This window comes from Heteronotia binoei, chromosome 1, assembly GCF_032191835.1.
Source record: "Heteronotia binoei isolate CCM8104 ecotype False Entrance Well chromosome 1, APGP_CSIRO_Hbin_v1, whole genome shotgun sequence".
In the NCBI taxonomy this organism is placed as follows: Eukaryota; Metazoa; Chordata; class Lepidosauria; order Squamata; family Gekkonidae; genus Heteronotia; species Heteronotia binoei.
The window spans coordinates 70,853,445-71,430,160 of record NC_083223.1 but is presented as its reverse complement, the minus strand read 5'-3'; the positions used below and the strand labels follow the sequence as shown (position 1 = coordinate 71,430,160).

Here is a 576,716-nt window from a genome sequence, read left to right as displayed (position 1 = left end):
GGCTCCAAGTTCACAGGGACTCACTCTTTAATAAATGTGTTTGGGATTAATAGACAAAGAATTTCTGAGGTGTTTCTTGTTACATTTATCAGTTATCAAACAGTAATGCTGCTTAGACTGTTTAGATTCATATGCTTGCAGCCTGAAGCAAAGCTGCTAGGCTGCAGAGGCATTGTTTGCCTCCCTAGGAGGAAGAGAGGACTGTCGCCCATTTGGCCGTGAATTTAGGGGGTGGTGTCTGTTCGTTTTAACGGCCAGACCTCCGTTCCCCTGTTGCAGTCTTTCGACAATCAGGCTGAGGCTGGGAGCGTGCGGCAGTGCTCTGTTGAGCCTGGCCTTGCGTCGGGTCGGCAATTGGGGGCGGCATGCGTTTGGCGGCGGCAGGAGAGCAGCGCGGCATTTGTTCTTGTCAGTGTAGGAAGGCTGTGTGGTGTGACTGCTTCTCGGCGTGGGATCATCATTAAGGCGGCAATAGTCTTTTGTTTGATTGGGTGGGGGCTCCCCCCCTTCTTGTCAGGGAGGGGGTTTTTTCGTGGTGGCCTTGGATCCCGGGTGGGGGCTGGGGGTGAGGGTGATTTTGCCCTTTCGCGCTGTTGCCTCTGTTCGGGTAGCTGTTGCTGCCATTTTGGGTTCCCCTTTCTTCTCAGGGGGGAGGGGCTGTTTTGAAAGGGCTCCCGTTCCCTTTTGGGCTCCTGTTTCCTTTTCTTCTGGGGGAGGCGGCCATTTTTTGAAGGGGCCTCTGCGCCTTTCTTCCCAAGGGGAAGAGGCCATTTTAAAAGGACTACTGTCCCCTTTCTTCTTGGAGGGAAGGTGGCCATTTTGGAAGGGCTCTTGCACCTTTTTTCAAAGTGAGGCAGCCATTTTAGAAGGGCTTTGGTTGGTGGCCTTTTTGTGGGTTGCTGTTAGTGGTTCAGGATGTCGGGTGGTAAAGGGTCTGGCAGGTCTAAGGGGAAAAAGCCGGCACCAAAGGCCCCTAAGGCTCCGGCCAAGAGGCCTCCACCCCTGGTATCTTTGTCCGATGATGAAGGTGACGAGGCTGTTGGTAACAATATTATGCAGAGGCTTCGGGCGCTGGAAGAGGCCTCAGGTATTTCTCCTTCTGAGGGAGGGGAAAAGGGCAAGGTTTCTAAAAGGGCGCTTCAGGTGAATGTTTTAACTAGACTGTAGATTCTTGAGGGCAGGTTTGGTGCATTTTCTGGAAGTACCATGGGTCTTGGCGGTTCAGATGGCAGATCGGTGTCTGCGGCTGGTGCGACTGGTACAGAGTCATTGCTGGTGCCTGCTAGATAGGTTGGTAAGGCTGGGGATGTTTTCTCAATTATATGCTGGGTCTGCTTGGCCTTGGGGCCAGGCTTTGCCTACTGGGCAGGGCATCCCAGGTGCGGGTTTGGGGTTTGCTTCTCCTGCAGCGGTCAGTGTGTTGTCTAATTGGGCTTGGGAAAATGGGCAGGCTGGCCTGGGTGGAGCATAGTCAGGTTTGGGGCAGCAAGGCATGGCAGGTTCATATATGGGGGGTTTGGGAACCCTTCTCCGTATGGGGCTGTTCCGTTTACTTCTTTGCCCTTTGGGGATGTAGCGCTGCCCTTGGGGGACCATCTGTTACCTGCAACCAGGGAAAAAATTCTGAAAGGGGAGTATGTAGATGTTTTCCCCCTCCTTTTTTGGGAGGTGGAAAAGAAGGATAAGGAGGAATTAGATGAGAAGGAAAAGGAGAAGTTAAAAAAGCATAAAGTGGATCAGACCTGGGCTAATTGGCTTCCGGGGTTTTTCATTTACGCTGGGGTGATTGCTAGGGCTCAGCCTTGGAGGGCGGCTGCCCTTATTCAATATTTGGACATTATCTATAAAGGGTACACAGCCTTTAGTGGCCTGGCCTGGTTGCAGTATGACGAGGAGTTTCGGATGGGGGCTGCTTTGTATCCTTTCCTGCAGTGGGATTGGATTCATCAGCAGCTGTGGCTGCAGGTCATGTCTCTGGCTCAGCCAAACTTGGTTGATCGCTCTGATAGCGGACATTTGGTGAGCAGGTCATCCGTTACGTCCTCTGCATCCTCAAGCTCTCCCCGCGGTTCAGCGGGGCAGGGGGTTCAACCCCGCATGCTCTTTTGGGAATTTGGTTCTTAGGGAGTGTGTAGCAGGAAGGCATGCCATTTTAAGCATGAATGCCGCATGTGTGGTGGGGCCCACTCCTTTAACAGCTGCCCGAAGGCTTGGGGTCGCAAGGATCCAAAGAAGCCTGGTGGGGGAGGAGGTACCTATCAGGCTGGAAAAGGGGCCCAGCCCAATAAATGTGGGTCCTCTTGAGCGTTGGCTGTCCAGGTACCCACATAGGGCAGATAGTTTTTATTTGTTGGAAGGTTTTAAGGGTGGTTTTAGGATCCCTTTTCAGGGGCCTCGGGCCCCTTTTATGTCTGAAAATCTTAGTTCTGTTAAGGGCTTAGAGCAGGTTGTCAGAGAAAAGATTGCCAAAGAGTTAGCCGAGGGTAGGATTTTAGGCCTGTTTTCCCATCCTCCATTGGATAACCTTAGGGTTTCCCCATTGGGTGTTGTGCCTAAAAAGGCACCAGGTGAATTTCGTTGATTCACCATCTTTCTTTCCCCAGAGGGAGATCTGTTAATGATGGAATCCCTGAGCACTTATGCTCAGTTAGGTATATCAGCTTCAACCAGGCTGTTGCCATGGTGAAACGCTGCGGGGTGGGCGCAGAGTTGGCAAAATGCAATATTAAATCTGCATTTCGCCTTCTGCCAGTGCATCCCGATGATTTTGAGCTTTTGGGGTTTTCTTTGAGGGCCAATTTTACATGGATAGGGCATTGCCAATGGGCTGCTCTGTATCATGTTCCGCTTTTGAGTGTTTCAGCACATTCCTGGAATGGGCTGTGTGGGAGAAAGTGGGTTTACAGGACATCATTCATTATTTGGATGACTATCTTTTTGTGAGTCCCAAGGGGACTGGGCATTGTGGGCAGCTGCTGTCGAGCTTTATAGAGCTGGCCGCGGAGCTTAGGGTTCCTTTGGCTCTGGAGAAAATGGAGGGTCCGGCTCAAAAGCTGACCTTTTTGGGGATTGAGATTGACACTGTAGCACAGTTGTCCAGGGTACCTTTTCAGAAAATAGTTGAGTTAAGAACCAGGATTTTTTCCTTTCTGCTTAAAAAGAAGGTTACCTTGTTAGAGTTGCAGCAGCTGGTGGGGCACCTTAACTTTGCTTGCAAAGTGGTTGCCCCGGGGAGGGCTTTTCTTAGGAGGCTCTGTGATGCTATGGCAGGGCTACACTCGCCTCAGCATAGAACGCAGGTTACCAGCAGCATGAGGGAAAACTTAAGGGTTTGGCAGGAATTTTTGGAGTCCTTTAATGGAGTCTCTTTTTGGAGAGAGGACATGAGGCTTGAAGCTGAGCTCTAGGTCATGTCGGATGCGGCTGGGTCTTTGGGTTTTGGAGTCTACTTTCACGGACTTTGGTGTGCGGATAGTTGGGCGGACTCCTGGAAGCAGAAAGGTGTGAATCGAGATCTTACGTTTCTTGAGTTCTTTCCTATTCTAGTTGCGGTTTGGCTGTGGGGGAAGGATATGGCCAATCACACCATCCATTTTTGGTGTGATAATATGGCAGTAGTCCACGTCATTAATTCCCTTTCATCCAAATTGCGGAGGGTTATGAGGTTGGTGAGGGCCTTCACTCTGCGTTGTCTTCAGCTTAACATTTTGTTTTTAGCCAAGCATGTTCCTGAGGTGAGTAACGGGGTGGCTGACACTCTCTCTCGTAAACAGACAGAGAGGTTTCATCAGCTGTCCCCAGATGCTGACAGAGAGGTGGTGCCAATGCCCCAGGAGCTATGGCTGGTTGGAGAGCCGAGGTCTGCAGAGCGATAGGCCTAGCCATTGTGCCTAGCACCAGGAAGTCTTACAAATGGGCTGTGCGGCAGTTTGAGGACTTTAGGGCTGAGGTAGGGTATCGCATTGTTTGGCCCCTCCCGGTGGAGCAGTTGCTCCATTACTGTGTTTCGCTTTGAGGTAAGGGATTGGCTGTGCGATCCATTAGGGGACGCCTGTCTGCTCTGGCTTTTGCCAGTAAGGCGCTGGGCTATAAGAAAGAGACAGCTAATTTTCGTCTTTGAAAAATGCTGGAGGGGTGGGCCAGAGAGGCCTGACCTAGGGTGAATACTTGGAAACCTTTGTCTCCGCTGATTCTTAGGGGCCTGAAGGGGGTTTGGAGCTCGGTGTGTGCTTCTTCCTTCGAAGCAGTTTTGTTTCATGCCGCGTCCTTAGTGGCCTTTTTTGGGGCCTTTAGAGTTAGTGAGCTGGTGGCTCAATCCAGAAACGATGTTTCTGGCAGGGCTCTTTTCATACAGGATGTGAGGTTGTCTGAGGGTCATGTGGTGATTACTGTTCGTCGCTCAAAGACGGATCAGTTTCAAAAGGGTACTGTGCTTGAGCTGGGTAACTGTTCAGAGCTCGAGCTGTGCCCCATCGCTGCGTTAGCGGCTTATTTGGCAGTGGGGGGGGCATAAGGAGGGGGTTTTGTTTTGCCACAGTAATGGTAGCCTGTTGATGAAGTATCAGTTTTGGGCTGTGACATCATGGGCTTTAGGTGAGCTGGGGTTGTCCGGGGTGTGGTTTGGGACCCACTCCTTTAGGATCGGGGCAGCTTCAACAACTGCTGCCCTGGGGTATCCTTCTGCCTCCATTCAGTGCTTGGGCCGGTGGCGCTCATCGGCTTACAAATCTTATGTTCAACTTTTGCTCAGTCCCTAGGTTTGATTGTTGGTTGTAATGTTAATGGTTATGTTTTTGTTTGACTGTTTCTCTTTTAGATGCTGTTGTTCCTGGCCAGAATAGCTGAGTTCTCATCTGTGGCCATAGCCACGTGCTTTGGGCCGCTCACCAGGCGTGGAGAAGTTTGGCCGGGCCTGCTGCCTTTGTTATTTCACGGTAGGGTGGGTCCTCCTACTCAGGTTTTAATTGTTCAACTGGGAGGTAATGATCTCGGGATGTTGAAAGGCAAGGCCTCAGTTTCGCAGGCCCGTGGTGATTTTCAGTACATTAGGGAGCGATGGCCTGGGACCACCATAATTTGGTCAGCCATGGTGCCCCGCCTTGTTTGGCGCAGTGCTTGGGGCCCTGGAGCTATTGAGAGGGCCCAATACAAGGCTAATAAGGAAATTAGGAAGGCATTGGAAGGAGGGTTGGGCCACTATTTGCCCCACACAGATTTTTCTTGGAAATTTCTGGACCTCTACAGAGGGGATGGGGTTCATCTCTCAGAAAAGGGTAATATGCTTTTCTTGAGAGATCTCCAGCAAGGGTTGCGAGTGGCCTTGGGGCTCCCAGTGGGTACTAAGGCCTAAGTAGAGACTTGGTCCTACTGGTGGCAGGTTTTCCTGGGTTATGGTAATATGCGGCTAGGGGAGGACCATGAAGCATCGCCCCTTTTGGGGAATTAGGGGTCTGGCATGATCAACCTTGGGGTTTGATGACCTGGGGTGGGGAGAATGCAGACCATCCTTGAGGCTCGATTAGAGGGTGCCTTCCAACGAGATTTGCGTCTAGGGTTTGGGCCCTCTGGGGCGAGCCTCCCTGCTGGGCCGGCCTGGCGGGAGCTGTGGGACACAGCTCCGGCTGGGGGCTGGGTCTCTCATCCGCTAATGGCAGGGGAGCAGACTGTTGAGACCCCTAGCCCTGACCAGGCCGCGTTTTGGGTGCCCTTGCTGGTGTTTATTATGTTTAATAAAGTGGCCCATTATTTATACCAATGCAATTGTGTCCGACTCTTTATTCCGATTTGGGGGGCAAAACTGATTAGACACACAAAAATGAATATTGAGTAGTCCAGGACCAACATATCTGTGGGACCATCTCCTCCAGTATGTCCTTGGAAGAGCACTGCACTCAACTGACAGCAATTCGCTGGTGTTTCATGGCCACAGGGAGGTCTGGCTGTTCTCAACCAGGGCCAGGGTCTTTTCTAGGCTTGCCAGTCCCCAGATCCTGGCAGGGGATCCCCTGGTTTTGCAGTCTCCTTCCCATCACCAGCAGCCCTGCCCCAACAGCTGCTTTGTTCCTTTACAGCTCAGGTAGGTTCAGAAACTTGCAGCTGCTTCTGTTTTGGAAGGCACTGTGAGTTCACCTTTAAATCTCAGTGAGACTGAAGCTGTGGGGATGGGCGAGCAGGAAGAGCCAGTGTGTGTGTGGGAGAGGAAATGACAGAGCCAAATCCTTCTGTTCTGCATTCATTTCAGAAGCTGTATGTGTAATAAGAGGCAGGGCTGGCTTGCCCACTAGGCAAACTAGGCAAACCAGGAGGTGCCCCCCCCCCAGTCCCCATGGCAAATGCCTAGTTTGCCTGCTTCTCGCTGCCACGGCCTGCCCCTCCCTTCCCTTGTGCTTCCCCACCTCCCCACCCCCGGCGTGATCAGAGCATCAGAGTCTACCCCCTGTCACCGCCTGCCCTTCGCAGCGCAGCGCTCCATTGCCCCCCCACTCAGGGCGCTCTGCACCTGGGCTTACAGCCTTCGATGCAGCTGGTGGCACAGCATCTACTCCTTTGAAGAGCCCACCAAAGGAGACTTTTCTCCCCCTCACTCTCAGTTCCTGGAAGGAGGGGGGAATAGCCACTATCGGCGGGCTCTTCAAAGTAGTAGATGCCACGCCACCAGCCACATCGAAGGCAGTAAGCCCAGGCACAGAGCGCTTGGGGTGGTGGTGGTGATGGAACGTGGCACTGCCTCGCAGCATTGTGAAGGGCGGGCGGTGGCGGGGGGTGGCGGCAGGGGGAGGTGGTGGGCAGGCACCCTGCCTGGGGCACCATGGCAGTTGGACCAGGCAACTCTAGCCTTTTTGGTTTTGGCCCTGATCTGGTGGATCTCTCTCCCAAATGACATCAGGGCCTTGCAGGATCTCATGCAATTCCATAGAGCCTCTAAGACGAAGATGTTCTGCCATGCCTTTGGCTGAGGGCAGCAACAGTTTATCATGGGCTGGCACCTATCCCCTTTTCTCCGCTCCCCCCAGACACTTTGTAAGTTTTTCTCCCTCTCAGTATGATGCCCTGGTAGTCCAGAATGTGCACAAAATAACTTATAGGGCACCATCTGGAATTTTTCTGAGTTTTAATATTAATGTGTTGTGCTGTTTTTAGCCTATGTACTGTTTTTATTATTTTTTGTATATCACTCAGAGCCTGCTTTGCTGGGATGGGTCAATTAAGCAAATCATCATCAATCATCCATGCCCTGTGCATGAATTAATCTGAGGCAAAGCTACAGCACCTGGTTTCTCCCTCTGTGCTATGTCAGAAGGTCTACAATCCTGAGGGGAAGGGAGAGTGCAGTCAAATTATTGACTCTCCACTGCCATTGCTCAGCAGCTTCTTTGAGGCAAAGCTGCTTCACCTGTCTTCTCCTGTCTGCGCAAGGACAGTGACAAGACCACAGTCCTGGAGGACAGGGAAACAGAACCAGAGTGTTACGTGTCAGAGGAGCATCTCCAGTTTAATGGTGCTTTATCACTTTGTGTAAGCCACTTCAGAAAGCTTTCTGGACCACATGGTGGGGAAGATATCAAATAAATAACTTGCAACAGCCCTCTCTCACACACAAGGACCTTCGCTAAGTCACAGGGAGTCTTGGTTTAAGATCTAAATCCCTGATATTATAAGAAAGGTCCACATGACATAAGGACCATGAATGGAAGGTGACCCCTTCCCCTGGCAATTTGTGCCCCCTAGTGGGAATTCCTAATACTTATGGTTCTTTTCCTTATGAAGGAGGGGTAAGGACAGGCTGCCAACGCCAACGTGGAAAATTCCTGGAGACTTAGGGGCAGTGCCTGGGAAGGACTGAGTTTGAGGAGGGAAGAGTCTGCCTCTGACGGTGTTGTGATTTTCTCCAGGGGAACTGATCTGAAGATCAGTTGTAACTCTGGAGAAGTCCAGGCCCCACCTTGAGGCTGGTAACCCTGGGCAGGCCAGTTGTGGCAAACAGGCTCAAAGTCATGAATTGTTGCAGACTGGACATCAGTTGCTGCCCATTATGATGCCATTACTCCCATAAAATAAGGTACCTCGTATAATGCCACTCAATTTGTAGCAAAGACATTTCAGTTCACGGTTTATTCCCTCAGACACTGTGCTACACCAGTGTAGTGATGGGGTTGAGATTCATCAGTACTGGAAGAAAATATTTATTTTTGGAGATGTTATACCTTTATTTTTGTTACATTGCTTTTTGTTAAAGTAAGGTGAGATGCCATTGAAGAAATATTCATTCTTGATGTGTACACTGTCCAATCTTATATACTGGTGGGTAAGGAATGTTGGTTTGTGTGTCAAGGGTTTTTAGGATGGCAGTGGAAAGAAAAAAGAGAAGAACTGGGAAACTGTATGTGGTCAGCAGTGCTGATGTTAAATTCTCTGAAGTTCTGATAACTGAACATCCATAACATACAATGCCGAGTAGCTAGGTACTGTAACTGAAATTAATGGAATATTTAACAATTTCCTATTCAGTGTTCCAACCAATATGTTGATGCTTAGTCTTTTTTATACTGTATAAAGGATTCTAAATTGCACTCTACCATAGAATGGAATCTGCTGTAAAACTAATTCAGTTTTGTGTGTACAGTTCTACTCTGAAGTATTGAGAAATAAAAAAGTGATCTGAATTAATATTGGACATAGGGGGGAAAAGATATTTCCAGTGGATGAGGGACAGAAGGATGGTAAATGGGTTTGTTACAGTTACAGTTATTGCATGTGAGAAGATCCTACTGAAACAGACGACACACATCGTTTAATCTAGCCTCTGTTTTGAAACAACAGACAGTTAGATACGTCTAGAAGTTCAGGCATCTGATATTCAGAGGTATGTTGTTTTGTAATATGAGGATTCCAGACTGATATCAGTAGCTAACAGCTATCTGAGGGCCCATCCTCCATGAATTTTTCTTAATTCTTTTTATAAAGCTGTCTAATCAAGCGGCTGTCACCTCATCTTGTAGCAATGAATTCCATTCATTAATTATGCATTGTGTGAAAAGCTAATGCTTGCAGAATTGCTTTGTGAGGCTGCACAAGTTTGTTTGTTTGTTTTTCTTGAAAGAAAGTGAGCTACTTAGAGAATGACATAACATGTTGGGCAGACCTGAGAAGGCTGAGCGAGAGCTGCGGGCAAGCCATGCGTGTGCAATGCGCTCTTGGAGGTGCTTCAAGACTGTCCTCCTTAGGCCTGCTCGCCCACAGCCCGCCTAGCCCTCCCCTGCCATGCCTGCCCTCCCCGCAAGGGGGACAGTGGTGGGGCAAGTGTGGGAGGAGGTGGCAGGGCAGGTACAGGTGGGAGCCAACCTGGGGTACCAAAGACCCCAGTGTTGGCCCTACCCTTGGGGGAATGGATAACCCAAAGGGCAATGCTCAGAACTGTAGGTGCAGTTTCCCCATGCAAAATCTCAGGAATCATTGGAGTGTTGGTTAAATTGTGATGTGTAGATATGCTTCTGTGAGATCTAACCCTTCCTAGGAGTGTGAATCAATCTCCTCCTCAGAGAGAAAGCCATCTTTCTGTCATTCTGGCATGGTGGTGCATCTTCATTCCGCAGCTATTTCCAAGGGCAAATTAAACCCACCATGAAGGGGAGTGATCAGAGAAAAGACTGAAGTTGGAAGAAAAAGTCAGAAAAGGATTAAAGAGGCAATGGAGACTAGCAATAATAAAGGAAGTTAGTGGAAGTTAGTAGGCTAAGCCTGCTAAAGTGCTCTCTTTGTCAAGGCGAGAATAGAACTGAGAAATGGACACTTCCACTCCAGCCCTGCCCAAGGGTATTCACAAAGGTCCAATCACCCACCTAGGACAGAAGGTCGTCCACATCTACCCATAATTGGATGACCTGTTACTTTGTTGCAGTTTAAGGGAGAAATCACTACAAGACATACAGGATACTATTCAGTGCCTGCAACAACACGGGTTTCTGATCAACCTCGACAAGAGTTCACTATCCCTGATACAGATGCTGGAACATCTTGGTATGGTGATAGACACCAGATGCAAGTCCCTCTTCCTACTAAGGAAAGAATACAGAAGACCAAGCAACTAGCACAGCTAGTCATCAAAATCAGGTCATCACCATTACCAACCGTAACCAAGTTGATGGGACTTTTTATACCCAATACAGACACAGTACAATGAGTCGCTCTCTTACGAATCTCCTCCAATTTCTGCTTTGGACCTTACCAACTCCACATCATGGAGAAATAGAATATTTCCCTCCAGGTACCACTCATGGTCAGGGAAAGCCTAAAATGGTGGGCAAAGGATGTCAACCTATGCCAGGGGAAGAGGTATTATGTTCCCACAGAGACTCAGACATTTTCAGATGTCCACTTTGCAGGCTGTGAAGCTAACTGAACGAGATCCCAATGCAGAGCCAATGGTCACAGGAAGAATCCAGTCTTCAGATCAACATCTTAGGACCATTGGCCTGATCCAAGATGGTTTCTCTTATGTTCTTAGAACTACAGGCCAGTTGCCTGGCTCTTCTCCGCTATAGCATCCAGGGAATTGAAAACAAGTCAGTCAGTATCATAATGCCCCTGTATAAATCGATGGTGTGACCTCATTTGGAGTGCTGTGTACAATTCTGGTCACTGCACCTAAAAAAAAGCTCACCTAGTAAGGGCAGAGCATATTTGGAAGACAAAGTCTATTAAAATCTCACCCTCCCAACCTGCTTAACATAACATAACATAACAATTTTATTTATATCCCGCCCTCCCCGCCAGAGCAGGCTCAGGGCTCACAACAAAATTCCATACATTAGTTATACAAAATTTTTAAACAACTACATTAACAGTTTAATTAAAATTCTGATTAAAGTCTAAAATTAATAAAATAGTATAATATGATATGCTAGTGCTATTTTCCGATGGCAAGTCCCCTAGCAGCTTCCCTCTTAGTTAGTGAAGGCCAGTCGGAAGAGGATAGTCTTGCAGGCCCTGCGGAACTGTTCAAGGTCCCGCAGGGCCCGCGTTTCCTCTGGAAGTTGGTTCCATAGGCGTGGAGCCATAGTGGAGAAAGGCCGGTCGCGGGTGCTTTGCAGCTTCACCTCTTTCGGCCCGGGAATGGTCAACAGGTTTTTCCCGGCTGACCTCAGTGCTCTCTGGGGTTCATATGGGGAGAGACGGTCCCTAAGGTAGGCAGGTCCTCGGCCATATAGGGCTTTAAAGGTGATAACCAGCACTTTGTAATGAATCCGGTATACAACTGGCAGCCAGTGCAGTTCGCGCAGCCCAGGCTGTATGTGCTCCTACTTTGAAAGCCCCAACAGCAATCTGGCCGCCACGTTCTGCACCAGCTGCAGCTTCCGGGTTCGGTACAAAGGCAGCCCCATGTAGAGGGCATTACAGTAGTCCAGTCTCGAGGTGACCGTTGCATGAATCACTGTTGCCAGATCTTGGCGATCCAGGAAGGGAGCCAGCTGCCTTGCCCGCCTCAGATGGAAGAAGGCTGACTTGGCAGTGGCTGCAATCTGGGCCTCCATTGATAATGAAGGCTCCAGTGAAACTCCCAGGCTCCTGACCTGGCACGCCGCTTTCTGGGAGCACCCAAGATGTCCTCCACGTCAGAGGAGAATGACCATTGATATTTACCCTCAAGGGTCTGAGAAAAACAGGACATTCCCCCCCCCCTTAATTACATCACCTTTCTGAAACTCTTTGCGGTTACCTCTGTTGCCTTTTCCCTCTCACTTTAACATTTGCTGCATGTTCTTGTTCTCATTTATTATTGGTTGGAGTTTATCTGTTTGTTTATACTTTTATGAGGAATGAGTAGGTATCTTATTCTAATGGGACTGCTTCTTGGACTCGCCTGAACTGAGAAATGGACACTCCCATACTACACAGAAAGAGGAAGAAATTTGTTTCCTGCCTCTCCCTGATTGGATGGTTGGAATTAACCAAAATGTCCTCCTTTCCTCAGAGGAGAAGGACTGTTCATGGTAAGTATCAACAGTTATGCTCCCCAATGGGTACCCAAAGCCACTTACATCACTCTCTTCTCCATTTTATCACCACTAAAACCTTCTGAGGTAGGCTAGGCTGTGCTAGTGTGTGACTATCCCAAGGTCATCCAGTAATCTTCCATAGCAGAATAGGAATTATAAATGTTATGTTTAAAATGTCTATGAATTTGAACAAAACTAAAGTTTTCATTTGGGGCAGAATTCTTATTTAAGTAGGAAGAAATGTGTACAACTTCAATATATTCTAATAAATTCCCAGTTTTCTGCTTTGACCAGAAAATATTTATAATATTCTAGTGGGTGCCATATAAAACAAACATGTCTTCAGGGTGTTAGATCCTTTCAGTTTGAAACCATAAGGATGCCACCATAAGTAAGCTGGAATGTATAAAGAACTCTTTCATAAAGGACTAGGACATAAAGATTATTCATAAAAAATATAATTCATAATGTCTGACAGTTCCAGAATTTCTCCTTATTTTCATAAGTGACCTTCTCAGTTGAGTAAAATTTAATCTATTAAACTTGATTCTTCCAATTACTTTTACAATGCGTGAGAATGGTGACATATCAACTAGGAGCATATATTGATTACCTTTGTTCTCTGTGCTCCTTCCAAAATGTCAGAGCAGTGATAAACATATGTACCTATGTATATAGGTACCACCCTAAAGCATATGTACGCTCTTCTAAATAAATTGACGTCAATGATTTTAGAAGGGTGTACCCCTGCTTAGGATGATGTTGTTAAACTCCCAACTGCTCTGTGAAATAAGCTAGGATAAAATAGTGATGTGGCATCCAATGAACTGCAGAAATAATAAGTGATTTGATTTGAATTTTCCACATTGAAGCACAGTGCTTTAGCTGATGGTGTATCTGTGTCAACAAGAGAAGGCAGAAATGGAGATTTAACCATAGTGATCTTCCCATCTATAACATAGGAATCAGATATGACTAAGGAAGCTTTGACTCATGAAAGTTCATACCTCCCAAAATCTTATTGATCTGTTAGGTGCTACTAAACTGAAACCTAGCTGTGGATGTAGTAGGAGTCACCATTAGGGTAGTCTCAATGTTATGACAACCCAAGACAACTTGCAAATTGGACTGCTATCTATCTTGGTGAAAGTCATCTGGAAAAAAACATCATTTGATTGTCTAATTTTCAGTCCCTCTGCTAAGAAGGGTAGGATGCATGGAAGTTTTAAACCTGCACTTTCTAACCCCTATTTTTAAAAAAATCTAAACCTGATGTTTATTACTTAACCATTTTACTTTTAGGAAAAAAATAGTTGGGAATGCAATAATGAAGAAACCATTTTGGTGTTAACATTGATAAGGAATAATGTTAATCTGAGGAAAAAGGTTATTATGGAGATGAATTCCAGTGGTTCTACTCAGAAGTTAGTATAGGACCATGCTAGATCACACATCTAAATAAGATGTTATTTTTGCTTTTCCGTCACAAATATGGAGAGGGATCTAATTGTTCTAAGTTTAAAACTGGAGGATTATTGCAAAAAGAATAAATGAATAAAACTTGCCTCAATAAAGCAGAAGCATTATTGAAAGGCAAACATGTTTATTTGGAAATATCCTACTGAGATTAATGGGACCTGCTTCTCAGCAAGTTTGATTGCAATTATAGCCTGAATAATAAAATTAACGTGTTAGACAGGTTCAGTAATAAATGTAGTAAGCTAGTGGGAAGCAGATGCAATAAGGGTGCAATTATACCCTTCAGGAGAACAGGTCATTCAGCTTGCAGCAATAATAATAATAATACATGCCCTTCTTCCACACACCTTGGCTCCCTTACTTAAATGATGGATATAACTCAGTGAAGCAATAAATAGAGATCTAATTAATCTATTTATATAAAAATAGTTGACAGTGTTGATGTTTAGTGCTCCAGTGGAAGTTTGATGTAAACCCTTTATTGAGATGCTAATTCCACACTGAGCAGTCACTCCATGGTGATGTTTACTTCATATCAAGCAGATGTCTGCTCGATGCAAAACATCTATAGCCATACGTTGGAACATACATTGATTCAAAACATCCATAGCCATACATTAGCACATATATTGATTTTTTGTACATTATTATGATAGCTACAGCTCTAGATATTCTCCTTAAAAAAGAAGAAAGAACATAGTCCAACATGTTCATAATGTTAACAGTCAAAAGTATTTAATCCAGACTGAAATGTGCCCCAATATAAAATGTTGATATACAATGCCTGCTGTGGCATGTAGCTCACAATATTCTCTTATCTGATTCCCACCCCCACCCCCCCAGATTTTTAAGGTATGGGTTTATCATTCCAGTCAGGAAGATCTGTGTTCTGAGGAAAACGTCTGCCTGCATAGCCATACATAATTTCGTTCCCATCAAAATCTTCATACTGACCTGAATGAGCTGTTTGGGTACATTTTCTTATGTGGATATAAAAACATATACCTTTCAGAGGCCCTTAATTATTACACATGGCTAGTAATGCATTTAGAAACCATCAGAAGTCAGTTTTGTAAAGTACAAGATTTTATATTTTATTTACAATGTTTATATGCTGCCTTTCTACTCAATCAAGGCCACCAAGGGGACCTAACAATTAAAACAAGAACAATAACTATACATCATAAACCAATTATGAACCAGAGCTAAAAATACATATATAAAACATAATACGACACATTAAAACATAAGGCAAGAATGAGAGATCATCAAGGGGATGCCAGACAAAGCAAATATGTCTTCCCCTTCTGGTGGAAAACAGTGATGGAAGAGAAGAGAGTTCCATAATTTTGGCACCACAACCAAAAAGACACTCTCTTGGGTTGCCAGAAAACAGAGGTAACTCAAGGCAGGACCTCAGAAGTCTATAACTATCAAGTAGATTTGTATCAGAACAGGCAGTCCTTAAAGTATGCTGGTCCCAACTTGCATAGAGTTTTAAAGGTCAACCCCAGCACCTTGAATTGAGATTGGAAATGGAAACAAATTGGGAGCTGGTGTAGATTAAGTAAGGCTGGAGTGATATGGTCCCTTCAACCATACAACTCCATTCCCCTGGGAAATATTATTCATAACATTTTCATGGTAGTCTTCAAAGATTACTATATTCATGCTAAATCTAGTAATTTACAATTAATTTCTGCTCTCTTGGTTTGGTTTTTACTCAGCTAACTGGTAAAGGAAATCACTTATGCATGAATTTATAAGGATTATACTGAGTGTGCAAACTGATTTTTTAAATTATTAGTGGTTTTTTTTTAAAGTTGTGCACTACAGAATAATTATGCAGTAGATCAATGCATTGAACCATAATGACTTAACCACTTAATTCATAATATGGCTATTCTGGATCAGGGCTTGGTTTGGAGGTATTTCTTAGGTTATAAGAAACATAACAGAGCTTCTGATGAACAAAACACAATTAGAGTGACAGTGAAGATAAAAGAGGGCAGTTAGGCCAGCTATGCCAAGAAAGCAAAATTCATAACCATATAATACTGATGACTCTCCAGCATTTTAAAAAAAACTGTTGATGCTAAGAACTCTTTTATTTGGAATGCCTGAGATAGGTAGCATGCTAGATTGTTGTGATAGATTGCTCTCACACCAGACTCAGGACACATGTTGGAATAATCCTAAAGCCAACTTAATTTGCAAACTTAATACAGCTCTTTTTGTTCCAAAGATAGTATGTACGCAGCTGATTATGGAGGAACAGAACGTACTCATGCATTCTTCAGAGCATCTCAAAGACAGACTACAGGTAGATACAGTAAATGGTAAAGGTAAAGGGCACAGATGAATAGTGTTCCTCATAGTCACAACTATAAACCAGAAATACTCAATCGTCCCTTTCAGTTTGGGTTACAATTTGTCAGCAAATTGAGGTTAGTACCTTTAAAATGCTGAGGGGAGTGGCGGTGGGGGATCAGTTTTTCAAACATTATAAAATGCCCACAAATGAACTGTAAATATTTTGCATACAGTTTCAGAATAGTTTGCCATGGCTGTTGCTTTACCTATCTTAAGTACAATGATCTGTTCAAAGCAAAGAAGAAAAATCATTTTCTGCTTCAAGTTAAAACAAGAAGAAGAAGAGAAGAAGAAGACATCTCTGCGAGAGCTATGGCTGACCCAAGACCATTCCAGCAGCTGCAAGTGGAGGAGTGGGGAATCAAACCCGGTTCTCCCAGATAAGAATCCATGCACTTAACCACTACACCAAACTGGTAACCAAGCAGGTTGCCTCTATTTTTGAGATGAAAGCTATGGAATGTCTCCCTGGCTGAGCTCCTCTACCTGGCTGTAGCAGAGGGACATTCTAGAGCTAGGATTCTTTCTTTCTTTCTTTCTTTCTTTCTTTCTTTCTTTCTTTCTTTCTTTCTTTCTTTCTTTCTTTCTTTCTTTCTTTCTTTCTTTCTTTCTTTCTTTCTTTCTTTCTTTCTTTCTTTCTTTCTTTCTTTCTTTCTTTCTTTCTTTCTTTCTTTCTTTCTTTCTTTCTTTCTTTCTTCCTTCCTTCCTTCCTTCCTTCCTTCCTTCCTTCCTTCCTTCCTTCCTTCCTTTCTTCCCTCCCTCCCTCCCTCCTTCCTTCCTTCCTTCCTTCCTTCCTTCCTTCCTTCCTTCCTTCCTTCCTTCCCTCCTTCCCTCCCTCCCATCTTCAAGTCTAAGAAAGCCTAAGTTAATTTCATTTATTTTCAGGACTGGCAGCTGTGCTCCAATCTAAACTAATATACTGAGTGCTGTCCTAGCGTATTGAAAATCAAACTGACCGAAGCATTAGCCAATTTCATTTTTAGTAAGACAGCATTAGTTTGGATAGGAGCATGACTGCAAGGCTAGGCACTCGGAATAAACAAGGATGAGTTCCTCGCTCTGAAGAGCAAGGGAAAGGGAGGAGTACTGCCAACTGTGAAAGCACAAAACCGGCATACTCAATCTAATGTAACTGGTTTTAAATGAGAAATCCCTTGCTGACCTGGGGTAATGTGATCAAGCATGCGTAATCAATAGGTATCCAGCCAGCTGTCATGACCAAAACTGTCACTTTGCAGAAGCGAAACTGTTCACAAAACTGTGAGCCTTTCTTTTCAAAAGGAAAGGTTTGACAAATGAGCATTTTGAACAAGATAAGTGTGAACATCTATCGCAGGGGGGTTGTTTTTGTTTTCGTGACATTTTTTGAATACCTGCTATGAAGTATCTGTGCTGCAGTAATGGGAGTCGAAAGCATCTATTAAGAGAGATGGATTCTCAGAAAAAAAAATTTGTTGTTGTTTTCAAATAAAGACTTTGGGGGAAAGTGGGTAACATACGCTCTGGAGTTCAATTTTTGTTCAGGAAGAGTTTTGAACAAAACAGTGGCAATAATAACATCTACTAAGTAGTCTCAGAGTGAAAGGAGAAATAAGTCTTTATAGTCTTCGGCCTCTACTCAGGAAAATCTGAGTGCCTGGTGAGGTCTCTCTCCTGCTCAAGTTCTGAGAAGCCACCTTTGCTGCACAGAAGGAACAGAAGCCCCATAAACATGGTGGAAAGGCTGTTACTAGAAGATGGCTGTTACTGGGGAGGGATGGTGGCTCAGCGGAAGAGCATCTGCTTGGTAAGCAGAAGGTCCCAGGTTCAATCCCTGGCATCTCCAAAAAAGGGTCCATGCAAATAGGTGTGAAAAACCTCAGCTTGAGACCCTGGAGAGCCACTGGCAGTCTGAGTAGACAATACTGACTTTGATGGACCAAGGGTCTGATTCAGTATAAGACAGCTTCATATGTTCATATGTTCATGGCTACTCTTCGATCAACTGCCCTGTTCACTGTTCCGCAGGTTTTTCTTAGAATCATAGAGTTGGAAGGGATCTCAAGGGTCATCTAGGGTATTGTGCAACCCCCTGCACAATGCAGGAAACCCACAAATACCTACCCCAAATTCACAGGATCTTCATCGCTGTCACATGACCATCAGCCTCTGTTTAAAAATCTCCAAGGAAGGAGAGCTCACCACCTCCCGAGGAAGCCTGTTCCACTGAGGAATTGCTCTAACAGTCAGGAGGTTCTTCCTAATGTTGAGCCGGAAACTCTTTTGATTTAATTTCAACCCATTGGTTCTGGTCCTACCTTCTGGGACCACAGAAAACGATTCAACACCATCCTCTATATGACAGCTCGAAGATGGTGATCATATCACCTCTCAGCTGCCTCCTCTCCAGGCTAAAGATCCCCAGCTCCTTCAACCTTTCCTCATAGGACTTGGTCTCTAGACCCCTCAACATCTTCATCGCCCTCCTCTGGACCCGTTCCAGCTTGTCTATATCCTTCTTAAAATGTGGTGCCCAAAACTGAACACAATACTTCTGGTGGTCTTACCAGAGCAAAGTAAAGCAATACCATCACATCACGTGATCTGGACACTATACTTCTGTTGATACAGCCCAAAATTGCATTTGCCTTTTTAGCCACCACATCACACTGTTGACTCATGTTCAGCATATTATCCACTAAAACCCCTAGATCCTTTTCGCACATACTACTGCTAAGACAAGTCTCTCCCATCCTATAACTATGCATGGGATTTTTCTTACTGAATTGCAGAACTTTACATTTATCCCTGTTAAAATTCATTGTATTGGTTTTAGCCCAGTTTTCCAGCCTGTCAAGGTCCTCCTGTATCCTGTTTCTGTCTTCTACTATATTTGCAACCCCTCCCAATTTAGTATCATTGGCAAATTTAATAAGCATTCCCTCTATTCCTTCATCCAAATCGTTTATAAAGATGTCTTCTGTGGGACTTCTTTCAGAAAAATTCTTCACTGCCTTTGAAGAAAACGCCTCAGCTTCTTCTCTTTCGCTCACAGGTAACCCTTTTCTCCTATCTTGCTGCCAGGCAACCACTTGCCCAGCTTCTCTGTAGAAATCACCTCCCTTTAAAGAGCAGTGCTTCTACCCACTGTACAGGGGAAAACAGGTCACAAACTTGGTGAAAAAATAATTTTACAAGGTTTACACAGCCATGCTATAGTAATTGGTTCTGGTTATCACTTGCAAAGCCCTTAAAGGCTTTGGACCCACATATTGGTAAGACTGCCCTTCCCACTCTACTCCACTGCCACAACTTCACTTTTCTCAGCCAAGTCTTTTGAAGATGCCACCCTACAAATGGGTAAGATCAACAACTTCCTGTTCACACATGTTTTCTGTGGTGGCGCCTACCTTGCTGAATGACCCGCCTAAGGAGGTCAGAAGGGCCTGTATACTTCTGTCATTTTACAAAATGTGCAGGAAAAAATGTACAGGAGGTATTTAGGGATTAGAACTCTTGTAGAATGGAAGAGCTCAGGAGGTTGCTTTTATAAGGGAATAGGATTGTAGTGTATTGCAGTGTTTATTATACGTACTGCCTTCTTTTTTATTGCGCTGGCCTGTTTTTTGTAGTCCACTTTCTGCATTATGGTACATCATGCATTAGACAGGTTTTTTGATTGTTTGCATTGTTTTCTGGTTCTGTAATCCTACTTAAAGCATTATTTATTGGGTGACTTGGTATGCTGTTTGATTAAATTGTGGTGTTTTTTTTTAAATTGTAATCTTCCTTAAGTCTCAGTGAGAAAGCTAGACTATAAATGAAATAGAAAAATATAACAAAGTACTAAAGAATACTCTTGCTTATTGGTCTGTAACTTATTTGACTGTATGTTCCACATTTAATAGTAAAACAAGCCCATACCATATTATAGTTATGGCTGTTATTATTTGGGTTATAGGTCAAATTTCATTCTTAGCATGTTATATAGGTCAAAACTATCTGCTTCAAATAATATGTAAATTAATTTGTGCCATTAAATACTTTTTTTGGAAGTCCAATTAAGTAATTTGTCATTCCTATATTCTGCTTCATTGTATGTGTGAACAGTATGGGGAGAAAAAAAAATCAATTCCTGGAATTCCTGGGTGTACTAGGCAAATATTATTGCTGAACTGGATGACTAATATATGTGAAAAGCTGACAGAACTTCCAGATTTTCTGGTTTGTTGGATTCCATTACCTGCTTGGAAAGCATTCCACTCTTATCTTAATGCCAAAAATAATGTGATGGCATGTCTCTTCAAAGGCTTTGGGCTCAATTCAGATTTGACAGCTTCACTCAAATAAAGTGTTATAAACTAAAAGTGTACTTTTCTGCATGCTACTGGCAAAAAAAAGGTTTTGTTCCTTGAAATGTGAAGTTTTATGAATCACAGCCAAATTGTACAGAAGTTATACATAATTCTTTGGGATGTCAATACAGGGGAAACTGCTATTAATAAATCTGTGACAGTTTCCACACAGAAGTAGCCAGAGAAAAATAAGTTCACTACCATTTGTTGTTCCAGAATAGTTACCAGAATTACTGACACAGAAGAGAACTTTGCAGCAAAGCTAGCTCAACAGGATGACACTTCCCTCCCTCTCATCCACACACTATGGCTAGGCACTTTGAAACTGTAGGTGTAAAATCAACCTTGTTTATAGCTGTTAAGTCTAACCCTAGTTCTAGTTACTCCTTTATGATAAAGCTGCTTGTTGTTCTATGCTCCGAAGTCTGTGGGATTAGTAGGAGGGAGCAGGTCCTGGAAGAACCTAGGGAATCCTGGTTACTTGTTATTTACATTACAGTTCAAGGGATCTCAGAGCTGGACAGACTCTGGCTGCTTACTTCTTTGAAGAAGCTGTGGTTGGCTCACTTCTATGTCCTGATTGGCCAAAACAAATCTTGCCTTGAACTTTTTCTTTAGTATTCTCCACAGAACATGGAAGCTTGGCTTTAAAGAAGTTCAGCTTAGTTTGCTTTTTCCTTTCACCATTCACTCTGGTTTTATGTTTATGCTTGTTTATGTTTAATTCGATTTATATCCCGCCCTCCCCGCCAAGGCGGGCTCAGGACAGCTCACATCAAAGTTATAGCGTGCTATGATCACAGTCATAAAAACAATAAAACCACTTAAACATATAAGTTAAAACACATAGATTAAAACAATATACAGCTTGGTGCTAACACATTAGATGTTCCTCATAGTTCCGGGATGGCAGTTATTTCAGAATTCTCCTATGGTAGGTTGAAGGCCTGCCGGAAGAGAATGGTCTTACAGGCCTTCTTTTAGGTACTAGCACTGTGAAAGTTTATAAAAATGAGACCCTAAAAGTACTTCTTCGGGTGGGGCAGGGGCATACCAAGTTATCTGGTAATAAAGGTTTTAATCATATATTTGAATAATCTAATTATATGTTAATAAATTATCCTATGCAAAGGAGAAAAAACACTGAAAAGTAAGTATGAGTAAAATATACTATGTATAACCTGAATACCATATTCATGACAATATGGTTTTAATGCCGCAAATTATTGCAACTATTGCATTTTTATTCTTTTTTCCTTGCTTTCCTTGGGTTATCAATATCATGAGGTGCCTAGGGCACTTCACATCATCTGAAATGTTTGTTTCACAGTATCTGCTCACCCTTGAATTCCATGGGATTGAAAATACTTTTACCTTTATCAATTAACACACTATAGTTGACTCATGGGAACTTTAGTACCATGCTTCAGGCATGGGATTATGCTTCAACTGCACTGGTAACAATTGCTATGTGTACTGCTGCAGTTCGAAAGGATAGGGCAGAATTACTCATCACATTGAAATGGAGTAATTAAAAACAGACCTCCTAGAATTGGTAGGAAGACAACCGCAATGTTTTGCTCCTGGTTGCCCCACCTGTACTGGGAAAGAGAAGAAAAGTGTGGGCTGCTTACATGTTACATCTTACCCAGAAATGTCTCAGGGTCTGCTCAAAGGATGCGTTCTGGAGAGCTTCACTTCCAGTTTCGATGGAGACCACAATGTGCAGAGAGAGGGAACTTAGACCTCTCCCCACCTCACATGATTTTTTTGACCTGAAACAGCCCTGGGAATTGTAACATACAGCTAATCAGGATATATGGAATAGTCATGATGATGTTTCCCCAATGGATTTTTACAGGGCTCACGGTAATGTGAAAGAGACTTTGATCTGTCTTCATGGGGAAGTCTTTCTATATGGGTGATTTCCCACACAGCTTACCGAGGAGCAAAGTCCCTCCTCACTGCGCAGTGTCTGCTCGGATTTCCCACCAACTGCTCCACGGATTCATGAAGTGCCGGACCTTTTGCGTTGCTAACGTAAACTAGGGTTTTAGCGATTTCCATTTGAGACGCAAAAGGTCCGGGGCTTCCTGAATCCGCAGAGCAGTTGGTGGGAAATCCAAGCAGACGCTGCGCAGTGAGGAGGGACTTCGCTCCTCGGTAAGCTGTGTGGGAAATTGCCATGTCTTCAAGCACTTTTGTCACTCACCTCTGAACTGCATCTATTCTTGTCTGGCTTAGATGTAATCAGTACATTTTATTTAGAAAAATTTCACAGTGTCACCAACACTGCACAATTCTAACATCAGTTTTGCTCCACGTAATGTAACAAAGTAGGTCAGCAATTGTTTAAATGGGAAAACAGATTTTCCCCCCACCCCCTAGTGCTTGATGCATTTGAACACACATTTAAGCATACATTTTGTGGTTTTTTTGCAAAAACACACTTAGTACATAAGGAATGATTTCTAGAACAATTGGATCAAATATTCCAATTAATTTGGCAGTGGAGTGTCAGTTACAATAGCTGCTTTGAAAATCATCCTTCCTCATATTTTGTAAATGCTCTTAGCAGCTAGAAATTGGCAGTGCTCCATAATTTATAAATTTGTTTCTGTGCAATTAAAATAAGCCCTACCACTACCCCAGGATCTAACGATATGCTACCTCTTCATATGAATACCCCATCATGATTTTAAAATTGCAGTTAGTTATGTTGCTTCTTTGGAAAAACTCCAAAGGCAACCGGAAGCATGTGACCCTGATACTAAAACAATTACATTGGCTACTGATTCTCTCTCGAGCTCAATTTAAGGAGCTGGTTTTGTCCTTTAAAGCCCTACATGGTTTGGGACCAGAGAATCTGAAGGACCATCTTCTCCCACACATTCCTGTCTGGAAAGTAAGATCACACAGAGAGACCCTCCTGACAGTCCCATCAGTCAAAGAAGCTAGTCTGGTGGGCACAGAAAAGAGGGTCTTTTCAGTGGCAGCCCCACAATTATGGAACAGTCTCCCCAGGGAACTGTGCCTGGCCCCCTCACTTTCAGGAGGCAGTTGACAACAATTTTATTTAGGATTGCATTTGACTAATTTTGTTTTCATTTATTGGCAATCCTAATTGAAATTTTTTAATTGTGATCTTTTTGGATTTTTAAAATAATAATTGTTTTATTTACATTGTAAGCTGCTTTGAGTTCTGCAAGATGGTTAATAAATGTTATTAATAAATAAAAAAGAGCAGGAGAGTAGAAATTCAAATACTTCCACAGCATCTAATAAAATAAAATTTGATGCATATATAATTCAATATACTCTACTTACAAAAAAAGTTGGCAGCAGGGCATGTTTATTTTTCTCATGAAATCTGGGGTTAAGAATCTGCTTCCTAATAGTAGCAATTAGCCCAGCACAAAACAAGCCAAGGCACGAATGGCTTAGAATATTTAACTATGGGAGTTCCAACTAGTATCATATGAAGGGAGGGGAATTTGCAGAGACAGCCAGGAATATCACACACCTGTGGCACCTTCCCTGTTCGTATATTGTAATTCACAAATCAAGGGAAGGAAGATTTCCAGTGTCAGCCAAAAATGAGCCCATTTTTGCAGAGTACAAATATTTTCTAGTACTTGGTCTCCAAGATGTATTAAGCAATTACAAATGTAACACTAGGACAAAATGTTAAACAGTGGTCATTGTTCTCTTAGGCTGCATTCTTCAGATCACATGCTCCAGAATATGAGTATTGATCAACCTGGGACTGGTGGGAGAACGGCATTTCCTAATATTTATTGGAATATTCCAAGTGCCTTAGAACTCTTGGTTTCCTGTAGGTCTAGTTACCAATGCAGGATGTCAGTGTCTTTCAAGAAACATTCCCATGTTTGCTTATTGACAAAGCTATATGCTGACTCATGTCTTTGGATAGAAGGTCAGGTTGGCTCTGTGGCACATAATAACTTTTATCAGCAATGGCCATTGAAAAGATGATCCATATCTAATCACATCCAGCTTAATTATTTTACATGGGGCTGCATTTGAAAACAGTTTGGGAATTGTAAAGGCCTGGGTCCAGGGATCTTATCACCCCTGTTCTGAAAGATCTGCTGTGGCTACATATTTGTTTCAGGTATGATTTTGAATGTTGGCTCTCACTTTTAAGGCCCTAAAAGGGTTTGGGACTGGGATACTTGAAGGGTGTTCTGCTCTAGAGTTCCCAACATTGCCTTGGCACACACCAGGAAATTGGTGTGTGTGTGTGCTTGGAGAGAGGAGACTTTAGGGAGTATGTGATGTCACTTTGGGGCTCATGAAATTGGACCTCCTGGTCCAATCTTTTTGAAACTTGGGGGGTGTTATGTGGAAAATATGGGGTCTCTATCTCACACAACAGCCCCCCAGATACTCACAGAAATTCTCCATTATACCCTATGGGAATCGGTCTCCATAGAGTATAATGGAATGCCCAGCAGACATCCCCCCACTTTCTGATGATCCTGAAGTGGGGGGCCCCTCCAAACTGAGGAATCCCCTGTCCCCAACTGGAGATTGGCAACCCTATGGGGTGATGATGTAGACTGTTTCTCCAATCTCTACAGGCTTTACCAGGGGAAATTCCTCAAGCATCACTATACAGAGGCCATTTTTTCCCTCCCACTCCTCAATTATTTGGTGGTGAGAAACTGGGCTGGCAGCTAGTAATTACTAGGCTTGGGTGTAACATCACATCCTCTGTAATGACTCTAGGAATTCTCCCAGTTTCTGGGTATTTGCTTAAAGTGTTCTGTTAGTGCAGTGACACTTTTCAAGCAATTGCCCCCCACTGCCCTGCTAAGTTGCAGCAGGCAGTGAAAAGGAAGGCTGGGAGGTCTCCTGATGGAATTGGGAGACCTGGTCTGCTTAACTGGGTTCCAAGCCAATTGCTGTGATGTAGCCCATTTGTATCATTTCAGAACTAAAAGAGAGATTTTTCCCAGAAAAAAAATCATGACACTGTATTATAAACAGGGATTGTGTGTATGGGGAGTACATTACTAGGCTGCAAGAGCAATCATACCAGGCCCTGATGAAAGTTAGGGTTTCAAGCACACACTTTGAAATAAATGCATTCCATCTATATATTCTAAAGACTGATGTGATTTTCCACAAGGAAGGAATTTAGGAATTTGGGAGCTTGTTCTCTCCATGTCTGAACTTGTTTGCCAGTCACTACATAATGATGGGTGGTTAAAATGATAAAAACTCTGAGGCAATATTGCCAGGATGATTAAGCTGATAATTATATATTATTTTGATTTATCATGCATGGCTTCAACTTGCATCACAGGAGAACGTTGTGTCAGAACTTAGCAACTTACTTCCAGTGCTTAATGGTTAGAAAATAATTTTCAGGCTACCCTGTATATACACCCTGTATATATATTTGGATGAGAATCCCCAAAGTTCATTCCTAATATAAAGCTTATTCATATATGAGTTTATTATTTTTTATTCTTTATATATTTGATGGCTCTTTTGCTATGAAAAGTACATCTCATTAAATATTTACAATAATTCAGTGAAGTATGTCATTATTCCTATTCAGGGGTTTTTGGTAGAAAAAGCCCAGCAGGAACTCATTTGCATATTAGGCCACACACCCCGATGTCACCATTGTTACACAGAAGACTTTTTGTAGAAAAAGCCCAGTAGGAATTCATTTGCATATTAGGCCACTCCCTCTGACACCAAGCCAGCCGAAACTCCGTTCCTGCTAAAAAAAAAGCCCTGCTTCTATTGTACAAAAGGGAATTAGCTTGTTAAATGGTCCAGAATTTGTTTTGTGGAGATTGGGTGGTGGTGGAAGAAATTGTACTAGTAGACTGTGGGCAAGATCTGGCATCATACATTATGTGTTTTGGATCTGTGGCAATTAGTTTTGTGCATAAAGCAGGGAGATATAACAATAAGAGATTTAATTATTATGGTCAGCAACCAGATCTAACTGTCATAACAATAAGAGGAGCATTAATTATCAATTGTATTAGTAGTTCTCAGGGCTCTCTAATCTCACATCTGAACGGATGTGGATGGAGAAGTACATATGCTTGGGGTTCTGTACAGGTATAGGCTATGATTCCTGTTGGTGTACAGTCTGCATAGGTTGTTAATAGGTGCCCTGGCTGAGTTGATGGAGGTGGTTTTGGCACTGCTGCTAAGAACTCCAATAACGATTATCTTCAGAAATTTCAATATAGTTGCCAAGGCTGCCTTGTTGGGTCAAGGTCAGGACTTCATGGCTTTCCTGCCAATCATGGTACTGTCCAAGGTTGTGATGGATGTAACATATGACAGAAGGCATTTGCTTGATCTTCTTTTCTCTAGGAAGTAAGATGCTGGTAATTTAATGGGAGATGATTTGGCTGTTGTCATGGTCTGATCATTATCTTCTGTAAGACATGGTTCAGTTTGCTGAACCTCACAGCAGCAGCAGCAGCAGCAGACTCATTAGGATGGTCTGTCTTCAGATGCATTCCTGAATGGGCTCCAGGGAATTCTGAGAGCCTTGATGTGAACTCTGAGTAGAAACTTCTGTCTTCATGGAATAAAGGATTGTAGGTGGGCTTTGGACAGGATCTCTCCTTGGTGTCCTCTGGTATATGAACAGAGTTGGGAAACACCTAGAGGACTGGTGGTAGAAAACTTTATGGTTAATCAGATAGAACACAATGAAGAGTCCATTTGCTAGCCTATGAAGTAGCAGTGGTGATGACAGAATTTTTTTTTCTCCACTGCCACTGTTGCAGCTGCATCTTCCCCAGCTCAGTTTTTTAAAACAGTGCAACAACAGTGATAAAACCCAGGTCTGTGTTCAAGAAGGATATTACTGTGTCCACTAGATGTGATGTTTTTGCAAGGTTCTTTGTTGATACATGCTCTGTCATCTATTCTGACCCAGAGGGCAGTTTGAAAATAAATTCAGTAACTGCGATGATCCACACACCTGTCTGTCCATTTTCTGTTTCACATTGATCAAGCTGATGCATGTTGACAGAATCCTAGGAGCTGTGAGGGGAGGTGTTAACCTTTCCCATCTATGCTGCCCAGGGTACGCAGTGATGAATCATCATAGGACTGGCGCGTGGGAGGTGGTATTGTGGTGGTCTACAATGTTCCCTCTAAGCTACAGAGACTTGTGAGCAAAAATTCTACTTTGTGAGCTACTGGCATTAAAGTTGTGAGCTACTGCATAAATTATTGTGCTCTGGGGCCATTTTTCCTGAGCTAAGACAAAAATGTGTGAACTGAAAGCTAAAAATCAAGCTAACTCAGCTTAAAGGAAACACTGGTGGTCTATCATGATTTTATCTCCATGGCTTAATGCCCTGTCTGGGACTGTGCTGGGTCTGAGCGTGTGTTTCTAGTTCAAGACAGGATTGTAATAATGTTGGTGTACCGTCCACCTCACTGCCTAGCTGTTTCCCTGCTTGATCGTATGGAGGTGGTCGTGAATGTGGTATTGAGGACTTGTAAGCTGGTTGACTTGGAGGACTTCAACATTCTTGCTGAGGCTGTTTTGTTGGGAGCAGTTCAGGATTCATGGTCTCCATGACAGCTATGGGCCTGTCTCAGATAATAATAGGCCCCACACACTGTGCAGGTCACAATCTTGATCCCCTCTTCTTGGTGTGTGTGTGCCTTTAAATCTTATGGGGGCAAGCAGGCAGAGCAATGTGGCTCAGTGACGCATGTGTGAGAAAGGAGGAAAAGCACTGGTTTGGAGTAAAACTCCCCCCCCTTTGGTTGCTCTTTGTTTTTCTGAGAAGTTAGTGAAAATAAAAAGGGTTACATTCACCAATTCATGTGAGTAAATTGCCCCAGTGAGATCCATAAAGGTGTGGGCTTGCAAACTCTTTATTTTGGCTGATGTGTGTGTGTGTGTGTGTGTGTGTGTGTGAGAGAGAGAGAGAGAGAGAGAGAGAGAGAGAGAGAGAGTGCGGCCAGCTCTGGGGATGAGGAAATTTTTTATTTATTTTAGGGAATGGGAAGTCTCCTGACTCCACCTCCAAAGTCCCCAGATATTGAGTTGGACCTCGCAACTCTATGCTCTGTTGTCCACAGGGAAGGTGTTTTGATTCAAATGATTCAGGCTGACTTGGATTAATCAGAAATGAGCAGCATTTACTGTATCTTGTGATCATTGGTAAATTGATAGTGTTCACTGATCAAGATCACTGATCAAGATCTAGTAAGTGGAATAGTTCACTTTTTCAGATGCCCGGTGATGAAATCATGAAAATGGTTCCCAATTGTACAGCAATTGTCAAATCATGATTTTACTTTAAGCACAATTATACAGGTGTATTTAAATCTTAGCAATGGAATCTTGTTGGCTTTTCCTATCTTTTGCCTGCCTTGGTGTTTTTTAATGGTGGTGGGGGGAGGAGGGCTGGTTGCACAGAATGCTACTGGAGGCTGCCTCTTCCACCATAAGAGCATCTGGAAGTCAAGGTGACAATTCATCTGTTTTTGAAAATTGGTTAGAGGGGAGGGGGGGCACCAGAACCTATCTTTGCCTAGGGCACCAGATAATTTAGGGCCAGCCCTGCCCTCTGGAATGGGGAAATAATCCAGGCAATTGACACTATTGTATCTAGGCATCCTCTCTCAGATTGAAGAACTTGGGTAGCCCCTTGGTTTACTGAGGGGCTGCCGGCAACAAAAGGTGGACTACTTTGCAGCCTGCTGTGATAATTTTGCTAAGTATTTTGTGGATAAAATTTCTCCACATTAGCAGCAACAGGATTGGATAGTCCCAAGGTGCCTATTTGTTCAGTTGTGTGAGATACCTTTCAGCATGTGCAGTCTGAGGATGTGGATAGAATTTTTGCAAGCCTGAGACCTACCATCAGTTTGCATGACCCTTGGTCCTTCTAGCTTTATAAATCTGCCAGGGGAACTGGTGGATTGGGTACAGGAGGCTGTAAATGCCTACCTGAGAGATGGGGTGGTCACTCCTGCCTTGAATTGGGCTGTCCAGAAGAAACCTGTTCTGGACTCAGGAAAGTTGAATAACTACTATTGAGTCTCAAATGTACCATTCTTGGGCAAAGGGATTGGACAAATGGTGTCTGGCCAACATCAGAGATTCCTGAATGAAGAGGATCGTTTTCACCCATTCCAATCTGGTTTCAGACCTTGTTATGGAACTGGAATAGCCTTGGTTGCCTTGGTGAATAACATGCACAGATGGACAGGGGGAATGCAATTCTTTTGGACCTCTCGACAGCTTTTTATACCATCCATCATGTTATCATGGTACCTTCTGGATTGCCTTTTGGGACTGAGACTGGGATGAACTGTTTTGCAGTGGTTCTGGTCCTATCTCAAGGGTAGGTTTCAGAGTGTAATGCCAGGGGACTGCTGCTCTGTGTCATGGGTGCTGGGGACCCTGCAGAAGAAACCGAGCCTGCAGAGCCTGCAGAAGGAACTGTGCCCCTGCCACCTGCACCAGTGCCCCTGCCTCCTGCTGAAGAAGATCCAAGCCCCCCTGCCTCGCCCTCTCGGGTGGCTCGTGTGCGTGACCGCCTTCGTCAGGACCTCAGGGATCGGAGGAGGGCGGCACGCTCACAAGCAAGACGCTCCCTGAGCCCTGAGTGGTGAAAGGATTTTGGCCCTTCTAAGTGTGAGGATGCTTAAGTTTCGGCAGGATCCTGGCTGCTGCTCTGAGACAGCAATTAGCCCAAATGAGCAACAGGCAGCAGAGGGCTATATAGCTGTGGGCTTTGGGAGGAGGCTTTGTGGAAGCAACTAGTCACATACCTGACATCCTAGCATCCACTCTGGCTCTTGACTTTGGCTTTTGGATTCCTGACTTTGGCTTGGACCTCTGGACCCCCTGACTTCGGCTTCTGAACCTCTGACCTGTGATACCTGGATTACGATTCTGTTTTGGCGCCTTGGACCCTCCTTGCTCACGAGTTGCCGACCTTGGACTGCCCCTGGACTTTGCCTGACTCAGCCCCAGCTCGTGACAGATTGCTTCCACCCACAACCAACACCCATTCCACAGGATGGATGCTGAAGCAAGTGGAACCACAGGACTACTGGCTGCGCTCCAAGCCCAGGTACAGCAGCTGACACAGGCAGTAATACACTTGCAGCAACAACCTGTGGCCAGTTCTCCAGCCAAGTGCCCAGTTCCCCCACCTGACAGATTTGGGGGTGCCGTGGAAGAATTTCCTGCTTTCCTAGCGCAGTGCCGGCTGTACTTCGAACTAAGAGCTCGGGACTTCCCCAACGACAAAACAAAGGTGTGTTTCATCATCAGCCTGTTAAAGGGGCAGGCGGCCAAATGGGCCACACCCTTGCTGGTTGCGTCCTCTCCCCTGCTGACTGATTACCAGGGGTTTGAGGCCCACCTGTCTGCTGCCTTCTCAAACCCAGTCCAAGCAGCCACAGCCAACCGGAAGATCAGGGCGCTGAAACAAGGCAAATCCTCAGTGGCTCAGTATGCCACCGAATTCAAGCTCCTGGCCCAAGACTTGGCGTGGAATGAGGCTGCCCAGATGGACAAGTTTACCGAGGGGCTGGCAGAGGAAGTCCTGGATGAACTGGCCAGGGTGGAGTCGCCACCCACGCTCCAAGGACTTATCACCCTCTGCCTCCGCATTGATGGCCGCCTGGAAAGTCGCCGCCAAGCCAAGACCAGAGGGCGCCAGCTCCCTGCGCCGTGCCACTTGGCTCCCCGCCCATCCCCAGTTAGTACCAGAGCCGAGGAGGAGCCTATGCAGCTTGGAGCTGCTCGACCCCGCCTGACTCCAGAAGAAAAGGCCAGACGCCGCACGCAGAATCTGTGCCTTTACTGCGGTACGGCAGGCCACTATGCCTCTGGCTGCCCTGCTAAGCGTCGGATACCCGGACCCTCGTTGCCACCGCCGCCAAAAGAGCAGCCCCAGGCGTAAGTGGGCCCTCCAGCCTGGGGCGACTAGCTGGGTCCTCCGAACAGCAGACTGATACCCCGGGCCCATTCCTGCTACCAGTCAAACTCCGTCTGCCTGATGAACGCTGGCTGTTTGTATATGCCATGCTGGACTCGGGAGCGGCCCACTGTTTTGTAGATGCTGCCTTTGTAAAGCAGCACCAGATACCAGTGCAGACAAAAGAGACTCCAACGCTGGTGGAGGCTATCGACGGGCGCCTCCTCCGTTCTGGCCCCGTCACCCAGGAGACCTGCCCCATCACCTTCCACGTCCAGCAGCACCAAGAACAGCTGCAGTTTAATGTCGCCCGCATGCCTCGCTTCCCGCTGATTCTGGGCCTTTCCTGGCTGAAGCTGCACAACCCCATCGTGGACTGGGCCCAGCAGGAACTACGTTTCCGAGACCCATGCCCCCATCTGACTCCTCCCACCACTCTAGCAGCCGGCATCCCGAGTGGTGGTCCTCAGCTCCCTCAGAAGTATGCGGACTTCGCCGATGTCTTCGAAGAGACAGTAGCGGATCAGCTTCCCCCTCACCGGCCCTATGACTGTGCCATTGACCTAGTACCTGGGGCACCACTCCCGGTGGGGCGTCTGTACCCGATGTCGGAGCCTGAGTTGGCAGCTCTGCGAGACTACCTGGACAAGAACCTAAAACGCGGATTCATCCGACCCTCAACCTCTCCCCTGTCTGCTCCAGTCCTCTTCGTGAAGAAGAAAAGTGGGGAGCTGCGGCTGTGCAATGATTACCGGGCCCTGAACAAGATCACCATCCGTGACCAGTACCCTCTACCACTGATCCCTGAACTCTTGGATCGCTTAAAGGGGGCCCAGATTTACACCAAGCTGGACCTCCGTGGAGCGTACAATTTGGTGCGCATACGGCCCGGAGACGAGTGGAAGACCGCGTTTGGGACCCGATACGGGCAGTACGAGCACCTGGTGATGCCCTTCGGATTGACCAATGCCCCCGCTGTCTTCCAGAGGTTCATGAACGACATATTCCGGGACCTGCTCGACCGCTTCGCGATCATATACCTGGATGACATCCTAATTTACTCCCGCAATCCTGCCCAGCACGCCGAGCACGTCCGCCAGGTCCTGCAGCGCCTACGAGCCCATGGCCTCTACGCCAAGCTGGAGAAGTGCGACTTCGACCTACGCTCCGTCGAGTTCCTTGGGCACATTGTGTCACCGCAGGGGATCCTCATGGACCCGAAAAAAGTAGAAGCGGTCCTGACCTGGCAGGCTCCTCAGAATCGCAAAGACCTGCAGCGGTTCCTTGGTTTTGCCAACTACTATCGGCAATTCATCCCGGCCTACGCATCCCTGACCACACCCCTGACTCAACTACTCCGCCCCAAAGAACCCTTCCGCTGGTCCCCAGAGGCCGATAACGCCTTCTCCACCCTGAAGACTCGCTTTGCCACCGGGCCACTCCTGAGATACCCTGACTCCCAGCTTCCCTTTACGGTGGAAGCTGATGCCTCCAACGTGGCCCTGGGAGCAGTGCTGTCCCAGCGCGAGGAGCCGTCCCAGCCACTCCAGCCCTGCGCCTATTACTCGCGCCAGCTCACTGCCGCAGAGAGGAACTATACCATCTGGGAGAGGGAGTTGCTCGCGATCAAGGCGGCGTTTGAGGTTTGGCGACATTACCTCGAAGGGGCTCGCCACCCTGTTCAAGTGCTCACCGATCACCGGAACTTGGAACACCTCCAGACCACCCGCCGTCTCAACCAGTGCCAGATCCGGTGGTCCCTATTCTTCTCTCGCTTCGACTTCCGGATCTCCTACATCCCCCATACCCAGAACCGGAAAGCAGACGCGCTCTCCCGGAAACCGGAATACGCCCCTGCCTCAACTGAGACCGTGCCCGCTGCTCCAATCCTGCCGCCCTCAGTATTTGCAGCCACCTCCACTTCACCAGCACTCGTGGAGGACATTCGGGCTAGCCAGGCCAATGATCCCTGGGTCCAGCAACACCTCCAGGCTCTCCAAGATGACCCAACAGGCGAGTTCACGACTCGAGGCGGCCTCTTGCTGCACCGCGAACGCCTCTATGTGCCGCCCGGGCCCTTGCGAGCAGAAGTGCTACGCCTGACCCACGACTCGTTACCCGCCGGGCACTTTGGACAGCATAAGACCACCCACTTGCTGACAAGGGAATTCTGGTGGCCACGAGTTCGCGCTGATGTTGCCCGTTATGTCAGCTCCTGTGACGTCTGCCGACGGGCCAAAGACATCCCAGCCAAACCCTCAGGGTTGCTACAGCCCTTGCCCACATCTTCAGGACCCTGGGAGACCATCTCGATGGACTTCATCACGGAACTTCCGCGCTCCAAGGGTCAGACTTGTATCTGGGTGGTCGTCGACCTATTTACCAAGATGGCCCACTTTGTTCCGTGCCCAAAACTTCCCACAGCTCAGGAGACGGCCCAGCTTTACCTGCAACACATCTTTCGTCTGCACGGACTCCCAGCCCATCTGATCTCTGATCGGGGCCCTCAGTTCTCCTCTCGGTTCTGGCAAGCCCTCCATTCTAGCCTGGGTACTCGAGTGCACCTGTCCTCAGCCTACCACCCACAGACAGATGGCCAGACAGAGCGCACCAATGCCACGCTAGAGCAATATCTCCGCTGTTACACCTGTTACCAGCAGGATGACTGGACCACTCTATTGCCCCTAGCGGAGTTTGCATACAACAACGCGGTCCATTCATCCACCCAAATGACCCCGTTTGCTGCAACCTACGGGTACCACCCTCGGTTCTTCCCGGCAATCCTACCACCCACGAATGTCCCCGCCGTCGATGCCTACCTGCAAGAACTCCGCGCCAGCCAAGACTTGCTCCGAGAGCAGCTACAGCAGGCCAAGGAGGCATATAAACGGGCTGCGGACCGAAAGAGGCAAGAAGGCCCTCCAGTGCAGCCGGGGGATCAGGTGTGGCTCTCAACTCGCTACCTGCGCTGGCCTGGTCGGTCTCACAAGCTGGATGCATGGTTCATTGGACCCTACCCCGTCGTAGAACAAATAAACCCCGTCGCCTTCAGGCTCCAGTTGCCACCCCACCTCCGCATTCACCCTGTGTTCCATCGCTCCCTCCTTGTTCCAGCTGCACCCCCTGACCCAGCTCGGCCTCCTTCCCCACCGCCGCCACCACCGGTGTTGGTGGATGACGAGGAAGAATATGAGGTGCGCCAGATTCTGGACTCCCGGTACCATCGTGGAGGCCTCCAGTACCTTGTGGACTGGGAGGGATATGGCCCAGAAGACCGGTCCTGGGAACCTGTGGACAATCTTCATGCCCCGGACTTGGTGCAACGATTCCACAGCGACCACCCCGACCTCCCAGGCCCCTCGACGGAGGGGGGCCCTGGGGGGGGGATAGTGTCATGGGTGCTGGGGACCCTGCAGAAGAAACCGAGCCTGCAGAAGGAACTGTGCCCCTGCCACCTGCACCAGTGCCCCTGCCTCCTGCTGAAGAAGATCCAAGCCCCCCTGCCTCGCCCTCTCGGGTGGCTCGTGTGCGTGACCGCCTTCGTCAGGACCTCAGGGATCGGAGGAGGGCGGCACGCTCACAAGCAAGACGCTCCCTGAGCCCTGAGTGGTGAAAGGATTTTGGCCCTTCTAAGTGTGAGGATGCTTAAGTTTCGGCAGGATCCTGGCTGCTGCTCTGAGACAGCAATTAGCCCAAATGAGCAACAGGCAGCAGAGGGCTATATAGCTGTGGGCTTTGGGAGGAGGCTTTGTGGAAGCAACTAGTCACATACCTGACATCCTAGCATCCACTCTGGCTCTTGACTTTGGCTTTTGGATTCCTGACTTTGGCTTGGACCTCTGGACCCCCTGACTTCGGCTTCTGAACCTCTGACCTGTGATACCTGGATTACGATTCTGTTTTGGCGCCTTGGACCCTCCTTGCTCACGAGTTGCCGACCTTGGACTGCCCCTGGACTTTGCCTGACTCAGCCCCAGCTCGTGACACTCTGCCCCTTGGCTGTTGGCCTATGGAGTTCCCTAAGGTTTCATCTTGTCCCTCATGCTTTTCAACATCTATATAAAGTTGGTAGGAGAGGTCATCCAGAGATTTGGGTTGAACTACTACCAATATGCCGATGATGCTCAGCTCTGTCTCGTCCTACCAGCAGATCCTAGAGAGACTTTGGAAACTATGACCAGTTTCGCACTAGGCCTTTAATTCTGGTTTAGCCCTGTCCCCAAGTTGACATTCTACACTAAAATCATAGAATCATAGAGTCACAGGGTTGGTTTCTCTGAATCTCTGATTCTAGTGTAGAATATCAGCTTGGGGACGGGGTTAAACCAGAATTAAAAGTCTAGTGTGAAATTGGTCTATGAACAGGTGCCTGCAGGAAGTTTTGGAGTGGATGAGAGCTATGAACTGAAATTTAATTCTGACAAAATGGAGGTGTGGAGAAGGTCTGACCCAAGAAATGGATTATCCCCTGTTCTGGATAGAGTTACACTCCTCCTAATGGAGCAGCTTGGGGGTGTTCCTGGACCTTGACCTCCTGTTTGGATACACAGGGGGTGCTATGAAGATCTTGCTCTATTCTCTCCCTCATGCACAGGATTTCCCCTTTTTTCTTCTTTCTTGCTGAGTAGCCCCAATATCTATTTTCTTCTTATTTGTTTGTCTATGGTTGTCCCACCTAGTTGCTATGGCTATTTCCCTATGGCTGTCTCTTCCCAGCCCAGGGAATTGAGGGAAGAGAAAATCGCCTTCTTATATTCAGCTTCTGAAATGGCACATGAGAGGCTTTTGCAAGTTCAAAATAAACAAAATGTTTTATTTAATGTAAAGGAGAAAAGATCAGGGGGAATCAGGAGTAGGACATATGAGGTGAACTGATAATAAAACTGAGGTAACTTTATAATCATATTTCCAGGTAATTTGTTGCCAATAAGTAAATGTTTCTGCTAGTCAAAAAGGTCTTAAAACAATTTAATAATTTCTGGACATGTATCCTGTATACATAGATTCTAGATCCTTTTTAAGCCAGGTGCCCACCTGTCAATTCCTCAACCTCGTTTTGAGGTCATTTTGGCTTACACTTGGAGGTGAGAGGATTTCTTTTCCATTTCTGCTTAAACACTCAAGCATAGATTTCTGAGTTTAACTGACTCTGTAAGTCCAGAAGGCTGGAACATACAACCAAGTTCCCAAAATCCTTTTATACACACAGACCAGGAATCACTCCTCTTTCAAGAGCTATCTCCCTTTTCAAGAGCTATCTCCCTTTTCTCTTAACTAAAAACAATTTCCCTTTCTGGCTTGAATGGGTCTCTGATCCTCTCATACCTTTTGCCTCCTTCCCAGTCTGTATTCAGTGCTTAACTATCTCTCCTTCAACTGTCAGTTCCCAACTGTCATTTCTTAACTCTCTCCACAGAATTCTGTTTGAACAGCCTGCCACTCAAAGGTTCTCAGACTCTGTTAAGCATTAACCCTTGACATTCCATCACAGGTGCTTTTCACCACCTTTGGCTGTTGAGCCAGCTGTGACCCTTCCTTGGCAGAAAACATCTTGCCACTGGGGTACATGTCCTAGCAGTATCTAGATTATATTAGTGCAATGTGGTCTATGTAAGGCTGCCTTTGAAGACTGCCTGGAAGCTACAGTTGGTACAGAATGGTACAGTTGGAGTGGGTTATAGAGACCATATACTCCAGCCTTGTTCCACCTATACTGGCTTCCAATTTGCTTCTGGGCTCAGTTCAAGATGCTGGTATTGACCTTAAAGTCCTTAGTGGCCTGGAAGATCTTTAAAGTCCTTAGTGGCCTGGAACCAACATACCTTAAGGACTATCTTTTCCTATATGAACCTATTCACTCACTCTGGACATTCTCAGAGGCCCTGCTTTAGTTGCCCCTACTATCTAAGGCTAGATGAGGCACCTGAGAATGGGCCTTTCCTGCTGGGTCATCAAAATTTTGGAGTATTGTCCCCAAGGAGATTTATCTCCTTCTATTGGTGTCTTTTGCCACCAGGTGAAGACCTTTTTGGCTTTCCTTTTAATGCTGTGTGTTTATGTGTCTTCAATTTTAACAGTATTTTAAATTGTTTAAATATTTTAATGCTTTTAGGTTTGCTACCTTGTGGACCCCTGATTGAATGGAAAAGCAGCACAGAAATGTTTTGAATAAATAAACAAATAAGTAAAATTGAAACCTCCTGGTATAAAGTAGTATTGAATTTCACTGCCAAGACAAAGACGTTTTGACTGAGGGAACACAAACTATATATATAACAGCTCTTAGTTGTATTACCACCAAAATGGTCAAAAGTCCTCCAGCTGCAGCAGTCAGTTTGTCTTCTCTACTCATGACCTGAGCTCAATCCCCGCAGAAGCTGGATTCAGGTAGCTGGCTTGAGATTGACTCAGCCTTCCATCCTTCCGTGGTTGGTAAATGAGTACCCAGCTTGCTGGGGGGAAAGTGTAGATGGCTGGGGAAGGCAATGGCAAACCACCCCGTAAAAAGTCTGCCGTGAAAACATTGTGATGCGACATCACCCCAGAGTCAGAAATGACTGGCGCTTGCACCTTTTAAATAAAGATTATACTATTGCATTATTGATAACTAGTATCCAAAAATTCCATAGATGGCAAACTAATGAGTTTGAAACAAGCAGATTTTCTTTCCCATGTAACCATTATGAATTTGTAATCAGTAATTGGCTGTCCTTGTTCAAAGAAACAAACACCACTATTCTCACAGAAGTTATCTACAGCCTGTGCACAGAGATGGAAAAAATATCCATTCAAAGCAATCCAAATCCTTCCTTAGAGGTTTTATCTTGAAACAATCTGTTTGCTTTGCCAAATGAAGTCTTTGGTGCTATTTGTTCTGGGGTACTGTAAAAGGAGACTAAATTGGCTGACTCCTGCTAATTAGAGGAACAATTAAGCAAACTTATTTTTGTTTGTTTGCTTAAAGAGGAGTGTATTTGTGATCAGTCAAACTATATAGTTTGCAAATAAAACTCAAAATAAATGCAAGCCCCTGGCTTGTTTAATGGAAATAATGACTAAGATGGAATGTATATGAATAAGTGTTAAAGATATCATGCATGACATGGGAGAGCTGAGTTCTATACATCATAGTCTGATATTCGATAAAGAATCAAAAGAAGCTTTGATTCCCTCACATAACAGTGCCTTGACACAGTCCCGAAGGTTCAACTAAAGACTGATGTTGAAGTCATAGTTGTAACCTTAACTATGGTCAACACGAGTGTGTAGTCCTTTCTCTCTGCTATTAGGACAGTGCTCATTGCCAAAGCAGCAAACTTGTACAATCATGTAAGCACACAAGAAAGACCATCTTTTTATTTTTGCACTTTGTTGATGTAGTGCAGAATTTTGAAATTCATCTCTGAGTGGAGACATAGATGAATTCTAAATGTGGTGGTAGCAGTTTGAAAACAATCTCTGCCCTAAAAACGAATAGAATGCATACCAATCAGTTCATCTTAAAGTTCTGTTTTATTCAGAATTCTGTGAAGCTGGAGCAATTATGTTAAGCAGATCTGTATGGGATTTAATCTCCTGTGAAATGAGTCTTTATCCCACATGTAATTTGTGGGAAATCTATCATTTTGGAAGATAAATGTTTCATTTGCACTCTGCTGATGCTCAGAGGCTATTTTGATACAGCCTTCTGGGCTGGACAGAGCTGTAGAACCAGTTTCTCTAGTTATCTTTCAGTTGGGGTTTCTGGGAGAATTGCCATTGATACATAAAAATGGGCTCTTTCTGAGTCTGCAGTGTCACGTCCCCAATGGAGGCACACTGAAGATACTAACTCTGCTTAAAATTTTTCACCACATAAGGGGTGGAGTTTGATATACTTAAGAAAAGGAATCATTTGTTGGGGCTTGACTGGAATACCTGGAATGCCAGGAAAGCATCCTTGGGGATTCTAATTGTGAAGAAAAGACTGATTTTTTTTTTTGTGTGTGTGGGGGGTGGTGGGGCTTAACGTCCTGCCTACGGAAGACAGAATTTGATTTCAGGAATGTCACCTTGACAGAACCAGTGCAAAAAGATGGAAACTGAAATCTGGTAACCTTAAGTTTATTGTGCCTATGTTTTAAGAACATTGCAGAGAGATAGGTTTTAGACCCAGGGAAAGAAGATTGTGTTCATTATTCCATGCTTAGCTCAGTGGTTATTAGATTTATTTGGTTACTGTAAGTATTTCCTTTCTGTAATCAATGGCTTTAATAAGAATTAAAGTTACATTTTTCTTTTAATGAAATTGGCATAGTCTATGCTAACTAGGGGATGAGAAATGTGACCAGCAAAAACTTGGTGTTCTTGAAGAAATGTCTCTAAAAGCCCCAAACAGATTATTTAGTCTGAACCTGGCTCCAAAGAGTGGATGTTTCTACAAACATTGGGGGGGGGGGGATGCAGGTTTACAGAAAAATCAGGAAAACAGGGAGGCAAATACATTTTTTAAAAAAAAGCAGTGCTGACCAAGATCACTTGAGATTACTGAGACATTGCAGGGTGGAGAAACCTAACAATGAACTGAGGAGAACAAAAAGCGGCAGAAGAGGCTTGGTGGGGAGAAGTGGAGTCTGGGAAAAGAGGCAATGGGGAGAGGGAGAAAATTACCATGAAGTTGAGAGTGGAGAAAGGAAGGGGTAGGATTGGAGAAAGTGGTGGTGGTGGGGGTGAGTTAGAAGAAAGAGGGGGGAGGAACTGCAGGGGGATAGGATTTACGTCCCCATGAGACTTCTTTGTATTTGTACATGTTCTGGTGGTGGCAGTGTTCTTATTTCTCTTGAGGGTGCTGAATGAAGCTGGAGAACTAAGCTCTTCCTTATGATATAGTGTTTTGGAACCTGGACCAGCTGAGTAAATTAGATATCCCCTGCTAGAAAAGAGGTGCCTGAGACATTTATTCTACTATACATAGAACCACCAAAATGATGTGTATATTGTAAGAGATATAGGTGAAAGAGAAAAAGAGGAACATTAAAATACTGCTATAAAGTATCCTGGCACTGGAGAGAAATAATAAAAAAGGACTTAGACCGCAATCGTAAGAATGCTTACTTGGAAGTAAATCCCACTAAAATCAATGGGATTTACACTTATATATAGCTAAAATCAGGCTAATAATGGCATAAAGATTAACCACCACCACCCCCCCGGACAGACCCTTAATTCCTGTTTTCCCGGGAGTCATTTTTGTGCTGTCTGATTCAAATGTCGCTGTCTAGTGAGCATGATAAGCAGAGGATGAATTCAGACTTGTCTTTGAACAATGGGGATTGTCCAGCTGTTTTCTCTTAGCAAAATCAATAACCCAAATTTACTATTGAAACTCCTTATCTCAAAAGACAAGAAAAGAGGAACAAAATTAGCACAAGATGAGGTAGAGACCAGATCCTGCAAACAGCAGAGTACCTGGAATGATTCTGAGAATTGTAGTTTGGTGAGGGAACTGAAAGCTTTCTGTAGCTAACTTTAGAGAACTGATGTCTCCACAGTTCCTGCTCCCCCAAGTGGATGTGCACTGCTGAAATAGTTTTAAGTCTCTTGTATAGCTATGCCTTCAGTATTCAAAGCTTGTTCTGAGGCAGGCTCGGGAACTTAATTTTGTGGGTCTGTTTTTAGATCCCTTGTCATTCTTCTTTCATCCCAGTATTTCTAATCATATAATCTTATTTTCATGCATCCATAATCTGGGTTGTATTTTGAATTGCCATTTCCTCATATGTGGTATTGTGTTCACATTTCTGTCAGAAGTATGAGTGAGGCTTTGTGTGTACTGAGGTTCAAAGACTTGTTTTTAGTGAACTTGCACTGAAACACCCGCAAGGCAATATGCCTTTAATATGTATGGGATTAGCAGATTTAATTTGTTAAAAATATTTTAAAATATAATCCTAATCATGCTTTCTTTTACTTTGGTACAGCCAAGAGCAGACCCTTGCCACTTACAGATTCACAGTTCTCAGTTTTACTTGTTTGCAACAACAACAAAAGGCCTGACCACCTGTTATAGCTATCCAGGGGTTGTTTTGTAGAAAAATAGGTGGTGGAGCTCATCTAGGATTGTTATGCAGCTGCACCTACGATTCAATGGACAAGGTGGGAAGGAGGAGGTGGAACTCTCAGAAAGGTTCAGGAACTGCGTTCCTGTGAGCTCCTGCTGAATCCGAGGCCCCCTATGCACATGGGGCCTTTCCGTGGCTGTTCTGGCCTCTCAAACTTTCCCTGTAACTAGCAGACACCCTGGCCTCCCAGCATTTTCAGAGGTCTCCTTTTGCAGGTATCCCGGGAACAGAACTGAGACAAGCTGTTTCCATCAACTTATGGGACTCAGTCTCCTATGATTTAGGGAGAAATCAGGTTTATTTTAAACTATAAACCTTCCCTTCAGTACCAGCGGTTCTAAAGGTAGTAGGGTTGCTAAGTCGAATTCAAGAAATATATTGGGACTTTGGGGGCGGAGCCAGGAGACATTGGGGGTGGAGCCAGGAACAAGGGTGTGACAAGCATAATTGAACTCCAAGGGAGTTCTGGCCATCACATTTAAAGGGACAGCACACCTTTTTAAATGCCTTTCTTCCACAGGAAATAATGAAGGATAGGGGCACCATCTTTTGGGGCTCATAGAATTGGACCCCCTGGTCCAATCGTTTTGAAACTTGGGGGGGGGATTTGGGGAGAGGCACTAGATGCTATACTAAAAATTTGGTGCCTCTACCTCAAAACATAGCCCCCCAAAGCCCCCAATACCTACAGATCAATTTCCCATTATTCCCTATGGGAATCGTTCTCCATAGGGAATAATAGAGTGCCCAGTAGACATTTCCCTTCCCCCCACGCTTTCTAAAGTGGGGGGAGGGCCTCCAAACCAGGGGATCCCCTGCCCCCTCCCACTCTCTCTCACACAAATACTTACTGGGTCTTGTTCCTGCAGAACTTTACTTGATCTGAAACCGAAAGCAAAACAAAGGGAGGGGCAGTTCTCTGAAGCCCTTCCTGTTTCCTGCTTCCTGCTCAGCCTTAAAGGCACATATTTTAAAAATGGACCTGCAGGAGCTCTAAAACTACATGGTAATTGTGGGGGGTGGGGCTTCCCCCGCCGGCCAGCTGACTGGGGGCAGGGAGAAGCCTGTAAAAACGGAGGATCCCCCGCTGGGAACTGGGGATTGGGAAGCCTAAAAGGTAGAGTGTATAGGCTTTGGATTCACTGCTGTAAGTTTTGTGGCTCACAAGTAGAATATGGAGATCACTGAGGCAGGAATTATATATTAACAATAACAACAAAATTTATTTATTTACAAGTAGGTTTCAAGGAACAGATCGGCAGCACAGCCCGACAGACAAAAGAGAAACCTGACTGAGGCACATCAATTTAGAGAATAGTTTCAACTTTAATTCTTCCAAGCATAAACAGGCTTTCACCAATTAGCCAAGCATGGTCAGACCTGGTTAGTATTTGGATGGAACCACCAAGGAAGTCCAGGGTCTCTACATGGGGTAGGCAATGGCCCTTTGGATGTCTCTTCCCTTGAAAGCCTTAAATAATCACCATAAGTGAGCTGTGACTTGATGACACTTTCCATCACCATAAACAAACTCTGGGTGCATAAATATTTTTTTGTACTGGACAAGATGTAGCCCTTAGATATATCAATTTTGGAATAAGATTCCGATTCAGATATGTTAATGAACTCATCTACCAGTACTGAAGCAAAAATATTTAAGAAAATTACTCTAAGAAACATATTTAGAGCTGGGTCTGAGGCAGTTATATAGTTGTAGTGAGATGGTGTGAAAGAGGTGTAATTTCAGTTTACAACAGTAAATAACCATAGCATGGGTCAAGAACTAAGAGTCAGTCATGATTACAACAGACTACGTTCAGACTGTACCATAATTTAGAACCCAAATCATGGTTTTCCTTTTCAGTGAATGGTGTAGATAAACCATGGTTAAAAACTCCTCTTTTGCTTTTGTTTTCCATCTTTAAGTTTGGTTCAGACATCATTTCAAACCATGGTTTACAATCCTGGTTTTCCAGCTGATTACAAACCATGGATTGTCAAATCACTCATAGTGCCAAAACATAGCTTAGGATGTTTGGTATGGGAGCAATGTCTAATTTCAGCCTTTGTTTTTGGCCATTTCCATTAAATGCAGGGCATTTTCAATTTAGGCAATGTCAATTAAGTGGACAGAAACTGTGGAGAGAGACTGCTAGCTTTTTGTTGGTGTGGGAGCGTATTTCTTAAGCAAGAATAAATTATAGCTAGTTACTAACTTTGCCCTAATTAGGAACCAGATTCTCCATCTACTTTTAATTAAGAAGAACTAGACCTGGGGCAGGCTTCCATTATAAACTCTTGTTCATTCAACACCACTGGATGCCCTCATTTTCCTAATACATTACAACAATTAAATATTGGCAGATCATTCTTTCAGAATATTGATCACCCTTTCCTGTTTAGTCAAGAATGATGTATCTAGCCCTAAAATAATCATTAAAATGTAATGATTTTTTTCCCTGGTAGGTATAGCCTACATAAATAAAAGTAAAGTCATCTATATGATTTACTGGAGGCTGCCTAATTCAAAATCCTTTTCTGACTCCTGACAACATGACAAAGCTCACCATGTAGCATTTTTGTACAGCCATTTCCTCTGACACATTCTTTTCTCCTGTGTTGATATTTCAGGATCTCTTTGGTTTTGAGAGTCAGTTCTGTATAGACAGAAATGTTTTCTTACACCGTGTTGTTAGAAAGTGTTTTCTGTACTCAGGGTTTTTTTTGTAGAAAAAGTGCAGCAGGAACTCATTTGCATATTATGCCACCCCGCTTGACATCACCATTGTTTCACAAAGGGCTTTTGGGTAGAAAAAGCCCAGCAGGAGCTTGTTAGGCCACACCCCCTGACACCAAGCCAGCCGGAACTGCACTCCTGTGCGTTCCTGCTAAAAAAAAAAAAAAAGCCCTATCTGTACTGATAATGCGGCAGAGGACTGGAAATATTTCTGGTGTTGGCACTTCTCCACTGAGATTGCACAAAGTTTAGGATCATATCCACCAAGAGACTGTGTTATATAACATACATTATTTATTTATTTAGATTTATATCCAGCCCTCCCCATAAGCAGGCTCAGAGCAAGTTACACACAAGTCAACCCAGCAAATATAGTGACTGTAATATACAAATAAATAGGGTTGAAATAGTTGCAACAGAATTAAAATGATCTAAAAACAGTCTTGGTTAGGGCATCAGATGATATAATATAATTGCCCTGTAGATGATGCTGCAATGGGAAACTCATTTGGCAGATTCTCTAGTTGTTTAAATTGCTAAAGACATCTCTGCACTGCAGGGGAGACTCAGATGTAGTGAACACTCTTCACTGCCATCTCGGAGGCTTTCTCTTCACTGCCATCTCATACATCTCCTATAAGATGTTCTTGCGGCTTTATTGTGAGCATGTCACCACCCTTGCTCTAGTCAGCTCAGTCCTTGTTTCATCCTTCAAAGCTCTGGGGCATACCACAGGGCCAGTCTGGCAAGAGGACAGAGAGGACGTGGTGGGGTGTGAGGGGGACTTCCTTGATGGCTTTGGAGAATCAGCTGTGCCAATCTTCCATCAGGTCATCCAATGTATCCCTAGGGGGCATTGGATCCCACAGAGCTTCCTGGATCCTGGTCTCTGTGGGTGAGCATAAATCTGTTCCCCACCTAAACAGGGAGGGGTTAGGGTATTCAACCAAGCCTTAAAGGCGAAGTGGTCTGACCATGGTACTGCATCCACAGTTTCAAGATCCACATTTATCTCTGCACCAAATATAAGATCCAGCATGTGGCCTGCTTGAGGTGTGCATGTCAATACAAACTGGGAGAGTCCCAGTGCCTCCATGGATGACACTAGGTTTGTAGCTTGAGAGGAGACCGCATCATTGACATGGACATTGAAATAACTCGGAACCAGTAGTCTGGGATACAACCTCCAACAACAGGTCTCCTGTGGAGTTCCACAGAGATCTGTTCATTCTTCTACATATTTAAGCATCTGAAATTGCTGGGAGAGATTGTGAGATTTGGAGTATATTTTTATGCTGTCGATTCCCAACTCTGTTTTTCATTTTCCTCTAAACAAGGTGTGGCAGTTTCATCTGTGAATTAGTGCCTTATGAGAATGAATAAATATTATCTCAGAGAAGAGGGAGTAGCTCATGGTGGGTGGTCCTGGAAGAAGTGAAAATGCCAGTTCTGGATGAGGACATACTACTACCCTTAAATACTAGGTTTACAGTTTAGGGTTTATGTTAGATCTAGGTCTCCTGAATTTCCAGGTGCACCCATCAGCTGGAAGCTGTTATTCTTCTGACATCCCACTTTAGAACAGAAAGAACATGCCATCATTATGTGTGGCCTGCTAACCTCTCAGTTAGTTTAAAAAGGTAAATGCAGTCCCCTGTGCAAGCACCAGTCATTTCTGACCCTGGGGTGATGTTGCTTTCACAATGTTTTCACAGCAGACTTTTTATGGGGTGGTTTGCCATTGCCTTCCCCAGCCATCTACACTTCCCCTTGGAATGACGGAAGGCTGAGTCAACCTGGAACTGACTATTTGAACCCAGCTTCCGCCAGGATTGAACTCAAGTCATGAGCAGAGGGCTCCGACTGCAATACTGCAGCTGTACCACTCTGCTCTTTCAGTTAGTTTACAGAAGTATAATTCATAGCATGTAGTATTGCCCTTGAAGACAGCTTAGAACGCTTATTTTATTTATTTATTTATCTGAATCTTCATTTGTTCATGGAAATGACAACCAGATTTGATGTTGGTTGTCAGGAACATATAATACCTATATGGCAAAAATTCCATTTCTCCCCAATTTGTAGTCAGTACAAACTCAACTCTTACCTTCAAAGCCATGTATAGCTTTTGCCTAGGATACCTGAAGAGTGGCTTCTTCCATATGCACTTCTACTGAGATGTGGTAATGAAATATTACATCAGGTGCCTCTCCCCCATCTTATATCGGGCTGTTATTGGCGAACAGCATATGTTCTTTGGGTATGTTGATGGAACTTCGTACAGTTTTCCATTTCCAAGTTTTGATCCATTTAACAGCAAGGTAAATGGCTGTGAGTTGATCTCAGAGAAAACCCAGGTTGAGGTCCAAGTGCAAAAAAGGCCAACTGAAAGGGCAAAATGGACTTCAGTATGGTAGATTGTTGGTGGATTCCAATTTTGAATGCTTCTTCAGTTAAAACACTCAAGACAAATAGAAAACTAGCACAGCAAGGAGAAAGCTTTGATTCCTACTTCTTGCTGGGCCAGTTTTCTATTTGCAGGGAGGTTTTAAAGCAAAGGACCATTCAAAATTGAAATCCAGTGGAGGGAAAAATGATGTTAGCCACTTTGGCTCCCCATTGAGGAGAAAGGTGAGGTAAATGAAGTAAATATATATTCTCAGTCCCCTTCCACATGATCCCTAGCGCTGCAACAGCCTCTGCTTCCATTGCTGCTGCAAGCAGAGTGATGTTTCTCTTTCTTATGTTAATTAGGCCTGACAAATGTTCTGGCAGAAGTTTTCCTCGTGTGATGGAGTCTCATCTGTCGGCATGACAGGCTTTGAAAGTGGGGAATGGCAGATGATAATAAGACCAATAAAATGCCCCCCCCCTCTCTCTCTCACACACAGAGTCACTGGGAGTCTTTAAAATAATGCTGGACTCTTGTGTTGTTTTTTCATGTGCAAGAAAAAAAACCATAGCAAAGGCTTCCCTCAACTCTTTTGATGTGAGTCAAGCTGCATCAAAACCACAAAGCAAGGCTACAATAGAAAAACCCAGAAATCCTGCAACCTCTTACCAGGAGCTCCCCACCTGACATTCAGACCATAGGAATTTTCTTACATTCCCTTTGAAATGATTCCTTTTGTGCCCCAACTTGCCCCATGAGATCAGCCTAGCAACAACAGCTGCAATCTGAGGTACTTTTTGTTATTGGCCAGTGGTATCCCTCTTCTATCCCAAGTCTCCTTCTTACCAGGGATTTGTCCTAAAGCTCCATCCCCTGCCATTGGTTGCTTCTGCTCTGAAAAGCTGTTCTGCTGCAGGAGGGGGGACTGGTCTGGTGAGTTCCTCCAAAAGGGAGGACACGCCGAATAGGCTCCCTCTCAACTGGGGTTGCCAGGTCCAGGTTTTTGAAATATCTGGAAACTTTGGGGGTGGAGCTTGAGATTGGTGGAATTTGAGGAGGAAAGGCTCTACAATGGAGTATAATGCCATATAGAGACCACCTTCCGCAGCGGCTATTTTCTCAGATGATCTGATCTCTTTCACTTGGAGATCAAATGTAATAGTGGGAGATCTGGAGGTTGGCAACCCTACTTCGAAACATCCATCTTTGGGTGGTAGAGGACTGCAGTGGCCAGCAGGCGTACCCAGTGGGTGGGGGAAATTGCTGCTTTCTGGAGAGGTGGTAAAAGTTCAGCAGACCGGAGGTGATAATCAGGACCAGCCGGAAGCGCCCCCGGCAGCCTTGCCGCCCCCCCTCCCCCTCTTTTTGGGAGGGAAGGCAGGGAGAAGAGCTGGCGATCGGGGCTGGGAGAAAGGACGGGGGGAAGCGGTGGCGATCGGGGCTCCGTCACAGCCACAGCTGCGCCGCACGGAGGCTGATCCTTACTCGCTTCAATCGGCTGGCGTGGCTTTTACTTGTTTGAACAGCCCGCCACGCAAGAGGCGACTTCGTTCCCCCTCCTTCCCAAAACCGGAAGTGAGGGAAGCAAAATCTCCTCTTGTGTCGCGGGCTGTTCAAACAAGTAGAAGCCACGCCAGCCGATTGAAGTGAGTAAGGATCAGCCTCCGTGCGGCGCAGGGATGGCAGTGCTGCGTGGCAGCCCCACTAAGAGAAGGAGGGCGGCGGCGGGGGAGGCAAACTAGGCATTTGCCATGGGCACCGGGAAGGGGAGCCCAATTCTTCGACCTCTACCTCCCGGCGCCCTAGGCAGCCACCTATTGCCTAGTGGGTGAGCCAGCCCTGGTGATAAAGCAAAAAGACCTCTTTCCATATTCATTGAAATAAAATCTCTTGTCTCCTCAGAGTGTCATATTTCAGCCCAACAGAGCACGTTTAACAAAATAGTTGGCCAAATGACATGTTGAATTTTTTTTAACAAGATGCACTCCAGAGGGAACTCTGGGCAGACTCTCCCCCTCCCCAAAGAAGGGATTACAATCAGCCTTCATTGCTGGGTCGACTTTTCCGAAAAAGGGAAAGTGAGGGATGCATGCACTCCGTGCAATGGTTCTCTTCAGCTACTTTGTTTCTTCAGCAGTGAGTAGATTGTACAAGAGAACCACATCCCTTGCTCATCTTATATGCAGCCCAGGAGGAAAGAGGGCCACCTCTCTCACCCATCCCATGCGAGGCCATGCTGAGCGCTGTCTCCCTTAGCTGCCTTATGCTGAGCTCAGCCCTTCTGTCACAGATGAGCAGAAGGCCATAGACCTACTGAGAGGTGTCTTGGTGTTCTTAATGGCCAGTTCATCCCTGCCTGTGAGGTATATTGGACTGAGAATGCATAACATGCCCAAGGTCACCCACTAAAGTTTCATAGCAGAACTGGATTTGAGGTCCTAATCTGAAACTCTAACCACTGCACTATACTGGCTTTATTGGGTGATTGCTTTTGAACAACAGCAAGCGTTCAGACCTGGATGAGTCACACAAGCCCATAAGTAGCAACTTGCCTGGTAGTTGCTTCTGGGCCTGGCCCTGATAAATCCCCCCTCAAAGACCCAAACAGCACTGGAAAGGGCATTACCTCCTCCTCCTGCTTTTACTGACAGAAAGCAAGGCTGATTGCCTAGCAATGACCATTGAGGGCATCCGTTTCTTAAAGCTATAGGTGTTCCATTTTGGATTTTTTTAACCCCCCCATTTATTTATTTATAGATTTTTTTTTTTAGGTTTGTAGAAAGATCTCTTTTGTTTGTTCACAGCTGCAATCACTGGATTCAAGTATCTTCAGATTTTGCCAGTTTGAAAATTAGACTATACAACTGATGACACATGATACAACTTGCAAGTTAGGTAGTTTAGGAGTGAGATGGTATTGCTTGAAAGTCATCCAGTGAATGTGTCAGAGTGAGGACTTGAACCTAAGTTTCCCTAGTTCTTGTCCAGTTGTAGTTTAATTTCATCTGCCCTGGTCCCTATATTTGGAATAGGCTGGGTTATAAGTCTGCAAATGAGTGAACTGTTGCAAGTTTTAAAGTGACTTGCAAATCAGCCTTGGGAAAGGGCACACTGAATAAAAACTCCCAGTTGTGCAGTTGATGTCATAGCATAGGCGGCCCTGCTATATACTCATATTAGTTTAGTTTAGGTGCCACTAAAGCCAGTTTATGTTTAAATGTGTTGCAGATAACAATCCATTGGTTTCAAAGAGTCTTAAGCACAACTTATTTTAGTTGACTTGGAACTCACAGATATAGCAAAGTTAGACCTGTGAGTCATGTGATTTTTAACCTCATCAGTTCATATTTTTCCTGTTTGCATTCCATTTCACTGTCTGTTTTATAGCCAAGTATTATTCCAGCAGTTTAACTGATCAGTAGAGGAGAAGGAAATATATCCCGTCTCAATATCTCTGTTACTAAGATCTAAATTACTTCACAGCATGTGACTGCATCAAAAGGAATGTCCTATGCTGGGAAACAGAGGGAGATCTCTTCCACTTGTTGATGTTTTATTTCACACAGCTTCACATGAATCAACAGGGATAGCGAGAGAGCAAAAAATGAGGGAATAGACAGTTCACACAAGAAGCACAACCACCCGAGGCAGCATAAATGACAGGAGCCTCAGCAAAGCTTAGTTTATTATTTCAGAACAAATTCTCAGTGGAATTAAACTGATAGAGACCATTTTCAGCCTTTGGCTGAATTTTCTGACTGTAGCCTCAGCATAGCTTTGTTTATGAGTTGAACTTTTCTCTCCCTCTCCCAGGGTCTCTCTTGTTGCTATAAGTGTGGTAGTAAGAGTGAGTTGTGGTTGCAGTTTTCCTGTTCTTTTGCATGCTATTATTTTGGTCTATGTTCCCAGCCATCTCCCCTTTTAAAGGGTAGGCAGAAGGAAAAGAGAAAGACCTGAACTGTGTACTCAGGGTACTTTTTCAGAGACTTCAAAATGGCTAATAGAGCCATCAGTAATTGTCATACAAACTTGATTGGTTTTCTGTCCCGTTGTAGTCTCTGTTCAAAAAGTTTCTGTAGGTTAGGGGTTTCACTCATTTGTTATGAGGGCCAGATCTGACATTATTTATTTATTTATTTGATTTTTAGTCCACCCTTCCCATAGAACAGACTCAGGGCAGGTTACATCATAAAAACAATCAACAATTAAAAAAACAATTTAAAATATATAAAATCTAAAATTACAGAGTAACAATAGATACTAAAATGGCAAATTCTGCCTCATAGACATGGCCTACCGTCCAGGTCCAGCAGGTCTTATCGCACTGGGATGGAATGAAGTGGGGAGGCCAGTAACAAGTGATGTCCACTGCCTCAGCTGAAAGCCTGGCAAAAGAGCTCTATTTTACAGGCCCTGCGTAATTGAATCAGATCCCGCGGGGCCTGGATCTCCAGGGGGAGATCATTCCACCAGGTAGGGGTCTGGGCCAAAAAGGCTGTCAAGGCCAGAAAAACATCTCTGGGGCTGGGTATCACCAGAAGTTGTTGAGCTGCTGATCGTAAAGACCTATGGAGCTCATACAGGGAGATGTGGTCCCGTAGGTATACTGGCCCCTGGCCATGTAAGGCTTTAAACATAAGTACCAACACCTTGAACTGGATCTGGTACTCAATAAGTAGCCAACGCAGTTCATGCAGCACAGGATGGATCCATGCCCGTATAGGTGACGATGTCAGCATCTGTGCAGCAGCGTTCTGCACCTGCTGGAGTTTCCGGAGGAGGGTCAAGCCCCATGTAGAGAGAGTTACAATAATCTAGCCTGGAAGTGACCATCACATGGGTCACTGTGGCCAGGTCATGGGGGATGAGATACGGGACCAACTGTCTGACCCACCTCAGATGGAAAAAGGCCAATCTGGCAGTGGTGGTAACCTGGGCTTCCATAGTCAGAGAGGCATCTAGGAATACCCCTAAGCTCTTCACCCTCTGTGTGGGCTTCAGTGGATGGGAGCCTGATCTCTTATCCAAACCCCCTGTAACCTAGGCATAGGACCTCCATCTTCGATGGATTCAATTTCAGCTGGCTGTGTTGCAACCAACCAGCCATGGCTTGCGATGCTTTACCCAGTTCCTCTGGGGCCTAATCCAGGTGGCCATCCATTGTAATGGGTGCCACTGGGATAGTTCACCCTCAAGTACCACCCTTTGTACCCGACGCTGGAGAAAGGAGACCAGCCATTGTAGGGCCAGCACCTGTTTCCCTGCATCGGTGAGACGGTGGGTCAACACTTTATGGTCGACCATATTGAATGCTGCTGACAGATCAAGAAGGATCAGCAGCACCGAACTGCCTTAATCCAAATGCCTGCGGAGATCATCCACCAAGGTGACCAACACAATCTCTGTCCCATGGGCAGGGCAGAAGCTGGACTGGAAGGGATCCAGGACATCAGCATCCTCCAAGAAAGCCTGAAGCTGCGTTGCCACCACCCTCTCCAATACCTTGCCCAGGAACTGCAAGTTCGAGACTGTGTGGTAGTTTGCTAGGACCATAGGGAGCAAAGATGGTTTCTTCAGGAGAGGACGAACCACTGAGACCAGGGCCAGGCCATGTGTGTCATAAAATGTAATACTGGGCCATGGATGTCATAAAATGTGATGCCAGGTAGCGGAGACACAGACAAACACAATTAAAGATTTTTTTAAAACTTTACAAGTGTTTAAAATATTAGCACTCTTGTAATATTATGCTTATTTAACAGTCTCTGATAACTGACAGCTCTTGCTCTGAATTATTGTATCAAAATCTGGAGATAGTGTCCGTGCTGTTCAGGTGTTGTTAAGGGGTGTGTGTGTAAGTTGCAAACCTACTTTTGATTTATTGACATTCACTGCAGGAATCTCATGGTCCATGCTTTGAGCCTAAGACTTAAGGGGAAATTATACATAAGTTGCTTCATATGCTGGTCAGTCAATGGAGACAATAGAGGCTTTGCTCTGTAGCTCCTGTGTGATTGAGCAAGCCTGGCAAAGCAAGCTGTGATGCAGAAGGAAGCAAGAGAGAGAGAGAAGGAAGCAGATGACAGTGAGTTGCTCACAGGCCTGATAAGAGCCCTCTGGGGGCCTGATCCATCCCTAGGGCCACATGTTTGAGACCCCTGCTGTAGATTTTTAAACCATGCAATCTCTTTCCACCTTCCAAACAGCAGGATAAAAAAATAGATCTGTGAATCCTATATTACCATGGTTCCCCCAGCATCTTAGTGGAGTGCATCAGTGAGAAGAGTGCATTGAAGCCTCCATTTCTTTCTTCCTCTGAGCTGTTTCAAGAAGCAAAGAAGATAGGAAGAAGGGGAGTCAAGCTACATCAGGAAAGCCAGATGGTACCTGTCTGGAAGCTATATTCGCCCTTTAGGCTGTCAATTGTCAGCATTTATCATAGAAATAAATACTGTATTTTCTGATCTGCCAAGAAATGCAAAGACAGAGGACGTAAAACAAAGTATATCTATAAAGAGCTCTATCACCATTTTGTCCTGTCCATTGTCTATAGTTCATGGCCTTTTATGCCTTGTTTTTATGAAGTGATTTTTTATGGCTTGGTTTTATGTTGTGGCTGTATAAATTAATGTTTAATTTTGTGAGCTGCCTCAAACAGTTCACTGGAAAGGTGACATATGGATTTTGTAAATAAATAAATGTTTGTCTTTCTCCTCTGTTTTGCTAACCTGTGAAGTAATTTAGGTTCACTGAGCTTAATAACTGTTAGGATTTGATCCCGTATCTCAGGCTTTCATCCAACACTCATATCACTGCACCGTACTGATTCTCAGAGTGGTGTAGCTTTCCCTTTCATTTAAGTTAAATGGAAATCCTTATAGGTGAGGAAGTTCCACTGGCTGTCCCAATCCTGTAAGGATTCATTGGATTGGGCTGCTAGACAATTTAAGAACTGAGAGGGTAACAGAGGAGCTGTGGTAGACCCATCCGACTTCCTTGTATACTCAACCTAGTACTTATGTATTTTACATGACCACAAACTGACCCTCCCCCCCAATGCTTATCAGTACTGCCATCATGCATATGTTCCCTTTCTGGCCATTTGTAGCTCTAAGTTCTAGAACAGCATGACTAGAGTTTCATCAGTAGACCTGAAGAATTTCAAAAAAACATGTGAGTGGTTGCCCTCAAGAGACCTGAAGGTTATTCACGATGGCATTGGAGCAGCAGCTGGATAATTCAGTTGACCAGAGAATGGAGGGATCAGCTGTGCATCCAGTGACTCTGATCCGCTCCCCTGATTTCTCTGGAAGTGGTTCTGAACCTCCCTGATTTTATTTAATTACTTATACCATAGGCCACCTTGTAAACTTACCTTCTTACATTCCTCTGGAATAATTTTATTTTGAATTCTGCTAGAACAGTGAATGAAATGAATCGTTGAACAGTGAATGAAATGATTCACTGTTCTCACCCACTTTTTTGCAGACATCTCCATGACAAATAGCACATGGAGGGAGAAATAATATAGCAGCAGAGAAAGTAAAGTTAACAGCAGCCCTGGTCAGCCAATATCAATAATTTTGCCCAAAGCATTCCCTTAAGAGGCAAAAGTTAGGCTTCTAAAAAAGTTCTGATTTCTTTCTTCAGGAAGAGCTCTTGTTCCTTTCCCCCCAATGCTAACACTACACTGAAGAAAAACGTAAATTTACACAGTCTTTTTCTCCAAAGTTGTTTAAATGAAACTACAGTGCCTGATGTTTTATGCTTCAGTTGGAGCATGAGAGTCAGGAAATGGTTTGCTCTGACAACATTTTATTGTATTCTGTCTGGACATTAACAGAGAACGCCTTCTCTGTTGTGTACTTTGGATAGTTCTTCACAACTAGGCCTTTCTCAAACACTTTAGTTTGGACTGGCACATAATCTGATGCTTTTACTGAATGCCTCCTGCCATCAAATATAACACTTGGATTCACACAGGAATGGCTTTCCCCCCTTAACGTACACAGAGGGTCAGCTCTATTACTTCCTTGAAGATTGTTTCAGAGGGTAGCCATGTTGGTTTGAAGAACAGTATCTATTGTGCTGAGTGACGCTAAGCCCCATTCTTTCTACACCTCAGTTTTCCCTAGGGGAAATTTCCCAAAAGGTATATTTCATTGAAGTCTCCCACTACCCTACACAGCTAGGGGCACTTATTCTCACCACTAATACAGCTGAACAGCCGCTGCTCTGTACCTTCCCATACAAAAAACCTTTATTTCAGACAGCTAAGAGCTTGGCTTGTAATCTTCTGGTTCAAATCTCATCTTTTCAGCTATGATGGTTTTATGGTAAGTGACTATAAGTCTGAGCCTTCCATCTTCAATATGAGAACCACAGTACTGACTTCTCCCAGATCCAAATCCAAATTTCTGTCCACAAAACTACATTAGGCTTTAGAGTTTTGTTTTGCTCTCTCTCAATTCATACAGACATATCTGAACATGTATGTTTCAGGGCTTTTTTTTTGTAGAAAAAACCCAAAAGGGACCTATTTGCATATCAGGCACACATTACCATTGTTTCACACAGACCGTTTTTGTAGAAAAAGCCCTGCAGGAACATTTGCATATTAGGCCATAGCCATGATGCAAAGCCAGCTGGAACTGTATTCCTTTGTGTACCTGCTTAAAAAAAAAAGCAGCCCTGTATCTTTCTATGTGTTTAAAAGAAGTCTAAACTACAGTTTCACTGGCAAGACACCAATTAACCTGCTGGGATGTATAAAAGTTGATTTTTTACCCTAGGTAGCCTTTATTTTTTATCAGATTCAGATTTAAGCAGTGAACCTCCCATATAAACAACCTGCATCTTTTCAGCAAATGTCCTTTGCAGCAGGACTCGCAGCAGATATTACCTCATTAGGCAGTCAGTGAGAAATGAAAAATGCCTTTTGCTAGCATTTGAAGTGCTAGAACTTATCCTGATTAGTGTAGTTGCCAAAATATAAAAAATATTCTTGAGTTACCTCCAGGCTGTAATCCCATGTTTGTCTCCCATCAAATACACCCATGCCTTCTAACTCACTGAGTATCCTTGTCTAACTCAACATTCCTACTTTTATCCCCACCCCTCTCTACTGCTCCATTTACTGTTTTTATAACCCTTCCAAATTCCTCCTCCTTATCCCCTCAAGAACACGTAACTCTGTGCAGCGTCCACCTCCCCTGCTCTGCAGAATTCTTAAATCATTCCCTACAGACATCCTGCAAGAGGCAGAGAAAGCTGGCTCTGGGACATCTCCCCCCATGCTTCATTTGATGGAACCCAAGTTCAGATGTTCAGTGGTCTAGCAACCTAAATGCTAAGATAGGGTGTGAAAATGAAGGGCAGCAGGTAAGCAATCAAGTGTATTTAAATGAGAGCAGCCACTGGAAGAGAAGAGAGGGAAAGATCAACTGACTGCATTTAAAATAGACCTTGCCAGTTGAGTTCTCGGCTTCTTTGCGTTATGATACTTACGCATTTAAAGATGAAAGTCGTTGTCAGCTTCTCAGGTACATTTTGTTGCATTGTGAAAAAAAGATACAACCATGGAATCTTAAACACCCTTGCTTGCAAACTTCTTGCTAACAAATCTTTAAAATAATTTGCTATGGTTAAGAGATGAAATGACTTCATTTGGAAGTGTGCATTCATGTTGAAGCTGTCTTTTCTTACAGGAAATATTCAGTTTTCTTCTACATGTGCTGTTTTATGGGGTTTCTGGCATCAGCTACTATTCAACAGAAGACAAGTAAGAATCTGTTTCATTATATTTACTAAAAATTGTGGCAATCAAAACTATTATCCCATAGTTACTGAAAAGTACAAGTGTAAAGTGGTTAGCCATATAACTAGGTTATTAATGAATGAATAAAAAACAAGGGATATGACTGTATGGGCAAGATGCTTTTCATGACTGTCATTTTAAAGGGTTAAACTTTATACTTTTATTTTTTCCATGGCACTTTAAAAAGGGGTAAAATAAAAGTATTGCATTTCTGAAATCACAGATTCAAAAATAATTATAGTTGTGTGTTGTATTGGGCCAATATCTTTTGGTTAGGAATATGCATATAGAATAGAACTAATGAAGACAAGAGTTCTCTGTAGCTTGAAAAAACATGCACACTCCTACACTGAATAGAAATTGACCCAGTAAGACACTGGTGTGAATCAAAGACAGAGTGAGATATCCTTAAGCCCAGTAGTTTTATTCACGACACTGACTTTCTGATTTTGTAAATCTTATGTTCTCAGAACAGCCTGTCAGCAGCACTATCTTTAACAAGCTTTATTGGGCAAAGGTATGAAATAATTATATTAGATAAATAAAACAATTAGAATGGTGATAACTTATGTTCCTTGAGTAGAAGAGGCGAAAATTTTTGATATATTTCATTATTTAGTCATGGGAGATGGAAACTATCCTTCAGAATCAGTCTTTGTATTGGACAACAGCCTCTCTATGGGCAGGCAGGGTATCTCATTCCATCCTGTACAAGTCTTTTTTTGGGACTGGTGATGTTTTCCTACTGGACCTGAAGCATTGCAGAAATAGAACTCTTAAGTTAACTTAAACCAATGTTTAGTTTTCCTTTTTGATTCTTTGGAGGAGGGGGTTAAGAGGTAAATGCATGGGTTGGTATTTTCCCCACTACCAAGTGTTCACAGTTGCTGCTTTGAGTGAGCCCTTCAAATGGTGAAATGGCTATAGCATTTCAAATGGTGAAATGGCTATTTGTCCTTGCAAGAGACTTTCTTTTATGCTCTTGTTCACAACCCTGAATGCCTTTACCCTGTAGGGTATGTGATCAAACATGGGAGAGGAAGGAGTGGGAACATTTGAAATATCAAAGGCGAAGGGAGGGAAGCCAAGAGCTTTGAATCCCAACTGTTGGTTGGGCTGAGGTAGACTTGGCACTTGTTTGTTTTGAATTAAGTGTACATGTTGACTTAGCTAACTAGTGAGCTAGCAATTTCCAAACCACTAGAAGTTTCACACTATAGAACTCTTTATACAAGTCCATGTCTGGGAAGGTAGCTGACTTTCAGAAAAGTAAGGAAGAAAACAGTTATCTACCATTGCTTTTCTATACATTTCATAAGAAATCTAACACCATATCCACTAGGGTTGATCACAGACCTGAACCTAAGCCAAATCAGACTGAACTTTGGCTGGTTATGAACCCTTCACTGAGATTTGGGGAAGGAGCCTTCCCCAAATGCTCCCTGAGCTTCTGCTTGGTTTGGGTGTCTGGCCCCCAACACATGCACACCACTTCTGGATGGTGTTGGGTGCTGCCCCTGCCATGCCTTCATTATCCAGAAGTGATGCAAGTGCATTACCTGACATGCTTATGTCACTTCCGGGTAATGTGGGTGTATTGGGGCAGTGCCTGATGCCACCTGGAAGTGGCATGCGTGCGTTGGGGGGCTGATGCACTTGAGTGCATCCAGATGATGCAGGCATGCTGGGGGCAGCACCTGACTCCACCCGGAAGTGATGTGCATGCATCTCCAGGGGCCCCCCTGTGTCATGGTTGATGACGACTAGGTAGGACGACCAGGCAGGACTCCCCCACACACCTGAATTGGCAGCTGAGCCTGTAGCTGGCCCCTCTAGCACTCCAGAGGTTGACAGCTTGCTGCCTGAGCCATCATCCCCTGCACCTGACCTGATAACAGAGGAGGAGGCACAGCTGCAAGCAGGGAGCCTGCCCGACTCACCTCCATGGGTAACGCAGTTGAGGGAGCGACTTCACTGAGACTTACCAGCCCGTTGGATGCATGCCTATGAGGAAGTCCTGAGTTTTAGCAGGAGCTTTCCCACCTGCTAATTGGAGCATCACCAGAGGCCCATTTAGCTCCTTGCTCAGGGGCTCTCTGTGAAAGCAACAAGTCGCTTTCTTGATGACCTGCATCCACCCAAGCTCTTGCTTGTTCTCTTTGGCTTTTTGACTCCTAGCTCCAGATGACCTCCACCCCCTGACTTGGCTACCTGTAGTGTATCAGTAAATAATATGCGACCGGGCGCAGGGGCAACTGGGCCGTCCCAGAAGCCCCAGCGCAGGGCGCGCATCTCCCCGCCTATCAACAGCTGTGGCGGGAAGTTCAACGGGTCAGGATTGGCCTGACCAACCCTGTAGGTTGTACCGGGGATTGTATATAAGTGGGACCCGGCCCGCGTGTTCCCTCTCTTGCAACGTGCTCCTAATAAACCATGTTGCCCTACTCTCGTCTCCGCCTCGAGTACGTTACACTGGCGACGAAGGTGGGATCCTAGCCTTATCGGCTACGACGGAGATCGTGGGCAACGAACGACCGGTCGCGTCCGCCGCCGCCACCATGGCCAACCAGGGCGGAATCACCGGCTACCTCGAGGCCTTCGACCCTGCAAATCCAGAGGGCTGGGAGTCCTACTCGGAACGGGTCGAGTTCTACCTCCGGGCCAACAAGGTTACCGACGCCGGAGCAAAGAGGGATGTTCTCCTGAGCGTATGCGGGCCTGCCACGTTCGAGATCGCAAAGGGTCTCTCGGCGCCCGCCCGCCTGGCGGAGAAATCCTACGAGGAGATCATCAGACTCCTCACAGGCCACTTCTTGCCGCAGCCCTCCCGGGTGGCTCGCAGATTCCTGTTCCACAGGAGGGACCAGGCGGCAGGAGAATCGGCCGCCGACTATCTGGCGGCCCTCCGCAAGATCGCCGGGAACTGCAACTTCCCCCAGCTGGAAGACACCCTGGCCGACAGATTCACGTGGGGCCTCCACGACGAGAGGCTCCAACAGAAGCTCTTCGCCAAAGAAGAGCTCACCCTCCAGAGCGCCTTCAGCGAAGCGGTGGCGTTCGAGAGGACCTCCAGGACTTTTCCCAAGACCCGGTCAGACGCCGTCCACCACGAGGAGCTGGACCACGACCGCATGGAGGAGAGAGAAGCCTACCAGCTGCGTCGCCCCGCCGGCCCCCCCAACAGAGCGGCCCAACGCCCCCGAGCGGCCGATCGACCACCAGCGTCGGAGAGGGTTCCGGCCACCAAGTGCGCCAGCTGCGGCGACTCCCACGATCGGAGAGACTGCCAGTACCGGACCTGGGACTGCCGGAGTTGCGGGAAGACCGGCCACATCGCCAGGGCTTGCCGGGCCAAGCTCAACCGCCGGAGGCCGACCACGCACCACGAGTCAGCGGAGTCCCACTCAGCAGACTCCACGTCCCTACAGGTACTGAACTTGCCCCACGCCACCCCCGATAAAATTAAAGTGGCAGTCCTCATCGAAGGGAACCCCTGCCAAATGGAGGTGGACTCAGGGTCCTCCATTTCCCTCATAGCGGAGGAGACCCTGAGGGAACTGTGCCCCCGGCAGCGGCTGCAACTACGGCCGGCGAACTTCATTCTCCGGGACTTTCAGAAGAACCCGGTGCAAATTGTGGGGTGGGCGCGGGTGCAAGTTGAGAGGGGGTCCTTCTACGGGCCGCTGGACATCCTGGTGGTAAAGCGCCAACTTGCCACCCTGCTGGGGCTGGATTGGTTCAAACCCTTGGGGATACGCGTGGAGGGGGTGGGGCAAACCTTAACGCCCAGCGGGTTCGGGGATATTTGCAAAGAGTTCCCCGAAGTATTCGATGGGTCCCTGGGAAGCTACAAGGGGCCGGCCATCTCCCTGCCCCTAGACCCCACGGTCAGGCCGATCCGGCTCAAGGCAAGGAGGGTCCCGTTAGCTTTAAAGCCAAAAATAGAGGCCGAACTAGACCGCCTCACAGCCCAGGGTGTCCTGGAGCCCGTGGACTATGCCACCTGGGAGACCCCCATCGTAACCCCCATCAAGCCAAACGGGGAGGTGCGGATCTGTGCAGACTATAAATGCACGATAAACAAGGCACTGCAGGATAACCCCTACCCAGTGCCGGTGGTAAACCACGTTCTGGCGGCCCTAGCGGGGTCCAAGATCTTCGGGAAGCTGGACCTGGCACAGGCCTACCAACAGCTCCCGGTAGATGCTAAGACGGCGGAAGCCCAAACGATAGTAACGCACAGGGGGGCCTTCCGGGTGAGGAGGCTACAGTTCGGGGTAAGCGTCGCTCCGGGGATCTTCCAGAGTATAATGGACGCTCTCCTTAAAGGGATCCCCGGAGTCCAGCCGTTCTTCGATGACGTTTTAGTCGCCGCCCCGGACCCCGAAGAATTCGGCAACCGCCTAAGAGAGGTGCTCCGCCGGTTCCAGGCTGCGGGGCTAAAAGTCAAGAGGGAGAAGTGCCTGCTGGGGGTTCCGCGGGTGGAGTTCCTGGGGTTCGCCGTGGACGCAGCGGGAATCCACCCCACGGAAGAAAAGACACGGGCCATCGTGCAAGCTCCGGCCCCCACCTGCAAAGCGGAGCTACAAAGCTTCTTGGGGGTCCTTAACTTTTATCACTCATTCCTCCCCCACAAGGCAGCCCTAGCAGAGCCCCTTCACCGCCTACTGGATAAAAAAGCCCCTTGGGTTTGGGGCAAACGACAAGCCGCCGCGTTTCAGGCGGTCAAGGACGTTCTGGTGTCCAATGCGGTGCTCCACCATTTTGACGAGGGCCTTCCCGTCATCTTGGCTTGCGATGCGTCGCCGTACGGGGTGGGAGCAGTCCTGGGGCACCAACTCCCGGACGGGAGGGAGGTGCCGGTGGCATACTACTCCCGCACACTGACACCGGCAGAGCGCAATTACGCGCAGATAGATAAGGAGGCTTTGGCGATCGTGGCGGGGGTCCGCAAGTTCCATGAGTATCTGTACGGACGGAGGTTCACCATAGCCACGGACCACAAGCCCCTCTTAGGTCTGCTGGCCCCAGATAGACAAACCCCCCAAATCCTGTCACAGCGCGTGTTGAGGTGGAATCAATTCCTCAACTCCTACACTTACACACTGGTACACCGGGCCGGCAAGGCTATGGGTCACGCAGACGCGCTCAGCCGCTTGCCGCTTCCGGAAATGGGTCCAGACCCCGCCCCCGCACACCAGGTCATGCTGATAGAAAGCCTCCCAGAGCCGCCCCTTCATGCAGCGGAGGTCGCCAAGGCCACCCAGAAACATAAGACACTTGCACGGGTGCTCGACTGGGTGGTGAGGGGGTGGCCAGAGGGGAACATGGGGGAAGATTTCAAACCCTATAAGGCCAGGAGGGAGGAACTAGCGGCCCACAAGGGGTGCCTACTATGGGGAAGTAGGGTGGTGATTCCGCCCCCGCTGCAAAGGCGTGTTCTAGAATCCCTCCATGAGACCCACCCCGGCATAGTTCGGATGAAGGCCCTGGCCAGAAGCTACGTCTGGTGGCCGGGAATGGACGGGGAAATAGAGAGTTGGGTCCGCAGGTGCCAGACGTGCCAAGAGTCGCGGCCCGAGCCTCCCAGCGCCCCCGCCACTAGGTGGGAGTCCACCAGGAAACCATGGTCGAGACTCCACCTCGACTTCGCGGGGCCATTCCAGGGGCAGATCTTCATGATAATTGTGGACGCCTACACCAAATGGCTCGAGGTCATCCCCGTAGGGTCCACCTCGTCCGCAGCCGCAATCCGAGCATTACGCAGGGTCTTAAGCACACACGGTATCCCGGACACCATAGTCTCGGACAATGGGACCGCTTTCACGTCCGCAGACTTCCAGGCGTTCCTCCAGCGATACCTTATTAGGCACATAAGGTCGGCCCCCTTCCACCCAGCCACCAACGGCCAGGCAGAGCGGATGGTCCGCACCACCAAGGAAGCCCTGGGCCGTATTGTACAGGGAGACTGGGACCACCGATTAGCGGCATTCCTATTCGACAATAGGATCACCCCCAACCCGGTCACAGGGGTTAGCCCGGCCGAGCTCCTCATGGGGCGAAAGCTCATAACTCGGCTGGACAGACTACACCCTGACCGGGCGTCAGACACCCGCGAGAGCCCCGAGGTCCGGGACGCAGTCAGGGGTTTCTTCGCGGGCGACCCGGTTTACGCCCGAAACTACGCAAGGGGGCCCAATTGGGTGGCGGGCCGAGTGCTACGAGTAACCGGGTCCCGCCATTACGACATATCAACTGAGGGGGGCCAGGTACTACGGCGGCACATAGACCAATTGAGGCGCCGCACGCTACCAGAGGAACTGGCAGACACAGAAGAGGCAAGAGCCGGAGAGGAGCTCATCGGGGACCGACCGGAGGACGCGGCCCCATCACCCCTAACGCCGGCCCAGGTAGCACCGGAACCGCCAGAGCCCGAAGGTGCCGAAGAACCAGTCCGTCCGCCACCGTCCGCACCAGGGTCCCCCGCGGCATCAGATGCGGTGGCGGTGCCTCCCCCTCAGGACCTCCCCAGACGGTCCACCTGAGAGCGCCGACCCCCCGCCTATCTGCAAGACTATGTTCATTAACCAGGGGGGGAGGGGTGTAGTGTATCAGTAAATAATATGCGACCGGGCGCAGGGGCAACTGGGCCGTCCCAGAAGCCCCAGCGCAGGGCGCGCATCTCCCCGCCTATCAACAGCTGTGGCGGGAAGTTCAACGGGTCAGGATTGGCCTGACCAACCCTGTAGGTTGTACCGGGGATTGTATATAAGTGGGACCCGGCCCGCGTGTTCCCTCTCTTGCAACGTGCTCCTAATAAACCATGTTGCCCTACTCTTGTCTCCGCCTCGAGTACGTTACACTACCTGACCTGGCTTCAGTTTGAACTCTTTGGCTTGACCCTGGACTGGACTTGAACTTTGCTCTCTCACTTGCACCCAGCCTGTGACACCCTAAACCAGTTCAGTTTGGGCAGGTTTTGCTTGGGTGTTCAGTTTGGGGCTGCCCAGTTTGCAAGCCCTGAATTGGGCCTTCCCAAACTGTGCTTATCCCTAATATTCACTGTCCTCTAAACCGTATGAATGTGGTTGCAATGTCTTGAGCTATGGACTTCAGCTGCACCAGAATATTTTCCTTCTTTTGAATATGTCCTTAATTTGTCTTCCTGAGTCTTTTGCATCCTGATTTAATTAGGAACAAATGCTGCCTCGGGGAATCAGGACAGACAGCAGTCTTGGGCATCAATAGATACAGAGAATGTGGGATTAATTTAATAAATAAGTGCCTTTGCTCTTTGCTGAGTAGTTCACCTCCATGGAATTGGCTAATGGTGTATCTGATATTCCTTGCAGGGTTTCCACTAACATTCAGTTCCAACACACAGACCGTCCTCTGCCCAGTTAGAAGGATTGGCCAAGATGACTTACCAGGCAAGTATATACTTGCAGCTACAAATGTGCTTCTATCACAGAAATTACTTTAAAGCATTTTTAGGTCTTCCTCCATTCTTGATTTTTACTTCTACAAGGCTTCTCGTTTTATTGGGGAAAAGCTGCTATTTATAGACAGTGTTAAGTGTTATTCCACTTACAGTATTTCTCAGTCTAAAACTTCCAAATTTACACTTTTATTCCTTTTTAGGATATGATCTCATCTCACAGTTCCAGCTTGATAAAGCAGCTTCCAGAGGCATTATCCGGCGAGTGGTGGGCTCCACAGACTTGCAAGTGGCTTACAAGTTAGGCACAAATGTAGACTTCAGGATTCCAACTAGGTAACACAACAAATGGCTTTTTGTATACTTTTAAATATGTGTTTAAATGTATTGTCATCTACTTACTCAGCTGGCCAAGTTACAAAAAAAGCCAATTACAAAAAAAATAAAAAGTGCCCTTATTTCCAAGTCTTCTTTCTTCTGCTTCTGTACAAAGCTACCAAGAATCTGCCTGAACCAGCTGTTTTTTGAGTGAGTTTAAATAGTAGTTGGATATACAGCAAAGAGCTGGATGGTCTGTCCCTCCATACAATGCTCCAGTTCGCACTCTGTCTCTGTTCCCGCAGTATGATACTCAAGGTGAGTTTGTGCATGCATATTCATCAACCAGAAATGGTATGGACTTGTGTGTAGGAAGTAGCCATCTCATATACAGTGGATGGAGAATCATCACAAAAATATTCAATGAAAGGAGGACATTCCTGCACTCAGTTGCAAGTAACTGCTGAATAGTAACTTGAGTAATGTGATACTGGTCTGAATCCAACCACAAATTCTGAAGACTTAAACAGGGATGTATGTGTCTGCCAGGCCCTCCTCCTGTTCCTTTACTGACCCCTCTCTGTGCCGTTGACACTCAGGAACAACATTTCATGGGATTCACAACAGGCAGGGGGAATCGGTTAAAATCATAGCCCCTTCTTGAGAAAATGTAAGTGCCTTTAGGTCGTTGGAACTGTGGAATTGGATACAGGCCACTGAGCATTATACGTACATTTGAGCCAGACTGTAGGATTTTATACACCAAAAAGTAATCCTCATGTAATCTACTTTATGTGCATTTGGGCATACTTTCTCCATCCAAGCAAAACTTGGATGCACATTGTGTCCCTATTCAAGCACTGCCATAAATTTGAGTGTGTATTTCCACTGAGTCACTTTTTGCCCTGGCCCCAAAGAAAGCTAAATATTACTTAATTTCTTTCCTTTTGCTGCATAGGCTCATAACAGCTTTGCATCTCTGAAGTACCTAACATAAACTGATTGCACAAATCAGGAAGAAGAAATTTATGCATGGTATTCTCAGTTTTGCAGGTGACCCAACTCTTCCCTCTCCCCCAGCTTCAACCAATTTAATGCAGCAGAATTTTAAGTGTGAACATCTTAATTAATTTTTTTCTGTATTTTAGATTTTATGGGGAAATGACCTGTTTTTAAAAAAGTGAAATGAGAATAGCTTTCTATCCTTCAATGTAAAAGGTTTCTATTAATATTTATAAATCATTCTAAAATATTGTAGAATTTATTTATTTTTTTGCCACAATTACAATGCTGTGTGAACTGGAAAAAGGTCATAGCCACAGTGAAGCACAGCAGGCTATGACTACAGGCATCCATTCCTGGTGCCCAAATTATGACCAATTCCATGAGTGAATCACAAAAGGTCACCTCAGAAGAGGAGGGTAAACATTTGATGCGGCTTGAATAACCTGCTTGTGAGTAATGCAATCATTCCAAGCACCTACTAGTAAAGCCGTTACACCTCACTACCCCTACACTATCGTTTATTCATATATGAAGCATGTAATTATTTTTAATATTAGACTGGAATACAACAGCTCCAGCTATTATGCAGGAAATGTGCTTGCTTTCCTGCAATTTGGCTGAAAGGCCTCACTGTCTTTCCTTTTCCATAATAGATTGCATGTAGCTCCATCTGGTGGAGTTACAGTGGTGCTGTTCACAAGCACAAGTGCTGAAAGAGTCACAATGGGCTTTTATAGGCCAAATAGATCGATTTTTTTACATACTGTTGTAATATACCATCAGCTTCATCTGACTTGCCCTTTTCTTGGTCTGAGCAGGGATCATGTCTTTTTAGGGATCAGGTAACATTAGAGGAGTTACAAAGGTTGGCTGGAATTATCCCACAATGGATAGCATGAGTTAAAGTCTGAGCTCATGGATGCCATGGTAAACTTATATATGAGGGAGAAATAGGTGTAATTGTCTTATGTAAAATGTATCAGTTGGGAAGCTGGGCCTTCCCCAAGTGGAAAGCAGTCCAATGAGGATCTGTTACATAAGATTATGCATCATTGATTCACTTGGTCTTTGCTAGGGGCTCTTCTATCTTTTTATATATCTCTTTCTGTGCTTTATTTTAGGCATAATATTATAGTACAAGGGTATAAAAAGTATAAACTTGCACTGTATGAAGAGGAACTTGTACAAACTCTTTCACTACAAGTTGAATTAAAAATTTCCATTTTGATATAAAGGGATATTGTGAATTATTTAGAACTCTTATTTCAGCCAAATTCTTGCCTATCAGGAATCATGTTCCCTATTTTGTATATATTCAGAAGATGCAAATATAATGACCCTGAAATGTGACAATAATAGTACAATATATCTTTTACTTTTATGTTACTAATCCTCAAGAGATTTTTTTCCAACAAAGCTTCATAAACTTCTTGGGAGAAAATTATACAAGTATTTTGGTGGTTGTTTTAACTTCTAAATTAACTTCAGGAGAATAGTTATGCACATACCATAGACAGAAGCCTGCTATTAATACAAATGTAGATCTCTTTTTAAAAATCTTTGGAGTACATTTGGGGATTTCCCCCTTGTAGTTGTGCTGAGTTTAGGAGCTCACAAAGTATCTTCACGAGATGGCATATTATTAATGTAATTTACAAGGCTTTTGCCAACAAATTTAATAATTTAATTTTTTTAAAATCTGTTTTTATATAGTTGTCTGTCTTGAATTCCAGTTGCCTATGAGAAAGGTGGGTTTAAATAAATAACACCACAAAATTGTCTTGTGCCTCTCTGTTTTTTGCAGTGCAATCCAAACAACACTAACTATTGAATACACCTGACTAGCATTCTGAGTAGACCTGTTTAAGATTGCTCTCTCAATCCTTGTTACTCAGTAATCCATCTCAAAACAGGAAACATTCTATTACCTAAAGCTAAATCATTAAGGCTGAAATCCTGTCACACTTTCCTGGCTGTAAGCTCTATCAAACACGGTGAGCATCATTCATGGGATCAGGCCACAGGACTGTATAGTGGTGTATTAATTTGAGCACCCAGGAATAGCTGCAATTCTCTATATCCGTGTAGATCATAGAATCTATTCTGTTATGAGCTTAGTTACAAAATAGTAGACTATCCCTGTATCTTTGGATGTACAGACATATTCAAGTAATAACGGCCTCTTGTTACTCAAATAATTTAGTAGTCTGGGTCTTGGTTGTTTCCTTGAGTAGGAGACAGAGTTTGTTGTTGAAAAGATATGGCTTTGACTTAAATGGTTCACTTTGGCTGGACTCCTCTGAGCCTGTCCTGTAAGAACAACAGAGATGCATCAGCTCTTAAGCTGCTTGAGTTAGGCTGTTGTCTCTTTAATTACATGGGAGTGTTAATTAATTTTCTCCAAGAAGATGTATTTCTTCACTGGGAAACAGTAGTGAGAAATGAGGTCTAACAGAGTTTAAGAGTTGTATAATTTATGAAAATGTTGATCACTTCGCTCCTCAGTCTCTGGATGAACCTGCCTGTGTCTTCTGCCTGGAAATAAATGCTGAAATTTGTGTTGTTTATGGCTGCAGTGACAGCAAGTTATGTGGAAACTTTATTCATTTTTCATTTTTTTTTCATTTTTTAGCTTTAATTTTTAAAAGAAAGTCCTTTGTTTAATGGAACTTAACTTTGTGCGAAGCCAAGGATGTGCAGAGAAATTGCTCAGTCAGAAATAAGCTTGCCGCTCTCCACCAGTATTGGGCATTGGGGTAACTGACAAGTACTGGGTACTTATTTATAAATATTTATAAAATAAAAATAAAATGTAATATTAATATTTATACAATTCAATCACTTCAGACTTATGAGGTGACACGTATTTAGATTCTGTCTGTTCTGCACTGATTCATCCTTTTGTGCCCCCTTTCTAGCTAGGGGGCTAGAATTAGGCATAGTAAGCACTGAGTAAAGGAGTATGTTCAGAATCCCTGGATCAACGAGGTGATAATTAGTATAGTCTTTATGTATGGAGCTGGGAAATATAAAAGTAAAGTCCAAGACAGTGTTCCCTTAAAGCATGAGCTTCTGCTAATTAACACAGGAAGTCCCACTAAGCAGCCACTCAGGGTCTTGCATTGCCAATTGCCCATTTTAAGATTACAGCAGTTATATTCTGTTCAGGGGGAAAACTAGAGTGGACATTGGGTTCAAAGTCTGGGTGGGAGGTCACAATCTATGTACAAAGCTAGACTCAACTTTTCTCATGCTTCACCAGGATTAATGAAACACTTTTGCACTTGTAGCTAATTTTGAAATGCCAGATTCTAAACATTTTAATGCAGCGAAAAGATTATGAAGCAGTAATTGTAGCGCTGACACTATGATGAAAAAGTCTAGCATGCAAAATGCTGCCTTCTTTGGTAAACCTCCTTTGTGGAATGAAGCAAATTTCAATTATTATTCAGTGCTTCTGATTTGCATATCTCCAAGGAAACCTTGGAAATTAATGTAAGAATAAAAACTTGGAGATTATCTGTTTTGTTCCAGTGATTTCCCCATCCCCAATAAATAATGCAAAATAAATTATTTGTCGCTAGTATGGTTTTTTTCCCTCAGTGAGAGACAGCATATAACATAGAAGTTATTTTATTGAAATTAAACTTGATTTCTTGGGAAATGAAATTGAAGGGCCTCTTTACACCACTGTTTCCATGCATGACAGGGGACTGAAGATCCTGCCTCACCACCTTCCTGCGAGGGAGAGGATGGTCATGTGACTTACACAGGAGCCAGCCCACATTGGCTTGTAGAATGGATGCTGGTGGTGGTATAAAGTGCTGTCAAGTTGACATGGTGACCCCATAAGGGTTTCAAGGCAAGAGACCTCAGAGGTGGCTTACCATTGCCTGAGTCCTCATCATGACACTGTATTCCTTGGAGGTCTTCCATTCAAACACTAGTCAGGACTGACCCTGCTTTGATCTGAGTTCCAAAGAGAATTAGGCTAGCTGGGCTACTAAGTCAGGGTAGAATGACCACTGAAAACATTTAAAAAGCAACAGTTGTAGTACTGTACCAGAAGCTGTCTCATCTGAATGTTGAATGTGCGAGCAGGAGACCCATGATCACATAGGGATATGCCTAGGATTTAGCAGCTTATGCTTTTATTTTTTGGTTCCTGCTGTACACTGGAAAGGTCGTGTGAAACTTTCCACTGCTACACATCTCACAGATAAATTGACTGTCATATCCCCTTTCAGTTGTTACGTTCTTGGCACTGTGACTGTGTGTACAGAATGAATGTACTAAATGCTATCCTCCCACTGTATCAGACATCAGGTTAATTTGAGGCCTGAAATGTGTTCAGAGCTGGAATATATGTGGGTTACTCCTTTCAGAAGAAACAGTGATTGTATGTTCTGATAGAATTGTGCGTAGCACTTACATTCCATACTTCCACTCAAACGTAACACTAAAAAGTGGTCATGTCTTGATAGAAGCTGCTGCACAAAATAGCTGTGAAGGTAAACTTGGACCCCAACAAGTTCCTTGAAAGAAGGAAGGGTGGGTTATAAATGTAATTTGCAACTCAGCCTACATTTACCACACCCATATTAAGGTAATTAAAGTGTGCTGAGAAGTGATGCTGTACATGTCAGTTGAAGAGCTGTACTGTTAAAGATGTTAAAACCCATAGTGTAATAATGAATTCAGTCCATGACTCCATTGTCAGCAAATGTATAGATCTCACGAGGAAGCAACCGTGTGGCTGTTTCACTGTCAACATCATATATCCTGATAATGCTCACTCAACTAAAATTTTACCTGAAATATTGTGGTAATTTTAATAACTCCATCATTGTCACTTTTGTCACCACTATCACTGATGTTTTATTTGCATTACTTTTTGTTCACACCTTTGCCAAGTAAACATTTTACATAGTAGTATTAACACATCTAAAATCCAATTAAAACTATTTTTTTTAAACAGAGGAAGCTGGCAGGAAAATTAATTTTAAAATTTTGAAAAGTAAATTTTAAAAGAACCAACTGAAAGCATCTGCCAAATTTAAATCTGGTAGTCTGAATGGGAAAGAAATAAGAATATGTGTGTTAATTCCATTGATGGGTTAAGAAATCCATCAAAGCAAAGTTACTATTGTCTTCTGATTTTAAGGGATGGTGGTCAAATTGAGTACAGCAGGTTTTGGGTGTAGTTAGGAAGAACATTGTAGCCCTTGACTTTATAGCTGCTAATGTATATTAGTTATTTATTTCATCCAATTTACTAGGCTGCCCTTCCATACAGGCGGGCTCAGTGTGGCTTACATTAGAAATAAATATATTCATAATTAGATTAAAATGATATTAAATACATTAAAAGTTTCTCTGATAGATAATACCCCTACACTCAAGATGATGGCAATTTCAATATCAGCCACCCTCTGAGTAGAGGGAATATGGAGAAAAGGGGAAGTGGATGTATGAGAGTGTCAGATCGTTGTTGTCCTCACCCAAATGCCTGGCGGAACATCTCTGCCTTGCAAGCCCTACAGAAAGGCAATAAATCTTGTAGGGCATGGATGTTCTCCAGCAGACAGTTCTAACAAGCAGGGGCCAGAGCAGAAAAGGCCCTTGGCCTAGTCAAGGACTGCTGGATCTTTCTCAGGCCTGGTCCCATTGATGGACCTCCTGATAGCACCTGGGTTTTTTGGCCACTGTGTGACACAGAGGATCGGACTGAATGGGCCATTGGCCTTTTCCAACATGGCTTCTCTTATGTTCTCTTAGGCAGGGGACCACCAGAAGGTTCTTGTTGCTGGAGTGTAACACTCTTCTAGGGGCATATTGAGAGAGGCAGTCTTGAAGAGCACAAGGCAGGTGTAAATATGATCACACATTGCCTAACGATGCTGTTACAGGTCAACAAGATAGTTTTGATCTAATACCCAGCCACCTCTGGTTTGTTGTTGGCCAAAAATTTCTAAGCTTAAGGCCTTGTCTTGGAGTTATTTGTGACATTTAAAGTTAATGTTGAGTTTTAAATTCTCTAGCCAGTAGGACAGTTAAACTAATGGTACTCTAGGCATCCAAAACTACCAGTGCACAGATGGAATGTTGAGGTAGCTGTCTCATTTTGTCTCTGAAGTAACAACATATCCAAAACAGCTAATAACCAAAAATTTCAAGCCTGCATTATTTTCCACCCTATACAGATCTTTATATCCTAATGGATTACCTGATGAGTATTCCATTCTAACTACTTTTCGGATGGCTGGCAATACGCTGCAGAAGTACTGGAGCTTCTGGCAAGTTCTGGACTCTTCTGGGAAAGAACAAGTTGGATTGAAGTTTAATGGACAAACCAAGTCTCTTGAATACTCATACAGAGGAACTGATGGAAGTCTCCAGACAGCAACATTTTTGGATTTGCCCTATTTGTTTGATTCCCAGTGGCACAAGGTCATGGTTGGTATAGAAAAAAGCACTATCACTCTGTATGTGGACTGCATTATGATACAAACTCTAAGTATAAGGCCACGGGGAAAGATCAACATTGATGGCTTTACCATGCTTGGAAAACTGAAAAATAATCCTCAGATTTCAGTTCCGGTAAGTTTTAAATGTTTACCTTTGCAGGCAAAGTGCTCGTTTTGGTGCATTGTAATATATTTTGATTCAAGTACAGCATTAAGAAATGCATCCATGGCTTTGATCTCAAAGGGAATTATCTCTTAACAAGCTTTAACCACCAAAATCTCTTTACACTGAATATTTGGAAGTTTACTTATACTAACCCTTAGAAGAAACATGTATATATTGAGGGAAAATCTAGGGAGAGGGTATTTAAAATGTGAATTGAGAATAGATGCTGGCTTTATTACATTGCTCAAGATTTAAATATAATTCTTATCATACTAGGCACAATTAACAGCTTTACAAATTAACAGTGAACATGACCAGCATTGAATTATATTATAGTTAAACACCTTATCAAAATTAATTATGAGTTCAGTGACATGAAACGTCCAACCAAATGAAAGGCCTGGCCACAATTTTATTTGTAGTCCTTTTTACTCCAGAGTTTAAGCATAGCAATAATATGTAAGAGTGCTCAAAATTTAAATCTGCAATACCGTCTCTTGTTTGTATGAAATGAAACATTTAAAAATCTACTGCTGTATTTAGAACACACACACATACACACACACAGGTCGATTAAATATTTGGAATCTTTAGAAATAATAGAAGCACCTTGCTTATGACATTGAAACACACATGCAAAATTTCTTTGTCTGAAAAAAATGGTCAATGAATAATTCTGCTCATGTTGACTTTTGAAGGCTTTTCTGCTGTGCACCTCTGCCAAGAAAGTGGGAGCACAGCTGTGACACTGTGTGACAAGCTTATTTCTTTCCAGAGATGAATTGTGATTGGTGTGAAGTATGTAAGAAAAGTGTGAAGTACCTACAGTCAGTGATGGACAGAAAATAATTTGTACCTGCCACATTTCCAAGCAGGCTTGAATGTATTTGTGAAAGGTTGTTCCCCCACACCCCCTTGGATAATGAGTCATGCTGCATTTTATGTCCAATAATGTAATAGAGATTTGTTTCAGGGAAACAGAAGAGAGGCAATCAAGAATGCATGCTCACCAAATTTAATCCTGTTTCATAATGCCGTATATGATCATTTACTGCTAGTTTTCCCGAATTTACAAAATTTGCTATTAAGTTCATTAGGATTTACTAGAGTTGAAATTTTGTGATTAATACAAACAAGCTGTTATTTGCACTCTGTTAATGTACTGCTCTTATCTGCTATAGTGAAATACAGAAAAGTCATCCAAGGTGATGAATGACTCCATCAGGACCAAGCTAGATGTAATATGCGGTTGTGTAATTTTTTTTCTTCTGAAGGTTTTTTTTAATGAAAAGTCAGCCACAGAGGCAGTGAGGAGAACTGGGAGATGACAGAAAGGGAGTGCTTTACTCTTTTTGCCAGTGGCCTGCTTAAACCTTCCTCCATGAGTGACTTTCCCACATTTGGCTAATTCTTCACTACAAGGGACTATCCCCCTATTACTTGTGATAGTATCCTATTGCATGCTGGTTTAGAAGGCTCATAAAGGGAGCATGATTTGGCCCTATACTTCTATTCAAGGGCTATCACCCCCACATACTCCCACATGGATCGCTTTGCATGGATCTTCCTTTGGTTATGAACCTGGTGGAGGAGAGAAGTCTTGTCTTCTGCTGTGCGATAGTTTGCTTTCTCTATAGATGCACCCATCATATGACCCCAGACATATGTTTTCAGCCAGTTGGCTGCCTTCCTATCCCCATAAAGTGACCTGACATTGCTTCCTGTCAGTCAGTCTCCTGCCATTTCCCAAAAGCCCTAACTGCCTCACAATCACCTCCATCCACTTGATGAAGAAACTTTCCAGGAAGTTGCAAGTGCCTCACTTAATGCTTTAAAGCTCCCCTTGCAGCTGAAACAGTGTCAGGATCCCAAGGCATCTTGGCCCCAAGGGAATGTGAGTAGGAGTGAACGGTAGGGACGTCCAAATGAAATGGTTATTGGAGGACTGAATTCAATCTGTTTGAGCGGGAGATCCTGATAGAGGAAGGGAGGATCACAGCTTGTATCATAGAATAAATCCTTAATCTCTTTCTGAAGATCCAGGATAAGGAATGAATGCAGTGAACATATTGTTTATTTCTCTTCTAGAATTAAAGTTCCTGCCCATTATAAAATGGGAATGCAGTGAATGAGCTTTTGCTTCAATAAATGTTATCTGTTTAGAGGAGACAGACTGGTGCTAGGGTTACCAATGCTGGGTTAAAAAATTCCTTGAGATCTGGAGGTGGAGCCTGGGGGGGGGGCGGGTAGCATTGGAGAAAGGAGAGACACTAGTGGCGTATAATGCCGACTAACCCAAACTGCCGTTTTCTCTAGGCAAACTTATCTCTGTAGTCTGGAAATGAGTTGTAATTCCAGGAGATCTTCAGGCCCCACCTAGTGGTTGGCAAACCCAACTGATGCAGACATTTTGTTTATCGCAGGAGTTCGATTAATGAAAGGAATCATTGGCTATCCATCATTACTATCCTGTCCCATCCACCATGTAGCTCAATTTATACTTCTTATTGGGTATGCCCAGCATTTAGGGAGCTTTCCCTTTTTGGGTCTAACTTCTCTCAAGCACAATGAAAACATAAGAAAGAGTTTGTTGTTGCAATTTAACAGGGTTTTCATGGTTGTTTTTGTTGCTTTAGTTACACGGACCAAAAACATTGTTAATGAGAATATAGATCTAGTTCTCTTATTTTGTTGCAGTTAAGCAGAAATATGAAATTGTTGGTTTTATTTATGATTGTAGTTGCTGCTCAAGAGACCCATGGTGCAGAGTGATAAAGTTGCAGTACTGCAGTCCTAAGCTCTGCTTATGACCTGAGTTGGATCCTGGTGGAAGCTGAGTTCAGGCTGACTCAGCCTTCCATCTAGGTTCAGGGTTGACTCAGCCTTCCATCTTTGTGAAAGCAACGTCACCCTAGAGTCGGAAACGACTGGTGCTTGCACAGGGTACTGCTTTTACCTTTTAGTTGCTATTCAACCCAAAAGGTCTTGTGGTGACTTAAAACCCATAAGGTAAAAACATAAAAATGAATAACATATATAAAATATTAACATTAAAATATTAAAATATGTGGCTATCATCATACCACTATTAATACATCCCAAATATGTGGTTACCCTCCAAAGGCCAACCTAAATAATTCAGCTTGCATGTCCTATAGAAACTAAACATCCAGCAGGATACAGGTGCCATCTGAGTGTGCATTTCACAGGGTAGGGGCCACAACTGAGAAGGTTTTGGTACAGGCCTGGCCTGACCAAGTCATAAGGTTCCCAAGCAATTTCCTGATAGTGGCATGTACTTCTATAAACATGGCTCAAAATTACTCCAGAATTATATAATTAATTGGTACAGCACCTGGTAGGTGGGGGTGCTTTTACAAGCAACAGTTGTCTGTATTCAGTCATGCAGTTCCAAAGACTTAAGGATACATAAGGTTTTTTTAAACAAACAAACAAACAAACAAACAGGGAGTTGTTCTTTCTATCAATGGTCTCCTCCTGCTGTATCTCACTTGCTCTTTTCCTGAAATTTTGTTCTGGGGGACCATCAGACTACCAAGGACAGTATAGAAGGCAAAGTGGATGTCTGCAGTGGGAGGAAGAAACTGGGAGAAAATGCATACGTGCCCTTAAATCTTTGGAATATGTAGTCAGGTTCAGGCCAGCAGCAGAGACAAAATTAAAAGGAGTCAAGAATGGTAGTCATGGATTTCATTAAGGACCTCCTACCTTATTCAAGCAATGCTTGTGGCAGAATAGATAATGATTCTTGTATAAACAGGCTTCATGTATTTATTTGAGACACTGTAAAGTGATTTCCTACAGATATTTGTTTTTCACAACCCTTGCCATCCTTCTCAATATCCCATAACTGCTTTTGAAACCATGCCCCCCCCCTCCAGTTTGAAAGCAGTTGCTGATATGGTAGTGGATTCAAAATTCATAGTCCTGTGTTAGATTGTGGGTGTTGTATTTTTGAAAATAGCTATCGGTCTGATTATGTCTTGACAAACATAATTTAAATCAGTTGAGAGTTTCGTTTCTTATGTCTCAAGGGATTATTAGCTAAAATAAACTACAGGAAGAAAATAGAGGGTGAGGAGAGGGAAAAGAGAGAGAGATAAATGTGAGCAAATCCTGGCACACACACTTAAGCTTGGGTTCAGTAATTATATGCTGTTCATATAAAGTCAGGTACTCAAGATAGGCATGATTATCATTTTAGCCCTGTTATTGAAAGCAAGACAGATACACAATTTAGATTTAACAGTGATTAACTCAGTCTTGCATTTTGCTGCTGCCAGTCAGACTCTTGCAAGGGGGACAGGTGGGCAGCCTGTCAGCTGTGTGGGCACCCTTCCTCTGGGGGCTGTGGGGGGGCACTCAGGCCATGTGCCTCTGTTTGGGTTGTGCTTTCATGGAGTAATTCCTGTCCTGAGGCAGTCTGTGGTATGAGGGAGTAGAGTTGAGGAGCAGTGACTGTGTGTGCCACTCTGGGGAACATCACCAGGAATTGCTGCCTGATTGGTGGGTATTGCTAAGGCTGCTATGGACTCCAGCATGATAACTATGCAATCTGTATCTCATGAAGGGGCATACATCCTTTCCCTGCTGCAGAATGCCCATAGGGCTCTGGTCAGTGGTGCTCCTATTATGTTGGTGGCTAGCCACTACTACTACATTAGCCCTCAGGATTGGGCTGTGAATCTATTAATGCTGGAAAAGAAACCAGGAGTGATTCCCAAAACACAGCAATGCATTGCTGGATAGGGCAGTTTAGGAAAGTTAGGAAAATATACTTCTGTTCCTCTCAAAAGCAGGATGACCAAGCAATTTTTATTGCTGGATATGGAACTGGGACAAGCTGGGTTCAAATGCCAATTATGTAACAAATTCTTTGGATGGAATATCCCTTGTTCAATATGAGCTGGTAGTTGGAATGAAACAATGATGAACATTTGTTGCAATGCGCTTGTGATTAATAATTAAGTGATGTCCATATAGGTACAAGAGTAAATGTAAACAATTCCACACAACAGCAAAAGGTTCTCTTTCTCTCAGCAACACTTGACTGCTGAGAGAGCTTTACTGACATATGCCACAGCAAGGGCGGTCAAACTGCAGCTTAGAAGCCACATGTGGCTCTTTCACACATATTGTGTGGCTCTCAAAGCCCCCACCATCCTGTCTGCTGGCTTGGAGAAGGCATTTCTCTTTTCTTCAAGCCATGCCAGCCAGTGGCTTGGAGAATACATTTAAAGTTGCTTTCTTTCTACCTCCTCCCTCATCTATTTTCCTTCTTCCTTCCTTTCTCAAAGGTAGGCCGCAGCCAGTTTGTCTAAATCCATTCTGTGCTCAAGTGTAAGTTTCTATAGTAATTCAGGAATATGGCAAGAGTCTCTTTTAATCATCAAGGAGTAACTTTATTCAGGAGAAACAAAAGAACACAAGGTCTAACCCATTCCTTCACAGCAATCTTCCAGCTATAAGTAAAACCTGGACTGGGAATACTCCAGATTCTAGTATCCTGGAACTAATATAAAACATGAAACAAACTACTGAATGTTATAAGATCCTCCACAGATTTACTGTAGTATAAGAGCTGTAGAACCCACTCAACTCAGCTAAATCTCCCACTAGATGGCAATATATTTAATTAAGTACACAAGGCAAAGTGTGTACAGGAAATTCAACATTGTAGAAGAAGTCAACATTCAGATCCTAAAATTCTTTATGTTGCTTTGCATGTTTTGGAAAAAAGGAAGCACATAGCTGTATTCTTTCTCTCAATTTTGTGTAAACATACATAAATACCAATGACACCATATTATTGCATAGCTACTCAATTAATTACCAAAAAGTATACTTACACTTGTACAAATATACACCATTTATATCAAATTCTGTTTTCATTATGACTTTTCATGCAATTAATGATTTGTTTCCATTTATTTCTTAAACCTTTAGAGAAAGGTTATTATAGTCCCAGATCAGGCACAGTGTAGTCTGTAGGGCATCCTGTGTTTAAGAAACTGGCCCAGTCTGCATTTGTCCCATGCCTAGTATTAATTCACCTGGTTACCTTAAATATGGTTAGGATATATGTTAATGTGGAACTTACCTGTGATTGACACTAAGCAGAATCATGCTTTGAAGTTGGTTTACAAGCTGTGATTAAGAGCAAACCCTGACTAGTATTAAGTATGGTTAAGGCGGGCAGGGGGAATTCATGCTACAATGGGAGAGGGTTGAGGAAGGGAGGAAGGGAGGGAAGGAATATATATATGAATATATGAAGCTGCCTTATACTGAATCAGACCCTCGGTCCATCAAAGTCAGTATTGTCTTCTCAGACTGGCAGCGGCTCTCCAGGGTCTCAAGCTGAGGTTTTTCACACCTATTTGCCTGGACCCTTTTTTGGAGATGCCAGGGATTGAACCTGGGACCTTCTGCTTCCCAAGCAGATGCTCTACCACTGAGCCACCGTCCCTCCCCAAGGAAGAGGAAGGAAGGAGGGAGGAGGGAGCTCACAATTGCCCAGCATGTCCCTGATCCATTAATTTGGGTGATGGGATGAGCAATGTTATTTTTGCATTGGACCACTGTACTGTATAAAGCAATTATTCAAAATATGGATAATAAGATCTTTTAAAATCTATGTTATGGCTTGTTTTGCAGATTTAAGTATATTTTAGGAATCATAAACTAATCCATGTTAAGTTGCTAATCTCACATAATCAAAATCTTACAAAACAGACAGGGGGAACGAGGACAGGAGTTTGCTTGCTTGTCTAAAGATTTTTTGAAGTGGTGAGAATTTAAAATTAGATTCTGCAATATTAAAGAGAGTATTAGATGTAACAAAAACACCCTTGGATATTAGTCCTCCTGACTCCAGTGACTGTTCCAAGTAATGTGCAATCAGATCATACATGTGCAGTAGAAACACAGTATTAGGAAACCACATTATTCTAAATGCCAAAATCATAGAATATAGAATGACAATTAAAGTATAATTAGTAATACGAGTTGGGAGATTAAAAAATTGTGAAATGTCCTCAAGCGAGGCAAAGCCAAGTTTGAGAATAAAAGAGATTATGGATGGTTTCTTAGAGGGAGCCAGTGCTGACAACCCTATGCACTCATGTAAGTATGCAGAATGTCATTACTATTTAGAGAAGTAAACAAGATATGAGAGCTCACAGACTTATTTTAACACATAATGATTATTATTAAATTCAATTTGTTGGCTGCCCTTTCCTAAGAATAGGGCTCAGGGCAGCATACATCAGGAACATATACAATAGATGAAAGAAATTAAAACAGCATTAAATACTAAACACATCAGCAGTAGATTAATGTCCAGATGGCAGAAGTTTTTTGCCCCTGGGTGATGCAGATGTGGAAGAATAGGAGGGAGGTGGGGTGGGAGTATGAGAGTTCCAGACTATTGCTGTCCTCAACCAAATGCCTGGCAGAATATCTCTGCCTTTCAAGCCTTATGGAAAGATAGCAGATCCTGTAGGGTGCAGATGTTCTCAGCCAGCGAGTTCTACCAAAAGGGGGTCAGGGCTGAAAAGGCCCTAGTCCTAGTTGAGAACAGCCAGACCTCTCTCAGGCCAGAAGGTTCTTATTGCTAGAGTGCAATGTTCTTCCTGGGGCATACTGGGAGAGGCAGTTCTGAAGGTATGTGGGCAGCCCCGGTGCTAGGGGTTCTGCCACCTCAGGCAGACCCCTATGCCCCTCCCCCAGACTGTAGTTGCATGCGCAAAATACATACGGTACAATTATGTCACCTGAAAGTGACATAATTGTGATGGTGTGCTTTTCACAAGTGTTCTTTCTCAGCTCTGATCACTCAGAGCTGAGAAAGAATGCTCGGTATGCCACCTGTCTGGCCCTTCCTGGTTTTAGAGGGAGCCGGGAAGGGGCCACATCGCTTTTTCTTGGCTCTAAGTGATTGGAGCAAAGAAAGAATGCTCAGTCTGCACCCTGCCCAGCCCTCCCTAGCTTTGAAGGGATCTGGGCATGGGTTGCGTTGTTCTTTCTCAGCTCTGAGCGATCAGAGCCAAGAAAGAATGATGTGGAGTATCAGGGTCAGCACAAGCAGAGATGGGGAAGGAGCGCTTGCCCTTGCGGTGAGGTAGTGCCCTAGGCGGCCACCTACCTTGCCTACTCCCATGCACCAGCCCTGTATGTGGTCCTCTGACTGCTAAGGGCCTTAAAGGTTAAAACCAGAACCTTGAACCAGATCTGGTGCTCCACAGAAGCCAGTGCCACTCATGCAGCACAAGTTGAATGTGTGCAGTTTGAGAGGTCCTTGTAAGACCCTGCATGGCCATATTTTGGATCAATTGGAGCTTCCAGGCTAAGTGCAAGGGTAGGCTTGTGTTGAGTGAACTGCAATCATCGTAAGAGAAGCCATGTTGGATCAGGTCAGTGGCCCATCCAGTCCAACACTCTGTTTCTCATCTACCCTGGAGGTGACCATTGCATAGATTACCATGGCTAGGTTGGGGCGAGACAGATAGGAAGCCAGTTGCCAAACTTGGCACAGTTGGAAAAACACGAGCTTGGCAACTTTCACAACCTGGGTTTCCATAGACAAGGTGGCATCCAGGATCAAGCCCAGACTCTTGACACTTTTAATTAATCCTTAGGGCTCAGTATTTCTACCCATATAACTTCCATTGGACAGTTTATTCCTGTGGTGTTTTCTAGTTTAATTCTATGATGTACAATGCAACACTACTACCAACCTGTCTTTCCCTGTCCTGCTGTACAGTTTATACCCAGGAATGACTGTATCCCATAGATTTCCCCCCATTTCACCATGTTTCTGAGATACTGACTATATCTAAATTGTCATTGAACACCAAGCACTCCAGCTCCCCCGTCTTGGCTTGGAGACTTCTAGCATTGGTGTTGGGTTTTGCAAGTGTCATCCCTTCAGTCCTGAAAGGGTTAAGCTGATGTTTCTGTAGCTAGTAAACAAGTTTAGGATAAAGTCAATTGGGTATTGAGTAGAATCTTCCCACCAACAATGGGGAGGTCCTATTTTTAATGAGGTGATCTTAAGACTGACTATTGGCTAATCAGTATATTGGAGATAGTACATGCTGTTCTTCACATATATAAGAGGTGGAGTCTTTGGGAAAAACTTCTACTTCTTTGTTTTTAGGCTGTATTTTCTTTTCTTTTCATGTAACCCCTTTCCCTATGTTTTCTAGTAAAGTATTTTTCTTAGACACTAAACACACACGTATCTTGTGATGTAGCATTCCACTGTGCTTTATGCACTGTTACATTTCCAACAATTGGCATATAGACAACAATAATGTGTTTCCCTCTCCAGTAATCCTTACCTCCCTAGTTCCCTTAGTTGCCACACATGGTATTCAGTCACCATCATGCCCTTATTCCCAAGTTCTGTTACACTCCTATCAATATTACCCTGAGTGTTTTCACAATCATCTCTTTGAACTGACTTGTCCCAAACTAGAGAATCCTTAGTTCCTGTTAGCCTTTCCCCTGAGTTAGTTTAAAAGCTTCTCTGCCATGTTTTTGATATGGATCACCAGCAGTCTGGCTCCCTTTTGGTTCAAGTGAATTCTGTGTCTTTTGTACAGGTTTGACTTGTCCCAGAATGTTCCACAGTGCCTAAAAAAATCTATCTGAACTTTTCTTCCTGGCACCACTTTCTCATCTATGCATTGAGACCCCTGATCTGTGCCTGGCACGAATCCTCTGAATCTCAGAGCCAGGAGGCAACATCAGAGGAAGGCCTCTGTCTCTAGGCTCTGTTGTTGGCCATTCAGAGGAACTGGTTGGCCACTGTGTGAGACAGCATGGTGGACTATATGGACTATTAGTCTGATCCAGCAGGGCTCTTCTTACATGCTTATGACTCATTGCAAAGCCTCCAGGTGGGATCTAGGGATCCCCTGGAATTTCAGCTCATTTCCAGACTACAGAGACCATGGCTGCTTTGGAGAATAAACTCTGCACATTGTACCCCAATGAGGTTTGTTCTTGCCAAGCTCCAACCTCAAATCTCCAGGAGTGTCCTAGCCTGGCTCTGGGAACCAAACCTCCCATTCCCCCTCTAGGGTTGCCAATCCCCAGGTGGGGACAGGGGATCCCCTGGTTTGGAGACCCTAGGGTGACCATAATGTCTGAAGGCCAGCCAGGGACACCTGGGGGGGGGAAGGTAGGGGTGTGCGCGCGCCGCCGGAAACAGGAAGTGACGTCACTTCCGGTGACGTCACTTCCGGTGATGGCATGCCCCCGCCGGAAGCAGGAAGTGACACCACTTCCTGTGACATCATTTCCCCGCGTCACCTGCCGGAAACGGGAAGTGACATCACTTCCTCTGACATCACTTCCCCCAAATGACATCATTTCCCCCAAATGCCACTGCCGGAAACAGGAAGTGACTTCACAGCACTTCCTGTGACGTCCCCAAAAATCCCCCAAATATCACCGCCGGAAACAATTTTGTTCTCAAATCCTGTATATACTTCATCAGTATATGGGATAAGGCACTTTCTCAACTGTGCTGCATAATGCAGCCTATTTATTTTGTCCTGTTTGCTCTGTTGGCTCTATCTGCGCCACCTTCATCACTTTCGGGGTGTGGATCCCCCAGTGGGGTGGTCTCCCGACTCCCTCCGCCGGCTGTTTCTGATAGCCCTGCGCCCCCTCTTTCATTTGATATGTGTCCCGTGCGGGTGCCACCCTCCCGCCGGGAGATGCCGCAAAATGAGCCCCCTTGAGGCTTATGGCGGCAGGGCTCGGGGGAAGCGAGCTAGACTGCTGTTCTTTTGAGGGGTTATAGAGTGTTTCGAGCCCGTCCCTGTGGCATCGGTCTCATCGTTGTGGGACCCAGGGGGCCGGCGCAGCAGCCCGCCGAAGCAGCCTGTCACTAATAACACAGGTCGAGATGCAGGACAGGAACCCGGAAGTGACCGACAGGCTGCTTCAGCAGGCCGCTGCGCCGGCCCCCTGGGCCCTACAACGATGGGACCGATGCCACAGGGACGGGCTCGAAACACTCTATAACCCCTCAAAAGAACAGCAGTCTAGCTCGCTTCCCCCGAGCCCTGCCGCCATAAGCCTCAAGGGGGCTCATTTTGCTGCATCTCCCGGCGGGAGGGTGGCACCCGCACGGGACACATATCAAATGAAAGAGGGGGCGCAGGGCTATCAGAAACAGCCGGCGGAGGGAGTCGGGAGACCACCCCACTGGGGGATCCGCACCCCGAAAGTGATGAAGGTGGCGCAGATAGAGCCAACAGAGCAAACAGGACAAAATAAATAGGCTGCATTATGCAGCACAGTTGAGAAAGTGCCTTATCCCATATACTGATTAAGTAAATACAGGATCTGAGAACAAAATTGCACCAGAAGACACAAACACAAAGCTCCCTTACACTGAATCAGTGCTTGGGTCCACCAAAGTCAGTATTGTCACATAAGAACATAAGAGAAGCCATGTTGGATCAGGCCAATGGCCCATCCAGTCCAACACTCTGCGTCACATAAGAACATAACAGAAGCCCTGTTGGATCAGGCCAGTGGCCCATCCAGTCCAACACTCTGCATCACATAAGAACATAAGAGAAGCCCTGTTGGATCAGGCCAGTGGCCCATCCAGTCCAACACTCTGCGTCACATAAGAACATAAGAGAAGCCCTGTTGGATCAGGCCAGTGGTCCATCCAGTCCAACACTCTGCGTCACATAAGAACATAACAGAAGCCCTGTTGGATCAGGCCAGTGGCCCATCCAGTCCAACACTCTGCGTCACATAAGAACATAAGAGAAGCCCTGTTGGATCAGGCCAGTGGCCCATCCAGTCCAACACTCTGCGTCACATAAGAACATAACAGAAGCCCTGTTGGATCAGGCCAGTGGCCCATCCAGTCCAACACTCTGCGTCACATAAGAACATAAGAGAAGCCCTGTTGGATCAGGCCAGTGGCCCATCCAGTACAACACTCTGCGTCACATAAGAACATAACAGAAGCCCTGTTGGATCAGGCCAGTGGCCCCTCCAGTCCAACACTCAGTGTCACATAAAAATATAAGAGAAGCCCTGTTGCATCAGGCCAGTGGCCCCTCCAGTCCAACACTCTGTGTCACATAAGAACATAAGGAGGGAAGGGAAGGGAAGGGAAGGGAAGGGAAGGGAAGGGAAGGGAAGGGAAGGGAAGGGAAGGGAAGGGAAGGAAGGAAGGAAGGAAGGAAGGAAGGAAGGAAGGAAGGAAGGAAGGAAGGAAGGAAGGAAGGAAGGAAGGAAGGAAGGAAGGAAGGGGGAGGGAGGGAAGGAAGGAAGGAAGGGGGAGGGAGGGAGGGAAGGAAGGAAGAAAGGAAGGAAGGGAGGAGGGAAGGAAGGAAGGAAGGGAAGGGAGTGAGGGAAGGAAGGGAGGGAAGGAAGGAAGGAAGAAAGGAAGGAAGGGAGGAGGGAGGGAAGGAAGGGAAGGAAGGAAGGAAGGAAGGAAGGAAGGAAGGAAGGAAGGAAGGGAGGGAGGGAGGAGGGAGGGAAGAAAGGAAGGCCGCCCCCCGCCCCCCCACGCTTTCGGCCCCCTTACCTGATTCCAGGGCGGCGGAGAGTCCAGCGGCGGCGGCCTCGCGGCGAGGGAGGGAGGGAGCTGCCGGCGCTGGCCTCTGGAGGCCTCCAGGGACCAGCGCCGGGTGCTCCGCGGCTTCCCCGTGGCCTCCGCTGGTCCCTGGAGGCCCTCCAGAGACTCTGGAGGGCCTCCAGGGACCAGCGGAGGCCGCGGGGAAGCCTTCGCTGGCCGGCGCTGGTCCCGGAAGGCCTTCCAGAGGCTCTGGAAGGCCTTCCGGGACCAGCGCCGGGTGCTCCGCGGCTTCCCCGTGGCCTCCGCTGGTCCCTGGAGGCCCTCCAGAGACTCTGGAGGGCCCCCAGGGACCAGCGGAGGCCGCGGGGAAGCCTTCGCTGGCCGGCGCTGGTCCCGGAAGGCCTTCCAGAGGCTCTGGAAGGCCTTCAGGGACCAGCGCCGGGTGCCCCGCGGCTTCCCCGCGGCCTCTGCTGGTCCCTGGAGGCCCTCCAGAGACTCTGGAGGGCCTCCAGGGACCAGCGGAGGCCGCGGGGAAGCCTTCGCTGGCCGGCGCTGGTCCCGGAAGGCCTTCCAGAGGCTCTGGAAGGCCTTCCGGGACCAGCGCCGGGTGCCCCGCGGCCTCCCCGCGGCCTCCGCTGGTCCCTGGAGGCCCTCCAGAGACTCTGGAGGGCCTCCAGGGACCAGCGGAGGCCGCGGGGAAGCCTTCGCTGGCCGGCGCTGGTCCCGGAAGGCCTTCCAGAGGCTCTGGAAGGCCTTCCGGGACCAGTGCCGGGTGCCCCGCGGCCTCCGCTGGTCCCTGGAGGCCCTCCAGAGACTCTGGAGGGCCTCCAGGGACCAGCGGAGGCCGCGGGGAGGCCTTCGCTGGCCGGCGCTGGTCCCGGAAGGCCTTCCAGAGGCTCTGGAAGGCCTTCCGGGACCAGCGCCGGGTGCCCCGCGGCCTCCCCGCGGCCTCCGCTGGTCCCTGGAGGCCCTCCAGAGACTCTGGAGGGCCTCCAGGGAGCAGCGGAGGACGCGGGGAAGCCTTCGCTGGCCGGCGCTGGTCCCGGAAGGCCTTCCAGAGGCTCTGGAAGGCCTTCCGGGACAAGCGCCGGGTGCCCCGCGGCCTCCCCGCGGCCTCCGCTGGTCCCTGGAGGCCCTCCAGAGACTCTGGAGGGCCTCCAGGGAGCAGCGGAGGCCGCGGGGAAGCCTTCGCTGGCCGGCGCTGGTCCCGGAAGGCCTTCCAGAGGCTCTGGAAGGCCTTCCGGGACCAGCGCCGGGTGCCCCGCGGCCTCCCCGCAGCCTCCGCTGGTCCCTGGAGGCCCTCCAGAGACTCTGGAGGGCCTCCAGGGACCAGCGGAGGCCGCGGGGAAGCCTTCGCTGGCCGGCGCTGGTCCCGGAAGGCCTTCCAGAGGCTCTGGAAGGCCTTCCGGGACCAGCGCCGGGTGCCCCGCGGCCACTCCGCGGCCTCCGCTGGTCGCTGGAGGCCCTCCAGAGTCTCTGGAGGGCTTCCAGCGACCAGCGGAGGCCACGGAGAGGCCTCCACCACTGCCGCCGGGCCCCGCGCGCGGGCGGGGAAGGCGGCGAGTGAGGGAGGGAGCGTCCCTGCGCGTGCGCAGGGGCCCTGCGCAGGCGCAGGGACGATCCCTCCCTCACTCGCCGCCTTCCCCGCCGGCGCCCGCGGCCCACCGCCTCCGGGGCTGGCTAAACCGGGACCTTTAATGGTCCCGGTATAGGCAGCCCGGGAGCCGGGATTGGGTGGCCAGAACCGGGAATGTCCCGGGAGACCGGGACGGTCTGGCCACCCTAGGAGACCCTCCCCTTGCTTCAGGGTCATCAGAAGGAAATGTCTGCTGGGCACTCCATTATTCCCTATGGAGACCAATTCCCATAGGGTACAATGGTGAATTCATCAGTGGGTATCTGAGGTTCTGGAAGGGCTATTTTTTGAGGTAGAGGCACCAAATTTGCAGCATCTGATGCCTCTCTTCAAAACACTCTCCAAGTTTCAAAAAGATTGGACCTGGAGGTCGAATTCTATGAGCCCCAAAAGAAGGTGCCCCTATCTTTCATTATTTCCATTGGAGGGAAGGCATTTGAAAAATGTGCCGCCCCTTTAAATATGATGGTGAGAACTCCTGTTGGAGTTCAATTATGCTTGTCACAACCCTGCTGCTGGCTCCACCCCCAATGTCGCCTAGCTCTACCCCCAAAGTTCCCAGATATTTCTTGAATTGTACCTGGCAACCCTATCCCTGTCAGGTGGCCGGGGTGGGCCTGGCAGCCCTATTTTATACAGATATTTATGCTGAAATGTTTGGTGGCGAAGACACATGTAAATACTTTTTAGCTTATCCACACAGTAGGGTGGCCAGTTCTAGGTTGGGAAATACCTGGAGATTTTGAAAGTGGAAACTGAAGAGAGCAGGGTTTGAGAAGAGGCGGGACTTCAGTGGGGTCTAATGCCATAGGATCCACCATCCAAAGCAGCCATTTTCTCTAGGTGAACTGATCTCTGTAACCTGGAGATCAGTTGTAATCTCAGGAGATTTCTAGTCACCACCTGGAGGTTGGCATCCCTACCACACAACCATCCCAGCACAAGATGGATAGAGAGATGGCAATATGTCCCCACCCCTTTCTTTCATAAGACCCTTTCAAAAATGTTTTAAGAAGGTGTAAAATCTCACAGAGTTATAACTGTCTCCTTCAAGGTGACTCTAGTGTACACAGAAGCCAAGTTTGCAGAATTTCACTTTGACATTCCATTCTTAATTCTTACCAACTGAGCCCCTTACACTCACTCTTCATTTCGTCTTCTTGAAGGGGGGAAAACATCTTTTCCATAGTATAAACAATATAGCTTATCAGGGCTTTTTTTTGTAGGAGGAACTCATTTGCATATTAGACCACACACCCCTTATGTAGCCAATCCTCCAAAAGCTTATAGTAGGCCCAGTAATAAGAGCCCCGTAAGATCTCGGAGGATTGGCTACATCAGGAGGGTGTGGCCTAATATGCAAAGGAGTTCATGCTACAAAAAAAAACCCCTGGCTTAAGTCAAGCAATAGTATGTTGATAAAGCGTAGGACACAGTTCTAGATACAGCTTTAAGCTTTCTAAAGGAAAACAGCATCAAACATTTGGCAAATAATATTCAGAAGCAACTATACAAGTCTGGTCTACTCATATAGCACAGAAAGGTGGTAGAATTAACTGCAGATGGGGGGCGGTTTTCACATTTTCTAAAATTCCCCTACAATAATAATTCCTTGTAAGTGAAAATTAGCACAGCATGTGAAATACTAGGCTATAACAGATGTAACTTTCCCCCCAGTGCACCTTTTTTGTTTGTTTGCAGGAAGTTTTCAGATGGTGGAGGGAGCATTAATAATGTGAGCCTCCCTCCTCTGCTGTGTGTGAAGACTGAGTTTATGTTGTCCTTGTCCCCGTAGAGCTGACTCATACCACCAGCATTGAGTTTTCCTAAACAGGCAAAGATTGTTAAATTTATGCATTTTTCTTTATAAGGAACCATTTATCTTCAGTTTATTCCTTATTAAACTCCATTGTGGCAAAAGAAACAGTTTAGCAACTTTTGACTTGTGTATCTCAGAATCAGTTATGTGAACGCAGCTCATGTAGGGTAAAGATACACTCCTTCCAGAACACTTTTGTCCTTTTTTGTTAATTCACATTCTTCTCTGGATTCAACTATATACAGGAAGCTATTCCAACCACAGCTCCTATTGCTGTGTTCTCTAGCTGGTGTGGTCCAGTCAGGACCAGTGGTAAGCTTTCTGGCACCCTAAGCAAATCATCCACTAGCCCCCCCTCCCCATTATTAAAAAAAATAGGGAAATTAAGAGCGCCAAACTTGAAACTTTTCACATTTTTAATTTACTGATTTTTTTTTCCCAAAAAAAATGTGAGAAAAAGTGCTTGCCGGCCATGTCAGGAAAGAGGATAGGATGCGGTGGGAGGCCAAGTCACACACTGGGGAGAGGGGAGTGGCTTGGCTTTGTTGAGGGCAGCTTGGTGATGGGAGAGGACAAGGTGACAGTGGTCAGGAGCCAGAGTCATGCGTCAGGGAGGGGGTGCCCAATGGTGCCCCTAGGCCAGGTGGCACCCTAGGTGACTACCTACTTTACCTACTCCCATGAACCGGCCCTGGGTCCAATTAATTTCTTTTTACCTCAGAGACCTGGGTGCTATTCCCACCTCAGCCAGAGACTCCTCAAGTAGTCTTTTGGTTAATTGCTTTCTGTTAGCCTCAGTTTTGTATTCATAAAATGAGAGAAATTGTTTCCTATCCTGGCAGGGTCAATGAGATAAAGAAAGGCTTTTATCTATGTTGGGCTTAAAGAAAAGGACAGTGGGTGTGTTCACAGTATAATGTGTTTTGCAACTGGATTTTTGCTATTCTTACACAATAAAAATCCAGTTGAAAAACACATTATTTAGTGTACTGTGAATACACCCAGTGTTAGCCAAAGTGAATAATAACTGTTTTAAAATATGCCAGGGGGAGCTGAGTAGAATGCCTGCGCTGCAAAATCACTTTCAAAAGATGGATTTCTGTCAATAAAATTTATTTTGTCCTCCCTGTCCATAGTTTGAAATCCAGTGGATGCTGATTCATTGTGACCCTCAACGACCCCAAAGAGAAACCTGTGGTGAACTTATAGGCAGCATTTCGGTAAGAATAAAGCTAAAGACCAATGCTTATAACGTTGGAGATTGATATTTAAAATGCTTTAACCTAACCCCCCCCCCCAAAAAAAACCCTCTTCCCCACCCCCTTTTCAAATATATTAAGGGGTATACTGAAAAGAATGTCAGCTGGGGTTGCCTTAGGATTCTGTTCACAGGCTAGATTAAGGTGAGTGTTGCTACAGATGTGCCTGGGACTAGCTGCAGGGCAAAGGGTTAAAGAGCTGGTGTCATTCAATCCCTCCTTTCTAGCCCTCAGGTTTCCTCCAGTCTCCGTTACCCTCCTCCACAGCCATTCATTAGCAGGAAGAACGGTGTGTATTGCAGGCTGTGTCTTCTGAGGGCTTTGGAGGAGTCCTTCTGCAGGAGATTATTAGATCCTAAAATCCAGCTGTGGCAATCGGAGACGTGTCAATGGCTAGCCCAGTTCCAGGCAAGGGGTTTTCCTGCCTCCTAGGGGTTTTCCTGCAAGTCATTTGCCTTTGCCTGTCTCAAGTAAGTTTTGCCTGACTTTTTCTTGTTCTTTCAGATAAGCCAGACAACCATCGAGGTAAGTTTTAAAGGCAGGATGCTTACTTAGTTCAGAGACTAAAGTGTTTTTGAATACTCCTGGTTGTGCTGTAACTTCTGTGCTCCCTCCCCCTTCATTTTTTGGTTGGCAATCAAGGTTAGTGTAATGGATTACTAAGGATGTTATGTTCAGAAAATATACAGACACTGCAATGTCCTCCTGTTCACTTCTAGCAGCATCTGGCTGGCCATTTTTGGAGGCACAATGCTCGACTATACGGATGTTTGATTTGTTACAGGGAGGCAATTTATTGTTTCATTTTTCCTTTAATTTAGTGTAGACTGCTGTGCAGAGGTATTGTTTAGGTAGGATAGAAAGGAAAAGTGAGTTCTCCCATTGTTCTCTGATCTGGAAGCTCATTTCAGACAAACTGTGGGCAGAACCATACATGCATACAGTCATTGATGGGGGGAGTGGGGAGGCTCTGTTCCAATGGTCTACTGAATGCATGCAAGGCAGGGGCGGGGCCTGGCATTAGGATAGCTCCCCCCCCCCGCCATTCCCAGCCTTCACCAAACCTAAAACATTATCTGAGAGGAGTTTACATCTCTGGCCTATACAATGCTGCCACTTCTCCCTCAAATTTGAAATGGTGCTCCTGCTGCTTTGAATATGGTTTTTCTGTTCAATAAAATCTTACAATTCCATCCAGTACAAGTTGTATTACAAATGTATACCTGAAGAGGCTTAATATGTATTATCTGTCCCTTACCATGTTAAATACTTATCTTTGGAAATCACAATCTGGGCCAAGAAAGAACTGTAAAAATAAGGGTTTAAAATAGGGATATACAGGGATTCTAATCCATTTAATGACTGTGAATATAGAACAAGAAATTGTTTAAAATATTCTGAATTAACAAACACAGCTGTGTGTAATACATGATACTATTTGCTATTGTGCAGAATGGATATACTTGATCAGGCTTTCGAAAGCAGGGAAACATCAAAAAATGATAGAATGTAATAAAGCATCCTATGAATTAACCACATTTTTAAAAAAATCAAAAATAGACATCAATAATAAGATAATTATTCTTTGGAGCTGTAATGTAGGTAGAGGTTATGGCTCAGTGACAGAGCACATATTTTGCACACAGAGGGTATGAAGTTCAGTCTTTGCTTCTCTGACTAAAGGTTCTCAGTTTGCCTGACTGTCTGGAAATGCCTGTAGCCTGATGTAGTATTAGGCAACATCTTATATCACCACGTCTTACTATAAAGAATAAGTCTTTCAGCCCATTCTAAGAATATCAACTGGAAGGCCTGAGTCGGGTATACAGTTTCCAAAGGGTGCCAGAAAGCAATTCTAAAAAGAAAGATACGGCACTGGATTGTAGCATAATCATCAAAGACCCCTTCAAGACAACAGTTGCGGTGGGGTACAGTACAGTTTGATACATTTATTGTGGCGTAGAGTTTCACAGGCCAAAACCTGCTTCCATCAGATGCCAGAAAAAAAATAACTATGAATAGCTTCATAAAGAAGAATATGTACCATGGTGTTCCAGAAAACTAGCTAGTCTATTGCTACATACAACTGTTTATATGACAGGATGAAATGGCTACTCTTCTGAAAACTGCATGAAGGAAAAAAAATCTGCTTTAAAATGCTGATTGAGAGGGAAGGAGACTCAAGAATTATAGCTAGGACTGGAATTCTCTGCTTGAACTAGACAGGAAAGTAGGTGCCCCTGAAAGCTGCCTTCAATGTCAGTAGTTCACCTTCTCTGCAAGAAGTGTGAGGGTAGAGAAAAGGGGCCTGGTAGAGGCTGACTTCACAAAGCACCTATTGTGAAGTTAACTTTGCCTGGCAGTTGGAATTTAGTCATAAAAAGAAAACAGTGACATGCTGTGGAACGTGAGGGCCCTTTCCTAAGCTATTCTGAAGAATGAATAAATCCAGCACTCTGGGTTCCATGAAAAAGAAAACCCTAGCAGTTTTTTAACACTTTAAGGAATATTTGGGATAGTATTGAGGAGGTTGTTTTTATTTACTTAATAAAAGTAGAACTTGTTTTTAGAAGAAAACGTTACATAGAAAACAGTTTTACAGAGGGATAAAGCAGGGTATATTTTAAAGCAGAAAAATCTCAGAACACTTGCCTGAATATTTAATAGGTTTGCCAGGTCCAACTCAAGAAATTTCTGGGGACTTGGGGGTGAAGCCAGGAGCAAGGTTGTGACAACCATTTAAAGGGACTGCACCCCTTTTAAATGCCTTCCTTTTATTTGGAAATAATGGGTAGGGACTTCTTCTTTTCGGGCTCATAAATTGGACCCCCTAGTCCAATCTTTTTGAAAGTTGAGGGGGTGTTTTGAGGAGAGGCCCCAGATGAAATGTTGGAAATTTGGGGCCTCTACCTAAAACAAAGCAAACAAACAAACCTCAGAGCCCCAGATATCGACAGGTTGATTCTCCATTATACCCTATGGGAACCAGTCTCCTTAGGGAATAATGGTGTGCCCAGCAGACATTTCCCTCCCTCCCACTTTCTGATAACTCTGAAGTGGGGGGAGGGCTTCCATACCGAGGGATCCCTTGCCCTCAACTGGGGGTTGGCAATCCTAAAATTTAACTATAATGGTGCATCTGGGTTTTAAGGCAAATCATAGTGCTTTTTCACAGAGATCACTTTACTTTCTCTTGCAGAGTTACTAGTGGTTTTGCACAAGAACAAAGTTGGTGAATGGTCTGAAGAACATTATTGTACTGTAGCCCACCCGAACCGTAATCCTGAAGCATGCTGCCTTCTACTCATGGCAACATGTTTTGTTTTTCTGTCCCTAAAAATTCTTGCAATTTGGGGTCTCTCCCTTTCTCCACACACACATATGCAGTGCTTGCCACAGCAATGTGCAAAATGACTCCTCTTACAGCACAATCCTAAACAGAGTTACATTCTTCTAATCCCATTGATTCGAATGAATTTAGAAGGGTGTAGCTCTGTTTAGGATTGCACTATTAATGTTCAGATCCCCAGATTTTAGCTATGTTTTACAAAAAGTGGCATATGATTGCTTCAGCCTTGAATGATCTATCATGTATTTAAAATAGTTACTGAAGAAGGACCAGAGCGCTGCAACTCTATTAGCCTAGACACCATCTTGGATTTTTGTATTGCTTCTCCACCTTTTGTTTAAGATCAAGCGAGTGTAATTATATGGCTTAGGAAGAAGTGTTGGGGTGTGAATTCAGTGGCACAAGTGCAATGTGGTGCATCAGGACAGGGAAGCTGGTCATAGGTGGCTTCCGTCAAAATACCCCTTGGCTGCTATTTCCTTATTACTCCTCTCCCCAACCCCCATTTGTAGCATGATTTCTAAGATTTCTTCTTCCATTGTGTAAACTTTCTTTTATTCCTTGCCAGAGAGGCCCCCCAGGTCCACAAGGCCCCCCAGGCCCTCCGGGACCACCAGGAGTTCCTGGCATTGACGGTATAGACGTAAGTTTTTTTTTCCCCCTCCATGACCTGGACTGTATAAAATGACACAATTAGCACTTGAGGAATTCCTCTCCGCCATCATACAATGACATTGCTGTCCCTCTGAGTATATTTAACACACAGCCCTTGAGTTTGGCAAGTGTCCTGTTCATCGGCAGTAGAAATTATTTACCAGGATTTTGTGCCAAGAATCCTAGATGTGTATTCCAAGTTATGGACCACAAGAAACAAGCAAAACTTTATTTTTTAAAATAAAAATCTGCATTAAGAATATAATGGAATTGTCTTCATTCATTTGAAATTAGCATTTATAATCCACACAGACACTAAATATGATTATTACATTGTAATTAATTCTTATAATATTTAAAATCAGTAATAAAGGGTTCATTTGAACACTGAGTTTTTAATTATACAGAGAGTCGGGATTTCTTTTGATAATGTCTGAATTAGTATTTCACGTGTGGTTCTGTTCATATCATCCTATGCCTTAAAATGCATTTTATTTCCGTTTCCCTCTTCTATTTCACTAGGGGGACAGAGGTCCTAATGGGCCCCCAGGACTTCCAGTAAGTGTTTTGTGCATGTTGGTTGAAACTAAATTCAGATGGGGTGATAGTATTGTAGGATCTCTGTGTACAGGTCTTACTTTAATTTGTCTTGAACAAATTCATTCCTGCAGGGCCCAGATGGTGAACCAGGCAAACCAGGGGCCCCTGGATTGCCAGGAGAACCAGGAGCTGATGTGAGTAGAAGTTTACTTCTTTTGAATCAGACAGAGTCCTCTGTGTCTTATGTGTGCTATATGTTAAGATTCTCTGGTGTAATTCCTGTCCAGGGTTTTAGAGCACCATTTTGAATGGGGGAGTTCCAAAGAACTAAAAAGGCAATCTAGTGCAGATGGAATGTGCATGGTTTCTTTTTTAAAAACCTGAACATAGCAGCTGATGAGCTAAGCAACTGGGGAGGAGGCAGCATATTCTATATTCATATTTCTCCTGGATTCAGGCAAGATGAAATTATGTGTTTCAGCCTGCTTTCTTTGCTTGGCATAGCATGGTATAGCAGAAGGAAAGGGAGATACCAGTAGGAGGAAGGTTAGTGAGATTGGCCCATGTTTCATGGCAGGGATCCAGTGTTTATTTTAGCATCAGAACCTGGGGGTAATCCATCTGCTTCCTCTGTCCTCTCCCTCCCCTCCGGTTAACTTTCAGGATCAGCTAGCATAGGTTTCCCTGGGGATGGGTAAAGGGAGAAACAGTGGATGTATTTATCAAAGAGACCCAAATACCAGAGCTTTCTGTTAGTAAAGTTACAAAATTCTTTCTGAGAAAGCAAGATAATAGGATTATGCCTTTTAAAGAAAACCTATATGTTTCCTGGAAACAAATTTTCTGCTTAATTTTTCACGTGGGTGTTGGTTGTGATTTTTGAAAGAAAATTTAGTCACTGAATGAGGAAATAAAGTAGCAGCTGAGGTGTACATTCATTGTACATCAAATATTTGTGACCTAGTTTGTATTCTATGTCAGCAGATATTTTCATGTCAGGCCGTGAGAATGATCCCAGGTTTGTGTGTGCCTCCCATATGTACAGAATGCCATATGATGCAGGTTGTACTTCTAGTCCTGTTGGGGTCAGCAGATTAATCATAAACATTCCCCAGTTCACAAGTGGCATTTTAGATACAAGCAACTGGATTATAACCTGTTTATGTATCTGGATCTCTCTGTGTTAAAACATTATAGTATGGTAATATAAAAGTCATAATTCAATAAGTGATCATGACAATAGATAAAGTATTTCGTAGTGATGGGCATGAACTGGCTCATGAGCCAAAAGTCATGCTGAAGTTGGGCCAGTTCAAGTCTTGGGAACTGATGTTCAGGGAACATTTATCAGTCTTTTGGCTGGTTCAATTTGGCTGTTCAGGGCCATCCATTTAATGAAGCCCCACCCCGGAAGATTCCCACCTCCTTTCTCCCAGCTGCAATGAGCTGTGGCCAGGAGAAAGGAGAAAAGGAGGTCCTTTCCCGAGCAATCCCTCCCCTTTTTCCCAGCCTCAGCGAGCTGTGGTTTAGAGAAACATGTAAGGAAAGTCCCTTCCAGGGTAGTTGCTGCCTTCTTTTTCCCAGCTGCAGCCAGGAGAAAGGAAGAAGTTGAGGGACTGGTTCAGTTCATGGGCCATCCTGAACCGAACCACCTTTTTAAGGTTCATGTCCATCCCTAGTATCAGGGGTCATTTCATAGAAAAAAAAGTTCTGGAGCTCATTAGCGCAACTCATTTGCATATGCCACACACCCCTGACATCACCGGAAGGTGTACTAAATTATACCAGCTCAGCATCTACCTTCTTGAATTATAATGATCATAATAAAACCTTACTCCCATCATACTTTTTAAATTACTTTCTCTTATGTGGTCACAGTGGCATGATGAAGAGTTCCATCTGTCTGCTTTATATGTTTTGGTTATTTCCCCCATTTTTATGGGTGGAAATATTAGAAAATTTGTCGGATCTTAGAGTTCAGCAAAATTTTCACAGGGGGTTTGAACAATGGCGCCCAGAAGCAAGTATTGTTAGGGCGGGGGGAGAAAGAAAGAGGACAATAAAATTTAGAGATTTTGGAGCTCTGCTTCTGTGAGCTCATGCCCAAAATGAGGCCTGCCTAGTATACTAAACATGGACCATCCAATGGCTCATTTTCATACATTGAGATTTATGTGGAGTATTTTGTGAACAATTAGGTTTTATTGTCAAGATCAATGTAATGCATCACTATGGCCAAGTTACATGTGACACTGAAAAGGAGCTTTGTGGCACCTTGCCTTGAAGAATAAGAAAATTCTATTCCAGCAGAAGCTTTCATAGACTATTGCCCTATTTCATAGGCTAATGCAGAAGCTTTCATAGACTATTCTGTATTTCTTACTTTTCATAGCCCCTTGATAAAGTATTCAGATCTAATCAGGAAAAAATACAGAGACGATTTACTAGTTATGCTAAGCTATTCACCATCTTTAACGGGCAGGAAATTGCAGGTTTTGTTAAGATAGCCACAATTATAGCGAGATAAAATTCCTAACCCCAGTTCAGTGTGTGTATATGTGGAATGGAGGGGTATGAAATCCTCAAATAAATCCAAATTGAATTGCTTCACACTAGAGTCTCTTTTGAAGATCTTTAGTTGGAGGATAGTGACTTTAAGATCAGAAACTGAGTCTCCCAATAAACTAAAATGTTCTCCGACTGATTTTGAATATTATGATTTTTACTGTCAGACTGGTGTCCTTTTATTGTACAAGGATGTCTTTTTATCCAATGGAGAAGGTAGGTCATTCTTAACACATGCTGCTATGTATCACATTGAAGAATGACCAAATGGATGAGCCCAGGATAGTATAGCTGAGTTTATTAGATCCTGTAATAGTATTACCTGAACGTTTATGGGCACAAAGTTAGAATCTTTCTTTGTTTCAGGGCTTGGTCTGCATTTTTGTGAAGACATCTGTTGTTTTTGACAAGGTGCTGTTTTAGGTCAGGGGGTTCCTTGTAAGCAAGGAATGGATTCCCATTCAAATATTGTTACCCAGGATGGGCTGTACATTATTGAAGATGCAGTGGTGATGTGGGTCAACCAGGGCTCAGCGATAGGGAGGACTCCTCAGAAAAAGGGGAGCCCCATTAGCCAGCCTTGAGTTAACATAAACTGACCAGCAGGGAAATGAGCTGCAGATTTGTCAGGATTTACAGCCAACAGTTGCTGCAGAGCCACCAACACTCTCCAGCCCTGATTCAGCAGGTGAACCTCAATTGGCTGTTTCCAGACCTCCAGTATCACCCACACCCTTAGAGCATCACAGATGGAGACTGAGAACAGAGCAAAGTGCACACCTCCTGCTTGCTGATAACAAAGATGAGTAGTTACAGGATTGCTTCTGAGCAGCTAGCTGCAGTAACCCTTAGGCATGGCTATAAAAACCAGCCCAGAGAGGCTGTTAGGCATGGACACACTAAGCCACTGATTGTGTCTTGCCTGACTTCTGGACCCCTGACCTTGGACTGAATGACCTTGCCTTGCCTGACTTCTGGCACCTTATACTCAGAGCCTGCAAGCCAGTACAGTTGGGTTGGTTGTGACTATCTGGAGTGGTTGTGATACTGAGGTTTGTTAGCTTCCCTTCCTATGCTGTAGTGGTGGCTACAGGAATGAACAGCTTTAAAGGGGGATTCAATAGATTAATGGAAGATAAGTCTATTAATGGCTGCTAGCCATGGTGACTAAAGGAAACCTCCACATTCAGAGACACTAAACCTCTGAATCACAGAGCCAGGAGGCAACATAGGGGAAAGTCTTGGCCTTTCTGCTCTGTTGTTGGCTCTCCAGAGGAACTTGTTGGCCGCAAGAGTATCAGTAGAAATAAGCAGTGACACATGAAAGCTCATATTCTGCCACATATTTTGTTAGTCTTTATGGTGCTACTGGACTCTTGTTCTTTTCCACTGGTTGGCCACTGCGTGAGATAGGATACTAGACTAGAAGGATCATTGGTTTGATCCAGCAGGGTTCTTCTTATGTACTTATATATCTCAAGCATACGTTCCCTCATGCAGATGCATTTCTTTAGTGATATTACCAGAAACTATTCTTATTGAATCTTGGGTTATGATCTTTTGCTTTCTGGATTCTGGGCCATCAGAGCACTTCCCAGGTTTGCCCCCTCATCCTAGGAATTGAATATTCTACACTCTTTGGAGCTGTGAGCTTTAGGATGGGAAATCCCTGTACATTTGGAGTGGAGCCTGGAGAGAACAGGGCTTGGGATGGAGAAGGACCACTGTAGGCTATAATGCCATAGAGTTCACCCTCCAAAGCAGCCATTTTCTTCAGAGGGGCTGATCTGTAGACTGGTGATCAGCTGTAATTCTGGGAATCTCCAGGCTGGACCTGGAAGTTGGTAACTCTACCATTCTTGCTTGAAAGGTTTACTGTGTCTGCATCATAAGCCATATTGAGTGTATGAGCAATTAGTTTTTCTTTGAAAGCCTGTAGGATGCAATGGTTGGAGCTGCAGATTAAGGCTGAGGAGATGTGTTCCAGTGCTTGTTCAGCCCAGAAGTTCAGTGGGTGATGTTGGCTAATCATACTCTTTCAGCTTATCCTTCCTCACAGGGTAGTAATGAGTATTAAATGAGGAAGGAGGAAACAATGTACACTGCCCAGAGAAAAGGCGGAACTAAAATGTAAGATATTTTTTATTGTTTTGTTGTTCAGTCACACAGTTGTGACCCCATGGACAAAGTCACGCCAGGCCCTCCTGTCTTCCTCTGAAGCCTGCTCAAATTCGTGTTTGTTACATCAGTAACACTGTCCAGCCATCTTATCTTTTGCCGTCCCCTTCTTCTTTTGCCTTCTGTCTTTCCCAGCATCAGAATCTTCTCCAGGGAGTGCTCCCTTCTCATTTGGTGGCCAAAGTATTTGAGCTTCAGTTTCATCATCTGACCTTCCAGGGAAAAGTCTGGGTTGATTTCCTTTAGGACTGACTGATTTGATCTTCTTGTAGTCAAAGGAACTCTCAAAATCCTTCGCCAGCACCATACCTCAAAAGCATCTATTCTTCACTTGGCCTTCCTTATGGTCCAGCTCTCACAGCCATACATTACTACTGGGAATACCATCGCTTTGACTATAAGGACTTTTGTTGGCAGGGTGATGTTTCTACTTTTTATTATACTGCCCAGGTTCGCCATAGCTGTACTCCCAAGGAGCAAACATATTTTAATTTCATGGCTATAGTCACCATCCACAGTGATCTTGGATCCCAGAAATGTGAAGTCTGTCACTGCTTCCATGTCTTCCCCTTCTATTTGCCATGGTGTGATGGGGCCGGATGCCATGATCTTAGTTTTTTTGATGTTGAGTTTCAAGCCTACTTTTGTGCTCTTCTCTTTCACCCTCAACAAGAGGTTCTTTAGGTCCTCCTCACTTTCTGCCATTAGAGGGGTATCATCTGCATATCTGAGGTTGTTGATGTTTTTCCCAGCAATCTTAATTCCGGCTTCTGCTTCATTCAGGCCAGCATTCTGCATGATGTATTCTGCATATAAATTAAACAAGCAGGGTGACAATATACATCCTTGTCGAACTCTTTTTCTTATTCTAAACCAATCAGTTGTTCCATATCCCGCTCTGACAGTTGCTTCTTGACCCTTATACATGTTTCTCAGGAGACATGTGAGGTGGTCCGGTATTCCCATCTCTTTAAGGACTTGCCACAGTTTGTTGTGATCCACACAATCAAAGGCTTTAGCGTAGTCAATGAAGCTGAAATAGACGTTTTTCTGATACTCCTGTGCTTTCTCCATTATCCAGCGAATGTTGACAATTTGATCTCCAGTTCCGCTACCTCTCCGAAACCCAGCTTGAACTTCTGCTAGTTCCCGATTGACATACTGCTGAAGCCTAGCTTGTAGGATCTTTAACACGACCTTGCTGGCATGTGAAATGAGTGCAATGGTGCGATAGTTTGAACATTCCTTGGCATTACCCTTCTTTGGGACTGGAATATAAACTGACCTTTTCCAATCCTGTGGCCACTGTTGTGTTTTCCAAATTTGTTGACATAATGTGTGTATCACTTTAACAGCATCATCTTTTAGGACTTTGAAGAGTTCAACTGGGATACCGTCATCTCCGCTCGCTTTGTTGTTAGTAATGCTTTCTAAGGCCCATTTGACTTCACACTCCAGGTTGTCTGGCTCAAGGTCAGCGATTTCACTGTTATGGTTGTCCAGGACATTGAGATATATATAGGTAGTGGTAATTTGGTGGTTCCTATATGTATCCTTTTACTTCCATTACTAGGACTGTGCAACAATGGTCATATATTTATGAATATGACTAACATGGCAGTGTGTAGATGAATCTTGTGAACATGGTTTCAAGTAAAGGTAATGTTATGTAAGTGGACTCAAGGGAAGACTTTGGATGGTCCCGCTGGGCTCATTGGAGCCAGGCGGACTGAGCTTGGGGACTTGGGAACAAAGGGCTGCAGGATTCAAACCCCTGCAGCCCTAGACCAATCACAAGCCCCCACCAGTTTGAATGACCCAATAATGTGCTAGCACGGAAATCCAGAGATGTATATAAGTTGGGCTGGCAGGCCCCATCCCTAGTCTTGTACTGTAACCTTTTACTATGTGATTCCTGTTAAAGAGCTTGCTATCACTTACTCCAAGACTCTGCCATTTATAGAACCCCACTATATTATAGGTAAATAATGGGGATGGGCAGGAGAAACTTTCTATAATCAGTTATCAGAATCATGTTTCCGTTCAGGGCTTGTTTCTGTTCCACTATCCCAGTGCTCTTGTAAAACAATTGGTTTTTATTTCTTTCACTTATTGGAGTATAAAATGCATTAGTCTTCAACATTTTCCCCTGTTTTAAATGCATTCATGATGCTTTGTTTCTTGGATGCTGCTCACCTCTCCTTTTAATCACTCATTGTGGTAAAATATAAATTAAAAATGTATTTACAGAAGGGTCTTCAAATCACTTCCTCTAGAATAACAGTTATTAAATAATGAAATTTCTTCACATACATTGTTTGAAATTGTCCAAATCTATTCATTCTCATAATATTTTATTCTTTGGTGGGTCATGTTTAGAATTTATGGCAACATCTAAAGTCACAATCCAATTTACAGTTGATTTCAGTGGGACTGAAAAGGATGCCTAACTTGATATTGAACTGTGGCAGTGAATTAGTGGTTATTAAAATGCCACATACACATCAGATCTGGACAACAGCGAGATTGAATCTAGACAGTATTTTTCATTGTTTTGTGGGAGATTTTTTGTGTCCTGTTTAAGCATAAAATGTGAGATTCAGCCACTGACATAGTTTAGAACCTTTAGCATTTTATAAACAGTTTCTTGTTGTGAACAAAAGACTATGATTATTAGTGCACTAAAACTGAATATCTCATTTTCCAAGGGATTGACGGGACCTGATGGATCATTAGGCCCAGTTGGTCCAAGAGGACAAAAGGTAAAATTAATTCCTATTATCAGATTTTCTTTCAGATTTTGAAGCTTGAAGTTGTTTTACAAGTTTCCAAGATTATTTTATTAGCTGTTGAGTCAGGGTTGTATTATTAAAGAATCCAGTGCTTAGTAATATACAGCATTTTTTTCTTCTGTTCATTGCACAGGTGGCTTTTGTCCTCATAAGTAATATAAAATGTATTTACAGGGTGAACCTGGATTACCTGGAGGCCGTGGACTTCCTGTAAGTAATGGATTTTATATTATCTCTACTTCCAGATCAATACTATGCTTTTTGTTAGAAAGTGAAAAGGCAGGGGACAAACCCTCTTTCAGAATTCCTGAAGAAGTTTCCAGTCACACTAAAATTAAAAAAAAAGCAGGACAAAAAGAAGGGCTGTTATCTTGAAATCACTACAGAGCAGATATAGTTTCTCTCACTCATCTTAGCTTTTGTAACTCAGCTTTCAGAAGCAGCCTTCAAAATAAAACTTCAGGTATTTAACAGTAGAAAGTAAATTTTTAATGCTGCTGACACTGTAGAAGACTTGCCATTAGAGATTTAAAGGACATACTGTGGAAATTGTTGAGCCCCTCATCACTACAATTTCTCACGTACCTCTTAAAACTACCATATTTACTCAGCAGGAAGAGGACCCTGAATGTTAGATATCACCTCACAAAATTTTATATACACAACAACAATAATACTGGACATAACTGTTGCTTGCATGCAGATGTAAGATGACTGTCATGGGCTCAGCGATAGAAAGGACTCCTCAGGATAAGAGGAGCTGCTGTAGCCAGTCTTCAGTTAACAGAAGCTGACCAGCAGGGAAATGAGCTGCAGATTTGTCAGGATTTGCAGCTAACAGCTGGTGTAGAGCCACTGACATCCTCTAGTCCTGATTTAGCAGGTGAGCCTCAGTTGGCCATTCACAGCTCACTAGTATCCCCCACACCCTTAGAGCGCTGCAGACAGAGAATGAGAACAGAGCTACAGACAAAATGGCAAATTGCATGCCTCCTGGCCCAGTTCCAGCTGCTTGCTGAAAACAAAGATGAGTAGTTGCAGGATTGGTTCTGAGCAGCTGGCTGCAAGCATGACCCTTAGGCATGGGGCTATAAAAACCAGCCCAGACAGGCTGTTGGCATGGACACAACTAGTATGACAGATGCTAAGCCACTGACTTGCCTGACTTCTGGACTCCTGACCCTCGACTGAACAACCCTACCTTGCCTGACTTCTGGCACCTGATAATTGGAGCCTGAAAATCAGTACAATGACTCTGTCTTTATTTGATGGTATACTTGGAAAACACATAGTCTTGCATTTGAGTAAATATGTTAGGGGTATTTTCAAGCGTGTGTAAGATAATATAAATGAGTCCCAGACTTTGTACACATGGTAGTGGGGCTGATAAACATGCATAGTTAGCCATAGTGCACAGAATGAAATGGTAGGCTGAAGGCAGTGTTGAGCTAATAAATATTTAATAACCAGCTCTTCTGGGGCGGAGGGTGGGTGGGAAGTATGCATATATATAAGTACATAACTTATGTACTTATATATATATGGGGTGGTGGTGGTGGTGGTGGTGACTGAGCTTCAGGACGGTTGCATCCCTCCTACACTCCTGCTATTCCTGCAGAAGATTAACGACTACTCCCAGAAAACACGGCCAATTTTGGAAAGAACATCAAAGTCAAGCATGGGAAGGACTAGAGCAAAAAAAAGGTGCTAAAAACCCTCCCTATAGACCTTCTAGAAAGGATAAAACTGACTTAGAAGAATCTGAAGATTCTGACTTGGAGACTTCTCTGTTAGAGGAAATGGTGGCAGAAGGGAGTAACCCTCCCCAAATGAACAGACTGAGATATTGCATGCCTTAACAGAAATAAAGAATGAAATTAAGAGTGATATAAGGTCTCTTAGTAGAGAGGTTGGACAATTAAAAATTAATTTTGACTTTTCAAACAGTCAGTTGAACCAATTAAGAAATTGGATGAACTCACTGCAGTGCTGAAAACAACGGATAAGAAAACTGAAGGTGCACATCAGATGGCAAAAAAGACAGCAGAGGATTTGAAAAACTTCAAGGATTTTGAGTCTTGGGCCAAAAATAAGATTATACTCCAGGAGTTAAAATTAAGAGAAAGAAAGGCCAAACTTCGTAGAATATCTGTAAATTTTGGAGAGACAGAAAACCTTACTACAGCTTTAAATAGATGGCTGAGTCAGATTCTTTTCACAGAAGGAGACCAAGAGATTGTCACCTCTGCCTTCCGATTAAATATTTCCAAAAAGGCTCCTGACAACATTTCCCCGGACATTGTTGTTGAATTTAAACAACTACAGATAAAGAACACTTTTTAAAATTGCCAGGGAAAAACAAGGACTGTGCCTTGAAGACACAGTAGTTTTTTTGTTTCCTGATATCCCAGCTGAAGTAATTAATGCAAGGAGGAGACTGAAAGAAACAACAAAGATTCTATGTGACAAAGGAATTCTGTGTAGATGGTTACCACTAGGCCATCTTGTGGTCAATATGGAAAAATCAAACTTTTACTGCATATAATGAGGCATCTGGCAAGGAACTAATAGACAGTGTAATTAAACTAAAGTCTGGAAGAGTTTGAATTGGGAAATTATGTTTTGAATCAGGAAATTATGTTTTCTTGCGGAGAATTAATAGGAGAATATGTATATAGTTAGAAGATAGGATAAAGATATGACAAATGGGAATGGAAAATGAGTAATGAAGTTAAAGCTAATGGAGTAGCAAGGAGGTGGTGGGTGTGCCCCCCTAGACTTCCGACTGTAGAGATTTTTCTGCAGCACCCAGTTCTGGAGGTAACCCTGTCCAGCTTTCTTTTGCAGGCATGAGAGAAGACAGAGTTTTAAAAATTAAGTATGAAAAGATGGAAGTCCGTGAAGTAGTAAAGAAGTTTTGGAAACAAAAGAAAGAATAGAATTATGATTAGAATAAGAATTATGAAAAGTGGTACAGGGATCGGGTGAAATTGGATAAAGAAAGGAAATAAGATAAAGAGGACAGGGTTTATTTATTTGTTGTTAGTATTCAGTTCGATTTGTAGAAGGTAATAAGCAAAGAACAAAATGTATTTATTTGAGATGTATAAAAAAGTTGATATATGCACACTTAATAAATGTTAATACTGAAAAAAATAAATTTTTCTGATATAAAAGACTTGTAGCACACAGTTGACAATAATAATAATATATACACTATTCTTTATTGTAAATTCCATATAGCCAATTGATTCTCAGAGAATGCTTTCATTGATTTTTGCTGAACTCTAGTATCTGTAGCAATTCAACCATGATTTGACAAATGGAGCTGCAAGGCCAATCCACTAAGTCTTCTCCCAATAAATTTATTGTTATTCAATCTAATATGTGATCTACTGTTGAATTATTTCTTACCTTTGTTCAAATTATATTCATTAAACTGAAACCTCTTTCAGATTCAGCACTACTGACTGCAATAGGAAGGCATCCTAGGGCTCCTGATGAGTTTTCAACCAGCTCTCAAAACTCCTGAAAATTTAACAATTGGTTCTTATGAGCTAGCATGAGCCAGCTTCAGCACACCACTGGGTGAAGGCCAAAAGATACCTCAGTCTGAGGGATCTGTCCTTTCCAGGACTAACAACTGCATTGGATCTGTTAGTTTCAATAACTGAAACAGCACTGGGCATAGTTTAAAACCCACTGTCACCGTGCACTATGACCTCAGTCCAAATGAGAAGTGGACTTGTATGGCTGCTACTGCCCTTTAAATATATATATATATCTTCATGGGAATATCTGTTCATTTATTTATTTCATTTATATCTTATCTTTCTGCCCAGTGGGGATTCAAAGAAGCTTGAATTGATCTCCTCTCTTCTATTTTATCCTTGTAAATAGGTTTGCCAGATCAGTGCTAGCACCCAGAGGGAGATTGTGGTAAATGGATACCTACCTGACTGGTATCAGGCCAACACCATTACCTCACTTCTGGCATGAACTGAATGTGTAATTGTGTTGGTGCAGCATTCTAGGATTGACCAAAATCATATTGTTAAACTTTGAGTGAATCCTACAGCATTGGGCCGATGTGATGACATCATTTCTGGTTCACACAGGAAGTGATGTCAAGGGGTCAGTGTGATGTCAATTCCCCTCCCCTGCAATTTTCCCCATGCTGCTCTGTCAAGTGGTGGGGAATGGTAAGTGCAGGGTGGGAAGTCTCCTGCCATAGTGGGATACCCAGGATCTCTGCTTAAAGCAGTCCTGTGAGGTAGTTTAGACTGAGATTGTGTAACTGGCATACAGTCACACAGCAAGATTCCATGGCAGTGGAGATTTGTACACTAGTCATCCAGATCCTAATCTGGCATTCTAACCACTATGCTACCCTGGTTCTCAATGTTTTAGCCCAGAGGAAATAAAGTTCTGTACTGTACCATATAATATATTTTAATGTTCCTTCATGTAAATAAAAGCAGCCCCGTGGCACAGAGTGGTAAAGCAGCAGTACTGCAGTCTGAACTCTCTGCTCACAACCTGAATTTGATTCCGGCGGAAGCTGGATTCAGGTAGCCGGTCCAAGGTTGACTCAGCCTTCCATTCTTCCGAGGTCGGTAAAATGAGCTTGCTGGGGGGAAAGTGTAAAAGACTGGAGAAGGCAATGACAAACCACCCCATAAAAAGTCTGCCGTGAAAAATGTTGTGAAAGCAACGTCACCCCAGAGTCGGAAACGACTGGTGCTTGCACACGGGACCTTTCCTTTTCATGCAAATAATCACTGCTGGCTAGGGAGCTCTCATCAACTATATCCCTGTGCATAATTTTCTAGCAAGAATCCACATGTGCTATTTTTGCTATGATCTTCCAATGTAGGGTTGTCAATGACAACTTCCAAATCAGGGTGACATCAGCTTAGAGGTGCATAGCTGGTAAACAAATAATACATTTCGTTGGCAACTGACTGCGTGTATATATAATAAAACCCTCTTCCCCAAATCATTGTCCCCATGAAGTAACCCCAGAATGCATGGAAGTAGTAGTGTCTTCTTACCCCAGGTCCGTGTGTTCATCTTTGCAACTCCACCTTATGTGTGACTCATCAGTGCACACATAGGAATAATCCTGATGTCACGTTCTCAGGGTGCAGGCAGGCAGGAGTCCAAAGCCAATCCAAGGTCAAAGTCCAGAAAGTCAAGCAGGAGCCAAGTCACCAATGCAGAATCACCAAGTCACCAATATAGAAACTGGAATCAGAAGTCAATGTCCAAAAGCCAAAAGATCAGAGTGCCAAGAAAATCAAGCAGACCAGGAAGGAGCATGGATGCAAGTCAGAGAATAGACTTGGTGCTTCCACAAGGTTACCAGGTCCTGGGTGGGAGCTATATAGGAGTCTCAATCAGCCTGCTCCCTGGGTAGCAGTGACTCTGCTAGAACTCAGGGCTGAGAGATCATCTGCAGCATCGGCATGCCTCATGTCTTCACTCTGAAAGTTCTTTCCGGAGCCTGCTTTGAACTCTTGAGATGGGAGGAGGAGAGCTTGGAAGAAATTGATCATCAACAGCTGACACTGGTGTCTGGAGAGTGATTGATGGGCCAGCTGCTGTTTGTTTAGCTGTTTAGGCGGAGAGCGTATTTTAGCTCACCCGCGGAGCCTGATGGACCCGGAACAGTTCCTAATGGCTCTACGGGACACCTGGCCCACTGGCGATTCCCTGGATGAGTCCTGGAATGATGGGCTCTCCAGGGCCATCGAGGAGGTCGCACCCAAGCGCCCTCTGCGTCCCCGCCCGAAGCCGTCGCCCTGGTTTAACCGGGAGCTACGGCAACAAAAGCGGGGACTCAGACGACTGGAGAGGCAATGGCGGCGTACTCGAGACGAAGTGACCCGAACATCTTATAGAGAGAGTTTAAAGGCCTATGAGATGGCAATCAAAGCCGCAAAGAAAGCATTCTTTGCGGCTAAGATTGCGTCCGCAACTTCGTGCCCGGCACAATTATTCGATATAATTAGAGGACTCACAACGCTGCCGCAAGGCAGACTAAATTCTATTGAATTGGAAATAGGCTGCGAGGCTTTTGCGAATTTTTTTGTGGATAAAATCGCGTCACTCCGCCCCGACCCCCCTGCCAATTTTGAGACAGTTAGCAAAACCAAGGCCCCGAGCCTGTCTTCAGATTATACTCTGGATGGCTTTAGCCCCCTCAGCCTGGAGGAAGTTGACAGGATCCTCTTATCTGCTCGCCCAACAACTTGCAAATTGGACCCATGCCCTTCCTGGCTCATTAAATCTTGCCAGGGTGATCTTAGATATCCTGTACGGGATATCATAAATAGATCCCTGACGGAAGGGCATTTTCCAACGCCGCTCAAAGAGGCTGTGGTCCGTCCCCTCTTAAAGAAACCATCTTTAGATCCGGCCCAATTGGCACATTATCGGCCGGTCTCAAATTTGCCCTTTTTGGGCAAACTTATTGAGAGGGCAGTGGCGATGTAGCTACAGACTTTCCTGGAGGATGCTTCCGTCCTTGACCCATTTCAGTCCGGCTTTCGCCCGGGACATGGGACGGAGACGGTGCTGGTTGCCCTAGTAGATGACCTTCAATGGCATCTGGATCGGGGCGGCTCGGCGGTGCTGATGCTATTAGACCTGTCGGCTGCGTTCGACACGGTCGACCATCGGCTACTGAAGGGTCGCCTCGCTGACGCGGGGATTCAGGGGTTGGCCTTACAGTGGCTTTCCTCTTTCCTGGAAGGTCGGGGACAAAGGGTCGCAGTTGGGGGGAAGCTATCCCGGAGGTGCACACTCGATTGTGGTGTGCCCCAAAGGGCGGTTCTCTCCCCCTTTGTTATTTAACATCTATATGCGGCCTCTTGCCCAGATTGCCCGAAGGTACGGGCTAGGGTGTCACCAGTACGCTGATGACACCCAGCTCTATCTACTGATGGACGGCCAGCCGACCTGCGTCCTGGAAAATCTAGATCGGGCATTACATGCCGTGGCTGAGTGGCTCAGACTGAGCGGGCTGAAGCTTAATCCTGCGAAGACAGAGCTCCTTTGCCTGGGTCACCACAGCCCGGGAGGGGGAATCCCCCTACCAGTCTTTGACGGTGCGCCGCTGATAGTGGCGGACAGGGTCAGGAGCTTGGGGGAGCCTTCCTTAAAGATGGAGGCTCAAATAGCAACCGCTGCCAAGTCCGCGTTTTTTCACCTTAGGCGGGCAAGGCAGTTGGCCCCCTTCCTGGAGCGAGATGACATAGCAACAGTGATCCATGCTACGGTCACCTCGAGGTTGGACTACTGTAATGCCCTCTACATGGGGCTGCCTCTGTCCCGAACTCGGAAATTGCAGCTGGTGCAGAATGCCGCGGCCTGGCTGTTACTGGGTCTCCCAAAGTGGGGACACATTCAGCCGGGTCTCCGGACCCTGTACTGGCTCCCAGTGATATACCGAGTCCAGTACAAGGTGCTGGTTATCACCTTTAAAGCCCTATATGGCTTGGGACCTGTCTACCTGAAGGACCGTCTTTCCCCACATGTTCCCCAGAGAGTACTGAGGTCGGAAACACAAAATCTCCTTACTATCCCGGGCCAAAAGAAGCCCGCTTGAAATCCACCAGAGAAAGGGCCTTCTCTGTTATGGCCCCTACATGGTGGAATCAGCTGCCGGAGGAGGTGAGGGCCCTGCGGGACCTTGTTCAGTTCCGCAGGGCCTGTAAGACGACCCTCTTCTGGCTAGCTTACACCTAGCTTGAGAATTTAATGCAACTTGCCAGATTTCTTTTTATATATTTGGAATATTTATTAATTTTTAAGGTTTTATCTGTTTTTAAATGTTTAATTCCTTACATGTTTAAATATTGTTTAATTTTTGTGTCGGATTTATTGTTGGAAGCCGCCCTGAGCCACTTGTGGGAAGGGCGGGATATAAATTCTAAATAAATAATAATAATAATAATAAAAATAGCTGAGGAACTGGCTGGCAACTCTTCCAGGTCTGTTAACCCTTCCAGCTCCTCCTCGTCAGGGCTCATGACATCTGACACCCTCTCCTATACACCCAGTGGGCTTTTTTTTTTGACTGTGAACTACCATCTCACTACATCTCACCTAGCAAAACTTGTGCACACTCATTTTCTTCAGTCATCCCAGCTGTAGGGATGGAGGTATACTTTAAAGTTGTACTCTAAAGCTAGTCTGAGACTAAAAATGTCTCAATTTGGCCAATAGATTATCTATTGAAAGGTTGATTACTTTATAAATCAACATGTACTACAAAAATAATATTAATGCTGTTCATCTATTCCAAATACCTAGGCATATTAAAATAAAGCTTGTATAGTCACATTCTAAATGTTCCTAATGTTGGCATGTAATGACATTCAAATGTACACAAATATAAAAATATCCTAAACTTTTAATATTATTTTTTGGCAGGGAAAAGGAATTCCTGGATCTCCTGTAAGTTGTATTTTATCAGTTGTTAACACTTAATTGAACAACAGATCACAGTATTACAGCTAAATGACCTAAGTTTAATCTTCATGTCATGGGCCTATGTAGATGTAACCCTTTGTTCAAATGGTTGTTGGCAACTTTTTCTGCTTAGGAAGCTATTTATCTCCCGGGTTTGGCTGTTTCATACACAATTTCATCAGCTAAAGTAATACATTTTCCAATATAGGGTCCCCCTGGTATAGCAGGACTTCCTGGAGAAGTGGGCAGAGTTGGACCTTCTGTGAGTATCCAAGAAACCAGTGTATAGTTGGGTTTTTTTTGCCATTTATAAATGTTTAACATAGATGTGTTCCAACATCCATTGATCCTGAGCAACCCATAATTAAATCCTAAGGACTAGGTCACTGTATTTACAAGGGTGTTATCAAATATGGCAGGCAGATTATCCCAGTCAGACAGTGTAGAATTGCTTGCTCTGTGGACTTCCACAAAAGGTAGCTACAATTACTGCCATCTTGATTAGGAATGCCATTTGCCTGGAGCAGGGAAGTCCTGTGTCCTTACCGACTGTAGAGAGTTTAGGCCAGTCTGGTTACTTGTATTCCCTGTTCTTAGCTAGTCCCAATCAGCAACCTCCCCTCTACTTCCCTCAGCTTCCCTTTTTATCCTCCTTTGCTTTGACCCACCCAGTTTCTGAAGTGCCTACTCTGAGTTGATCTTTTCTCCCAAGGAGGCCTTTGGACTCTAGTTGGTCTTTCCTTTTCAGGAACTGGCTCTAGTTGTACTTCCTTCTATCTGCCTTTGCCATGTCCTCACCAACTGCCAGGGCATCTCCTTCTGCCATGTTTTTGAGCTGCTGGCATGCTTAAGTCAGTGGCTGTGTTCCACCCCTTCTCCCCCCGGGCTCTGGTTCCTGGGCTCTGATTCCTGCGGATATGACACCAGGCCTGTTTCATAATATGACTCAGTTAGAGAGATGGCTGTTCACTGTGCATGTGGGTGAGCTTCATGTAGTAAGTTGCTAATATGAACATCTTACTGTTATTCAGGAGGGTTTAAACACCCACCATCAATCTTCAAATCAAGTAGTTATGTTAGTATAATTAAAACTCCCAGGTGATGTATGCTAAACTGATGTACTTGCATTGCATATGAATACATATCTATTTTAATTTTTATTCCATCCTTCCTCTGGGAAGCCGTGTGGCACACAGAATCCCCTTTCTCCCCATTTTTGCATCACAATAACCTTGTGAGATGGGTTAGTCTGAAAAGTAGTACTGACCTGTGGTCATTTAATAAGCTTCATGGCAGACTGGGGATTTGAACCCAGGTCTAGAAGAAGAAGAATTGCAGATTTATACCTCACCCTTCTCTCTGAATCAGAGACTAACTACTTTTGTGGGGGAAAAAGGTAAATGAAATGTAGCTCAGTGGAGCTTCTAATGCCCTATACCTAACTCTGACTGTTGTTGGGTTATTCAGTTCTTTGTCTTATAATGGCTGCAGCCATGAATTCTAAGACATTAATAATAATGTTCCATATTAAATGATTGTGTATCCTTTATGAAAGAGATAAGAGGGATGATAAGTGTGTCTATTCCTCATGTCATTTTTTTATTTTTTTATTTTCTGCAATGTGAATTTTCTCAGACTTTGAACTCTGAAGTTTTATTACTGGTCTCCTCTGTAGTTGCTTCATGCTTATTTATAACAAGCTTAGATATCTATATATCTGTTTAATAGCTCATTAATGTGGACTGATAACACTTGTTTTAGGGTGATTCTGGAAAAAGAGGCCCTTCAGGACTACCAGGACCTCCCGGCCCAAGGGTAAGTTAGCAGATTTAATATTAAAAATAAAAGCACTGGCCCCATTTACTGATCCTTGTAGGACCCCACTGTTTATTTTCTTCCAGGCTACCACTATGTTGCCTGGCCAGTTCACCTCATAGGACCTCACTGCTTATTTTTCCTCCATTGTGAGAACTGTCTGCTTATTCCTATTCTCTGCTTTCTGTCTGTGAAGCCCCCCAGAGCCAGGGCCCACTCAGGACTCTGAAGCTTGCACTTGAATTGCTTGCTTTACAATGTCAAATCCAGACATTAGGCACCACTTTATAGCCTGGCCAGTTCACCTCTTATCACTTCCACCTAGGTGCTAGACCAAGATTCCTAGTCTGAGTACTTGTATCCTGGCTGCTGCAGCCTTTCTGCAGGATTAAGCTAGGGTGAAAGCCAATCGGCCCGGGTCTGTTAGGGAACATTCCTTCTGGCTTCCTTCTTGGCCAGAAATGTAACTAAGCCTCTGGGAAAACTTGGTGCATCAAACCTAACCATAGCTTCTTCCCAATGTTGCCCAAATGGGCTTATTGTCTCACGTGCCAACACCCAATGAAGAACACAGCAGGAAGATTCCAAAAGCAGATAGAGCTTTATTGCAACAAAGGGGACTCCAGGGTAACAAAGATCCCCTGAAGTCCAAAACTGTTGTGTCTGCATCCACTTTTTATACATTTCAGTAAGCAACTTTCAGACAAGTGCAGATATGCATTACATCATTACCAAGAAAAAAAAAAACTTACCCAAGAAAAGAAACTTCATGCTTTAAGCATGCACAAATGTCTGGTATGCCATTGAACATATGAAGCTGCCTTATACAGAATCAGACCCTTAGTCCATCAAATTCAGTATTGTCTACTCAGACTGCCAGTGGCTCTCCAGCGTTTCAAGCTGAGGTTTTTCACACCTATTTGCCTGGACCCTTTTTTGGAGATGCCAGGGATTGAACCTGAGACCTTCTGCTTACCAAGCAGATGCTCTACCACTGAGCTACCATCCCTCCTCCATTGTTTTGTTTTCCTGGAATATCACTGCCCAGCAGACATAAGTTTAAATGTGTAGTTTCTCCTTGTAAGCATTTTCTATTCTTTTGATCCTGTGATCTGTGCCAATTCCAGTTTCTCAAAACAGTCTGCCAGACATTCGCTGTGACTGTGACCCATTTGCTCAGCCTTCACCCAGTTCCCACATACTCTTTTCTCTTGCCAGATGCTGGCACTCTGGTGATGTCCCTTAGCTCAAGCTGCACGTTATGATATATTTTTAGTTACCTAGCAGAAAGCTGCCTCTGCCTTCTACTTGAAATATATAGGCATTGCCATATGGTTCATTGCCAGCTGCCTGCCTTACTGTCTTCAGCTGGGACCTTTTATCTCTCTTTCCTTGGTCACTCCTTGTACATTTCCTTCTTCCAGCTCCTGAGCAGGCCTTTCTTATTAAGGAGGACTTTATCTAAGAAGAGTCATTTGCTCCACAGACTCCTGTCTGCTCTGCCCTTGTTGTTGCTCTTTCCCCTGGCTGTCTTCTCAGCTCCGTAGTAGGGCATTGTCTTTTTTAGGGCTGTGCCTTCTCTCCCCCCCACCCAACCCCAAAGGGAAGCATATCCTGGGCTGCGATACTGCCATTTCATCAGTTTTTAATCCACAAGAGGACCTGTCCTCATATCATATGACTGCTAAGCTTATTCATGAATTTTCAGTAAGGCAACTTGTCAAAAGGCTTTTTGATGTTTAAGTGTGTGATGTCTATGGGGTCACCATTATCTATGTATTTGTTCACTTTCTCAAAGAGCTCTGAAAGCCTGGTAAACTGGAAGTTCTCTCTGCAGAAGTCATGCTGATTTTCTCTCAGTAGGGTTTGTTCCTCTATGTGCGTAACAATTCTGTCTTTAATTACAGTTTCTACTAATTTGTCTGGGACAGGCTTTAGGCTCACTGGCCTGTAATTTTCCGATTTCTCTCTGAAGCCCCTTTTTAAAAATTAAGCATAACATTTGCTACTCTGCAGTCTTCTGGTAAAGCAGTTGATTTTAGTGACAAGTTACATATACTGGTTAGTAGAAGGAAATTGTATACATAACAATAAATGAGAACTGAGCCAGAGGCAAAAAGATGCACTGGACAAAATTTAGACAATCTTATTCTCCTCCCTATCTTTAGCAGAAGGGACAGATGGTTTCATAGGGCTGGTAAATATGGGCCAGGGAGAACAGACAGTTGGGACTATAAGGAAATACATTGGTTTAATTTTTTTTGTTCCCCTTTCTGTGACTTTTTAAACTCTTGTTAATCTATTTACTTCAGGGAACCGTTGGACTTCATGATGGAGATCCACTGGTAAGATATTTATCTTTCTTTGGGAGAAATGAGTGTGCCTAAAACTCATTCTTATTAACTTGTGGCTTCCTTTCCAGTGTCCCAATGCTTGTCCACCAGGCCGACCAGGGTATGCTGGGCTAATAGGCATGAAGGTAAGAGAATCTGCTTTGCTTAAATGTGTTGTAATTGATGACAAATAGATTGTGTCATGCTGGCTGCAGCAGACCTAGAACTGGCCTGTTATTAAAATTATGGCTACATTCCTATGGAGGTTCATGTTAGATCTGGCAGGAATAGCAGATCTCTGTCAGCCTTTTAAAGAAAAATTATACTTTTACCGGTCCCAGACTAGAATCAGGGATTCTGCGGGGAGAGTATATTCTCTTGGTATCACTGATTAAAAGCACGATTTTTCTTTGAAAGGATAAAAATGCTGTTATTTTTCTTGTAAAGGAAAAATGTTGGTACCCAGGGTTTTTGTTTTTTTGTAAAGTGCTATGATGGACAGTGCAGTTTGCCACACTGTGCAGGGTGATTGGTCACGAGTCTCTCAGCATCTCCACTTTTGGAGTTTGAAGCATCTGGGATATGGGGTCTCTGCTGTCCCCATGGGCTTGTAAAGTCCAAAAGGATGTCCATTTAAATGTTCTTTTTCTTCCTGTCTGTGCTGAATTAAGCAGTGGCACAAAGGTCAAAGGACAGCTCTCCGTGACGTTGCTTTGTTTTTTGACCTATATCAGCCGCTTCAGGCTGTATCTCATTTCATTTGCTTATAAGCAGATTAAGAGCTTGAAGCATTTCCCCAAATTAAATGTGTATTAGGAAGTTGTAGAAAAACTGAAAAAGTGATGCCCTAAGCATTTGAAATTAGACTTGTAGTCTCTCTGGTTCCTGCCCAGTTCTAAAAGACAGAATTCTGGAAGTAGGATTATAAATAAAAACTGCAAACAGATGAGTTTTTACAGTCATTTCAAAGCTATTAACATTCACAGCATCCCTCCTTTGCCTGGTGAATGCACCAGAAGGTATACTGTGTGTGCAAATCTTCTAGTGGGCAGCAAGCAAAGGAGGCCTGGAACAAAATTACATGATTGGCTGTGAAACTGCTTTGCATTTCAGATGTGAAAGAATTATGTGCTGGATTTTGGTCTTGTTTTTTAGGGTCACAAGGGTGCAAAAGGGGAGGTTGGTGAACCAGGAAAACAAGGCCATAAGGTAAGGAGAAATAAGTTACAATTATGTAGAGAGACAGAAGTTTGTAGAGAAATGGTTAATTTTATAATGCATTTCTTAAAAATGGAATAATTGTTGTCCACAGTTGCCTTAAAACTCACCTGGTTGATATCTCTCTAACTCGGAGCTCACTTTCTGCTCCACTTCTGATCAGCTTTGTTTGAAAAGAAACAATACTCCACACATTGGTCCACCTGCTGCGCTCCATGTGACATTAGTCCTGCATGGGTGTTGCTTCTGTGCAAGAGAAACTAATTTGCACTGTAGTAGGATTGCGACTCCCAGGTGGCACCTGGAGAGCTCCCACTGTTACAACTATTAACCAGATGTCCAAGATTAGTTCCTCTGGATAAATGATTGATTTGGAGGGTGGACTGTATGGCTTTATATCTTGCTGAGATCCCTCCCCTCCCCACACCTGCTCTCCACTGTCTTCACTCCTAAAATCTCCAGGTATTTGACAACCCAGAGCTGGCAAACCTAGTTGCATGTATAACTAATGTACCACAGATATACATTTGCAAACAGGTGCTGTATATACCCCAGTGAATAATAAAATGTTGAATCTTACAATCTTAGAATGTGTTTGATTTGTTGTGTTTGAACTGATTTGCTTCTTTAGGGTGAAGAAGGTGAACAAGGAGGCATAGGTGAAGTTGGAACTCAAGGCCCTCCAGTAAAGTATTTCATTTTAATTAACATTTTAATTGTTTTCTGTTTTGTGGGATTGATCCAGCTATCCTCCATAGACCTGGGTTGTCCACTAGGTAACGCTTAGGCAATTGCTCAATGTGCCAGAAGCTGAGGAATACCAGCTCCTGCCACCCTCTGGCCTTTTGTTCCTACTCGGCCACCTTCCTGTGGCATTGGGGTCTGCCTTAGGTGGGTGATAGGGGAGCCTGATTCCTCCTTCACTCAGGTGGTTAGGGCAATCAGGTAGTTGGGACAGTCCAGCCTCTTCTTAATTCACTCTGCCTCACTTTGCCTGACTTGGTGGGGGGGATGGGGGGAGGCAGGCAGGCAAGGGCTTCCTGGCACACCACATGATGGTATGGGGAACAAGGAGGGTGGGTGCTTCTACATCTTGTCGTTGGGCTTCACCCAGTTGCCAGGAGGAGAGGAAAGTGGGCAGTAACTTCTCGCTGAGGTATGGATGGAGGTTAAGCTGTATCTTTCTATCTCCCTTGGATGCACTGGGGAGCAAGGGGGATGAGAAGGTTGGGAGAAATCGCCCTGCAATGTGGTGGGGAACAAGGGGGCAGGCACAATTTTCCCTCCTCCCTGCAGCATGGTGGGGAGGTTTATGGGCACTCTGACCTAGGGCACCCATGGCAAGCTCTGACCATTTATGCAGTAGTGAAATTCCCCACATTGTCATTTTAAAAACTGCATGTTATATGAAAATTTCCACAGTAAATTTTTCATCACCAGGTGCAAGTCCAAAGTTTTCTCCTTATTAACCCATTTTTGGAATCCCCAGTTTTAGCAAGTTCTGAAAACGCAGGGCAAGAAGGAGAAAACTTTGGGTTTGTCCCTTATGAGGAAGAATCTATTGCAGAAAATTTCACATAATGTGCAGTTTTAAAAACATCAATGTGGGGAATTTCACTACTGTGGAAATGGTCTCTGTTTCTCCAAGAAGCCTCCTTACAGCCTAAAGAGCTTTCTTCTAACTTAAATGACTCTCCTCCTGAGGAAGTTGGTGGAAGGCTCATTAAGCTAAAGGAAGTCATCAAACTTTGCTCAGTGAAGTGGTAGGACAGGAGTAGGGTCCACTAAACTATTATTTTCACACACACTAAACAATGCAGTTTCAATCCACTTTAGCAACCATTTGCAAGTGGGTTTTGCCATTTCACACTGTAAAATCCAGTTGCAAAGAGCACTGAAAGTGGATTGAAAGGATGTTATTTAGTGTGTGTGAAAGCACCCTATATCCAGTGCATGTATGTGGGTGTCAGAATGTAAGTTAACTAGTTATTATTACCAATCAGCTGTAGACCCTGATCCAGATAAAACTAATCATGATTAACATGACTTTTGAATCCAGTTTGGCAAATTAATTGCAACCATTTTAAGTCCCATTGTTTTCAGAGGGAGTTTTTGTGTGTTCCATCTATTTGCTAAAGTGAGTGTAATCTAGTTTTGTTATGAGTGAGAACATCTTGAGATCTTAACCCTTGATCTTCCAAAAGGTGTGAAGGGGGTGGGGAGAAGTATAAGAAATTGGCCAGGGTATGGTGAATGGATGGCCAAGGTGGAGGGGGTGGGGGGATTACTATTGGAGAGGATTCATGAGCCATTGTTGGGAGTGGAATTACCCCTCTCCCTTAGATATTTGTGACTCCCCTGCTAGATGATACTATTGTGTAACATTGCTGGTCCAGAATTAACAATCACACCTGTATTGTTAGTCTCTATTCTGGATCTCAGCTTAGTGGTGTTCTAGAGAACATAACCTTTAGCAGTTGGGGCCTTTTGTCATTGCATTCAAAGGCAATATCACTAAAGAAAGATGATCTGAAAACTAACATGTGACTATATAATGAATCGAGGGCACTGATTACATGGTCATAATATATTTTATATTTTCAGGGACCTCCAGGGTTAAGGGGAATAACTGGCATTATGGGACCTAAAGGTGATAAAGTAAGTAATAGCAATGACACCTTTGTTATTCATAAAAGTTTTGTCGAGCCTGGTTGTGAAGCAAGTTTTGTATGGAATAATGAATTAAATATTCATAATTGAATAATGAATTAAATATAATCAATTTTGTTTTGTTTCATTGTTTGTCTTTGTTTTCTGCTATAGCACTTTATAGGGTTATCAGATGTCCTCTTTTTATTTATTTATTTATTTGGTTTGCTTTCTATCCTGCCCTTCCCGTGAATGGACTTAGGATGGGCTGCAGTATTAGCTACAAACAATAAAATCAACTTTAAAACCTGTAACATCCATAACTATAAAAATGATGGTATTCAGACTATTTCCTACTATTTCCATGGTGTTCCAGTGTCAATTATAAATCAGACTTCTCAGGTGGGGTGTTATTCGGTCCTGGAGGGGTTGAAGGCCTAATAGTTGGTAATAACAATTAGTAACAATTGATGACAGGAGCGGCCAGATGATATTTGACACCCACTGCCTCACCCAAAAGCCTAACGCAACAACAGGAGAGAAGTCACTACAGGAACAACAATTTATTACAAATTACTATGTAATAAAGTGCATATACAAAATACAAAACATAATTCATGAAATTTCTTCCACAAGGAGTCACGATGTGCAGGCTGTCGACTTTAAAAAGTCCTGCTTCGATTGTCACTCTTCCAGCAAAGGGTGCTCCATAAATGTTCAAAAAAGACGTCCCCATTTAATGCCGCTGATTGTTGTGCGTTGCTTACTGCTAAATGTTTTTTAAGATAGTGTGGGACTGCAGCTTCTCCAGGAGGATTCCAAATTGGCATAATGCTCTAAGGCGGCTCAAGGCCTCTCTGGGGATTAGAAGGTTAGGAGTATTCCTAGTTAGTAGCAATCATCACATCTTAAATAGTAGGGGTCAGGGCTTTGTTTGTAGAACAAGCCCAGCAGGGACTAATTTGCATATTAAGCCACACCCCCTGACACCAAGCCAGCCGGAACTGCGTTCCTGCTCAAAAAAAGCCCTTGTAGGGGCATTTAAAATGAGATTTGTCATAGTGATCACTTGTTTGAAATAGTCAGGAAATATGTCCTTTTTTCTGTTTTTCTATAATGTTAGGCATACATCCATGTTTTTAGCCAGGAGGATGTACAGCTATGTCCTTCCCATAAAAATTCTGAGGCCGATCCCCCACTAGCCTTGTCGCAGGTTCACATTCTTTTTTCCCTTGGTGCTTCTGCCTGATGTTGCACATGCTGCTATGGAGCTGCAACTCGCCCCACCTCTTTCCCAAGCTCTCTCAATGGCTTCAAAATCTGTTTTTTTTAGAGACTCCTAGAGCCGCAGAGGGAACTTGGGAAAGAGGTGGGGCAAGCTGTGACCCTGTGCAGAATGCATACAATTGGGCAGAACCGCGGGAAAAAAGGAGTGCGAAACCGAAACAAGGCTAGTGGGGAATCGGCCTGACTCTGAATTATCCATATATGATCTGTTACATTTGGAATAGATATTCTAATGTGTAGGGCAGAGGTACCCAAAGTTTTTGAGGCTGTGAGAACCTTTGGAATTCTGACACAGGATGGTGGGAACTAGTCACAAAATGGCTGCTGCAGGAGGTGGCACTAAACACAAAATGGCTTCTGTGTGTGGTGGTGCAAACAACAAAATAGCTGCCAGAAGAACCAGCACAAACCACAAAAATATCAGGGAATGCATAATTCTAATTAGGGTAGCCAGGTATACACATTCTGCTGGAAAGGCATGGGAGGGAACCTTCCAGGAGGGAGGTGGAGCATTGTCATGTGGGACATTGTGGTCTGAGGACAAAACTCTATGGTAAATTTGCCCCCAAACTGTAAAGTTTTGTCTTCAAACCATAGTGTCCCTATGCAATGCCTCAATGTGATACCATCACTTCTGTGTGGTGCTGTCACTGTTTGGGGGCAGGATTTCCCCTGTTGGCCAGCTGGTTGGTGGTGGAAAAGAGCACACGAAATTGGAGGATGCCCTGCTCCTACCTGGGGACTGGCAATGCTAGCCCCAATAGTAACTCATTACCATTTCACGTAGAAACTCTACTTAAGAGGATGCCTTTTTAAATGAACATTTTGTTTAATTTTTTTTGTATACACACAACTTGCCTTCAGTCAACCAGTGATGATCCTTATGCTATAGTGACAGCTGCTGCTGAAGCAATTGTTATTTGTATTTGCACAGATGATCAGATCTCTAGGGGCTGATCAGAAGCCCTGCTGGCTAAAAATCCCACTTGAAGCAGCCCTTTCCCTAAAAACACTAGATGGATCCCACAAAATGTATTGGCAGATGATGTGGTGCTAGGAGTGGCCATTCCCCAGTTCCCACCCCCAACAGTGACATCACTGATGTGATGATGTCACATGGAAATGATGTAATCACTTTGGAGACTTTTGCACAGGGACACACTGGTTTGGGGGTAAAACTCTATCATTTGATGCTGATTTTACCATAGAGTTTGCCCAAAAACCAGAGCATTGTTGCATGATGTTTTTGATGTTATGGCATCACTTCCTTTGGGGAGGTGGTCCGGACCTCTGCCCCACTCCCAGAAGGCTTCCTCCCACCCCGACTGGCAATGCTATGCAGTGCCCATGAACCCCTGTTTTAGGAATATAACTGACATTAGACTGTCTTCTGGGCGGTTTGCTACAGCAATGTTTTTGCATGACCCTTACTCTCCAGAAGAAAAGAGAAAGCCAAGTCTGTTTTGTATTGCTCATGGCTTTCTTATGTTTCAACTTTCTTGATACCAAAGCATGTATTAACTCCAAGAGGAAGCTGCTTATTCATGCTAGGAGATTATCTGCGCAGTCCCATGCAGATATACACTGATCTAAGCTCATTGATTCCAGTGAGCTTGCATTGGAATAACTGTTTAGGATTGCGCTGTAAGATATATAACCCTTATTTTATGCTGTTTGCCAGTCTTGTTGGCTGCTTGAAAGAAATCAAAATGACTCTTCTGATTTTCAAAGTGGTTCATCAAGTGACTCCTTCTGAGCTCTCTGAATCTTTTATTGATCAAGGATGAAACTCTGTTATTGAAGCCAGCAGACTTATTTTCTTGGCTCATCACACTTGCTGTTATCGTTATCCCTACCATTTACTCAAGTTACCCCACCAAATTAAATGCGTATAAGTTTTCTCTGAGATACTCTTTTTCGATTACTTCAAAATTTCTGTTATATCATTGCTGGGGTTTTTCCCCCCTGTGTCCTGCATGGTGGTCTCACAAAAGTTCAATTTGCTATAATTTTGTAGAATAGCACATTCATTTGTTACGTGCAGGGAACAGAGAATGAGTAAAAGACAGCAGTGGCCTGTGACCAAGAGATCTATTTAGAAGAATCTGTCAGTCCCTGCACTACACAACTCAATAAAACAATGAGGGTTGAATGGCATAATTTGTAAGTAATACTAGGTGTCATATGGCAACCTACTATTGTTCGTCATGCATGTGGTTTTCAAACAGTTATGGTTTGGATTTACTGGATGCTTTCAGTGGACAGAACAGTTTCTGCATGCAGACAGCAGCTTTCTCACCTGCTTGTCCACTGTAGCTCAAAAAATCCCCCCAGTGCTGCTTCTGGCTCCAGAAAAACAGTATTTTGGGCAGCATTTGGGGCTGCAATAGAAGGGGGAATTCAAGATAACAGGTGGAAATCTTTCCATCCATGGAAATGCTTCCTATGGAACTAAACCTTTGTGATCTTGTTATCTAAGGTCTGGCTTGTAGTTCACCTTTGTTCGCCTTCACTCCATGTTTAGTTCTCATCTTGTATTGGGAATCACCTGAAATACTTTAATCATGTCAGTGTCCTTAGCCCCATTGAAGGGAAATTTCTGGGACTGCAAGCACTATCCACATTATGTAGGTGGTCTGTAGGATGCCTTGTTGTCATATACCAATGTAGCATGGCAGCTGACCCTAAGAGTGTAGTTTCATGCTGGCAACCACATTATAAATAACAAGTGGGAAGGGAACCTGCAAGGACTTGCAGGAAGCATCTCATTTCTGCCTCTCCCACTATTTCCTCTTTCCTGAAAGCCCCCATAAAAAGGTAAAGGTAGTCCCCTGTGCAAGCACCAGTCATTTCCGACTCTGGGGTGACGTTGCATCACAACGTTTTCATGGCAGACTTTTTATGGGGTGGTTTGCCATTGCCTTCCCCAGTCATCTGCATAGCCTCTGCCTTTTTTCTGCTTCCTTCTTTCTTTCTTTCTTTCTTTCTTTCTTTCTTTCTTTCTTTCTTTCTTTCTTTCTTTCTTTCTTTCTTTCTTTCTTTCTTTCTTTCTTTCTTTCTTTCTTTCTTTCTTTCTTTCTTTCTTTCTTTCTTTCTTTCTCATCCAACAGTCAACCTACGTTTATCTGTCCCTCTGTCTTCAGCTTTCCCTCTCTCTGCCCAGTGACCTCTTCCTAAGAAAACTATGGCCCAGTTATGTGGTGCCAGCCACTGGGCCAGGCCCAATTGCATGGTAGGGAACTCTCAAGGATTTGTGGGCGAGCACCTCACTTTCCCCTGTATCCCACTACCCACACTATTCCACACTCTTTCCTCTTTTATTGTTCCTGGCAACCACCATATCTTCTCCCCTTTCCCTATCTCCTTTTCTCCTTTTCAACCACTCACCAGCCTACCTTTTATCCACCTCCCATCTTCAGCTGTAGTTATTATTTGTTTACTTCATTTATGCCCTGCCTTTCTCTACAGTAGGGTTGCCAAGTCCAATTCAAGAAATATCTGGGGGGTTTGGGGGTGAGCCAGGAGACATTGGGGGCGGAGCCAGGAACAAGGGTGTGACAAGTATAACTGAACTCCAAGGGAGTTCTGGCCATCACATTTAAAGGGACAGCACACCTTTTTAAATGTCTTCCTTCCATAGGAAATAATGAAGAATAGGGGCACCTTCTTCTGGGGCTCATAGAATTGGTCCAAACGTTTTGAAACTTGGGGGGTACTTTGGGGAGAGGCACTAGATACTATACTGAAAATATGGTGCCTCTACCTCAAAAAACAGCTCCTCCAGAGCCCCTGAAACATCCAGATCAGTTCCCCATTATACCCTATGAGAATCGATCTCCACATAGGGAATAATGAAGTGCTCAGCAGACGTTTCCCTCCCCCCCACCCCATTTCTGGTGATTCTGAAGCGAGGGATTGGCCTCTCTACTCATGAGTTGCTGCCAGCTTCTTCAAAGTAACACAGACACACCATCCCAAGAGGAAGCCTTTCCAATCGGAGATTGAAGCCTCCAGAGATGGAAATGCACATGGTCCTCTGGGGGCGGGGCTTCCCCCCACCAGCCAGCTGACTGGGGGCAGGAAGGAGCCTTGCTGGGACCTGGGGATTGGCAAGCCTACTCTACAGTGTCGATTAGAGTAGTTTACATTATTCTCTTCTCCTTTTTATCCTTACAATAACCCTGTGAAATAGATTATGCTGAAAGTATAGGACTCATCCATTGAGTTTCCATGGCAGACTGGTGATTTGAACGTGGATCTCCCCCCCCCACCCCCGAAGTTCTCACTGCTACATTACACTGGCTTTCATAGGATGGCTGCTGTTCAGCAGTAGCAAACAGCTAGGCCAGGTCCATTATGCAAGTTTGGTGGTATCAAGTCACCTAGTTGTTGCTACTAGGCCTGGCCCTGATAAGGCCTCCTCAGTAATAGAACAGCCCTGGAAAGGGCCTTGCCCCCTCTACCTTCCTTTACTTAGCAATGCCAAACCTAGAATGCTGTGGTTGCCTAGCAATGTCCATTGAAGGTTTCTCTTTATCTTTTATCATTTAAAGTTTTAAAATGTGTGTGTGTGTGTGTGTATGTATGTGTGTGTATATATATATATATATATATATATATATATATATATATATATATATAAAGATTTTTCTGCAAACCTGGGATGCTTGTTAGGCTTGTAGAAAGATCTGTCTTATCCATTCACAGCTCCAATCACTGGATTTAACTATTCTCAGAGTTGGTTGACTTTGCTATTATAATATATGCGAGGGGGCGACACTTGTGGTAGTGGGGATCCCATTTCCTCATTGTTCAGCCTGGCACGACCAGGCCTGGCACCAGGGTTCATGGTGCCCTAGGCTGCAGCCCCCCCCCCCACTTCCTGCCCTGTGCAAGAACTTCCCTTAGTGTGCACCTGAGCGGTGGGAGGAAGGCTGGAGGTGGCGAGAGTGAGCACAGCAGTGGTGGTGGGTCAAAGCTGAAGGCACCCCTGGGGGGGCGTGCACCCAGAAGGGCCAAGTGGCTGCTGTGGCTCCTCCATGCTGGCCTGGCTCAGGGGCAGCTGCCTGTAGGGAGCCATGTGGAGGAGTGGAGCACACCCACTGCCCCATCACCCTATCAGGAGGGACCGGGTGGCTGCTGCAGCTCCCCCTTTTGCTGGGCTGGGTGAGGTAGATGTGTAGAAGCCACCACTGCCTCCAGATGGCACTATAGGCAGCTTTCTACCTCACCAACTTGGACGCACCAGCCCTGGGCATAGCTCTAGCCCCCATCATTCATCTTGGAACCCTGCTGCTCTAGCAGCAGTGTCTGGGAGCCACTCTGAGTCCACACCAGCTCCTAGTGGTGAGGTCCAGCGTAGCTCCCAGTATCTGCTGCAGCTGGGCCCAGAGCAGCTCCCTGGCCCACCACCAGCTTTCCAGAATCAAGGTAAGTGCATTGTCTGCATGTGCACTTTTTTTTTTTGTTTGGGGGGAATTTGAATTTCTAATGTATTTTTAAAAAAGATTTCAGATTTTTCTGCAAACCTTTTTGCAGGAAAATCTGTTTAGTGTCAGTGTGACCCTGATTCACATAGTTAGATATCCACAGATGGGGGCTGCATATGGCTATTCGTTATATACATAAGATGATGCAGAGTCTTTTCAACTCTAGCATTTAATTGTTTAGGATATGTTCTCATGTGTAAGACTTATGTCTGCTCCTCTGATTGTCCTCAGTGGGAGATAAATAAGTGCTCAAACTGTTTTTTAGATGTCACGTTCTAATCTTTTTTTTAATGTATACTTTTCTAGGGTGGTCGGGGTCTTGATGGAGATCTTGGTCCTCGAGGTCTTCCTGGGGCACCTGTAAGTACACCTGTGTGTCATCAAGCTTTCTTAGTCCACTGTTAGCTTTCAGATAGGATTCACAGCTAAGTGTATTAGGCAACCTATCCCATCCTTCCTTTTTCTGGAGTCTTTATCTCAGCTTTCATGTTTCAAATGCCTTTAGCCTAACAAATCCCTGTCTGCATACTGAGGCATCTAGCAGGCTTTAAGCAAACTGCTAGTTTGCCATGAGAATTAAATAATAATTAAGGACCCCTGTGAATCTAAAGCATTCACTCACAAACAAATGGCTTTTCCTCCTTCCAACCGGCCTCTGTTGGGGATGGATCCAAGTGGGTAGCCGTGTTGGTCTGAAGCAGTAGAACAAAGTAGAAGTCAAGTGCACCTTTAAGACCAATGAAGTTTTATTCAGAATGTAAGCTTTCATATGCTCTAAGCACACTTCATCAGACGAGGAGTTGGGTACAGTGAGCAGAGGTACATATAGCTGTTAGGCAGTGGTTTAGAATGCAAAATGGTACAAATTTAAGATCCAATGACAGAATAGTAAAATTAACAAATTGAGCAAACCTTTGATCTGGGTAGCATGAGCATGAGAAAGCAATAAAACAGTAATATGTCAAAATGTGAGAATGTCTGTTAATCATTCTATTGTTATTAGCCTGGGCCAAAAAGAGGGCATTTCTTCCTCAGTTTTCCCCATCCATCTAATTTATCTTTTAACATGTAACATACATATAGTTTGGCATTAGAAGAAAAATACATTAAAATATAGTGGAAGATGGGTTTAGTATATGTAATGAGATAACAGCCAATATCCCTATTTGAGTATGTCAATACAACTAAAAGAGAAATACATTGGATAGTGATGTTCTTGTCCACCTAATTTACTTTAGGTAAAGTAATGGATGCCTGCCATGCAAGGAAAGGGAGAGGAGGACAGTTTGCCCCACGGCCCTCACTGCTCTTAATCTCTGGCCCCCATTAACCTTAAGAAAGTTTATATTCATACATGGTGTGCTAATCTTTGCTTTTGCAAAGGACTTTCATATACTACAGATCAAGTTGAAATACTTCTGTTCCCCAAGCAGGTAGTAATAATCTCCTTTCAGTCTCACTAGAAACTTTAAACACCTTAAATCAATCTCTAAGGTTTATTCTCCCCCATGGTAAAGAATTCTGTGATGGTTCTGATTATTCTTCATTTTCCAGATAAAACTGTCCTCAAAGCGTGTGCTTTATAATTGAACGCAGCATGTTGATAACTTAGTTTCAGTTGCAATTTTTATTTTGAGCATCATTTGGCAGGGGTCATCTTTGCCAAAGTTACAGCAAAAGTTTAAACCCTGGAGCTGCTGGTGTACAACACAGGAATGAAATTTTCCCCGGGGGACTTTTGTGGATTTTGAGATGAAACTTTCTTGTTCCCAGTTAATCTACAGAATGGCTATCCTACTCCATTATTTTATAGTTTGTCATAGTTTGAGACTGCAGTAACTCTCTGGACAAAGGGGTATTTACCTGGCCTTTATCAATCACCAATACGACTTTTATTTAATTAACAGAGGAAATGGATTTGGAGTTAGCTGATAAATGTGTATATTTGTTTGCAGGGTGATCAAGGGCAGAGAGGTGCATTGGGAGAGACAGGTCCGAAAGGGGACAGAGTAAGTTCTTATTGAAACGTAATAATTGCCTAAGTAATAATATAGCATTAACATCACAGACTACAAGCCTGTTCTTATGCATGTTTACTTGGAAATAACTTTGTTATGTGGTATAATTTTTCTTCAAGGAGCTCAAGGTGGCAAGTATCATTCTCCTCTCTTACACATTGTCCTCACAACAACATTATGTTAAATTGAGGGAGAATTACTGCCCCAGGCTTCCTTGCTGAGTGGCGATTTGTACCTGGACATCCTATACCAGATCATGGTCTCATACTCTTACCACTACACTGTGGAGAACACAGTAAATTCTGCTACATTCAGTGGGACTTACTTCCAAATAAATGTGCATGGGGTTAGCATTTCCATCCTAACTACTCTGTGTTCTGAAGGTTGTTAAAAACATTGAAATCAATGGGAAAAGTTTAGGGTTTTTTTGCAGTTACTGGATTTGAGAGATGGCATTTGCTTCTTTGAGAGACATCTATTACTATGTATGACACAATTTAACATTTTTTTTTCCTTTTAGGGACCACAAGGTATTAGAGGAATTACTGGCCTGCCTGGGCCTAAAGGAGAAGGTGTATGTATAGTGCAATTACTATTTACTACTATTATTTCTAGGAGCTGCAGCAGCAGCATTGTAATCTGCATCGCTATCAAGTTTAGTCCTCTGTTCAAAACTAGGGAAAATGTGTGATTAACATAATACCAATGTGTTACTTAAGCTGCCGTTTCTTCCTCAAGGGCTTACCAGGAGTTGATGGCCGTGAAGGGATCCCTGGCATGCCTGCAGCAAAGGTACTTAAAGTTAACATAATAAGGTTTAAATTATATATTTCTTTTTAAAAAATTACATGTCATTCTCCTGCCCTTCACAATCTGGCCTTGCTTTCAAAAGATACAACCAAGTGAAGCCTTTCTCCAGCCTGCTTAACACGTTCATCACCCAGACAACAGGCTAGCTTAGGCAAGTAAGACCCATTCTTATAAAAAAAAAAGTCATGAAGCTCTTCACAAGCTAGTTAGAATGCACTGCTTGGCAGAAAGTAGAAATGCTGAGTATCAAAATGCCCAGTGCAATGATCTTGTTTGATTGGCAGATGGGCTACCTACCTGGTTGGATGATGCCCCTGTCATTTAAATTGTTGTAGATTATGTAGTATAATTATCTTTTTTCACTGCTTCTCCCATTTCCTGTTGCCTGAAAACATGAAACCAGGTAGCAAAATAAGCGTTAGACACAAATACATCTGATCACATCTGGATTTCAGAAATTCTTTTATTTGAATTTAGAGTATTTATTATAATTTCTAAATTGGGCATGGGTTAGATCAGATTTTAATTTGTTAATTTATGATGATGCAGCCTAATTAGGAGGAAACAGAATAAACTCTGCAAACTCTAGTGATATATCTGTAGTGAAAGGAGTCTTACATCCTCTTGATTAGGTGATTTTAACTAACACCTTAAGGGTAAAAAAAGCCCAGTTAAAATCAATTTGCATTGAAGTCTGCCATGGGGTTGCTTTTTTCCCCTTCCTCCTTATGTTGTTTTTTGCCCTTATGATTATGAGTTTGATGTACTGAGCAAACTGAAGAAGACGACATTGAATTTATATTCCACCCTTCACTCAGAGTCTGAGTGGCTCACAGTCTCCATTATCTTCCTTCCCCATGACAAGCACCCTATAAGGTAGGTGGGGCTTTGGGGCTTTCTCAGAAGCTGCCCTTTCAAGGACAAGCTCTGTGATATCTCTGTCTGTCCCATGGCCATTCTAGCAGCTGCAAGTGGAGAAGACTCAAACCCAGTTCTCCCAGATAAGAGTCCACGCACTTAACCACTACACCAAACTGGCTCTCACGAAATGAATGCAACACGGTGAAGTCTACCTGTACTCATACAGTGGAACAGGGCTGGCCCTAGACTGTCTGGTACCCTAGGCAAGGCTAACTTCTGGTGTCCCCCCCCCCCCCGCACTGATAACATCACTGAGTCACACGAGGGCACCCGATTTGGCACCCCCAGAAGGCCAGTGTCCTAGGCAATCACCTAGTTTGCCTAGTGGCAGGACTGGCCCTGCAGCAGAATGATGTAGAATTCTAAGGTGGAAAAATGGACTGTGCCATTTCAGATAGCAGGAGGGAAGTCACATTATCTATACAAATGAAACAGCAAAACATCAGGAAGAAAGACTGAATTTAGCCCTTCACATGCTGAGGTAGTTTTCCCCTTGTAGGGGATTACTAATTTGAGGGAATTTTAAAAAATGTAATCTCTCATTTGTGGTCTGAAGTGGTACTATTCCGTCCTACCATCTGAGCAGCTCTGCTTGCCCATGTAACACCTTATACTGCTGCTAGGATAGACCTGGCCTCAGCTTACTAGTGCTGGGAAAGGCTCTCACTGTTTGTGAAATTAATAGAATATCTAGCTGGATGATGTAGGATAGTGAGCTGGTTTAAATGGACCATTTAATCATATTCAGTAATGTGCATCTTACGTGTTATGTCCTCACTAGTTTTCATTATCTTGATGTTGTGACTGTGACGAGAGTGCTTTGCACCCTTGGAGTTTTTCAGAAATGGGGCCAACTTCTCTTCCTTGCCATAGACTGTATAGTTTTCCATTCCTATTAAGAAATCCTCACCCCTTCTGTGCGGGCTATGCAGGTTAGTGTTGGTTCTCCTTGGGTGTTTCTTAATCCCCTTCTTTTCAGCAAGCCCTTCAGTAAGTGCCCTGACCCTCACCTAGCATTCCTTTTCTTAGATGGTTAGATACCAAAGGTGCTTAAATTTGCAACAACTCTTCAAATTTTATATATATATATATATATATATATATATATATATATATATATATATTTGTCTGCACATGACTTAATATTGTTTTTCAGAAGCAGAATCAGTCATCTTACATAGGTAATAATTAGCATGTGACTAATGCCAAAGCCATTTTCTTTCAGGGCGAACCAGGAAAATCAGGCCCTCTAGGTGATATAGGAATTCAGGGACTGCCAGTAAGTATCTTCTACCATTAAAACTTAAAACACAGTTTAGTTTATAAACTAAACCGAAGCCAGATGCTTAGTGATCATATGTTTTTCTGTAATGGCAGATATGGGAATGCGTACACGAAAGAAAGATGTGGTGGAATTTGTGGGAATAGATCTTGGAAAAAATGAGGTTATAGGCAGCAGCATGCGATCTTGCTAGGATGATCCTGTTATGTTAACTGCTTTTTGTTATTATCAAATCAAATCTAAACATAGTATTACTGTGATTTAAAGAATCTGTTGATGTGACCCTAAAGGATTTTTGCTGACCTTGAAACTTTCCCTCATTTTATAGTAGCATATGTCATCGATCAATTGAATGTACTCCTATTGGAATTTTAATAAACCTATTTATTATCCAGAAGGTACACTTACAGTGCAGTCCAGTGCATACTCACTCCAATGTAAACTAATTGAAAGCAATGGGTTTACAATTTAGTAACACCATGTAGGATTACACTAATAATATATTACCTTGTCTGGGGATTGGACCTACCAGAAGAGTTCACAAAAAGTATTGGCAGAGTGGATCTTCTTGCTTTCCTTTGCTGATGTTTTGTACTGAAATTCCTTTCTGAGGGCTAGGAGGATCTCTCGCAAGCAAAATGCACTACTAGATGGGGAGCTGCAACAATCATGAGAAATCCAGTAACGTCACTTCTTTTCGCCTCATGTCAGCAGAAAAGACAAAAGCCCCAATACAGAGTACATTAGAATAATCCAACCTGAACATCACCAGCATACATGTAACTCCAGCTAAATCACTCCAGACCACTGTTTTGAGCTATTCCATCCCATTAATATATATATATGCTTATCCATACGTTCAATTTATGTAGCTTTTATAGATTTAAAGATGACTTTCAGCTCACTCGCAGGAAAACTATAATTAATGTATCACCTAAAGCTGGTGGAAGACATTACTGACCACAGTGGCCACCTGGGCATGGAGAAGCGTGGCTGGGTCCAGGAGGACACACAAGCTGCCTACTTGGGTCTTCAGGAAGACTGCACACCTTGCTCAATCCTATGGAATCAGAGCAACTTACAGTAATTTTTCCAAATGCAAACAGTTCTGCCCTTAAGGGGCTTAACAGAGTAAGAAATTAGATGGTTCTAGGGACCTCAATATTGTTTCTTTTAGAGCATTTTATCCCATCCTTCTACTAAGGGTAGATTCTGTAGATCTTCTCTCCATTTTCTTTTCACTGGTACTTTGTGAGGCTGGTTAGGCTGAGGCATATGGCCACATGAAGTAATAGTGACATTTTATATACATGGACTCTAAGAAATAAACAATGTCCAAAAAGCCATCTCATGCTACATATAACCAATCTGAGCAGGAATCAAAATGACTTTTTTAGCAGACAGATGCCTAGTCAATGACTGTTGCTGAGAGGTTGCACAGTGTAGTGGCCTGGGTGAGGAGTAGAGTTCAGCCCCCGATGTGGTGATGATGGTGTCTTTACAGGCAGCTGAATCTTTACCCTCAGGTGATAGAATACACCTCTGCCACAGATCACAAATTTTCAATGTCATACATTGGACAAGGATTGATGAGATTTTGTCAATGTCATCTTGATCACATGTATTATTCTTTAGTATTGCTTAGTTTGCTTGTGGTTCCTCTGGATTCTTGTTGTTTCTCAAAAATTGGCCCTGCTTGTAGATGTCAGCATAGTTTTTAACAATGGGCCTACTAAATCAGTGTCATTTCAATACAACATACTTTTGAGATCTCCCAATCAGGATCCAATTTAAGCATATATATTTTCACTATGTCTTTTGCTGATTGAATGGAATTAGAATTATTTGCCCCCCCCCGGCAATGAATTTGAATGTGGTGAATGCTTAGTACATATTCAGGTGCTGATTAGTTTTCATTGGGCTTAAACTGGAAGAGGCATTGGATTGGATTGGATCCAGCCACTTTTTCATTTGGTTCCCTCCTTACTTCAGTCTCCATTCCACATAGCTTTAGACCATGATTTCATGATCCTCAATAGAGTTTTTTTTGGTGGGCAAGAAGGGGGCCCCCTTTTCCCTTTCTCAACAGCTGCTGGTGACTATTTATCACTTGTATTGATATTGTCATTTAACTCTCAGTATGCGAGCTCATCCAGTTTGACTTAAGTTGACTTAAGGTATTAAATATCATAGCTGTGTAAAATTAGCTGTAACAATATTTTATAGCACAAAATATTTGTAAATATCTGTAGCATTTTAAACAATGTGTTTTTTCAGGGTTTACCTGGCTCTCCAGGAGCAAAAGGTGTTGGTGGCCCAAAGGTGAAGTATTCTATACCATTTTATAGATGATTTTGCATTCCATCCTTTCTTTGAGGCCAGCATACATGAAATTACCCCATTTTATATTCACAGAACCCCTGTACTATTTATGTACGTTAGAGAAAGAAAGAGAGAGCTTTGTTCAGTGAGTTGCATGACTGGGCAGAGATTTGGATCCAAATCATCATGGGCAAACACAGCCCCATCATGGTCAAACCCAGCCCCTCTGGTTGCTACACCACGCTTATACTGCCATTATAAGCAGTTACATTTTTTAAAAATCCCAGTAACTTCAGCATACTTATAAAGGTGTAACTCTCTTTAGGATTGCACTCATCATCTTTCTTAGATGCATTAATGGTTTCTCTCTGGGATCACAGATGAATGACTGCAAATGACTATAGTAATATAGATGAAGTCAGGAGACAGCCAGAAGGAGGAGAAAATGTTCCAGAGCTTGATGAGAGTTCTTAAAACTTGTTTAGAGGTAAAATATCTGATGGAAAGTGGTTAATGGAATGAGAGGGAGAGAGAGATCATAATGTATGATTTAATATATGCCTTTTGATAGGTTTTTATTTATTCATTTTCATGTAACTCTGCTAGAATGGCCTGATAGTATTTGGCTTTGGCTAACTTCGTTTCTTTCTAACAGGGTAACACAGGTCCTCCTGGAATACCTGGCTTGATGGGGAATTCGGGTAAACCTGTAAGATCATTGCTACCTCCAGTTTCCTGATTTTTTTTTTAAAAAACCCTATAATGTTTGCGTTTTGTGCTGAATCAATTTTGAAGCATGTTCTGTTTCCTGTAATTATGAAAACAGGGGGAACAAGGGCCACAGGGGGAACAAGGCCCGATTGGACCCAGAGGACCACCTGTGAGTACTTTGTTCACTTCTTGCTTGTTTATATTGTAGCTCTAGATTTTCAGATCTGTGATAATAATGGAGGACATGTTGGCTTGGCTCCAGTGATGGGCAAGCAGAAACATAAATGGACTAGGTGCAGTTCTGCTTCTGCAAGATCTTGTTTAACACCTAGCTCTTTTCTCCCTATACATAATAGTGTACAGAAATTAGTTGCACAAGATCTTGTGCAAGCTGAAATGCATGTGGGGATACAATAAATCTGACATAGTGCAAGCAGCTATTGCAGTCTTGTGTGTGTGCATGTTTCCACTCGCACAAGATCTCTAGTCTAAGTGAAAATTTTGGCCTGTATCCAACATACTGTGACCAAGAGCAATTTGTTTTACTAATTTTCAAATTTAACATCTTGAGCAGTTTCCTCAGTATTGCAATGTGTACTGATTTAAAATTCAAATAATTTTAAACCCAAGCTCTCCAGTATAGTGACTTAAATCAAAACTCATAACTTACACCTAGAATCTTGTACAATGCTCCAAAAAAAGGAATCCACACATCTCCACCAAACAGAGTTCTCACAGTCAACAGAAGGGCTGAACATGTGGTACTTACCATTTTGTGTGGTTCCAAGATGCATTTCAATTACTCTGCCACATGCTATGTGAATAGGCCTGACATCAAAGACATTTTGCACCAAAACTTTCTTTTGTGAAAGAGGTTGTTTTTTTGTATTTCTGTTGTATTTCATCTAAGCATGAAACACAAAACTCTCAGTCAGGTCTTCGTCATTTGGTCCTGAGGAAGCAGAGAAGATAAAGAGCCTGCCTCTATTTAGACAGCGTGTTTATTATTTTACATGATTTCAGTGTAAAACTTGTAAGCTTTGAAATGGTTGTATAAATACAGTTCTGTATGGAGATATCTGCTTAAATTTCTTCATTCTAAATTGCTACCATGATAGGAGTCTAATTCAGAAAAATAAATAGCATTCCTTCTTGATTCTAGTAGTGCAGGATTTCCTAGAAGGAAGAAACTGGTGATGTGGGAGGAATAATTTGCAGGAAGAAAAGATATAGAAATGAGAGCAGGATAGGCTTTTGTAGGCTAAAGTGAGTGAAGTGCTTTTCACGGACATGCTTTCCATCACAAGAGCAAATAAGACAAAACTGGATGTTTTCTTTTCCTGGCTTGAATATATAAAACTAGAGTTTTGCTGGGTACACTATAAATAAACAATTTTTATTAATATTGGGGAGCAATAATAGGATTCTTGTGCTAGCTCCTACTCCCCCAAGGGAGGAACATAAACCTCAGTAGTTGCCAGAACAAACCATACTTTATCATGGGGACCAGGCTTCTCTGCATAACAGTTCAGTTTCTTGTTCTGACATGTCAGACTACTTAATAAGGAGGCATGGTGTGGAAAAGAAGAGGGAGTGAAAGTGTTGATTCAGGCTTTCTCATCAGAAAATAATGTGCTTTGGGTGGCCAAAATAGACATTACTGGTCAGCTTCTTTTACATATAACACAGGGAGAAGGGAAGTGCCTGGAGTAATGGACTGAAGGTAGGAATAGTGTTGGAGGGAAAGAAGATTTAGTGCTCCTCTCTTGTTACCTCCTCTACTGTTAAAGAAAGTCACCAGTGCCTTTTGCATTTGCGTGGAGAAGACTCATGAAGAAAAACACACAACAGCCACCATCTTGTCTAGCGAGCAAATTTTAAACAGAGATCCTAAATATGCCACGTGGCATGTTAAATGATCTTATTGACATACAGGAAGTAGTTGGAACCATTCTTTAATCCCACTTAATGTTGGAGTGGAATAAGGATACTTCACAGCTGACATTAAACTATATTTGTTTATTTTATGTGATTTCTATCCTGCCCTCCCCCCTGCGAGCTGGCTCAGCGCTCGTTACAACCATAAATAAAACAATAGATATAAAAACGTTATAACCTCAGTTTGAATCTAATACCAGCTTAAATACTAAAACATTTAAAACATGATAGCAACCCAGATAATTTCATACACCCAAAGTGCATAGTGTGCAAGTACCAGGGGGGAGTAATTTGAACATCTGGGATACCCATTTTTGAATCCTTACTGAAGGCTGGGAAAATTAACTGTACATGACCACATAAACTCTTAATAGACATTTCTTCTGTCCTCCACTGTCACCTGGTGCCCAATATCCCACTGTGATGCCACATAATACAAAGTTGGTGATGAGTTCCTCATCATGTTGACTGAACATGAGTTCCTTATCATGTTGACTGAACATGTGGGGAGAAAATACAGGCATGGTGTGCTGGTCCTGCCCTCATTCAACTGGTTGGTCACTGTGTGAAACAGGATGCTGGACTAAGACGGACCACAGGTCTGATCGAACAGGGATCTTCTTATGACAGTGATCCCATGGGAAGAGGGGCTAGTGTGCTCCATGCCTGCTGTCCATCACTGTTAGCCACATTGCCCTCAAGAGAGGTATGGGGGAATTAATTAGGTGGGCAAAGATGGCAAAAATTGTATGGGAGCAATAACTTATGTATACAAGAAGAAGACGACTGCAGATTTATACCCCACCCTTCCTTCTGAATCAGAGACTCAGAGCGGCTTACAATCTTCTATATCTTCTTCTATATCTTCTCCCCCCCCACACAACAGACACCCTGTGAAGTGGGTGGGCCTCAGAGGGCTCTCACGGCAGCTGGCCTTTCAAGGACAACCTCTGCCAGAGCTATGGCTAATCCAAGGCCATTCCAGCACCTGTAAGTGGAGGAGTGGGGAATCAAACCTGGTTCTCTCAGATAAGAGTCCACACACTTAACCACTGCACCATACTGGCTCTCAAGAGTCAGTCCTCCTAGGAGGGTGTTTAAATAATGAGATTTTTATACCAAATTTATTAGAAAACACTCAAGCATACAAGAAAACACAAATTCTCAACGTACATACATCCTAAGAAAAATAGTTTGCATTAGCAGGAATTGTTGCTATGAGGACTAATACTGATACCTGTCGGACGAATGAAGAAGAGAGATTCCTCAGCAAAGATGAGATAAGAATGAGGGAGCAAGAAGTGACCAGCATCATTCACAATAAGGGGCCAATTTAGAAACTGGAGTGGCCAATTTAGAGTCTGATATTTACTATTGTAACACCTTGGGAAGAAACAATGGGAAGGCAAAAGGGATGGGGAAGAAGGAAGATGGGTGACAGGATGTGGCTGGAGATGGGCAATCATTCCAATGACATTCTGTTGAGAGATTCTTGTTGATGGGCATCAGGAAGATTTCTTTGTCTTTGAGAATGATGTTGCACCAGTCAGGCATATGTATTTGCATTTCCAAAGCTTGTGCTGGATTCTGGAATATGGTGTGTGAGGAAGAAACCATCTCTGCATGGCTGCTTGCAGGAGAGTGTGTTGTCTTCTTGAAGCACCTCAGGAACATGGCTTCTCTCAGGGCCACTTCTGGTCCTGTCTTCTGCAGACAGAGGTGCAGTTTCTGATCTGCAAGACTGGGCAGATGGTAGAACCACAATCCGGGGTTCATGTGTCTTTGTGGGCACAGGTTACCCACAATCTAGCAGCTTAGTCAAGGAGCATGTTGGGCCTGACCTGACTTAATGCGTTATAGTCCATGAAGGCCAAGTGCCCTGATCTGGCATAGGTGCCAGGTTGTTCCAGTCCATAACAGTTCAGTCTGCCACCTTTCAGAAAAACTCTATGCCTCATGCCGGGGAATTCTGTGGAGAACTCACTCACCAAACTCCAAGGAGTTTTCCTTTTCTCTTTTAAACTCTTGCTCTTGATGCAATGGCTTAATAGTGCTTCTGATATTCTTATACATTTATAGCAATTTCAAATCATTTGTCTTGTTAACTATTTCCCAAATGTGATTAACTATTTCCCATCTGTCCTCATGCCTACACACATGTTTGTGGGCATTTCTGTGGTTAATTAAGGACAAAGTAGTTTCCTAACAGGATAATGCAGGATAATCTTCTAAACTATGTTCTAATCCCTTAAAAGGCAAGTAAAAATCAGCTGTCCAGAGAAAGTGGAGTTGTCACACTGTGTTAATTATTAGCAACACCCATTACTAAGCTGAAACAGGGGGTTCAGATTAAACACTTGACTTTTCCCCCTCTAGCTTGTTGTTCTAGAGACCATCAAGGTGTCTCATTGGCATCTCTTGTTTTGTATAAGCTTCTAGAGTGGCAAAACTTTCCATAGTTCTATCTCATACTTTTAATGAAAAAATGTGGTTAAACACTACAGTTCTTTCAAATTCCATTTTACTCTATGTGTTTTCTTCCAATTGGATTTACAATCCCATGTTAATAATGCTTAATGTAAAGTGTGCTTTAGACTGTACCTTTACTCTACAGGTTTACTACAGCATACTGGGCCAATAGAATTGCATCACTTGCTGGAAACTGTTTCACCGGTTGGTTCATGATAAAATGATCCACCAGCCTCTCTTAAATCAGCATACTTTCACTTACCCTGGTTTAGCCTCATTTACCTCAAGAGATCTTAAAACCAGGCTATGCAAAGGGAAAAAAAAAGATCAGATGAGACAGGTGCTACCCTAGTATAGCCAAAATTGGTGCAGTGGCCAAAACAATAGATGTGTAACATTAATGTCACTTTATGGTGCAATGTCTTAACTAGTCAGATGTGGAATAGGGGGCAGGATGTGGGAGTGGTAAAATTAAACATAGTCCTAGACCAGAAACCATATTGCAGCTGGCATAAGGTTTCAATCATAAGATAAGGGTATCTTTTTAAAAACAAAAACAAAACACACACCTCTAAATTCTAGGAATTGACCAACATGTTTAACACAGCAAAGCAAGATCCTAACTAGATCACATTTCACCTTTCTGGGGATTTGCTCCTGATTCTCCCAGTTAAATTTGAAAGTCAGAATAAAGAAACGGATGGGGGGCGGCAGCCTAGTGTTCACTTTGCAAGTGTTTTGTTTAGAATGATTCTCATCTGCTCTCACAAGTGATAGGATGCTTGTGAAAAACCGCCCTTTGCAGACAAACAAAGAGGCATCAGGCTGTTTATTTGCAAATGCTGTATTTAAGAAGATTATGAGTCCAATTTTAATTGCTGTTCAGACTTGTTATGTTACAAGATTAAGACTTGCATTTACTGAGGGAATCAGTATAAGGTTTTTGGATGAATCTATGGAGACGATGAGTAAAACATAAGCAATTTGTTTTATGAAGTATGCCTTCTGATTACAATAGAAAATGTCTGTATTATGGGGGTGGGGAGAGAAACTTACTTTCCAAAAACAACAGAATAGGATTTTAATGCCTTAATTCAAGATATAGTTTTTTCTCTCTCTCATAATTCTTGCTTCATGCATGCTTTGGAAATTGCTCTACATCATTACCAAGCTCCATTTGTGGTTGCAATCCTTTTAACTTGCCATTATGATTGTTCCAAAGTATTAATTCTTGAACATCAAAGACATAACCAATTATAATATTGGCTTGAATCCTGCCAGCTTTTCTACTGGCATAAGAGGGAGGAGATGGGATCTCTCATTCCTCTCCTTACAGCAGCCTCGTCCTACATGGCCTTTTTTGTGCACTGGACCCATGATCCCAAGCATGGTTTTTGAGATGATCAAAAGAGGCTTAAAATTCATTATGTAGAGAGAAATAGTTAAATTAGTGGTCCACCTTGCAAGCATAGTAGCTTTCTGGAGTGTATTCCCTGTTCTGCTGTTTATTTTATTTATTTACAAAACCTCAGTGCAACTTTAGGCCAGATTTTCACAATGATGAACAGGAAACTATTACATATAGGTTTATAAAATTTCCACTTAATACAATCTTCAAAACATATATATGTATACAACAGCAGGCACACTGATACTCTCTCTCTCTCTCGGCTTGGCTTCGCGAACGAAGATTTAAGAAGGGTGCAATAGTCCACGTTTGCTGCAGGCTCGCTGGTGGCTGACAAGACCAATGTGGGACAGGCAGGTCCGGCCACAGCGGCTGCAGGGAAAAGTCTGATTTAGGGTTGGTCCTGTAGCAGTGCGATTCTTCCTCAATCTCCTTTTGTCCTCAAGACCAGCTATGCGTGTGTTCTCAAAGGAAGAGACAGCCTGGTGGATGGTGTGCCTCCATGCTTTGCGATCTGAGGCTAGGTCAGACCACTGGTGATGGTTGATGTGACAGGTGCTAAGGGATTTCTTCAAGGAGTCCTTGTACCTCTTCTTTGGTGCCCCTCTATTTCGATGGCCGGTGGAGAGTTCGCCATACAGGGCAATCTTGGGAAGGCGGTGGTTTTCCATCCTAGAAATATGCCCTGCCCAGCGCAGCTGCGTCTTCAACAGCAGTGCCTCGATGCTGGTAACCTCTGCCCGCTTGAGGACTTCAGTGTTGGTCACAAAGTCACTCCAGTGGATGTTGAGGATGGTGCGAAGGCAGCGCTGATGAAAGCGCTCAAGGAGTCGCAGGTGATGACGGTATAAAACCCACGATTCGGAGCCATAGATGAGGGTTGTCATCACAACCGCTTTGTAAACATTGATCTTTGTGCCTTTTTTCAGATGCTTGTTGCTCCACACTCTTTTGTGCAGTCGGCCAAATGCACGGTTTGCCTTTGCCAGCCTGTTGTCAATCTCCTTGTCGATCTTGGCATCTGAGGAGATGATGCACCCCAGGTAGCTGAACTGCTGGACTGTCTTCAGAACTGATTCACCCACAGTGATGCAGGGAGGGTGATAATCTTCCTGGGGTGCAGGCTGGTGGAGAACTTCTGTCTTCTTCAGACTAACTTCTAGGCCGAATAGCTTGGCAGCCTCTGCAAAGCAGGACGTCATATGCTGCAGAGCTGATACCGAGTGGGAGACGAGTGCAGCATCGTCAGCAAACAGTAGCTCTCGGATGAGTTTTTCCATTGTCTTGGAGTGTGCCTTTAGTCGCCTCAGGTTGAACAGGCTGCCATCGGTGCGATAGCGGATGTAGACACCATCGTCCTCATCTAGATCTACTGCGGCTCTTTGAAGCATCATGCTAAAGAAGATCGTAAAGAGAGTTGGCGCGAGAACTCAGCCTTGCTTTACACCTGTGCCTATTGGGAAGGGCTCCGAGAGGTCGTTGCAGTGTCTGACTTGGCCTCGCTGGTCTTCGTGTAGCTGGATGATCATGCTGAGGAACCTTGGGGGACATCCTAAACGTTCCAAGATTTGCCACAGGCCTTTCCTGCTAACGGTATTGAAAGCTTTGGTAAGGTCGACAAAAGTCACATACAGACCCTTGTTCTGTTCCCTGCATTTCTCTTGGAGCTGCCTGAGAACAAATACCATGTTGGTGGTGCTCCTGTTAGCTCTGAAGCCGCACTGGCTCTCTGGGAGGAGTTCTTCTGCAATGGTGGGCACCAGTCTGTTCAGGAGTATTCTGGCAAGGATTTTGCCTGCGATGGAGAGCAGGGTTATCCCCCGGTAGTTGGAGCAGTCTGACTTTTCCCCTTTGTTCTTGTATAGGGTGATGATGATTGCATCGCGAAAGTCCTGTGGTAATTTGCCTTGTTCCCAGCAGGTGACAAGTACTTTGTGAAGTGAGCTATGTAGTACTGTGCCCCCATGCTTCCAGATCTCTGGTGGAATTCCATCAACTCCTGCTGCCTTGCCACTTTTCAGTTGCTTGATGGCTTTAACAGTCTCTTCTAGGGTGGGGATCTCATCCAACTCTGTTTTCACCGGTTGAAGTGGGGTGAGGTGGATTGCTGAATCTTGAACTACGCGGTTGGCACTGAAGAGAACCTGAAAATACTCTGGCCACCGGTTCAGTATGGATGCCTTGTCTGTGAGGAGCACTTGGCCGTCTGCACTATGCAAGGGACTCTGAGCCTGATATGATGGACCATATACTGCCTTCAGGGCTTCGTAGAACCCTCTTAAATCACCAGTGTCTGCACACAGCTGGGTTCTCTCTGCAAGCTTGGTCCACCACTCGTTCTGAATGTCTCGAAGCTTGCACTGGAGGTTGCTACATGCAGCGCGAAAGGTTGCTTTTTTCCCAGGACAGGAGGGCTGAGCAAGATGTGCTTGGTAGGCAGATCTCTTTTTTGCCAGTAATTCTTGGATCTCTTGATTGTTCTCATCAAACCAGTCCTTGTTCTTCCTTGTGGAGAACCCGAGGACTTCTTCAGAGATCTGCAGGATGGTAGTTTTTAGGTGTTCCCAGAGTGCTTCTGGAGAAGGGTCTGTGGGGCAACTGAGGTCCTCAATTCTTGACTGGAGTTTTGCCTGGAAGGCAGCTTTAACTTCGGCTGACTGGAGGCTGCCAACCTGAAACTTCCTCCGAGGGATACCTCCTCTCCTGGGTGTGGGTTTAAAGTGAAGACGGAGATTGCAGCGTACAAGACGATGATCCGTATGACATTCTGCGCTGGGCATTACTCGGGTGTGTAAGACATCTCGAAGGTCTCTCTGGCGCACCAGAATGTAGTCGATAAGGTGCCAATGCTTGGACCGTGGGTGCATCCAGGTTGTCTTCAGACTGTTCTTCTGCTGGAAGATAGTGTTGGTGATGGTGAGCTGGTGCTCCATGCAGAATTCTAGCAGGAGGCGCCCGTTGTCATTGCAGTTGCCAATGCCGTGTTTGCCAAGTACTCCTTTCCAGGCTTCCGAGTCTTTACCTACTCTGGCATTGAAGTCGCCAAGGATGATCACCTTGTCCTCTGTAGGGGTTTTCCGTACGAGGTTGCGTAGATCAGCATAGAACTTGTTCTTTTCTGCAGGATCTGCTTGAAGGGTTGGGGCATACACACTGAAGAGTGTTGCATGCTGCTTGTTTTGAAGTGGGAGGCGCATGGACATGATGCGATCTGAGTGACCTGTTGGAAGGTTTTCGAGTTTGGAGGCAATGGAGTTCCTGACCATGAAGCCAATGCCAGAAAGGCGGCTCTCAGCCTTTGACTTACCTGACCAGTAGAGGGTATAGCCAGCACCGTGTTCTTGAAGACTACCTTCCTCAGGGAAACGGACCTCACTGAGAGCTGCTATGTCGATATTCAACCTGAGAAGTTCGTGGGCAACTAGAGCAGAGCGTCGTTCAGGGCGACCACTGCCTACTGTGTCAAGCATGGTTCTGATGTTCCAACATGCAAGCTTTAGTCTTTGCACACTTTGTGAGGCAGGTGCATGCCTTTTCTTTGTTGTTATTTTTCGACCGCAAGTAAGGATGCCCGTTGACCGCGGCTAGCCAACTGGGGTGGGGAAGACGAGCTTTGTTTAGGCCACCTTTTCTAGGCCCCTCTCCGTGTGGAGCAAGCAGTGCTGTCCCTAGATAAGGCTGCTTGGTCGTTCAGGGTGCTGCCGAAAGATGCTTTCGTCTCCGGGTTAGCATCAGGCGACCAATATCCTGAACCGCCTACATGCAGGATCGGGACTGCGGCTTCCAGTGGCACCTTCCACCTGCCGTTTCGCCCCTTGCCTATCGCTGCAGGACTTGATGCGTTGTGAGTTGTGTGTGTGGATATGCCCTTCAGGCCTGCGCAGAGGAATTTTTTAGGTGAAGCGCAGTGTGCGCGGTACTGGCTCCACTCTTTCACCTGGGGGTCATCTGCCATGGCCCAGTAAGCCGGGACGCTGGCAGTGAGTCCTCCAGGTGGTAGGTGTTACATTAACGAGCTCTATCTGCCCGGGTTTGATGTTAGAGTTTTCCTTCTCTTAGGCTGACGAGGTTGGTGGGCCCAGCCTGCCCATCCGGTTATACCGCCGGACAATTCGGTCGCACCATGACGTAGCAAACTCTGTGAAAACGGGGGGGACCAGCGAGAAGGTGTTGCTACGGATGCAGTAATGCAGGAGAGGCCATTGCAGTGACCATCTGCCAGGCATAGCCAGACAGTGACCACGCGGCGTTCACTACACCGGGAGAGGAGAGGCTATGTATTGCGCATGCACTTTCCCTGGGGGGGTAGGATTCCCAGAGGGAGCCCACCCCCCACCACCCCCCACCACCACCCCACCACCACCCCACCACACTGATACTAAGCCAACAGAAATAGCCAGGGACATGATGGAAACAAATTCACCAATAAAAAACCAGCTGAAATGAATACATCTTTAGTCATCTTTTGACACCCCAGCAGGTGTGGTGTGAAATCGATGTCTTGAGGGATCCAAGTTCCACAGCTCAGGAGTGGCTATTGAGAAAGGTCTGCTTCTGGTCAGAGGTATATTTGCATTGACAAAAGATAATACCTCAGGCAGGGCCTGTTTTTAAAGAGAAGTGCAAGAACCTGGACAGTGGACATCTACATACTGAGCATGCCTGCACTCGTTGTTGTTCAGTCACACAGTTGAGTCCAACTCTTTGTGACCCCATGGACCGAGTCATGCCAGGCCCTCCTGTCTTCCACCATCCTCCGAAGTCTGCTCAAATTCGTGTTAGTTACATCAGTAATGCTGTCTACCCATCTCATCTTTTGCCGTCCCCTTCTTCTTTTGCCTTCTGTCTTTCCCAGCATCAGGATCTTCTCCAGTGAGTGATCCCTTCTCATTTGATGGCCAAAGTATTCACTGTGGAAGATGAGAAGTGTTTGCCTGATCCAGAACCATTTTGGAAGGGGTGTTGAAAGACCTGAGTCAGATTGAGGTGACAAGAGAGGAGGTCCTACAACTGATAGACAAATTAAAAACTAATAAGTCACCAGGTCCGGATGGCATACATCCAAGAGTTCAAAGTTGAACTTGTGGATCTTCTGACAAAAATATGTAATCTTTCATTGAAATCTGCCTCCATTCCTGAGGACTGGAAGGTAGCAAATGTCACCCCCATCTTTAAAAAGGATTCCAGAGGAGATCCGGGAAATTACAGGCCAGTCAGTCTGACTTCAATACCAGGAAAGTTGGTAGAAACCATTATCAAGGACAGAATGAGTAGGCACATTGATGAACATGAGTTATTGAGGAAGACTCAGCATGGGTTCTGCAAGGGAAGATCTTGCCTCACTAACCTGTTACATTTCTTTGAGGGGGTGAACAAACATGTGGACAAAGGAGATCCCATAGATGTTTACCATGACTTCCAGAAAGCTTTTGATAAAGTTCCTCATCAAAGGCTCCTTAGAAAGCTCGAGAGTCATGGAGTAAAAGGACAGGTCCTCTTGTGGATCAAAAACTGGCCAATTAATAGGAAGCAGAGAGTGAGTATAAAGGGGCAGTCTTAGCAGTGGAGGACGGTAAGCAGTGGGGTGCCGCAGGGCTCAGTACTGGGTCCCATGCTCTTTAACTTTTTCATAAATGATTTGGAGTTGGGAGTAAGCAGTGAAGTGGCCAAGTTTGCAGATGACACTAAATTGTTCAGGGTGGTGAGAACCAGAGAGGATTGTGAGGAACTCCAAAGGGATCTGTTGAGGCTGGGTGAGTGGGTGTCAATGTGGCAGATGAGGTTCAATGTGGCCAAGTGCAAAGTAATGCACATTGGGGCCAAGAATCCCAGCTACAAATACAAGTTGATGGGTTGTGAACTGGCAGAGACTGACCAAGAGAGAGATCTTGGGGTTGTGGTAGATAACGCACTGAAAATGTCAAGACAGTGTGCGATTGCAATAAAAAAGGCCAAAGCCATGCTGGGAATTATTAGGAAGGGAATTGAAAACAAATCAGCCAGTATCACAATGCTCCTGTATAAATCGATGGTGCGGTCCGATTTGGAATACTGTGTGCAATTCTGGTCACCGCACCTCAAAAAGGATATTATAGTATTGGAAAAAGTGCAGAAAAGGGCAACTAGAATGATTAAAGGGTTGGAACACTTTCCCTGTGAAGAAACACTTGGGGCTCTTTAGCTTGGAGAAACGTCGACTGTGAGGTGACATGATAGAGGTTTTCAAGATTATGCATGGGATGGAGAAAGTACAGAAAGAAGTACTTTTCTCCCTTTCTCACAATACAAGAACTTGTAGGCATTTGATGAAATTGCTGAGCAGTCGGGTTAAAACTATTTAAAGGAAGTACTTCTTCACCCAAAGGGTGACTAACATGTGGAATTCACTGCCACAGGAGGTGGTGGCAGCTACAAGCATAGCCAGCTTCAAGAGGATGGGCCGTTGGCCTGATCCAACATACCTTTTCTTATGTTCTGCGCTCGACCTTCCTTATGGTCCAGCTCTCACAGCCTGCACTCATTGCTCCTTCCCTAAAGAAGTAACAGGTATCTGCTTTAACACCTTAGGTCTTTCTGATGATTGGAATTATGCATATATATGAACAGGGCTTTTTTTTAAAACAGGAATGCAGTTCCAGCTGGGCTGGTGTCAGGGTGTGTGGCCTAATATGCAAATGAGCCTCTGCTGGACTTTTTCTGTAAAAAGCTGTGTGTAAAACAATGGTGACATCAGCAGGAGTGGCATAATATGCAAATGTGTTCCTGCTTGGCTTTTCCTACCAAAAAAGCCCTGATATGAACTCTGGCAAATTTCCATAGAAAAGTATTAAAGCTAGGAGAATTCTGTATACATTAGACCAACAGATTTATTGAACAATAAGTTTTTGTGGAACGGAGCCTACAGTTGCAGCCACCTGGGGGCAGTTCCCTATTTCTCTCACTGCCTCTATGATTGCAAAGCTATTTGCATCAGTGATGTAGCTTCCATCATCATGACTCATGCCCTGAATTCTTTACAGAAGAAAATCTCTACTTATGCATATGATATTCTTTTATAAATTTTACTCAGAACTCATGTTGGATAGATAGCACAAGGTCCATTCACACATTTATTTTTGATGTGGTCAAGTCAATGCATGGTGGCTTTATCACCACCTTTTCATGCGAGGAGACTTCTGTATGTTCTGTTTTCGAAAAACCCTAATATTTTAAAGATGTAGTAATCCTGCTATAATGGAATGCAATTACCTATATCTATTTTTATAATACCCTTCCTTTAAGGGCTCATGGCAGCAAACATGCCTGTTTTGTCCACAGAACAAAGGTAGGTTAAGTGGAAAGATACTGATTGGCTGAAGGACATCCTGTGAGCTCTTTGGTTGAGTAGGGTTCTATACTAGCTTGCACACATTTCTCTCTTACTGTGATTGGGCAGATATGTGCGGATTTAGCCATCTGAAGAACTAATTTGTCATCTAGGTCTCTAAGGTATTTTAGTATGAAAAGTTCACATAAATGGTGGACCTTCTAAGAAGGAGACTTTCTGTGCTCTGCATCTCAAGTGTGTGTTTTGTATGTGGAGACATTTGTATTGGACCGCCATTAATCTTGTAGAATCCTTTGTATGTATTGTTTGTTACGGGTCATTTTTTGAAGTTATTAAACCAAGTGTAAAAATAATTTCTATAGTAATGTTTTCTTCAGAAACTGTCATGAATACCACCTATTATCCATTGTGTGTTTGCTTTCATGATGCAGCTTTTAAACTTCTTTCTGCAGCTTGACATTTTCCACTTTTTTCTGTTGTTGAGATCAATAATATTTTTATAAGCAAACATTAATAAAAATCAGTTTTGTTTTAATTTTTCTTTCAGAAGAAAATGCACCTATGCTCTAACAGTGTCTTCTTGTTTCTCAAAAGGGTAGCCGAGGAGAGCCAGGGCCTGCAGGTCCTCCAGGCATACCAGGTAAAATGGTAAGCAGCCCATGCCTCTTTCTATCAGGTTTATGTTTATTTTCCCAAGTGCTAATGGCTCTTATTCATTTATAAAAGGAGTCAAAGAGGAACATGAATAGGGCTGCTGTTTGCTTTCCTTATCCCAGCTAGGGACTTGACTATAATCACATTATTAGAATCCCAGGAAGCTCTTTGTGGAGCTTGCTATTTTTATGCAGTCTTATGAAGGAGCAAAATTGGAAGTCTCTCTTTGTATATGGTGTTTAGAGAGGTTGTTTACCTTTTTGTTTGTGTTATTCATTTTCAAGAAGCAGGAATACTGAAAGGCTAGCTTCCTCCCCCCGCCTCCCCACTTTTACTTGGCATTAATAGCTAGTGAACATGAATGACTTCTTTCAAATGATTCAACGTCATTTGCATGGTGTCTGCTAGAAGGCAGCCTGAATATTTGGGATCTGAAAGAGCTCACTGTTAGAGAGGAATGCTTGCACCCTAGGGGAGAAGGATGATAGTATTTTTAGCACACCAGCTAAACGCAAGAAACTGCTGTTTTCTGACTGCCATAGTGAAGTGCCAGAAACAGTTCAATATGATCTACCAGTTAAAAGAAAAGGATACAATCACCATTACATTATGCCCTACAATTCGTAGGGAGTCCATAACCGGGCTTCACAGAGGCTGGCTATTAATGATTACTTTGTTTAATCTAAAAACTATCCTAAGACTCTGCCACCTTGATTCTTTGCACAGGGTGCTGAGGGTGACCTAGGCCTTCCAGGTGTACCTGGACCTCCAGGACTGCCTGGTGCTACAGGTGACAGGGTGAGTATACAGTTTGCCAATAGGAATTAGTACACCTCACTCCGATATAAATCTTCTGACCAGGAATAACTATTTTCCGTTTGTTTGGCTCCTCACAAAATTCTTGAGCAAAGCTGGAGAGAAACAGTCCTAGCTGGTTATAGCTTATAGTTTTATGTTCCAGTGTTCCAGAAAGCTATTGTGTTGCCACCAACAAAATTGTCCCCTTGGATATTTTCCCCACTTTTCTCTCTGCTTTGATGATGTTCACCAAAAATTCCTCTTCATATGTCTATTGAAGCTTTTTATAAAAATAAAAAAAGTAGTACAATGCAATATTTTCATCCATTCCATCCTTCTGAACCCCACCTACAAATCTGTCTGTCTAATGTAGCTCTCCACACCACAACTTCCATGATCTTTGGGAGCCATCCTATGTTGGTAAATAAGTATGACTTTTCTGAATCTCATTGTTTCACCGTCTGTTGCATGAATGCTAATACCACTTTCACCTTTGCAGAAGGCTTGCAAATTTTGATTTTGATGTAATTCTGTTGGCATTTGGGAGGATAAAAGTCCTCCATCTCTGTTATACTCCACTTTCCAGATAATTTTTAGTAGCTGCTTTCAGATTAGCAGAAACTTAGCCACCAACTTGAGTTGATTCAGTAGCCAGTGAGATCCTCTTTCTCAGGAAAGGCTTCCTAACTTCAGCTGTTAGTTTCTTGGAACTGTTCTCTTTTCATTGTCTGCATTTTGATGCTTTGACAAGCAACATTCATCATTATGGCTTTAGCTGAACTGGCAATGTGCAGAGAGATCCCAGAAGAATCACTTCCTAGGATATAACATGGAAAAACTTCACTCCTGATCAATAATGGTTGGCATTTAGCCTATACTAGTATTGTTTTGCACACTTCATTGCATCTGTGATTTCTGCAGTAACCATATGGTCCTCTGTAAACTTAGAATAGAGTATATATTACCTACTGCAATATCTGAGGTCTTTGCCTGTTATTATCTCAAAATGTTATTAATAGCAATCATTAATAGAAATTATTCCTGCCATAGTCTCCTACTGTAACAGTTGCTTTGGCACTAAGGGAATGTTGAACTGATCCTTTAAAAGGGAAGTAGAGACTCAAGTGCTCATATTCTTGCTAGCATAGGCTGAAAGTACAGAAGTTGGTGTAATTCAACCCCAATAGCGTGTCTTTAACATATATAGCTGTATCTCTTATGGTTCACACACCTTGCAGATGGAGGGAGTGAGGGAGGGAACAAAAAGAAGGAAGAATAACCAGCAAACCATGATGACTTGGAGAAAAAATGGCTGCAGCCTTTTATTGAATACAGTCATAGGAGCACTGGTACAGCATTGAGCATGGATCCATCATCAGGCGACTGGCCTGTTGGCTAATGATATAACCACTCTCTCCAGCCCACCTGCTGGGGGAGCACTGCAGGATGGCAATTCCTGGGGTTCCACATAGATGTACACCACTGCATAGTTCCCTTGTGACCCGAGAGTGAGAACTGAGCACCAACTCCCAAAGTGGGCATGATGCAGAACAGCCCCACCTTCAAGATCCTTTATAGGGTTCCCAGACCAGGGGAGGCTGACGTGCAGACTCAGCCTCCTCAAATTTGGATCTGGCTTGATGCCCTAATGCTGCTATGTGTACCCATTAAAGAAGGGCATTCCAAAGGCCATGCAGTCACATATCTTGACCCCATTCTGAGAGATGTACACCATCCATGTGCAAGAATGCCATCTGTCTGAAGGGAATGTCTGGGTACCATATGATGGAGCCACCCACTGCCTACATCACCTGCTTGGCCATTCTGCTGACTTTTGCCTACCATATCAATCCTGACTGGGAAGACAGCCCTGTAACATTTGCACCACTTCAGTAGCTCCAACCAGAAGAGCTGTGCCCACAGGTACAGGAAACAATGAAGTGGCAATCCATGTCCATGGCTGCTGATAAATTCACTCTTCTCCCAAGTTATCTGGAAGTCCCCAAAGGCTGACTTGGGAGGTGATAATAGTCATGAACTCCTCCCAGCACAACCCCTGCTCCTGATTCAAGTGACTGAGAGTGGCTCCTCCAACCTCAATACTGTCCCCGTCAGGATGAAGACCCTATGTAGATCCCAGCCCAATGTATGATGTGGTGGGCCACTATCCAGATGCTGCCCTGCCTGTCAGAACTGAAAGAAAGGGAGTTAGCCAATGGGGTAGAACTGGGGTAAATGAAGGACTTAAAGGCCATGGATCTCCAGTGCCAATGATCTGGATGACAGTGGGAGAGAGCCTAAGCCCTGCTGTCTTCATGGTAGCCCTTATACGAAAGGAGTGCACCCCAGAGTCCCTGGGATGAAATTTCAGGATGGCCAGCCTAGCCTGCAGTATGCTGATAAACTGGTACCTGGTGAGGAATGTTCCATCTACCTGGATGGGGAAGGGTCCAGCAATCCGAGGCCTTATGGCTGTCGCTATGCAGTTGCCTGAAGTTGTGGAACATCCTCCACACTATTTATCTCAGTGCTCATCAGTGCCCATTTAATATTTGGAACATTTTCTCACTGGGAGTGATTACTGGTGAGCCCAGCAAAAATTAGGTGAGAACTGGACACCAACTCCCAACTTGGGTATGATGCAGAATGGCCCCACCTTCAAGATCCTTTATAGGGTTCCCAGGGGAGGCTGGCATGCAGACTCAGCCTCCTCAAATTTGGCCTGATGCCCTAATGCTTCTATGTGTACCCATGAATGAAGGGCATTCCAAATGCCACACAGTCACACATCTTGACCCCATTCTGAGAAGTTTTGGGGTTTTTTTGGTTATACAAATGTTTTAGAAAAGGCTGTTGTCTTTGTGTTGGCAGCTGCATAGGTGCACCAATTGCTTTTCAGTTGTATATGTAGTGAGATGGTTTTAATGATATTTAATGCTTAGTTTACACAGTTTGTTACAACTAATGGATTGGATACATCAATCTACTTGCACATAGATCATGCTCTTCCCTATTTTCTTTCCCCGCTAGCAGTCCTGTCTGACCCTGAGAATGTTGATTCCTGGGATTGCAGGACTCACATGGAACCTTATGGGTTTATTGGCTGTAGAGATGTGGGCAAAGGGGGCCAAATCCCTCCTTTTCTGTTAGAACAGCTCTGCTATTACTCCATGTAGGTTCCACAAAACCAGGAATCAGCCTTTACAGGGCAGAGAGGACTGTTGTGGAGGTGTGGGGACAGCAGGGAAAAATCATGACTGTCAGAATCATAATCTGATGGATTGCTGGATCCAGCCCATGATCTGGACAATTCACTATCTTGATAGAAGTTAATAACTATTCTTTGCGCTGTGCGCATAACAAGACATTCTGAATCCATGCTGCTTTGCATATCGTTGTGAATTCTTCCTCTTTCCACATCAAAAGCAAGCTGCTGTCAGCCCATTAAATAATATGGAGAAAATACTGCATTTTCCACCCTGTTTTAAGTCCTGTTTTCTCCACTTAAATTTGTAGGAGAACTATGTTTTAAATGTGGAAGCAGGAAGTTCTCATGATGTGACAATAGCAACATGGGACTCAACAAGAAGCATTGTTGGAAGAGGGAAATGCGTCAGATGTACCAATGCTGACATTTCCTCTAAATTTTCTGAACTGTCTGCAAGGATTTACAAATTGGATTTCCTTAAAAAGGTAGTCCCCTGTGCAAGCACCAGTCGTTTCTGTCTCTGGGGTGACGTTGTATCATGACATTTTCATGGCAGACTTTTGTTTTACGGGGTGATTTGCCATTGCCTTCCCCAGTCATCTACACTTCCTCCCCCCCAGCAAGCTGGGTACTCATTTTACCGACCTTGGAAGGATGGAATACTGAGTCAACATTGAGCCGGCTACCTGAACCCAGCTTCTGCTGGGATCGAACTCAGGTCATGAGCAGAGAGCTCAGATTGCAGTACTGCAGCTTTACCACTCTGCACCATGGGGCTGCTTGGATTTCCTTACTCAGGCCAAGATGAACACAGCAATATGTAGCTTGCCAGGTGCTTGATACCTATCCTGTTTTTGCAATCCCAGTCAGGCTGCAAAAGCATTGTTTCATGGCAGGCTTTTTTGTTTTTCTGATAGTTGTTTTCTTGTAGGGAGCAGTGGCCTAAAACCAAAATAATGGTTCAGCTGCAGTGAAGGAACAAGTTGTGTCTCAATATTCAAAATGCAGCTGATATTTTGACATTGCTATGTTAGAGCTTCCCTTCACTCAATAGCATGGCTATTCAAACACTGTAGGGATAAAGCTGGCTGTACATCAGCTACAAATAAATTATTCTTGACAGCTGTATCTGGGGACAAATCTGTAGTGCAAACTTAAGCTAATTTAATAGTAATACTCTCTCTCATTAGGGAATTCTGGGAACTGTAGTTCTGCAAAGAGACTAAGGATCTCTTGCAGCATTCTCATTGCCTTCATGAAATTATAATTTCTAGTATTCTTTCAGGAAGTTATGACAGTGTAACAAGAATAAAATCAATTTTATACTGTAGATACCCCCTAGATGTTGCTTGTGTCAGTGCTGAGGTGCTGAGAGTGAGTGCTAAATTTACATTGAAAAGGCTGGCAGGGGAGCACCTATTCACAAAATTACATATTTTTTTATTCTACCTGGAAATGTATATTTGCTGCTCAATCCTTTTACCTTCAAACCTCTGAAGATTTGAACTATCTTAAAAAGTCAAACTCCAGCCTGGAAGGCTAGGACAGTAGGCTAAAGCTACAGGAGGAAACCTTGAACTCTTGTAGGGAGGGAAGACAAGCTTCCCCAGCCTCAGTATGGGATAAGGTTACTTGTGCAGCAACAGGAAACATTTCCCTTCTTCCTCTCTGCCCTTCATCCTTGGTCCTTTTCTGTGCCTTTTTAATTTAGCATATACACTTTTAGCCTCTTTACTGATACAGCACTAGTTGTATCTGAATTCATTTAAAAATTCAATATTGCTTTTATTTCTTTATTTTTCACTCTGTGTTTATTAAATTGTTCTGAATGAGGATGCCATGGTTATAGTATCCACTGATTCTCATGCACACAAAGCCACTTTAACCCATTTCACTTCAGTACAAGGGACAGCTCCAGGTGCTTAAAGGGAGCTGCATTGTCCATGGCCTGGAAAGACTAGGCTAGACAGGTCTCATTAGATCTCAGAAGCTAAGCAGGGCTGGGCTTGATTAGTACTTGGATGGGAAACCACCAAAGAATACCAGAGTTGCTATACAGAGGCAGGCAATGGCAAACCACCTCTGAATGTCTCTTGTGTTGAAAACCTCTAGTGTTGCCATTAATTGGCTCCAACTTGATAGTGTGTGTGTGGGGGGGAAGTGTCCATGGATATGAATGGGAAAGAAGAAGAAGATATTGGATTTATATCCCGCCCTCCACTCAAGAGTCTCAGAGTGGCTCACAATCTCCTTTACCTTCCTCCCCCGCAACAAACACCGTGTGAGGTGGGTGGGGCTGAGACGACTCTCACAGCAGCTGCCCTTTCAAGGACAACCTCTGCCAGAGCTATGGCTGACCCAAGGCCATGCTAGCAGGTGCAAGTGGAGGAGTGGGGAATCAAACCCGGTTCTCCCAGATAAGAGTCCGCACACTTAACCACTACACCAAACTGGCTCTCTGAAAGGAGCTTTCAGAGGGAACTCTGTGTGCATCAAAACAATATATATATGGAGCTTATAGATTTAGGAGAAAGATTTCTTCTAAGTTGCTTATGAAAACTATGTATATAGATACTGAAGAGTTTATTTCAATGTAAAATTATTTGTAGATAGGATTCTTGGACCTTGGAACTAAGGACATTGTTAACCCCCCGGGCCCCACCTTTTGTATGCATACAAAGCAACTACTTAATCATGACTATATTTAACTTCATACATAATCTTTCCTTCCTCTCTTGCCCCTGTAAGATTTCAATAAAAAGAAACTATTTCAAAATAATGTCTATATTTGGCTTTATTTCCCTGGGGTTACAATTTCATCTGATTTACCCAGTGTCTAGTATCACAAAACTGCCATCTGCATTTATATTCATAGCAAATTCATCTATTATAACCTATCAAAATCCATTTTTGTGTTTCTCTGTAATGAATAATATAGAAAGAGGTTTTAAACATTCCTAATCCACAGTGCTGCTTATATCTCACACACCTCCAATTTAAGTTTTTTTTTTAAATATCTTTTTGCACTTGTAACTCCTACTTTCTGTGGTGGAAAGTAAACAATGGCAGTGTATGCATCTTTGAAACTTGAAAACAATAGGTAATATTCCACAAAAGCTTTTTTTTAACTAAGTGACTTGGGTTATATATTACAGTCGGCCAATGGCAGATGACCAGGACTTTTTTTGTAGCAGGAACTCCTTTGGATATTAGGCCAAACACCCCTAATGTAGCCAATCCTCCAAGAGCTTCCAGAGCTCTTCTTACAGGGCCTACTGTAAGCTCTTGGAGGATTGACTACATCAGGGGTGTGTGACCTAATATGGAAAGGAGTTCCTCCTACAAAAAAAGCTCTGGGGGAACTGCCTGGCCTTGCCCTATGGACACTATGCCACTGCTTTCTAAAAGTAAATTCAGGCTTTAGGCTATGTTTAACTTGCTATCTAATCAGATTGTTTCTTAAGATTTTGTAATGTGCCTCTTCAGTGAGAAAAATGTACGTTAAACGAACTAAAACTGAATTTACATTATTTGTTAATATTTAAGTTTTTAAAAAGTAATCTTTGAAAATTCCATATAGGGTATAGTTGGTGAACCAGGACCCAAAGGAGAACAAGTAAGTATATATTTCTATTGTTTCTTGTATTTCCAATATTGTCAGAATTCTGCAAAAATACATAATACCTGCCTCTTGTTCTAATGCAGGGTTCTTCTGGTGGAGAAGGGGAGCCAGGAGGAAAAGGAGACCTTGTAAGATCTACTTTCCATTTCATAGAGTTGAAATGTTTACATTCATCTAAAACAGACAAAATTGGAAGGTTCTCCCCCATGACACAGGACAAAAAGATCATATTACTTATTGCTGCAAGATTTTCATATTTGAAATGAATGAACTGGATACCTCATGATAATGTTACTAAGCATTAAATAAGAAATCAGAAATATTAAGTAAATTCATAGAGCATACATTTATATTAGTTTTCCATGGCCATATTTACTGTAGAAGACTGGGCTGCATCTCACATTGCACTGGCACAAGGAACCTTCTACCAATGGGGCACATCTCTTCCACAAGCAGGATGCTCCTTGCATCAGAGGAGTGCTCCAACCTCTATAAAAGCAAGAATATTATGGCCGATTCTGAATAGGATCTTGTATAGTGAATATAAATACCTTACATTAGGAGGCGCTCATGGTAGATATAAGTACACTTTGCTTTCAGCATTTTGCTCTTTTAAAGTTAACGGTGTAATGTGAACTTCTTACAACTTTCCATCTTTTTTTTGGTACTTTATATATGCCAGGAAAACTCCTTTTTTCTAATAGCGGGTCTTAGATTAACTATTTAGCAAATGATATCAAATCCTTTATATTTAAAACAACACATTCATATACCATCTTGACACAGTTTATCTTGTTTTGTTAGGGTGACATGGGTTTGCCAGGCCCTAAAGGATCTGTAAGTATGATGAACTGCATTGTTACAGAAAATCAAAGGCATAATAAATCAGCAGAATATTTCAAACAAAAAAGTGGTTGTTTGGCTTCACAAATGGAGCTTAAATATTTAGTTCCCCAAGCAAGGAAGTTAAGGCAAATGTGATTCATCGTTCATTTTTATTTTAAAGCTGTAAATTGCTGGAGGGTTTCTCAAGTTTAGAAACATGAGCCCCCCCCCCCCCACACCCGCTGTCTGGGGATGGAGGGGGTGCCAGTAAAGAGAGAGGTAAATTAATGGTGCGAGAAGGCAAGAGAGAGCTTGCAGACTTCCCAGTAGAGCTGGGTCTGTGAATTGCATTTTTGAACAGGTCATATATACAGGATTGTGCATCTTCTATGCATGTCACATAGTGCACTCACTGAATGTGGATGCAGAATTTACTCAACTTTAATTTTTTCTCTATTAAAAAACAGCAAGGAATTTCATTGTTTTTATGTATGTGGTGTGTGCTTGATGGCTTAGAAAGAAAAAGAGACTTAGATATGGGTTCATGTGAACAACAAAGATTATAGGATTTAGAGAGAGTGAAAAATAAACAGGGACTCCCCCAATGATGTAAATATAATAGTTTTAAGAGGTAGCAACAAACAAGAAACAGTGGCCCAGATTCAGCTCAGGTTAATGGATCGGCTTCCCACTGAACATCTGAAATGGCATAGAATGTGTTCTTATTTATGGGTTGTTAAGATTGACTCCATTTTATGATGCTTTATATCAGGGGTGGCCAAACTGCAGCTCAGGAGCCACATGTGGCTCTTTCACACATATTGTGTGGCTCTTGAAGCCCCCATCTCCTCACTGGCTGGCTTGGAGAAGGCCTTTCTCTCTCTCTCTCTCCCCCTCCCTCCCTCGTCTTGTGGCCCTCAAACATCTGGTGTTTATTCTATGTGGCTCTTACGTTAAGCAAGTTTGGCCACCCCTGCTTTATAAGTACATCTCTGTTACGTGCTTCCGCTTCCTTTTCTGATGTTCTCAGTGTGCTTGATGAACAGATTGCAGGGATTGCAGTGGAATGCTCCCCCCTCAAAGATACAGATGCTCATTGAAATATATTCATAGAGCTATGCTTGCATGTTCTGCTTCTATGCTTATGTTCTAGAGGAAGAGTGTTGATTGGGTGTGGAATGTAAAGTATAGTTGTGCATACAAGGCAGCAATGTGGGAGATTGGCTCCCAGGCAGAGAACTGGATGCCTCAGCATGTGGGGGCCATGCCAGCAGCTCTCTCATGCTCAGCGCATGCAGGGTAAAGAGTTAGTGGCAGCCATAGATGGAAGGTACCAGAGCAGCAAGCATGAAGCCTGTGATGAGATATGCCCTGACTACTTGTAATGTGGGAAGGAAGAGGCTCCTCTGTATTGTGACTGCTGGGGACTACAACCTCTCAGTCTTTCATGGGTGGGAGGCATTGCTGCATGGGCACCACAAGTGCATAATGCAGATATTAAACATAAATGTTGCTAAGGTTGGTTTTTTAAAAAGAAACCTTTTAATTCAAAATAACTAGAATTATGCTTTTGTCACTAATGATTCACATTTATCACTAGTGATTCACATTTGTCATTAGTGACTCATGTTGTCCTACACAGTAGCATCAGTTTATAAAAAAAGAGACGGCCTTATTTATTTGTTTGTTTGTTTATGAGATTTCTATCCTGCTCTCCCCCGCATGTGAGCTCAGGGCAGGTTACAGTAAATCAATAAATCAAGTAAAAACAATCCCCATAGAATTTCATTTAAAATTTAAGACCCAGCTAATTTCTGCATAATGGCAATTTGGCATTCAACAAACCCCAGGGATTTGCTGTATATATATCCAGGAAGGGCTAGTGTATTAGTACTACATCCCCCACCTATGGCACAAGTTGATATGGTATATGGCATAGGCAAGTATACCAGCAGGGCTGTATTCAGGAGATTTAGGAGATTCAGGAGATTTAGCTTCAGGTAATGTAGGATTATCTGAAATTTAGAAACACAATGAGTGAAGGTTCCTTGTGAACTTGTTCGATTTCCATCGTTTCCCACACTGAATAGGAACAATAACATCTTTGCAATATCTTTACTATTTTTTTTATTGCAGGAATACAAAATACTGTGATTAGAAGTCCTGCCTTCAGAGTTTTTTATTTCTCTGAGACACAGAAATAGTTCAAGTTATTTTCCCCTCTCCCAACAAGGCAGCATATGCAAACATTTGTATCGCCAATTTCCAGCTTATCTAATATTTATTTCCTCTGCAGTTATATTTATAGAATACAAAAATCAAGAGTTTAAAGGCTGTCATGGTTTATGGCCTTCTTGGTAGTTAAGCTGTTTTTAAATATTTAATGTATTCATAGGATTTTTGCAAAAGTTTAGAATTGCTTTGGGGATTCATATTGCTTAAGTTATATATCACTATGGAGGTGCCTGTGGGGAAAAGTGGAAAGCAAATGCCACTTGCTGTGCAATTGCCTCTTTCTTATCTGTTCTCTTACTGTAATGCATATATACAGCTCTCCTTTACAATAACTCCGGCTTTGCCACCAAAAGAAAAGGGAACTGAAACTGAAAGCCTCAGATGAAGCTATCACTACATTCTGCATTTTTCCCCTAATTACTAGATCTATTCTGAATCTTAGTTAAAGGGTCAGAACCTATTTGAATGCTGAGATGTCATGGCAGCCGCATTAAAAAGGGAGAAGCAAATCACCTTCATATGCTGAAGGGCCTCTCCATTTCCCACACAGTGTATTACCACTCAGCAAAATACAAGACTAAATATGAAACCATACCAGACCACAAATAATTCATTCCCCACAGTAAATGTCATAAAACAATTTGTGTAAAGCAGACTGTGGGGTAGATCCAAACCTTCTCTAAGTAGCCTTTCTCTAGCCAAATGAGCCTTTCTCCAATGTAAGAGCCTCAAAAAGCCACTTACGTTAGAGGAAGTCTCCATAGATTGGCAAAGGGCTTCAAACTTGAGCCGAAAGGAAAGGTGGGGTATAAATATTTTAATAAAAACACTTTGCTCAGTAGAGAGTAGGATAGGGGTAGGATCCACCCGTGTTACAGTGGGATACCCAGATCGCTGTGGAAGAGTAGCTATTCTCAGCAAAGAGTAATATGCCGAGTGCATGTCATTTATAGGTTGGAAATCCTGGTGAACCTGGGTCACGTGGGCCTGAAGGCAGTCGTGGTTTGTCTGGTATAGAAGGATTACGTGGGCCACCTGGACCTCGTGGCATGCAAGGGGAACAAGGTGCTCCAGGACTACCAGGAAGTCAGGGTCCAGCTGTGAGTAACAACTTCCTTTTATTCATGTGTTTATGTCATTGGCCTATCATGTGACAAAGCTGATGGCTGTATTGGAAATGAAAATACAGATGGAAGAATACCTCTTTTGTGTCTCTAATCTTTTTGAAAGCAGCATCTTTTAAACCTAAACAGCACAGGCAACAATCTGTTAAATATTATTTGTAGAAGTGGAAGCAAAGTGGTAGCAGAGGGTATGAAAGAATAAACAGGAAGTTGTCATGTTTTTATGCACGATTGCTGTTGAGGAAGAAAAAGGATGGTGTAGCAAGTTGATTGGCCGGTGGAGGAAGCCCCACCCCCAAACAGGGAGTCATCATGCGATGTCCCTGATGTGATGACATAAGTCGGAAGTGATGTCATCATGTCACCAAGCTATGCTCTAGTTTTTGAGCAAACTCTATGGTTTTGTAGCAAAAAACTCAAGAACTTTTGCCCAAAACCTAGAGCATGGAGTAAGCACGGCAGAAGACTCCCAGACTGAATCCATGATCCCCCAGCCATCAGCAAGGTAGGACCTGCTGCAGCCCTAATAGCAACTGATCCTGTGTTGTTGGGTGTAATACCAGTTTTATTCTGGCTGCAGAATATTTACATCCCTGAGTCTCCATTTTATCTGCCTGACTCTCAGCTAGAATAAGGGAGTACATATCAGTCCTGATTTTTTCAGAGTACTTATATGCAACTGGTTCTATATCTGGAGAGTGGGATATATATACCGTATTTGCCGGCGTATAAGACGACTGGGCGTATAAGACGACTGGGCGTATAAGACGACCCCCCAACATTTCCACTCAAAATATAGAGTTTGTTATATACTCGCCGTTTAAGACTACCCCCTCTTCCGCACACCTTCCACACACTTTCTCCTCTTTGTTCCTGCCTCATCTAGCGCTGGGTGGCAGAGCTTGCAGAGTAGTCTATCTCTAGACCAAATAAGCGTGGCCCTTTTAAGAGGGATGATTTCTCGCCCCCTGAGCTCCCACCCTTAGCCTTCACTGGAGAGGAAGAGTGGCAGAATATGGCAGCTGAGTAGGGAGAAAGTGTTTTGGGAGTTGTACTTGTGCATAATATAAACACAGAAAGCAAGTCCCCACCTGAAGCAATCTTATAGTTAGAACTTCAATAGTACAGAAACAACAGAAGAAGAGGAGGGAGAGTTTAACAAGGAGGAAAGGAAGTTCAAACACAGGCATATTCAGGTAAAATAAACTAAAGTCTCCTGGCCAGTGTGGTATAGTGGTTGCTGGACTAGAATCTGGAAGACTTGAGTTCAAATCCCCAATCTTTCAGGAATTTAATTTGGTGGTGTTGGGCCACTTTTTCTGTCTCTCCCTCTCTCATTGTTACCTGGCCGGGTCAGAGAAGGATGCCTGCACACGCACACAAGAGCACCCACAGGCTCGCGCGCTTCAAAGACAGCCCCCCCCGCCCCCAACCCTGGAAAGCAGCATGTGCGGAGAGGAGCCACTGGTTTTCGTGAGGCTTTTTTCCCTTTTTAAAAATGCCAGCTGGGAGGCCGCTCATCGCTTTAGATGCGTCAGCTTCTCTCCCCACCAGCCAGCAGGCCAAAGGATGCAGGGAGTCAAGGTGCAAATAAAAAGGGGGGGGGGAGGAGCCATCTTTGCAATATTTTTTTAAAGTAGAAATCCTCCCTGCCCTGGATAATATCTTTTTACTGCGTTTTCCCATCCTCCATCTCTGGGGCAAAATTGGAAGCTGGAGAAATGGGAGACCATCTGCAATAAGGGCATTTACAGCCGAAGCGATACAGGGGAGGGAAGGGGGGAATGATCGTTGGTGGAAACTGGGGGTGGGGGGAGCACATCTCTGCCTGCGTGCAGCTACAGTCACAGACAAACACACCCGGCCAGCAGATCTCTTGCCTCTCCCCCTCCCCGTACAAACAGAGAACGACAGACGGAGCCTGTAAGCAAATGCAAGTCTGGTTTGCCCACCAGCAAAAAAAGGGAGAAAGGCTCGAAGAGCATCCACGGCCCCTTTCTCCTGCTGAATGAAAACTGCCCCCTTATTCTCCCCCGAAGCGAGAGCTGCAAGGCAGCGAATCCCTAGGAACAGGAGACAGAAGGTCGCTAAATACCGTAATGTATAGGTGGTTGCTTTGGGTTTTCGTTTCAAGGCTGCAAAGACAGCAGCCAGAGAGCGAGCAACCACAGAACTCAGAAAGGGCTTACTTCCAAGTAAGCATGCAAAGGATCGGGCTTGCACAGCACCTTTTCCCTCCACAGCAAAAGACAGCCTCTCGCCCCGTGACCCGTCCCTTGTGCTTTGGATCTACCGTATTTCCCCGAAAATAAGACCTACCCAAAAAATAAGCCCATCACAAATGCATAGAAATCCTGCTAGGGCTTATTTTTTGGGAAGGTCTTATTTTCGGGGAAATACGGTATCCCAACTGAAGTGCACCCGGCGTACAAGACGACCCCCCCCACTTGGAGGCATGTTTTTCTGGGCCAAAAAGTCGTCTTATACGCCAGCAAATACGGTAATCTAAATAAATAAAATAAATACAGATGCTCAAAAGAGTCTGTAGATAAGGTCATGGTGTCATCTTCGATATTGCTGTTGAGGAAGAAAAAGGATGGTGTAATAAGTTGATTGGCCAGCGGGAGAAGCCCCACCCCCAAACATGGAGTCATTATATGTCCCTGATGTGATGACAATAGTCAGAAGTTTGAGGAATGTATGGGATGTCCCTGATGAGATGACATAAGTCAGAAGTTTGGGAAATGTATGCTTGACATCTTCCAAATGATCCAACTGGGAGGGAGGATTTCTCTGACTCCTCATAGCATAAGTTCAGAGGAAACCAAGATACTAGCAATAATATTGTTGGTTATAGATGCTTTCACTCTGTACTTTGAAAGTCTGGAAAGCTAATGTGAGAAACTAAAATGATTGATTAAATTAGGGTTGCCAGGTCTGGCAACCAGAAGGGGTTTTACCACAGAATTCCTGGTGATTCCTGCAGCTCCTGCAATCACTCCTGGGTTTTCCCCAGATGTGACATCATCAAGCTTGTACTGCTGGTGATTTTTTTTTTTTTAAATCCTACTCCCCCTACCATTTGCAGTGGCAGCAGAAAACAGCAGCTGGGGCAGGATTCCCCGGCTGTGTCTGGGGGCTTGGCAGCACTAAATTTATCTGTGAAAATGCAGGACCCTAACTTGGGAATTCTGTGGCCCTCATGTTGCTGTGTCACCTAAAATAGTGCAACTAGATGGAGCTTATTACTTGTTTGCATCAGACAATAAACACAAGTAAGACTGGATGTTGATTTCTTGTTGGAAGCAAGATACACCCATTTGCATGTTCAGGAAAATAGAAAAGGCTGAAGGGGGGAGGGGGAGGGACCTGCAGCTGCACATGGGGCAGTGGTTTCCACTACTGAAACTCACAGCAGCTGAGCCTCTAAGGAGTTGGGGCTCCAAAAGCATCTGGCTGTGAGCTTTACTGAGTGCAGCAGAATGCAGCCTTATCATACCCCACCCCCATGCAGTATTTCCTTATTTGCAGTGGTTTCTCCATGTCTGTGGCAAAGCACAGAGGTAGAAATCACAGACAATGTGTTTGGGGATTTCAAGACTGAACAAGTGAATTAATGTTCTTCTTCCCTTTTTCTGACTCCCTCTTGCTCCTTGATTCTTGGAGATGCTGTGGCCTGCAGAGATAGGGGTGGATGCGTGCGTGATTTTCAGCAGCTGGACTGGACCTTTCATCTTAACAATGTTTTTATTTACAGTAGTCTTACGCTGCATCTCGGTGTTTATTGAATGATTTAAATAATTTTTTTTAATTCCAGGGTAGGGGGCCAACTGATGCACACATTAAGCAGGTTTGCATGAGAGTAATGCAAGGTAAATAATCTCTGTCTACTTATGTGACTAGCCAGAAGGCTGTGAGTTAGTTTGCTTATAAGAATGTGAACTGTGCATGGGTTGTCTCCTTGGTCTCATGTCAGCACATGTATTAACATCAGGCATTCATTTTTAAATCCCCTTTGACAATTTTAGGCATAAAGCAACTTGAATGACAAACTTTCACTAAATTCAGTTTGTGGAAAATCATAGCAGTGGATCCACTCTTATTATAATGGTTTTAAAACATGATTTTATCATGTGTGTTTTAAATTGTTAGCTGCCTTGGTGGCCCTTGTAAGGGCAGAAATTTTGTCAAATAAATAAATAGTCTTCCATGGGGTGGGCTGTGGGAATCTACTGGAGAAATCGCTGGCATGAGCTCTGGCTGGTAGCAAGATAATGAGCCACAAGGCGTAGGGTGACACCTTAGAGGAGTCCTCTGGGCATTTCTCTCCTATAACTTGAAGGGTCTATGTAAAATCACCAGGACTTCATGAGATCCAACTACAAGAGAGTATTGCTTGTTACAAATGTCTGTGTGAAGCTGGATGGAATAATCAAGGATTCCTTCAGAGCATGTGGTTTCTCAGTTTTTGGTCTCAATTCACCTGGGCCTCAAGACCGAAGGAACTGAATGGCATTTGAGGAATACAGTGGGGTAATTGTTTGACTTGCTTTCTTATGGCATAAATGTATAAGAGCACCATATCCTGCATGACAATTGTAGTTCTGGAGAGTCTGCAGTGCAATACCATTGACATAATTAATGTCAAAAGAATGAACGATGATAAATAACTTTACTGAACCATTAATTTTTAATTTGCAATTTGCATTTTATGGAGCTCGAGGAGTCATTTTTATAAGGTTTAGAAGGAGGTTGAAAATGGCTGCGTTCAAAGTTTGCCCTGTCATTATAGTACTCCTGTCATTAAATTAAAGCAGTGAACAATTCCCTTAAAACTGCAGAATTAATAGACAGTGGTGGGGTTCAGCAGTTTAAAATATGCTGAGGTATATAGGAGGGCAGCTAATTATCTGTCTTCTTTTCTGTTATGTATAAGGTTCATCCCTTAAACATTTGTTTCATTCTTGATTTATACATTAGTACTTAGTTTTTGGCTGGGATTTATTGTGTGGAAAAAAAGTCACCCAGCAGGTGGATGCAACTGAGCACATCCTAGGGGATATTGCACTGCTGTAATCCAGGATATTAAGAGGCTTGCATTGAGCTCTGTGATTTAATTTGAGACAGTCTCTGTGCAACTACTCTTTTTCTAAAAATAAAAAAAATTGGCCACCAGTGTATGTACAGCATTAGTTTCCAGCAAAATATTTTCATCTCTCTTTATCAGTCCAGGGTGGTACTTGGGAAAAGGAATTCAGGATTGCTCGATAATGCAAAGCAAATTGTTACCAGCTTTAGTGCAACACTCAAACAGGTGATTTGCAGGCACCAAAAACAGTGATGGAGAAAATGAAAATGATTTGGAAAAGGAAAATGATTTGGGAAAAAAACTTCTGTGGTCCCAAAGAGAACTTGAATCTTTTCATGAATGCCAGTGTGCAGCCACTGAATTCTCACATAGCACCATTCAAAAGCAACATTATTGTGCGAATAATCTCCTCCCTTCTGACTATCCACTGGAATACTCTACCCCTTTTCACCTAAGCCTCTCTAACAGCTCTGTGCTAATTGCTGAGGGCAGTACTCAATTTCCTGGAAGCAGCTATGCTAAGGAATGTCAATGTAAGGGCCATAGGCCCCATTTGGCGATTCTGTGTACTCTGCTAGCTCTGATTAGAATAATGAGAATGTTAGATAGTAATTTTTAAGAAGAAAATCCTCATAGATGCAGAGGCTGGTCTGAAGATATTGACAATTGCTGGAGGGCAACGAGCAAACTGACAACGAAAGGAAGCCCAGATTAATTGTTTTGCCATTATTATAAACTCTTACAAATAACCACAGTTTACAGCAACCTTGATTTTGTCATTCATCCCTTCATTCTTTGACTTTCACAGAACAACTGGCTCAACTGGCTGCCAGCCTTCGGAGGCCTGAATTTGGTGCCCCTGGCCTCCCAGGCCGACCTGGACCTTCAGGGGCCCCCGGACCCCCTGGAGAAAATGGCTTCCCGGGGCAGGCTGGATCCCGGGGGCTGCCTGGCCTTAAGGGCCCTCCTGGTGAAATTGGGCTGAAAGGAATCAAAGGTAAGAGACTCAGGCTGCAATCCTTATATGTGGGAATGAGGCCCACTAAAGCAAGCAGAATATTCAGAGAAAACATGCAGAGGTACAGCCTGCTCATTGTCATGTTCATGCTGTATGCAGTAGAATGTGTGTAGTTATATGGAATTACCATGTGCTTCCGCCTGTGGCAGGCAAACTCCCACCCTCAGTCACCTGTGCTCGATCAGCCGAGCAGCAGGAGAAAGACTGTGTGCTCCTCCCAGGCTCTGGTCCCCTCCCCAAAGCTCCTGGGATTTGGAGATTGGGGGGCTGGCAATCCCAGATCTGTACAGTTGCTTTGGTTTTGCATATGGAACTGGCTGCAGCATGACAGGCATGATTATTTGGCACTGCTTTTGCTAAATTATATTAGTCTGATTAGGCATATATTTCCTACTTTATATATTGGGGGATTCTGTGTGGGTAGAAGCAGGGCACCCCAGTTGCCATCTTTCCTGTGCTCTCTGTGCCTTATACTTTCTTTTGAATGTCACTTTCCTCTAATTTTCCTTGGTGTCCATTTTCTCTCACAATTGGAGCTCATATACCGTTTTTTGAGGGTAAAGCTTATAATGTGAAACTCTGACTAATCATTAGTATGGTGGTGGGGCAGCACTGTTTCTGATCCCAGAATGTTTAGTTGCATTCCCTGGCCAAATGCCAGATTTACTTCAGTTTACCCAGAGATCGGTGTTACTAAAGTGCTAAGTGGGTGGGACTTACCAAAGTACTGTTACAGAATGGTGACGCTGCTGACTCAGCCCATCTCAGAACTGACACGACTATTGTAAGTAAAGAATCATGCACCTAAAGGGTAATATATGCAGCCCGGCAAATTGAAAAAAGAGAGCACACTCAAAAAGCATGCTTTGTGAAATTGCATGGGTAGCCACAGGTGGGGAATGGGTGGTATAAAGCAAAATGTTCATCATAGTATGCCGAGGAACCACACTTTCCAGTATTATGCTAGAAATCCATTGCTAGTTTAATTTGATTGTTCTCTTCTGACAGTGTGATAAAACAAAGAAAAGAATGACATGAAAAAAATGTAGATTTCTTAGCCTGTCAAAAATATGATGAAATGCCAAAAATAAATTGAAAAAACAATCAAATCGCTGCTTGTAAAGGAGTTTCCTTTTAAGGTCATATTTTACTTTTGATTTGCAACAATGAACTTTCTTATTAGTAGATGTGAAATACTTGATAGTACCATGTGATGAAAGTGTTGCTGTGGCAATACTTTTTTAGCCAAGACCTATAGATAGCAAGAGGCTTTGAGCAGGGTGGTTGTCCTATTCCGAAGCATATAGTGGCACAATAAACTCCCACATACAGAAAAAGGCCTTTACTTAGAAGCAGGCTATTAAGTTCCCTTTCCCAACTAGGACATTATCAAGTTTAACTACTGGGCATAAGCTTTCTTTTGTGCATAGAGACCAGGTAATGCAGGTGTGTATTCACATGTTTATATCTGAATTAGTCCTCTGTGTGAGAAAATCCAACAGTAGGAGAGTTCCACTAAGCCCGTGAGGTAGAGGAGGAATGAGTCCAGCAAGTTCTGATGGTAGTGATGGAAACTGCTATCAAGCGGCAGCTAATTTTTGGTGGCCCTGTGTGGGTTTCAGGGCAAGATACATTCAAAGGTGGCTTGCCATTGCCTGCAGTTATGTCATGGCCCTGGAGTTTATTGGAGATCTCTCATCCAAATACTGACTGGGGCCAACTCTGCCTAGCTTCTGAGATTTGATGAGATTAGGTTAGTCTGGAGTGTATATAGATATATGCCCTGCATGTTCTTCTCCCACCAAAACCAACTATTGTAGGTAGAATCTAGGGGTCTAAGTTCCTTACCCTCTTGGCCCCATTATAGGGACTCTGTTATCAGCTTTAGGGATCCCTGAGGTGCTACCATGTTCTGAACCGCCATTTAATTCAGTTGTAACTGAAGGCATCCATGTGACATGTCTCATACAGCCTGGATGCCAAACTGGGGCAAAACAGGAGATCTTTCACTGCCAACCCTGCAGCTTGGTGCACAGTGACTCCTCTGGTATCACATTAGTGGTTTCCACTGCAGATTCTCCTTGGGGTCTCCTCCCCTGCAGGAGTAGTATTTTCTACAAGTCAATTTCGGAAGTTCCATTTTGTATCCAGCCCACAAACAGGGAGATCTTTGCAGGTGTAGGTGGTGTGTAGACTGGGACTCCAAGGGCTTGAAGCCACACTTCCACAAATAGAATTCCTTCCATCTTTGGAAATTTTAGGCAGAATCCAAACAGTAATCAGCACTTGAAAGTACACCACACATAAATGTGGTGGAATAATGAATGAACAAATAGAGCTGAAAAAGGATGTGTGCTAAAAGCACCTGCTTAGTCTATATGGAGAAGAAATGCAGACCAGATATATTCATCGACCTTTGATGGAGCACCACTTATGTTGGCACCAAAGATTTGAAGGATACGTTGGCACCAAAGCTTAGGGATATTTCTGGACTCCTCTTTAACAATGGAGGCTCGGGTGGCAGCCATTGCCAAATCAGCCTTTTATCACCATTGGCTGATAAGGCAGTTGGTCCCCTACCTTGAACGCAATGACTTGGCGACAGTGATCCATGCCACTGTCACCTCAAGACTGGATTACTGTAATGCCCTCTACATGGGACTGTCCTTGTCTCAAACCCAGAAGCTTCAACTAGTGTAGAATACTGCAGCCAGGCTGTTAATGAGCCTTCCCCTACGGGAGCACATTCAACCTGTGCTGAAAGCACTGCACTGGTTGCCCATTGCATACTAGGTTTATTTCAAGGTGCTGGTTCTTACCTTTAAAGCCCTATATGGCCAGGGACTGCATACCTTCAGGACTGCCTTTCCCCACATGTTCCCTGGAGAGCACCTCGGTCAGGGTCACAAAACCTGCTCTCAATCCCTGGCCTCAAAGAGCTCATGTTGACCAGAGCCAGGGCCTTTTCTGTTGTAGCTCCATGCTGGTGGAATGAGCTCCCTGAGGAGGTTAGGGCCCTGTGAGAGCTCACACAGTTCCTCAGGGCCTGTAAGATGGTGCTCTTCCACCAGGCATTTGTTACTTAGGATCACAGGCTACAACAGACTCCAAAATATCTGGACCGCCTCTAGCATGAAACTAAGATCTGTTTCTATATACAACATCCAGCTGGAACAGCAGAATAGGCAGCAGAATAGGAACAGCAGAACTTGATATAAAACAGAATAGACAGCTATCCATCTTACCAAACAGATTACCATCTAAAGATCAATATAGCACTTGAAATGTTTTAATATTTTTATGATTTTATGTTTTTATGTCTTAATGTATTTTTATATTTCATGTATATACATGAACATGTAAACTGACCTGAGCTTGCTTTGGTGGGGAGAGCGGGATATAAATCAAATCAATAAATATGTGCCTCATAGCTGCAAAAAGTAAGAAAAGGCAAGGAGAGATTGTGTAACAATCAGACATTAAGGCTGCCTGTTATGCCTATGCATTGTTACAAAAGATGATATGTGGTTTTACAGTTATATTGCTGTCAGTGGCTTGCATGGAATAATTCATTAGTCTTGCCAGGTGGTTTTCAATGACTTTCAGTACAGAGCATTTCTGTACACAGACTGAATACATTTCATTGGTCCATTTTAGGTGAAACTGGCGAAAAGGGGGAGAGAGGGTTCCCAGGTCGAGGGCCCAAAGGCTTGCCGGGAACAACAGGACTCCCAGGTAAATGTTGACCACTATTTGGGGAACAGATGTCCAAGCAGTCCTTATGCAGCCATGCATTGAAATCTATTGTAACTTTTAAAAACAATACTAAAACATAGGGGAAGTGAGTACTGAGATAACTTCTAGCTTTCCATGTTATGCTTTTGAACTGTCTTATTTATGTGAATATACAGACAATCCCCTGACTTTTTCACTTTTGTGGAAGAATCTCTTGATTTTGAATGTTTCCTCTACTTTCTTCCCAGTTTAATGGTCTATGTGTTAGAAGGTAGTATTCCTCTTAAGATAAGGTCACCTTATTTAAGTACTCTGAATCTGGGTGAATTTTTGAATTTTTGAATTATACAAATTAAATACATTAATTGTGGTGTTATCTACCAGTTGCTCTGCAATTAGGAAAGAGTGGGAGGTTGGTTTTCCCAGGCTTACCTTTGGTACTTGCAGTTGCAATAATAAAGACTAACCGTTGACCTGAAGATTTACTTTTAAACAAAACCAGTTTGGAGATCAAGAATCCATGGAAGGGAAGTATGGAAATTATGACTAAGCAGTGCCATCATTGCAACAGTGAAAAAAGCAAACTCTTTGCTAGGGATTATTAGGAAATCGGTTGAGAATAAAATGTCCAATATTGTGATGCTCCTATATAGATCTGTGGTGCAGCCTCATTTGGAATACTGTGTAGAGTTTTGGTCACTGTACCTCCAAAAGGACATTGCAGTACTGGAAAAAATACAAAGGAGGTGATAAAGAGGTTTGGAGTACCTTTCCTTTGGGTTTTTTTCTGTTTAGAAAAGAGACAACTGAGAGGGAACATGATCGAAGTCATAACATTTTGCGTGGGGAGGAGAAAGTTGATAAAGAGGAATTTTTCTCCCTTTCCCAAAATACTAGCACTTGAGGGCATCCAGTAAAACTGATGGGTAGTACATTCAGGTTGGACAAAAGGAAATGCTACTTTACATAGAGAGTGATTAAAATGTGGAATTTGCTGCCAGAGGAGGTAGTGATAACCACAGTAATAAACAACTTTAAAGGGGATTAGGTAGATTTATCCTTCATGAATCTATCAGTGGCTACTAGCCATGGTAACTGAGGGGAACTTCCACATTCAGAGGCACTAAGCCTATAAGTCCCAGAGCCAGGAGGCAACATTAGGAGGAAGGTCTTGGCCTCTATGCCCTATTGTTAGCCATCCAGAGGAACTGACTGGCCACTGTATGAGTCAGGATGCCTGACTAAATGGACCACTAGTCTGATCTAGCAGGGCTCTTCTTGTGTTCTTATGACATAGCAAATGTGGCTGCGGTTAGGATCAAGCCCAATGGGTTATTTAAAAGGGCAAGTGTGTTTTCCAGTTATCATCACAATATGAACAGTATATAAGCATTTGTGTATCCTTCAAACCTGATTTTGGTTGACCAGCATTTCAAAATTTATCATACTGTATTTTACTGTTCCATTGTGGAGAACTGCAGAGCTCCTGGAAGCCCTTACTTATAAATGTGACATGAGTGCCCTCTAGTGATTATTGCAGTAAAGATCTTTTGCCAATAAAAAGTTACATTGTGAGTTTTCAAGTCCTATTTTTGTGAGTCACAATGCTCTAAATTCATCCTTCTCCTGAAGTGAAGAACACTTACTAAATACCCATCGGTGTAAATTCCACAAGTGCAAATGGTTTGAATTGTCTTAATTTGCCTAGCAGACAAATTCTATAAAGTATCTCTCTCCCTCTCCCCTCGCCAGTATGTTAAATTTTCTATGTGAACAAAATTGGTTTCAAATTTCTTCTAATTTTGAACTATGCAACCACAGTAGCCAGCAATGGTGGGGGAGGGATTTGGTATTAATTCTCCCTAAGAGGAGGAGATAGGTCAGTGATAGAGCATATGCTTTGCTTACAGATAGTCCCATGTTCAATTTCTGTTTTCTCCTGTCCAGGGGTTCATGAGTAAGAATCCAAGAATGGCCTTTGCCTGAGATACTGGGCTAGATAGGCTAGTGGTCTAACAGCATAAGGCAGTTTCACATGTTCAAAAAGTTTCCCCACCTTTAATTGGAGAGAGGTGATTCCAGGTTCAGCTTCAGTGACTTTCACCAGCTCAGCTGAGAGGAGCTTCAGGGCTTTGTACCTGGAGTCTAACTCATCCTAAGGCAGGTTTATATGCTTTTGTTGAATGTCTTCATGTGTGCTGGTGTGAGAGAAGGAAAACTGGAGTCTGAGATTTAACTCTCTTCCTTCTAAGGCAAAGGAAACATGACTTATTGAAAATTCCATTTTCCAACATGTTCAGAGGACAGTTTAATCTTCCAGACTAGTACCTCCTCCTAGTCATGAGGAACACCACCTTCTGACCCCACCCACACAGAAGAGGGGCTTCCCAGAACAGCCATAAGCAAAAGCCACTCTGCACCTGGATTGTAACACAACAAAAGTAGCAATAAACCTATCAGTGGAAAGCGCTGTCAAGTCACAACCAGTTTATGGTGATCTCGTAGGGTTTTCAAGGCAATCATATAAGAACATAAGATAAGCCATGTTGGATCAGGCCAATGGCCCATCCAGTCTAACACCCTGTCACACAGAGGCCTAAAAAACAAGTGCCATCAGGAGGTCCACCAGTGGAGCTTGGAGAGTAGAAGCCCTCCCACTGTTCCCCCCAAGCACCAAGAATAAAGAGCACCATGTGCTCCAGATGGAGAGTTCCATCTATTTGTGGTTATTCAGTCGCACAGTTGAGTCCGACTCTTTGCGACCCCATGGACAAAGTCACGCCAGGCCCTCCTGTCTTCCACCATCCTCCAAAGTCTGCTCAAATTCGTGGCTGTTACATCAGTAACGCTGTCCAGTCATCTCATCTTTTGCCGTCCCCTTCTTCTTTTGCCTTCTGTCTTTCCTAGCATCAGGATCTTCTCCAGTGAGTGCTCCCTTCTCATTTGGTGGCCAAAGTATTTGAGCTTCAGCTTCATCATCTGACCTTCCAGGGAACAGTCTGGGTTGCCGTGATCTTAGTTTTTTTGATGTTGAGTTTCAAGCCTACATTTTTGCTCTCCTCTTTCACCATCAACAAGAGGTTCTCTAGATCCTCCTCACTTTCTGCCATTAAGATCCATCTATACTTTGTGGCTAATAGCCACTGATGGACCTCTTCCTCCATATTTATCCAATCACCTCTTGAAGCTGTCTAAGCTTGTATCTGCTACCACCTCCTGTGGCAGTGAATTCCATGGATTAATCACTCTTTGGGTGAAGAAGTACTTCCTTTTATGGGTAGTTTCCCATTGCCTCCCTCTGTGGCTCAGCCTTGGATTTCCTTAGTGGTCTTCCATCTGAGCACTAACTAGGCTGACCCTTCTTAGTTTCTGAGATCTGATGAGATGGGGCTAGCCTGGGCTATTCAGATCAGGACAGCAATAACCCTGCGGACATTGAACACCTTAATATGAAAGAGAAAGACAGAGTAGGTTATTCACCTACTAGTTCCACACATACCCAAGAGTGGTGCAAACACCAGCACACTCCAAAAAATGGGTGGACTGTCCTTTGGAGGTGCCCAAGAATAGGAATTTATGGCAAGTAGCACTTCTTTTTCTCACACCTTTGTTCAGAGGGAAGTCTTTGCTTCCAGGATGTGAAAAAAAGCAACACTTACCTCTTAGGACAGGATCTCTAGCATGTTACAATTGAAAGAGCTCATTGCAGAATTCTATGCCTGAATGCCCCTGTTGGCTGCGGCCTTGTAATATTTAGTCCAGGTGGCAACTCTATAGATTTCCTCTGCAGGAAACCTCCCCCAGAAAAGGTGAATGCAACTGCTTCCCAAGCAGAGATAGCAGAAGGAGTTTTGGCAAATGCCCTATATGCTTCACAAGTAGCTTTCTCTGGGGCTTCTAGCTACGATCATTTTTTTTACTTGAAAGAAAGATAATGTGTCTAAGCCTGTCCTCCTTCTTAGGTTTCTTACACTTTTGTGATGGCACTCCGGGCCTTCTCTTCTTTTAGCTGGACCAGTCTCTTCTTCCAGCTTGACCTTGTACCTCCTGAAGCACCTCTGACTCCAGTTAGAGTAGGCCATAGCCCAGGTGAAAATACATCCTCATTGGGATTGTGGTTCTTGGATTCCTCAAGGGTACTCATTGCAGCGGAGTGAGGCATGATGAGGAAGCTGTACAGCCGCTGCAAAATGCCATTGGCTGGGACTGGGCAATGTGGTGACTGGATTGCAGTGGTCAGTTGTCTGTGAATCCCTCTTCCAGCTTGAAGGCAGAAAGAACAGGCTAGGATGGAATCTCTTTTGCCTTTAGGGTTGCCAATTGCCTGGTGGGAGTTGGCAATTTCCTGGTTTTGCAGGCTTCTGCCCGCTGGCTGGCAGGTTGGAATTCCCCCCAACAGTGATGTCTCAAGTAACATACCTGCATCACCCAGAAGGGATGTCAGCGTGACAGCAACACCAGGGGTGATGCTCTGGCTTTTGGGCAACTCTGTGGTTTGATGCTGAACAGTGACATCATTGGTTTTTTTTGGGGGGGGGTGTCACTTCCCACTCCCTGAATGCCCCCCCTCCCATTGGGTAATACAGACCTGGCAACCCTGTTCACTTTCCTTTCCTGTACTCTGTTGTTTCCTGACTAGGAAGCATGTAGAGAGTGGGAGGAGCAATGAGAAAATAAAATTTTCAGTCGTTAGAGTGTCAGACTTGTATCTGGGAGACTCAGGCTCAAATCTGTCATGGAAACTTGCTGGATGACTTTGGGCTTGTCGCACACTCTCAGCCTGACCCCTCTCACAGGGTTGTTGTTGTGAGGTAAAAAATGATGGGGTCAGAAGCAGGACCTTTGTTGTGACCAGGAGGAGATACTATCCTGGAAGAGCCCACTAAGCATGGAGCAGGAGGCGGCTTTTCCCTAGAAGAGTTTATTCCATGTGCACTTCCAAAGAATATGAATGTGCTGAATTCCGTGACCCATGAGTTGTCTGTGTTCTTGCAGGAGAACCAGGCAAGCCTAGCTATGGCACAGATGGACGAGATGGTGAACGAGGCCCACCTGGAGAGGCTGGTCTGCCTGGTGTTCCTGGCCCTCCTGGCCCTCCCGGCCCTCCTGGCTATTGTGAGCCCTCAGCCTGCACTGTGCAAGCAGGGCTACGAGCTGGTAAGAACGTGAAAGGGCCCTGAAAAGGGAGAATGCAATGACTCATGTTATTGGCAACAGTGCACTTACCTGCACATACCTTTGACAAGAAAGAAAACAGAAGCAAAGCATACTGTAAACACAGAGAGAATCTTATGAGGCCTGACAGACTTTAGATGAACCGGTTGTCCTTTTCTTCACAACTTGTGCAAACAGCACATGGCAACCAAACTTTTTTTTTTAAAAAAACAAAAACAAAATGGTGCTTACAAAAATGATACCAGATGGCTTTTATTCTTCTCGTGGTGAAAGGCAGCTATCCAATTCTTTTGTTTTTGAAGGACTTCCTTTTAAATACTAATCATCCTTTCCCCCCCCGTTCAGTAATTCAATTGTAGCTGTTATGGTGCACTGCATTTGTATATTAAATCAAGATAATTTGCATTCATTTTTGTCATGCCGGTGCTATGTGTTCACCAGCCATGCTTCCCTGTCATTCTGATTTCAAACCATCAGACATGGCTGCCATGTAAAATCATGCCAAATACTTTTGCATGCTGTAAAACAATGTGTGTGTATGAATGCTAAGTTACCAGTACCATATCATGTGAAATAACCTTGACACATGGGGCAGTTCTTAATCATCTGCTCCAATACCTATCAAATCCTGTTTCATATGACACTGCCACCATTTTCTACCATATGCCCTTGTCTGAACTCAAAGAGGTCAAAAAGCCACTGGTAAGGTCATTTTAATCTTTGGAAACAGCTGTGTTTATTTATTTTAAAAGATCTTAAATGACATCTTTGGTTGTAAAGAAAAAGTGAAATAAATAAATGTTTTTTAACCCTGCGCATTTTTTGTATGAATGGTAAATAAGACTAAAACACTTTTCTAGACCTGCCATCCCAAAGATATCTTCAGTTATACTACTGGTACTAGTTTCATTTCTTAGTGAAACAAAATTATATTGTGTAAATTAGTGTTCTTTTCCTCTCTGTCTTTTTCTTTTTACTTTGTAAATTTGTTTTTAATTATATATATTTTCAAATCTGTTGTCTTGCAAGACAAAAATAAAAATGTCCTTATTTTAATCACGATCACTACCCCCTTCTCTATGTTGCAGTTAGTATTTTTCAGCAAAAGTAAACTTGTTTGGGACCATCTTGAATATAGGTGCCACCAGGAAGAATCAATATTTTCCTCTGCATGTTTCTCCATTTCCACTAGTGGGCCATCTTGTGTTTATAACAGGAAATATAATTGTGAGACTTTTTCAGAATGGAGGTTTCTTTCATAAAAGGGAATAAATAACATTTTAATTAATTGCAGTGGATGTGGTCTAGATCTATTAGGCTCAATAGTAGATTTACCATTGAAAGTTGTATCTCTGCTGGCTATTACTTTCAAATTGTGTCTCTGAATATGTTGCAGCTGGTGTAGTATGTACCTCATTGTGACCACCATCCTTGAACAGGGCTCCATTTCTGAGTTATGTCATGAGAAAATTGATTCCTCAGTAATTTATTTTGCAAAGTCTGGGTAGATATATCAGACCCATATGCTGTAAAAATGAGCTCAAGTACCTACTAGTGAAGAAGTTTACTGGGAGGTAAGCATATCTGATTGCTAAGAGCCAGCAAGGTTTTCTCAAGAACAATTCATGTCAGACTAACCTGATCTCTTTTTTTGAGAAAGTGACTACCTTGCTGGATCAGAGGAATGCTGTAATCATAGTATATCTTGATTTCAGTAAGCCATTTGATAAGGTTCCACATACTATCCTTGTTGACAAGTTGGTAAAACGTGGTTTGGATTACCATTAGGTGAATCTGTAACTGGTTGACAGATTGCACCCAAAGAGTGCTTGTGAATGGCTCCTCATCCTCTTAGAGAGGAGTGATAAGTGGGGTGCCTCAAGGATCTGTCCTGGGATTTGTTTTGTTCAACATCTTTATCAATGGTTTGGATGAAGAAATAGAGGAAATGCTTATTAAATTTGCAGATGATACTAAATTGGGAGGGGTTACAAATACAGTAGAAGACAGAAACAGGATAGAAAACTGGGCAAAAACTGGCAGCTTGGAAAACTGGGCAAAAACCAATAAAATGAATTTTAACAGGGATAAATGTAAAGTTCTGCATTTAGGTAGGAAAATCCAATCCATGGTTATAGGATGGTGGAGACTTGTCTTAGCAGTAGTATGTGCGAAAAGGATCTAGGGGTCTTAGTGAACCATATGCTGAACATGAGTCAACAGTGTGATGTGGTGGCTAAAAAGGCAAATGCAATTTTGGGCTGTATCAACAGAAGTATAGTTTCCAGATTATGTGAAGTGATGGTATTGCTTTACTCTGCTCTGGTAAGTCCTCACCTGGAGTATTTGGGCACCACATTTTAAGAAGGATATAGATAAGCTGGAATGGATCCAGAGGAGGGTGATGAAGATGGTGAGGGTTCTAGAGACCAAGTCCTATGAAGAAAAGTTAAAGGAACTGGGCATGTTCAGCTTGGAGAGGAGGCAGCAGAGAATTGATATGACGACCATCTTCAAGTACTTGAAGGCCTGTCATATAGAGGATGGTGTGGAATTGTTTTCTGTGGCCCCAGAAGGTAGGACCAGAGCCATTGGGTTGAAATTAAATCAGAAGAGTTTCCAGCTCAACATTAGGAAGAACTTCCTGACTGTTAGAGCGGTTCCTCAGTAGAACAGGCTTCCTCAGGAGGTGGTGGGCTCTTCTTCCCTGGAGATTTTTAAACAGAGGCTGGATGGCCATCTGACAGCAATGTGAATCCTGTGAATTTAGGGGAAGGTATTTGTGAGTTTCCCGCATTGTGTAGAGGGTTGGACTAGATGACCCTAGAGGTCCCTTCCAACTCTATGATTGTATGATCTTAATACTATCTTGGAAAAGTATAATGCATTTGGTTGTTTTTCTCTCTTTTTTAATGGTATCAGTGATTTCCTTGTTGTGTTTCTGTATCAGGCACAGAAACGAGACAAAAATCAGCTAACAAATACCAACATCTCAGTAATCTCAACAAACACAGTTCTGGTGTAATGGTTTGGAGTGTAATGCATAAACTCTCATGATATGTACAGGTGGTCTGTTAAGTAAATAGGTATTTTACATGCAGATTCTGCAGGCAGGACTGTTTCCTTACAGTAATTCTACTGTGAAGACTACCATAAATTGCTAATTAACGTAAGTGTAATGAAATCACAAAAGTACATTAAATGTTACAATCCATGGGAGAGAATGCCCTATATGATGTATTTCCATGAGATTACTGCAGTGTTGGATCCTATGCTTACATGGGCTGCAGTAGTAGATCTTCTCCAACTTTCCCCATCCTGCAGCAGCCCTATATGAGCCCCAAAATGAATTGCCAGGGCTCACAAGAACCCTCTGAGCCACCAGGTAGGAGGCAAAATTGCCTCACTTCACTCTTGACTGATGGAAATGTTAGAAAAAGAAGCCAGTGCAACAGCAAAAAAGGGGCAACTGCACCCAATTTCCCATCTTCCCTGAAGCTTCCTATGCTCAAGGGGCCCCCACGAGCCTTGGCCATGTCTTTTCTGGGATTTTGGAAGACTGCTGTTGGAAAGGGAAGTGGGGAGGAGATTTGTCACCATAGGATCCAGTTCACTGAAACTAACCCACTTCATTCCCATGACAATGTGTTTAGGATGAAGACAAGGCAGAGGGAACATCACTTTTAAAGTCATTCTTCCATCAATTAACTTTTATTTTAACCATAGCAACACCATATAAATAACAAAGTAATGCGAGAAGAGAATGAAAACAATTTTACCAAATGTAATAAAGAAGACAAATGTACAAGGAGGAAAAAATGCAAAGTTCATCAAAATGACTCCGAACAGGATTTTCACACCTTTACAGTGTCTCTCTAAAGAAAAAGGTAACTGCATATTTAAAATTGTAGTTGCACAAGAAACACACCTGGTATTACCAGTTCAGTTCAATGACATTTAAAATTAATTTAAGACTAAAGGAACCAAGTAGATTACAATCTACTGAGCATGTGCAAAAAACCCTGAATCTTCCTTTTGTGATCCAAAGAACCTTTTGGACAAACAGTGAAGGCTATATAAAGAAAGGTTATTTAGATATTAAGGAGATAACAATAAAATAACATTTGTACATTGATGACAAAGAAAAGTTCAGCAAATAATTTAAATGCATTTGCTTTCTTGTGAGAAATCTAAAAACATACTAAGGTCATAATCCAACAGAGGGTTAAGTAAACCCACTAAAATCAATGGACTTTAGCATGCTTAACTCTGTGTTTGATTGTAGCATTAATGTCCATTGAATGTCTAATTAGCTAACTTTGGTCTGTCTTTCCTTGAAAGTTAGATTTAATTCAGTGTCTCTTTCAACTAACCTGAAAAACCACCACCCATCATCATAATCAACTGAAACTCTGTTAAGGTTATCAGATGTGTTGAAAACTAGCTTTAACAGTATGGCAAACATTCACTTCCATCACCTTTAATTGCATAAAATCAGAAAATGCAAAGGAAAAAAATCAAGGTTAAACCCCCTCCCCCCAACAATAGCTCACTGCACTCAGGCCTGTATTACCCCAGAAACCAAAGATGCATTTTATACAAAAATATTAATATTAAAACATTAATATCAAAGATAAATGGTCTTCACATCATTTACAAGGCATATTTATTTATGCAGTATTTAAATAGACTATCTCTGTCATAGTGATATTGCAAATTTGGAGAAGGAGGAGTTCAACTGAATCCTTTATGGGGGATGTTCTCCCACATACACAAAGTTGCAGGTATGGGAGGAGCTAGAGCGTGCCCATGGTTTTGTTACTCTATTCTTAAGCTACATTATATACATATAGTAAATTGTAACTTACACAGATTCTCCTGGAAATAAAGTACCAAAGTTGGGAATGATCCAACCAAAGTTCAGCACTGTCTTCTCTTCTGTGACTTTGAAAAGTGTAACTTTGGCTGAATTCTCCCAAACATTTCTAAAATATAATAAACTATAAATTCTGAGACAGAAATTCTCTGCTCCAGTTTTAGTATCTGTGCTGCCAAAGTGAGCACAAGTCAAAAATTCAAAGATAATTATAATTCAACTTAAAGACAAAAATGAAAACTTGGTACAAGGTTAAAAAAAATCTATGTAGTGCATTGTTTCCTGCCTTCTATACATTTGTAGAATGCAGTCTCTAGTAAATCTTAGACACAACTAAAAATGTGCTGCTTGCCACCTTAGGGACTGAAAGGTGGTCTAGCACAGACCCTGAAGAGATTTGCAAAGTGTTAACAATTAGCTAAGTTACAGTGGTGACAATCCCTTCTTGGGGAAAAAACTTCTAAATAATTCTATGCACAGTGTTCATTTAAGACATTTCAGAAGTCTCTTTAAGTAATTTTGAGACGGTAAAACTTCTGTTATATTTAAATCAAGGAATATAAGAAGCATATCTTATGGTATTCTACAGCTAAACCAGAATAATTACAGTAACTTCCTTAACATTTCCTGCTATCAAGAGCATTCTAGATACAAGATCATGTAACTGTACAGAAAAATTGTACGTGGCTCCATGCTAACTACCACATTGCCATTAGTAGGTGTGGGTATAAGAAATAAAGGATGTATAGAAGAGAAGTAGAACTTCAGGGAGTTTTGGCAAAATGTTTCATCCACTTTCATCAGTGGGCTTAGAGTAAAAAATAAAACATCTAACACAAATTCTGGAGACACATCATCTATTTTTACCCCAACCCCCACAGTCTGTTTAAAAAGCATTGTAGTATTTGTGAATTACAACCATAAAATCTTACATGCACATCATAGTCTATTAGATTGTAACCATTGGCCGTGATACAGAAAACCACACTTGGGAGGTAGAGAGAAACTTTTGCATGCACAAGGTATCTTTTATGACACACAATAGTCTCAGCCAGGGCTTCTTTTGAGCAGGAACATGCAGGAACACAGTTCCAGCTGGCTTGGGGTCAGAGGGTGTGGCCTAATATGCAAATTAGTTCCTGCTGGGCTTTTTCTACACCCCCCCCCCTGGTCTCAGGCAAGGGAAAATCCACACCCCTGGAATAATGCCTGCAGTCTACAGGGTCTCTACTAGAAAATAGATGGTGAGAGGAAGAGAGGACCTTTGGATGGAGGCTTCTTCCCCCCCATCATCACAGGTGTTCAGCACTGTCAGAGCAGATGACCATGTTGATCACTGTCTATTTGTCAGTATTTTTCTTCAACACAGGGGCATTCCAAAGGGATCTGTTGAGGCTGGGTGAGTGGGCGTCAACGTGGTAGATGCGGTTCAATGTGGACAAGTGCAAAGTAATGCACATTGGGGCCAAAAATCCCAGTTACAAATACAAGTTGATGGGGTGTGAATTGGCAGAGACTGACCAAGAGAGAGATCTTGGGGTCGTTGTAGATAACTCACTGAAAATGTCAAGACAGTGTGCGATTGCAATAAAAAAGGCCAACACCATGCTGGGAGTTATTAGGAAGGGAACTGAAAACAAATCAGCCAATATCATAATGCCCCTGTATAAAATGATGGTGCGGTCTCATTTGGAATACTGTGTACAATTCTGGTCACCACACCTCAAAAAGGACATTATAACATTGGAAAAAGTCCAGAAAAGGGCAACTAGAATGTTTAAAGGTTTGGAACACTTTCCCTATGAAGAAAGGTTAAACTGCCTGGGGCTCTTTAGCTTGGAGAAATGTTGACTGCGGGGTGACATGATAGAGGTCTACAAGATTATGCATGGGAAGGAGAAAGTAGAGAAAGAAGTACTTTTCTCCCTTTCTCACAATACAAAAACTCGTGGGCATTCAATGAAATTGCTGAGCAGTCCGGTTAAAATGAATAAAAGGAAGTACTTCTTCATCCAAAGAGTGATTAACATGTGGAATTTACTGCCACAGGAGGTGGTGGCAGCTACAGGCATAGTCAGCTTCAAGAGGGGATTGGATAAAAATATGGAGCAGAGGTCCATCAGTGGCTATTAGCCACAGTGTGTGTGTGTGTGTGTGTGTGTGTGTGTGTGTGTATATATATATATATATATATATATATATATATGGCCACTGTGTGACACAGAGTGTTGGACTGGATGGGCCATTGGTCTGATCCAACTTGGCTTCTCTTATGTTCTTAAGATTTCTTCAAATGGTAACAATCACTTGCATAATTCCCAATAGGGAAGCCTGCAAGCAGAAAACTTCCTGATTTTGTTCCAACCAGCTGGCAGCCTTGGCTGTGAGACCGGAGGGACTCCTTTGCCTCCTTGTGAGGAAGAGAGGAAGACAAGCAGGTCTGTTTGAGCCTGTGATTATGGGAGGGGCAGAGTTCTGGATAGTCCTTGCCATTGATTATCTATACCACTGTTATTTCATGGGAAGCTTGGCCCTCCTCCCCAGTTCTTAGTTATTCATCTGGAAGGTAATGATCTGGGGTTGGTGAAGGGCAAGGCTTTGGTGTTGCAGGCCAAAGATGATTTGAGAGCTCTTAAAGAGAAATGGTCCAGAACCATTATAATTGGGTTGGCCATGATTTCTCACCTTGTTTGGCATGATATTTGGGACATCTTACATATCGACAGGGCTCTTTGCAAGGCCAATAATGAAATTAGGAAAGCCTTAGAAGAAGGTCTGGGCCACTATCTGCCCCATCCTGACATTCGTTTCAAGTGTCCTGACCTCTACAGAGGTGATGGGGTTCATCTTTCAGAGAAAGGTAACAATCTCTTCTTGAGAGACCTCTGGCTAGGGCTGCAGGTGGCCTTGGGCCTCCCGGTGGGTGCTAAGGCCTAAGCAGAGGCTTGGATTTAGTTGTGGAAGGTTTTTTTGTGATTGATGATCTTATGCGGCTAGGGGAGGACCAGAAAGCATCCCCCTTTGTTGGGTTAGGGGTCTGGTAGGATCAACCTTTGGGTTTGCCAGCCCAGAGTGGGAGAATGCAGACCGTCCTTTGGGACTTACTTGGAAAGTTCCTTTCATTGCCTGGCTTGTGGTTGGACCATCTGGGTTTTGCCTGCTTTCTGAGCCAGCCTGGTTGGAGCTGCAGTGTACAGCTCTGACCAGGGGCTGGGTAGCTCACCCATTGAATGGCAGGGGAGGTGTCGAGACCTCTGGCCCTGACCAGGCCATGGTTCTGGTTAGCCCTTGCTGTTTGTTATCTAAGTTAAATAAAGTGGCCCTTAGTTTTATCTAATTACTTTGTGTCTGACTCTTTATTCCGACTTGGGGGGCAAATGCATGGATGTCATTGCCTGGATTAGCTTGATGGTATTGTTCATTCTGTTTTGGAGACTCCACTGGACACTCCAAATGGAGTGTCATTCTAGCTTAATAGTTACAGGACAGAAACATCTCATATTGTGTGGTATTAGAACTGTTGCCATTTTTTTGCTATTTAATATGTTATATAAAATTCTTTAAAGCAACCAAAAATCCTCATCAATATAGAAATTACAAAAAGGTGACTTTTAACTTCAAATGACGAACAGAAGCTGTGCCTGTGTGGGTTTTTTTCGTTGCACACACAAGATAAAAAGGGCAAACCTGAGTGTGTGTCTCAGATCACAGTATGGCCTTGGTTAAAATGCATATCTACAATGCTTTTCTGATTTGTTGGATTTAGACATAGGCTGCCTTTGAATGCCATAAACAAACCTTTGTTAGATTGATGGCAGGTGTCAGTGCAGTTTGCTGCCCTGCCCACCGACTTCCTCGTTCCTCTCACACATGGAGAATCATAGAAGCCTCCTGCTTTGGATTGCTTTCACCAAACTCCAGTTGGTTGTGATCAGGGGTTTTTTTTTTGTAGGAGGAACTCCTTTGCATATTAGGCCTCACATCTCTGATGTAGCCAGTCCTCCAAGAGCTTACAGGGCTCTTAGTACAGGGCCTACTGCAAGCTCCAGGAGGATTGGCCACATCAGGGCCTAATATGCAAAGAAGTTCCTCCTACAAAAAAAAAAAAAAGGCCCTGGTTGTGATGTCTATTTGCAGGCGCCTGGGTAAATTTTAAAGTTTCTTTCCCACAGAGTGGGATTCTAGACCCCAGTTTGTGGGAGAGAAACAAACCCTTATTAACTTAACTGCATCAGGACACTACAGCAAGCTGGAGTTTATTGAAAGTGGAAGAATTTGCACTGCCTCACACTGTGTAAGGGAGGGAGGAGACAGCCTACAACACTAGCAGCAAGCTGGGTTCATGAAAGACATCTGCATAGGGCCATAAGAAGAGAAATGACTTAATGTCTTGAGAATTGCATAAAAATACTAGAACATAATTATATGTATAAACAACTCTTTTTTTAAAAAAAGGAAAGCATTAGACAATAAAAATAATTCAAATGTACATCCATCTACTTTCTATTAAAAGTTTCACAATGGCAAAAATATTTGCAAGAAAATATCATACTTAGAACAGATAAAAATATATCTAAATGATGCGAATGAACAAATATATTTCCCCAAAATATATAAAATTTTCTGACAAATTCAAGTAAACGAACTATTATATAATATTGCCAGGTACCTTATTAAGGTTTGTTCAGCTAGCTAAAATCCAAAATATACACACAGCACCAAGTAATATATCACACCAACTGACCTGTATAGTTTCCCAAATGGAACATTTATACAGAATCTAATTACCATAACTTCCATGAAAATACAGCACCTTTAAAAACCTTATAGTAAAGTCTAAAATAAATTCAAAGTTAACAATACTGGGAACATTTTCAATTAAATTTAGAATCACTGGAGAAATTTAAATAAGACAAATTGGACAATTTAAGAGGGGGGAAATACCCCTGCCAAGGATTATATAATATCTGGCTAGTGCAAAATCCACCTATATTGAAATTATGTAGAGATAGTGTCTAGTGTCTTGGCTAGACTGAATCCACTTACTTCACCAAAATACTGCTGCACTTTTTTAAATCAGAGGTTCATATAATCTTAATTAAGATAAGGTTTCATTTGCAGGGAATTTAATAATTTCTGACAAACCTTTCACAGTTCAAATGCTTTAATATTTAATTCCTACATATTTCTTGCTTTTAAAAAAGAAAATATCCAAAAGCTTGGGGTGTAAGTTCATCTTGTCATCTGACTTTTCTTACTTATGGTTCATTCTGGAGTAGAAGATATTGGATTTATATCCCACCCTCCACTCCGAAGAGTCTCAGAGCGGCTCAGAGTAGATTGCATATGTAGTGCTGAAGAAGAAGTGGTTGGGCCTCCTAGAGCAGGTAACAGATGAGTGCATTTCTAAGCACTTACATCTGCCCAAAGTCCAGCATGGAAAGCAAAGGGAAGAGAAAGCTATTCAGCTGCACATATGGGAGTCGATCATGCCCTAACTGAAGCTGTGGGATGCGGAAAGTCTCAGGATTAATCTCTAGCATCTACATTTACAGGCTCTCTGGTGGCAGGTGTGAAGATTTTGGAGAGCTGCTGTCACTCTGGGTAGATAAGTTAGATGGACCAATAGCCTGACTTGGAATAAGGAAATTTCACAGATGTTCAGGTTTTTTAAATATATAATTCCCTCACTCGTGAATCCAGACTTCAGAACTGTGGAACACAGCTAACAATCACACAGAGGAGCTGTAACATGATTCTGAAAAGGAATTATTTCATCTGATTTTTTTCCCTCTTGTTGCCATCTAGTCAACTCCTATTTCTCAATACAGTTGTGACCAATCAACATTTATGGCAGGAATAGCTATGGGTAAGACCATTGTTTCCTAAAGTGGTTTTGATTTTAAAGAACTCTAGTACTACATGGCAGAACTTTTCTATTACCAATGCTCTATTTACAGCTGATATAATGTTCACTGTGTATCATTGTTATCTTTAAGGGAAACAAAATATCGACTTCCCCCAGCAAGTGGCTAATTAAAAAGTTGCATACAGATGCCACTGTGAATTTTCCTGAGTTACGAAACTTACTCTTGCTATAATAATCACATTTGACTGTTATTACTGAGAATGGCAGAGGCAGATACTGGGTGGGAGCATATCAGCTTCAGACACTGGAAATGGATCTTGCCTGCATTCCCACATCAGCCTAGGAAGAGTCGCTGCTACACAGCAGTGGAGCCCAATGGACCACCCCCCCACCCCCAAACATAGTATGAAGGCTGTAGCAGGGAGGTGGAATTATGGGCAAGATCACATTCCACTTCTCTTTTCTTTTTGTGGAGCCTCTTATACCAGAGGATACTGCCAGCAGAAGAGGGAAGAGGGATGATTCACATGATTTTTCCTTCTCAGTGAAGCCCCATGTATCATATGGTATTTTGTGCACAAGGGTTCCCTGATCATTGGAAATACTTTTTTTTGAGCTGCTATGGGAAGACAAAGACAAGGAAAGAAATATTTCCTGATCTGTTCCTGCTGTTTTTGAAGGTACTTGCTGGCCTTTTGGTACTTATCAAGTTACATACTTCTCTTCAGTCAGGACCTATCTACACAACGCCCTAACTATCAATGATAACTTAGGAGGTTAAAATACAAAACCTGTAATTATACTTCTGTAAGTCACAGAACTAAAATAATTAAGAGGTCAACAAGGACATTATGGCACAAGAAAATAACATTTCTTAAAGAAAAGTAGTCTAAAATCTTAAACATATGGAATGCACGTAAAGACAAACTCTGAGAAAAAAATGGCTCCACTGAGATGCTTTTAAAAAAAACCAACCTATACACAATGTAGTATATGTAGACAAAAAAAAATTCCACCAAGTATTTTAAAGCTTAAATTTGAAAGTAAGTGTAGGATTGGAGGGGATGGATGAGCAAAGGGCTAAAACAGGAATCACAAAGTCTTCACAAAGAAGATTTTCATTTCCTGGCTGTTCGTGGTTGAGTCGGAGAAGCGTGATAATAGCAGTCTGCTGGGTTGCACCTTCCAGTTGGTCCAGGGGGGCCCTGTGAACCCGGTGCTCCTGGAATTCCTGGTGAACCTGGCATGCCTGTGACTAAATAAAACAATAAAACAAAACAAAAAAAAATCATCAAACCCCCTGCAATTAAAGTCTATTCATGATACATTTAATTAGTCATTTATAATGTTGCCTTTCTTCTTTACTGAGATGCCCCAAAGTGGTTCTCAATTAAAATAATAATTCAATTAACCAGCAGCATCAGATATCAGCATATCATCTTGAGTGGCTGTAAATTTCTTTCAGCTTCAATCAAAGTTCTCCGGGAATAAAAATGGCACCAATCTTGTCTCCTGGGGCAGATAACCCCCCAGTTTGGGGACAGGGCAAATGAAAACAGCCCTCCAACAATTCTCCAGCAGTCAAACCCCATATAATGCCATTTTCCATAAGAAGTCCTCTCATTAATCCAAAAGCTTAGGTGTTTAATAATTTGGACATCAGTCGTTTAGAACTTTATAGGTTAAACAGCATTTCTAATGGAATGCAGAAACTTAGTATTACAATATTGAATCTAGAATGTATTTTTCAAAAGTGAACAACTCACAGGTGATCAGAATCCTAAGAGTTTACTTTTTTTGGTTTATGTCACCTGTGGTTTTAGCAAAGTAAATATAAATTGTGGTGTTTTACCTGATGGGCCAGGTGGACCAGGCTCACCTGGCAACCCAATTCCAGGCTCTCCTCTTTCACCTTTCTGTCCTCTGTAGCCTAGAGAAGGTAAACAGATACAAAGAAAAGAAATAAGAGTGCCCAGTAATTTCAAGATTATCTTCCTCTGGCTACCTCCACAGAATGTAGCAATCAAAAGTGTAATTACTTTTAAGGATGCTGGCCATTTAAATAGTGTTTTATTTAGCTTTAATCTAACAGCTGAAATTTTTCTATCAGAAGTAAATGGATTCTGAGACTAAAATAATTTCAGCTAGATTATCTTCTGATTAATAGGTTTATACTGAAGAAATCCTTTTTGGACGATGAAAGCATGCATTGCAATAGCATGTATATATACACACCCTAACACTTATTTGCCTCCCTGATGAGTTTGATGGGGAGCTGCCAGGGAATGACAACAGTCTGTGGGGTGGTCATGCAACACAGGAGTGGGAAAGAATGGCAATACATTATAGTTTGCAGTTTATGAGTTTACAGCATTGTGGCATACCCAAGCAAAATGTCTTTTTAAATTTAAAAAGGAAAAAAAAATCAATTTACTATCACAAGAATATATGGAAGTCAGCATCACGCTGTATTCAAACACAGACGCATGTTCCAATGCCTGCTCAGTCCATGCAAAACTAAAAGCTGATGTGGAAACTGCAACCCCTGTATGGAAGCTGGGGAAAAGTCCATGTCCTCTCTACATGGGGGCTGTATCACATCCTGCTTAATACCTACATTTTCCGTACAGTGCAAAGAATGTCACGCTGTGCCTGGAGCTTGCATACAGACCCTCTACATGATGCAGACAATCCATGTGACATGGCACTACATAATGGGTAAAATCATGGAACTATGCACTGCAATCCTACAAAACGTTGCTCTAATCTAAGCCCATTAATTGCAGCAGGATTGCACTGTTCATGTTGTCTAAAGTGGAATCAATCTTTTTTTAAAAAAAAATAAAGAGTGAAGGAACTTGTCATCTGAGATCATCATGGATCTATTATGCAAAACACTACTCTGATCTCAATGAACAAGGTTTTGACATAAAAATGTTTTACAGATAGAGGCAGGCAAGATTCATTCAAAATCTTGCATAGGTCACAGCTTGTCATATAATTTCGGAGAATATGAACAGAACAAATCTTGAAGCAGTTCTCTTCAGATCTGTATCTAATTTTGGAACTGGCTACGTGTCAATGGACAACCTGTGAAGATTGTTTTATGCAAACATCTGGAAAAGCAAAACTGAAGCGGAAGTATCTCTTTCAGGTTGTTGCAATTAAATTAACACATATACATTCAAAATGGGAGTATATGGATGTTTGCTGAAATTCATAATTGTTATGTAAATGTTCCAGTTCCATAAAGCATCATGCCTATCCAGGTAAGATTAAGGTTCTTAACTTCTGTGGCACATGAAAGAGGGCTAGAAGATATTTCAGAAGGGTACATGTTCTATTATTACGAGAAGAAGAGGTCTGCAACATTTAGTTGAGAGCAGTCAGTACTGAGCCTTTTCTATTACTTATTCAGGACCACCTATAGCACCTTCTTACACTGCTCCCAATGTTGGAACTAACTGGAAATAAGCAGCTGAGAAAAATGTTAGTTTAGCAGGCACCACATTGGTCTCCAGAAGCCAGCAGACACAGTCACAGACTAGACTGCAGAACATGATAATGATCAGAACAGCAATGGGAAATAGCAGCTTCAGAAAGTTAAGAAGTCCAAGATGTTCCTAACAAAGAACTCTTGGTTGCATATATTTCAGCCTGTTCCCAGTGTCAGGCATGGCATTCTTTCCTAGGGTTGCTGTGCTTTTGCTGAGACCATTAAGAGAACACAAAGCTTGCAATAGCTTTTGCTAACATGACCTCAACTCTAATAGAGTCTGCCAGGGGTACAAATAATTTTGTTTTGTAGTTGTTTGCCGTACCATCTCAGGGCCAAACTTCAGGAAACTGAAAGCAAGAAAGTAGCACTATTAACATCACTCAGCTCTAACAACAACCACGAAGCACAAAATGCATACAGTCTTCCTATTAATTAACAAATTGGTAGTAACGGAATAGTCACTTTTGCTGTCACTGTGGACCATGAAGCGCAAGACTGCATTTGTTTGTTGGTAACATCCCAACAATATTGTTTGGAACAACTTTGAACATATGAAGCTGCCTTATACTGAATCAGACCCTTGGTCCATCAAAGTCAGTATTGTCTTCTCAGACTGGCAGCGGCTCTCCAGGGTCTCAAGCGGAGGTTTTTCACACCTATTTGCCTGGACCCTTTTTTGGAGATGCCAGGGATTGAACCTGGGACCTTCTGCTTACCAAGCAGATGCTCTACCACTGAGCCACCGTCCCTCCCCTCCCCGTCCCTCACCGTCATCAGAGGAGAGAAAAAGGAAATGCAGCTTGGTACAATGCACATGATAGGAACATGCATGGCATGGCAGAGCAGGCTTACATTTAAAGAAGCAAGCAAGCAGGCATGCACTAAGAGCAGAAACATCCTTTATAAAGTAAAAAAAGAAGCAGAAACCATTCTCTTCATATGTTAGTTGTGAAAGGTGTGTCCTGCTAAGTGGAACTATAAATTATTATTTATTGATCTTCAGTTACCATGATGCATTCTTTGTACGACTGTCAGCCAGAAATGTTGTGCAATTTATTTTAATTGCTTTTTATAACTGCACTTGCACTCCATAATCAGGACAGCTATTACATTTCCCATTTGCTGCTCCACCTCTGTTCTCCTTACAGTAGAAACCATTTATCAAAACAAGCCATGTTAAGCTATACATTCACAAGAGGGTCATCCAGTTAATCGCTTAGCTTTTGAATTTCTGTCTGCATCCATAAAGAAATGAACGGTATTCATAACAAATCACCTTCAGAAGTCCTATCAGAACTGTACGCACAGAAGGAACATCACAGACATGAAGAGATCAATACAGACTGAGAAACTTGGCGCACATTATTGAAATTCAAGTCATTAAAGAAATTTAATAGTACAACAGTCTAGCTACTCACATTTTATGGTTATGAATAGTGTAAACAACATTTAGGTATATCTGAATAATACAGAGACAAATATTTTGTACACTGCTGAGTAACAATGCAGCAAACATGTAATGAAACATTTCACCAATGTCTTTCTAAGCTTCTGTTTTATTTTACATAATCAAGACAGTAAGAAAAACATTTAAATGTTGTATGCAAACACCATTCAAGAACAACTCAAAATAGATGTCCAGCAATAACACAATTTTACATGAGGTATATTTTACTAAGTGCCATGATTAAACTTCTGAAGTTTAATTTCACAGTCGACCTGAGCACATTTCAGGAAACCTCTTATAGCAGAGGTGAAAGAGTTATAGCTATAGAACCAGGCTGTTAGTCAATTAAAAGACATTGTTTGGGTTCATATATTGAGTGGTTATAGTGAGAATTGCTGTAGATGCAATGCTATCACAAAGGAACATGGTTCACCAGAATCATTGTTTTGTAAACTCTAGGCTCTAAAAACTTATTAGAAATTGAGAAAGGAACACAAATGAGCAGTGTTTATTATCTCCAAGTGGTGATATAGTTGGATATGTTTATTTTATATTTCTACCCTACTTTTCAGCCAGGATAGACTCCTAAGCACCTGTAATTCATCAAAAAAGAGAGAGTGTACAATGTAAGGGATACACGATCGAGTGTGTATTCATGATGAGGAGAGAAGGGATGGTTTCAGCTCACATTGCCAGCTTCATGTATATTTTTATTTCTTCCATTTTGTGTTCTTTATATAAATTCAACAATTGGCCTTAATTCAAAATGCACAGAATTTGTGCCAGCTTCTGGAGAGGATGGTGGAAGGAACATTTTTTGATTAGTCTGTCTGCTTTGTGGAGATGAAGGAGAGTCAGTTCTGAGGAACTGGAGCATGTCTGGAAGAGGGAGCAGGTTCTGAACAATGGTGCATTGCTAATAAAAGGTGAAAATATCTCTGAGGTCTGTTCAGAAGAGGTGCTCGGGAGTGGAACAGTAGTCAGAAACTGATCCATTACAGGGATCATGAGAGACAGTTTCATATATTTGTTTTCCTTTGTCTAAATTATATTTCTGTGTTTTCTTTGTGAGCTGCTTTGAGTTTCCAGTGGGGAGATAATAGCAAAAGTAAATAAATATTCCAGTGACAGCAGATAAGTGTATTGACCTTTTTTCTCCCTACATAAGGAACAATATTTACCAAACGTTATAGCATTTATTAGAACCTGGCAGAACACCAAGAACCTGTTTGTGGCAGTCATTCACTGGCAGGAGGAGCACATCCGTAAATCACTCCTATACCCCACCCCCAAACCAGCAGTAGCTGGCACCTTTTAGGCTCTAAGCATCCTTGCTCATGAATTGGAGATTCTGCTGAATAAAATGAACTGGACAACACAGATGGCTTTCTTTAGGAGAGATTCGGTAGCTATTTTGGGCCTGAGGGAGCATGACCATACTGAGGAGCTTTAGCGTGAACTAGTTTCACAAAGGCAGCCAAGTTATTTCTGTGATTGTGAAAGCTTTTAAAAAGGCCAGCTGAAATCACAGAAATGGCTGCAGCTGTCCCCAACCAGTTTGCAGTTATCCACTTGAGAATGTGATCACAATGAGAAAATAAACACTGCTGCTTTGCTTTCGTGAGCTGGACTTTGGTTATACATTTAGAAGGGCTAAAGGATATTGAGTTCCTCTACACAATGCTCACTGAAATGGCTAAAAAGATTTTTTTTAAAAGTTCTTTAGCACCTTATAGAACTTAATTTGTGGCCAATAAAGCATCCCCATATCTTTGCAACCTGTGTGTCACCTGTCTTTCAAACACAGAAAGAGGCAATATGCCACAACATAGCTAACATTCTCTTACTGTTTGATACATAATACATTTTACTCAGAACTGGTAATATATTCCTCCTGCTGCCCTATAACATGTTAAGGGAAAGAGAACAATGAATGGAGCTGGAGGAATTTGCAAAAGAATCCAGCATAAGCTGCCACCCAGACACATGAACTCTTATTTAAAATGAGCTACTGGCATTAAAGTTGTGAGCAAGTGGTTTGACTACTGGCAGTGCAATCCTAAACCCTTAGCTGTGAGAGAATTTCACTTCCAGAAGCCCCAGGCCCTCCTCTACCTCACACCGTGTCTAAAATTAATCCAACTCCTCCTTTCACACGTACACCTTTTTATTGTGGGCAAATCACATATCCAGAATTTGAATGGCTGAAGCCATTTTAAGGATGCTTGAAGAAAATACTCTTTGTGTAAATATTTGAGGCACATTTTCTACATGAAGTCAGTTCAGAACCACATCATTAATCAGTAAGCCAGCTATCCAGGTAACAAAATTAATAGAAAATGTCCCTAATGATCCGGGGTTAATTGACATACAAAACTATCTTCTCCATGAAAAGAAGGGATATAGTAGTGTTTGAGTTCACTAAATGGGAAAGGTACTAAATGGGTGGGTGGGTGATATTGTTAACCTGTCCTTGATAAGTGCGACATTCCCAGAGATGTTAAAGGAGGCTGTAATTTGGCCGCTTCTGAAAAAACCTTTGCTATACCCTAGACTAGAGTACTAGCTAACTATCACCCAGTTTCGAACCTGCCGTTCCTGGGAAAGGTGGTTGAGAAAGTGGTAACGAAGCAGTTGCAGGTTTTCCTGGATGAAACATCTCCCCTGGACCCATTCCAGTCTGGTTTCCACCTGGGCCATGGGATGGAGACGGTATTAGTCACCCTCACAGATGACCTAAGAAGGCATCTGGACCAAGGCGGGTCAGTGCTGCTGATTCTTCTTGACCTATCATCAACATTTGACATGGTCAACTATGACCTATTGACCCACCACCTCGCCGTTGCTGGGCTGCGGGGCGTAGCTTTGCAATGGTTTTCCTCCTTCCTCCAGGGATGGGGACAAAGGGTGATGCTTGGCAAGCAGACCTCTCTGCGGCACCCACTTGTATGTGGAGTGCCACAGGAAGCTATTTTCTCGCCCATATTATATAACATCTATATATTATTTAACACCCCTTGCCCAGATTGCCCGAGGTTTTGGACTTGGCTGTCACCAGTATGCTGATGACACCCAGCTCTATCTGTTGATGGATGGCAGACCATCTTCCACCCCTGAACAGCTGTCTGAGGCGTTAGGAGCCATTGCTGGATGGTTACAGCAGAGTTGACTGAAGTTAAATCCAACTAAGACAGAGGTCCTGTACCTGAGTCAAGGGGGTTGGGTTCGTGCATCTAGCTCCCAGCCCTTGGCGGTGCCGTTCTGGCACCGGCCCAACAGGTGAAGAGTCTGGGGGTGATTCTGGATGCCTTCCTCTCCATGGAGGCCCAGATCACAGTGGCTGCTGGGTCTGCCTTTTTCCATCTACGGCAGATCAGGCAGCTAGCACCATACCTATCCCTCCAAGATCTGGGTTCAGTGACCCATGTAATGGTGACTTCCAGGCTGGACTACTGTAACTCGCTCTATGCTGGCCTACCTTTGAAATTGATCCGGAAATTGCAGCAGGTGCAGAATGCAGCAGCTCACCTGCATATGGCTAGCACTCCGTGACCTGTACTGGCTGCCTATAAAGTAACCAGATCCCTTTCAAAGTGTTAGTTTTGACTTTTAAGGCCTTGTGTGGCCTGGGACCAACATACCTATGGGACCGTCTCCTCCCATATACGCCCCAAAGGTTGCTTCATTCGGCCTCCCAAGATCTTCTGATAGTCCCCAGTCTAAGAGATGCCCGTCTTGCCTCTTCCAGGGCCAGGACTTTCTCTGTCCTGGCCCCGACCTGGTGGAATCAGCTCCCTATGGAGATCCGGGCCTTACCTGGCTTGCTGGCCTTTCGTAGGGCCTACAAAACAGAGCTGTTCTGCCAGGTCTTTGGATGAGGCAGTGGGCATCTATTTATCGATCAGTTGGCCTCCCCCCTACAGCTCTGCTGCTCTACAGCACTACTGTACTGTGATGCTGTATTGTGGTACTATTTTGTGCTATACCACCTTGCTGTCATGTCATCTTGCTGAATCATCTTGCTGCACTTTGATGAATGTTGTAATTGGTTTTATTATGATTTTATTGTGATTTTATTTCTATTTTCTGTACTCCGCTCTGAGTCCCCAATGGGGGAATGGGCGGAATATAAATAAATAATACTAATACTAATAATACTAATACTAGCAAAGTATTGTTGCACTTTCCCCACTTGAGATGGTTATGTTTCTAGTATTTTCTAGCCTTCTCCAGAATCATACATTAAATTAGGGCCAGTGCACAAAATGCACTTGTGGAGGTGCTTTAAACGCAGGAAGGCATTTGAGAGCTTTGGCTCCCCATAGGGTTTCTCAGATGTGAAAGTGCCAAGTGCTACAACTATCCATGCGCAGAAGTTTTCCGCACTCTTCTCTTGGGTCTCCAAAAAGATCTTTCCTTGGGTCACAGCCAGTGTTCCCTCTAAGCAGAGTTAGTGTGAGCTAGCTCACAATTTTTTAGCCTCTGGCTCACACATTTTTGTCATACCTCAGGAAAGATGGCCCCAGAGCAAACTAATTTACGCAGTAGTCAAATCACTTGCTCACGTTTAATGCCAGTAGCTCTCAAAATAGAATTTTTGCTCATAAGACTCCACAGCTTAGAGGAAAATTGGTCACAGGATGTACACAGAGGAACAACTATGCAGGACAAAGAGACGAAATCAGTCCCTTTTCCCAACAGAGCTCTGCTTTCAGAAAAGGGAAGGAGGAATTTCACCCTCTTGTCCTTCCTCACAACACTCCTTCCAACTTTGCAACCTGCACAACTATTCCTCTCAGTGGGACCTGCAACCCTGAGGATGATCTATCTGGGGATCAGAAGGCACTGCAGGAATGGAGAAGATCATTGGAAAACTCAGCGTTCTGTGTACAGAGTGGCAGGATACTGCCTACTAAGTATAATCTATTTGTTCTTGCATGTGCTGAGAGCAATTTTTTTTTTATTATGCAAAAGTAAACACTTCTCAAAGCTTTTTAGCTTAAGGTGCTTATTTAATGGCTTTCAATAACTGGTAGCTACCCACTTGTGGGAGTGGGGGATGTTAAGGAAAGAAAGGAGTTTGCAATTTGAATGTAGCCAGTGAAGGAGAAAGGAAGCCTAAATCTTGTGGCTCATTGGGAAGGTCCAGTTTGCGGGAGTTAAAATGGGCATGCTGTTGCAACTACTTGACACACTAGCACTAGTTGGGGTGTCTGTATTCCCAGTTAGGATATATTTGTTAATAAACACATATTATAAACACAGATTTAAGACTCCAATGCTCTGTCATTACAAAGAAACTTAAGCTGTAAAAAGTTGCTTCTTTGAAAAGTTGAAATTGCTACTGATCAGGAACAGTGGGAGGACTTTTATTTACTTATTTTATTATATTTATAATCACACCCTCCCCTATCAGGCTCAGGCCTGTTAACAACAGTCAACAATTTGATAACAGATTTAAATTATTAAAAACATTATTAAAATATTAAAACAATTTTCAATACAATTTCAAATATAGTTTCAGTTGGCGTTCTGTCTTGTTCAAAATCATTTATGTTAATACTGTGGGATGGTGGATACTACGCACCCCCATAGATGTTAAGAGCACCTCCAGTTAGTTGTTAAAAGCCTGCTTGAACAGGTATGTCTTGCAGGCCCTGTGGAATTGTGGCAAATCCCACAGAGCCCTGGTCTCTTCAGGGAGGGCATTCCAAAGGGCAGGCGCAGCCACGGAAAAGGCTCTTGTCCTTGTAGTAGGCCCCATTGATGGACCTCCTGATGGCACCTGGGGTTTTTTTTGGCCACTGTGTGACACAGAGTGTTGGACTGGATGGGCCATTGGCCTGATCCAACATGGCTTCTCTTATGTTCTTAAGTGAGCAACAAGAAATCCATGTAAGGAAAAAAGAAAATTTCGCCCTTGTATTATGAACAACTGGTTTTCTTTTTGTTTGTTTGTTTTGTTTTATCATCAAGGACATGTGGTAACAGTTCAGCACATTTTTCAATGTGCTAGGATTTCCCTGGCCATATAGATAGTTGGCACTATCAGCAATTAGCAATTACCACCTGTTTTTCAAAGTTTTATCAGGTAAGATGGGGAAAGGTGGCATGTCCTTCTCTATACACAGTAGAGAGATTCTACAGGCATACTTCAGGTTCTGAGTACAGAATATTTCTCCCCACATGGCACATTTTTTGCATCTTCAGGATTGCAACCAGAAAGACTGCAGCACCATATGTTTTCCATCTGGATCACTCTAGCTAGATCGCATCAAATATGTTTCTGCGCTATTAAACATAAGGTGGAATTCAACCAAAGTGAAGCATATTTCATTTTAGTAGTAGAGTTAGGCATATGCATAACTCTCATAGACTAATTTTAAAACCACTAGGAAAGGTTAACTGTGTCTGGATCAAGCCCATGCTTTCCTGAACAAAGTCATGTGCGTACAAGTTCATCTGCTACCACAAATCTCTGAAGCTCTGCATTGTCCTTTTAATACTGAAACTGAAAACTACAAGACCATGCTGTCTCTTTCATTCTTCATATCTCAGATTTCATTATTTGCTGTGTATAAATGGATACAATCAGATAGCAAGGAGAAGGGCTGTAGTGTTTCCTTCAGTGCACAATATATTGATTAGTATACTAGTACATCCATCATGATTAGTATATCCATCATGAATTTCTCAACTGCAGATGCAAGGTCAAATTTCTAGGTTATACATTAGCATTAAATATACGGTTACAACTCCAGAGCTGGTGGCAAGAGTAGCTAGGTTAGTCTGATGCAGCAAAAACTGGTGAAGACTGTTGTGGCACCTGAAAGATACACATAATTGTGGTATGCTCAGTGATAGGCTTGAGCCCCCTTCAAGAGATGTATGAAGCATATGACAGGCTCTGGTTTTTTTTTGCTATTGTATGTTTATCAGAATTAACAGGTGCCACAAAACTCTTTGTTAGGCTTATGAGAACACTTTTCTTCACTAAGCTTTGGACTATAACAGCATCTTTTACAAGGGGACAGAAAAGCTTATCAGCCTCCTCCATGGCTGAATAGATTAAAAAAAACCCCTCTGAATTACTGAAGAAAATTAAAGAATTGTCTTTTGTTCTGGAAATAAGGAAGAAAAATAAACGAATGGCATTTTTTTTCAGAGAAATGGGTTTTACAGCTTGTGTGTCTACAAAGAACCAAATCCCTCCAAATCCAATGGGACTTCAGTTGCAGCTTTGGTTTTTAATTGCTGACACACTTATCATAAAGGTGCATATGCTTGTGACAATATATAACTTACATGTTTTAAAATATACACTATGTGGAGAAAAAGTAATGGGAAGAAAGTGTAAGTGGGTCTATGTTTAGTTGACCTGACTTTTGTTCTGTCATATTAAAACTGCAGTGATTTTGAAGATATTTTATGTTCAGCTACACAGTATTATTCTCATGACTAAATACTAAAAGCAGCTTCCATTATTCCTCCCCAAAAAGCACAGTTCACAGTCATCATTTGGCAAACATGCTGCTGGGAAGTAATTCACATTATAGCTTGGCTTAAACTATCCACCATGGGCATCCTTATTAAAACAATCTGGCAGAATCATTCCAAGTTGACCATTTACAACAATTTGAATATTCAGATGCTGAGCAAGCCACTCAGTGTTAAAAACTCTAGTCCCTTTTAATGCTCTCCTCGGTCCTTTATTCTGGTTCTTCTCATTCTGAGCTCATCACACTGTTCAACCTTCAGTCAAGGATTTGCTCTTATCAGTCTCTCTAGCCTTTATTCTTCTCCTCACAGCTTTGCGTTCCGCCCCTCTTCAGGTTGTTTTCTCGCTTCTTCATTCCAGTCTGACTTGCTCTGACTCCAGAGCAGACCAAACTAACAAAAGATAATAATTAAGAACTACCTATATACACACATGGTTCATTATTTACTACCCCAATAATCTTTTTACAATAATCTGTTTATAGCATGTACTCTAATTATTCTCTCCTATAAATCTAAAATGACAATAGAATCTGGTCCCAAAGATGAATAGTAAAACAAAGAGGAAGACTGATTTACTGGCAGGTGTTGTTGTTGTTTTTAAATGGGTGGAGGGAGTACATCAATGCACTGTCTTATACAAACTGCTAATTATATTAAAAATATAGACCCCTTTGCAGTCATTACATTTCACTACTCATGTAGGAAAAAGCGCAATACGCATCTCCCCAATACATGGGTTCACCATTTTGTCTAAGAGGGGCAACATGTATCACTCTTTTTAGACAAAATGGCTATTATTCCATACTGGGAGACTGGGAGGATTGTACGTAGGGCATTGTCTCCATATGTGTGGTGGAACATAGTGACTGAAAGGCTTAGATATGGTGCAAAGCTAGTGGAAATGGAAGTGTGAATTTAACTAGAGTCATAGTTCAGTTTCATCATTTGTGTGCTAAAAAGGTATTTTTTCCCTTAGAAGGTTGGAGACACAAGATCTCAGACCCAGAGGTCAAAAGCTGTAGGGTAATTCTCTCATTGCTAGAATGTTGTTGAGTCTGATCATTGGGACTGAAGGCAAACCTAGAACTTAGGAAAGCTGTGTGTATCAGTAACCTAATGTTATCAGTTATTAGGATTATTATGCATTGATTAGAAGTGTTTAATGTACAAAAACACACATCTACTAAGGGTTAATACATTTGTCTAGTCTGAAAAACAGTAGTATTGATTTAAAAGTTAATTATTAGGAAGCTACATATGTAGTTCTACCCAACTCTGACAGTGTTTGGAAACTTTAAAAATAAAATACATAAAAGGTGTATGTCTGGAAATCCTACCTGGTGATCCAGGTTCTCCAGGTGGTCCAGGTAATCCATCTTTTCCTGGAAGACCTGGTTTTCCATGAGCTTGGGAAGCCAACATGGCAGCTGGCAGCTTGAGCTGAGATACAAAATGAGCCATTCTCTCTGCAATAATGAAAGATTTTTTTTAATGCATGAGTAGTCTTTGGGCTTTCATAAAATGAAAAAGTGATCCCCATTGCACCTTAACTTATTAAACTAGTTGAAGTTTAGATCTTTCAGATTACCAGTAGTCAATTAATCATATGGCAGTCCAGTTTCCTAAACAACTTTAGCTAAATTTAATCTCTCTACTGATCATTAACTGGGCATATAGGCCAAATCCATCCAATGTTGTCTCCTCTGAATGTGGAGGTTTCCTGGCTCTGAATGTGGAAGTTTCTATTAGTCATCATGACCAGCAGCCACTGATGAATCCCTGTGAGACTTTCAACTTTTGCAGACCCCTGGTACAAATTATAGCTAGCATTGAGTGTATCCTCCTAGCATTAGGGAACAAGGATTCTGCTTGTTTACTGGATGCCTACTTCCCCAGTGGGCACCCTCTTTGAGTTGACAGAGGTGTTCTAGGATGTGGTGTTGGAGACACCAAGACTGATTGTTCTGGGTGACTTCAATATTCATGCTGAGTTTTCCTCACCATGACTGGCCAAGGATTTTATAGCTTCCTTGGATGCCCTGGGCCTCTCTCAAATTGTGATGGGCCCAACACATAAAAGAGGTCATACCTTGAACTTAATCTTTTGCACTGAGCCTTTGAAGGAAGGTCTTCTTTCAGGGTTGGAGATGCAGCCTGAGCACTCTCAGGGCCAGCCCTGGATTGCCTGGCATGCTAGGCAAAGCTAACTTCTGGCACCACCCCCCGCCCCTGCACTGATAACATCACTAAGTCACATGGGTGACTTGGTGCCCTCAGAAGACTGGTGCCCTAAGAAATCACCTAGTTAGCCTAGTGGCAGGGCCAGCCCCGAGCACTCTCCATTAAAGGCAAGGGTAAATATGGTAGGAGTCAATTAACTGGTATGCTCATGAATTTTACCGGAATCCAGAATGCTCCAGGAGATTTTAGGATTCCAAACACATGCTCTGTTGAGGCTGCAGTGGGAGTTTGGAACATGAAGCTCTTCAAAGATATTGATAAGGTTACACCTCACTGACATCTCCGGCCACTAGCAGAAAACTTGCACTGAATCCAACAGCATGTGCTATAGAGCCTGCTGGAAGACGTAGGAACCAGTGGTGACAGCAGAAAAGAAATGTCATTTCTCGGCAACCATTGCATCAGCTAGTTCACGGCCACCCCAATTGTTTAAGACATCTGCTGATCCCTAAATCTGAACTGTTATTGTCTTGAGAACAATTAGCTGTTATTCAAAGTTATAAGCCAAGTATTTTGCTGATAAAATAACACAAATATGCTCTGATCTGGATCCCAGGCAGACAATATGCCTAATACATCATCTGGACCATTTTGGCCCAGTTACTGTGATGGATGCTGACAGGATCTGGGAATCTGTGAAGGCCACTGATTGTGCACTGAATCTTGGCTGCTTAAAATCACATAATAACAACATGACAACTGGCATCTATCATAGATTATTTACTTTTATTTTTTCAGTAGCCCAGAATACTTTCCATTTGCCCTCAAAGAGGTGGTTATCTATCCACTACTTAAAAAACTGTCTCTACCAAAAATTAATGTGGTCAGCTATCACCATGCCTCTAATGTGCCCTTCCAGGGCAAAGTGATTAAGATACCAGTAGCAGACCAGGTCTTATTGAATAACTCATCTGCTTTGGATGCTTTTCAGTCTGATTTCAACCCAGACTTTTGAGATGGCCCTAGTGGCTTTAGTTGACAACCTCCATCTGAGTCTAGACAAAGGCCATGCTTCTTTGTTGCTCCTAATGGATCTACCATTGATTCAGTAAATCATGTTGAGGGGTTTGAAAACAAAAGTAGTTGTCAGGGTATGCACCTTGGACTGGTTTAAATAATTCCTCCAGGATCAGATTCAGAGGGTTGCCATTAGAGACCAGTTATCTTCCGTGTGGGAGTTGTCCTGTGGGGCTCTACAAGGCACAATTCCCCATGTTATTCAACCTCTATGTAAATTCTTTAGGAGAAAGCATTTGTAGCTTTGGAATCAGATGTCATCAATATGATGATGATATCCAAATCTATATCTGTCTATCCAAATCTGCTGGCAATACAGTAGAGGTCTTCAGCCACTGCCTGACTGTTGTGGTTAAATGGTTAAAAGTGAACAAATTGAAATTGAACCCAGGAAAGACAGAGGTAATGCTGGTTGAAAAGGAAGATCTTGAAGGACACTGTGCTTCCAACCTTTGTTGGAGTTCTGCTTATCTTTGTGGATGAAATTAAGAGCCTATGAGTTAATATGCTTCTTCCCAACTTTGTTTAGTCCAAAAGATGACGCCTTATCTTGACTACCAATCTGGCTACCTAGATCCATGCCACAGTAACATTGAGACTAGACTACTGAACTGCACTCTACTAAGTTTCCCTTCAAAATCAACTCCGAGATTCCAATTGATGCAGAATGCTGTGGCTTGGTTATTATCAGGAGCCAGGCAAAGCAGAGGTATCACCCATTCTCCAGTCACTTCATTGGCTACCCATCAGTAACCAAGTTCAGCTCAAGGTATTGGCTATCACACATAAAGTCCTTCGTAGTCTTGGATCATTATATCTGCAAGACTGCCTCTTCACGTATGTTGTTCCATGACAAATTTGCTCATGTATTTGGGGCATTCTGCAGGTGCCATCCTGTAAATGGACAAGATCAATACATTTCGTACTGGCCCTCAATTTGTGGAGGTCAAGAAGGTTCCTACCAGTGTTCCCTCTAAGCTGAGTTAGTGTGAGCTAGAGTTCACAGTTTTTTTCGCCTCCAGCTCACTCACTGTTGTCTTAGCTCTGGAAAAATGTCCCTAAGCAAGTTAATTTATGCAGTAGCTCACAATATTAATTCCACTAGCTCATGAAGTAGAATTTTTGCTCACAAGACTCCACAGCTTAGAGGGAGTACTGGTTTCTACACTCCTGGCATTTTGCCAACTATCAAAAACAGAATTGTTCAGAAGGGCATTTTTATAAAGGAGAGAGGGCTATATTGTTAAAGATTGGTCCAGGAAAATGCACTGTTTCTATATTATGTTCTAAATCATGTTCTGAATTGCTTAATATGCCAGGTTTAATAATTATGCTTTGTTCAGAAAACAGCTTCATTTCAAATTTATGCTATTCCTAGTCCTATTACATTGCTTATTGGACATATTCTATTGATTACATTGCTTTATACTGTATATTGCTTGAATCTCAGCAAGAAAGGTGGACTATAAGTAATATTGTTAAGAACTTTAGTTCTCTGCAAAGACTTTGGTCAAGAGTGCCTATGTGAAACCCTGACTAGGCCTGCACAAATATTTTCTCACAGAGAAAGTTGGTAAGTGACCTTCAAGCAAACTGCTTACACATGAGTGAAGCCAGTACCATCCTTAGTAGGGCTTCTTAATTGGCAAATTCTTTACAGCTGAAGAAATGGCCTTGGATGCTGAGAAGTGAGACCACCATCTGCAGCATGTGGTCACATATCTCAGTAATGAGGGAAATAAGTTACATCAGCTATTGGATTGTGATTGGCTCTAGGGCCCAGAGAAGGTCAGGATTCCTTTTCTATAAGTCAGCCAGCCTTTTGTCTAGGTGCTAGCTGAGTAATCACTTGGCAAGTCAATATGTTAGTGGCAGCCCAAGCTCAGTTGTTGTGGGCTAAGGCCCTACCTTGTCTTTGAGGAGAAGAGTTTGGATGCTGAACTTAACACCTGCTTGGGATATTGTGGTATGTAACTATTGCTCTTTAAGTTTAGTTATGTTGGAAAAGCCTATTTTATTATTTTTCTCCTTCACATGTTATGCCTTTTAGAATATTATATATTATAAAATTATAAAAATATTCTAAAAGACATAATGTGTGAAGGAGAAAAATAATAAAATAGGCTTTTCCAACATAACTAAACTTAAAGAGCAATAGTTGCATACCACAACTCTGTAGTTGTTGAGAGTAGTTAAAAGGAACTTGCAGCAGCTACTATTTTAGACTAGAGGGGGACAGACTCTCTGGGAATTTTGTAACTCATTTTACTTGGCCTTTGAAATAGGGCTTCTGCTCTTCCAGGGCTTGGGGGAGTACAACCCATAACAAACAAATAAATAATACATTGAATTTTGTGGTCCAAAGCTCTTTTTGTCAACTACATTTAATGACATGCAGCATTAACTGATCCTAGCCAGAATAAAACCAGTTTATTTATTTATTTTATTTAACTTATATCCCGCCCTCCCAACCAAAGGCAGATTCAGGGCGGCTCACAAACCAAGGGTCGACACTAACACATTAGTGTGACCAATACAATAAACAACAATAAAAACATAGAACATAAAAACAATTTAAAACATTTGTAAGTGCTACTATCATAATTTCAGGCAGCGATTTAAATTCTGGTGATTAGCTATACTCAGAAGTCTCAGGATCGCCATAGCGTAGTGCAGTAGGCCATTGGTGGTGTTCTTATGGGCCAGTCCCATTGCTGCAGATGTTACCATTCATGTAAATGCCTGGTGGAAGAGTGCCGTTTTGCAGGCCCTGCGGAACTGTAGGAGTTCTTGCAGGGCCCTAACCTCCTCCGGCAACTCATTCCACCAGCTAGGGGCAGCAATGGAAAAGGCCCTGGCTCTTGTCGTTTTGAGCTTCACTTCTCTGATACTGGGAACTGTCAACAGGTTTTGAGACCTGGACCGAAGTGCTCACTGGGGTATGTACAGGGAAAGGCGGTCCCTAAGGTAAGCAGGACCCTGGCCATATATGGCTTTAAAGGTAAAGACCAGCACCTTGAAGTGAATCCAGTACCCTATCGGTAGCCAGTACAGCACTTTCAGCATAGGCTGGATGTGTTCCCATAAAGGAACTCCCATTAACAGCCTGGCTGCAGAATTCTACACTAGCTGAAGTCGCCGGCTTTGAGACAAGGGCAGCGCCCTGCAGAGAGCATTACAGTAATCCAGTCTCGAGGTGATCATTGCATGGATCACTGTTGTCAAGTTGTCGCGTTCGAGAAAGGGGACCAACTGCTTTGCCATCCGCAGAAGGTAAAAGGCTGACTTGGCAGTGGCAGCTACTTGGGCCTCCATTGTTAATGAGGGATCCAAGAGCACCCCTAAGCTTTTAACCTTGGGTGCCAGCATGAGCTGGGCTCCAACAAAGGTCGGTAAACGGACCTCCAGTCCCGGACAGCAGCGACTCAGATACAGGACCTCCGTCTTCGTCGGATTTAATTTCAGTCCACTCAGCCTGAGTCACCCCGCCACAGCTTGCAATGCTGTGGACAGATCTTCCGGGGTGGAGTTGGACTGGCCACCCATCAACAGATAGAGCTGAATGTCATTGCATACTGGTGACAACCCAGCCCATACCTCTGGGCAACATGGGCAAGTCGGTGCATGTAGATGTTAAATAGCATCGGAGAAAGAACTGCTCCCTGTGGCACACCACATATAAGTGGGTGTCATTGGGATAGTTTGTCTCCTAGCGCCACCCTCTGTCTGTGACCCTGGAGGAAGGAGAAAGCCAGTTCAAGGCCAACCCATGAATCCCAGCATCGGTGAGGCAACAAGTCAGTAGCTGATGGTCGACCATGTCGAATGCCGCCAACAGGTTTAGCAACATCAGCACTGCTGAGCCACCTCTGTCCAGGTGCCTCTGGAGGTCATCTGTGAGGGCAACCAGAACTGTCTCTGTCCTGTGACCCAGACAAAAACCAGATTTATGTGGGTTAAACATGGAAGCATCATCCAGGAAACTCTGAAGCTGCACTGCCGCAGCCCTTTCAATAATCTCGCCTAAGAATGGCAAGTTAGACACCGGTCGATAACTAGCCAATTCAGCAGGGTCCAAAGATGGTTTTTTTAAAGGGGATGAACCACTGCCTCTTTTAGAAGGTTCCTTCAAGAAGGGACCTGTTGACAATTTCCCTTAGCGGAACCCATAGCTCCTCTCGGCCAGTTTTTATTAGCCAAGAGGGGCACGGGTCCAGCCTACAGGTGGTTGGGTGCACAGTAGAGAGTACTCTGTCAATTTCCTCTAGGCTGAGTGGTGTGAAAGAATCCAAAACTTGACTAGAAGACATGCTCGGGGCCTCAAGTTCATTTACTGTTTCCAAGATGGCAGGGAGGTCACGGTGGAATGCCAGGACTTTATCTGCGAAAAACTTGCAAATGTTTTACAGCCAATATCCAGTTAAAGACCGAATTGTCCTAAATAATTGTGCTGGGTGTGAGTTCGCAGACGCAATCATGGTCATAAGATATATTTTCTTAGCGGCCTTGACTACCATCTCATAGGTGCTCATATACAACCTATAAGTTGTTCTTGTCACTTCGTCGCAGGCTTGATGCCTCTGCTTCTCTAGCCGTTTGAGCCTCCGTTTCATCTGCCATAGCCCCAAAGTATACCAGGGCGCCAGCCTTGTATGGGGGCGCAGAGGGTGCCTGGGAGCGATTTCATTAACGGCCGTGGTGAGCCTGCTATGCCAGGTCTCCACAAGCTCATCTAGAGAATAGCCAGGGAGCCAAGGATCCTGAAGAGCCATCTGGAACCGCATAGATTCCATGGGCGGGCTTAAATACACCCACTGCCCAAACAGGGTTGGAACGGGATATTCAAGTGGGCCTTCAGGGCATAGTGGTCCAACCACGGCACTGCATCAGCAGTAATACGGTCCACTGTCATTCCCGCTGCAAAGATCAAATCCAGAATATGTCCAGCCTTATGGGTGGGAGTTGTTACATATTGAGAGAGTCCCAGTGCTGCCATGGATGACACCAGGTCCGACGCCCATGTGAAGCCCACATCATTGGCATGGACACTGAAGTCACCCAGGACCAGAAGTCTAGGGTGCTCCAATGCCCAGCCTGCTATGGTCTCCACAAAGGCTGGCAGGGCATTGGCCTGTGCAGTGGTCGGTCAGTACACCAGGCAAATAGCCAAACTCTCTTGCGTCTCAGTCACCAGATCGGTACATTCAACATTGGTGATCCTTGGAGCCATGACTGCCCAGAAGAAGTAAGCCTCCCGGATGAACATCGCTACTCCTCCCCCCCGTCCACTAGTCCACGATTGATGAAGGACCGAGAACACAGGAGGAGCTACTTGGGAGAGAGCAACTGCCTCCCCATCTTGCACCCAGGTCTCAGTCACACAAGCAAGGTCCATATTCTGCTCTAGCAGGAAATCCCACAAGACAGCGATCTTATTATTAATGGACCTGGCATTGCACAACACCAATGTCGGAGGCGGATGTTTCAGCTTGGCCCCACTGCTTGCAGCCATTGGGATGGGATGCAGGGTGGAAGGAGGTCGAGCATTCTGGCATCTCGGCCTCCTTCCCTTATATAAATACCTGTTCCCACCGCTATACTTTCCCTTCCCCAGGAGCACCGGAATCCCCAGCTCAATTGGAATTGGAAAAATCAAATCTGTCTCTATGTATTGCCTTCACATCAACCTTGAATTCTTAGCCTTAGGTCAGTTTATCAAGGCAAAGAGTCTATAGGTCACCTGCTTACCTAGAAAAAGATGCAATTTGGTCATGGGTAAGCTTCTGTTTTTGTTTCCTGCTTGGAACTGCAAAGACAGAAGCATTTTCAAGAAACTGGCAAGCCAAAATATATGGCTGGCAATTAACTAACTTTTATTAACTGAGACTGGGGATGTGCCTCAGGTGATTTTTCAAGATCTTACAAGTTTTACTATTCCATTAGTCTAATTTTTTTTCTGTGTAAGTCTTTTGAATGTTAAATTATGTGAATGCAATATATAGGCTTCTAGAACACTAAGGGATCAATCCTATGCACACTTACTGGGGCATAAGCTCTCCTGAACATAGTGGAATTTATTTCTGAGTAGACATACATAGGATTAGGCTAGTCTGGTAACTATCTCACTAAGACTGCGATCCTAAACATGCCAATTATGTTGTAAATCCATTGAATTCAATGGGATTTACATAGGAGCATACATGTTTAGGATTGTACAATGTGAACTGGTCTTTCTCTTTTTCCCAATCCACTGGAATAAGGCTGCAGTCATAAACCCATCTACTGCACAGTAAGTCCCAATAAACATGCATAGGACTATGCCACACATGTTAAGTAAACCCAGAAAAAGATGCCTTCAAATCTTACATTCCAGAAGTAAAATAATTGAGTGAACATTTACAACTCTTGCAAAACAATTACATTTTGCCGTCCTTCCTTACCTTCAAAAACTCTAAGAACCTCTTGTCTGATATATTTTTTCATTTCTTCAAATGAAATGGAATCAGCCTGATGAAGTAATTTTTGAAAAATGGTAAATATAAGGGTAGATGTTCTTAGTATCGAAATAATCAAAGCAAAGATGCTGGATTGTGTTTGGTAGTATGTCTTATAAGAGCTTGGCAATAAGATCAATATTTATAAGTATAACACAGTACAAAGATGAAAATTATAATAACTGTAAAATTAGCATATTTAGGTTTTAGTCCTGCTTAAAAACAGTAGCTCTTGTAAGCCTCTTCAAGAGACAGATGCCTTACCGGTAAGCCCGGGACACCTGGGTGGCCCTGAGGACCTGGTGATCCAGGGTTGCCCTTGTCCCCAGGTGGTCCCGTAGGTCCAAGAGAACCTCTGTCTCCTGGTAAGCCAGGTTTTCCTCTTTCACCTTGCGGCCCCCTGTCTCCTGGTATGCCTTGATCCCCCTGTTCAAAAGAAAGAGAGCAGGTTTTTTTTTTGGTCATATCTGTTTGACTCTCAATTGTCTTTTATTCGTTAAAATCTGAGTCAAGGATGCTGAGAACCATTTCATTAAACTGCAGCACAATTACATAGAGAAAATGCTGACAGGCTATGATCAAACAAATGCTATGTTTCTGTAGTCACTCTTGCTGTATTAGCTGAACTCTACAAAAAGAAAAAAGAAAAAACAAGAAATGAATATATAAGGCTAGAATAACTATGACAGTCAAGTGTTGGTTTTGCAGACCTGAACAATTGTCTGAGACAGATGGAAACAAACAATTAGCTTCTACAGCTTTATGCCTAATCAAAATTCTTGCTGTTTTCTACAATAGTGGTGCCAGAGGTCATGGAAAATTTTAAGAATATGGAAAAATTACTTTAAGAGCATCAAAATGACAATAGCAACTGAATAACTTGAATGGGGGTACATAGGTTAAGTATACAAAAAAGTTGCGAGAATCTCACGAAAATGCTATATAATGTGGATCTTCTACTGAGCTACAGAATGGTGTCATTACTTTTGTTCTTAACTGAGCAAACAGGCAGACATTATTCAAGTGGCAATATGATTAGGACTAGCAGCTGGATGAAAGAATTGGGTGGCAATCCTAACTGTGCCATGCAATGAGGCAGATTTTATCATCTTCTAAAATGTGAAATCTGGGGCAGTAGTAATGTGGTGGAACAAAATACACCTTAAAATATAGTCAGGTACTATCAATAACTAACTTCTCATGCATAAATAATATGCTGAGTTGATGTGTAGCTCCCGTATAGTAAGTTTTCCACCTGAAGCTGAAAAAGAGAAAGAACAGGGAAACTGATGTGGATCCAGCTTTCTTCCAAGGAGCCTTTCTTTATTAGAGGAAGAGCCAATTAAGTTGGTAAAAGGCTCCTTCGGCTGGAGGAAGACATCAAACATACAGTGGAGTGGTAGGACACAATAAGGATTCACCCATTGAAAGCAATTACTGGTATAGGTAGAGGATATGGTGAACAGTCATGGATGTCAAGAAAGCACAGTAACTATGAGGTTCTATTCTGGCAAAAGAATACTACTCAAGGTAGTTGTTCAGCCTTGATAGTAAAGGATGGAGTTCTGCTCTATTTGTGGGAGGTATTCTTTCTATAATAAAAGCAAAGCGGTATTGGCAAAATGGAGCTCTCCCACTGTCCTATCAACTGCCAGTCAAGGTCTGTTGCATTCCATTGGGTGAGGATTGAGGCACTGCTTCACAGAGGAGAAAAAGCCTTCCCTTGATTGGCAGACAATGGAGGAGGGAACCTGCTACAGAAAGCCTTTCTTTGATTGGCACTGCTTCACAGAGGAGATAAAGAAAGCCTTCCCTCAATTTGCTGAGGCAGGGAGGTAGAGGGAAAGTGCCACAGAAAGCTTTACTTCAATTGGCACTGCTTCGCATAGGAGATAAAGGAAGCTCTCCCTGAGGAGGAAGGAAACTGCCACAGAAAGCTTTCCCTCAATTGGAGATTTAAGGGGTTGAGCCTGGAGAGGGTGGGGTTTGAAGAGGGCTGGGACCTCAGACATGTACAATGCCATAGACTCCACCCTTCAAACCTGCCATTTTCTCCTGGGGAACCACTGTTCCAATCTCCAGGTGAGGGATAGAGATCACTTAGAATTACAACTGCTCTTCAGATGGCAGAGATCAGGTCCCCTGGAGAAAATGGCTGCTTTGGAGGGTGGAATCTGTGTCATTAAACCCTGCTACGGTTGGTTCCTTCCTGCTTTGGTCCTCAACATGGAGAAAGACTGTACTCTTCCTAGGTAGGCTCAAGAAGCGGGGAGGAGATACAAAGCTGAAGTCAGATCACTTCCCCTACAGAAAACCACCACCTTGGTACTCTGTGGTATACAATAACACAACTATGCCAGGCCAACCCCCCCCCCCCCCCCCAGATCACACCACAAGCACATGCTAATGTAAACTGCTTTGGTCCCCTGGAGAAAATGGTACACTCTGAATCATTATACTCTGCTGAGGTCACTCCCCTATGACAGCCAGTGTGATGTGGCAGTCGCCACTTCAGATCAGGGTCTAACAGAGTCTGCTGACTGGGTGATTTTGGACCAGTCAGACTTTCAGCCTAATCTGCCTTACAAGGTTGTTGTACAGATTAAGGGAGAGAGGAGAATTATGTAAGCTGCTTTGGTCACCACTGCAAAGAAAGACTTTACTTTTCCTAGGTAGAGGCTGTCGGGGGGGGGGGGGGAGGAGATGGAACGAAATCTATCCCATCTCTTTTTGCCCCATCTCTTCTTTCTCAATCTTCCCCTCTCTGATAACCTACCCCACATTTCCCCACTTTCCCAACAGCAGCTTTCTCAACATACCTTGCCACCCTCTATCTTTCCCTTCAGACCCAGCCCCACCCCCCACCACGACACTCATCCACAGAAAATTTCTAGCACCTGTTGTTTTTCTCCTCACAACAGGCTTTATTACTAGGGTGAAATAATTTGTAAAGATTTAATTTTTCTGTAATAAATCAGGTATTGATAATTTAAGCAGTAACAGTTTTCGTAACTTCAAGCTGGTAACTGGGTTGGTCTGAAGCAGCAAAATAAAGTTTGAGCCCAGTGGCACCTTTAAGACCAGCAAAGTTTATTCTGGGTATACACTTTCATGTCCACGCACATTTCTTCAGGTGTGCACGCACATGAATGCATATACTCAGAATAAAAATTTGTTGGTCATAAAGGTGCCACTGAACTCAAACTTTGTTTAGTTTTCATAACTGTGCTGCTTGATAATTTTCTTGGGTTTTAAAGAAATGTATCTGTAATGGGCAGCAAATGGCTAATGTGTTAACCTGGTCTAAGTGAGAACCATGATTGACAGGGGTCCAAATGAAATTCTACAGTCAAGAGTGGTAGTCAAGAATGGCAGTTGAGAATAGCAGATAGTTCATTTAAGAAGTCAGTTAAGAAGAGTGAGTGGATCGAGGAAGATCAAGGAATTGGGAAGTGGGATAAGTAGTCCTTCCCTGAGAGAAATAACTTCTGATACTGTCAAGTACTAAAGAAGAGAAATTGGAACCTGTGTGTGTGTTCCTGCCTTTGCAAACTTTTATAATTTTATTACAAAGAGGTTTATGCCTATTAATATACAAAGTGAAAGACAATCTCTTGCCATGGTTTTAAAGACCTGTCTGTAGAACCAAACAGCTACTTTATTGTGAAAAACTATTGTTTATAATTGTACACTATTACCCCTCATTCTTATGGGCCTGTTCACTTGCCAAGTTTAAACCCCAATTCCTACCCAATTGTTTCCTCATAGAAGTGAAATAAAGCAGCTTGTTTGTTTTAAATTAACATCAGACTCTCGTGTGTCATAATAGCCCTGTGGCGCAGAGTTTACAGCTGCAGTACTGCAGTCATAAGCTCTGTTCATGACCTGAGTTCGATCCCCAGTGGAAGCTGGGTTTTCAGGTAGCGAGCTCGAGGTTGACTCAGCCTTCCATCCTTCCAAGGTTGGTAAAATGAGTACCCAGCTTGCTAGGGGGAAAGCTTAGATGACTGGGGAAGGCAATGGCAAACTACCCCGTAAAAAGTCTGCTGTGAAAATGCTGTGAAAGCAACATCCTCCCAGAGTCAGAAATGACTGGTGCTTGCACAGGGGACCTTTCCTTTTCCTCGTGTGCCATTATCAAGACATAAGGATTTTTGTTGGTTCCTCAGTTCCCTGGTTGGGTCTGCACATATCCATATATATTTAAACAACTGGAAGGGACAGACAGAAAAATGAAGAAGAAAAGGGACTGCCTGGCAAAAGAAAAATGGAAATGGAAGAAACATTGTAGTATCTTTAAAATGACCATAAAAGTTTACTGTTAGATCTGAACTAATGCTGTGAACATACATTTGACCTTTCAGTGAACATAGAGATGCCTCTGAAGGTCACAGTCTTTTCTTGCCTTTACATTAATCTAAAAATTGTGCATAGAAAGAAAGAAAATGGAAAGAATAAACACACTACGGGAAGAGAAAACCAGGGGCTGAGTCTTATTGATTTCAAGCAACCAATTGCAATTCTGACTTCATTTAAGTGGGACTGGGATCACAGAGCTGGGAAATCAAATATTGTTCCAGTTTCTTATTTACCAAATCTTCAAATTATGTACTTTCAAAAGTATCAGGAGAAACTGGAAATTTATCATCAAAGTTTTACACCTTCAGTGTACAGTTTATTATTTCTTTTTTGAAGTTCAGGAAGAATTCCTTCCATTGTGAACTCCAGCCATACTGAAGATGCATCATTTCATTAACTCAAATGGCTGGTTAATCATGAAACTGCAGAAGGAACAACCGAACACTGCAATATCAGAACTGAAATAGATACTTTAAAAATCTTCTGCACACTTTTCATTAGGTCTTGAGATTCTGAGGAAAGAAAATTAGACTTCAATTTTAATGATGAGGCAGTCTGCATATTACTTTAATGGATCATGGTGAGAAAAAAGATACAATCTTTGTGTCCTTTAGTTTAAGGAACAGAAATCTATACTCTATAATGAATGAGCATTAATTTCAGAAAAGAATTCATGTTGTTCATCCTTTGAATTATAATCTTCTCAGTGCACTCTCATTATGCACAGATAATTAAAATATTTGAAAAAATACATAGCAAGTTAAAATACATTTGACTGGCAATTCCAAGAGGCCTCTCTTTTAGAGATTTAATTGCTTTTTTAAACCAACAGAGCTTAAAAAAGCAGTTTGCATTAGAATAGAATGATGCTCATATGGGGTGCAGAAAGAAAATTGACAACTTTATTGAAAGCATTAAAAATCTGGAGAGAAGTCCTGAGGGAGATTACTTTTTTTAAAAATAATGGTTTCCTTGTCGGGGGTGATTGCATACAGGACTCATAGTAAGGTGAATATTAATGCTAATTCTGTGCAAAAGATAGCATTTTCCCAATTCTCTATAGCAGCTGCAATTCACTGTATACTTTAAATAGCAATACTTTCCATGGTTGACCCTAACGATTACAATTTGCAAGGAAGAAAAATTATTTTCAATTAAATGAACATTCTTCTTTTGCAGAAAGATGTTGGCTCCTTGCTCAATCCAAAGACATTGTCTCATAAGCACATTTAAACTTATTTGGGGAATATCTGTTCCAGAAGGTGTCCCTGTTAGGACAAGGTTGCATAGACCTTGGAGCAGAGCTTCCTCAGTAGTGGCACTTCAACTGTTTCTCTTTAAGAACCAGTTGTTTTCTAATACTTCAGCAGCTTATGTTGCTGTATTTTAATGTGCTCTGCTTTCCCTCCTTTTTATTTATTTAATTAAAATTCTTACATTATAGTGTGTGTATAATAAAAAGTAGAGACATCACCCTGCCAACAAAAGTCTGTATAGTCAAAACAATGGTATTCCCAGTAGTAATGTATAGCTGTGAGAGTTGGATCATAAGGAAGGTCAAGCGCAGAAGAATAGATGCTTTCCAATTGTGGTGCTGGAGAAGACTCTTGAGAGTCCCTTGGACTGCAAGAAGATCAAATCAGTTAGTCCTAAGGGAAATCAACCCTGACTGTTTCCTGGAAGGTCAGACGTTGAAGCTAAAGCTCAAATACTTTGGCCACCAAATGAGACTGGAGAATACCCTGATGCTGGGAAAGACAAAAGGCAAAAGAAGGGGCCAGCAAAAGATGAGATGGATGGGCAGTGTTACTGATGTAACAAACATGAATTTGAGCAGACTTCGGAGGATGGTGGAAAACAGGAGGGCCTGGTGTGACTTGGTCCATGGGGTTGCAAAGAGTCAGACTTGACCGTGCAACTGAACAACAACAAAAATGTGTATCATCATCATCTATATATTTCTCAAGTGTGGCTCCCATCTGCAGACATCTAAATCTATGGATCAGGCCACATTGACACTAAACAGATTTTCTTGCAAATTTGGGGGACCCCCAGGTTTGCAGAAAAATCTGACAACTTAAAAAAAAACCTCATTGGATGGGCAGCAGATGCAGCTCTGGGGCTGGCTGCAGTTCTGGTGTCAAGGAGCTTCTCTGGGCCCAGCTATGATGGTGTTAGCATCTAGCGGGCACTCCAGGCCCAGAGTAGCTCAGATGTTATGCCAGGGGCCTGGAGCGGCACCTGGATCAGCAATGAGGGAACTGCTCCAAGCCCAGAGCAGCTTCAAGAACTGCAGCTGCTGTGACTGGTAAGGTAAGAAAAGGAAGGAGAGAAAGAGAAATGAAAGGAATATTGACAAGAGGGGGAGGGGGAGAAAAAGGGGGGAGAAGTAGAGAGGGGTGGGTTAGAGAGGGGGAAAGGGAGATTGATGAAGTGAGGGTAAAAGAAAGAGGAGATGGATTGTCAGATAAGAGGAGGAGGGAAGAAAAAAGGGGGCTGTCAGAGAAGAGGATCGGGAGAAATGGAGAAGCAGTAGGTTGACAGAGGAAGCGAGACAGATGGAGAAAGGTTGGGGACAAAAGAGAGAGAGGTAGGTTGTCAGATAAGGTGAGGGGGATGAAAGATGGAGGATTGTCAGAGAAGGGGAGGGGTAGAAACAGACAGAGGGGTACATTGAGAGAGAAGGGGAGATACAAGGAAAAGGGCTGGGTGCAAAAGAGAGTGTGTGTAGGTTGACAGGTAAGGGGAGGGGGAAGAGTCGGAGAAGAGGCAGAGGGGAAATAAAGAGGTAGGTTGAGAGAGAAGAGTAGGGGGAGGTTGACAGAGAAAGGGTGGGGTTAAAGAGAGAGAGGGTGGTTCCACAGGTAAAGAGAGGAGGACAAAGAGGGGGGATAAATGGAGAGAGGTAGGTTGGCAGAGAAGGGGTGGGGAAGATCAATAGAGAAAGGATAGGGACAAAATAGATGGGGTATGTTGACAGATAAGGGGAGAGGGAGAAATAGAAAAGGGAGAAAACTGACAGAAGGGGAAGGGTGAGTAGATAAGGGGGGAGAGAGAAAGAAGCAAAGAGGGGGAGGAGATGCACCCTTCCCACAAATTTCTTACAGACACCCCCTTCTATATTCTAATAGTCACGTTGACCACATCTACGGATATTTAAATCCAGTGACTGGACCCATGAAAGGACAAGACAGATCTTTTTAGAAACCAGAAAAATCCCCAGATTTGCAAAGAAATTTGAAATCTAAAAAACCAACAACATTATTATCTACAACCATGGAGGGGGACGGGGTAAAAATAAAACCCAGATCATAAAAGGAGTGCCTGTACCTTGTTAGGCAACCAGAGTAGTTTAGGTTTTATTTCTATCAGTAAAATGCAGGAGGAGGGCCTTTTGGGGGGCTGTTTTGGCTGTATAAGGGCTAGGACCCGTAGCAGTCTCTGGATGACTTAATAATACCCAACCTGCATGACTTAATTAGGCCTGGCTGGTTGCCATTGTTCAACAGCAACCACCCTATGAAAGCCTGTGTAGTATAGTGGTTACAGCTTCAGAGTGGGATCTGGGGGACCCAGGTATGAATTCCTGCTCATTCATAGAAGCTCACCTCCTGACTTAGGGACAGACATTTTGACTAAGCCTAACCTACTTCACAATTTTGTTGTGAGTACAAAAAGGAGGAGAGAAGAATGATGTAAGCTGCTATGGGTTTCTATTGTGAAGAAAATAGGTTATAAATGAAGTAAATAAAAATATAGTTGAAGATGGGAGACAGGTAAGAGGTAGATTGGTGAATGGCTGAAAACAAGAGGGGGAGAGCACAGGCCCGAAGTCACAGAGGATGGGGGGCCCCGGCCTCTCCATCGAATCCCCCCTTTGACCTGTATGGCCCCTCCTGGCAGCCCTGCTCTTCATGGCTCTTGCAGCCCCCACTCTCCCTGCTGCTGCTCTGGCAGCCCCCAATCTCCCCATCACTTTGGCAGCCCCCACCCTCTCCATGGCACCTCCCCCTCCTTTCCTCCCTCCCACCTGGTGAAGTGCCAGCTCCTGGGACTCTTTCAAGGCCCCCCTCCCACCAATCAGCTGATTGGTGGGAAAAGCCATGGGGAGGCTGGCACTCCTCTGCTGGCCTTCCAGTGCTCTCCAGACCTTTAGCACTGGGACAATGAAAGGAAGGACCAGCAAGCCCTGGAAAAGTGCCTGAAGCAGTGGAGGTGGTGGATGGTTTTCCAGGGCTTGCTGGTCCTTCCTTTCACTGCTGCCCCAGTGCTAAAGGACTGGAAAGAGCTGGAAGGCTGGCAGAGGAGCACCAGCCTCCCTGTGGCTTTTCCCGCCAATCAGCTGATCGCCAAGGGGGGCCTTGAAAAAGCCCCAGGAGCCGGCGCTCCACTGGGTGGGAAGGAGAAAGGGAGGAGGAGGCACTACGGAGGGGGGGGGCTGCCAGAGTGGTGGGGAGATCAGGGGCCACCAGAGCAGTGGCAGGGAGAATGGGGGCCACCAGAGCAGTGGTGGTGGAGACAGTGGGGGCCGCCAGAGAAGTGGGGGCCATCATCTGAAATTTTATTCCATGGCCCCCCCACCTAAAATTTTCTGGCTACTGGTCTGGGAGAGGATATGGGGGAAAGGAAAAATAAGGTGAGGACAGGAACACAGGAGAAAGTAATGTGCCCCCAACAAGTCTTTGAGGGTTCTCTATCATGCTGTTGGGCCCAGCCCAGTAACAGAAACCATACAACTGGGTCATAGTTTTCCTAGGTAAATGCTGCTGAAGGGGAGTGGAAGAGAGAGCAAGAAATAAAGGTCGTTTGGCTGCTGCTTAGGTAGGAGGAAAAGGACGTAAGAAAAGGCGAGAAGCTATGCTGGCTTTCAAGGAAAGAAAATATTGAAGGGAGAAATATCTTTGCAGGTTGACGTGTGCAGATAGATAGACAGATTGATAGATGATTATAAATGATGATAGATAGAAAGACAGACATAACTGTGAGATAAACTGATCATGAATAGCATAATACATTATACACACTGTAAGACAAAGAGAATTAAAAAAATACAACATCAAATATGATAATCCTTTCTAATAAAAGCAAACAAATGTCTACAGTTGCTAGCCCCCAGGTCCCAGCAGGGGTTCCCAGCTTTTGGGGGCTTTGGGCCACCTCTGACCAACTGGCTGGTGGACGAAACTTCACCTCCAAATGGTGGCGTTGTTGCATAATGTCCACAATGCAATAACGTCACTTGACATTATTGTGGCGAGGATATTGTACAGTGGCATTCTGCTTTTTGGGCAAACTCTATGGTTTTGAAGCCAAAAACCCCATAGTTTTGCCCCAAAACCACAGCATCGCCTCCAATGTCAAGAATGCAATGGCATCACATCTGGATGATGTCATCATGTAGGGGATGTCATCCCACCCATCCCTGGAATGCCCCCCAAATCTCCCCACTGTTGCCCAAGAGCAATGATTTCTAGCAACCCCCACACTTGACTGTAAACTTTAATGGACTGGCACTCCTGCCAAATCAGGTTTTGGGCACTTGGCTCTTTTGGACTATCATGGTGCTGAGCCAAGCCAGGCAATAGCCACCCCCCACTGAGACTATTATGTTGTGAACCATTTTGCCTACAGAAACTGCAAAGACATCAGACTGGGCTTCATCCTTAGCTGCCCAGCCCCTGTTGCAGACACCTGCAACCCTGTCTTCACAGAGACAAGACCGGCATTAGAACAGGGAGAAGCCATGTTGCCGAAAGATTTCAAAACAACACACTATTTTCCTGTAGCAGCCATGAAGAGGCTGTATATTCTCCATGTGCTGCATTCCAAGGTCCTTGCATCAGCTTTAATCATGCAGATGTAGGCTGCCCAGCCAGAAACAAAGGAACTGATGTGAGGCAATCATGACAATCACTGAAGGACAAAGGATTTTTCCTGCCACCTTTTCAAATGGCACCTCTGTCAATAGAACATTGTGGGACTGATCTTATCATTTCACAGCTATCATCAGCCAAATCATGCTACCCATCTCCCCTCTTCCCAATTCCCTTTGTTTTCCCCACATTCCAGAACGCTGATGATACCCAGCTCTATCTGCTGATGGACGGACGGCCTGGCTCTGTTCCAGAAAATCTGGATTTGGTGTGGCAAGCCTTGGCACGATGGTTATTTGAAGCTGAATACAGCAAAGATAGAGGTCCTTTGCTTGAGTCATGGCAGTCTAGGCAAGGAAATCCCCTTACTAGCATTTGATGGTGTGCTACTGACAATAGCGCACAGGGTCAGAAGCTTGGGGGTGCTACTGGAGCCTGCCTTGACAATGGAGGCCAAGATAGCAGCCACTGCTAAATCCACTTTTTTCCATCTTAGGCGGGTGAGGTAGTTGGTTCCCTTCCTGGAGCGTGGCGACCTGGCAACAGCGATCCGTGCAATGGTCACCTTGAGGTTGGACTATTGTAATGCCCTCTACTTGGGGCTGCCTCTGTGTCGAACCCGGAAACTGCAGCTAGTGCAGAACATGGCAGCCAGGCTGCTAATAGGACTCCCCAGGTGGGAGCACATACAGCCGGGCCTTCGGGAACTGCACTGGCTGCCAATAGTGTACCGGATTCGATACAAGGTGCTGGTTATTACCTTTAAAGCCCTGTATGGCCTAGGACCTGCCTACCTTAGGGACCATCTCTCTCCACATGTTCCCCAGAGGGTACTTCAATCTGGATCTCAAAATCTATTAGTAATCCCCGGGCTGAAGGAGGCCAAATTAAAGATCACTAGAAAAAGGGCCTTCTTGATCGCAGCCCCCTACTGGTAGAATCAGTTACCAGAGGAAGTAAGGGCCTTGCGGAACCTTGTTCAGTTCCGCAAGGCCTGTAAGACCACTCTCTTCCAGTTGGCTTTCAACTGATGTTGAGCCTGTGTTGTAGGGAAACTCAGGAAATACCATTGCCACTGAAAACTGAAACATAACATCAAAGAGAATAGCATCAATCGTTTTAATTATCAATGGTGTGACTGTTTTAATTGAATGTGTAATTTATAATATGTATTCATTTTAACTGTTTGTTGTGGTTTTATGTTGTGAGCCGCCCTGAGCCTGCTTTGGCAGGGAGGGCGGGATATAAGTAACATAAAAAAAAACCCCATTCCCAAAGAGGTGTAGCCATCACAAACCATTAGAAAAACAGGTTTCCTACCTGTAACTGATGATCTTCGAGTGGTCATCTGTGCAGTCACACCGATGGGAGAAGGCGCCTGCGCCGATCACGATCGGTAAACTTCAAAGCTGCGGATTTCCGCGCCTCCGTCCCAGCACGCATGCCCAGACGCCCCACTGCGCATGCCCACCGGGACGGGGAGCGGACATCCCGCCAGATCCTTCTGACCGCTGCGTGAAATGGCCGCCGTCAGTGCCTTGGCACATGTGTCCCCAGAATGTTTGGCCGCATTTAGTTGTTGCTTCGCCAATAGCATTCCCTCCTTCTGAAGCTTCTTCAGAGCACTTCTACTCTGATCCGGAAGGGTATGGAGAATAGTAGAGACCTGGTCCCATAGGGCATACTGGTACCTGCCCATACATGCCGAATAGTTGGCTATTTTTACGCCAAGGGAGCCCGTTGAATAAAGCCGTCGGCCCATAGCATCCAGCTTCCGACCCTCCTTATCGGGGGGGGGGGGGTGGAGTGCGTCTTCTTAGCTTTTGACGAGGAAGACACAACCACGGAATTAGGTTTTGGATGGGTGTAAAGGAACTCCGCTGTGCTCTCTTGGATCCTATACATATGATCCAGACGTCGTGAAGACACTGGGGCAGAGGCCGGCTTGTCCCAGGAGGACTTCGCTGTCTGCAGCATGACATTTGTGAGCGGGAGCGCCACCGCCGTTGACGTGTCCCTCTGGACAATGTCGAAAACACTGTCTGTGACCACCGGTTGCGGCTGTTCCGTGGTAAGGGACAATGACTGTGCCATTCGTCTGACCAAGTCCCCGTAAGATTTTAAGTCCTCTGATGGGGAAATGGGGTGCTCGTCCGAAGTTTTGTCCGGCGGGGAAGGCACCTCAGGGGAGGAATCTTCCATCTCCTCCGGGGACGATTCTCGGTGGGATCGTGGGGATGCCGAGTCCGAAGGCTCCGAAGGGGTTCGCACCGGTGGCGACACTGGTGCCGTCGGTTTGGTAACGAGCTCAGGAGCAAGCTTGGGGCGTTGTTCGACCTCGGGTGATTTCGGTACTGAGACCGGTGCCGATGCCGATCGCTTCGGGGTATGGTAGGACGTCCGAGAGCGATACGATGTTTCCGACCGCTGGTCCCACTCCGGTTGTTTGAGGGGAATCCATGGGAAGGGTGGCGGCATGGAGTACGCTCCATACAGGTACTGCCATTGGCGCTGGTCCCAAGGCACATGAGTCACAGGTCGATCTTGAGTGTCCTCACGGTGTGGAGAACGAATGTCGAGGGGTCGATCCCGACCGGTGTCCCATCGATCCCGCAGTGGGCTTTGGGGGCGAGGGGTCCTTGGGCCTGGTGTAAGACGGCCTGTCGGACTCTTGTCGGGTTTGAGAGGTTGCGCCGATTCGATCTCGGAATCCGAGTCCGATATGACGAGCTGGGTAGACATTGACGAGATCTGGGGGCTTTGTCGACGCACCGGCGACGCGAAGAGCTTCAGCGGAGGGACGAGCCGTGTCGGTGCCAGAGGTGATTCCGGAGAAATCTGCAGTGGAGGCTTAGAGTGTTTGGCCTTATCGGCCTTCTTAGCCTTCTTAGTCTTTTCCGTGTGCTCTCCAGCGTCATCCTTGAGCCGTTTTGCAGGCACAGAGGGATCCGCTGCGGAAGCCGAGCCCGAGCGCTTTGGTGGGCGATCGGCGTCGGTTGGAGCTCGATCGGCTTCGGCCGTTTTCGATGTCGATGGCTCGACGGGCGCGGCGGTCTGTTCCTCCGCCATTTTCTTAGGGGTAAGCGCCTGCTCCATCAGCGCTGCAGCCAGTCTTGCAGCCCTATTTCTCCTCGTCTGTTTAGAAAAACGGGCGCAATGTCCGCAAGAGTCTGGCTTGTGGTGCTCCCCTAAACACCATAAACACAACGAATGTCCGTCGGGTGGTGCGATTTTACTACCGCACTTGGAACACCGGCGGAAAAACCCCCACCGCCTTTCCATGCGAGACCAAAGGCGGGAAGGGAAGAAAAACGGGGGGAGGGGGCCACCCGCGGGTGGAGGAAAAACACACACCCCAGACCCCCGAAAAAAACAATCCTAACTATTCTATACTATACTACACTATACTAACACTAACTACACTAATATATACAGCTATTGAAAAAACAGAACGAAGTTCACCGACCGTAGCCTATGGATCGACTGATCAGCGCGGCGGTCAGAAGAGAACTGGCGGGATGTCCGCTCCCCGTCCCGGTGGGCATGCGCAGTGGGGCGTCTGGGCATGCGTGCTGGGACGGAGGCGCGGAAATCCGCAGCTTTGAAGTTTACCGATCGTGATCGGCGCAGGCGCCTTCTCCCATCGGTGTGATGCACAGAGACCACGAAGAAGATCCTAAATTGTCTATTCTGGTTTTGGTTTCTGCTCAGAGACACCTTAATCACTCTCTGGGTGTTATTGTCAAATTTCCTGGGAACCACTGGCCAATCAGGTAATCCCTTCATGAGGCCTGCCCAAGGTGACAAAATTGGCTTTTTAAGGCAAACTCTCCTGCCATTCAGGTGTGACTTTTTCCTGACAGCGACTTTGAAGGAAGAGTCACCCTCACTCCTGATCAGTTTTGGTCTTTGTCTGTGTGACACTGGTTGTCTCACAGATTTTGCCCTCCCCTTGCTGCTGAACCTCTGCTTCTCGCCTTGACTTGTAATATATTACTCACCAATGATACTCCTGCTAATGCAAACGTCCCTATCTGTTTCTAGCTGTTTTTTTAGTTATGAATTCTTTGTGTTAAATGTGTGATTTTCCCCTTGTACACTTGAGTTTCTTTTAATAAATATAATTTGCTTTATACTCAACATCTTATCATTGACTTCAGGGCTTCTGGGAAATATTGACTCTGGTATACATAGGTTATTGATCCCACACTAATTTTTGCCATCTTGCCTAATTGACTACAATTCCCCAAATTAACTTAAAAAGGCATTTTGGCTAATACCACTGTGACAAAGAGGGGACCTGGCAATGTCTGATGTGAATGAATTACAAATTTTATGTTTCATTTTTATCAATTCCTTGTGGAATATTTTAGAATCATGCGGAAGTTTCAATTGCAAAATCTCATTAACCTCTTCAACCATTTTAGCCAAATATTTTTGTACAATGCGGCAATGCCACCAGATGTGAATAAAGGTACTTAATTGCCTTCTGCACCACCAATACAAACCTGAAGCTAAGGGTATCATTTTAAACTGATCTTTCCAGTGCTGATACCATCTTAACAGAATTTTAAGTATATTCTCCCTTATATCCACATTTGCTGAAATTTTTTTATTTCTCTATGTAAATGAATCTGCAATATTCCAGATATACTAACTGAAAAATTATTTCCCTTATAAGTATTACTTTTCTGTTCCACATTTACCATTAAAATATACATGGGTACCACAAGCCACCTACACTTATGTGGCTGTACTAAGAGTAACTCAAATTTACTAAGAGGTTGAAAAATATTTATGTGAAATTGTTTAACTGGTAGAAAGTTCATAATTTGAAGATATTGGTAAATGGTTAGACCCAAATCACTATTTTATCATAATACTGAGAAGTACATAATGGTGCATTCCTTAAGAAATTCAATTATCCTATTCAAATCTAAATTGCAATATATCTCAAAATTGCTTTACAAAATCCTCATGATGCAAGAGCAGCATACCAGGAGATACTTGCAGACCTAATATTATTCTATATTTTATGTTTTACAAAACACATTTTCAGTGGGCTCTCAATAGTACACTCCTGTAGTACTTGCACAATGGCTGTTTATCAGTGCCTTTGGTATACAATCTTGATCCACTCCAGTCAATGGATATTTTCCATTTAAGACAAACAGACTGCAGGTATGACCCTGACAACTAGACAAATTTTATGATGAACCAAACTCCTCCTTTAAAAATATAACTTACACGTTCTCCTTTGGGGCCTCTGTCACCAGGTCTTCCCATCAAACCCTAGAAAAGGGAAGACATTGTGATAATACCAGTTATTAAAAGAATATCTGAATTAATCTTCCATGGTGGCCAAAAACAGTTGTCTGAAATGAAGAATTACAAACTTTATGTAAATCAAAACTTATAAATAATAGTTTTCCTACCTGAGGACCAGGTAATCCATCCTTCCCATTTATGCCCTATGGAAATAATAATAATAATAATCTTTTAAAAAACAGTTTCTGATCTCTGATGTTTCAAGAAATTATTATCTTAACATAAAAACTGCTAAATGAAGTGTATACACTTTTTTCTTAGCAAAACTCAGGAGCCAAATACATGCAAACATAAAGTGTTAGGGAAATTGTATGAAAAATCTGAGCTGATTAGATATAATAGTGATTATTTATGTGGCTGCACTATGTTTTGTAACAGAGTGAACAGCTGCTGCATGGGGCAGTGCTTTATGGATGAGAATCAGAAAACAGGTGAAGGCAGCCATTGTTTCTGCCCACACACCTGGATCACAAGGAGGAAAAGGCTCACATGATTCTGGAAGACAAAACTCCTGTGGAAATCTTAAATCACTGACTTCATAGTGTGTAAAGAGACTACAGGTGAGTCTGAGTTTTCCATATTCAAGCCTAGCATGGAGCAGACATTTTCCCTAAGAGCTTAAAATGTCTTACATTTATAACTTATTCAATCAATATCTTTATTGCATTAGCAAAAGTATTGCCATAGCAACCAACCAAATACAGCAATAAGATGAAAGGGAACGAAGAGAAAACACAAGGCAGCATCCAGTACCTCATTCCATACTATGATAAAAAATCATACAATCCTAAAATATCTAGAATAAAATGTCAATAAAAATTTTAAAACCTAAAAATCTATACATTCTAAACTTTTAAAACCTTAACAATCTAAATTTAAAATTTAAAACATCAACAAAATTTAACCAGGACTACACTAGAAAAGAACTGAGAGTGATAATAGGGAGCGATCAATGAGGGGCAGTCTTCATTTTCTTTTTCATGACGACAGCCGCAAACCTTGCAACTTGAAAAGTAGTGTATTTATCTCTATCAGATAGTAAAAAAACTAGTTTTTCCTGATTTGACTTTCCAAGAAGAGACAACAGAATAAGACCCAAAAACCTATTCCGTTCAGAGTTAAAATCAGGGCAATAAAACATGGCATGAGAAAGGTCCTCAATAGAGGTTTGGTCACAAATACAAACTCTTTTCCACTAAGGAATCTGCCTAAAGTGACCTTCATTAGTCAATAAAGGTAATAGATCAAAGCGAGCCCTCGTAAATGCTTTCCGAAGCTTGGGATTCGCTAAAGTAACAAAATATGAAGAAAATATCGGATACGATAAAGATAAGTGATTATAAATCACAGCTGTTTTCAATTCACCTATAGTTCCCATGTCAGCTTTCCTAGATGAGGGGGAGTGTGTTTCGCCTATTCGGCTGGATGGGAGGGCACTGGCTGTGGATGGTGCCAGGGCGTGGCAGCCGCCCATCCTGAAATCAGCAGAGAAGGCAAAGTCTCCTCTCACAAACTGTAGCCTGCTTGATTTAGTTGCAAGAACTGTTGACTGCATCTTTAAAGGCATGGGAGAGATCACAACAAAACTCAAAGCTCTTACGGAAGTAATTGCTGGGCTCTCTCTCCCAGAGAATACCAGTCAACTTCGGGCTATTAAACCGGCATCCACCCATGGTTACAGCAACTCGCAGAGGTTTGGTCAGTCTAAGTTGCAGAGTGAGAAAGGTGAGAACCGCCAGCAACTGATTCTTCAATCATGTAAAATCTGTTTGATGATATGCAAATATAGAGCATATCCAAGCTGGGGAAACAAGTATATGGCTAAGAGACGACTCAGTGAACTTTTGGGGATTAATCCAGCTGTGATTGATCTTGCTGCGATAGAGCCGCTTAATCATCAGACCCAAATGCTGAAAGTCTTACTCTCCTTCTTTTCCGCCAAGGTCCCCTCCCTGCTTATCAGACAAAAAATGAACTTGAGTGCGAAAGGAGTTTTCCCAGAGAGCGTATTCAAAGACATCATAGTGTGGGATTTATATTCCCGGAGACCCTGTGGTGGTTCCCACTTAAAAATTAGATCTGAGACTTGGAGCTTTGATAGCTCCTTAAATTTAGGCCAAAGGAACTTACCATCTGCTGGTGTTCCACTCACAGGCAAGCAAGCTGGGAATGAACATCTTGATAAGAGAATGGAGACTGAGGGCCCTTTATTGGGTCAGTCTATGGAGGATTTTATTACTCCAGCTTGCCAGAGTGGCCTGGAAACTCGTTGCGAAGAAGAAGGAAATGGCTGGCTTGAGATTCCTGAGGAAAAAACACTCCTACAGGACTTTGCATATCTCCCAGAAAGGGATCAAACTGTCATACTCACTAGACTGGGAGGTGTATATAAAAGGTTGGAGGAAGTCCATCAAGCTCACCGGGGGGAAAGAGGAGACGGATAGGCTTGAGTGCTTGAGGAATACACTAGTGGTCCTAGATAACCTCCCCCAGAAGCCAGTTCCTGCCCCCCCAATTGTTAAGCCGGTTGGTATGGAAGAAATGCACCAAATGCAGCTAGAAGTAGGGCCTGGTAAACCACCGGACGTCCCACTGAGTAGTGATCTGTTAATTCTAGATGCAGATTATACCCCACCCCAACACCAAATTAAATCTGACCTTGTAATTGGGGAACATTTTAACCGTTTTTTAGAGGAGCATGAGATTGGTACAACTGGTCCTCTCCCTGCTGGCTCTGTTGAGAGCCCCAATTTAGTTCCTGCTTATACATATAGGAATGGGTCAATATTAGTTGTTTCAAAGGAATTGGATAAAATAGAGAAGTCAGATTGACAATATGCAAATCAGAGTGAGTATAATATTAAGTGTATTTCCTGGAACGTGTCAGGCTGGTTTTTTTTTGCAATTTATAACTGGGTATGACATAGTTTTTATTCAAGAGTCCTGGCTAATGTAAAAATTGATATTAAATGGGTTTCTTACCTACTCGTTAAATGCCCTATCCCCCCCCGCCAAAGGGCGACCTAGTGGGGGTTTGGTTTGTCTGGTTTCAACTGCTTTGATTTGTGAGGTGATAACTCTTCCTTTGCTGTCCCCCCTAGCTATGGCCTGCCTTTTGAAATTTAAGAAATGGACTGTTCTGGCAGTCAATGTTTATATTCCACCTTACTCGTCTCCCCATTATGATATGAATAGTTGGTCAGACCTGGAAGACTATATATGTGATCTTGAAGCTATTTACCCTGATGCACAATTAATTTTGCTTGGTGATTTTAATGCTCGTATTGGCACTGGGCTTACTAGCGAATTTTACTATGGTAAGAGGCAGTCGAAAGACCTTGTTGTGAATAGACATGGTCGGTTTTTTAATCGATTGGTTGATAAGTTGGGTCTTTCGATAGTAAATGGTAACTCTGAAGGTGATAAAATTGGTGAATTTACTTATTTTAGTTGTATGGGGGCCAGTGTGATTGACTATTTATTAATTTCTCCATCTCTTTGGAGTAAGTTGGTTCACTTCGAAGTTGGATCGCTCCCAGAGAGTGACCACCAACCTCTCCTATTTTCCTTTTTGTCTTGAGACCCAATATGTCCCCCTGGGGTAGAGTCTCCTGAAATTGAGATTATGACCACTATACGCTTGAGATGGTTGGAGGTACTCAAAAATGAATTACAGAAAGTGCTTGATAGCGATCCACTTCTGGAAATCAAAAGGAAAATTTTGGCTGAAGAAGATGGGGAGGCTATCCTGTCACTTTATGAAGAATTAACTGAGTTTTTATAACTTATTAAAAAGAGACCTGTGATTTTATATTACTAACAGAACAATCTTAAGCTGAGTAAAACCACATAGGAATGCATTTGCATATATATATATATATTTTGGGGGGGGACATGCTGGGGTTTTGTGTATCAAAAGAATTTTCAACAGCCCTAATAATTCCTTCTGAATACCTACCAGTTCATATTCCTCCCATTCACTGATAACTCAGCACTGAAAACTCTCCTGCGACGTAGCAATCAAATATTGATTGTGGGAGATTTCTATTTAATTGTACTGTAAATTACTTACTGGTATTCCAGTTGGTCCTTCTGGTCCAGGGAAACCAATGTCTCCAACAGGGCCCCTTTCACCCTTGAGAAAAGGAAAGGTAACCATAAAATCTTTCAGGTGACTGAAAATGATCAGAATGTATCACAAACAAATTCTCAGCAGTAGGTGCACTTACAGGTTCTCCAGGAATCCCTGCTGGGCCTGGAGCACCAGGCTTTCCCTGTAGAAATTTAAACAAACATGACTTAAAATGTATTTTAATTATATAATCAAAGTTGATTTAATACATTTAGTAATATTAAGCACATGTAGACTATGTAAAAACTGGTTTAATGAAATTCTTATTTAATTATAAGACCCCTGGAGGCATCTGAAAATGATTAAAGAATCTCTGTAAGTATCTCATCCAAAAGGGATACTTATGAAATGTACTGGGATAGATAGTAGATGGCAGAAAATATGCAAAACACTACTCACTACAGTATGTTAGAAAAGGTGGGCTACCACATTTCCTTACCTCAGGATAGCTCTGTGAAGAAGGCTACTATTAATTGTCATATTATAAATTAGAAACTGAAATCATGAGCCAGTTAAAATGTCCAGGGGAAAGCACATGGTTCTATATTATTTCCAAATGCCTGGAGGAAATCACACTTGGACCCCCCCCCCACCCCGCCCCAAACCCTCTCCTGAAAAGCTAATAAGTCATTGAAAAGTTTAGGCCAGCCATGCTTTTCATGTACAGGTGGTTTCTGATATGGGGAAGCAAATTACATAGTGTGGAGCCTGAGACAAAGTTGATTTATTTATAATTTTTATACCATTTGCTACTTAAATGTCCAAAATATTTTACATACAAAATAAAAAATCAGTTACTGGACTGCTCCTTCCCCCACATCCACAACCATTAAGAACAATAAACTAGAGATGGGACCAAACTGAAGCATGTGGCCTTGTTTGTGGTTCACAATCCGAAGTTTGTGAAGGGTCCACAAGCTTTTAAAGCCGTCTGTGGCAGTTCGTGGATAGAGCAGAAAGCAGGGGTTTAAAGGAACTCCAAGTCCCTTTAAACCCCTGCTTTCTGTTTCTCTCCAAAACAGATGAGAGTGGGGAGCAGCCTGCCACACAGCTGTTTTGGGCTTTTTCGTGGAGGGACTGCACACGAAAGTCGAAAACAGCTGAGTGGTTGCTCAGCTGTTTTTCAGGCTTTCTGCAAACCCTGTCTAAAGGGATTGAGGGCCCTTTCAATGGGGTTTGTGGGGCCACAGTTTGTGCCCATCCCTATCAATGACTCTGTGAAAGAGGCACTGAAGAAGGAGGGAATGATCCCTTGCCTGCTCCTGGTGCAGCTCCCCAGACTGAAGCATGGTTTTGTTTGCTTACTTTTTAAATGAAGCTGTTGCGTTTAACAAATGTTGTGAGCAGCTTTGGGGAATCTGGTCAAAAAGTGGAGTTCAGATCCATCCAACAAGCACAAATGGTGAAGTCATTTAAGAAGCAAGGAGGGAATGAGATCAAGGAGATAATACACTATGGGTTGGCACCTATTTTTGTACTGAGACTTCATTAACAAAATACTTAACATTGTGGATGAGACTAATTGCATGGTTCTTATACACTCAGAATGCTTAATGATACTTTAAATGTGAAGCAAGGCCTTGGATGTACCCATAGGGAAACCTGTGTATCATTAACCTAAGTGGCAGCTTCACTGATGATCCTTAATGCCTTAGACAGTAGATAAACCTTGATTATAAATCAACATGACAGGAAACCATTAATCTAGCTTTATGAATTAGACAAATTAGCCTCACTTTTTTGTTCATACTATATATTTATTTTAGGGAAGTTTCTAAAATTAAGATGCTTATTCTTTTTGTTCCTCATTCACCTCACATAAAGTACATGGGAAATTGTATAGCCTCAGTTTTATGTGTGTGTGTGTATGTTTTTAAATTCATGAAAGACATTCATAATTAAAAAGCAATTCCTGAACTGCATGGGAGCCGTTCCAATTTAATAGCAAAAAGTTAATCTGCATAAAAATTACTTCATTATCCTGAAGGCTGAATGCCTCTTTCTTAAACAGAAATGTAATTAAAACAAAAAAAAATCTATTTATTTCCTTTAGTAAAGCATTATACTTATCTCCACAAATGGGCAAATCAGAATATCAGCTTATTGTCATATTTATTTCTATAAAGCACTTTTATTGGCTTTGGCAAAAATGCTTTCTTGAGAGTCCAGTTGCAACTAGACCAATGCTGCCATCAATGCAAGCACTGCAAACCACTGGGTGTCTCGCCCCTCCTTTCTTTCCGACAACATTCATAGTGCCATCCTAAACCTATACAGACTTACACTCTTTTAAATCTACTGAAGGGTTGGGTTGAGAAGGGTATAACTCTGATTAGGAAAGCAGAGTAAGTAAGGTATCACGTCAACCCAACAACATATATTTTGCCTTCTTCTGAACATATATTGGTTCACACTCTTAAATTAATCTCTCTCAGTAGTATTTTTTCATGCTTTGGACAGCAGCTTGCTTTCACATTCTCCCAGCTACAATATTGATGAGGGCAGCAGGACATGTACAACAGGTATAACAGTGGTGCCACAAGGGGCATATGAGAACTTCCTTCTACTGCCATTTGATAAAATCCTATGCTGTCATAGAAGATCTAGGAGCAAATACCACCAGTGTCAGTGATGTGCTGATGAAAGGGACTAAGGGAAGAGGTTGGTTAGTGAAGGAAGGAGGGATCTTAGTGAGGAACTGAACGACAGGAAGGACTGACCAAAGACGAAGGGAGGCTGGGGAGAAGGCTGAAAATGCAAGGGAGTTGTGGCTGATAATTTGTGCATTTTTTTTTGCTGTTATTGATTAAATAGCTGTAATGTCATAGAACGTTGAATATAAATGTGCATAGAGAACTGCTTAGAGGGTGGGATTTGGACTGGGTAAGTAGTGGGTGATGGTAGCACTCAACTCTTCTCCCTGAAAACTGCAAGCCACTTAGCCCCTTGAGGAGCTCCAGATGTGTGTTTGCCTCTTCAAACATGTTAGGAACCTCTTAGGAGGGAGGAAGGGAGGGACTGTGTGCAGCTGAGAGGAAGAAGCGGAGAAAAGGATTAGGCATATTTGATTACAGGTCACAGGATTTACTATTGCATCATTTTTTTTCCTGTGAGGTCACAGCTGACTTATGGCAGCAACCCTGTAGAATAAGAGACTTCAGAGGTGTTGGCCTCCATGTCACGACCCTGGTATTCCTTGGAGGTCATCCTTCCAAATACTGATGAGGGTCAACCCTGCTTAGCTTCCAAGAGCTGAAGAGACTGAGCTAGCCTGGATTATCCAGGTCAGGGCATTGTATTAGATACTTAACATTATTTCTTCCAATATGAAAATAGTGTCTTTCACTGACATACTTACGGGTATTCCTGGTATTCCCGGAGGACCTGCTGGGCCACGATCTCCCTTTGGGAGATCAGAGAGATAGAAGGAGATATCAGTCTATTGCAATATTTCTTGTTATCAAGGTCAAGAATGGATTGAGCCTTTGACATAGCATGGAAGCCAAGAAAGTTTAATGAACATAACAAGAATTGAATAGAGTCTCTATTAGATGCCTTCTGTCCCCTGTGTTTGGTTTGATAACACTATCCTTTCTTAGATTCAACCGATCAGAGTACTCTCATCCATGTTTCTGTAACCATGTGGTTGGATTACTGTAACACACACACTGCATTCAGGTGCACTTTAAGATAACCCATAAACTACAACTGTGTGGCAGCCTGAATACTGTGTGGCAGCCTAAATACTGCCAGAGGCTAGTTGATGAATGCACATCCAACCTATTTTAAACATCTCACCTAGTTACATTAACAGTTTGTTCCCAAGTTCAACTCCATGTGCTAGTTATACCTTTAAAGCTCTTAACATATCTGAGAGACGTATCAGGCAGATCTGTTTATCTGAAGGACCAGCACTCACACATGTTTTTGTGAGCCAACTGTGATTTTCTGATTTTTAGTCCAGCCCCCACCCCCACCGTGACACCTGTGGGCACCATGGTGTCTGCAGACATGCTTCCTGGTGCCCACCAGGTATTTTAGAAATTGAGCGGGGCAAGGTGGAGTTTTTGCCCAGCAGGGATTTTCACCAACCATTGCAAATATTTAGCTAAGTAGATTTTAAAACATTGCTTTCAGCAGCTGCTGCCATCACAGCACAAGAAGCTTCATGGTGTGACTGAAGGGAAGCTGTGCATATGCAAGAAAATATTTTTAAACAATATGTTCATTTCAAAAGGCATCATGTTAAGCAGAGCTTATGCCTGAAATGTTTGTTACTAGCCAGTTTGGTATAGTGGTTAAGTGTGCAGACTCTTGTCTGGGAGAACCGGTTTTGATTCCCCACTCCTCCACTTGCAACTGCTGGCATGGCCTTGGGTCAGCCATAGCTCTGGCAGAGGTTGTCCTTTAAAGGGCAGCTGCTGTGAGAACCCTCTCCAGCCCCACCCGCCTCACAGGGTGTCTGTTGTGGGGGAGGAAGGTAAAGGAGACTGTGAGCCCCTCTGAGACTCTTCGGAGTGGAGGGCGGGATATAAATCCAATATCTTCTTCTTCTTCTTCTTCTTCTTCTTCTTCTTCTTCTTCTTCTTCTTCTTCTTCTTCTTCTTCTTCTTCTTCTTCTTCTTCTTCTTCTTCTTCTTCTTCTTCTTCTTCTACTAGGGTCCTGACATTTTGTGGTGACTCTGCCTTCTGTGGCAGCCATTTTGTGGTTGCACCTACTAATCAAGTGTAAGAATTTAACAGTGCAAAAAGGTTGGAGCTCCCTGTTGTCATTGTTCCCCTGCTTAAGGAAATAAAGGTTGCCTGCTTGGCAGCAGCTAGATATCATTCCTTCTTTGTAGTGAGTCCCACAGATTGCCTGAAGAGATGAAGGGGGCGCTATCTATGGAAGGTTTTAGAAGGTGTTCTAAAGCCATTTTATGTGTGAGGGCTTTTCATGAGGTTTAAACTGCAGGCATTTTCTTGGGGATGCTGTTAATGAGATTTTATTGCACTTTGTGCATTTTTAAGCCACTTTGAGCCACAAGAGAAAGGTAGGGAATGTATATAATATAAATAAATGCCATAGAATGCTTGCATCTTGACTACAACTTATGAACAAAAGCAAGCAATTTGTGAGGCCTAGTTGGTCAGGTAAGGTTGCATCATAATAGTGGCATTTGCACTCTATGACAGCTCTGGCCACTCTAGCCAATGTTATCTCTACCAGTTCATGAACAATGAACTGCCTTGTATCCTGTTAGCAATAGTGGCATTTTTGCCATCAACCCTTCAACTGAATCAGAAAGGCTTTGGGGTAGAACTGTAGCCTTTGTTAATATTGAGTGATATGTGGAGTGATATATGGAGCCCCTGAGGGGAAGAAGCAAATAGCAGCTACTGTGAACAGGTGCCCCAAGATCTGCATTTCAGGGATAGTTTGAGCTGCAGGAGGAAACGAGAGGTAAGAAAGTTACAGTCCACAGGCTGCAGAAACATTCTGTGGATCCAACCCTACGAATACATTTTCATTCACATTTACACTGAACGTACTCATGGGTTGTAATACCATTCATAGAAAGCCGCTAAAGAGAAGCTGCAGTGCCAGTGCTTCTGCCAGAGAAAGAGATTCATAGGGTAGCAAAGAGGCAGCTCATGTGACCTCATAGCCTCCTTCCCAACTGCTTTGTGAAACCACGCCAAAGGGAGCTGTCACAAGAAAGCTATACAGACCTTTTGTGTAAGCAAGCATATCCCCCCCCTGCAAAAAAAAAAAGCTGGCTTGGTTGTACAGTAGTTTACTAGCTAGTTTTGTTGCCCTCTGCTTTAACATTTCATTGAGGAAATAGATTCTTGCTAGCACCAGCACATAATGTTGATTTGCTAAAGAATCATCTTGGCCAACAAGTAATACATGCACTGAAAAGATGACTTGGGTTTATTATTAAAATCCTACCTTCTCTCCTGGAAGTCCCTCCAGCCCTGGTAATCCCATTGGGCCTGGTTCGCCCTTGTAAAGAACAAAAAATGTTACTTCAGTTCTGCGTCCTCTATAAATAAAGTTAAACATTCAATCTGAAAGAATTTCACAAGCTGCTAAGCACGCTGCTTACTAGGAGATGAAAATGTTTGCCCCATTGAGTGTTTTAATGACTTGAGAATAAAAAATTGCTCCCAGAATTAGACTATGCTTATTTTCTGAATAAACATTTCAGTTTTGATTAAAAATCCTAGTCAAGGATGAAAAAATACTTTGATGGGTATTGCCTGAGCAAGGTCAGTTTTCCCTTGATAAGCCAATGTCAGAGGCATCCTTCTCACTGAAACTGTAAATTTGTCTCTGGGCTATCAAGGGGGGCTCATATGATCGAACGTTCTTTGATACAACAAATATTCCTTCCCTGTAAGATGTCAGGGAAAAGTGGTATAACATAGCCCTTTCCTTAACATACTCATTTTCTATACATAGGAGTTGTTATTGTTGTTATTTTAATATGGAGAAGCATTCATTATGACAAGCTCCCTCTGCAACCTGTAGTGGCCATAGGTCAAGCACAAATCTACCATCTTGCTGAGAAATGAGAATGAAGTGCTTCCAAAATCCTTTTGCAACATCTGTAGAACTTGTATTATGTAGACTTCAACATTTCAATAGGCAGCTTGAAGGAGCTTTGCACAGAAAAGATTAATAGAATAATAGTCCGCCTCACAAACTGCAACTATTAGGCATAATATGCTACATAACATGTCCCCTATACATCTTTTCCATTTTACTGCACAGTTCAATCAAGCAATGTAAAGTAAAATTCTTTAATTATTATAAGTAAAAGCAAAGATGTCAACAAGCCCTAAATGACTGTCATATAGGAGTCCGAAAACCCAATGAAAATTCTACATTTGCTGAAAGACTATATTGAAAAGCACTAATTTGGGGGTGAATGCCCCCATTTTATTTGGAACATCTGCACTTGTGTAGACTTTGCAAAAAAACCCAACCACCCACACACAGATTTCCAGATTTCAGGTGGCCCTTTGAATTGCTGTAAGAACCAAAAATGGCATGTAAAAAGGTCACCAGAAGAACAAGAGAGCAAGAAGGTAGCCCAGAGGTGACAAAATGAATACGTTGTTTGGGTGAGTTACCAAGATGGCTTGCAGATTAAAAAACATATGTAATAAAAACACAAAAAACATTAGAACCAAACAAAAGCACGTTATTAAAAACCAAAAGACCATAAAATGCAAAACAATATGTACAAAGGACAGGAAAAAGGATCTCCCCTCCATTTATTATCATCAGGGACTTTTTAAGGAAGCAATTTTTGGGCCAATATCCTCTCTCAAAGTAAGTCAAGCTTCAGGTAGGTAATAATTAGATATAATATTGCTGCTTCTCCATAAGCAAGCAAACCTCAGCTTTACTGTACTAGAGTGGAACAGAATTAAACACTACTTTTTTTCTTCTTCATTAAGAAATTACTCTGAAATGAGGCAGTTTGGCAAATGTTTGGTAAAGACGCACCATTCTAAAGTACTAATTTTTGTAGATACATTTTAATAATATTTCATCTTAGTAAGTTACATACCACAGCTCCAGGGTCACCTTTTGGGCCCTGTAAGAAAAAATATTTTACAAAACATAAGTAAAATAAAATCAAAAAGTCATCACTTGCAATAGTCAATAGAAATAGACAGAAGGACAAGACAGAATAATTCTGAAGTACAATCAATCCATGCTCAAAATGTTGCACTAACCTCGCCCCCCCCCCCAGCTTTCTGTACTGTTGCACAACACTCAAAGGTATCTCAGATGTTTTTTCTAGGATAGAATGCAAACAAGACCACAAAAAGAAATCCAATTCCAATAACCTTTAATGGCATAACAATAGCTTACAGAAAGGAATGAGCATACAATTTGCCCATATGTCAAGATAAAACAAAATAGATACATCGAATTGTAATACCAATTAATAATTAATAAAAGGGCTTAACAGGGGGCATGATTAAACATTTTTAATAACCCTTTAATGGGATAAAACATAGACTGGGATCCAAAATGGGCAAAACTGAGTAAAAGAAAAATTACACTGGCCAAAAAGGCAGCCAAGACAAGTAGGGGCTATATGAAAACAGAAGAACCAATCAGATATTCATTGCCCTTACCCAAAATTATGATAGCCCCTATGCAATACACCAGCCACACACCCAGCCACCAGCCCCATCAATCTGAGCGATCCAACAGCAAGCAAATGCTGGGCAACTCCCACTGGAGAGCTGGGAAGGTCAGAAGTAACAGGATCACAAGTTGCTGATGAAACCCACAGAACACAGGGCAACAGAGCAGTAAGCATAAAAGCTCAATGCTGTCAAGGGCCAGCAAGCCCCTGCATGCAAGCAACTTCTTGGCTTGCAATGGGCAACAAGCCAAAAAGTCACGGAGAACAAGATAGGGTGGGATGGGGTGGGATAGAAAAGGTGAAACTGGAGATGGAAGAACAGATAAGGCAAATAGAGCAAGGTAGAAATCAGTTCAGTAGCACTACTGTCAAAAAAACTCGTTAGGAAGGTCATAAACATCCAGAGTACCAAAGAGGCTAAATAAGTGCACTAGTAGCACAGCTTCATATGTTCACATTTTCCAAGTTGTATAAAATCTCTACAAGGCCACAATCTATGCACATCACACCTATTATTTTGAAGCAAAATAGTAAGACATTGCTACTACTATGAGCCACTGGGCAGGAATAAAATAAGAACTGGTGCTTTCTTCCAGTACTAACCTAAATCAATCAATTAACATTAAATATGTAGGGGAACAATATGATATAAAATAAATATGTAGAGAAACAATACAAAATAATGTTTTTTGACAATCAGATATTCTAATATTCAATAAAGGCTCCATTTGGACCTGTTTGCTTACATTTACCTCATATGTAGCATTGTAAACTATAAGCAGCTAACATTCCAAAAATGGAAATGTTGGGAACACTAGGATGTTTTAAATGTTGAGAATATAGCTCTTCCTTAATGTTGGCTATGTCTTGCTGTTTGTAAGATCTTTGCAAAGGACCATATTCTATTTCCTTTTAAGTGCCATGCTTTCATAAATGCTATGATTCTAGGGATCACACCCTTGTTTTTAGAAGTAAGCCAAGATGGGGCTAAAGTAGAATATACCTTTAACCTATCTCATTCTCATAAGACACATGTGCAATATTCAGAGCATATATGGCTCCCCAATGGGGCAAATAAGAATCTTCCCTGGCTGTTTTGGATCAGGAACATGGCACAGGAGGAGACTGAAACACCTTCTCCACCCCTCCCCTTGTGCCATGGTCCTGATCTGAACTAGGCCACTGCAGCATTTGTGACTTTAGCTCTCTGCAGCTGCCATGCGGGGGATATGTAATCTAATTTGGATTATATATCCTAACTTTAGCTGAGTGTGAAGTTAGTATTCTTAAACATTTGGATTGCATTTTTACCTGTGTGTATTTTATGTATATGGGTTTATTAAAATATTTATATACTGCTTTGCTTTAATTAGCGTTCTTAGGATTATTGGGTCTGGGAAGAGTGCATGCCTTTTGCTACAGCCAGTGTTTTAGCGCTTATACGTAATGTCTGTTTTTATTGCACGGTGTTCAAACTTTGCAACCTTATACATTTTATACTGTTCCTATTGCATTGTTCTAAACTTTTCAATTTGCTTTGAGTTTCAGCAATATAGGGCTATGAATAAAATGAATTAGTATCTGAGTACAAAATGGAAGACAGCATTCCTACAGTAGAGGACAGTTACTTTCTCTACACTGGGTTTATGAGGTCAGCTTTGTGAATGTGAGCTCCACTGAAGGAGTCAGTCAATATTCATGGTACACATGTGTGCCTAACTAGGGGCTATATGAAAACAGCTCAAGTATGGGCATGTTTTGAAATTCAATCTACTGTATATTCAGGTCAATACCACAGAATATAGTGATTAAATACTTACAGGAGCTCCAGGTGGACCAGCAACGTTGGCACTCCCCTGCAATGGGGAAAACACTGCGTATGACTTCATGTAAAATAATCAATTAACACAGAATTTGGATTGCAGTTTATTAAATACCTGTAGTTTATAGAGGCTGCTCATGCCATTTCTTTCATTGTATGGCACGCCCTGAGAAGGAGGAAGGAAAAGAATAAAGCATTAGAATAAAAGGACTAAGTCATCTCAGTCTGATTTGAGCAAGAGCAGCTGCCAGTTTGTGGCTGCCCAGCTGGTAGGATAAACAAGTTGCTTAACTGTAATTGATTATTTTTGAGTCATCATCTGTGCAATCACACACGTGGAAAAGTGCCTGTGCATGAACTCAACCTCAGAAAATATTAGCCTCTAATGTTTTTTGGCACACTCCCTCCCCCACCCCCCTGGGAACAGGCACCAACTGTGCATGTCTGGAGCTGAGGAGAAAGCACCCTCCTGCTCAGTTTCTTCAAACCACCATTGATGAGCCCCATCAACTAAGGTAAGTGAACAAGAGATGCCAGTAATAGGGAAGGATGAGTGGGCATGTGTGACTGCAGAGATGACCACTCAAAGATAATCATTTCCAGGTAAGCAATCTTCTTCATGGTCTCTGTTATGCATTTTGGACATGACAGTAGATGTTCTGGCAAGAACATCTATCTTCCTCCCATCATGGTCAGGACGGGCAGGGTGCTGGACCTGTTTCAACTTGGATGAGGAACAGATGGTGACTGAATTTGGAGGAGGATGCAAGAATAGGAATTTTGCATCCAACTGTTGTACTCTATATATCACCTCATACCTCTTTGACATGGGGCTAACCAAATCAGGCTTGTCCCAGACCTCTTTTAAGCCTTTAAGGCAGGGGTGTCGAACTCATTTGTTATGAGGGCCAGATCTCACATAAATGAGACCTTGATGGGCCGGACCATGTGCCTACCTATTTAAGATTTGGTAGCAGAGATATAAACTTTATAAAGGACACAGACAAACACAATTAAAGTAATATGCTTAAATCATTAGCACTCATTAGTCTTAAAGGTGCTTTCTTTGTATTTCTCCCGTGGGATCCAGGGAATTGGGCAAAGGAAGCTCTGACTCTTTCCTGCCTTCTCCAGGGGACCAGGAGGGGGAGGAGTCTCAGCCAATAGAAGGAAGAGAGGCTTGGCTCAATAGCTCTGCTGTGCCATTGTGATAACCTGGCAAAGCACTTTTCCTTCCCCCCTTCCCCAAGGGAGGAGCTTCAGTCAATGGAGAAAATAGAGGTTTTGTTCTGCAGTTCCTGTGTGATTGAGCAAGCCTTACAAAGCAAGCTGTTACACAGAAGGAAGCAAGAGAGAGGGAGAAGGAACTTTATGACAGCCAGGTGCTTGGGAGCCTGATAGGAGCCCTCCGAGGGCCTGATTTGGCTCCTGGGCCAGATGTTTGACACCCCTGCTTTAAGGTGCACAGGGAGCATGGGCAAAATGGCAGTTGGGGTTAGGTCCAAATGCACCAACTTATGAACTGCATCAGTCACCCTTGAGGTATCACTGGTCATTTGGACATGCAGGGCCTCTGCCACACTCCAGATGTGCTCCAAATATGCCTTTGATCCCTCAGATGGGGATCCTTGATGGACAATTTAAAGTTTGGGGGATGTACGGAGTGCATCGTCCTTGTCCAAATACAAGTCAATGATACCCATGTTGGACAGTTCTGAAGTGGAAGACTGTACATCTCCAGAAAGTGGAGGCAAGTCTGGTAGTCAGATCTGGTCAGAGTGGGGAGAGTGGAAGTAGGCTTCAAATCCAAATTGAGGCAGCAGGATTGTAGGAAGGCAAGTTGGAGAATCCATGGTATGTCTGTGGACAATGGTCAAGAGGCCTGAGAGGCTCTGGAGCCACATTACAAGTTCTAAGATGGGGATCAATCTCTTGGAGATCCAGATCGAGAATAGTGTAAGAATGGTGGGGTGATCTGGAAGCTGAATGGAATGGTGCACAATGTGTCTTTTGAGAGTGGCGTTGGGCTTGGTGTCTGTGTCGAGATGAAGACCTCAAACTTGAGGAGTAATGTCTATGGCACAGTCTTTGGCGATGATGGTAAGATCTTGAGCCTCATGTGTATACTGGTGGTGAGTGCTGTGTGAACTGTAGTGGTCCTGAGAATGATTACTTGCTCTCATATTGGAGGGGATCCCACAGGTAATGGAGGACTCGTGAGATTACATTGGCTCTGACCATTGGGTCCAGTGCTGGATGTCCTCAGGCAAATAAACCCCTGATGGGCTGTAGGTATGGACCAACAGAGATTGGGACAGGATGTTGATGGTATGTTGTCCCAAGGGTATCAGCTCTGAAGCAGCAGGTGGAGTGTTCATTGGTACTGGGGCAGCTGAACTGATCAAGCCCATGAACATCACCATCAAAGCATATTCATCAGGTGGTGTGCTCCTAAAGGTGTTTGGGTTGACTAGTGGTGCAATCAGCATCATTGTCAAGGATTGTGCTGATTTTGACTTTTTCAACTTCAGTTTCAAGGTGGTTGATCTCAAAGGCCTCTAGATGATTTGTCTTTTTATGCTTGGCTGCAACTGACATGGCTGAGCCTCCTGATTTCACTGAATCTACCTTCAATGGCAGGGGAGGCAGTGTGGTCTGGGTCCAAGGAGATGAGCAATGGTCGGGCAAAGTGATTCCAATAAGGGACTATGGAGCTGACCCACCCTGTTCTTCCACATTTCTTTTGTGAACTTAGCAGTGGCTTCAGGAGTCTACTCTGTGCCCCTCCTCCAGGCACAAGAGGCACAAGTTGTGGCTGTCAGTTGAAGGTAAACTGGCTTTACAGCTACGGCACTTCTTGAAGAAGTTCATTCTTTCAATACATTGCATCCCCCAGGGAAGAGGAAAAGGTGTGTGGGGAAGAGGTCTGGAGAAGAAGACTCATGATTTTTTTAAATAGAAGAAGAATGATGAAGAGACAAAGAAAGAAGTAGAAGAACATCCAAAGGAAAGATGCATCAAAGAAGCTCAGTTGAAGAAAAGAAGCCATGAGGTGTGGACATCATGGCAGTCAAAAAGGAACAGAGTGGGAGGACACTTTCTTCTCAGCTCCAGGCATGCTCAGTTTGTGCCTGGTCTCCAGAGTGGGGAGGGGAAAGTGCACCAAAAAGCATTAGAGGCTAGCTCTAAAGAGTTCATGTGGAGGTGCTTTCCCAAGTGTGGGACTGCACAGAGACCATGAAGAACATGGTGGAGTTTCATTTCCTTCTATCTTGTGACTGCTTTTACAATTCTCCTCCAGGGTAATGGATAGTTAGGTTATGTAACGAAATGAAATTGGGGGGGGGGGGACTGTAATTCCCACAACACTGTGTGGACATGCGAGGGTGCAAAATAATGTTAATAGCATAGACATAGATGAACCCCAAATTGTAAGATTTTTTAAAAATATATTTATTTATAAATTATAGATTGATTGGTTTGCTCACTCTTTAAATAATTGGCTGTTGAGTGACATATAGCAACATCAGTGAGAATGGGGGAATTAATACTCCCATTGTGCTGTATGAGAACACACATGCATAAAAGCTACTGATTGCACTGTTCTGTTTGAATGTGCAAAAACAAACCAATAGGTTTGAACTGCTCATCAACAGCTGAACTATCCCATTAAAAAAAATGGATCCCATCTTATGAGCAGCAAACAATATGTGAGCGGTGGACTGGCAGGTACTTGAGTGGCTACAAGGAAGTCAGTTCTGCTGAAACCAGTGGAACATTTCTTAGTAAACATTTTGCCATGTACCATTTGCCATTGACCAAATCATATAGTTCACTTACTGGTTGTCCAGGAGGTCCAGGTTTTCCAGGAGCACCTTCATTTCCCTGCACCATAAAAGGAATCACATACTATGAATGCCTATTTTGTGCAATATCATGGGATCATAGTGATTATAAATGCATAGGGCCCTAGAGCTGAAAGGGTACCATCAGCTTTATAGGGAGTTATATTAGATGCTGTCTTAAAGTTCACTTTGTCTGTCTGACAGCATCAGATAAAAACAGGCAAAATAAAATTAGACCTCCTTTTAATTATATTTTAAAAGAACATTATAACTGCTCCAAAAATAACACATAGTTTTTATTTGGTGTCCCTTTGGAATGTTCAAAGCGCTTTGTATACATTACCTTCTTGTTACTGATATCCTTATTGTGGATGTGCCTAAGGATCAAGCTAGACAAGGCACTGGGGATTCATGGTCAGATTTCCCAGCATTTAAAAAAAATATTGTGGCTGTGTGTGGTCCCAATTTCAATTGAGCTGTACAGGGAGGGGAGGTGTCACATATTGTAACGAATCTGTTCCCCTGTGTTCCCTGGGAGGGAACACAGATGTACACTACACACATCTGCAATTTAGTTTTCAAAAACACTGTGAAATCAGGGATCTCCTAGGGTCTTTGTCTAGTCTGACCTTACAAAAGAGTGGCTTCTGAAGGCCATCTAGTGAGTTTCTGACTTAGACAACATTTGAATAAGGGGCTTTCAGTTTATAACTGAATATCTTAGACACCATGAATGACAGTTACTGGTTAGTCTTCTTTGGTTTGACAAAAGGAATTCTTATAGATATATGCAGCACAAATAACATTCACTGTATTTGTTGGGGTTATTTGTATGAAAATGACTGCTAATACAACTTGTCATTGTGGTAAGTCCACGGTCTCTGAATAAACAAGGCATCACAGTACCCAAGCAGCAAGTGGGACAAAGCCATACAGCTAAAAGAACTAACTTCCTCCCATTGCTTTACTTGGAGGGTTTTTGCTAACTCTAATGATTTTGCTAACTCTAATGATGTTACATTTTGTTTGGAGGCTGGGGTTCTCTGTATCCAACCTGCTTTCCCTGCAGTCAGGTAGCAGCTAGAGAGAGGGCATTTTTATGGTCCAGAGGAGCCCATTTCAGCTCTAAAACGTGCCTTGAGGGAAGCAGAGACTCTTGCCCTCCCTTCCATTTTACAGAGACTAAATGGCCCCACCAGGAAGTTATTTGATGACTTTGGAACTGCATGTGGAGCATTCCAAGAGCTCAGTAGTTCCAAAGTTATGAAAATAACTTCCTATTGGGGCTGTTTTGGCTAGGATGAATGCTGTGGAGAGAAAGACATGAGCCTCTCTGCCTCTCAGACCTGAACAGTGCTTCCTATGGAGTTTAAACATGCTTTTCCTGCAGCTGCTTCATGACTGCAGGGAAAGCATGTTAGGTCTGGGGAACCCCAACACAACTCAGCAAAAATGTGATGTGTACTTTAGTCCTAAGGTGAAGAGTTCCCAATGACAGCTCTCACTTTTTATGTTGTAAGGTTGTATCAGTGACTGTTTTGCAGTGGAATATGGCTGACACGTTATTACAGAGAATAATAAGAATGCAAAAGACTGGGAAACTCTGTTGAAGATTTTGAAGAATGTTCTCTAAATACTCAATTGCAGAACATTTTAATCTTTTTTTTTTTTTTAAAAAAAGCTGGCTGCCATCAATTGACTCTGACAAAAATACTTTTGAAATATATCTACCAAAAATAGAAGATTCATTTCCCCCCTTGAAACAAGTCTTGCTGATAGAGACATATGTATAATATAGAGCAGATTGTTGTGGCTAAATACTTCTGTTGCCTTGGACTCCTACACCTAACTGTAAATTTCAGAACCACAGATGGGTTGAGGACACCACCAGGTGCTCCCTCCTGTTCTGTTAACATTGAAATCTTCAGAAGTCTCCAAAGTTAATATTACTGTGAGCCTTTTTCAAGCCCAGAATGAGCTTGCCTTTTCTACCTCTTGCATAAGCAGAGAGGAAGAAAGGAGCAATTCATCCCTTTTCCCACCCTACTTCATTTGCCTGACTTAGAAAGCAACTAGTTCACATGGGTCCCTCAACCCTTGGAATAAGTTTTCCTGGGGTCAGAAAGGGATACAGGCAAGGTCCTGTGATCCTTGGGCCTGAAGATCCAACCTGATGAATCTCAGACTGATTCCCCACTAGCCTTGTCCTGGTCTCACGCTCCTCCGTGGGGCTTCCTTCCAGTTTTACACAAGCTGCCCCAGGGCTGCAACTCGGTTCACTTCTTTCACGCGGCAAGCAAGAGCCTCTTAAAAATGGTTTCTGCTTTCCAGGCAAAAAAAGACAGAGCAAGTTGAAGCCCCGGGGCAGCTTGTGCAAAATTGGAAGGAAGCCCTGTGGAGAAGAGGAGTGTGAGACCGGGACAAAGCTAGTGGGGAATCGGTCTCAGTAACTCATGTCTATTTGCAACTTGTTCTTTCATAAAACTGTTTAGCAAACAAACAAACAAACAAATCTGGGTTCTTAACTACACAAAACAGGCATATAAAAAGCTCAGTATGGATTTAAGTATTATATGATTGGCTTAAATCACTGATACCCACATGTGGTTTCTTTGATATGCTACCTGTGGCTCTTCCCTAGTGTGGCATCCTTCCCAGGAAAGCGAGCAAGGTCATTGCCCAGTGTAGGGGTTGTAGTTGGTTGGCAGTTGCCACCTTAAAACACCTGCAGCTAGAAAAAGTGGAGAATGGGTAAACCATGAATCTCCATGAGCTGTGGGTCTTGTTCAAAGAATGGAAATAAAGGCCCTGTCCTCCACCCTTCTCTGCAGTCTCTTTGCTCTCATCTCAGCACTGGAGCAACACCTGGGAGGAGAGCAAGCTGACTGAAGATAAGAGAGAGTAAAACCAGCACAGCAGCCACCAAAGGAAAGAGCAAGCTGGCTCTTTGCTTTCTCCCCAGCCACTTGGTCTGTCTCTGGGCACCTTGGTCATCTCTCACCTGAGCTGATGAGGAGAGAATGAGCTTTTTCACACAGCCTATGTAATCCAGTATGGAAGCTGGTCAGTTACTGAATAGTAATGGGTTTCTGCTGGCATTTCAGACAGACCAGACTCAGTAACTGGCTGCTACCGGAATACTGTCACCTTTTCACACAATCCCGTGGCTGTCCGGGTAGTGAGGCATGCCTGAGTCATTACTAACAAAGAGCAGCTTCTTCCAGTTTTCAACCCCTCCTTCCAGGTTGGAATCAGCATGGGACACTGTGTGAAATGTCCAGTATCTAATCCGGGAGCCTTTTTTGCCCGCTGGCACACAATCTCCAGCTTTTTTTTGGAACGTCTTTTAAGATTGCTAGAGCACTATAACGACGCATCACAACAGCAACACCATAGGGATGGCTGGGCTCCATTGAGATGCCAAAGATTGCCACCGCTGAAACTTGGTAACAGGTGTCCCATTGGATACACAGTTCAAGCGGGAGATCAGGGCACCAGGCGTTGGTCTGTCACCTGTTGCTATCACTTCCATGCCCACATGGGAGTCAGGGGAATGTGAATGGTTTGTAGGTTTCTCTGAGGCACATTTTTTGGCGGGGGGGTGGTTTGTCGGATTGTCTGGTTTAATAGGTTGGTGAGTGGTTTGTCAGGAATTGTGAGGATGAGTGGGTCAAGAGGTGTAGCTTGGAGTGAGCAGGAGATTCTGGATCTCCTAGCAGTATGGGGAGATGATGAAATCCAAAAGTCTCAATACTGTTGTGATGGAAACCATGACTATTAGAACAATAGAACTAATAGAACAATAGCCTTCCAAACAAACCATTCACCAACTACAACCCATCTGTGGCTTCCCAACCTGACATTTATACCTGCTGCAGCTTGGCACAAGTCACTTTCCAGCCAATAGTCTGTGGGCATGGATGGGTGTACATCAGGCTGGGTTAGCAACATCTGTCTCACCAATCACTGTTGGTCTGTTCTCCCGCCGAAACCTGTTGACCTATGGGCAACCCGTCTCCAGGTGGCAACAGCCCCCCCCCCGCTATAGCGAACTTAAAAGACATTAAAAAAAAAGCCGATCGTGTGCCGGCGGGCGAAAAAGGGCGTGAAAATGGCTGGCACTGGTGGATGAGAGATAAAAGCGGAACAGTGTGAAATGGCTCACTTCAATCACTTCAAACATGTGTCTGAACCATCCCTGTCTCGTATTACTGCAAGGTGGCACAATACCGACTCCCTTCTGGTTTCCACTGGTAAGTGTGAAAAGGGCCATAGAGAAGGTAGAATCCCCTCCTCTCATTCCAGATACACAAGGGCTGGCTAAGGTTCAACCATAATGGAGGAATAACAATGGGCAGAGCTAATTTTAACAGTTACAAATATATACATTATTAATTACTGTTTGTAGGTGTTTGGTTAGGCAGTATTCTGTAGTCATGTGGCTCTTTCAGTTGTTGGTAATTATGAATGCAGTTAACTGTGAGCCATAGAGTACTACAGCTTAAATTGCCATAATGAAAAGCTGACTCCAAGAATTAAAAAAAAATATATTTACATTTCAACAGTATTAAAGACTGAAAGGCTGTGCTGATATTTTAAATTAACTTTTGTTTGAAAGACAAGGTGTAACAAAATTTCACTAGTCAGCTGTTTCCACAGTGGTTATTTGCCTTCAGGTTCCATGCAGCGGAGAAGCTTATCTCTCTCTCCCCCCCCCCACCCCCAACCCACTTTTCTACAGCACGGTGGAACATTTGTGTGTTCCCAAGGTTTCCTTGGATTTTCTCCAATCTATTCAAAACCTGTTTTGCTGCTATTGCTGGGGAACTGGGGCAGGGAAACTTACCATGTGGGAGCCTGTCATTGCACTGTATTGGTAACCAATGGGGGAAACCACACAAATGTTTTTCATGTGGAAAACACCTAGATATTTAACTATACCTTTTCTCCTTTTGCTCCTGGTGAACCTGGATGTCCAGGTCTTCCTATTGCCCCCTGAAAGACATAAGATTGGTTCACATTAAAAACAATTAAAACACTGTCTAATTCTGATGTTAAAAGTTGGGCATTTGAACCATATTACATTTTGTAATGTAAGCTTATAGTAAAAGGTGAAAGAGCATATATCTAGGATACAGATGTTACATTATACTTATCTCCATACAATGGGTGAAACTTTCTTCTCATGGCGAAGTAGGAACACCAGACTCCAGGTGAGACCTGGAATTACAGCTCTTCAACAACTGATACTACAGCTGCTCACAGGGCTTTTTTTGTAGCAGGAACTCCTTTACATATTAGGGCACTCACCCCTGATGTAGTCAATCCTCCTGGAACATAGGCCCTATACTAAGGCTCTGTAAGCTCTTGGAGAACTGGCTGAATCAGGGGTATGTGGCCTAATATGCAAAGGAGTTCCTGCTCCAAAAAAAATTATTATTTCAGCAGCAGAATGTGGGGGGCTGCAGTCATTCTCTCTATCCTTCTCCAGGCCTGTACCATTTCAGCTTGGTCTATACAACTAAAAAGCCTTTACATAACACAATGGATATTATCATTTACAATTGTCAATATGGCAAATATTCACCCCAACCTGTTGGTGCAATCTTGAGCAGAGCTGCACCCTTCTGAGGTGTTCTAAGGATGTAACTCTGCTTAGGAATGCCTTTTCTAATGACTATGTGACTATGACGCCCCTTTCTGTTCACACGGAATTGCTACCCTCTTAAACCTCTCAGGTTATGTGTTATCAGTACATGAGGATGACACTAGTTACCCTTCTAGTCTTTTTGAGAATATACAGAGAGTCATTACTATTTTATACTTTGGGTCCTCTCTCTCACTCCCAGAGATATCCACAGACAGAGTAGCCTACCCCTCTTTAATAATTAGCCATCACCCACACAGTGCTATTGTGGCTGGGCCTCAAACACTGTTCCAATCACTCGCTACCACCATTTATCCATATCCTACAATATACTAGGACTGCCAAGCCCCTGGGCCAGGCAGGGATTCCCCCGCCCTGGAGGTTCCCAACCTGCTGGCCCACATTGGGTCAGTGGGGGAAACCCCCCCTGATGTTGCCAGCACAATGACGACACCTGGAAGTGACAACATTGCACTGGTGACACCGCGTGCCGGCTGCTCCAGGTGTTTCCAGAAAAACTCTATGGTTTTCCTGGACACTAGCAATTTGGGAGGGAAAACTATGGTACACTAGGTACCATAGAGTCTTTACCTCCCAAATTGCGAGAGAATTTGGGAAAACCATAGAGTTTTCCCAGAAATGCCTAGAGTGGCCGGCTTGCAGTGATGCCAGCGTGATGACATCATCGTTCTATGTGCGTAACGCACGTGTGAAAAAAGTTTGGACTTGGCAACCCTACAATATACATATATAGACTATTATATTGTGTTTATATGTGCTTCTTTCCTTTAGACCTGCAGCCAACATGGTTAATCAAAACAAGAAAACTTTTATCAACCTGCTTTAAGCAGCTCTTTTTCCACCTAGTCAGAAATCCTTCTCCCCCTTCCTCCTGTGCAACTCCTAAGCTGCCAACTTCTCTGCTGCTACCTTCTAACCAGGGCTTTTTTCCTGGGGGAATGTCGTGGAATGGAGTTCTGGACACTCTTAGTGGAAACAAAATTCTCAAAAAAATTTATGAGAGACACCTGTGTGTTTCTTCATTTTTCTCTTGAAAGTTCCAACACCTCTTTTTCCAGAAAAAAAGCCCTGCTTCTAACTGTCAATTTCAATGGCTGTTTTCCAAGTTCCCCACTCTCAACATCCTGTCAGCTCTCAGAGTGCTCTTAGAGACAGGTGGAACTTAGCTTGTCCATCGCAGCCACTACCAGGAATGTGGTGTGACTTTTAAACTAGGCCTCAGTGACCTACCAATCCAAGACCAGTGGACCAATCCAAGACCACTGGTCTTGTACTCTACAAGGTGCATGAAAAACCATCACTGCCTTCTTTTTGCAATCTCAAACAGAAACCAGAATTTTAGCAAGTTCCAGGAAATCCGCCATATTTAACTAGTTAACTGCATACTGCCTTCTCAATTCCCTGGTCCCAGTGGGGGAACCCCCAATTTTCTGGGCTCCACCCTGTCCCCAGCCAGCTGGCCGGCGGGGGAAGCCCCACTCCTGCAGTCACCATGTGCCTTTAGATCTCCACAGGTTTAGAAGCCTGCACATGCCTTGTGTTTTAAAATGTGTGTGTGTGCCTTTAATTTGAGCAGGAAGTGAAAGCTGCATCAGGAGGGGGCCAGCAGCAGAGCCACGTGTGTGTGTGTGTGCTTGTGTGTGTGTGTGTGAGAGAGAGAGAGAGTGAGAGCAGAGTCCCTGTGCTTGCTTTCATATCAGACATCTTTGTACAGGAACTAGAGCCAGTAAGTGTGTGTGTGTGTGAGGAGAGGATGTTTAAGAGGTATTCTGTTTTGATTTTTAACATTTCAGTAATTTGTGCAAATTGAATAATTACTTGTCTGTTGGATACAACTCATACCTCTTTCATTACATTGTCAAAGGACTGCACTGCTGTATGTGGACTATATTCTGTGTTCAAGTATTGCTTACCGAATACTAAAATTACATATTTCTCAATATTACTAGAAGGAAGGGAAACTTGTTTATAAAACAATGATTTCTGTAACAGAATAACCTGTAGTATCTTAAAATGTAACTTCTCTGAATAAAATTACTTTACATTAGATTCAGCCACAGCCATGAATAGAACATTTTAAGTCTACTGAAGACAAACTTTTGAGCAAGATTTGTCTTATTAGAACAAAAAAATAGATAGTCGGGGAAGAAGACAGGGAAAAATCCACATGAACGCTGACAAATTAGTGCTCTTGACTGGACATTCACACTACATTTACTTTGAACTCCCTAAACTGGTCTTGTTATTTAACATGCTGTTTAACATCTCTGTCCATCTCCAGTCATGACAAAATAGTATTTATGAATGACTAGTTGTGCCAAAACACAGGTGTATTGGAATGTGTGATTCAGATATTAGTTGAATTTATTTGAGAAATTCTAGATTGCTTTTAGTTGAGCAACACAATAAAAGATATAACACACAAAAAATACACAGCTAAAACAACAAGCATATCAGCATTTGCATTTAGAAGTACACCTGATGTCTACCTGGAGTTCCTAATCCATCAAATGATATCTATGGAAGCCTGCTTCTGTACACAGATAACAGGATTTCAGTTTAAGACTTTACATTGGTATAGATAGTTCTCATAAGCTTCAGTATAACCCCTGTTTATATAATCAAAGGATAATGGCATGGGAGGCATTCCACTAAGCACTTAGCAACGAATAACACCAAGTCATTTCAGCCCAGGGTCCTATTCAGTCCTTACTGGCAAACACTGTAGAGATAGAGCTCTAGGCAAAGTGGCTTTCAGTCAGTGGGTTCATCAGTACAGATGACATCATGCACTTACAGAAGATCCAGGAGGCCCTGCAACACCTGGAAGTCCTGGAATACCTTGAAGACCCTAAAATGACAAGAAGGAAAAAATTACCTCTATGTGAAAAAAAATTGAGTACTTTTGAGAGGTTTATTTAATAGAATGTAACAGTTAAACTTAATAGGTATTAAATTTGTCTTCATTAAAGTCAGATTATTTATTGTAAAAGTGATTAAATGTAGTAGTTAATGGCATTATTGACATGCACATCCTTTCAATATGATTTAATCTTTTGGTTTGGCAGCTCCTGTTGCAGCAGACCTCTGTATAAGGCTTCAAAATGGTTCAATACTAAGCATATATTTACATAATACACATAGTTCTTTCCCCACAGGATTTTTTAAAGCAAGGAAAGCACAGGGGCAACAGCAGAGGAGAGGGTCTTTCTTCCCCATACTATTTTCCTGCTGAGAAGGGCCACTTCAAGCTGCTTTTGTCTCTTGTGCTTTTCTCCAATGGAAAAAGCAGGAAAAAGAACAAAAAAAAATTGTGTTGTTCTGCCCTAAGTTGTATTCATGTTGTCCTTCATGTTATTGTGATGACTTTTAAAGTCACACAATAAATGCACCTGACCTAATGTACTGAAATTGCTTACAGATTAATTGTCCTTTCCTTTTTTTTCTAGCAAATGGAGGATTATTCATACACATTTCTTTATGATACCTAACCACTGTCTCAGTAGGACATTGCCTCTTAGTTTCTTGAACTTTTTAAAAGAAAAAAAGTAATGAAGAATAGATTTCCTTTACAATACATAATGAACTAGTGTGCACACAAACACATTGATCATAAATCCATTTTATGGTCTGTAAAGTCACTTTCCTATCTATCCGCTAGCAAGATTCATTTGTTAGTAGGTATTTAAATAGCTACAGATTGAGCTTTATCACAGAGATTAATAACTGACTGCTGAATACAACTCTCACTAGTCATGTTGCTGGGTTTCAGAACTCAATTTGGAAATAATACTTTCAAAGCTGAAAACCTCTTTGAATTTTGCCTATGCTTGTAAATAAGTCCAGACTCATTCTGCTCTGACCTGCCATTTCTTGTTTTCAGACTTTATGAAGCCCCTCAGGCTAAATAGGCTCCCCAGTTCCACACACCCCATCGGATTTCCCCCAAATCATGCCTTCCAATAGCTGTGATAGAGAAGAAGACATAAGGGGAAGGCTATTATTCAGCTATTCCCTTACCAACCCCTTGCCCAGTCATTGCAGATAAAGTCAAATAGGGATGAAGGGAGTTCGTAAAGGGTACTTGGGGAGGAAACCTCCCTGCAGTGGTCTTCCCTCTCCCCTTTAAAATAACCTTCCTCTAAAAAGTATTTAATGGGGATTATGCAGTGAAACTTGAGACACAGTGGAAAGATGTAGTTGTTCTTGAAACATTATTTCTTTCAGACTGACAAATGGAGCTACTGTCTGAGGTGCACTCTCCTGGAAATAGCATTAATTTACCCACTTATAGTGCACTAAGTTAGAGAAATGGCTAAAATACAAGCAATGCTGAGAAGTGGGGGATTGCTCAAGGACCTGATGAATAAAGCAGCGGCATTAGTCCTGCTTAGCAGGTGAATGAGTCCTTATGGCATCCCACTGAACCAATAAAATGTTTTGGCCAGAATAACCTCCCTCTGGGGACCCCTAAAAGACTAAGTGACAATAATAAATGGCAGTTTATTATTATGTGCTCAGTTGCTGCTTGCTTCTTAGCAGGATAACATTGTTAAGAGTTCCTTGAAGTCAGTTCTTTAGAAGTTGTGCTGGTGCTACATTTCTGGCACAGAAAGGGTCTGCTAAGCATGCCTAACAAAGCTTGGCTACCAGCTTTACATCCTTAAAATACAGCACCACTTTCTTGTTTGCCTTTAAAACATAAATCAGTACCAAGTTCTTACTTACAGATGTACCTATATGGTACAGTACGTTTCTTGAATTAATGTGCACCCCGTTTATTGCAGCCAATAGGAGTTAATGATTTTGATTAGGTCACATGGGGACACAATAACATGTTTGTGAATCACCACAACACTTGCCTGCAGTCTACCCATTTATTTTCCAGTACTATCAGAAATTACATAATGACATCAAAAATGCAGGTAATGTGCATAGATGTTCAAGTTCCAGATGACAATTTAAAGTATATTTTTGGGTGTGTGCAAATAGTATTGGATTCCTATATAAATAGTTTCCCTAGCAAACAGTCATGTGCAGTATAAGATTATTGAAGTTTTGAAAATTAGTACAAAAATGCTTTATTGTAGTCAAAATAAACAACAGCAAACAAATGCCCTGTTTGAAAATAATCTTTCAAAAAATATGCATAGTGCTAAATTGCAAAGTTTATCACTAAACCTCTAATCCTGTACTGTGTTCTGATTCTCCATACCTAAAGATATTCATTTAGGAAGCTATCAAAACAAATAATGGAGATGATCCCACATCGATCCAGTCTACTTTTTCTTAGGTCTATAAAAACAGCAGATGGGTAAGTCATGGCTATTTTGGAGGCTTGGAGAATAAACAGGGGTTTTCCTCTAAATTTTTATCATTCACATCTGAATAACTGTAACAGAACAATGATCATGATAGAAGTCACATTTACCTCATCACCTTTTTCTCCAGAAAGCCCAGGAAATCCACGTTCACCTTTGTTTCCCTGAGAAACAAAACAGCACTGAATTGTTAGTACATTCTGTTTGAAGAACTGCTGGCTTATTAGATGCTTTATCAGACATATTAGTTAAGTATGCTAGCATACATGGGAGGAAAGCACACTGGGAAAGAAAACAAGATTTGAACTGCAGCACTATGTACTAGAGGAACAAGGCAGAGATTTACTGCAGTACCTGGCTGTTTAGTTTTAAAGGTTGCAGCATCAAGTGATGACTTCATTCAAACAAGAGTCAAATAAACCAAATGTGAAGAAGCCCTTAGATGAACTTGAAAAACTACTGTTCTGTTGAAGAAGAAGAAGAAGAAGAAGAAGAAGAAGAATTGCAGATTTATACCCCGCCCTTCTCTCTGAATCAGAGACTCAGAGCGGCTTACAATCTCCTATATCTTCTCCCCCCCACAACAGACACCCTGTAAGGTGGGTGGGGCTGAGAGGGCTCTCACAGCAGCTGCCCTTTCAAGGACAACCTCTGCCAGAGCTATGGCTGACCCAAGGCCATTCCAGCAGGTGCAAGTGGAGGAGTGGGGAATCAAACCCGGTTCTCCCAGATAAGAGTCCGCACACTGTTGCCATTTCTTTCTGACAGAGATGGGTGTTTGTCTGATATATTATTCTCTCTGCATTTCTAAAATCTGTCAATAATACAAGAGCCACAATCCATCACAAAGAACACAAAGGCCCATGAGCAGCTGATTACCCACAATAATTGTATTAGACCATGGTTCTCGTTCAAAGGCTTATTTTGGGGATGAGAAGCTTTTGCATGGAAAACATGCTTTCCAGCTATCCTTATTTTATTGGTGCTTTAGATTCAGCAGGAAGCTATACAGAGTTCTTTCTCATTTCAACCAAGTATGACTGGAAGGCACAGGATGCAGCAGTCTGGTTGGTCTGAGTCTGGTAAGTATCTGGATGAGATTCAATTGTGTAAGTAGTTCCATGACAGAAGAAGTGTTAAGATGGACATGTCCATGAAAATAGCATTTTAAAACTTACCTTAGGTCCTTCTCTGCCTGGAACTCCTGGGGGACCTCTTGGTCCAGGATCACCCTGATAATTCAGAACATAGGAAAATGATGAGTAGAAATTTCAGCAAAAGCAGTTAATATGGCAGACAGCCACAATGGCACCCATACCTTCCTGGCTTCATGGCTATCCCTGCCAGACAAGCCTGCTCCTCGAACAGCAGTCAGTCCTGGAACCCCAGTCTGGCAGTTGCCACAAACATTCTACAACAATAGAAAACAACATAACAAAACAAATTGATCATTCTACTAACAAAGAACAGCAAAGTGAGGTAGATGGGACAAATTAGATGCGGCAAGTGGGATTCGTGGGAGGGGCAGGCTGTAGCTGTTTTTGTCACACAATACAAACTAGACAAGCCCATGCATCTTGCTTTAGATGTGAGCATGCCAGACTCCCCATCTCTAGTTGGGCTGAGGGACCAGCCTCAATGCCTGCCTTAAAGGGATGTGTGTCAGCCAGTTGATTGGCAGCTGGTCCTTAATGTCCTGTTCTAACTGATCAGTTGGGAAGCATCTTTGGGACAGGAGTAGGGAAGCACAGGGGTGTGCCACTATCAATCCCAGGACCCATTGACAGCTTCTCACAGTGCTCCTTTCCCCTTGCAATTCTGATGGAGGGGGAAAGTTACAGGGCCTATGCCTGATCTGGTGAGGTCCTACAACAGGATAGAGAGAGGAGCCTAAGAAGGAACAGACCAGATTTGGCTCCCAAAAGAGAAGAGAGTGAAGAAAGAGGAGGGACGAGGAGAATGCATGTGACTTAGACCTTTTCCTCCCTGAGGGAGGACACAGGGTAACCCTGTACGCTCAGGCCCTCCAAGTCAAGCTGGGAGAATTATATACACATATAAATAGGTGTATATTTCACTCCCATCTAGTTTGGCCCTAAATGTAAACTTAAAATCACTAAACCAAAACTAGATATTCAAATCTTGGTCTTAAATAGTATACACACTTATGAGAAAGTAGTCCCACTGAATTCATTAGGACTGATTTCTTAGTAATCATGCTGTAATGCTGTAAATTGTCCTGTGGTATTTTACACTAGAATCCAGCAAAACCAAATGTATATATGGGAGAGAACTACAATTGCATTCAGGGTTTTTTGACATTTCTCCCCAAGCTGTTCATGCTACTGTAAAGGTAAGTTTCATTTTAAACTGAAAAGCAGTTTGGTTTATCACCTGTATGAATGCCTTAGGTGGAAAGATAAAATTTGCTTAAAATAAATAAAGATAAGTAATAAAGCAGATCAGCACAAATATCAGTTCAATTTACAATACAGTGTGAGAGAGCTTTCTTATATTTTTGGTTTGGGACTTCATAGATCAATTACCAATCAGACACACACACACACAGCTGGTGCGTGGGAGCAGGCCATGTAGGCGGCCGCCTAGGGCGCTACCTGGCCTAGGCTATACCATCAGGCACCCCCTCTCCCCACGGGAAAGCAGACTCCATGGAGTGCAGATGCTGCCTGGCTAGTTTTGCGTTGTCCGGGTCTATTACAGACTTGCGAAATGCGAACGCGTACGACGCCTGCACAGTGCTCTCCTCAAAGCCTGGCAGGGATAAATTAACCAACTGTAAAAGCTGAAGAAGAGCCAATTAAAGTTTCTAAAAATTGGCTCCTGTTGAAGTTGTATGTGCCACTCGTCCTTCCTACTCTACTTTAACAGAGCCATGGAGTGGGAGCCATAGCTCAGTGGTAGAGCATCTTTCTCGCATGCACAAAACCTTGTCACTGACACCTCCAACTAAAAGGATCAAGTAGAAATGTCCATGTGAAGGTCTTGGCCCTGGCACCTCCAGCTAAAAGGATCCAGTAGTCTTACAATTTTTATTGCTTAATCTCACAATTTTTTAAAATAAAATGTAAAATAAAAACTAAATTTAAAATGTAAATAGTTTCAAGTTTCTTCATTTCTCCTACAGTTCTCTGTTTTTTTAAATTTCTGGAGGGAGCGCTAGTGGGCAGCTCGTCTAGGGCACCAAAAACCCTAGCACTGGCCCTGCGTGCACATGCAGGGGAGGGACGGTGACTCAGTGGTAGAGCATCTGCTTGGGAAGCAGAAGGTCCCAGGTTCAATCCCTGGCATCTCCAAAAAGGGGTCCAGGCAAATAGGTGTGAAAAACCTCAGCTTGAGACCCTGGAGAGCCGCTGCCAGTCTGAGAAGACAATACTGACTTTGATGGACCAAGGGTCTGATTCAGTAGAAGGCAGCTTCATATGTTCATATGTTCACACATGGAACTGTGGGTAAGGACAAGTGCAACTGGATGAGATCCAGGATACACCCCTCCCCAAATATCAGCATCATTTTGTTTACTGGGATCAGGTATGCCCAGAGAATAAATTCAGTTCACTAGAAAGATTCTGTGAAGAGCTGAACTTAGTAATGTCCATTTATGGGAAGGAAAGGCATCATCAGCTCTTAGAAGCTAAGCAGGGAGATCACCAAGAAAAACACAATATCCACTTATATCAAATGCAAAATAAGTCTTTTTTCATACAATGTTATTACCTTCAGTAAGGCACCCATGTCTCCTAGAAGTGGAAGAGCAACCTGCAGCAAAGAAGACAGTTATAGAGGTGTAATTTTATTAATTGTGCCAGGCATTTGTTTAATATAATATGCACAAAATAATAATATATAAGTAACACCTTAGAAGATACACTTTACAATTCACTTGTATGCTATCAAAATACTATGCATTATCTTGCAACGGATTATGCATTTTGAGAATACCACCTCGATTGCAGAGACATGGTGGTGTTGGGGGAAGCCTAGGAAGGTTGATGGGAATTGATTTGCATAAATGTGCTTATGTTGTTTTCTTTGGGGAATCACCAGACAATTTTTATCCTGATTATGGAGGGTAGCTGATCCCAGTTTTTCCTCAAATTTCCATCCCCCCAAATTAAAACCAATTTCCCCCTTTCTATGGCTCCAGTTTTTAAAAATAAATTTTATACTGGTTGTGTTATTGGTGTTTTCTGTAGCTGATGAACATTTGGACATGTCATTTGCTGCTATGCTATTCAAGTGACTAAGCTCAACTACCTAGTCAGGGTTTGTTTAAAGTTGCCTCTACAAGACTTTGTTTTTACCTTTCACTAATATCAGCAGCCCTGTGGCACAAAGTGGAAAAGCTGCAGTACTGCAGTTAGAGGTCTCTGCTCACAATCTGAGTTCGATCCCAGCGGAAGCTGGGTTCAGGTAGCCGGCTCAAGATTGACTCAGCCTTTCATCCTTCCAAGGTCAGTAAAATGAGTACCCAGCTTGCTGGGGGGAAAGTGTAGATGACTGGGGAAGGCAATGGCAAACCACCCCGTAAAAAGTCTGCTGTGAAAACGTTGTGATGCAACATCACCCCAGAGTCAGAAACAACTGGTGCTTGCACAGGGGACTACCTTTACCTCTTTAAATGTTGTATATCAGTGTATCTTCTTAACTGACCACCACCACCCCCGGTCCAGATATGCGAATAAAGAATTTTTATCCAGACAGGACCTTCTGCCCTAGTGAAAGTAGTGATGCCTGAATTACAATATGATATTATACAAGTAAGACTTTATTAAAACAAACCATTTGCAATACCCATGTGCGGAGGGTTCAGCATTTCCACTCTCCCTATGAAGATCAAGCTCCTGGAGACATGTTGTGTTCTTTCCTCCCTGAACACTTGGCCCATATCCCCATTCCGTCTCATGATCCACCCAAGGGCCAAACCCATAAAAACCTTAATACCCACTATGGTATCACCATCAGATTGTTGGCTGCCATAATGCTTTAGCATAAACGGAAGGAGGAAAAGAAATCACAATAGTATGGGGCAGCAAACCCCCTAGGGACCTGGCCCCTGAGCCTATGAAGTATGAAGGATCATATTTCTTAGCAGACTTCAGCAATCCCACAGGGAAGCTGGGTTTTTTTTTTTTTTTAAAATGTATATATTTTTAAAAAAATTAAAATAACCTTCTTCTCTGAGCATTTAAAGTGTGTTTCCTCTCCCCAAAAAGCTTAAAATTAGGAGTTGCATCCCTGTCAGAAGCTCCTCCCATCATTCTCATCTGTCCGGGCAGCTGCCTCAGAATAACTGCTCTTCAGTGGCAACACCTACTCCAAGGCCTGCCACAAAGACCCACACCTGAATGGAAGCCCAGGGATTCTCCAGTTTGAACTGTACAATGAAGTCTGAGGCAAGGCCCTCAGAAACATTATTTTTTGGGGCCAAACAAATTATGTAAATTGTAGTTTGCCTATGTCTGTCCTTTTGATTGGTCAGCTGCTTTCCCACATTAGACTGGTTGTTCTGACTGGTTATGTTGCCCTTCCATCAGTTTTTGAATTATGGACTGTAGCTAAAGAATTTACCGGAGTGATGATTATGGATAATTGCAGGGCTAAGGGAACATTATTTTGGGAAATTATTGTGGAGGTTCTTCAGAGCACTCTTATATGCAATTTGTTCACCAATAAATAATTTTTCTTTATTTATGCTCCATTCATTAGTACTGCTCATCAATTTTGCTCACAGAAAGTGTGAATGTATGTGGAAACTGTATGTGATACAGGAACCTTTTTGGGCCAGTGGAGATTGGGATCAAAGTCTTGGCTTGCTTCCCCTCCCAGGGCTTGTCAGGCTGCCAACTCCCCCACTAGTGCTTTGGCTCACCGGCCTGCAAGGGGCTCATTGGGCTGCCAGCTGTCTCACTTCTGCTCCAGCTGCTTGCCTACACCACACACAAATCTGAAAATGGCAGCCAGCTACAGTGTTCATATGTCCTCTAGCGAATGTACCATGAGGTAGCAAAGCAATGATCAGCTGCTTGTTTGGGGCCTATTTAAACATGGAGTTATTGCATTCAACATTTAAGATCAAAATTTCAGATTCCAGTGTTTATTGTAAATCTATCATCTGTAGTATTGACCTCTAATTACCAACAGAGGCCTCGGTCAGTATACATACTGGATCACCTGGAGGCCCCGGAAGTCCTGGCTTTCCATCACGTCCTGGAATACCCTGTTAAAAATTATACTGAACTTTATATTCTTGTCTTTGACAAAGGGGACAACTTAGCATTGCACTATTTCCAAAGCTAGTTACTTACATCAATACCTGGGGATCCCGGAGTTCCTGGTAGACCAGGGGGTCCTCTTGGGCCCTGAGGAAGAAGCAAGCTGGGACATCAAGAAGTATAAATATTGTGTGTGTATGAGATTCATCTAACTTTTGCCATTTGTCTTACCTGGATCCCTGGTTCCCCACTAGGTCCTCTGATACCCTGTGTGAGAGAAAAACGGAGGGGGAATATTTTTCCTATCATACAATGGTAATAAGACATTAATTTTGAATGCATCATAAACATTCAGGGGTGGTGGAGGAGTCTGCTTCAGGCTAATGCAGCAGTAAGAGCTTGTTCTTCAATGAGGTTGCCAATTTCAGGCTGTAATATAGGCACATTAACTTAGGTGCAATCTTCACTGAACTCAATGGAATTTACTTTAGTACACATAGGATCAATCTGAAAGTCAACCTCCTGCTGGAAAGTGACATCAATATGTTACTCAACAATGACAGATAGAGAAAAACTGGTCCTCATCTGCCTAGCAATTTTCCTTCTGTTACTCAAAGGGAGTGTAGTTGAAAATTCAAGTTTATCCCTTCTAATTTGTATCTGAAACATGTAGGCATCGTAAGGTCACACTTCTTGCAGGTACCTAGATGGAAAGAAGCACCACTGATTGGATTTTCTGTGCCATGTTGCATCCCCCAGCTAGCATTTTCTTTTGAAGTTATGCCAGGTCTTGACTATCAGTGACAGATATTTTGGACTACAATCCAGCAAAATCAAGTAAGATTAACTACAACCAACCAGCTTTTATACTAGTTAAAAATGAAGAGATGATCATCTTTTACTTCCAAACAATTGTAGGCTGGGATCATGGAACCTGCATATACAAAGCCATATGGGATAGGAACAGGAATTGGGTGAGACAGAGTGAAAAAACTATCTGGATCCAATGCATGGTTATGCTGCTACAAAGTTTTCCAGTCATGAGGTTTACAGGTCCACAAACACAGAAATCAGCCCAATTCTTAAAAAGAAAGATACAGATTGAAAATCTTCTAAGAACCTAATTAAAATTATTTTAAAATCCTACAGTAAGAATATTAATATGAGCTGATGGCTCAGAATGCAAATAGAATCTAGATATGTTAAAGGTAAGACAACAGGGTTTCATACTGAGCAGTATCCATTTGATAAAATCTTTCTGGGTCCTCAGGAAAAATTGATCTTGAAAATATACTCTAATCTATTACAGATGAAGATGCAAGATGAGATTGTGAAGGATTGCATGGTACATTGGGTGCACTATTATGTTAGATGAATAGGAGAACATTGGGCGCACTAATATGTTAGATGAATAGGAGACTATGGAAATCTAATATTAAACTAACCAAATCAGTATCTTTTAAAGAAAATTTGTATAAGATGTTTTATAGGTGGTATGTAATGCCTCAAAAACTTTCTAAAATGTATTCTGATATGTCTAACAAATGCTGGAAATGTACAAAACAGATGGGATCATTTTATCATATGTGGTGGACTTATGAGAAGGTGAAAGACTACTGGAAGTTGGTGCATGATCTATTGCAAAAAATGTTGAAGATACAGATTCCACTTAAACCAGAACTGTTCTTGTTGAACATGTATCCCAGTGACTATATAAAAGAGGCAAGACATTTAATGACACATATTAATACTGCAGAAAGGGTTTTGTTTGCTCAGAAGTGGAAGCTTCAAGAGCTACCTATGAAACAGGAACTGATCGGTAAAATACTGGAAACAGCAGAGATGGACTACTTATCGTTATTGCTTGCTGGGAAATCCAAGGAAGAAGCAAGAGAATATTGGGAGAAGTTATATGTATGGTTAGACTCTTAAACTGCTTTGGTGTGAACTGTGGTTAATATTCTTCAATTTATATGTTTGAAATTTAAGCTCAACTGATAACTTAAATGGGGACTTATAATATATTTCTAGATGTCTATTGTGATGAGAGGTTAAGAGTGTAATAATATGATGAAACTTTCTTTTATATGAATGATATAGCAACATGCAAAATACATCCTATCTTTCACAATAGTTGTATTATTACTTTTCTAATTCCTTTTCCCCTTTTTCTTATCTTTAAAAATAAAAATTTCTTGAAATATAAAATTATTTTCAAATTCAAGGTCTAGAACAGAGGTGGCCAAACTTGTTTAACATAAGAGCTACATGGAATATATGTCAGATGTTAGAGAGCTGCAAGACATGAGCAAAGATTACACACATTTTTGTTAAAATTCTTAATACTTTCTTTGCACAGAAAGATAAAATATATGTGCATGCTAGAATGAGACTTTTCTAAAAAAAAAGCTGGGAATAACTTTATATAAAACTAGCATAGGGAAAGTTTAGGGATTTTTTTTTTTTGCACCAGAGTTACAAGGAAACACACAAGTTGACCTTCTTGGTGGTGGCTGTATTTGGGTTGCTCTATCCATCCAGCAGGAAAGGGCAGGAATCTTGAGTGTGAGTCCAGGTGGACTTGGTTGTGTAGGATGGCAGCTTCCCTCCACTACATGCTCACTTTCCACCCTCAGCTCTTGCACTCTCTTTCCCTGCTCTAAGTCTTCAGGCAACCTCTGTGGCGAAGGAGAACTTGCAAGCCTGCTTATTTCCCCTTCCTTGCCCACTTCACACACAGCGGAAATGATCACTTACCTAATGGTCAATGCTCAGAGGCTGACTGAAGTCCTGATGCTATGCACACTTACTCGAGAGTATGCCTGCATGTTCCTATTCAACCTCTGGGAGCTGCACAATATGTGTGAAAGAGCCACATATGGATCCTGAGCCATGGTTTGCCTACCCCTGGTCTAGAACAGGAGTAGGGAACGTTGGCTCTCCAGATGTTTTTTGCCTACAACTCCCATAAGCCCCAGCCAGCATGACCAATGGCTGGGGCTGATGGAAGTTGTAGGCAAAAAACATCTGGAGAGCCAACGTTCCCTACCCCTGGTCTAGAACTACTTTGAATCTTTAGTTTTAATTTACAGTCTAGTATTTCATTTATTCCAAGATTCTTGTAGTCAGAAGAAATCAAGTAAATCATTCTGAGCTGATTTCAGTTTACAGAATATGCACATAAGACATTGCAATATAATTCAAGAGCATCGTTGTAAAACATGCTGCCTTCCTTACTAAGGACATCCAAGCAATGGATGATAGTGACTGGCAATGGAACGCTGACAGCCATTCTCTGCTAACAAACACTTGGGAGTAAAAAAATTGTATCACTCTTCCTGCAGGGATATAGGGATTGGTCTTGCAATGGCTTTCCTCTTTCCATGATGGTCAGGGACAAAGGGTGGTGATTGGGGGAGAATTGTCCCAGAGGCATGTGCTTAATTGTGGGGTACCTCAGGGGGTGGTGCTCTCCTCGATGTTGTTTAACATTTATATGCGCCCCCTTGCCCAGATTGTCCAGAGGTATGGGTTGGGTTGCCACCAGTATGCTGATGACACCCAGCTCTATCTACTGATGGATGGCCAGCCCGACTGTGACCCAGGGCTGAGTTGATTGAAGTTGAATTCAGCGAAGACAGAGGTCCTTTGCCTGAGTCGTGGTGGTCTGGGCAGGGAAATTCCTTTACCAGCATTTGACAGTGCGCCACTGACAATGGTGCACAGTTTGGGGGTGCCGCTGGAGCCTGCCCTCACAATGGAGAACCAGCTAGCAGCCACTGCCAAATCCGCCTTCTTCTATCTAAGGCGGGTGAGACAGTTAGTCCCCTTCCTGGAGCGCGACAACCTGGCAACAGTGATTCATGCTACGGTCACCTCGAGGTTGGACTACTGTAATGCCCTCTACTTGGGGCTGCCCCTGTGCCGAACCCGGAAACTACAGCTAGTGCAGAACATGGCAGCCAGGCTGCTATTGGGGCTTCCCAGGTTGGAGCACATACAGCCAGGGCTGCGGGAACTGCACTGGCTGCCAATAGTGTACCGGATTCGTTACAAGGTGCTGGTTATTACCTTTAAAACCCTATATGGCCTAGGACCTGCCTACCTTAGGGACCGTCTCTCTCCACATGTTCCCCAGAGGGTACTTCAATCTGGATCGCAAAATTTATTAGTAATCCCCGGGCCGAAGGAGGCCAAACTAAAGACCACCAGAGAGAGGGCCTTCTCGGTTGCAGCCCCCCACTGGTGGAACCAACTGCCAGAGGAGGTGAGGGCCTTGCGGGACCTTGCTCATTTTCGCAAGGCCTGCAAGACTGCTCTCTTCCAGCTGGCTTTTAATTGACACGCAGCCTACATCGTAGGAATCTGGAGAAATGCCATTGCCACGGGAAATATACAACATCTGATGAGATTAGCACCAAACCTATTTGAATTGTTTTAAACTGTAGAATTTGTGATTTTATAATATAATTGTTGTAATTGTTATTTTGATTTTATGTTGTGAGCCGCCCTGAGCCTGCCTTGGTGGGGAGGGCGGAATATAAAATAAATAAATAAATAAATGCTTATACTATTAAAGCCAGAGGGAACATTGAAGGGCAGAAGTTGGGTGGGGGAGGGAGAGTGAAATGGAATATCAGTCATCCTCAGAAGAAGCTGCACTATGTGAAGTGTGTAGGAAGAAGAACATTCTTCAGCTATCATGTATTGGTCACAAGATTCTATAATTCACAGCTGTACTTCTGTTCTAGCTGCAGAAGCACTGCAAAGATATACTACAGATTTTAAAATTTGCTTTTCAACCTCCACTACCCATAGAATTTATTTATTTATTTATTTATTTATTTATTTATTCTTCGCATTTATATCCTGCCCTCCCCGTCGAATTTGGGGCAGGTAACCAGATTTTGAAACAAAATCCAGCTATAATATTTTGAATAATGTTCTGCTAAAAACAAAAAATATACTGTAAACAATTTTAACTTCTTCTCCCACCTACATCAATAGGTACCTTCACCATTGAAAGGCAGCCACATTAAGGAAGTTGCAAAGTTCTCCCAATAAATGTGATGGGACCTAATCTGTGGTGATGCTTCAATGTCAGTGTAGAGCTAACAGCAAGTAATATAGATTACAGAACATTGGAGAGAAGCTAGTAGCATTCCTTGCCTTGTAATGTAGCAAGCAATAGACAGTTTTCTTCTTAGCAGCCATTGCAAAATCAAAGACATGAAATTATAGGGATGTGGATTTTGCCACCCCTGCCCTATTTAGAATCTGATCTCACTTTATTCCTGTGGATTCACTCCAACAAGCTGTCAAATTCTGAGGAACTTTTTACAGTAGGGGTGATAACAGATGGGCAGCTTAAGCCACCCCGGGGACAGCAGGCAGACAGATAAAAAGAGTGCCTACACATGCACACATCTGCCTATGTCATGAGCCCTGATGAGGAGGAGCTGGAAGGGTTAACAGACCTGGAAGAGTTGCCAGCCAGTTCCTCAGCTGAACAAACAGCAGCTGGCCCATCATTCACTCTCCAGGCACCAGTGTCAGCTGTTGACGATCAATCTCCTCCAAGCTCTCCTCCTCCCATCTCAAGAGTTCGAAGCAGGCTCCGGAAAGAACTTTCAGAGTGAAGACATGAGGCACGCTGATGCTTCAGATCTCTCAGCCCTGAGTTCTAGCAGAGTCACTACCAACCATGGAGCAGACTGATTAAGGCTCCCATATAGCTCCCACCCAAGACCTGGTAACCTTGTGGAAGCAATAAGACTATTCTCTGGCTTGCATCCACTCTCCTTCCTGATCCTGACCTTCTTGATTTCCTTGGCACCCTGACCTTTTGGCTTTTGGACATTGACTTCTGATTCTGGTTTGTGATTCTGCATTGGTGACTTGGCTCCTGCTTGACTTTCTGGACTCTGACCTTGAACTGGCTTTGGACTCCTGCCTGCCTGCACCCTGAGAATGTAACAGACTGCCTGTTCAGCATGCAGCCCATTCTGGGTCGAATTGAAGCTGCCTCAAAGTGGTACTTTCAAAGTGGTACTTCAATTCTGAGGCTGCTCCAAGGCACTTTCCCAGCTGTCTGGAAGTTCTTCCAGGGCATACGCAGTCTGTCCCTGTTCTGGAGATGGGCCGTGTGCTGTCCGGAGGCTCCCAGCCACTCCTTTTCTGGCCAGCTCACTTCCAGGGCAGATTGATGCTGCCCTTAGCCAGTCCTCTCTCTCTCTCCCCCCCCCACCTTTTATTACATGAATGAAGACCTTGGTGTGCTTTTCCAGTGATCCCTGACTCACAAGAATGTATATTGAGGTATTTATTTTTCCCTCAGTGCTGTTGTTTGATAAGCGCCAGGGAACCTTATTAAACACCTAGATATACTATTTCCAGTATCCCTAAAATGCAGAATCACAGAAGTTCATACCAATGCAATTATGAAAGATCCCTTGATTTCCATGCCACACACAGGGAAAAAGTAGCCTAGGGTAGGAATGTGAACTTGGTCAGATTGCTCAGTGAAAGAGCTGCAGTTTGGGTTTTGAGCTGATGTGCAGTCTTGGGGGCAAGGTGGATGGACACCAAGATTCAGTGACAGCACTGGCTTCAACAGGATTTTGTGCTCATCATCCCTTCTAGATTAAGGCTGTGATCACACACACTAAATAATGCACTTTCAATCCACTTGCGCATGCAGTGGAAAGAGATGATGAAATGCTGTGGTGGTAGAATGGACTGTATCATTTCAAACTATAGGTGAGGAATATGTTTGAATGTGTCTGTTCCACTCCCACCTCCCCCCAAAAAAACAGCTGTAAAAAAACCCCAGCATTTCAAGGAGCTGGGCTCTAACGGAGCCCCTTTGCTAACATTGCCTTTTTTGACAGGGAGTATTAAAATATGATTCCCTTCTTGGAGTAGTTCTTCCCAGTCTATCTCTTCAGCATTCTGCCAACTCATTCTGGAATTCATAACCAGCTATTAGTTTGACATAGAATTTTTCCCTCAGTGCTGTTGTTTGATAAGCGCCAGATTCAGTGGGAGCTCATAGGAGTGTAGCTCTTGAACCTTTCTGAGAGTTCTACCTCCTCTTTCTGAGAGTTCCACCTCCTTGTCCATTGAATGATATGTGCAACTGCATAACAATCCCTGGATGAGCACCACCACCTATTTTTCTACAAAATGACCCCTGCATAGAATCATAGAGTTGGAAGGGACCTCCAGGGTCATCTAATCCAACCCCCTGCACAATGCAGGAAACTCACAAATACTTCCCCTAAATTCACAGGACATGTGCCAAAAAGGTGGGGGGATATTGTGTGCCTCAAGTTTGCTGCAGCACAATGACTGAAACACAAGTCCCTGTAACTTTCAAGACCCTTGCAACAATTTAATAGTTTTTGCAAGTGGAAAAATGCTATACCAGGAATCAAAATTTTGAATAAGACTTGCTACCATGGTTGTATCATCTGAGTAACTATGCCAAATGGAGCTAGTATTTCCATTAATACCTGGCATGAAATTACACTATTTTCTATACTTACAGGGGACCCTTGGATTCCTATTCCTACTGGACCCATTTCTCCAGGGGGGCCTTGTACGCCAGGCAGCCCTCTTTCTCCCTAGGGAGATAAAGCTTTGTGTAAGCTTGTTTAAAAGCATACATTTTGCAAACAATTTCAAAACAAAAATTATAACAGCTTCCTCCTACCTTAGGCCCTCGTGGACCTGGTATTCCAGGAGCACCAGCTGGTCCCTAAAATACAATAAAAATTCTACCCTGAACTTTCCGACAATCCTTGAGTTACATATGAATTTGACAGTCATTGTCAGAATTTCTAAATTCAAAAACACCGGTTAAATTTACAAGGAATTCTATGCAGAGTTACAAAATTACACACACCAAAGCCAATGGTTTTAGAAGACTGTGTTGTAAATACAGCACAAGGATAATTTGTGCTTTAATTACAAATTAAATACTAACACAGTTATTTCTGAACTACACAAGAGAGAAGAGGGATAAACTGCAAAAGGAGTGTAAAACAGAAGGGACAGGGAGGAAGTAGCTTAATTGCTTGTGTAATCCAGAGCAATCTGCTCTACAGGCACCTTTTCTTCTGATCTTTGCTTATAGTGAGTTTATTTTTAGAGTGCTCATTGGTGTGAGCCCTGCCATTCAGCAGGAGTTTATGTTGATAATCTCATGGTCTCTTCTATGACATAGTTTAATGATACTTACTGGTTTTCCTGGGAGGCTCAGCCCTGGAGGCCCAGCATCACCTTTAGAACCCGGAGGTCCAGGGGGACCTATAATTCCACCAGTTTCCCCCTACATAAGAAAACAATGTTAAATTCTTAGAAAGAAAGTAACTAGAAGTACCCTGTCCTAATTAATATATCAGAATTCGGCTACTTATTTTGGATTTGCATGTATGCCGGGCTTTGACTTCAACACCAACTATGAATTTACTTAGACAACTTCCATTTTAAAAGGGTGTTCCTCTTAAAAGGACAAATATAATAACTTCTTCAAAACTGGTGTTGACTGTATTCCTGGCAGACTTTGTTTTCTTATTCAAAACTCTGATATATCATTATTACAATGACAGGTCAATTCAATCATTTCTACTTATGAGAATTTTTTTTTGAGTCTGTTCAACAGATAAAATGTTCAATAAATAAATAAAAAATAGTCTCAACCATAAATTCTTTCTCTGTTCAGAAACATGACAGAATTCTCATACAGTAAACAAGCACTGCTGCCCTCCTGTGGCACACAGATTAGGTGTGATTCACCTGCAGGGGCTCTTTCTCCGCGGCAGAGTGCTGCATCATAGAAGAAAAAGCTACCATTCAGCTTGAGTACTAAAGGCTAACACATTTCAATCTCAGCTTTTGAGAACTAGAACATATTAGGAATCCGCAAAGTAGAAGCTGGAATAAACCACTGTAAAATATATCTGCAAGGTGCCACAGGATTCCTGTTTGTTTTTGCAGCAATGGAATAACATGGCTAGGGCCTTGGCCACTGGAATCTGTACTGAAAAGGGGGAGCATCTCTTTACAGAATTCTCTCTGTCACTAAACTGTCAGGCAGAGTGAGTGTGCAATGTTTGTCACACAAATTGATTAAGAAACTTTATCTTGTGAACCAGCATACTGGATAGGGAAGGAGAGAACAACATTTGAATCCAGTGACACCTTTAAAACCAACAAAGTTTATTCTGAGTATAAGTTTTCTTGTGCATGCACATATCTTCAGATATATTTTATGTACATTTTCAGATACAGGAGAGAGAGACAGCATGCTTGCTACATGGCTTGCTAGAGAGTGTTCAGAGTAGCATTTCCAAGAAGAAGCAGAATGTTGCCTGAGAGTAGCAAGAAAAGAACATTTAACAGGGAACATAAGAACAGCCTGCTAGATTAGACTAATGGTCCATTTAGTCCAGCATGCTGTTTTGCACAAGGGCCAAGCAATTACCCTGGAAGACCAAGCAAACAGGGCACAGAGGCTGAGGAACTCACCTATTGCTGCCTCCCTAACACTGGTAATCAGAGGTTTACTGTCTCTGTATATGAAGGAGCCCTTCAGAAGAAGGCAGAGACCTCAACATTCCTATCTGACTACCTTTCCTTATGCAAACCCTGTGCATGCTTTTTTCCTTTTTTATATCAGACATTACATATTCCAACATAAAGAAGGTGGTAGAGTTCAAGAATGATTTGTATCTGATATTTCAGAGGGAGACAAGATAAAATTTATAATGTATTTGTGGCAAGTGTACTCAAAGTAGACTTGGGAGTCTTTTACCTGATTTGCTAGTTATTTATACTGTCAAAAAAGGTTTACTGGATCTCTGTTTCAAAATTTACCTTTTCTCCTTTCATCCCTGCGTTTCCAGGTGTTCCATGGTTTCCTGGTAAACCCTGGTTAATAAAAACACAAACACACACACTGTTGTTATATTTGTTTGCCTTAGATTTTATATTATCTGCTAAGTTAAAAGAAGCCTGTTCTGAAGAACTCATGACAGAGTGTGCCTTTTCCATCCTTGCAACAGCAAGCATTCTTAAAAGGCTGACTAAAAAATGAAACGTTTTATTCTAAAACATTTTAACATTCCATTCAACGGAATCTCTTGCTTACACATGGCTTAGAAAAACTGTATACATCTGTAACTAGCAAAACACACCCAATTTGGAATCTTGTAAATCAAGAGTCCAAAAGTTTAGACTTGGGGCAGCAGGCTGGATTTTCATAATCCGGTCACAGTGTTTAAAATGATAAGTAATATGCTCTTGGATGTATTTTATAAATGTAATGAAAGCCTATGCTATTTATCAGAGGTTAGTACCTTCTGTCTTTCCCTAAAGCATGGAACACAATTTTTTTCATTATTCATCAAAAAGACTTTTATACATTCAAAGGGCACAATTTAAAGTGTTCAAGATAATCACAATGCAGATTTTTCCCCCTAGCCAGCATCTTAAATGAAAGTTTCATTAACAGTTCTTTTTCTCTTGACCAATTTCCTTAAATGCAAGGGCATGAAAAATGAAAGAAACTACAATCTGCCTAAACAAAGGGGGGCATTTTAAATAGAGCACTATACCATTAGGTTTTAAATTCAACTATAGATGAGACAGCTTTTGAATAAATATTAACAAAGCATAGCACAGTAAAACCTTATGGTTGTTTAACTTAATTTTATTCAAGGATGTGGTACATCTCTCTACCCAGGTTTGCAGAAAAATCTAAAATTTTAAATAAACCATTGGTGGGCTGAACCCCTTCAATGGTAAAAAGAAATGGGTGCTAGGCAACCACAACAGTATTGCTAACCTTGAAGCCTTGGTTTCTGTCAGTAAATGGCAGTGGGAGGGTCAAAGGGTGTTTTGGCCTTTGAGGGAAGACTCACTGAGGCCAGGTCCATCAGCAACCACAGGGTTACTTGACATCATGCAACTTGCATGACTCACCCATGACAGGCTGCTTGCTACTGTTCAACAGCAGTTGTCTCACCAGGGGTGGAATTCTAGCAGGAACTCCCTTGCATATTATGCTGCACACCCCTGATGTAGCCAATCCTCCAAGAACTTACAATGCTCTTTTTGTAAGCTCTTGGAGGACTATCTACATCAGGGGTGTGTGGCCCAATATGCAAAGGAGCTCCTGCTAGAATTCCACCCCATGTCTCACAAAAGCTGGTGTGGTATAGTGGTTAGAATATCAGACTAAGATCTGGAGACCCACATCCAAATTTCTGTTGTGCCATTGAAGCTCATTGGGTGACCTTGTGCCATGGAAGCTCACTGGGTCTGTCACACATTCATGATCTAACCTACCTCACAGGGCTTTTCTAAGAATAAAATGGAGGAAAGGAGCATGATGTATGCTGCTTTGGGTCTCCATTGTGGAGATGGCAGGGAATAAAGGAAGTAAATAAATAATAAACATGGCCAAGGGAATGGTGAGGATATGGTGGTGTTAGCATAAAGAGGGAAAGAGGAAATAGTATGGAAAGGGCGATACAGGGGAAAGTGCCCCCTGCAAGTCCTTGTGAGTTCCCCATCATGCAGCTGGGCCCAGTGGATAGTACTGTGCAATGCAGTCACAGGCCTGGGGGGGGGGGCGCAAATGAAGGTAGTTTGGCTGGTGTGTGGCAAGGAAAGACAGTAGGAAAAAAAGGGAAAGATTATAGTTGCTTTTAGGGAAGAGAAATAAGAAACAGTGGAAGAGGGGAAATCAGATGCCCCTTGAAGTACCTTTGGGTCCTCTGCTTTGTACATGTTTATATCTATATACACACTTCTACCATTTGTGCCATATGTGAATTTTTGAGGAAAAAATACACACATTATTTTCATCAAAAATATGGGGTTTGACTTCTCTTTGGAGAGAGTAAACATTCACTCTTCTTAATCCTTGAAGAATAACAAATTACATTTCAATATGAATAAAAAAATGAAGCAGCCATTATTTTTAATCTACAGTGTTGGCTTCTAGGTACAGCCAAATGTGAGAGAAATGCCTGAATGTTTTGTACAGTCAACTATTTAATCAATACTGGATTTATTTTTTTAAAAAGTGTCCTGTATTGAACAATTCTCAGAAATAATAACTAATAATTATATTGTCAGTGGTAGTCAAACACGAGCAGTATTCTCCTTGCAACCACTTGGAAGGGAATTTAACACCAGATTCTCCTTTGTTGGTTTTGTTCTGACAAGCCTCCTAGCTAATATGCACAAACATAACAGGTAAAATATTTCCTGTGATCTCATTTTCAGTTTCCTTATGTACATAATAAAGGCTGCAGGGAATGCTGAAGGACATGAAATAATACATGAAATTCCCTATCCCCTGGAGATTTGTCTGTTCACTCCTATAGTCATCTTCCACCAGCCAGTGAAGACTCTTCTGTTTTGTCTGGCATTCCTTCACTGATTCTCATTGACTCTTTCTCTCATTCATGTCTTTTGTTTTAACCCTCCCCCCCTTCAGCCTGCCTTTAATGTTTTTATTGTCTGCCACCTTGGGGACCCTAAGCTGAGTAACAATAAATAAAACCTGTTCAGAAGTCTGTGAATGCTCACAGAGGCGAGATGAATGCATTCAGTGGGTCTGGAAACAGCCTCTATAAATGTATAGATGTAGGATCAATACAGACAATTAGAGCTACTGATTTTGTAGTAGCACTCCTGATTATGCAGAAGAATCTACATGTGTATAGTGCATGCAGGGTTCTGTTTAGACCTTCTTTTGATAACCTGGAGGTCAACATTTCCTGATGTTATGTACAACGCATGCACAGTCAAACATTTAAACAGAATGTAGTTCTAGTCACACACTTGGGAAAGCTACAGGCTCAATTTATGGAGTAAGGTTCCTTTCTTGGCTCCCTAAATTGGGTGCAGAGCATCTGCTAGTTTCTTCGCAAATTGCTACTTTTGAAACACATAACATCAGTATGACAATGTTAATGCAGTCCTTGGGGTTGCATTCTGGATGGCTTAAATGTGAACTCATTACATTGTCTTGAGCACACATTATGGGGACTGTATTAAATTTGAGCAAAAGGAAAGGACCAAATACATCCTAGCTTATCTGCTGAATTATAAGCCACAATAAATCCCTTCAAATCCCAACACCAATGTTCAAGACTGAGATAGAGGTTAACTGTGAAACAAGACAGAGACCAATATTTTCATATTCAATCATTAATTACATATATTACTTTAATGATACTGCTCACTAAGCCTACAGGCCTTGAGAAATGTCACACTAGATACAACAAAAAAATAAGTAATTTAAATAACCAACCAGCTACTGCACTTGAGGCCCTTTGAATTTAATTACACGGGCAAAAAAATTGGTTGCCGCAGATGTAATTTCTAAATCCATGCCTGCTAAAAGTTTCTTAACTTTATCTGATGTTGACAGCCCCTCATTAGTGCAGAAAAGAGTAATCCACAAATCCCTAATATTGCAAAGGTACCACATTCCAGTAAACTCCAGAGTTTCTATCTGTCCAGAAGCACAGTAATAAATAATGTCTATCAGAGTATGCAGTCCTGTACATTTGACCCTGGATTGCTTGAGAAGGGATAGAGTTTAATCTCAGTCATTAAATGCAGAAAATATTGTTAGCTGATTTGCTGACCTAAGGCACTATGAAAAGAAAACTGCAATTAACAATATAAGAATGCTGAGCAGTAACAGGTATTAATTAAAATTGTCCTCTCTCCCTGTCTTTAGAAGATCTTTGGTAACTAGAATTAGTTATGACAATAATTTTAAGCATATGTTTATTACTTAACTGCATTTAAGTAATATGTGGGTAGTCATGGCAGAAAAGTTTGGGGTAGATCCAAGTATCTACCAAGTAGCCTTCTAGAGCCACTGAAGTTGGAAGAAGTTTCCATAAACTGAAGGAAGCCATCACATTTTGCTGAGTGTATTGGGAGAACAGATACAGGATCAGCCCCATTATTCTTAGAATAAGTTCACCCATAATTTTCATATAATTTAAAACAAGGTCATCTTGTCCATAGATTAATTTGTTATCATGTAGGAAGTAAGATACTTCAATTGCAATCCACATAGCATTTAACAGTAGTGTGTTTGGAAAGCAGTTAGCTCTCTATATTTGCATACCTGATCTAGTCTACCTGGAAGTACACAATACTGAGGACCAGGGTTCTTTTTCCAGCAGGAGCTCCTCTGCATGCCATGCCTCCCTGACATAGCCAATCCTCCTGGAGCTTACAGTAGGCCCTGCACTAAAAGCCCTCTAAGCTCTTATTTATTTATTTATTTATTTATTTATTACTTTACATTTATATCCCGCCCTCTCCGCAAGCGGACTCAGGGCGGCTTACAATATCATAAAAACAATCAATTCCATAAAACATATAAAACCATAATACACTTATCAGTTTAAAACTATTTGCGCTGTCTCAATCCAGTCTGGCGGTAGTGGGTTCTGACTATGATCGCCAGCTTCTGCAGGATGTCCGGTGGCAGCCCATTTTCAGTCAATCAGAAAAGCCTGTCTGAACAGTTTGGTCTTACAGGCCCTGCGGAACGCCGACAAATCCCGCAGGGCCCTTATAGCTTCTGGGAGGGTGTTCCAAAGTTCTGGTGCTGCCACCGAGAAAGCCCTAGATCTTGTTGCGCATAGCCTGGCTTATTTTGGGCCAGGGGCAGACAGCAGATTTTTTGTCCCTGATCGCAGTGCTCTCTGGGGGATATATGGGGAAAGGCGGTCCCGTAGATAGGCAGGTCCCTGACCATAAAGGGCTTTAAAGGTTAGTACCAACCTTGAAGCGAACTCGGAACACAACAGGCAACCAGTGCAGCTCTCTCAGCACTGGCTGAATGTGCTCCCGTCGTGGTAGCCCCATTAACAGCCGTGCCGCAGCGTTCTGCACTAGTTGTAGTCTCCGGGTTAGCGTCAGGGGTAGCCCCATGTAGAGAGCATTACAGTGATCTATTCTTGAGGTGACCGTAGCATGGATTACCATCGCTAGGTCGCTGCGCTCCAGGTAAGGGGCCAGCTGCCGTGCTTGCCGAAGATGGAAAAAGGCAGATCTAACATTCATTCATTCATTCATTCAGTGGCTGCCACCTGAGCCTCCATTGTAAGGGAGGACTCAAGGAGCACGCCTAAGCTCTTGACCTTGGGGACCGGTATCAGTGGCACCCCGTCAAGGGCCGGCAGCTGGATCTCTCTCCCTGGACCGCCCCGACCCAGGTAGAGAACCTCCGTCTTCGTCGGATTCAATTTCAGCCGACTCAGTCTGAGCCAGGAGGCCACGGCTTGTAATGCCAGGTCTAGATTTTCCAGGGTACAGTCAGACTGGCCACCCATCATTAGGTAGAGCTGGGTGTCATCCGCATATTGATGGCAACCCAGTCCATACCTCCTGACAATCTGGGCAAGGGGGCGCATATAGATATTAAATAGCATCGGGGATAGGACCGCTCCCTGCGGCACCCCGCAACTAAGGGAGTGCCTCTGGGATGCTTCCACCCCTATCACCACCCTTTGTCCCCGATCTTGAAGGACTGGCTACATTAGGGGGGCATGGCCTAATATGCAGTGGAACTCCTGCTAGAAAAAGAGCCCTGCTGAGGACTGCTTTTTGTGAGATACTTATGCCCAAGTGCAAGATTGTATATAATGTGTACTTTGCTTGTTCCAAAAGGGCAAATGTTCCAAGCATGGCTTTTCCTTTCAAATATGCAGAATCGGGGCTTTTTATTTAGAAAAAAGGCCAGCAGGAACTCATTTGCATATTTGGTCACGCCCCAATGTCACCATTGTTTCACTCAGGGGTTTTTTTGGTAGGGAAAGCCCAGCAGGAACTCATTTGCCTATTAGGCCACACCCCCTGGCACCAAGCCACCTGGAACTGTGTTCCAGTGCATTCCTGCTAAAAAAAAGCCCTGCATAGAATAGAGCCAAATGCATTCTAGTTTTATTGAAGTAGGTGAGAACTAGTTCCCACTTCCACGCATACGCATAGGGACAGCTATATTTGATATATTTATTCTTTATAAGGTATGTTTATAAGGTTTTTGTACTTGGTTATTTATAGTAGTTTATAAAATAAATTACAGGATACAACTCTGAATGCTTTAATTTTCAAGATGCTGCTTCCCCCTCCCCGCCTTGCTTTTCAGGAATAGGCACATTATTCATGATGTAGCAGGATTCGGCCCTTCCCAGCCGAGCGAGCTAACGCCCGCCCTAGGCTGGGGGCCGTTCATTGCCTCCCCTGCAGGAGGGAGACAATGGTTTTGACCAGCAACGGCCTGGGGGCGGGCCACCTTATATAGGCTGGCCCGGCCCCTTGTGGCGCAGTTGCTCTAGGTTTTGTCGGGTTGGGAGCTGCACTCGGCCGTGCGGGCTTCGTGGCAGGCCGAGTGAGGCGGCGTCGAGGCGACCGGCGTGGGACGCTTCGTCGGCGGGCTGTCTGTTGGCAGCCGGGCCGTGCATCGGGGAGCGGCGTGCATTACGAGCGGCGCCGTTATCGGCGCTAGTGCGGTCTGTCTCGCGGGTCCTTTTTGTGGCTCCGGTCCCGGGGGGTTTGCTTGTTTAGGGCTGTCGGTGGAGAGCCCTCCGCTCTCGGGCGGACGGTCGGCGTTCGCCCCCCCCCCTCCGTCTCGCGGCAGCGGACGTGCGGCCCCTTCCCCCCCCCCCTTACCCGGCCACAGCTGATCGGTGGTGGGGCCGCGCGGCTTATATCGGCGCCCGGGCGTGGGTTTTTTCATCTGCGCCGCGTGTGCGGCTGGATTTTTAGTTGCGCGGCGGTGAGGCTGCTGGGCGTGGCGGCTGGGTGGCTCTTGTGCCCTACCCGCCCCTCCCGCATTCCCCGCCTGGCGGTACCGCCTGGCTTTCCACCTGTCTGGCTTGGTGGCTTTGGGGGGCCTGGCCTTTAGGCCTTAACGGGCGCTTCCTCATCTTTCCTCCCCCAGCACATTCTTGTGGGGTGGTTGTATTTTATTGCTACCAGTGATTGCTGGTTTTCTGCTGTGGTGCTGCCTGGGCCCTGACGCCACTCCACTCATTCCTGTTTGGGTTTTGTCACACCTTTCTGCCATGGGGCCTAAAAAGGGGCAAGGCCCTTCTAAGGGCAAACAGCCCGCTAAGAAGCCGGCTAAACGGCCTGCCCCTGCTGAGCCACCCGCGGATGAAGCGGATGATGCTGTCACGCGCCAGGCCATTTTGGACCAGCTCACAGCTTTGGAGGGCGAAATGGGGGTGGCGGGTCCCTCAAGGAGAGTGGCCGGACTCATGGGTTCGGGCAGGGCGGCTTCCATTGCCTTCCAGAAGGAGGTACTTGCACGTCTCTCTGCATTACAGGGTCGAGACGAGAGCAAGGATCCAGACCCAGATGCCCCTCAGGACGAGCCTGGGCAACAGCCAGACGATGTCGTAGTGGTTCCATCGGAGCAAGAAGGTAGGTTGCCGGGCCAGTCACGGGGGTCTGGTTGGCCTTGGGGCCCGTGGGGGCCAGTCATTGGACCTGGCATGGGTGGGACCGGACAGCATTGTTTGTCCGCTCCACATGGAATGGGAGTCTCTCCCCCTTCGGGTCAGCATCCATCGTTGGGGTGGCCATTCCCAGCACAGTTTTCTCAAGGGCTGGCAGGATCATCTTCAGCTTGGCAAGCTTCCCCGTTTGGGGCAATGCAGCCAGGGGCCAGTGGAGGTGCAGCTAACCCCCCTGCGGGTGCAGCTTCCCCTTGGTGGGTACAACCAGGGCACACACAGCCATCGGGTCTCCCGCAGCAGTGGGGCGGGTGGGGTTTTCCAGCCACCCCGGTGGTTCCATACAGTTCTGTGGCGTTTCACGCTATTCCATTTGGGGATTCGGCCTTGCCGCTCGGGGATCATCTCACGGCAGCTACGAGGGAAAAGATACTTAAGGGCGAATACGTGGACGTATTCAGCCTATTGTTTAGGGAGCTGGAAAAGAAACCCAAGGAGGAAATGGATGAAAAAGATAAAGAAAAGCTGAGAAAAAGGAAGGTGGACAGATCATGGTCCAATTGGTTACCAGGATTCTTAATTTATGCGGGTGTAATCGCCAGAGCCCAGCCGTGGCGGGCGGCCCATCTTTTCCAATATTGCGATATCATTTATCGCGCGTATAGTGATTTTGTTGGCGGGGCCTGGCTTCAGTATGACGAGGCGTTTAGGATGCGGGCTGCGGTGACCCCTGGTCTCCCTTGGGACCAAATTAACCAACAGCTTTGGCTGCAGCTCATGGCGCCGGCCAAACCTAATCTGGGCGATCGATCCGATAGCGGTCACATTGTTCAGAAAGTGTCTCACCCCCCTACCGCCCGCGGCTCCGCGGGGCAGCCGGTTCAACCTCGGCTGCTTTGCTGGGAGTTTACCTCCCAAGGGGCGTGCGCTCGAAGGGCATGTCGGTATAAGCACGAATGCCCGTTGTGTGGGGGCCCTCACGCCTTCACGGCATGTAACCGGTCCAAGCCAAAAAGTGGCTCCAAGCGGCCGGGAGGCCCCAGCCCGCAGTCTGGTAAAGGGTCCCAGCCCCATCAAGGTAACGGTTCTTAGGCGGTTGCTGTACGGCTACCCGCGTCTGGAAGATCAAAAATTTTTGTTAGAGGGGTTTACGTTCGGGTTTAGGATCCCTTACCAGGGTCCACGGGCTCCGTTCTTGTGTTCCAACCTGAAGTCTGTTAAAGGGTTGGAGCATATTGTTAGGGATAAGATTAAAAAAGAGTGCGGGGAAGGGCGTGTGTTGGGTCCTTTTCTGGAACCCCCGGTGCCCAATTTACGAGTTTCGCCTTTGGGAGTGGTGCCCAAAAAGGCGGAGGGGGAGTACCGTTTAATACATCACCTATCATATCCCCGGGGGCAATCGGTTAACGATGCCATCCCCGAAGAAATGTGCTCGGTTAGATACACATCTTTCGACAAGGCGGTGGGGATTGTGCGGAGTTGCGGTCCAGGTGCCGAGCTGGCAAAGGCCGACATTAAGTCGGCTTTTCGGTTGTTGCCGGTGCACCCGGCTGATTTTGAATTATTGGGTTTTTCCTTCGAGGGACTTTTCTACATGGATCGGGCCCTCCCCATGGGATGTTCGGTTTCTTGCGCGGCGTTTGAGCGCTTTAGCACGTTTTTAGAGTGGGCCTTGCAGCGTCGGACGGGTATGCGCGATACGGCGCATTACCTTGATGACTTCCTTTTCGTGGGCCCGGCGGGCTCTGGGCAATGCGCCCACCTGCTGGGGGCTTTTCAGAGCCTGGCCGAGGAATTGGGGGTCCCGTTGGCTGCGGAAAAGACTGAAGGCCCTTCCACGGTTTTGACGTTTTTAGGGATAGAGCTTGACACGGTGCAGCAACTTTCACGGCTGCCTTTGGATAAGTTGCAGGTTTTACGGCAGAGGATCGCCGAGGTCAAGGGTAAGCGCAAGGTGACGCTCGTTGAGCTCCAACAGTTAGTTGGCCACTTGAATTTTGCCTGCAAAGTGGTGGCTCCGGGCAGGGCATTTTTGCGGCAATTTTGCGAAGGCATGACTGCTTTACGCCTGCCACATCATCTTACTCGCGTTACCAAGGGTATGCGTGAGGACTTGGGGGTTTGGGAGGCCTTTTTGGAGGGCTTCAATGGCGCGTCCTTTTGGCGCGAGGTCATGTTACTGGAGGCGGAGTTGCAGATTGTTTCAGACGCCTCCGGTGCCGTTGGTTTCGGGGTTTACTTTCGGGGCCAATGGTGTGCTGAGCCTTGGCCGGCAGAGTGGAGGAACTCCGATTTAATCCGTAACCTGACGTTTTTGGAGTTCTTCCCCATTGTAGTTGCTGTTTTTATCTGGGGGCACGCCCTTTCAAATCACACGGTTCAGTTTTGGTGTGACAACCTGGCGGTGGTCCACGTTGTTAACAATTTAACCTCCAAGTCGCCCCCGGTTATGCATTTGGTCAGGGTGTTTACTATACGTTGTCTACAGTTGAATGTTTTGTTTGTTGCCCGGCATGTCCCTGGTGTCAGTAACGGAGTGGCAGACGCCTTGTCTCGCCAACAGATGGCGCGTTTCCGACAGCTGGCACCAGAAGCCGACCCTTGTCCAGTGCGCATGCCGGCGGAGCTATGGCAAGTTGGAGGAGCGAAGTAAGCCGGGCCATCCAGTTGGCAATCGCACCCAGCACAAGGCGGACGTATCTTCGGGCAGCTAGCCAGTTCTCTACCTTCCGCGTGGGCGCGGGTTTAGAGGAGTCCTGGCCCCTCCCGGTGGAGCACCTACTGCAATTCTGTGTGCGGCAGCGGGGGCGCGGCCTTTCAGTAAAATCCATCAGGGGGCAGCTTGCGGGGCTGGCGTTTATCAGTAAGGCCCGGGGGTATAAGGAGTCTGTGAAGGATTTCAGGATTGTTAAGATGTTAGAGGGATGGTCCCGGGAAGGGGGCAGACAGGCGGACGCTAGGCGCCCCATTTCCCCTGTTATTCTCCGGGGCTTACACGCTACATGGTCCGCGGTCTGTGCCTTAGACTATGAGCAGAAGTTGTTCCATGCTGCCGCACTTACGGCGTTTTTTGGTGCGCTACGTGTCTCCGAGTTGGTGGCAACCTCACGGGGGGACATCTCGGGCAGGGCCCTCCAAGTTGGGGACGTTAAGTTTGTGGATGGCCAGGCAGTTATACACGTTCGTCGGTCTAAGACAGACCAACGGCAGCGGGGGTGTTCCATAACCTTGGGCCCCTGTGCGGAACCCGAGCTTTGCCCGGTGCTTGCGCTCACGCGTTACGTTGCCGCTCGCGGTTCAGCCCGGGGCCAATTTTTCTGCCATGAGGACTACTCTCCTCTGACTAAGTACCAGTTTTGGGCCATCACCTGTAGGGCCTTGGAAAAACTGGGTTTGGGTGGTGCTAGGTTTGGCACCCATTCCTTCCGCATAGGTGCGGCTTCCACTGCAGCGGCAATGGGATATGGGAGTGAGGCCATTCGGCGGGTTGGCCGTTGGAGGTCCGGGGCTTTTCGGACATACATTCGGCCCCTGACAGAGTAACGGACCCCTTCCTCCCGTTGGGTTATTCGGAATGTTTACGTGTTCTAAGTTTTCTGTTTTCTTTCATAGGTGCTGTGGCTGGCCGGAGAAGGATGCGGATCCTCATTTGCGGCCACAGTATTATCTTTTGGGCGGCACACCATGCCCGTCGGACGCCAGTGGGATCCCAGTTGGGCCTGAGCGAACGGGCCATAATTGAGTGGCAGGGCCGGCGGGGCATGCGTTGGGCTGGCCTCCTTTCTTTGCTTTTCCGGGAACGGAGGGGCCCCGTGCCAGATATTGTGGTGATTCACCTGGGGGAGAACGATCTGGGCCTTATGAAGGGGAAGGCCCTATCGATTCAGGCCCGGGATGACATCATCAAAATCAAGAGGAGATGGCCCGGCGTCCTTGTCCTCTGGTCGGCCATGTTGCCGCGCCGCGTTTGGCGGGCGGCTTGGGAGCCGTCAGGCTTGGAGCGGGCCAGGAGAAAAGCTAACAGGGCATTGTGTTTAGCCTTGGAGGCGGGCTTGGGAGTTTTCGTGCCCCATCCGGCCATCAAGGCCAGTTCTGCGGAGTGGTACAGGCCGGATGGGGTGCACCTTTCAGTTAAGGGCAACGAGGCGTTTTTGGCCGACTTGCGGCAGGGATTGGAACATGTTCTTGTTCGATGGGGGACAGAGGCCTAAGCTGAGGCTTGGCTCTGTCTTTGGCGGGTTGTTATGTTGGGAACATGTTCTTCTGGGGTTTCGGTGAGCTCCCTTGGCAGCACACCGTTTGGGTGTACGGTCTCCCTGGGGTGACCTAAGCTGCACGGCTCAAGGTTGACTTCAGGGAGCCTCGTGATCCCGCAGCTTGGAGTCTCCACATCCCAGGCTGCACGGCTGGGACGGGGTGGAGCTCAGCGACCGGGATCCCGTGCCTGGCTGGCCGGGCCTGAGCCGTTGGGTTGGCTCAGGCTCGGGGCCTTGGGGCTCGCCCAGTTCTCAGGTGAGGAGGTGGTCAGCGGTATGACCCCTGGCTCATCCTGACCCCAATGTTTTTTCCCTTTGCCGCAAAATTTTAATAAAGTGGCCCTTTTCATCCAACTTAGTTGTATGTCTCATTATTCCGAATGGGGGGGCAATTCGGCCCTTCCCAGCCGAGCGAGCTAACGCCCGCCCTAGGCTGGGGGCCGTTCATTGCCTCCCCTGCAGGAGGGAGACAATGGTTTTGACCAGCAACGGCCTGGGGGCGGGCCACCTTATATAGGCTGGCCCGGCCCCTTGTGGCGCAGTTGCTCTAGGTTTTCTCGGCCCGCCCGCCCGCCCGTCATGCAGTACAGGCACAGGCTGGTCGCCAGGTTTTTGGGGCCGGGTAGGAATTTTTCGCTTTCAAGTTATTGGCTTACTTGGGAGTGTTTTCGCCTACCTTGTACTGCTGGTGGTGTGTTGGCTAATTGGCTTGAGGCGGGGCTGTTCTAATTTGGTCACTAGCGGGTTGTTATGTTGGGAACATGTTCTTCTGGGGTTTCGGTGAGCTCCCTTGGCAACACACCGTTTGGGTGTACGGTCTCCCTGGGGTGACCTAAGCTGCACGGCTCAAGGTTGACTTCAGGGAGCCTCGTGATCCCGCAGCTTGGAGTCTCCACATCCCAGGCTGCACGGCTGGGACGGGGTGGAGCTCAGCGACCGGGATCCCGTGCCTGGCTGGCCGGGCCTGAGCCGTTGGGTTGGCTCAGGCTCGGGGCCTTGGGGCTCGCCCAGTTCTCAGGTGAGGAGGTGGTCAGCGGTATGACCCCTGGCTCATCCTGACCCCAATGTTTTTTCCCTTTGCCGCAAAATTTTAATAAAGTGGCCCTTTTCATCCAACTTAGTTGTATGTCTCATTATTCCGAATGGGGGGGCAATTGTATGTTGTAACTCCTTCCTGACCTCTCCACATTGTTAAAAGTCTGATTGCAGCATATATACTTGCAACTGAATACACATAGGATTCTTTCAATGTTTCAGGGACAAATGGGCATAAAAGTTCTATTTTAATCATAGCTGTGGTTCAGAGTTGGAACAGTATGCATGATCCCACTCTTTCTTCCACACATTCAACTAAAAACCGAAAGGGGATTTTGTTGTATTGCAAGATACTTCTTAATGTTTTTGTTTCCATAATCCATTATACAGGTTCTCCCACGGCTGAGGATGAGGTGTCAAAATGGGATAGGATTATAGAATCTCGTTTGCTCAACCGTCATGCTTATTGTGTAACTAGAAAAGGATGGGCACAGAAAGATTATACAACTTATATTAAACCACGGAGATTCAGGAACAAAACCCTATGAAATCTCATGGGCAGTCACACTTATTTACACTCCTTTTAAAAACAATGTTGTAAGACTCATTTTTTTTTTACTAGCTTACATTTCATTCCAGTAAATTTTACTGACTATAAGTGGAATGTCAACACTTACAGCTTCTCCTGGCTCTCCTCTGGGTCCAACTGGTCCTGGGGGTCCCTACAGAATAATCACAGGTATTTGAGTGACAAATCAGGTTTATATTATTACTATTTAAGGGCTAAACAATGGAACACAAGGTATAAGAAGAAAAAAATTATTATCTCCCCCCAAATCAGCTTTGCAGCATGTTTCCTGTAGTGTACAAATATGTAAGGGTTCCTTAAAACTCAAACTGAGGCACCAAAATTGGCACCTATGATTTGGCACTTCTGCTTTCGCAATGAAGAAAATTTCTGCAGGTTCTCCCTTCTTGCTGCAGAAGCTGCTTTTGGGGGAGGCTGGAGGAACTGCATCAAGAAAGGAGAGGAAGTGTTCTATGAGTGGAGCTCCCCTCACAGTTCCCTGGATCCAGTCTTGTATATTCGGCTCTTGTGATAGCTTAGTCAACCTATATGTGAACAAAATTATGAGCCATTTTGAAGAACTTGATTAAATATTAAGCTTTAAAATGTATAGGAAACTTGCTGCTGTACAGGAAACAGGTTTCTTGCCTGTAACTGATGTTCTTAAACTGGTCACATGAATGGGCCTAGCGCCTGCACAAAGTTTTAACTTGAAGCCTTCTTAAGCTAAGCATTTAGGCATCTTTCCCTCTTCTAAGTCCATGCATCACTTGGAGGAGTCACAACTTCCCTGCCAGTTCTTCTGAAGAAAATGCCATAGCAAATTTAAAAGGCATTTGTTGCAATGAAAGGGTGTGTGTCGTGTGACTGCACTGCTCAACAAACATCAGTTACAGGTAAACCTCTTGTAGTCTCTGTGCATCATACAAATGGGGCAGGAAACAAACAAATTTAGTAATAGGCACAGGTGCAGTCACATAATGATCATTCAGGATATCCATTGCCAAGGCATCCTTCTGAGTTCTCAGGGCACAGTGTTTCATAACGATGGATCATTAAGACCAGGTAACTATTGTGAAGTGTTCTGGTACTGAAACCCTTCTGTTGAAGGTTGTGGTTATCACTACAGTTCTAGTAGAATGAACTCTGATGATTTTTGGCAATGGTTTATGAGCCAATTTGTAAAGAGGGTGATGGTGTTTGACACCATTGTTGAAACAGTGTGAGAAACCATTCCTAAGTTAGGGATGGAATAACACAGAAAAATGGCAGCAGGAGTTTCTAAAATGAAACTGTCTTGTTCTAGTAAAAACAACAACTGTGTCCTAGCAACCAATAAGTCTGAAGATGGATTAGACAAGAAGATGCACAGAACCAGTTGCTGGTTGAAATGAAAACCTGAGATCACCTTTGGTAAAAACAAAAAAACAAAATGCCCAGTCACAAAACTGCTCTATCTATCTATGTGTAGAGAAACTGAGGTAGGGGAGCAGTACCCAGTTTACTGGACTGCCTATCTGCATATACAGCCAATAAGAAGGTTGCAAAAGACCTTACCAATGCTGAGTCTAAACTGAGTTTGGGAAATAGGTATCCTTGAAGCTGATAGAGCTCCCAATGTGGGCACCATTCTGAACCTCTTTGGATCACTGAAACTCTGACATATGCATTTGGGAAATGATTAAAAAAACAGCTCTTGGACTTTTGGAAATTGTTGCTTTATGTTATATGAAAGAGTTGTTCTGCATTCATATATATGTCTTTTGAAGGGAAGAGTGGTTTAGAGTCAGCCAACAATGGACCTGGAGATGAACCCACTGCTTTTGTCCACTACACCCAAGTTAGAAGAATCATCCACATCCTCATAATTGTAAACATCTGATCATGGCTGGATTGTTTGACATTCTGGCTCTCATCAAAGCAGAAATGTACATGTGCTTGATGGTGAATGTCAACTTGCCCCCACCCTCCTGACATACTAATAGGTAGTCAAAATCAGCTGAAAGGAAAAGAAAATTCATCATAGAAAAATTGCTGGCAAGGCTATCTACAAGAAAAATGTGGAGATACAAGATAACAGAAGTAAAAGGGCAATAACTTACACAGTAGGAAAATTATGAGAGAGGGTCTTTAATCAATGCTGTTGCTCCAGCAGCAACTGAAAGTATACTGAGAGGAAAGTCACAAGTCCTTCTCTTTGGGAATATGTGGTGGCACATGGGCTTGAAAGGGGGGCAATTTTCATGCCTTAAAGCTTAGCTCTATAAGGTTTGATTTTAAGGATTTCAGCAGACTATTCAGAAAAACTCAAGAAGTTGTACATAATTTTATTACTTAATTCATACCCTACTTTTCTCTCTAATGGGGGCCTAAAGGGCTTACACTGTTCTCCATTTCAAAGCATATACATGTTAAAAATATTGAATTGTACTATATTAAAGTTTGGAGATCGATATTGGTCTAGAACAGAAATACAAAGCTTTGACATAATGTTCTGTGCAGTTTACCAAAAAACAATGTACATACTTGTAGTCCAGGACTTCCAATAGGCCCAGGAGGACCAGGCTGTCCGATTTCACCCTAAACAAATGTGTTCCAGAAACGTAAGTTGATTGTTTACATAGATGAAAAACATGCATTGCATAATTTTTTGTGGAACGTATGCTAATGAGAAGTTCACAGTAATAGAGGCTGTGTGCCTTCACTTTTATGCTTCTGGTTCCCAACACATTAGAATACACCACATTAGAAGCCGACAAAGAGGCCTTAAGATCATGATTATTCCTCATGCCCAACCACTTTTAACATCTAGCCTGGTGAAGAGTTCTGGAGGACTCAAATGCTTGCACACAGTATTGTATTGCTTTGGTTGATCTTACTAGCATTTATCACATAGGAATGTGCACTTGGCACACACCAAGCTGAATAAATACCTGAAAATACTTTATCAGTATTTTGGGGTATTTATTCAGCTGAATTCAGATTATACATTCTGATTCAGCTGCTGAAATAGGCACACCTGAATATAAGCCAATGTTATTCAAGTTTAAACACCTTCTGAACTCGCACTGTCCTACTACAATGTTGGTGCAAATCAGCAAGTGAACTCAGAAGGCATTTAACTCACAGAGTTGTGCTGCTGAGGTATAACTCAGTGAGTGAACTCAGAAAGCATTTAAAATTTAAATGTTTTCTCAACTCACTAGTCATGCAGCAACTGCGTGACTCAGCAAGTGAACTCAGAAAGCATTTAAAAGGTTTTTGAACTAACCAAGTTGTGCCACCACTGCTACATGACTTGGCAAGTGAACTCAGAAGGCACTGAACCTTTAAATGCCTTCTGAGTTCACTTGCCAAGTTGCATCACTTATGTTGCATGAGTCATTGAGTTCAGACAGTCCCCATAGCATAGGGTACAATGGAGCTGAATAAATTCAGGTTTCCTCTATCTCTCCCTAGCATCCTCTATCTGAGAAAATTGTGACCAAATGGAGTGATGTCAGCCACTGGGCAAGGACCACTTGTGCTGTGTCAGCCACCAGGCCTAGCTGTGGGCTGGGGAACCTGGAAAAAAATGCAAGGGAGTACCTCACTTGCCCCTATATTAGGGTTGACAAGTCCAACCCCAGAAATATCTGGGGACTTTGGGGGCGGAGCCAGGAGACTTTGGGGGTGGAGCCAGGAAACACTGGGGTGGAGCTAGGGGGAGGGGGGGAAATGGCGCCGGGGAGCGTGGCGAGCCGCCCCGTCTCGGAGCGGGTGACGCCGCTGCGCCGCTGCTGCCTCTTCTCCGCTCGCCGTGGCTGCTCCTCCGAGATGGGCTCAGGCTGAGCCCATCTCGGAGGAGCAGCCACGGCGAGCGGAGAAGAGGCGGTAGCGGTGTGGCGGCCTCGCCCGCTCCGCCTCTGGGGTGGAATCGGAGGGGGGGGTGGAGGCGGGCTGGGGGCGTGGTGAGCCACGGTTCCGGGTCCTAGAAGGGCCCGGATTCGTGGCTTGCCATGCTCCTGGCCTGCCTCGCTCTTCCCTGTGCTGCTGCCGCCTCTTGGCTGCTCCTCCGAGATGGGCTCAGCCTGGGCCCATCTCGGAGGAGCAGCTGCGGTGGGCGGGGAGGGGGCGGCAGCGGTGCGGCGGCCTCGCCCGCTCCGGGATGGGGCGGCTCGCCATGCTCCCCGGCGCCATTTCCCCCTCCCCCCGCTTCTGTTTTTTTGGGGAGCGGGGGAAGAGGGTGGAAATCCTTGGTCCCCCGCCAGGGCGGGAGGGTTGGAAAGCCTACCCTATATCCCTCTGTCCACATTATTTCCTCTTTCCCTCCTCCTGGCAATCTCTATATCCTCACCTTTCTCTGCTTCCTTCTCTTTTCCCCACCCACCAAATAACCAACCTAGAAGATCTATCTCCTTTCCTTGACCCAAATGGGAGTCTCCATCTAACTACCAATTCATCTTTGCCAACTTTTCCCCATTCTCCTCTGTGTTGAACTGTGTTGAAATAAATAAAATTATTATCTATCTCTGTCAGGACTGAATTCCAAAACTGTCAGTACTTAGCTCTTCTTAGCCAGGGCTGAAATTAGGGGTGTGCATTTGGTATAAACTGAACCAAATAAATACGTGAAAAATACCTTCTTGGTATTTTAAGGTATTTATTCAGTTGAATACAGATTCACTAATCTGATTCAGCTACCAATCTGGCTGAATAAAAGCCAATATTCAGTTTTTATTTGGGCACAACTTGGAGAAGGGCACCTTCTTTGGTTGCCTATAGAATTGGACCCTCTGGTCCAATCTTTTTCAAAATGAGGGTGGGGTGGGGTTGAGGAAAGGTATCAGCAGCTATGCTTCAAATTTGGTGCCTCTACTTCAAAAACGCCTCCCTGAACCCTGAATATCTCCAGATCAATTATCTATTACACCCTAAGAGGATGTCCCCTGTAGGGTATAATGGAGCTGAATAAATTTGTGTTTTCTGAATATTTACCCAAATCCAACTCCATTCCAGTATTCTTCAGCATCCAGTTCAGAATCTTTCTCTACTCAGCTAATGCTAGTCAATCAGATCTCTTGGAATATACTGTCACTTAAGTTCTCTGACTCTGTGAAGAATTAACTCTTCACAGTCCTTTATCTGTTTACACAACATAATGCAGTCCGTCCATCACACAGCTCTGAATGCCAGCTCTGCTTGCTCACTTGCCTGCCCTCTTCCCCTCTCCATCAGCTGCTGTTACCTTTGCGTGTCACAACTTCCTAGGAACTGTTTCCCTTGTTATCTGCGACTGTGCAGACAACAGTTCCTACACTTGTGTTTGTTTCTTAAAAAAAACTCCACCCCGATTTTTGTCCACAGAAAGATTTTTTTCCACAAGTCTCGGGTATTCTCCAAATTCATTGAAAGTTCTTACTTCTGCATAAATGTCCCTAATCTATAGATTTAGGTACCCACAGATTGGAGTATAGTTGGCTACTAGAAATATAGATTGATTATAGAAATGACTCCTATGCAACTGAGGAGCATTTAGAGAATACATTTCTGCTCATGCACAAACTACGCATGCAGAATTTCAGCCTTTTATTAGAACAATTAAAGACAGAACTCTGTAATTTGAGAACGGGCTAAACCCATTTTTTATCATCTACACTGAATCCTTTGTCCCTTCTACATGCAGGATACTAATATTGTAATAAAATAAATAAAACAATAAAAGCTCTCTCTCTCCTAGTTCGACACCCTAACCACTGACTAAAAGTATAGTCTAACAATGGTATTTATGTATACAATGGTCATAGCTTGTATCTTCAATTATTGTTGTGCTTCGTAGTCTAGCTATTACACAATTAATCCTATGCAAGATTCCCTGATGCTTAGAATCAATTTTTCAACATCACTGTTATAATAAAGAAGGGAATATTATCACAGTTGTTTAAATCATACATTGCTATTGGTGTATGTTGTAAAGCATTTTGGGAGACAATCTGGCTGAAAATGTATAAATGATAAATAAATATATAAAGCTGCTTTTAAAGATTTCAGCTACAAAGTGCAAACCATGTTTATTTTACCTAACATACAAATAAATATACCTCTGTCACCCCAAATATGATTATTTACCTTTTCACCTTTTGTGCCTTTTAAACGCATTTCTTCTTGATGACTCTTAAGAAAAAGAACATGATACATTGTCACCTTCAGACAGACAAAAGACAACTTCCCTATGCTGCCTTCCTCATCATTCCCTTGATAGACACTATGTTGTTTCCCACAAAATATGACTAAAATTTAATTCATGCTGATTACAATTCTAAAATACTTTTATGTATGACTTTTCTATTGGAACATAGGAGGGTCTATGCTCTGAAATGTTCATAATCAAAAACTAATAATACATATATTAATTGCCATTTTCAAGTCACTATGCTTTTTCATAAATAAATAATTCCTAGAAGTTTATATGCTAATTTATTCTCCCATAGTGAAAAGCCACTGAACTAGTATTGAATTGATCATGGGTCAAATATGGCTTCATGACTCAGGGCTGAATCAAAAAAGTACACAAACCACTTTTACTTAGTTCACTTCTGTACTGCCCATTCAAAAGTGCTGGGGATTATAACATTGGTTAAAAACAAAGGGGAAAAAAGCAACAAAATCAAAATACTCAAATTAAGTAACCCCACACCCCATTAAATCTGGATAGTGAGACTGATTTCACACTAGGGCTTGTTCCAGATAGAGAGTCCTTTTGCCCTCGGGGTTTCTCTCCATTTTCGCATAAACTGCTGCGGAGCTGCAAGTTGGTGCGCCGATTTTCTGCAGCAAACAAAAACTGCTCGTCAAAGGATCTTGCCAACTCGCAGCTCCAGGGCAATTTGTGTGAAAATGGAGAGAAGCCCCAGTAGCAAAAGGGCTCTCCACCTGGAACAAGCCCAGTGCAAAATCAGTCCGAATGTCAGCCCAATGATGAAAGTTTTGCAACTCTTCTAAAAAGCATATAATATTAAAGTAGAAGTAGACAATATGTTAGATATCAGCAATTGGTTCTTCTGCCCTTTTCAGCATGTATAAGTAGGATCCTTGGTGGCATGGGGGACCTGATTTTTTTTTTTAAACTTCTATTTCTATGTCATTTTTATCAAAAACATATAATTTCTTAATAAAAACTAACAGCACCTAGAAAGGGCAGCTGTTTACACATGGTGGGGAAAAGGGCTAAACCCCCTTCTCCAGTACTACGGTTCCAATCCAAACTTCCTCTCCTGTGGCTACTATTTTTAGAAGTGTAAAGAGATAGTTGATGCAGTCATGGAGCTTCAACAACTCTTAACAGTTGTAATGGCATGAAGGAGCTAAAGGACTAGAGTTTGTAAAGAAATTTGCCAACAGGCATTATAATGGTCAGTTAACTGATATTGTCTAGCTTTATTTGTCTTATCTCAGGGGTTCAAGCCTTTCTGATCTGTAACTGTCTTCATACTACACTACTCTACACTGTATGCTGTGGATTGTCCTATAACATAGGCAACAGTTTCACTAAGCAATGAATTTTAACTTTTTAAATAAGATTTCCAGTGACAGCCAAACATATAATTTCCAAAATGAGATAATGAAGTATGATATTGATATTGCCCAGTTCTGTTTGCTTACATACACATGCCTTGCAAGAAATACAAATATAAGCAATACAAAGAACCAATCTTTCTTTGTCAAACTGCCTTTCTAATAATACAGATTTCATGGTGAAAGAGAAATGTGCCCAACCATGGAATCTAAATCATAATGAAACCTCAGCAGCTCAATCAAACTTCAAGGACGAGAACTGCATCATACAACACAATACATTTAAATCGATTTAAGAGAAAAAGACAAAGAAAATATTGAAAAAGCAGGTAGCGACAATCAAGCATAAACAAACACAATTCTAGTATAAAATCCTGAATTTGGATTAGACAGGATTAGAAATCAGGAATGGATTAAAAATTAATCAAGTCATTTCTACGAAAAATGGACACATTTCTCCTACCCACCGTAGGACATTTATCTCCCTAAAGACACTTTCCTGACATTCTTATCTTACTGATTTTAGGTACCAGGTCAAGACCATTCTACTCTTCAAACTTTTAATAGTGTATTTGTTTTTGCTACTGCTGCTGTTTTGTCGTTTGTATTTTACTACAGAGATTTGTTTTATAGACTTTGTTGTTTGTGGATGATTTATTTTACATCTTTTTTCCCTTATTGGACACATAAAAGATAAAAATGGGGCATAAATATTAAAATAAAAGTATATCAGAGAGTCTCTCCACATATGAGCTCTCTGACAACTAACACCAAAATGGATGCTCTGTTTTGTGTCATTTTTTTGAACTTTAGGAAGACATAATCACTCTTTAATGGGATGATTCACAATTCCTACTTCATCACAGTAGAAAAAGCTAGAATACACAACTGTGTTTTGACCTGATATTTGGGTTGTTCTTCAAACATTTACATGCAGCCTATCTGGGCCTCATGCTACTTTTTTAAAGGAATCGACCAGGGAGTTTAAGATATAACTACTGTTTTTCAGGGTAATGAAGTACTTCTGAGCTCTCTATTTTTAAACCTGCCACTTAGCAATGCATATCAGAGTACTTTTCAGAATTGTATTTAACAGACAGGTTAAAACGAATAAAAGGAAGTACTTCTTCATCCAAAGGCTGATTAACATGTGGAAATCACTGCCACAGGAGGTGGTGGCGGCCACAAGCATAGCCACCTTCAAGAGGGGGTTAGATAAAAATATGGAGCAGAGGTCCATCAATGGCTATTAGCCACAGTGTGTATATGTGTGTGTGTGTGTGTGTATATATATATAATTTTTTTGGCCACTGTGTGACACAGAGTGTTGGACTGGATAGGCCATTGGCCTGATCTAACATGGCTTCTCTTATGTTCTTATGTATGAACATTTTATTTGTCCATTAAAAGCACAATTGTAAAAAATATTCCTCCATATCAGACTGACAAAGCAGAGAAAAAAACACAATATTTTCAGAATGGATATACATTTCAAATTTTGGAAATATTTTCTAAAGTAAATATTTCTGTTGAATGAATTCATTTAAATCATATAACTGACTACGTACACAAAATAAATTTCTAAATGAGAATCTATTCAAAAATCACAGCGGGCTCTGCAAAAGTAAAGATAAGTTTTTAAACTATAACATGACTGGTAACTGACAAGTAGAATAAATTCCTACAGGAGAGAGAATGGGGCGAGGGGGGGTAGTAATACAAAATGGCAAATCAACTGTTTGAAATGGTAATAAAATTTGGGAAAGCTATTCTTCCCAATCATAAATTGGTTACAGAAACCAGATTTGCGTTTTAAAAAATTGAAAGTCTTGAAGACATGGGATGGGTAATGAATATCACCTAAATAGTGCCAAGATAAAACTGGAAGACTTGCTGAAGCTGAGCGGCGTTAGGGTATAATCAGTGCTTAGATGGAGGACCTCCTGGGAAATCTGTGTGAGCCATCTGGAGTTGCAGCATGGAAGAAGAAAACAGATATGATTTAAATAGCTCCTCAGGGCAGTGGTCCTACCATCTTCTTGTGGCCTTTTCAGTCTGAGTGGTTTAATAGAGCCATTCATTTTTATGGTACTGAAAATGGTTTTTAAAACCCTGCCATTTATTGAAATAAGTAAAACATATTTAGTTGAATCAAACCTGGAAACCTCCAAGGTCAGAAAAAAATTATGAGGTGGGGTATTGGAGAATGTACAAGAACAAAAAATGGAGAACAGGGTTCTCAGTAGGAAATCTGATAAAGACAGGCAAATGGCAGCATGGGATCAGCCAGCCTCAATATGGCTCCACCTCACACAATTCTGTAACTGTTGCATGTATGAATTCAGACTGACTGGGGGTAGGTGAAAGACTGAAGTTGCAGCCCCAACAGGGAGATTTTTTTCTACACAATTTAGATTTAAAAAAAAATGAGATAAACATCACTCACTATGGGTGATGCTTTAGCCTTCAGCTCCTTTTCCAAAACATCTGAAAAGAATCTGAGGATCTTGCCCAAATCTGCATTTTGAAACAGCAAGTCCCTCTTTGGGGGCCATGATGCAGCTGTAATGTAGATTACATTGCATATATGACTAGCATTTTGGAATAACACAGTCACAGCGTCAGGTAGGTACCTCAAGAGTAGCGATGGGCAAGAACTGGAAAAATGCAGTTCAGTTTGTGGTTTGAGCCGTGCCCGGTTCGCGAACCATGGACCATCATGATCTTTATGGTGCTAAAGGAACCTGTTCAGTTTGTGAGTTTTGTGATGTGGTAGAATGCCCTCTGGCATGATGAAAATACCAAACTCACTGGAGATCTCTAGACTACCTGACCTCCAAGTTTGGTGACAACTGGATTTACTCAGTCCAAGTTACAGCCCCCCAAAGAAGGTGCTCCCATGAAAGTGCTTTCTGGGGAAATGAGGCTCAGGTTCAGGAGGTTCAGGATTGTATAGAATGGATCCTGTGCAAGCTAGAGACACCAACCTTGCAGCAAATCTTTGGTTGATGATCCTCTTCCTGCTCACCAAGTTTGGGGTCTGAGTTATGGCCCCTCAAAAAAGGTGCCCAAATCATCCATTGTTTCCAAAGGAGGAGAAAAACAGCAACCCCCCCCCCCCAAAACAAACAAACAAACAAACAACCCAGTGGCAATAGAACCCAGCAGAACAGACTCAAAGTCCCTGAGAACCTCTGCAGTAGAAACTGAAGGGGGGATTTTTTTAAACTCAGCAGAACAAGTGCAACATACCCAGCAGAACCAGGGCCCTGTGGCACTGCAAACCCAACAGGACTAAGGGCAAGCCAGGAAAGTGCTTTGAGTGGAAATGTCAGGCACAGGTTTAAAAGTGTACAGAATGGTCTTCCTGCAAGCTACACACACCAAATGCAAAGGGAACATCACCCTGCCACCTGCTCCTCTGTAATATCTCCAAGTTGGAGATGGATAATATTTCTGGAGTTCCAGTTATGGACCCCCCCAAAAGTTCTCCTGAGTGGTGTCTCTGGAAAAGACAGCTGTGGTTACAGGAGTCTATGGAGTGACTCGGGAACAAGGTAGTGACACCATACTCACAGGGAAACATCACCTGGGTAGACCCGCTCCCCAGCCAAACACTGGAAGAAAGGCAAGAATCCCTCCTATGCTTGTAGCCCCACTCAGTCTCCATGGGCAGGTTCTGAAGGACAAAAAGGCAGATATCCCCAGAGTGTGGACAGGGGTTTCCCAAAGTTACCCCATGACAGCTTAGCAGACACCCCAGTCTTATCAAAGTTTTCCATTCAAATTGATTACTGATGCAAGGACAGAAAGGGAGACATAGCATGGGATTTTCAATAGGGGCTCCCAAAGTTTCCCCACAACAGCCTGGTGGGCATCCCAGCCCCACCAGACCAAATTGACATTAGAGTTTTCCATTCAAAGTGTTAGCCACAACAGAAAGGCAGGCATCTGACAGGGGCTCCCCAAAATGACCCCATGACAGCTTGGCAGATACTCCAGCCCCACCAAACGAGTGGAAATCAGAGTTTTCCATTTTAGTGAGGCAGACATCTGACAGGGGCTCCTAAAAGCTGGGACCTCCTTTGCCTGCCTGTTCCTCTTCCTCAGAGTCCTCAACCTCCCCAAGGTTGGCAGAGTCTGACTGATCCATGACAAGCTCCATGATTATGGAAGAAGCTCCCCGGAGATGTGTGCCTGACTCCCTTACTTCTGATTTTTATTTAGATGGCTGGAGATGGGTTTAATTTAGGGATCCATTTGATTAAAGCAGTCCTAAATTGTGATTTTAAAATGTTGGCGTTTTATGTATTTTATGTACTCTGTTTTATATATTTTATTTATATTGTAAGCCACCTTGAGCTCTGGTAAAGAAGAAAGGCAGCTAATAAATGTTTTAAAAAATAAAAATAAATAAATAGTGACAAGCTATTTTTATGAGAAGTACAGTCTTTCTGAATGTTTTAGGAGCAGAAGAACTAGAATTACTGCAGCTGTTTCCTGGCTCTCCAACTGCCTGATAGTTGCTTCCAACAGAGGAAATGGAAACATTAGATGAAACAGAACATTTATTGCCAAGTTCGGCAGGTTCATGTAACTTGAAAGGATTGTAGTTAAGGATTTTGCTGAGCTTCAGAATATGGGCAAGTTTCAGTGATCTGGCAGGATGGGTTTGGTGCCTGGGGAAAGGAGCTTCTTGTGCATATGGGATGGAGATTGTCTTCCCCTCTAGGATGGGTACCTTTTGCACCCATTTCCACCCTGATGGCAGAAAGCAAGAACTCATAGGGCGTTTTCGCACTCACGTTCAGCCGGCGCGACCCCCCTCTTCACCGCGCAGGATCTGCGCGGATTTCGCACTAAATGCCGCGGAGCAGCCTTTTGCGCCGGAAACTCCCGGTGCAAAAGCCGCTCAAACGTAAACCGCCAAAAAGCAGTTTCCGTTTGCGCGGCTTTTGCGACGGGAGTTTCCGGCTCTTCCGGCTGCTCCGCGGCATTTAGTGCGAAATCCGCGCAGATCCTGCGCGGTGAAGAGGGGGGTCGCGCCGGCTGAACGTGAGTGCGAAAACGCCCATATAGTGACAGAATGAAGAACTAAGGAGTAAATTAAAAAAATTATCTGGATATTTTTACCCTCATGTTCTCCATTGAGCATGGACTCAAAGTGGCTTCTAATATGAGAAAACTACAGCCACTGAATGCAATGAATCTTCCTGTCAGCAACAAACTAATCCAAAGAAGAGTGAAGGGGAATAGAGCAGCTGGATGAAACTCAGCCTCTGATGTCAACAGTCTCCCTTCCTTCCTTCCTTCCTTCCTTCCTTCCTTCCTTCCTTCCTTCCTTCCTTCCTTCCTTCCTTCCTTCCTTCCTTCCTTCCTTCCTTCCTTCCTGCCTTCCTGCCTGCCTTCCTTCCCTCCCTCCCTCCCTGGAGGTAGCCTCCATTAGGATTCAGGGGACTAGTGGATAGGAGCAGAGCAGGTGGTAAGAACTCTGCCCTGAAGGCAACCATACCTCGACAGGTAATTTGCTGGATTCTTTGGTTTTTACTAAAGACTTCCGCCACAAGGATTTTATGTATTATATGTTACAAATAAGTCACATTGTCAATTCTGAGGCTTAATTGATGGGGGACATCTTAAGCATATGGCCTATGCATTTAAAGGACAACTATTCATTTTAGTGATTCTTTAATCTCTAAAATGACAAATAATTTTTCCTGTGCCTCCACTTTACACCCAATATATTGCATGAAGTTTCACTGAACTATCTCCAAAGCTTGAAGGGTTGCATTAGCCCTGCTGAGGCTGAGAGCTGAAATTCTGGTTCCAGAGAGTCTAAATAGTGAAATCTGGAGTTTAGATTGGTAAATCATCTCTCCTATCAGCCTGAATACTAAACTTAGCACTCCTTTTCTGGCTACTTGCTTGCTTGAAAATAAGTAATTAAATACTTCACATTGGACAGTTGAGAGGAGGAATATGTTAGTATACTGTAAGAGAATTTAAAAGATGATTCATTTCTTGAAGACCAAACAGCTGGCCCACATTTTGCCAGATGATATTAATTGGGAAACATGAGATGACTTAGGAATTTGGAGAGCCTTGTGTGGTAGTGAGAAACAAGAATCTCATGGACAGATGCATATCAAGCCCAGAGGGCCTCCACTATGGCTCTTGTCAGCTGCCTCAAAGTTAAATAATGTGGAGGCCACTAAAAATGGTGCCAAATAGACCAAGACATATTCTGTGAGATAAGCTATGCATAAGGAGGAGGGGAAATGCATTTTTGTAGCTGTACGGAGTATAGAGAATGCAACAGATTGATTGCTTTTTTTCATTTGCTACATTGCCGGTGCCTCCTCCTCCAATGATGCTTGAGGTAGCTTGCAACAATTCATAAAACAAATTACACTATCATAAAAGTCCATGCCCATATGAATACAATAGCAGAGCTAATTGAAAAATTACCATAAACTCCTATTAAAAAGTCAGCTGGGGAAAGGTTTACATTTCTGAAATCCAACAGCACCATAAAAACCACAGAGATTCCCTAAACGACCTTCTAAAGAGAAAGATGTTTGCTGCACTAGTTGTGAAAATAAACTGTGTGCTGAAAACCCTGGGGATCCACAAAAGGGATCAGGGATTCCTCGGTGAGACAAACTCTTACAGGAGAAGGAAGAGACAACCATGATCACAGACCTGCCTCAAAACCTTCCACTTTGGGGATAAATTATTGACCTGCCTTTGGTCCTTTTCAGCCTCATTCCAGCCTGAGAAGTCTTTAGTGGTGCTTGTGCATGATCTCCATTTTAAGATGAACAAAGGCAGAACATCTCTATTGTTGTTGTTAGATCTGTCACTAACTTTTGATATGGCTAACCATGCTATACTGCTGAGATGCCTGGAAAGTGAAGTGGGTCTGGGCAGAGCAGTGTTGAGATGGATTCAGTCTCTCTCTCTTTTTAAATCAAACCATTGATAAAATGCTGCAGTGGGAGATGCTGAATCCCTTGGGAGCTGACCAGGGATGGGTGAGTGGCACAAGGCTTTCCCATGTTGTTTAATATCTTAAAAGAGTAGTGTTTTGAAACCCAGAGACTCAGTGAGCTTCAATCCTGCAAACAATAAAACATCAGGATTGTAGCAGCTGCAATCTGGTTGGACGGGCTGCCTTGGATCACCTATAGGGGGCTGGGGGCCAGTTTGAATGCACCTATAGTTTGGAGCAGGATGAAGTTTCACTGTATATAACCAGGCAAAGGTCTGGGGTTTGCATGCTTATACATAGTTCTGAAATCATGTAAGCAAAAAATGCTGATAGCTACTATGGGAGTCCTTGTTCTTGCGATCAAACCCAGTATTTAACAAATAGGTTAAAAAGTAGATTGTTATCAATACTCTGATGACACCCAGCTATGCATTCTTTGGATAAGCAACTGGCTGCTGCTGTCTCTGTCTTGGTCCAGCATCTCTGAATGCAGTGGTCAAGTGGCTGAATAAGAACAAATGAAAATTGTTTCCAGACCAGACTGTGGTGATACTGGCTGGAAAGGCCACCACTTAAAAACTGGTGGAGGATATTGCACAGCCGCTGGCAATTGCCCACCTCCCATTCCCTTGGATGAAATCACAAGGGTGGGGGAGAGCCTATTTGGGATCAGCGTGGGAGAGTTGACCAATCAGGGAGGGGCTGGCCAGCCGGGGATGGCTGCCACCGCCATCCCTGACCATTCTGGTCCAGCACGAGCTCCCCACCTGCCCTTTTGTTAAGACCATGTGGGATTAGCTAGTTGCCAGTTATGTGACTGAGCAGGAATTTTTTGGGCCTCACACAAATTGGCTGTGAGGGGGCCTTTTTTTGCCTGATCTGCATGGTCAGAGAAGGTGAGGCATAAATAGGCCTGGTATCACTGGTTAGGCCCTAACTGGGATGGTGGGGAAAGCACGGGTTGAAGGGATTTCAAGCTGGTCAGCACCCCAAGATATCAGTGATTTGGGGGGGGGGGGTCCTCAATTGGGCTACCCAAAGGCTTCGCAGTATGGGTGGCCTGGTTGGGGGCCTCTTCGGGGTCAGGGGAGCATATGACTGGCCTTAAGGCTTCACAGTCGTGGGCTGGGGTTTGCTCTCCCATCCCCTCTATGCACTGATGTGCAGGCAGTGATGGGGTGGGTTTGCCCTGTTAGGAAGCATGCTGATCCATGCTTCTGTAACCTCATAGCTAGATTACTGTAATGTTTTCTACATGGAGTTGCCCTTGAAGATGTAGAATGCAAATTCAGATTTGCACTAGAACATGTACAAAGTGCCAGACAGATTTGCATTAATCCTAATCATAGAACATACTTGCACTAGCTATAGTCATAGAACCTGCCTTAATATGGAGTTGCACTTCTCTAATGGAACACAGGCCCATAGAGGTCTTAGCATGGAGCTTTTTGAGAACAAAGAAAGAAAGGTCATTGCATATCACAAAGCACATTTCTCTGGCAAGAATATGTAATCAGAGTATGTTCTGTAAACATCCTTTGATAAGGAAAGCTTTTCTCCCTACCTCAGGAAAGACCCCCTAGCCTGAAGGAGCCATCATGCCCACACAGTAGAGATTTCGCTTACTGACACATTTTCTGGAACCAAGCCAAAAATCTAAAACAAAGACCCTGTACAACATCCCCTGGCCATCTGCACATTCTTAGAGGAACACCTAACCACAGAGATGCTAGATGCCAGGAATGCAGGAGATTGGGAGTACAGAACAAAAAAATCTCCAAGGAATTACCCCACCCTGGTAGAGACAGGTTTCTTTAAGCCAATGAGATACCACAAAAGACTAAAAGCGAGAATTCGTAACCAATCTGCTTTGTTATCAAAATTGTATAAATGTTGGGGCTTTGTGAAGATGGGTTTGAGGAAAAACGCAGGAAGGATGTTGGTACAGAAAGAGTGTCGCTTTTCCTCCTGCCACCAGTGGTGATAAAGGAATCTCTGGATCAACCTACTTGGACCTCATGCTGTTGAGTCTCCTGAATTGGGCTGGGACTCAACAATTGGCACTGATGCTGTGTGTACAACAAAGACAATCTGGAAATTGCCACTGATGCAAGGTGCAGCTGCATATATTGTTATCTGGGCTTCACTGGTGGGACTCTCACTCCTATTTTGAGGTCTCGTCATTGATGGCTGGTTAGTTTCTGGGTGCAATTCAAGGTCTTGGTGCTCAGCTTCAAAGCCTTTCATGACCAGGGCAGGGGCCCACATTTTTTTTTTCGTTTTACACAATTATTCAAGCCTTTTACATTCAGAGAAAAAACTTTCAAATGATGAGACGTAATAAATCAAGACAAAAATAATAGTTCTTCACTAAATATAGCACTAAGTAAGATGGCCACAGGAAAAAAAAATAAAGTTACTTTATCAATTTACCTAATCTAAATTAATAACTTCCTAACTACTACTTATTTTAACTACAACCTATCTAATCCTATAATTATATTTATTAACTGATATATCACTGTTTATGTTCTGCAAAATTATCCAAACCTACACTTATACGATCCTAAAATCTATTAAACTATTTATCTATTTCCCTAACCTATATAGTAACTCTAATCAACAAATTTAAACTACCCTATGGCTCCTAATAATAGGAGAGTGAACTCAATGTCACTACCAATCCTGGGTGAGTAAAAATTGGGGTGTGTTAATAACACAATACTGTTTTATTAGTAAGTTATTAAAAATACAAAAAAAGATTGTATTCTTTTTAACCCAATTTATAACTTCTCCCCCATACCGCCTTTAAAATATTAATAATAAAAAAACATATCATATATGTATTTCCATTTTACTTATTTATACCAGCTTTTGTCTAGTCCCTCATATTTCAGTCTGTCCAGGAGAAGCAAGTACTGGGATTTTACTAGTTTTTGTCTTCGGTGGAGTAGATTGTTGGAACAACTTTCTTTTTGTATTCTTCTTTGTTAAGTCAATTGGCTCTTTTAGGCCTAGTTTTTTTAGCATATTAAGTCCTGTCTCTATATCTTGTGCTTGCAGTCTGTTGCCATTATGCACTATTTGTAAAGTAGCTGGTCCAACCCATCTATATTTCTGTTGGGCCTTTTGTAGTTGCTGAGTCACTGGTTTAAGTTCTCGTCGCTTGGAAATAGCCTCTGGGGGCAAATCTGGAAATATTTCAATTTTTGTGTCCTTGTATTGAAATGAGCCCCGTTTTCTTGCCTCTAAAAGTATTTTAGTTGACTCTGAAGTCAAGAAATGTCAGAACAATATCTCTTGGACCTTTCCTTCTGGGATTAATTGGAGAGCCAAGTCTATATGCTTTAGTTATGATGGGTACATCGTCCTCTAGATTAAGTTGTTTTGCCAACCAAATAGCCATAAAAGCTTGCAGGTAAATCCTCCAAAAATGCTCTCAATTTAAGATTATTCTGTCTCTGGTCCATTTCTAAAGCAAGTAATTTTGATGCCATAATTTCAGAGTCTTTTTGCATTGTAAAAGCTTCCTCTTGTAGTACTTCAGCCATACTTTTTGCTGAGTCTGCAATTATTTTTACTTCAGATAGAGAGGAAGTTAATTCCTGCAACTGACTTTGTATAGGTTCCAGCAACATTTTTATTTGTGACAATAAGTTGTATTCTAGCTTGTTTAAGTCAGCCTTTGTTATTGCTGCATCTTCTACAGGAACATCCATTGAGCTGGCAGCCATTTTAAGATCACTAGAAGGCCCTTTCTCCACCCCCCCCTCTCTCTTTGTTTAGAAAAATAAAAGCTTACCACTTGGCTTTTCAAGTCAGCTTTAGGTGCCTTAGATGCAGAGGATCTTCTTTTCGCTGTTTTTCCCATATAGTACTGGGAATGTTTGTTTTATTGAGTATTTTCTGGCAGTTTGGGGAAGAGTTCACTTTTCAGGCATCCATTCCTATCAGCACGAGGCCCTGCCCCCCGGAGCCCACATATTTGAAGGACTGCCTCTTTCTGCATATTCTCATGAAGCAGCTCATTCTTCCTAGCAATGTCTACTGGTAGGACCTCTCCAAGTCTAAGGCACATTTGGCAACAGCCTGGTACCAAGCTGTGTCAGAGGCTTCCCCAATCCTCTGGAAGAGCCTCCCAGAAGAGATCAGGAGGTTCCTGCTCTCCTGACTCTGGCAAGGCTGCATAACTGAGTCATGTGAGGAAAACCCCCCTTACAGAACATCGTAATTACCAGCCTGGTTGCCAGAGCAACTGGAGAAGTGACTCACACATGACTGGCCAGAGTGTGTGGGTAAACCTATCCAGGGGCAAAAGGGACCTATGTAGTACTAGCAGCCATAACGCTACAAAGGCACTCTAGACCGGCACAAGAGTGCCCACCAGGAGAACGGATGGTCTCCCATCGTTCCGTATAACGTCCATCCCAGCCATGGAGCAGAAGAGACTGTGCCGCCAGGAGCTATCCAGGCGAATGGTTTTGAAGTTCTGACCATGGAATCCACTGTGGAGGGTAACACCACACGCAGCCATCTTCCTACCAGGCTTGACTCCATTCCAGCAAAGCAGACAGCTCACACACACACCAAATGTCACTTGTGCCTGCAAGCAACCTACCCCACCTCAGGCGTGGTTAATTGTCCAACCGCCACTTTCTTTGTTTGATGGAACTCAAGACAAAGACTAGTGCCAAGGAGAAGACAGAAGAAGAGGAAGACCATTTTCAACCAGAGCCAAGTTCCTTTGTACAAACTGGGTGTTACCTAGACCATGATTTTACTCTCTATTGTCACCCTTTTAGATAAGTCTAATAGTCCTAAGTATCTCCCCACCCAAGTAATCTCTCTATTCTTCTCAACTGTCATTTTGGAGCCTCCCCCTGGTCCATTTCAACCTGAAAGTTCACTCAGATATCCAGGATCCAGGCCAGTCCATTGGTCAAGAGCAAGCATCCAATTAGGTGCCACCGATGAACTTTCTATTGGTTGTCGCAGTAGTCCAGCCCTCATGGTCACTGTGAAACCTCCCCTTTCTGTGAGGTCATGCACCAGCTGACCACCTCCCTCCTCCCTCATACCTCCCATCCCCTAAAGGCTCAAGAGAGTCCTTATAATCTGTGGACTAGCTACCCACAGGTGTGCTTCTATCAGTATCCCAATTTCGCTGCATAGATCCATCCCCGATTCCTGATCAGTTTCGGGTCCCTTCTCCCACTTCCTCGCTCGTCGCCATTGGAGCCTTCCTCGAAGACTACGATAGGTAAATATCACCCTGTTTGTCTACCCATGTGTTCCCCTATCTCTCTATCTATATTTCCTAGGACTGAATGTGTGATTTTATGAGTATTTTATCTTGTATGGAAGACTATATTTTTCTTAATAAATTTTAATTGTTTTACTTAATTAGAGTCCCTAATATTTTTAAGCATTACTTTCTGGATGTGGAATCCTGTATACACAGGTAAAAGATCCTGAGTGAGCCAGGTGCCCACCTGACAATTCCCCAACCTTGTTTTGAGGGCATTTTAGCTTACAGTCCCCTTCCAGATTTTTAACATTTATAACTGTTGTTTTAATTCTTGTTTTATCTATGGCTGTTTATGTTGTTGTTACTCACCTTGCGTCCTGTGATGCTCAGGAGAAAGGTGGATGTATAAAGATTTTAAATTTATAAACTATAAATAAACAAATAAATTGGCAAGAGCTTTATAGAACTAGTTCCTTCACTGTGCTTAATGCGTGGTTGAATATCAAGGGGTAATTTAGTGCCTGAATAGCATCACTGAAATTTTCATGACACTCCATTCTCCTTGTTTCAATCATCTTTCCACATACAAAAGAGACATAAATACATTGTGATACAGCAAGCATGCATCTCCTTCATCTTTGTACATGTACATTAAATGTCCATACCTGGTAATATGGGCCTTTAAAGGAATCTGGATATCCTGGCACACCTGGAGGGCCCTAGAATGAGGAAAATATTTATGTCTATCATTTAGATAACTATTTGTGTATATGTGTATTTCAGATTAATATTTTAAAGTCCATAGAATAGATTACTTGGGATTTTCAATAAAACTATTAGTTAAATATCAGAATATATATTTTAAAAATGCTCTGCTGATTCTGAAGACATGGGAGCCATTGTGTTATAAATTAGATCAACAAGAATGTAAATAGTGTCAGTCTCTGTCCAAGTCATTTACCTCCATGACAATGATGTACAGAAAAGAACCTTGTCAGTTTTGCTCAGCTATGGCATGCATATTTTCTTTGTAATTAAAGGGACAAACCTGCAACAACTTCTGTAAGACTTACCTGATACCCAGACTTAACTCTGCCCCTAACACAACAATTATTAGCTGTTGACTGCCTTTTACCATGAACCTTGGTACTGGATACTTTGATGGTCAGCAGATTTCCAAAGAACTGAATTTATCATTTATTATTTTTAATTATTTATAATCTACTTTTTTCCCTGATGTGGCATTTCACATGGTTCCTCCCTTCTCCATTTAATCTTCACAACAACCACATTGTGATGGTAGTTTATGTTGAAAGAGTGGAATGGGCCCAAGGTCACTTGGTGGGCTTCCAAGGCTGAGCAGGAGATTCAAACTCAGTTGTCCCAGGTCCTAGCCTGATTAACGGCTATGTCACATCAGGGAAAATACTCATAGAAAGCATGGCCTTATGCTCCCACCCCATTTTTTCTAATCCATTTAATTGCATTGTTCTGTGTGCAATTATGTGTGCAATTCTGGTCACCGCACCTCAAAAAGGATATTATAGCATTGGAAAAAGTCCAGAAAAGGGCAACTAGAATGATTAAAGGTTTGGAACACTTTCCCTATGAAGAAAGGTTAAAATGCTTGGGGTTCTTTAGCTTGGAGAAACGTCGACTCTGAGGTGACATGATAGAGGTTTACAAGATTATGCATGGGATGGAGAAAGCAGAGAAAGAAGTCCTTTTCTCCCTTTCTCACAATGCAAGAACTCGTAGGCATTCAATGAAATTGCTGAGCAGTCAGGCTAAAATGGATAAAAGGAAGTACTTCTTCACCCAAAGGGTGATTAACATGTGGAATTCACTGCCACAGGAGGTGGTGGCAGCTACAAGCAAGGCCAGCTTCAAGAGGGGATTGGATAAAAATATGGAACAGAGGTCCATCAGTGGCTATTAGCCACAGTGTGTGTGTGTGTGTGTGTATTGACCACTGTGTGATACAGAGTGTTGGACTGGATGGGCCATTGGCCTGATCCAACATGGCTTCTCTTGTGTTCTTATGTTCTGCTTTGTAATTCCAAGGGCTTTTCCATACAGTTTATACTATAGTCTAATGTATGTTGGCTTCCTATTGGCTACACCTCTTGTTTACATTCTTCCTTGAACTCATACACTGTTTCTTGACTGAGTTCTATTGAGAGATATTCTTGATAGAGAGCACAACAGCAATGCAATTAGAAGGATCATGAAAACAGTCACAGAATTATCCTTTTTTTCAAGTGACTTATAATAAGCTTTTTTATATAGTATAAGAGAACTGTCAGATTCAGAAAAGAGTGAACTGTCATGGGAATCTAAATTAGTCTCAGCAAAATCTCATACATTTTAGTAGCTGAGTGCCCCAAGAGAGGTATCCTAAGAAAGCTTCCCACTTTGAAAAGGCCTAGTCAGAGCATTCTAACAATATTCATCCTAGCAGAAGCCATCTATCCCTTAATTTATGAAACATTACATATTTATAGATATGTAAATATAAATATTTTCTGAGAACCAAAGGAAACAAATGAGACCAGTAAAGTGATTTCAAAGGGGAGTAAAGAACAGTATAGAAAAATAAAGAATACCAATTACCTGCTATGTAAATTGGCTTTAATCCAGGTATAAATTTTAATCCCTGTCACACTCCTGTGAGGGTCCCTGTTGGTGGCTGCCTTCTACCATCTCTTTGGAGAGTTTAAACTAAGGTTCTCTCATGTGTCAAGGGTCTGCTAAGCCTCAGAATGGGAGGAGAGGGGGTTAAAAGTCACCCAGGTCCTCTGCTTCTCTGGCTTTGGGAGGGGGCTCTGATGTCGTGTCCTGGTAAGCCCTCTGGTCATAGGCTGAGAACCAGGTCAGTAGCAGGATAGTTCCAATGTAGCGGCCCCCCATCCCTTCCCCAGGTCAGCATGGAAGCACCCGTGCACTATAGCTGCAGGTGCTGTGGCTGGTCCTGGACACACACACCCTCAGTTTATGGCTCTGTGTGAAGAGGGTCCTCAAAGACTAAAGATGTATAGTTAGTGCTGATGTGGATCTTGCTGGGCTGGTGTCTCATGGCGTAGCTGAAAGGTAGAAGGGAGAGATACCACCTGAGTATCCTCCGTTTATGATCTTTCATCTGGGTCATCTGTATCGGGGCATCTGTATCACCCTCAATAAGCCAGGATTTCCTGGGGCATTCCTACATGGGTGAAGAAGTGCATTAGGGCCTAGGCTACACCTGTGCTCTTCACGCTGTGAATGGCCTCTGGGTACTGGGTGGTGTAATCCATAAGGACCATTAGGTATCAAGTCCCACAAGGAGTGAATGGCAAGAGCCCCGCAAAATCCATAGCCACCCAGTTGAAAGGAGTTTGGATGATGGGCAGCAGGGCTAAAGGCACCCATGAGGTGATGACCTACCAAGTTCATTACTACAAACAAGGACTCAGGCCAAGGGGCATTGGCAGACACCTGTATGGCCACATCCCACCCTGTGCTACATTCCATCAAGGGGCACTCCTTGAAATGCACCCATTACCACAGGTGAAACACAGGACTAGCTTGCCTGGTGTCTTTGGGGGGCTAGCCTCTTTTTTCAGGGTGGATGTAGATCCTGCCACTCCTTGGGCCATTGGTACAGGGTATGGGCTTCACCCCCCTGGTATGCCTGTGTGTTACCCCACCCCACTGGCAACTAAGTCTGGCTGCCTCAGGGCCCCTTGGAGGGCTAGTCTGGTCCCATACTTTCAGAGGCTTGGTTGGTAGGGCCCACCCCACCCCCCACTCCCTGTCCTGTGCACCTTCTGGGGTTGCTCCCAATGCTCAGCAGCCAAGTAATCTTCACACAGTGTCAGATTTTTGTTGGGGGGCAGAGTATCTGTAACAGCTGTTCTAGGAACATCTGGTCCATGATCCACTGGCCATCATTGGTATGTGGTTGTAACCATCTTGGCCATGTGTTCAAAGGCTCCCAGGAAGGCCTCAATCTTGTCCTTTGGTTTCATCTTAGTCAGGGGGAACCAAGTGTCCCAGCCCAGGGGTATGACAAGGCTCATGACCCACCTGGCCCCCCTGCATTGGGGTTTGGGGTCAGGCAGGGCTTGCCACAAGTCCTGGAAGAGAGTCACTTGGGCCTCCTGTTGCTGCTGAGTAACATCATGTAGGGTCTGGGCCTGGTGGTTGGCCAGCCACTAGCCAAATTGGGTGAAATCCACATTCATCCCAGCTGTCTCTGGTGCTGTAGGGGATCTGTATTCACTCGCTTGGGTTCCATAGGGGAGGGAGGAAACTGCCCACCCAGTTGGCAGCTGCAGTCCCTGTGGGCTGGGCTCCACCCTTCCCAGAGACAGTTGGGACCGCCACCTACCCTCACAGTGGAAGGAAGTGTGCCAGCCTCATTGGGCCTCCCCAGCGTGAGCCCCAAGGCCATGGAGCCTGCTGCTGGAGATGCCCCTGTTATGGCAGATGCTAGGCCTCTGAGCTTTCCTTTGGCTCTTATGCAGGAGCACCTGCCATGGGAAGAAGAAAAAGAAGAAGAAGAGAAAGGGGAGGAGGAGAGATTGGATTTATATCCTGCCCAAAGGAGTCTCAGAGTGGCTTACAAATTTCCTTTCCCTTCCCCTCCCCACAACAGACACCCTGTGAGGTAGGTGGGGTTGAGAGAGCTCTCCCAGAACTGCTCTTGAGCAGAACAGCTTTGAGAGAACATGTAGTTGACCCAAGGTCCCATCAGCCGGTGCATGTGGAGGAGTGGGGAATCAAACCCAGTTCTCCCAGATAAGAGTCCATGCACTTAACCACTACACCAAACTGGTTCTGGCCATGGGCTGAGGTCCAGGGCAGTGGCAGATGGCTCCTGATGACTTTGTTGAGTGATGTGGTAGCCCTGTCCATCCCTTCCTTGGGCTGCCATGGAAGTGTCCCACTTACTACCACTGCAGCTGCCAGCCCCAGACAATCTTATACATTTTACATAAGTGATTTAACTCCAGAGCAGCCTTTGCAAGTACTGTTCTTATTAATGTTCACAACATCCTTGAAAAATAAACTGTCTTTTAATACAAATTGGACACTGGGAGGTTGTGATCTGGACAATGCAAGGTATTTGGTAACTGAACCAAAGTGCTGGGAGGACAGAAGACAATTCAAACCTGGGAAAGTAACTTACACCTAAGGCAAGATCCACCAACACATAAATGATGTGTGATACAGAGTGTTGGACTGGATGGGCCGTTGGCCTGATCCAACATGGCTTCTCTTATGTTCTTAAATCCCACAACAAATTCTATTTATGTTATGCCACAAACAGAGAGCAAAAAGAACAAAAAATGTACCACGTAGTTTGCCTTTAGGTAATGTAATAGTTAGCAAAACATCAAAGATAAGCTGAGAAGGCAAAACAGCCCAGGAAAAAGGCCATGCCCCTCCATGACCTCCCCACTCTCTGGCCATGTCCTCAAAGGAGTAAGGGCTGGCTGGTGTTGAGGACTACCATGGGGCTGGCTGAGGTGAGTGTGTTAACAAGTATTTCCATTTGCCCTTCCTCACTTTTAAAAAGAATGCCAAAGACTTTTATACAGGGAAATGTGTATTTCTTTCTATTTCAACCCTGTAGGATTACAAATATGCCCTGTGTGATGCAGCTTGCAACTCTGACTCTGCAAACACCTATTCCATTTCCTTGCACTATACACCAAGCCAAGCAGCAAGATTAATTCTAATTTGAAGGAAGAATTATGCTAATTTGAAGCACTAGTATGAAGAATGTGACACTAATTCAGTGATTTTGTTTTGCCAGCTAAAGTCAGATGGCTGTCCTGAGGATACATCTCCTAAGGCAGGCATAGTTTGGCTCCTGTATATCATGTTGAGAAGTGTCTTAACAAAGCCATAAATGAGGTAAATATGAAATGACAAGGGAGCACGATTTGCATTTTGACACTGAAGCCTTTTCCAGAAAGCTCCATCTGTTCCATAAGAGTGCAATGAATGGGCAAGCACCCAAGTACCCTTCCGCTCCTTGCTCACACACCCAAAACATCATTTTGCAACGTACCTACAGAAGCCTTTCCTGAAATGCTTAAAATGTAAGAAATGTTATATGTTTGAAAGATAACCTTCTAACTGATTTAGTTTACGGAGGTACAGCTCTTTCCTGTTAATTGTGGCATTCCCTGAAAAGCGGTCCTTTCAAAACTCACTGCGGAACTGGAAGATTTAAGGGCTTGAGACTGCTATAAGGAATCCTAAAAGTTCATCGCAAGAAGCAATTCAGATACCAAACAATTAGATAACCAAGTCTATGGATACAAGAGAGATAATTCCTACCAGCTTGGATAAGCATATTTTGCCCTGGATGAGAAAGAATTGATAGTGTCCCTACAAAGAGGAGTAACAACAAAGCTACAGGAAAGGGGTAATGCAGGTTATGGGTCACTTCATAAATGAACACAATAGTGGATAGCTTCTCATGTGTCATCACCCCCCCTCCCCTTTTTGACTAGAGAATGAACTGGAAATTAAAGATATAGCCCAATGTTTGTATTCTGACAGTAAATACTGTCTTAAATCAAATTTCCTTTTTCATTTCAGCTACTGAATGTTGGGGCAAAAAACCCCCCAAATAACTGAGAGGACATCCGCTATAACTCCTTAAAATTACAATTCCTTGGCTTCATTAATCTTGCACAATCGTATGGTTATTTCCAGCATTGTGGAGAATAAAGCTTCCTTTCACCTTAGGCCTGAATTTTGCAAGAATTCATAGCAAAGATCATCCATTCTGATATTTAATGCATGATTACATGGCTGTTTGCACCCTACATCAATATGCCACTGATCTTCTTTCCCATCCTGTAATAAAGTGACTCTGTGGTGCATCAAAGATACATACATCCACTTTGCCATGACACCATATAACAAAGAAGTCCATTATGAACAAGTTTATCTGGGCTTTAAAACCTTCCTCGAAGCAATACGATATACAGTTTTTCAAGATAAACCCAGATTCTAATAGCAAGCTTTGTCAGAATTTTCATGCGTGATTTTTCATGGGCTACAAATCTGCTGACCCTAAGGCTGATGGCAGACACCCTGTGTGTGTATGCGGGGGAAGGGGAACTGGAAGGTGGGGACAGTGGTGGACACTGTTACATCAATGGTATGATGTAATTTTGGCTACTGTATGATTCAGCATAAACTCTAGAGTGGTATGACATCACTTCCAGGTTTGCCACAGAAATTATATCATGCCATCAATGGAACAGCAATTTCTGTTAGCAATTTCTGCATTCTTTTTCCTGCACCTGCTTACTGATTGGCAGTGGGGGTTGCAGGCTGCTGGCTGGAGGTCTGGCAACCCTACTCATCTGCATTATTACCTTTGTAAAATGAAAATAACATTTTATACTTGGTAAGGATCCATTGCATATTTATAAATATATAGTACATGCTTAATTCCTACAGTGATTGTAACCAAAAGAAATTCATTATATAAAACATATATTAAAATAGTGCTTAGCAGAACAGACTCTTGTATTCTTTAGACTGAACAAAAGTTAAACCTCTTCTGAGCTCCTTTGTCAGTATGCTTCCTCTTCTAGTTCATTGTTTCAAAGCACTTCATGCAATAGGGCACGCATTATGGAACTAAATGCTCCATTCCAATATCATGGGTATTTCTGTTTCAGGGAATGTGGAATGGTACAGTATAGCCCAGGGGTGGCCAAACTTGCTTAATGTAAGAACCACATAGAATAAGCTTCAGATGTTTGAGAGCCACAACATATGAATGTCGGATGTTTGAGAGCCGCAAGGAAGGATGGGAAGGTGGAACCAAAGCAACTTTAAATCCATTCTCCCAGCTGCCAGCTGGCTTGTCTTGGAGAAGTGATTGAAAGAGACAAACACCTTCTCCAAGCCAGCAGACAGGGCAGTGGGGGCTTTGAGAACCACACAATATGTGTGAAAGAGCCACATGTGGCACCTGAACCACAATTTGGCCACCCCTGGTATAGCCTGATCTCATCAGATCTCAAAAGCTAAGGATGGCTGGTACTTGGATGGGAGACCACCAAGGAAGACTCTGCAGAGGAAGGCAATGACAAAGCACCTCCACTTCTTTCCTGCAATGAAAGTCCCTTTCATGGGATTGCCATAAATTGACTGCAACTTGACAGCACTTGACATGGGCACACACTTTTCTGGTTCAGGCATCTGGAAACCATGAGATCAGTCTTTCAAGAAACAATCTCACTCTGGCAATATGGCACATCTGCCACTTTAAATACATTTCAAAATTGATCCTTTATGCATGCCACTGAAATGCTCAATTATATTGCGTTTCTTTTTGGTTTGTGTGTGTGTAGAGAAATGTAATGAAGATAACTGAATCACAAACAGAAAGTAGTCCCTTGCTGAAGGTGTACTCTGATTATGTTCCAAAAATGCTCATGCATTTTGGGGGAAAGGCAAGGAGCATAGAGCTGCAAATGAACAGGAGGTAAATATTTCCAAGGTACAATTAGATACCTAATTAAATTTTCATGTTCCTAACCTAGCAGATGGCATCTTAAGCTTTGAACCACATCTGCCTTTGCAGCAATGATGAAATGATTGCAAAGGCCAAACTGTCTCAAAATACTGTAAATTAAATCAATATAATGTATAAAATATGCTGCTGCCATACTGGTACCCTAAAATTTCTCAAGTGCTTTCACAGGATTAGAGAAATAAAAATTAAAAGGCAGAGTCTATTTATCTAGTCATCTGGAAAATATTTCTGAGTCACCACTTCCACCCACTCCATGCCTCCACTGGTAAATGGAATTCCCTCACCCCCTTCCTGCAACATGGCAATGAAACATGGAGATCTTTTGTGTGGTTTCTTAAACAGGGCAGCAACATCAAAGAGAAACTCCTAAGAGCCACAAGAAGAGCCACATCTGCACTAATGGGATGAAAGAAACAAATTATGGTCTTGCAAATTATTTTTTAAAACAACCAATTTGACCAAATATTGCTAGATTTTCTCAAACATGGGAACATTTTCAATATGGTATCTAGAAATTGCCCCATTCTCCAAAAGTCTGAAATGCTCACAGCCCATCCAGCCTTAGACACTCTGTTTGTTATAATCAGGCCATGTTCAAACGCACAGTATAATCAGATGTCACTGTTGTTTCCTTCCGGATTAAAAGTGGCTGATCTGACAGCAACATCTGCCTCCCGGTATTAACTCATGGTAGCCCCCCCCCAATCTTTCTTGGAACTGCATTATTTTGTTACCTGCTCCTTTGCGGTGTTTTTTGAGTTCTCTGGTTTCACCTCGTAGTTTTCTCCACCTGGATAGTTCTGCTGCGATATTAACCAACTTCCGGATGTCTGAAGGCTGTCCCAGAGCAAAAAGAGCCTCAAACATCCGGTTTACGGTCACCTTTTTTTTTTTACTACTTAGCGATATGTGCATAACCACATAATGTTTTAACCTACGTGCATGTGTGTATATGCACATATGCGCATGATATGCACATCGCGCGCACATGTCCATAAGAATGGAGAAAAAAAGAACTGCATGGTGGCATCATGTGGATGGCAGAAGACGTTTTCACCGCGGAGTGATTCAAATTGCAGTATGGCAGTCTGATTGATAATATCCGGAACAAAGATATTCGGAACAGAGCCGGGTCAGTTTAACACGGACTCAACACGCTGTGTGAACAGGGCCTCAGTGTTCTTTTCTTGTTGTTGAAAAAGGGTGCCAATACTCATCTATAAAGTTGTGCCGATTCCCATCAATTCCCTCCTCTCCCAACAGATCCTCATTAGGCTGTTCTTGAGGGTCCACTCTGCTTTTCTGGCTGAGTGAGGCAGGCTGGCACATGAGGATCAGAAGTTCAGAACCTGAGAAAGCCCTGAAAAAGGTGCTGGTCCTCAGTTCTGGTGAGTACCATCAGGAAAAAATTCTGAAACCTCCACTGCAACACACTGGCAGCTCTTTTCTTGAAAAGACATTGAAAAAACAATGGGAGAACATTTTAACCTTTGAGGACATTCAGTTGCTGACCTAAGAGTAGCAGTTCTCTTACAAAGGAATTTCAAAGGGAGATTAGAAATAGAGAATGCAGAATTGCAGTTGATAATGAGGCTCAAGGCAATGCATCCTCCTGGACTGAATTAAAACCTAGGTCTCTTCTTCATAACCAATGCCTGCTATTGTTATGTGGTGTCTAAAATCATTTCACACTCCAAGATAGAAGGACAGATGGACTGACATTCAAGCTGTATCTTAAGAAGTGAGCAGTGATTCATGAAAGCTGCCACAAATTTTGTTAGTTAAGGTGCTTCTGGACTCTTGCTACCTTTCATTAATAAAGAATGCAAGCTGTGCTGTTCGGTCCCCCCCCCCCCCCTCCATTGGTAAGAAGTGGAAAGGAGATTCTCTCTTTGGCTTGCTTGCTCTGGTTTTCCCTCCCACTTTTCCTCTGTATCCCTGAAGAAGTGTGCAGGTACACAAAAGCTTATACCTGAAATAAAATGGTATTGGTCTTAAACACAGGACTCCATTCTCTCTCTCTCTCTCTGACTTTCCCTTCCCCCCTTCCTCCTTTCTGTATTGAAGTATGGAAGCACAAAAAAACTTATTCCTAGAATAAAATGTTGTTGGTCTGCTGCCACAGGATGCCACTCTTCCATCTCTCTAGCTGTTTCCCTCCCCAGAGAAGGAGGGGGGAGCCCGCAGTCAATTGAGGGAAGGCTTTCTCTGGCTCTTTCCTTCCTCCTCCCTCCCTCAATCAATCAAAGGAAGGCTTTCTTTCTCTCCTCTGTGAAGCAGTGGCGCAATCCTCATCTGTCCTGGGGCTGGAGGGTGGGGTTGCTCTCCACTGAGACTGAGCAACAGGCAGCTCAGCCAAAGGGCAGGAAAGCAATTTGTGACCAGTACCTTAGGACTTTTATCAATAGGAGAGATGACAGGGAGAGAAGACTTCCTTCCATCACTCTGAAAGTTTCTTGATGGGTCCCTGCTTGTCGTTTATAAGAAAGAAATTCCAGTAAGCTCATGTTCTGCTTGTAGGGTTGTCAGGTCTCCTGATATAGGGGGAGACCTCCTAGCATCCCATTGTTTTGCCTACTAGCACCTGAAGTACTGCTGAGAAGAAATGATGGAGAGGAAAATGGGATGTGAGCTGTTGCTGATGTCACTTTTGGTAAAAATTGGAAGTGACATTGTGAATGCTCTAATACAATAAAGTTTTTGCAAATCCTACAGTGTCCTATAATGTCACTTCCAGTTTTCACTAGAAGTGATGTCAGTGCATTGGCATGATGCCAATGTACCGGTCCCTGCCCTTAATCACTCCTGGGCAATCCTAATTTCTGGGTGAAACAAATCTTCAGAAAATTAACCCAGCAGTGAATGTCTTATCATTAGCTGTACATCACCAGTTGTTTACTAAATCCAGATGATACATTTAAGTATTTCCATTGCTCTTAAGGCCCTTTTCACATTACTGTTCTAATCCAGACATCATCTGTTGTTGACTTGGTTTGGAGTAATGTGATACAGGGACAGGGGTTTCATATGGTAAATTTCATCCCATAAATGAGCTGTCTCTGTAGCACTATGGCCATTTCAAACTGCCAGCTTCCCCCCATCCTTTTTCACTGCATGATCTTCCTTGTTCTTCCACTCCAAAAGCATTCTGAGTTGGGCACTATAGCACTAAAGCTATATAGTCTGTCAATGGAGTCAAGGAATCTCAATGGTCCTGCTATAACACTGAAATGTTATATTGGTTGAGCGCTATAGCACTCAGCATATTTTTTGGGGGGAGGGATGAAGGGTGAGAAAGATTGCATGGCAAAAAAGGGCAGTGGGGAAAGCAGCATTGTAGGAAGTGCTATGGACATTTTAAATAGCACACCACAGAGGTCAGAAATATAACAAAGAGGTGAAAACAGAAGAAAGCAGTTTCCTCAAAAATGGCTCAGACCTGTTTTAGCAACAGGACTCAAGCAGCTTTGGATGAACAGGTAAATAAAATCTGTTAGCAGCCAGTTGCTAAAGTGGTTGTGCCTGAATTGACACAAAAAGAGGGTTGCAGTTGGCCTACTATTAAGAGTAATTCTTTTTTTTTTTTTTAAGGTTCAGATGGGTAGCCGTGTTAGTCTGAAGCAATAATACATTTAGGTACTTCTTCAGATACATTATCTTCATATGCATTCATACACATTATAATGTATCTGAAAAAGTATGTAGGAACACAAAAGCTTATACCCAGAATTAAACTTTGTTGGTCTTAAAGGTGCCACTGGATTCAAATTTTGGGTTTTTTAAAAAGTTACTAACCAGGCCTCTGGAGGGTTTGTGTAACCTGAGTTCCTTAAGTCATAGGGTACATTTTTGTAATCTAATTTAACATTTTAATTTGCTTTAAAGATCTTCTATAGATCATCACGCTCCTAGCCAGGTGCTAGAAGTTTTGAAAATGTACCTTGCTAATTAGTTTACAGATTAGTTATAAGAAAGAGACCAATCATGTGGGTCCTTACCATATGGTATAGGATCTTTAAATACTGCCGCACTAACGTGGGATGTCTAAGCATGCATCATAACTTGTTTTGATGAGACCATTTATGTGTCCTTCTGAAGCTTGCTTTTCAATGACTAACAGTTCCAATAAAAGCTATCCTTTTGCAGACTTTGTTTCTTAGTCTATGAGGCCAACTTTGAAACTTTAAATACTCCTAACAAGCTGTTCCAAGAAAACTTTTCTGTATTATTTATAAGGAGAATGTGACTGCAGAAACAGTAGAGGGAGCTGCTGCTCTATTTTAAAAAAACAGCCTCTTGGGTGGTTTCAGCAGGAAACTAAGCTGAATAATGATATTTCTAACTCTGAAATAACAAAACACAGCCTTAAACAATAAAAGAAAAAAAGAGAATCCAGGAATTTGGCATCAGAAGGGAATCACAACTGTTGTTCATAATTACTGATTTTTTAAACAAAAAGATATATATACCCTAAGGTTCAAGAAAAAGCAATCTGAGTGAAATAACATGGCTTCTGTACAATTTGGATTTAGTCTGGGGAGAATTAGAGTACTTTTAGACATAAAATAGTCCAAGTTAGCTGCCCTCTTTCCTCAGCTAGTTTGCTTTGAACCAATTATGTGGTGGCTACAATCAACGGAAATGGTCTTAAATCATTCAACATCTGCCAGAAACGGAGCCCAGGGCTGATAAGCCTCAGCAGGAACAAGCAGGGTTACAGATGGCCTAAATTTTGCTATAAAAATTCTAAATGCAAATCTAAGTCACAAAATGTGTTCACTTTCTCCTGAAGAATAGTTTTGGCTTGCTTTGTATGTATACATCCTCTCACCACAGAATCACTTTCACAATAAAGATTTTCTACTCAGAACGGGCCCATCCTCAGAGCGATTGCTTCCACAGCCCTCCATACTTGGCTTCCCAAGCAAATTCTCACAACAGTCTTCTCAGATGATCAAGTACATTTTATGGCAAGGTGAAGCTCTGAATCTGGTTCTCTCTGATTTTTCTAATTCGCTAACCACTGTATGACCCATGGCTTTCATGGAATGTGGCTAAAGGATCCACAGGGATAGATGTTGTATGTCTTTTTATTAAACATTTGGTTTCACTCCAAGTTTATTGTTGATACCAATTTTATAACTTTTCTTACAGCAACTTCTCTTCTTTTGGGCCAAATTTTGGTGAGATGAGATGCAGGGAAAGCTGTGATAAAGGTATTTGTTCCCCTGTTGGGCAAATAGTGGTTGGGGAGAGGGGAGATCTAGGCACTAAATGTAAAAGTTAAACATCCCCTTCCTCACTACTGACAGTTACTCTAGTTCTCTTCCCCCTCTCTGCAGCCCCCACTATAATCTCCCTCCCCCAGCCACATAACAAAGTCTTTATTGGTCTTTATTGCTAAATAGGGAGAAAGAGCAAAAGAGAGTCCAATGGATTCCATCACCATAGCATTGCCTTGTGTTTACATCTATGGAGGTTACACAGGCGCCCTGCTTTTTTCCTTAGGATTTTAAAAAGGCAATACATCTTTAATGCTTTGAGACAGAGTGCCATACTTGCTGTTTGTATAATGCAGAAGGGAAAATGTAGGGCGGGTACCAGGTAAAAATCTCAGCAAATTTCCTTATCACAGTTTCATTTTTAAAAACACCCATGTTTTAATAAACCTTAACCTTCCAGTGCTTTCTGTTCTGCTGATTTTTTTTTTTATCTTAAAAGATTTTGCCTTAAACTTATAACTGTGTTCCCAGAATAGTCTCAATATGTCTATGTCAAGTAGAATTATTACCCTCTTGTTTTCAAGGAGATAAATGGGGGCACTCGATGGGTCACTATCTTTGTTTTGTTTTCCACAGATATATTTATGTTGTTTGTTCTTTTTGTCTGTGCTTAAGTGAAGGCCTTGTATATCCCCATTTATTCATCCGCTTCACAGCTGCATTTGTTACTATGTCCAGCAATATCCTTGCTACAAAAATCTAATAGTCAAGATCATTTGAAGCTCAGGGTAGGCACAGTTGCACACTATTCCTGTCCTACAGAAAGACTGGGAAAAAATAGTCACAAATCAGTAGAAATATAATATATTAAATTATAGGCATTATATAAAAATCCTCTGGAAATTGTTACATTTGTATATTTTTGAGGAGCAAGATACTGAACATGCATAACATAGGATGAGCCCCATCTTGCCTTGTCAAGCCTGTAATTGTCCTGCCGTAACTACTGAATTTTCTTAGAGCAGTTTCTTCCATTGCATTAATTTCATAGTCAAATTTCTTATAAATATACAACCAAGCCCTTTGTTAAGGACCTTCTCTCTGGAGTTAGCAGAAGTTTTGGTCCTTGGAATCCACACTACAGCTTCTGCCAGGAGGAGGGAGGGAGAGACTCACACGTTTCTCACTCCAACTATTACTTCGTTTTGTCATTGGATCTTCTGACCTACTTGGCTACTGTATTAAACTGGGGCAAAGATTAAAAGCTACAACTTGCCTCTTTGTGTGCATGAATCGACTTATGGTGAGACCATATAGGATTTTCAAGGCAAGAGACTAACAGAGGTGGTTTGCTGTTGCTTTCCTCTGCATAGTGACCCTGTGATTAATTGCTGGTTTCCCATTTAAATACTATCTAGGTCTGACCCTGTTTAGCTTCCAAGATCTGATATCGGGGTATAAAGGGCCATCCATGTTAGGACAACTTGCCTCCTTGGATACCCTGAAATAGATGGAAGTTGTGTCCTTGCAGACCCTGAACTGGGTAGAAAGGCAGCATTTAAATGTTTTAAATACATAAATATTTTGCTCTCTTTGATTTTTTGATTGCAATTTCAGTCTTTCAGTGTATTAACAACCCTGATGTTGTTAAAGAAAACCTGCATGTTTCAACTGGCGATGGGAAGTGGGATTCTCTCTATTCTTATCTCACGCCAGGTTAGTTCCTTAACCCTTTTGTTCAAGTTACCAAAGAAGGCTATGTTAACCTTTCAGGGGACAGTGGTTAAAGAAAAGAGTCTTTCCTTTTCATTCAGCAGGTGGGAGCAGCTGTTGATTTTGTTGGTGTCTGGGGTACATTCAGCCCCAGCGGTAAAGCAAAATAAACTAGACACCCTTCTAATCCAGTTTAACAAGTGACCCTCTGGGGCACCAGTGTTAGGAGAAGCGTGGGAATTCTCCAAATGACTGTGAGGACACCCACAATGATTATTCAGCAAAGTTTGAAATGCAGAATGTTACAAGCCTGAAGATATCACTTTCCCTAGTGAGTGCCCCATGTACAGATATGCTGAGAACTGAAACAGGTGATGGAACAGGATTGGATAGAAAGCTATAGCTGGATGAGCCCCCCCCCCATAGAAACAACTTTCCTGGGGGGGGGGACCTCAAACATTTTGGGAACCTCAAAATGCAGCCCCCTGATGGACTCATAAGACTCAAGATATGTATGCATATTGTTGCCTTCATGCTGCCAGCAAATATTGGCAGCAGAGACAGGGTTGCCAACTCCAAAGCAGCCATTTTCTTCAGGGAATTGATCTTTGTAGTCTGGAGATCACTTTTAATTTCAGGAGAATTCCATGCCCCACTAGGAAGATAGTAACTCTAAGCAGAGAGTATGTACAGATGAGTGTTATTCTAATTGAAGCTAGAAGCTAGCCTGTCAGGCAGTCTGTTATTTCCTTTCGTTCATCCTAGGGTCTAAAGTGGAGGAATTATGCTTGAGATAATTTTCCCCACAGTATCCTTTAAACTGCTAAAAAAAAAGGTAAAAACATTACATTTTCTTGGCAGACTTTTAATGGGGTGGTTTGCCATTGCCTTCCCCAGTCATCTACACTTTACCCCCAGCAAGCTGGGTACTCATTTTACCGACCTCGGATGGATGGAGGGTGGAGTCGACCTTGTGCCAACTACCTGAACCAGCTTCCACCAGGATCGAACTCAGGTTGTGAGCAGAGAGCTCAGACTGCAGTACTGCAGCTTTACCACTCTGCCCCACAGGGCTCTGATCTTGAGCTTTTTTTTTTTTTAGTTTAAAAGAGGATAGGGCAAATTGGATGTGCATCTAAATGCACATTATCATGACCCATCAACTTTCAGAGAATCAAATGGAAAGACAGAGGAACAAGCCAAGTGACCATGTCCCCAGCTGTGGAACCTACATCCCAATCAGAAAGAGAGGACCTCACCACAGTCTCCAGAATATGCTGGGGCCATAAGGAGTTGACACACTCTGAGAAAGACTGTGGAATACCAGCCATAGTGGATTTCTCTATCTCGAAATCTGCTGGATCTAGGACTCACATTTAAGTCCATTGCCACATGCATCAGATCAAATGTAAAACAGGACACACACTCAGAATTACTTCCTGGGCCTCAAGAACAAATATGTTGATGAGTCCAAGAAAAAGCCAATACTGAAAAGAGAGACCCACCTTTAATTATAGGACCTCCCTTTTCCTATTGCTGCCAAAGAATAATTGTCAAGTATTACCAAAGTTAGGATCCAGTAAGGTACCAAGAAAGGTAAAAACTACATACTTACTGTAAAATTCTCCAGTAGATGTTGGTTCTGTGCAACATAGGGTTGCCATTTTCCCACCAGTGGGTATTCCCCACCCCCTGGCTCCTGTTTCATGGGGCCAGTCCTCATGTTAAAAAAAAAAAAGCTGCCAGCAAGTGTGACATCACTCCTGAAGAAAACCCAGAAATCCCTTAATGCCTCTCTAGGAATTGCTGGAAGCTCTATGGTTTCTCTATACCTAGAGAGGAAGTGGTATAACTTCTGCAGAAAACTCAGAAATGAAATCACTCCATCGTCAATGCCTTCCCATGCCCCCTCCATGTATGATTGTTTCCCAGACAGGTGCTTAGGGTATAACACAGCTTCTTCTCTACACTGCAAAGCACATTGCAAATGCTCACACACCCACTAAGATGGCTCACTTCCTGTTCATCAGTAGCCATCAGGCATCCGATTAATTGACTGGCTGCTCTAATGTTCCCAACTTGTTTGTGTGAATTGCAGGAACAGACTACTTGCAGTCATTTAGGAGCTAACTACCAATAGCTGAGGGATCAGCTGAGAGTCAATCTGAGCTCCTACTGGGGAATTTTTTTTCTGTACCCAGAACAGTTCTTTGGGGGGCCGGGGGGAATCAGGAGCTGACTCCCAGCTGAGTTATTTTGATCTTCCATCCTGGAACCTCTGTTGCCTTGTAGATTACAACAAATGGGGTGGGGAATCAAAAGTCCAGCTGATTTCCCTTCTCCCCACAGCAAGCTGTCAGTTATGGGAGGCCTGTATGGGCCTATAATTCTCTGTATTTCCCAGACACACAGTTTTCCTAAATGCTTGTGAATGCATGCCGAAGGAGGAAGGGACCAGGGCTCTATTATATTAAAGAGGGATCAGTCTGGTGCAGGGTGTACATCCATTTGGGTATGAACCATACCCTAACACTTTAAATACTTAGTAACAGAACCTTGAAAAGGCAGAAACAGTAATTTCAGAGGAACCCAAATTGATCTCTTTGTTAGTCTATCACACAAAACTGAAAAAGATATTTAAAAAACCCTTTCAGAATAAAATCCACAAAGGACTGCATATAATCAATCCCATTAAAATAATGAAATCTGTCTACTCCAAAAGAATACACGTTGCCTTTGTACATTCTGTGAATTTGTGAGCCTCCAGACATCATGTAATCAAACTGGGTATGGCAAAAAAGGATTCCACTGAATCATTAACATCATGATATCTTTCCAAAGACTGCCTCCATTCCATGCTTTGAGGAGTCCTCAGAGTGGGAAATATGATCAAGCTCAAATTCTGAACCGTGTATATCTTGTAAGGGAGGAAAACAACCCCAAAATGCTTAGATCTGAATTAAAACCTCTAGTGATGCATATTACAATTCCTTTCATACACTTATGTATTTCTTAATCTTCTTTAATTCTTCAGCAAACTCATTTGATCTACAGTTGAATGCTCTTTCCAGCATTGGGCATAATCCTCTCCACCATTCAGACAGTTGGCAAGCTCATCGCACAGCCCTTCATCTTTGAAATTACCCCTCTGAGACAGAAATTATCCAATTTTGAACACACAGCATCATCAGTTTGGGTAAACTGAATTAACAATATCCCTCAGATAATGTACATAGCTCGCTGTTTTGAAATGCTAACAAATCCCACTATTTCTACAGTACTTTCAGAAGTGATGCTGCTTGCCAACCTGTACCATCCCCCCACACTTCTACACGAGCCTGTGCTTATCTCACAGTCTTTGTTTCACATTGTCACACCTGCTGGATACCAAAGAAGAAAACAGAGATCTGCTCTGTTAATTTTATTTGCTGCTCTTGGATCAACTGCTACAAATTCCCAACTCAACTGAGTTTTGCACTATCCCTGCTGGTTACTCACAGGAAGCCCTGGTGGTCCTTGTTTCCCGGGTATTCCTGGCTTGCCTCGTCGTCCCTAGAAACACAAGGGGGGGGGGAGAATATTGATGAATATTAGTGGCTAGGACTGAATTGGAATGAGTAGGTCTTTTTTTCCTTTGACAAACACAATTGACTGCAGAGTTTATTAATAGAAAGAACAGCGTGATTGTGTGCTACAGCTTGAGCATCCAGCTACACTAACAAGGATCCGCTCACTGAAGCTAGAATACCATTTGGAAGGAAATGAGGCAGAACTATACATAATATTCGGCTCCATCCCACTTGTCTTCAGCCTCCCATCCCACCCAAGCCACATCCTACTGTTTTGATGGATCAGTTTAAGATATTCCTGTTACCTCCCAGTGCTGGATTGAGACATGCTAGGGCCCTAAACCAGGTCAAGTTAAAGAGGCCCCACAGCACTACCAAAAATGTGTAACACTTGAAATTTAGACTTTGTTTTTTTAAATGTACAGGACACATAATCTGAGGGCTGAAACTGTAGTTTGTTCAGGTTGTGTGTAAATCCATTTTTGATCCCACCACAAGAACCAATATAACTCTGATAGTATAAACAGCACAATCATTAAAAGGCTAATATCAACAATAACTGGCAGGAAAATAACAGTTAAACATCACTAAATAGCTCATAAAATACAATAATCCTGCACACTGATGGCATTCAGAAATCACAAATTGCTGAAGCTCAACTCGGGTTTGCATTGATGGACACAAACACAGAGGGCGTTTTCGCACTCACCTTCAGCCGGCGCGACCCCCCTCTTCACCGCGCAGGATCTGCGCGGTTTTCGCACTAAATGCCGCGGAGCAGCCGGAAGAGCCGGAAACTCCCAGCACAAAAGCCGCTCAAACGTAAACTACCAAAAAGCAGTTTCCGTTTGCGCGGCTTTTGCGACAGAAGTTTCCGGCTCTTCCGGCTGCTCCGCGGCATTTAGTGCGAAATCCGCGCAGATCCTGCGCGGTGAAGAGGGGGGTCGCGCCGGCTGAAGGTGAGTGCGAAAACGCCCAGATAGTCTGGTATGCCTGTATGTTTCCTCTTCTTTTCCCTCCTCACATTGCATGCAAAGCACAGGTCAGCCAGGTTTGAGAAGCTTTGAAACAAACTCTAGATTACTGTGATAATCCCATGCAGGCGACTGGGCGAATGAATTTTCTTCCCACAAACTGGGATTGGGGTTGCCAGCCTCCAGGTAGGGTAGGGTTGCCAAGTCCAATTAAAGAAAAATCTGGGGACTTTGGGGGTGGAGCCAGGAGACTTTGGGGGTGGAGCCAGAAGACATTGGGGGTGGAGCCAAGAACAAGGATGTGACAAGCATAATTGAACTCCAAGGGAGTTCTGGCCATCACATCTAAAGGGACAGCACACCTTTTAAAATTCCTTTCTTCCATAGGAAATAATGAAGTATAGGGGCACCATCTTTTGGGGCTCATAGAATTGGACCCTCTGGTCCAATCGTTTTGAAACTTGGGGGGTATTTTGGGGAGAGGCACTAGATGTTATACTAAAAATTTGGTGCCTCTACCTCAAAAAATAGCCCCCCCAGAGCCCCCAATACCAACGGATGAATTCCCTATTATTCCCTATGGGAATCGTTCTCCATAGGGAATAATAGAATGCCCAGTAGACATTTCCCTCCCCCCCACACGCTTTCTAAAAGGGGGGAGGGCCTCCAAACCAGGGAATCCCCTGCCCCCTCCCTCTCTCTCACACACACACACACACTTACCAGATCTTCTTCCGGAGAACTCTTGCTTTGAAAGTGAAAGCAAAAGAAAGGGCGGGGCTGTTCTCCCAAGCCCTTCCTGCTCCCTGCCCAGCCTTAAAGGGGCAGACATTTTACAAACGGCTCAGGAGCTCTATAATGAAGCCTACAGGTATGTTCTCCCCCCCGCTTCCCACTTCTTGAAGACCGGGAGATGAGGCTGCAAACCCAGGGGACTCCCGCCAGAGCGGGAGGGTTGGGAAGCCTAAGGTAGGGCCTGGGGATCTCCCACTTTCATAACTGATCTCCAGATGGCAGAGATAAGCTCCCCTGGAGAAAATGGCTGCTTTGAAGGGTGGACTCTATGGCATTGTACCATGCTGGGGCTCCTCCCCTCCCTAAATCCCACCCTCTCCTGGCTCCACCCCTAAAATCTCCAGGTGTTTTTCAACACAGACCCAGCAACCCTATTTGGAATCCTGCCTAGTGTGAGACAATCAAACTTTCCCAGTTGCCAAGCTCAATGTCTTGGGGAACTGGGCTGTGTTTCATGGCCTTTCAAGCCTACAAACCTTAATCACCTTCCATATGTAAGGGAAGGAGGGACAGGTAAATAAGCAGGCACAGCAAATTTCATGTGTCCATCACTGCAACTCTTAGTTTGACTACAACTGGTTCTGAAGTCCAAATGCAGCTATGGTAAACTAATTAATTTTCAGGAACAAATTGCCACCTAAGGCCTATGAGATATGGAGTGAGGCAAGTCTCTTTTGGGGAAATTCCATAGTTTTCACGCTGCCCTTCAAAAGACCAGTCACACCCAACCATAGACTGAACCTCTGATTTTAAACTTTGTTCTAGAACAAGTGGGGCATAAATGTCAACGAAGCAGATTCTGATAAATATTAGGAGAAACTTCTGTATGGTAAGAACTATATTAACAGAACAGGCTGCTTTGGGAAGTAGTGGACTGTCTTTGGGAACTGGCCATTTCTTAAGGACCTTCATTGGAAGTCTTTAAGCAAAGACCATCAGTTGGGATGTAGTACATGCACATTCCTGCACTGTACAGGGGTTAAACTAGATGACCTCCAATGTACTTTCCAATTCTAACACTGTATGTTTCTGTCTGTAACCCATCAGAGTTAAACTTCACCTTTTAGCTACTGTAACATAGCACCTCTCAGAATAAGAGGAGTGCATTTGTGGCATTGCTTCCTTTCCATATTCTCCACCAAATTCTTGCCAGATACAACTGCATATATCTTGTTAAGTGGCATTTACAGTGGCTGATGCCCTTGCCCAGAGGCAAGTCTATGAATAAGAAGGCAGCAAAGCTCTCTTACAATGAAGCATCTTTATAACAAAAATCCCTTAAAAAGTGGATGTGCCTTGCCATACTTATAACCAGCAATTATTTTACACGTTATATTTTGAGGAACAGCAGTGTAGTCCTATGTGGAGTTACTCCGGCCTAAGTTCACTGATTTCACTGGACTTAAGAGTAACCCTGCTCAGGATGGCACTGTATAAGTATTTTTAAAGGTCACTAACATAGAGAAGCCTAGTTAACGACATAATATGCAAAGATCCTACAGGCAGATTCTAGGATGTTAAACGACAATACAGTTGTCACCCTATAAAATGGTCACATTTACAAATGTCCTACACCCTTTTCTCCAGCTGATGCTCAGTCATGCCACAAGCAAATTGAATTATGTGCTTCCTACTTATTGATCTCCATTACTTAAGTCATCTGTCACCTGCTGAGATTCACAGCCAGCTCAACCTTGATTCCAAGAGCTAAGCAGTTCTATGGGAAGCCAAGACCGGAAAAAAGCAGATTAAAATATTTCAGCAGCCATGTCTCTCCCCTGCTATCACTTCAAGTTCATGCATTTCATATATGGCCATGCATTTTTATGGCAAGATGTTACGTTTTAACTTAACTTTAGATGATAGCATCTAAAATTTTTATTTGTTTCTAAAGATAGACAAACATACATTTTTTAAACTCAGGCTGATCAAATTATTTTTTTTCCAAAAAATCCCTGGTTAGTTCTATTTCATCATGCAGTTTACAGTTATTATTTGCATAACTAATGTATATTGTACTTTGGAAGTTAAATGTGCATTATAGCTTTGGCCTAATTCATCCTCATCACAGATATCTAAGCAGGAAAAGGAAAGGTCCCCTGTGCAAGCACCAGTCGTTTCCAACTGGGGTGACACTGCTTTCACAATGTTTTCACGACAGACTTTTTATGGGGTGGTTTGCCATTGCCTTCCCCAGTCATCTACACTTCCCCCCCAGCAAGCTGGGTACTTATTTTACCAATCTCAGAAGAATGGAAGGCTGAGTCAGCCTCGAGCTGGCTACCTGAATCAGCTTTCGCTGGGATTGAACTCAGATCGTGAGCAGAGCGTTCCGACTGCAGTACTGCAGCTTTACCACTCTGCTCCACGGGGCTCTTCCTCCATCTAAGCAGACTTCCAGTTTAATAGGGGAAATAAGGCTGAAATAGAATCTGGATCAAGATCACCTTGCAATTACTTGAGTCTTTGATTCTGATCCAAAGATGTGTACTAGAAGAGAAGAAGAGTTGATTTATACCCCACCCTCCACTTCTCAGAGTGGTTTATAATTTCCTTTCCCTTCCCTGCGTCATAACAAACACCCTGTGAGGTAGGTGAGACTGAGAGAGCTCTTTCTAGAACTGTTCTTCAGAGAAGAGCTCTGAGAGAAGTTGTGACTGAGCCAAGGTCACACCAGCAGCTACATGTGAAGGAGTGGGAAATCAAACCCAGTTCTCCCAGATTGGAGTCTGCCACTCTTAATCACTACACCAAATTGGCTACTACAGCATGCATACAGAACTTCAGGTGTTTTAAACTTCCATAAACTTCAGAGGCAGGTGAAGTGTATGCAGAGAAGGATGAGACTCACCAACAGTGCTGAAGTTAATGAGGAAACTCTAGTGTGCAATGGAGCAAGGTGCAGTTTGCATTCCTGCATGCAGAGGAAGCCCCTGGACCAGGCTCCTAAAGTTTTAACCTTCAGCTTCACTAGGTTTACTAATTAAGATTTTAACATTTTGAATAAACACATGAAACACAGATACACCAAAACAGGACACTACATCCAAACAGCTGTAAATAGATACAAAATCAATTAAATTGTAAAATTTTGTTTGTTAAACGAATTTGTTAAACCCAAACAGTCATGATGGTCTTAAAAACACCTTACTGTTCCTGGCTGTTATTTAGGATGCATTAAGATTAGAATGACACTTCAAATCAGAGCAGTCTCAACAAAGTAGCGGGGAAGTGTTAAGCCAGAGATGATGGGAGTTTGATTGGCATGCACAACTGTGACTCAGATGCTAATTACCACAGCAAAATATTACAGAATATCCTTCAAGCAAGATTTTCACATTTGCTAAGATGGTTTGTGAAGGATTCTGCAGAGTCAGACTGGACACCACAATAAATGGAATCTTATAGCCTTTACCCATTATGCCATGTTATGCACCTATTGAAACATACAACTTTTCTTTTCTCCAGCACTGCTTTTATGCACTGTTATGTGCAAATATGTGTATGTATAAGCACACACACACATGGTTGAATGGTCATTCAGATACCATTATAAGATCAAATATTTCACCACAGTTTGTTTCCAATCTTTTTTTCCTTTTCCACAACTTTTAACTCTTAAAACATGTTTTTCCCTTGCCCATACCAATCAAATGTTACCATTATGTAAAGAAAATAGAATTTTTGACATTTTTTTTCTGCTTGCAGACTCACTCACATCCCAGATATGTAGCTTATATAATATGTTCAATGCAGAACAAGGAGTAGACAGATCAGCATGAATGTAGGCATTTCCTTAGATATGCTCTGATTTTAATTTTAAAAGAATGTATGTATCTGGGTGTGAGGCTGTGCAAATCCTGTGTTACAGTGCCTGAATAAATCTACACATGCAGGTTATGTGAGAGCTAGGTGAATGCCATCAAGAAATATAGCATGAGTTTTTCACCTCTGTTTAAGACACTCAGCTCTACAACATTTGAATGCTTAACATTACAAATATCACAGCATATTACAACCACTTTCTGAGATAGTCATAAAATTTGAAACATTAGGAGTAGGTGATATTAAATGTATACAATATATTTTTGGCTGATATAAGTTTCTGTTGTGTAAAAACTATGATAAGTTTGATATGCTATCATGTTCTTATCTAGAGATGGGCATAAACAGGCTTACGAACTAAAGTTTGTGATGAATTTTGTCTGGTTTGTGGTTCACAAAATGAAATTCAGGGCAGATCAGCTGGTTTGTGGTTCACAAAATGAAATTCATGACAGATCAGCCAACATGAAGTTTCTAGCTGGTCATGGCGGTTTGTAGCAGTTCATGAACAAATACATTGCCAGACTATCTCCACTCGATCTAAATGTTTACAAAACTTCAAAGGGGGGAGCACACTTGGAGGCCGAGGGAAGAGGACTGAAACCACCACCACCTTCCTGACTCTAGCTTGCACAGGATCTATTCTATACGCTCCTGAACCTACGCCAGTCAAAATGACCAGCAGTTGGGCACAGGTTCAGGAGGTTCAGGCTCCTAGGCAAGCTAGAGACACCAAACTTGCAGGGGATCTCTAGTTGCCTCTTCTCTACGAGCCCTCCAAATCTGGTAAGGGTTGAATTTGTGAGGTTCTGAGTTACAGCCCTCCAAAGAAGATGCCCCAGGAATGTGCTTTCTGAAGAAATGACAGGCAGTCAAAGCTGCAAGTCATTTAAATCTAAGGTTGCACTATTAGGAAAGAAGAAATGAGATTTCTCTCTTTTCCACATTATAATAGTTATTTTAAAACAAAAATATAGGCTTAGATCTCCTTTCTGGGATTGCTTGATCTTTAGGTATCCTACATTCTCAAAGTTCTGTAGCGAGGATTGTCCCAATTAGTGAGTGTTAGCCAGCAGGAATTATGCTTCAGCTGATTCCTCAAACAAAAGTGATGCCATTTGGACAGGGGGGGGAGGTAACCAGGAAGCAAAGCCACTTCTTGGAAGGGGAAGGGCATCTCTGTCAAGATGATATCTCACTTCAAGATGAATGTGCAAGGACTGCAAAGATTCTGAAATGCTGTCCTTAGAAAAACAATGAATCATATCCACACTCAGGAAATGAACAGTTTTTTAAAAATAGGCATGTAACTCAAAATTTATATCCATATGGCATATGTACCTTACGTGCTGCTTCATTTCTACATTTTAGTTGATAAAATGTTTGCATATGCTATAACTCATTCTACAAGGTTAGTTTTTAACATTGTAATATGCAGTTACTCAAGTAGCTCTCCATACTCAGTCCTATTCCATGTGGCTTACTCTCAAGAATGGCACTATAAGACTAGAAAAGAGATCTTCTGGCTTAGGGTACTGAAGGTCATCAGAAATTCTGAAGAGAACAGTTTGCAGAATAAAGAGGCTGAAAACTGGACTGAAATGCATCGAAGCTGGAAGAAACAAATTTAAGGAAACAAGAATAGAAAAATGACTTAAATAGACTGAAAACAGAAGAGACATAGAATAACAGAGATGTAAAGGAGATATTCTTAAGATATGGGGAAACAGTAATACGGTTGCCAGACCCTCCTGGTGGAGGTTCAATTCACTGCCTCCAGGCTCTGCTCCCCAGTTGCTAATCAGCTGGCTGGCAGGGGGAATAACTGAGAGCCAGAGAAAGGCCCAGGTCTCCTCACCAGTGTTGCACAGGAAGTGACGTCATTACACCAGCAACATCTGGGCAACACTCTGATTTTTGGGCAACACTGATATATGGTAGAAGTCAGTTTCATCATAGAGTTTTTGCCCAAATACCAAGTGCTGCTGACATGATGATGTCACTTCCTGTGTGACACCAGTGATTAGGCCTGAGCATTTCTCTTGCTCCTGGTAAATTCCCCTTATCCCAACTAGCTGCCAGGAGGGACCTGGCAATGCTAAGAAGTAATTTTGACAATGGAAAAAAAATGTAAATGACATGAGTAAAAAAGGAAAGAGTGTAGCAAATATTTATGGTAAACATGGGAAGAACTTCAATCAAGGAAGTAAATAATGGGCTTGGAGCGAAGTGAAATTGCATCAGAAGCAGAAACTGGAGAACAAAAGGAAAACAAGGAAGAGTGAAGATTTGGTAAAACAGAGGGAAAGACAGGAATGCTATTATGAGGAGGAGAACAAGGGAACAAACAGCAGAAAAGACCTCTGATACACAAATGGCTCATAAGGTAGAAAAAAGAAGTAAAAGAATCAATTACACATTGAGGATGACAAAATAAAACAAAAAAAATGAGAAAAAGTGAAGAATGAAAGCATGGGTATGTAGTGAATGACACAGAAGAGGTGAGATTTACACCAAAACTGATGGTTTTAATGGGAAAAAATGGTGTAAGAAGGGAGATTTTAAACACACACAACGTCATTTTAAGTATATTCAGAAGAAAATACCACTGAATTTCATAGGACTTATTTCTTAGGCATTGTGTTTAGGATGGCAAACTTTTTATTTTTATTTTTGTGTGGGTGTGTGCATCTGGAAGTCACGGTGACTTCTGATGGCTGAACACTACTGGGGGCATGGAGGACCTTCAGAGAGGTGGCTGGATAAAGCCTGCCACTCTCTTCAGCTCTGATATTCCAAGGAGGTCTCCCATCCAAGTACTTGCCAGAGTTAATCCTGCTTAGCTTCCCAGATCTGATTAGATCAGGCTGGCCTGGACTAGGATGGCAAACTTTATTAACATATTGGCTTTCTAATGACTTCTGGGAAATCAAAAGTTTGATTACTATTTTGTAACATTTTATTTGGTTCCAATACCTTTATTTATTGACTAAAATATTTGTATCCTGCCTTGTCTCCTTGGACTCAAAGTGGAAAACAATGTTGCAACCGAGTTGCAAGGGCATAAACAATATTCCAATCAATGAAATTTATAAAAAATCAAAATATATCGTTTACCAGTTTAAAAGCATTCAGATTTAAAACATGCAAAGATTAAGACACGCAGGATCAGCAAACTCACAGCTAAATCTCCTGGGGAAATGCTTCAAATGCTTTTTATGAAAGATCTGCCTTCCATGACTTCCTGGATGCCTTCACCCATGCTGGCAGGTCATTCCAAAGGATCTGGTTCACCAGGAAAAAGGCAAGTGATCTTGCTGTGGCTGCAAAGACTAGGAAGTGTATGGGGACAGAGACATGCAAATATGTGCTGTTCTCAGGGCTTTTTTTTCTGCTGGAGTCCACAAGAGCAGAGCTCTGGCTGGCTCACCCCACTATGTGGCAGCCACATACTCTCAGGTCAGGTGGTGTGGCCTAATATACAAATGAGCTCCTGCTGGGCTTTTTCTCAAAAAACAACCAACCAACCAAAACACTGGTTGTTCTAATGCCACAATGTCACTTCTGTATTTACCAGAGTCTTGGAGGTGTTATATCAATGTAATGATGTCACTTTGGGGTTTTTTTTGCCAGAGGGGATGTTGCAGTCTTGGAACAATGTGTATTCCTCCCACCCTTGCATGTCCCTCTATCACTTTACTAAGTGGCAGTGGGTAACTGAGTCTGTCAGTGGCACGCTCCCACCATAGCAGGTAGGGTTTTGATGTCTATTCTGGCCACGAGCAGGGCATGGAAGAGTAGAGTTAGCAGATCCAGGTTGGGAAGCTCCTGGAAATTTGGGAGTGGAGCCTGGGAAAGAAGAGACCTCAGTGGGCTACAATGCCATAGAGTCCACCTTTCAAAGCATCCATTTTCTCCAGTGGAACTGATCTCTGTAGTCTGGAGATGAGCTGTAATTCCAGGGGATCCTCACCTGAAGGCTGACATCCTTAGGAGCCCTGGCAGCCCTAGCATAGACAGTTGCAAGGAAGGGAGGAAGCAGCTGTCTGAAAAAAGTAACTAGAAGAAGGGAGTATATTGGGAGATGCAGTTTGATAAATAAGAGGTCCCTAGGCTGTGAAGGGCTTTATAGGTAATAACCAGCATTTTGAATCCGGACAGGAAGCAACAGGTAGCCAGCACAACTGATGAAGTGCTGGAATTGTGTGCTGAGTGGCTGAACCCAGACAGGAGATGTGCTGCCACATTTTGTTGCAATTCGATCTTCCAAGATGTCAGTGTACAGCATGTTACAGTAGTCCAGTCCGGAGGTTATAGCAGCATGGATCAGTGCAGCCAGGCCAGCAGGATCCTGGTAAGTAACCAGCTTAGAAGGCTACACATAACTGAAAAAAGTCACTTCTAGCAACAGCACCAACCAGTTAGCAACAACAACTACTGCTAGTACTACTGTTATTTTGAATATATATTTTTAAATGGGGCAACATGGCTGTCTGCTATTTTAATTTTTTTCTGTTGCTACTTTTCAGGCAGGCACAGTTTTTGCCCCTTGCTTTTCACTGTTTGTTTCTGGTATGCTATTTTATAGCTTAGAGTACAATGCCACTTGTTCTGCTGACAGCATCTAGCTTTATCTTTCTGTTCCCTCCTTCTCCCCAGTCCCTGTTTTCTTAGTGACATGTAAAGCTGTCTTACAATTCTCTCTAAACAGATTTTGGATCAGTATCTTGAATTTAACATATGGAAGACAGCTTGGCCTGCATTTCCTCAGAGCCCTCCTATTTCAGATTCTTTCCCCCCCTATTGATAACATCTCTTTTCTACACACAGGTCGTTTTCGCACTCACCTTCCGCTGGCGCAACCCCCCTCTTCACCGCGCAGGATCTGCGCGGATTTCGCACTAAACGCTGCGGAGCAGCCAGAAAAGCTGGAAGCTCCCGTCGCAAAAGCCGCGCAAACGCCAAACTGCTTTTTGGCGGTTTCAGTTTGAGCGGCTTTTGCGCTAGGAGCTTCCGGCTTTTCTGGCTGCTCCGCAGCGTTTAGTGCGAAATCCGTGCAGATCCTGCGCGGTGAAGAGGGGGGTCGCGCCGGCGGAAGGTGAGTGCGAAAACGACCACAGTTTTCTCACCTTTGATTCCTTTTTCTGTTTCTCTTTATTTCTTTAGCTAAGTTCTGACATTTCTCACTGTTCTCATTCCAAATTTCATTCTTTTCTAATTCTATGAAAAACCTTGGATTTTGGTTCTTTACTTGGTTCATTATGGAAGTGTTGTGCTTACTGGTCTTATTGCCTCAGTCTATAGTTAATTTCTCCGCTTCCTTAACCTTCCTTGCTTCATATTGCAGTGTAACGTGGTACTCTATGAGTACCCAGATTGCTGGGGGTAAAGTGTAAATGACTGGGGAAGGCAATGGCAAACCACCCCATAAAAAGTCTGCCATAAAAATGTTGTGAAAGCAACGTCACCCCAGAGTCAGAAGCGACTGGTGCTTGCACAGGGGATTACCTTTCACCTTTATGTTTTGCTTATTTGAGTGCATCTCTTGTCCCATGTTAAGTTTAAATTTCTGACTTTTTAAAGGTCAAATATAAATTATATTGGAAAATCATTGAACAGATCTCTCACAGTTTAACTCTAATTAACAGCTGTCAAGGACAGGGGAGAGGATACAAATGGGGGGGTGGTTCAGTGGAGTGTGTGACAGGGAGGAAGAATTATTTTTTTCTGCATACTATTTTCTCAACAATAGTCAGGTCTATGGAATGTCTATTTGACCACAACAGAAAACACATGGATATCATTGTTTTACACGTGTAACCAACCCTTGAGAATCAGTGAAAAGGATGGACTATAAATAAAGTAAATAAATGAAAGCCAGAATATTGTCAAAATACAAAGGCATCATTGTCATTCAGTGACTAGAGCAGAGTAAATTTGAACACCTAACTGGGAAAGGGGAAAGCTCTAGAAGGAGAAAAATTTAGAAGTATCCCCATGATTGGTAGAGATAGAAGTCTGTAAATATCTACTGTCTGTGATAGTCACGGTGCATCTAAGGCCTGGTCTACAACACCAGTGTCACTGAATTTGAAGACTTACATGTCTAGAAGTTTCCACATAAAGAAAGCACCCATACAAATAGAAAATTAGCATGCCAGGGAGAAGGACACCAAGTTGTCTGTGTTCCAGGAAGTTGTAAACTTTGTGTGCAAGAGTATTCAGTGATGGTAATTGAAATAGCACATCCAAGAAGATGATGAATGGTTTTCTGGACTTCAGATTCTCACCAATAACACATCTTTGGCCCAGTTTATTCATTTAGGTGGGCCAATTAAAGTTCTTACATAAAAGAAAATTGAACACATTCTTTGGTACCAGCATTAACAAACATTTAAATAATTTCTGACTGATTTGGAGTTTTATATTTTGAGTTTCATTTCAGCTTTGTATAAAAGAATCGCATGCTGATAACAGACTGGCACTTTGGGTCAACTCAGACATGACTCTGAAGTCGGCCCAAAAAATCCCTCCAGACAGCAACATCTGCCTTCTGTCCCCATCCCGCACGCACCCCGTCCTCCAGGCTGATCCACCTGGCCCAAAAAGCTACCACTTTGGAAGTGGTTGCAAATTTTTGGGCTGGCCACCAGTCGCCTCCACATTGTCCAGAAGGGGAAGGGCGCACACAAGGCGACTTGGCATTGTGGAAGTGCCAAGCTGCCCCAAGCCATTTCGGGCTTTCCCCCCCATGCAGCCCGGTGGGAACGCTTGTGCGCAGGAACACTCACCCCTTTAAAAAACACAGAGCAGTGGCTTCTGAGGTGCCTCCCAGTGCGGAGACACCCAGCCGCTGCATGGAAAAGATGGGGCCACCTCCCCGGTTCTGTGGGGAGGCTCCGGGACAGCTCTTTTTGAGCTGTTCTGCTTTCGGCCGCCTCCCATCTGCCCCAGAATGCTCGTCTGCTTTCAGCCTAAGTGGTGTAATATAGTCTGAAAGTCAGAGTAGCCAGTTCTGGGTTGGGGAAGACCTGGCAATTTTGAGAGTGGAGCCTGGGAAGGCAGGATTTGGTAAGGGGAAGGACTTCAGTAGGATATAATGCCATAGAGTCCATCTTTCAAAGCAGCCATTTTCTTCAAGGGAACTGATCTCTACAGTCTGGATAGCAACTGTAATAGTGGGAGATCTCCAGGTACCACCTGGAGGCTAGCAACCTTACTGAAGGTCCACTACAAAAATCCATTCATGTGGTTTAGAGTTTATACAAGTCTTTCATGTGGTTTCTGCTAAAATGCAAGGGAGAACCTTGTTCCATTATTTCTCCATTGTTCATGTTCATTTTCTTAAAACTAGCTCTAAAACCACGGTGAGGGAGAACACTAATAATTGAAAATAGCAAGGCAAAAATAAAAAAGGCTGAGAAAAATCATCAAAGAATCAAAGTGATATAGAGACCAGAGCACAGAAACCCACTAGAAGTAATTAAATATGAAGCCTCATATAAGCATATTAAAAAGCCATACAGGTCAAATGGTAGAGTACTACAGTACATTAAAAAGGAAAAAAAATGTTCCTTCTAACATGGTAATAATGGGGGGGGGGGGTGTGTTGTTTTGTTTTGTTTTCTGGGTTATTTTAGTATTCATTATTCATCCATACCACAGACTCCCTGAAAAGAGACCATGAATCTTCTGGTGTAATTTGAACCAAAGATGCAGGATACAGATGACTTTAACTCCCACTTCCACAGACTGAAAAACAACAGTAACTGGAATTTGGGCAGATTTTTCTTCTTATGTCATTCACATTCCCTACATCTTGGCTTGCATACAGGATTGCACAAGTGAGGTGCATGACAGTTCTGGTGGAGCCTCTGCTTCCCTTAATTCTACCAAGGAGATGAGGTATTAAGATCTTTGCCTAGCTCAGGAAAAAACAGCTGAGACACAGGGCAGAAGGTTAAAATCAGAAATTCCGCTGGGGGTTAGATAGGGAGCATCCAATTGCTCATTAGGTTTCTAGGCCTCCAATTGCCTGTTCCTAATATTTTCTTTCAGGGGCAAAACTGAACATGGTAAAGTACGACATTTCACAACGTAATTGGTAGCAATATACAATCTTTAGAACCAATAAAGCATTTTGTAACTTTCAGAACATGTTTCTATAGTAATTTGTGCATTCTCAAGAATATATGTCCTATTCTAAAATAATGTCCTATCTGAAAGAAAAAGGGAAAAAAGAAATGTAATAAAAATATCTCAGAAGTAACTAGAGAAAATATATCTAGTTGGTTAAATTATCTACCCCGAAATCAATACAGAACTATTTCCCTTCTAAAGCTACATTTTTGGCCATCTTTTCCCCCTGTGTTGGGGGGGGGGAGGTTGGTAAAGCTTGTTGATATTAGCAGACAGAAAATTGAAATGGATCCTGACTAGAAAATGCATTCTGCTGAGTCACTGGAAAAGAAAAAAAAATGTTTGCGATGGGAACAGGGAACATGTCTACTGCATCAACACATCAAATGAGTATTTCCATCTTCTACAAAGAAAGAACTCATTCACAGCTTCATTTCCAAAGTAAGCAAATACTAATTCCTACTTAAGGATAGATAATTTGGCTGAGGAAAGGAAATCTGTGTAAATTACTAAACTGTATTTTCACCTCTGTTTTTAGTATCTTTTCAGGCATTTTATAATCCTTGGGAAAATTCGCAATATTCATTGAAAACTTTCTCCAGGACATAAAAATAAGAAGATTGCAAAGAACTATACAATTATAATCTTCCTCTAGTGAAGAATTTTTAAAAAAAATTGAAATGACCTCTATGAGGAAATCAGGTGCCTTTACAATTTGATAACAGTATTGTCAAGGAATTGGACCTTTAGTTCAATTTTTGTTCTTTCAGCTTCATATTAATATATCCAAACTTCATATTAATCTCTAAGCCTTCAAATGGGTTGAAATGGCCAAACAAAGTGATTAAATGGGAGATAATCAGTTGTTGATATTGAAAGGTTGGCAAATTGACCTTGTGACCTTTGGATAACAATTCAGGTATAGGGACAAACCATTAGTTTACCAGGACAAGACTTGGCACTAGTGCATCCTTCAATTGGTGCTGTGATTTACACTACACAAGGGATGGGTTAGATTGCAGATAGCCCCTCCGTCCGATCATAAGGTTCTGGCTCCCGGACCATCTGTTGTAACAGTTAATGTCAACATAACTTCAATGGTCTAGTTTGGAATTGGCGATCATGTCCAAGCCCACTCAGATCTTGGGCCTTAAAAAGTTTAGTTTTCTGTTCTCAGTTTATAGCTAGTGTGACAGACCACAGACATATGCATGCTTAGAGGCAGTGCATATAAATAATGGCTAAAGAAACTGCAAATGAGTGACAGGTAACGGAACTCACTATGATTGGGGACTGCATCAAACTGTTGAGAAAGGGAGTTAGGCAGTTGGAGAAAGCAGTTGCTGAGAACAGGAGTTGGAGATTTGATGAAGAAAGGAGTGGTTGCTTAAGACACTCTCTCATGTGAGAAAAACCTAATAAAACAGGGTCTGTGTCAGAGCCAGTGTGGAGTGGCTGGGAATAGGAGAGACTCTGGTGGGAGACTGTTCTCAAAAGTACAAACAGTCTCTGTGTAAAACAAAGAAGCGCATCTTGAAAGGGAATTTTAGTTCTCCAATATTAAGCTTATTGTCCAGTGGAAGAAGACTGTCAGTCTGGAAGATCAGGATTGGACAAAGGCCCTCAAACACCAAAGTCCCAGGTTACTGCATTGGTTGCAAATGTGGGGCTTTTAACATCCTTATTCAGCCTCTTCAAATTGGTACTTGTTTCTCAAATATACCTGAGAGTGCTGATTCAAAGTTTCCAGCATTCACATGGCACATTCCTTCTGCACACCACGCAGTGCTTGCCAGACCCAATGTACCTCCAACATCAAAATCTTGTCCCAAATGGGGAGACAAATATTTGAATGGGCACAGAGAAAAGTCTATTTATTCTTGTTCCAACCACCTCTGAGATTACTAGCTCTGAAATAAAGAAGCATGCTTTGGGGTGCACAAAGCTAAAGTTAGGCGATGTTTTACATATCCTGTGAAATTTGCTCATACATGACAATGACTCCAGAGACTGGCTAAGATTATGACTGCGCAAGATGCCCAGCATGGTATTTCTCACATTTATACTTGTTTTGCTATTCTTTACTTACAACAGCAATTTATTTATATTTAATTGTATTATATGGCAAAATTCCAGCAAGCAGAGTCTCCCTAAACTTTTATATGGATTTTCATATTACTTATAAATGTAATTTATTAACTACACAATTCCAGTTTTAAAATACCCAAAGTTTATAATTTATGTGCTCTTATTTGTTACTGGAAAATTAAGATTCAGAAGTGCCTGGAGAATTTACTTTGTGAAACAATGCATCAGTGCTCCATTCCCATTGACTTTGATTAATCTCAGGCCAGAATGTGTCAGAGAAAATTACTCAGAGAAAATTTTCAGACTAGAAAACTAATAATTAAGTGAATCTTGCTCAACTCTAACCTTCTGCTAGGGAGAACTTTTAGAAAGTAATGTTTGTTCTGCCTACATTAATTGTTCTCATTTAGTCAGCCCTTTTCACTGCTTTCTATTTTTTTTTTTTTTTTTTTTAAAAACTACTAATGGCTTTTTCTGATCTAGGGTCATAACATTATGTCAACCTGAACATTTCTACAAAGTTCTACTAAATGTAACCAGAATATTTTGTTCCTCCATTATAAGCTGTCTTAGAAAGATTGCTAAATAAGGTTAGGGTACATGTGCTTCTTTTTTCATTTATATATTTTATTGAATTTTGAAAATATACAAGTTAATATCAATATTAATACTCATATGCAATTAATTAATCTTATGGAATCACGTTATAAATAAGCATAAATACTTACGCACATACAATAAAATATCTAGTAAGAATTTTAAGTTATATAGATGTGTCTAGATATGTAGACCATTTTCTATCCAAGAAGATAGATCAAGATGAAAACAAGATTAAAGTTTACACAATACTTCCAGCATCAAAATACAATCAATCTAATTGAACCCATATTTTCATTAAGCTATTAAGTAAGCATTGCTAAGAATTCTTAACTGCCTAAATAATTTTTATGCAAACTATTACAGATTATTCCAAAAATTACAGTACTATTGAGTAATTACTATTAGGTGTGATCCGCGACTAACACAGTAAAAGAAAAGGAAGGTAGAAAAAGAGAGAAATAAAAAAGTACTAGTAAAAGGAAAAGAAACAAAAACCAAAACTGAATTTGCTGTAATGAACTTAATAAAAGGAAACCATTTCTCTGTGAATTTCGAGATATCATTGTCTGAGTTTGAATGTTGGATATGATCTGTTATTTTTTCTAGTATGAGAATGTCCCAAACCTTGGGTAACCAGCTGGAGATTGTTGGAACTTGAGGTGATTTCCATTTTGATGCAATTAGGCTTTTTGCTGCTATCAGCATGCTAGATATCAGTGTTCGCCTGTACATGTGCTTCTAATATGCTTTTGCACAAACCACGAAAAGCTGGTGCAGTCTGCCCTCTATGATTAGGGTACATCTACATCTCAAATACCCTGTCTTAGATGGGCCAGGCTAACTCAGTCCCATCAGATCTCAGAAGCTCAGTGGAATCAGCCATGGTTAGTATATAGATGGGAGACCATCAAGGAATTCAAGGGTTGCAATGCACACATACATTTCAAACAAATTCTATTTTATATCAGTTTAATTTTACATCCCCTCCACAAAGACGCTTGGGAATTACATAGAATAAGGACAATTCTCTTGCCAAAGCCCTGTCTGATGTGAAATTATCTGACACTTTCCTTCCTAAGCACCCTCTTAACCTGGCACAGAGCCTGGCATAATTAAGTTGAGTACATTTCTGGTCTACTTTGTAGCTGTTGTGGAAATATTTTTTTAATTCCACAAGTGCTACTACACAATGCTGCCCAGCTGAGGTCTTCCAAGTTGTGAGGAGGCACCTTCAGCAAGCCCCTTATGATGTAAGCCCAAACAGTTCAGAGGAACACTTGTTTGTTAAAAACTTCCCAGGTGGAGAAGATCATACTCCTAATAACTTCAACACCATTGTTTCATCAGTTCAATCTCAGAATGTTTCAGTGCTTTGACTAGTTGCAGTGCTTTTGATGATTTTCAGTAACGGTAGCCTGAGGATTTTGACAAGTGGCCCTGAAAGATGCAATCTGCTTCATCAGCGCTCAGTGTGTTAGCTTATTACATCTTGCTGGATTATCTAGCAGAGCCCACATAGCAATGAATGCTTCACTGAAAGAGGGGGTTGATGCCATGCAATTTGAAGGCAGCAGTTGTGAAAGAAACCTTCCTAGACCCAAATGATTTGAATAACTATCCTCTGATAGCAAATGCCATGTTTTGGGGCAAGGCGCTTGAATGAATGATCATCATGTAATTCCAATTTTATGAAATGAAGTTTGAGTTTTTATTTTTATTTATTACAATATTTGTACATCATCTTTCCTCTGAACTCAAGTGGGAAGGCCATTTCCTTCCAGCCAGGCTGTCTTTTTCTGACTGAAACTGCTATAGGTGCCCTAATAAACTACAGGACGACTGCATCTGTGACCATGATGCTTCTGCTGGTGGCTTCTGATACCATCCTTCTGGACTTGTTGGGTGAGATAGGGGGCATGATGGTTAGGTGGTTCTAATCTTTTCTGGCTGATTGTACAAGAGATGGTGCTGTGTGCTTGGTGGTATTTGTGCTATAGAGCGCTGTAGGCTCTTATTTTGTCCCTAGGTCTGTTAATATCTACATAAAACTTCTGGGAGAAGTCATCCAGAGATTTCTAGTGCAGTATCACCAACACACATATGGAACCCAGCTCTATTTCTCCTTCCCAGCAGAGTCAGGTGAGTCAGCAAATATTCTCATAAGGGCTTAACAGTAATCATGGGTTGAGGGTCAATATATAAAGCTTCAGAACATTGATTTAGATAAAAACTAGGTGTGGCTGGTTGATGACATTGCCACTCAGAGATAGAGTCCTCTGATCTATAGAGGATTGTAGTCTCCCTAAGGAAGCAATCTGCTTGTTAGAGATGCTGCTCTATATATGTGTACAGATGGAAGTGCCTCCTTGGCACTTGGTGACCTCCTTGGTGACAATTAGCAGCACCTTTTATCAACTCTAGCTGGTGCACAAGCTGCATCCTTTTCTTTAAAAAGCAAGATTTTACCTTAGTTGTTCACAGTGCTTTTTTTTTTTGTAGAAAAAGCCCAGTAAGAGCTCATTTGCATATTAGGCTACACAGCCTGCCCTGGAGGCACGTGGCTGCCGCATGGCAGGTTGGGCCAGCCAGAGCCCTGGCCAGCCCAGGTGGAGCTCTGCTCCTGTGGGCTCCGGCAGAAAAAAAGCCCTGGTTTTTCATTCTGAAATCACATCCAGGGTAGATTACTGCAGAGAACTCTACATGAGGCTACTTTTGGAGAGTGCTTAGAAATTCTGGACAGTCCAAAATGCAGCACTGTAGTATAAGTTAAATATAATGTACTTTGCAAGTCTAGGTTGACAATTCATTTCTCAGTGAAAGTCAAAGAGCTGGTTATTACCTTTAATTGTATTTGAAGGACTGTCTGCTCCAATATGAACTAACCAGTCAGATAAGATCTTCTATGAGGGTCCTCCTGCATATGCCCCTCCTTAATTGGTTCTCCTGCCCAGTTTATTAAACTTTAGTTACCAGTTGAATTTTTTTTTTTAAATTCCTTTGCCATATTTTTTTCTCCAACAGTTATTCCTCTGTTTATCTCTGCTACTTTACAATGTATTCAATGGCCTGTTGCTTTATTGTGTTTTAGTTCTCCACACTGCTTTTAAGCTGACACAGTTTTATTTTGCTGCTACTTTAAGAGAGAAAAATGTTCCCTGCTGTTATTAACTGCGCTGGTTTTTATCTGTTTTACTGGTTTTTACTTTCTAGGATTATGTATACCTTTTTAAAGATGATTCTGAGATACCTCAATTTTTTAAATGTACAGTACAATGAACAACCTTTAAAATACATAAAAACAGGCTTTCCTTGGTAGGGAGAATGGGTGTTCCATAGTTTGTGCTAGGTATATCTGTAGGGATTCCAAACAGCACGTGGCCACATCAGGAGAAGGTGTCATGAATATTGATTGAAATTTTCCATATGAAGGATGGGGACACCTTTGAGAGCAGTTCTAAGCAGACTTAACCCTCCCCCCCCCAAAAAAAAGTCCACTTTTATTCAATGGGGCTTATTCCTGGGAATAATTATGGACTGCAGACTTTGTTTCTGCCTGTCCTCCTCCCTCTGCCCCTTCAGTGATCAACAGGTTACTACTTAGTCTTGTATCTTGTAGCATTCTCAAAAATATCAGGTATTGTCTTGATCTTTTCCCATTTCTGATATCTTTCTCTCCTTGCATATCATTCATTTCCCCACCCCATTCCTCCTTCCTCTTGGGAAAAAATATAGACAGCACAAGGACAGCCAAACCAGAATCTAATCCCTAGTTTTACTTTTATTTTATTTATTTTATGACTTTAAATTATAGTTTTATGTGAGCATTCTTGAGAATACTGGTGTAGGAAGGCACTGTAAAACTATGCCAAATGAATAAAATATGACTGTCATCAAAAAGCCTATTTTCGTGGTTTTGCTGCTGTAATATGTTAACTGCAACTTGGTAGCACTTTCCCCCACCAAGGTATGCAAGTGGCACTCACATGGTGATTTCCCATAACAGCACCAGTGAATCTCCCACATGGATGGACAGTGCTTGAGAAGTACCTTGTAATTAGAAGAGGCTGAAATAAGTAACATTTACATATTTGTAAATGCAGGTTCTAATCTCAGAGGAGAACCTCTTTGGGAGCAACCATACACTCTGGTTGAAGTGACCAGGCAACAAAGAAGTTGTTCTGATGGATGTTTGCCACAGTCACCTTTAAAAAGTGATGCTATAAATGCCTGGAAATGTCCCTTTCCCCTTGTGATTGCCATTTCCCTTATATAGGAGGGAAGTGTGAGAGATATACACACCTGTTTTGACCAATGCCACAAACTGCAAATGTCCACAGTAATCCTGCAGGTATTTTATATTGGAAAAAAGTCAGGAAAACAGTCTAAAAGAGGCTTTTGCAATCTTCACACCAATGCTTAGAAAAAATAAAATTTGACTTCTTGCTCAGTAGAGCACGGGTACAAGCATTTTACTGAAGTTTACACTGAGACCAGTTAACACATAGGAGTTATTGCTATAGTTACTCACCCTCTGACCTTCTTTTCCTTGTGGACCTTGAGGACCTTCTATCCCTAGTCCACTCTGTATAAACACAAACATTTCAGAAAGGTAATTAATATGACCTAGTTACGTGCTGTTCAAAAAAACATAACAAGTCTTCAATTACACAAGTCTTCAGTCTTTGACAAAAAGGACAAAATCCAATGGAGGGTGGTTCAGCCTCCTTTCCAAGACACTCCAACAACACCAGCAATTCTCAAGCTATCTCCCTAGCCTTGAAACAGGACCCATTAAGTCTCACCATATGAGATGCAATAAATCCCTGATTGGACCTCTCAGGGCTTTTAACTTTATGTAAAAGAATGTGTATGTGTTTGGAAGAGGTGATTTAGATTGGTTAAACCTTTTCTTCTACTCCAGTTCTCATTCTCTCTCCCAATGGCAAGCCTTCCTTTCTTCATACCTTCTATTGGCATACTCAGGCATAATCCAATGACTAGCCATTGAAGTTGCTGGACTTAGAAAGGAGCAACTTTGCTTACGATTGCACTGTAAGCAATCTCTGACTGGATATCTCATATTTTGTTTCCTTAAACCCAAAGCATATTTCAAATATTTTAATTTTTCTACATATATACTAAGTCCGGGTTTCATTGACTGCTATGATGACTTCTCTGTTTAAAAAAAGAAGATCCATTTAGAATTAATTTCACCTAGAAATCATACATGTTTTTGATCAGAGTTTAAAATATTGACATTATGAAATGATGAGAATTTAGTAAGGAAAACAACACTGACTACATAATTTAAACCCTTGTGTGGGGGCACAGGCCAGCCATCTGAGATGCCATTTTATACTGAAGTGTATTAGTAATAGAAGGGAACAGAAAACTATTTTTATGTCATTTTTCTAATGAAAAATACATAAATCATTTTGTGTCAATTGCACAGGCTGCAGATTTTTACAAAACATAAATCTTCTCAGAGGGGAAAAAACTGGAGCTTTCCTGCACTACTGCTCTGAAGAGATAAAAAAATAGCCTAAAATAACAGCAACATTATCTAAGGAAAATTTACCTTGATAGGATACTGCACACAAGAACAATGACCCACTGAGAGTGTTACAAATCATTCCATGATCATTTCTATACTAAAAGAGAGCATGATCTTGAATAATATTAAGTAATAGAACTGTTTAAAGCAGAGTTATACTGAAGAGCGATAGGTCAGTGGTAGATGATCTGCTTGGCATGCAGAAGGTCTCATATTCAATCCCCAGCACCTCTAGCTACAAGGATGAGGCAGCAGCTGATGTGAAAGACCTCTGCCTGTGACACTGGAGAGCTGCTGAGTAAACAATACTGACCTTGATGGATTAGGGTTGCCAAGTCCAATTTAAGAAATATCTGGGGACTTTGGGGGTGGAGCCAGGAGACTTTGGGGGTGGAGTCAAGAGACATTGGGGCAGAGCCAGGAACAAGGATGTGACAAGCATAATTGAACTCCAAGGGAGTTCTAGCCATCACATTTAAAGGGACAGCACACCTTTTTAAATGTCTTCCTTCCATAGGAAATAATGAAGGATAGGGGCACCTTCTTTTGGGGCTCATAGAATTGGACCTGGTCCAATCATTTTGAAACTTGGAGGGTACTTTGGGGAGAGGCACTAGATACTATACTGAAAATTCAGTGCCTCCACCTCAAAAAATAGCTCCCCCAGAGTCCCCGAAACCTCCAGATCAATCCCCCATTATACCCTATGAGAATTGATCTCCACATAGGGAATGAAGTGCTCAGCAGTCATTTCCCTCCCTCCCCCTCCCCCGGCCGTTTCTGGTGACTCTGAAGCATGGGAGTGGCCTCTCTACTCATGAGTTGCTGCCAACTTTTTCCAAATAACACAGACACATCATCCCAAGAGGAAGCCTTTCAATCAGAGTGAAGCCTCCGGAGGTGGAAAGGCACATGGTCCTCTGTGGGAGGGGCTTCCCCCCACTGGCCAGCTGACTAGGAGTGGGAAGGAGCCTGGGAAAGCAGAAGAACTCCTGCTGGGACCTGGGGATTGGCAAGCCTATGATGGACCAATGACAGTACTTGGCAGCTTCATATGTGTGTAAACAATGGCCTATATTTGGAAAGAATGACAGACAAAGGGGGTCCTGTTAACAGCCTTGCTCCCGAACTTGTGGCTTGTAGCACTGATAGCTACCACCCCCTTTGTGCAGGATCACTCTGGGGTCAGAGAAGCCGGGGGGTGGGGACAGTATGGCACTGGAGCAGCTCTCCAGGCCTTCAGCCAACCAGAACTTTTATTTCATTACCAATCCATCCAGGCCCATAACTAGGCCAAAAGCAAATAAGATAAAAAGTAATCCTATCAACTTTCTCTCCCCTGAAGCCTACATACTCCCCTTGTGTTTCTGGGGTTCCAACTTCAGAGGCCCCTTAGGTACAGCAGAGCAGATGGAGCAGAGGTCTGCAGAGAGAACAGGAAATCTGCAAAAACCAGTATCCCTTCTTAAGAAAATGTAAGTGCCCTTAAGTCTCTGGAACTGCATGGCTGGCTACAGGCCAATATATTTTCCTTCCAGATGTTAACTTATTAGCAAGTTTATCTTTATAAACATATGCTTCTGTAAAGCACCACATGAGCCTGCCAAAACATTTTGGAAATGTAATGTAGTTCATTAGTACATGTTCAGCCACTCAATTGGGCACACAATGCAAACAGTTATTCTTGGGGCCATTCCAGAACACAAAAATGCCAGGGAGTAAATACTATGTCCCTTTTCTCCATATGTCTCCCCCCACCACCCACCCCAAAAGAATGAAGGCAAAAGATTCCTTTAGAGACTTATGTGCATCCTTTCCTTTTGATTCTTAATATGTCTCGCTGATAACAATGAAGCTAATTTCCAAATAACTGTCATTAAGATTTTGGCTCTACTTTGAGAATTTGCCAAATGGATCCCCATCCCTAGACCTAGAAAATGGTATGCAATATTACATAAGATAGATTCTGTGACAGCACAGTGAATTACACCACAGGTTTCTGTAAGACACTGCCAATCATCCTATACAGCAAATGTAAAAATATTAAATAAAGAATATATTGGATCCAAAGAAGGCAATGTTCTGCAAACATTCACACAGAAGCTTGCACCACAGTTCAGAGTGTGCAGTAACTGGCAAGCTCTTCAGTACTTTACATGCTTGTGCTTTTACAAGCAGAAGGACCTCTTTGGATTTAGTTTTACAGTTATCACTCAACATTCTAGCATGAGGTATAAAATAGCCTTTCCAAGAGCAGAGTATGCTTTCTGCATTCAGAAGGGCAGCTTTGGATCTATCACAGTGCCTGTACATATGTTTACACTAAGAGAAAACAACCTACAAATTCATCCCCACTTAGCATGCACCATTAGAACTGTGTTGTATATTATTGGCTGAACACTTCTTTACTGAATTTGTACCTGGAAAGGACTACAGCACTTGTCTAGGCCTGAGTGAACAGCTTTCTGATTTTGTTTTCTTTGTTCAGAACATGTTATCTGATGCCTCATTTGACTAGGCCCCAAGGAGTAAGGAGCCAGCATTCCAAGTATCTGTTCAGTAAGCAAATCTTAGGTGCTTGTGCTACTGACTGACTTAACCCTTGGCTTCTGTGTAAACATTTGGTGCCATCTGGATGAGTATTTTATAACTCCCAAAGGGATAGGCCCACAGGAACGTACAGAGGGATGCTCATTTTCCTGGGGAACTAAACGCTGTGGATCAAGTGTCAAGAGAAATAGTTTTCATATACTTTACAAGAGAGATCACTGTACCACCTTCCTTCACCTGTCACTCTTGTGACATGACATCCAGGCTTAAGCTCTGGATACCAGAAAGGAGAGAGGAGCTTAGCCAACTGTGTCATTTCAGAGAAAAGTCCCTGGCTTTTTTTTACCCTAATTCAGCACCTTGACAAAATGATGAAAATAATGTTGTAATCCCAGGATGGCTCATTAAGAATATCAGACTTGAAGTAACACATATAGCTACAATCTCTGTGCTGACATTAGTTAAATAATTTTAACATTGGAGAAATAATTTACCTCGGGTTAGAAGATTCAGAATGTACATATGCAATTAAGAACATTTAAAGAATGGAACATGCTATTAAAAATCATTTGACATTTTCAGCTCAATTATGAACATATTTTCTGGGAAGTAAGTTAAAATGATTTTTTTCCACTCCCCACCACCCCCCAATCCATATTGTAGCAGTGGTTCTAATCTACATTTTCTTAAATGTGTAAATCAGGTGAAGAAATTCTGTTGTTTTTTGAAACAGTTTTGCCCTAAGTCCTGGAAGTAAGTAGATACTGCTGGCAGAGACAGGGTCACTGTGTTAGATTGATAGCTTTGCAGGAACTATAATATTTTTGTATTCTTTTTAGCCCTGTGGCACACTACTGATGCTCAAAAATATTTTTGTAATAGTGGTAAGCTTCCTTTCAGTTTATTGAATATTGGGCTTCCTATAACCAGGGCTTTTTTGTAGCAGGAACTCTTTTGTATATTAGGCTACACTCCACCTGATGTAGCCAGTCCTCCTGGTGCTTACAGTAGGCCCTGTAAGAAGAGCCCTGTTAGCTCTTGGAAGATTGGCTACATCAAGGGGGTGTAGCTAATATGCAAAGGAGTTCCTCCTAAGAAGCAGATTCCTTTCTGGAATTTTACATCAAGTACACAACTTATCTGACAATGAAAAATTGATCTTTTTTTTTTTACCATTGGACACGAACCCCTTGGTTTTGCGGAAGGTAGCACTTTTTGCACTTCCAGCTAGAAAAGTTAGATCCAAGGTGGCTCCTAGTAATGTACCACATTGAGCACAGATATTATTTTAAACATACCAACAATGTACTTATGAAATTTTAAAAGTGTACAGTTCTAACCTGAAGATATGCTTTTTAACTGATTTTTGAATGTAAATTTATATACTGTAATTTTATATTGTAATGGTCAATGGCCACATACAATAAAACTATTACCTACCTAAATAAAAGGAGTTCCTGCTACAAAAAAAAAGCCCTGCCCACAACTATCTTTATTATTGTGAAGTAAATGTACACAAGTTTACTATATAAGATAAAAGCCATAATTTTCATGATTGAAGTGGAAAATATACAATGATTTGACTCCAAGATTGTTTCACTGAAGTAATTGCTGGATGTGTATGGTAGAAAAAATTGTGTATTATCTTAACACAGAAATCTTTTACAAATAATCATATTGAATAATGAGAAGACAAAAACACCTTTTAGATAAACAGAGACTAAATGCATCCCATGTCGCTCTTAATATTTCAGGTGTTCCAAGTTGCTAGGTGAGTATTTTGTTTCAGTTGAAGAAAGTATTAATTCCTAATTAATTATCCACTAGTAATTTTAGTAATAGGCAATCAGTCCATACCAAATAAAACAATACTCTAAAAGTCATAAGTGCTCCCCCTTGTGATAATTGTCTTGTATACTTACACTAAGGGCAGCTGGTCCTGGAGGGCCTATGTCACCCTTAGAAAGAAAGAAACAAAACAGTAAAACTTCCCATGTCACCAAGAAAAATATGTCTGATCATTTGGGTCTACATACAGATTTAAAAAACATGGTTTACAATTTGCTGTTAGACAAAAGCAAGAGAACTAGTTTTATGTCGGTGGCACACATTAAGATAAATAGATATCCTAGCACTATGTAACTAGAATCCAGGTGCATTGTGATAGCAGTCCAGCACTGCTGAAAACATTTACATTACATTACTATCTGTATTGCAGTCAAATCAGTCTTTACGCATAGCACCAAATTATTGCTAGCAGCGATCAGTATAAGTGGTGTGATTTCTGTTCCCAGGCAATTCAGTGGGGAAGGACAATCTTGTTGCTGGGAAGAGCATTAGCTGAGGGAGATAGCTTGTTCATGTGTCTGCTTAACACAAGAGGAGTTAACATTCCAGCACAGGAAAAAGAGAGGTACAGAACTTCCAAAAATGGCAGGGGAGGGGAATTCATGAAAAGGTCTTGGGAGAAGTGGGGAAGGACAGTTGCTGGTCTTGTCATTCATTGACCCAACCTTGCCTTGATTTTTGAGAAATAATTTTTAGCATGCAAATGCCTTTTCACAAACAAATACCTTTTCACCCTTTGGACCAGGCATTCCATGATCACCAGCATCACCTTTTAAACCCTATAGAATGGGCAAAAGAAACATAATAAACACACCATTGACTACAGAATATTAACATTTGTCCCACCATAATAAAGCATTGGAGCATCTTGAAAATTACAACTAAAACTATGAATCTTCAGAAAGAAACCATAGCTGGTTGTGTCAATTACCTGGAGAACAGCCATCAGTCATGAAAAAACAATTAGCAGTTTTGCTTTGTTGAAAGATCAACAATACAATACTGTTCCGACTCCCGGTGTGAGAGTCCAGCGGGGCTGACGTTCCCTGGATAAGGGGAAAACGTAATACTTTGTTCAGGGTAGTAAAAAGCCTGTCTTTCGGGCTTTCTGCCTACAAATCTCAGATAGAGATTTGTCCAGGATACGCAGACAAACTTTGAGGTGGTTAACCTCAGCTGATGAAGGTTCTCGGAGGAGATCTTTTTGAAGCTTTGAGGACCGCCTAAGAGAAGTGGCGTTTCCAGCATCTACAAAGTATTACAGAGCCATTTAATTGGCATAAGCCTGTCGGGACCTCATTCTCTTTTGAAACTGATAAACATCTGAAGACGGAGAGACCGAAGTTCGATTTGCATAGGTATTAAGAGGTACTTGTTTACAATCTCTCGCTCCGAGACTTTTTTAAGCTAATCTAAATAACATTGGAAGCTGGGAAAGATTGAATTACAAAGAAAAAGAGGGGAGGAAGAGAAGGCCTAAAATTTGGACTTTGCTAAAATAAAGACTTTGATAGAAAAGTGAAAGAAAGGAATTGTTTTGAATACCTGTGGTGGCTGACGTATACATCGGTGTTATGGCTCTGCACTTGCAATCAACACAACAAGCACTCCAAAGATCACGGTAATTGGAGAATGTGAATTGGGGCTTTGTGAACCAGGAGGTAAAGACGAGATTAACAAAGAAGGTAAGAGGAGCAAGAAGAAGGCTTCGCTAGGAATTTTAACCATAGAGAAATTACGATCGTCATCTTGAAGAAGAGAAAAAAACTGTTAAAAATCAATATTTAAGGTCGGAGAACGGCAAAATTAGTTTTATTTTAAAAGGCAAGTTCTAAGCTATTAGATTTGGTGTTGGATTTTAGAATTCAAGATTTTAGAATTTTTGAAGATTTTTTTTTTTATGTCAGAAGAAAGACAAACTCATGCAAGAGCCCACTCTTTGGATAAAATGCAGAGCCAGTTTGATGCTATGGAGGCCAGGATTATGAAGGGCGTGGAAAAGATGTTAACAGCTTGCAAAAAAGAACTTAAGAAGGATATTGGAGATCTTAAAAAAGAAATTGAAGATTTCAAAAATGAGGTGGCTGCAGTAACAAACAGAGTCACGGATGTTGAAGAGAAAGTTAATGTACATGCTTCCACCTTATTAAAGCTTCAAGAAAAGGTAACAGTACATGACTGCAGATTAATGGAAACTCAAGTGCGTCTGAGAGGAGTACCTGAAGGGGAGGAAACTGACTCAATGGAATATATGGTGAAAATAATTGCTGACTTTTTAGAGGAAGATCCTGAAAGGTCCAGAAATATGTTTGACAGTATGTGCAGAGTTAATTCATCATATGCAAAAGATAAAGGCCTACCAAGGGACATAGTTATAAAACTAAGGACAAAAGACATGACAGGGAAAATTCTGAAAAAAAACTTTCAAAAGACTCTGACAGTGGAAGGGAGCAGAGTCAAAATAATGAAAGAACTGCCAAGACAAGTGATAAATGACAGAAAGAAATACAAGAGACTGACAGAGAAGCTACGTGCTAAAGGAACAAGATACAGATGGATAACACCTGAAGGTTTAGGCTTCGAGCTACATGGAAGAAGGATAACAATAAGAAATGAGCAGGAGCTGTGCAGCTTTTTTTGAAGAAAATAAAGACTTTGCACCATAATGGATTACAAATGACTATCTTGGAATATAAATGGACTAAATTCACCACAAAAAAGAAAAAGCAACATTTCATTGGATTAAAAAACAAAAATGTAATATAATTTGTCTACAGGAAGTTCATATACACCAAAAGGATTACAAATTTTTATGGAATAAACAACTGGGGTTGAAATTTTTTTCATTGGCAGAACAAAAGAAAAGAGGTGTGGTTTTTTTATATTAAGGAACAATTGGAGCCAAAATTGATATTTAAAGATAAAGATGGAAGATATGTAGCAGTAGAAATAATGATTGATGCAAAGAAAACATTGTTATTAGGACTATATGCACTTCCAGGGGAGGAAAATGTCAAGCTGAGCTGTCTTTAGTAACGGGAGCAGGCTGGAACTTCTGTTCAGGGTAGTGGAAGACAAATTAATGCCTACTGCCTACTTTTCTCAGTTAGAGAATAGTCCAAGACATGCACGGAAAACTTTGAAGAGATTTACCTTGGCTTAAAGGGAGCCCTGAAGAGGGGTCTTCTTTGACGCTTTGAGGGGTCTCAGGGGAAGTTGCATAGTCATTGTCTGCAGAAGTGCCCAGAGTCATTTATTTGACATAAGCTCGTCAGGAACCTAACCTTCTTGGACATTGCTAAGCATCTAAAGCTTTGAAAGACCAGTAGAAACTTGGATAATTGGAAGAAAAGGTACAGAAGATTTTTTTTTCATTCCGGAGCTATCTATAGCTTAAAGGGACAAAAATAAAAGGTGGGAAAAGGAAATATAGAGAGCTTGGAAGAAGAGGAAGGAAGGGGTGAAATTTGGACTTTATAAATATAAAGGACAGTGTTAAAAACTGCTAAAAAGTGAGAAGGAATTTATTGTTTTGTATACTTGCGGTTTGAAAGTAAAAGCAACATCGTCATACTGGAACAGACCTGCAGCACATCTGAGCAAGACAGGAAATACGTCAAGTATCGTGAGATCTCCTTGTGAGTTGGTGGCAACAACAACAGGAAGCAGTAGAAAGAAAACCTACTCTAGCAATATATACCATTGAGAAACATCGGCGGCCATTTCTGGAAGGCTAAATTAAAAATATTGTTTTTAAAAGAATTCGGGACATTAAAAATTACTGTATTACAAACTCAAATGAGACATTTGTTGAATAAAGAATTGGAATGGAATTTGCAAAGTTTGCAACAGAAATCATTTGAAAGTGTGAATAAACCTGGGAAGTACTTAGCTTGGCAATTGAAGAAAAAGAAAGAAGATAAAATTATAAACAAAATTGTGGCTATGGAAAAGAAGTAGTAGACCAAGAAGGAATCAAAAGAGAATTTTTTAAATATTATGCAAATTTATTTAAAGGTGTGAAAAGAAAAAAAGAAAAAAATGAAAGAGTATTTAAGAAATATTAAAATAGCACCTTTGACTGAATATATGAAAAAGATTTTGAATGATCCTATAGAAATTGAAGCAGCAATCAATGCAATGAAAGTAGGTAAGGCTCCTGGGCCAGATGGATATACAAATAAATTTTATAAAAATTTAAAAGAGATAGTACCAAAATTGCAAAAATTGATGAACACAATAAAAACAAAAGGGAAAATTCCAAATACTTGGAAAGAAGCTGTAATTTCGTTGATCCCTCAGGAAGATAGAGATGTCACAAATGTAAAGAATTATAGACCAATTTCATTACTAAATAATGATTAAAAGATATATACAAGAATCTTAGCAGAACGACTTAAGCAATATTTGATTAACTTCATAAAGGAAGATCAAGCGGGATTTCTCCCTAAAAGGCACATAAGAGACAATATAAGAACTGTTGTAAATATTGTAGAATATTATGCGAAACATCCAGAAAAAGAGGTGGCATTATTTTTTGTAGATGCAGAGAAAGCCTTTGATAATTTGAATTGGGACTTTATGTTTGCAGTAATGGAAAAGATAAATCTGGGAGAGCATTTTATAAGAATGACAAAAGCAATATATATGGAACAACAAGCAAAATTGTGCATAAATGCAGATCTTACAAATGAAATGAAGGTGAGCAAAGGTACAAGACAAGGATGTCCGCTTTCACCATTGTTGTTTATAATGACTCTTAAAATCTTGCTAAGGCAAATACAAGATGATAAAGAAATAGAAGGACTGAAAATTAGAGGATTCTCTTATAAATATAGAGCATTTGCAGATGATATTGTGTTTATAATGGAAAATCCGATACAAGTGATACCTTTGTTGCTGGCTAAGATAAAAGAATATGGAGAGATAGCTGGACTTTACATAAATAAAGAAAAATCAAAATTTCTATGCAAAAATATGCAACTAAATAAACAGAAAGACGGGATGTGAAGTTACCTTTAAAGTTAAGTATTTGGGTTTAGAGGTAACAATGAAGAATATTGACTTGTACAAAAATAATTATGAAAAGTTATGGCGTAAGATGGATGAAGATATGATGAAATGGAATAGACTTAATCTGTCTTTGTTGGGTAGGATTGCTGCAATTAAGATGAATATTTTGCCAAGAATAATGTATCTGTTTCAAACTATTCCGATTGTGAAAGACAGTAAACAATTTAATAAATGGCAAAGGAAGATCTCAGAATTTGTATGGGCTGGGAAAAAACCAAGGATCAAGATGAAAATTTTAACAGATGCTAAAGAGAGAGGAGGAGTTCAGCTTCCAGATTTAAGATTATATCATGATGCAGTCTGTTTGGCATGGATAAAGGATTGGGTGATGTTGTTAAATAAAAAACTCTTAATGTTAGAAGCTCATGGAAATAAATTTGGCTGGTATGCTTATATGTATTATGGAAAAAAAAAGATGGATGGTTTTTTCCTCACCATTATATCAGAAATAATTTGTTGAATACATGGATAAAGTATAAGAAATATGGTGATGAAAGAAAGCCATTATGGATAGTACCAGCAGAAGTAATAAAAATAACAGCTGAATCTGATGAAGAGAGAGGCTTGTCATATAATCAATTATTAAAGATTCAAGGTGAAAAAAATGAATTAAAATCTGCTGAAGAGCTGAGTAATAAGTATGATTGGTTTCAAATGCAACAAATAAAAGATTTGATGGATAACGATATTAAATCTGAAGAAATTAGATGCGAACAAACAGAAATGGAAAAGGTTCTGCTCGGAGATAATGAAAAATTAATATCAAAAATATATGTTATTGTTGAAAAGGTCTACAGAAGAAGTAGTAAAACCTCAAATGATTAAATGGGCAATTAATGTAAATAAGGAAATACAGATGGATACATCGGAATATCTTTGGAAGAATATCAACATGGCAGAGTATTAAAGAGAATTGTTTCAAGATGATGTATAGGTGGTATATGACTCCTAAAAAGTTGGCAAAGACGAGTAAGAAGATGTCAGCTAGATGTTGGAAATGTAAAAAACATGAAGGTTCTTTTTATCATATGTGGTGGACATGTGGAAAAGCGAAAAAGTTTTGGCAAATGATACAACAAGAAATATCTAAGATTCTGGGATATGACTTTAAAAAAGTAGCAGAGACTTACTTGTTGGGATTACAAAGGGAAAAATTTCCAAAAGAAGATAGAACTTTAATTTGGCACTTGCTTTCAGCTGCTAGGACATTGTATGCGCAGTTGTGGAAGCAAGAAATAATGCCAGAGAAATGGGACTGCATTTTGAAAGTTTTATCGTGGAGTGAGATGGATAAATTAACAAGAACACTAAGAGACTATGATATGGAAGTGTTTAAAAATGAGTGGAAGAAATTTAGAAGTTATGTAGAGAAAGAATGGAATGTAAAAAGACATTGGACAATTTTTTAACAATAAGTATTAGGGAAAGTTAAAATATGAATTTAGATTTTGATAGTTAAGGGTACCTTTATAAGTTAACTTTAAGTATATAGCTTCGGCGGGAGTCTAGTAATGGAGGGAGGGGGGTATAGAAAATATCATATGGGTTAGGGATAGAGGTGATATAAATAGATATTGTTACCATATGTTATCAATAAAAATTGTTTAACACCAACAATACAATACTGTTCCAAATACTGTTACTTCATAGTCTAAGCACACTGCTACACTTTCAAGGCACACATGAAAAATGTTTTAGAGAAATTCGCAAAGTTTCTAGAAATTCAGAGGTTCAGAATAGGGATGGACACAAACCCTGGTTCGAGCACAAACTTGGTTAGTTCATGGTTCCTGAACCAGGGATTCAGGAGAATATCCCTCCCACAAACTCTCCACAAACCTTCATGGAGGTTTGTGTGGGCTGGTGAGGGTTTGTGCAGGCTCCAAAGGCATTGATACCCTTGGAGCTCAACTGGAAGTGAGCTCCAAAAGGTATTTAAATGCCTTTAGAGCCCACCGCCAGCCCCATGGCCCAACCCAAGTGAACCCAGAAGTCATTTAAATGTCTTTGGAGGGTTGGACTGGCTGGTCAGCTCAAAGAGTGAGCTCTAAAAGCCTTTATAAGCTTTCAGAGATCACTGTCGGAGCTCAGTCAAGTTGGGCAGCTCAACTTGACTGAGCTCCCAAAGCTAGCTCAGAAGGCTTTTATAGGTCTTAGGAGCCCTCTTCCAGATGGGGCCTGCCCATATAAGGCTTATATAAGCCTTAAAAGCTCACTCTCAGAGGTCAGTTAAGCCAGCCTGACCCAGATATGGGCTCTCACTTGGGAACTCCCAAACCTGATGAACCACAAACCAGTTAATCCAATGGAAGAGTTCATTGAAGGTTCAGGGTTCATGGAAACCTGTAGCCTTAAGAAACAAATGTTCTCAGCAGCTTTGCTCAGAAACAACACAGTATTGCCAACTTTCAAGCCTTGATTTCTATCAATAAAAGGTAGGGGGAGGGAACAGGGGAGGGATGGTGGCTCAGTGATAGAGCATCTGTAAGCAGAAGGTCACAGGTTCAATCCCTGGCATCTCCAACTAAAAAGGGTCCAGGCAAATAGGCGTGAAAAACCTGGAGAGCCGCTGCCAGTCTGAGTAGACAATATTGACTTTGATAAACCAAGGGTCTGATTCAGTATAGGACAGCTTCATGTGTTCCTATGTTTCCTGGGCTGTTTTGGCCTTTGAGGGAGGACTTACTGGGACCAGGTCTGGCAGCAACTACCTGGCAACTTGTTACCATGAAACTTACATGACTTTCCCAGGCCTGGCTGCTTGGTACTGTTCAACAATAGCCACCTCATGAAAACCAGTGTAGTAGTGGTTACAGTTTTGGACTAGCATCTGGGAGACCCAGGTTTGAATCTCCATTCTGCCATAAATGCCATTCTCAATGTAACCTACTTCATAGGGTTCTTGTGAAAATAAAATGGAGGAGATGAAAATAATGTAAGCTGCTTTGGGTCCCCATTGTAGAGAAAGGTGGGGTATAAATGAAATAATAAATATAACTGAAGTTGGGGGGGGGGCAGATAAAAGGTTGACTAGTGAGGATGACAGTAGGGAAGTAGAGAAGTAGAGAAAGGTAAGGATATGGGGAGTTGCCGGGAGAGGGAAAAAGAAAAGTGTGGCAAAGGGGATATAGGGGGAAATGAGATGCTTTCTGCATTTCCTTGAAGATTCTCTGCCATGCAACTGTGCCATAGTTTTCCTGGGTAGAGGCTGCCAGGGTAGGGAAGGAGGGAAAGCTAAATATGGGGGCCGTGAAAGATAGGAAGGTAAGCTGGTATATGGGAAGGGAAGAAGGAAGTAGAAAAAGGAGAGAGGCTACAGGGGCTTTCAGGGAAAGGAAAGGAAAAATAATGGGAGAGGGGGAAATGAGATGCTCCCCTGTAAGTCCTTGCAGTCCTCTGCTTGTAACAGTAATAATTTGTGGCAAGTTAATTTATTCCGTACGCCACAAAAACCTTTTCTAAACTGACTGGGTATAAATTTTAAAGTAAGAAAAAGATAAACAGTTTCCCACCATTGCCATATCAATGCAGATGAGTGAAACTAGGACCATTGAAAGCTTTAAGTGTCATTCTAGCAGAATTTACAATTCCAAATCCTTTTTTCCACACCTTCAATGCTATTGCTTGGTTTCCAAGAAGAGGAAAGAGAGGGAAATCTGGCTCTAAAATGATAAGCAACATCTGTGCTTTGGTGGGCACAGAAACATTAAATCAGCAAGTGTTCAAAATACTCATATTTGTGCAACTTAACTTCCTGCAGAAATTACATTAATTCACCATCTGGAAGAAACATAATTTAGAGCTATATGAGCATTCAAGTACCCACTTTGGATTAAGTGGTAGACGTTGTAAATACTTCTGTGTTAGCTTTGATTTGCCCCATATTATGCTTGCCAACAATAGAAGAGTTAAATCTAAAGTAGTCTTCACTCTGCCAAAGGGCGAAAAGACCGCCCCCCATGGGATACATTTCTCTGTGTCTTATTAATGCTAACTCATGAAACAATATAAATGTAAAATAATAAGATTCTGAATGGATGCCTAAGTAGCTAACTTATGTACAATAAACAGAATTGGTTAGATGGTAACTCCAGAAAATGAATGCAACGATATATTTCACTAGAGAAATCGTTCAGTGATTGTATTTACAGAAGAGACAGAATTTACAAAAAGGCACATAAGTGTTTAATTTGGAAGAGACTCATCAGACCATGGTGAAAATAAAAGCCTGATCACTTTAAAGCCCTTATCCCTAGTTGAGCCTGGTTATTCACTAGCAAAGGGAAGTTATTTTTCACTTGCTCTGAGACACTAGCGTCTACAACACACTATATGAGTGGCTGGGTACTATTTCATTTCATTTATTCAATTTATATCCTGCCTTTCCTTTATATATTGGAATTCTGTGATCTAGCATGTAAAAAGGTAAAGGAAGTCCCCTGTGCAAGCACCAGTCATTTCCAATTCTGGAGTGATGTTGCATCGCAACATTTTCACGGGAGACTTTTTTGAGGGGTGGTTTGCCAGGAGCTTACCACTCTGTGCCACAGGGCTCTTGATCTAGTTTGTACCTATAGGTATATAAAGGGAATAGCACTGTCTGGCAAATAAACTTTCTGCTTCACTTCTGGCATTCAGAAAGGTCAGAAAATGTGTACCAGTGGTCACAAGGCAGTAGTCTATTTATTTATTTGTATTTATATTTAATTATTCCCAATAGCCAAAGATCACCCTTCTTCTCACAAGCCTTAGCTGTAATTCCAAAACATTATTTTTATTTAAATGTGAGGAAGGGGATAGACAATATGTTCAAATATTGGCTTATAGTGGGGAAAACATGATACAACAGTGTGGTAAGCGCTTCTCCACCCTTTGTGTAATCTTTGATCATTTTGGAGAGCTCCTCATTTGCATTCTGTTTTTTCCCTCAAAGGTTAACTTAAATCTGCTATTTCAATTTGGATTTTAGCTGTAAACTCAGCTATCCAACAAAGATAGCTGTTGATTAGTAAATTGCCTGGAGTTTTATTATTTAAGAAGGTCTTCTTGAGATAAGACTGTGTTTCATGTATAGTAATGGGATAAAAAACCCAGAAGGTTCTAGCAGTGGAATTTATTAGAACTCCTTTATGTTGTTACAGCAGGTAAAAGGCAAGAGCTTGAGCAGCTAATGAACTGGGACAGGAAAATCCCTTCTTTGAGAGGAAGAGAAGAATCTGGGTGTGGTGTTCTAAAGAGACATCTCTTGCTAATTAGGAAAGAAACAAAAAAAAAAAGGCAGCATAAGAATGACCCATGAATTTGAATTAAAGTGAGCAATACTGGTTTCAGCAAAGGTCTGGGACAAAGCAGCCTATACCAGAATGCTGACTACTCTTCCACATATCAACCATTCACCGTGAATAACTTCTTTTCAAACAACTCAGCTTCAGGTTATGTTGAAATGCAACACCTCAGCAGACACCATCAAAGTTCTTCCAGAGAATACCTTCGCTATATGATACTTAGCTATGTTCCATTCCCCCTGCTCACTCAAGGAGAACCAAATCAGGCCTCCCTTCTCTTGTTAACAGGAAACACTCCATAATATTGTTTAAAAACCAAAACTTTTCTCAATCTTTCCTATAACAGCATTCTTAACCTTAGATTTTCTTTCAATAATGTCCTTCTGTGCCCAAGCAAATCTCCCAGCATGTCCATCTGAATCTACTATGGTTCTTGTACTCTTTCATTTGATACTGTATAGAGGTTTGCTAAGACAGTCATTAACCTATGAGCCAGGTAGATAAGGTGCTCACTTACTACTACTCACACTTTATAAATCAGATTTATAAATCAGATTACTTTCCTGATGAGGACAGATTACACAGGCTTTCTGGTCATCACCTATTGAACATAGGGTTGCCAATCCCCAGGTGGGGGCAGGGGATCCCCTGGTTTGGAGGCCCTCCCCCCACTTCAGGGTCATCAGAAAGCGGGGGGAGGGGAGGAAATGTCTGCTGGAAATTCCATTATTCCCTATGGAGATTTATTCCCATAGAAAGCCATGGAGAATTGATCCATGGGTATCTGGGGCTCTGGGGGGCACTGTTTTGGGGGGCTAGAGGCACCAAATTTTCAGTATAGCACCTAGTGCCTCTCCCCAAAATATCCCCCAGTTTCAAAAAGATTGGACGTGGGGGTCCAATTCTATGAGCCCCAAAAGAAGGTGCCCCTATCCATTATTTCCTATGGAAGGAAGGAATTGAAAAGGTGTGCCGTCCCTTTAAATGTGATGGCCAGAACTCCCTTTGGAGTTCAATTATGCTTGTCACAGACATGATCTTGGCTCCACCCCTAATGTCTCCTGGCTCCACCCCCAAAGTCCTCAGATATTTCTTGAATTGAACTTGGCAACCCTAATTGAACATATCCTCAAAATTCAATTTAATTCATAAAGCTCACTTGCAAGGATCTTTAGCAACTGACAGAAAATATGATAATGAAGTTGGATCTGGATGGGATACTATTGAATACTGAGGGATCTGTTGAGGCTGGGTGAGTGGGTGTCAACGTGGCAGATGAGGTTCAATGTGGCCAAATGCAAAGTAATGCACATTGGGGCCAAAAATCCCAGCTACAAATACAAGTTGATGGGGTGTGAACTGGCAGAGACTGACCAAGAGAGAGATCTTGAGGTCATTGTAGATAACTCACTGAAAATGCAAGACAGTGTGCAAGTGCAATAAAAAAGGCCAATGCCATGCTGGGAATTATTAGGAAGGGAATTGATAACAAATCAGCCAGTATCATAATGCTCCTTTATAAATCGATGGTGCGGTCTCATTTGGAATACTGTGTACAATTCTGGTCACTGCACCTCAAAAAGAATATTATAGCATTGGAAAAAGTCCAGAAAAAGGCAACTAGAATGATTAAAGATTTGGAACACTTTCCCTATGAAGAAAGGTTAAAATGTTTGGGACTCTTTAACTCGGAGAAACGTTGACTGCGGGGTGACATGATAGAGGTTTACAAGATTATGCATGGGATGGAGAAAGAAGTACTTTTCTCCCTTTCTCACAATACAAGAACTCGTGGGCATTCAATGAAATTGCTGAGCAGTTGGGTTAGAACGGATAAAAGGAAGTACTTCTTCACCCAAAGGTGATTAACATGTGGAATTCACTGCCACAGGACGTGGTGGTGGTTACAAGCATAGCCAGCTTTAAGAGGGGTTTGGATAAAAATATGGAGCGGAGGTTCATCAGTGGCTATTAGCCACAGCATATTATTGGAATTGTCTGCGGCAGTGATGCTCTGTATTCTTGGTGCTTGGGGCGGGGCAAAGTGGAAGGGCTTCTAGCCCCACTTGTGAACCTCCTTGGCCTGATCCAACATGGCTTCTCTTATGTTCTTATGTATTCATTTTTTGGGGATAGATAATGTGAAGAGTTACTACATTGCTCCCAGGTAAAGATTCCAGAGCAATAGTGCAAAATAGAGCATATCAGGAAATTTGTGTTTAGGGACTATATCACATTGTAATGTTCAGAAGTCTACTCCATGTTCCAGGGCACCAGAATCTGTAGTTGTTTGAGGCTAGGTTTTACCTGTGGCTTTCTATGGACTGCAGCTACTGTATATAAGCTGTTATGAAGAACTCTGGTGGGCCTCGTTATTTTTCATTTGTTTCATACTATTTGCTCTGAACAATGTTATTATTTTATTTACTAGAGAAGACTCTCAACATATTCTGGAGTGACTGCATGTTACACATAACACTTTCTACACTAAAATCATAGAATCAGAGAAACCAATTTTATGACTCTATGATTCTATGATTTTAGTGTAGAAAGTCAGTTTGGGGACAAAGTTAAACCAGGATTAAAGCTCTAGTGCGAAATTGGTCTGTGTCTGTGACAGAGCAGGAAACAAGAACTGTTGACTGCGTCCTTGTACATAGTAGGGATAACACTGAGATCAGATTAGCAACTGTAAATCAAGTCTGCCAGTACTGGGTTGATGGGGATGATGGCTAAAAGGACAGGTAACAACCACTTTTTGTGAAGGCAAGAGTGAAAAATAAGCATTCTCACTGATGGGCTCTCAAGTTTCTCAAACAAAGATGAAAGGCTTGTCCAATATTAGAAATCCTGCTCAGGACCTTCAGTGAGTGGACTGAAATGAAATATTACTTCATTTATATCCCACTTTTCTCCCAAATGGGGACCTAAAGCAATTTATCATTCTCCCCTCCTCCAGTCTATCCTCACAACAACCCTATGATGTAGCTTATTAAGTTATTTAATTTGACTTTTATCCTGCTCTTCCTGTGAATCAGGGTGGATTACAACATTGAATAATAGGATATAATTTTTTTAAAAAAACTTTATGATCAATAACCCTAAAAGACAGCATCCAACTACACCATACAGTTTCCTTGGTGTCCTGATATTAATTTGTTTGGGAGCCAGTTTGGTGCAGTGGTTAAGTGTGCTGACTTATCTGGGAAAACCAGGTTTGATTCCCCACTCCTCCATTTACAGCTGCTGGAATGGCCTTGGGTCAGCCATAGGTCTCACAGAGCTGTACTTGAAAGGGCAGCTGCTGTGAGAGCTCTCTCAGTCCCACCTACCTCATAGGGTGTCTGTTGAGGGGAGGAGGAAGGTAAAGGGATTGTAAGCTGCTCTGAGACTCTGAGATTCAGAGTATAGGGCTGGGTATAAATCCAATATCTTCTTCTTTTTATTCTTCTTGTTATAGTTAATGACATAGTTGATGGCAAGCTGCTGGTAGAAAGACAGTGGCTGAGAGAGAAAGGAAGGGCCAATTTATATCATGACATCTGCTGCCTCACCCAAAAGCCTGGTGGAATAGCTCTGTCTTAGAGGCCCTGTGGAGCTTAGGTTGATAGAGTGCAACAGAGCCAAACCCACTCAACAAACTTCCACAGGAAAGTGGGAATTCAAAGCTGGTTCTCCCAGATCCTAATCTGGCACTGTAGCTACTATTCCATGCCAGCAAGGAACGTCTGTACAAGCACGGAATGGGTCCTTGATGGATCATGTCACAAGGATGGGCATGGTATAATCTTCATTTCACATAATGGGTCAGGGGGTCAGGGAAATCACCTGAACAAAACAAAAGCTATTAATAGCATTCTGGGTAAATAGCCAAAAAGGCTAAGAGCATCTGCCAGGCAACGCCTACTGGCAAAGATCCAAGAGCCTCCTGGTTTCTTTGTAGTAGTCTAAAGATGCTTGTCCTGCTCTCTGGCATGCATTCTTGGGCCAGCCAATAAGATAAGTACTATAGCACTTTGGGTTCTGTCCAGACTATGAAACTGTCTCTATTTAAGTCTACAATTATATACTACTGGATGTGGGACTGCAAAAAAAACATGAAAAGAAAGGTAGGCTCTAATGGTAAGGATTTTTTTTAAAAAATGGGTTCAGAGTACAAAATAGATGTGCAATGCATCAATTGACAAGGAAGTACAAAGGTTAAAAACTGTTTCCCTTTAAGCAACATGGAAAGTGGGATTTAATCATTTTCTGGTCACTGCTTGCACTAATTTAAATAGCTATATATTTAACCTTAGCTATCTTTTATACATATGCACTCTTAAGTGATACATTTCATGCAGTTTTTTGCACCAGACATCTCTATGTAAGTACAAAATGTAGCATGAAAATCCACATTTAAATATTCTCCTGGATTTTCAAGGACCAATCCTGAAAAGGGCTGACTAAGCAGGAGATACATGGAGATGATGGGTGCTCCACCAGCTTTCCTTCCAAAAATGTCTTTGTTTGCATTATTAAGCCCAAAATGTCAACTAGAGCAATGACAGCTGGAATTTCAAGGGGAAGAGATCATGTCAGCTAACACCACACTCTGACCTGCTTTTAAAATTAGATTTTTTTTAAAAAAAAATCCTTCTAATCCTGGCTTCTTGACTTTAACCAGATCTTAGAACATGCCTACAGAAGGATACAGGCAGCCCTGAACTAACAGCCATTTCTCCTTTATCACTCCATGAATAGGATTTGTTCCTCAATTATGTTAAAAGCTTTTCTTTCACTCCCATATAGGTTTAGCCAAAAGGCATTCTTAAACTAATTTTGAAAGGTAGAAAATGTACTTATTTTTTTTTACTACAATGGAGAAAAGGGCTAACCACAGCATAAAGGAATTATTAAGGAAAGTGTACTTTGTTCAGAGATGACTTCAGCCCAAAGATGACGTGATGGAGGAGATTCCTTATCCAGATCTCTCACTTTCCTCCCTAATTTCAAAGTAGCTGCATAATATGGTTTAGGGAAGTGGAGCTGGGGGTGGGGTTAACCCTTTCTTCCCATGCCATTTCACCAATCTAATCTGTCCTTCCCCTGGGGGACGGGATTTAGACAAGGGAAGTACAGCCCTGAAGGACCCAGTTAAATATCCCCGATCCTCAGCATGACTTTCTTGATCATTAGCAGCCTCACTCAACTGTCTCGAAGTTTTAAAAAGGGCAACAGAGACTACCAAGCCAGCAAAGAAGCAAATAAGTCAATGATTACTACAACAACAAATAAAACAACAAAATAAAAGTTCCCCCCTCACAGATATATCAAGTGATGAGTAAGAAAGGTGCAATCAGGATGTACATTTGGGGTAAAGAACAGGAGACAATTTCCCCATGTCTTTCCATTTGATTTATTTATTTAGACAGTTATCTGTCTCAAGTGGGTGGGGATAAAACCAAGGATTTTTCTTAAAGTTATCATACAAACAGTGCAATTTAAAATCACTGATAAAATGTGTGATAAATTCAGCCCCCACCCAGCCGAGTGGCCGACCGGCTGTCTTAGGCTGGGGCCGTCCATTGCCTTCCCGGAAGGAGGAGACAGTGGACTCTTCCATTCTGTAGGTGGGGGCGTGGGCGGCCTTATAAGGCTGGCCCTGCCTCCTGTGGCGCAGTTTAGACCTGTGCTCTCGGCGGAGCAGCCGCACATCAGCTGTCCGGTCTGTGGGCCCTGAGCGCGGTTGGGGTTTTCAGCATGTTTTTTGCATGCCAGTGTTGTTGGATGCACTGTGGCTGCGGCGGAGGAGCCGTGGCCCAGCTGATCCCCCCTGGGGGGGGCCAGCTTTGGCCACTCTTTCGACGAGCGGCAGGCACGAAAGAGGCGCGCCGATGGAGGTGATGGACCAGCGGCTCCCGCTTGGTATGGTGCTGGAGGCTCTGGAGTGGGACCCCTGCTCAGTGTGCAGAGGGCCCTGGGTGCGGTCACAGGCATCTCCAGTAAAAAGGGACCAGGCATTGGGTGCTGCCACCAATCTGAAGGCGGAGCCTTCAATCTAATCAGGGCCTTCCCCCTTTGGTGTAGTGGTTGGGTGTGCGGACTCTTGTCTGGGAGAGCCGGGTTTGGTTCCCCTCTCCTCCACTTGCAGCTGCCTTGGGTGGCCTTGGGCAGCCAGAGCTCTCTTATAATTTTACCTGGTTGATTAGGACTGGCCTGCTTTCCTGAGACTTTGGGGCTGGGCAGGATTACTCCTGGTTACCACCAAGGAAGCGTAGGATGGCTACGTGGTGGCAGGCATTAGCAAACCATTCGTATAGGGCTCCCCCCCTCCCCTTAGCTTACATTAGGCCTTACCCAGGTGGCCAAGATTAGTCCTGGTAATGATATTGTGAAAAGGGTTTGTGCTGGTGGGTCCGGCCCGGCCTGATTCCCCCAGGTACCAGAAGCTGAGCAGGATTGTTCCTGGTTACTGTTTGTATGTGAGACCACCAAGGAAGTTCAGGGTCAGAGCCCCCCCCCCCCATTTGCACCTTACTTATTCTTGTGCTTGCGGGGCCGGGGCCATTTTTGCGGCGTGCTTAGCGTATATAGGGGGCCTGCGATAGGACTCAGGGCTGTCCTAGGTGGGCGTTGGCCCATCCACACAGTCAACATGGCTCTGTGTTGTGGCATCCGCTTGCTATGCAGATGGTTTGCCCTGACCGGATAGCCAGAAAAGCCTGATCTTGTCAGATCTCAGAAGCTAGGCTGGATGGACTCTGTCAAGCACTTAGAGGGGTGACCTCCTTGGAACACCAGGGCCAGAGGGGCAGAGGCTGGTTTTATTCAGCCACCTCTCTGAATATCCTCCATGCCCCCTATGGGCATTTATTCCCAGAGGTTGCCGTGACCTCCAGATGCATAAACACTCTTATACTTAAATCCCTGGCATTTCCGAAAAGGGTCCATGCAAATAGGGGTGGATAGCCTCAGCTTGGGACCCGGAGGGCTACGGCCAGTCTGGATGGACATCGCTGAGTTTGTTGGACCAAGGGTTTGATTCAGTATATGTCAGCTTCACATGTTCATAGGTTTAGGGCCTTATGTTATGACACCGAATCAGTTTAGTGGTGCTCCTCCCTTTCTTGGCACCGGGGTCAGGGGGAGTAGGGTAGACCGGTAACGTTAGCCGGGCCTTTGAAAGTGGTGAGCGTGCTGCCGGAGGGTTGGCAGAAAACCACCCCCCTTTTTTGCCTCCTGTGTGGGCTACGCAATGGTGGGTAAGTGGGGATTCCTCCTCTCCCTTTGGTCCCTTATAGCACAGTGGCTTTTCATGCGCTACCCTTTGGGGAGCTGGCCATGCTGCTGGGTGATTATCTTACAGGGCTAGGGTGAGATATTTAAAGGGGAATACGTAGACGTTTGTAGCCTTTTACACAGGGAATTGGAAAAGAAGTTCTCAGGAGAGCGCGACGAGAAGGACAAGGAGAACTTGAAGTGGAAAAAGGGGATAGGTCATGGTTGAATTGGCTATCGGGATTCTTCATTTATGCTGTGGTTATTGCCAGGGCCTAGCCATGGAGGGTCGCCTCCTCCCCCTCTTTCAGTGTTGCAATATTATTAATCATGCGTAGAACGATTTTCGGGGGGGAGGCGTGGCTGCAGTACAATGAGCAATTCCATATGCGAGCGGCCGGTAATCCTGGCCTCTCGTGGGACTGGATTGGTCAGCGGCTCTGGTTGCTCATCTGGTCCAGAAGACTGTCTTTCTGTTAGCACCCACACTGCTGCAGGGCAGTCCGTCAGTCTCGGGGGCTTCTCTGGGAGTTTACCTCCCAAAATTTGTGCGGTCGAAAGGCCTGCAGGTGAAGGCTCGAATGTTCGTTGTGGGGGTGGTCCCCATGCCTTTATGGCCGGTAATGGTCCAAGCCATAAGGGGCCAACAAGCGGCCTGGCACGGGCCCATCCGGCATCCTAATAAAGGGGCCAGCCCCATACAGGTGAGGGTTTTTAGAGAGTGCTTGGAGGTTTATATGGGGGTAGATGAGAGCGGTTATTTTGTGGACGAGTTTACAGGAGGATTTAGAAGTCCTTACCAAGGTCCTTGCACCCTGTTTTTTGGCACAAATTTGCGGTCAGTGCACGGTTTGGAGCGCGTCGTTATGGCTAAGTTTAGGAGGAAGTGCAATGAAGGGTGAGTCCTTGGTCCTTCGCGGCCCCTCCAGTGCCACGTTTGTGGTTGTCATCTTTGGGTGTTCCCCTAAGAAGGCTGCGTGTGAGTTCGTCCTATCCATTGTTTATCCTACCTCAGGGGGCGGCCGGTCAACGTTGCCATCCTGGCTGAGTCATGTTATCTGGGTAATGTTCATGATGGTTAATGGAGTTTTAACGGCTGGCAGCGTGTCGGGTGTTTTCTTGCCAAGGTGAAGATAGAGGGCCCAGCTACAGTTTGACTCTTTGGGGATTGATCTAGATATGGTGTGCCAACAATCCCGGTTGCCGCTAGATGTGGAAAATCGGCTGGAGTGTGTGTCGTTGGTGTAGGTTAAGTGTGAGGTTACCCTTCTAGTGCGCCAGCAGCTCGTGGGCCACATGACCTTTGAAGGCAAAGTAGTGGCCCGAGGTGGGCTTTTCTGATTCAATTTTGTAGCGGCATGGCGGCCCTGCGTTTACCACATCACCATACCCGTGTGACTGGGAGGTATGCACAGTGACCTTAATGCTTGGGAGACCTTTTGGAGGGATTTTAATGGCATTTCCTTCTGGAGAGGTATTATATAGGGGAGGCTGAGTGCAAATTGGGGATGCTGCCATCTCCACTGGCTTTGGGTGTATTTTTGGGGGTGCCAAATGTTGGCCAAGGGAGTGGTTGGGCTCTGAGTCATGGTGTAAGTTGGCTTTTGGAGTTCTTTCCCATAGTGGGAAATTTATTTCTTGGGGTCGCTCCCTGGCCAATCGCACGGTGTATTTTGGGTGTCACAACATGGCGGTTGTCCATGTCGTCAGCAAGCCTGCCTCTAGGTCCCCTCTGGTCATGAGGCGGTCTGGGTGATTATACTGCGCTGTCTTAAGTTGAATGTTAGTTTGGCTAAGCCCATGCCAGGCATTAGTAATGGAGTGGCAGATGCCCTGTCCCGCCAACAGACGGTTCGCGTTTGTCAACTAACCCCGGACTGCTTCCCGGCTCATCTCAGCGGAATTGTGGTTGATTGGATGGATGATGTTTGATGGGCAATTCACTGCGCCATTGCTTCTAGCTCGGAAGTGTCGTATGTTGGGCAGCCAGTCATTTCTGTTTTTCCAGGAAAGGGCCGGGCTCATGGAGGCTCGGACGGCTCTGGCGGAGCGTCTGCTGCAGTTTTGTGTTGGCAGAAGTGGTGGGGGCCTTTCGGCATAATCCACTATGGCCAGCTCACAGTGGTGGCCTCCTTAGCGAGGCCTGGAGGTATCCAGAGGTGACAATAGGCTTCTGTATTGCGAAAATGTTGGAAGGTTGGTTACGGGATTCAGGGTGACTGGCGGACCGGGGGCCGTCAATTTCTCATCTATTCTGTGGGCTATATGCCACCTGGGCCCTGGTTAGTGCCTCTGTTTTTAATTGGCGCTATTTCATACAGCCTCCTTGACAGCCTTTTTTGGGGGGGTTTACAGGTGTCTGAGCTAGTGGCGCTTTCCCACACCAACTCCTTGGCTTGGACACTCCAGGTGGTGGATGTTAACCTCTCGAGGGCCAGGTTTCTTTGCTGGTTCATCGATTAAGATTGATCACAGGCAAAGGGTTTGCTCGGTCACTTCAGGACCCTGATTGGAAGAGGAGTTGTGTCCGATGACGGCCCTGAGCAATTTTTGAGTTGAGTGGGTCAGCGGAGGGTCCATTGTTGGCATAACAACTCCACCCCCCCCCTTGACTAAATCTCAATTTTGTTTCACCTCAAGTCGTGATTTGGAAATTTTGGGCCCGAGTAGCGTAAAATTTGGTACTCATTCCTTTGGATTGGGGCAGCATCAGTAGCTGCTGCTATGGTTATGAGGGTGATGCCATTCGTCAGTTGGGACGGTGGAGATCTGGTGATTATCAGACCTACATTTGGCAGTTCCGCTCATAGGGTGATTACCCGTTTTCACCTTATATAGCTTAAGTTGTACTGTTGGGATGTGTCCTAATGGTTTTTCTTTTACAGGTGCTGTGGCTGGCGTGGGAAGGAGCTGGATCCTCTTGGTGGCCACAGTATCATATTTTCAATGGCACATTATGCTCAGAAGGCACCGGTCACTGCTCAGTGAGGCTTGTGTGTGTGGGCTGTCATTGAGTCGCGGGGCCTGCGGGGCATGAGGTGGTTGGTGCTTATTCCACTTCTGTCTTTGGTGGAAAGTTTGCCCCCCCGCCACATTTGTGGTGATTCACTTGGGGGAGAATGATTTGAGCTTACTCAGAGGTAAGACCCTTTCATTTCAGGCCCAAGATGGTATCACCGTGATTCGTAATAGTCGGGTCCCTCATCCTGTGGTCGGACATGCCGCCGCATCAGCAGTGGCGGGTGGCTGGGGACCCAGCAGGTTTGGAGCGGGCCCGAATGAAGGCTACATGGGCCTTGCAGACAGCCCTGGAGAGAGGGTTGGGGTTTTGTGTGCTGCATACATTTAAAGGCCTGTTGTGTGGATTTGCACAGGCCAGAGGGGGTCCATTTTCGTTAAAGGGCACAAGGTCTTTTGGCCGAGTTAAGGCAAGGGCTAGAACATGTTCCTGGTAGGTGGGGGACAGCTGCCTAAGCAGAGGCTTGGCTCTGTCTGTGGCTGTTTATTGTTGGGAACATGTTGTGTGGGGTATCGGTGAGCTCCCGCGGCAATGCACCATTTGGGTGAATGGCGTCCCTGGGGTGACCGTTAAGCTGTACGGCCCAAGGTTGGCTCCAGGGAGCCTTGGGATCCTGTTACTTGGAATTGTCCACATCCCAGGCTATATGGCTTGGGGATGGTGGTGAGCAGGTGAACGGGATCTTGTGCCTGTCCAGCCGGGTTTGAGCCATTGGGTTGGCTCTCACCCAGGACCTAGGGCTCGCCCAGTTACAGGTTAAGGAGGTGGTCTGGTTGACCCCTGACTTAACCTGTCCCCACTGTTTTTTCCCCTTGCCGTTTAAAGTAATAAAGTGGCCCTTTAATCCATATTTTGTTGTCTGTCTCGTTATTCCGACTGGGGTGGCAATTCGGCCCCCACCCAGCTGAGTGGCTGCCTTAGGCTGGGGGCCGTCCATTGCGTCCCCAGAAGGAGGAGACAGTGGACTCTTCATTCTGTAGGCGTGGGCGTGGGCGGCCTTTTAAGGCCGGCCCCGCCTCCTGTGGTGCAGTTTAGACCCGCGCTCTCGGCCTGCCCGTCATACAGTGCAGGCATTAGGCTGGTCACCTTATTAGGGGCCAGGTAGGAATTTTTCACCTTCAAACTTATTGGCTGGTTTGGGGCATGTTTTTGCCTACCTTGTACTGTGGTTGATGGGCGCTGGCAATTGGTTCGGCGGTGCTGTTAGATAAGTTGGTCACTGGCTGTTTATTGTTGGGAACATGTGTGGGGTATCGGTGAGCTCCCGTGGCATTGCACCGTTTGGGTGAATGGCGTCCCTGGGGTGACCGTTAAGCTGTATGGCCCAAGGTTGGCTCCAGGGAGCCTTGGGATCCCATTAGTTGGAATTGTCTACATCCCAGGCTGTACAGCTTGGGGATGGTGGAGTGCAGGTGAACAGGATCTTGTGCCTGTCCGGCCAGGTTTGAGCCATTGGGTTGGCTCTCACCCGGGGCCTGGGGCTCACCCAGTTCCAGGTTAAAGAGGTGGTCTGGTTGACCCCTGGCTTTACCTGTCCCCACTGTTTTTTCCCCTTGCCGTTTAAAGTAATAAAGTGGCCCTTTAATCCATATTTTGTTATCTGTCTCGTTATTCCGACTGGGGTGGCAAATGATAAAAATGTTATCTTGGAAGCTCAATTCAGGATTCCAGTTTACAAGAACACCAGGTCTCAAGAATTAATAAGACTTAGTGAAACACAAAAGTTTTCATTATTACCCCATTGCGGAATAAGATTCCTAGTAACATAAATAGCACCAGGCTTCATTGCCTTTTATCTGATAAGAATCCCAAGATTACTTATCAAGTAGCTAGATTTTGTGTACTAATACTTAGGTTACAGAAAAGGTATTTTAACTACGTTCCAATTTTACGTAACTTTTTATTTTGTATATCTAGTAATTTGTATACAAAAATTACAGTTATAATATTTTAATAATAACTATATGTATATGGATAGTTTAGTGACTGTAATAATAAATATCTATCTATCATTAGGTATCTAACAGTGCAACTCTAAGATGAGTTACACCCTGCTCATTGACTTTGACACAGAAGGGTGTAGCTCTGCTTAGAATAGCCCAATTAAAGCTTTCAGGGATGCACGACTGGTGATATTTCATACACTACAAATGACACCAATGAAAAAGCTTCATCTCTGCCTGCAAATAGACTCACATCAGAGTGCAACACTGCTCCAGTGTTCTAGCTATACTTTAGCTCAAATGTCACATATGGACCATCCTCGTTATTTCAACTGGAATTGCTAATGAATAGATTTAGTTCCATTCATGAGAGTAGAAATAGCCAAAATGAAGGCTTTCAATGTTTATAAACAAACTGGTTAAAGATAATGATTTTCCAAAGGCAGTTGTGCAGACTGTTGTTTCTTAGGATACCCTAATCACAATTCAACTTATATCAATAAAAATAGTTTATTTAGATCTTTACAGCTTCTCCAGAGGTAGGTTAGTAGGTATTTACATTGCAGATGTAATGGTGAAGCTTATGCTGTGTGATTGTTGGAGGCCACTGCCTTCCATTTGTAAGAAACTTGGTTGAGACACTAATTTAGAAAGGACGGAGCTCTTGAGGAAGAAACTGCTCATATTGGAATAGCAAATTGGGCTCAGGGATCCTTCTCTCCTATTTGGAAGCTTGTCTCTTGTTCAAGAGAAGTCTCATTAGCTAGTGGAAGAAAGGTGCATAGTACTCTCTATGGGACTATATTTGTAGAATATCTGTTTTTGGACTGAAAAGGTTTTTCACCATTCATGGACTGTAACTTCATTCATATTGTTTGATTATTCTACACTGTAATATACTTATATATATGGTTGTTGAAAATTGCATGGTCTTTTTATTGTATTGTCTAACAACCCCCCCCCCCCCTGCATAAACACATTATCCTTTATTTATGGCAGAGTTTATGTCACCATCAATTGCTTCCCTTTTTACTTATCTTGTGTGCAAGACTCCTTCCCTACATGGCATAAAATAGTATTAATATCAAGGAGAGCCAAGATTGGCTCACAGAAATAATGCGTCAAATTACTACTCCAAATAAATGTTTATATTAAATGAGAAAATAGTTGTTTTCAGAAATATAATAAATTATTTCAAAAGTTGAAAGGTGATGTTAATTAGAAGCCACCTAGAAAGGAAGCAAAATGGCAGTTGCAACGTGAGTGGTATTAATCATAAGTACTCAATTTAAAATTGTAGCTCCTTACTGATGGGCTCTGGATCTCTTGCATGTTCTGAACTGCAAGATAGAAGCTGGACATGGGGAACATGTAAACAATTCCTATACTCAAGTCAAGCTCTAAGCAAGACTAACTAAAGCAGACAGCAATTGTCACCATTTGAGGGTAGGGAAGTAAACTTTTGGTGATGAATTCAATGCACCAAGTTGATTGTCCCAGAAAGAAAATACTATCTCATGCTGGCTGCATGAAAAATTGCAGAACAACAATGAATGGGCAGGAAAAGAAAGAACATCATTTGTAACAAGATGAAAGACTTGACCCCAACCTGATAGTCATGCATAAGTACTATGCAATAAAATTAAAATACTTTGAATGGGAATCTGGTATAGTTGATTAAAAAAAGGTAAAAAAAATCCCCTGTGCAAGCACCAGTCCTATCCGACTCTGGGGTGACATTGCTTTCACGTTTTCACAGCAGACTTTTTATGGGGTGGTTTGCCATTTCCTTCCCCAGTCATCTACACTTTTCCCCCAGCAAGCTGGGTACTCATTTTACTAACCTTGGAAGGATGGAAGGCTGAGTCAATTGCTACCTGAACCCAGCTTCCACCGGGATTGAACTCAGGTTGTGAGCAGGGAGCTCAGACTGCAGTACTGCAGCTTTACCACTCTGCGCCACGGGGCTCTTGATATAGCTGATAGGACAATGGTTTATGTAGGAAAGGACAAAGATTAATTCTAAACTACTTTATAATAAAACCAGAATACAGCTGGAGACAGTGTGGCACTGAATTAAATGGAGGCGAGTCCCATATATTCTCCCAATCTGTCATCGTTAACTCCCTGTCAGTATTTTTTTGCCCAAATGTCTGATGTTTGATAAGACTGAATTTTTAGAAGTGAGATCCATTAGTGTTGTAATTTTAGCAGTTTTCCACATAGGAAAATTATTATTGTTAAAACCTCGCATGAACCATTTCTGGTTTAAGAAAGTTTGAAATCTGGTAACTTTTGGAAACTTTTGATGATCCCAGATGGACAATATTGAAATTAAAAAAGGATTGTCCTTAATTTGCAAAGGGTAGTCTGTTGTCAATTGCCAGATAATCTCCCGAATATTATAAGGGTGGATGTAATCCTGTAATAATACCATCCAATCTGGAAGGATACCTCTATGTAACAATTTGACTACATTTGCAAAATGAATTGTTTGATAAAATTTAAGTTAATTTGGAAAACTCATCTGACATCTTTTAGGATTGCATTGCATTGTAATACCATTAAGCCTGTGTTTATCGTAGGCCCATAAAAAGTTTGAAAGATTTCTGCCAAATTAGTAACTATTTTGTCAATATTTGAATTAGAATAGTCCAAAAATAAATAAATAAAATTAAAACAGGATTGTCCTTAATTTGCGAAGGGTGGTCTGTTGTCAGTTGCCAGATAATCTCCCGAATATTATAAGGGTGGAGGTAATCCTGTAATAATACCACCCAATCTGGAAGGATACCTCTATGTAACAATTTGACTGCATTTGCAAAATGAATGGTTTGATAAAATTTAAGTTAATTTGGAAAACTCATCCAACATCTTTTAGGATTGCATTGCATTGTAATACCACAAAGCTTGTGTTTATTGTAGGTTCATAAAAAGTTTGAAAGAGATTTCTGCCAAATTAGTAACTATTTTGACAATATTTGAATTGGGATAGTCCAAAAATAAATAAATAAACTTTGGAAGAATAAAAGATCAATTGATCTTACAATTTAAATCTTCCATGTTCTTATGTTCTTATAGTATAACAATGGCAGGTTCAGAATTCTGACTTCTAGTTTCTCTTTGAGGTATAGCATGGGAACTTAATATTTATATCTGCAACAAAGGCTCAACAAGAAGCAATGCCTGTTCATTTCTATTATATCATGATGACAGCAATAATCGCAGTAATTCTGATTAAAAACTAAATATAGTACAACAGTAAATATAGTAAAACAGGCTGAACAAACAAAAGTATATCAGAAGCCGCAATCCTGGAATAATTTTTAGAATGTCTATTGTTTCACTTTCATTTTTTTTCTATTTTGTTCTACTATCGGAGACTATAAAAATCCTTCAGTTTAGTTGGTTGGTAAGTTATAAAATGCTGGAAACAAGTAGATTCAAGGTACTTGCAAGAGAGACCTGCTGCATCTGTGTCTAGCTTTTGAGTTTAAGAACATCAAATAAAGCTGACATAATACAGGTTAAGGATAATGGATTTCTTCCTTAGTAGTACTTATTTAGCAGTCTTCCCAAGTGCTAGTTCTAGTCCCACGGCTAGTTCTAAAGCTGTGCAGATGCTTAGCCATTTCCACATCTACCACTCCAAATACCACCATCTCCGTTTTAAAATACAAAGACTAAGGTTATAGATCGGAAAAATAACAAATCAACTCACATCTCTTCCAGGGATGCCATCTGTTCCTTTCTCTCCATGGTCTCCCTTTTCCCCCTAGGTAAAAAGAAGATATGTTGCTTTTAAATTCCTGAAAAACCCGAGTGGCCAAGAGTTGAAAAAAATAGGGGAAGACTGAACCGTGAATATGCTGTGTGTCTATACTGAGTAAAGTATGCATTCTTTCCCCACCTAGTATAATTTAACTCGAACAAAACTGGGAACAAAGGATGAATAGAACCTTGACTCAATGAATACAAACTGGTTCAGTGAGGCTTTGGATGTCACACATGACAGTAAGAATTAAAGAAAATACCCAAATAAAGCTATAACAAAATTTGTTGGCTACATTATCACAGTTGAGGACAGAGAAAATATCAGGCATAAAATAATAACAGCATCAATCCTCACTTTCTCTCAGTCATAAATTTCTTCTGACCATTGTCTCATTAACCTCAACAGCTTCTGTCCAATTATACTGAGACCAAATAGCTGGTCCAAAAATCTGTGGTCTAAATATCTTCTGGAGTACTCTCAACTCAAACTAATAAATAACTAGAAGTCGACAAAGGCTTTAGACTCAAAGAACAATGCAGCTGTCTATTAAAAAAAAGTACACAAGAGTTCAACAAATTCTCATTAAAAATAACTGCAGTAAACGGTCCATATTTAACACATTGGAGAATAGGCATTGCCAACAGGCCTATTAAAAATGTCCTGCCTGTCCCTTTAATAGAAGTTTGGTATACAGAAACAGGCAGCTGAAATTTTTCATGGCATGGAAGTAAATAGCAACCCATTAAGCCTCCATTAAAAGAAAAGGATTTTTTTCCCTCCAAGTAGTTGGCAACCCAGTGGACAATAAATAACATTGCTGTGTGTTGGCAATAGAATAGCAATTTCTTTACAAAACCAGGGGCTAGCAAGAGGGAGGGCATAATGATGGATCAAAATAAAACATGCATAGTTCACTAAAACACTGAGTCACTGATCTGTATATTGTCTTAATAATGTTTGAATGTATTTTTAGGTAAACGTTTGCAAGCTGGGAATCCTCAGCCCTTTAAACCGTTAAAATAAATTAAACATTTAAATGGTTAAAAAGTGGGACAGAACATAAGAGCATAAAAAGAACCCTGCTGGATCAGACCAGTGGGCCAACCAGTAGCTCTGGATGGCCAACAACAGGGCATAGAGGCTGAGGCCTTGCCTTGATGTTGCCTCCTGGCACCGGGATTCAGAAGGTTAATTGCCTCTGGAGGCTCCTTTTAGTCACCATGGCTAGCAGCCATTGATAGCCATTCTCTATTTCAGTGTATCTAAAGAAGTGTGCACAGGAAAGTTTATACCCAGATTTCAACTTTGTTGGTCTTAAAGGTGCCACTAGACTCAAACTTTGAGCTACTGAAAGACTTACCTTCCATGAATCTGTCAAATCCTCCTTTAAAGCTGTCTATGCTTGTGGCTGTCACTATATCACTGGCCAGATACAGGAGCCTAACTTTACTTGCAAACATATGTAATAAAAACATGACAGCCTGTTTCTTTGCTACAAAGCAGACCAGGGGAAAGATGATTTGGAATTGAGAGGTTATGGGAAGGGATGTTTAATCTAGCCCATACTCCCCCCTTTTTTGCTGAGAATCACTACTCCCACAGACACTTTTCTCTCTCTGGTGGTTTTAATTTTTTTTTCTTTAATGAACGTATGGATGCAATTCTGCTTGTGGGAAAACCAGGATGGGGTCCAGTGAGAAAATGATGGATTTGGGAAGCATTGTGCCTTCTGCCCTGTTGCTTCTCTCTGCAAATTTCCTTCCTGGGATGTTTGGTAGCCTAGAAGAGTGATTTTGGTATTTATCACACACTCAAATGGATTGTTAAAGTAAATCCTGAGATTTTATCATTTGCACAGTACAAACTTCCTATGAACAGCAGCAGTACACCTAGCAAGCCAATTTTACATTAATCTCGGCACGTTCCCTATTTTATAATGATTTGAGCAAAAAGTGGTATCAAAAACATTTACCTATGAAGAACATTATGCATTATTAAACAGTCACATTGTTGATTATTGCAGCTCTTCTAATGGGAGCATTGCCATGTACAAATAAGAAGAGGAGTTTGGTTTCTATCACACAGCAAGTCCAAGGAAGCAATTTACACAGAGGTGATCCTTGTAATCCCATTGACATTCTAGCAGTGATGTTTTATATTTGTTGTGCATGGTTTGCTTTTCAAGTAGATCACAAGAAAGGCAACTCAAAATGGAACTAAAGGTTTAGGTTTGCTAGGTAATAAGAATAAATGTACTGCACAAGAAAGGATGTTGGTATGACCAGGGGAGGCCTGCTCTGGATATACTCCATAGAGCAGCATAGATACAGATTTGAGTTCTGTCCTACTACCATATTGCTTTTGCCAGGCACTCACATAGGGAAGGAGACACAGCCGCTTTAGCCACACAAACCACATGCCTCTGCAGTTCACTTAGCTCCAAGCCCTGAGAAGTAAGTAGTAGTGGTAGCTCAAAGCCCTGAGAAGGGAACCGACATGATTGGTCAAAAGCCCTGAAAAGGAAGTAGATGTGCTGGCTCAAATGCTCTGAGTCCACCTCTGACACCCAACCCCCAAAGCATTTGATGACATATATAGAAATGGTGGCTAAAAGCCCTGAGAAGGAAGTAGATGCAGTGCGTCAAAGCCCTAAGATGTAGGTAGCTTTAGTGGCTCAAAAGCCCTGAGTCCACCCCTGACATCCAATCCCAAAGTATGCAATGACATATGTAGACATAACAGATACAAGCCCAGAGTCCACCCCTGACACCAAAACACAAACCAATGTGCAATGACGTATGTTGACATGGAAATAGCCCTGAGAAGGAAGTGGGCTTGGTGGGTCAAAGCCTTGACATGGAAGTAGACGGGGTGGCTCAAAAGCCCTGAATCCACCCCTGTTACCCAACCCCCAAAGTGTGATCACCCCCACCCACAGCTGAATCATGCAGTCAGTACTTGAAAGACAGATGGAAAGGCAGACATCCAGACTTTCAATGGGGGCTTCCCTAAGTACCCCCATAGAAGCAGGGAGGGTGTAATGAATTTGGGTTCTCAGCTGAGGCACCCAGTAACTACGACAGAACCAAACAGGTGCAGAGCACGTCCACCAATGAGTATGTTTTATTCAACTCTGCACTGGGGTCCAGAGCACACCCATTCATTGCAGCAAACACTTCTACTGCACAGATCAATGGAAACACATGTAAAGCTGGCAGTGCTACCCCCAAGTCTTAAAAAATCAGGTTAGAATGGACAGAAAGGCAGGCCAGGCACTCCCAGAGTTTTGACATCTTGGAGGGTATAAAGAATGTGTGTATTCAGCTGAGGAACCAACTAGCTGTGGCAGAAACAGGCAGGTGCAGAGCACACTCACCAATGGAAGTGTTTTATTCAACTCTGAACCTGGGTCTGGAGCACACACATATGCTCACGGACCACTTCCCCACTGCTGAAACATGTAGCCAGTATCTGAAAGATGAATGGAAAGGTGGGCACCCCCAGACTTATGACAGGGGCTCCCCAAAGTTCCACCATGGCAGCAGGGGATGGGGTATAAGGACACTCTGGTAAGTGTGCAGAAATGTTTCCTCAGGTTGGACTGGAAATGGGGCCCCATGATTTGAGCAGGTGGGACTGGGCACAGCTGCTTTTTGGCATTGGGCTGGAAAGCATCAGAGGGGGATATACTTGGGGCAAAAAAAGCAGGAAACAGTGGGGCAGCAGGAGAGACCTGGAAGTAAGTAAGTAAGTAAATAAAATTTTATTTATATCCCACCCTCCCCCGCCAAAGCAGGCTCAGGGCGGCTAACAACATCCATAAGCAAACAATACAGTAGATAAAAACACTAAATTAACATTATTTAAAACCAGTCAATACTTAATTAAAATGTTAAGTATTAAAATGTTAATCAAGATGTTCCCTTCCCCAATCTTTGAATCACTGCTGTCAGATGATTCCTCATTGAACAGTTCTAGATACTGCTGGTATCTGGATGTTGCTAATGCCTGTTTCCTCTTGGGAAAGCCCCAAGGACAGAGCAGGAGTAGAAGACTCTGAGACTCATGGTGATGTCATTCTGGGGCAGGATTTGGAAGGGAGGCTGGGTTTTGTACCTGGAAACGGGGGTAACAATAACTAAGTCCCTGTGCTCAGCATGAGCACAGGAAGAGCAGAACAAGCTCCTTGGTTCCAGAAGACTCCCAAACCCCCACAGCAGAGATCAGATTACTAGCAGGAGGGAGAGAGGGGAGGGAAGGCACAACAGTGCTGAAAGTCAGAGCCCAGAGTCCATTGCACAGCAACAGACAGTAGATCAAGCAAACAAAAAGTAATGAATAAGCTCTGATAGCGCCATGCTTTTTTTCCACTTCACCAGTTGACAAAGGAGGGGAAGGAAGGAGAGCTCACTCAATATATAGCCTTCTGAGCCCAGAGACCACAATGGGAACTCTATTATTGGCAGCCTGCAGTACCTGTTAAGCTTTGGAAGGCTCCTGTTGATGTTTCCAAGGCTGGAGAATTCTGCTCCCATTGTTGCTTTTGGAGTTTTGTAAGCTTAATTGATCAGCACCAGTCTGTGTCCTGTCATGAACCATGCTAAAACTTTGTGAAAATTCGTGACAGTAGAGCCTCACAGACATTGCTTCACGGATCATGAACCAGCCAAAGTCCATCATGAACTTAATTTCATGAGCCGGTTCATGCCCATGCCTAATCACGCCCAGTGGCCCCTTTCTGACTTCTTTGCAATGGACCAGACATATATATGCTCTACACAGGAGGTCAGATGAATGCAGCAGTTCAGAGCAAGACCAGTGGGCAGGAGCCCTTCTCCATTTGGTCATTCTCCTACATTGTTGTTCATGCAGGAGTATGCGATCTGTGAAAGGCCTATAACAACCAAGCAAGAAAGAGAGGACAGAAATTTCAAAATATCAGTAGCTTTTCTGTCCAAGGAACATCCAAATGGATGTTTCCACCATGGTGCTGAAGTACTGTGGAATCATAGCCATTATTTGGGGAACTTCCCTAGTTCAAATGGACTGTGCCAGGCAGTGTTGCCCACCCAGTTGGAATGAAGAGACTGACACAGTATGTTTGATAAACAGGGCCGCTTTATTTAACAACTTGAACGAACTAACTGGCAAGGGGTAGGGCCTAACCAGACAAGCCCTGGGGTCAACCCCATGACCCCGCCTTGTCCTGAATGGGCGAGCCACCCTGCCCCCAGCACGAGCCCAATATATTCCAGCTGGTGCTGAGCAGCCAGGCCCCAACTCCACCTCCACCTAGGCCGGCATCGATCCCACTGGAAAGATCCTCCCCGGTGAGGCTTTGTCGTGATCTGCACTCCCAGCATTGAGCCGTAAAGCCCATCTGCAGTTCATACAGACCACCTGCACAAACAGGTGCTGAGCCATAGGTGCTCCCCAAAAACACTGTGGCCCATATCTCATCCTGCCTAGCGACCAACTGCCAACTCCTCCCAAACTTCCTAATGCCATAAAACAGTACAAGGTAGGCAAAAAACAAATTCACATAGGCCAATTCAGTGAAAATGAAAAAATTCCTACCTGGCCCCTAATAAGGCGACCGGTAAAATAACCTGTACTGCTGAGGGAGGGTGGGTGGGTGGGCCGAGAGCTGAAAAAGAACTGCGCAGCACTGGGCGGGGCCGCGGCTTTTATAGCCCCGACTCCCCGCCCAGCAACTGATTCCCGGATGGCTGGGACGTTTCTCAGCCTTCCCTCCTTCCAGGTAGGCAACAGCGTCCCCCCAGCCTATCGCTGGCGAAGCCAGCCAGCTGGGAGGGGCTGGTTTCCCTCTAAGCTGAGTTAGTATGAGCTAGCTCACAGTTTTTTAGCCTCCAGCTCACACATTTTTGTCTTAGCTCAGGAAAAATGACCCCAGAGCTAGCTAATTTATGCAGTAGCTCACAATTTTAATGTCAGTAGCTCATGAATTTTTGCTCACAAGGCTCTACAGCTTATTGGGAGTGTTAGGTGTGGACTACTGTTCAGTAACCAGAGGCTAAGGGCAGCAACATGCTGAAGGAATAAAAAAGAATGGAAGAGCAGCATAAAAGAAAAAACAGAATAAGGAAACAATCTTTACAAGCCCTGTTTTCAGTGAATGCAGTGCATTCTTCTTCCCTTGAAGTCTTTATTATTTCCTTCACTCTGCAAACAAAACCAGACTGTTCATTTTCCTTACCACGGCTCACATTTTTAAGAGCAGAGCCTTTATTTCAATATTGCCATAAAGTATTTCCAATAATTGCTGGATCAAACAACCAGCCTACTCATAGAAGCCCCTTTTATTATTCTGGTATGGCTTCATTTCTATGCTGAATGGGTTGACAGATTTATTCAGCATGAATAAAATCTGAGGCCTTACTGGGCAGCACCCAACCAGCAATGAGTGGGTTTATAGAGCTGTTCAAAACTGCAAGCTCTTTTCAGGGCAAAAAGTCTTGTTTGCCATGAACAAGGAGCTACAATGGTTCATCCCTGAAGCCAGCTGCCCTGAGCAGAGACACTGTGGAAATTATATCTAAGAGATGCCCAGTTTAGGCCACATGATAAATTGCTGGAAATAGAATTTAAGTTGAATTGTACCATAATATGATTGCTTCATTCTGACCCATGTGTATGTGCATGTGTTAAGTGCCATCAAGCTGCTTCCAATTTATGGTGACCCTATGAATTAATGATTCAAGTTTATAATTTACTATACTAGGGTTGCCAAGTCCAATTCATGAAATATCTGGGGACTTTGGGGGTGGAGCCAGGAGACATTAGGGGTGGAGCCAAGATCAAAGCTGTGACAAGCATAATTGAACTCCAAAGGGAGTTCTGGCCATCACATTTAAAGGGACTGCACACCTTTTAGATGCCTTCATTCCATAGGAAATAATGAAGGATAGGGGCACCTTCTTTTGGGGCTCATAGAATTGGACCCCCTGGTCCAATCTTTTTGAAACTTGGGGGTATTTTGGGGAGAGGCACTAAATGCTATACTGAAAATTTGGTGCTTCTACCCCAAAAAACAGCCCCTCCAGAGCCCCAGATACCCGTGGATCAATTCTCCATGGTTTTCTATGGGAATAAATCTCCATAGGGAATAACAGAGTTCCCAGCAGACATTCCCCCCCCCCCCGCTTTCTGATGACCCTAAAGCGGGGGGAGGGCCTCCAAATTGGGGGATCCCCCACCTGGGGATTGGCAACCCTATACTATACTGATGCAAAATGTCTCAACTAAGTGTCGGTAGAATAGTTTTGCTATTTTGTGAACTCTGAATAGATGTAATCCATATATATTCTCAATTTCCTGTTAGTGCTATGAGTGTAACTGGCTCTAAGAGGTATAGCTTTATCATTGTTATGCAGAGCAAAAACCCCCAAAACACACAGTTATGCAGGCATGGATGATACAATCAAAGGATGTAGTTTCAGTATTTTCTTATCTGAATATTCTTAGCATAACAATATTTGCCGTGCAATCAGGTAGAAGGATGTACCACTGTGACCTGAAATCAATGGAGGAAATTTCAAAACAGGTTTGACAAGCACCTGTCTTCACTCTGACCAGCAGAGGAGCCATATGGCATTTAAGGTCACTTCCAGGCCTAAATTCTATAATTAGCCTTGTATTTCCATGGTTGCCAGTTTGCAACTCTATATAAATTGAATCCAGATAACAGTAATGCTCAGTCATTTCCCATTTCCCCTCCAGATGTTTGAATTTAGCAAACTGGAACACTGAGCAGAAGACACAAGCCTTTAGGCCTTTGTTCTGGTTTGCACACAGAGATCTGGTATGAAGGTTATCCAGCTTTGAGGCATTCTCTGGTTGCATTTGTGCTGACTGAACTAGAGTGCTTCCAGGATTACTCAAAGCATTTGCTAATACTACTGCATTAAATGGGAGGGGGGAAGAGCAAATGAAATAAGCATAATAAAAACAAATGGGGAGGTAGACGTCTACCTAATCTGCATAACACACAAGCATCACACAATCCTAGTGATTTCTCTCCCCTGAGAACTGGAATATCAAGATGGGACTATGTTCTGTCTCCCCTTTCCAGAACTGTAATACTGGAGAGGGATATATAATGCCCAGAGGGATGGTGTGACAGAACCCACCCTGATGAGTGACAGTTAGGGAAAATAAGAGAAGAAAAGTTGTTTGGTCAATATTTAATAATATTTGAAATCTGATTTCTGATTTGACATTTCCTAACTTTGGCAACCTTACAAGAAAAAGAAACCAGCCAGTGCGCTTTTCTTTTTCAAGGTAAGTGAAGAACCAATCTTTTCCTGTCAGCAGTTGACAAATGGCATTACTTTCACAGAATGCATTTTTAAAGATATCAACATTTTCTGTGGCTTTGGCAGACTGCTGCTATTGTTATTTAGAGACTAGCAGATGCTGCGCAGTGATTACAACAGTGTCAGATGTGTGATGGACTGCAGAGCCTGTAGTGCAAAGTCCGAGTCCCGCAAGCTCCTGTCCCAGAGCACATTTGCAGGAATACTGTGCTGTCTCTGACTCTCCATTAACATTTTCTCCCAACTTATTTCCTTACATTTTTACCCCACCTTTTCTCTATGAAACTTAGGACAGGATGCATGGCTTTACCCTCCACAAACACCATTTTGTCTTTTATGACAAAGTGATCAGATTAATTTTTCCTGAGAAATATTGACTGGCCCAAGGTCTGCCAGTGAGTGACATGGTAGTGCGAGTATTTTAAATTTGGGTCTCCAGAGTCTGACCAATACACTGTCCACTACAGCCAGTCATGTTGGATAACAATCAGCCTGCACAGAGAATTCCTTGGACGGACTCAGATACCTGGGAAAGCAATTGAGAGGAGCAAAACTGCATGAACATGTATCACTATGGGGCATCCACTGTGAAATGGGGTCATTTATCACCCCGGATTATTTATGCTGTTGGTTTGTATTCCCCAAGGTCAACTGCTTCCATGTGTCACAAAGGTGAGGCCGTGTGCAAATGGATAACTACTGATGTATGCTTGAGTATGGCTGAAAGCAAATGGTACATTTCAAACAATTGTGCACTAAAGCAAATATAGCAGCAAGCCTTTCTTCTGGTTTAAATAGTCCATGAAATGACATGAAAGTATATATGCAAAGTATGTACCTTGCTTGCTAAGAAAATTGGTGTTGGAAGAGAGGACTACAAACAGGAGAGCCAGTTTGGTGTAGTGGTTAAGTGTGTGGACTCTTATCTGGGAGAACCGGGTTTGATTCCCCACTCCTCCACTTGCACCTGCTGGCATGGCCTTGGGTCAGCCATAGCTCTGGCAGAGGTTGTCCTTGAAAGGGCAGCTGCTGTGAGAGCCCTCTCCAGCCCCACCCACCTCACAGGGTGTCTGTTGTGGGGGAGGAAGATAAAGGAGATTGTGAGCCGCTCTGAGACTCTTCGGAGTGGAGGGCGGGATATAAATCCAATATCATCTTCTTCTTCTTCTTCTTCTTCTTCTTCTTCTTCTTCTTCTTCTTCTTCTTCTTCTTCTTCTTCTTCTTCTTCTTCTTCTTCATCAACGCTGTCTCAAGCCTCAGCCTCCAAGATGGAATTGCAAACAAGTCAGTGATAGACAGGGAAACACTGGGTTTTCTTCCTGTTCATTTTCCTGTCACTGTCCCTTTGATGTAGACTGATAACACATGGAAATTGCCTCTCTTCCTTCCATTCCCTCTCTCACATCACACTGTCTTCTCACACACACAACAGAGAAAGAGCACACTGCTCTCTTCTTTGCCTCAATGGACGCTGGATGCCTTTCTGCATCCAGACCCATCCAAGGTAGTTTAGGTTAGTTCTGTCTCTGTCTTTTAAGCTTCATTATCTAGAATGTAGTTGCTAAATAAAAGGACTATTATTAGTCTTGAAATAGATGTGATTGTGCAACTTTGTAACTCTGCCAGCACACTGAGAACAAAGGGCTCCTACTGTGTGTAAACAACAACAGCCTTCACTGGCATGCAACAGCATCACAGACAGGCAAGGAAACAACAGTAATAAATCACTGACACATTAATATTGTGTGTAGCCAGGGTGCACTCTGCTAAATTTGAGAAGGGATACTGGACTAACTAATCTGTTTCTCCCAATAACTGGTTTTCTAGGCAAGGATGCAATGTCACTTCTAATATCTGTTAGGATATACAGATATACATATTAGCTGTTTAGGCTGTACTATATTCTTTTCAAGCACATGAGTTCTTATAAATAAATATCTTGTTGATAAACCATTTTCTAAAGCCAGAATCCTTGTGTGAAAACCTCACTGAACACAGTGGTCCTTAGTTCCAAGTAATCATTCATAGGATTAAGCTGATGTTTATGTTTTCACAATTTGAAATTCATTTTTAACTGCATCTTTTCACTTTCAAATGAATAGGTGCATCCACACACACCAAATAACACACTTTGTAACTAGATTTTTATTGTGCAAGGATGGCAAAACCCACTTGCAAACAGTCACTGTATGAAAGCACCCAGTGCGTCATGCTCTCTCTAGCATCTCACACAACATATACTCAGAAAAGTCAAGAGCTACCTGAGAGCCAAGGAGTTAATGCTGGTCTTCCTTTTGTATTTTGTTTCAATTTTCTTTTTCTTATGATGTTACGTGTACTATTATTAAACACTGAAAAATCAATAGTGCGTTTTAAAACAGACACACTAAAGGCCTATTTTTTATTGCTAGCAAGACTTCATTGATTTTATATAGGTTAGATTACCCTCCCCCCAATAGAGTATCTGAACCTGGATATTTACTGCTCCAAGGTGAAAACAATCCCTGCCCTCTGATAAAAACTTAAAACATTTTTTTAATGATTCTCCGAACAAAAATGATGTGCTGCAAGTTAATACTTGTACTCCTATTTCTAAGAGATGTATTGATTATATACAAATAATAATTTGTATGCTCTGCTAACTCTGCTCTCATTCAATCATAAGAATGCCTTATCATCCATTCCCCTTTACGTTATGGGCAGAAAACTCTTTTGCCACAAATTTCACATTAACTGGCCTGCTCCATTGAAATGTATTTCAGTCTTTCATAAATGTGGGATATGGCTAGTGCAAGAGCAGCTCCTCCTAGAGGGTGCTGAGATAAGTCTTGTTTCATCCTGTGGCCCTTGACCTGTGAAATGACATAGGTTCTAGCTTGTCCCCCTTTACTGTTGAATATCTACATGGCACCACCAGGGGGATGATCTAAAGATCTGGGCTTCAATGCCCTGTGTACATACAAATGACATTCATCTCTATCTCTCATTTCCATGTCATCCTGGAGAAGGAGGAAAAATCTAAAATACTGTCTGAAATCAATGAAAGATTAGTGAGGATTAAAATAACTGAAAAATTCAGTCAGGACAGATAAATTAATAGAAATATGACTGACCTAGGCATGGCTGCTGTATCTTAATTAGATGGAGTTATAATATACTTGAAAATACAGATGCACAGTTTGGGAGTACGAATGGGCATGAACCAAACCATGAACAGTGGTTTGATCATGAATGGTGGGGTTCATGGTACCTGAACCAAGGGTTTGGGAGAATGTGCCTACCACAAAGCCTACCTGAACCCCACAAACCTCCATGGAGGTTCATGAGGCTCAGGGAGGGTTCATGCAGGCTCCAAAGGAATTTAAATACCTTCAGAGCCCAACCAAAAGTGAGTTCCAAAAGGCATTTAAATGCCATTGGAGTCCACCAGCGCTCCCCTGGCCCAACCCAAATGAGCCCAGAAGGCATTTAAATGCCTTCGAAGCTTACTTCTGGATCAGGCCACCCAACCTGAAGTGACCTCTGAAGGCATTTAAATGCCTTTGGAGCCTACCTTCAGGTCAGGCCAGCCAGGCTGAGTTCTGAGAGGCCTCCAGGTCGGGCCAGCTGAACTGAGCTTTGAGAGTGAGCTCTTGGAGCTCAGTTGGGTCAGCTGGCCAAACTTAACTGAGTTTTCAGAGTGAGCTCTGAAGTCTTTTATGGGCCTTCACATCCCACCTCTGGGTGGAGCCTGCCCATATAAGGTCTATAAAAGTTTTCAAAGCTCACTCTGGGAGGTCTAAATGCCTATAAAGACCTTCAGAGCTCACTCTCAGAGCTTAATTGGGCCAGTTGGACCTGGAGGTGGGCTCTGTAGGCATTTAAATGGCTTCGGAGAACACTTCTGGTCAGGCAGCCTACCCAGAAGTAGGGTACTTCACTTGGGATGGGCCAAACCAAAAACAAGTTTGTCCAATGGAGGGATTTGTTGGAGGTTCGTGGTTCATGAGGATGGCCAGAGCTTTTTGCTTACCTTAACTGCACTCTGCTGCCAGAATCCAGCTGGACTTCTCTGCAAAGTGGGGGTGTTCAAGTGTTGTTCCAGGTGCCACTCTCCTCGCCATCTCTGGAGCAGGTCACACAGGGCAAGCTTGGTGCTGACCTTTCTCCCCCACCCTTCGGAGCCAAGTGCTTGCAGGGCTAGTGGTGGGTAATCCTCTCTCCAAACTTTTCCCCTGAAGCAGCAGCAGCCTAGACAGTTGCCTTGCTGGAGTCCAGCACTGGCCAGCCAACCCCTTCTTAACTTCATTTCCTTCAACATGTCACCTCCCCCAATCAAAAAGGAATGGGCAGTCACCTGATTAAAGTCAGCAGGAGTTCAGAAGCAGCAAGCAGCCGTTCCACTGGTTGGCTGAGAGAGCCTTTCTCTTGCACACCCCTACCTGATCTGACCCTTCCCTCCTTTCCTTACCACCCTCTTATTTTCCCCACTGGCCAAGGGTGCCTGGGTGAGTGAGCAGTGACAATGTCAAATGACAGTACTATCCAGTACCAGGAAACCTTGCTGGACTGTGGAGGGGGGGAGTGGAGTGGAGAAGGAGAAGGCAAGGATGGCTGTTTGGGGAGGGTGCCAGGTTGTTTGGAGGGGGACCGGACACTTGTGGGTACCCTGTGCATATGAACATGCTAGTAAGTCTCCACAGCCAAATCAAAGTGCTGTCTGACACTGTCTGCGATCAGAAATATCTGAGCATAATAGTTTCCCATGTCGTCCCTTGAGTACCTCAGCCATCAGAAGTTCTTCTCTTGGTGCTTCTGGCCAAGAAACGGAAAGATTTGTAATATCAAGTACTATAGTTTTGGAATGCTCTCCCAATTGCCTGTGTATTTATATTGTTTCTAAATTGATTAAACACATTCTAGTGATCATCTCAGGAGGAATTGTCCCCTAAGATGATGGCATACTTGTTTATAATTGTTCTCCTCATCAACAGCACTGTGAGCATACGTAGGCTACTTATTCTTGCAAAATGAGTTCCTATCTCTGTATAAGATAACGTAACCTTTTGTCAGCAGGAACAGCCACACAGATCAAAAGCTGAAGTGCAGAAAGGGGAAGATCAAGGTGCAATTGTGGAGTCAGGTTCCTTTCATCCCCTTGTCCCTCCTCACTCCTGTCCAGTGACTCACACAGCTATTCCTCTGCATAGATCCTATGTCTCCAGGAATGATCTTTCTATGTTTTGGAAGAGAATGGGAAAAAAGTGAGGAAAGCAAGAGAACTTTTGGGGAGAGGTGGCTGGATACAGGCCAATATCTCCAGTGCTCAGAACATTCTTACTAGCTGCCTTGCAAATTAGCTGTTTTATATTTTTTGCGCTGTCCAACCGGGCCTCTTTCTCTCCCCCCACCCCGCCCCCCCGCAAAAACCATTAGAGCTAGCAAAATTTTGTCCTTCTGTAATTCAAAAGCACAGATCCAGCTTTGGAAACAGAAGTTCTAAAAACAAAAGTGAAAAACAGTTGGCAAATTCTATATACTCTAAAGATTTCTGCTTTTGAGTATTGCAAAAATTAGAGCTGTTATTCAGACATGATGGGAAAGAAACTGATATTTTAAAGCCAAGAGCTGTCATCACATGGCCATTCACAAGTACCTTAGTCCATAAGGCATTCTTACACAGATGTTCCTTCATATTAATAATCTCCCTCAGACATCTGTTCACATAAAGGATGGTTGTGGGGTTAATACGAGAAATGCATTGTGAGGAACTGCATCCAGGCCAGTTTCCCCATCCCATCTGTAGTCCTAACTTGCTTTATATTAATAATGTATCCTCCTTCTCCTCCCCTTTACACCAATGTTTTGAGGATGCAAACAATATAGGACAGGACCTCAATTCTATCCTTATGTCCCTCTATCCCCTGCATCACAGCCTGGTACTAGTTGAGTAAAGAAAAGCAAGTGACCTGTTGAACCCAGCTGTTAGAACAGTTCTTACACTGTACTTCAGTTATCAAAGACTTTCCTTGAAATAAATGCTGTATATTGATTTGTCCAGACAACTTAATTGACTGCAAAACAAGAGTAAAGATTGTGGGAGAAAGGAAAAGGAACATCATCCATTTGATCTCCCAGAGATTAGTACATTTTGTGATCTGTTCTAATTGAGCAATGGGATGTTGCTCAAGCTTTTTTATTTTTTTTATTTTTAAATCTCTTCCCTCAGTGCTATGAAATCAAACCTTGAGGAATGTGGCAAGTAGTGAAATGGTGAGATCAGACCACTACAGATCTCAGACTTCAGGAACATATTATTGAGATAAATGCTAGTCTAGCCTTCACATAGAAAGGAAAAACTGACTACTCAGCTGGTTTAAGTATTCATTGCCTTCATACCAACTAACTATTGCCACAAACAGAACTGAAATTAGGAGCTGAAACTATGCCACATCTATTCATCTTAATTTTCGCACAACTGCTAAACTCTGCTTATAGCATTCAGTCATGTAAATAATGTCATTCATTTACTTTATTACATGTATATTCCACTTTTTCCCATCATAAAGCTCCAGATGGTATAAGCAGTTTCCTAGAAGATCTGTACCAGCACAAGAGCCCTGTGGTACAGAGTGGTAAACTGCAGTACTGCAGTCCAAGCTCTGCTCACGACCTGAGGTCAATTGAAATGGAAGCTGGGTTCAGGTAGCTGGCTCATGGTTGACTCAGCCTTCCATCCTTCTGAAGTCAGTAAAATGAGTACCCTGCTTGCCGGGGTAAAGTGTAAATGACTGGGGAAGGCCATGGCAAACCACCGTGTAAAAAGTCTATCATGCAAATGTGAAAGCAACATCACCCCCAGAGTCGGAAACAACTGGTGTTTGCACAGGGGATTACCTTTACCTTTTTTTACCAGGACTGACCAGACCCAGATCTGCTTAGCTTGAGATATATCATATACCTTCCACCCATTACCAAAACACTACAACACAAGCTGTAGCATTACACTACAAACACTACAAGGTGTAGCACTGGTGCTAGTCCAGTTCCTCCACATTACAGCACATGAGAGCATGACTTGTTCAATGTAACTGATATTGTTTTATAAAGTGGTATGAAGGAGCTGCTAAAAAGGAAGAATTGCCAGATTTTGTGGTGAAAATGCAACTGAATGCTGATAAAATATTTTTTTTTCACAAGAGATAAATATTTGAGAATCTACAATTGTAATGAAGATGAAAAAGCAGATTCAGGTGGGTAGCCATGTTGGTCTGAAGCAACAGAAAATTCTGTGGCATATTTTAAACAGAGTTTTATTCATATGAAACCTTGTATCTTGAATAAAACATTGTTGATCTTAAATGTGCCACTGGACTCGAAAGATATGGAAGTTATTGTCTTTTCAAACAAAGTATAAATTCAAAAGTTCAAAATCTACATTCCATAGATATCTTTAGAGAACAGTTGATGAAACTGTGTAGCAGCACCAAAACACACATTTTCAGTTTCACTCCATATATAACAAGAAGAGGAGGGAATGTGGAAGTATAGCAAGCAAGCTGTGTTTACATGTATCACAAACAAACCAAAGTTTAGCAGCCCTTTTCATCATTCCCTGTATTGTACTGCCCCCTTCCCTTTAAAAACATTTTTGATGGTCACATTTATTATTACTTTAAATGGAGAAAGATGATATTTAGGAATTTCTTTAGCAAATGAATTGAAAAAGACAGAAAATGCAAGGTAAGGCACCTGTCATTTGCTCTGATAGCAAAAAGTGCAAAAACAAACAAGCTCTCCTCCTCCCTCCCTCAGCCAATCAAAGGAAGGCTTTCTTTCTCTCCTCTTTGAAGCAGTGTCACAGGTGGCTCAGCCAATGGGAGAGTAGGGAGAGCCAGAAACTGCTAGAACCAAGTTTAACTGCCTTTTACTGACAGAATTAGCTTGGCTGGCTAGCAACAGCCCCTGGGGTGGGGTTGAGGAGTGGACTCAACCAATGGCACACAAGTACTCTTGATTGATGGTTTGATGGGCCAAAGGTTGATGGAGTGCACCCCCAACCAATGGGAGAGCTACATTTTGCCAAGATGAAAGGGCTTTTATATCTATAGGATTCCCAGCTGAGGTCCTTTTCCTTCCCTGGATCTACCCCAGATGCCCAGGAATTTCCTGACTTGAAATTGGCAATGCTACTAAATTTGAAATAATAAAAAATATGCTGAACATTTAGCTAGTAACTATTCAAGTCCTATAGCCATCTCAGCAAAATTTTAATACTGAAAGGCTACACAGTAATTAGGATTTTCTTTTGGCTTTCTTTCTAAATTGCATTTATCTGCTGATGCTTGTATTCTCTCTGTGTGTTTATCAATAAAATGCCTTCTTTATTATTTAAATGCTTTGTACTGCTATAGTCTTGAAAGCTCAATAATACTACCATATGCCTAGATATTCAAGTAACATTATTAGCCTAAAGAGGAAAATATACTGGGTGATGGACGACTGGGTTCATGTATCTACATCAAGGATATACCTATGCTTCCCATAAGCAATCCCTACATTGGACAGCAAAGGCTGGTGACCATGAAATAACTTTGTGGTTAACCCCACCCCCCCAGAGGAGATTTTATAGTCGGAACAAACAAGAACCTTTGTAATTTGAGATATTCCAATTCTCCCAGGTGAGCAACTTATTTTCCTTTTAAAACACATTTATATTCAAATACATTCCAGTTGCTTCCTTAAAAAACGTTTGGCTCAGTTTGTAAGTCACAATATCATTATCTTTTATGGACCCCAAAGCATCTAGCAATTCTTATAATAATTTGGGCAGCCCCCAAAGCCTTGCTGATTCTGCTTCCAAAGCCACGTCATTATTCATATTAGTGGTTGCACAGCTTTTCGAAGACTGCTGTAGAGTGAAAGAAAACCAAACTCAAAGACTGCAGCCAGAGTGGCAGTAGCAGCTGGAGTCATGATCTGTCCAAATAAAATGCAACATGGGGATGTTCTGGCACAGCTGCTGGGGAGCTACTTTAAACCATTAAAAGGGGACTGCTGAATTATTTAAAAATACAAATCTTGCTTAAAAACAGAATTTCTAGAGAAGGCCTTCATGTATCTCACAACTGTTAGCCATAACAGATGTAGACTCTCACTTTCCCTTTCCTACTGCGTCAGTTGTGCTTCCTAAAGGAACCATTTCTAATTTGTTGTATACTGTAAACTATATACTGGGAAATGACATATTTTAAATAGTCAAATATACCTGGAGCCAACAGAAGAGTAGAGTGAAACATGGCAAGACATTTTCTCAAAAGTAGCTTATGAAGGAACACAAAACGTTGAATGGGGGGCAGGGGGAGGCAGGGAGCCAGGGGCTGAAAGCATTCAAGACTTATGGGGATCTCTGTCTTATGGTTTCTGCTTCTTGTGCTATTGTGAAACAAACTTTAGGTGAAGTTTCTTGGTGAAAGCCTTGTTCAGCTTTTCCCAAAAGCAAAGAGAGTTTTTTATATATATACAGGATGTCACAGAAGTGAGTACACCCGCTCTCATTTTGTAAATATTTAAGTATATCTGTTCATGTGACAACACTGAAGAAATGACACTTGGCTACAGTGTAAAGTAGTGAGTCTACAGCCTGTATAACAGTGTAAATGTGCTGTCGCCTCAAAATTACGCAACACACAGCCATTAATGTCTAAACTGCTGGCAACAAAAGTGAGTACACCCCTAAGTGATAATGTCCAAATGGGGCCCAAGTAGCTGTTTTCCCTCCCTGGTGTCATGTGACTCGTTAGTGGTACAAGGTATCAGGTGTGAAGGGGGAGCAGGTTATCGCTCTCACTCCCTCATACTGGCTACTGGAAGTTCCACATGGCACCTCATGGCAATGAACTCTCTGAGGATCTGAAAAAATGAATTGTTGCTCTACACAAAGATGGCCTAGGCTATAAGGAGATTGCCAAGACCCTGAAATTGAGCTGCAGCACTGTGGCCAAGACCATACAGCGGTTTAACAGGACAGGTTCCACTCAGAACAGGCCTCGCCATGGTCGACCAAAGAAGTTGAATGCCCGTACTCAACATCATATCCAGAGGTTGGCTTTGGGAAATAGACGTATGAGTGCTGCCAGCATTGCTACAGAGGTTGAAAGGGTGTGTGGGGGGGTCAGCCTGTCAGTGCTCAGACCGTATGCTGCACGCTGCATCAAATTGGTCTGCAGGGCTGTTGTCCCAGAAGGAAGCCTCTTCTAAAGATGATGCACAAGAAAGCCCGCAAACGGTTTGCTGCGGACAAGCAAACTAAGGACATGGATTTCTGGAACCATGTCCTGTGGTCTGATGAGACCAAGATAAACATATTTGGTTCAGATGATGTCAAGCATGTGTGGCGGCAACCAGTACAAAGACAAGTGTGTTTTGCCTACAGTCAAGCATGGTGATGGGAATGTCATGGTCTGGGACTGCATGAGTGCTGCCAGCACTGGGGAGCTACAGTTCATTGAGGGAACCATGAATGCCAACATGTACTGTGACATACTGAAGCAGAGCATGATCCCCTCCCTTCGGAGACTGGGCCGCAGGGCAGTATTCCAACATGATAAAGACCCCAAACACACCTCCAAAATGACCACTCCTTGCTAAAGAAGCTGAGGGTAAAGGTGATGTACTGGCCAAGCATGTATCCAGATCTAAACTCTATTGAGCATCTGTGGGGCATCCTGAAACACAAGGTCTCTAACATCCACCAGCTACGTAACGTCATCATGGAGGAGTGGAAGAGGACTCCAATGGCAACCTGTGAAGATCTGGTGAACTCTATGGGCAGTGCTGGAAAATAATGGTGGCCACACAAAATATTGACACTTTGGGCCCCATTTGGACATTATCACTTAGGGGTGTACTCACTTTTGTTGCCAGCAGCTTAGACATTAATGGCTGTGTGTTGCGTAATTTTGAGGGGACAGCACATTTACACTGCTATACAAGCTGTAGACTCACTACTTTACATTGTAGCCAAGTGTTATTTCTTCAGTGTTGTCACAAGAAGAGATATATTTAAATATTTACAAAATGTGAGGGGGTGTACTCACTTCTGTGACATACTGTATAAGTGGTCTGTTACAAAGAGTTCAGGGGCCCACTGTGACAACCTGCTTGCCTGCACTGCCACAAGGATCGCATTTGGCTAACAAATAATCAAACATAGAAGATTCGAATTAAAACCACAATGTTTAATCAGTAAAATAGAGGCTATAAATCAAAACTGGGACTTCCCAAAAAGCAACAAGCAAACAGGAAAGTATGACACATGCCAGATGTATTCTATCCAGTACAACTTGGAAAAGTCATTTTAAAAGTCGTTCTGGTAGTATAACAACATATGCTTCTAGAAGCAACACCTTTATACTTAGATCAGTAGGTAAAAAACATTAGACTTAATATGTTGAGCCCAATAAGATGGAACAGCAGCCAACCATTTTGCATTAGTTATACCTCTGTAATTTGCACAATATGAACTTTATGTTGATGGAAAAGGGAGGAGGGGTTGCCTGTCTGCACCCCAAAAAACGCTTTGTTGAGGGTTACAGGACCTACCTGAACAAAAATCAGACCCAGCATGATAGCTTGGGAGACTGCATAGGGCTGTTATCAAGCTCATGATGCAGCACTGGAACCACAAAGGCACAAGTCAAACTGTTACCTCTCCATAGAATCCTAGGAACACAGCCACTGCATTCTGCACTACTCAAGAGGCCTTTTTCAAGCTGTTGCAGGAGATCATGTAGGGCGGCCCCAGCAAGTATCTTCTCTGCCGATGGACCTATGGCTCATCTAGTGATTTTAGCTGACACAATAGCATTGGCACAGTGATGCAATAACCTTGACTGGATTACACCCTGCATCAAGCTGTGATGTTTTGCTAGTAGTCTAGGATTCTTGTCTTAAATGCTGATTTGACAGTGTGAATTTTCAAATTAAGAAGCCATTATTCAGTAACACTAAACAAAATCAGGAGGCAAAATTCAGCAAGGACTTCTAGAATTGTTTACCTTTTCGCCTCCTTCTCCTTTGTCCCCCTGAAAACCACGTTCACCCTGCATTTGGGGGAGAAATGAATAGCATAACAAAATGTTTAAAGCTGTTTGAACATATTACAGAAACATTGCTTAGTATTTTTATATTCTTGGTTTGTATTGTTACATCAAATTTAAAATAAACCGTATCAGAAATACTTTGTATTTTCTATATATTACTCTGGAAGACTTAATAATTTTGTATTCAATTTAAAATATATTGCTAAATTTTGATAATACATACCATGGGAGATATTCTGCACTTAACTGTGCAATCCTAAATAGAGTTATGCCCTTTTAAGCCTGCTGACAAACAGACTTAGAAAGGTACAGCTCTGATTCAGTTCTCTGAATACACATATACACACAAACATATTAATTCCATTGTAAACAGCAGCAATCAAAAGACTTCTGCTCCATTTTATGCAATTTTTGTGCAGATTTGTCTTATCCCCATTTTATGCTTTATGCATTGTTCGCAGTTATTATTAACAAGAGATATTAACTTTGGCTGAACTGAATGAAACCCAAAGTTTGAAGTTGCTTATTATAGTTTTCATAGACAGCACCACTTCATTTTACATCTTAAGGAGAGGGCTGTTAGAAACACGAAAGCTCTTGCCGGAATAAATGTGCCACAAGACTGCTGTTTATTTCTTCTACCACTACACAGCTACCCCACTGGAATTATTAACATCTTTTAAGTAACATTTCCAAAGTGAAACAGGTATCTATGCCTATGAGGCACAAAACAACACCAAAGAAGAGCATCTCCCAGTGTTGCCTGAACTACCTGTCTTACAGGATTTAGGTAAAACTGCTTTTTAAAAAAAATCACAAAATACTTTTAACTCACAATAACAATCAAGGTAAGGGTCATTAATAAATACATAAAATAGAGGATCATAAAGCATTTATTCCCAGGCAGGATGTGGATCATCTTAACAAATAATAATACAGTATTAAAATTCTATAATATTTTCCTTTTTATTGAAAGAGAGCAACTGAAAATGCAACCAAATAACATCCCCTATGAAGCATGAAACTCTGTGAAGAAAAATCTCTATGAAAAAACTACCCAAAGCATATTTGAAAATGGCAAGTTAAACCTGCACAGCTAGGACCACGTTTGCAATTAACATATTTTAATGAAGTCTGCAGTGCAATCCTAGGCACAGTTACACTCTTCTACACTTTCTTCTTGACTTCAGTAAGCTTAGAAGAGTGTAACTCTGCTTTGCTACACAATATTGAATACCTTATGAAATTATCCATTTAGAGGGAGTCAGACCTCCCTGTTAAAGAACTTCATTTTCTTTTTTGTATTGTGTGTGTGTGTCTGCACCTGGAAGTCATGGAGACCTATGGTGACTAACCCCTATTGGGGACCTGTAGGATATTCAGGGAGATGGCTGAATAAAGCCTGCCTCCACCTCCCAACTCCTGGAAATCCAAGGAGGTTTCCCATCCAAAAAGGACTTTGCTTTCTGATGTTCAGCAGATGTTCTAGAGATCCTTCTGCAGGACAGGGAATTTCTTACTCTTTTATTCTCTGGGCAAATAATGACTCTGATGAGGGTAAAAACTCATATTCTAGCACTGCTTCCATGACACAATTTTATTTCTGCTCCCACTGGTGGGATATTCTCATTATAGATCAGCCAATGCCACATCTAGTTGAAACCTTAACAGCGAAGATTACCGGTTCATATTGATGGCAGTGTTGCCAGCTCTTGATTGGGAACTAGTTGGGAATTTGGAAGTGTGGAGCCTGAGGAGGGTGGGGTTCGGGAAGGGGAGGGATGTCAGTGGGTATAATGCCATAGAATCCGTCTTTTAAAGCAGATGTTTTCTCCAGGGAAACTGACCTCTGTTGCCTGGAGATCAGTCATAATCCCAGGAGATCTCCAGCCACCCCTGGAGGATGGGAACTATACTTAGATAAATAAAACACTGAATTTCATTTCTGCTGTTTGTAGCCTTTGTGCCTGAAAATGAGTATTAGTATGGCTGCTAGGGTTGCCAAGCCAATTCAAGAAATATCTGGGGACTTTGGGGGTGGAGGCAGGAGACATTGGGGTGGAGCCAGGAACAAAGGTGTGACAAGCATAATTGGACTCCAAGGGAGTTCTGGCCATCACATTTAAAGGGACAGCACACCTTTTTAAATGCCTTTCTTCCACAGGAAATAATGAAGGATAGGGGCACCTTCTTTTGGGGCTCATAGAATTGGACCCCCTGGTCCAATCGTTTTGAAACTTGGGGGATACTTTGGGGAGAAGCACTAGATACTATACTGAAAATTTAATGCCTCTACCTCAAAAAGCAGCTCCCCCAGAACCCCCGAAACCTCCAGATCTATTCCCCATTATACCCTATGAGAATCGATCTCCACATAGGGAATAATGAAGTGCTCAGCAGATGTCCCCCCCCCCCCTGTTTCTGGTGACTCTAAAGCAAGGGATTTGCCTCTCTACTCACGAGTTGCAGTCAACTTCTTCCAAGTAACACAGACACACCATCCCAAGAGGAAGTCTTTCCAATTGGAGACTAGAGCCTCCGGAGGGGGAAAGTCACATGGTGGCTTTGGGGGCGGGCTTCCCCCTGCCAGCCAGCTGACTGGGGGTGGGAAGGAGCCTGGGAAAGCGGAAGAACCCCCGCCCAGGCTCTGTTTCCTATAAAATAATGATCCACTGATAGGCCAGTAAAAATGGGGACTAAGAGAGAAAGCTTGCATGTAATAAGAAACATGCACACGCACACACACATCCTAGTGAATAAACCTGAATGAATTGTTGAAAAAAATAAACTGTTGAACTTTTAAAGTTTCTTCCTGTTTGCTTATGAAACACATTAACAGTTGCCCAATGGAGGATATCTGGGGGTTCAAAATAGACAAGACTAGGAGACCAATAATTGTTCCCCCAGTATTTCCAGACTAGAAGGGGCCTGACAGGGATTGATCAAGGTTTCATCGGGCTTAATTCTTCCCTCCCTGTTATGACTGCCAACCTTCAGGTAGGCCTGGAGATCTCTCAGAATTACAACTGATCTCCAGACAACACAGATCAGCTCCCTTGCAGAAAATAGAAGCTTTGAAGGATGGACTCAATGGCATTATGCCCCACTGAGGTCCCTCCCCTCCCCAGACCCTGCCCTCTACAGGCTCCACTTCCCAATCTTTAGGAAATTTTCAACCAGGCGTTGACAACCCTCCTTCCCATGTACTTCTGCTGACTGAAACCAATCTCAATGTGTTTTGTTCCTTTGTTTCCCTCCAAGGGTAAATGACAATGAAAGGGTATGTATTTATCCATTTCAATCTATACCATACCAAACCTTTAATGGCATAAAAGATTCAGATAAAAATACACAGAATATAAAAATTTAAACATTGGAGATAAAATCAAAATAAAACCGAGCTTACAGATGGATTCAAACATGGTCAGAATTAAATTTAAGGATGTCAGCCAGAAATTTTGCCACAGCCTCACTAACCACCCCCTCAGTATCACTCAATAAATAATAACAGGGTGGCAGAATAGACAAATCTGGAGAAAAAGAAAGCTTGCCAAATAAATCTTTACGGAGGTTATGGTATAAAGAACAATCAAGCAATATATGCTGGATTGAGTCAGGGGTATTTGCTCCACAGGAGCAAAGTCTGTCGGCTAAAGGGACTCGCTGATATCTCCCTTGTAAAACTTTGGAGGGAAACACGTTTAGTCTAGCCAACATAAATGCCCTGCAATGACTTGGAGTGGTTAGGTCTGATAGATAATTGGGCATTTTGCCACAAAAAGCATAAAGACCTAAGGAAGCTGGAGAGCAAATATAAGGGTCAGTTGGCTGTAATTTCGTTTCCTCCAATTCCCATAGTCTCAGTTTAATACATCTGAAGATATATGACTCATCAGCGGTAGAAAAATCATCTACCTCTAACCCCAATTGATTGAGTTTAGACAGAAGCACTGCTGTCCAGGATGAAATATATGGGTCTCTTTTCATACAATCAAGAAGGCTGTTGGGATCTGTTCTAAAATGAATTTTGAGCCAGAATTTAAACACTGCAATCCAGGCTTTTGTCTCCACCAAAGACTGACCCACTTCAGAGCAGAGAGCAAAGTAGGACACACATTTTGGCAAACCAAGAATTTGTCTAAAGAATGAGGCTTGAATGCCCTCCACTTTCCTGGTAAAAGCTGAGATCCAAATAGGGATACCATAGAGGATTTGGGCAAGCGTTTTGGCTTTGAACACTTTAATAGCTGCTGGAACTAATTGGTTGCCCCTTGCAAAGAAAAATTGTTTAATTTGAGCAGCTGAACCTTTAGCCAAGTTGACGGTGTTGTTACGATGTGAAACCCAGCTTAACTTGTGGTTAAAAGTGATCCCCAAGTATTTAAAAATTTTTGTTTGCTCGATTGTTGAATTGCCAATAAACCATCTCTGTGGGCGCCAGCAGTTTGAAAAGACAACTACCCATTTCAATCTGCAAAATATCATAGAGGTAATGAAATCCCCTCTCCCCCCTACTCAACTTCATCCAAAGGTAAGCCTTATGTGGCTTCAGTTAGCATTTTAAAAGCTCTGATAAGAGTCAGTCACACATCTGTCAGTGTCTACTCTAGCTTGACCCCTTCCCTATGCAGCATATCCTACACCCACAATCTGTACTAGACCATGGGATATCTATGCCGACAGTTGATTAATGGAGTCAGCATAAGTGATACATTCCAAGCAGTGGATTGGACAGTAACGACTCCATAAAGCAACACTCAGGTATATACCCTTATTTCCAGATAGCAGCTCCTTTATTTCTATATTAGCCCTAGATTTGTCTTAGATTTGCATAACCAACAGTTCAAGGTCAATGCTTTCTGATCATAGTCTGATAATCAAGGCTTTATGTAGTCAATGATCTCACATGCATAAAAACAACAGAATTTGGTATGAAGTATTAAAAAGGTAGATGTAAAATTCAGCATCTTGAAAACCTCAGCTCTTGTTTTCTTTAAATAAAGCAAGTTTCTAACTCACAGGCTATGAAAATAAGCTTTAAAATGCATGAGAAATGCCTGGTAAAATCTCTAGTGCCCCTGGGAGAGGCAATAGGATTTCCAATGCCATGCATAGTTTACTGCTGTTCCACATAAATAAGAGAAGCAGTCAAAATTTTATAAAATAAGGGAACGCTTTCTGATCACAAAAGTGCTCAAATGTGCTCAGCTTGCACAATTTATATGTTTTGGGGCATCCACCTTTTCATGATGCAGAACTGGAGTTATCTTGCTGCACAATTTTGTAAGTTTTTTTTTTTTTTAAATAAAGGAAGCACACACAATCTTACTGACAATAGGTTATTATAACAGCACATATTCATCTTGCTTTCCCAGGGATCTCAGGCAAGCAAAAACAAAATGAAGCATATGTCTGCATAGTAATAGCCTCCCCCACCCACACACAAGCTGAGATTTCAGACTTTCTGGAGACAACAAAGGGGATTTCACAAGGGAAGAGGGGCAGTCTTGTTAAACCTGGACTGATGTAGTTTATCCTCTATTATTGCACAATAACAACAACCTTTTATTTACCAGATAGGCACAAAACATATTTTGTCACATCCATTATGCGCAACAATTTTCCTGATATTGCTTAGAAGCAGCAAGGCCACTTATTTACAAGCATATTATCAGACCACTGATTCTAGGGTTGCCAAGTCCATTTCAAGAAATATCTGGGGATTGGGGTGTGGAGTCAGGAGACATTGGGGGTGGAGCCAGGAGCAAGGTTGTGACAAGCGTAACTGAACTCCAAAGGGAGTTCTAGCCATCATATTTAAAGGGACTGCACACCTTTTAAATGCCTTCCGTCCACTGGAAATAATGAAGAATAGGGACACCTTCTTTTGGGGCTCATAGAATTGGACCCTCTGGTCCAATCCTTTTGAAACTTGGAAGGTATTTTGGGGAGAGGCACTGGATGCTATACTGCAAATTTGGTGCCTCTATCTCAAAAAACAGCTCCCCCCCCCCGCCAGAGTCCCAGATACCCATGGATCAATTCCTCATTATACCCTATGGGAATCGGTCTCCTTAGGGAATAATGGAGTGCCCAGCAGGCGCTTTCTGATGACCCTGAAGCGGGGGAAGGGCTCCAAACTGGGTGATCCCCTGCCCCCACCTGGGGATTGGCAACCCTAACTGATTCCCTGTTCTGAGATGTGATCTCTGGAAGGAAACTGAAATTATCAAATTTTCCTTGTAGCCATCTATGGATCATGTCTTGGATTTATGTGTCTAATGCTCACATATAGATCCTTTCTCTCCATCAAATAATTTAGTGTTCAGAGAGCAATTTATTTTTATGCTCACAACAACACAACAGCTCTGTAACAGGCTGAAAAACAGGGATCCAGAGAAGCTATCCAGTGAGTTTCATAACCATGAAGGGATCTGAATTTTTTTTATCCAAAATGCAGCATTCAGCCACTAGATGAAAACACAGGATGGACTTAAATGAGTACTACCTTTTCTCCAATATCACCAGGGACACCAGGATCACCTAACAGACCATTTTCTCCCTGAAAAAAATTTATGGAAATTTGGTTATCTGTCACTCATTAACCGAACTATAAAAAGCATTTTATATTTGCAATTAAGAAGTAATAACAATAATCATGAAAGAACCTCCTCTGTATCATTTCCTTCTCAATTGGGTAGAAGATTGTCATGTTAAATTGTTAAGAATGACTTGAAAAATGATTGAAATAAGAATCTACTAGTCTAGCGCATGATGTACAATGTGTTTTCTGAGGAATATTTAGTTTTAGGTGCTTGTTTTGGATCCTGCAGTATTTGATAACCCCATCCTATGCAACCACATAAAGAACAAATGGAGGCTTTCAACAAGCAGTGGAGTCATGATTAGAGGGTGGTGGTGGTGGTGGTAGGGTGCAAGGACTACTAAGATCTTTGGGTGGGTTCAGTGGATCTTCATGCACTATGCATGCTATGAAGTATTATGCCCTACCACTGTGATGTATTATGCCCTACCAGAGCCATTTTGGTGTAGTGGTTAAATGTGTGGATTCCTATCTGAGAGAACCGGGTTTGATTCCCCACTCCTTCACATGCAACTGCTGGAGTGACCTTGGGTCAGCCACAAGTTCTCTCAGAGCTCTTCTATGAAGAGCAATTCTTGGAGAGCTCTCTCAGCCCCATCTACCTCACAGGGTGTCTGTTGTGGGGACAGGAAGAGAAAGGAGATTGCAAGCTGCTCTGATACTCTGAGAAAAGGGAAGTGTATAAATCCCATCTCCTCCTCCTCCTCCTCTAACATGGAGGCCAAGCCACACAGCAACAGGCAACTAGCTCCTCATTTTTTTGTCTTGCCATGGGAAGTGAATGTCAATTAAACACTTATGTGTGAGAAAAGCGAAGAGTGACCCTGCTGCAAGAATGGATAAAACTGGTGGGCCCAGCATCTGTGGCAGAGGGCAGATTTTGATCCCAATCACAGCTGTGATTCAGCTTCCATCTTTGTTGACATTCCCTCATTGAAAATGGGGAAGGGACGCTGAGAACTGAACTACCCCCTGTCTGTTTAGCCCAATCACTCATGAACATAGGTCCACCAAGGTTCAATTTATTGGCTACAATTTGGTGTAACAAAAGTGGAATCCAGGAACCAGCTTTTAAATATACATATGAAGCTTGTGATGTCATATATGACAGCCTTGTCCAGTTCCCTCCCTCAGAGGCAAGATTTTTCCTCCACTTTGCTATCCCTTGTATGACTGAGCAGCCCTTGTGGTATTTTTTTTATTTCCTGAAGAACTTTGGCTGTCCCACCCTGTCTAAATATTATATTTGATTGCTGGCTTAGCCCAGGAACCTATGGGAAGGGTCAGGAATCAGGATTGCCTTTTAACTTAAACTACTGAAATGGCACTTGAGGTGTTTTAAAACTCAAAAATAAAAATATTTTATTTAACAAAGAGGGTAAAGGTCAGGTGAAATCAGGGGTTAAAATTTCTGAGGTAAAACCAGTACATGCACAGACTTGAATTCTTATGTTTCAGGCTAATGAGAGTTTCTTAAGCTTTTCATAGTGATGTAAATCTTTATGTTGAGAGACTTTTGTCATAGTGTTTTCCAAAGATTGCACACTTCCTTTGAGTATTCTCTGACTCTTTTGGTTTCCAGAAGGCTAGTACATTCTTTCCAGTACTCAAACCACTTCTCTTGAAGCACCAGTAATCATCTTGAACTTTTAACTTAAGGTCTCTAAAGGCAGTTTCTAACCACATCAGACCAGGGATCTCTGCACGCCTCAAAGCTAACTCCCTGTTTGACTGGGTAGAGAATTTTCTTCTCTCTCTAGTTCTATCCCCTTTCCTTGGCCCAAATGGGAGTCTTTGCTTACTTCCCAAACTTTCTTGCCAATTCCCCCCCAGTTCTTCTCTAATCTAAGGCTGAAATCAGACTGCATCCCATCAAGACATAAATCTGTCTCCTCAACATTAAGCTCTCAAGTCTTTCTCTGCTTAGCTAATGCTAGCCAATCAGATTGCTTGGAGCAGCCTGTCACTCAAGGCCCTCTGGGCTTCTGTGAAAAATTAAGTCATCACAGTCCTTTATCTATTTACACAGCAGTTCTAAACTTTTAAAGTGCAATTCATCACCTCATACATTGTGACTCTCACAATAAACCTGCAAAGGCATGTCACCTGAAATCATTGAAAAACCATGGGTCTTTCCTCCACAACTTTCTGTTACACTTGGAAGTCTGCTATACTCCTAACTTTCTTTAGCAGTGTTGTCTAACTAGCAATGCAGGATTCTGCCATGTGGACAGATCCTAAATCAAATGTTGGAGGGCATGTAATGCAAACCAGAGTAAGTTTGAAGCTGCTTTGATTCATGCCACACATCAAAGGTAGACATGTTACCTCAATGCAAAGGAATTTTTCAAGAGAGTGAGTTTCTTCTTTTATTTATTTCTAGACTGTTTTCACTCATTACTTTTGTAGTTAAAAGAATGGCTTTAACATTTAATATGTTATGTGTAAAAATGCAAAATGGCAATGACTATCACAAACATGCAAACATATATCTCATGCAGGCATTCTTCAGGGACCCAGAACTGCCCACCCCATCTGCTAAACTTCCTGGGAAATCTGTATTTGATCCATAGTAATGGGCATGGCTCAGGGGAGAGGCCATGTCTCACTGGGAGAGCATCTGCATGACATGTGGAAGGTTCCAGGTTCAATCCCAGTCATCTCTAGCTAAAATGATCATGTGGTAAAAATGTGAAAGACCACTACCCAAGACCCTGGAAAAATGCCATCAATCAGAGTAGACAACACTGACTTTGATAAATCAATGTTCTGATGCAATATAGATTCATGTATTTATGTGTTTAGTGTGTGAAATTATCCATTTGATTATTGATTTCTGTGGAACTTTTTCTTTACTGAACATATCACCAACCTGCTGAAAAAAACTTACTAGACATCAGAAAAGTTACACACACTAAGACCACCAGCTAAGCAGTACTATGCAAGTACCAGTTAAAATCTTTTATCTTCATGTTCACGCATATTTTGCTTTTATGATTCCCTGAACATTTTTGAAACAAACATCCTAGTGATCTACAAAATGTAAAGACATGCAAATGAGAAACATGAAAAAACTTCTCACCAAGTCTGCTTGGGTGCTTCTATTTCTTTTTCTAGTTTGCAAAATATTCTGAAAGATGAATAACCTTTCATGGTTCATTAATTTAGAAAATAAAGCCCAGTCAGTTGTATATTTCTATCATCTGTAACAACACAGTAAAAGTGTTTTCTACAGATATTACAGTCTTGGGGAAAAGCAATTTTGTAGCTCTATGTTGCTTTTTAAAAAAGTGTCTATCAAAAGACATATTGCCTAAGAAATATTGGCAAAAATTTAAAGAGTCCAGTGTGCGCACCAGAGCATTTCCCCATATGTGCACCAGGACCCTCTGGATGTCAAGCTCCAGCTGCAGTTTCTCATACATCAGCTATGATGGAAGAGGTCCGCTTGATGTGCTGGTGGGCTCCGGGTGGGTACACTAGGAAAAGGGATCAGAAACACCTTCAGCTTGGATAGAAGCTCTTCTGATCTTGCATCTACAATCTTGTTTTATGCATTTTAATATTACCATAATATCAATGTGAAAAAGATCTGGACCCTACTAAAATCCTGGGTTCCAGTACAGGAAAGTTTTGTGTTATTCAATGGATGACACTGAAATAATATCTGGAATAAAATAATTGTCATGGAAGAATGTTATGCAAAAGTAACATGCCAAGGGTGTGTGTGTATGTGTCTAAATTTAAGCACACAGAAACATTCTAAATAGATTATCAATATCTTTCAAGTTAGACATGCTCCCATGAACTTTTCTAAATTGATTCCTAATCATTAGGGTTTCTTTTGTAGAAAAAGCCCAGCAGGAACTCATTTGCATATTAGGCCACATCCCCTGATGTCCCAATTTGTTGCACAGATTTTTTGTAGAAAAAGCCAACATGAATTCATTTGCATATTAACCCACACCCCTGACACCAAGCCAGCTGGAAATGCGTTCCTGTGCATTCCTGCTCAAAAAAAGCCCTGCTAATTATATATATATTAATCAACATTTGGGGGGGAGGGGTGGGCTCCCTCTTGGGTATCCTGCCCCCCCAGGGAAAGTGTATGCGCAATACATAGCCTCTCCTTTCCCGGTGTAGTGAACGCCGCGTGGTCACTGTCCGGCTATGCCTGGCAGATGGGCACTGCAATGGCCTCTCCTGCATTACTGCATCCGTGGCAACACCTTCCTGCTGGTCCCCCCCGTTTCTCACAGAGTTTGCCACGTCATGGTGCGACCGAATGTCCGGCGGTATAACCGGATGGGCAGGCTGGGCTCACCAACCTCGCCAGTCAAGAGAAGGAAAACTCTAACATCAAACCCGGGCAGATAGAGCTCGTTAATGTAACACCTACTACCTGGAGGACTCGCTGCCGGCATCCCGGCTTACTGGGCCATGGCAGATGACCCCAAGGTGAAAGGGTGGAGCCAGTACCGTGCACACTGTGCTTCACCTAAAAATTCCTCGGCGCAGGCCTGAAGGGCATATCCACATCCACAACCCACAACACACCAAGTCCTGCAGCGATGGGCAAGGGGCAAAATGGCAGGTGGAAGATGCTACTGGAAGCCGCAGTCCCGATCCTGCATGTAGGCGGTTCAGGGTATTGGTCACCTGATGCTGACCCGGAGACGAAAGCATTTTTCGGCAGCACCCTGAATGACCAAGCAGCCTTATCTAAGGACAGCACTGCTTGCTCCACACGGAGAAGGGCCTAGAAAAGGTGGCCTAAACAAAGCTCGTCTTCCCCACCCCAGTTGGCTAGCCGCGGTCAACGGGCATCCTTACTTGCGGTCAAAAAATAACAACAAAGAAAAGGCATGCACCTGCCTCACAAAGTGTGCAAAGACTAAAGCTTGCGTGTTGGAACATCAGAACCATGCTTGACACACAGTAGACAGTGGTCGCCCTGAATGACGCTCTGCTCTAGTTGCCCACGAACTTCTCAGGTTGAATATTGACATAGCAGCTCTCAGTGAGGTCCGTTTCCCTGAGGAAGGTAGTCTACAAGAACATGGTGCTGGCTATACCCTCTACTGGTCGGGTAAGTCAAAGGCTGAGAGCCGCCTTTCTGGCGTTGGCTTCATGGTCAGGAACTCCATTGCCTCCAAACTTGAAAACCTGCCAACAGGTCACTCAGATCGCATCATGTCCATGCGCCTCCCACTTCAAAACAAGCAGCATGCAACACTCTTCAGTGTGTATGCCCCAACCCTTCAAGCAGATCCTGCAGAAAAGAACAAGTTCTATGCTGATCTACGCAACCTCGTACGGAAGACCCCTACAGAGGAAAAGGTGATTATCCTTGGCGACTTCAATGCCAGAGTAGGTAAAGACTCGGAAGCCTGGAAAGGAATACTTGGCAAACACGGCATTGGCAACTGCAATGATAACGGGCGCCTCCTGCTAGAATTCTGCATGGAACACCAGCTCACCATCACCAACACTATCAGCAGAAGAACAGCCTGAAGACAACCTGGATGCACCCACGGTCTAAGCACTGGCACCTTATCAACTACATTCTGGTGCGCCAGAGAGACCTTCGAGATGTCTTACACACCCGAGTAATGCCCAGTGCGGAATGTTATATGGATCATCGTCTTGTACGCTGCAATCTCCGTCTTCACTTTAAACCCACACCCAGGAGAGGAGGTATCCTTCGGAGGAAGCTTCAGGTTGGCAGCCTTCAGTCAGCCGAAGTTAAAGCTGCCTTTCAGGCAAAACTCCAGTCAAGAATTGAGGACCCCAGTTGCCCCACAGACCCTTCTCCAGAAGCACTCTGGGAACACCTAAAAACTACCATCCTGCAGATCTCTGAAGAAGTCCTCAGGTTCTCCACAAGGAAGAACAAGGACTGGTTTGATGAGAACAATCAAGAGATCCAAGAATTACTAGCGAAAAAGAGATCTGCCTACCAAGCACATCTTGCTCAGCCCTCCTGTCCCGGGAAAAAAGCAATCTTTCGCGCTGCATGTAGCAACCTTCAGCGCAAGCTTCGAGACATTCAGAACGAGTGGTGGACCAAGCTTGCAGAGAGAACCCAGCTGTGTGCAGACACTGGTGATTTAAGAGGGTTCTACGAAGCCCTGAAGGCAGTATATGGTCCATCATATCAGGCTCAGAGTCCCTTGCGTAGTGCAGACGGCCAAGTGCTCCTCAAAGACAAGGCATCCATACTGAACCAGTGGTCGGAGTATTTTCAGGTTCTCTTCAGTGCCAACCGCGCAGTTCAAGATTCAGCAATCCACCTCACCCCACTTCAACCAGTGAAAACAGAGTTGGATGAGATCCCCACCCTAGAAGAGACTGTTAAAGCCATCAAGCAACTGAAAAGTGACAAGGCAGCGGGAGTTGATGGAATCCCACAAGAGATCTGGAAGCATGGGGGCACAGTACTACATAGCACACTTCACAAAGTACTTGTCACCTGCTGGGAACAAGGCAAACTACCACAGGACTTTCGCGATGCAATCATCATCACTCTACACAAGAACAAAGGGGAAAAGTCAGACTGCTCCAACTACCGGGGGATAACCCTGCTCTCCATCGCAGGCAAAATCCTTGCCAGAATACTCCTGAACAGACTGGTGCCCACCATTGCAGAAGAACTCCTCCCAGAGAGCCAGTGTGGCTTCAGAGCTAACAAGAGCACCACCGATATGGTATTTGTTCTCAGGCAACTCCAAGAGAAATGCAGGGAACAGAACAAGGGTCTATATGTGACTTTTGTTGACCTTACCAAAGCTTTCGATACCGTTAGCAGGAAAGGCCTATGGCAAATCTTGGAACATTTAGGATGTCCCCCAAGGTTCCTCAGCATGATCATCCAGCTACACGAAGACCAGCGAGGCCAAGTCAGACACTGCAACGACCTCTCGGAGCCCTTCCCAATAGGCACAGTTGTAAAGCAAGGCTGCGTTCTCGTGCCAACTCTCTTTACGATCTTCTTTAGCATGATGCTTCAAAGAGCTGCAGTATATCTAGATGATGACGATGGTGTCTACATCCGCTATCACACCGATGGCAGCCTGTTCAACCTGAGGCGACTAAAGGCTCACTCCAAGACAATGGAAAAACTTATCCGAGAGCTACTGTTTGCTGATGATGCTGCACTCGTCTCCCACTCGGTATCAGCTCTGCAGCATATGACGTCCTGCTTTGCAGAGGCTGCCAAGCTATTCGGCCTAGAAGTTAGTCTGAAGAAGACAGAAGTTCTCCACCAGCCTGCACCCCAGGAAGATTATCACCCTCCCTGCATCACTGTGGGTGAATCAGTTCTGAAGACAGTCCAGCAGTTCAGCTACCTGGGGTGCATCATCTCCTCAGATGCCAAGATCGACAAGGAGATTGACAACAGGCTGGCAAAGGCAAACCGTGCATTTGGCCGACTGCACAAAAGAGTGTGGAGCAACAAGCATCTGAAAAAAGGCACAAAGATCAATGTTTACAAAGCGGTTGTGATGACAACCCTCATCTACGGCTCCAAATCGTGGGTTTTATACCGTCATCACCTGCGACTCCTTGAGCGCTTTCATCAGCGCTGCCTTCGCACCATCCTCAACATCCACTGGAGTGACTTTGTGACCAACACTGAAGTCCTCAAGAGGGCGGAGGTTACAAGCATCGAGGCACTGCTGTTGAAGACGCAGCTGCGCTGGGCAGGGCATATTTCTAGGATGGAAAACCACCGCCTTCCCAAGATTGCTCTGTATGGTGAACTTTCCACCGGCCATCGAAATAGAGGCGCACCAAAGAAGAGGTACAAAGACTCCTTGAAGTAATCCCTTGGCACCTGTCGCATCAACCATCACCAGTGGTCTGACCTAGCCTCAGATCGCAAAGCATGGAAGCACACCATCCACCAGGCTGTCTCTTCCTTTGAGAACGCACACATAGCTGGTCTTGAGGACAAACGGAGATTGAGGAAGAATCGCACTGCTACAGCACCAACCCCAAATCAGACTTTTCCCTGCAGCCACTGTGGCCGGATCTGCCTGTCCCGCATTGGTCTTGTCAGCCACCAGCGAGCCTGCAGCAGACGTGGACTACTGCACCCTTCTTAAATCTTCGTTCGCGAAGTCAAGCCGAGAGAGAATCAACATTTGGCTTAAACAGGACTTCAAATACCTCACTACATAAAATCTATAGCAGTCATAAGATCAGCAAAATCTCACTGGTTTACAATACACTGCTTGTCATTAGTTAAGGTGACAAAGTATAGAACAAATAATATAATTTTATTATAAGATTAAATATTTAAGTAACACAGAGAGAAATCATCCTCCACTTTATACTGTCCTAGTCAGATTAGTGTCAAAATGTTTGGAAGTGCAATACCTCAGCTACCTTCCATCCCTTTTGCTGCTGGCAACCAGGAGGGGGTTCAGGGGTTGACTCATGCACATAGGCATCATTCCAATGCCACAACATCACTTCTGGTGCAATCCTGGAAGTAGTATCATTAGATCAGCACAATGCTCTAGGATTCTGATAAAACTTTATAGTTTTACCATAGAGTTCTAGAAAGACATGCTGATCCAATGATGTAGCTTCTGGGTTCACACAGGAAATTTCTTCATGGCACTGGAAACAATGTCTGTTTCTTCTCCATTCTTCTTGTGCCATTTTACTGAGTAGTGGCAGGAAATCCAGACTGCCAGCAGGAATCATATCAGGAGACCTGGCAGCCCTACCTTAAAAGTTGCAACTGACTTTGGAGCTAAGTTGTAACTGCAGAAGAACTCAAAGCTTTACCAGTGTAACGGATGTGAGTCACTGATAGTTTGGTTTAGCCAGTAGATCCCAAGGAAATGAGCAAGCGGTAGTGTGGGGAAAATTGTTTCCTTGGGCAATCTTGGGTGTGAATGGGTATGAGTTCCAATTAGAAAGTGAGCCAAACTCACACAGAGACAGGATACACAGGTATTTTGACCTTGGATGGTAATACACAGATCTTCCTACTTTTAATAAACACAAGTCCATTGCCTGAACTGGAGCAGGCAATGGTGTTTGCCCACCCATCCCCATCTCCTTGAAGGATGCGGGGGGAGTCAATTGGGTCTCAGCACGGGAGCATGGGCCAATCAAGGGCTTACTTGCTGGCCAGGTCTTTTTGTGGCTGCCCTTCATCTTCAGTTTGGTCCAGTGCTTTAATGTGCAAATGAAATGCTTCAGATAACCTTATACTTAAATAAAATTCCCAGTTTAACCCATAACTTGTGTTGTGTGTGTGTGTGTGTTTGAGGGGTGGTAGGGCAATGAATTACATTTGGAGTCTGGTTCTATTTTTTAAAAACTGACTGGAAGTGAATATATTACATCACTCAGTTAAAGAAGAAGAACATTGTCATATAGTACAGTAAACTTTGACCCTATTAAAACACTTCTTAAGAGACTATCATTGCCAATTGTCTACATTTTGAAGGAATTCCTGTGGTCTCATTTTGTCTTTTTTGAGACAAATTCCTGAATTTAAAATAGTTTGCAGACACTATTATTCTTGGCCCAGCAATGAAAAAGTTCTTTGTTATCTTTAATGACAATGTGAGGTTCAAGGGCCATACTGATACTTCTATTTACTGGTTCTGTCTTATCTTGGGTGTTGTATCATGCCAAGACAATAGATAACAGACTCTCCACTTACTCCATTCACTTTTACAAAAAGGCCTAATGATCCTGATAGAATGTGTATTTCTTAGAGTGGGAATTAGCATATAGCTGATTATTAAGCATGCAATTGTGACTCTTACAGGATAAAAACTGAAGAATTTATACACACTCTTTTGTTCTATAATCACAAAATTCTGAGACTTGTTCCACCAGCAAATAAGTGCTTTGTGCAAGAACGGCCACTCCTGTAATAGTGCAATGCCATAAAGCAGAACACAATAAAAATACTGTAGGTTTTATTACATTGATGTTGCAAGCTTATACATCATTGGTAATATATAGGATCCAGTTGTCACTCAAACTGAATATTTCATCCAGGGTACATAAGTCATTTCTGTAAATTTTTCACTTCAGTCTTGAGGAAAGGTTCATACCTCACAGGATGCCAAGACAGTTAAATATGCTACAATAATTTTATTTAATGGAGAATTCACACTCTAATGAAGCTTACAAAATGCAGAAGCTGATGAATTTGTTGAAGTTACTGTTCTGTGAACTGAAAAATAATATCACATTTATTTTATCAAATTTATATCCCACCCTCCCCTGATGGTTGTCCACAGATCTGCTCACTACAAAATTACTACCTAATATGGGGGGGAAATACAGCAGTCCAGCAGATAACTCCTCAGCATGTAAACATGAATTGTGTGCTATCTAAAGTGTGTTGCAGCAATTAAAAAATGTGAACATATCATGAAACCATGATTATATTCACTACCATATGCAAACTTCTTCCTTTCATATTCATTCATCCATCATGACATTTTGTGAATAATGCCCCCAGTCACTTAGTACTGATCACAAAAATTAAGAATCAATGCGAGAAGTCTTATATCTGCTGACCAGCCATTTGCTGAAAGGTAAAAGAATGACTTCTCTTGATCACTCTACTGCGATTGATATCATGAGGCCAAATGAAGGTAGGTAAAGCTGAGAGAGAATGACTGGCCCAAGATCATCCAGTAAGCTTCACATGAGAAACTGAATTAGATCCCGTTCTTTTTCACTGCCCTATCCACTACACACTTCAGACCATTTTTGAATCTTTTTTTTAAACAGGTGTCAACATTTTCAGGAGAGCTAGAAAGTCTTTGTCTTGAATGTGTTCTGAATGCTGAGCTGAGCCCAATTGACTGGGATGCTGGGAGACTATCAGGTAAATTAAAAAAAAATGATGTGGATCTCTGTTTTATAAAACAAAAAGGTTCTTTGTAACTGAAATTAAGATCATTCCACTATTGCTTATTACTTTCTGAAGTTGTCAAGTCAATGTTTAGTAGTAGTTATAGCAATTTGTCATAACTTCACAGTTTAGTGTGTCATGGCAGGGGTCCTAACTTCCTTGCACTTTGTAAAATGCCATGCATGTTGAAGGTGCTAATAAATAAGAATAATAAAGTACACAAACATAGTCAAACAAGAAGAATAGAAAAATCCAGACAGGTCATGATTACGATTATTATCTGTTTATTTATATTCTGCCCATTCCCCATAGGGGCACAGAGCAGAGCACAACATGAATAATAAAATCACAATAAAATCAACATAACAATAAAAACCAATTACAATCTCCAATCCAACAGAATAGTTTGTTTATTTATTTTATTGGATTTATATCCCGCCCTCCCTGCCGAAGCAGGCTCAGGGCAGCTCACAACAGTAAAAACATTTACAGGTTAAACATTAACTAATTAAAATCTTACAATAAAACATTAAAACATTTTTAAAACAGTTTGGTGCTAATAATAAAAATACATTCCAGTAGTTTCAGTCTTCTTGAGTACCCTCATATGTGGCTATCCATTAAAAGCAAGTTGAAATAAAGCTGTCTTGCAAGCCTTGCGGAACTGAACAAGGTCCCGCAAGGCTCTTGCTTCTTCTGGCAGTTGGTTCCACCTTCTCCTGAGTCATCTTCAATCTTGCTCCCTCCCTCCATGGAGCTTTTATCCTGCTGAGATTTAAAGGCACACACACATTCCAAAACACAAAATTTTGCAAGCTTCTTCCAAACTTCTTCCAAATTGTTCAGGGTGGTGAGAACCAGAGAGGATTGTGAGGAACTCCAAAGGGATCTGTTGAGGCTGGGTGATTGGGCGTCAACATAGCAGATGCGGTTCAATGTGGCCAAGTGCAAAGTAATGCACATTGGGGCCAAGAATCCCAGCTACAAATACAAGTTGATGGGGTGTGAACTGGCAGAGACTGACCAAGAGAGAGATCTTGGGGTCCTGGTAGATAACTCACTGAAAATGTCAAGACAGTGTGCGTTTGCAATAAAAAAGGCCAACGCCATGCTGGGAATTATTAGGAAAGGAATTGAAAACAAATCAGCCAGTATCATAATGCCCCTGTATAAATCGATGGTGCGGTCTCATTTGGAGCACTGTGTGCAGTTCTGGTCGCCGCACCTCAAAAAGGATATTATAGCATTGGAGAAAGTCCAGAGAAGGGCAACTAGAATGATTAAAGGGCTGGAGCACTTTCCCTATGAAGAAAGGTTGAAACGCTTGGGACTCTTTAGCTTGGAGAAACGTCGACTGCGGGGTGACATGATAGAGGTTTACAAGATAATGCATGGGATGGAGAAAGTAGAGAAAGAAGTACTTTTCTCCCTTTCTCACAATACAAGAACTCATGGGCATTCGATGAAATTGCTGAGCAGACAGGTTAAATGGATAAAAGGAAGTACTTCTTCACCCAAAGGGTGATTAACATGTGGAATTCACTGCCACAGGAGGTGGTGGCGGCCACAAGCATAGCCAGCTTCAAGAGGGGTTTAGATAAAAATATGGAGCAGAGGTCCATCAGTGGCTATTAGCCACAGAGTGTATGTGTATATATATATATATATATATATATATATATATATATATATATATATATATATATAATTTTTTTTGCCACTGTGTGACACAGAGTGTTGGACTGGATGGGCCATTGGCCTGATCTAACATGGCTTCTCTTATGTTCTTAAACCTGCTGAAATCTAAGAGTACTTCATGGCTGTTAGGGGAGCTGGCAGTGGGGCGGAGTCTGAAAAACTGGGAGATCAACTGCCCAGACCTAGGGCTGGCAAGCCTATATTAGATTTCTCTGGTTAGGGAAGGACCACTGCCCTCATTCTAATGGCTGGCTGAATTTGTCACCAAGCTTACAATAGATAAAACAACTGAGATGCATTGGTGAGACATTAAAGCAAGTTAGGTTATTCCTGACTTTTGGATATTGTTTCTAATTAATGAAAGATATCTGAATCTAAGGGTGACTCTAATTCAGTTTTGGATAATAGTTCTCTCCCATCATCTTATTCATTATGTTCTATCCATGAGAAGCAAGGGTAATCTGTGATTACCACAACCCACTTTTCATTTTCTCACCACAGATAAGGTAAAGGGGAAGTATCACCCATACAGTTCCTCTGAGTTTCCTAATATAAATATAATGGGGTTGGATCCAAGTCCCACAAGCTGAATGAAGCTCACATTACAGGACTTTTCTGACTTTCCCCTCTGAATGCAGTCCAATTAATACACTAAAATTTTGCTGCTGGAAGTCTGCTAGGTGTTTTCATGGACACTATTGGAGGTGAACTGACAGTCTTCAGTAAGAGAACATAACTGGCAACAAGATTGGCCCCTTCCCAGCCGGGCCAGCTCTGCCGGCTAGAGGCTAGGGGCCGCTGTTGCCCTCCCGGAAGGAGGGAAGGCTGGCCCCCATCATCTCCGGCATCCGGTGATGTCTTGCTGGGCACGGAGTCGGGGCTATAAAGGCCCCGCCCCAAATGGACAAATTAACAAGAATATTAAAAGACTATGATTTAGAAGTTTTTAAGACGGAGTGGAAAAAATTTAGAAGATATGTAGAAAAAGAGTGGAAAATAAAAGGACATTGGACAATTTTTGATAATGATTAAGTTTTAAAAAGAAGAATTTAAATTTTTGTTTTAATAGTTAAGGGTACCTTTAAATATTTGCATTTTAAGTAAATAGCACTGGTGGGGGTCAAATAACGGGGGGAGGGGTGGGTAGAAAGTAATATATGGGGTAGATAAAAGAAGTTTTTAAAGATGTAAGAAATAGATTTATTACCATATGTTACCAATAAAATTGTTTTAACTCAAGGCCCCGCCCAACTCCACGCACTTGCTTTTCGGCTCTCGGTGGGAGAGCACCTTCGCAGCTGTTGCGATTGCACGGGGGACCAGGTGCGGCGGCGCGTGCGAGGCATTGGAGAGACCCGTGCGAGGCGTAGACGGCTTCTTCATGTGAGCGGCGGTTGTTTTTTCTCGAGGCTGGTATTCCAGCCGGAGTGCAAGTGGGGGATGCTTTTAAGGGGCTAGAGAGGGGTTGTTGGGCGTGGATGCCAGGCCGGTGGCCTAATCACCCCCACTCTCCCCTCCCCCCCAGGGGCAGGAGTTCCAGCTGGTTTGCAAGTTGGGGGGTGCTTTTGGGAGAAGGCGGGAGAGGGGTTGTTGGGCATGGACGCCCAGAGGCCTATTCACCCCCCCTGTGGGGCAGGAGGGTGTACTCACTCCCACACACCCCTCTTGTTGATTAATAGGGTAGTGGGGCTTAGTTTTGCCCCCCCAGCACACATATAGCAGCTCTTTGGTAGAGGGGTTAGGCTGCAGACCTGCAGTCTTAAACTCTATTCACGACCTGAGTTTATCCCAGGGGAAGCTGGGTTCAAGTAGCCAGGTCAAGGTGCTTTTTATATTAATTTTAGAACACTGGTTGCCCATGTGTGGGGAGCTAGGTTACTTGAGGGGTGGTCAGGTAAAAAGGCAGTTAACAAGGGAGGGATGGCTCCCAAGAAGGGTCAGGGACCCTCTAAGGGAAAACAGCCCGCTAGAAAGAGGGGGCAGCAAGCTAGGCCACCTGGTGATTTGGGTGAGGACGCCCAGCTACGGCAGGCCATCACTGGATAGCTGGATGCTTTGGAGCAACAGAGGGGTGCTGTAGGGGCTCCCACATGGGGAGGGCGCCGTAGGGCAACAGGCCGTTTGTCCAAGTTGACTTTTGAAAAGGAGGTGCTGGCTCGCCTTTCTGTGTTACAGGGTGTGGTTGTCAGCTCGGATATGCAGCAGGAATCGGATCTGGAAGCAGAGGTGGATGTGAGAGAGGCCCCCGGTGGGGAGCCTGTGGATCCTGGCACAGTAGGGGCGGCGGCAGAGACAACCCCAGCGGTGACGGTTGCTGTTACCCCTTCGGGGGTAGCAGGTAAGTCTCCATTGCAACATCAGCTTCCGACTTGGCCATGGGGCCTCCCCCAGATGTCGGTTATCCACAATACACTGTGTATGGCGGTGTCATCGCCTGAGCAGTTGGCCCCTTCTGGGCAATACAGTCTGGCTGGACCTTCTTGGGCTTGGGGTGCACCTTTTACCCCTCTTCAAAGCCAGAACCCGGTTGGTTCTGCCTCACACACCCCTTTGCAGTTGGTGGCTACGCCGGCATCGCAAGGCACTTCCACTTCACAGGCAGTGCTGGGCGTGCTGCCGTGGGGTGGGCAGCAGCAGTTGCTGCAACAAGGGGCATGGCCGGGGCATCCTTGCGGTGTGTGGCATTATCCACCAAATTCTTATGGGTCCATACCGTTCCAAGTTCTGCCATATGGCGACACCGCATTGCCATTGGGCAATGGCCACCCGGGAGAAAATACTGAGGGGTGAATATGTGGATGTTTCAGTCTCCTATTTAGAGAACTTGAAAAGAAAGACAAAGAAGAACTAGATGACAAGGAGAAGGAGAAGCTGAAATGTAGAAAGGTAGACAGGACTTGGGCCAATTGGCTGCCAGGTTTCCTGATCTATGTGGGAGTGATAGCAAGGGCGCATCCTTTGCAGGCTGCAGCCCTTTCCCAATATTGTGACATAGTGCACCGTGCATATACGGACTTTGTCGGGGCTGTGTGGTTGCAATATGATGAGGCCTTCAGAATGAGGGCTGCAGTCAATCCTGGTCTTCCCTGGGATCAAATTAATCAGCAGCTCTGGCTGCAGTTGATGTCCCCGGAGATGCCCAATACAGGTGACAGGGCAGATAGCGGGCATTTGGTGCACAGGCAGCAAAATACGGTTGGTACGCGCAGTACGGTGGGCCAGTCGGTTCAGCCCCGGCTGCTATGCTAGGAATTTACCTCCAAGGGCGTGTGTGCTAGAAAAGCCTTTAAATTTAAACACGAGTGCCTGCTATGCGGAGGGTCGCATGCCTTCTCAGCCTGCAGCAGGTCAAAAATCAAGGGGACTGCCAAGCGCCCCGGTGGTGGGATCATTCCACAGCCGCCTGGAAAAGGGACCCAGCCCCATACGTCTGAAGGTACTTAGATGGTGGTTGGGTAATTATCCCTTGGTTGCTGACAGGGCCTATTTACTGGAGGGATTTAGTTTTGAATTTAGGATTCCGTATCAGGGACCTAGAGTCCCTTGTATGGCCTTTAACCTTCGTTCAGTGGTTGGGATGGAACACGTGGTTAGGGCAAAAATAGCCAAGGAATGTTAGGAGGGGAGGGTACTTGGCCCCTTTGATGACGTGCCTAATTTAATGACGTGCCTAATTTAATGACGTGCCTAATTTAATGGCCCCTTTAATGACGTCCCTTAGGGGTGGTGCCAAAAAAGCGCTGGGGGAAATACCGTTTGATACACCACTTGTCATACCGCAAGGGCGGCTCAGTGAACGATGCCATCCGGACGTTCTGTGTTTGGTCAGGTATACTTCCTTTGACCAAGCAGTCAAAGTGGTACGGGGTTGTAGTGTGGGGGCTGAAATGGCAAAATGCGACATTAAGTCAGCATTTCCCCTGTTGCCAGTACACCCAGAAGATTTTGACCTCCTGGGCTTCTCCTTTGAGGGAAAATATTACATGGATAGGGCCCTACCCATGGGATGCTCAGTATCTTGCGCTGCTTTTGAGCGTTTTAGTTCCTTTGTGGAATGGGCGCTTCAGATTAAGTCTGGGTTGAAAAACATGGTGCATTACCTGGATGACTACCTTTTCGTGGGCCCGGCTGGGTCCGGGCAATGCGCCAGGTTGTTACGGTCATTTGAGGACATGGCAGGGGAACTAGGGGTCATGTTGGCCCATGAAAAAACAGAGGGGCCCAGCTCGGTGATTACCTTTTTAGGCATCGAGCTGGACACTATTCGGCAAGCTTCACAGCTGCCTGCAGATAAAGTTGAGGGTCTGAGGGATCGTTTAGCTTCTCTTAAGAAGCAGTGCAAGGTGTCGCTCTTGGAGTTGCAGCAGTTAGTGGGGCACCTCAACTTTGCATGCAAGGTTGTTGCACCTGGTAGGGCCTTCTTGAGGCGGCTGTGTGATGCCATGGGGTCCCTGCAACTTCTTCATCATAGAGTTTGGATGACCACAGGTCTGCGGAGGGACCTGGAGGTTTGGGAGGAGTTTTTGGAATCCTTTAATAGGATTTCATTTTGGCGGGAGGAATTGAAGATAGAAGCGGAGCTTCAAATTTCCCCTGATGCAGCGGGTGCCACTGGTTTCGGAGTATATTTCCAGAGACACTGGTGCGCTGAGCAGTGGCCCGCTGTGTGGTTGGCCAGTGGACTCTGTCGGGACCTCACCTTTTTGGAGTTCTTCCCCACTGTAGTGGCGGTTTGGCTTTGGGGAGAGCAGCTGGCCAACCATACAGTTCATTTCTGGTGTGATAATATGGCTGTCATACATGTTATCAACTCCTGTCATCCAAGTCTCCAGCGGTTATGAATCTTGTGCGGGCATTCACATTGCGATGCCTTCGTTTGAACATTCTGTTTCTGGCAAGGCATGTTCCGGGAGTGTGCAATGGGGTGGCGGACACTCTATCTCGTCAACAGATCGAGTGTTTTTGCCAGCCTGCTCCAGAAGCGGATCTGCAGCCAGCGCGAATGCCACTGGACCTTTGGCAGCTTGGGAAGCCGAAGCCAGTAAGGCAATTCGATTAGCTCTTGCACCGAGCACTCAGAAAGCCTATGATAGGGCGGTGGCGCAATTCCGGGTTTTTAGGAACCTGGCCAGTTCCGGTGGCTCACATATTGCAATTCTGCATTCATCAGAAGGGCAGAGGGTTGGGGCTCAAGTCAATTAAGGGACAATTGGCTGCACTTTCATTTATAAGTAAATCACAGGGCCTTGTTGAGGGCACTGGTGACTTCAGAGTGAGGAAGATGCTGGAAGGTTGGGCAAGGGAACGTCAGCCGTGGGTGGATGCCCGGCAGCCCATATCTCCTTCAGTGTTTTAGGGGCTTTGCAGGGTTTGGCCTGATGTATGTTTATCTTCCTTCAAGGCCGCACTTTTTCATGCAGCCTCTTTGGTGGCCTTTTTCGGTGCATTGCGGATCAGTGAGTTGGTGGTGCAGTCGAAAAAGGATACCTCTGAACAGGCGCTTCAGGCCAAGGACGTCAAATTTGAAGGGGGGCAAGTTCGAGTGACAGGCGGTCCAAGATGGACCAGCATCAGAGAGGCACAGTAATTACAATTGGGCGGTGTGTTTCACTGGAGCTGTGCCCTGTCACTGCATTGGAGCAGTTTATATCGCCCAGGGGAGAGGGCGATGGTCCCTTGTTTCGCCATAGTGGGAGTTCCCCCCTAACTAAATACCAATTTTGGGCAGTGACCGGTAAGGCACTGGCAAAGTTGGGGTTAGGGGGGTTAAATTTGCTACACATTCGTTCCAAATTGGTGCCACATCCACTGCAGCAGCTATGGGCTACACCCCTCTGGCCATACAGCGGTTGGGCTGTTGGTGGTCGGCTGCCTATCGATCATATGTTCGCCCATTGGCTTTTCAGTGAGATCGTGTGGGGGGGTGGGCAGGTAATTGCTATGTTGACTGTTGGCATGTATTTTATGGGTTGTGACTCTTTTCTGTTTTTCAGGTGCTGTGGCTGGTAGGAAGAGGCGTCGAATCCTCATCTGCGGGCACAGTATGATTTTTTGGGCTGCCCACCAGGTCAGGAGATCGCCAGTTGGCACCCAGCTGGTTCTCAGTAAGTGGGCGACTGTGGAGTGGCTAGATCGCCGTGGCCTGCGTTGGCCAGGGATCATGCCACTGTTGTTCTGTGGGAGGAGTGCGCCTCCTCCACACATTTTGGTCATCCACCTTGGTGGTAATGACCTTGGGTTTATGAAAGGGAAGACCCTTTCATTGCAGGCATGGGATGATATGCGGGCCATTAAGCAGAGATGGCCAGGAGTTCTGTTGGTGTAGTCAGCAATTCTGCCATGCAGTCTGGAGATATGCTTTGTCCCCTGCTGGGATAGAACACGCCAGGCGCAGGTCCAAGAGGGTCTTGCAGAAAGTCATGGAGGGGGGTTTAGGGATATTTCTCCCCCATCTGGCCATACGAGTCGAGGATGCTGACTTGTATAGGCCGGATGGGTGCATTTATCTGAATTGGGTAACCGGGCCTTTTTGGAAGAGATTAGGCTGGGGTTGCGGTCGGCTCTGGGCCGTCCGGTGGGCGCTAATGCCTAAGCAGAGGTTTGGCATTGGCGGTGGCAGGATGAGGTATGGGCTACAGTGTTTGTTCAGGGGAGCACCTATGGCCCTGCACCAGCAGGTGCAGGTGGTCTATATGAACTGTAGATGGGCTGTACGGCTAAATGTGGGGAGTGCAGATCACGGCAAAGCCTCACCGGGGCAGATCTTTCCAGAGGGATTGATGCTGGCCTAGGTGGAGGTGGAGTTTGGGCCTGGCCGCTCAGCACCAGTCAGAATATTGGGCTCATGCTGGGGGCAGGGTGGCTCGCCCTCTAAGGACAAGGCGGGGTCCTGTGGTTGACCCCAGGGCTTGTCCTGTTAGGCCTATCCCCCTTGCCGTTCTAGTTGATTAAGTTATCTTTAATAAAGCGGCCTGGTTTATCCAACATACTGTGTCAGCCTCTTTATTCCGACTGGGGGGGCAACTGCCCCTCTTTCCATCAACGGAAGTACCATTCCGCTGGCTGTTACACTGGTGAAAGACCTCTTGATCCAGTTTAGGGTTGCCAAGTCATTTTCATCCCCCGGCGGGAGACATTTGCACATATGACGTGCGTGCAACAAATGACATCACCCAGAAGTGAAGTCATCAAAATGGCAGTGCCCATGCGGGGCCGCTCTAGGTGTTTCCAGGAAAACTCTATGGTTTTCCCGGCCGCTCTAGCCATTTGGGAGGTTAAAACTCTATGTTACAGTTTATTAACTGTAAATAAATGTCTGTTGAGAATGCTTCAGAAATAGAAACAATAATCAGAGCTACCTTGTCAGAGAAACACAAGGCCAACCCCATGGGTCACCAAAGCAAGAGCACACAAGAAACCAGACTGTTGCTTTTAAAGAATACAAAGTTTATTTATAGGATATTAATAAAGGAATTGATTATTACCAACACATTTCTCTGAAACCATACAGAATAGGAAAAACAGGAAAGCTATCTTTAACTACCTAACACACACAAGAAATGTCTTAGGTGGCACAAATGTTAGTTTTGAAAGCAAGGCTTCAAAACAGTGTGGTCTACATTTCTAGCAATTGCTGACGCCACAGTCCATTTTTAAAAAATCATAGCTAGCCTCCCCTATGCCAGACCATAATTCAAACTGTAGTTTTTGGCCCTGCAAATAAGGTGATCCAATCAGAACCTGTCTCCAAGTGAACTTTCTGGAAGATTACCTCACCACTCTCAACCTCTGCCTCCCATCACAGATCATGAGTTCCCCCCAAAATCCAAGTACCAGGCTTTTATGATGATGAGAAATATGCAGGCCAAAACTAATTAACAGCACCTGCATGACATTTCAGGCCCAATACCATCTATATTGAGGGGAAAGAGAGAGAAGAGGGGAAGGTGCTTTGCCTCACATACCTTTTCACTCTTCATAATGAAATATGCAAAAATGAAAATAAAACAGCAATAGTATAAAGCTGTCAATAAGGCTTCTCTTCTGCCAGAGTTTATGAATATCAAATGTGTACACTCCATGAGATGATGGGCAAGAATCTTACCTTCTCTCCAGGTAACCCAGGAATTCCATTTTCTCCTTTTGGACCTTCTTCCCCCTATAAAACAAATTGTACATAAATCTGCCCTGTTGTCAAAGCTATAAATTATTCTACAAACCATTTTAGTCTCAAAATAGTTAATTCCGATTCTTGTCAGACTTTTATGCTATTATTTCTGCTAATCATGAGTGGCAAAACAGAACCACAACCACATAGAGGCACAGACTATGAAGAAATGAGAAAAACAATTTTACATAGAGAATGCATTAAAAGAGAAATTAAAGCTTGAAGAAAATCTAAGCTGGCTTTTCTGCCAAATGTTGATGGGAAATATTAGATTCATTCTCCCATTTAGCACATGGCACAGAATTTCATTTCCCCTTCGTAGCGCACATTTAAAAGTCAGTATCAACTATCTTTTATTAGGGCATTGCAAATGTAGGCATTCAACTATTTCTTTTATGAAAAGTTTATTTACAGAATCTAGGAGTTCTAGTGGTCAAGACATTGTTCAATGCTGAACGTAACAAGGCATTATTACATCTATTTTCAAGCAGTCTAAATTGTCAAGGTAATGTACCACTGAATTTGTAAATAAAAACCACTGCCCTGGTCCTTCAACCACTTTTGCACAATTATTTATTTATTAGATGGGGGGCATCATCCATGCAGAGGGTCTCATGGCAACTCACAACATTTGAACAACAGCATAATAAATATGTTAAAAATCAACAAAAAAATCAGATCACGTGTATAAAATATTAAGATAGATGACTCAGCACCATACTACTATCAAACCAGCCAAAACATCTGGTTCATCTCCAAACAATTCAGTGTGTAAGCCCTGAGGAAATTAAGTAAATCCCACAGGACACAGGTGTCATGAGAGAGTGCATTCCACAGAGTATAGGACATAACTGAGAAAGCTCTTTGGTAATAGCTTATCAAACCATCCTGGGACCAGGCAATTAAACCAGTACTTTTTTAGTTTTAAAAAGTTGCAGTTGTCATATACATGGCTGCCCTGATTTCCAGCAATTTCCCCCTCCCTCTGCCAATACAAAATAGGTCTGTTCCTAATCCCTTGGAATAGGAGTGCCAACCCCCAGATAGGGCCTGAAGAGCTCCTAGAATTATCCAGACAACACAGATTTGTTTCCCTGGAGAAAATGACTGCTTTGGACAGTGGATTCTATGAAATTATATTTGGCTGAGGTCCCATCCCTCACCAAACCCTGCCCTTCCCAGGCTCTATCCCCAAATCTCCAGGAATTTCTCTAGCCGCAGTTGGGAACCCTACCCAGGAACAACATTCAGAGGGCTCAACAACAGAAGGGGACTGTGGTTGCTCCCTTTTAAGAAAAAAGTACTTAATTTTTCTTAATGGTGCGTTTGGATGCAGTCATTATGGCTCACCTTACCTAAGGCCACTGCTGGTAAATTCAAGGCAGTAGTGAGAGTGGATCCAGGCAAATTCTGATTTTATTTCCACTTGCCTTTCCAAAGTGCACGAAACTCTTCTACTCAGGGTTTTTTAATAGAAAAAGCCCAGCGTGAACTCATTTGCATATTAGGCCACACCCACTGAAATTACTATTGTTTCACACAGGAACTCATTTGCAGATTAGGCCACACCCCCTTATGCCAAGCCAGCTGGAACTGCGTTCCTATGTGAAACACTGGTGATGTCAGGGGGCGTGGCCTAATATGCAGGTGAGTTCCTGCTGGGCTTTTTCTACCAAAAAAGCCCTGTAGAGCATCATCTGTAAGTGATATCACATATGGGTCACAAATGCCCCGCCTCAGGCCCCACCCTAAAAATCTCACAGGGATTCCAGATAGAGGCCTGGCAAACCTGGATGTTAAAGAAATAGGTATATGCTATTTGAGAGATCAATAATAAAATCTACCATTTTGCTTAAAGGCAGTTGTGGGGTGGGGTTCTAATTTTTCCTCAGAAGCATCAATGGCAGAGGTGGGGTTCAAACCTTACCAGAGTGCCATTTTCCCAAAATAAATTTACTTATTTAGAATATTTCTATGCCAAGCCTCCAGAGTTCTGCAATTTAGAGTTCTGTCCCTCCTCCCCAAACTACTACTATTAGCCTGCTGAGGAATAGAGACAGTGCTCCAATAAAGTCCAGAACCTTCAGTAAGTACAATAAAGTCTAGAACCTTCAGTATGTACTATAAAGAGAAATCAAACTACTGGAAGATCCAGTCACACATCTCCCACAAAATGTGTAGTTTGGTTGACAAGCAGTACCTCAGAAGTCTAATGTCTTGCTGAAATTTACACATCTTTTGAACATCCAGGTCATACTTTACAGTACCTTTAGGTCATATCCAACTAGAGTTGTCAACTTTGAGGTGGGGCCTGGAGATCTCCCAGAATCAAAACTGATCCATTCTCCTGGAGAAAATGGCTGCTTTGGACAGTGGAATCTACATCATTCTACCTTACTGAGGCTCCTCTCTTTCCTGAACCCCACTGTCTCCCAGCTCCACCTCCAAATCTCCAGGAATTTCTCAACCTTGAGTTGGCAACTCCACACCCAGCCCTAAAATGCTATTTCATTACAAAATGATTTAGCTTCCCTTTCTTAGTGAATAAGGCTTACATCTGTGAGGCCTCCCAGGGCCACCCTAATGGAGTTACACACTAAGTACAGTGGACTAAGAAGGGCACTACCCTGCTTAGGTGGCATTGCCCATGTTGCTCTTGGTATGAATCCTCCATATGATCTTAATAAAGTTAAGCTAAAGGGACTAAAGAAATAGGAGGTGATGAAATGGAAGGCTGGGCCCATCAGGAAACCTCCTGAGGACGGACACCTCTTGTTTCAAATCCTCACAATTACTAAAAGCAATGTATAACTGAAGGAAAGGCATTAGCTAAGGGGAGAAAGTTCATATTTTCTAGTCATCGCTTTCTAAAAATAAAAGATTTCTGTAAGTCATTGCTCCTTTATATACACTAAATTGCCTCCGCAAACAACATCCTGCAGCTTTTATACCTGTCTCCTTCAAATCACAGCATTCATTCGCAAGAATTCAAAGGGCTGCACCTGTAAAACCCAGCTGGCAACATTTATTTACTGGCATGTGAGCAGGGGGATGAGCAAATCAAGCAAAATGAGCGACACGTGGATGAGCAGCTGCACTCCATCCAGAAATTCAAATCCGGTGAATTGAAGTAATGATGTTTAGTGCTCCCCATTGAAACAATTTTGAATGCAGGCATATTAAGTTGGGTCCACCACTAGCAACAGGACCACATCTTGTGTATCCTATTAGCAACTGGCCACCAGTGCTTAGGAGAGGGAGAACAGGGTGAGCAGAAATGATTCATGTCAGCTTCTGTGACAACCTACAGAATGAACATTACAGCATAGTTTGCTTCCTGTGTTGCTTCCAGCTATTTTAAGTGAACCATTTCTTTATCTCTCACAGTGTATTTTTACATGTTGCATACTCTGAATTCATGCCGTTCTATGTCATATAAAAAGGATGTCTAACTTACAAGTTAGAAACCATGCTAAATATACTGCTGCTTCATATCAGTAAATCAGATTTCTTCCTTAAGCCTTTAAAATAACTATATGCCACAGTAAATTAGATTATGAAATTATGCCTACTGTGACTTCAATAGGCCATAACTATACTATATTTTCACCTTTTTATCTGATCTTCTACTCATTTTTTTTCTAAAACCATAAACTAATGTATGAGTCACTCTTAATATAAAAGAATTCTAATTTACATTATGTAATCCACCCTCAGTCTCAGAGAGACTGAAGCTCGTTAACAGAATATGACATTTACATGGCAATCCTAAACAAAGTCACACCTCCAAGTCACTTTTGAAGCCAGGGGACTTAGAAGTGCGTAACTCAGTTTTGGATTGCACTGTTTGTAACACTTATCTTCAGTCTCAGAAAGCTTGCATTATTCAACAGAGGTCCTGAAACTTGGCCTTGAAAGTCAGAAAAATACAGATTATTTTAGACATTGGGAAATATCTTGCAATCCAACAAAATTGTTATGTCCCTCATGCTCAAAAAGTAGTTGGCCATCAGTTTTTTTACTTATGCCCTGAGCTTAGTCTAACTGAAGTTAGAATGTTTCTTTTACTTTTATGGAGGTTGGTGTATATGTGATTTCCTACTTGCTCTAATTAAAAACAACACTGAGTTACTAAGGGCCCTTGAATTATTATCTTATTGATCCCTTTAAATATAAATGGGAGTTATTGTCAGATCATGGCAACATCCTCACCTAGTCCTAACAAAAATTTAGCTGCCCAGTTTGATACGTTAAGACTTGGAAGTAATCATGTCATCAAGTAAACTCATCTGAGCATGGACATCAGTACCAGAGCTTGCAATAAACCCAAGTGCCAACTTTGCCGCCACATACACCCAGACAACACAATTACTGGGCCTAACAGCATTAACTACACCATCTCAGGCTCATTCACTTGTTCATCCTCCAACATTATATATGCCATTAAATGCCAACAATGCTCTTCAGTTCTCTACATAGGGCAAACAGGATAAACCCTACGCCAAAGGATAAATAGACACAAATCTGACATTAGGAATTACAGAACTGAGAAATCTGTGGGAGAACACTTTAACCTTCCAAAGCATTCAATGGGTGACCTCAAGGTAGCTGTTTTACTGCAAAGGAACTTCAAGAACCGAATGGAGAGAGAAATTGCTGAATTACAAATTATTATGAAACTTGGAACAAACACCTCCCCAGGACTGAACAGGGATATAGGTTTTTTATCTCATTACATATGCTAAACCCACTTTCAGTGAGTATAGCTATACATCCACAGTATTCCAGTGTATTTCTCTTTTATAATAGTGTATCAGAATAATGTTTTATATTGGCTATCTCATTACATATACTTAACCCATTTTCATTTTATATATTCTTGTTTTCTAATGGCAGACTAGAATGATGTTTATAATGCATAGCTTGATGTTGATAAGTAAATTAGGTGGACTACAACTAGGAAATACATGTCCTTTTGTGATTTACCTAGATTTGCAGAAACACCAACTGGCAGGAAACTTTATTACCTTTTATGGATATCCAAACCAAATGGCCAAGCCACACTGTTTTACCATGTGATCACAGTCAGTTTGCCCTCTTAATCAACTAACTGCATATATTTCAGTCCACTATACCTGATCCCCTGGTCTGAATAAAACTTGGTTGGTCTTAAAGGTGTAACCTGACTCCTGCTTTGTGGAAGCAATCATGCCAATCTTATATGCTGAGAATTCCGTAGTCACTTTATCTACACACATTGAATGACCAAAAGACTGTTAATTCAATGAACAGAATGGTCTGATAATCACTATGTTGTATGTACCACAATTTCTCCTCATTTTAGAAATTATGAGTACAAAATGAATATACTTCAGTTTTTAAAAAGCAAGCAAGTCTATAAAATTGATGAGTTCCTACAGGAGTTGAAAATCCTCAGGTTTTACCATAAGTGGTGAGTCATATTATTGTCTTAAAGGAAGCTGCTCCACTAAGAAATTTAGGGTTTTTTTTTTAAATAGCACCCAGGTACAAATTTACTTTTAAGTAGTTTCTCTGAAATCTTGTTATCAAAAGGAGTTCAGGACAATAAATAAATTGAGAGACACAGTGGTAATTGTTTGAACACCTTCTGGTGCCACAATTGTACTCAGGGACAATGTCAGAATATTCAAGCAACACAAACCAAGAGAGGGATATCTGAAACACAAGGCATTAGACTTTATGGAAACATAAATGAAGGACTAAATGTCCAAGAGTGCCTTTCAACATTGACATAAGCAGCAAAATTTGAAAGTAATGCAGTCTTCAAGATTTAAATGATATTTCAACTAATGAATTTTCAAGGATTAGAATTAATATTGGATTAATAGGCACAGGCAAGATAGTAACAAAGTGAATTATGCTATTTTGCATGACAACCTCTCATTTAGATTTGGTTTTGCTATCCCAGCACCACTTTCTTCATGTTTCTAGTATATGAGTGCAGAGAACTGTGTTGAATAAGAGAGAGAATGAGGGATTGAAATGTGTGGCACTGACCTGTGATGCTAGGCCTGTTACTACCTTGTTTGATGCCACAGTTTTAAAATGACTGGAAACCAGGTTGTGTGCATTTTCTACATACAGATTATTTTATGCCCTTGCTTGCAGAGATGAGGCAAATGGCAACCACAGACAAGGTTCTTCCAGAGGAGAAACCTCCCTGGTAGAATGACCTCTCCTTTGAGGCTCATCTGACACCTACCCTATTCTCTTTTAGTTGCCAGGATGAAACATTTCCATTCCAAGCTTTTAACTGGAGATCTGATCAACTGGTTTCATGACCTCCCTCTAGTCTGAGGGCTGTTAAGAGGATCTTTAGAATTTCTGGATGTTTTTGCTCTGGATTTGATGTGTTTTTATGCTCTGGGTTTCTAATAGGGTTGCCAATCCCCAGGTGGGGGCAGGGGATCCCCCGGTTTGGAGGCCCTCCCCTCGCTTCAGGGTCATCAGAAAGCGGGGGGAGGGGAGGGAAATGTCTACTGGGAACTCTATTATTCCCTATGGAGATTTATTCCCATAGAAAATCATGGATAATTAATCCATGGGTATCTGGGGCTCTGGGGGGGCTGTTTTTTGGGGAAGAGGCACCAAATTTTCAGTTTAGCATCTAGTGCCTCTCCCCAAAATACCCACCAAGTTTCAAAAAGATTGGACCAAGGGGTCCAATTCTATGAGCCCCAAAAGAAGGTGCCCCTATCCTTCATTATTTCCTATGGAAGGAAGGAATTGAAAAGGTGTGCCGTCCCTTTAAATGTGATGGACAAACTCCCTTTGGAGTTCAATTATGCTTGTCACAACCTTGATCTTGGCTCCACCCCTAATGTCTCCTGGCTCCACCCCCAAAGTCCCCAGATATTTCTTGAATTGGACTTGGCAACCCTAGTTTCTAATGGTTTGACTTTTTATGTTTTGAGGAATTCTATCATGTTTTATTGTGCAAGCCATCTCAAACAAGACTCTGAAGAGACAGCATATAACTATTTTAAATAAATAAATAACACAAAGTGGCTCGTAGTCAACAATAGAAGTAGCTGCTGAGAGCCAATGAACTGGAAAGGGGATGTAAAAAATAAACAGGATGATACCGCGTGCCATGACATAGTGCATTGGAAAAGAAGAAGACTGACAAGAAAACACCATATAAGATCAGTGTTCTATATGAAACTGACAGAACCTGATGCCTCAGGGCATTTAGTCTTTCTGAGATCCTGATCCTATCATTTCAAGCAGAGCTCTCAGGGAAGGAGGAAGTAAAACCCCCTCTTTCCGTGGCTTGCATCCTGCACAAAATGAGAAGATAACTTCTCTGCAAGTCAAAAGAAATGGTGATGGGCAGGGTAACAGCTGGCTTTTACTCCTTAAGCAGTAGGAAAAGGCTTCTGCCAGCCTTAGTGTGCTGCCAAATTACTCATGAGTAACATGAAGAATAGATGTGGCAACTCATTCTTCAGAAAATAGATAACACTGAATCTCAGAGAAATATGAACATCAACCTTTCAGGCTGCCCTTTGCCTTGCTAAATGAAAAGAGAAATGGCTAGAAAGAAAAATAAATACATAAATGGATGTTTTATATGAACCACAGGATCTCAAATGCCAGACATACTGGGACACATTCAGTTGCTTTTCCCCTACAGGCCCCAGTTAAAAAAACCATCTCCTGGATACACAGCTAATGTCATGTGCTTTCTTTTGTGCTGCCAGAGCCAAACAAGATGTGACAGTTGTCTGCTCCACTCTCTTATAAAGTGATGGTGGTTGGCTAATTTTTCACATCAAAAGCAGTGCATGGGTGAGGGAACTGAACTTTCCTCACACTTCAGGCTCTTTTCTCTTCAGCTTAACTGACTTCCAATATTGGAGCTGGCCTGGAAGAAGTAGGCTGAAACAGCAGCAATAATTTACCTCTCTTCACCCACATGTCTCTTTTGGTGAAAAAGTAGGCACCTCTGCTTTATATATGAGTATACCAGACGTGAATCAAAAATAAGTAGCTCCCTAATTTGATACATCTAAGTGGCTTCCTGGCACATCCATCTTACAGTGCAATCCTTACTCAGGACCTGAATCTACTCAATGGAGCTTACGTTATGGTTGCCAGGTGCTGGAAGCAGGGATATGGTGGAAGGCAGTGTTGTGAATGTGATGATGTCATTTCTGGGTCTTCCTGGATGTTGATGGCATAGAGTTTCTGGAGATTCCTAGAGCTACCTCCACTGCTTCAAGGTTTTCCCCAGAAGTTTTTGTCCCCCCCCCACCCCCCCGTCACCACTTGGAGTGGGCAAGGGCAATAGAAATTCAGGGCAGGGGATGCTCAGTCCCAACAGGGAGCTTGGCTGTCCTGGTTTACTCCCAGGAAAACATTCTTATGATTGTACTCAGTCAACTATGTTGGGCTGAAGCAACAGACTAAAGTTTGAGTCCAGTGGCACCTTCAAGACCACCAAAATTTTATTCAAAGTATGAGTTTTTGTGTGCAAGCGCACTTCTTCCAATACAGTAAAACAGAATTTCCTTAAGCCTTACATATAGGTAGAGTGTCAGCAGTTAGTTGTTAGGAAGGGCTAGTTAGAGTTAAGATTCATAAGTAACTGGACAATTGTAGCTGAGATTGGATTATGGTAAAATCTGTGAATGGCAATAATTTAGCATACAATTACAAGAGTTAACAAACAGATGTGAGAGCAAAGTTTGAATCCTATGGCACCTCCAAGATAACAAAATTCGGGCATAAGCGAGAACTAAGAGGCTTAGCATGTGTATATGCACACTCCTGCAGATATATTGAAACAGATTTCCTCAAACATTACATATACAGTAAGTAGGGGGAGTTAGTTGCTAGGAATGGCTAATTAGAGTCAAGATGCAGAAGTTACTGAGCAATAAATATAGCTAAGATTGGAATAACATATTTGGTAAAATGTGAATAGCATGAAATTGGCATACAGGTAATAAAGGAATTAACAACAGATGTGAGAACTGAGTCCAGTGGCACCTTTAAGACCAACAAAGTTTAATTTCTGGGTATAAGTGAGAACTGAATGACTTAGTATGTGTAGTGCCAATATTTCTGTTAAGCCCTGGGGGGGTTCCATTGTGCTGAGTATTGTAATAACTTGTAATTCAGCAATCTCTTCTTTCAGCCTGTTTCTGAAATTTCTTTGCAATAAAAAAGCTACTTTGAGGTCCCCCACTAAGTATTCTGGGAGGCTGTAATGTTCTACAGGTTTTTCAGAATACATGAAAATGTATTTCATTGTCAGGTTGATGATGGGGCAAACGTCATTGAATGCATGATAAAATATGTCCAGGGCTTCTTTACCATGCCTCCAGACAGTAAAAATGTCATCAATATATTACAGGTATAAGACAGGTGGGAGTTTAGGAAGCACTGTTCCAAGTTAGCCATAAAGAGTTAGCATATTGTGGGGTAATGCAAGTGTCCATGGCTGTACCATTGACCTGTAGGAACAAGTTGACACCAAATTTAAAGTAGTTATGCATGAGAACAAAATGCCACAGCTTGGTGGCAAAGCCAGCTGTTGTGTTGCCAGAAATAATATTCCTTATAGCTTGTAATCCATCTTTGTGTGGGATTTTGGTATACAGAGATTCCACATCCATGATGGCTAAAATAGTCAAGTCAAGTTTAATACGGTCAGAGACCTATCCAGAAAGGAAGAGGCTAAAATAGTATTCTCTGGAAGATTGTTCAGAGATTGTACTTTCCTCACAAAATCTTTGATGTTGCACACATAACTAGGAGTGTTGATGGCGTAGGGTCCTAGAGTCCATATATCCAGATACCCACCATGGTGGTAGTTACTATGCCTGGGACAATGGGGTGTCCTGGGTTGCTGGGTTTGTGCAGATAAAATGTACCTAAAAGATAAAAGGCACCTGATTTGAAGAAGTGTGCTTGCACATGAAAACTTATACCTTGAATAAAAATGTGTTGATTTTAAAGGTGCTGGACTCAAACTTTGTTCTTAAAACTGCACTGTTAGTTTGAGTTGTCACTTGATGATAGCTTGGAAAGCACGTTTTGTCAATACACGGGAGTCCAGGGAATCAAATCTCATAATTCCTCCTCCCTGCACAAGCAGTTGGTAAACCAAGGTGCACTGGGATTTCAACAGTGGTTTATTCCCAATTACAATCCTGGTTTGTAGGGCAAATACCAACCATAAGTTGTCTGTTCAGATATAACAGAAAATTACGATTTACTACAAACTCAGAAATAATTTATTATCTTGCTATCCAAGAAGTGGGATGGGAAGGGTGAGAAGGGAATGCATAAGTGAGCCCTAGGCTGTTTCAATACTCATTCACATAGTAGCAAACCATAGCTTTTGCAAAAAAAAAAAAAGACTGAGGAAGAGGAGGCATGGTGTGATTCTCCAGACTCCTTCAATGTTAGAGCCAAACCAAGCCTGTAAATTGCAAACTGACACATCTTCTATGTATGCATAAACCATGCCAGGCAATGAGACTTCTTTTGTAAATGTTTTGCCATCAGGATGCAATGTTTTAACTGCGGTGTTTTGCTTTGCTTTACTTTTTTCACATCAATGCAACCTAAGGTCCCAAAGGAAATAGTGGAGGAATGAATAAGACAGGAAGAAAAGGTCAAACCAAAAGGAATATAGCATGGGTCCATGAAAAGTAGACTATGTCAAACTAATCTGGAAAAGATAATTGGTTTTCTGGACAAGGGAAATGCAGTCAGTTTAGTCTGTTTGGATTTCAGCAAAGCATCTGATATAGTACCATAAGGGAGATTACTACTTAAATTGGAAATCATGGCCTGTAATGTGGTATCATAGACAGATAAGGAACTGGTTAAAACAATAGACAAAGAGCTGTATGGAAAGGCAATATTTCAGGTTGCACAGTGATATGCAGCAAGAATATCAAAGATAAGCTATAGAAAACTAATTTTCATTAGCAGCTTTCATGCTGGAAAAGGGATGCTGATGATATCTAATATACAGCTGGAATATGATGGTAAAATTGGGAGGCATCATTAACATAAATGAAGGCCATATATGGGAGCATCAGAAATGAGACAAGATGTAATTATTGTACAGAGTGTTAGCCATAGGATTTGATAAAGCACAATAAGAACTTTGGTCTGCACTAAGAAATTATGAACTGGAAATGAAAAAGAGGAAAACTACCTCTGAGTCTAGGTAAATAGCAAAATTACTAAGGGCCATTGACATTATTCTTCCAAATGATGAATTTCAGTGTGCAGAAGATATGCAGAAATGCTTACATGATTAAAGAGGCTTTCATGATAAAAGGGGGGGAGCTGTGCTTTTCTACATTAGCAAGGTAGAGAATAAGAGTAGATAATACTTTACAACTATATGAGGAAAACATACATATGGAAGCTGTGGAAATTAAAAGAGAATGTGGGTGCAAAAACCAATGTGTTGAGTATGAAATTACTAGGTTTGGAATCAAGACATTCTCAGGACAAGAAGGACATGGTCACAGATAAATCCATACCATGAATTAAAGGGCAGGATCAGAAGAACCACAAAAGTCTGGCAATATGGACCCACAAAGGCTGTGAAGATATGTAAGGATGTCTCGTGGAGCAGGATGCAGAAGGAAAGTAATCAAAACAAAATGCAATGGACTAGGGCAACTGCGAAAGAAGAAGCCCGTATCCAAAAACTGATGAGAAGTAGTCCTGTTTGCTTTCCAAAGTGGTTTTTATTTTATTTATTCTTTTATTTATTCAATTTACTGAATTGCTCCATCCTGGCCTAAACTGGGCTTTGGGGAACGTACAACAAATAAAAACAGTATGTTAATTAAAACAGTGCAACGATACAATTTAAACAGTAGATTTCTAAAACCCTGATGGCATCCTGGTGATTTTGTCCTTCAGCCAGATCCCTGGAACTTACAGGGAGGGGGGAGGAAACTTTGTGGGGTAAAGGAAAGATGTCAGCTGTTGCTGTCCTCAATCAAAAGCCTGGTGGAATATCTCTGCTTTATAGGCCCTGCGGAACTGCATGCTATCCCACAAAGCCCGGATGTCCTCTAGCAGGTTGGAGCCAGAACTAAAGATGTCTGGCTGTCCTCTACAAGAGCCAGAGCTTTCTCAGTTCTGTCTTTGACCTGGTGGAACTCTCTGCAAGAGGACATCAGGACCCTGCGGAATCTCATGGAATTTTTATGGATGAATTCTATTCAACTTGTTAAGCAGAAGAAAATCAGTCTCTGTTATTGGGGCCAGAGGTAACAATAAGCCTCCACTTAAGTAAAAATCTTAAAGGCACTTGCCCAAAACACATGCCTTAGAGGCTTAGACCAAGAGCCTGAATGCAAACAACATGCCATAGATCTGCTTCCAAACCATAAAAATAACAATTAACTTCATAGTTTGCTAAAGCTGTATTTTACTTTCTGTTGCTATTGATCTGGAATTGGAGTTTTGCAGACAGAGGCAGAAAGAAGACCATGGTCGTTTTCGCACTTAGCATTTGCTCCCCTTATTCCACGGCGCAATTATGTTCGGCTCATTTTCCTCGTTTTCGCACATGGACTCATTTGCGGAGTCGCTTTCCATGAAGCCCCGGCTCAAATCGTTTTCCCACTGGCATCGACTTGAGTTCGATGCCCTGTCAATCTTTTTTTTTTTTAAGCGCAAGTCTGGTTGCGTAAGGACGTAATAACGTAACATCGAGCAGTCACAGCTGTTCCTTCCCCTTCTTTTCGTGGACAAACCGCATCACGTGTGCTGCTTCTGCTTATGGATAGGCTGCAGCTATAGTATCCTCCACAGCCCTTTATGTATTAACAGAAGCATTCACAGTGGAGAATCCTAGCACTAGATTCCCCCCCCCCCCAAATTCTGAAGTTGCGAAATATCGCAATAACGAAGAGAGAGAAATCGAGGGGTTTGTGTGTGTGTGTGTGTGGCAGCTTCTTCCTTTCCCAGCCTCGCTCCCTCCCGGGTGGCGAAGCTGGGATTTCCTCCGTGCTCTTCCCCCTCCCCGTCTGGCGCTTGCAACGGGGACCTGACTGATTCCTGCCGCCAGAGCTCCCCCCCCGCCCCATTCTCTCCTTCCCCTTCTGTGGCGCGTGTGAAGAGTGAGCTCGCGTCTATTTTCTAACCGAGCGGAATGTAGCCAGGGAGAAGAATGCAGGACTCCAACTTCCCATTTTATACATGGCGATTTTGTGCAGGTCCAGAAATCCTGGTGGCACAGCTGAGGGAGGCATTGCCTTTTTAAAACACACACACATGAACGCTTTGGCCCGCGCCGGCACTAGATTTCCCCCCCCCCCCCAACAATGTATAATGTAGTTGCGAGATAACGCAACAGCGAAATAACGCAACTAAAGTCAATAATAATTAAAAAAAATTCTAACGAAACCAATTGAAGTGGCAATTGAGGCTATTCCAGGAGGGGTTTTTTTTTCTATTTGTTAATTTCGAAATATCGCTATTACGCAAGAAATATGAAGTTTAAAAAAAAATGGCCGTGCGGGCACTTTTGGGAAGCGCCGCGAACGGCTGATGATTGGCCAAGGGGGTGGATGGGGTGGGAGGACGGAAAGGGAGAGGGTGACGCCCACAAAGCAGTCGATCCGGCGTGGATGGATTTCCCACAGCAAATGTCACGGCTGGGGCCGGGTCAGGCAAAGTCCAGAGGCAGTCCGAGGTCTGTAGCCAATAAGCAGGAGGGTCCGAGGTGCCAAATCCGAATCACTGTAGAAGTATCGCAGGTCTGAGGTCCAGAAGCCGAGGTCAGGGAGTCCAGAAGTCCAAAGCCAAAGTCAGGGAGTCAGGAACCAAAGTCAAGCCAGAGTGGATGCTAGAATGTCAGGGAGATGACTAGTTGCTTCCACAAAGCTTCCTCCCAAAGCCCACAGCTATATAGCCCTCTGCTGGCTGTTGCCCGTTTGGGCTAATTGCTGGCTCAGGGAGGCAGCCAGGATCCTGTTACCACTCAAGCATCCTTGCTCTTAGAAGGGCCAGAATCCTCTCAGAACTCAGGGCTCAGGGAGCGTCTTGCTTGTGAGCGTGCCGCCCTCCTCCGATCCCTGAGGTCCTGCCGGAGGCGGTCACGCACACGAGCCACCCGAGAGGGCGAGGCAGGGGGGCTGGGATCTTCTCCAGCAGGAGGCAGGGGCACTGGTGCAGGTGGCAGGGGCACAGTTTCCTCATCAGACTCAACTTCCTCTGAAGGGTCCCCAGCACCCATGACACTATCCCCCCCCCCAGGGCCCCCCTCCGTTGAGGGACCTGGAAGGTCGGGGTGGTCGTTGTGGAACTGGTGCACCAAGTCCGGGGCATGAAGATTGTCCTCGGGCTCCCAAGACCGGTCTTCTGGGCCGTATCCCTCCCAGTCCACCAGGTACTGGAGGCCTCCACGATGGTACCGGGAGTCCAGGATCTGGCGCACCTCATATTCTTCCTCGTCATCCACCAACACTGGTGGTGGCGGCGGTGGGGAAGGAGTCCGAGCTGGGTCAGGGGGTGCAGCCGGAACAAGGAGGGAGCGATGAAACACGGGGTGAATGCGGAGGTGGGGTGGCAACTGGAGCCTGAAGGCGACGGGGTTTATTTGTTCAACGACGGGGTAGGGTCCAATGAACCGTGCATCCAGCTTGTGAGACCGACCAGGCCGGCGCAGGTAGCGAGTTGAGAGCCACACCTGATCCCCCGGCTGCACTGGAGGGCCTTCTTGCCTCTTTCGGTCCGCAGCCCGTTTATATGCCTCCTTGGCTTGCTGTAGCTGCTCTCGGAGCAAGTCTTGGCTGGCACGGAGTTCTTGCAGGTAGGCATCGACGGCGGGGACATTCGTGGGTGGTAGGATCGCTGGAAAGAACCGAGGGTGGTACCCGTAGGTTGCAGCAAACGGGGTCATTTGGGTGGATGAATGGACCGCGTTGTTGTATGCAAACTCCGCTAGGGGCAATAGAGTGGTCCAGTCATCCTGCTGGTAACAGGTGTAACAGCGGAGATATTGCTCTAGCGTGGCATTGGTGCGCTCTGTCTGGCCATCTGTCTGTGGGTGGTAGGCCGAGGACAGGTGCACTCGAGTACCCAGGCTGGAATGGAGGGCTTGCCAGAACCGAGAGGAGAACTGAGGGCCCCGATCGGAGATCAGATGGGCTGGGAGTCCATGCAGACGAAAGATGTGTTGCAGGTAAAGCTGGGCCGTCTCCTGAGCTGTGGGGAGTTTCGGGCACGGAACAAAGTGGGCCATCTTGGTAAATAGGTCGACGACCACCCAGATACAAGTCTGACCCTTGGAGCGTGGAAGTTCCGTGATGAAGTCCATCGAGATGGTATCCCAGGGTCCTGAAGATGTGGGCAAGGGCTGCAGCAACCCTGAGGGTTTGGCTGGGATGTCTTTGGCCCGTCGGCAGACGTCACAGGAGCTGACATAGCGGGCAACATCAGCGCGAACTCGTGGCCACCAGAATTCCCTTGTCAGCAAGTGGGTGGTCTTATGCTGTCCAAAGTGCCCGGCGGGTAACGAGTCGTGGGTCAGGCGTAGCACTTCTGCCCGCAAGGGCCCGGGCGGCACATAGAGGCGTTCGCGGTGTAGCAAGAGGCCGCCTCGAGTCGTGAACTCCCCTGTTGGGTCATCTTGGAGAGCCTGGAGGTGTTGCTGGACCCAGGGATCATTGGCCTGACTAGCCCGAATGTCCTCCACGAGTGCTGGTGAAGTGGAGGTGGCTGCAAATACTGAGGGCGGCAGGATTGGAGCAGCGGGCGCGGTCTCAGTTGAGGCAGGGGCGTATTCCGGTTTTCGGGAGAGCGCGTCTGCTTTCCGGTTCTGGGTATGGGGGATGTAGGAGATCCGGAAGTCGAAGCGAGAGAAGAATAGGGACCACCGGATCTGGCGCTGGTTGAGACGGCGGGTGGTCTGGAGGTGTTCCAAGTTCCGGTGATCGGTGAGCACTTGAACAGGGTGGCGAGCCCCTTCGAGGTAATGTCGCCAAACCTCAAACGCCGCCTTGATCGCGAGCAACTCCCTCTCCCAGATGGTATAGTTCCTCTCTGCAGCAGTGAGCTGCCGCGAGTAATAGGCGCAGGGCTGTAGTGGCTGGGACGGCTCCTCGCGCTGGGACAGCACTGCTCCCAGGGCCACGTTGGAGGCATCAGCCTCCACCGTAAAGGGAAGCTGGGGGTCGGGGTATCTCAGGAGTGGCCCGGTGGCAAAGCGAGTCTTCAGGGTGGAGAAGGCGTTATCGGCCTCGGGGGACCAGTGGAAGGGTTCTTTGGGGCGGAGTAGTTGAGTCAGGGGTGTGGTCAGGGATGCGTAGGCCGGGATGAATTGCCGGTAGTAGTTGGCAAAACCGAGGAACCGCTGCAGGTCTTTGCGATTCTGAGGAGCCTGCCAGGTCAGGACCGCTTCTACTTTTTTCGGGTCCATGAGGATCCCCTGCGGTGACACGATGTGCCCAAGGAACTCGACGGAGCGCAGGTCGAAGTCGCACTTCTCCAGCTTGGCGTAGAGACCATGGGCTCGTAGGCGCTGCAGGACCTGGCGGACGTGCTCGGCGTGCTGGGCAGGATTGCGGGAGTAAATTAGGATGTCATCCAGGTATATGATCGCGAAGCGGTCGAGCAGGTCCCGGAATATGTCATTCATGAACCTCTGGAAGACAGCGGGGGCATTGGTCAGTCCGAAGGGCATTACCAGGTGCTCGTACTGCCCGTATCGGGTCCCAAACGCGGTCTTCCATTCGTCTCCGGGCCGTATGCGCACCAAATTGTACGCTCCACGGAGGTCCAGCTTGGTGTAGATTTGGGCCCCCTTTAGGCGATCCAAGAGTTCAGGGATCAGTGGTAGAGGGTACCGGTCGCGGATGGTGATCTTGTTCAGGGCCCGGTAGTCATTGCACAGCCGGAGCTCCCCACTTTTCTTCTTCACGAAGAGCACTGGAGCAGATAGGGGAGAGGTTGAGGGTCGGATGAATCCGCGTTTCAGGTTCTTGTCCAGGAAGTCTCGCAGAGCTGCCAACTCCGGCTCCGACATTGGGTACAGACGCCCCACCGGGAGTGGTGCCCCAGGTACCAAATCAATGGCACAGTCGTAGGGCCGGTGAGGGGGAAGCTGATCAGCTCCTGTCTCTTCGAAGACATCAGCAAAGTCCACATACTTCTGAGGGAGCTGAGGACCACCACTCGGGATGCCAGCTGCTAGAGTGGTGGGAGGAGTCAGATGGGGGCATGGGTCTCGGAAGCGTAGTTCCTGCTGGGCCCAGTCCACGATGGGGTTGTGCAGCTTCAGCCAGGAAAGGCCTAGAATCAGCGGGAAGCGAGGCATGCGGGCGACATCAAACCGCAGCTGTTCTTGGTGCTGCTGGACGTGGAAGGTGATGGGACAGGTCTCCTGGGTGACGGGGCCAGAACGGAGGAGGCGCCCGTCAATAGCCTCCACCAGCGACGGAATCCCTTTTGTCTGCACAGGGATCTGGTGCTGCTTCACAAAGGCGGCATCTATAAAACAGTGGGCCGCTCCCGAGTCCAGCATGGCATACACGAACAGCCAGCGTTCGTCAGGCAGACGGAGTTTGACTGGTAGCAGGAATGGCCCTGGGGTATCAGCCCGCTGTTCGGAGGACCCAGCTAGTCGCCCCAGGCTGGGGGGTCCACTTACGCCTGGGGCTGCCCTTTTGGCGGCGGTGGCAGCGAAGGTCCAGGTATCCGATGCTTAGCAGGGCAGCCAGAGGCATAGTGGCCTGCCGTGCCGCAGTAGAGGCACAGATTCTGCGTGCGGCGTCTGGTCTTTTCCTCTGGGGTCAGGCGGGGTCGAGCAGCTCCAAGCTGCATAGGCTCATCCTTGGTGCTGGTACTAGCTGGGGACGGGCGAGGAGCCAGGTAGCACGGCGCAGGGAGCTGGCGCCCTCTGGTCTTGGCTTGGCGGCGACTTTCCAGGCGGCCATCGATGCGGAGGCAGAGGGTGATAAGTTCTTGGAGCGTGGGTGGCTGCTCCACCCTGGCCAGTTCATCCAGGACCTCCTCTGCCAACCCCTCAGTAAACTGGTCCATCTGGGCAGCCTCATTCCACGCCAAGTCCTGGGTCAGGAGCTTGAATTCAGTGGCATATTGAGCCACCGAGGAGTTGCCTTGTTTCAGTGCCCTGATCTTCCGGTTGGCTGTGGCTGCTTGGACTGGGTTTGAGAAAGCAGCAGACAGGTGGGCCTCAAACCCCTGGTAATCAGTCAGTAGGGGAGAGGACGCGACCAGTAAGGGTGTGGCCCATTTGGCCGCCTGCCCCTTTAACAGACTGATGACGAAACACACCTTGGTTTTGTCATTGAGGAAGTCCCGTGCTCTCAGTTCAAAGTACAGCCGACACTGTGCTAGGAAGGCAGGAAATTCTTCCACGGCACCCCCAAATCTGTCAGGTGGGGGAACTGGGCACTTGGCTGGAGCACTGGCCGCAGGTTGTTGCTGCAAGTGCACTACTGCCTGTGTTAGCTGCTGTACCTGGGCTTGGAGCGCAGCCAGTAGTTCTGTGGTTTCACTTGCTTCAGCATCCATCCTGTGGAGTGGGTGTTTGTCGGTGGAAGCAATCTGTCACGGCTGGGGCCGGGTCAGGCAAAGTCCAGAGGCAGTCCGAGGTCTGTAGCCAATAAGCAGGAGGGTCCGAGGCGCCAAATCCGAATCACTGTAGAAGTATCGCAGGTCTGAGGTCCAGAAGCCGAGGTCAGGGAGTCCAGAAGTCCAAAGCCAAAGTCAGGGAGTCAGGAACCAAAGTCAAGCCAGAGTGGATGCTAGAATGTCAGGGAGATGACTAGTTGCTTCCACAAAGCTTCCTCCCAAAGCCCACAGCTATATAGCCCTCTGCTGGCTGTTGCCCGTTTGGGCTAATTGCTGGCTCAGGGAGGCAGCCAGGATCCTGTTACCACTCAAGCATCCTTGCTCTTAGAAGGGCCAGAATCCTCTCAGAACTCAGGGCTCAGGGAGCGTCTTGCTTGTGAGCGTGCCGCCCTCCTCCGATCCCTGAGGTCCTGCCGGAGGCGGTCACGCACACGAGCCACCCGAGAGGGCGAGGCAGGGGGGCTGGGATCTTCTCCAGCAGGAGGCAGGGGCACTGGTGCAGGTGGCAGGGGCACAGTTTCCTCATCAGACTCAACTTCCTCTGAAGGGTCCCCAGCACCCATGACAGCAAACTCCGAGGAGTGGATCCGGTGTGGATCCGGAGGTTTTCAAAAACTCCGGAAGCATGTTGAAAAACATACTCCGGCGTGAAACCCCTGAAGTGCTGGAGCAAACCGCAGCGCCGGAGCAACAGGTGCGAAAACCAGGAAAAGATCTGGAGGTAAATGGGGTGCTACGCCGGAGTAAACGCTAGTGCGAAAACGCTCCATGAGAATAAAAAGCTATAAACAGGCCACAACTCTATAAGGTCTGATTTTTAAAAGTCTGATAGGTCATGGGGTCTCCACAGTTGTTAAAGTAGATAGCAAAATCATAACACCTTTTAAAGAGAAATAATAAAAGCCAGGCAGAAAGCCCTTTGCAGCCAATCTTGTCAGATTAGAGACAAAAATTCTTCACTGCATAATGATAAGCAGGACAACTTCAGCAAAAAGTGAAAACAAAATCTGAAACAAAATTGGATTCAAAATAAAAAATATAATTACCAGTTATGATCAGGAACTCCTCTGAGCCATCTGAAACCTCCAAAGGAACTTGAACCCTTATTTCAGATTCTATCACACCTCCTACCCAGGGGTGGAATTCTAGCAGGAGCTCCTTTGCATATTAGTCCACACACCCCTGATGCAGCCAATCCTTGAAGACCTTACAAGGCTTTTTTTTGTAAGTTCTTGGAGGATTGGCTACATTAGGGGTGTGTGGCCTAATATGCAAAGAAGCTCCTGCTAGAATTTCACCCCTGCTCCTACCTTATTTAGCACTCCCAACACTAAATTCCAAGCCCCTCAGTTTTAAGCATACAGCATAAGGATGATTGTTCATTTTATAACTGTGCTACTCTAGAGAAGGGGTTTTAAACTTTAAACCCCTTTTCTGGGGTTGCACCACAGCAGCAGCCATGTCTCTCCATTCTATCCTGAGCCCATAGGATAGAATTGGCTATGAGTGCAGGGGGGCACAAGTAGTTAGTCTTGCCTAGGGTGCCAAACAGTCTAGGTCTGGCCCTGCGTCTATCATATTTCTGAATATTTATTTTAATGAACATCACTGTTAATGAACCACATTCTAATAACCATGGTGTCCTTTAGTAGGCTACAAGGCCGTTCTGGGATATATGAAAACAGTTCAACCAATTTTGTTGTTGTTTTTGCCTTAAATTATATTCAGAACATGAGACTAAAGTATGCCTTGAAGTAATCCATTGCTACTGTGATATCCTTAAGTCACCAGACATGTTAGACAATTTCCTTTTGTGGTTTTTAAAATATATGTGCAAATTAACTCCATAAATGTATGGAGAAAATATGCATTTAATAATGCATTTTGTAAAGCAGTATTTTCACCATACATATAGGAATCTCAATAACAGAAAGTGGAAACTGTCTTCCTTAATATAAAATATTATCACCAGAAAGTGAAAGAATGCATCATTGATGAATGTACCAACCATAATATGTTAAAGTACAGAAATGCACTTTGACCGATGCAAAGAGTATTGTAAAGGGCTCAGAATAAGCAGAGGGAAATGGGGGTGAGATGGAACAGAGAATGATCACCACGTAATATTTTTCTTCTAGTGTCTGTTAAAAGCATTGCAAGATGGAAAACTAACAAAAGTGTGAAAATTGTCAGTAAAGTCTGTATGGAATTGGTGTCTTACCTTTTCCCCTTTCTGGCCTGGCAAACCAGCTGCTCCTGGTAATCCTGCTTCTCCCTGTTTAAAATAAAGTCAGAATTTTCTGTTCTGAAATTTAATTAAAATAAGAAACACAAGCCACTTCTACATGGACAGTGTTATCCATTTCCCACCAAGGAACCACAAGCTGCTGCTCCTATTGCCAGTGAAAGAAAAATAATCAAAAGAACTGCCATTGGGCAATGGTGTGATGTCACTCCTGGGGAAAGCCTGGAAATGTCTTCAGCCTTCTTCTAGGAATTGCTAGAAACACTATGGTTTTTGTCATAGAGTTTCCAGTGATTCCTAGAAAGGTGTCACATCACTTCCAGAGTGTCCCTAGAAGTAATGTCATGTGATCATCCAATGGTGTCCTACATGTCCCACTCTCCTGGACTCTCTGCCTGGCAACCCTAGTTATCCTATCCTAAGTCCACTAAGAATTATGTCTTTGCAAACCCATCAACTTCATGGATTTAGAAGTGTGCAACTCTACTTAATAGGATGGCCAAATCAGGGTTGTGAAATTCCTGGAGCTTTGGGGACAGAACCTTAGAAGGGCAGAATCTGAGAAAGGTAGGGAACTCTGGAGGGATGTGATATGACAGAGCCCATCCTCTGAAGCTGCATTTTCTTTAGGGGAACTGATCCACGTCACCTGGAAATCAATCATAATGTAAGGGGATTTCGAGGCCTCATCTGGAAGTTGGCAACCCTACTAGAATCATAAAATCATAGAGCTGGAAGGAATTGCCTGGGTCATCTAGTCCAACCCCCTGTGCAATGCAGAAAATTCACAAATACCTCCCCCCCCACACACACACATCGTTACCCCTGCTCTATGCCCAGAAGATGACAAAAAACAAAACAAAACAAAACCCAACTTCACGATCCCTGGTTAAACTGGCCTGGAGAAAATTGCTTTCTGAACCCAAAGCAATCAGCATTTCCTTGGGTGTGTAAGGATTGCACTGGTAGTATTCTAAACTTGAAATACTCCTGCTGGTTGTTTTAAATGTTTAGGAATAGGACAAACTCATCTTTCAGAAGGATGCTGCCTGAATACTTTCTAGCTCCAATGTTGCAGTTATTCCACTTTCCTTACATTTATCCAAAAACTGGGGTATTGTTGGATTTTCCCCCCTCAACCATTCATGATTTGGCCATTCATAATTAACATAGAGCCTCCTCCTTTCCTTCATTCCTATTCAGCTGAACCTAGTGTTGCCAACTGCCAAGGGGGAAGTCTCTTTAAAAGAAGCTTAATAGTAAGTTATTTACCAGATGATATTATTTACCTCTGTGCCATGAAAAGTTTCAGCTGCACACTTCCACACAAAAAAGATTCTAATAAAAGGCCAGGACATTTTCTCCAGGCCTGCTGGCAACCACATTTACTGCATTTTAATGGTGTTCTCTATGGCAGTTTTACAGCAGTTCTACAGCATGGCAAATCAGCATGGTACACATTTCTTTTGAGAGAATTCCCCAACCCAGACTTGGTCAACCTACCCTGCCTCCTGGAACATGTTGCCACCCTCCAGAGGAGGGAGGGACGGAAAAATCCAGCTGGTAGCTGTCCAGTCCTGCAACTCTCCCAACTCAGCCAGGCATCTCCATGTGGCTCTGCCAGGCTGAGCACCTCCATCTACACAGTGTGCAAAGTTCTACCAGGCTGGGCACCCCAGCCACACAGCTTGCCCACCTCACTCAAGTCAAAGGCTACTTTCCCTGAGCTGCACACAGCTCATCCGGGCCAGCCACCACCTTCCTCAGGCTGCACACTGCCCTTCATCCCTGGGCTGGATCATCATAAATAGTAGGCAGGTCATCAGCCCACAGAGTTGGAGTTTGAGGATTAGTGTAACAGCTGCTCATGTCCAAAATACCATCTATTCCTAACATGGAAAACCAGACCCATCCCTTTTGGGGTTAAACTGGCAAGGGGAGGGTGGTCTCTTCCAGGTGAGAAATCGGGTTCCCTAAACACAGTTCAATCTTTTCTCCTGCCTACAGTATATCTTCTGCCCATGATTTTGTGCCCAGAGGTAGCAAGAACATTATCATATATGGATTATTTTTAATGCTTATTTCTAATATTGCCTAACTCCCCCCCCCCCATCATTCTTTTTGCTATAAACTAGCTGCAATAATTTAATAGATACCATATTTTACTGTTTTTTCACATGGAAAATACAATCAGCCATACTCAAAAGAACTTGATCAAGACAGGTAGCCATGATAGTCTGTAGCAGCAGAAAAGATTAAGAGTCCAGTGAGTCACTGCTCACTTCTTCAGATACCAGCACTTTAAAGTAGGGCTGCCAAGTCCCCGGTCTGGGCAGGGGTTCCCCCGCCTGGTAGGTTCCCAATCCGCTGGCCCACATTGGGCTGGTGGGGGGAACCTCCCCCTATGGCACTGGCACAATGATGTCACCTGGAAGTGACACCATCAAAATGGCAGCGCACACATGGGACCGCTCTAGGCATTTCTGGGAAAACTCTGTGGTTTTTCCAGATGCTCTAGCCATTTGGGAGGTAAAAACTTTATGGTACCTATTGTACCTAGAAATGCCTAGAGAGGCCTGCATGTTTGCCACCATTTTGATGACATCACTTCCGGGTGACATCATTGCGTCACGTGAAAGTCCCCCGCTACAGGAAGCTGGCGACTTGGCAACCCTACTTAAAGATTAACAAAATTTGTGATAGAGTACGAGCTTTCATCAAAATGTACGACTGCAAGAAGATCAAATCAGTCAGTCCTAAGGGAAATCAACCCAGACTGTTCACTGGAAGGTCAGATGCTAAAGCTGAAGCTCAAATACTTTGGCCACCAAATGAGAAGGGAGCACTCCCTGGAGAAGATCCTGATGCTAGGAAAGACAGAAGGCAAAAGAAGAAGGGGACAGCAAAAGATGAGATGGCTGGACAGTTACTAATGTAACAAACACGAATTTGAGTGGACTTCGGAGGATGGTGGAAGACAGGAGGGCCTGGCGTGACTTTGTCCATGGGGTCGCAAAGAGTCAGACTCAACTGCGCAACTGAACAAACAAACAAAAAAAGAACTTTCATTCACAAAAGCTTCTACTCTACTCAGGGCAGGCACTGCCACTAGGCAAACTAGGTGATTGTCTTGGGAGTCGGCCTTCTGGGGGTGCTGAACTGGGCACCCCATGTGAATGGTGACGTTATCATTTCAGGGGAGGGGTGTGTGTGCCAGAAGTTAGCCTTGCCTAGGGTGCCAGACAATCTATGGCCAACCCTGACCCTAGCACAAATGTTATTAGTCTTTAAGGCGTTATTAGACTTATGCTTTTCAAAAGAACTTGTGCATGGTCTACATACTCTGTCTGGAACCCTAAATATTTTTAACAGCAGTTTTTAAAGGCATTGCCTGGGCTTCAGAATCACAGAGAAGTTTAAAACCATGATGGGAAAAACAATTTTAAAATCCTACAGATTTCCCCTGGGCTGACTCATGTTTATCACACACTTGAAAGTACTTACAAATTTAAATACTGGAAGAATAAATTCAGAATATGACCATTTATTTAGCACAGAAAAATGTCTGCTGTACGTAACTTAACATCACTCAAATCTATCCACATTACATTAAGTAGATGTAAACATTAGCACTGGTGTGTAATATTTTCTAAAATGGTGCTAAGTGGCCCACTCAGACTTTCTATAGCAAAACTATGTGTGTGTGTATGTATGTAGTGACATCACTTCTCTCTAGGAATCACCAGAAGCTCAACTGGCAAACCATTTTTTTCCCCCTCAGAAGTGACATCATGTTGGCACCAATGGTACCCCAATGCCCCCACCCCAAAGAATTTCACCAATTTTACCATATGCTCATGGCACCATATATATACACAGGGCTTTTTTTGTAGCAGAAACTCCTTTGCATATTAGGCCACACACCCCTGATGTAGCCAATCCTCCTGGAGCTTAGAGTAGGCTCTGTACTAAGAGCCCTGTAAACTCTTGGAGGATTGGCTACATCAGGGGTGTGTGGCCTAATATGCAAAGGAGTTCCTGCTACAAAAAATGTCCTGTACATACATATAGATATACATGAGTGTACATGCATTAGCCTGACAGTGTAATATGCCCGATAAGGGCTCAAATAAGATGGGGAAAGACTTGGAAAATGAATGCACTTTCCAGGAGGGTCCAGCTGTTCTGTTTATGATATTTCTGACATAGATTTTTTTCCACACGTTACTCCTGAGATAATATGTATGCAATGGGATGATGTATACATTACAAGTGTAGAGATTTGCACTGGACCCTGTTGTCACTTACAGTTGAGCCTCTTGCAGTCTTACTGGTGCTCTACTCCCTGATAGCCTTCTGCTTCTGATGCAGCTGGATGCTTTGTGTTGGATGTCCCCAGTTTTGTCCCATTTTAAAGGTCACAAGAGTGGTGTCTTTCAGCTTCTGCCTAGAGAATTTGAGTCTATCAGCACTGCTCTTTCCTACTAGCCCCTTAGTACTGTAGTCCTGTTCCTATGCTCCATTTAAGAATCAACCAATAACTGCCACATACTGTGTCAGCTCTCAAGCTAGCTATTCCCGGAAGCAGTCATTTCTACTGTTTGGAAATTCCATCTCTGCAGCATACCTTGGAGTGACATTTATCCAATCAATGTGAACAGTTTAAATCACCCTTTATTACAGTTTTTGTCTGTCTTCTAGATTACTCTAATCTCCTTTAACGCTGAACCATTAACTGGCAATCTGGTGATAGAAAGTGCTGCAAGAGAAGAACAGAAATGATTTGCTACTACCCGCCTGGGTGTAGCAACTATGCACTTCCCCGGTGGTCTCCCATCCAAGAGCCAACCCCACTCAGCTTCCAAGATCAGATGAGATCAGGCCAGCCGGCGCAGCAGCACACCGAAGCAGCCTGTCACAGGTCGAGATGCAGGACAGGAACCCGGAAGTGACCGACAGGCTGCTTCAGCGTGCCGCTGCGCCGGCCCCCTGGGCCCCACAACAATGGGACCGATGCCACAGGGACGGGCTCGAAACACTCTATGACCCCTCAAAAGAACATCAGTCTAGCTCGCTTCCCCCGAGCCCTGCCGCCATAAGCCTCAAGGGGGCTCATTTTGCGGCATCTCCCGGCGGGAGGGTGGCATCCGCACGGGACACATATCAAATGAAAGAGGGGGCGCAGGGCTATCAGAAACAGCCGGCGGAGGGAGTCGGGAGACCACCCCACTGGGGGATCCACACCCCGAAAGTGATGAAGGTGGCGCAGATAGAGCCAACAGAGCAAACAGGACAAAATAAATAGGCTGCATTATGCAGCACAGTTGAGAAAGTGCCTTATCCCATATACTGATGAAGTAAATACAGGATCTGAGAACAAAATTGCACCAGCAGACACAAACACAAAGCTCCCTTACACTGAATCAGTGCTTGGGTCCACCAAAGTCAGTATTGTCTACTCCAGTCACAAACACAAAGCTCCCTTACACTGAATCAGTGCTTGGGTCCACCAAAGTCAGTATTGTCCACTCCAGTCACAAACACAAAGCTCCCTTACACTGAATCAGTGCTTGGGTCCACCAAAGTCAGTATTGTCACATAAGAACATAAGAGAAGCCCTGTTGGATCAGGCCAATGGCCCATCCAGTCCAACACTCTGTGTCACATAAGAACATAAGAGAAGACCTGTTGGATCAGGCCAGTGGCCCATCCAGTCCAACACTCTGTGTCCCATAAGAACATAAGAGAAGCCCTGTTGGATCAGGCCAATGGCCCATCCAGTCCAACACTCTGTGTCCCATAGGAACATAAGAGAAGCCCTGTTGGATCAGGCCAGTGGCCCATCCAGTCCAACACTCTGTGTCCCATAAGAACATAAGAGAAGCCCTGTTGGATCAGGCCAATGGCCCATCCAGTCCAACACTCTGTGTCACATAAGAACATAAGAGAAGACCTGTTGGATCAGGCCAATGGCCCATCCAGTCCAACACTCTGTGTCACATAAGAACATAAGAGAAGACCTGTTGGATCAGGCCAGTGGCCCATCCAGTCCAACACTCTGTGTCCCATAAGAACATAAGAGAAGCCCTGTTGGATCAGGCCAATGGCCCATCCAGTCCAACACTCTGTGTCCCATAAGAACATAAGAGAAGCCCTGTTGGATCAGGCCAGTGGCCCATCCAGTCCAACACTCTGTGTCCCATAAGAACATAAGAGAAGCCCTGTTGGATCAGGCCAGTGGCCCCTCCAGTCCAACACACTGTGTCCCATAATAAGAACATAAGAGAAGAAAGACTTACCTATTTGATGTGTGGCTGGCTCAATGGAAGGTCCCAGCAGCTGAGCAGGGCAGCGCGGGGAGCGCAGCCAGGCAAGGCCGGGGATCGCTGGGTGGCCTGCGCCGCCACGCCCAGCGCCGCCACGCCCAGCGCCGCCGCGCCCAGCCACCCAGCAGGGAGCGGGGCCGGGCGGGCAGCGCAGCCAGGCCAGCCCGGGGATTGCTCGGCGCCAGGGCCAGAGGGCTCAGCCGCCGAGCAGGTGAGTGGGACAGGGGCGGGCAGCGACCCACAAGGTGAGCCGGGAAGGGGAGGGAGGGCCTCGGATCGCTGGGCCGGCGCCGCGCCAGCCCAGCGACCCACTAGGGGAGCTGGGAAGGGGAGGGAGGGCCTGGGATCGCTGGGCCGGCGCCGCGCCAGCCCAGCGACCCACAAGGTGAGCCGGGAAGGGGAGGGAGGGCCTCGGATCGCTGGGCCGGCGCCGCGCCAGCCCAGCGACCCACTAGGGGAGCCGGGAAGGGGAGGGAGGGCCTGGGATCGCTGGGCCGGCGCCGCGCCAGCCCAGCGACCCACTAGGGGAGCCGGGAAGGGGAGGGAGGGCCTGGGATTGCTGGGCCGGCGCCACGCCAGCCCAGTGACCCACTAGGGGAGCTGGGAAGGGGAGGGAGGGCCTGGGATCGCTGGGCCGGCGCCGCGCCGGCCCAGCGACCCACTAGGGGAGCCGGGAAGGGGAGGGAGGGCCTCGGCGCCGCTCGCACGGCTGTGTGGCGGGCCCTACGCATGCGCAGAGCCCGCCACACCGCCGTGCGCATGTGCAGGGACGCTGGCTCCCTCACTCCCCGCCTTCCCCGCCCGCGCGCGCGGCCCGCCGGCTAAACCGGGACTTTTTAATGGTCCCGGTATAGCCAGGGCGGGATGCGGGAATTGGTGGCCAGAACCGGGAAAGTCCCGGGAGACCGGGACGGTCTGGCCACCCTACCCGGGAGAGCCATGGCCAGTCTGAATAGGCAGTACTGACCCTGAAGGACCAATGGTTTGATTATCTGGTATTTTACTAATTCTAATGGAGGTGTTTTTTTTTTAATTGAAGTTGCTCTTGCATAATTTCACCAGACACTCTTCCAGTCTCACTGTGATGCACATGAGTATAAAAATGGCCCTGTGTTGATAGTTCCCAGTGTTATCCAAGCTAGTCAGATAGTTGATTGCATTAATCTATGAGGATTTAATTCCCCGTTCCCCTTTAGGCTATATATTCTGATTAGCTTCATTCCACACATAGGAAGCCAGGGTGGTATAGTGGTTAGAGCAGGGCATCATTTGTTATGGGGGATGGATCTGACATAAATGAGACCTTGTTGAGCCAGACCATGCGTGTCATAAAATGTAATGCCAGGCAGCACAGAAATAAACGTTATAAGGGACACAGACAAACACATTTTTTTTTAAAAAAAAACACCTTAAAATAAAACATGCTTAATGTTTATTTAACAGTCTCTGATAACAAATACCTCTTGCTCTGAATTATTGCATTGAATTCTGGAGACAATGTCTGTGCTGTAGCAATCTTGAATATGCTGTTCACTGTTGCTCAAGTGTGTATCTGTAAGTTGCAACCCTACTTTTGATTTATTGACATATTTATTACAGAAATCTCATGGTCAATGCTTTGAGCCTAAGACCCAGAGGAAATGGGCAATGCAAGCTTTTGTACATAAGATGCTTTATGTGCTGGTCAAGAACATGTGAAAGCACCATGACGCAGACTGAGGGTGATGTGTTTGTCTACAGAACTATAGTCTTCCCCAGAGAAATAACTACAACTCTTATGAGGCAGTGCAAGAACAGAGACAGCCATGTATAGAGGTCAGTATCAGCCTACTTATATGGGAAGTCTAGGTTAAAAAGGAAGCTCTTGCTCTTTCCCTCCCTCTCCAGGAGACTAAGAGGGGAAGGAGCCTCAGCCAATAGAAGAAAGAGAGGCTTGGTTCAGTAGCCGTGATGTGCAATTGAGAAAACCTGGCAAAACAAGCTCTCCCTCCCCGACATCCTCCCCAAGGGAGGAGACTCAGGCAATGGAGAAAATACTTTGCTCCGTAGCTCCTGTGCAATTGAGCAAGCCTGGCAAAGCAAGTTGTGATGCAGAAGGAAGCAAGAGAGGGAGAAGGAAGCAGATTATAGTGAGTTGCAGGTGGGCCTGATAAGCACCCTCTGTGGGCCTGATCTGTCCCATGGCCTGCAAGTTTGACACCCCTTGGTTAGAGTGCTGACCTACAATTTGGGAAACCCTTGTTGGAATTTCCAGTCTGCCAAGGAAGAGTATTGGGGCTTGTCACACACTCTCAAGCTAAGCTCCCTCAGAGAGTTATTGGGAGGATAAATTGGAGGACAGAGAACAGTGTAAGCCATTTTAGGTCCTCATCCAGGAGAAAGTCAAGGATGAATGAGGTAAGTAAACAAATAGCTGCCACAAGCTGTGCAGTACAACTCATGGGGTCCAGGCCATTTTTTTTGTATTCACCATGTCCAAATTAGTAAAATCTACAAAGCATAATTTAGAACTTCCTCTAATGTTAAATCTTAGCTTAGATATAGGAAAGAAACTGTTAGTCATCTGGCATATCCATATCTCTGATAAAAATAATTTAATAATATTCAGCAACAGTACAAACCAATGCAGATCACATAAGGCATGAGCAACACATAAAATGAATTAATACCTTGTTTGGATAGCAAAAGCATTTTTCTTCAGGTTTTTGTTCCATTATTGGAAGTGCGTGTATTTCACCCACATGAACAGTTGATGGTGATGCTGCAGTAGTTTTCAGGTGTTCTTCCAAAAGACACTGAAATTATAAATGTTATTTTGATTTAAGTCTGCTTCATCAACAAGGATCAAATATATGTTTCCTACAGTGTCTTCTGGAACATAATAATGATGTTGTGAATGCAAACATTATGAAAGATGAACTCAACACCGAGACTGATTGATTTATGCTTTATATGATATTAAGAAGGATTAAATTTTTTTAAGATTCCATCTTAATTTAAAGATGGAATCTTTAAAGAAGCCAATATAATAAATATTGTAATGATGTGTCTTGCTAGGATGTGAAAAGTTAATCAGTAACCCTCCTTATTCACATATACCGTATACGATCTCTGAAGACTCTCTCTGTATTTCATGTTTATTGTTCCAAGCTGTATATTCCATGTGTGTTATCATCAATGTTCCCTCTAAGCCATAGAGTCTTGTGAGCAAAAAATTTACTTTGTGAGCTACTGACATTAAAGTTATGAGCTACTGGCATTAAAGTTGTGAGCTATTGAATAAATTTGCTCTGGGTCTATTTTTGCTCTGAGTTTGCTCTGGGACTTTTTTTTCTGAGGTCGTTTTTGGCGGTTTCCGTTTGCGCCACAAAAGCGCTGGGACTTTCCGGCTCTTCTGGGTGCTCCGCGGCAATTAGTGCGAAATCCGTGCAGATCTTGCGTGGTGAAGAGGGTCGTCGCTGCTGATTAAGGTGAGTGCGAAAACGACCTGAGCTACGATAAAAATGTGTGAACTGGAGGCCAAAAATCTCTGAGCTAGCTCACACTAACTCAGTTTAGAGGAAACACTGGTTATCATGTATAATGCATACACAATTAAATTCAAGCAATTTTTTTAAAAAATGGTGCCCATTCAGCAAATATAGGGACTGATCTAAATTTAACCATGGTATCAGTGTAGTATGGAATGTAGTGCTTTGCTTTTTTAATTAAATATTTTAGAATCTGGCTAGCCAATCCATATCTACAACAACTGGCTTGCATGCCAAAATTTACCCACTTCCTTCCCTAGCCACACTTACAAACTGGAAATAGTGGGGGAGGGGAACAGTAGATTTACCAACCTCCAGGTGGGGACTGGAGTTCTCCCAAAATTACAGCTGATTTCCAGATAGATCACTTTTCCTAAAGGAAATAGCACTTTTGGAGAGAAGATTCTATGGCATCATATCCCTGTTGAGTTACCACCCCTTCTCAAATTCTGCCCTCCCTAAGCAACCCTAAAATAGTGGGTTAAAAGAATACGGATGGAGAAATTATGCTTATCAATAAAGATTATATATAGATATTTCTGAAAGTATCAGGTTTTCTCTGAAGCCTATACATAGCTCTCTCCATAATATGATAAAGAATTGCATTCAACTTGAGATCCGGATAGACACTGTGAAGATGTGCACCCAGATCAGTTGAATATGCAGATTTCCCATACTGGAATGGAGTAAATGTCTTTCCGATTCCTTTTCCAACAGCCATCTTGCATTTTTCCCCAGAGTTTCTCTTTTTTTTATTTGTTATGAAAAATAACCATGCAATATAGACTTCCATTCTGAAGAAAGGCAATTCCAGTAGTACCACAGAATTTTCATACATTTCTGAAGTTCTAGGAAGGACTTTACTGCTATGAAAAAAACTTGCATTTTTTGTTTTAAAAACTTACCATGTTCTCAGATAATTTACAACAAGTCTCCTGAGCAGCAAGTTGAGGATTGCAATATAGAACCATGTGGCCCAGTTCAATCTGTTTGATAAACAAAGGAATGTTTATCAGAAATATAAGGCAGTGAATTTTTGACACATTTGTAGAACTCCATAGCCCCCACTCAACACAGAATTTAATCATGAAACCCACTTGGGCTTCAATGGTGCCTAACTGCATTGGATTATTGCCATATTTTTTTAAAAATACATTGCAGCCTGTCATTTTAAAATACTGCATTTGACTGCATTATACCAATCAGCAAAACAATCCACGGACACGAATTCAAATTTAACAAGTATTTGGAGCCAAACTGTATTTACATTAATTTTATTTAAGCGAAACATTTATACTCCATCCTCCCATATTTCAGCTCTCAGTAGCTTACAACAACTAAGTTAATATCAATAAAAATATAACTATCTAACTTAAAATATTTTTTTTTAATTGAAAAATCTACCGTGACAGATTTTATAGGCCTTTGCCTTCTTTTGATAAATTCTTCTGGACATAGTTTAAGCACATGCTTGCAGAAAAAAGGCAAACATGCTACATTGGAACTAGATTTTTACAGCAATACTAGTATTATTATTACTACTATATTATTATAACAAATAAATCGCAAATACTTAAAGCATATATTTGCTCCTCTGTACTGCTAAGCCACTCTCCTTCCTCTGGCATCAATTTAGTGCCAGACTAAACATTATGGCATTCTTGTATCTGCCATGAAGATACCGCCTCTATTTTAAAATGCCACAAGAGCTTTAGCCAATACAACTGGGAGGATAAGTGCACTTGATAAGAAATGAGTATGTGATAATCTCTGTGTGCATGTGTGATCATGAGATGGTGTTCAAATTCCCATATGATGTATGAAGCAAGTGTTTCAAATCCTTTCAGCTGTTTCCTTATTAGGTCTCTTTGGGTTAGATCCAGCCAGTTTCTTAACTCAAACTTGCTGAATTCTCCTCCGTATTACAGACCCAGTCCCACACGTCTTTCATACATGCCAGTCCCATAATTCCCTGGCATGACTTTGTGGATAAAGCTGAAAAACTGGTTGGGTCCAACTCTATTTTGTGAAATAAAAAATGTATTTTCTCCAAAAAATATTGACTTAGTTGACACAAAAGGCTCTTTTTGCATATTCTGCATGAATTCCCAAACAAAAAATCTATATGGGGTGGAATCTTCATGTTCAAATCTTTCAAGGCCATTTTGATGACAACCACACCGGTGTACAAATTGCAGAAGAGAGGCTCAAATGTATTGTTAATGTTTAGGGTTGCCAGGTGCTCCGTGACCACTGGCATGGGATGGGGGAGGTAAGGTTGCCAGATCCAGCTTGGGAAACTCCTGGATATTTGTAGATGGAACCTTGAGGGGACAGTGACCTCAGTGGAATACAGTGCCATAGAGTACACCTTCCCAAGCATCCATTTTCTCTAGGGGAAATTAGTCTAGAGATTTTACAAGTTAAATGCCCTAAAATGCCCGAATCTATCCTCTCTATGGACATAATATGTCTTTTATGTACAATAATAATTTGACACCATAAAGAATGTTTGAATAAAAACGTTATGCAGTTTTTTGCCTTAGCAAGGAGATTACATTTCACAGAAATTGGAACAAAAGTGATTAATTATGATAGGTATCAGTGGTTCTTACTAGTCAAGAATATAGAAATCAAGACAACATAAAATTTTAGCTTATTTCTAACCATGGAAGGCCATGAGATCTACGAACTGGTTTAGAAAAGAATTTCTAAAACTAATTTTCAGTGACATTCTAAAGTATTCTGCTTGAAATGTTATTCTCAACATTGTGTGGCATTTGTATCAGATTAGATGATGCAAAATTGACCTCCACATCTGCCTGTGGTGGGAAGTAATCATCTACTTTTATGCTTCTCCTACGCAGTATCCCTGGCCAACATCCAAATATCCATGCAGGGGCGTAGCATTCAAAGTGGGCCCATACGTATACAGATCATACTGCTGATTCCCCTCCCCCCCATTCAAATCCAGGAACTAACCATGTAGTTCTGGACATATGTAACTCAAATGTCAAGCCCACACAAAGATGACTGGGAACATGACAGGTGCATCTTTTCTCCCAACCGCACATAGGGAAGCAGATGGTCTTTGTTGTCGTCCAGTCTGGCCTTTTCTCATGAATTAGTTTCTTCTTCCTACTCAGTATTCCAGGATGCCCTGAATAAATGCAGTTGAGTTCATCTCAGGCTTTTTACTGGACTGGCAGCATACAGGACATTCTAATAAATCTAGGGAGTATTTTTCCCGTATGCATCCAAGGGATCTATTAAGCTCAATTTGTTTGTTTGTTTTCAATTATGCTGCTTATTTCCAGTGCCCCAGCTGTATCAAGACACAGTGTATCAGCTTCCAAAAGTTTTTCTTTGTTGGCTTAAATATTAAACAGATATTTCCTGCATTACGCACATTTCTTCTCATAGTTGCTACCACTTACATCTACTGGCTTGCCATCCAAAGAACGAGTCGCAATAAGAAGCCTTCCTTGAAAGTCAGGACTGGCTTTTGCATCCGTTTGTCTTTGCTCAATTAAGCTGCAGTCCACATACAAAGAAATGATCCTTGATTGTACACTGATGCCAAGCTTATGCCATTGCCGATCAAAGACAGGAAGAATCTCGCGGTTTTTAAAAGTGTAGCGAAGTGAATTCCCCTGGGAAGATTGTGCAATGTATTCCACAACTTTTTTGGAGCCATCAACGACAATGTAAACCTGGAGGCGGGGGAGGGGAACATTTATAGAAAAAAGTAGATTTTTCAAAGCAAGTATAGTAGTTATGAACAAACCAAAACATACACATCCCTCAGTGCAAAATAGGTTCTGTTACAGCCAGAATTCTCCTAATGGATGGGATGTTCATGCCTCCCACTCATTCTATAGCCCCTGAAACATTGCCTCTGAAACTCCACTGCTGGGCATGATGTGGGGCCTTCAGTATGAGAGAGTACTTGGAAAAAGATAGCCCCTCCCCTCTGCTAGCGGAAGTGTTCTCAAATGGGCACAAAATATCCACTGTTGTAAAAAAAAAGTAAAGGCTGTTACTGACCCATGGGGTGACATCACATCACAACGTTTTCTTGGCAGACTTTTATGCCATTGCCTTCCCCAGTCATCTACACTTTACCCCCAGCAAGCTGGGTACTTACTTTACCAACCTCGGAAGGATGGAAGGCTGAGTCAACCTTATCTTTTGAACCCAGCTTCCACCAGGACTGAACTCAGGTTGTGAGCAGAGCTTGGACTGCAGTCCTGCAGCTTGTACTGTAGTACTCTGTGCCATGGGGGTCCTATCCACTGGAAACACCCTTTCAAATATTCTCCCATGCAACTTGATCACTGCACATCAGTTGAGAACCTGTTATTGTTTGATTTATGTTTCATTTATTATATCTGTATCCCACTGCACAGAGATGTTATTTAGTCTCACAACAATCCTGGGAAATAGCTTACACACTAACCATTGTAATGCTATATTACAGAAATGCCACTGGGTTTATAAATAGCTGCATAATGACCACCAGGTTGTTCTAAAAGACCCAAACCATCTTAATATAGTCTGAAGCTAGAGGGCAAGGATCCACTCTCCACAAAACCGACCACTTTTGCAGAAAAAAAAAAACCAAGAGGAAAGAAAAAAACAAATTAAATGGGGGGAAAATTGCGCAAACCTGTGGCATGTTATGCTGATCTAAAATTTGCAACAAATACCACCGTTCTTTCTTGCTGTTTCGTCTAACACGGAATGTGGCTGTTAAAGAATATTCCTCTGGAAGCCCATTTGGAAATACTTGTCTAAAGAATAGAGAAAGATTGTTCTCATTAGTTTGACAGCATTAACTGATGTAAAATATGAAAACAAACATATGTAAAAATACACAAGTCCCAGTTCTGGCCTCATGCATACTCTTACAATTGTACTGTTGTCAAGAGACTGTTCCTTCTCTTGAAGCCTGAAATGTCATAATTTGGTCCCCATCAAATACTCCTGCATTGCACATAGGCCTATTATGCATGTGTGTTTTCCTTCACTTTCACTTTGCATGTACGTCCGGTTTTGTTTGTTATTCTGCAGTGATTTTCCTTACTTCAGCACTCAGTTCACTTTCTATTCACCGTTTCTCTGAGAGTGCTTTTGTGCTGATTTCCCCATTGTTTTGTTTCCAAGCTGAAGATAATTTTAAAGCATACGGATTCCCTCAGATTTCCCCCCCCCACCCTTTTGCCAACCCTTGAAGGTCACTCCCCTGCTCACATAGAGGTTGTTCTACCCACTTTGCACCATCCACCATCTTCCCCCTTCATTGGCGTATAAGCTCCATTTCCCCCTCGTACAATTTTTTTTTAAAAAAAATTTATGAGCAGCATGAGTAGTGATATGCCTCGGGTTGCTGAATAAAAAAATTAAAATGATCGGGGGCGGGAGTTAAAAAGGAGCTATGTAAGGTTGAGTTCCCTGCTGGTATTGGCATGAAAGGGGATCAGGGATGAGGCAAAAACCAGTGTCCGCACTGCTAAAAAAAGAGAGAGCTTTCATTGCTATATGCAAACAAAATAGGAGGGGGGGGGGAATCATCAGTGCATAATGAAATTGACATGAGACGTAGAGTGAGAGAGAGAGGAAAACTTGGATGGGAAGCCTAAAGCTTTGAAAACATTTTTCCCCTTTAATGCTTTATTGAACAAAGTTTGAGGGAGAGAACCATTTTGGTAGTCTCCAGAAGCCACCAAGCTTAAGAATCCTTTGGGATTGATCCATTTGGAGGACAGAGTGCAATTCACACAGGACAGGCTTTTAAAAACTGCCAAGATCACACTAGTGCGTAGGATCAAATTGGAGCATCACAAACAGAAAGCCATGCAAATTTGCAAGGAAGGGCAGGAAATCAGCATTCCTATGCAGATGCACTAGGGCATCAGCAAAAATCCCCCTCCCCTTTTTTTTTCAATTTAGTGTCACAAGACTAAAAGTTCTCTAGAGTTTCTGGCAGAGTAGTTCTCTTCCATACAAATTGCAGCCCTGTGCAAAGTGTGGAGGAGTTGCAGCTAGGCCCATAGCCATGGTGCTGCATTTGAGGGAGAAGCCCCACACTGGACAAGCCCTGCTCCACCCCAGTAGGATGCCATACCCCCAGCGTGCTGCACTTCTTACCCCTGCCTCTCTGCAGCCTCACCCCTGCAGTGGCAGGGAGGCTGGGGAAGGAAAGAGAAGTCACCTTGCCACTTCTGGACTATTCCCCAGCAGATCAGCTGCTAAACCTAAATTTAGGCAAATAAATTATCTTTAATATAATTAGCAGGTGTTCCCTAACTTTCCTAAATGCCCCCCACCAAAGAAATCCTGGCTATGGACCTGGTTGCCATCAACTTTGCACATGGGTGCGTGAACACACACTCATGTTGCTGATGATCACAGTTTGCAATTTCAATTTCACAGTTTGAGGATGACACTAAATTGTTCAGGGTGGTGAGAACCAGAGAGGATATTGAGGAACTCCAAAGGGATCTGTTGAGGCTGGGTGAGTGGGCGTCAACGTGGCAGATGCGGTTCAATGTGGCCAAGTGCAAAGTAATGCACATTGGGGCCAAGAATCCCAGCTACAAATACAAGTTGATGGGGTGTGAACTGGCAGAGACTGACCAAGAGAGAGATCTTGGGGTCATGGTAGATAACTCACTGAAAATGTCAAGACAGTGTGCGTTTGCAATAAAAAAGGCCAACGCCATGCTGGGAATTATTAGGAAGGGAATTGAAAACAAATCAGCCAGTATCATAATGCCCCTGTATAAATCGATGGTGCGGTCTCATTTGGAGTACTGTGTGCAGTTCTGGTTGCCGCACCTCAAAAAGGATATTATAGCATTGGAGAAAGTCCAGAGAAAGGCAACTAGAATGATTAAAGGGCTGGAGCACTTTCCCTATGAAGAAAGGTTGAAACGCTTGGGACTCTTTAGCTTGGAGAAACGTCGACTGCGGGGTGACATGATAGAGGTTTACAAGATAATGCATGGGATGGAGAAAGTAGAGAAAGAAGTACTTTTCTCCCTTTCTCACAATACAAGAACTCGTGGGCATTGGATGAAATTGCTGAGCAGACAGGTTAAAACGGATAAAAGGAAGTACTTCTTCACCCAAAGGGTGATTAACATGTGGAATTCACTGCCACAGGAGGTGGTGGCGGCCACAAGTATAGCCACCTTCAAGAGGGGTTTAGATAAAAATATGGAGCACAGGTCCATCAGTGGCTATTAGCCACAGTGTGTGTATATATATAAATTTTTTTGCCACTGTGTGACACAGAGTGTTGGACTGGATGGGCCGTTGGCCTGATCCAACATGGCTTCTCTTATGTTCTTATGTTCAATGTCAGTGGATTCTACCATGCATTTTGTACAGTTAACATGTTTCCCCATATTATTAGATCATGTGACTCTTTCCCATTATTCACAGTAGCTGATAACATAGCAGAGAATCCCCTAGTGCTCAGCAATGTGGAAAACAAGTCTTCTCATTTACTTATCAGTTTCAAAAAAAGTCTTACCAATTTCAACATCAGTTTCCCCCCCTTTGTCTGCATTCCTCTCTGTCCCTTTTATATAACTAATGCTAAAATGCATACATACAACTGAACCACAACAATTCAATTGGAAAGTGCTTGCTGGATGCTATTGCACAGCTGTAATAGGGAAATTGCATAAATTTAAAAATAATTGGACACTACCCCCCACACATTGCAAGTGACGTTCCACCCCAATTAGCAAAGTGAATTTTTAAAATTTAGCTGCAGGAGAAAAAAATAACGGTGGGCAGTGAATCTGAAGTCAAGATTAAAGGCTTACTGCTCTGGCAATCTGCAGTTAGATGTGTGTGCATAATGGGCCATAGTAAGCATTATCTAGGCCCCTGTATATTAGTATCATTTACATATGTTATTGCATACAGCAAGAAATTTCATTTTAAAATAAAACTTCATTTTGTGAACTGCTAAAATTTCACACACCAAAAACTTCACAAATTGCTCCAATGAACGTTAACCTTAGTCCAAGAAAATCCAAATTCTGAGCAAAAGAAATATACTGTGCGTATTAAGACAAAATAAAGCAAATGTTTTGTCATTTCCCCCAGTTGACAATTGAAGTATTGACACTGTCTATGATGTCTTATTGATACCAAAGCAAAATTTCCTGTGTACCTCTGACCTAATTTCCACATTTTAATGGCAATGCTACTCCATTACTCCTAATAATTAATCTCCCAAACCATTCATCTGAGCCATGGCTTCTAAACTGAAAGGCCTACCGGGAAAATGGCAAATAAACAAATTATGTCCCCTATCCTTACCCCTTAAAAAAAAAATCCCATCCCATCAACTTTGTTATCCACATATATGCATTCTCTTCTCAGTTCCTACAGTCACAGTTCACACAAATTGTAAGCTGCCTTGTGTTCTATAATGTAGAAAGGATACTAATAAATGTTTAAATAAATAAAATTATTGGGTGTACATTAACATATTGAATGTATTGGCTGGGATCATGGATACAAGCCTCCCTGCCCATGAGTTCAAAGGTCATTCTTGTATGAAGCCTACATGTGTACTCTTAGGCTGACAAACCCGAGTTGAGAAATTCCTTGGAAAATTAGGGGCACAGCCTGAGGGGGGCAGGCTTTGGGGAGGAGAGGGAGCTCAGTAGGAATAGGATGCCATAGAGTCCATCCTCCAAAGTTGCTGTTGCCTCCAGAAGAATTGATCTTCATAGTGTGGAGATCAGTTGTAATTCTGGCAGAAATCCAGGCCCCACCAAGAGGTTGGTTTCAGTATACTCAGAAAAGTGCATACATTCCTGCATGCATGATCCTGGAAAACAGAAGCATTGCATTCTGCATACTGGATCCTCTGTGTATTTGGAAGCACATACATCTTCTCCATGCAAATGTGACTCAAGGCTGTGAAAGGCCTCCTCTCATGTTCCCAGTTAGCCCTCTCTACATGTTCCTTTTGTATCCAAATGAACACCTGAGCAAAGCCCCATAACTTCTAATTATCTGCACATTTTGTAGGTTCCCCAAACTATTTGCATAACAGAGATGGCAATTCCAGAAGTGCTGAAATGATGTACGAAACTACTTCTTCGATCTCTCATTTTAGAGCAAGGCTTGTCAAATGTTCACTGAAGGCTACGAGCAGGAAGCTCACATAGTCATGTCTGCTGGCAGCAGTTCCTGTCTGTTGATTCTCCACCACACCCTGCAGAGAGGGGCTCTTATCTTTCACTGGGCGAATGTTTGGGCAAGCTGCCCATAGGCACAGTGCATTTGTGATAGACTTTAATTTTCAGCCCAGAGCAGTCATATAAGAGCAACCAACACACTGCTTAAGCGCTATTTGATATATAAGACTTGAGTTGGCCTTCTGCCCAGGGATGAATTTCACCCCAAATGATCTCTGAATGCAATATGAAAATAAATGCAGCTTTTAATTCATGAGAAACAAGTATGTTGTCTAACATATTATTTATAAAAAGCAAGCCAACCACCAACACCCAAAAGGCTACCTCTCTAACCACTCTTTTCACATTTCTTGGCAATGAACCATCTACAGTAATATCAAAAGATAAATTCACATGAGCAAAAGGTGAACAAGCTCAGATGCTTCTTTAGAGCAGTTTAGCAATAAACATCTTGCTTGCTCATTGCTCAAACACACATCAGTGCACACCGACAAATAGACAAGGGAAGGAAAGGAGTAATTCTCAGCTGTAATTGATCGCCTGCACTCCCCTATCTCAAAAATGACACTTTCATCATAACATCATTAAAGCACTGGTCTTAATTAGTGGATTTCTTCCAAAAGGAACCACATGTTTATGAATAATTCACGAATCAGACTGTATTATTTCTGTGTATGGTTTGCAATTATTATTTAGGGTTGTCAACCTACCTGCTATGGTGGGTGATCTATCACTGATGCTCGTCCCTGCTGCTGTTTAAATTAGTGGTGGTGGTGGTGATGAAATGGAGGGGGGGATGTCAGTTTTAGCCAGAAGACATGCATTGGTCTATTTTCCCATAAATGTGCACTGGTCTGTAACTTATGGGTCACACCCCAAGCGTGGCTCCACACAGCACTAAATATGGCTGTGTAGTTTGAGCTATGCAAACAGGTTATCTTATATGGGCTCTTTGTTGATCTCTTGCTCTGAATTAAGACTCTTTACCTGCAGAAGTTTGCAGACCCCCAACATAGCCATGACATAGTATGTAGTGCTGATTGTAACTGAGGTGAAGCAAAATGTCAAGTCTCAAGCAGTGCTCAGAATGCCATACATAGTAAGAGTTCTGTACATCAGAGAGAATATATCAAGTGTATCCCAATCCAATTCTAATAAGAATTTCCATAATTACATTGATATGAGCAGTGAAAACATCACCGAGATCCACAGTGCTGATTGTTATGTTGTTTGTCCTGAAAAACCTGAGAATAATAAACTATAGTTATTACTGCTAGCTGAAGTATAATTCCTAGAACACACTAAGAATATTAATTAAACCCAGTGGAGAGAAACAGTGAAGAGCATGGAGAAGACACATTCCCTCTTTAAAACTAATGTTACAATCCTATGTGCTTTTACTTTGTAGGAAATCACACAGAACTCAGTGGACTCACTTGTGAGGAAACGTGTAGTTCTTCAGGGTGAGCGAAAGGTAAAGACTGCCAATACACTTATGCCCTACATCCCTGACACTTTTTGCTTCTTGGATCTCAAATCTTTTGCATGAAGACTCCTTGGTTCACTATTTGAGCCTACAACACTTTTAGGAGAAGTGAGCATTGAGTGTTTTACATGGGACAACTATTAGGTCATCACTAGGTCTTGTTACTAGTCAACATATACATAATTATGAAAATAAGTATTTGTGATCCAGAAGGGCTTTAAAAGACCATGCCTTACAATTCAAATGATTCTCAACAACAGATAATTTCACTTTTGCTGTGATTTTCTTATCCCTAATGTTAAACCTTATTACAGGAATGCTAGCATTAGCAGATTCACATAATATTTTTAAAAGTTTGAAAAACATTTCAGAAAAGCAAACATGGTTGCCCAATTCAGTACTAGACAGGACTCCTATGCCTCTAATGTACAGCTGACAAAATACAAGATCAGAAGCATTTCACTAGCGCTCTCAGCAAGTCTCCCATTTGTAGTCAAAACTAGCATTAGGAGTCCCACAGCTGTTTGCCAGTCTAATTGACCATGGAGCCACCATTCAGATTGGGATATAGAGATTTAACCCACAAGGTGTCAGATTTTGCTCATCAAAGGCAAGATCACAATTTTATCAGTAGTTTTAAAGAGGGCAAAAGACACCAAAGACTGTTTCCCTCCCCATTTAAAATGTTAAAAGCACAGGAAAACTAGGGTTTGATGAGCAAACTCAGATGTGACCTGATGAGTAAAATCTTTATTTCCCTTCCATGTGTCCTCCAGCTGAGTAGCTGAAGTGTGTGCATGCAATTTAACGTTTATAGATGAGTGTTTTGGATATCTGTTTTGGACTTTACACTTCACATCTCTTCACATCGCCATACCACAGTCAAGTTCAGCTCTCTCCATGCACAAAGTTTTTACATTATAAAAGAGCTACTAATTTTCCCAAGCATGCCAACTTTCCAATTATCCAAGCCCTCATTGCTATTGCAGTAGCCTTTGCCATCTGGCTCGGAGGGTGGAATACAAAGCATATCCTTTGAGACACTCATAAATGACTTTTGCTTAACTGGATACCAATTAACTGGCTAGAAATTTACTCTTGCCTTGGCACACAGTCCCTCTGTAGAGACCAAACAGATCACCTGTGCTGATTGGGTCTTTGGCATACAATATCTTTGCTACATGTTGGCATAAAACGCCTACAATATAAACAGAATTTTACACTGGCATGCCCTTCAATTAACTAATTAGCAGCAAATAGGAAGAAATGGTTGTTGTCATTCCTTTATAATTGCTTTTTAATGTGATAAATCAACAAGTCAATTAATGTTTTCTGCTCTGTTGACCGTGTGGGCCTTCCCATGGATTTGGTCATACATATGGATGGGAGAAACACAGTAATTTTCCACAGCCCCATATATTTTAGAGAAAGGGATAAATATCCTTTCCAATGCTAGCTGCCAAAACAAACTATAATCTCAGCTTGGTTAAAGGTACACCTAATGGGCACTGACCTAAAGCAACATTATCTTTATATCGCCTTATCTAAATCTCCTGGTGATGTAATAGAGGCCCCTGTAGTTAAATGACTAAGAATGAACAAGGTAAAACTAAATCTGGGCAAGACAGAGGTAATGCTGGCTGGAAAGGCAGAGATCATGAAGGACATTTTTCTTCCCACCTTGGATGGAATTCAGCTGATACTCGCTGACTCCATCAAAAACTCAGGGGTTACAGTGGATCCAACATTACTACTGCAGAAGCAAGTTAATGTGGCTACAAAACAAAAATAAGAAGACTTTCTTCCAACTTAGTTTACCCTGGAAGATGGTCCCCTACTTTGATGCAGCCAATCTGGCCACTTGGATCCATGCCACAGTAACATGGGGAGTAGAGTGCTGTAATGTACATACATCTCCCATCAAAGTCAACTCAGAGACTCCAGTTGGTTTAGAATGATGCAACTTGGTTACTATTGGGTGCATATTAATCCCATTCTGCAGTCACTTCATTAGCTGCTCATAGTTACCAGGCTCAGTTCAAGTTGGTATTGGCTATTGCATACAAAACCCTTTGTGGTCCCAGACCTTCATATCTGCAGAACCTCCTGTTCCAACTATGCTGTATTATGGCAGCTTCACTCATCTGATCAGGGCCTTCTGGGGGTGCTACTTTGCAAATGGGGAAGATCAACAATGGCCTGTATATGAGCATGCTCTATTGTGCCTCGCCCCATCTTGTGGAATGGCTTGCCTGAGGAGATTAGGAAGGCTGCCATGCTTCTCTTCTTTCACTAGCCATGTGAAGCAAAATTGTTCAGGAGGACATTTCTATAAATGTAATAATGGCTATATTATAATGGAATGGTTCAGGAATGGCATTGTGGACTATACCACTGTGTATAATACGTATTATGTGTTTGTAGGGTTGGTAGACCCCTGGTCCGGCTAGTGGATCGCCAGGTCTTCAGGGATCCAATATGCTGCCCTGACACTGGGCAGTGGGGGAAGAACCCAATCCCAAACAGGGACATCATTGTGCGATGACCCTGACATGATGACGTCACTTAGAAGTGGCATCATCACATCTCTGACATCACACAATGACTCTCTGGGTTTTGGACAAACTCTATGGTTTTGTAGCCAAAAATCCAAAGAGTTTTTGCCCAAAACCTAGAGCATCATGCATGATACCAGTGACATGATGACATCACTTCTGAGTGACATTATCATGCTGTGCATGTAAAGTGCATGCAGCAGAAGACTCCAGGACTTGGATCAGGATCCCCCCCACCTGCAGCAAGGTAGGACCTGGTAACCCTATGTGTTCGCTGTATGTATTATTCTTGCACTGTTTTCTACTTACATAATACTATTTTTCTGCATTGTTTAATATATCCTAATACTTTGTATTTTGTCTCAGATTTCTATCATTCTAGTGCTATTATGCTGCTTATTATGTTTCATTCTATTGATTACCTTTACCTACGCTGTGCAATCCACCTTGAGTCTCACTGAGAATGGCAGAGTATAAATAAATAATTTATACACTTTATTTCATACAATACTACAAAAGCAGAGTCAATCAGTTAAAACTGAGAAACAAGATGAGGGTGGGAAAGAGACAGGGAAGAATAAATGGTACAGGCAGGAATGAATGGGAAGGGTTAGAGAATCTGGAAGGAGAAAAGTCATGGTTGGTCCTGTGGAACTAAAGCATTGCCGAAATATTTATTTGGCATACTACCCCTGAATAAAAGCAAACAACTTTTGACACTCCTGTTAGGCAGTAACCTTTGTATCCTTATATATTAGAGAGCTAGTATAGTATGGAGATTAGAATGCTGGGAACACCTAGATTCCAGTCTCTATTCTGCTATGACTTTGACCTTGTGACTTTCTCCCAACCTGAACTCCCTCTGAGGATTGTTGTGAGATCGAAGTGGAGGAAAAGGGACCATGTGCACTGCACTTAGCTTCTTGGAGGAATGACTGGATGCACATATAGTAGATAGATTCCAGTGAAATGTATACTTCCAAGGAAATATATTTGGAATGGAAGTGTGGGGGCCTCTACTGCCCTTTCCCAGCATCTGCTAATTAGAGGTATGCTGTCTCTGGGTGCATAAAAGACTGTCATGGCTTCTTTGGGAATCTATCATAGCATAGGGGAGGGAGAAATATTACCTGTTCTTCAAATATTTCTCAATATTGCAATAATGAAAGACCATGTTGAGGCTGTTATATTTTTCTAAAGGGTCAAACTTCCAAATAGGTTTATAAGTTACTTTCCTTTAGAACTTGTATTGTTATGAACTTCTTTTCCCAAATTTGCTTTTTTAGATATAATCATTTATCCCTCTTATTAGTATCTGTTTCCTTTGAAGAAGATTATTTTCTCTTTAGTTTTTCTTAGATTTCCTTGCACAGAAGTCAATACACCTTTGCAGCTGTTTCACATTACATACCACAGGGGAATGTTGCAAATATTAACTTTAACTTGCTGCTTAGTATGTTTTGACCCAGTAGGATATTTATGCTAGGTCATTCACTGTGCAATCCTAGGGGGAAAGTATTCATGGAGCACTATGCTGGCATATCTCAGAGAAATGATGGCATAACATTACACTGCTGCTGTACTGTGACTGGCTCCTGGAGTGCAATACACTGCCAGCAGAACTCTCTGTGCTGGTAGGGGAAGAGGCAGAACCAGGGGTGTGGCAAGAGTTAGTTCCATAAGCCAGCCCAACCTGGGAATACCCCCCAGAACTGACATAAAGTTACACCTTCAAGAACCATATCAGAGCCCACAGGCACCAATGCACCAGAAGAGACAACCCCCCCACACACATGTCCTAGAATAGCACAGGATCCCAACTGTGTCCACAGACAAACATATGCCTGATCTGCGCTGGCCAAAAGCTCCCCTCCCCCCCCCCAGCCCAACTCAGGTTCACTGCAGTCACACATCAACTGTATAGGATGGCTACTAAAAAAATAAAGCAGAGCCTGTTTGAGCCTGAAATGCCACCACAAGAAACATTGGAATATAGAAATGGAAGGGACCATCAAGTCCAACTCCCTTTATAATGCAGGAAATTCACAATTACTTCCAATGAACCCTCATTCTGTCAGTGACCCCTGCTCCATGTCCAGAGGAAGGCAAAAAACTGCCAGAATCTCTCACCAATCTGGCCTGGAGGAAATTTACTTCCTGACTCTATGGCAATCATCATTACCCTGGACATGTAAAGAAGGGCCATGAGAACAAAGCACTGGCTCATCCATTCCTAAGTTCAGAGAATAAGCCTTGCTGGCCATCTAGCCTCTGCTTAAAAGCCTCAAAAGAAGGAGAGCCCACCACCTCCTGAGAAAGGGTATTCCACTGAGGAACTGCTCTGTCAGGAAGTTCTTTCTAATTAGGGACAGGCACAAACCAAACCACAAAGCAACATTTGTGAGGAATTTTGCCCTGCTCATTGTTTGGGAACTGAAGTTTATGACAGGCCCACAGAAACGTTCACAAAATTTTAAGGCAGTCTGTGGGGTTTGTGCCAGTTCCTGGCCAGAGCAGAAATCACTGATTTAAAGGGACTCAGAGTCTATTTAAACCCATATTCTCAGCTCTAGCAGAAAACCCCTACTCTCAGCTCTAGCAGAAAAAGGCTTGCAGGTCTACAAGCCTCATGGACACAGGTCCAGCTCAGCGAGAAGTGATTCTAGAGCTACCTCCCCTCAGGATTAGGAGTGAGGAAGAGTGAGACCAGTTGGAGATTTTCGTAATTGCCCCCTCATTCTCCTTCGACTTGGTCTTGGGAGTAGGGTGGTTGGCAAAGCATGAAGCGCACATCAGTAGGGGGGGATCAAATTATAGACTTCAAAGCCCCAGTGTGCAATAACCATAAGTGGAAAAGTGACTGGGGCCCTGAACCCCCTCTGGTCAATGAAAAACTGTGTTTAACTATAGAGGAAGTAAGATCCATCCCAAGGGAGTATCGAGACCTCAAGGCAGTATTTAGCAAAGAGGAGGTCAACAAATTACCCCCTCATAGGGAGACGGACTGTGCTATAGAACAGATCCCGGGGCAAACTCTCCCCAAAGCCAAACTTTACTCAATGGGATGGGCAGAGAAGGTGGAATTGCATAAATTCCTAGACAAGAACCTCACAAGAGGGTTCATCTGCCCGGCCACAGCCTCCCACGTGGCACCTGTGTTGTTTTGGAAAAAGAAGGATGGCGGGCTGCAGCTTTGCATGAATTTTAAGGGGATCAATGCAATTTCAGTGCCAAATGCATACCTCGTCCCCCTTATAAAAGACCTACTTAACATGGTTTCCCAAGAGAAAATATACATGAAACTAGATCTGAGAGATGCCTACTTCCCAGTGCAAATCAAGAAAGGAGACAAGTGGAAAACAGCATTTAACACCCCACTCAGACAGAATATCTAGTCATGCCGTTCAGATTACAAGGCGCCCTCAGGGTGTTCATGAACTTCATAAAAAGAAGTGCTTAGGAAATATTTGTACCAGAGGGTGGTGGTTTAACTTGATGACAACATTATTTATTCAAATGACTTGCAATCTCATGTGAAATTGGTGAGAGAAGTGTTAAAGACTCTCTACGAGCATAAGCTGTTCGCTAAACTATCAAAATGCGACGGAACAGAATTACCTGGGCTACCGAGTTTCAGGGAAAGGTTTAGCGAGGGACCCAGCTAAAGTACAAATGGTGCTAGACTGGAAAACCCCCCAAACTTGTAAACATTTACAATCTTTTATCAGATTCATGAGCCTTTATCATGATTTTATCCAGGGGTTCACCCACATGATGCTCCCCCTAACAGACTTACTCAAAACGAAAGGGAAAGGCCCAGAAGCCAAAAAGCCTGGGGCGAAGCTAGAGTGGATGAGCAAATGCCAGCAAGCTTTCAAGAAATTAAAAAGGCTATTCACTAGTGAACCTGTACTAATTCACCCCAATGAGCTGAAGCCCTTTGTGGTATAATGTGACGCAAGTGATGTGGCTTTGGAGGGCATTTTAATGCAACCCGACAAAGGGGAGAACCTGAGACCCTGCGCGTATATCTTCCAGAAATTCTCCCTGGAGCAGCATAACTGGTCTGTGTGGAACAAAGAGGCATTTGCCGTCAAATTTGCCGTAGAGATTTGGAGGTCTTGGTTAGAAAGGGCCCAAGTACCTTTTGAAATATGGACAGACCACAAAAACATGGAAGCATTGACAGGCCACCAAAAATTGACCGGCAAGCAGATCCGGCGGGCGGGATTCTTCTCCAAATTCGACTTCACTTTAAAACACATCCTGGGCTCTCACAACTTCTTGGTGGACGCTCTCTCGCACAGCACAACAGCCAGTGGGAGGAAGTAATACACTCACTAATCCTCCCTTCTCAACTCGGGGGGGGGGGGTCAGCTGTCAGTACTTGTTCACAGAAATCCACCAGCCGGCGGAAGAAGTGTGGGGAGGAATAAACTCAAAGCAGAGGTCAAGAAAGAGGGTGAAAACTGCCCCAAGGAGGTAGAAAAAGGGGGAAATGGGTTTTGGTATAAAGACAATAAACTGTACATTCCAGAATGTTTACGTAAAGAAATATTACAGCATTGTCATGATAACAAAGCAGCAGGTCACTTTGACTATGTCAAAACACTGCATTTGGTGAACTGACAATTTTGGTGACCCTTTATGAAAAAATACGTTTTGGAGTACATAGCCTCCTGCCCTATCTGCCTCATGGTGAAAAGAAGGGGGGGAACCCCAGGCCTGGTACAACCCCTAAAACCAGCCAGTCGACCCTGGTCGGTAGTCTCTATGGACTTTATAGTGGAATTACCCCCTTCCCAAGGGAAACTGTAATCCTAGTCGTAGTAGACACGTTCTCCAAACAAGCTCACTTCATACCTTGTTCTAAGATACCCACTGCCAAAAAATTAGCCCAACTGTTCTTCCAACACGTGGTGAAAGTCCACAACAAGATAACTAGCGATCACGGAGTTCAGTTTGTTGCCAACTTCTGGTGGGAGTTCTGCAAACTGACCCAAATAGAACAAAGGCTTAGCTCAGCCTATCACCCACAGATGGACGGACAAACGTAACATACCAATGCGTTTCTAGAACAGTATTTACAGTGTTTTGTGAATTATCAACAATCTAACTGGGTAGAATTACTCGCTTTTGCTAAGTATGGGTACAATAACAGTGTACATAGCTCTACTAAAGCTACTCCATTTAGAGTGGTTAACGAATATGAGGAAAAACCTTTTCCATTGCTGCCGGGGGGGGGGGGGGAGGGACCAGGATGGAACTCCATCAACATTTAAAGTGGTTAATGAATATGAGGAAAAACCTTTTCCATTGCTGCCGGGGGGGAGGGACCAGGAGGGAACTCTGTCAACTTTTGAACAATGGTGGTATCAACTGAGCAATGCCTGGTCAGCCATTCAAGACAAACTGCGAGCAGCCAAAGAGACATATAAAAAACACTATGATAAACATCACTCTCCCTCTTGGAACTTTAAAGTGGGGGATATCGTGTTTCTGTCTAGAAAAAACTTACCATTACAGCAATCATCCTGAAAATTGGCCTATAAGTACTTGGGACCTTTTCGAATTAAGAGAGTAATAAATAAGGTGACTGTAGAATTGGAACTACTCAAAATATTTAGTAAAATCCACACTGTGTTTCATTCCAGTTTGCTCTGCAGGGACCCTGGTGGGATAAGGTGGCACCCCCTCCCAGAGGCTCCAGACCCGATTCCAGTGGGGGATCAGAATCATCACGAAGTCAAGGAGATTTTGGATGCTAAAATCAAACGGGGCGGGGGGGAGAGCAGTCTCTGTGCTTGTTTTGGATTTGTTTCATATGTCTTTGTATAGGAACCTGTTTATGGGATGAAGGAAAACTCCACCATTCTCTCTCTTTTCATTTGTCTGCGTTAATCTGAATAAATTGGTTGGAAATACAGCTGTTCCTGTGCATAAAGCCTCAATGAGATCACAAAAGTGTGTGCTTGCAAATTCTGTTTATTTTAGCTGCTTTGTTAGTGTGTGTTCACTTTTATTTACTGGAATTGCAGCTGCTGGGGAACAGGGAAATGAAGACTATTCAGGGGAATTGCACTGCTGTATTGTTATTTATTTTAGGGAATGGGAAAGTCTCCTGGCTTCACCCCCAAAGTCCCCAGGTATTTTCTGAGTTGGACTTGGTAACCCTATGTTAGATGGCTTTTTGTATAATTATGAGAGGATTTCATAATACATTTATATTTTTTGTGGTGGCTGAGGGTGTTATGGTTTTAAATGCTGGTGAGTTTTTAATATGATAGCTGGTGCCAATAGCCTTTTTTGTGTGAGCCATCTTGAGCCTTTCAGGGGTTCAGCATGATATAAAAATTTTAAGTAATAATAGTAATTAATAAAAATGCTTTAAAGAAACAAACAGAAATTGCAGATTAGATGCAATTGTTTATAATTAATTTTAGTCATATAACAGAAATCTCAGTTATGCCCAACAACAAACAATGAAAACTAGAGCATCAGCAGTTACCAGAACTAAGGACAAGAAGGTTAGGAGGGGTAGTGTCATCTATAGCTCCATGAAGTACACAGCAGCCGATGGATGGGTACAACTGGTTGACACATTTGAAGGTAAAGCATTTTTTCCTATAAGTCAGGATGATATATCACATGCTATGGCCTGAACTGTTTGGGTTAATCTGTGGAAAACTGAAGTATGGAGAGTCCCGCCTAAAGACAATGTATTGAACTATCATTGCTGTCTTTTCCAGTCCCATGACTCTTCCAGATTTTCTAAATGTTCTGCGCTTTCATACCTAGCTATCAATAAACTTAACATAGTAATCATTGAACTATAGGGAGATGCAGTGCTATTTTTGTGAAGCAGTAGTAAGAGGTATCCGTATCAAATTTAGTAAGTCAATCTTTATTTACCTTTTAAATTTTGCTTTAAAAAGCACTGATGGAAAAAAGTTGCTATTTATAAATCTTATGAACACTAATTCTTCCACACCAAAAGAGACTAAATTAGAGTTTATGATTAACTTCCGTATTTACAAGTATCAATGGGGCCTCTAGCTTGCTGAATGTCTTCCAGGAAGAGAAAGATGATCCAAGTTACATTTCCTGAGAGTGAAGTGAGAGATGTTTGGCATTTATGGCAAGACATTGCTTCTTCCAGCTGACACCTACCGTCACCTGTCACATTACAAATAATTTGATGATCAGTGGTCGTGAGGTTGGCGTGAGCAACCTCTGTCCCATGGTGGGTGATGATGTATTTAAAGCCACCTTAGACCAAGACTCTGAAATCTTAACCTTTTGTATTTGTAGAGAGGATTCAAGCCGGGGCAGGTTGTTCATGGAAAATCAAAACTTTTGAGAACTCAAAGAAACAATCCTTCTTGCTGTCATTGTCAGCAGCAGCATATTAGGCATAATGCATACAATGTGGGGAAAAATTCAGACAACAAAGGAGTGTCCTGGAGGGAGCAACTTACAAGAACCAGCTGCGAGCTGGTGTCAATGCAGGACATTGGAATGCACATTCATATAAAAGAAGAGCCACTGTCTGCCACCCAACGTTTCTGATGGACATATTCTTATTATTAGACCATGCCTCTCTTGTTCATATTTTATTCTATTTGTATTTATTATTTACTTAACATTAATCGCCACTATGGAACAATGCTCTCACAGTAGTATACATGTTATTAAAAATCCATTATAACAAAATGAGCAGTCTTAAAATTAAAAATTCATTACATGAATCAAGCTATAGCTCATTAAAATCAGCAATAGTACTAACTCTTCTCTAAGGTGCCACTAAAACCCTGATCAAATCATTAGGGCTTTACCACATCTTAAAGTTAAATAGCGAGGCAGCAACGTACACAGCCCCCAAGCTATTTATTGGCTCTGTACATCAACAGCTTCTGGATAGTTGCATGAAAGCTTCCTGGCAGGCAATGTAGCACCAAGAGCCCCAATGTCATATACTCCCTCTAAACTCACCTGCCCGGACACACGTAGCTAAATTCTGAATCATATACAGGTTCCAAACTGTCTTCAAAGGCATTATAATATATATTGCATTATAATAGTCATGCATTTAGAACTCAGGAAAAAAATAATTATTCATTACATTATACTGGAGATGGAGCTTTATTCTAAAAACACCTAGCCTAAAACTTACTCACTGACTAACTGAAGATCATAAAGAGGTTCAATTTTCAAAGACTGTTTAAAAGCAATTTACATATTATGGCATAATTTTGCCTATCTTATACTAAACATTCTTTAACTGTTTAAAACTGCTTTACAGTTCTGAAGCTTCGGCCCTTAGTATGCTTACTTGAAATTTATGGAACTTCAATAAGAATGCTTAAGCATGCTGCAATTTTAATTATAATTATATTACCTGCCAATAAAGGCTTGTCTGATGATGATGATAATTATATGATCCTATACAGCGCTGCAGTTATCTTGAGGATAGCTCAATCAATTTCTACAGTGTATGGAATCTGTATCCATATTTGCCCAGCTGAATGTAGATGCAGTGAATAGGGACTTAGTGATGGCAAAGATGTGAAGGTCTTTCACATCTAATTTAATTTAATTTAAACTTACTGTGATCAAACATCCTACAAGCTGAACCATTCCAATAGTTTTATTTGAAGTTGGAATCAAAACCATGTTGAACATCTTTGACTTTGCCCACTAGCTGATTCTACATCTTCCCTGAATAAGTTACTTTGGATGCTACAAGGTTGCGAGCACCTGGAGGCCGCAATGGGATTAGCTCTTTATCATGAGAGTTATGTGGTCACCTAGGATAGAATCTCCAAACCCTTGGGTTGGGACACAAAAGTGGGTTTTGAAGCAATATTAAAGACAGCAATCATGTCTCCCCTCAATCTCCTCTTCTTCAGACTGAACATTCCCAAGGCCCTCAGCCTTTCCTCATAGCGTTTTTTCTCCAGGCTCTCGATCACCCTCATTGCTCTCTCGATTACATTACACCAAGCTCCTTGTCACCAACAGCCATCTGCCATCTTCACATATCTCCTCAACCCAGCACACCCCAAGTGCTCAAACTCCAGTTCTGGCTGAGCTGGCAAAGGAGGAGGAAATGAACTCCCATCTGCTTGGGGTTCATAGTGGGGGCATCTGCACATTTTGTGTGAGGTTTGTTTTCTTAAAAAAAAATCTAGTTGGGCACTATTAGGATTGCCAAGTCCCCCATGTCCTCTGGTGGGGGACTGCTTTCACACGCGCAAAGCACACATGGTGCAATGATGTCATTCAGAAGTCACATCATCACGCCTGTGATGTTGCGCACTGGCTGCTCTAGGAGCATCTGGGAAAACTCTATGGTTTTCCCAGATGATCTAGCAATTTGGGAGGGAAACTCTATGGTGCCATATGAAAACCATATGGTACCATAGTGTTTTCCCTCCCAAATTGCTAGAGCATCCTGGAAAGTTTTTCCAGATGCTCCTAGAGTGGCCAGCGTGATGACATCACTTCCAATTGACATCATTGGGCTGATGACATCGGGAGAGGATCCCCCCACTGGCCCAATGTGGGCCGGTGAGTTGGGAACCTCCAGGGTGGGAGATCCCCCACCTGACCCGGGAACTTGGCAGCCTTAGCTACTATAGAAAATGGAATGCTGGAATTGATGGCTGTCAAGATCATAGTTTGCCTAGGGCATTAAAAAAAATCCCTTGGGCCAGCCCTGAATGGGTCACTGTACAAAGTAAGTTTAGATTTGTGGGAGAGCACATGACAAGTCCTATGCTCTTCCACCCCCTCAGCAAGCTGTGGTAACCCATGTTTTGAAAGTTAAATAAGTCGCAGATCAGCTATGTTCCATAAAGTTTCTAGTTTAACCCAAATCATGTGTTGTGTTTTCACTCAAGTGTGGGTGGGAAGCAATATGTAAGACAATCAATACCAGTCTAAAATACACACAAACCCCCACAAAAACAGCAATTAAAACACAGGGCAGGAAGTTTTAAAGTTCTTAATGGATACACAGAAATAATTGTTGGGTAAAGGCACAGAGGCATGCTTCCACATGAGAATGTCAAGGTGTAGATTCTACATCTTATGGTCTATGAACTCATTGTTCTGATTTATCATCTTCCATCTCACTTAAGATGGTAGCCACAGAATCCTTCAGTCCTATCCCCTCAGACCAGTTCACGTCCCTTCCATGACTTTTCACATGTTGACTTTTAAAATACAGAGGCCTTTTATTGGTATGAAGATGCAGGAGAAAACGTGCAGGAAGTAACAGTACCTAGTGTTTAGTACAAAGTAAGTTTGCTCTTGTTTGCAGTTATGAGATTAATAAGTAAAAAGCACTGGGATGATAGACAAACATGCGAAGCAATGATGCCCTGCCTCATGTTCCTCCATTGCCTCTATTGACCAATAAAGGAATACTAAGAAGGATACTTTATATTTCTCTCTTTTGTCAATTATTGTATCAGGTATATTTTAATTTAGTTGGCCATTGGCACTGTTTTCTTGCCTAACATAATAGACATGAATTTTTCTGGCTCAAGAACAAATTGGAGGCATGTAATACATATTTACAGAATATACTGTTAGGCACTTATGTCATGAGAAAATTTAATGGAATTTGTCCCTCTTTTAATATATTATATTACATCAAGTAGATTAATCGTATTTCATTTGTTGCAGGATTTGTGATGCCCTTCTTCAATGTACACTTTCTATTCTAGTTCAAATTTCTATACTAACTACAACTCTGATGTCACTTTTCACACATCTCCGTTTTATTCATATAAAGTTTAGAAATATATGCTCCAGCTAGCAGTAGCAAACTAATTTTAGCAAGTTTATAAAAGATATCACTAACTGTTTTTTTCAAAGTAGTTGTCTTAGAATGCTGTATCGGATACATCATGCTGAACAATATGTACAACAGAAAAACAAGTGTTATGGAAAGATGGATACAAATGGGGAATTATTGTATTTAAGTAAATTGAATAGTCATTTGGCTGCAATTGAAATGAAGAATTTCCATAGACTCTAAGTTTATAACTGTTTATATTACTGTGCTTATGCTGCTTTAAAAAGAAAATATAGTCATCCCTTCTTTTAAAAAACATCCAAGACTCTCTATGCCATCAAAGATTTCAGGTTTTCATGGCTGGTAACATCATTAGGGTTTGTAGAATCTTTCGGGCTCAAGTGCCGTGTTCTACTGGAGAAAGGTTTTCTTCCAGACGTTTTGTTCTCAGCTGCGGAGAACATCCTCAGTGGCGTTGCAGCCGGAGCAGGCGCTCTGACCTTCTTGGCTGCTGTGCCCTGGTCCCACTCAATGCACAGCAGCCAAGAAGGTCAGAGCGCCTGCTCCGGCTGCAATGCCACTGAGGATGTTCTCTGCAGCTGAGAACGAAACGTCTGGAAGAAAAACTTTCTCCAGCAGAACATGGCACTTGAGTCCGAAAGATTCTACAAACCCTAACTCTCTATGCCCTTTTAAGAGTACCTGAATAGTCTCATTTTAATAAAATTGATATAAATAAATAAATGTACCTTAATGATGGAACATCTAAACTCATTTTGCACCTTTATTTAGTAAGAACTATTACATTCTAGATGCTTATTCTCAGTGTTTATAAAGCCAGTGAAACCTCAAATGCAGTTTTCAGATGTTTTACAGCACTGCATCCTGCATACATAGTATGATACACTAGAAATAAGAGGAGTGATTAGCGTTACCAGTTTTGCCATCAGAATCAATAACTAACCTGAGCTTCAGATTTTAAACCTTGCTAACGTGATAAGCGTCTGCTCAGTTGCCTTTGGGCCTTGGAGAGGTTAAAATTTCTTCTGTAAAGGTACTGGCAGATTTAGTTTATGGTCACAATTTCAGATTTAAAAGGACAAAAATCTCCTTCCTACCCTCTGTCCCAAAAAAATACATTTAGGCAGGGCTTTTTTTGAGCCAGAACGCATCAGAACGCTGTTCCAGCTGGCCCAGGTAGCGTTCCAGCTGCCCAGTCCAGCATTCCAGGTCAGCCCAGGCAGCTTCCCCATTGGCTGGCAGGGTTTGGAGAGACCAGCCGTGCATGCGCAGGCTGGCCTCCAGAGTTCCGAGTGTCCAGTGGGGTTCAGGGAGGCCATCTGCACATGTGCGGGGGCCTCCAGAGTTCTGGATGTCCCGCGGAGGCCAGCCGCGCATATGGAGGGGAGTTCTGGATGTCTGGCGGGGTTTGCAGAGGCCAGCCACATGTGCACGGGGGCCTCCAGAATTCCGAGTGTCCGGCGAGGTCTGCAGAGGCCAGCCGCACGTGTATGGGGGCCTTTGGAGTTTTGGGTGTCTGGTGGGGTCCGTGGAGACCAGCCGCATGTGCCTGAGGGCCTCCAGAGTTTCAGGTGTCTGGCGGGGTTCAGAGAGACCAGTTGCGCTTGCTGAGAGTCAGCAGTTTTACCGGTGAGTTGCTCTCATCCCCTTTCTTTCCATTTATTTCTTTTCCATTCTTTTCTCTTTCTTTCTTCCTTTTTTCCCTCCTTTCATCCCTTCCCTTCCTCTCTTTCTTTCTTTCTTTCTTTCTTTCTTTCTTTCTTTCTTTCTTTCTTTCTTTCTTTCTTTCTTTCTTTCTTTCTTTCTTTCTTTCTTTCTTTCTTTCTTTCTTTCTTTCTTTCTTTTTGCTTTTATTCCCTCCTCTCTCTCTGTCAATCAGACAGTATTCTCTCTCTCTCTCTCTCTCTCTCAGTCTTTCAGTTTTTCTTTCTCTGTCAGTCTCTCTCTCTCTCTGTTAGTCTTTTTCCCTGTCTATTTGCTTTATTTCTCTTTCTTTCTTTTTTCAAGCATTACACCATGCCAGCTCTTGTGATCGAGCAGTGTGTTGGAATTTGATTTTTTTTTCTGGGATGGCTATTTATTTATGGCTATATATATATGGTTATATATTTCTGGACTTTTTCCAATGCTAGAATGTCTTTTTTGAGGTGTGGTGTCCACCTCAAAAAAAGATATTATAGCACTTTTAGTGATGTCAGAGGTGTGGCCTAGCATGCAAATGATGGTGATGTCAGAAGTGTGGTCTAGCATGCAAATGATGGTGATATCAGAGTTGTGGCCTAATATGTAATTGACAGTGATGTCAGAGGTGTAGCCTCACATACTAATGAGTTCCTGCTGGGCTTTTTCTACAAAAAAGCCCTGCATTTAGGCGAATCAGATAGCATGCGTGCGACTACATTTCAGACAGTGATTGAAGTGGATTAAATGTTTCTTATGTGATCCAGTAAACTACTTTCAATGCCTTGTTACCCAGGTCTGATTTTAGAAGAAGCATGATAGGATAGTGGAAACATACAGAGCCTTTTTGTTTCTTATAGACCTTGCTCAGAACATACCAAGGAGAACAATATATACCTTCCAACCCCACACCTGAATGCAGAATATTTTTAAGATATTATTCAGGCAGGAGATACACAAGACTCGCATATAGGGATGGCCACAAACCATGGTTTGAGTAGAAACCGGGCCAGTTTGTGGTTCATTTTGAACCAGTTCATTTGGTCACATCATTCCTGAACCAAAAAATAAACCACATTTTTTTCATGGTGGTTTATTTGGGTGATCAAACAAACCATGAACTAACATGAACCACCATTTTCCTGCTTTGTGCCCATCCCTACTTCCATACCTACTAGGATGGCTTTTGTTCCACAGCAAATGTTTCTGAAACAGAAGGATGAACTTTCTTACATTAATATATATTGTACATTTGGGTATTCCCAAAATGCCCCTAAACCCTTTTCATGTACCCAGTGATGTTGGGAGGATTGTAGGATACTTGAAAGTCTGAAGCCGTGGGTGCTTATTTGTTTATTAATTTTATATCCCACTCTTCCCAAAATGGGCTAAGGGCGAGTAACATCATAGTAATTACAAACCAGTTAATACAAATGCCAGACAGATGTTGGAAATGTAAAAAACATGAAGGTTCTTTCTACCATATGTGGTGGACTTGTGAAAGAGCGCAAAAGTATTGGCAGACGATCTAACAAGAAATTTCTAGGATCTTGGGATATGAATTCAAGAGAGCTGCAGAGACTTTTTTGTTGGGATTACAAATTGAAAAATTTCCAAAAGAAGATAGAACTATAATTTGGTACTTGCTTTCAGCTGCTAGGACACTATATGTGCAGTTATGGAAGCAAGAAAAAATACCAGAAAAATGGGATTGGATTGTAAAAGTTATGACATGGAGTGAGATGGACAAATTAACAAGAACTTTAAGAGACTATGATTTAGAAGATTTTAAAAAGGAGTGGAAAATATCTAGAAGTTTTGTAGAAGACGAGTGGAAAGTAAAAGGACATTGGACAATTTTTGATAATGATTAAACTTTAGAAGAAAGAAGAATATTAATTTTAGTTCTTAGGAATTAAGGGTACCTTTTAATGTTAGTAATTTGAGTAAATAACACTAGCGGGGGTCAAGTAACGGGGGGAGGGGTGATTAGAAAGAAGCATATGGGATAGATGAAAAGAAGTTATTAATGGAAATTATTACCATATGTTATCAATGAAATTGTTTAAAAGGTCAAAAAACCCAGTTAATACATAATCATTAAAAGAAATAAAACAGTTAAACAATTAAAAGATAGTGAAATATATCAGCTTGGAATCCCCTCATACACTGGACAGTTGCTAACAGGAGTCATAATAGGATTCCACATGGGTGGATGGTCAGGGCAGTTTCTATGCAGGGAGGCCAGATAACTGGTATCCATTGTCTCAACCAAAAGCCTGGTAGAACAGCTCTGTTTTACAGGCCCTATGGAACTGCAATAAGTTCTGTATGGCCCTGATCTTAGGTGGGAGCATGTTCCACCAGGTAGGGGCCAGGGCAGAAAAAGCCCTGGCCCTGGTTGAGCTAAGAGGATGTCCCTTAGGCCAGGGATAACAAGTAAGGTGATGATCAGCAGAGCACAAGGCTCTCCAGGGGGGTATAGAAAAGTGGTTGACAAAGCACAGAGAAAAATGCAGGGTGGTTGCACATAACAGGCTCTACAACAAATCCCCTCCCCCACCCCAGAACTGTACTGGAGGTGTTTGCCCATCTCTAACAGGTGCACATCAAGGTGCACACTCCAGATGGCAGAGATCAGCTCCCCTTGAGGTGGAGGTGGGGGTGGATGGCTTTGCTTGGGTGGGTGAGAAGACAGCAAGGGGGGGGGGCACTCACCCAGAACCTCTTTCTAGATTCCATTGTATTTTTCTTCACAACAAGCCTTATTCCTAGTGAGCATATAAATACACAATGGGTTGAACTTTGAATTTTGCTCTAACAGCAACTCCCTATACTCATTGTGAAGTGCTTTTGAAACTCCAGAGTTTCCAAAGTGAGTCGTCAAATGTGATAAAGAGCTTCTATTAAGGGGAAAAAAAGAGCTACCTTGACTTGGATAGCTCAGGCAAGCTCGATCATGTCCAGATCTCAGAAGCTAAGTGAGCTGACCCTGGCAAGTACTTGGATGGGAGACCTCCTTGGAATACCAGGGCTGGGACACAGAGGGAGGTAATAAAAAGCCACCTCTCTGAATGTCCAAGCCCCAGTACGGGTCACCAGAAGTCAGCCATGCTTGTGCACACACATACAAAAAGTAAAAAGGAAAGGAAAAAAGAGCCAACACTGAAACATTGTAAAATACAGAATTACCTGACTGCAGGCACAGACATCTTTAAAACGGGATTAGAGAGATCTGTGGAGGATAGATCTGTCTGAAGCTATTAGTCATGGTGACTAAAGGGAATCAGATTATTGAAACACTAAAGTAAAAAAGGAGTTTTTGGTGGTTTGTGGGTTTTTTTGGGGTTTTTTTGTGTGTGTGTGAAATAACATAGAAAAGAGAACCCTGAACTGGTTTTGGCTTGGATAGATGATAGGCATAGGATATACGTTTGGTTACTGCTGCCTAAGGTGAGAAGGTAAAGCCTCTATGTAAGAACAAACTATGGAAACATATACACTTTTAAGAGCTTGTGTTTACTACTGAACTTGTAATTTTGTTTATTTATACCCAGAATGGCATGTCTTCTTTCATCCCAGTCTCTGTCATACGACTGCTTATCTTTTTCATCAGAAGTCCTCCTGTTTCAGCTTTTCTTTCATGTTACTTCAGCCACACATAAAAGTACTGCCTTTCCCCTCCCTCAGTTGGTTATCAGTTAAGCTCCCTTGGTTGCCTAGGTTACCACTGTCATACCTGCTGTCCCCTTCTCTACATTCCACATTAGTTCTCATTTTCAGGTAAAGTAAAAGTTAGAGGGGGGTCATAATACGAACCTTACTCACCAATCTAGAATATGCCCAAAAAGCTTCTGACCCAGAGAGCCTTTATAATCTGACCATTCAAATAAAACATGCGGAGAGGGAAAGAAGCAAGATTCATTGAAGCAAAGGAGAAAAATTGGGAGAAACTAGGTAAATAATATTCACAGGTGCATCAATGCAAATACAGTTGTATAAATAAGGGAGCTCCCACTTCATTGAAAGAATACCTAGTCTGTCGTCAACCATCCCTCAATTACAATAGCATTTTGTGTCTTCATGAGGAATGCACTCTGGCAAATAGGCTTCAAGTTGAAGACAAATAGAGACAATATTCTAATAAACAGCAAGGGTACCCCACCAGCGGCCCAATTTTATTCCAATACTCTGTGTCTGACTCTTTATTCTGTCCCTGGGGAGCAATCTTATGCTTGCAGCCTGCAGCGTAGCTGCTAGGCTGCATGAGCAGAGTTTGCTTCCCTGGATGGGAAGAGTCAGGGGGCACCCGTCTCGGCACGCAGAGAAAAAGGCGCGATCTGACAGTTTAACCATCAGATCTGCGCTCCTCGTCGGCTCCTTCATCTTGGCAGACGATCGGCCGTCCCGCCCACCCTGCATGTTATGTGGGCAATTGCTGGTTGCCTCCTTGAAAAAGCCTGGTAGGAATTTTTTACATCTTGGCTGACTGGCAGTGCTGGGGTGCGTTTTTTGCCTACCCTACATAGCAATGCAGTGGATTGAGGATTTGGCTATCGGGAGGTGCTGTTAAATAGGCGGTCACTTTAGTGGCAGGTTTTTTGGGGTTTAGGGCACTATGCGGCTAGGGGAGGACTGTGAAGCATCCGCCTTTTGGGGAATTTGGGGTCAGGCATGATCAATCTTGGGGTTTGAAGACATGGGTTTGGAGAATGCAGACTGTCCGGGAGGCTCGGCTACAGGGTGCCTATCTGTCGAGACGTGCATCTGGGTTTGGGCCCTCTGCTGCGTGCCTCCCTGCTGGGCCTGCCTAGAGGGAGCTGAGTAACACTCAGCTCCGGCTGGGGGGCTGGGTCTCTCACCCGTTAATGGCAGGGGAGCGGTCGCGGTGACTCCTAGACCTGGCCAGGCCGCTAGTGGGGTACCCTTGCTGTTTATTAGAATATTGAATAAAGTGGCCCAATTTTATTCCAATACTCTGTGTCTGACTCTTTATTCCATCCTTGGGGAGCAATCACTTTTGCCACCTCAGTCTAAAGTGCCTAAATATTTGTCAGACACTAAGTGGGATGCACACACAAAAGCCACAGAAGCTGTTTTGGAAAGTCACAGTGCTATCACTGATGCCCTCAGTCATTTGTACTCTGATGTTAATGGGAAAGGGGAGACCAGGCTTCAAGCTAACAATCTTTTGCAAAAAATGGAAGAAATGGAATTTGTGTTTATGCTGCATTTTTGGACTCATGTGCTAGGTCATTTTCACAAGGTCAGCAAAGCCCTTCAGAAATCAGACCTGTTATTGAGTTCTTATGCAAGTTTGTACAATTCGCTTCTGGATTTTTAAAGGAAAATTAGAAGATTTTGATGAGCTTGAGAAATATGCAAAAGCCACCTTGCCAAATGTTAACTACAAAACAAGGAGACAAAGAGTAAGGGAACGGCAAAGAAATGACAGAAGTGCACCTAATGTCTTAGATGCACTTTCTTCAAGAGGTAATTTTAGGATAAAATCCTTTATTCCTATATCAGATGCACTTGAAGCCAATTTAAAAAGAAGCACTGTGTACAGTGATGTTGCACAATTGTTTTCCATTCTTGCTAATCTGACAGCATCTAAGCAAGAAATTCAGCAAGGTGTTGAACTGTTGATGGAAGCATACCCAGAAGATATTGATGTGAAACTTATTGATGAACATTTGCACTTTCACCTGTATGTGAGACAAAGCCATAGGCTTACAGAAGAGCACTCTCTGTCTCATACAGACCTTTATCAAATTATATACAAGGAAAAAATTCAGATAGCCTTTCCTAATGTGGAAGCAATCTTGTGGCTATTTCACTAACTGCTCAGGAGAGAGAAATTTCTCAAGACTCAAAAGAATTAAAAATGATTAAGGGCCACAATGTCTCAAGAGAGGTTGTCCGCACTGAGCATTCTGTACATTGAAAGTGACAAACTTAGACAAACAAATTTTGATTATTTCACTATGAGGAAGGGTAGAAAAAACATTTTTAGTCTTATTGTATTTGATGGTTGTAGTTTACTTCTTAATATGTATTTTAAAACTGACTGTTTAATGACAGCATAAAATAGATTCTAAAAGTGCCACACCGTCAGGTAATCATGATCATATTATTTACACTTCCCAGGCAATATAATTTGTAAACTCAAGGTTTTTTTTTTTTAAGAATAACATTGCAACTTAATTTTCCTAAAAATTAATGCTTATTCCACAAAAGATTTACAAAGTTCAGTTATTGCAAAAGTTTTTCAGTGTTAATTTTAACATTTATGCCTTTTTTCAATCACTATGGTATTTAACAGTAACACCTTATGTCCTTCAGAGGAGAAATGGTGAATTGGCTCAATTTTGTTTATAACACTCTTCCATTTTTTTCTAGTCATGAGGGTGGGGGATTGGGAGGGGCCTCACAAGCAGAGTAGCCTAGGGCCTCTCTTCATCTAAATCCAGCCCTGCCTTTCTCCCACTGTCATATAATGCTGGGGATACTTCTCCATTTACTGCATTGATTTACTCTGCACCAGCCAGCCCTGCACTAACTCTTGAAGCAGGTATACTAGTAAACTTAACCACAACTGTTCTTTTAAAAGCAAAGATTTATATTTGAAAAAGATAAAGTATGCCATCAAGATGCAACCAACTCATGGTGACCTAATGAAGTTCTACCTTGGGTGAGCAGATGAGAGAAGTGGTTTACCATTGCCTTCCTCGGTACAGCTATGCTCTGAACAATGTTCCCTCTCAGCATCAGAGACTTGTGAGCAAAAATTATACTTTGTGAGCTACTGGTATTAAAGTTGTGAGCTGCTGCATAAATTATTGTGCTCTGGGGACATTTTTCCTGAGCTAAGACAAAAATGTGTGAGCTGGAGGCTAAAAATCTGTGAGCTAGCTCATGCTAACTCAGCTCAGAGGGAACACTGATTCTGATCTCTGATGAGATTGGGCAAGTCTGAGCTATTAGGGTTGCAGAATATTTATTTACATGCATAAGCCGAGAGTGTGTAGCCTCTCCACCTTTTAATGACTTTATTTTCAGAGATCCTTGAGAGAAGTCTGAAACTTGAAGAATGGTAACAATACTCCACATGTGTACACTACCAACATTCAGAAAACCCCAATTCTTCTAGAGAGATTCCAGAAACCTTTATTGGCATAACAATAAAATAAAAAATAGTACAAATCAGCCTACAAAAGGAGAAAAGAAGTACAACAATTTGTAACCTTAGGTGTAGTAATAATAATAAGACAAAGTTATAAAAGTTTGAAACAGTATTCTCAAATATTACAGTAATTAAAATGGTTACAGTAAAAAGCCAAAACATTCAAAGAGGAACCAAAGATACACCCCCATCTCTTTCATTCGCTCTTCCTGCCCTTCCCTCGTCCGTCTTTTCTTTCCACTTTTTCTTGGCCCCTGAGTACATTTGTCAGGAACTCTGGTGCAGAATGGTAAAGCTGCAATACTGTGGTCTGAACTCTCTGCTCACAACCTGAGTTTGATTCCGGCGGAAGCTGGATTCAGGTAGCTGGCTCAAAGTTGACTCAGCCTTCCATCCTTCCGAGGATGGTAAAATGAGTACCCAGTTTGCTGGGGGGAAAGTGTAGATGACTGGGGAAGGCAATGGCAAACCACTCTGTAAAAAAGTCTGCCGTGAAAATGTTGTGATGCAACGTCACCCCAGAGTAAAAAACGACTGGGGCTTGCACAGAGTACCTTTCCTTTCCTGCCACCTGCTCAGTAACTTTGGAGTTTTTGTCTGCTAGCAAGAATTCAATGCCTCTATAGGTCGCAGTCTCAGAGAGTTGGAAAAGAGGGCTAATCAAATGTGAACGTAGCTGAGCAAACAGCGGGGAGTTTAAGAGGATATGCTGAACAGAGTCAGGTTCTTTACAGAGACATCTACAGAGTCTTGTATCTGCCTGTAACCACAGCCGAAGGAAATATGTTCAGTCTGACCAGCGTAAATGCTCTGTACTGAGAAGGTATTGTTAAACTTGAAAAGTACTGAACCATAGAGTTTTGCGGGAAGGAAAGACCCAAGAAATGGGGGGAACAAGTCCCCTCTGTTCCAGCTTTTATTAGTTGTAAATCAATGTCCTGGATTCTCCTTTGAATTGTTTGGAATATATAGGTTTCACTGGAGTTAGCCAGGGAGTCTAAATCGACACCTAAAGAGTTATTTTTCTCCCATATTAATTGGGACCACTTAGAAACATCCGGGTCAACAGGTAAAGCAGCGATAAGACTATTTGAAGGGGGTTGAAAATAAAGACGTAACCAATATTTAATTGCAGCAATCCAAGCTCTAGATTCTATGGTATAAAGACCTAGCTCAGCACATAAGGTAAAATAACTAACCAAGTTGGGAATGCCAAGAATACGGCGCAGGAAGATTGCATTAACTTGTTCAACCTTTTTATTAAGGTCCTGAATCCACATGGGAACCCCATACAGTAATTAGGAGATCACTGTAGCCTGAAAGATCCGTAGAGCAGCCAGGACAAATTGGTTACCTTTTTGATAGTGAAAATGAATTATAGCAGCTATCTTATTCTTAGCCAAGCTAAGAGAATGCTCTGATGCATAGACCATTTTAGATAATAATGAAAGAGAATACCCAGGTATCCAAAAGATTTAACTTGTTCGATTTCTCTTCCATCGATCTTTCAGACAAAACTCCTCCATGATTTAGAAAATACCAAAATTTTGGTCTTACCAAAATTAATAGATAAGGAGTACGGGTTACAGAATGAAATAAATGCTAACAGGGAGTGCTTTAATCCTACTTTAGTAACAGAAAGAATTGCTGCATCATCTGCATATAATAAGATAGGAACCAAGGCTGAGTTTCATTTGGGAGCATGTCCATCAGTTTTAGCCAAATAGGAGGGGAGATCTGAAAGGAACAAATTAACTAGAGAGAGGGCTAAAACACAACCCTGCTTTACGCCCTTGGTCATAGGGATTTTTTGAGTTAAGGAGCCTCTGTCATCAAATCTAACCTGACAAATGTTAGAGAGATGAAATTTACCTAACAAAAACAGAAGACGTTGATCAAGATCCAGTTTGTGCAATTTTTCCCACAGAGTCTGACTGTCAACTGAGTCAAAAGCTCTACGAAGACCAATAAATGTAACGTATAACTTGCCTCTGGGGTGATGGAGATATTTTTCCACTAAAAAAGATAACGTTACATAGTGATCTAAAGTATGAGGTGGTCCGGTTAATTCATTCAGAGAAAACTCTATTAAGAGGTTGCCGTAAGAGCCATTTTTGGTGTTTTGGAGATGATTGGAGCTCTGAGATGATATATTTTGGGTGCTCCTGCTTTGTAGTTGTCGTTCACCATCCACTGATGGGGTTGGTTCTAGGAGATCTGCTGTAACACTCAGGTTTTTGTGGGCTTTGGGCTTATCAACTGGCTGCAGCTCTGAATCTTTAATCTCACTCAGTTTGTGGTTCACAAAATCCTATCAATAATTGTCTATCAATAATTGATTGTTGCTCATTGTAGGGGAGTTTCCCAAAAGAATCCATGGTCGTTTTCGCACTCACCTTCCGCCGGCGCGACCCCCCTCTTCACGGCGCAGGATCTGCGCGGATTTCGCACTAAACGCTGCGGAGCAGCCAGAAAAGCCGGAAGCTCCCGGCGCAAAAGCCGCTCAAACTGAAACCGCCAAAAAGCAGTTTGGCGTTTGCGCGGCTTTTGCGACGGGAGCTTCCGGCTTTTCTGGCTGCTCCGCAGCGTTTAGTGCGAAATCCGCGCAGATCCTGCGCCGTGAAGAGGGGGGTCGCGCCGGCGGAAGGTGAGTGCGAAAACGACCAAAAAGATCATCCTCCAAAGGATTTGCCAAGTACTTATATGTCAGTTGTCTTTTGGAGTCCAAGAGGGTCGGGTTTGTTCCTTGACCAGCTAGTGCATTATGGGGTTCTGAAGAGGTTTGTGTGCTCTCCATGGGTTCACCTGGGTCACCCCAGGAAATTAAGTTCATTTGGGGTTTTTGATGTATCTCTGTCTCCATTGGTGACCCCTCTTGTAATGGTGAGTTCGTATCAGCACCAGAGGATTTCTTATGACACAAGGGTAATGCAATTGCATTTTGGAACACCCATGTTGGAAAAGCACCTTTGGTAACAAGCTGTAACTTCTTCTCATGAATCAGAGAGGGTATTCTGGTAGAAGCAAAGGAGAGCAGAACTTTTTGAGACTGATTTGGGGGATTAAGAGATGCAGCCTCCCCCAGGTCAACTTCTGAGTATTTTATTCTAAGTAGATCAGCCAAATGACGTTTGGGACGCTGACCTCCTTTCCAGTCTGGAGTTTGTACCCTTTGCCCAAATATTGTTAAACAGATCTTTCTTGGCTGAAATATTAGCTGAAGGGAGTTGTTCCATGAAGCACTTCCCTGTTTCAAGTTGTGCTCCCTTACCTCCTTGATGGTATATGCCTGCCCCCATCTCTCCATGTTAGTGTTCTGGGATATTGGCTGTACCTGAGATGTTAATTGTATCTGCTGATTGGTAGCAGACACCTTGGTGAGCTCTGCAGTTAGCTGTTTCATTTGAGTATTAATGTTTTGAATGTCTCTAAAGAGATATTCCACAGTTCTTGCAATTAAGATTAAAAGGCTGCTCTCTGTAGGTGTCCCAGCTGCCTCAGGGGCTGAATCAATGTGCCCCACCTACAACTCCAAAGTGGTAGTAGTATCTTCAGCCAGGGTACTCACATCTTCCTCACTGCCAAGCTCAAGTGGTAAAAAACGATTTGCAGTCTCAACAGCATAAATAGGAGTATGATTCTTACTCCTACTTTTACTTTCACTTGAGCTAAAAAAGTCTCTGATCCTGGATTGTTTGGAAGCTGGAAATGGAGCTACCTTGTCTATATCTCTAGGTCGCTTCTCTGCTGGCATTGTAATACATGAGGAGAAGAAAGGGGGGGGGAAGGAAAAAGGAAACCTCCTCTTAATTAGGAGAGTTTTTCAATGTACTCTTTATCACAGCAAACCAACTAATTAAGACTCCCAGTTCCAGAGTGAGTGATAGGGGAGGCACAGTAGAGTCAAAGAGCTAGCAGCTGTCCCACGGAAAATAAACAGTTCACTTAAAAAAAAATAAAAATCCCATAGAAGATAGGCTAAAAGCAACAGAATGGGTATAAAATAAGATTAAAATACTGTTTCAAACAATCAGCACTGCAACTCAGATGTCCTCCCTCATCGATCGGAACCGGAAGTCCCGTCCCCCCTAATTTTCTAACAACAAAGGTAACATGGGAACAGTGCTTTACTTAGGAAAGACATGAGGAAAAAGAGAGCGGCCCTTGTAAATATGGACGGTGTTTTGTTTTTTTTCATTTGTGAAATAAACTACACAGTTTTGGGGGTAGTTTTTGTATTTTGTGTGCGTGTGCGCACATTCACACACATGCACACATATACCTGGAAGTCATGGTTTATTTCTGTCAGTCCCTACTGGGGTATGAAGGATCTTCAGAGAAGTGACTTGATACAGCCTGCCTTTGCCTCCCAGTCCTGGTACTCCAAGAAGGTATCTCATCCAAGTACTTGCCAGGGTTGGACCTGCTTAACTTCCAAGATCTGACAAGATCAGACTTGCCTGGGCCATCCAGGTCAGTGCAAACTCTATAGCTTGACACTGAAGTATATTAGGCTCAAGTAAGATTCCAGGAGTTCATACTCGAAGTGTCAGGCCATGTGGCTGAGTGCTCTAAATTCTTAATGGAAGCAGTGACACTTCAGTTTGCTGAACCTATGAAAGATTCAGATGGCTGGAGACAGCAGCAGTCTATGGTCATGTATTTGCAGACAGGGAGGCGGAAATCTTTTGCCCAGTTACTATGTGCCTTCTAGATTTCTCACGGGAATACTATATTCATTCCAGTTATTTGTGAATAAAAGGAAAAAAAATCATTAAAATGTTTAAAAAACGGGGTCAGTTGACGGTGATTAAAAGCTGATTTGGACATTTTGAAATAAGGATGCCTGCCCACACACTAAATTTTGTACATGTTCTGTTCTTCCTTTTCTGCAGAAGACAGATTTTCCTTCATGCTGAAGTCTATCTCCAAACTGCAAAAGATTGTGTGATGTGACATTTGCTAGAGGAAAGTTATCTGAAAGTGTCTAATTCACTTAATGCTTATGTTCTGAGCCATATTGGAACCCAGGCATCCTTGGAAAAAAGTAGAGCATGATCCATTTTTGTTTATATAAAATTAAATAAACTTATTCTTAAAAAGGTACTCATAAACTATGAAATATACTTTGTGGCAGAATAAGACTTGCAAAGAGCTAACCAGAGTGAAGCATTAGGGCAGCAAGAAGCTTTCCTAATTGACCAAGCCTTAATGAATATCAGAATGTTTAACATGGTAAGTGGTTGAATTGCTCTGCTGCAAAAAGTGCTAACTTTCACACTCCTATAAAAGACCAAACCACACATGAAGCTGGAGATTTCCGATTATAGCCCGAGATGTAATTTTTGCTGCAGAAAGCAAACGTGGAAGTAGGTGCTGTTGGAATTCAGGGATATAAAATAGGGCTATGAAAAAAGCATAAGCTGAAGGGTCGCTTTTGTTGGGAGTTCAGACATGGCTCTAATGGGACGATCTAATGAGTAAGTAGGTTATTAAAAAAAACTATAATTAAAGTCTGGGGAGGAACTTGTAGGGAAAGTGTGGGGGTTGTTGTTGTTACTATTATTGTATGGCAGTGTGTATAGTATAGCCAGGAGATCCTAAAATTGTCTAGCAGCCAGAAGTTCTAGCTATTTTAGCATCATGAACCACTAGGTGGAAAGTTAGACTTGTTTTTAAGGCAGGAGATGTTTCAGAGGCTGTTTGCCATTGCCTGCCTCTGTGTCACACCCCAGCATTCCTAGAAGGTAGCCCATCCAGATACTAGCCAAGGCTGACCCTGCTTAGCTTCTGAGATCTGATGAGACTGGGCTTACCTGGGCTATCCAGGTCAGGGTGGTGAGGGAGGTAAGGTAACTAGAAACTAAAGGGGTGAATGTATATGGGGCAAACCAAAAGTGAGGTGGACACTTGTTATATCCTTAGAGGCTTTACAGTAATCAGTTAGGGGGGCAGGCTGGGTTGTATGAAAAGATGAGATAGTGTACCAGAGCATGTGAGGAAGGGTAATGAGGTTGAATAATAAGGTGGAGAGACTTTGGAAAGGAGAAGGGGCACATAACTGTAATATTTGTAAATTGCTTTGAACTATGGAAAGAATTAGAAAAAAAAATACTTGAAAAAGAGGAAGGCATTCTCCAATAGACACTGCGCACCCTGTCCCCCTTCTTTTTGGTGTTTCAGGGCACAGGGGCGGGGGAAGAAAACAAGTGCAGTTTTATGGGAAGTGGGCAGCAAACACTGACAAGAAGCTGTCCAGTATCAAGATGTTGCATCAGCACTGTCATGGGCAACCACATCCACAGGGCTGGTGGGTTTTTTGCACCCTAAGTGAAACCCCCCACCCCTTCCTGCCCCGCTGCTCATGCCCTTCCTTGCCCCCCCATGGGCAAAGTCAAGCTTTCCAACCCCAGTGTGGGGGCGGGGGGGGGGTCTGGACAAAGGCAGGCTAGTGCATTGGCTGGTCGCCAAGACTCCTATTCTGCCTGGGGCAGGTGGGCAGGCTTACTTGTGCTTCCAAGCATACCTGCCACTGCCACCCCTGCTCAGGCCCTTCCCCCCACCGTCACCCACCCACAGCGCTCCTGGAAGGCCACTAGGCCACCATCACCCACCCACAGCCTGGCCACTTACTTGCTCATTGAGTTGGGTGAGGTGACAGTGGCTGCAGGAGTCCCCTGGGGGGGGCAGGTGGGCATCCTGGCCACCAGCCTCAGGGTCTTCTCAAGACAGCTGGGGTGCACTGAGCCAGGTGCAAGCACCATGTTCCCCTTACCTGGACCTGGAGAGGTGCTGCTGCTGCAGCGTCTTCTTTGCTGCTCCATTGAGCAGATGGAGGGCAACAGAGAGGCAAGCAGCAATGAGGGCAAACACGGTGGTGGGCCTGAGCTGAGGGTGCCCCTGCCCACCTCTGCCTTCAGGTGACTTGCTGGGAGGGGGAGCACATGTGCTGCCCACTGCCCTCGTTCAGCCCCTTCCCCCCCACAGCTGCCACCTGCAGCACTCCTGGTAGGCAGCTAGGTTAAACAGGACATAACCAGCTTGTAAATCTGGAAGGAGGCGTAGCCCATAAACCAAGTCAGACTGCGTCCCAACTAACGAATGATTGTATTCAAAATTGGAGGAGTTAAACACAATTTATTGTGTGAGAGTCGTGACTGAGGAAGGCGTGGCTGAAACCGGTCTCTTACAATGAATTATTTCTTCCCCTTGAATCATTTCTACAATTATTGAAGACTATAAGTACAAGAATTTGGACTTAATAGAATATTTTGTGCACTGGGACTTTTTGATGGAATTTGTGTGTTACTGTATCTTTAAAGTGTCAATTATTTATTATTATAGAGTGTGTTTGTGCTACTTGGATTTTGTATTTTTTGCTGGGTTAAACGGTGGAAAAGGGTGGCGGAGAGGTGGGCGGTGGCAAGGGTTTGCACAGCAGCAGGGGGCCGAGGTGGTGTGCTGGGTGGGGTGCCCGCCACCTCTGTTGCCAGGTGGCACCCTAGGCAGCAGTCTACTTGGCCTACTGGGTAGTGCTGGCCCTGAGCATCCACCAAAGCCTTCAAGACTAAGCTCAGTATCTTCTTGCATAATCCTATGCATGCAGATCTGTACCCAGAAAATGTCACATTGAATAGCTGTGCTAAAAGTATACTTCTGCATACCATTAAGTGGGCACCACATGGTATCTCAGTGTGATCACAGTGATATTGCTTTGTAGAGACTGGCTAATATATATTATATGTAATATAAAAGTATGAAAATTAATTAGGCGCTAAATGTAAAATATAGTTATGTTAGGGTTGCCAATTCAAGAAATATCTGGGGACTTTGGGGGTGGAGCCAGGAAACATCAGGGCGGAGCCAGGAACAAGGGTGTGACAAGCATAATTGAACTCCAAGGGAGTTCTGGCCATCACATTTAAAGGGACCGCACACCTTTTTAAATGTCTTCCTTCCCTAGGAAATAATGAAGGATAGGGGCACCTTCTTTTGGGGCTCATAGAATTGGACCCCATGGTCCAATCGTTTTGAAACTTGGGGGGGTATTTTGGAGAGAGTCACTAGATACTATACTGAAAATTTGGTGCCTCTATCTCAAAAAACAGCACCCCCAGAGCCCCCGAAACCTCCAGATCAATTCCCCATTATACCCTATGAGAATCGATCTCCACAAAGAGAATAATGAAGTACTCAGCAGACTCCCCCCCCCCCCCCATTTCTGGCAACACTGAAGGGGGACTCACGAGTTGCTGCCAACTTTTTCAAAGTAACACAGACACCCCATCCCAAGAGGAAGCCTTTCAATCAGCGACTGAAGCCTCCGGAGGTAGAAACGCACATGGTCCTCTGGGGGCGGAGCTCCCCCCCCCCCTCTGCCAGCCAGACTCCCTGAGGAGACACCTGTGGCAGCCGGAGAGGATGAAAGGACTACCCAGCATGCACCTCGTGAAGGGAGGCCGGACTGGAGCGAATAGCAGGCCGGCGGTGGGCAAGTCTTTGTGACCCGGAGGAAGGGAGAAGGGAGGAAGGCAGGCAAGGAAAGAGACACCGCACCGTTTCCCCACCCCACCCCCCTGCTTCCACATTTTTGGCTAGTGAGGGATGAGGCTGCTAATCCAGGGGTCCCCCAGGAGGGCGGGGGGGTGGGTGGGAAGCCTAAGTTATGTATCAGCACCAGTTATTGCCACACATGTCCAATTTACATGTGCAGTAGTTATCAGAAGCAGAGATGCATAGAAGAAGCCACCGCATATCTAGAATATGGGGGCACCATCAGTTATCCACAGAAAAATGATTTACTTACAATGATAATATCAATTTTGATCAGTATATCTAAACTGTAGTCTCAAGGGTACATGGCTGCTTGGTAAGATTCAAAATGTGCTGGGAAACCTGGGATGGTGGGCAGGAAATATAGCAATAAATATCTCATAGTGTCACCCTACAAACACTTTTTTGGTAGTAAGCCCTCTCAAGCAGATTCTGACTAGATCTACTTAGGATGGTGTGCTTACAGGACCATCCTAAACTAAGTTACACCGTTCTAAGACTATTGAAGATTTAGAATGCTGTGGTGCAAAGTGGTAAGCTGCAGTATTGCAATCCAAGCTCTTCTCATGACCTGAGTTTGATCCCGGCGAAAGCTGGGTTCAGGTAGACAGTTCAAGGTTGACTCAGCTTTCCATCCTTCCATGGTCAGTAAAATGAGTATCCAGCTTGCTGGGGGTAAAGTGTAAATGACTGGGGAAGGCAGTGGCAATCCACCCTGTAAAAACTCTGCCATGAAAACATAATGCAATGTCACCCAAGAGTCAGAAATGACTGGTGCTTGCACAGGGGACTACCTTTACCTGTAAAATGTTTAGACTTCCAATGTTAATTACTAAATCGCCTGCTTCCAAACTAGAAAGTCAGAGAATTCTCTGGCAGTCAGAGAATTCATTCTTCTTTGTCAAGATTTATTTAGATCCTCTCTTAGACCTTATTTGTCTGTAGTGGGAGGTTTTGCCACCTCTGGTTCTTTAAGCCCTAAAAGGGAAAAGGCAGGTACCTATAACCGTGTCTTCTCCTTGTGGGACATAAAGCTTCTGGAGGGCATTTCCAAAAGGAGGAATGGAATGTAGGGGAATGAGACCCTTCCTCCTCTGGTGTCATTTTTGAAACTAAAATACACATTAAGGCAGGGCTTTTTTGTTGAAAAAGCCCAATAGGAACTCATTTGCATATTAGGTCACACCCCTGACATCACCATTGTTCCACATAAGCCCAGCAATAGCTCATTTGCATATTAGGCCACACCCTCTGACACTAAGGCAGCCAGACCTGCATTCCTGTGTGTTCCTGCTAAAAAAAGCCCTGCATTTGGGGATATCACTGCGTTACGCATGGTCTGGTACTTCAATTTCTTATGCATTCACAATCTGCTTTTAAAGAACATACAGGCTGCAATCACACATGCTAAATAATGCAGCTTCAATGCACTTTCAAACTGTATTTTGCCAGTTCACACAGCAAAATCCAGTTGGAAGGTGCATTAAAAGTTTATTGAAATGGCATTATTTAGCATGTGTGATCGCGGCCAGAATGTTACTTTAAATTCATACGCATCCCACAGAAGCTTCATAAAGACTTTTTCCTAAATTCACAAAGTCTACTATCAATCAAAATCATAGGTGGGTAGTAAATATACCCCAGCATCCCATTCAAAATGGACCAATTGGAAGATATCTCCAATTTGTAGACAACTCAAATTAATCTCATTTTACCTACATTGGTGAGATTTCTAGGTCATGTTGTACTCTCAAGAATCTCAGAAGGATCACAGTGTCTAGGAAGAGCCCCACAGCTTGCACCAACTGTTTCCCCTGACTTCACTTATGTACCAAGGTACCAAATAGTGAAAGCAGCTCATAGAAACCACCATTGTAGGCTCCCAGGACCTGAATGCTGCTGCCCATGATCCCAGCAACCTCAAGAGCACAAGACTCTACTTACTACCATCCTCAAGAGCCTAAGACTACTACCATTTAGGACAGGGGTGTCAAATTCATTTGTTATGAGGGCTGGATCTGACATAAATGAGACCTTGTTGGGCCGGGCCATGTTGGATTGAGCTGGGCCATGTTGGCCTGGGCCATGTGTGTACCAAGTTAAGATTAGGCAGCAGAGATATAAATTTTATAAAGAACACAGACAAACATAATTAAATATATATTTTAAAAAAACTTAAAACATGCTTAAAACATAAGCACTCATTGGTCTTAAAGGTGCTTTCTTTGTATATCTCCCATGGGATCCAGGGAACTGGGCAAAGGAAGCTGTGGCTTTTTCCTTCCTTCCCCAGGGGACTGGGGGGGGGGGAGCCTCAGCCAATAGAAGGAAGAGAGGCTTGGCTCAGTAGCTCTGCTGTGTGATTGAAAGAGCCTAGAAAATCAATTTCTGCCTCCCCACTTCCTCCTCAAGGGAGGAGCCTCAGCCAATGGAGAAAACAGAGGTTTTGCTCTGTATCTTTTGTACAATTGAGCAAGGCTTGCAAGGCAAACTGTTATACAGAAGGAATCAAGATATAGGGAGAAGGGAGCAGAGGACTGCCAGTTGCTCAGGGGCCTGATAGGAGCCCTCTGGGGGCCTGATTCAGCCCCCAGAACACGTTTGACACCCCTGATTTAGGAGTTCCCTCTCTTTTTGTTACCCTATATAAGAAACAGGGTAACAGTAAAGGCTCCAGGAACATCCAGGCCCAAAAACGTGTCCTACCTATTCTGCAAGTGAAACTCCAGTGACAAAAGTCACTCCCTTTCCTTTCCTTACTGCAGCCCATCAACCTGCATAACTTCCCCGCCAACAAGGTCACATGACCCTGGGAATAAACTTTTCCAGGGTCAGAGATGGCTGTTGGGGGAGGGGAAAGCTGGCAAGATCTGTAACCATCAGCCCCTTCTGCTGATGGATTGCTGGATCGAATCCATTGATTTGTTTCGGTGACATTCCTTTGGTACTATTCCTATAAGGTGGCAATGTAGAAATCAAAATTCAAGCATCAGCTGGGAAGAAAGAGACGTTTGTATTTTTCCATTCTAGATGGCTACTAGATGATGAGTAAGTCCAATTACCTTTGGTTGGATCCTCCCAGCTTTTCTGCTGGTGCTTGCTCATTCCCCTCCTCGTTGCAGCCCCCGTCCCATTTGGCTTTTTGTCAATACAAGTTTCACAGTCCTTGGCATAACTTTTTTGGGGAGAGTGTATGTGAAAAGGTACTCCTTCTCTCAGCAGAAAAGCTGGTAAAATCCAGCAGGCTGTCTCTGCCAGATATTCAAAGCCACAACAGGAATCAGTATAACATTGGCTACTTCTTTATTCTAAGATTTACCACAGTGAAATGAGGTGAATCTTGCTGAGCAGAAGGCAAACTTAATTATTTAACCACGGCAACTAATTCTTGCCATGATTTCTGAAGAGGGGCAGTGTTGTGAGAGAGCTTGCCCTTCCTGCCAAAGCATTTATATGGCCTAATGTATAGACTAACAAACAAACTGATTTAAATTCATCATGCTTATATATAGATATTATTGTGCTGTTAATCTTTTCAAAGCAGGAACTGAAAAGCATAGTGTTGACAGCGGAACTAGTGAAAATGACTTCTTAAGAGTCACTTGAGGGAAGGCATCTAAGCTATTGTGTAACTATGAAAGATGCAAATAGATTTCATTTCTTTCATATCCTAAGAGGACTTTTTTTAAAAGTCTGCTTTGCAGAAGTGAGACATTTGAAAATTTGAATATTTTGATATGCATTAGAAATTATAGCTGAACACAATATTTTAATTGATGAATCTTAAGAAATAATCCTTAGCTAGCACCTGTCCATTTGGGAAACAATCATTCAAAACTACAAAATTATCAAATATGTTTTTGTATTTAAAATGTTTGGGTTTTTAAAAATCTCTCTTGCAGATTCTATCCCCCCAAACCTCTCAATATGTCATTTATGTGTACCAGATGCTGTCAGTAACCCCCTGAAGCCAAACATTACTTTTTTTTCAGCTAATCACGACAGTCATTCAAAAATCAAATGGCAGGAGAGCACACAACAATTCATCCTGATTAAGAGTCCAAGACTACTCTCACTGAAATCCCTCCTCACATAGACTAGTAACACAGGCATTACAAGCAAAAGTAGCCATAAAATGGGACACATTAACCTAAACAAGAAACTTCAAAACCAATTGAACATTAGCCCTAAATCCACAACTGGAAATTTATCAAAGCATTCAACTTCAGTTTTAAAAAGATATGAAAATGATTCTGTAGTCTTGTTAAATCACGTATGACTGCTGCCAGAATTGCAAAGAGCACAATGTGGTAGCATTATCTGAACTTCAACCGAGGAACAATGTCAAGCACCAATATTTCTTAATAACCAGTCCTTTGCTTTAAATCAAAAGTAGGTTTATTGTTAGAAACTCAGGAGCTGTACCACGGACACAAGCCTTGGGAGTAATGACATACAAACAGTTACACAGTTGCTATATAGCATATCATCAAAGGTTATCATACAGATGCATACTTGAGTCACGGGTTCAAAGGTTACTAAACAACTATCTATTTTATTACTAAGGAATTTTAGACCATTGGAAACATCAAACATTCTCACACTACTCTAGGAAGAGATAAGGGTTGTCTGTGTGAAACTGTGGGAGAGGCGACTTGAAGGTAACATCAGCCAGACTGTAGCATAAACATCCTAGGGCTCGATGGATTTATTACTTGCCCACTGGCTGTAAATAAGGGGGAGGGGGGAGAAATGGTTAGCTGGTGACCTGCTCTCTATCTAGAAAAATGCAGTACGGAAATGAGCGCATTTGACAAACAATTACCACTGTAGAAGTGTTAACAACAAGAATACTAGGGCCAGTACCTTTGGTAATTATGGATGCTTCATAAGGCATTTGATAAAGAATGTGCAAGGTTGTTGTTGTTTTTTAATGGCACAAAAAGCCCTATTCATTTCTGTTGTTTGGATAATGTAAAAATGCAAGAAAACAAATAAATATTCAACAATTTCCTTGAGTGGTAGAGTTAGGGTATTTTAGATTCTGAACAATGGTTTTATGTTCCCTCCCCCAGACACATTACATCAAATGTTAAACACAAATTAACATTAAACAATTAACAACTTCTAAAAATTACAAGTATGTACTGCTACATGCACAAAAACCCATCACAAATGGAGGGAAATATCACCAGAAAAGCACTTAGAGATCCCACATACAATTTGGTCCACAGAAAGAGTCAGGAGATTCTTCCCACACACAGTTCTCAGGGAATTCGTAAATGTTATTTTATAAGGCAAAAGTATGTAGAGCTAGGTTCAAATCTCCAGTCAGCTGTAAAACTGTTCTGGTCAACATCACTATTAGTCACTGGGCGTTTTCGCACTGACCTTAATCGGCAGCGACGCCCCTCTTCAGCGCGCAGGATCTGCGCGGATTTCGCATCAATTGCCGCGGAGCACCCGGAAGAGCCGGAAAGTCCCGCGGCTTTTGCGGCACAAATGGAAACTGGTTTTTGGCGGTTTCCATTTGCACCGCAAAAGCCGCGGGACTTTCCGGCTCTTCTGGGTGCTCCGCGGCAATTGGTGCGAAATCCGCGCAGATCCTGCATGCTGAAGAGGGGCGTCGCTGCCGATTAAGGTCAGTGCGAAAATGCCCACTGTGAAATTCACTAAAGTTTTGGGCCATCCACCTAATATTCTTCACAGGGTTATTAGGAGGATTAAACAAAGAGGCGTTGGTGATAGTCACACTAAACACCTTTAAAGAATGGCAGAATGAGATGTAATCAATCAATAAAATGGTATTTTAAAACCTGGGTCAGTTGATAAAAGGAATTCTCTTTTACATACTGTTTCCATGTGTGGGAATGGGGGGAAGAATGCCAAGCCCCTGCTCAATTGATTGAAAGTGTGGAGTAGTAGTTAAGAGTGTTGGGCTAGCAATAGTGAGATCCACTCATGCCATGGAAGCTCACTAGGTGACCTTGGGCCAGGCACACTCTCTCAGCTTAACGTATCTCATAGGGTTGTTGAAAGGATAAGATGGAGGACAGGAGAATAATGTAAGACACTTTGGGTCCCCATTAAGAAGAAAGGGAGGGTATAAATGAATTAAATAATGAAATTTGGAGGGTCTGAAAGAGGCTGTAGTAATATCCCTCTTGTAAAAGTCATCTCTGGATCCTTTAGATCCTTCCAGTTACTGCCCAGTTTCAAATTTATCATTTTAGGGCAAAGTAATTGTGAGAATGGTTAGCTGAGCAGCTCCAGCATTTCCTGGATGACACATCAGCAGTGGACCCATTCCAGTCCAGTTTCTGCCCCAGCCATGGGATGGAGATGGCATTGGTTGCCCTCATGGACTATCTCTATGGGCAACTGGATTAAGGCAGGTCGGCATTGTTGTTATTGTTAGATTTTACAGCAGTTTTTGACATGCTTGACCACAACCTGTTGACCCACTGTCTTGCCAACATAGGAGTACATGGGGTAGTATTACAGTGGCTCATCACATTTCTCCAAAGTCAGGGACAGAGGCACTGGGGGGAGGGTGTCCATTAGGTTCTCTTTAACATGTGAGGTTCTTCAAGGGGCAATCCTCTCACCAATGTAGTTTAACATCTAAATGTTCCCCCTTGCCCAGTTGGCAGAGTTTTGGGTTGGGTTGGACTAGATGACCGTGAAGGTCCCTTCCAACTCTATAATTCTATGATTCAATATGCTGATGACACCCAACTGTATCCATTGATGGGTAGCAGCCCAGACACTTCCCCACAAAACCTGGCTGAGGGACTGGAGGCCGTGGTGCGATTGTTGAGGAAGAGTCAGCTGAAACTGAATTAAACTACAATGGAGGTTCTGTAGCTGGCTGGGTGGGATTCAGGATTGGGGTCCCAACTTCCCATTCTTGATAGTGCACCTGTAATACTGGCGCAAGCTATCAAGAGTTTGGACATGGTCTTGGACAACTCATCTGTGGAGGCCCACATCATGAATACGGCCCAGCTGACATTTTACCGACAACACCAGGCAAAGCAATTGACCCTTTTCCTGTCTTGCCCTGACCTAGTCACAGTAATCCACACAACAGTCATCCCTAGACTGGATCACTGTAACTTGCTTTACATTGGCCTACCCTTGAAACTGATCTGGAAACTCCAACTGTTCTAGAATGTGGCAGCACAGGTTGTGACAGGAACGCCATAGACTGCACATATTCAATCTGTGCTATGCCATCTGCACTAGCTCCCAGTGGGGTACTGGATCAGGTTCAAGGTTTTGGTGTTGACCTTTAAGGCCATGTGTAGTATGGGACGGATGTATTTGTGGGATTACCTCCTCTAGTATGCCCCTCAAAGAGCCTTATGCTCTGCTGAGAACAACCTACTGGTGATCCCTAACCCTGAAGATGTCCAGTTGACCATAGCCAGGCCTTTTTCGACCCTGGCTACTACCTGTTGGAACTCTCTGCCAAACAACATCCATGCCCTGTCGGACATTATACAGTTCCACAGGGCATGCAAGGAAAGATGTTTCACCAGGCTTTTGGTTGAGGATAGCAATGGGTACCATTCTACTGGTGCTTCCTTCCCCCCTGTTTCTTCTCCATATATCAAGTCAGCAATCTGTATTGTATGACTGCTTTGGAGCCACTCTGATGTCATTTTTAGTTATTTTAACTGTATTTTCAATTGTCCAGTTTATGTAATGAATTCAGAGAAGGATGGTATATATATCTAAATTATAAATAAATATAAATATATACAATAATAAATAAATTGGTGAAAAGCAAGCAAAGTAACTAAATAAACACCTCCCCCCTATTATGGGGGAAGGGAATTATCTATTTTCTGTTTCCCTTCCATCTATTTATCCAGGATGGTGGACAAAGTTATTTCCTCTTTCATGTTATTCTCACAACAATCCTGGGAAATAGGCTAGGGTGAGAGGAAATGAATAGTACCAATAAGCTTCTTGGTTGAGGGAGGGATTTGAACCCAGGTCTTCACAATTCCTCCAGCCACTACATCATACAGTGCCTCTTCGCTGGCCTTCACACAGAAGTGACACTGCCTTTCTCTGTTGTTGTTCTAATCAGAAGGGAGAGGTGACTGCTTCCTCTTGGCACCAGGTGACCAGGCTACTGTTTACCTTGCATTCCTCAGGAAGCATGGAGGTATGGTGGCAGTGGCATTCACATGCAGCTGGGGGAGGAAAACAAAGCAGGAAGCTATGGTGTGAATTAGGACTGCAGAGTGAGGATGGGGGGGATTGAAACCCCTCCCCCCAATGCTGTTCTCCTGATTAAAAAATGGCCCAAGGAAGCTATTTGGCCACTGGGTTCCAGTTAAAGATACAAGAAGGGCTAAGATACTTTCTCATCTCTCTCTGGAATTTGGCATGGAGTAAAATGGTATGCACATAAGAGCTGGAAGGGAAACAAAAAAAATTACACTCAAATAGAAGGTAGTGAATGGCTTTTTGCTTTGTATTTTGCTTTGGCCCATTGCTCTGAATTGCAAACTCTGCTGAATTGTTTGGGTTTCCTTTTGAAATCAATGAGAATCAAAATGAAAACAAGTCATGCAACAGAAATGAACATTTTTTTAAAAAAAGAAAAATTGTAACATAAATAAAATAATTGTGCACTACTAGATAAGACAATGTCATCCTTTTTCAATCATGTTCTTTCCTACAGCAACGTTTCAGATGAACTAGCTGCAGTCCCACTGTGGCCTCCTCCATGACACTAAACACTGGCTATTTCCACATCAGTGTGATTTTCCATGGCTGTCGGGTTGCTGATGTGATTCAGTGTGAAATTCCTTTGCAATGCAGATTCCAGACAGCACAAGGTAATCCATTTTCTTACCATTTTTAGCCATGGTTTCCCTTTCACAACTGATCTGCATTGAAGCCCCCTCCCCCACCGCCCCGCTCTGCCCATGCTGTGTTCTCATATGAACCTCAGGATTAACTGCTCACCCTGTTTTAATTTTTTCTCCTGGACTAATGCTGCATAGAAATAGTATAATACCTTCAGGGGGGAAAACTTAAAATAAAAAACTCCACATATTTGCAGATACCTCCAATGATTTGCAGACATTCCTCCAATTATGTGGAAGGAACAGGCTGCTGATGGCCTGCACATGTATAGAAGGCAACAATGCAGAAACATGAAAAAATGCACCATTAAGGTAGCTGAAACATGGTAAACCCTTGGTATAAGAGCAGCAACTGTTCTGTCCCTAAGTACTGCAAATCCTACTCAGACAGCAGTGGTCACTTGCAGCTTTGTCTGCATTTTCCACGGCAATATATAACTCTTTAGTATCTTAGTATTTTAAAATCTAATCTATTTATTTCAATTATGAGTGCACCACATCGATAAAAGAAAAGTATTTCTGCAAAATACAATATGGAAATTGTGTGTAAATACCCACTGTTCCATGGTGGGGGGAATACATATCAATAAACCCTTCAAGAGGAAAGTAACCACACTTGAATTCCATCTCCGTACATACGTGTATAAAAACTTCACTTCCACATAGTGTCTTTGGAAAGCACCATATTTACAAATATATAAATAGCCGCACACCCCATTGAAAAAATTAAATCGCCTCACACAACAGACGTGGTACAGCATACCTCACAATCGCTCATGCTATAGCTGAATGAGTGAAGTGTAAGGGGATATTTGCCAAGCTACTTGACACTTTCTAGTCAGCTTAATAAGATACCCTTTCGTTTCCTGTAGTGGGGAGACTGATGTTCTGCTACTCATAGTATATCCAGGGTCTATTTACATATCCTAAGAGAAGAGATGAACATACAAGTCATGTTACATCTGGCTACACTGCTGTCTAAAACTATATAAGCTGACACCGTGTAGAAAGAGAAGACAACTTAGTGAAAAAAGATTTATTGAACATACAGTACCTGGGCAATTGAGATAAAGATGTTCTACTGGCAGACATTTAAATTCCTGGACTTCTTTCTTTATAATCTGGCTGTATTAAGTTACTGTGGCAGCAATTCAACTGGGTGCATAAGTAGACATTATGTACACATAACCAACATTTTTGGCAAAGTTTCCTAATCAAATGTTGCCACGTCCCCGCCCCCCTCAGTAAACCCCACAAAATTGAAGTATTGAGCAATATAGAGAGATAGATAGCCTGGTGACAGTTTTTATTTCATTTTATTTCAAAATGCTTTTGTACCCACATCTCCAAAGTGCAGTTTTGTACCATGGAGTTTAGGGATTCTACTAGGGGGAGGGACAACTTTTGAACAGGAAAATCTGCAAAGCATTTGTATATGCATATGAACGCCCATCTGGATCAAGGCTAAGGCTATATTCTATTTATTCATCTCTTTATTGGGAGCAAGGAGAAATATAACAGATGTTTATAAAACTTTAAACGTACAACGCAGGATACTCTTTGAACAAAACAACAACATTCACAGCTTTTTCCATCTTATGAGTCAGATCTTACACAACACAACTGAATGGAGTTGGGGGGAATAAACAACTGGCAATGAAACTCAGAAGCAGCAGTAAGTTATACTACTTAGCCATCCTCAAACGAGCAAGAGACAACTACTGCTTGTGAAATGCATTCTCTTTGTAGCCATCCATATGAGAACATCTTACAGAACATTCAACAGAACATATCTGAAATAATAACTTGCCATATGTGAATGTCTCTGCTTTTGATAGGCAACTGTAATCTTTGCATGCAAATCATCCCCTGCAGGGATAGATCTAAAAATGGAATCCAGTTTAATCATATTCCAAGTAGTTAACATACTAAGCCATTCCACTCCCACCATCATTTGATTTTCATTTCATTAGCTACTATGGGGATAAGAGCTGCACAAGTCCATTGTCATGAGCCAAAGTTCTTAACGAAAGTTTATTTGGCTGAAGCCTGCAAGTAAAAAATCGGTGGGGCACCTTGGAGCAGCCGCCACAATTGCCCACCTCCCACTTCTTCAAAGGAAATCACAGGAGTGGGAACAAGCCAATGCAGGCTCGCTGCAGGAAATTTGGCCAATCAGGGGGTGGCTGGCCAGCCAGGTCTGGCAATGGCCACCACCCCCTGAACAATCTGGCCAGTGCAAGCTCCCCACCTACCCTCTCTCTTGTTAAGACCAGGTGAGATTAGCCAGCCGCTGGTTACAAGGATGAGCAGGGATTTTTTGGGCCTCACTCAGATTGGCAGTAGAGGAGGCCTTTTTTCGCCTGCTTCAAATGGTCAGAGAGGGTGAGGCATAAATAGGCCTGTCACGGGTTAGGCCCTAACTGGGATGGCGGAAAAACACGGGTTAAAGGGGTTTTTGAACTGGCAAGCACCCTGAGACAGCAGCAATGGAGGGTCTGCAATAGGGCTACCTAGAGACTTGGCAGTACGGGTGACCTAGCTGGGGGCCCCTTTGGGTTGGGGGAGCATATTACTGGTCTTAAGGCTTCATAGTCATAGGCCGGGGTATGTGCTCCCATCCCCTCTACGCACTAGCATGCGGGCCATGACGGGTAAGGTATGGAGGTTTCCAGAGCTTTCCCTGAGCCGGGGTGGGTTTGCCCTGCTAGGGAGCTTGCTTTGCAAACTCAATTCAACCCGTGCTTTATGAGGTATGTAAAGGTGAAGATCACTTAAGTGTAAATAAAGTCCCAGTTTAACCCATAACTTGTGTGGTATTTTCATTCAAGGGGTGGGCAGGCAATTGACATGGTAGGAAAGTGGAAACTCAAGGAGGCTATGACATGGAAGGAAGAAAGGGAGAACCCAATTAAAAAGATCATGGTTAAAGGGATATACAATGATAATGTACAGCATTACTTACTGAAATTCTCTGATAAGAGGCACACTCCCCAATTTAAAACAGGGTTTTCCAACTCCACATGAAATCTGCCTCAAAGAAAAGCTTTCAGCCAAATCAAAACCTGAAAAAGATGGTATTGTGACATTATTTATTGATCATTAAATGCAATGTTAAAATGTTGGAGAAAATTATTGATCTGTGCCACAAGCTTGTTGGATTTTCAAGACTAGCAACTGACAGGCTGTTTCAAACCCAACAATTTTAGTCACAAAAATGCGCAAATCTCATTTTCCCTATGGAATGTATTCATGTGAAATTCCCCTAACAGCTTTGCAACTTCTGAAGAATGCATTGGCTCTTTTTCCCCCCAAATACATGAATGAGAATAAAAGTACTGTTCTCAAAATGTAATGCTAGCTCCACCGCTAATAAGCAGGTCTGGAAAGGTAGAAGAAATAGAAATTCCAGGGCCAAACTAGCTGCAAGTGTGTCCTCATGGCCAACACAAAAATGTTGTCACCATCTCAAAGTAATTTAAAAATATGATGTGGCCAGGCCTGCAGGCAAGCTGAGGCATTCTTGTTCCCCTCCAGCTATGTCCCTTATCACATGTTAAAATGGCTGCCTCAAAAATGAATTGCTCTTATATAATTTCTAAAAGTATAAAGATGCATTTCATTTTTAAAATTTAATAAGTATATGTTGAGCATTCTCTTTTTTTCACCTTAAGGAAAACTCACCTGAAATATCAATATTCTCTTTGTGGATGCGACTTAACTGAAGTCCTTCTTTTTTCAATAGTGGGCACACATTATCTACAAAAAATATGTACATATAGAATTTTATAACCTTTGAAAAAAAGGAAAAGATTACAACTAACTATGATAACACTAATCTTATAATGATTTGAAGAGCTTAAGATAACAATGTCAAATATAGTATTACTAATACATCATCCTTTAATATGTAAAAATTATTCCAATCATCTACACAAGCCTTCAACCCATTTTACAGCAACCAATGCCTGGGATACCAATGACTTAGATAAGCCAGGCTAGCATGATTTCATCCGATCTCAGAAACAAAGCAGGGTCAGCCTTGTCTAACATTTGGATGGGAGACCTCCAAGCAATGCCAGGGTCATAAGGTAGAGACAGGCAATGGCAGACTTTCTCTGAAATCTTTTGCCTTGAAAACCCTACAAGGTCGCCGTAAGTCAGCTGACTTGATACCCTCCCCCCAAAAAAATTATGGAAAAGAAACAATAAGGCTGTTCCTGGGCTATTGTATTTCAGACTGCTGATCAAGATCCTGAAAATGAATGAATGCTGCATCCATATTAAAAAGTATCCAGTGCTAGCCTAAACAGAGTTCATACCCTACTATATGTTGTTGAAGTCAATGGATTTTGAAAGGTGTAACTCAGGTAAGGTTTAACTGTAACCCTTTTATTAAGTTACATTACTTATAGTATATTGTTAATGTTGCAATAAAAAGGCTAATTAAAATTTTATTTTGGTTATCTGTAATTCAAGTATATTTATCCTCATAAACCATAAGTAGCATAATCCAGTGCAAAATTAAGCAATGGAGGAAGATTGCTTCAACTTTGCCACTGAACCTCTGCTCCAACTTTGCCACTGAAACCAAAATGTCTAATTCTGGCTGGGTCACATCCAGTAAAAATATTTCCCATTGTAATGTGATAAAGTGTGGTATTATATATACTTGGGCATTTTAATAATATGTATGTAAATTCTTAAGATCAGAATTTGCAATAGCTGTTAACATTACAACAAAGCATGAATGAAAGCATATAACTGGATTACCAGATCAAGAGCCAAATGTTATTTACCGTGGAGACAGTGATTTTGTCACAATGCTGTCAGACTTTGGGAGTAATGTTAAATAACAAAATCATAACCATTCTTTTACAAAGATTTCTGCTCAACAAGCAGCATTACAATAGAAATGGCTTTAATTATAAGTAAATGCCTTTTCCCTTCTTGAATAAATTAATGCTGCAAACCCAAGAATACTTTCCTGAGAGCAAGCCTAATTGAATAAAATGGGACTTACTTCTGAGTAGACCTGCTTAGGATTGTTCTAAGCATTGTAACATTTGGAAGGTATTCAAATGTTCACATTCTAATGATTAACCTAATAGAGCATGCTATGTCAAAGGATTTAATTAATCCAAAATTCTCTCAAGTTTTGTTTATTATTTATTAGTTGTTTATTTCTACAAGTTTTTATTTTTTTTCTTTCAATTTCTTTTAATTTTTATTCCGCCCTCCCCTCAAGCAGGCTCAGGGTGGATCACAACAATAATATGCAATAGTAGAAGCAAGCAATTCAACAGTTGAAACAGTTAAAACAATATAAATTAAAATAGGTAGTACTATAAATTAAAGTGTGACAGTCTCAAAGACTGTCTTCTCAATCTGGACAGCATAGAGATGGAAAACTTCAGCAAGATTAACAAGTTTTAACCTCCAAAGGTCTTAATACTAATAGGTGGATCCTGTTGGGTATGGAATGACATTCAAATACTCAAAATCCCATCTTTCCACAGCCTGCTCTACCCCCCCCCCCCCCAGTTGTTCCACTATAGGCTAGTGGGCACCTGGGAACACTGTGGGAGACAAAGGCATTTTCCAGACTGCAACCACCTTTCATGTTTTTGCTAATGTTGTGGCAGTTCCAATGATCACACTATGAAAAGGTAAAGGCAGTCCCCTGTGCAAGCACCGAGTCATTACCAGATGCCATCAGTTCACACTGGTGTGTTTTCTTCAATCTTTCCCTGTCAGCCTTCTAGTTCAAATTCACATTTCAGGATTGTTTTTACACTTTTTTGAGGGGTTTTCTGCACATGCACTGCAGCAGCCTCATGAAGACCCCCTATCTACCTTTACTTCTAAGTCATTGTATAGAGGAACTACTTAACAAATGGAAGGGAGAGAAAGAGCAAAGGAGACAGGAGAATGCACATGTCTGTAGATGAGCTGCCACAGCTCTGCCAGGGGAAGGGAGCTGATTTGATGGTGAGGGAAGCTGTGGATGTGGGTGAGACGAGGAGGGTTTGATATTCTCTTGTGAGCACTTCTTTGCTGAACTGCTCCTGAAATAAAGTCCTGGCTAAGACTCCATGTTCATTCGTTTGTCAGGATACAGCTCCCTTTTCTATTGGTGATTTGGTGCTGTCAAGAGGTCAGGCAAACCTTCTAACAGCTATGGCGCCATCAGATTTTGCAGATCTTGCTAAGAAAGACTTGTGTGCTTGAGACAAATTGTTTTGAAAATGGCACCCAGGGACATGCTACAATTTCCTTTGGAGTTTGAATGAAATAATGGTAAAGAGGGCAATGGTGGCTGGTGTCAGGCATCCTAATGGGAATGTCTGTTTCAGTGTGGGCACCTGAAATGTTTTTGTGTGGGCATGCAATTTTTTTTTTTAAACCAATGCTGCTCAAACCCTCTGTTTCTGGGCAGTGATCCTTGAAGTGGGGGAAAATGTTCAGCTTCAGAGGAAGATGCTATCTTGTGAATTCATTTTGCCATGAAAGAAAAAGTACAGGGAAAACTACTTTTAAAAGAAAAGGGGGGAAATGAGGAAAAACTGGGACAACACTGGAATGTTAACGAAGTAGTCTAGACACATATAAAATACTGGGTTCGATGCATGAGGAGGCATGTAGTAGAATGATCACAGCTCTATTAGTGATTACAGCATTGCAAAGGTTTAAACTAAGACTGGAACCCAGGGCCAATGACCCTGCTTAAATGCATGCAAATGGCCCCACCCCAAACCCAATGACTCTTAACTATAGGTACAAATACTGGCTCATTGACTCCTGATTGGCCACCTCCCAGAGTCCAGGGGGCTATTGTTGTGAAGCCTCAAGCTCAGCAAAGTCTCTGGTAGCATACCCAGGAACTACCAATACATAACACACACACACACAAAAATGTAACTTCAGGGAATGTTAAGACAGTCTGGAAAACACCAAAGTGAAAACTTGCAGCGGGAGGGGAATTTTCAAAAATATTCCCACCCTTTGCTACTGGCAGAGTATCTGCATTGGAGGGGGGGGGAGGCTAGCATCCACTGCAATATTTATTGATTTATTTGGAACCCATTCATAAAGTCAGAGACCAGAGCTACAGATCCTGAGTCCCTACCCAAATATTTTGTTACTTAGCTTCCCCGATGTGTTTTCTTAGAGACAGTTCACACTTCTTCCTGGGGCCAAATGATAGCACACTTCTTTCTTCTAAGCACTGAGTTGAGTCATGTGTGGCACTTTCAGTTGCTGGAACATTTATGATCTCCAAGGCTACAATATGTACCTTAGGGATAACAAAATTGCAGCACCCAGCATGAGTTTAGAGCTGGTACATCACACCGCTATCATGTGAGTAAACGACTCATGTAAGTGAAATAAGTGGCTCAAAGCAGCAAGTGAACAGATTCTTGAGAGGGATAGTATCCTAATTCAGTAGAGGATTTCATGTCAGGTCTGTACATGGGTCAACCTTTGCTGGCTGAAATTACATACAGTTAGGAATTTTCAGTACTGAAATATTGTTTAAAGACGAGACCACATGTGAACCATTTCAGTCAAGCATGGGTCTGCTTATTTTCTGCAGATGAAATCTGTATCAAATTTAATATGTGAAGTCCCTAAGAAAGATTGCCAAAATATGTTAGGGGCTTTCCAAAACTTCATAAGGTGGAAAGGGAGAAGACCTTGCATAGTACTAGGCTAGAAATATACTAACAGAACAGCACAGTCAAGAAAAGGTTGCATAGAAAATTAAATACTTGAAATCATAAAAGTCTTTCAAGTTCACTAGCCACTGCTTTAAACATGCACAGGGTAAGCTTTTCATTGCAAATATATACTCTGCCACACACTGTGAACCCCCAAGTTTAACATGAATGTACACTTTTATCTAGCAGTAACTTTTATATCTAAAAGTGGTCATTTTAGAACTATTGATGAGCTTGTTAATGAAGGCATTTCTATCTGAATGCAAATGCTTAAGCCAAAATTAAACAGACTAGCCAAGCATGTGGAGGACTTCACATTTAGAAAAAAAAATAAGGTATGTGCAGATTTGTATCCTGGATGTTGACTATAAGGTAGAGAGACTGAAAGAAACCTTTTAGTTACAAAACAAAGCCACAAAACAATAGGAAGCATGCTTCATAGAAAATACAGAAGGCAAAGAATGAGAAGAACCTCTGTTTTTTCTGCATTGCTATCAGGGTCGGCCCTAGGGTGCATGGTGCCCCAGGCAGCCTCTCCCCCCTCCACGGCACCTCCTCCTCCCTCCCTTACAATTTCAATGCCCGGGAAGGGGTGGTGGAGTGCTGTGCTTCCCAGGCTCTTTAAAGGCTGCCCCCGCTGATCAGCTGATCAAGGGTAAAATGCACCGGAGGCTTGCGACTCCTATGCCAGCCCTCCAGCACAATCAGGATCAGTGCAGCTGACAGGGCAGCAGCAGAGGGAATGACGAATGAGCCACTGAAAGAGTGGCCACCGGTGCTGCCCCCCCCCCTTCCTTTCCCCACGATCCAGGAAGGAAGGGGAGGAGGTGGCAGCGGCAGCCGCTCTTTTAGTAGCTCACTCGTCCTTCTGGTCACTGCTGCTCCCTCACCCCTGCACTGATCCTGATAGCACCAGAGGGCCAGCATAGAAACTGTGAGCCTCTGGCGCGTTTTACCCGTCAATCAGCTGATCAGTGGGGGGCAGCCTTTAAAGAGCCCAGGAAGCACAGTGCTCCACTGCCCCTTCCTGGGCATTGAAATGGTGAGGGAGGGAAGAAGGGGGAGGCTGGGGAGGCAAATAGGGATTTGTCTAGGAATGGGGGGAGGGCTGAATTTGGCATCCCCTTCCTGTTGGTGCCCTAGGCAAATGCCTAATTTGCCTAGAGGGCAGGCTGGCACGGATTGCTATGAACTACAATATTTAAACAGGCTGCCTGTTTACAAGACCATTCTCTGTTCCATGTATTTTGCAACTACTTCTCTGCTTCCATTTACCTAAAGATCTTTCTAATACCATCTGGTGTAAACATTCTTTTTTAAAAAAAAAATATTAAGAGAAATTTTTCCATTACAAATACAAAAGAGAAAGGAGAAACATAATCCAAAGACTAAAAAGAAAAACTACAAACACTAAAATCTTGTTGAAAAAGAGAACCACATGACCTAGTTTATCAGGGTACTTAATGACTCTAAATGTGCACAACATATAAAGTATCAACAGTATAAATAAAGTAAGTGAGAAGGAAAAACACACCGCTACAACACAAACTACAATCTATATTCATTATTTCTAGGCAAAAATTTATATTCACTCAGATAACCTACAACAGGGTTCTACACTTCCTCACATGACTTCTTATCCAAAGGGTGGATTGACTCTACGAAAAATGGATTTTGGACTATTTTATCCATTAAACAAATTTCCCATATTTTGCCTTGCCATTTTTCTAATAGGGTTGCCAAGTCCAATTCAAGAAATATCTGAGGACTTTGGGGGTGGAGCCAGGAGACTTTGGGGGTGGGGCCAGGAGACATTGGGGTAGAGCCAGCAGCAAGGGCACGATAAGCATATTTGGACTCCAAAGGAAGTTCTTGCCATCATATTTAAAGGAACTGCACACCTTTTAAATGCCTTCCCTCCTTTGGAAATAATGAAAGATAGGGGCACCTTCATTTGAGGTCGTAGAATTGGACCCCCTGGTTCAATCATTTTGTAACTTGGAGGGTATTTTGGGAAGAGGCACTGGATGCTATGGTGCAAATTTGGTACCTCTAGCTCAAAAAACAGCCCCTCCCCCCAGAGCCCTGATACCCACAGATCAATTCTCCATTATACTATGGGAATCGATCTTCATAGGGAATAATGGAGTGGCCAGCAGACATTTCCCCCCCTTCTGCTTTCTGATGACCCTGAAGTGGGGGGAGGGCCTCCAAATCAGGAGATCCCCTGTCCCTACCTGGGGATTGGCAACCCTAAGCTCAGAAGGCAAGTTCACCCAGTAACAATGCTTAGAATAGCAGCCTTAATTCAGCATGCCTACTTCAAAGAGTGCTCCCAAATCAGCGTGCACAAGGTTGGGGCAATTCTCTTCATCAGGAAACAGAGGCACTGTGATCTTTCTTGCGCCTAGTAGGGAGTAAACTCAGCTGAAACACTGGGATTTACTTCCAAGTAAATGTGCAAAAAGAAGATGATGATGAAGAAGTGGGATGACGGAAGCCTCAGGCACAAAGCAGCTGCAAGTTGATCCCAGCAGGTTCTCTGCGTAAATGCCGGGATTGGGAAGGGAAAGAGAGGAGCCAGAAAGCGCGGGGGTGGCAATCCTACAAGGGCTAGGCAGTATGCAGTTAACTTACCACTCCCCCCCCAGCTCCAGGAGGCCCTCCTACCTTTAGGGCGGCAGCGCCAGCCAGTGAAAAGCTCTCCCCCGATGACTCCAAGCACAGCATGCAACCTGGGCTCGGGATAAGTGAACCCCCCCTGAGATGAGTGAAATCACCTCTCCCCGCCCCCTAACAAACACACAAGTTCTTTTCTCTCCCCCTGCCCCCTATTATTAGGCAGGCTCTTTCTCTGGGGTCAGGGAGATAATGCAGGGGGAAGACAGGCATCATTTTGTCTCCCGCTGCTGATACTTTTAAAAGCGGGGGAGGGGTCATCAGAGCAGGAGAACCCCCGGTCCCAGTGGGGGCTTGGCAAGCTTATTTCCTAATGTTAGACCTCTAAGGTGTAAACATTCTCTAAAGCTTAACACAGTGTTCCTGTAAAATATTTCCATCTCTGAGCTCACAATTTTAACAGGACTCTCAATGAAAGTGGCTTCTGTCACTTGTATTGGGCCATCAGTTCATCCTCTTTGGTCCTTCTTCCATTCGGCTTTCTTTGGCTATAATATTCTCAGCACCTCTGTTTAGCAGATCTGCTCTCTCTCCACCATTGGACTCCCTTCTGAACACCCATTTCTTTAGCCTTTACCTAACCACCCTAAACATGGATAATCTGCTTTTTCAGGACCATAAAGGGAAGAGCTAACTAAAGAAGCATAGGAATAGCAATGGCCTTTGACAGCAAGGCTGCTAAGAGCCACTATGGGTCCTAGATAAAGATTCCATCTGGGATCCCCTATATGACCCTGATCCAAACCAAATATCATAACAAATATAACAAAACAAATCAATTGGCTTCTTGATACCATGAAGAGAGTAATAATTGTTTCTTAGGTAAGAAACCGTAAAGGAAACAGTCAGGATTATTGAAAAACAGACCAGGGATGGCCAAACTGTGGTTCAGGAGCCACATGTGGCTTTTTCACACATATTGTGCAGCTCCAGAAGGCTGAGGAAGAAATTAATGCAGGCTTATTCTCAAGTAAGCATGCTTAGCATCAGGACCTCAGTTAGTCTCTGAGCGCTGACCCATAAGTAGGGAACTATTTCCACTGTGTGTGAAGCAGGGAAGGAGGAGGAAACAGGCAGGTTTGCAAGCTCTTCTTCCCCACCACAAAGGTTGCCTGGAGACCTAGAGTGGGGGAAAAGAGCTCAAGAGCCAAGGGAGCCACTGGAAGGAGGGGCAGAATTAAAGAGGGCAGTCCAGGGTTTTCTCTTAGTTTCATAGCTCTTGTAGGAATGTATTTATAAAACCTGGTGTCAAGGCAAAGAGAGATGCATAATAATGCAAATGGTGGTCAGTGATTTATATGGTACCTGTGTTTTTTTTTCTATCGCACTGGTGCCAAAAAAATGACTCCCTAACCTTTCCCTATGCTGGTCTTATGGGGACTGTAATTCTCAGCCTTTGTTTTAAAAAAAGTCTCCTTCAAGCATGATCATGTTGTAAAGTGCATACATATGTATTTTATCTTTCTGTGCAAAGAAAGTATTAAGAGTTTTAATAAAGACATGTGTATAATATTTGTTTGTGTCTTGTGGCTCTTAAACATCTGGTGTTTATTCTATGTGGCTCTTATGTTAAGCAAGTTTGGCCACCCCTGGAATAGATATTACTTAATTTATTATTTACATTCTGCAGATTGCAATAGGATATGGTGCAAAAAGAAGAAGAGAGCAAGAAGAATTGGAAAGATTCTCCAGCCAGAATACTGAAGTGCACTATAAATATGAGAAACAAATTACCTGGGAATAAGCCCCATTAATTGGAGATGTCAGCCTCTCTCAAAAAAGTATTAAACTATAAAAAATACTTCAAAATAAAAGCAAGCTCAGAACAATATAAAGATGCTTAATGAAAAGTCAGTTGTATCGTACATGGAAAAGAGGTATATTATCTAAGACCCCAGATGGGTAGCATTAGCTTTTTATGGTGGCACGGTGTTCATTTTTTAGTTTTGCCACAACAGTCTAACATGGTTACTCCTCTAGAATCTGTCTCCACTGCTTTCAACTTTCACAACTGCTTATTCAGTTTGTGCCAAGATTTCAGTAGGGCTTAGCCTACAAGTTTGTCTTCAGCACAGGCTGATTCTGGAAAGCAAAAATACTTCAGGTCATGCACAAAATGCCTTCCCCATCAGCACTGAAAAACTAGTCTTCTTTTTTCATGCATATTGTAATGATTCATTAGCCTATGTAAAGATGCAGAGGAAGCAGTAGAACCACTCAATTGTATTTTTAAATCCTTCCAGAAGAGCATAAAGACAAGAGTTCCTCCCTCACAGATGCCCCCAACAACTGGTATTCAAATGTACACTGCCTCTGATCATGGAAGTTCTATTTAATCATCATAGGTAAAGGCCACTCATAGACCTGTCCAGCTGAATGAATCTGTTTAATTCCCTTTTAAAGTTTTCAGAACCCATGGATGTGACTACTTACCATAGTTTATTCAATACATCAGTTATGAAGCCTGTGATTCAGGACTTCCTTTTGACTTTCCTGAACCTACTGCTAAACAAGTTCACTATGGTTGAACTGGAGCAGTGAGGCAGGAAAAAAAATCTCACTTTTCATTTTATTTATATCGTTCATTCATTTATAAAGCCAACGTGAACATAAGAATATAAGAGAAGCCATGTTGGATCAGGCCAATGGCCCATCCAGTCCAACACTCTGTCACACAGTAGCCAAAAAAACCCCAAACAGGTGCAATCAGGAGGTCCACCAGTGGGGCCAGGACACTAGAAGCCCTCTCACTGTTGCCCCCCCCCAAGCACCAAGAATACAGAGCATCACTGCCCCAGACAGAGAGTTCCAACAATACGCTGTGGCTAATAGCCACTGATGGACCTCTGCTCCATATGTTTACCCAATCCCCTCTTGAAGTTGCCTATGCATAGCTGCCACCACCTCCTGTGGCAGTGAATTATATTTATATAGCCCACCTAGCTATAAAAACCATCATCATTGTGTAACAAAACAAAACATAAGCAGGGACAGCTTTCCTTGCCTATTTCCAGCAAAGTTGATCCAGACAAAAACATCTATCTATTAATGATTCTGAAAACTGCTGTTTTCTTTCTAATAGCCCATGACGCCTTCCACTATATCATCTACACAGCTTACACAGATTGTGCCTCTTAGTATTTCTCTCTCTGTGTCTAATTTTGTAATTTTATATTACAGAAAATATATGTCTACCATTGTAAGATTGAACATCTGATCTAGTTCACAAAAACTTCAGAGCACCATAATCTTTAGTAAATAAAAAGAAATTAGTCTCAATTTACCCTTCTACTTTTATGTCGCACAAAACCAGGAGCTGAATGAGAGGCATTAAGATCACTAGGACTGATTTTAGTGACATATTTATTTTAAAAGATTACATTGTTTTTCATGTAACATGATGCCAAATGCCTACATCAGCAAAGTTACATTTACAAAAGGCAAAATATCAGATGTTTCACATATACAGTAATAATGAAAACAGATTGTTTGAACAGTGTTCAAATGTAATTAAATTACCTTTAATCATTGAGGAGGGGAGAGTTCATATATACTTTAAACAAGTCTATAACAAGATCTATTAAAGCCTACAAGTCCGATACTTAAGCTACAGTATTGCTTATATGTGTTAATTCAGAAAGGTATAATCTGTTCCAGAAATGTAACCTATAGAAAACAATGCAGAACACCATACTTGTAAAGGATGGAGGGAGGGGGGGGGGAATCACCTTTTCACTACTTTAATACATCATTTGGAAATATTAACTTGACTGCTCATGTTAACAGAGATTTGCTGGTCTACTATTAAGTATGTTTTAACTAGGATTGCCAACTCTGGCTTGGGAAACTCTGGGAGATTTGGGTGTAGGGCCTGGAGAAGGCAGGGTTTAGTGAGAGAAGGGACCTCATCCAGGTAGAATGCCATAGAGTCCACCTCCAAAGCAGCCATTTTCTCTAGGGGAATTGATCTCCAGGAAAGCTCCAGGCCACACCTGGAGGTACTCAACCAACAACAAAAAACTATGGAAAAATAACGAAAAATTAGTGAAAAATACTTCAAAAGTGTAATAGATAATTAAACACTTCAGCTTCACACATTTTCACATATCACTACATACAACAGCATATTATCACAAATGCAAGATATAAAGTACAAAGAATAAATATTCAAAAGTGCTTGCAGTTAGTCCATATCCAGTTTGAAGTCCTTGAAAGCCATTAATTAAAGTGCCAGTGTCCAATGTGTCGCAACTTCAGATAATTCTTGTTCTTCGGCAAAGAATTTATGATGTTAAGACGTTGCTTTAAACTTCACATCTTTAAAGAAATGAAGTTTAAAGCAACGTCTTAACATCATAAATTCTTTGCCGAAGAACAAGAATTATCTGCAGTTGCAACACATTGGAAACTGGCACTTTAATTAAAGGTTTTCAAGGACTTCAAACTGGATATGGACTAACTGCAAGCACTTTTGAATATTTATTCTTTGTACTTTATATCTTGCATTTGTGATAATATGCTGCTGTATGTAATGATATGTGAAAATGTGTGAAGCTGAAGTGTTTAATTATCTATTACACTTTTGAAGTATTTTTCACTAATCTTTTCACAGTTTTTTGTTGTTGGTTGAGTCATTCTCTGTGGAACTCTAGGCTTTTCATTCACACCTGGAGGTAGGCAATTTCTCAGCCAAGGTAAGGATTTGAAGGAGTAAGACCAACTATATGTGTATCAGGTTCTCTGACTTCCCAGCTTTCACTTTTTAAATAGAGATATAAAGGGGTAGTGACTAACTTTTAAAAATGAAAGCTGGGTATTCAGAGAACCTGATATATATGGGTCCCTGGAATTTTGACCCACCCCCCACCCCCCGTTCAGGCGCAGCGTGATTGTATCAAGATTATTTTAATTGTTTTTTACTAGTACACAAATAGCCCAGTCTCATCAGATTTCAGAAGCTAAGCAGGGTCAGCTTTTTTTGTTGGGAGACCTCCAAGGAAGTCCAGGGTCACTACACAGAGGCAAGCTATGACAAACTACCTGTGAATGTCTGTTGCCTTGAAATCCCTATCAAGTTGCCATGAATTGGCTGCAGCTTGACAAAACTTTCAAACACCATCAGTACACATGAGGGTTATTATGCATCAGTCAAATGCTGTGCAAAAAAGGGATCTTGACTCAGTTTTATGAACGGGACATACCACAGTTGCATTTCTGCAGCAAGGCCCACATGGGCATCAGTGGTAATATAAAGCAGAACTGAAGGCTGTTACAAATTGTGCATGATACAATTCCTGGGACAGTTTTAGGAATTTTCCCAGTTAAACTCGAATTAAAGAGGTGTGAAGCACAACCTAGCAAGAAACTGCAGATCACTAAAGCAAAGGGACAAGGAAAATCCATTTATTTCTGCTTAGGACGATTGTGCCTTCTTTTCTTACCTTTTAAGACCAGGAGAGAAAGCATGTGGAACTACCTTAGCGCCACTGTTAGAAAGCAGTACAGCTGTGCTATCCTTGCAATGTATCTTGGCTTTAAAGGACATTAACAGCCCCATCTCTTTCTCTACTTCTGATCTCTTCAAAAGACCTTTGTATGTCAACAGTTGTCTCAGATGGCATCGGGAAAAGACACAGTTCATGTTATTTATTTATTTTTTGTGAACTTGCATTCTATTAATTAAATGTAGTGTAACAAGCAAAGTGTTTGAAACTACAAGATCACAGGCTATATTGTACATCTATAAATGTTGTATGACACGGAGCCATAAATAGAGTGTGAGTTGTAATTGAAAGTCTTGGGAACATTAACTTTTAAATGATGCACAATATGAAGAATTCAATTTGTGTAGACAGTCAGTGTCTGAGTATACTAGTGAGTAATACTCAAAGTAAATGGCTACATTTATTCATGAATAGTCCCACTGAAGTCAGTATTCATAGTGCTGTTTCAGGAATGCAACTGCATTTAAATACTACATGGAAAATACTACAATATATTATTGTAGTAACATCTTGTTACATCTTATGCACTACTGACTACAGCATTCTGACATATATTCTTGAGTAACAGAAAGTTGAATTTTCATTCTAGATTCCAGGCAGTATCCTAATATTTGTATGAGGAAGGTACACAGAATTTTCCATGTCCCTTTCCTTTAAATCTTCCTGTTCCCCTGGAATGATAATTCCTGGGAGTGCAGGATTTGTGCAAAAGAATAGCCATGAAGGTCAATAAATTGGACTAAGGGGATGAAATTGACCTCTTTCCTCGGCAGAGTTGTCTGCAGAAGAGGAAGGAGGAACAATTTCAGGTCTTTGTACTCCTTACTCACTCCAGTCCCCCTAACCCACATGGCTGTTCTTTCCCACAATCCTAGGAATCACCTTTCCAGGGGCTGGATGGGACTGCAAAGGCAGAGAGGAATACAGGAAAATGAGGCATTCTACGCACAGAATTGTAGGTTACTGCCCGCTGTAATTTATAGATTACAGCAGTAATCTGCAGTCTTTTCAGATTTGAGATTCATTTTAACCTGCACCCTGAAATGTGTGATGCCTTTTTAAATATTTAACTATCTTGACCACATAAAAACAAGGAGAGGGGTTTTGTACTTTTGATATTTGGGAGGAAGGGAGACTTTTGACATTATGCATTGGCTGAAATTCTCTCTTCTACACAACTGAGGATGAACTTGGTTTCTCCTATTTGATTACTTTTGCCATTTTACACATTACACCAGCCTTTACAATGACTGCCAATTTGTTTCCCAATTCAGTTCAAGGTCCTGATGCTTATCTTCAAAGTCCATTAAGTATGTGCATGCACTAAAAAGATTTCCTCTTCCCATATGAACCTGCATAGCAGCTCTGCTCATCCAAGCAGGACTTTCTGTTGGTCTCTAGTTGCATATTAATAAGATCTACCATTGCTTAATCTTGAACTTTCACTGTAGAAGCCCTGATGTTATGGAACAGCCTTCTGGGGAGTCAGGAAAGCACATTTCCTTATTGTTCTATGAAAAGGTGTATGGCTAAATACTTTAAGGGGGCATTTTAGGACATTGAATTGTTTTGAGATTGGGTGGTCTTTTTGTTTTCTGGTTTTGAGTGCTTATAGTTTTAATTTTTTTTGTCATTGTAACTGTGGTTTCAATTTCATTGTCAGCCACTTTAAATCCTTTGTTAAGGAGAAAAGTAGAATGGAATCTTTCAAAAATATTCCATTTTCTTTTGTTCCAGAACTTCTGACTGTGATGCATTAAATTCTTCCTAAAGACTGGTTCTAAAATTAATGGCCATGCAAAGTTTGTCACAGCGTTTGGTTTCTTCAAAGGATATATATCTTTCCCCATTCTATGTTATGGATGCACACATGTTCAAGGGTGACACAAAGCAAATGCATAATTGCATCAAGATTCTTTTTTGCAAAATGTTTTACTAATATGCGTATTGTATTGGTATACCACCATTGTATACCACTGAATAAGAAGAATCTTTTACAACTATGTGTTCAGTCACACCAAGATTGTGTTTTTGCACTGATTTATCAATGTACATGTTCACAGGTTAACATGAAGGATGGGAGATGCAATTGAACTAAAAGAACTGAAGGCCACAGCACATACACCATTTTCTGGAGAGGGGGGGGCAGAGTACAGATTTCCTAATGTTTGATTTCTCTTTGCAGCCCAGGTAGTCCAGTGCCAAAATCTATGGAGAAACTGAGATGAAAGCTTGGGATCATCCACAAGCAATTTTTAAAGGAAAAGGAACTTTGCCTTCTTTACACTCTTTTTTCTAATTCACTCTCTCCTTCTCCCCCCATGTCATTCTGCTTTTTAATAAACACCCTAAACAAGAAGAAGAAACAGAGATGAGATCTTGGACTGCTCCTGACCAACCAACAAAAGACTATTGGATTAGCATGTGGTGTATGCATCAAAACTTTTTAGGGAGTTTCCCTAAAATTTTGACATAAAACTGTTTTTTTTTTAATAGCACAGATCCAGGACTTCTTTTCTATTGGAGATGGCAATTCTGAAGCTTATATAAATTGAAGAGAATTAGTTAACACTGTTCATGGCCCTAAAGTAGGGTGCTTCTCCCCCCCCCCCCGGTGGAACAGAATTCTGGAACCTCTTTGTGGAAACAAAATTCTGGGGAAAAAATGTTTAAAAGTTCATGAGAGGCACCCGTGTGTTTCTCCTTCATTTCCCTCTTCTGGCACTCCTTTTTCTAGAAAAAAAGCCCTGCCCTGAACCATCAAAAATCAGTAATGACTAAATTCCATTGACAATAGACTGACTTATTTATTTCACTTATATTCCACCCTATCCCATAGTGGCATTTAATTGGTCGTAGCTATTATGTTCCACAAGTTCATTGGAGCATGCAGCTGATCCAACACACGTTTAGTCAAAAGTATTTCAATGAATTTAGTGGGTTCGGCTATTAAATATGTAGGCTTTAAGATTGTGGCTTTGGGGTCAAAACAGTCAAGATTCTGGAAATCCCATGAACAGGTTTCCCAGTACATTGTTTAATGTTACTCAAAGCTATAGGAACCACCAATTTGGGTCAGTAGGGCAAACTGTAACTCCTGGGGATGCCATTCACATGTGGAAAAAATAAATAAAAACAAGCCCTCCCCTTTCTTGTATCCACCTCCCAGGTTGTCCTCCGCAACCTTTTGCACAACTGCCATTTAAAACAAAACACTGGAGATCCATTCATTGATCTCCAAGAATCATTTCAGGCTTGTTCCTTAGACAAGGACAATTGTATGTGGAGTGCAGCTGATATTTATAGAATGATGCCCTTAATAGGAATTTGGGCACACAACAATAATTGTTGTCGACTATAAAGAAATCTTAACATTCAAGTAAAATGTATAAATTATCACTTTTAATTATTTCTGGCTCCACTAAAAAGAGATCCCGCCAATGCTGTGAAAACGTTGTGTTCCTAAACAAACCTAATCCCTGAAAAGCCAAGGAATAAAACAATTACGAGAAACAAGTTATCTTTAGTCTATTTAGGCTTTAACACATGGCTGTTGACAACCCTGTGAGCTTCAGCACTGTAACCCAATCCTCTCTTTTAGATTTGTTATATTTTATTTTTAGATGTAATCACTTCCCTCCAGTAAATGGCTGTTATACCAGAAGCTCTGCAGAAGCAAAAACTGGAAAGGAGCATTGCTATTAGCAGAAGGTTAGGCAGGCTGCTGCAAGCAGAACCAGTGTAATCTGCCATTCTGCAACATCTTTTTTCAGCCTTGCCATTTCCTTAATTAATACAATATTAGCTAATTAAATGAATTCATTCCCCAGGCTCAGTCAGGATGCTGAGCAGAAAGCAAACTTTACTTCTTTCTTCACAGCAACCCACACATGTGATCTTCCTCTTTCTTTTGCATAAACAGGGCCTTTTTTGAGCAGGAACGCAGGAACGCAGGAACGCAGGCCTTTTTTGAGCAGGAACAAGAATGCAGTTCCAGCTGGCTTGGCATCAGTGGGTATAGCCTAATATGCAAATGAATTCCTGCTGGGCTTTTTCTACAAAAAAGCCCTGTGTTGAAACAATGGTGACATCTGTGAGGTGTGGCCTAATATGCAAATGAGTTCCTGTTGGGCTTTTTCTACCAAAGAAGCCCTGTGCATAAGTAATTGCTTCCATATTTCAAATATATGCTACTTTAAAAATCAAGGTTAACTGGCAGGTTTCTGTGGAGTTCCAAGCATCCTAGAGTCAGTTTGCTGTAGTGGTTAAGAGCAATGGACTTTAATCTGGACAATTGAGTTTGATTTCCCACTCCTCAACACGCAGCCAGCTGAGTGACCTTGGGTCAGTCACAGCTCTCTCAAAAACAGTTCTCTCAGAGCTAGGGTTGCCAATCCCCAGGTGGGGGCAGGGGTTTCCCCGATTTGGAGGCCCTCCCCCCGCTTCAGGGTCGTCAGAAAGCGGGGGGAGGGGAGGGAAATGTCTGCTGGGAACTCTGTTATTCCCTCTGAAGTTTTATTCCCATAGCAAATAATGGAGAATTTGATCCACGGGTATCTGGGGCTCTGGGGGGGGCTGTTTTTTGAGGTAGAGGCACCAAATTTTCACTATAGCATCTAGTGCCTCTCCCCAAAATACCCCCCCAAGTTTCAAAAAGATTGGACCAGGGGGTCCAATTCTATGAACCCCAAAAGAAGGTGCCCCTATCCTTCATTACTTCCTATGGAAGGAAGGCATTGAAAAGGTGTGCGGTCCCTTTAAATGTGAGGGCCAGAACTCCCTTTGGAGTTCAGTTATGCTTGTCACAGCCTTGATCTTGGTTCCACCCCAATGTCTCCTGGCTCCACCCCCAAAGTCCCCAGATATTTCTTAAATTGGACTTGGCAACCCTACTCAGAGCTCTCTCAGCCTCACCTACCTCACAGGGCATCTGTTGTGGGGAGAGGAAGGGAAAGAGATTGTAAACCACTATGAGACTCTGAGTGAAGAGCAAGATATAAATCCAATCTCCTCCTCCTCTTGTTCTTCCTTTCAATTCACTTAGAACATCACAAATAATTTGTACGGGTTCCAGTCCAGAACAGCTGTAGACCCACAGGGAAGTGAACTCAGCAAAAAAAAAAAAATTATCTAGAGTAGGTAATGTGGGAGTGGCATGAGAGAAAAACAAGGCCTAAACAGTGTTATACCCTTCTAAACCCATGGATGACTTCAGTGGACTCAGAAGGATATGTCTTCTTAGGACTGCATTGAAAGAGAAAAAAGAGCAAGTGGATAATAAAAATCATTTGAATGGGTAGGAGTGGAGTCAAAAGGGCAATCCATGATGCAGTGATGTTTGTTGAATAGTGGGCAAAAGATATTTAAAACAAACAAACACAAAAAACACCTCGATGAGCAGTGATACAGCTCTCGTGTTTTACCAATTTATTGATAGCATATGGTTACAGAACTTAATTTCCCTTCGTTGCTTCAATACTAACCCATATGACTTTTCAATCCCCCCTCCCTCCAATATAGACTTCCCCGAGGTTTTAGATTCTAATTCAATACTAAAGATACATCTGACTAATCAAAATTCGTTATATATATATTTCCCCCCCATTCTTGCTTCTTCGTTTTTTTCCCCCCCCATTATTACTAAAAAATTGTCCAATGTCTTCTTACATTCGACTCTTTCTCTATGTATTCTTTAAACTTCCTCCACTCTTTTTTAAATATCTCCAAATCATAGTCTCTTAATGTTCTAGTTAATTTATCCATTTCACTCCACGATAGAACTTTCATAGTCGTGATACAGCTCTCTTTTATGTCCACCACAACTATTTCTCCCGGTATAAGTAACTGACTTTTCTCCTAGTTTTATGCTGAACTGGGTGTGTGTGTGTGTGTGGGGGGGGGAATTACTTTTCCAAGTTGCATCCTCTGCAGTGTGGCTATAAGACGTATATGTTTTAAGGCTTACATTAGTGTGGATGACACAAACTGGGAGATATCAACATTGTTTTATAATTTTTTCAATATCACCAGTGATGGTCAACATTCTTTATTTCTGACCTTCAGGAAGGTATGCTTGTATATTACCAATTGTCTGGGTTCTTTGATAGGAATCTTCTGAAATGGACAATGGGAGCAATCGTAAGCAAGTTTATGTAGATATAAGTCCCATGTTATTCAGTGAGGCTTACTATCAGCAAAGTGTCCTTGAGACTGCAGCCATGATCAGATCCACCTCTTCAATGACCTAAGTAAGGATATTTTTCTTCCAGAACTCTGTAACTTCACACCTTTAAAGGGCAAGGGAAGGATACTATAAATTCATTAGGTAGTTTACCTTCCCTTTCTGTAAGGAGCTGAGATCAGCAAGCTTGTGGAGCTTTTGTTGGTTTATGAGTTTAGGAAAAAAAACCTCTAATGCAAAGTCTGCTTACTCAGAATTCTCACTTCATTACAGCACAACTGTCATCCATCATTTTATGAGTACTCCAAGATTTCATGGAGACTCTACTTAAGTTTGAGGTCCTGGGGGTTTTTTTGGGGGAAGGGGGAATTTAGCTGCTTTGAGCCCTTTGAGAATAAAGAGGATATGAAAAAAATAAAACTATATATATATATACACACACATATATCAACAAATGTCACCCATCTGAGCTAAATCAGCTAATGGCAGATGAACTGCTACAGGATTTGATCCTTCTCTATCACATAGTGAGTCCCACCAAACTAGATCACTTGTCAGAACTCTAGACATAAATTCAAACTTTGACCTATCCCTAGAAAGCATCAGATCAATATTTCATAAAATACTACTATAATTTCTGTAATCACAAAAAGTGATTAATTTCTGAGGAGATGACAACTGTTGGGACAGGTCCAATCAAGAGAGAGATGGAGCAAAAGGAGGGGAAATGTGGGAAATTTTAATTTTTGGAGAGAGAGAGATGACAATAGAAAAATATATCCTATGCAGGAGGAGGACCACAAAGCTGAAAAATTATAGAGGATAGAAATGATATGTGACAAGCCTAATTTATCATTTATTTTTGTGCTTCTTCCAGGCTTTAATTTTTTTTAAAAAATGTACATATTGTATTCTTTTATTAGTTATATTTTTATCTCACCCTTCCTCCAAGAAGCTTGAGGCAGTATACATGGTACCCTCCAACCATTTTCTCCTCACATGCATTTGATTAAGGCTGCTCCTAAGCACGCTTGCCGACTTGAAAGTCAGCCTCATTTGTTTCAGCTGACCTCACTTCTAAAGAAGTGTGCTTGTGATCGCAGTTTAAAGCTTGTGGTGCAAGGCTTATAGAACCAATGAACATAGGACTACAGTTGTAACTGTGCTCAGTTTCCAAACCCTGGGTTGGGTTCTTTCTGGATGTGTAACTTAAGAAAATGAGGAAGTATCAGTGGCAGCACAACATAACTGTAGACGATTACAAGTTCATTCCAAATGTAGCCTCCTCTGTGTGGTCAGGAAATGGAAATATTGCTCTTAGACACCTTGGGTGGAAACATCTTTTAATAGAGAAGTTTAATTAAACACTTCCCAGATTAGAAACTTTATGCAGTTTCCACAGGTCTGTTAGGGTCTCTGTATGCTTCACAGCAGTATGGTATTTTGTAAGCAATTGTATCAGTCCATGAAAAGTAACAGAATACCCCTTGATGGGCGGCTGTACTGCTGGCTGAATAAGCCTCCTTTGGCCTTGTGCTTTCCATAGCATTATGCTGTTTGTTCAACACTCTGCATCAACATCACTGTGACATGCTAAAAGTACATACCTGTATTGTCAGTGACTGCCATACAATGAGAGAGAGGGAAATAAAGGATTGCCAACCAAAGCCAAATTATGAAAAATCCAATTGCCTTCATCTCCTCTCGAACACATGTGAACAAGTGGCCAGAAATCTGAAACAAAAAGTAAAAGACACCATCCTTTGACTCACTTTTGTCAGGCCAGAGAGGTGCAGTTTGGCAGGCACACAAAAATCAATTGAAATCAGTGCGTCCATCTGCACTGTCCATATGCATTGTGGGGAACAGGTAAAGGGGGAACACACCATACCTGTTCACCCATCCAGCATGCTGGCCGTTTCTACTCATTGACATACCTGTTACTTGGCACACACAAACTTCATATATACATCTGCAGTCCTGCATCTACTGGCTCATGCTAAGCAGAGTTATCTACTTCTAAGTTGTTGAAGTCAAAGACTAGAGGAGATGTAACTGTGCACTGCTCATCTAGTGTTTTGCTGCTTGTACAGAGCCTATGTGTGCCAAACTGGATAATACATTTGGATGTCCTCTGGAGAAGGCAGATAAATGTGGCTGGTGTTCTAAGAGGGTGAGGATGGAAGGTACACTCCCCTGCCTTCCTGCTTCCCACTATGGGTGCAGTTGGCTTATTGTCTGCATCTGGGAACTTAACTCTGCATAGATTTGCAGCTTTCATCTTTTTCTTTTTTCTTTTTTTTACATGGGAAGACCAGAAGAGCAGCATCTCTTGCATCTGTTATAACAAAATCTGAGCATTTTCTTCAGAATGTTCATCTGTAATTATATTTTTGGGGTCATTTCATTTTTAATGAGATTTTGTTTTTGCTGTCTAGGAGAGAATAATATTTTTGTTGAAGAGCATTGTAGTCAAATGACAGCTGTAAATGTTTTCAAATCCGACATGTTTTGGCTCTGTTTGAATTCTATAACTGTGTTAACTTTACTTTTTCAATTCAATTCAATTGGCATAAAAACTTTACTTTTTGTGCATACCAGTAATATTTAACTGTATTTTATTCTCTTTTTTTCACTCCTTAAATTGTATCCCTCAGCCACAATAATGAGATTGTTTAAAAAAGAGAGAGAATAATCAGTCATTTACAATGTATGTCATATAAAATTTATAAGCTAATTTTAAACTTATAAGAAAGCAATGAATGGTATTTGTCTGCCACTGTTTTTAGATTAATGAGTAATAGCTTTTTGACCATGTTAAGTCACATATTTTGGCCACAAAGCCACTCAATTATAATTTGTTAGTAATAGCTGATTTACATTTTTATTTTTGCTATATAGTCTTTGATACTTTGAGCTAACCGGGATGCAATCACTATGGGTAGGATGACTTATAGTTATGTTAAACTGAGAAATGTATCATATATCTATCTGGAGAAAAAAGGGCAACCTTTTTACCCCTTATAAAATATGCAAATGTGTAGGGCAGCCTATTTTGAATGCACAAAAACTTCAGTGTATCTACCAAAATACTCAAGGATTTCTTCTAAAGCAATCACAGTGAACAGGGAAGTCAGATTTTAGCAAAATATAGTAAAAACACCAAAATAATATATCTTTTCCCCCCAATACGACTGTAACATGAAAATGGTCTTAGTATTTAAAAGATACACAGCTGTGGTTCCTGATCCAGTGATGCCATCACTGTTCACATGAATTTTGCCTTTATAAGGTCAACAGCCTTAAATTAAAAGGGTTACATTTGGAAGGCAGATGAACTAGAATGAAAACAGTCTAGTCCAGGCAAAGCTAAAATATACTTTTCAACTGGATGCAATGGAATTCAAAAGCCTGTCCCTAAATGCCACTGGCATTCACTAGTTTCATGCTCAGACATTGGGAGAACACTTTCAAACATTGCACTAAAAGTATCTTCAAGCCTGTTTGCACCCTGTTTAAGCAGGGAAGTCAGATTTTAGCAAAATATAGTAAAAAACACCAAAATAATATCTTTTCCCCCCAATATGACTGTAACATGAAAATGGTTTTCTTTTTTTTCTGGAAAAAGAGGTGCCAGAACTCTCAAAACAGAAATGAAGGAGAAACAGATGGTGTCCATCATGAACATTTTTTTTAAAAGGATTTTGTTTCCACAAAGAGGTTCCAGAACTCCTTTCTGCCATATTCCCCCAGAAAAAAGCACCATGTTTAAGTAAAAGTGTACAGTCAATGTAGCATAGAAAATGCAAGTAGGGTTGCCAGCTCTGGGTTGGGAAATTCCTGGAGATTTGGGGGTGGAACCTGAGGAGGAAGCTCGCCAGGGGGTAATGCCATAAAGTCCACTCTCCAAAGCAACCATTTCATCCTGGGAAACTGATTTCTGTCATTTGGAGGTAGGGGTTGCCAGCCAATGGCTGCGGAGTTGGGGGCAGAGACATGGAGTAGAGCACCATCAACATAATATCATGGTGTCACTTTGGGGGAAACTTGAAAGTGATATTACACTGCTCTAGAAATTGCTGGAAGCTTCTGGGGTTTCTATGGAGTTTCTGGCAATTCCTTGAGTTTTCCACAGAAGTGATGTCAGGCCGACAGTATTTTTTAAAATTAATTTTCTCCTGCTGGCTGATTGTCTGTGGAGAGCAAGGGATTGCCAGCAGGCGGTCTCCCTTTACATTGGGAGACCCGGGAACCCTATCTGGAAATCAGATGTAATTCTTGGAGATCTCCAGGCTGTACTTAGCGGTTGGCAACCCAAAGTGCAAAATAGCCATTTTTAAAGCTGAATTTACATTCTAGCTCAAATGACTATATTGGAAGAAGAGAAACGGGAAATGCAAACCCATTGAAAAATGTTTTAAGATTTGTTCTATTTCTTTATTACCTTTTTAAATTTCAGTACAGGAAATAAATATGCTATTGGTGTAGCCTTATGAGAAAATGTATTCCAGTTTCATTCATGAGGCTAAACTAATGCTGACTCTCTAACACTGCAGTCCTAAACAGATTAGCATCGTAAATCCATTGAAGCCAGTGGATTTAGAAGGGTGTACCTCTGTTTCAGATCACTGCACTAAAAGAGTACCTGCTTTAGAAGGTGATTTTATTAGGGTCCCCATGTATTTCTACCTCCTTCACAGCACTACTGCTTTGAGAAAAGGTTGGTAAAATTCCACTCGGACATTTGTAGATATGACTAACTAGTAAAGTTGTACAGTGAACAAAAGTTTGCACGTAATGTAGTCAAAGTGAATATAAGAACTGAGCGGAGAACTGAAGATGTGTTGCCACATAGAGCCAAACTATATGTTATACTGACAGATTCACAACTGATCTCCAAGCATTTTTGTTTTGATGGGAGGTTGCCAATTTCCCCCTATCGTGTGATGTCTTTTTGGCATTATCATTCATTGAAGGTCCATGCAGCACCTGGCTGAACATATGTGTTCATTCTGCAGCTGCTTTGCCTATAGTGATTCCAGGAAACTTGATCTTTCAGCATTGCCAAACGTGAACCAATATTGACAGTGGCACAGGGACATCAAACTCACAATAGCAATCTCCATGTGGCCATCCACCTCCAGGTGGCTGCAGAAGTTCTTTAAATGGTTGAAAGAGAAGACAGTGGGGAGACTTTTATGTGTTTCTACTTTTGTTCTGGGGGGAGGGGAATCACACAATACCCACTATCTGATAAGCATCTGGGTACAAAAGAGGGACATGCTTAATTCACTATCTGAGTAGAAATAATGACCACTATGCAGTACATGGCTCTACAATGCTTACTTTCTAAAATGGAAGGAACTAGAACTCTCACCTGATGGATATCATGGTGTGCAGCGTTCAGGTCCCTCCAGCTAAATGGCATTGGATGTGACTGTGTGGTTATTCACCATGGGAGGGAAGTAATTCTGTGCAAGCACTGAGGAACTCTTCAATAGCCAACTACTTTGGGGCAGAGCTCCTGTATGTTTAATAGGTACCTATCAAGCCAAAATTCAGCAGTGCTGTTAAGAGTGCAGATGCTCTGGCAGGCATCTGGTAATTCCCTGCTTTCCTCTTGGGTGTAGCTCAAGACTTTACTCCAGCACTCAGGTTAGTCTTTGTCTCCTGTCTGCTGCCCTTCCACTTCAAGACTTCCACTTCATCAGCTCAGTCTTTGTAAAGTCAGGCTTTGAGCTCAGTCATGATGTTTGATCCAATCAGATGCCATTGTTAGAGTGCTGAATTAGGATCTGGGAGGTCCAAAGTCCCAATTGCCATGAAATGTGAGTGATCTTGGGGTAGCCACTCAGCCTAATCTACCTCACAAGGTTTCTGTGGGGGTACGATGAAGGAAGAGAGTCTTGTGTACACGGGTTTGAATTCCTTGGAGAAAGGGTGGTGTTAAAGTGTATTAATAAATGAATAAAATAAATCCTTAACTGCTTGGGAAAAGAGAGGCCCTCTTCCATGACCTGACTGCATTCCAGAGTTAAGGATACCAACTTCCAGGTAGGGCCTGGAGACTTCCCAGAATTATAACCGATTTCCAGACTACAGAGATCAGGTTCCTTGGAGAAAATGGCTCCTTTGGAGAGTGGACTGTATGGCATTAGACCCTGCTATGGTCTGTCCCCTTCCTCAGGCTCTGCCCCCAGATCTCCAGAAATTTCCTAACCTGGAGTTGGCAACCCTACCCAAAGTATCCTAGTAGTTAAGAGTGATAAGACAGTTATAATACCAAGAGAAATACTAGCAAGTTAAAGACTATTGATCCTACAGACTGATTCAGGTGGGTAGCCATGTTGATCTGAAGCAGGGGTGGCCAAACTGTGGCTCAGGAGCCACATGTGGCTCTTTTCATACATATTTTGTGGCTCTCAAAGCCCCCACTGCCCCATCAACCAGCTTGGAGAAGGCATTTCTCTCTTTTAAATCACTTCTCCAAGCCAAGCCAACTAGTTGCTTTCTTTCCACATCTTCCTCCCTCCTTCCTCCCCCAGGTATTTGCCTTCCTTACACCTTCCCTCCTTTCTTTCATGTCTTGTGGGTCTCAAACATCTGATGTTCGTGTCTTGTGGCTCTCAAATGTCTGACATGTATTCTATGTGGCTCTTATGTTAAGCAAGTTTGGCCACCCTGGTCTGAAGCAACAGAACAAAGTTTGAGTCCAGTGGCACCATTAAGACCAACAAAGTAAAATTCTGGGTATCAGCTTCTGTGTACATGCATGCTTCTTCAGGTACTTTCCCAGAATTAAACTTTGTTGGTCTTAAAGGTGCCATTGGACTCAAACTTTGATCCTATAGACTGAAAGCCACTTTAGTCCATCCATACACATAACCAATTTTGTCATGCAACACTGTGTAGGCTTCTCAAACAGATGTGAGTTAAAGGTTTGGATCTGGGCCATGGTGTGCATGGAGAAGGAGCTTCCCTTTTCTCCCATGCCATTTTTTCAACTGAAAAAATCTTGTGTGCATGTGCTATTTTGCCTATTGGGAGAACTCATGTGTATCCCTGGGAACATGTCAGTTTCCCCTGTGGGTCAAATAGCACCCCTCCCCCACAGAACCATTCCAGATTGGGAGGGCAGCACAAACTCACATGTGCTGTGGTTCTGATCTGAATTGGGTACTGCACACATGGGAATGGAGAATCTGCAACTTACTTTAGACATACAGAATGGGGAGCCCAGACCCAAGCTGCATACTCTGTAACCAATGTTTCCTCTAAGCCGAATTAGTGTGAGCTAGCTCACAGTATTTTAGCCTACAGCTCACACATTTTTGTCTTAGCTAAGGAAAAATGGCCCCAGAGCAAACTAATTTATGCAGTTGCTCACAACTTTAATGCCAATAGCTCACAAAGTAGAATTTTTGCTCACAAGACTCCACAGCTTAGAGGGAACATTGTCAGTAACATGGGACTCAACCACCAGCCATCCAAGTGATGGCCAGTAACATTTCCTAGACATTTATGTGTTTCCTCTCAACCTTCACAAGGCACTCATTCATTCCAAGACATTGCTAGATGCCTAGCCCAGCCCATGAACATATTGCCCTATGTGCCTGAATGCAGCTCCTGTAAGAATCATCTGCCCAGGGAAGAATTACCTGCAGAAATGGGATCTTCATACATTACCTATCTTATGAAAAAAGAACTATCTCTTATCTGTATAAACATGCAAGTCTCCACGCAATGAACAGTCTTGTGAGGTCAGCCTAGGAAAGTTTCCACTGGAAAGGGCACCACCTTGTCATTAGTATTTAATGACACACACATGTTTAACAGATAACACTGTTGCTACCATTTATCTCTCTGTCAGGAAATGTTTTATCCACTAAACACCATCCAGTTAGAGCTGCAGGAACAAGGCCTGTAAAAATGGTGGCAATTCTGGCCACTGATCACATCAGGAGCCTGAAGCCACTGCTGCTTGTTGGGACTGCTTCTCCACACAGAACCTTGCTATTTCTATTTTAAGCCATTCACATCCTGATCAACACCCAACACCTTTTCCATTGGGAAACTACATCCTCTGATGCCCTCATCAGGGCCATTTGAATGTCACAAAGAAAACATGTGGTCCTAATTCAAGGTGGCTTCTTTCATAAACTTACCATATCAAAGGGTCTCCCAAAGTTGGGGCAACTCTACGCATGCAGGCACAAGTGTGATGTGACTACAGAGTGAGAATCCCACAGATTTACATAGTTAACAGGGGAAGGGGGGTGTTAGATAACACAGGAAGAATGAAAAAGGGAGAAAGAGTGAATAGGAGGGTGTGACACCTTTTAATTTTTTACCTATTCAAGTCAGGCCTTAAGCAGAATTTAACCGCAGTGAGAGCAACTATGAAATGGAAGAAGGGGTTTAACACTGATTTTCCTTAGAAGTTTGCTTTGTTTCAAAAGGGCAGCCTTGGAAGATATCATGAGAGCTAGCAACACAAGCAAAATCTTTCTGCCACCTCTCACAATGGGATTCCATGCACCTTCCCCCAGAAGACAAAGATATCAGTCTTAGCAACATCTGCAACCCACATATTTACCATGGATGGAGATGTATGAGATACGTAGTTGGAAGTTATGAGATGAGATGGAAAGTAGAATTATGAAAGCATGTCGTCTGCAAAGTGGTACTTAAGTCTTTAAAAGTGCGTTCCCCTCTCCTTAGTAAACAAGAAACAAGGAGCATGGTACAATCAATACAATCATCTCCAAATGCTATTAATTTTAATGGAACAGTTTAGCATGTAAGATAGGGCTGTGGCTCAGTGGTAGAGCATCTGCTTTGCATGCAGAAGGCCCCAGGTTCAATCCCCAGCATATCCAGTTAAAAAGATCAGGAAACAGGTGATGTAAATCAGGAAACATCTGATTGAGACCCTGGAGATCTGCTGCCCATCTCCGTAGACAGTACTGACAATGATGGAGACCAATGATCTGATTTACTATAAGGCAGTTTCATAGATTCACATGCTTAGAATATCTCCGAAGCTTCCCTATACTGAATCAGACCATTGTTCCATCAAGGTTGGCATTGTCTTTGCCGGCTGGCAGTGGCTCTCCAAGGTCTTGGGCGGAAGTCTTTCATAATACCTGCCACCTGATTCTTTTAACTGGAGATGCTGGGGATTGAACCTGGGATGTTCTAGATGCAAAACAGATGCCGTACCAATGAGCCCCATTCCTATCTTGCACTTAGTTACAGCCCCTCAATATAATAGGATGCATAAGCATCCAAGACATTTATGACAATATGCATTACAGTAGTATAGCAAAAGCTTTAAGCACTCAGAAATCATGTAAAATCAGGTAGATAGGAAACAATCAGATTGTAAATGAGAATTCCATTAGCATCTTTAATTCTGAGGTGGAGAAAATGACACATTTTTAAAGGGCAATAGTCTCTCATCTTGCTTAGATGTGTGCCTAGCAGGTGAAATAATTCTCTTGGCCCAGACTATAAGAACTCCAGTAACAACAGAACTAAATACTTATAATAGCAAAGGAGAGAGGGTGAGTTTTATCTGGTAATCTGCAGAAGTGCTCTAGTCCCTCATGGGAAATACAACCCTTTAGAATCTCCTGCATCTCAGTCAGACTTTCTTTTCTTTCACCAGATGCCCTTGTTCATAGATACATTTCAAGATAATGGACCTACACTGCTAGGCAGACCAATACAATGCATATGCACTGCATATACAATTATGGGTATTTCTTTAGATCCATAGACTTTGAGCAAAAAAACCCCCCAAAACCACAAGCATAAGAGCACTATGCTGGTCTGTAGACATTTGAAGACTTGTCTCTTAAAACTGTTCTTTCCGCCTTAAGAACAGTGCTTGTATTTAAAACAAGTATATTTGAACAAGCAGTGACCTATTCTCCCAGCACACAGCTACACAAGCTATACAAGACAGAAGCATACATAGATCAACATATGATGTATCACACAATTTAGAGAGGGTTCCCGTTAACTCTGGCAAAACCAGAGAAAACAAGCCAGCCAAGCAAACAATCCTGTAGGTATACACTGGGTGTAAATCAGCTGGTCGCAAGAGAGAGGATCTTACCTTCAACGCTGTGTGTTAAGTTCTCCCAGAAGCACAGTAAATGCTTGTCATACAGCTGCTGTGGTTGCTGAAGAGTTGCTGAAGTGAGTCTCTAAAGAGTGGGAGAAGGGGATGCAGCTCTGTCCTTATTAGTCGCAGAGTGTGACCCTCCCACTCAGCAAGCACAGAATACAACTGCTAAGACAGGACAGCCCCCAGCTCCGGCACCAGGTTTGGGGGCTTTGGGGGGTTGTTGTTGCAAAAGCACACACTTAATAAGTTGCAAATCTGGTAATAATATTAAACGGGTTAGGTATGGCTTGCAAAAAGCTGTGTCACCGATAAGACTGCCTGGGGTTTTAACTGCATGAATGAAAGGGTGTCTGGTTTCAGCACGCTGACTCTGAAGTACTGTACATGATACTAGCATAACAGCAGGGGAGTCAATTCCCCCCCCCACCCCCACCCCCGCATGTTAAGTGTAGCCACATCTCATTAATTTTATATAGTTTATCATAAATTTAAAATCAACCAACCATGGGAATGTGCCTATTTATGGCACCGATGCTGCAGAGAACAGTGGCGGGCTGGGGTTTGGTTTGCCTTTTTAAGCCCCATCATATAAAGACAGGGTGTTCTTACACGGCCGCTCTCATCTGTCTGTGATAAAACTGCATGACACTCAGCCTTCCTGCTAATTCTTCCTTGAATATGCTAAACTGTGCTTGCTTGGGCCCTCCGAGTGCTCTTGTGACAGCTCCAAGTATCGCCTTTAAGCATTTAACTAGAGGATAAAAGGAGAGCGAGAGAAAGCAAATGACTGCGGCATATAGTCAGGAAGAAGAAAGGGCAGGATCTTAACATGCCTCATTAGTATTTACTTATTTAAGTAACAATTTCCCTGAACCCCATCCAGTGCTTTTCTAAAAATCTTGCTTCCACAACCAAATATCAACAGTTAACCCTTCTCTCTGCTGTTGGTTACACTGGCTTACTCTCTTTGCTGTTTGCGTCCTCCTGTTTCGGTTAAGGTTTATTTTCTTCTTCTTCTTTGTCTTCTTCTTCTTCGTCTTTGTATTCTTCATCTTCATTGCTTATGTTAATTGTAAAGAGACACATACACTGATAGCATTATATAAACAGGGATTTTTTTTAAGCAGGAACGCATCGGAACCAGTTTTGGCTGGCTTGGTGTCAGGGGGTGTGGCTAATATGCAAATGAGTTCCTGCTGGGCTTTTTCAACAAAACAAAAGCCTTGTATATAAGCAACACCATCTGAAGGATCACTCTGCATGTCTGCCCATATATGAACCCATTGACATGCATAGGCCTGGCCTTTGAAGGAGGCCCTCCTCTGTGTTTTACCCCAGTTTGAATTATGGTGGGTAGTCCTTTGGTACAGGGCCTTCTTGACAATGGTGCCTTACTTCAGGCCTCTCTGGCCATGGAAGGAGCCAATCAGATTTCCCTGCTGTCCTACAGATTAAGACTTCTTAGTTCTACTATGCCACCAGCCTTGGTCATTAATCTAGAAATCCATATGGAGTTCAGTGAAGTCAAAATGAGGCTGAATGAAAGAGAGGGTACCTACTTCTCTAACAGTTCTTAGTTATTGGGAAGGCTGCTTAACTCCCTTCTGCTGCAAACGGTTGGATTGGTCCTATCTCTACAAAGAAATGCAGACCAGAGGGATTTTACCATTCTTTCCAATACAGCCATTGATTTTCTTGTTGAAATCTAAAAAGTTTACACAATTATATAGCCCCAGACATGTAAGATCACTAATCTTAGCTCAGCACAGATGGGCTAACTCCAGCTCTTTCATGGAGATGAATGGGTTTTCCTATTGCTGTTATTTGTTGTTTCCCAAACTGATTCTGCCCTGCATATAATGGCTTCTGAATTTTGGTTTAACTAGGAGAATTTCTAAAATTGGAGCATGCAACTTTAGCAGCAGCTTTCAGCTCCTTTGTATTTTTGCCCTGTTGGTTATTGATATGTGCATTAGCATTGATAGATCGCTGCAAAAAAGCAACTTTTATATAAATGTATGTATAATGAAATTAAGGGTGATTACAAATTGGCACTTTGGGCTGACTCAGAGATGCCTCAGAAATTGACTAGAAAAACACAAACATTTGCCACCCATCCCCATCCCGTACTCATCCCATCCTCTGGTGTCCTGAGAGCAGCTCAAAAAGCTATCGCTTTCAAAGTGGTAGCAAATTTTTGAGCCACATGCCTGTTGCCTCGTCAGTGTCTGGAAGTGGAAGGGTGCAAGTGAGGTGCCTTGGGGGTGTGAAACCACCAAGCCACCCCAAGCCGCATCTGCCTTTTTTTTTTCCCAAAAAAAAACCTTTTACAAGTGCATGTGTGCATTTATTTATTTTTATTTATATCCTGTCCTCCCCGCCAAAGCAGGCTCAGCGTGGCTTACATATTCATGTATGGACAAGAAACACATGAAACATAAAATACAATTAAAATATAAAACCATAAAAATTATTAAAAACATTTGAGGTGCTATTGATCTTAGATGGTAATCTGTTTAATAAAATGGATGGCTGCCTATTCTGTTTTGTATTAAGTTTGGCTATTCTGCTGTTCCAGCTGGATGTTGTATATAAAACAGCTCTTAGGGTCATGCTAGAGGTGGTCTAGATGTTCCAAAGTCTGTTGTAGCCTGTGATCTAATTGACAAAATGCTTGGTGGAAGAGCACCATCTTGCAGGCCCTGCGGAACTGTGTGAGCTCTCGCAGGGCCCTAACCTCTTCAGGGAGCTTGTTCAACCAGCTCGGCGCTACTACATAGAAGGCCCTGGCTCTGGTCACCATAAGCCTGGCCTCTTTGAGGCCAGGGATTGAGAGCAGGTTTTGTGACCCTGACCGAAGTACTTTCTGGGGAACATGTGGGAAAGGCGTTCCCGAAGGTATACAGGTCCCTGGCTATATAGGGCTTTAAAGGTAAGCACCAGCACCTTGAAATAAACCCGGTATGTGATAGGCAGCCAGTGCAGCGCTTTCAGCACAGGTTGAATGTGCTCCCATAAGGGAAGACCCATTAACAGCCTGGATGCAGCATTCTGCACTAGTTGAAGCTTCCGGGTTTGAGACAAGAGCAGCCCCATGTAGAGAGCATTACAGTAATCCAGTCTCAAGGTGACCGTGGCATGGATCACTGTTGCCAAGTCATTGCATTCGAGGTAGGGGACCAACCGCCTTGTCTGTCGAAGGTGGTAAAAGGCTGAGTTGGCAGTGGCTGTCACCTGGGCCTCCATTGTTAAGGAGGAATCCAGGAATACCCTTAGGCTTTTAACCTTTGGCACCAATGCAAGAGGTGCTCCATCAAAAGTTGGTAATGAGACCTCGGCTCCCGGACTGCCATGACTTAGATACAGGACCTCTGTCTTCATCAGATTCAATTTCAGTCAACTCAACCTGAGCTTGTAGTGCCATGGTCAGATCTAACAGGGAGGAGTCAGACTGGCCACCCTTCAACAGATAGAGCTGGGTGTCATCTGCGTACTGATGGCATCCCAGCCCAAACCTCTGGGCAATCTGGGCAAGGGGGCGCATATAGATGTTGAACAACATTGGGGAGAAAACTGCCCCTTGTGGCACACCACATAAAAGTGGGTGCCATCGGGAGAGCTCCTCCCCTATCACCACCCTCTGTTCCCGACCCTGTAGAAAGGAGGAAAGCCACTGTAAGACCAACTCCTGTATCACAGTGTCGGCAAGGCAGTGGGTCATTAACTGATGGTTGACCATGTCAAACGCAGCTGACAGGTCTAGAAGCATCAGTACTGCCGAACCTCCTCTGTCCAGATACCTCTGGAGGTCATCCATGAGGGTGACCAGAACCATCTCCATCCCGTGACCCAGATGAAACCCGAATTGAAAAGCGTTAAGCATGCACATGGCCACTAAAATAGTATGGGAAGAAAACCCAAATTGAGTGATGGGAATGGTGCATGACAGCTGTCTGATCACACCTGTGTCACTGCATGGACAGGATGGGGATGATTTGCATGGGAGCATGTGGAGGGTTCAGGATGGTTCTTTTTGAGCTAGTCCAATTTGGAATGCCTCCCATCCACCCCTAAATGCCTGTCTGTTATCACCCTAAGAGTCTTTCAGGGGCAATGTTTTATGGGGGCACACATACATCCCTGCACAACAGTAAAATACCACCCCAAAAGAATCTTGATGTTCTGTGCATACAATCATATAAAGATTGCTTTTTTGCAGTGTTTTATCAATAGGTACATGTACACAGGTAATACAATAGGGCAAGAACATGAATGTACTGAAGGTTGCCACAAACAGTTCATGCCTTTTGTACAAACTGATTTCCAGGTGACAAAGATCAGTTTTCCTGGAGAAAATGGCCTCTTTAGAAGGTGGACTCGAAGGCATTATACTTCAATGAAGTCCCGTCCCTCCCCTCCAGAAAAGGACCACTTCCGCTTCAGAAAAAGAGTAGCTAATTTCAAACTCCAGACTGGGAAGTCATTCTGATGAGGTAAATTTCGGAAGCATTCCTAGTGTTTCCATAGTGTTCCACTTTTTGGGGTTGTAAGCCACAGACATAGACAAGAACCAAATACATGCATGCATTGAGAATAATGAAGCTCAATAATTTTAGGAGTACTGTTTGTGTATCTAATTCTTATTGGCAGTAACTAAATGCTGTGCCAGGAAAACATAAATTATTTGACCTGTGTACATTTTATAGACAGATCAAAGAATTTATATTTTCTTGGCCCTGAAAGAAACAAAAAGATTTGATTGCATCCAAAATCCTTTGTCTCTTTACCAACAATTTCTGCTACTTGTTATGAAAGGCAAAATATCTCTCTCTCTCTCTCTCTCTCTCTCTCTCTCTCATGTGTGTGTGTGTGTGTGTGTGTATGGAATTCTCACCAACAAATGAAAAAAAAAAAACAACCCCTGCTGGCTCTGTATAAGGTATAGTCTGAAGGCATTCAGCAGCTTTGCTGAAATTAAAAACATTTGGGTCTGGTCAAGGTCTGTACCGCAGGCCATCTGGGAAGCCCATATATGCCATTTTGAGTTTCTCCAAGACAGAGAAAAAACAGGATATAGATGTAACTAATATACACTAATAAATGTTATTGTAAAACAAATAAAAATCTACAATAAGGCACACCCATAAAGAATTAACAATTAAATTACTAAAGATGTAAAAACTAACAATAAAATTATCTTTGCTTACATTAAATGAGAAAACCTGTCAGAAGAGCTCATTGTTAAATGCCTCCAGAATCAGAGCCTGTCTGGGAGTAAAACGTTTCAAGCACAAGGATATTGTGACATAAGATAAGGGAATAAGCAGGGTTTATCTCCCCTCAACTGAACACTATTTTCACTTTAGAAATGGACAGACACATATACTAAGATGCTACTTCTAGGGTTATCTGCATCCAGTGGGGCCTGGAGATCTCCTGCTCACTTTTACAACTGATCTCCAGCTGGCAGAGATCAGCTCCCCTGGAGAAAATGGCTGCTTTGAAGGTTAGACACTATGGCATTGTACCATGCTGAGGCCCCTCCCCTCCCCAAATGCTGCTCTCTCCTGGATCCACCCCCAAAGTCTCCAGATATTTTCCAACACAGATCTGACATCTCTAGCTACTTCTACATATCATTTGTATCTGTTATCTGCTTTTTTGGGTTGCCAAACATGCTCTGTAAGTGAATATTTTAACTGCCCATTAAATGGGGCTGCGTTGTCCCATCTGCTTAAAATATGTGGTGGAAGGTTGCTTAGGTGAGGGTACAATCCTTGAGAATTCATCCCTTTGGAACTGTTTTCTATTGAAACAAATGAAAAAGAAAGGTGTAGGTAATGAAGAAATCAAATGTGTAATAATGATTACAATGAAAAGCTTTTTTAAAAGTGTTCATCCCTAGCTGTGATTACCCAGGACAGTAATCTAGGGTAGGGGAGTGGGGAATGGCTCACTGAAAATACTACTTCACTATGCAGTAACAGTGGAAAAGGCAAATCCAATGTTAAGAACTATTAAGAAAGGCATTGGTCATAAAACTGCCAGTACGATGATGTCACTATAAATCTGTGGGCTGGCTGCATTGGAATACTGCTAACAGTTCTGGTTACCCTATCTCAAAAAAAAAGTGATGTTGTAGCACTTGAAAAGATAGCAGGGGAAAACCCCAACTAAAATTATTAGGAGGCTGAAAAGTATTATTATTATTATTTATTCAATCTGACTGAATTTATTCAATCTGACTGAAGTCATCCTATCCCAGCTTGCCACTGTTTGTGAACCTTCATGAACTTTCCCATTTACTGAACTGGTTTGGCTTCATGAAGTATGATGGGAGGGCAGGGCCAGCTCTAGACCGTCTGGCATTCTAGGCAAGGCTAACTTCTAATGCCCCCTTCTGCACTGATAATGTCACTGAGTCACATGGGGAGGCACCCGATTTGGCACCCTTGGAAGGTCAGCGCCCTAGTTTGCCTAGTGGCAGGGCCAGCTCTGTATGTTTGTGGGGGGGGGGTCATTTTTAATGCCTCCCCATCTCTCCCCAAATCATGCCACAACAGTGGCACACCTCCAGAAGTGCTTTCCCGTCACTTGTGGAGGTAGGCTTGCCAATCCCAAGGTCCCAGCGGGGGGTCTCCCACTTTCCCAGGCTCCTTCACACTCCCAGTCAACTGGCCAGTGGGGGGAAGCCCCTTCCCCACAGCCACCATGTGCCTTTCCACCTCTGGAGGCTTCAGACTCCACTTGGAAAGGCTTCCTCTTGGGATGGTGTGTCTATGTCTTTAAAGCTGAATGGGGGTGGGGAAGCAGGCAGAACAACATTGCTGCTCCCAATGGCTGCGAAAGTAGCTCAGACCTTCCGCTGGTTGCACAATCTTTTCAGAGGTGTTTGCATAGGAAAGGTAAAGTTGAACCTTTGGTTGCTCTGTGTTACTTTGAAAAAGTTGGAAGTTCAGCAGCTCGTGAGTAGAGATGCCAATCCCCAGTTGGGAGCAGGCCCTCCCCCACTTCAGAGTCATCAGATACAGGGGGGGAGGGAAATGTCTGCTGGGCACTTCATTATGGAGATCGATTCCCACGGGGTATAATGGAGAATTGATCTGGGGGTATCTGGGGCTCTGGAGGGGCTGCTTTTTTAGGTAGAGGCATCACATTTTTAGCATAGCATCGGATGACTCTCCCCAAAATGCTTTCCAAGTTTCAAAACGATTGGACCAGGGGGTCCAATTCTATTAGCCCCAAAAGAAGGTGCCCCTATCCTTCATTATTTCTAATGGAGGGAAGGCATTTAAAAGGTGTGCGGTTCCCTTAAATGTGATGGCCAGAACTCCCTTTGGAGTTCAGTTGTGCTTGTCACAACTTTGCTTTTGGCTCCACCCCCAATGTTTCCTGGCTCCACCCCCAAAGTCCCCAGATATTTCTTGAATTGGACTTGGCAACCCTATGTGAAGGTATGCTGCCAAGGTGGCACGACTCCAGAGAGCAAAGGGGGGATTTTTAAATGCCCCCCTCTTCCCCGAGTTGTACTGTAGTGGCAGTGCAACTCCAGAATTGAAGGGAAGGCAATTTGCCTTCCCAAGGTGGCACAACTCTAGAGAGTGAAAAGGGGGATTTTTAAATGCTTCCCCTTCCCTTACAGAGTGGTATTGCAGTGGCAGCATGCCTCCAGGAATGAAGGGAAGGCATTTAAAGAAACCTACAAACCAAACAAACTGCCGCAAAAAACATGGTAGTTTATAGGCAGTTCGCAAACAATGTGATTGCTTGAATTGCAGTTCACAAACTAATGAACCTGCCCAATTTGTTATGAACCTGGGCTTGTAAGATTTCCTGCCCATCCTTAGTTGCTAACCGCTACATGGAGCTGGAGATCTCCTGCTATTACAACTGATCTCCATATAATAGAGATCAGTTCCCTTGGAGAAAATGGCTGCTTTGGAGGATGAACTCTATAACGTTGTACTCTGCTGAGGTCATTCCCCTTTCCAAATCCTACCCTCCCCATACTCCATCTCCAAAATCCCCAGGTATTTTCCAACTAAGAAGCTAGCCAACCTCCAGGTGCAGGTTGAAGATCTGGAATTATGCTTGATCTCCATGCTACAGGGATCAGTTTCCCTGGAAAAAATGCTTTGGAGGGTGGACTCAGGGATCAGTTCCCCTGCTTTGGAGGGTGGACTCTTATAGTACTATATGGTCCCGCCCCTCTGTAAGGCCAAATGCTCTCAAAATGAGATTGGGGAATTAGTTAGATGGACATCTGGCCTAATAGGAATCTTTTTATCAATGTATACCAGGCTCAACCATTCAGAGAGTGATGCTCAATAAAAGGACTCTAATTTAATAAAATCAATTGTAATTTATTTGAAATAGTAGTTCTTTCATACAAGATAAAAATACAAAACACTCACACATTCACACAGGTCTAGGAAACACAGATAGATTGATAGGGGAACATATAAGGATGAACATACAGGGTAATATTTACCATCGTAGTCTTCAGGGAAGGTTTCCAATGGTGACATAAGAGTACAGGGGAAATGGACCCAAGACTGTGGCCAGAATTGGGGATGGATCTAGACAGCGGAACTGGGATACTGTTAGATGCACACATGAGTGGAGTTGGGTCAGAGGTTAAATAGGCTCCCTCAGACCCTTCAGGGGCTGGGAGGTCTTGGGGAGGAGCAGGGGGAGGCTCTGCGATGACCAAGAAGGCTGGACATCCCTTGCTGACACCTAATTGGATGCCAGTTTTGACCAATGAACTTCACCTTAGTCCGGTGAACCTGGAAATTTCCAAGCTGCAATGCTGCCTGGGGCGGCTCCAAGGTATTAGACTGGGGTGAGAATGTGAATGGCTGGATACTTAAGGTTAAATGGGATTAGCTGGGAAGGTGACAATAGGGAATCAAATACTGGCCTAGGTACCACCCGGGTTAGGCAAAAGACTTGATGAAGACAGGAGATGTCCTTCCTCTTATCTCATCTTCTGCTGGGCAAGATTTATTGTTCTGGTATTGCTGAGCAATTAGGATCAACAGTGGAGCTATTAATCCATTCATGAGGTAAATGAGTTGCTTGCAGGCTAGGGTGTGTACGTGTGACTTTCCCACTAAGAAGGAATGAGTTCAGCCTGGTAGGGTATGCTTGGGTCAGGAAAGCAAGATGGATTCTGCTGTTGTTAGCTTTAGGTCCATGGAGGCAGGCTGGAAACATGGTGGCCTGGCTTCTTCCACTGCAGTGGCCAAGACTGGGCACACAAGGAGCAGCTGGAGCATGTCTGTAGTTCTGGCTAACACTCTTCAGAGATGTAGAATGCAAAGCTGAGGCTTATGGTATCCACATAAGCCTTAGAAACTGCAAGCAAAGTCCACTTCTTAGAGCAGATGTGTGGGAGTCAAAACTCCAGGCACCCTGGCAACCATACCGGTGATCATGATGTCCATGTGTATGAAAAGTAGGGGGCTTTTCCTCACACCTCCCCAAATGATGCAATCTCCAAGCTCTACTCAAGGAATTTCCCAGCCAGAACTTGCAGCCCTAATCTGTAAAGGCAAAATGACTGCAGTTTGGGCCTATGTGGACCTGTATTCTGGACCATTAATCATCTCTAACATATGCACAAATAGGCTTTGTACCTGCAATCTGGAACACTGCAAAAAAGAAGGATCTGACAGTGTGCACATTTATATGTGTGCAAGGGTCACTGTATCTCTAGACATCTGGAGGCAAGGGCAGCAGGCACCATCTGTGACTCCTCTACAGCATAGCAAAATTCTGAATGCCTGAAGAAGTCTTTGTTGATCAAAAGAATCCCACAAAACAGACAGGGCAAGGATGGATGTTTGACAGGCTTCCAAGTGAGCTGGTTTTCTGGTGAAGTAATTAGGCCGACACAAGACTACCACCTTTTAAATGGTTCTGTATCATTGACAGCAACAGAAATTATGTAACTGAAAGTTTTCCTGGCAAGAAAAGTCCCTCCTGACAGCAAAAACCTGATTTTTTTTTTAATCTGTGTAAATATACAGGAGCAGAGCTACATAAAGTGGAAAAACCAAGTCTCGTAGCAACAGGAAGCTAGGGTCAGGGGACAAGACAGAACCAGATGATAGGAAACAAAATGTAGGACTGGCTGGGATTATCACACAGACAGGTATCATGGCTTCTGGACAGAAAAGAAGATGGTATATAGATACAAGCCCTGTTCATGAGTCACAGTGAACACACAGATGATCCGTGTACAGCATACCCTTGATTTTCCTTTAGACGTGAGTCAATTAATTCTCATGTTACATTCAGTGTATATACAAAGGAACATGTAATTTGTACTCCATATAAATCCAGCCACTGCTCCTCAGTTTCATCTGTAAAGTGTACACACAGGCTGTGATCACACACACTAAATAATGCACTTCCAATCCACTTTCAATGCACTTTTCAACTGGATTTTGCCAGTTCACAGTAAAATCCAGCTGGAAAGTTAGGGTTGCCACATCCAATTCAAGAAATATCTGGGGACTTTGGGGGTGAAGCCAGGAGACTTTGGGGTCGAGCCAGGAGACATTGGGGTGGAGCCAGGAGCAAGGATGTGACAAGCATAACTGAACTCCAAAGAGAGTTCTGGCCATCACATTTAAAGGGACTGCACATGTTTTTAAATTCCTTCCTTCCATTGGAAATAATGAAGGATAGGGGCACCTTCTTTTGGGGCTCATAGAATTGGACCCCCTGGTCCAATCTTTTTGAAACTTGGAGGATATTTTAGGGAGAGGTACTGAATGCTATACTGAATATTTGGTGCATCTACCTAAAAAAATAGCCCCCCCAGAGCCCCAGATAGCCGTGGATCAATTCTCCATTATTTCCTATGGGAATAAGTCTCCATAGGGAATAATAGAGTTCCCAGCAGACATTTCCCTCCCCCCCCCGCTTTCTGATGACCCTGAAGCGGGGGGAGGGTCTCCAAATCGGGGGATCCCCTGCCCCCACCTGGGGATTGGCAACCCTATGGAAAGTGCATTATTTAGTGTGTGTGATTGCAGCCACACTGTCTCTTTCTTACAAACAGGCATGTATGTAGGTTGTATGTGTGTTTTAGGGTTGCCAACTCTGGGTTGGAAATACCAAGAAATTTGGAGGTGGAGCTTGGGAAGTGCAGGGCCTTGAGAGGGAAGGGACCTCAGGTAGAATGTAGAATGCTATAGAGCAGGGGTCTCCAACCCCTGGGCCATGGACCGGTACTGGTCCACGGCCTGTTTCCAACTGGGCCGTGCCTCGCTGCCTGCCTCCCTGTGCAGCCTCACCACTACCCCCTCGTGCCGCCATCTCCTCCCCCTGTTTTCATCATTTAAAGGCCAGGGAAGGGGCCGTGAAGCGCTTCCCAGGCTGACCCCCTCCTGCCGATCACCTGATTGGCAGGGAAAATCTGCAGCAGTAAGCATCAAGGGCAGTGCCGCTCTTTCAGCAGGTCACTCACCACTGCTGCCACGGTTTTCCCCGCCGATCAGGTGATTGGCGGGGAGGGGTATCAGCCTAGGAAGCACTTCACAGCCCCTTCACAGCCCCTTCACAGCCTTTAGATGGTGAAAACAGGGGGTGCAAGGCTGCGTGGGAGGGGATGGATGAGGGAGGAGGAAAATGGTGTGGAGGAGGCACCTCAGGATGGAGTGGGAGGAGGCTGAATTGAGTGCCCCCACCCTGCCAGCTCTGCGGCCATGGTGGGCCAGCTCACTCTGGGGCTGGTCCCAGGGGCCAAAAAGGTTGGGGACCACTGCTATACATTCCACACTTTCATTTTCAGCTTCCATTTTCTTGAGGGGAAGTTATCTTTGCCATCTGGAGATCGTTTTGAATTCTGGGATATCTCCAGGCCCCACCTAAAGGTTGGCAACCCTAGTTTTTTTTCCCCTGGAACTTGTGAACAGGGCTACAGGAGAAGTCAGTGATTGAGAGCAGTAGTGATAGAACAAAGCAAGAAGCTACTAAGGCTACTGTGGCCCAGGAGGTCCAAGGTTTGCAAAGGGAGGGGATAACCAAGATACCCCTTAAACACTCTGCAATCCCTGACAAACACAATGGGCGTTTTCGCACTGACCTTAATCGGCAGCGACGTCCCTCTTCACCACGCAGGATCTGCGTGGATTTCGCACCAATTGCTGCGGAGCACCTGGAAGAGTCACAAAGTCCCGCGGCTTTTGCGGCGCAAATGGAAATTGGTTTTTGGCGGTTTCCATTTGCACCGCAAAAGCTGCGAGACTTTGCGGCTCTTCCGGGTGCTCCGCAGCAATTGGTGTGAAATCTGCGCAGATCCTGCGCGGTGAAGAGAGACGTCGCTACCGATTAAGGTCAGTGCGAAAATGCCCAATGTGTCTTAAGATCCATTCACAAATGCAGAGGAGTGAGGTGGACTGTACCACCTCAGACAGCAAGCAGCAGATCACAGATCACTTGTGAATCTATCTATCACATAGTATGTGTTTATGTAAGGAATATTCAAAACAGAATTCCCTACCTGCAGTCTGTAGTGGTCCAATCCATTCTGCCCACTCAGTTGCCTATGACTACTAATCATACCTTCAGACTGAGGGCTAAACTGGACATGGCACACAGCTAGGGTTGCCAGATCCTAGTTGGGAAATTTCTGGAGATTTAGGGTCAGAGTCAGGTTTTGGGGAGGAGAGGGACCTCTGCAGGGCATAATGTCATAGAATCCACCCTCCAGAGTAGCTATATTCTCCAGGGGGAGCTGATTTCTGCAGTCTGGAGATCAGTTGTTATTCTGGGAAATTGCCAGGCCTTGCCTGGAGGTTGCAGCAACAAAGAGTCACACAGAAAGTGGGACTGGGGAGAAACCTGTAGGCTCCATGTAGATCGCCTCTTAAAGACATATAACCTGGATATCTTCCAATATAACAATTAGGAATCTCCAGTATCAATGAAAATATTTTTTACTTCATTGGAAAAAGAAGAAAAAAATATTTTCATTGATACTGGAGATTTCTGATTGTCATATTAGAAGATATCCAGTTTATACATTTTTAAGAGGCAATCTACACGGAGCCTATGGGATTCTCCCCAGTCTCACCTGGAGGTTGGCAACTCTATAACAGCCTTGGGGACCTGCAAGATTAAAGGAGAAATGATGATAGAAGGGACAGCTTTTAATTCTTTCTTCTCAAGCCATTTCCCCTTGCAAATACTTCCAGCTGTTGTCCTCCTGAGTAGTGAAAGACCCCATCTTTTCTCCTGTATAGGAGAACAGCCAGAGAGAAAGAGAAGCTGTCCCTGTAGCCTGACATTCCTGCTCTTAAATTCACAGCATCCCAAGGCTGAGTTTGGTTCTGTGTTTGTTTTTTATTCATGCTGGGAGGCAAGGGGACACACATATGACTGGATGTCATATCAGATTTGGATCTCAGTAACTGAAATCAAGTTGTGTATAGCAATGCCAAGTGAGAAATCCACCCTCTCCTAACGTTGCTCTCTGAAAGAAGCCTATTCTTAGTATTTTTTTTACTACTGTGGGCTGACCAACTAGCATGTCATTTGTGACCACATCCTCCCAGATGTTGCTTATATTTACTTCTGCCTTTTGATTGTTTCTATGTTCATCATCCACAACAACAACAGAAAGCACATGACATGCTTACTCAAGAAATTAGAGAAGATCCCTCCTACGAGTGTTATAAATTGCAGTGTTGTAAGACACAGGATATGCTGCTTGCCTGAGTTGCAACCTAAGGTTTTCCAATGCATGTTATATAGGATTCAGGCTGTTAATGTGCCATGTGTAGCTAGTAACAAAATTTTGCATCTTATGAATGATGTAAGCCACTTTGAGTCCCAGTTGGGGAGAAATGCAGGGTATAAGTGAAGTTGATAAATAAGTACAACTTTGTAAAAAGAATGATAGCTTTGTAAATTTACAGGTGAGAATCCACATTCAAGTTGTTTGCTTTTTCTTATATAGCATGCATCCATCCAGGGGACAGTAATGGGGAAAAAATGGCTTCACCTGTCCTGGAGATGCAGCCTCTGGGAAGAGACCACCATTTCTACAGAAGGAAGTTGTTTCACCACAAAATGTAAAACCTAATTTCTTTCACTCAGTTGTTTTCCAAAACCTACATTGCCGGCATACTACATCCAACAAGAATAAATAAACAAATCCTACAAGGTGTCATTTCCCCCCCCTCACACAGCAAAGGAAAAGATAAAAAATGCTGCTGAGTTATTTCTCTTTTAAAATGCTTGAGATCTCTGTATACCTGTGAATACAAAAAGAAAATACACTACTTTATAACCATGGCATTTTTTTATTAGTTGGACTCTAGTTTTTATCTGTGGCTTCCCTCACACAACTCTGAAATTACAGTGCTTCAGATGCAAAAACTATTTCTCCACACATCCAGGGACATCAGGGCTTTTTAATGGGAAAAAATTATCATTATAAGCATGCCAGTGTCCGTGGCATTCATGGCCACCATTCAACAAACTGCACAAGAGGAAAAAAAATGTACAGGAAGGAGAGAGAGACAGACAGACATGTTACACCTCAAACAACTTTTTATTGGGGAATATTACTATTTCTTAGCTTAAAATGGTAGGCCTACGAGAGGTGAGGTGTATGGGATCTATGTCTTTGTCTACAGAGATAGACCACTGAAAATCCTTTGGTTAATAATGGATTTTATTATAGCAAAGGGTTTCAAATAGTTACATCCCAATCGAACAATTTCAAGCATACAAGAGGAATACAAGAGTTTAGCTGAATATGCAGGATGGGGGAAGGTTACAACACCTATATCTTGCAGGGTAGACTCAGTCAGAGGAAATGCAAGGCCTCTGGAGGGAGATTTCTCTTGAGAGGAAGGGGGGGGTGAGGGTAGAAAGAGGGAGTACTTAGCCTCTAACCTTTGTGTTCCTGCCGTCTTGCCCTGAAGAATACCAGACAAGCCATTTATTTGTGTTGGAGGTTTCCTGGGTCATTCTTATTTCCTTATGCTTTGCTAACAGGACTTTAAATGTTGCCAAAAGAGTGGAGAAATGTTTATGGTACTGCCCACACCACCTCTCTGTGCCCGGATCTTTTTCATTCCCAGGAGCAGAAAGATGGACGCTTCTCAACCTTTCAGCTGGCATCATGTTTGTCTGGCTTGTGGATCAGAACCACATTACAGACCTGCTTTAGGTCAAGAAGGAACTGGATTTGTCCCCCTTATGTGCAAGAAAGACCATTCCAATTCAAATGGGCATTGCTGTATCCAATTAATATTCTAGGGTTACATTGCAATATCACATTCCAGGGGTGTATGGCTTGGGAAAAAGTACAGGGGTGTCTTCCTGGATATCAGTCAGAGAGAAGGGATCCAGTTAATGAAGAAGAGATTGCATTTATACTCCACCCTTCACTCGGAGTCTCAAAGCGGCTTACAATCTCCTTCCTCTCCCTGCAACAGACATTCTGTGAGGTAGGAGGGGCTGAGAGAGCTCTGAGAGAACTGCTTTTGAAAGAACAGCTCTGAGAGCTGTGACTGGCCCAAGATCATACCAGAAGCTGCATGTGGAGGAGTGGTGAATAAAACCTGGTTCTCCAGATTAGAGTCCATAGCCTTAACCACTGGCTCTCCATGGGCTTTGGAAACAACTTACCCAAAACTCCTTGGGTAAATTTATGGATATTCTTTTGTTAGAATTCTATGTAAGCAGTGAAGTGAACTATCAATAGCCCTAGTGTTTCAAAATCTTAAGATTTTGAGCCCCCAAAGATGCATATGAAGATTGCAGCAAAATGTATTGTCACTTGCGACGCCATGTTAACTTGACATCAAAGTTGTATAGGACTGTCAAGTCTCCCACTATGGCAGAAGACCTTCCACTAACAACTCTTCCTGCTGCTGCTCCAGGAGGAAAATAAACACTCTCCCACCCCACCCACCCCAAAAAACCTGCCTTTGGGCCCACAACATGACATTACATCTGAAGGAAATCTGGAAGTGATGTCAGTCCCCTCTAGAGTTTCTGGTGATTCCTAGAGAAGACTGACACTACTTTTGGTTTCCCCTGACATCATGCCATCACCTCTCATTCCCCCCCACTCCTGTTGGTCACCAGGCCACTAAGGATTGGACATCTTTCATAATGTATAGCAGGGGTGGCCAGCAGTAGCTCTCCAGATGTTTTTTGCCTACAACTCCCATCAGCCCCAGCTAGCGTGGCCAATGGCTGACGCTGATGGGAGTTGTAGGCAAAAAACCTCTGGAGAGCTACCATTGGCCAGTCCTGATGTATAGGCATTTGTGGAAAGGTTCATGAATGAAGCCAGTGCTCAAACATGATTGGTATCCCACTGAAAGAAGAAATGTATCAATTGTGACTGCTATTTAGTTGGAGCTAGACAACTTTTTTTGATCAAACTTGCTCAGTTCTCTTTTTTGCTGTAGTAACCACCCCACATGGCTTTTGTTGATGCAGGTCCCATAGCTTTTTTGGCTGGGAAAGGCAACTCCTCCTCCCCTTTTCATTGGTAGAAAAGCTGGTTGGATCTAGCCCATTGCTGTTGGTCATAAAAGGTGGACATTATGTAGTACTTGTCATGGTTTGATAGATATGACCCTCATTTAACAATAAGTATTATAGTTATCATATGACCCTGGTTTGAAACATTTGACCCTCATTTAACTGGAACTATAACTTTCAACAATTCTCTATGAAGACTAGGTTATATTTTTAAAATAATTTGTTTTTAATTTGTGTGTATGTGTGTGTGCACACACATACCCCTGGATGTCATGGCTGACTTCTGGTGACCCCTAGTATAGCTTTAACATTCAGAGAAGAGGCTTGCTATTACCTGCCTCTGCATCCCAGACCTGGTATTCTCCCATCCAAGTACTTGCCAGGGTCAACTATGCTTAGTTTCTGAGATCTGACAAGATTGGACTTGCCTGGGTTATCCAAGTCAGGGCAAGACTTGTTTATATTTTCATTGTTAAACCTTTCTTAATGCCTTATGGTATTCTTCAAGAGACCTTTGCTTTCTTAAAAACTAAGCAATAAATGCCTGGATAGTAACACAACTATGTGACACTTTTATACAGAGCTCAGTGGCAACCACAGCACTATGAAGAGGACGGCCATCACTTTTTATCAGTGGACTTTGGCTTGCCAACCTTGGATTGGGATATTCCTGAAGATGGGGGTGGAGCTTGCAGGGGGAGAGTTTGAGGGATGAAGCTCAGCAAAAATGTGATACTATAGATTCTCCCCTCCAAAGGTGCCATTTCTTCCAAGAGGACGGATCTCCATAGTCCAGAGATCAGCTATAATTCTGGGAGAACTCCAGACCCCGCTGAGAGGCTGGCAACTCTAAGCATGTATGTAAGGTTTCCGACAAAAGTAGCATGATTTAGAAGCATTGCCCACAATTAGGCATAGCACATATCACTTTTCAACAGGAGAAGACATTGAAGAAGACATTGGATTTATATTCTGCCCTCCACTCAAGAGTCTCAGAGCGGCTCACAATATCCTTTATCTCCCTCCCCCACAACAGACACCCTGTGAGGTGGGTGGGGCTGAGAGGACTCTCACAGCAGCTGCCCTTTCAAGGACAACCTCTGCCAGAGCTATGGCTGACCCAAAGCCATGCCAGCAGGTGCAAATGGAGGAGTGGGGAATCAAACCCGGTTCTCCCAGATAAAAGTCCGCACACTTAACCACTACACCAAACTGGCAAACCGATCAGCTAGCTCATTTCATGACAATTTAAACATACGCACTGATTCTGTACTACAGGGAATTACACAACTTTAAGATAGATGATGAAGAAATTAAAATTGTTGAAGATGTTCTATTCCTTGACTCAGTCACCAAGGGGGGACTGCAACCAAGAAACAGAATCATAGAATTATAGAGTTGGAAGGGACCTCCAGGGTCATCTAGTCCAACCCCCTGCACAATGCAAGAAGTTCACAAACACCGCCCCCCCAATTAACAGGATCTACATTGCTGTCAGATGGCCATCTAGCCTCTGTTTAAAAACCTCCAAAGAAGGAGAGCCCACCACCTCCCAAGGAAGCCTGTTCCACTGAGGAACCATTCTAATAGTCAGGAAGTTCTTCCTAATGTTGAGCTGGAAACTATTTTGATTTAATTTCAACCCATTGGTCCTGGTCCTACTTCTGGGACCACAGAAAAGAATTCTGCACCATCCTCTATATGACAGCCCTTCAAGTACTTGAAGATGGTGATCATATCACCTCTCAGCTGCCTCCTCTCCTGGCTAAACATGCCCAGCTGCTTCAACCTTTCTTCATAAGACTTGGTCTCCAGACTCCTCACCCTAATCCTCCTCTGGACCCATTCCAGCTTGTCTATATCCTTCTTAAAATGTGGTGTCCAAAACTGAACATAATATTCCACGTGAGGTCTTACCAAAGTAGAGTAAATCGATACCATCACTTCACGTGATCTGGACACTATACTTCTGTTAATATAGCCCAATATTGCATTTGCCTTTTTAGTCACCACACCACACTGTTGACTCATGTTCAGCATATGGTTCACTAAACCCCCTAGATCCTTTTTGCACATACTACTGCCCAGACAAGTCTCCCCTATCCTATAACCATGCATGGGATTTTTCTTACCTAAATGCAGAACTTTACATTTATCCCTGTTAAAATTCATTTTATTGATTTCAGCCCAGTTTTCCAGCCTGTCAGGAACATCCTGGATCCTATTTCTGTCTTCTACTGTATTTGCAACTCCTCCCAATTTAGTATTGTCTGCAAATTTAATAGCATTTCCTCTATTGCTTCATCCAAATCCTTTATAAAGATGTTAAAACAGGCCCCAGGACAGATCCTTGAGGAGACTGAGATGGAAGGGCAGTCATAAAGGAGATAGAAAAAATCCTTAAGTGTAAAGATGTGTCACTGGTGGTGACGAAGATCAAGATAACTCATACTAAGTGGGTGTGAATGTTAGACAATGAAGAAAGAATATTGGTCAAGGACAAAAACTGTCAGGAAGAATGCTGATTCATTTGAAATGTGGTGTTGGAAGAGAATTTTATGGATACCATAGAACAGGGGTGGCCAATGGTAGCTCTCCAGATGTTTTTTGCCTACAACTCCCATCAGCCCCAGCCAACATGGCCAATGGCTGGGGCTGATGGGAATTGTAGGCAAAAACATCTGGAGAGCTACCGTTGGCCACCCCTGCCATAGAACACCAAAAAGACAAATAAATGGATGATAGATCAAATCAAGCCTGAACTCTCCCAAGAAGATAAAATGACTGAAGTTATTGTACTTGGGTCAAATTATAAGAAAATAATCATTGGGAAATAAATAATACTAGGAAAAGTTGAAGGCAGTAGGAAAAGGGAAAGATCAAGCATGGGGTAGATTGACTCAATAAAGAAAACCATGGCCTTCAGTTTGCAAGACCTGAGCAAGGCTGTTAATAATATAATGTTTTGGAGGTCATTAATAAGTCAGAAATGGCTTTACAGCACTTCACACACACAGTGGTAGTTTTCCTTCTGCCCATGATGCTTTAGATCAAACCCAGTCATTAGATTTCATAAATAAAAGGTTTACTAGATTAAAAATGTTGGCATTGTTGGTCATCAGTAGGTGGGGCTATGTACAAAGTCTGTCAGCATACTGGTAGAAAACAGCACAGCCAAATCCAATCCAGATTCAAACGTGTCACAAACTGACAGCAAGAACTGGAACTGTAAACAAATAGGTGGCTCCAGATGACACAAGAATTGAGGGAAGTAAAATACGTATATGTATAAACAGCATATTGCACATATACCATTTAGAAGTGTGTGTGCGTATAAGATACGATTTTGAATGGACTTGGTTTTCCAGCCCAATTTTCTTTAATTGCTGGATAATTATATAGCTATAAACAGAAGCAGTTCTAAATTCACATATTTCACAGTTATTTTTCCACAGTGCCATGAATGTTTTTATTAGGTACTCTGAATATTAAACACAGTTTTCAACACAACTGACTGGACTGAGGGTTTCTGTTATTTTTAACAACTTTTTTGTTTGTTTTAAAAAAAACCGTGAACACAGCTGCCGAAAATGGAACCTGCAATTTCGCATGTCATCACTCAAATCAGTTTGAAAAAAGTGTTTGGCATTGTACAAAATTCCATGTTCTATGACAATCAACTTGATTTACCGATTTACCATAAGCAATGCCCTCATGAGCCCAAGACAACAGCAGTAGCTGGAAGGAAGTTAGTTTTGTGTACTCTCTGACTGCTGATGCAAAATTAGATCCTGGAAACAAACAAGAGAAGGATGCACTTATTCCTCAATAGTGCTGACTGACATTATTCAAACAAACCACTTCCTGCACTCCCATACCGATTACAGATTGTGCCATAGGCTGCAAAGTATCCATCATGTAACAAAGCACATCTCTCCTTCATCTTCCCCTTTCAAATAAAAAATGTCATGAGCGTTATGAATTTACAATAGGGAGGCAATAGAAAATAGTTACGTATCTCCTATATCAAATATATCTTGCTGTTTATCATTCTTGGAAGACAAGGTAAACTAGCTGATAGCTAAGTCAGAGTAATTTGTCACTTTAACAATGTAAATCTTTTTTTTAAAAAAATAGGACAATTTGAAGAGTTACTTTTTTAAATCAGGGAAAGATTATTTACAAGAATCCACAGTGTTATATATTGGTTGAATAGCACCTTAGAGACCAAAAGATCTGACAAAGACTCTTGACTCTCAAAAGCTCATACCCTGAATCTCTTCTGGGTCTCTAAGGTGTGATTGGACTCGAATCTGGCTGTTCTCCTGCAGACCAGCCTGGCTACCCCTGGAAATGATATACTGGTGTGATTCTGGGAAGGAAAAAAAAACTCAAATCTCACCAATATTCTTTGTCTCCAATCTCACAGAAGCAAAAATCTCCACCTGCAAAAAAAAAAGAAAAGAAAAAGTTTGGAATTGCAAAGTTCATGTCCTGTAAACTGACCTACTGGGTTACACCCACGGTAGTTCATTGATACAAGTAAGGCCATTTATGTGGCTATTTTGAGGAGACAAGGAATGCGTTCAGTTATATAGTGTGACAGTGATATATACCATATGTTACCTTTGTAACAAATATGATTGTTTGGATCCATTTTCAGTGCAATTAGAATAAACAACCGTATAGTACAATCCTAAAAAGAGTTATACTCTTTCTAAGCCTTCAGTAGCTCTAGATGAGTGCATCTCTGCTTAGAACTGTAAGACTACAAAAATGCAAATTGAGACACAAATCTCTAGAAAGGGTTGCATTTTAAAATAGGCTTCTCCCTAATACCTGGTGCATGGGATTATATTGCCAGGAATTCCTCTTAAAATCCATAAAAACAAAACCAATATAGTATAACAGCATTAAAATAGCAGAACAACAATCATGATGATGCAAAAACTGAAAAGCCCAGAAGGAAGAATCAGGATACCAGAAGACATTGATATTATAGCCAAAGGAAAACCAGTCTATTAAAGAAGTAAATTAATCCAGCATACATGTGACTTTAACTCATCAGAATCCAGATAGAAATGTATTTTCAATCCTAGTAGCAAGGATATACTACTGCTCAATCAGGATTGATGTTTGGGGGATTTGGAAATGGAGGGAATTATTTTGTTGATTCACTAATGTCAGCTGGTGGTTTTCAAGCCTATCATGAAAGTGCACTGACTGTTAAACCACTTAGGACAGACCTGCATCACTGGTTTAATAATCCTTTCTGCCTAGAAAACCTGGGTAGTTTTCTCATGAAAGTAAGGCAAGGGACATCTAACAGAAATGTCTGAACATCCTTACCAAATTATAATTCCTAGGATTCTTTCATATTAAACTATGCCAGTTACCCTGGTAAGAAACATATTGCTTGTTAGTGTACACATTTCTTTATGGTTCCTTCCTACTGCTTAGACAAAGAAGCAGTAATAACACTGTTATGATGAGAATACAGATTCAGAGGCCACAATACAGGTGCATTTCAACCTACTGAAGTAAAAGGGTACGTTTGCCAGCTCTGTGTTAGAAAATACCTGAAGACTTTGGGTGGGGATCCAGGAGAGGGTGGGGGTTGGGGAGCGGTAGGGCCTCAGAATGCTACAATGCCACCCTTCAAAGATTCCACCCTTCAAAGCAGCTATTTTCTCCAGGGGTAATAAATACAACCAGAACAGGAGCGAAAGTAAGGTATATAAAGTAACCACCGGAAGCAATGAAACTTTCACGCAAAGCGTATAAATATGCATTTTAGTAAAAATTAAACACAACAAAACTAAACTTAAGGAACACTAAACATTTAATATTTGAAATTTTTCCATAAAGTCTCTCAACAGTCTTAGAAAGTTGGACTTTATGAAGACATGGGTGCAATCTTTAATCCCTTAGTCTTCCACTCGTGATTGTACAGAGAAAATAAGGAACTGCTTTTAAAAGGACTCCTCACGGTTTCACTTTCTTCCTCAGCCTCCTTCTCCTGATGTTACACAGAGCCACAGCTCTACTCTTTACGACATGGATCAACACATGCTCTGATCTGCTGCTACAGGCTACAATGGGGCCAGCTTCATGGGCAACTTGCTCTCCTTCAGGCACCAGGACAATAACACTTTTCAGCCTGAGCTGCTGTGCCTCATGTGGAAGGTAGAAGGTAGAAGTCCTTCATCTCACTCCAGGTACACAAGAGTTCAGCACTGAGTAGGACAGACACATGTGCAGAGGTACTCTGGCAATTTTTTAAAAGTGGTTACTCTTATGTATTAAATGTGGTGACCTTCAATACTTAGGAGTGATCCAAACCTTCCCCCCCATTGGCCCACTGTGGTCCCTGACCTCTGTGTCTGGTATAGATCCAAGGATTGCCTATAATCATCCATTCCCAAGCCTGCCATGGCTCCTAGCTAGGGTTGTCAACCCACAGATGGTAGTGGGGGATTCCCCAATTTTGCAGCCTCCTGGCTGGCAGGGGAAGCTCTGCCCCCAACATGATGATGTCACATGGAAGTGATGTGGTCATGCTGGGGACATCACGTGGCAATGCTCTGGCATTTTGGGCAAAACTCTGTGGTAACTGCCCCACACACTTCCAAAAAGCTCCCTCTAGGTTTGTCAATCCCCAGTTGGAAGCAGGGGATCCCCAGTTTGGAGGCCCTCTTCCCACTTCATGGTTATTAGAAACCGGGGGGTGGGGGAGGGAAATGTCTGCTGGGCACTTCATTATTCCCTATGGAGACCAGTTGCCACAGAGTATAACGGAGAATCAATCTGTGGATATCGGGGTGGGGGGTGCTTTTGAGGTAGAGGCCCCAGATTTTCAGCACAGCATCTGATGCCTCTCCTCAAAATACCCCTCCTCCAGTTTCAAAAAGATTGGACCAGGAAGTCCAATTCTATGAGCCCCAAAAGAAGGTGTCCCTAACCTCCATTATTTACAAATGGAGGGAAGGCATTTAAAAGGTGTGCACGCCCTTTAAATGTGATGGCCAGAACTCCTTTTGGAGTCAATCATGCTTATCACAACCTTGCTCCTGGCTCCACCCCCAAAGTCTCCTAGCTCCACCCCCAAAGTCCCCAGATATTTCTTTAATTGGGAATAGCAACCCTAGCTCCCACCCACCCCCCGCTACCCAGAGCTTCAGCCCTGACATCTCTACTCCCAGCCTCCACTGTTGGGCTTGGTGTGGCTCTTTGCCCTGCACCACTGACACTACCACTAGATTCAGCACAGTTCCCTGCCTCTACCATCAGGCCTGGCTTGGCTCTCCGGCTCCACATTGCACCAGACCTACCATAGCTCCTGCCCTCTTCTGCTGGGTAGATTTTGGCTTCCTGACTCAAACACTGCTAACGCTGAGCCTGCTAGGCTTCCCAACCCTCCCGCTCTGGCGGGGGACCCCAGGATTTACAGCCTCTTCCCCCGCTCTCCAAAAAAACGGAAGCGGGGGGAGGGGGGAAGCGGCGCCAAAGAGCGTGGCGAGTCCAGGTCCTTTTGAGCCCATCTCGGAGGAGCAGCTAAGGCTCAGTAGGACCCAGACTCATGGCTCGCCACGCTCCAGGCCTGCCTCCACCCTCCCCTTCTCTGATTTTACCTCAGAGGCGGAGCGGGCAACGCCGCTGCGCTGCTGCCTTTTCTCGGCTTCACCATAGCTGCTCCTCAGAGATGGGCTCAGGCAGAGTCCATCTCAGAGGAGCAGCTACGGTGAAACGGAGAAGAGGAGGCAGCCGCGCAGCGGCGTCGCCCGCTCCGCCTCTGAGGTAAAATGGGAGATTGAGTGCTGGGGCGGGGGGGGGAACAAACAGCTCCGCAGCCTGCCCCCCTCAGCCTTGGTGGGTTGGCCGCTGGAGAGAGGCAGGCAGCGAGTGGCAGAGGAGGAGCTCTGAGGGGACCACACCCGGCCTGCAGGACGGGGTGGAGGAAGGCCGTGAGGGCAGCCAAGAGCTGAGTTGCCTCCCACTCTGCCAGATGGTGTGGACCCCGGCGGGCATCTTTTCTTCATATCGATGCCTTCTCTGATGCCGGCCTCGCTGCTGCCCGCCGCCTATTCCACCCCTTTGCCGGCAACTGCTTGGCACACAGTGGGTGGGGATGAGGTTTCTTCAAAGTTTGGGGGGGCGGGAGTTTGCAAAAGGGGAAACTTTGCAGAAAGGGAAACCCTCGCCCCCTTGGGCAATGCTGGGCTGGTCGCCGTTTCATCTCCCAGGCTTGTTTCTTGCTGCCTCCAAGGCCTTCGTCCCCCACCCCCCAAGTCCTTGGGATTTCCTATCCACCACCAGCATCCTGGGTTTGGCTCTAAAAAAATTTGCATCTAGTTATTTGCTTTGGTGCTTCCAGGTCATTTAACATACTGGAATTAAGTAATTGTTCTATGGAGGTGCATCAAGTAAACATCTCTTACGGCCTCTAAGCTGCTGTTCCCTCGAAGCTGCAAGAGTCTTGTGAGCAAAAATTCTACTTTGTGAGCTACTGGCATTAAAGTGGTGAGCTACTTCAAATAAATTCGTTTGCTCTGGGGCCATTTTTCCTGAGCAAAGACAAAAATATGTGAGCTGGAGGCTAAAAAACTGAGCTAGCTCACACTAACTCAGCTTAGAGGGAACACTGCTTACAGGAGGGGGGAAAGTGGTGGGGGAAAACTGACCAGTCCAGCTATCTACAGAGTGGCTCCAGTCTAGGTAAACTATTTCTCATTTTGCAAGGCAATCCTAAAGAGTTGCACATTTCTAAACCCATTGCACTGTCGGTTTCGGTTTCTAAACCTCTTCATCCCAGACACCAACAGAGATTTGTTGCTGTTCTCTGTGTGTAAAGGGCAGCACTGGTTATTTGAAATTCCACAGTTCTGTGGTCCTAAAGGTAAAGGTAAAGGTAGTCCCCTGTGCAAACACCGGTCGTTTTCAACTCTGGGGTGACGTTGCTTTCACAGCGTTTTCACGGCAGACATTTACGGGTGGTTGCCATTGCCTTCCCCAGTCGTCTACGCTTTCCCCCCAGCAAGCTGGGGACTCATTTTACCAACCTCAGAAGGATGGAAGGCTGAGTCAACCTGGAGCTGGCTACCTGAACCAGCTTCCACTGGGATCAAACTCAGGTCATGTACTGCAGCTTTACCACTCTGCATCACGGGGCTCTTACCCAGGGCTTAATTTAAATTCCAGGAATTATTTTTTGAAGATCATAAGTCTCAGAAATGTGTGAAGCGATGCCTGAAATAAAGGGTTCCTGGGCATGTGAAGACTGGCTTGCTCTGTCACTGAAGAACGTGTTCTGGCACATTTAAGTGTTAAGTAACTGTATTTCCAATGTTAGCTGGCTGCGGGTTTGCCCCGTATTTCTGCTTGTTTTTTAGAATTTGAACTTCCCTGGATCAGAATCCACACTTCTAGTATTTCTTTATTATTAAAACAAGTCCCCCCCCCCCTGAAGCTCAGCCTGAGCCCATCTCGGAGGAGCAGCTACCGTGAAGCGGAGAAGAGGCAGCAGCTGCGCAGCGGCGTCACCCGCTCTGCTCCGCCTCTGAAGTAAAATGAGAGAAGGGGAGGATGGAGGGAAGGAAGACATTTAAAAAGGTGTGCCGTCCTTTGAAATGCGATGGCCAAAACTCCCGTTGGGGTTCAGTGATGCTTGTCACACCCTTGTTCCTGGCTCCACCCCCAAAGTCTCCTGGCTCCACACTCAAAGTCCCCAGATATTTCTTGAATTGGGCTTGGCAACCCTAGAGCCTGCCAGACATAGTTCCTGGCCTTTGCTGCTGAACTTGGCTTGGCTTCCAAGCTCCCCCAGTGTGACTACCGGCCTCTGCCAGCAGGCCTGATACAGCTACTTATCCCATTGCCACCAAAGTTCTGAGCCTCTGCCAGCAACAGAGGTGGTGGATGCGTTGTCTGTGTGTGCTCAGAGAACACATTTTTTTTTCTTGGGGGGATTTAAACCCTTCAATATATTTATGTTTTCAGATTTTTCTGAAAACCCTGCGGTATCCCCAAGACTACAGAAATATCTGTTTTATGTCATTGTGGCCACAATCTGCTGATTTAAGTATCCACAGATAAGAACATGAGAAGCCATGTTGGATCAGGCCAGTGGCCCATCCAGTCCAACACTCTGTCACACAGTGGCCAAAAAAACTAGGTGCCATCAGGAGCTCCAGCACTAGAAGCCCTCCCACTGTTCCCCCTACATTTGACTTAGATATAATATACTAAGACATTATATACAATAGTCATGTTGAGTGCTCTGGCCCTCTGTGAAGCTGTGGAGAGGCCCAGCTTGGGGCAGAAAAGATACAGGACAACCTCCTTCTCCTTCTGTCCCAGATCATAAATTCCTATAAAAGAACATTGGAAGACATCCAGGTTCAGGAGTCTAACCTAGCAGCCCCAACTTCTGACAGTAATATACACAGAAGCACTCTGTGTGTGTGTGTATTTTCCCAGTGCACTGGCATAAATCTGCATATGGTTCTCTCTGGGATTACTGGTAACTCTTCATCTTTATCATTTCTTTTTATAGAGAACATTTCTAAGAAGCCCTTTAGTACCATAAAAATCTTGTCTGCCATTCCCTTCGCATACTGGTTATTCTAGCATCCCTCCTATCCCTCTAACATATCATTACTTAAAGATTTCATTTTCTTTTCTAAAGAGGCATTATTTGGTTCTGTACGGAGCCGTGTTGTCTCTATAGCCAGAGGTTACAGATCCCTATATTTATGGGTCTCAAGTACCAATGTAACCAGAAGGGTAAAAAAGCCTCAGTTTCAGGAACAACATATTATAGAATTTTTGAACATGTGTTCTTGTTTTCCCTATTTTAGTTAAGATATTTCTGAAGGGTTACCACTTAACTTTCAGCTGTCGAAGACAAAAGGCAGAGATTAAAGGCATTCCCAAAAAGTATTTGCAGACAGCTACATTTTAAGATGAAACAAGAAATATTTGCCTGTGTATTATTAAAGAGTAATACCCTGACTGAAAAGCATTTACTGGGATGTAAACTGCATAGATTTCAATAGGATTGATTTCTGAACAATATGTTTAGGATCAGTTGATATGTTCCATAACATACTGCTATACCACAGCCTGAAAGACATAAGGTTTTAGTTCTATAACAGTAAGGCCTTTAAAAATATAAAATACACAGTGCTATGTATACTCATATCAATAGCATGACTTTCCAATTAGTAGCTGGAGTTACTGTTCAGATGGAAATACAATGTGGGAGCCCTCTGCTGGACAAGATTAAAAATACCCCTTGGCTCCCTCTGCTGTTGTTCCCAAGTGAGGGTTTGTAAAAAGGACTGGGTTTTTTTACAAAAAGAAGCAATGCTTCATTACTTCTGTGTTGGGGACAGGATGGCCCTGAGTTGGCAGGCTGCAGTGTGTTAGACGGGAGCAGCCCATGGATCTGTAGTCTAGCAGCTCAGGGGGTAACTCTCAGGGCCTCTTTCAGCAATACATATCTTCAGGGGTGGAATTCTAGCAGGAGCTCTTTGCATATCAGGCCACACACCCCTGATGTAGCCAGTCTTCCAAGAGCTTACAAGGCTTACAAGCCTGGGACAGTCCATCTCCCCCCCTCCCCCCCAAAAACAATGCAGTCCATTCTGTCCTATGGGCCCAAAAGATACAATGGAGTCCACTATGTCCTATGGGCCCAAAAGATACAATGGAGTCCACTATGTCCTATGGCCTCATGAGATGGAATGGACTCCTTTTCACTTTCCCACCACCTGCAAGCAGGAGAGAGCAAAAGAGAGGCTTGCAATGGCTCCCTTTCTTTTGTAGCCACCAGCAGAGTGGGTCCATCTGTCAGCTTCTTGCTTTAAGAGGAGGGGAGCCATTGGAAGGCTCTCTTTTGCTCCCCTCTGTCTGCAAGTGGGAAGAGGTGAAAGGGAGGCTTCTAATGGCTGCTTACCGTCCTGCCTGCTTGCCTATCTTCCTTCCTTTCATTTTCCTTTCTTTCACTCCTTTCTCCCCAACTTTTCCCTAACCCTCCCTCCGTTCCTCTCGTTTTCTCTCTCTCTTTCTTTCTGTCTTTTTCTTTCATTCTATCTTTTCTCATTTTTCTTTCTCTCTCCTTTCTCCCCCTTTTTTTTAACCTCTCCCTTCTGTTCTTTCTTTAATTCTTTTTCTGTATTGCTGTCTTTTTATTTCATTGTCTACCTTCATTCCTTTTATTTTTCTTTCTCGCACTCCTTTCTCCCCATCGTTTTCTCTCATTCTCTCATGTTTCTCTGTCTCTCTTTTTCTTTCTTTCTGTTTGTCTATCTTCCTTCCTTCCTGCCACCTACACATTCATTACCCCCAAAAATATTTTTCTAGGGCCTGTTGTATTTCTTCCTACAACGGGCTTTACTGCTAGTAGTTTTATATTTTCTGTATCAATGTATTTTATACCTGTCAGTGTATGCACATATTTGAGATCTGGTTATTATTATGGAACCTCATCCTCATGGAAAGGAATGACTTGTGGAGTGCCTCAAGGATCTGTCTTGGGATCTGTTTTATTTAATATCTTTATAAATGATTTGGATGAAGGAATAGAGGGAATGCTTATTAAATTTGCAGGTGATACTAAATTTGGGGGGGGGGGTTGCTAACACAGTAGAAGACAGAAACAAGATACAGGATGATCTTGACAGGCTGGAAAGCTACCTTCACCCCTAAGCGATAATGTCCAAATGGGGCCCAATATTTTGTGCGGCCACCGTTATTTTCCTGCACTGCCTTAACCCTCTTGGGCATAGAGTTCACCAGAGCTTAACAGGATGCAGCTGGAGTCCTCTTCCACTCCTCCATGATGACGTCATGTAGCTAGTGGATGTTAGAGACCTTGCACACCTCCACCTTCCGTTTCAGGATGCTCCACAGATGCTCAAAAGGGTTTAGGTCTGGAGACATGTTTGGCCAGTCCATCACCTTTACCCTCAGCTTCTTTAGGAAGGCAGTGGTCATTTTGGAGGTGTGTTTGGGGTCTTTATCATGTTGAAATACTGCCCTGCGGCCCAGTCTCCAAAGGGAGGGGATCATGCTCTGCTTCAGTATATCACAGTACATGCTGGCATTCATGTTCCCTCAATGAATTGTAGCTCCCCAGTGCCGGCAGCACGCATGCAGCCCCAGACCATGACATTCCCACCTCCATTCTTGACTGTAGGCAAGACACACTTGTCTTTGTACTCCTCACCTGGTTGCCACCACACACGCTTGACACCATCTGAACCAAATAAGTTTATCTTGGTCTCATCAGACCACAGGACATGGTTCCAGAAATCCATGTCCTTAGTCTGCTTGTCTGCAGTGGGCTTGCGGGCTTTCTTGTGCATCATCTTTAGAAGAGGCTTCCTTCTGGGACGACAGCCCTGCAGAACAATTTGATGCAGCATGCGGCATTGGATCTAAGCATTGCCAGGCTGACCCCACCAACCCTTCAGCCTCTGTAGCAATGCTGGCAGCACTCATACGTCTATTTCCCAAAGCCAACCTCTGGATATGAAGCTGAGCACAGGCACTCAACTTCTTTGATCGACCATGGTGAGGCCTGTTCTGAGTGGAACCTGTCCTGTTAAACCACTGTATGGTCTTGGCCACCGTGCTGCAGCTCAGTTTCAGGGTCTTGGCAATCTTCTTATAGCCTAGGCCATCTTTATGTAGAGCAACAATTTGTTTTTTCAGATCCTCAGAGAGTTCATTGCCATGAGGTGCCATGTGGAACTTCCAGTGACCAGTATGAGGGAGTGAGAGCAATAACCTGCTCCCCCTTCACACCTGATACCTTGTACCACTAACGAGTCACATGACACCAGGGAGGGAAAACGGCTACTTGGGCCTCATTTGGACATTATCACTTAGGGATGTACTCACTTTTGTTGCCAGCAGTTTAGACATTAATGGCTGTGTGTTGTGTAATTTTGAGGGGACAGCACATTTACACTGTTATACAAGCTACTTTACATTGTCATTTCTTCAGTGCTGTCACATGAAAAGGTATACTTAAATATTTACAAAATGTGAGGGGGTGTACTCACTTCTGTGACATACTGTATATACCACATTTTATCATTTAGTAATAATTCTCCTGTTGTGGTGGCAAATCTGACCATCCTGATTGGTTGGGGCTCAATGGAACTGTGGGGTATCAGCCTTTGGCCCGTCAACCTATCAGTCAAGAGTACTTGTGTGCTATTAGTTGAGTCCACTCCTCTCTCCCGCCCGAGTGGCTGTTGCTAGTCAGCAAAGCTGATTCTGTCAGTAAAATTCAACCATCCTTAGTTCTGGCAGTTACTGTGGGAACAACACACTATTGGCCCATCACATGTCAGTCATCGTCTCTGGCCTCCCATTGGCTGACTCCCCTGCCCCCACCTACTACAAGCACAGGAATGTTGAACACACTGCCAAAAGCAGTCTTACCTCAGAAACAGCCACATCGCCAACTCTTCTCTGTCTCCTCTCTGTCAACCAGCCTCAGAAGGGACTGCAGAGCTACTGTGGTCTCACAAAAGGCCTCCCAGCTCAAGCCGCCTCCAAAGGCTACAGTTGGGTGGGTGGGAAGACAGCAAGGGAGGGCATTCACCCAGAGGCTCCTTCTAGAGCCCATTGTATTTTACTTCACAACAGGCCTTTCTCCTAGTAATATCATATTTACTTAATATTTTAAGGTAGATATCATAACTTGGAAATGGTAAGTCCTTGAAACAGCAAATAAAAATGAGTTTCTTTCTGTGTGATACTGAGTAAATATTTCACTTAATTTTAATAATTATTTTTTCTGAAGATTCGTAACTAATTATGTATTCAGTTGATTCACTTAGATTAAAAATTACTGCAAAAGACATGATCTTAAACAGAATATTTTGTGGATTTTTTCCCAGGACAAGAAATAAGATGGCAGTCATCGTGGTTAATACAAATAAACGTATAACTACCAAATTAATTTTTACAATTCTAATAATCCTTTAGTAATGACATCTTTCGTAACCTGTTTTATTGCCAATCACTATTAATAAAATGTTTATAAGAGTGATGTTTACTCTTTTCTTCTTTTTGGGAAAAAGAGCATTTTTGCAAGCTTTAAACTTTTTAAAAAATTCTTCATAATATGTGTGGTGATTTTTGGTTTCATAATATGCATAATTAATGATCAGTAACAACATCGAGGGAACCATTTTCTGTTGGTGATTTAAGGTTTATGCATTAATTATGAGAATACAAAGATACTAGATAGGCTGTGTATAAAATAATTGGTATTTTTATTTCAACAGAAATAATGCATGGGAAAATATATGCATTATTCACAACACCAATTTTCTTTCACAATATGCTTCACTACTGAAAGTGAGGAAACTTTATTTCCGACTTAAGTAGATGTTCTGCTAATTTTAACTCTTGTCAACTGCCAAGTCCTAACTTGAATATTTACTCATGTAAAGTAAATCATGGTCTCTCAGATTCAGCTGCCAGTATTTATTCCATGTGCTGAGATGCCCCAAACCCATAACCACAAGAAAACTGCTTGATCCAAACACATGAGGGCTAACATGTTGGGAAGAAGGTCTGCCTTAGTGAAAAAAAGAACATTCTGCTTAAACCGAATAGATAACAAATGGAATTTTATGAATGTTATGAAATGAAGCATGGCATATCCCATTACTCTTACAAATGTTTCCAAATTTTTATTTTCATCAAATCCAGTATCATCTTCTCCATTCTCATTCTTCTTGGAGTTTTTTGGCAAGTCTTTTCCTATATTATACAACTTCTTATGAAACATTTTACAATTTGAACAACAAAGTTTGAGAGGCACCTTCAAGACTAACAAGGGTGCTACTGGACTCAAACTTTGTTCTGTTGCTTCAGACCAACATGGCTACCCACCTGAATGCATTGTGAAATGCAGTAGTGGAGGATGAGAATCCTCAAGCAGATGAATTCATCAGTTCTATAGAACAGGGGTGGCCAATGGTAGCTCTCCAGATGTTTTTTGCCTACAACTCCCATCAGCCCCAGCCAGCATGGCCACCCCTGCTATAGAATATTCAGCTGGAGGGTGCCTGTATATGTTAATCCATAGAGAGTTCTCTCTCTATAGCTTTATAAGACAGTATCTTAAATTTTCATTCTTTGGGTCTTGGAAGTAAAATCTTGGTGATGGTGGAAAGTGACATCAAATCAGACTTCTGGGGTTGGAAAATGCCAAGCTGAACTGCTTCTCAGAAGGGGAGCAGGCTGGAACTTCTGTTCGGGGTAGTGGAAGGCAATCTAATGCCTACTGCCTACTTTTCTCAGTCAGAGATCAGTCCAAGATATGCACAGGAAACTTTGAGGAGATTTACCTTGGCTAAAAGGGAGTCCCGGGGGGGGGGGGCTCCTTTGAGGCTTTGAGGGGTATCTGGAGATTAGTTGCATTTTCATCATCTGCAGAAGTTTCCAGAGTCATTTATTTGACATAAGCTCAAAAGGATCCTAATCTTCTTTGATACTACTAAACATCTAAAGCTACACAAGACCGGTGTTGATCTGGATAACTACAGAAAAGGTACAGATTGCTATCTTTCATTCCGGGACTAATTAAAGTTAAACAAAATAAAATCAGAAGGTGGGAAACTGAAATCTAAAAAGCTTGGAAGAAGAAGGGGCAAAATTTGGACTTTGTAAATTTAAAGGGCAGTGCTAAAAAGTGGAAAGGAATTTATTGTTTGGTCTACTTGCGGTTTTTGAGAAAAAGCCCCATTGCCATAGAATTGCAGTTCCCACAGTCAACACAGGAAATATGTCAAGTATCGTGAGATCTCTTTACCAGCAAAAACGAGATTTGGTGGCAAAAAAAGCAGGAAGCATTGGATGGAAAAGGGAAATCATTGAAGCAGCCAGTCTACTCTAGGACTATAATATCATAGAAAAACATCAGCAGCCATTGCAAGGAGGCTAAAATTTAAATAAAACTTTTAAAGTGTTCGGGACATTAAAAATTGGTGGAGCCAACAGAGGTGACGATTATAAGGTAAATGCTATTGGACATTATTGTCAATAATTATTTTAGAAGCCTTTAGAGAAAAAAGGAAAAAAAAATTAAAGTGAGGCAGAAAGTTGCAACTGCCATTTTGGTGAAAATAAAAACTTAAAAAATTAATATCTGAGCCTAGGAGGCTCGGAGGATGGTGAAATTAGGGTTATTGAAGAAAGCAAGCTTCACTCTTTTAAATCTAATAGTTGAAATTTAATTTGGTGAGGTCAAAATTTTCAGTGTTTTTACATGTCAGACCACAAGCAAACCCATGCAAGGACTGCTTTACTGGAGAAATGCAGGACCAGTTAGATACAATGGAAGCCAGGATAATGAAAGAGATGAAGGAGATGATAACTGCTTCCAAAAAAGAAATTAGAAAAGATATTGAAAAGCTAAAAAAAGATATAGAGGATCTCAAAAATGAGACTGTGGTAACATCAAAGAAAGTGCAAGAGATGGAAGGGAGAGTGAAAGTACATGATTCCACCTTGTTAAAAATACAAGAAAAAGTGGCAATTCATGACTGCAAATTGATGGAGACCCAAATACGTCTGAGAGGAGTACCTGAGGATGAAGAAACTGACTTTAAAGAATATATAATAAAAATAATTGCAGAATTTCTGGAGGAAGATCCTGAAGGGTCTAGAAACATGTATAACTATATGTATAGACTGAACTCACTCTATGCCAAAAAAAAATCTACCAAGAGATGTGGTTATAAGATATATGATAAAAGAAATGGTGGGAAAAATCATGAATAAAAACTTTGAAAAGACATTGATAGAGGGAGGCAGCAGACTAAGAATTATGAAGGAGTTGCCAAGACAAGTGATAAATGAAAGAAGAGCATATAAGAAACTGACAGAAAAATTATGGGACAATGAAATGAGGTATAGATGGATAATACCTGAAGGTTTGAGCTTTGAACTTCAAGGAAAAAGGATTACATTTACAAACACATGGGAACTGCGTAGATTTTATGAAGAACAAAGAATTTGCACCATGATGGATTACAAATTATTAGCTTGGAATGTAAATGGACTAAATTCACCACAAAAAAAGAAAGGCAACGTTTCATTGGATTAAAAAGCAAAATTGTAATATAGTTTGTTTACAAGAAGTACATATCAAACAAAAGGATTACAAATTTATGGAATAAGCAATTGGGACTAGAATTTCATTCATTGGCTAAACAGAAGAAAAGGGGAGTGATTTTTTATATTAAACAAGAATTGGATTCGAAATTAGTGTTTAAAGATAAAAATGGAAGATTTGTAGCGGTAGAAATAATATTAAATGCAAATAAAAAGTTGTTATTGGGATTGTATGCACCAAATGGAGCAAAGGATGCTTTTTTCAAAGACATTATACAACAACTTGATGAAGTGACATATGATCAAGTTTTGATAATGGGGGACTTTAATGGAACAATTAAGAATACAATTAAGATAGGTCTGAGGGAAAAAAATAATAAGGAAGGAAAATTGCCAAAGTCTTTTTTTGAATTGGTCAAAAGAAAACCTGGAAGATATATGGAGAAAATTTAACCCTGAAGTGCGGGACTATACCTTTTTTCAGCAAGACATAATACTTTTTCCAGAATTGACATGTTGTGGGGGACTAAGGATTTAGGCGTTATAACAAAGAAAATAGAGATTTTACCTAAAGCTTTCTTCCAAATAAACGATAAAGAAGATATAGAATTTCAGACGGTGTGGGATGCTTATAAAGCAGTAATGAGAGGAATATTGGTTACATTGAATAATAAAGACAAGAGGGCAAAAGAAAAACAGATGTTGGACATTCAAAATGAAATAAAGAAAAAAGAAGGGGAACTGAGTAAAAGGCCAGGAAAAAAGAAAATTATGAGGGAGATTACAATATTACAAACACAAATGAGACATTTGTTAAATAAAGAACTGGAATGGAATCTGAAAACATTACAGCAGAAATCTTTCGAGGAAGCAAATAAACCTGGAAAATATTTCGCCTGGCAACTGAAAAAAAAAAGAAAGCAAAATCATTAATAAAATTGTGGCTGACGGAAGAGAGGTGGTAGATCAAGAAAGAATAAAGAGATAGTTCTTTAAGTACTATGCTAAATTATTTAAGGGTGTTAAAATAAAGAAAGAAAGGTTGGAAGCATATTTACAAAATATTAAAATAGCACCCTTAACAGAAAAATATGAAAAAAAGTTTTGAATGACCCAATTGAAAAAATAGAAATTGAAGCAGCGATTCATGCAATGAAAAATGGAAAGGCACCTGGGCCAGATGGATATAGAGCTAATTTTTAAAAAACATTCAAAGAGGAATTAATACTGAAATTTCAGAAATTGATTAACATGATAAGAATAAAAGGGAAAATACCAAATACATGGAAGGAAGCTGTTATTTTGTTGATTCCAAAAGAAGATAGAGACGTCACGAATGTAAAAAATTATAGACCAATTATAGACTATTAAATAATGATTATAATATATAAAAGAATATTGGCAGAACGTCTTAAACAACATCTGATAAATTTTATAAAGGAGGATCGAGTGGGGTTTGTCCCCAAAAGGCAAATAAGAGACAATATTAGAACTGTTGTAAATATTGTAGAATATTATGAAAGACATCCAGAAAAAGAAGTAGCATTATTCTTTGTGGATGCAGAGAAAGCATTTGATAATTTAAACTGGGACTTTATGTTTGCAGTAATGGAGAAAATGGAGTTGGGGGAAAACTTTATAAGGATGATAAAAGCAATATATACTGCACAACGTGCAAGACTATGTATAAATGCAGATCATACAGAAGATATGATAATTAGCAAAGGTACAAGACAAGGCTGTCCGCTTTCCCCACTGTTGTTTATAATGACGCTTGAAATTTTACTGATGCAAGTCCAAGAAGACAAAGAAATAGAAGGATTAAAAGTAAAAGGATTTACTTATAAATATAGAGCATTTGCAGATGATATAATGTTTATAAATGAAAATCCCATACAAGTACCACCTTGTTGTTAGCTAAAATACAAGAATATGGAGAATTGGCGGGACTTTATATTAATAAAGAAAAATCAAAACTTCTATGTAAAAATATGCAAGTAAATAAACAAAAGGAATTGCAGAAGCTAACGGGTTGTGAAGTTACCTCTAAGGTAAAATATTTGGATGTGGAGATAACAATGAAGAATATAGATTTGTTTAAAAACAATTATGAGAAGCTATGGCGTAAAATGGATGCCAATATGATGGAATAAACTTAATTTATCATTGCTGGGCAGAATAGCTGCAATTAAAATGAATATTCTGCCATGAATAATGTATTTGTTTCAAACTATTCAGATTGTGAAAGACAGTAAACAATTTAATAGATGGCAAAGAAAAATCTCAGAGTTTTTGTGGGCTGGGAAGAAACCAAGGATTAAAATGAAAATTTTAACAGATGCAAAAGAGAGAGGAGGATTCCAACTACCAGATTTAAAATTATATCATGAAGCAGTTTGTTTAGTGTGGATAAAAGAATGGGTAATGCTGTTAAATAAAAAACTTTTAGCGTTGGAAGGTCATGGAAATAAATTTGGCTGGCACGCTTATATGTATTATGGGGGGGGGAAAGATGGATGGTTTTTTTTCTCACCATTATATAAGAAACAATTTGTTAAATACTTGGATGAAATATAAGAAATATGGGGATGAGAGAAAACCGTTTTGGATAGTGCCAGCAGAAGTAATAAAAATAACAGCTGAGATGGGTGAAGAAAAGTGGTTGTCATATAATCAGCTATTAAAAATACAAAGTGGCAAAATAAAATTGAAAACTGCTGAAGAGTTGAATAATAAATATGATTGGTTCCAAATGCAACAAGTAAAGAGCTTAGTGGAAAATGATATTAAAACTGAAGGAATAAGAAAAGAGCAAACAGAAATAGAAAAAGTTCTGTTTGGAGATAATGAAAAATTAATTTCAAAACTATATAAATTACTTTTTAAATGGTCTATGGAAGATGAAGTAGTGAAATCTCAAATGATTAAGTGGGCACTTAATGTAAATAAAGAAATACAGATGGAAACATGGGAATATTTGTGGAAGAATTCTATTAAGCTTTCGGGATGTCACAGTATTAAGGAGAACTGTTTTAAAATGATGTATAGATGGTATATGACTAGGGTTGCCAAGTCCAATTCAAGAAATATCTGGGGGCTTTTGGGGTGGAGCCAGGAGACTTTGGGGGTGGAGCCAGGAGACATCAGGGCAGAGCCAGGAACAAGGGTGTGACAAGCATAATTGAACTCCAAGGGAGTTCTGGCCATCACATTTAAAGGGACCGCACACCTTTTTAAATGTCTTCCTTCCATAGGAAATAATGAAGGATAGGGGCACCTTCTTTTGAGGCTCATAGAATTGGACCCCATTGTCCAATCATTTTGAAACTTGGGGGATACTTTGGGGAGAGTCACTAGATACTATACTGAAAAATTGGTGCCTCTATCTCAAAAAACAGCGCCCCCAGAGCCCCCAAAACTTCCAGATCAATTCCCCATTATACCCTATGAGAATCGATCTCCACATAGAGAATAATGAAGTACTCAGCAGACTCCCCCACCCTATTTCTGGCAACACTGAAGGGGGATTGGCCTCTCTACTCATGAGTTGCTGCCAACTTCTTCAAAGTATCACAGACACCCCATCCCAAGAGAAAGCCTTTCAATCAGCGACTGAAGCCTCCGGAGGTAGAAACGCACATGGTCCTCTGGGGGCAGAGCTCCCCCCCCTCCACCAGCCAGACTCCTCGAGGAGACGCCTGTGGCAGCCAGAGAGGATGCAAGGACTACAAGTCCCAGCATGCACCTTGGGAAGGAAGGCTGGACTGGAGCGAATGGCAGGCCGGCGGTGGGCAGGTCTTTGTGACCTGAAGGAAGGGAGAAGCCTAAAGTCTGCGAGGGAGGGAGGCAGGCAGACTTCCCCCCACCCTTCTTCCACATTTTTGGAGAGCGGGGGATGAGGCTGCTATTCCAGGGGTCCCCCGGCAGGGCGGGGGGATTGGGAAGCCTATATATGACTCCTAAAAAGTTGGCAAAGATGAACAATAAGATGCCAGATAGATGTTGGAAATGTAAAAAACATGAAGGTTATTTCTACCATATGTGGTGGACTTGTGAAAGAGCAAAAAAGTATTGGCAGATGATTCAACAAGAAATTTCTAGGATCTTGGGATACGAATTTAAGAAAGTTGCAAAGACTTTTCTGTTGGGATTATAAATGGAAAAATTTCCAAAAGAAAATAGAACTATAATTTGGTACTTGCTTTCAGCTGCTAGGACATTGTATGCGCAGTTGTGGAAGCAAGAAAAAAATACCAGAGAAATGGGATTGGATTGTAAAAGTTATGACATGAAGTGAAATGGACAAGTTAACAAGAACTTTAAGAGACTATGATTTAGAAGTTTTTAAGATGGAATGGAAAAAGTTTAGAAGATATGTAGAAAAAGAGTGGAAAATAAAAGGGACAATTTTTGATAATGATTTAATATTAGAAGGAAGAAGGATATTAATTTTTGTTTTTATTAGTTAAGGGTACCTTTAAATGTTAGTATCTTAAGTAAATAACACCGGCGGGGGTCAAGTAATGGGGGAAGGGGTGGTTAGAAAGTAATATAAGGGATAGATAAAAGAAGTTATTAATGTTGCAAAAAATAGATATTGTTACCATATGTTACTAAATAAAATTGTTTTAAAATTTAAAAAAAGAAAGTGCCATCAAATCACAGCTGACTTATGGCAGCCCCATGGGGTTTTCAGAGGTGGTTTGCCATTGCCTGCCTCTGTGTCACAACCCTGGTATTCCTTGGAGGTCTTAGCTTCCAAGATCTGATGAGACTGGGCTAGCCTAGGGTAAAATCTTACACCTCCTTAATTCTTTTCACTTGGAACAAGTGCCATATAGGTCTTTATATTTGGTTCATTTTGCATATTCCCTCTGAAGGTATCATTTTTTCTCTTGATTCTTCTATTATGTGTCTGAATTGTGGTCCTTTTTTCTATTTGTCTTTCCTCAGTCAGTAAAATAGCAATCACATATCCTCAGAAAATGATGGTGGGTGGCTATAGGCCCCTGAAAGGAGAACTGTGCTTCATATGCCATCACAAGTGAAGAACCTTTGTCCCCACCCATATTTTGCCTCTTCCTACTGTTAAAAAGAAATTCAAGCATATACAAACACAATAGCTCAATCAGAGTGTTCTCCAATCCCCAAACAAGGAGTACCCAGTTTCAACTGCAGAGATGGCTGCCTAATACACCCATGGCCTTTAACAAAAACTGGGAAGGCTTCTATGCCTCACTTGCCCATCCAGTTGTTTACTTCTGTCTGGTCCTCAACTCACAGGGAAAGAGTACGCCCATTATTTGAATTTAAGGATAGACATATATTCTAAAATGCAGGTGGAACTGAATTGTAGTGCCATTCTAAACAAAGTGACACACTTCTACATCAATGGACTTTAAAGCAGGGGTGGCCAACGGTAGCTCTCCAGATTTTTTTTGCCTACAACTCCCATCAGCCCCAGCCAGCATGGCCAATGGCTGGGGCTGATGGGAGTTGTAGGCAAAAACATCTGGATAGCTACTGTTGGCCACCCCTAATTTAAAGGATATAATTCTGTTTTCAGGCATTTGTTTTCAGGACAAATTTATGTATTCATTTATACCCCACCTGTCTTCCCACTGGGAATCAAAAGTAGCTTATACTGTTCTTCCCTCCTCCATGGTATGATCACAACAACCTTGTGACATAGGTTAAGCTGAGAGAGAGTAATTGGCCCAGATCATCCAGCAAGCTTCCATATCTGAGTGAGGGTTCAAACCTAGATCTCCCAGATTGTAGACCCACACTCAGACTGTTTCATCACACTGGCTCTCAAGGTCAAAGAATGTATGCATACAAATTGATTTGTATATCATAGTCTAAAGCTGTATGTGATGCTCACAAACACTAGGTAGTAAATAATTTTAAAACCTGTTATACTTGGGCATAAAATACTTCATGTGATTTATACCATCTCACTGTTGTTTATGCTTTTTCTATTAGCACATGTCCACACAAACTATAGAATCCAGAAAGCAACATAGGGTACAAATAAAAAATGTGTTAATTGCATTGGGTTCTACATGTACAAATAAGTGCTGCCTACAGGGCAATGTTCCTGCCTTTTGAAGTATAAACACAGATGCAGACACATCCCTGAATCTGGAGAAACTAGTTCACATCTTAATAACATTTTTGCAGACGTTTGGGAAAATGGTTGAGTCATTTCATTTCCAAGGGAAACCCCACAAGATTTTAATCAAAAGTATTCTGATATAAATTGAATCAGGATTATCATGCTGTTAAACTGTTTTGTCTTGCTTAGAAGGAAGGGGGAAATAAACAGAGACAATAAAAACCATTAATACCACCTGAAGCATAGTAATTCTAGAAGACATACAAATGTTTGAGAAGGATAAATGCAGTGACATTTTGATTCTCTCTTTTAAAAAAAAGAATCCCCCACTTAACCCTCAAGGATTCATCTTTAGCCGCAAGATACCAGTGTGACAGTATCTTCTTCCCATAACTCAAATACTTTGCCTGAAAGGATATCACTGGTAAGACGTGAAAGAGGAGACCATGGGTTCAGTTCCCAACAGAAAACTATATCCTCTTCATAGTTAGTTGGGGTTTTTTTTAAGACACAGAAGGAAAGCATATAAAATCATTTAAAAATCTCCAGGCAAAATTTATGTGCTCTAATGCAGAGAACATCTCCTTATAATTGTTACCAGTCTGTCAAAATTAAACAATATGATGAGATTTGTTAATAACATAACAAGACATGTTTGGGCTAGGATACAAATTCAAATAATGCCTTAAAAGAACAGTAATAGGAAGAAATTTTGAGTCCAGTGACACTTTTAAGACCAAGAAAGTTTAATTCTGGGTATAAGCTTTTGTACGCATGCACTGGACTCAGATTTCATTCTGTTGCTTCAGACCAACACTGCTACCCACCTAAAGTAATAAGAAGGTATATACTCCAATTGCTTTGGCTTGCCTTTTAGAATACTAAAACAGAAACATGGCAGCGACAATAATTGGGAGACAATTGGTGTTTTCATTGAATTAGGGCGATAATTGGTGTTCTTTGGCTACAATATTTTTAACCAAACAATTGAATTATCAGAATAGTACCTCAAGAGTGCAGTCCTATGCATGCTGGTAGCATCAATGCAGTGGGACTCTTTCTTGTAAACATGCACAGGGTTTGATTGTCATACCAAATCTTGTATATTTTCAGTTACTGCATCCTCTCATACCCTCCTTTTCCCATTTCCAAGTGAAGAGGAAAGATTTCTGCAAGTGCACTGTTACTCTCCTCCTCGGAGTTTGCCAACGGCAGACACAAAAACCCCATATGGAGACTAAAAAGGAAAACTGAGCAGATGTGTGGGTGGGTGTATATTATGCGCTGTGCATGCACAGTGTCTCCTTGAAAACTGAATGTGCCAGGCTGGTTGCAGAGGGTGTAAAAAAATTCCCTCCTCACAGAAGAAAGAAGTTTCCAGTGGCACTTGTTTCTTATTCTCATTTTTCAAAAGTGCCTTCTGAATTTTTTGTAACTGCAGTGCATGAATTTTGTAGGTAGGCTAGGAATTTCATGGCTATGATATCAGAGCAAAGTATCCCCTCCTGAGTGTTACACCATTAAAAAAAAACTACAGAATAGTCAGTATTATTTTAGTTACCTTGATATTGGCATGTTAATTTGCCTTCTAGTTCTCCCTGAACATCTATGGGGCAAAGTCAAGCTGGCTTTTTCATATTCTATATGGCACGGACAAGACAGTATTAGTGAGTATTTCTTAACTTCTGACATGCTCCAAGCTGTTCCAAGATCAACTTTTACTTCTGTCCTATGTAAAGTTAAACCCAGGACCAGCCTGGCCATTTAGGTAAATTAGGTGGTCACTTACGGTGGCGGCATTTTCACTTGTCAAACAGTGCACCATTGACACAGAAGTTGAACTATTAATTATTGATTAATTAAATATTAATAATTAACTGATGTGGGAGTCCATGGGGTAGCCCTTCAATGGCTTACCTCATTTCTCCACAATTGGGGACAGAGTGTGGTGCTGGGAGAGAATGTGTCCTCCAGATACCCTCTGTGGGGCCTTTCAGGAGACACCCAGCTGTAACTGATCTTGGATGGCCACCCAATGCCGCCCTGCAAAAACTGCCCATGGGCTTAGAGGTCATGGTGGGATGGTTAAAAAAGAGCAGGCTGAAACTGAACCCAACAAAGACAGAGGTTCTGTGAGTGTGGGGGGCGGGAGCTTCAGGATTGGGGTCCAGACTACCCCCTTTTTATGGTGCACCATTGTTACCAGTGTAGTCTGTCAAGAGCTTAGGTGTGACCCTGAGTGCCTTCTTGAATATGGAGCCTCAGGTCACACATACAGCCAGTCTGGTATTCTTCCCCAGCAACTGACCTAGCCATTGTAATGTATCAGTCACCTCCAGACTAGACTACTGTAACCTGCTTTATGCTGGCCTGCCTTTGAGACTGACCTGGAAGCTCCAGCTGATTCAGAATGCGACAGCACGACTCCTGACAGGAATGGCAAGGGCTGCACACGTATGAACTGTGCTGCATCAGCTGCACTGACTTCCAATGGAGCACCGAGTCAAGTTCAAGTTTCTGCTATTGACTTTTAAGGCCTTGAGTGGTCTGGGACCAACGTATCTGTTGGACTATCTCCTCCAATATGTCCCCAGGAGAGCGTTAAGCTCATCAGCCAACAATCTACCGGTGCTCCCTAACCCTAGAGACATCCAGCTGTCCTCAATCAGGGCCAGGGCTTTTTCAGTCCTGGCCCCAACCTGGTAGAACTCTCTGCCAAGTAACATCAGGCAAGGACCCTATGCAATTCTGTAGGGCCTGTAAGGTAGAGATGTTCCACCAGGCTTTTAGTTGAAGGCAGTGATAATCTACATTCTGGCTGGCACCCTCCCCCATCCCCATGGACTGCCCGTCCTCATAGACTGGTTTAATTCCCCTCCTCCATGCCCATAAGTCATCCTCAGGCTGGAAATGGAAGGAAAGCAAAAGTTCCACCATTTGTTCTCTTATTTTAATGTATTAATCTATGTTTTATGCTTTTAATGTTTTTAATGCTGTAAATTGCCTAGAGCCCTATAATAGTAGGGATTAGGTGATTCATAAATGTAACAAAATAAATAAATAAATAATATATTTAATGTTTAACATGACCAAATTGGTGGACACTTAAATCTAGATACTGTTGCCATGATCAGACAAAGACCTTTCTATAATCTTCCCTGCCCCTCACAACTCCAGATTTGTGGGAAAATCTGAAATTTTTAAATTAATACATTGGGCATTTGTCCACTCCCTCCAAAAATAA

The 576,716-nt window shown here is 43.0% G+C and overlaps 2 protein-coding genes and 1 non-coding gene across 3 annotated transcripts; 2 read left to right on the top strand and 1 right to left on the bottom strand.

The window, feature by feature from the left end:
- The first annotated feature begins 55,615 nt into the window (after positions 1-55,615).
- Positions 55,616-173,117, top strand: COL9A1 (collagen type IX alpha 1 chain). The gene is made up of 38 exons (XM_060235570.1): positions 55,616-55,756; positions 56,083-56,156; positions 63,545-63,622; positions 63,834-63,966; positions 71,157-71,553; positions 88,761-88,844; positions 89,388-89,408; positions 92,801-92,875; positions 93,409-93,444; positions 93,558-93,620; positions 100,878-100,931; positions 101,136-101,171; positions 109,401-109,424; positions 109,648-109,701; positions 111,201-111,254; positions 113,567-113,599; positions 113,677-113,733; positions 114,743-114,796; positions 115,437-115,490; positions 117,410-117,463; positions 124,537-124,590; positions 126,186-126,239; positions 126,769-126,822; positions 126,987-127,040; positions 129,205-129,258; positions 131,539-131,583; positions 132,239-132,292; positions 132,410-132,463; positions 146,031-146,084; positions 146,817-146,888; positions 153,677-153,712; positions 153,802-153,846; positions 154,523-154,555; positions 157,732-157,878; positions 161,720-161,774; positions 163,800-163,988; positions 167,667-167,744; positions 172,740-173,117. The coding sequence occupies exons 1-38, from the start codon at positions 55,743-55,745 to the stop codon at positions 172,922-172,924; spliced, it is 2,766 nt and encodes a 921-aa protein (XP_060091553.1). The 5' UTR covers positions 55,616-55,742; the 3' UTR covers positions 172,925-173,117.
- Positions 173,118-184,652: 11,535 nt separating this feature from the next.
- On the bottom strand, positions 184,653-533,035 carry COL19A1 (collagen type XIX alpha 1 chain). The gene is made up of 47 exons (XM_060235557.1): positions 532,675-533,035; positions 524,159-524,285; positions 504,151-504,225; positions 503,432-503,531; positions 454,733-454,856; positions 453,501-453,776; positions 450,969-451,049; positions 449,203-449,328; positions 440,184-440,237; positions 419,270-419,323; positions 398,472-398,525; positions 391,919-391,963; positions 371,491-371,544; positions 345,915-345,968; positions 339,766-339,819; positions 318,746-318,799; positions 300,424-300,477; positions 286,074-286,118; positions 282,492-282,545; positions 280,075-280,119; positions 266,479-266,532; positions 264,842-264,931; positions 264,314-264,358; positions 264,147-264,224; positions 256,831-256,866; positions 256,693-256,746; positions 256,551-256,604; positions 254,102-254,143; positions 251,545-251,598; positions 250,477-250,530; positions 247,843-247,896; positions 244,319-244,372; positions 239,373-239,417; positions 235,648-235,698; positions 235,531-235,566; positions 233,120-233,146; positions 231,490-231,543; positions 228,913-228,957; positions 225,652-225,696; positions 225,495-225,557; positions 221,530-221,565; positions 221,342-221,386; positions 206,127-206,288; positions 205,809-205,875; positions 197,448-197,576; positions 185,517-185,594; positions 184,653-184,919 (listed from the first exon to the last, which is right to left on the bottom strand). The coding sequence occupies exons 2-47, from the start codon at positions 524,247-524,249 to the stop codon at positions 184,783-184,785; spliced, it is 3,183 nt and encodes a 1,060-aa protein (XP_060091540.1). The 5' UTR covers positions 524,250-524,285; positions 532,675-533,035; the 3' UTR covers positions 184,653-184,782.
- Positions 531,362-531,430, top strand: TRNAA-UGC (transfer RNA alanine (anticodon UGC)). The gene has a single exon. It is a non-coding gene; the product is annotated as a tRNA-Ala (tRNA).
- Positions 533,036-576,716: the final 43,681 nt, after the last annotated feature.

Coding starts and splice junctions, on each gene's coding strand:
- COL19A1 (XM_060235557.1), bottom strand. CDS start 524,249: ATGAAGGCAATTGGATTTTTCATAATTTGGCTTTGGTTGGCAATCCTT. Junction 504,226..524,158: donor GGCAGTCACTGACAATACAG/GTATGTACTTTT, acceptor TATTTTTTGTAG/ATAATGTGTGCCCACTATTG. Junction 256,747..256,830: donor GTGGGGAACCAGGGATCCAG/GTAAGACAAATG, acceptor CTTCTTCCTCAG/GGCCCAAGAGGACCCCCTGG.
- COL9A1 (XM_060235570.1), top strand. Junction 127,041..129,204: donor CTGGCATGCCTGCAGCAAAG/GTACTTAAAGTT, acceptor ATTTTCTTTCAG/GGCGAACCAGGAAAATCAGG. Junction 167,745..172,739: donor GGGAACAACAGGACTCCCAG/GTAAATGTTGAC, acceptor GTGTTCTTGCAG/GAGAACCAGGCAAGCCTAGC.